The sequence below is a fragment of the Elephas maximus genome, chromosome 5 (genome assembly GCF_024166365.1).
Source record: "Elephas maximus indicus isolate mEleMax1 chromosome 5, mEleMax1 primary haplotype, whole genome shotgun sequence".
Classification (NCBI taxonomy): Eukaryota; Metazoa; Chordata; class Mammalia; order Proboscidea; family Elephantidae; genus Elephas; species Elephas maximus.
The window spans coordinates 140,248,323-140,825,038 of NC_064823.1; the positions used below are offsets into that span (position 1 = coordinate 140,248,323).

General features: G+C 38.3%; 2 non-coding genes and 1 pseudogene across 2 annotated transcripts; 1 reads left to right on the plus strand and 2 right to left on the minus strand.

Annotated features, from left to right (window-relative positions):
- Positions 1 to 44,470: 44,470 nt before the first annotated feature.
- LOC126077621 (U6 spliceosomal RNA) lies at positions 44,471 to 44,574 on the plus strand. The gene has a single exon (XR_007517796.1). It is a non-coding gene; the product is annotated as a U6 spliceosomal RNA (small nuclear RNA).
- Positions 44,575 to 258,981: 214,407 nt separating this feature from the next.
- On the minus strand, positions 258,982 to 259,088 carry LOC126077620 (U6 spliceosomal RNA). Its single transcript, XR_007517795.1, has one exon. It is a non-coding gene; the product is annotated as a U6 spliceosomal RNA (small nuclear RNA).
- Positions 259,089 to 529,324: 270,236 nt separating this feature from the next.
- On the minus strand, positions 529,325 to 530,588 carry LOC126077270 (nucleophosmin-like; annotated as a pseudogene).
- Between the last annotated feature and the right edge of the window lie 46,128 nt (positions 530,589 to 576,716).

Here is a 576,716-nt window from a genome sequence, read left to right on the forward strand (position 1 = left end):
ATGTCATTGCTGGCTCCAAGGCTAGAATCAAATCACTCTCTTTGTTAAAGAAAATGATTTAAATACATAAAGGAAAAACCAAAAGGAGAGGTTCTTTGTGTCAACTGTTAATCACAGATTTCAGACATTCCTATAATATCATCATAAATTTCCCTTTAATCACATACCACCTATGGTATTATACACGCATTCCATGCTTGTCGGCATGGTTAGGTTTCAAAGACCAGATAAATGCAAAAAAAAAAAAAAAAAAAGTAATGCTAGTAAAGTCTAGTTACTGCTGAGGGAGCCCTGGTGGTACAATGATTAAGCTCTCAGCTGCTTATCGAAAAGTCGGAGGTTTGAACCCACCAGCCCCTTCAAGAGACAAAAGACCTGGTTATCTGCTTCCATAAAGTTTGCAACCTAGGAAATATTATGGGGAAGTTCTATATGGTTGTCACAAGTTGGAATAGACTCTACAGAACACAACAACAACAATGAAGATAGTGTTGCCTACCAAATGCTCAGAGCTAGAAGTTTACTCTCTTTTTATTAAGGAGAGAGATTAGAAAATGAAGAAATGCCCTCAAACTAACAAAAATCAAACCCAGGCTCTGTTCTGAAGTAATCAGTATCAAAAGAGATTTATAAAGGGAAAAAGCTTTTCATTCTATAATTTAATATTATTTAATGCCACACTGTTGAACTGAATGTCCTGCATCTTGGGAAACACTGCGTTAGATCATTTATTGATCCCTTTTTTCTTCAGACATCATGTCTAAACATGCAAGAAATGGCACTGTTATTCAGATGCCAGCATCCAGAGCTGAATTAACTTAATAAATTATGCCAAACAAAGCAGCTGATGTCTCACAGTGATTCCACAACTCTCTTAACATCACTTATCATAGCATATGATTTTTAAAATATAATTTTATATGTACATGCTCTTTCTCTTATCTAGGCTGTATAAATCCAGAATCTTCTCTTCCCCCTGGGTCAGTGCTAAGAAGTGAAGAACTTGGGTAAAGGTAGACATCTGAGTCAATAAGTACAAGGAAGAGAGGTGGCAAAGTAACAATATTTACAGAGGAACAATTTAGTGGACTCCAACATCATTTCCGTAACACTCGGCTCCTGTATTAACTGAGTATTATGCAATATCTTGAGGTGAATACGCTCATTTGCCCACTTTAGCTCCTCGTCTGCTTCTGAAATTGGAATATTCTGGTTTCTGAAGGTATATTTTGGTGTGCTAGTGAATATGAGAAGCCACAGGAAAAATGAAAACATCTTTTTTTTTTTTTTAAATACTTTATTGTGTTTTCATTGAAGGTTTACACAGTAGTTTAGGTTCCTGTATAACAATTTCTACACAAATTGTTCAGTGATATTGTTTACAGTCTTCACAATGTATGAATATTCTCATTATTTAGATTCTGGTTGTTGTATTTCCATTAATTTAGTTTACCTGTTCCTTTTTTTACCTTCTTATCTTTGTTTCAAAGTAATTATTGACCATTTGATCTCATATAGATGCTTTTTTAAAAAAGGACAGTACTCCTGGGTGATTTTCTTTATTTTGTGAGCCAACTTGTTATTTAGCTAAAAGGTGATCTCAAGCGCTAGTTTCAGTTCAAGGATTAAAGATATCTCACGGCGAGAGTCTCAGGGAGTCCTCTAGTCTTAGCCAGTCTGATGAGTCTTGATTTTTTTTTTAAGAATTTGAGGTTCTGTTCCACATTTTTCTCCCATTCTATCAGGATCCATCTATTGTGACCCTGATCAGAATGATCAGTAGTGGTAGCTGGGTTCCATTTAATTCTTCTGGTGTCAGGGTGGATTAGGCTGTGGTTTTTGTAGACTATTAGTCTTGTAGATTAGCTTCTTCTTTGAGTCTTTGGTTTTCTTCTTTCTCTTCTGCTCCAGACAAGTTGAGACCAATAGCTGTATCTTAGATGGCCACTTGCAAGCTTTTAAGACTCTAAACACTACTCATCAAACTAGGACGTAGAACATAAACTCCATGAACTGTATTATGCCAATTGACTGAACTGTCTTAAGACTATGATCCTAAGCCTTCAAACCCAGAAAACCAATGTCACAAGGTGTTTGGTTATGTCTAAAAAGTATTTGTAACTGTACTCCCCCATATGCTTTTTTATATATATTAATATATCTGCATGTATGCACATAAATACATTTATACATATGCATACACCTATATATACACACATATATACTCAAAAATACATACCTATACACATAGAGTCTATAGGGTTGCTATGAGTCGGAATCGACTTGACGGCAATGGGTTTGGTTGTTTTGGAAACCCTGGTGACATAGTGGCTAAAAGCTACAGCTGCTCACTAAAAGGTCAGCAGTTCTAATCCTCAAGGTGCTCCTTGGAAACTCCATGAGGCAGTTCTACTCTGTGCTATAAGGTCCCTATAAGTTGAAATTGACTTGATAGCAACAGGTTTGGTTTTTGGGTTACACGTGTATGTGTCTACATACATACATACATACCTGCATATTTGGTTGCTGTTGCTATTGTGAAAGCATCATTTTAACCATTCATATTACTATGAGGAAAGTAATGAGAATAGTTTATTTATATTAAAACAAGTGTGGATATTATTGTGAACAGTACGGTTTTATGAATTTGAATGCAAAAGTGAGACTTCTTAGAAATACCTTACCTTAGAAATCCCTTTTCAAGAATGAAGAAATATTGTTCTGGAATTCCTCTCCTGATGCTAGCAGAAATATAAAAAATAAAGTAAAATGAAGTTATTTTGAAGCTTATTAGGACAGTGAGAATTTGCAAGACCAAGATCCTAAAGAAAGGGGAAACACAGAAAGGTGAAACTAGCATTTGGAACATTTTTCTTCTTGACTGATTGCTGATTTTGAAAGTCAAAGTGATGGTTGAGGGACTGAGTGTGTGCTGTCTAAATCCTAGCAATAAGATGAAGCAGAAATTACACAGTCATCAGAAGGTCTGAAGCCAGATTTTCAACAACTTCAACTGTTGATTGGGTTAAGATGATTTGCCCTTATGTATTTGCCTGGTGGAAGAAATAGTAAATCCTATCAAGAGGAATGTAATAGCTTCCAAAAATTCATTTTTACCATAGTTTTTACATACAATATCTGACACTCAATCAAAAGTAACCTGGAATAATGGAAAGATGAGAATTAAATGGGAAAAAATCAAGAAACTAAAATGTACAATAGAAATAAATCTACAGAATATGTAGATATTGAAGCTATCATACTTAAAAAAAAACTATGTCAAGTAACTATATGACAAGATGAAGAACTTTGTTGAGAAATAGAAAAGTACAAATAAGAATAAAATAGAAGTTATATAACTGAAAATTAGAATAATTCAAATTAAACATGCTGTGGATGTTCTAAGATTATTAAAGCCAGGCGAAGAGAAAATTAGTGAACTGGAACACAGGACAGAAAAATATAAAGACCAAAACATGAGGAGACAAATGAATGGAAAATAGAGAAAAAAAGTTAAATGCAAGTGCGATGAAGAGCAGTTTTAGAATACACGTAATTCTCATCTCAGAAGAAAAGGAGGGAGATCGAAGCGGAAGCAATATTTGAAGACATAATGACTAAGAATCTTCTAAAGATATCAACCCACAGATGAAAGAATCAATACAAGGCTGAAACAGGATGCCTACAAAGAGAACCATACTCAGGCATGTCATAATTAAGTTGTTGAAAACCAAAGCAAAAATCATAAAGGAAGCTCGGGTGTGGCGGGTGGAACTCATCACATTCACTGGCATAACAATAAGGCAAACCGTTAAATTTTCAACAGAAACGATGAAAGCCAGGACGTGATGAAATGATATCTTCTAATCACTGAAAGAAAATAAGTGCCAACCTCAATTTCAATATTCAGAAATAGATGCTTCAGAAAAACAAAACAAAAGACAATAAAATGAAGTTAATTTCTGACAAAGCCAAGAAAATTTGTTACCATCATCACCACACTAAAGGTGTTCGAGCAGAAAGAAAATTATCCTAGATAAAAAAAAATAGAACCATAAAAAACCCCAAACCCTATAAAAAAAGAAACCCTATAGTGATACAGAAATGAATGGAAGTCAATAAAGGGGCTAATATGTTTATAAACACAAATGGATATTGACTGTTTTAATACAATCCATGTTTTAAGTATATACAGAATTAAAACATCATTGATATTAGTACAAAAATCCAGAAGCGGAAAAGTGGAATTGAAGTATTTTCAAGAATTTGTATTGTCCTGTAATAAAAAGAAAAAAAAAAACTAATTTATATCAGAGACTGACTGTTAACCAAAAGGTCGGCAGTTCTAATCCACGAGCCGCTCCTTGGAAACATTATGGGGCAGTTCTACTCTGTCCTATAGGGCCGCTCTGAGTCAAAAATGACTCAACAGCAATGGGTTTTGGGTAATTAAAAAAAAATATTGATTTATATTAGACTGTAGGCAGTTCAAAACCACCAACCAGCAGCTCCTCGGAAATCCTATAAGGTAGTTCTACTCTGACCTCTAGGGCCACTAAGGGTCAGAATTGACTCAAGGGCAACAGGTTTCGGGAACCCATTTAGTGGGAAATGAAATTCTAAAATTTTCCAAAAAATGACAGAAAGAGAAAGATAAAGCGATAGAAAGAGAGAGAAAAAGTAAAATGGAAGGGGAAAACATAAAACAAATAGTAAGATGAAACATGGTAAAAATATATATGTATACATATATATATTTATGTATATATATACAAATATTCTTGGTTAAATTGAAAAATACAATTTTAAGATGAGAAAGATACAGTTTAGAGTGAGTGAATGACTTATTTGGAATAACTGATACGACACCTGTGTCTAGGAATAACAGTAAACGCACCTGTGTTTTGTTGTTGTTAGGTGTCAACAGGTCATTTCCAGCTCATGGTGACCCTAGGCACAACAATAAGGAAACACTCCCTAGCCTGGCAGCATCCTCACCATCGTTGCTATGTTTCAGCCCATTGTTGAAGTCACCGTGTTAATGTATCTCATTGAGGGTCTTCTTTTTTGCTGATCCTCTACCAAACACGATGTCCTTCTCCAAGGACTGGTCCCTCTTGATAACATGCCCAAAGTACATGAGACGAAGTCTCACTGTTCTGGGTTCTAAGGAGAATTCTGGCTATACTTTTTCCAAGACAGACTTGTTCCATCTTCTGGCAGCCCAGAATGTTCGATATTCTTTGCCAACACCAAAATTGAAAGGCATCGATTCTTTGGCCTGTCTTATTCATTTGTCCAGTTTTTGCATACATATGAAATGATTGCAAATACCATGGCCTAGGTCAGGCACACATTAGTCCTCATATATTTTTTTTTTAATAACTTTTATTAAGCTTCAAGTGAACGTTTACAAATCCAATCAGTCTGTCACATATAAGTTTACATACATCTCACTCCCTACTCCCACTTACTCTCCCCCTCTTGAGTCAGCCCTTTCAGTCTCTCCTTTCTTGACAATTTTGCCTGCTTCCCTCTCTCTCTATCCTCCCATCCCCCCTCCAGACAAGAGTTGCCAACACAATCTCAAGTGTCCACCTGATATAATTAGCTCACTCTTCATCAGCGTCTCTCTCCCACCCGCTGATCAGTCCCTTTCATGTCTGATGAGTTGTCTTCGGGGATGGTTCCTGTCCTGTGTCAACAGAAGGTCTGGGGAGCATGGCCGCCGGGATTCTTCCAGTCTCAGTCAGACCATTAAGTTTGGTCTTTTTATGAGAATTTGGGGTCTGCATCCCACTGATCTCCTGCTCCCTCAGGGGTTCTCTGCTGTGCTCCCTGTCAGGGCAGTCATCGATTGTGGCCGGGCACCAACTAGTTCTTCTGGTCTCAGGATGATGTAGGTCTCTGGTTCATGTGGCCCTTTTTGTCTCTTGGGCTCTTAGTTGTCATGTGGCCTTGGTGTTCTTCATTTTCCTTTGTTCCAGGTGGGTTGAGACCAATTGCTGCATCTTAGATGGCCGCTTGTTAGCATTTAAGACCCCAGACGCCACATTTCAAAGTGGGATGCAGAATGATTTCATAATAGAATTATTTTGCCAATTGACTTAGAAGTCCCCGCAAACCATGTTCCCCAGACCCCCGCACTTGCTCCCCTGACCTTTGAAGCATTCATTTTATCCCGGAAACTTCTTTGCTTTTGGTCCAGTCCAATTCAGCTGACCTTCCATGTATTGAGTGTTGTCTTTCCCTTCACCTAAAGCAGTTCTTATCTACTGACTAATCAATAAAAAAACCCTCTCCCTCCCTCCCTCCCTCCCCCCCTCGTAACCACAAAAGTATGTGTTCCTCTCAGGTTTACTATTTCTCAAGATCTTATAATAGTGGTCTTATACAATATTTGTCCTTTTGCCTCTGACTAATTTCGCTCAGCATAATGCCTTCCAGGTTCCTCCACGTTATGAAATGTTTCAGAGATTCGTCACTGTTCTTTATCGATGCGTAGTATTCCATTGTGTGAATATACCGCAATTTATTTACCCATTCATCCGTTGATGGACACCTTGGTTGCTTCCAACTTTTTGCTATTGTAAACAGAGCTGCAATAAACATGGGTGTGCATATATCTGTTTGTATGAAGGCTCTTGTATTTCTAGGGTATATTCCTAGGAGTGGGATTTCTGGGTTGTATGGTAGTTCTATTTCTAACTGTTTAAGATAACGCCAGATAGATTTCCAAAGTGGTTGTACCATTTTACATTCCCACCAGCAGTGTATGAGAGTTCCAATCTCTCCACAGCCTCTCCAACATTTATTATTTTGTGTTTTTTGGATGAATGCCAGCCTTGCTGGTGTGAGATGAAATCTCATCGTAGTTTTAATTTGCATTTCTCTAATGGCTAATGTTCGAGAGCATTTTCTCATGTATCTGTTGGCTGCCTGAATATCTTCTTTAGTGAAATGTGTGTTCATATCCTTTGCCCACTTCTTGATTGGGTTGTTTGTCTTTTTGTGGTTGAGTTTTGACAGAATCATGTAGATTTTAGAGATCAGGCGCTGGTCGGAGATGTCATAGCTGAAAATTCTTTCCCAATCTGTAGGTGGTCTTTTTACTCTTTTGGTGAAGTCTTTAGATGAGCATAGGTGTTTGATTTTTAGGAGCTCCCAGTTATCGGGTTTTTCTTCATCATTTTTGGTAATGTTTTGTATTCTGTTTATACCTTGTATTAGGGCTCCTAGGGTTGTCCCAATTTTTTCTTCCATGATCTTTATCGTTTTAGTCTTTATGTTTAGGTCTTTGATCCACTTGGAGTTAGTTTTTGTGCATGGTGTGAGGTATGGGTCCTGTTTCATTTTTTTGCAAATGGATATCCAGTTATGCCAGCACCATTTGTTAAAAAGGCTATCTTTTCCCCAGTTAATTGACACTGGTCCTTTGTCAAATATTAGCTGCTCATACGTGGATGGATCTATGTCTGGGTTCTCAATTCTGTTCCATTGGTCTATGTGTCTGTTGTTGTACCAATACCAGGCTGTTTTGACTACTGTGGCTGTATAATAGGTCCTGAAGTCAGGTAAGGTGAGGCCTCCCACTTTCTTCTTCTTTTTCAGTAGTGCTTTGCTTATCCGGGGCTTCTTTCCCTTCCATATGAAATTGGTGATTTGTTTCTCTATCCCCTTAAAATATGACATTGGAATTTGGATCGGAAGTGCGTTATATGTATAGATGGCTTTTGGTAGAATAGACATTTTTACTATGTTAAGTCTTCCTATCCATGAGCAAGGTATGTTTTTCCACTTAAGTATGTCCTTTTGAATTTCTTGTAGTAGAGCTTTGTAGTTTTCTTTGTATAGGTCTTTTACATCCTTGGTAAGATTTATTCCTAAGTATCTTATCTTCTTGGGGGCTACTGTGAATGGTATTGATTTGGTTATTTCCTCTTCGGTGTTCTTTTTGTTGATGTAGAGGAATCCAAGTGATTTTTGTATGTTTATTTTATAACCTGAGACTCTGCCAAACTCTTCTATTAGTTTCAGTAGTTTTCTGGAGGATTCCTTAGGGTTTTCTGTGTATATAATCATGTCATCTGCAAATAGTGATAACTTTACTTCTTCCTTGCCAATCCGGATACCTTTTATTTCTTTGTCTAGCCTAATTGCCCTGGCTAAGACTTCCAACACGATGTTGAATAAGAGCGGTGATAAAGGGCATCCTTGTCTGGTTCCCGTTCTCAAGGGAAATGCTTTCAGGTTCTCTCCATTTAGAGTGATATTGGCTGTTGGCTTTGCATAGATGCCCTTTATTATGTTGAGGAATTTTCCTTCAATTCCTATTTTGGTAAGAGTTTTTATCATAAATGGGTGTTGGACTTTGTCAAATGCCTTTTCTGCATCAATTGATAAGATCATGTGTTTTTTGTCTTTTGTTTTATTTATGTGATGGATTACATTAATGGTTTTTCTGATATTAAACCAGCCTTGCATACCTGGTATAAATCCCACTTGATCAGGGTGAATTATTTTTTTGATGTGTTGTTGGATTCTATTGGCTAGAATTTTGTTGAGGATTTTTGCATCAATGTTCATGAGGGATATAGGTCTATAATTTTCTTTTGTTGTAATGTCTTTACCTGGTTTTGGTATCAGGGAGATGGTGGCTTCATAGAATGAGTTGGGTAGTATTCCGTCATTTTCTATGCTTTGGAATACCTTTAGTAGTAGTGGTATTAACTCTTCTCTGAAAGTTTGGTAGAACTCTGCAGTGAAGCTGTCCGGGCCAGGGCTTTTTTTTGTTGGGAGTTTTTTGATTACCGTTTTAATCTCTTTTTTTGTTATGGGTCTATTTAGTTGTTCTAGTTCTGAATGTGTTAGTTTAGGTAGGTAGTGTTTTTCCAGGAATTCATCCATTTCTTCTAGGTTTTCAAATTTGTTAGAGTACAATTTTTCATAATAATTTGAAATGATTCTTTTAATTTCATTTGGTTCTGTTGTGATGTGGTCCTTCTCATTTCGTATTCGGGTTATTTGTTTCCTTTCCTGTATTTCTTTAGTCAGTCTAACCAATGGTTTATCAATTTTGTTAATTTTTTCAAAGAACCAGCTTTTGGTTTTGTTAATTCTTTCGATTGTTTTTCTGTTCTCTAATTCATTTAGTTCAGCTCTAATTTTTATTATTTGTTTTCTTCTGGTGCCTGATGGATTCTTTTGTTGCTCACTTTCTGTTTGTTCAAGTTGTAGGGACAGTTCTCTGATTTTGGCTCTTTCTTCTTTTTGTATGTGTGCATTTATTGATATAAATTGGCCTCTGAGCACTGCTTTTGCTGTGTCCCAGAGGTTTTGATAGGAAGTATTTTCATTCTCATTGCTTTCTAAGAATTTCCTTATTCCCTCCTTGATGTCTTCTATAACCCAGTCTTTTTTCAGGAGGGTATTGTTCATTTTCCAAGTATTTAATTTCTTTTCCCTAGTTTTTCTGTTATTGATCTCTAGTTTTATTGCCTTGTGGTCTGAGAAGATGCTTTGTAATATTTCGATGTTTTGGACTCTGCAAAGGTTTGTTTTATGACCTAATATGTGGTCTATTCTAGAGAATGTTCCATGTGCGCTAGAAAGAAAAGTATACTTTGCAGCAGTTGGGTGGAGAGTTCTGTATAAATCAATGAGGTCAAGTTGGTTGATTGTTGTAATTAGATCTTCCGTGTCTCTGTTGAGCTTCTTACTGGATGTCCTGTCCTTCTCCAAAAGTGGCGTGTTGAAGTCTCCTACTATAATTGTGGAGGTATCTATCTCACTTTTCAATTCTGTTAAAATTTGATTTATGTATCTTGCAGCCCTGTCATTGGGTGCATAAATATTTAATATGGTTATGTCTTCCTGATCAATTGTCCCTTTTATCATTATATAGTGTCCCTCTTTATCCTTTGTGGTGGATTTAAGTCTAAAGTCTATTTTATCAGAAATTAATATTGCTACTCCTCTTCTTTTTTGCTTGTTGTTTGCTTGATATACTTTTTTCCATCCTTTGAGTTTTAGTTTGTTTGTGTCTCTAAGTCTAAGGTGTGTCTCTTGTAGGCAGCATATAGATGGATCGTGTTTCTTTATCCAGTCTGTGACTCTCTGTCTCTTTATTGGTGCATTTAGTCCATTTACATTCAGGGTAATTATAGATAAATAAGATTTTAGTGCTGTCATTTTGATGCCTTTTCATGTGTGTTGTTGACAATTTCATTTTTCCACATACGTTTTTTGTGCTGAGGCGTTTTTCTTAGTAAATTGTGAGATCCTCATTTTCATAGTGCTTGACTTTATGTTAGTTGAGTCGTTACATTTTTCCTGGTTTTTATCTTGAGTTATAGAGTTGTTATACCTTTTTGTGGTTACCTTATTATTTACCCCTATTTTTCTAAGTAAAAACCTAACTTGTATTGTTCTATATCGCCTCGTATCACTCTCCATATGGCAGTTCAATGTCTCCTGTATTTAGTCCCTCTTTTTGATTATTGTGATCTTTTACCTATCGACTTCCATGCTTCCCTGTTATGTGTATTTTTTTTTTTTAATTAATCTTAATTTGTTTGTTTTTGTGATTTCCCTATTTGAGTTGATATCAGGACGTTCTGTTTTGTGACCTTGTGTTGTGCTGATATGTGATATTATTGGTTCTCTGACCAAACAATATCCTTTAGTATTTCTTGTAGCTTTGGTTTGGTTTTTGCAAATTCTCTAAACTTGTGTTTGTCTGTAAATATCTTAATTTCGCCTTCATATTTCAGAGAGAGTTTTGCTGGATATATGATCCTTGGCTGGCAGTTTTTCTCCTTCAGTGTTCTGTATATGTCGTCCCATTCCCTTCTTGCCTGCATGGTTTCTGCTGAGTAGTCTGAACTTATTCTTACTGATTCTCCCTTGAAGGAAACCTTTCTTTTCTCCCTGGCTGCTTTTAAAATTTTCTGTTTATCTTTGGTTTTGGTGAATTTGATGATAATATGGCTTGGTGTTTTTCTTTTTGTATCAATCTTAAATGGGGTTCGATGAGCATCTTGGATAGATATCCTTTCGTCTTTCATGATGTCAGGGAAGTTTTGTGTCAGGAGTTCTTCAACTATTTTCTCTGTGTTTTCTGTCACCCCTCCCTGTTCTGGGACTCCAATCACCCGCAGGTTATCCTTCTTGATAGAGTCCCACATAATTCTTAGGGTTTCTTCATTTTTTTTAATTCTTTTATCCGATTTTTTTTAATTCTTTTATCCGATTTTTTTTCAGCTATGTTGGTGTTGATTCCCTGGTCCTCCAGATGTCCCAGTCTGCATTCTAATTGCTCGAGTCTGCTCCTCTGACTTCCTAGTGCGTTGTCTAATTCTGTTATTTTATTGTTAATCTTTTGGATTTCTACATGTTGTCTCTCTATGGATTCTTGCAACTTATTAATTTTTCCACTATGTTCTTGAATAATCTTTTTGAGTTCTTCAACGGTTTTATCAGTGTGTTCCTTGGCTTTTTCTGCATTTATCCTAATTTCATTTGTGATATCATTAAGCATTCTGTAAATTAGTTTTTTTATATTCTGTATCTGATAATTCCAAGATTGTATCTTCATTTGGGAAAGGTTTTGATTCTTTTTTTGGGGGGGTTGGAGAAGCTGTCATGGTCTGCTTCTTTAAGTGGTTTGATATGGATTGTTGTCTCCGAGCCATCACTGGGAAACTAGTTTTTCCAGAAAATCTGCTAAAAAAAAAAATGCAGTCAGATCCCTTTCAGAGTTCTCCCTCTGGCTCAGGCTATTCAGATGTTAATGAAGCCGCCTGAGGAGGGTGGGGGAGGGAACAGAGAGATAGGAGAGTAGCACCTCAGAATATAGCCAGAGTTGCTTGTCTTGCTTGGAATGACTATTATATCTGAGATTCCCGCGGGCCGTCGCCTATGTGTGCTGGCTGTGTGGAGATTGCCCCCGGGGGGTCTGGCCCGCTGGAGTCACAGTCAGATCCTCCGATTCCAGGCCCACGCCCAGCGTCAAGGCTCCCCTACTGGGACGGTGCACTCTCGACTCCAAAATCAGTTGCTGCCTCCCGGGGACTTCTGGTCCCTCCAGCCACGTGGCCGTGCCGCCTCCGAGAACCAGTTGGGCCTCCTCCCGGGGTTAGTTCAGATGGGTGGAGCAGCTCCCCGTGCTTGTGCCGTGACCGAGTGTCCCGGCTGGGATGCTGTTCTCCCTGCTCCAATACCAGTCGCTGCCTCCCGGGGACTTCTCCTACCGGCTGCGTCCCACGCCGCCCGCGCGACCCGGCTGGTCCCCTTCCCGGGGTTAGTTCAGGGGGGTGGAGCAACTCTCCGTGTTTATGGCGTACCTGCGTCCAGTCCAAATCCCTGCGGGATGGTTCCCCGGCTCGGATGCTGCTCTTTCTGCTCCAAGACCAGTCACTGCCTCCCGGGGACTTCTCCTACCGGCTGCGTCCCACGCCGCCCGTGGAACCGGCTGGTCCCCCTCCCGGGGTTAGTTCAGGAGGGTGGAGCAGGTCTCTGTGCTTGTGCCGTACCTGACTGGTATGCTGGCTCCAGGCTCTGGAAACAATCGCTGCTTCCCCGTATTAGTTCGTTCTCCGTCTCTAAATCTGTGTTTGTTGTTCAGGGTTTGTAGATTGTTATGTATGTGATCGATTCACTTGTTTTTCCGTGTCTTTGTTGTAAGAGGGATCCGAGGTAGCATCTGCCTAGTCCGCCATCTTGGCTCCGCCCCCTAGTCCTCATATTGATATCTTCACTTTTCCACACTTTAAAGAGGTCATTTGGAGCAGATTTGCCCCATGAAATATGTCCTTTGATTTTTTGATTACTGCTTCCAGGGGCATTGATTGTAGATTCAAGTAAAATGAAATCCTTGATAACTTCAATATTTTCTCCGTTTACTTTGACATTGTTTATTGGTCAAGTTGTGAGGATTTTTTTTTTTTTTTTGGTCGAGGTGTAATCCATACTGAAGGCTATGGTTTTTGATCTTCATCAGTAAGTGCTTCAAGTCCTCTTTACTTTCAGCAAGCAAGATTGTGTCGTCTACATATCACAGGTTGTTAAGGAGTCTTCCTCAAGTCCTGATGCTCCATTCTTCTTCATGTAGTCCAGATTCTCAGATTATTTACTTAGCATACAGATGGAATAAGTATGATGAAAGGATATAAACTGACGCACGTCTTTCCTGACTTTAAACTACTCAGTATCCCCTTCTGTTGGAAACACTGCCCCTTGGTCTATGTACTGTTTCCTCATGAGGACAATTAAGTGTTCTCGAAGTCCCATTCTTCACAATGTTGTCCATATTTTGTTATGATCCACATGGTCGAATGGCTTTGCATAAACAACAACAACTACAAAACACAGGTAAATGTCTTTTTGGTATTCTATGTTTTCAGCCAAGAGCCATCTGACAACAGCAATGATATCCTTCATTCCACATCCTCTTCTGAATCCAGCTTGAATTTCTGGCAGTTGCCTGTCGATGTACTGCTGCAATTTTTAAATTATCTTCAGCAAAATTTTACTTGAGTGTGATATTAAAGACATTGTTTGATAATTTTTTTCATTCGGTTTGATCACTTTCTTTGGAATGGGGACAAGTATGGAACTCTTCAAGTCAGTTGGCCGGGTAGCTGTCTTCTAGATCTCTTAGCATAGACATAGATGAGTGAGTGATTCCAGAGTTGCATCTGTTGTTGAAACATTTCAATAGTATTCCTTCAATCCCTGGAGCCTTGTTCTTTGCTAATGTTTTCAGTGCAGCTTGGACTTCTTCCTTCAGTATCATTTGTTCTTCATCATATGCTACCTCTTGAAATGGTTGAATGTTGATCAATCCTTTTTGGTACAGTGACTCTGTGTATTCCTCCCATCTTCTTTGGGTACTTCCTGTGTCGTTCAGTGTTTTGCTCATAGAATCCTTCAAAATTGCAACTCGACGCTTGAATATTTTCTTAAGTTTTTTTCAGCTTGAGAAATGCTGAGAGTGTTCTTCCCTTTTGGTTTTCTAACACCACGTCTTTGCACATTTCATTATAGTACTTTACTTTGTCTTCTTGAGCTGCCCTTTTACTTGATCATTTCTTCTATTTCCTTTATCTACTCTATGTTCAAGAGCAAGTTTCAGAGCATCTTCTGACATCCATTTTGCTCTTTTATTTCTTTCTTGTCTTTTTAATGACCTTTTGCTTTCTTCATGTATGATATCCTTGATGTCATTCCACAACTCTTCTGGTCTTCAGTCATTAGTGTACAATATGTCAAATCTGTTCTTAAAATGATCACTAAATTCAGGTAGGATATATTCAGGACCATGCTTTGGCTCTCAAAGACTTGTTTAAATTTTCTTCATCTTCGGCTTGAACTTAAATGTGACCAATTGATGGTCTGTACCACAGTTAGCTCCTGGCCTTGTTTCAATTGATGATATTGAGGGTCTTCCTCTTTTTCCCTAGCCCTCTACTTTACCAAGCATGATGTCTTCTCAGGGGACTAGTCCCTCCTGATAACAGGTCCAAAGTATGTGAGACAAAGTCTTGCCATCCACATTCCTAAGGAGTATTCTCACTGTACTTCTTCCAAGACAGACTTGTTCATTCTTCTGGCAGTCCATGATATAGTCAATACTGTTCACCAACATCATATTTCAAAACCATCAATTCTTCTTTGGTCTTCCTTATTCATTGTCCTGATATCGCATGCGTATATGATGATTGAAAACACCACGGCTTGGGTCAGGCACACCTTAGTTCTTAAAGTGACATCTTTGCTTTTTAACATTTTAAAGAGGCCTTTTGCAGCAGATTTCCCCAATGCAACACATCATTTCATATCTTGACTACTGTTTCCACGGGCATTGATTGTGGATCCAAGTAAAATGAAATCCTTGACAACTTCAATCTTTTCTCCATTTATCATAATGTTGCTTTTCAGTCGAGTCGTGAGGATTTTTGTTTTCTTTATGTTGAGGTATAATCCATACTGACATAACCTTCTTTAAAGAAAGTGAAAAGGACTTGAAGCACTTCTTGATAAAGATCAAAGACAACAGCCTGAAGGCTTTGATCTTTATTAAGAAGTGCTTCAAGTCCTTTTCACTTTCTGTAAAGAAGGTTATGTCATCTGCATATTGCAGGTTGTTAATAAGTCTTCTTCTAACCTTAATACCACATTCTTCTTCATATAGTCCAGCTTCTTGAATTATTTGCTCAGCACACAGATTTAACAATTATGGTACACTTTTCCTGATTTTAAACCACTCAGCAACCCCCCGTTTTGTTTCAACGATTGCTTCTTGGTCTATATAATTGTTCCTCATGAACACAAAAAAAGTTCTGAATTCCCATTCTTTGCAATGTTATCCATAATTTGTTATGATCCACAGAGTCGAATGCTTTTACATAGTCAATAAGACACAGGTAAATATATTTCTGGTATTCTGTGTTTTCAGCCAAGCTCCATATGGCATCAGCAATAGTATCCTTTGTTCCACATCCTCTTCTGAATCTAGCTTGAATTTCTGGCAGTTCCCTGTCAATGTACTGCTACAACTGTTTTTGATTGGTGTTCAGCAAAATTTTATTTGTGTGTGGTATTAATAATATTGTTTGATAATTCCCACATTCCTTTGGATCACATTTCTTTGGAATGGGCACAAATATGGATCTCTTCCAGCCAGTTGGCCAGGTAGCTGTCTTCAAATTTCTTGGCATAGATGAATGAGCACTTCCAATGCTCCGTGTGTTTGTTGAAACATCTCAAGTGATATTCTGTCAATTCCTGGAGCCTTGTTTCTCACCAATGCCTTCAACGCAGCTTGGATTTCTTCCTTCAGCACCATTGGTTCTGAATCATATGCTACTTTCTGAAATGGTCTTCCTTGTAGGCATATGGATAGTATCCTATCACTGATAGCATTATACTTCAGGATAGATCTTGAAATGTTATTTTTCACAATGAATATGACACTGTTTCTCTTTAATTTTTCATTACTGTCATAATAGACCATATGATTGTCTGATTCAACATGGCCAATTCCAGTCCATTTTAGCTCACTAATGCCTAGGATATCAGTCTTCAAGCATTCCATTTCATTTTTGACAACTCCCAATTTTCCTATATTAAGAATCATCTGGGGGAACTTTTTAAAGTGTAGATTCTGATTCAGTATATCTGGAGTGGAAATGCATATTTTCAACATTGTCTTGAACTGGAATGAACTAATTTGAAGCCCTGGTAGAGACAGAAAGGTCCCACTCAATAAGATTGGAAGTTAAAACTCCCAGGTTATTGAGCAATTTTATTCAAAGCTAAGAAAATGGTAGGAATTAAAGTCAATGTAAAATTGAGAATAAAAATAATCTGACAATGACAAAAATAAATACAATTAAGATCCGCAAACAAATAAAAGTATTTCTAATGAAAAAGAAAGTAATATAGCAAAAACTTCCATAAATGAATTACCACTAAACCAAATAAAAAAAACAAACCCATTGCCGTTGAGCCGATTTGGACTTATAGTGCCCCTATAGGACAGAGTAGAACTGCCCCATAAGGTTTCTAAGGAGTGCCTGGTGGATTCAAACCGCCAACCTTTTAATTAGTAGCCATAGCTCTTAATCACTACATCACCAGAATTTCCACTATGCATACACAAAAGCTTAAAAATAAAAATGAAAACTTGGACATCTAAAATTTTAAAATTTCAATCTAAAGCCTACATTTTAGTTTGACACTGTTGAAAAGAGGTTTAATTAAATGAAGAAAAGTATTAAGGAATTCACTCAAAATCCAAGATAGATATATAAGATGAAGATGCAATTAAAATATGTGGAAACAAACCAATGAAATGGATTTGTAATTTTACATAGTTACCTACAGAAATGACCAGGTTCAGACATTATTATAAGCTAATTTTACCAGAAATTTAAGTGAATCGTATTCTTTATTTTAAATAAAATATTTATTTAAAAAAAAATGTTGGAAAAGGGATAACTCATAGATATCAACACTAGGCAATGAGAGTAAATAGAATGTAGAATGATCCCTTAAAAACATAGTTTCAAGAATTCTAAATACACTATTAATAAATCATATGCAAAAATGTATACAACATATTAAACATAGTTTCATAGAAGTAAACTTTGTTAATCTGATAGTATCTCTAAAAGTATATAACAAATGTAATACTTAATGGTTATTAAAGTAAAAAAAATAAGCAATTACTTTTCTTATTATTAATATCCAACATTGTATTGAGCTCCTAGGCAATTCAATTAGGAAAGAAAGAAAAATAATATAAAAAGACCAAATATAATGGTTGAAGAGACAAAATATATTTGTTATACAAGCTATAAGGAGCCCTGTTGGCACAGTGGTTAAAGCACTTGGCTGCTAACTGAAAAACAGGTGATTCGAATCCACCAGCCACTCCACTGGAGAAAAATGTGGCAGTTTGCTTCCATAAAGATTTATAGCCTGGGAAACCCTATGGGGCTCCCTATAAGCCAGAATCGACTTGTCGGCAGTGGGTTTGATTTTTTATATAAGATATGGTTACAAACACATAAATTTAAGAGAATTGTCGTACTATCATAACCAAAAAGTGTTCAATAAAGTTGGTGTGTATAGAATCAAACAAAAGTCCAGAGCATCTTATAAGCCTAAAATACTTAAAGAGAACATATAATAGAGAAAATTATATCTACAATAGTGATAACTATTGTTACAAAAAAGATTTAAAGACAGGTACAAACCTTACTGAACAATTTTATAAATCATTTTAAAGTATAGAAAAAAAAACCCTCAGTATATGACAAATAAGTCAGTTTTTAAAGGGATGTCTAGAAAATGTTCCATTTATCTCAATTATTCTTTAAATTTCACACAATTCCAAAAGAAATCCAATTGGCCTTATATTGGAAATCGATAAATCAGTATTAAAATTCATATGAAAAATGAAGGCCTACAAATAGCAAAAACACAAGTTTTTTGTAATTCTAATAGTTAAAGTCCCTGAGCAGGTTAAGGCACTCAGTTGCGAACTATGGGGCTGGAGGTCTGAGTTCATCCATAGGTACCTTGGAAGAAAGGCCTGGCAGTAGCCTTAAATTCCAGGACTTAGTTAATGTGTCCTTCTTTTCCATCCAGCCTATTCAAAATCCCTGAGTTTTATTTCCTGTTATTCATTGTCTCACACTGACCTTTCCAGTGGTTTTCTGTGCACACTTCACGTGAGCAGGTATTTCCCATCCTATTTTTATCAATTTTTGCTATGCAATTACTTAGGTGTGAGATGCCTGCCTCTTAAGGACAGGTTTTCTTTTTTTTTTTTTTAAAGCAATTAACTGGTTTATAGCCAATTTAAGACCATGTAGTGGGGAGTGACTTGAGTCTGTGGAGAAGACACGCAAACTAAGGTAAGACCTTCTACTGTTTCTTCCTTGGCCCTAAATTTAGAATGAAACTTGGGACAGCCAACTAATGCAGCCTACCCAGATCTCTTACCAACTGCTTAAATCTAGAACCTCATCAATGCTTCAATATCACTTTTTGAACTTGGCTGTCCTATAGATTCAATCTTGTTCTCAGTGTCTAAATAACTTTATAGAGACGAATTGTTTTCTTTATGATCAAGTCCTTAATTCACTCATAATGCCTTGGGAAAAACTGAATTCTAGTGGCAAACACTAAAGTCCCATGCATGTATAAGGTTCTCACCCTTGCCTTTTAATGTAGGTGTCTAATGCCTGACTCTTGACAAAATCCCCTCCCCGCCACCAAACATCCATTTAAAGAGGCTGGTATGACACCTGGGCCTTTCTCTGAGAACTGGGTATTTTCTGTGACTTTTCTCAAGCTGCCTTTGTAGAATTTTACTCACACAAGAACAAAACTTCCATAAACTGCAGTCACCTACCATAGTCAAAAACAAACAAACAAAAAACAGGTGCCCTAAGGGTTAACATCTCTCATAAAGTCCACAGCAGTAAAATCTGGTCCAATATTAGCCTGTTGTTGTTGTTAGGTGCCCAAACATTGCCTGGTCCTGTGCCATCCTTAAAGTCTTTGCTGTGTTTGAGCCCATTGCTGGAGCCATTGTGTCAATCCATCTCATTGAGGGTCTTATTCTATTTCCCTGACCCTCTGCCTTACCAAGCATGATGTGCTTCTCCAGGGACCGGTCCCTCCTGATAACATGCCCAAAGTCTTGCCATCCTTGCCTCCATGGAGCACTCCTGCTGTGCTTCTTCCAAGACAGACTTGTTCGCTCTTCTGGCTGTTCATGGTATATTCAATACTCTTTGCCAACACCATAATTCAAAAGTGTCAGTTTTTCTTCGGTCTTCCTTATTCATTGTCCAGTTTTCACACACATGTGAAAGAGGTGATTGAAAATATCATGGTCTGGGTCAGGAGCACCTTAGTCTTCAAGGTGATAACTTTGCTTTTCAACTCTTTAAAGAGGTCTTTTGCAGTAGATTTTCCCAATGCAGTACATCATTTGATTTCTTGATTTCTCCTTCCATGGGCATTGATTATGGATGCAAGTAAAATGAAACCCTTGATAACTTCAATCTTTTCTCCACTTACCAGGATGTTGCTTATGGGTCCAGTTGTGATGATTTTTGTTTCCTTTATGTTGAAGCGTAATCCATACTGAAGACTGTAGTCTTTGACCTTCATCAGCAAGTGCTTCTAGCCTTCCTCACTTTCAGCAAGCCAGGTTGTGTCATCAGAATAATGCACATTGTAAATGAGTCTTCCTCCAATCCTGATGCCACATTCTTCTTCATATAATCCATCTTCTGGGATTATTTGCTCAGCATACAGATTGGATAAATACAGTGAAAGGATACAACCCCAATGCACACCTTTCCTCGTTTTAAGCCACGCAGTATCCCCTTGTTCTGTTCAAACAACCGCCTCCTGGTCTATGTACATGTTCTTCATGAGCACAATTAAGAGTTCTGGAATTCCCGTTCTTCTTAATGTTATCCATAATTTGTTATGATTCACAAAGTCAAATGCCTTTGCATAGTCAATAAAACATATGTAAACATCTTTCTGCTATTCTCTGGTTTGAGCCAAGATCCATCTGACATCAGCAATGATATTAGTGTACCAATCACTAAAATATAAATGTTTTATTGGCACTGTAGTCCTAGGTCCAAAGCCCCAAATCCTGGATTCACCACAAGCCTCAATATATGTATTTTGCTTGGCAAAATTCCACATTTTTTTCCCATGTGACCAGTGAATGCCCTAAGATTTAATGTTTCCAATGGGCACAACAAATGGCTCCCCTATTTTACACCTAACTTCTGGAAAAAATTATATATAAGATAAAAGAGAAGTGAAGAAGAGATTCTACATAATGCTTATTCTCAGGAGGAAAGAGAGAGAAGTTGACATGACAAAACTCAATTCCTTCTTTTCTAAATTTACAAATCAGTTTAGTTACCATTCCCCAAAGAAAAGGAGAAGCCAGATGTGTGTTAGGGAACATTCATCCTGAAGGAAAACACTATTGGCCCCTTGACTCTTCCTCTTTGCTGACCACTCAGGGCATTGCCCAAGGGTTTTTTCTTCATCATTTTTCTCTTTTTGCTACTGAAAACCCATATAACTTTATGGCTTCAACCGTTATTTTTACTTAGGCCATGATTTATTTTCGAATAATGTGATTTCTGTCTTAGAGTGGACATAAACACTTTGGGTTTCTTACCATCTCGAATTCAACGCATCTGAAACAAAAATCATTTCTCCCTCTTTCACCAACAAACAGGTGTCCAAATCGCTTCCTCAGCTTTTTCAAATGGTAATGCTATTCTTTAATCACGCAAAATAGAAATTTCAGCATCATTTTTTACTCTTCTGCCCAGTGTGGCACAAATGGTTTATGCTCAGCTGCTAAACTAAAGCTTGGCAGATTGAACCTATCAGTTGTCCTGCAGAAGAAAAGGCCTGGCAACCTGCTTCTGTTAAGATTACAGCCAAGAAAACCCTATGGAGAGGATCTCTTCAACACATGGGGTCACCATGAGTTGGAATCAACTCGATATCAATCAACAACAACAACAACATCAACAACCCATTTTTCTAAGACCACTAATTCAATTTATAAATCTTCCATTAGATCTTTCCTTTTAATTAATGTGTTAACTCCCTTAATTTTTTTTTCCTGCCATCTCCTAATTTTTCCAAGTTCTTATTGACCATTACCATTTTTTTCTCCTTTATAAATGAGTTGTCCCTCATTCTCTACCAAAGCTAATAGTTACACCTATGGTTTTGTGTAATTATTGCAAAGAATGAGAATTCCACAACACTTAATTGTGCTCATGAGAAACCAGTACATAGATCATGAGGCAGTCGTTCGAAAAGAACAGGGGGATACAGAATGGCTTAAAATCAGGAAAGGTGTGCATCAGGGTTATATCTTTTCACCATACTTATCCAATCTGTATGCTGAACAAATAATCCGAGAAGCTGGACTATATGAGAAAGAATGGGGCATCAGAACTGGAGGAAGACTCATTAGCAACCTGCGTTATCCGGATAACACAATCTCGCTTGCTGAAAGTGAAGAGGACATGAAGCACTTACTGATGAAGATCAAAGCACACAGCCTTCAGTATGGATTGCACCTCAACATAAAGAAAACAAAAATCCTCACAGCTGGACCCATAAGCAACATCATGATAAATGCAGAAAAGACTGACTTCAAGGATTTCATTTTACTTGGGTACACAGTTAACACCCAAGGAAACAGCAGTCAAGAAATCAAAAGATGCATTACATTGGGCAAATCTGTAAAAGACCTCTTCAAAGTGTGGAAAAACAAAGATGTCACCCTGAAGACTAAGGTGCACCTGACCCAAGCTATGGTGTTTTCAATCGTCTCATATGCCGAACGATGAATAAGGAAGACCAAAGAAGAATCAACACCTCTGAATTGTGGTGTTGGTGAAGAATATTGAATATACATACCAGGGAATGCCAAAAGAAGGAACAAATCTGTCTTGGAAGAAATACAACCAGAATGCTCCTTAGAGGCAAGGATGGCAGGATTATGTCTTACATACTTTGGACATATTATCAGGAGGGATCAGTCCCTGAAGAAGAACATCACGCTTGGTAAAGTAGAGGGCTAGGGAAAAAGAGGAAGACCCTCAAGGAGATGGATTGACACAGTGGCAGCAAAAATGGGCTTAAGCATAACAATGATTGTGAGAATGGCCTGGGACTGAGCACTATTTCATTCTGTTGTACATAGGGTGGCTATGAGTTGGAACTAACTGGGTGGCACCTAACAACAACAATGCTTTTGTACCTATATCTTTACCTTATTCCATCAGTTATCTTCTCTATCTCTTAGGTTGTTTCTTTTATAAATCTGAAAATATATTTAGTCTCAAACCTGATCCTCCACCCTATCTTGGGTAATAATATCACTATTGACCAGATTCCTCAAACCATGAGCCAAGAAATCATTCTTGACAGCCTTCAATTTTATGACTCATATCTTAATATTTGCTATGCCATACATTCTAAATAATTCTCCAATATATTTCTTCTTACTGTCACTGCCGTGGTCCGTCTTTCCCCACTCATATAATTTCAAGTTACCCAGCTATAGTCCTGACCCCAGACACTCCACTGTACTTCAACTAATTCTTCACAGACTACAGATTTACTGTTCTAAAATAAAACTATGACCATGTTGCCTCACTTCCTTGCTTAAAATAGTTCAGTGGCTCCCTAGCCTACTGGTTGAAGTCCAAATTCCTTAGGGTGACATGCAGGAGCTTTGAAGCTCTGACACCAACTTCATCTCATGTCACTTCCTTCCACACTCTAATCAGATCAACTATTTCAAGGGTTGTCTCAACATATCATGATATGTTTCTCTCCTCTACTTTTATACATATCATTATCTCTGTAAAGTGTTGCTTTCATCAGAAATATCTTTTCCCCTTTCTCAGCCAAAATTTTCAAGATCAAAAACCAATTTCACTTTCTTTGGCATTCTAAGAATTATTAGGCATTTCCTCTTTTGTGTTCCAACTTTTTTTGAATAAATCTTATTTATTACATTTATTATACCATATTTTTTTTATTATTTTCGTAGCTATTATTTGTGTTCTTTGTGTTTTCAATAGAATTCTAATTCATTGCAATGGTCTCGCCTTTGGCTACTTTTCTGACCTCAATTCCTTCTACCTTTCCCTCAACTGACTCTGCTCCAGCAACATTGGCCTCCTTCCTATTTCCACTTACATTCCCATATTAGGTCCTTTGTGCTGGCTATTTCTTTTGCCTCTTGTCCTTTTCCCCGGATAATTACATGACTAGTGCCCACCTTGCATACAGGTTTCTACTAAAGAACCACCTAACTCTAAAGGCTGTTTTTCCTGAGTGTGCAGCCTGGGGTGATCTGTGCCTCCCATTGCCCAGGTATCTTGAATTACACTCAGCATAATAATACATTCCCAGCCTTCTTTTTAGATTATAACTCTTTGACATGTCTGCAAGGGTATACTGCAACTTGTTGATCATGTTATAAGCATTCTGGCACTGGCAAAGAATGGCTGGTGTTGGAATTTTCTTTTGAAAATGATATTATAGCCAAGTTCTCATTCCAAGGTCATGATTAAGTGTGGATTAACTGAGACTCAAATAAGCCACTTGGAATATTTGACTAATGTTAATAAGCGTAGCATGCAGTGTAGAAGCATGTTTATCTGGGCTTATTGCATAAACTAACACACCTCAGGCAATTCCAGACCTATGCGTGTTATTTTGTAAACAAGTTCCAAAATATGGCCAGTAGCTTTTTATGCTACATTTTTTACAATAAGACACATATAACAAAGTTGAGTTTTGCAGTAGATGCTAGATAAGCATTGGTGTGTTTTTTTGCAGATTTTGTCCAAAAGCGAGGCTACCATCAAGAGCGGATTACAGTTTCAATTATCAAATGCCTGCTTTTGCCCTAGGAACAACTGAGAATCCTAACTCTCAGGCCGAATGTTGGCTTATACTGGCCAGCATACTAAATGTGCAACCAGGGACTATCCCAACATCTGTTCAGGACAGACAGATGTTGTCATTACAAACCTTCAACAGTGTGCTTCTCCATAGTAAAAAGGGTGATTCCCAGGCACTAGGCTCGTAAAAGTAAGCAAGAAACAGACAGAAAAATGAAAGTCTCCAGAATCATTTGAATAAGAGATTTCATGAGCAGAGAAGGAAGGAAGGAAATAGGAGGCGGAGGTAGGGAGGAGTGGCGATGGGGGAAAAAGAAGGTATTGTGAACAAGTTTCAAGCTACATAAAAAGCGTTTTGTATAGTTTGTCTTATGTGGGATTTTATAACCATATAAAACCCAATACGCTTGTTTCATTGCAAGCAGGAGGATGTTGTGTTAAAAACTCTGGAGAAGCAGCATGCAACTCATAAAAGACATGCAGTTTGAATTTACACATGCATCCATCATGGGATAGTGTGTACCAAGAGGCAGGCCAGGACATTTAATGCAAATGGAAGGTGGCTGCTTCCTTCTCTATAATGAAAGTTGTTCAGTCATAGTCAAGTAGCTAATGCACACAGGCATCACCAAGAAGAATCTTTCAGGACAACAAACAGCAGCCATTACTATAGTGTTTTCACGGGCGGTCAAAGCAGGCTGGCTGGAGTCTTACTGCGGAGGAGGAAAGTAAAGGGCTACATACATATAAGACAAGGGCTCATTATGGCAGAGAACATTGAGTCTCTTCCACAACTTGACTCCTTGGCTGTGTCTTGAGAGTAAGAGGTGGCCAAAGCTTTTTTGCCAAGTTCCTTCTTGACCACAGAGCTGTCTCTCATGGGTTTTGTGACTTGGGGCTCTGGGAGGAAGGAAATCGCATAGGTATCAGCTGGTCACTGACGTAAAAGTTAACATCAGCATGTGAATCTCAAGGCCTCCGCTTAGAGGTTGGCTTTGACCCCAAACCACTTCTCTCCTCTGTTGATAACAGATTGTGATATTATGCTACAGTTCCATTGACCAAGGTTGCCAGCAAAGTTCATCTTACCTAGATCACATTCATGTGACAAAGAGAAGGGCAGTTGGACTTGGCACCATGTGATTTGTTTAGGGCCTTAACATTACCTAAGTATGGTGCCTTCTGGCAGTTTAATATTTTATACCCTTGGGTTAATAACTAGGTTCTAATCCTGCAGCTGCAGCTGCTTTGAGAGGATACTTAATATAGCTTCTGTAAAACCAACCTCACAGTTGAACGCTCTTACCAGAGACCAGTAAAGGACAAATCAAACAATTTATTCACACAGACCTCTCTTTTCATAAAGATGGCTATGAACGTGATTCTTCAAGGGAGACTAATTACATAGATTAAGATTGGGGTTTGGTAATTTTCAGGGAAATCTAAAAGCAACAGAAAATTTAAAAGGTTTTGTAAGTCTTTAGAATGCACATTTACAGAGCATAAAAGAGGGCTTCTCTCCCATTGGGGAACTGGAGTCTGTTACATTATCCCCATTGACTCTGGTAATTTCCCTGGCTCAGCACCACACGCAACAGATGCAAAGGGTCACCAGCGAAGGGCAAAATCTTTTGTGAAAATAATAGAACCCTGCTATCTACGTGACCAGTTTTTCCCCCTCTGCACGTTAAGTGCCATTGCTTTGGTTTCATATAGTGATTTTCTTTTTGCTTGCTGAAATTTATTTTGTAGAATATGGTGAAGAGACAAAAACAAACAAAACGAGGAAAAGAAAGGCAAGATCTTTTTTGTTTTTTCCCCAAGTATTAACCAAGCAGTGCCCAGGGGTTACTTTGGATGAGGTTTTTCTTCCTAAACCTGAACCTGAGCGATTTGCTTAGCTCATCTTCTCTAAGTACTGTAATATGAAGCAGGCAGAAAAAAATACCACTCAAAAAAAGAAACATAGAAAGAAAGGCATGGCTACAGTTGTTTCCTGCGTTATAAGAGAGCAGCATAATTCATCTCTGGAGTTAGTGCTCCTTTGATTAGGGAAAACTAACGATGGGATTTTTAAGTTTTAAAACATTACACCCCCACGACCAGTCTAGAGTGGAGGTGGAGAAAGAAGAGCAGAATTTTTCTGCTTTAACAATTGCCAAGCATTTTGCATTTCTCCCTTATGGCTTAGGGGTTGGGGGTAGTGCTGTATTCCAAAACTGGGAGAAGATGGAAAGACAGACACATACAATTACATACATACACTCACAGACACAGATAGACATCAGGAAATTGTGGCCATCTCAACTCCAAGCAGAAAGAGGATTTTTGAGACATTTCTTCAGGTAGAGATTGCTGAAAAAACTTTAATAGTTATGCATAATATTAATCTTAGGTTGTTTTGTGTTCCACTATAATATTCCCAAGTACCTTTGGATAGCTCCGCTAATCTTCAGTTAAAATGTTTTATGCTCTATACCACCTTGAATTAGTAGCGTTTGCAGGAATGAAAGGGTGGGGGCTGTGTTTACACAAGGAGCAATGTGGTAGCTCTAGGGCTTAGGAGATGCAGAAGTAAATGGGAGTTGCAAAAGGAACGATGTACAAAGTTATCGAGAAGTCAAAAAGAAAGCAGGGAGCGTGGGACATTTGAGAGGTGGTGGAGAATTTCAGTTGCTGCCGCTTTCAGAATCCTCGGGAAACTGGGAATGTGACCAGCATTCTCACAGCTGAAATGGGGTCCTGTTATTTTATTTGGGGATTTCTATCCTGCCACAAATAGAAATGCTCAAGTATATTTCCCTTTGGATACCCCCAGATCTGAACCCCACCGTTTGAGCCAGTCTGTTTTGCCCCTTTTCCATTCTCTCTAAACACATTCTAAAACCATTCCATTTTCTGACTTTTTGTTACGCTCTTTTCCCTTGTCTGGAATATCCCTCCCTTCGATCATCTGTTTAGTTGCACTCTATACTTTTTTCAAAGCCAAATAAAAATTCCACCTTCTTCATGAAATTGGAAATTCTGGTGGCACAGCGATTAAGACCTACTGCTAGCTATGACTGCTAACCAAAACGTTGGCAGTTGGAATCCACCAGGTGCTCCTTGGAAACCCTATGTGGCAGATCTACTCTGTCCTTTAGGGTATCTATGAGTCATTATCGACTCAACAGCAACGGGTTTCGTTTGGGTTTTTCATGAAATTGATCCCAATTCTTAGAACCTACATGTATATCTCCATTTTCTCAAGTTCTGTAGCATTCAGAGAGGGAAGAAACAATCCAACAACTTGATAATAATCTTCTATTTGCTGCTGTTTCTTCCACCTTAGTTTTGTTTTCCCCAAACAATAATCTAAATTCTTATGGAAAAGGAAATGTGTCATTTTTTTTTTTCTTATAGTTCTCAGCTCCACCTAGCCTATTCCTGCGTACCTGCTAATTTCTCAATTAGTATTTGGCTAATGGGTAGGGAGTTGCATTAGTCTTTAAAGTAAGCATTTATTATTCAGAAAAAGCTCACTAGTGGGAAACAATACTGACACATTAGTGGATTCAGTCAAGCATTCTGTTCTGAGTTGGTTTTGCTTATGCAGGTCCCTGTAGGGTAAATTGAGTTCTAAGAAGGAAAATTATAAAAACTTCTGATGTTCAATTCAGCATAAAAATTTCACCTCTTTCTATTTCCAGTTGAAGTAGTATTTTCAGTATAGCTCCACCAAGAAGATTCAAACTAAAGTAAAACTTAACAGGTCTCCTTAGTCAAAGAGGGACTCAACTTGGGAGAACTTATAGATCCTTTCAATAATTATTAAAATTTTGAGAGTACAATTAGCTTAATGAGAGGCTAATATTTCAAACCTTAGATCAGCTTGAGTACTGCAAGTTAAGGCATTAAAAGATAATCACAAACATGAATAAAATGTATATTTTAAACAATTCTATTTGCTATATTGGTCAAAGATGCTACGAAGAACCAAAAAACCAAATGCGTTGACATCGAGTTGATTCCAACTCATAGCGACCCTATAGGACAGAGTAGAACTGTCCCATCCAGTTTCCAAGGAGCACCTGGCAGATTCGAACTGCCAGCCTTTTGGTTAGCAGCCGTAGCTCTTAACCACTATACATCCAAAGACACTATAAGGCCCATGTAATTCATTTTTTGTCTCCATTTTTACTGTTTGTTCTCCTTTTGAATGCTTATTTTTACTTATCTGTTTTGCATTTTCTTTCTTACACTTACTCTCTTTGGCTCAAGCCTTTTTTTCTGTATGTTACTAGGTTGCTAAGCATCCCACGTGCTGGTGGCTTCTCACAGCTGTTTTTTATTTATGAGCTACCATCATTGTCAGGAGGGATCAGTCCCTGGAGAAGGACATCATACTTAGCAGAGTACAGGGTCAGCGGAAAAGAGGACGACCCTCAACTAGGTGGATTGACACAGTGGCTGCAACAATGAGCTCAAGCATAACAGTGGTTATAAGGATGGCTCAGGACCGGGCAGTGTTTCATTCTGTTGTGCACAGAGTTGCTATAAGTCGGAACTGACCCGATGGCACCTAACAACAACAACAACCATCATTGAGCTACCATCATCTGCAAAAAAGGCTGTATCTCACATGTATAATATTATTTTCTCTGAGAAGAAATAGTAAAATGGCCTTGGGGAAAAATGGATATTTGGAAAGAAAATAAAGGTGCCACTCGCCAAGAGTTAGGTTCCAAAGTCATTGAATACGTAATAGAAAATTGTGTACTAGTGGAATTATTCTGGTTGTACAAATAGAATTCTTCTTAGAAAGGAGAATGGCAAGACTTTGTCTCTTGTACCTGGGATATGTTATCAGAAGAGACCAGTTCCTGGAGGAGGACTTCTTGCTTGGTCGGCAGTCAGTGAAAAAGAGGAAGACCCTCAACGAGATGGACTGACACAGTGGCTGCAACAATGGACTTGAACTTAGCAACAATTTTGACGATGGTACAGGACCAGGCAGTATTTTGTTCTGTTTTACATTGGGTCTCTATGAGTTGGAACCAAATTGACGGCACCTAACAACAACTTTGTAATTATCCTTGGAACTCACTCCGGTAGATGTCAAATTTGAGACCTTTTCTACTCAAGCTGAATAACATCAGCTTTTTCTTCCAGTGTTGGAATAGATCACTTTTATTCAGTTGAACCACAGATAAAGTAGTTGATTTCTCCATAAAGCCATGTTGATCCAAAAATGAATTTTCTTTAAACACATGAAAGGAATGAGTTGCTCAGGCTATGAGACACACAAAGAAAATTAGACACTGACAAAGGAAGATTCCGGATTCCAAATTTAGGCTAACTCCTTGGCATTTATCCACTGAATGACATACAGGTAAAATAGCTGTTGTTGTTGGAACCATCAAGTCGGTTCCAACTTATAGCGACCCTACGTATAACAGAAGGAAACACTGTCCAGTCCTGCCCAATCACCACAATCCTTGAGCAATTGTTGTAGCCACTGTTTCAATCATCTCAGTGAGCATCTGCCTCTTTTTTGCTGCCCCCTCCCCCCTTTATCAAGCATGGCGTCCTTCTCCAGGGACTGGTCCCTCCTGATAACATGTCCAAATGTATGAGATGAAGCCTTGTCATTTTCACTTCTAAGAGCATTCTGGCTTCTTCCAAGATAGATTTGCTTATTCTTTTGGCAGTCCATGGCGCATTCAATATTCTTCACCAACACCACAACTCAAAGGCATCAAATCTTCTTCTACCTTCCTTTTTCTTTGCCCAGCTTTTGCACGCATGTGAGGAGATTGAAAACACCATGGCTTGGGTCAGGTGCACCTTAGTCCTCAAAGAGACATCTTTGCTTTTTAACATTTTGCAGCAGCTTTGCCCAATGCACTGTGTCCTTTGATTTCTTGACTGCTGCTTCCACGGGTGTTGATTGTGAATACGAGTAAAATGAAGTCCTTGACAATTTCAAGATGTTCATCATTTATCATGCTGTTTCTTATTGATCCGGTTGTGAGGATATTTGTTTTCTTTACGTTGAAGTGTAATCCATACTGAAGGCTGTGGTCTTTGATCTTCATCAGTAAGTGCTTCAAGTCTTCTTCACTTCCAACAAGCAAGGTTTTGTCATCTGCGTAATGCAGATTGTTAAGGAGTCTTCCTCCAATCTTGACGCCCCATTCTTCATATAGTCCAGCTTCTTGGGTTATTTGCTCAGCATACAAATTGAATAGGTATGGTGAAAGGATACAACCCTGACTCACACCTTTCCTGACTTTAAACCATGCAGTATTCTTTTGTTGCTGTTCAAACGACTGCCTCTTGATCTATGTACAGGTTCTACATCAGCACAATTAAGCATTCTGGAGTTCCCACTCTTCACAATGTCATCTACACAGTCAAACGCCTTTGCTTAGTCTATAAAACACAGGTAACATCTTTCTGGTATGCTCTATTTTCAGCTAGATTCCGTCGGACATCAGCAAAGATATCCCTCATTCCACATCCTCTTCTGGAACCGACTTGAACTTCTGACAGCTCCCTGTTGATATACTGCTGCAACTGCTTTTGAATGATTTTCAGCAAAATTTTACTTGCATGTGATATTAATGACTGTTCTTGTTCTTGTTAAATGTCATCGAGTCAGTTCCAGCTCATAGTGACCTATGCACAACAGAACGAAATGCTGGCAGGTCCTGCACCATTCTTACAATCACTGTTATGCTTGAACTCATTCACTGTTGCAGCTACTGTGTGAATCCACCTCATTGAGGGTCTTCCTCTTTTTTGCTGACCCTGTACTTTGCCAAGCATGATGTCCTTCTCCAGGGACTGATCCTTCCTGACAATATGTCTAAAGACATATTGTAAGACACAGTCTCACCATTCTTGCTTCTAAGGAGAATTCTGGTTGTACTTCTTCCAAGACAGATTTGCTTGTTCTTTTGGCAGTCCATGGTATATTCAGTATTCTTTGCTAACTCCACAATTCAAAGGCATATAATGTGATTGAAAATACCATGGCTTGTGTCAGGCACACCTTAGTCTTCAAGGTGACATCTTTGCTTTTCAACACTTTAAAGAGGTCCTTTGCAGCGGATTTACTCAACTCAATGTGTCCTTTGATTTCTCGACTGCTGCTTCCATGGCTGTTGATTGTGGCTCCAGGTAAAATGAAATCCTCGACAACTTCAATCTTTTCTCCGTTTATCACGTTGTTGCTCATTGGTCCAGTTGTGAGGATTTTTGTTTTATGTTGAGGTGCAATCCATACTGAAGGCTGTGGTCTTTGATCTTCATTAGTAAGTGCTTCAAGTACTTTTCACTTTCTGCAAGCAAGGTTGTGTCATCTGCATAACACAGGTTGTTAATGAGTCTTCCTCCAATCCTGATGCTGAGTTTTTCTTCATATAGTCCAGCTTCTTGGATATTAATGATATTGTTCAATAATTTTTGTATTCGATTGGATCATGTTTCTTTGGGATAGGCATAAATATGTATCTCTTCCAGTCAGTTGGCCAGGTAGCTGTCTTCCAAATTTCTTAGCATAGGCAAGTGAGCACTTCCAGAGCTGCGTCAGTTTGTTGAAACATCATAGTTGGTATTCCATCAATTCCTGGAGCCTTGTTTTTCACCACTGTCTTCAGTGCAGCTTGGACTTCTTCCTTCAGTACCTTCAGTTCTTGATTGTATGCTACCTCCTGAAATGACTGAAGGTTGACAAATTATTTTTGGTAAAGTGACTCCCTGTGTTCCTTCTACTTTTGATGCTTCCTGTGTCATTCTGTATTTTTCCCCATAGAATCCTTGAATATTGCAACTTGAGTCTAGAATTTTTTCTTTAGTTCTTTCAGTTTGAGAAATGCCAAGTGTGTACTCATTTTTTGGTTTTCTAACTCCAGGTCTTTGCACATGTCATTATAGTACTTTACTTTGTCTTCTCGAGCCACCCTTTGAAATCTTCTGTGCAGCTGTTTGACTTCGTCATTTCTTCTGTTCCTTTAGCTATTCTATGTTCAACAGGAAGTTTTGGAGTCTGTTCTGACATCTATTTTGGTGTTTTCTTTCTTTCCTGTTTAATGTCCTCTTGCTCTCTTTATGTATGATATCTATGATGTTATTCCACACTCATCTGGTCTTCAGTTATTAGTGTTCTATAAGTCAATCTATTCTTGAGATTTTCTCTAAATTTAGGTGGGATATACTCAAGGTCATACTTGGGTCTCATGGACTTGTTCTAATTTTCTTCAGTTTCAACTTGAGCTTGCATAGGAGCAATTGATGGTCTGTTCCACAGTCAGCTTCTGGCCTTGTTCTGACTGATGATATTGACCTTTTCCATCATCTCTTTCCACAGGTGTAGTCAATTTGATTCCTGTGTATTTCATCTGGTGAGGTGAATGTGTATAGTCGCTGTTTATGCTATTGAAAAAGGTATTTGCAATGAAGAAGTAGTTGGTCTTGCAAAATTTTATCATGTGATCTCTGGCATCATTTCTATCACCAATGCTATGTTTTCCAGCTACTAATCCTTCTTCTTTATTTCCGATTTTTGCATTCCAACCACCAATAATTATCAGTGCAACCTGATTGCACGTTTGATCAATTTCAGACTGCAGACATTGGTAAAAATCTTCAATTTCTTCATCTTTGGCCTTAATGGTTGGTAAGTAATTTGAATAATAGTTGTATTAACTGATTTTCTTTGTAGGCATGTGAATATTATCCTATCACTGACAGCGTTGTCCTTCAGGACAGATCTTGAAAGGTTCTTTTTGACAGTGAATGCAACACCATTCCTCTTCAATTTGTCATTTCTGGCTTAGTAGACCCTGTGATTATCTGATTCAAAATGGCTAATACCAGTCAATGTCAGCTCACTAATGTCTCAGAGATCAATGTTTATGCTTTCCATTTCATTTTTACAATTTCCAGTTTTCCTAGATTCATACTTGTTACATTCCACATTTCTTGCAGCTGTTTCTTCTCATTTTGAGTTGTACTCATCAGCAAATGAAGACTCCAAAGACTTGACTCCATTCATGCCATTAAGGCTGACTCTACCTTGAGAAGGCAGCTCTTCCCCAGTCATCTTTTGAGTGCCTTCCAACCTGAGGGGCTCTTCTTTGGGCATTATATCAGACAATGTTCTGCTGTTATTCAAAAGGTTTTCACTGGCTAATTTATTTCAGAAGAAGACCACCAGGTCCTTCTTCCTAGAATAAAAAAAAAGAATGGCTAGTATCAAATGGATATTTCTCTTCTCAATTTTGGTTCCTCTTTCCAATTGCTTCTTTCATTTCCTCTGTCTCTCCCAGTCAAATGCACATGATGAAATTCCATTAAGTTGAATATGTACGTGATGTGACTGTATCCTAGTATCTGGAAGGGGTTGGTAGGGGGCAAGTGACCACTACCTAGTTCTCAAAGTCAGAAATGTCTGTACAGTGTTCTTGGTTATTCACTTAAAAGTAATTAAGACCACATGAAAGCTTTGTACATAAAACATAACAACTCTCAGGGTCTGACAGATGGGGCTTTGATCTTAACCATTCAGTGTCTCTTATGTTTAAATTATGTTAATAGATATGGTTATCAGAAAAATTTTGGTAAATATTTTGGCACCATGAATATTGTTTTGCCTGGCCTTAATTATTGCATGGAATCCTTCTAGTCTGTTTTTTTTCCTCTATCCCCCAATCAAGATGAAATGAACGAAACATGACAGAGAGCCTTGTCATGATACTCCTGAGAGAAGTCAGTGTGTTTCATTTCCCTTTTCAGCTTGTAGGGTGAGTGAAGGGGATAAGAATTTTGGCATTGGAAATCCAGGTAGTACTAACATGGAAGGAAGTGGTATACAGATCCGTGTACTTCAAACCAGACTAGAATGACTCAGTAAATTGGTTTTCAGAAAAAAAAAAAAAAAACATGTCACAGCAATTAACTGTGTTATACCTCATAGGCATGAATACAACCAATATTGGAATAATAATTGAAAATAAACCACGATGCTTCTAAAATACATACTTTGGTAATAGATCAACATCATCTGTATAGTAATATTTTCTCAAAGACAATATTAAATATTACTGACATATCAGTTCATCAAGGCAATTCTTTTCATGTCTCCTATTTGGCAGTTTGGGGAAAAATTTTATGACCTTTGATTAATCCTTTAACATGATGGTCTATGTTTGCTTATATTGAAAAAATAACAAAACTGTTCAATGGAGAAAACATTTACCTTAAATGTTAAAAAAAAAAAAAAGAGGTACATCGGCAACTTTTTCCTTACCAATAATTTTTCTAATTATATCTCAAGGAAAGTTAACATATTTTTTAAAATTGAATATAATAAAAAGAAAGTATAATTGGTTTGCTTGACATTTTTGATTGCTATTTCATACAAACGAGTTAGTATGATTTCATAGATTTAATCACAGAGCAGCAGTATAATATATAATTAATGATGAGGAGCAAATAATATCTATGCTTTACATCTCTGAACATACTTCAATTTGTATTCACGTTGTTGTTGTAGTTACTGCTGTTGTAAGGTGCTGTTGTGTCAGTTCTGACTTACAGCAACCACTTTGTACAACAGAACGAAACAGTGCCAGGTCCTGTGCCGTTCTCACAATTGTTGTTACGCTTGAGCCCACAGTTGCAGCCACTGTGTCAGTCCATTGTATTGGGGGTTTATCTCTTTTTCAGACCCTCCACTTACCAAGCATGTCCTTCTCCAGGGACTGGTCCCTTCTGGTAATATGTCCAAAGTATGTGAGACGGAGACTCACCATCCTTGCCTCTAATGGGCATTCTGACTGTACTTTTTCCAAGACTGATTTGTCTTCTGACAGCCCACTGTGTATTTAAGATTATTCACCAGGACCATAATTCAAAGGCCTAAATTCTTCTTTGGTCTTCTTTATTTATTGTCCAGCTTTCACATGCATATGAGACGATTGAAAACACTACGGCTCAGTTTGGGAGCACCTTAGTCCTTAAAGTGACATCTTTGATTTTTTACACACTCTTTTGCAAAAAAAATTTTTTTTTTGCAGCAGATTTGCCCAATGCAATGTGTCTTTTGATTTCTTGACTGCTGCTTCCATGGCTATTGATTGTGGAACCAAGTAAAATTAAGTCCTTGGTAACGTCAATCTTTTCTCATTTATCGTAATATTCCAGTTGTGAGGATTTTTTGTTTTCTTCCTGTTTAGATGTAACCCATGCTGAAAGCCATGGTCTTTGATCTTCATCAGTAAGTGCTTCAAGTTCTCTTAGCTTCCAGCAAGCAAGGTTGTGTCCTCTGCATATTGCAGGTTGTTAATGAGTCTTCCTCTAATCCTGATTCCATGTTCTTCTTCATATAGTCCAGCTTCTTGGGTTATTTGCTCAGCATACAGATTAGATAAGTATGGTGAAAGGATACAATCCTGATGCACACCTTTCCTGACTTTAAATCATGCAGTATACCCTTCACAACTGCCTCTTTGTCTAAGTACAGGCTCCTCATGAGCACAATTAAGTGTTCTGGAATTGCCATTCTTCACAATGTTATCCATAATTTATTATGATCCTCAGAGTTGAATGCCTTTGTATAGTCAGTAAACCACAGGTAAAAATCTTTCTGGTATTCTCTGTTTTCAGCTAGTATCTATCTGACGTTAGCAATCATATCTCTTGTTCCATGTCCTCTTCTGAATCCAGCTTGAATTTCTGGCAGTTCCCTGTCAATGCACTGCTGCAACAGCTTTTGAATGATCTTCAGCAGAATTTTACTTGTGTGTGATATTAATGATATTGTTTGATAATTTCACATTCTGTTGGATCACTTTTCTTTGGAATGGGTACAAATATGATCTCTTCTACTCATTTGGCCAGGTAGCTGTCTTTCAAATTTCCTGGCATTAACAAGTGAACCCGTCCAGTGCTCCATTCATTTGTTGAAACATTTCAATTTTTTTTTTTTATTAACTTTTATTGAGCTTCAAGTGAACGTTTACAAATCAAGTCAGTCTGTCACATATAAGTTTATATACATCTTACCCCGTACTCCCACTTGCTCTCCCCCTAATGAGTCAGGCCTTCCAGTCTCTCCTTTCGTGACAATTTTGCCAGCTTCCAACTCTCTGTATCCTCCCATCCCCCCTCCAGACAGGAGATGCCAACACAGTCTCAAGTGTCCACCTGATATAATTGGCTCACTCTTCATCAGCATCTCTCACCTACCCACTGTCCAGTCCCTTTCATGTCTGATGATCTGTCTTCGGGAATGGTTCCTGTCCTGTGCCAACAGAAGGTTTGGGGACCATGACCGCCGAGATTCCTCTAGTCACAGTCAGACCATTAAGTATGGTCTTTTTATGAGAATTTGGGGTCTGCATCCCACTGATCTTCTGCTCCCTGAGGGGTTCTCTGTTGCACTCCCTGTCAGGGCAGTCATCGATTGTGGCCGGGCACAAACTGGTTCTTCTGCTCTCAGGGTGATGTAGGTCTCTGGTTCATGTGGCCCTTTCTGTCTCTTGGGCTCTTAGTTGTCGTGTGACCTTGGTGTTCTTCATTCTCCTTTGCTCCAGGTGGGTTGAGACCAATTGATGCATCTTAGATGGCCGCTTGTTAGCATTTAAGACCCCAGACGCTACATTTCAAAGTGGGATACAGAATGTTTTCATAACAGAATTATTTTGCCAATTGACTTAGAAGTCCCCTTAGAGCATGGTTCCCAAACCCCTGCCCTTGCTCCGCTGACCTTTGAAGCATTCATTTTATCCCGGAAACTTCTTTGCTTTTGGTCCAGTCCAATTGGGCTGACCTTCCATGTATTGAGTGTTGTCCTTCCCTTCACCTAAAGCAGTTCTTATCTACTAATTAATCAGTAAAAAACCCTCTCCCACCCTCCCTCCCTCCCCACCTCGTAACCACAAAAGTATGTGTTCTTCTCATTTTATACTATTTCTCAAGATCTTATAACAGTGGTCTTATACAATATTTGTCCTTTTGCCTCTGACTCATTTCGCTCAGCATAATGCCTTCCAGGTTCCTCCATGTTATGAAATGTTTCACAGATTCGTCACTGTTCTTTATCGATGCGTAGTATTCCATTGTGTGAACATACCACAATTTATTTACCCATTCATCCATTGATGGACACCTTGGTTGCTTCCAGCTTTTTGCTATTGTAAACAGAGCTGCAATAAACATGGCTATGCATATATCCGTTTGTGTGAAGGCTCTTGTTTCTCTAGGGTATATTCCGAGGAGTGGGATTTCTGGGTTGTATGGTAGTTCTATTTCTAACTGTTTACGATAACGCCAGATAGATTTCCAAAGTGGTTGTACCATTTTACATTCCCACCAGCAGTGTATAAGAGCTCCAATCTCTCTGCAGCCTCTCCAACATTTATTATTTTGTGGTTTTTGGATTAATGCCAGCCTTGTTGGAGTGAGATGGAATCTCATCCTACTTTTAATTTGCATTTCTCTAATGGCTAATGATCGAGAACATTTTCTCATGTGTCTGTTACCTGCCTGAATATCTTCTTTAGTGAAGTGTGTGTTCATATCCTTTGCCCACTTCTTGATTGGGTTGTTTGTCTTTTTGTGGTTGAGTTTTGACAGAATCATGTAGATTTTAGAGATCAGGCGCTGGTCGGAGATGTCATAGGTGAAAATTCTTTCCCAGTCTGTAGGTGGTCTTTTTACTCTTTTGGTGAAGTCTTTAGATGAGCATAGGTGTTTGATTTTTAGGAGCTCCCAGTTATCTGGTTTCTCTTCGTCATTTTTGGTAATGTTTTGTATTCTGTTTATGCCTTGTATTAGGGCTCCTAGAGTTGTCCCTATTTTTAATTCCATGATCTTTATCATTTTAGTCTTTCTGTTTAGGTCTTTGATCCACTTGGAGTTAGTTTTTGTGCTTGGTGTGAGGTATGGGTCCTGTTTCATTTTTTTGCAAATGGATATCCAATTCTGCCAGCATCATTTGTTAAAAAGACTATCTTTTCCCCAATTAACTGACACTGGGCCTTTGTCAAATATCAAGTGCTCATATGTGGTTGGATTTATATCTGGGTTCTCAATTCTGTTCCACTGGTCTATGTGCCTGTTGTTGTACCAATACCAGGCTGTTTTGACTACTGTGGCTGTATAACAGGTTCTGAAATCAGGTAGAGTGAGGCCTCCCACTTTCTTCTGCTTTTTCAGTAATGCTTTGCTTATCTGAGGCTTCTTTCCCTTCCATATGAAGTTGGTGATTTGTTTCTCTATCACCTTAAAAAATGACATTGGAATTTGGATCGGAAGTGCATTGTATGTATAGATGGCTTTTGGTAGAATAGACATTTTTACTATGTTAAGTCTTCCTATCCATGAGCAAGGTATGTTTTTCCACTTAAGTAGGTCCTTTTGAATTTCTTGTAGTAGAGCTTTGTAGTTTTCTTTGTATAGGTCTTTTACATCCATGGTAAGATTTATTCCTAAGTATTTTATCTTCTTGGGGGCTACTGTGAATGGTATTGACTTGGTTATTTCCTCTTTGATGTTCTTTTTGTTGATGTAGAGGAATCCAAGTGATTTTTGTATGTTTATCTTATAACCTGAGACTCTGCCAAACTCTTCTATTAGTTTCAGTAGTTTTCTGGAGGATTCATTAGGGTTTTCTATGTATAAGATCATGTCATCTGCAAATAGAGATAATTTTACTTCCTCTTTGCCAATCCGGATGCCCTTTATTTCTTTGTCTAGCCTAATTGCTCTGGCTAGGACTTCTAGTACGATGTTGAATAAGAGCGGTGATAAAGGGCATCCTTGTCTGGTTCCTGTTCTCAAGGGAAATGCTTTCAGGTTCTCTCCATTTAGAATGATGTTGGCTGTTGGCTTTGCATAGATGCCCTTTATTATGTTGAAGACTTTTCCTTCAATTCCTATTTTGGTGAGAGTTTTTATCATAAATGGGTGTTGGACTTTGTCAAATGCCTTTTCTGCATCAATCGATAAGATCATGTGGTTTTTGTCTTTTGTTTTATTTATGTGGTGGATTACATTAATGGGTTTTCTAATATTAAACCAGCCGTGCATACCTGGTATAAATCCCACTTGATCGTGGTGAATTATTTTTTTTGATATGTTGTTGAATTCTATTGGATAGAATTTTGTTGAGGATTTTTGCATCTATGTTCATGAGGGATATAGGTCTGTAATTTTCTTTTTTTGTAATGTCTTTACCTGGTTTTGGTATCAGGGAGATGGTGGCTTCATAGAATGAGTTGGGTAGTAGTCCATCATTTTCTATGCTTTGAAGTACCTTTAGTAGTAGTGGTGTTAACTTTTCTCTGAAAGTTTGGTGGAACTCTGCAGTGAAGCCGTCCGGGCCAGGGCTTTTTTTTGGGGGGGAGTTTTTTGATTACCGTTTCAATCTCTTTTTTTGTTATGGGTCTATTTAGTTGTTCTACTTCTGAATGTGTTAGTTTAGGTAGGTAGTGTTTTTCCCTGGAATTCATCCATTTCTTCTAGGTTTGCAAATTTGTTAGAGTACAATTTTTTGTAATAATCTGATATGATTCTTTTAATTTCGGTTGGGTCTGTTGTGGTGTGGCCCTTCTCATTTCTTATTTGGGTTATTTGTTTCCTTTCCTGTATTTCTTTAGTCAGTCTAGCCAATGGTTTATCAATTTTGTTAATTTTTTCAAAGAACCAACTTTTGGCTTTGTTAATTCTTTCAATTGTTTTTCTGTTCTCTAATTCATTTAGTTCAGCTCTAATTCTTATTATTTGTTTTCTTCTGGTGTCTAATGGATTCTTTTGTTGCTCACTTTCTATTTGTTCAAGTTGTAGGGACAGTTCTCTGATTTTGGCTTTCTTCTTTTTGTATGTGTGCATTTATCGATATAAATTGGCCTCTGAGCACTGCTTTTGCTGTGTCCCAGAGGTTTTGATAGGAAGTATTTTCATTCTCATTGCATTCTATGAATTTCCTTATTCCCTCCTTGATGTCTTCTATAACCCAGTCTTTTTTCAGGAGGGTATTGTTCAGTTTGCAAGTATTTGATTTCTTTTCCCTAGTTTTTCTGTTATTGATTTCTAGTTTTATTGCCTTGTGGTCTGAGAAGATGCTTTGTAATATTTTGATGTTTTGGATTCTGGAAAGGTTTGTTTTATGCCCTAATATGTGGTCTATTCTAGAGAATGTTCGGATGTGTGCTAGAAAGAAAAGTATACTTTGCAGCAGTTGGGTGGAGAGTTCTGTATAAGTCAATGAGGTCAAGTAGGTTGATTGTTGTAATTAGGTCTTCTGTGTCTCTATTGAGCTTCTTACTGGATGTTCTGTCCTTCTCCGAAAATTGTGTGTTGAAATCTCCTACTATAATTGTGGAGGTATCTATCTCACTTTTCAATTCTGTTAAAATTTGATTTATGTATCTTGCAGCCCTGTTATTGGGTGCATAAATATTTAATATGGTCATGTCTTCCTGATCAATTGTCCCTTTTATCATTATGTAGTGTCCTTCTTTATCCTTTGTGGTGGATTTAAGTCTAAAGTCTATTTTGTCAGAAATTAATATTGCTACTCCTCTTCTTTTTTGCTTGTTGTTTGCTTGATATACTTTTTTCCATCCTTTGAGTTTTAGTTTGTTTGTGTCTCTAAGTCTAAGGTGTGTCTCTTGTAGGCAGCATATAGACGGATCGTGTTTCTTTATCCAGTCCGAGACTCTCTGTCTCTTAATTGGTGCATTTAGTCCATTTACATTCAGCGTAATTATAGATAAATAAGTGTTTACTGTTGTCATTTTGATGTCTTTTTATATGTGTTGTTGACAATTTCATTTTTCCACATACTTTTTTGTGCTGAGACGTTTTTCTTAGTAAATTGTGAGATCCTCATTTTCGTAGTGTTTGACTTTATGTTTTTTGAGTTGTTACATTTTTCTTGGCTTTCATCTTGAGTTATGGAGTTGTTATACTTTTTTGTGGTTACCTTAATATTTACCCCTATTTTTCTAAGTAAAAACCTAACTTGTAATGTTCTATATCGCCTTGTATAACTCTCCATATGGCAGTTCTATGCCACCTGTATTTAGTCCCTCTTTTTGATTATTGTGATCTTTTACATTTTGACTTCCGTGATTCCCTGTTATAAGCATTTTTTTTTAATTAATCTTAATTGGTTTTTGTGATTTCCCTATTTGAGTTGATATCAGGATGAAACATTTCAATTTTTATTTCAATTCCTAGAGGCTTGTATTTTTGCCAATGCCTTCACTGAGCTTGGACCTCTTCCTTCAGGACCATTGGTTCTTGATCATATGCTACCTCCTCAAATGACTGAACATTGACCAATTCTTCTTGACACAGTGACTCTGTGTCTTCCTTCAATCTTCTTTTGGTGCTTCCTTGTGTCGTTTGATATTTTCCCTATAGAATTCTTCAGTATTGCAACTGGATACTCTAACTTTTTCTTCAGTTCATATCTTGAGAAATGCCAAGCACCTTCTTCCCTTTTGGATTTCTATCTCCAGGTCTTTGCACATTTCATTATAAATTTTACTTTGTCTTCTTGAGCCACCCTTCGAAATGTTCTGTTCAGCTCTTTTATTTCATCATTTCTTTCTTTTGTTTAGCTAGTCTATGTTCAAAAGCAACTTTCAGAGTCTCTTCTAACATTTGTTTTGGTCTTTTCTTTCTCTCCTGTGTTTTTAATGACCTCTTGCTTTCTTCATGTAAGATGTTCTTGATGTCATTCCACAACTGGTTTGGTTTTTGGTCATCAGTATTCAATGTGTCGAATCTATTCCTGAGATGATCTCTAAATTCAGGTGGGATACACTCAAGGTTATACTTTGGCTCCTGGGCCTTGTTCTAATTTTCTTCAACATCAGCTTGAACTTGCATAGAAGCAATCAGTGGTCTATTCCACAGCTGGTTTCTGGTCTTGTTCTGACTGATGATATTGAGTTTTTCCATTATCTCTTTCCACAGATGTAGTCGATTTGATTCCTGTGTATTCCATCTGTTGGGGTCCAGGTATATAGTTACTGTTTATGTTGTTGAAAAAAAAGGTATTTGCAATGAAAAAGTCGTTGGTGTCACAAAACTCTATCATGTGTTCTCCAGCGTCATTTGTATAACCAAGGCCATATTTTCCAACTACTAGTTCTTCTTTGTTTCCAACTTTCACATTCCAATCTTCAGTAATTATCAATGCATCTTGATTGCATGTTTGATCAATTTCTGACTGCAGACATTGGTAAAAGTCTTCAATTTCTTCATCTTTGCCCTTCTTGGTTGGTAAGTAAATTTGAATAGTAGTTGTATTAATTCATCTTTCCTATAGGCATATGGGTATTATCTTATCACAGACAGTGTTATACTTCAGGATAGATCTTGAAATGTTCTTTTTGATGATGAACTGGATGTCATTTCTCTTCAAGTTGTCATTCCTGGCATAGCAGACCATATGATTGTCTGATTCCAAATGGCTAATACCAGTCCATTTCAGTTCATTAATGCATAGGGTATCAAGGTTTGTACATTCCATTTCATTTTTGACAACTTCTAATTTTGTATTCATAGTAATTGGAAATTATCAAAACCAAGGTCGTTACAAAAGGGATGAAAGGGAAGCACTTATCAAAAGAAACCCCTAACTATGGCAATATCACCATTTGCCAAATGCTTATTATAGGGAGGGTAATAATATATTATCACATTAATTGTCATAGCATCCCTGTGAGGTTAGTAAGGCTATTCTGTAACTTTTTTTGAAGCTCAGCGTATTAGGTCGCCAGTCTCATGATATTCAGATGGTGGCATAAAGGATCATCACAATTGGTTTGCAGTTCTTCCAAAGATAGTTAAACCAAAACCACTACCATCGAGTTGATTCCAACTCATAGTGACCCTATAGGACAGAGTAGAACTGTCCCATAGAGCTTCCAAGGAGCACCTGGTGGATTCAAACTGCCGACCTTTTGGTTAGAAGCTGTAGTACTTAACCACGACACCACCAGGTTTCCAAAGATGCTATCTTTCCATATTCCCTACTGTTTCTTGAGTTTGGAGTTATGCTTTAATCTCTCAAACCAAAAACAATACAACCATCCACCATATCAGGCCTGGTGATATTTAGATCAAGTTTGGAAAGCAGAAGATTGAGATCTGTTGCTAGATTGTGAAATGTTATCTGGCAGATGTCGAAGTTGATTGGTTATTAGCCACCGACATCCAAGACTGGTGATATTACTTACTATCCAATAAGGTCTTGGCAGTCATACTCTTTTCTATTCTCAGATCTCTAGGGAAATGTTGTGGGGACTTCTTTTCACACACATTCAAATAATAATAATAATAAGCGAGGAAGACCTTTTTAAGGGGGAAAAAAATGTAACACCAAAAAATATATTACTGATGAACTCAACTATATGAAAATTATTTTGCATGGCAAAAATTACCATGAAAGAAGACAAAAGAAAACAAGATTAGAGAAGATATCTATAATACATAGGAAAAATAAATTTACTGAATAAAATTAGAAAAGTAAAATAAAAAATAAAAAAGAATTAGAGAACTGGAAAGTAAAACTGAAAAAGTAACACAATACAGCACAGAGAAAGAAATTAAAACAAAAAGCAAACAAACAAAAAACAGCTAACTCTATTTAGAGTTTCAAAAGCAGAGAATGAAGAGAATGGGACAAAAGCCCTAAGCAAAGAGATAATGTCTGAAATTTTTCTTGAAATGATGATAATTGATAATTTTCAATTTCATTTAAAACATTAAATCTTCATCAGGATAAATAAAATAAAGTCATACATAAATACATTTTTGTCAAACTGCATTACCTAAAGGACAAGCTGAAGAGCTCTAAGACATCTAGGGAAGAAAACCAGATCAACTAAGACAATTAGGCTGTTAATCTGATTTCTCAAGATCTAAAATGGAAGCCAATACATAGTGAAATGATAATCTTAAAGCTCTAGGAAAGAAAAGAATAACTGTCAAATTAGTTTCAGTTTCTAAATAATTTTGTCTTTAAAAATGTATGGCAAAAAGAAAAAAATGGTTTCCAAAAAACAAAAATTAAAGAGTGAATTACTTGTTAATATAAAAGGATATATATTGGGCTCAAGAAAAAAGTTTTAGAAAGAAATTCAGAGATTCAGAATATCATGCAAAATAGAAAAAGGCAATAAGTGAGTAAATTCAAACAAACATTGAACAAAAAAAAAAGAAAAGAAAAGCAACAATAATAAAACTGCCCTGTGTGGTTTAAAACTAAATCCAGAGAATAAGAAAACCCTAGTAAAAGACTACTAACTGGAAAGCAGACATTAGAGTTGAAGCATTCTGAGACCTTTTAGATTATTTGTATTGTTAAAAATGCCAAAGATAAAACATAAAAGACTATAAAAAGTGTATGACTTTAAAAAATAAAATATTATAGGAAATATTCCATAAAAATTAAAAAAAAAAAAAAGAGTACTTGCTTTGGCACTAAAAAATTGGAACAATACAGAGAAGATTAGCATTGTCCCTAAGCAAGGATGACACACAAATTCTTGAAGTGTTCCGTATTTTCACGTTTTTGTATGAGAGACTGACTTGACCTATAAACTTTTACTTAAAGTACAATTAAATATAAAAAAGAATAAACAATTTCAAAGATAAAAAAATTAAAAAAAGAAATGAAGGTAGAAATCTTAAATTAATGAGAATAAATATTATAAAACAGTATATTGGAAACAAAATAAAATATATCATTTATCACAATCAATGTCAGTGGTTTAATCTATACAGTGAAAGCAAGAGATTTTCTTACTAGGCTAAAAAATATCTTGGTATGTGCTATTCAGAATGAACACTGTGAAAAGGGAAAGATACTACACAATTGAAACTAAATGATGAAAAAACTTATATTAGGTAAGTTGGCACAAATGGTTTGCATTTGACTATAACCTAAAGTTTGGTGGTTTAAACCCTCCCAGCAGTACTGCGGAAGAAAGTCCTGCTGATCTGTATTCTTAAAGATTACAGCCAGGAAAACTCTATGGAACAGTTCTACTATGTAACTCACGGGGTCGCCATGGGTCAGAATCAACTCACCTGTTGAGTGGCTCTGAATCATGGCAACCTTACGTATAACATAACAAATCTTACCCCGTCATGTGCCATCTTCATGATCGTTCGTATGTTTGAGGGTTTCCCTCGTTTTTTTTGCTGATCCTCTAGAAATTAGTCTTTCTTGATGATATGTCCAAAGTAGGTGAGGCAAAGCCTCACCATCCTCACTTCTATGGAGCATTCTGGTTGTGTTTCCTTCCTTCTTTCTTTTTTTTTCCCCTAGGAAATCAACAAATGTGATTTATTAATAAGTGGGTCAAATGAAAACAATGTACATAAGTATTTCAACTTCAGTAGCCATTCTTGAAAAAAAATTAGTAAAAAATTAACATGGTAAAAACATACATACCTTCTTGTAAAAGTCAACGTACTTAATAGTAGAAAAAAAATAACATTTTTCAACAAGGTCAAGATCAGATGGAGAATGTGCTTCATTCTTCCTATTCCTTTTGTAATTCCTTTAAGATGGATTAGTTGATTCCTCTGGCATTCCGTGTTATATTCAATATTCTTCACCAAGACCACAATTGAAATGCATCAATTCTCCTGTCTCTCTTTTTTATGGTCCAGGTTTGTATGCGTATGAGGCAACTGAAAAGACCATGGCTTGGGCCAGGCTCACTTTAGTCCTCAAAGTGGCATCTCTGTTTTTTTAAAACTTTGCAGAGGTCTTTTGCAGCAAATTTGCCCAATGTAGTATGTTGTTTGATTCCTTGACTGATGCTTCCATGGACACTGATGGCTGATGTAAGTAGAACCCTTGATAATTTTAATTTCTTCTTCATTTATCACAATGTTGTTTATCAGTGAGAATTTTTGTCTTCTTCCTGCTCATATTTAATCCATACTGAAGGCACTAGTCTGTCACCTTCAACCAGTATAATTATGTGAAGAAAAGGCAAAATGATACTAACTCAAAGGCTTTGCTAGACATAGGGAAATCAATACAGAGCAATAGTATTTTCACTTAATGAAGAAAACATAACAATTCGAAATTTATAATTCTTAATTTTTGGAGCACTTGCTGGTACAGTGGTTAAGTGCTTGGCTGCTAAGTGAAAAGCTGTGATTCAAACCCACCAGCAGTTCCACAGGAGAAAGATGTAACAGTCAGCTTTGGTAAAGATTTACAGCCTTGGAAACACTATGAGGCTATTCTACTCTGTCCTATAGGGTCACTATGTGTTGGAATAGACTCAATGGCAATGGGTTAGTAATGCATTTTAAAACCAACAGAATATTTACAAAAAATTGAGCACAATCTGGCTGAAAAGCAAGGTCTAACAAATTTCAAACAGTGAAATTTATTTGAGATGTAATATTTTATCAAATTCAAGTAAACTAGAAACAAAACCCTGAAATTCCTTAATGTTAGAAATTTTAAAATACACTTTTGAAAAATTCAGGGTCAAAAGAGAAATCATAATGGCAATTTAAAAATGTTTAGAACAAAAAAACAATGAAAATACTGTGTACCAAACTTTGTAGGAGGCAGTTAAATTTAACATTAGTTAGAAGGAATAAATAGTTTTAAGTACTTATATTAGAAAAGAAAAAGCTTAAGAGTTAACAAATTAATATGTATCTAAAATTTACAAAAGGCACAACAAAATAAACTCAAATAACAAGAAACAAAGATTAGAGCAGAAATAGTGAAAAAGATAACTTCTAGAAGATTAAAAACTGTAAAAGATAGCTTCCTGAAAAGGCTAAAGAAATAAACTAAAACCTGTTAAGACTGAGCAAAAAAAGGAGAATATAGAGAGATAATCAAATAATATTATCAAATAAAACAACAACAACAACAAACCAGGAGAAATGGATAAAACTCCTAGAGTAAGATAAATTGCTAAAACTGCTTCAGAAGACACAGAAAATGCGAGTGGTCCTATAACTGTTAAAGAATCGAATCAGCAGTTAAACACATCATTTCACACAGAAAATATTAAGCCCAAATATTTTAAATGTGATCATCACTTTAACCAGTGAGCCACCAGGGCTCTTTATAATAGAAAGCAGGTAAAACTTGTAACTCATTTTATAAGCTGACTAGAAACTTGATATCAAACCCAGAAAATAGCATTAAAAGGAAAAATGCAGGCCAATCTTATTTAATAATATAAATGCAAAATTACTACATGATATACCAGCAAACACAAATACAACAATATGTTAAGAATATATTATACTGTGAAAAATCTAGCAAGAATACAAATTTGATGCAATATTAAAAAAAAAAACCTATAATGTAATTCTCTATATGATTAGAGGAAAATCATGTAATCATTTTAATAGGAGCATAAGTAAACCTGTGATAGAATTGAACAAACATTTGTGATGAAAAATTCCCAGGAAATTAGAAATAAAAATAAACTTACTTAACTTGATAAAGAGAATTTACAAGAACTCCCCAGCAAACATTATGCTCAGCAGTGAAATGTTAATAGATTTCCCATAAGCTTAGACCTGTAGGAGGGATGTCTTCTTTCTCTACTTCTAAAAAACATAGTATCAGATAGCTAGTATAATAAGATACAAAACACAAAAAAGCTATAAAGATTGGAAAGGATGAAACAAAAATACCATTATTTGCAGATAACATAATTATGTACACACACACACACACACACACACAAGGAATCTTCAAACAAATCATTGGAATAAGTAATGCAATTTAGCAGTATTTCTACACACAAATACACAAAATTCAATTTTTGTATATACCAATACTATTTTCCAGGTAAAATACCTATACACATATGATATCAATCACGCACTCAATTCTATATACAAAATTGATTGTGTTTGTATGCTAAGGTAATATTTTCAAAGGAAAAAAACACACAAACAAAAAAGTTACCAAGTAATAAAACAAACAATATTGTTGTTAGGTGCCATCAAGTCGGTTCTCACTCATAGCGACCCTATGCACAACAGAATGAAACACTGCCCTGTCCTGCACCATACTTACAGTTGTTGTTATGCTTGAGCCCATTGTTGCAGCCACTGTGTCAATCCACCTCGTTGAGGGTCTTCCTCTTTTCCGCTGAGCCTGTACACTTCGACAACAAAAATATACATAATATACTATATATATATAATTTAAAGGAGAAAATTACATAATGAAAAGTAACACTTTAAAACTTTATTTTTTAAATATAAAATGTCAAAGAGAGTATATATGTATATACATATAAAAGGACATTAATACAAATAGATAAAATGAACACTTATGTATGTAAAGACCATATTTATGAGTGAAAACATTTGATTTCTTAAAGAGGATAATTCTTCCCAAAGTGATTTAGACAAAAAGTAGTCCTAACAAATATCTAACAGATTTTTTTTTTTAATTGTGCTTTAGGCGAAAGTTTACAGTTGAAGTTATCATACAAAAATTTATACACATATTGTTATGTGACAGTAGTTGTAACCCCTATGATGTGACACCACACTCCCACTTTCCACTCCATGTTTCCTATATCCAGTCAACCAGCTCCTATCCCCTTCTACTTTCTCATCTTGCCTCCAGATGGGAGCTGCCTATTTATTCTCATTTATCTGCTTGGACTAAGAAGCATACTCTACACGAGTATTATTTTATGTTTTATAGACCAGTCTAATCTTTGTCTGAAGAGTTGGCTTCGGGAATGGTTTTGTTGTTGTTGTTAGGTGCCATGGGGCCGGTTTTGACTCACAGTAACCTTACATACAGCAGAACGAAACACTGCCCGGTCCTGTGCCATGCTCGCAATGTTGCTATGCTTTGAGCCCATTGTTGCAGCCACTGTGTCAATCCATCTCCTTGAGAGCCTTGGTCTTTTCCACTGGCCCTTTACTTTACCAAGCGTGATGTCCTTCTCCAGGGACTGAGCCCTCCTGACAACATGTCCAAAGCATGTAAGACGCAGTCTCGCCATCTTTGCTTCTAAGGAGCACTCTGGTTGTACTTCCTCCAAGACAGATTTGTTCATTCTTTTGGCAGTCCATGGTATATTCACTATTCTTTGCCAACACTACAATTCAAAGGCATCAATTCTTCTTTGGTCTTCCTTATTCATTGTCCAGCTTTCACATGCATATGATGTGATTGAAAATACCATGGCTTGGGTCAGGTGCACCTTAGTCTTCAAGGTGACATCTTTGCTTTTCAACACTTTAAAGAGGCCTTTTGCAGTAGGTTTGCCCAATGCAATGTGCCTTTTGACTTCTTGACTGCTGCTTCCATGGCTGTTGATTGTGGATCCAAGTAAAATGAAATCCTTGACAACCTCAATTTTTTCTCCATTTATCATGACGTTGCTTATTGGTCCAATTGTGAGGATTTTTGTTTCCTTTATGTTGAGTGTAATCCATACAGAAGGCTATGGTCTTTGTTCTTCATCAGTAAGTGCTTCAAGTCCTCTTCACTTTCAGCAACAAGGCTGTGTCATCTGCATAACATAAGTGATTAATGAGTCTTCCTCCAATCCTGATGCCCCGTTCTTCTTCATATAGTCCAGCTTCTCAGATTATTTGCTCAGCAAACAGATTGAATAGGTATGGTGAAAGGATACAACCCTGATCCACACCTTTCCTGACTTTAAACCACACAGTATCCCATTGTTCTGCCCCAACAACTCCCTCTTGATCTATGCACCGGTTCCTTATGAACATATTTAGGTGTTCGGGCATTCCCATTCTTTGTAACCTCATCCGTAATTTGTTATGACCCACTCAGTCGAATGCCTTTGCATAGTCAAGAAAACACAGGTAAACATCCTTCTGGTATTCTCTGCTTTCAGCCATGATCCATCTGACATCAGCCATGATATCCCTTGTTCCACATCTACTTCTGAATCCGGACTGAATTTCTGGCAGTTCCTTGTCAATATTCTGCTGCAGCTGCTTTTGAATGATGTTCAGCAAAATTTTGCTTGTGTGTGATATTAACGATAAAAAAAAAAAAAATGACCCATAAATTCCACATTTGGTTGGATCACCTTTCTTGGGAATAGGCATAAATGTGGCTCTCTTCCAGTTGGTTGGCCGGACTCTTTGTTAACCCAGGAATGGTTTTAGTTCTGGATTAACAAAGAGTCTGGGGGCCATGTCTTCTGGGGTTTCTCCCGTCTCGATCAGACCAATAAGTCTGGTCTTATGTGAATTTGAGTTCTGCACCACACTTTTCTCCTTCTCTGTCAGGGACTGTCCATTGTGTTCCATGTCAGGGCAGTCATTGGTGGTAACTGGGTACCAACTAGATCTTCTGGTCTCAGGCTGTGGAGTCTCTGATTTATGTGGTCCTTTTGTCTTGTGGGATAACACTTTCCTTGTGTCTTTGGTGTTTTCATTCTCCTTTGCTCCAGGTGTGTTGGGACCAATTGATATATCTCTAATAATCTGAGAACCTGGACTATATGAAGAAGAACAGGGCATCAGGATTGGAGGAAGACTAATTAATCACTTGTGTTATGCAGATGATACAACTTTGCTTGCTGAAAGTGAAGAGGACTTGAAGCACTTACTGATGAAAATCAAAGGCCACAGCCTTCAGTATGGATTACACCTCAATGTAAAGAAAACAAAAATCCTCATAACTGGGCCAATAAGCACCAACATGATAAAAGGGGAAAAGCTTGAGGTTGTCAAGGATTTCATTTTACTTGGATCCACAATCAACACCCATGGAAGCAACAATGAAGAAATCAAAAGACATATTGTGTTGGGCCAATCTGCTGCAAAAGACCTCATTAAAGTGTGGAAAAGCAAAGATGTTATCTTAAAGACTAAGGTGTGCCTGATCCAAGCCATGGCATTTTCAATTGCCTCTTATGCATGTGAAAGCTTAATGATGAATAAAGAAGACTGAAGAATTGATGCCTTTGAATTGTGCTGTTGGCGAAGAATATTGAATATACCATGGACTGCCAAAAGAACAAACAAATCTGTCTTACAAGAAGTACAACCAGAACGCTCCTTAGAAGCAAGGATGGCAAGTCTAGGTCTCACATGCTTTGGACATGTTGACAGGAAGGATCAGTCCCTGGAGAAAGACATCATGCTTGGTAAGGTAGAGGGTCTGTGGAAAAGAGGAAGACCTTCAATGAGATGGATTGACACAGTGGCTGCAACAATGGACTTAAGCATAATGACGATTGTGAGGATGGTGCAGGACCAGGCAGTGTTTCATTCTGTTATACATAAGGTCGCTATGAGTTGGAACCGACTTGAGGGTAAATAACAACAACAGCAACAGATGGCCACTCGGAAAGTTTTAAGACCCCAGATGCCACTCACAAAGTTGAATGCAGAACATTTTCTTAATAAGCTTTGTTATGCCAAGTGACCCAGATGTCCCCAGAAACGATAGTCCCCAGAATCCCACCCCTGCTACTGTGTCCCTCAATGTGTTTCGTTGTCTTCAGGAAATTCTTAGCTTTTGGTTTAGCCCAGTTGTGCTGACTTCCCCTATATTGTTGTCCTTCCCTTCACCTAAGAGAATTCTTGTCTACTATCTAGTTAGTGATTTCCCCTCTCCCTCCCCACCCCTGTATTCATCAAATAATGTTTCCTTCTGTATTTAAGGCTTTTCTTGATTTCCTATAATAGTGGTCTCATACAATGTTTGTCCTTTTGAGAAAGACTAATTTCACTCAGCATAATGCCTTCCAGGTTCATGCATGTTGTGAAATGCTTCCTGGACTCATCATTGTTATTTATTATTGAGTAGTATTCCATTGTGTGAACATACCATACTTTGTTTATCCTTTCATCTGTTGATGGGCACCTAGACCATTTCCATCTTTTTGCTATTATGAACAGTGCTGCAATGAACATGGGTGTATATATATCTATTTGTGTGATTGCTCTTCTTTCTCTAGGGTATATTCCAAGGAGTGGGATTGCTGGATTGGATGGTACTTCTCTTTCTAGCTTTCTAAGGAAGCACCAAATTGATTTCCAAAGTGGTTGTACTGAAGGTGCTATAGATAGAAGAGCCACACCATCCCTCCACATCAAAGACCCAAAGAACTAAGTAAATTAGAGAGAAATGTCAATCCTGGAACCCTAAACATCAAATGAAGAGATAAAGAACTCAGCCAAGCACTAAATGGAATGAGGAACTCAGAGAACAGAGATTGAGGAGAGCTAGGCGTGGGGGCCCCCTATCAGCTAATGCAGCACAGATTCACTATCTTGGACTCCTGTCAGAGATCAGTGGAAAGGGAGTATGGGAAAGCAGCTCCATAGAGCCACCAGCAGGAGAAAGGGCACCCAGTAACCAGAGATATATGCTTTCCCACTCCCTATTCTTTTCCCTCTGCTCTACCTCTGCCATTTCCTACCTAGCTGTGGTAGTTCATTTGGCCAGGAAGTACAGGATCCATGCCATTTGGATTCACCTTTCCCAGGTCAGAGTTTGGCGAACAGGAATTATGTGAAAGCTGCTTCATGTAGCTCACAGCAGGAGATGCAACACCTGGTAACCAGTGATATACGCTTTCCCACCCCGCATTCCTCTCCTCCCTGCTTGACCTCTGCCACTTCCTAGCTGGCTGTGGTAGTTCAACTCACCAGGAAGTGCAGGGTCTTTGCTGCTTGGATTTACTTTGCCCACATTGGAGATCAGCAGAGATGGAGTACTACAGGAAAACAGTTTTACAGAGCTCCCACCCAGCAGGATACAAAGCGCCCACTCCCTTAATGCTCTTCTTTGTTTGTTTGTTTTTGGTTCCTGTTTCTCTCTCCCCTCTTTCCTCTTTCCCATACCCATGTTAACTCCACACCTCATAACCTCCCTCATCATTCCTGCCCACCTGCACCATGCACTGAACATCACACCCCTGAACACCACAGGCATGGCCTACTGGAACCTGTCCTGCACTGATTCTTAGCCTGCCCTGTCAGCCCTTGCATGTGCCACAAAGGACCCATCCCAGCCTCTCCCCTTCAGCTGGACCTACCCTGCTGCACCATAGCTGAGTAACTGGTACTGTCCATTGGACAAGCATGTGAAAAATATCACCACAGAGGAACAAAAAACAAAGAATATGCAGCCTGCCTGCTCAGACATAACCAAATACAACAAAAAAACAAGACAACACAAACAAATCTACAACCGATAAACAAAGACGATAACTACTGAATGTCCTGAAGACAGCAGACAATATCAAAACATAAAAAAAAAAAAAAGACGGGATGGCTCCAGTAGGCATCCAAAATAAAACACCAAATGGATGACTTTCCAGTAGAAGAAAAGGCACTAGAACTTCCTGATTGGGAATTCAAATATCTAGTATTCAGAGCTATCCAAAAGTTGAAGCACAGAGCAGACAGAAATGAGGGAAAAAATAGACAACTTCATGGAAAAGGCAGACACATTCACGGAAATTACAGGCAAAAAATGGGAGAATTCAGGAACAAAATGCAGGAACAAAATGCCAAAATAAATTACAGCTAGGAATCATACAAAGGCAACAACTAGAAATCCAAAAGATAAAAAAAAAACAAGATTTCAGAAACTGGCAGTGTCATAGAAGGGCTGAGGAGCAGGTTTGAAATGATGGAAGACAGGATCAGTGAAATTGAAGACAAACACTTGGCTACAACTCTGTCTGAAGAAAAATCCGAAAAAAAAAAAAAAAGCAAAGAAAAATGTAGAAACCCTGAGAATGATATGGGATACAATTAAAAGAAAAATTTATGAGTGATTGGAGTTCCAGAAGAGGAGGAGAAAATGGAAAACATAGAGATGATTATTGAAGAATTGATGACAGAAAACATCTCTAATACGAAAAATGAAAAGCTGACCATCCAAGAAGCTCAACTAACCCCATATAGGATAAATAGAACCCAAAATAATCACATTCACTAAAACCAAAGACAAAGCAAGAATCCTGAGAGCAGCTCGAGAAAAATGGAAAGTCACATATAGATGAGACACAATAAGACTAAGCTCTGATTATTTGGCAGAAACCATGCAGGCAAGAAGGCAATGGGATGGCATGCATAAAAACTTGAAAGAAAAAAAAAATTGTCAGCCAAGAATTATATATCTTACAAGACTCTTGTTCAAACATGATGGTGAAATTAGGACGTTTCCAGATAAACAGAAATTAAAGGAATATGTAAAACCCAAACTAAACCTACAAGTATTATTAAAAGGAGTCCTTCAGTCTGAGAACAAACATCAGATCACAGCCAGAAGCTTGACACAAGATTATACCAGCCAGATACCAACCTAGGGAATGAATTGTCAAGGACTATCCAAAACCAAAAGAATTGCAAAAGGGAACCAGAGAGGTTAATCTGTAAATGACAACAATGACAGGGCAATAAAAGAGGGAATAAATGGTGTAGGTATAGAACTTTCTAATGGAGAGAAAGGCAACGTGATATCAAGTCATTATAGACTGGTTCAAACCTAGGAAGATAAGGGTAAATTTCAAGATAACCACAAAGAAAATTAACAAACCCACTCACAAAAAAAAAAAAAGAAGAAAAACATAAACTCTCAGCACAAACAAAATCTACAAAAGCAAAAGGAATCCACAAGCAACAAGAATTCAGCACGGGAGAGTAAGAGGAACAAAGAAAACATCAGCACCACAAAAAAAAAAAAGCACTACAAAATGACAGCAATAAACTCACACCTATCAATAGTTACACTGAATGTAAAAGGGCTAAATGCACCCATAAAGAGACAGAGAGTGACAAAATGGATAAAAAACAAGATCCATTAATATGCTGTCTATGAGAGACACACCTTAGAAAGAAAGACATAAATTTATTAAAAACCAAAGAATGGAAAAAAATATATCAAGCTAACAGTTACCAAAAAAGAACAGGAGTGGCAATACTAATCTCAGGTAAAATGGACTTTAAAACAAAATCCACCATAAAAGACAAAGAAAGGCACTATATAATGATTAAAGGGATGATGCACCATGAAGACATAACCTTGATAAACATCCACGCATCCAATGACAGGTCTTCAAAATACATAAAACAAACTCTAACAGCACTGAAAAGAGAAACTGACAGTTCCACTATAATAGTGGGAAACTTCAACACACCACTCTCAGTAAAGGGCAGAATATCTAGAAAGAAACTCAGTGAAGATGCAGAAGAGCTAAATGGTATAATGAGCCAACTTGACCTCAAAGATGTATATAAAACACTGCCCAACAGCTGCAAAGCACACATTCTTTTCAAATGCACATGGAACGTTCTCCAGAATAGGCCATATCTTAGGCCACAAAGCAACCCTCAACAAAACCCAAAACCCTGAGATAATACATAATACATGACCCTAATACTGAAACCAGGCAAACACACTACAAAAGAAGAAAATCACAGACCAATATGTCTCATGAATAAAGATGCAAAAGTTGTCAACAAAAATCTAGACAATAGAATTCAACATCGTATTGAAAAAAATATCTTCTCTGACCACAACGCCATCAAGGTAGAAATTAACAACAGGAAGAGCAAGGAAAAAAAGCAATTACATGGAAAATGAATAACACCCTGCTTAAAAATCACTGGATAATAGAAGAACTCAGAGACGGAAATAAGAAATCCTGGAATCAAACTAGAATGAAAGCACATCATACCAAAACCTTTGGGACACAACAAAGGCAATCTTCAGAGGTAAATTTATAGTAATAGATGCACACATCAAAATCAAAACATTAGCTACACAACTCGAGCGTATAGAAAGAGGACAGGAAAAAAAGAGCCCACAGCCACCAGGAGAAAGGAAATAATAAAGATCAGACCAGAAATAGAGGAGAAAGACAGCAGAAAGAATCAACAAAACTAAAAGTTGGTTCTTTGAAAGGATAAACAAAATTGACAAACCACTGACCAAACTGACAAAAGAAAAACAGGAGAGGATGCAAATAACCCAAATAAGAAATGAAATGGGGGACATTACAACTGACCCAACTGATATAAAAAGGATCATACCAGAGTATTATGAAAAACAGTGCTGCAACAAATTTGAAAACCTAGAGGAAATGGACAAATTTCTAGAAACACACTACCTACCCAAAGTAACACAAATGATGTTGAAAATCTGAACAGACCCAAAAGAAGAGAAGAGACTGAAAAGGTAATGAAAAAAACTTCTGACAAAAAAAAAAGCCACGGCCCAGATGGCTTCAATGGAGAATTCTACCAAACATCACTACTACTCAAACTATTTCAGAACATAGAAAAGGAAGTAATACATCCCAATTCATTCTGAAGCCAGCATAATCCTAAATACTGAAACCAGGCAAACACACCACAAAAAAGAAAATTACAGACCAATATCCCTCATGAATAAAGATGCAAAAATTGTCAACAAGAGTCTAGCTATTAGAATTCAACATCATATCAAAAAAATAATATACCATTACCAAGTAAGATTCATACCAGGTATGCAAGGATGGTTGAACATTAGAAAATCAATGTATTCCACCACATAAAGAACAGGAAAGAAAAAAATCACGTGAACATCTCAAATGATGCAGAAAAGGCATTCTACAAAGTCCAACACCTATTCCTGATTAAAATTTTACAAAAAACATAAAATAGGTATAGATGGGAAATTTCTCAACATAATAAAGGGCATCTATGCAAAACCAATGGCCATCATCTTTCTTAATGGAGAGAACATGAAAACATTCACCTTCAGAACAGGAACAAGACAAGGATGCCTTTTATCATTGCTCCTATTTAACATTGTGCTGGAAGTCCTAGCTAGAGCAATAAGACAAGAAAAAGAAAAAAAGTTCATCCAAATTGAAGAAGCTAAACTGTCCCTATTTGCAGGTGATATGATTATATGTAGAAACCAAAAGAGATCTACATAAATGGAAAAACATACCATGCTCATGGATAGGTAGACTCAAAATGGTGAAAAGGACTATTCTACCCAAAGCAATTTATAAGTACAATGCAATCTCGATCCAAATACCAACAACATTCTTTAAAGAGACGAAAAACTAATTATTAACTTTGTGTGAAAAGGGAAGAATCCCTAAACTGAATGAGTAAAGTACTATTGAAGAAGAAGAATAAAGTAGGAAGACGAGCACTTCCTGACCTCAGAACCTACTCTACAGCTATGGTAGTCAAAACAGCCTGGTACTGGTATAATGACAGATACATTGACCAATGGAACAGAACTGAGAATTCAGACATAAATTCATCCACCTATGGTCACCTGATCTTCAACAAGGGCCCAAGGTCAAATGGGGAAAAGACAGTCTTTTTAATAAAAGATGCTGGAAAACTAGATGATCATCTGTAAAAAAATGAAACAGGACCCACAATTCACACCATGTACAAAAACTAATTCAAAATGAGTCAAAGACCTAAATATAAAGCCAAAAACTATAAATTTCATAGAGGAAAAAGTAGGAACAAAGCTAGAGGACCTAATACACGGCATTGACAGGATACAAACCATAAGCAACAACACATAATCTCCAGAAGATAAGCTAGATAACCAGGATCTTCTAAAAATTAAACACTTATGCTCATCAAAAGCTTTCATCAAAAGAGTAAAAAGAGAACCTACAGAATGGGAAGAAATTTTTGGCTATTACAAATCAGTCAAAGTTCTAATCTCTAAAATCTGCAAGAAAATCCAACACCTCTACAACAAAAAGACAGATAATCCAATTAAAAAATGGGCAAAGAAAATGAACAGACACTTCACCAAAGAAGACATTGAAGTGGCCAACAGATACAAGAGGAAATGCTTGCAATCACTAGCCAATAGAGAAATGCAAATCAAAACCACAATGAGATACCATCTCATCCCGGCATTATTGGCACAAAAAAAAAAAAAGGAAATAAATGTTGGAGAGGCTGCTGGGAGATCTGAACTCTTATGCGCTGCTGGTGGGAATGCAAAATGATACAGCCATTTTGGAAAACGATATGGCACTTTCTTAGAGCTAGAAATAGAAATATCATATGATCCACCAACCCCACTCCTAGGAATATATTCTAGAGAAATAAGAGCCATCACACAAATAGACATATGCACACCATGTTCATTGCAGCATTGTCCACAATAGCAAAAAGATGGAAATAAAGTAGATGCCCGTTATCAAATAAATGGTTAAACAAACTATTGTACATACACACAATGGAGTATTACACAACGATAAAGGACAATGATGAATCTGTGAAGCATCTCATAACTTGGATGAATCTGGAGGGCATTATGCTGAGTGAAATAAATCAATCACAAAAGGACAAATATTGTATGAGACCACTACCGTAAATACTCATGAAAAGGTTTACATACAAAAAGAAACAATCTTTGGTGGTTACGAGGGAGGGTTAGGGTGGGGATGGAAAAGCACTAAATAAACAATAGATAAGTGGTAACTTTGGTGAAGGGTAAGGCAGTACACGATACTGGAGAAGCCAGCACAACTTGTACAAGGCAAGGTCATGGATGCTCCATAGACACATTCAAACTCCCTGAGGGATTGAATTGCTGGGCTGAGGGCTGTGGGGACCATGGTCTCAGGAACATCGAGCTCAATTGGCATAACATAGTTTATAAAGAAAATGTTCTACATTCTACTTTGGTTAGTAGCGTCTGGGGTCTTAAAGGCCTGTGAGTGGCCATCTAAGATACTCTGTTGGTCTCACCTCTTTGGGAGCAAGGCAGGATGACGAAAACTAAAGATACAAGGTAAAGATTAGTCCAGAGGACTAATGGACCATATCTACCATGGTCTGTACCAGACTGAGTCCAGTACAACTAGATGGTGCCCGGCTACCACCACTGACTTTTCTGACAGTGATCACAATATACGGTCCCAGACAGAGCTGGAGAGAAATGTAGAACAAAATTGTAACTCACCAAATGAACAACACAACAACAACAACAACAGAAAAAAAACAGACTTACAGGCCTGACTGAGACTGGAGAAACCCGAGAGTATGGCCCCCAGACACTCTTTTAGCTTGGTAATGAAATCACCTCCGCGGTTCACCCTTCAGCCAGAGATTAGATAGTCCCATAAAACAAAATGAGACTAAAGGGGCACACCAGCTCAGGAGCAAGAACTAGAAGGCAGGAGGGGACAAGAAAACTGGTAATAAGGAATCCATTGTCAAGAAGGGAGAGTGATGACATGTCGTGGGGCTGTTAACCAATGTCATAAAACAATATGTGTACTGTTTAATGAGAAACTAGTTTGTTCTCTAAAGCTTCATCTAAAGTACAATAGAAACAACCAAACAAAAACAAAGTGGTTGTACCATTTTACATTCCCACCAACAGTGTGTAAGTGTTCCAGTCTCACCAGAAATTCTCCAACATTTATTATCTCGTGTTCTTTGGATTAATGCTAGCTCTCTTGGAGTGAGATGATATCTCATCCTGGTTTTGATTTGCATTTCTCCAAAGAGCATTTCCTCATGTATGTGGTAGCCGCCTTAATGTCAGATTAGTTTTTTTCCTGTTCATTTTTTCTCTTTCCAAAGTCAGGAGTGTGGCTCAGGGCACAAGATGGGTTCCACTTCTGGCCCAGGGGGCGTGGCAATCGCTGAAGCTGAATTGGTACCAGAGCAGAGTGGGGATGGGGTGAGTAAATGGCAGTGAGGTGCTTCCCAGAGGGGAGAAGCGTTTTTCTTTTGATCCCGAAATGTAGGTTAGACACTTGCACTTAACTTTCACCGATTCAGCACAGCTTCTCCCTGGTTCCTAGGGCTTGCGCAGACTCTCTATCTCTTGGTTTCTCCCAGTGTGGAAAATGCATCCCAAGTGCTACTGCTTGCCTCAGCCTGAGTGCTGGATAATTCAGTCTGCAGGGTGCAGGCCGGGTCAGTTCTGGCAAACCCTCACTGCTTCTGAACAGTCTCCTCCTCCTTCCATTCAGTCCACCTCCTTCACTTTGTCTTTGATGTTCAGAACTCCTAGATTATCATAGATAATCGGTTCACTTGTTTTTTAGGGTCTTTGTTGTAAGAGGGACCACGGAAGTGTCTGACTATTCTGCCGTCTTGGTCCTACCTAACAGAGTTTTTTGACAGGCTTATTTTATAGTATACATGCTTAATCAAAGGACCAAAAATAAGAAATTTCTAAAGAAAAACCAGAGAAGTATTTTTACCCTTCCAAATATTTATTAACAATTTATAAAAATGTATTAACAATCTATAAAAATGAAGATAATATGTTCTGAATGCAGGTAGACAGAGATCTGAATCATACCCGCTCACATATGGAAACTTGACATTTGGCATCATCCATTGTATTCCAGCGGTGAAAAACGGACTAATTATTAAATGATGTGGAAATGCAAAAAAAAAAAAAACAGGAAAGGAAGGAAAAACAAATGGATTTTTATTTCATACCATAGTCAAAACAGAATTCCAGATAGATCAAAGATTTAAATATGAAAGTCAAACATGACATTTTAAAAAGAAAAGACAGGGGATATCTATCTGACTTCAGAAGTGAGAAAAATTTCTTAAGATACAAAGTTCAAACCCAAGAAGAAAAAACACATTAAAATTAAAATTTCCCATTGTCCAAAAGACATCATATACAGATTGAAAAGACAAGGCACAGACTTGGAAAAAATACATATGCAGTAAATAAAATGGACAAAGGGTTAGTACAAGAAGTTGATAAACAGTTTCTATAACTCAATAAGAAAAAGAAAATCAAGACAAAATAAAAATGAGAAAAACATGTGAAAAGGCATTTGAAGAAAAGGGAAAATACATTAGGCTCAGAATCATATGAAAGTATTATCAACTTGATTATTAATCAGGGAGTAATTAATTAAAGTCACCATTTTTTAACTTAACAGATTAAAAAACATTGTAACATCTGAAAATACCAAATACTCTTAAAGAAATGGAGCATTCACTGGTAATGGAATTCAAAATGAAACAACCACTCTGGAAAACAATTTGACATGTTTAGTAAAATTTAGCATATCTATTAGTGGCCCAGCAAATCCACTCTTTTTTTTTTAATTAATTAATTATTGTGCTTTAAGTGCAAGTGTACAGTTCAAGTTAGTTTCTCATATAAAAATATATGCACACATTGTTATGTGACCCTAGTTGTTCTCTCTCTAATGTGACAGACCACTCCTCCCTTCCACTTCAGATTTTCTGTGTCCATTCAACCAGCTCCTGTCCCGTTTTTGCCATCTCATCTCGCCTCTGGACAGGAGCTGCCCATTTAGTATCAAGTATCTACTTGAGCTTTTTTTTATCTACTTGAGCTAAGATGCACTCTTTTCAAGAGTATCATTTCATATCTTATATACACACTTTGTCTGAAAAATTGGCTTCAGGGATGGTTTCAGTTCCAGGCTAATAGAGAGTATGGGGGCTATGTCTTCCGAGGTCCCTCCAGTCTCAGTCAGACTATTAAGTCTGGTCTTTTTATGTGAATTTGAGCTCTGCACCACACATTTCTCCTATGCCATTAGGGACTATCTGTTGTGTTCCGTTTCAGGGCGGTCATCGGTGGTAGACGGGTACCATCTAATTCTTCTGATCTCTGGTTGATGAAGTTTCTGGTTTATGTGGCCTTTTCTGTCTCTTGAGCTAGTATTTTTCTTATGCCTTTGGTATTTTCATTCTTTGCTCCAGGTGGGCTGGGATCAATTGATGCATCTTATATGGCCATCTGCAAGTTTTTAAGACCCCAGCCACTACTCATCAGAGTGGGATGCAGAACATTTTCTTAATAAACTTTGTTATGCCAATTGACCTAGAAGTCCCCAGAAAACATCATCCCCAGAACCCCACCCTTGGTACTCTGCCCCTTGAAGTGTTTAGTTGTATTCAGGAAACTTCTCAGCTTTTGGTTTAGTCCAGTTGTGCTGACTTTCCTTGTATTGTGTGTTGCCCTTCCTTTCACCTAGGACAATTCTTGTCTACTATCTTTAGTGAATACCGCCTCCCTCCTACCCCACCCTCATAATCATCAAAGAATGTTTTCTTCTCTTTTTAAACCTTTTCTTGAGTTTTTATAATAGTGGTCTCATATAATATTTGTCCTTTCGTGACTGACTAATTTCACTCAGCATAATACCTTCCAGATTCATTCATGGCATGGAATGTTTTGCAGATTCATTGTTGTTCTTTATCGTTGCATAGTATTCCATTGTGTGAATATACCATAATTTGTCCATTCATCTGTTGATGAGCACCTAGATTATTTCCATTTTTTGTTATTGTGAACAGTGCTGCAATGATCATGGCTGTGCATGTATTTATTCATGTGACTGTTCTTATTTCTCTAGGATACATTCCAAGAAGTGGAATTGCTGGATCTTATGGTACTTCTATTTCTAGCTTTTTAAGGAAGCACCAAATCAATTTCCAAAGTGGATGAACCATTTTACATTCCCACCAGCAGTGTATAAGTGTTCCAGCTCTCCACAACCTCTGCAACATTTATTATTTTGTGTTTTTTGGATTAATGCTAGTCTTGTTGGGGTGAGATGGTATCTCATTGTAGTTTTGATTTGCATTTCTCCAATGCCTAATGATCATAAGCATTTCTTCATGTATCTGTTAGCCACCTGAATATCTTCTTTGGTGAAGTGCCCGTTCATATACTTTGCCCACTTTTTAATTGGGTTATTTGTCTTTTTTTTTGTTGTTGAGGTTTTACAGTATCTTGTAGATTTTAGAATTAGACACTGATTGGATTTGTAGTAGCCAAATTTTTTTTTCCCAGTCTGTAGGTTGTCTTTTTACTCTTTTGGTGAAATCTTTGGACTTTATTTGGACTTTATTTTTAGTTCTCAGTTGTCTAGTTTCTCTTCTGGTGTTTGTACATTGTTAGTAATCTTTTGTATTCTGTTTATGCCACATATTAGGGCTCCTAGCATTGTCCCTTTTATTTTCTTCCGTTATCTATATGATTTTAGATTGTATATTTAGATCTTTGATCCATTTTGAATTAGTTTTTGTGCATGGTGTGAGGTATGGCTCTCAGTTCATTTTTTGCAGATGGATATCCAGTTATGCCAGCACCATTTGTTAAAGAGACTGTCTTTCCACTAATTAACAAACTTTGGGCCATTGTCAAATATCAGCTGCTCACAGGTGGATGAATTTATGTCTGGATTCTCAATCTGCCCCATCGGTCTATGTATCATTTGTAGTACTACCAGGCTGTTTTGGCTACTGTGGTGTTATAATAGGTTCTAAAATCAGGTAGTGTGAGGCCTCTCACTTTGTTCTTCTTCAGTTATGCTTTACTTATCTGGGTCCTCTTCCCTTTCCATGTGAAGCTGGTAATTTGTTTATCCATCTTATTAAAAAATACCTTTGGAATTTGGCTCAGGATTGCATTGTATCTGTAGATCGCTTTGGGTAGAATAGATATTTTCACAATGTTGAGTCTTCCTATCCATGAGCAAGGTATGTTCTTCCACTTATGTAGGTCTCTTTTGGTTTCTTGCAGTAGTGTCTCGTAGTTTTCTTTGTATAGGTCTTTTACGTCTCTGGTTAGATTTATTCCTAAATATTTTATCTTCTTGGGGGCTATTGTAAATGGTATTGATTTGGTGATTTCCTCTTGGAAGTTCTCTTTGTTGGTGTAGAGGAATCCAACTGATTTTTGTATGTTTATCTTGTGTCCTGATACTCTGCAGAACTCTTCTATTAGTTTCAATAGTTTTTTTTGAGGATTCTTTAGGCTTTTCTGTGTATAAGATCATGTCATCTGCAAATAGAGATACTTTTACTTTTTCCTTACCAATGTGGATGCTCTTTATTTCTTTACATAGCCTAATTGCTCTGGCCAGGACCTTCAGCACAATGTTGAATAAGAGTGGTGATAAAGGGCATCCTTGTCTGGTTCCCATTCCCAAGGGGAATGGTTCCAGACTCTCTCCATTTAGGATGATGTTGGCTGTTGGCTTTGTATAAATGCCCTTTGTTATGTTCAGAAATTTCCCTTCTATTCCTATTTTGCCAATTTTATCATGAATGTGTGTTGAACTTTGTCAAATGGCAAATCTACTCTTAAGGATCTATCAAAAAAAGAAAGAAAGAAAAACACACTGCCGTCGAGTTGATTCTGACTCATAGCAACCCTACCGGACAGAGTAGAACTGCCCCATAGAGTCTCCAAGGAGCACCTGGCAGATTTGAACTGCCAACCTCTTGGGTAGCAGCCATAATACTTAACTATTCCACCACCAGGGTTTCCAAGGATATATAGCCTTGAGAAATTCTTTCATATGAGAACCAGGTAATGTATAAAAGACTATCCAAAGCAGCATTGCATTTCATAACATAAGCTGTTCATCAATTAAAAAAAATGTATAATATATTTAACAATTAAAAAAGTAAAAAAAGAAAATTATAATTTTATGTTCAACCAGAACTTATCTTAACCTATTGAACTTTGGGGTTTTTTTTAATTGAACTTTGATCATGACAACAATTTCTTGTTTTGTATCTTCCTAAATATTGGCAAATACTTCAGAACAAAGCAACATGAAAAAAAAAATCCACTTTCATTCAAAAATCTGATATCGTCTAGACACTTGTCTCTGGAGTGCCAAGTCATCCTTATTTACAGTGAAAAGAAGTGGGAAAGTGACTATTGTCTTGAGCACCTACCCTTTCCTAGGAATTGTACTATAATCTTTACATCAATCTCATTTAATAAACATAATCACCTTCTGACATGTGATTATTCCCACTTTTACTTGAGGAAACAGAGACCAAGAGTCATCCATTTCCACAGTTGTAATTTGAAGCTAGGTTAATTTGACCCCAAGGACATATTTTCATTCACCCACTTCCTGACAGGTTGCTTGAGAGCAAGAATTGTGTCTTTTCGTTTCTATATCCCTTAACTCTCAACACAAGATGAGGCGTGGGCATGTTCAATAAATGCTTGCTTAATGATTCATTATCACTAGAAGTTTTAGAGTTGACATTTTTAGCCTGCATATTCATTATGAGTCATAGGGCCAGAACTAAAAGGGAGCATTTTAAATTATTTGATTTGAAGCATTCACATTGTAATTAAGCAAACCAAGACCTGAAATGGTTAAATGGCACGTCTATGACACTACATTCACAAAACGAAGTGAGGAACACATTTCTTGATCTCTCTTCTTCCTGTCCTCTTATCCAAATACCAACTCAGGTGCATTTAAGTACTTTTGCTATCTGGAGTTGGATAGGGCCCACCCAGTCTGAGAATTTTATGCTGATCTGTTTGTCAATCCATTCCCTGACTTAGGTGTTTTCCTTAGTGACTAGAGCTGAGGACATTTTAACTAATTTATTATGTCCCTTCAATTAGGGGACCCAATTAATAATTGAAATGGGTTTTTAATTGGTTTATATCCTCAAGGGTATCATATTAATAACAAAAATAAACTAGCTGGTTTGCATCAAATTAGGATTCATCTATATGCATACCTACTGCCTCCCAATACATTATCTATTCTTAACCTCCAAAATTGAATGTAACTTTTAAAAAAGGACATTCTAAACCACTAGTTTTTGTTGTGTTGTGTTCCACTTTGAGACAAGGTCATGCTATTTTCCAGTTGAGAGGAAAAATTTAGTGTTATTCCTATCTTGCCACTGTATTCATGATTCTCTTCAACTCTTCACTCCTATAATGTTGAAGGAAAACCTGGTGGTGTAGTTGTTAAGTGCTACGGCTGCTAATCAAAAGGTCGGCAGTTCAAATCCACCAGGCTCTCCTTGAAAACTCTATGGGGCAGTTCCATTCTGTCCTGTGGTGTCGCTATGTTTTGGAATCAATTCGATGGCAATGGGTATGGTACCTACAGTATAATATTGATATGACTTTTGAGTATTCTCTCTTCTTCAACCTTCTATCCAATTAGAGATTCACCTACCTTCAGAGATAGATGGATCCTAAGACGGTACTTGATATTAGCCAATGAAACTGAAGAACACAGAGATTCCATGGCATTCCCAAGCTCATACAGCAAGCTAGTAGCAAGAGCAATCATATCCATTTAGACACCTTATAGATTCTTCTTTCAAATGTCGTTATTTTGGCCCTTATTTTTCCTTTCCGATGTTGCCATATCAGGCCCACTTTACACTTGGATTGATCTTTCCTTCTCTTAAAAATAACCAAGGAGGCAGGGCCAAGAGGGCGGACTAGGTAGAAGCTACCTTGGATCCCTCTTGCAACAAAGACTCGGAAAAACAAGTGAATCGATCACATACATAACAATCTATGAAACCTGAACAACAAACACAGATTTAGAGACGGAGAATGAACAAATACGGGGAAGCAGTGACCATTTTTGGAGCCTGGAGCCAGCATCCCAGACAGGTAACCTTGGCGCTGGGCTTAGATCTGGGCCAGGGGAGCTGAACTCAAAATCTTATGACAGAGCAAACAAGGTGCGCAGCCCTACCCCCCTGAACTGACCCCGGGAGGGGGCCCAGCAGGTCCGTGGGGGCGGCGCCACGGATGGCGGGAGGAGAAGTCCCTGGGAGGCAGCGACTGATTTTGGAGCTGGGAGTGCAACGTCCCAGCAAGGGAACCTTGACGCTGGGCTTTGGACTGGCAGCTGAGGATCTGACCGCGGCTTGGGCAGGCCAGACCCTCGGGGGCAATCTCCACACAGCCAGCGCACATAGGCAACACGCCCCTCGGGAATCTCAGATAAAATAGTCATCCCAAGCAAGATAAGCAACTTTGGCTATATTCCACGGTGCTACTCTCCTGTTTCTCTGAACCCTGCCCCACCCTTCCCAGGCAGCTTCATTAGCATTGGAATTTCCTGAGCCAGAGGGAGAATGGCTCCGGCTCCGTGGTGGCTTTGCTTTTCGCCTTTTTTTTTTTTTTTTTGTCTTTTCCTAACCCATTCTTCCAGCCTGAGAGAAGGAACCACAAAAAACCCAGGGACCAAAAATCCATCCCTAATTGGACTAAAAACACAGAAAAAGCTACAGCCAAGCATATATGATCCAAATCTCGGACTTTCATCCTTACAGGGAACAAGGTGGCAGTTATAATCCAAAGGCAGTTCTGATAAGGATCTGACTGCATTTTTTTTTTTTTTTAGCAGATTTTCTGGTAAAACAAGTTTCCGAGGTCTGATATCTCTGCTTATTCAACAGAGCCCTAACTGACCCACAACAGGGAACTGAGGGCTGAAGCTCCCCCCAGACCACCTAACCTCTTGCCTTAGGGGTCTAAGGAGGGTGACACCTACCAATCAGTAGAGGTACTTGCACTGGGGGCCTAAGGTACAGCTGCAGTGCCCTCCCACCAAGGTGCTACAGGAATAGAGACACACCTACCTCACTGACACTTGGGGGAAGCCTGTCAGCATCCTGCCCCCCACCCCGGAGGGTGAACGCCAGCTGCTAATAGAATCTGGTGCACACAACTTTCACCACTACTTCTTGAGGTGGATAGGTGTTAGGGTGCAGCACACACTTGATGACCCAAAATCAGATTCTACTCAAGAATAGTGAATAGACTCAGGCATATACATCTGGCAACAGCCCAAACCAGCTGGTAATAGGTCATAAGTAAGTCAAGGGCTACAACAATCAAGACAGCACAATCTAGTAGCCCATCTACGTATATTGAAAGAAAACAAAACAAGATAACACTCAGTGAGCAAATACAGAATAAATCACTACAATATCTTAGTGATGGCTCGCAGACAGCAGTTGATATCAAACCACATAAAGAAGCAGACCATGACAGCTTCTACAACCCCCCAAACAAAAGAATCAAAATCTTTCCCAAATGAAGATACAATCCTGGAATTTCCAGATACAGAATATAAAAAACGAACTTACAGAATGCTTCAAGACATCAGAAACGAAATAAGGCAAACTGCAGAAAAAGCCAAGGAACACGCTGATAAAACAGTTGAAGAACTCAAAAAGATTATTCAAGAACATAGTGGAAAAATTAATAAGTTGCAAGAATCCATAGAGAGACAGCATGTAGAAATCCAAAAGATTAACAATAAAATTACAGAATTAGACAACGCAAGAGGAAGTCAGAGGAGCAGACTTGAGCAATTAGAATGCAGAGTGGGAAATCTGGAGGATCAGGGAATTAACACCAACATAGCTGAAAAAAAATCAGATAAAAGAATTAAAAAAAATGAAGAAACCCTAAGAATCATGTGGGACTCAATCAAGAAGGATAACCTGCATGTGATTGGAGTCCCAGAACAGGGAGGGAGGACAGAAAGCACAGACAAAATAGTTGAAGATCTGCTGACAGAAAACTTCCCTGACATCATGAAAGACGAAAGGATATCTATCCAAAATGCTCATCGAACCCCATTTAAGATTGATCCAAAAAGAAAAACACCAAGACATATTATCATCAAACCTGCCAAAACCAAAGATAAAGAGAAAATTTTAAAAGCAGCCAGGGAGAAAAGAAAGGTCTCCTTCAAGGGAGAATCAATAAGAGTAAGTTCAGACTACTCAGCAGAAACCATGCAGGCAAGAAGGGAATGGGATGACATATACAGAGCACTGAAGGAGAAAAACTGCCAGCCAAGGATCATATATCCAGCAAAACTCTCTCTGAAATATGAAGGCAAAATTAAGATATTTACAGATAAACACAAGTTTAGAGAATTTGCAAAAACAAAACCAAAGCTACAAGAAATACTAAAGGAAATTGGTCAGAAAACCAATAATATCAGATAGCAGCACAACACAAGGTCACAAAACAAAACATCCTGATATCAACTCAAATAGGGAAATCACAAAAAAAAATTAAGATTAGTTAAAAAAAATGCTCATAACAGGGAATCATGGAAGTCAATACGTAAAAGATCACAATAATCAAAAAGAGGGACTAAATACAGGTGGCATAGAACTGCCAGATGGAGAGTGATACAAGGCAATATAGGACAATACAAGTTAGGTTTTTACTTAGAAAAATAGGGGTAAATATCAAGGTAACCACAAAGAGGTATAACAACTCCATAACTCAAGATAAAAGCCAAGAAAAACGTAACAACTCAACAAACATAAAGTCAAACACTATGAAAATGAGGATCTCACAATTTACTAAGAAAAACGCCTCAGCACAAAAAAGTAAGTGGAAAAATGAAATTGTCAACAACACACATAAAAAGGCATCAAAATGACAACAGTAAACACTTATTTATCTATAATTACGCTGAATGTAAATGGACTAAATGCACCAATTAAGAGACAGAGAGTCTCGGACTGGATAAAGAAACACGATCCGTCTATATGCTGCCTACAAGAGACACACCTTAGACTTAGAGACACAAACAAACTAAAACTCAAAGAATGGAAAAAAAATATATCAAGCAAACAATAAGCAAAAAAGAAGAGAAGTAGCAATATTAATTTCTGACAAAATAGACTTTAGACTTAAATCCACCACAAAGGATAAAGAAGGACACTACATAATGATAAAAGGGACAATTGATCAGGAAGATATAACCATATTAAATATTTATGCACCCAATGACAGGGCTGCAAGGTACATAAATCAAATTTTAACAGAACTGAAAAGTGAGATAGACACCTCCACAATTATAGTAGGAGACTTCAACACACCACTTTCGGAGAAGGACAGGACATCCAGTAAGAAGCTCAATAGAGACACGGAAGACCTAATTACAACAATCAACCTACTTGACCTCATTGACTTATACAGAACTCTCCACCCAACTGCTGCAAAGTATACTTTTCTTTCTAGCACACATCCGAACATTCTCTAGAATAGACCACATATTAGGTCATAAAACAAGCCTTTGCAGAATCCAAAACATTGAAATATTACAAAGCATATTCTCAGACCACAAGGCAATAAAACTAGAAATCAATAACAGAAAAACTAGGGAAAAGAAATCAAATACTTGGAAACTGAACGATACCCTCCTGAAAAAAGACTGGGTTATATAAGACATCAAGGAGGGAATAAGGAAATTCATAGAATGCAACGAGAATGAAAATACTTCCTATCAAAACCTCTGGGACACAGCAAAAGCAGTGCTGAGGGGCCAATTTATATCGATAAATGCACACATACAAAAAGAAGAAAGCCAAAATCAGAGAACTGTCCCTACAACTTGAACAAATAGAAAGTGAGCAACAAAAGAATCCATCAGGCACCAGAAGAAAACAAATAATAAGAATTAGAGCTGAACTAAATGAATTAGAGAACAGAAAAACAATTGAAAGAATTAACAAAGCCAAAAGTTGGTTCTTTGAAAAAATTAACAAAATTGATAAACCATTGGCTAGACTGACTAAAGAAATACAGGAAAGGAAACAAATAACCCGAATAAGAAACGAGAAGGGCCACATCACAACAGACCCAACTGAAATTAAAAGAATCATATCAGATTATTATGAAAAATTGTACTCTAACAAATTTGCAAACCTAGAAGAAATGGATGAATTCCTGGATAAACACTACCTACCTAAACTAACACATTCAGAAGTAGAACAACTAAATAGACCTACAACAAAAAAAAGAGATTGAAACGGTAATCAAAAAACTCCCAACAAAAAAAAGCCCTGGCCCGGACGGCTTCACTGCAGAGTTCTACCAAACTTTCAGAGAAGAGTTAACACCACTACTACTAAAGGTACTTCAAAGCATAGAAAATGATGGAATACTACCCAACTCATTCTATGAAGCCACCATCTCCCTGATACCAAAACCAGGTAAAGACATTACAAAAAAAGAAAATTACAGACCTATATCCCTCATGAACATAGATGCAAAAATCCACAACAAAATTCTAGCCAATAGAATTCAACAACATATCAAAAAAATAATTCACCATGACCAAGTGGGATTTATACCAGGTATTTTTATGCAAGGCTGGTTTAATATTAGAAAAACCATTAATATAATCCACCACATAAATAAAACAAAAGACAAAAACCACATGATCTTATCAATTGATTCAGAAAAGGCATTTGACAAAGTCCAACACCTATTTATGATAAAAACTCTCACCAAGATAGGAATTGAAGGAAAATTCCTCAACATAATAAAGGGCATCTATGCAAAGCGAACAGCCAACATCACTCTAAATGGAGAGAACCTGAAAGCATTTCCCTTGAGAACGGGAACCAGACAAGGATGCCCTTTATCACCGCTCTTATTCAACATCGTGCTAGAAGTCCTAGCCAGAGCAATTAGGCAAAGCGAACAGCCAACATCACTCTAAATGGAGAGAACCTGAAAGCATTTCCCTTGAGAACGGGAACCAGACAAGGATGCCCTTTATCACCGCTCTTATTCAACATCGTGCTAGAAGTCCTAGCCAGAGCAATTAGGCTAGACAAAGAAATAAAGGGCATCCGGATTGGCAAAGAGGAAGTAAAATTATCTCTATTTGCAGATGACATGATTATATACACAGAAAACCCCAACGAATCCACCAGAAAACTACTGAAACTAATAGAAGAGTTTGGCAGAGTCTCAGGTTATAAGATAAACATACAAAAATCACTTGGATTCCTCTACATCAACAAAAAGAACATCGAAGAGGAAATAACCAAGTCAATACCATTCACAGTAGTCCCCAAGAAGATAAAATACTTAGGAATAAATCTTACCAAGGATGTAAAAGACCTATACAAAGAAAACTACAAAGCTCTACTATAAGAAATTCAAAAGGACATACTTAAGTGGAAAAACATACCTTGCTCATGGATAGGAAGACTTAACATAGTAAAAATGTCTATTCTACCAAAAGCCATCTATACATGCAATGCACTTCCGATCCAAATTCCAATGTCATTTTTTAATGTGATAGAGAAACAAATCACCAACTTCATATGGAAGGGAAAGAAGCCTCGGATAAGCAAAGCATTACTGAAAAAGAAGAAGAAAGTGGGAGGCCTCACTCTACCTGATTTCAGAACCTATTATACAGCCACAGTAGTCAAAACAGCCTGGTATTGGTACAACAACAGGCACATAGACCAGTGGAACAGAATTGAGAACCCAGATATAAATCCATCCACATATGAGCAGCTGATATTTGACAAAGGCCCAGTGTCAGTTCATTGGGGAAAAGATAGTTTTTTTAACAAATGATGCTGGCATACCTGGATATCCATTTGCAAAAAAATGAAACAGGACCCATACCTCACACCAAGCACAAAAACTAACTCCAAGTGGATCAAAGACCTAAACAGAAAGACTAAAACGATAAAGATCATGGAAGAAAAAATAGGGACAACCTTAGGAGCCCTAATACAAGGCATAAACAGAATACAAAACATTACCAAAAATGACGAAGAGAAACCAGATAACTGGGAGCTCCCCAAAATCAAACACCTATGCTCATCTAAAGACTTCACCAAAAGAGTAAAAAGACCACCTACAGACTGGGAAAGAATTTTCAGCTATGACATCTCCGACCAGCGCCTGATCTCTAAAATCTATATGGTTCTGTCAAAACTCAACCACAAAAAGACAAACAACCCAATCAAGAAGTGGGCATAGGATATGAACACACACTTCACTAAAGAAGATATTCAGGCAGCTAACAGATACATGAGAAAATGCTCTCGATCATTAGCCATTAGAGAAATGCAAATTAAAACCACGATGAGATTCCATCTCACTCCAACAAGGCTGGCATTAATCCAAAAAACACAAAATAATAAATGTTGGAGAGGCTGTGGAGAGATTGGATCTCTTATACACTGCTGGTGGGAATGTAAAATGGTACAACCACTTTGGAAATCTATCTGGCGTTATCGTAAACAGTTAGAAATAGAACTACCATACAACCCAGAAATCCCACTCCTCGGAATATACCCTAGAGAAATAAGAGCCTTCACACAAACAGATATATGCACACCCATGTTTACTGCAGCTCTGTTTACAATAGCAAAAAGCTGGAAGCAACCAAGGTGTCCATCAACGGATGAATGGTTAAATAAACTTTGGTATATTCACACAATGGAATACCACGCATAGATAAAGAACAGTGACGAATTTGTGAAATATTTCGTAAAATGGAGGAAACTGGAAGGCATTATGCTGAGCGAAATTAGTCAGAGGCAAAAGGACAAATATTGTATAAGACCACTATTATAAGATCTTGAGAAATAGTATAAACTGAGAAGAACACATACTTTTGTGGTTACGAGGGGGGGAGGGAGGGAGGGTGGGAGACGGTTTTTTACTGATTAATTGGTAGATAAGAACTGCTTTAGGTGAAGGAAAGGACAATACTCAATACATGGAAGGTCAGCTCAACTGGACTGGACCAAAAGCTAAGAAGTTTCCGGAATAAAATGAATGCTTCAAAGGTCAGTGGAGCAATCACGGGGGTTTGGGGACCATGGTTTAAGGGGACTTCTAAGTCAATTGGCAAAATAATTCTATTATGAAAACATTCTGCATCCCACTTTGAAATGTGGCGTCTGGGGTCTTAAATGCTAACAAGCGGCTATCTAAGATGCATCAATTGGTCTCAACCCACCTGGAGCAAAGGAGGATGAAGAACACCAAGGTCACATGACAACTAAGAGCCCAAGAGACAGAAAGGGCCACATGAACCAGAGACCTACATTATCCTGAGACCAGAAGAACTAGTTGGTGCCCGGCCACAATCGATGACTGCCCTGACAGGGAGCGCAACAGAGAACCCCTCAGGCAGCAGGAGATCAGTGGGATGCAGACCCCAAATTCACATAAAAAGACCATACTTAATGGTCTGACTGAGACTAGAGGAATCCCGGCGGTCATGGTCCCCAAACCTTCTGTTGGCACAGGACAGGAACCATCCCCGAAGACAACTCATCAGACATGAAAGGGACTGGACAGTGGGTAGGTGAGAGATGCTGATGAAGAGTGAGCTAATTATATCAAGTGGTCACTTGAGGCTGTGTTGGCATCTCCTGTCTGGAGGGGGGATGGGAGGATAGAGAGAGTTGGAAGCTGGCAAAATTGTCACGAAAGGAGAGACTGGAAGGCCTGACTCATTAGGGGGAGAGCAAGTGGGAGAACGGAGTAAGGTGTATATAAACTTATATGTGACAGTCTGACTTGATTTGTAAACATTCACTTGAAACTCAATAAAAGTTAATAAAAAAAAATAACCAAATGCTTTACCTTATTGAAAAAATCAAATTTCATTGTTATTCTTATCACTTAGCACAACGTAAGGCATGTCAATGTCTCATTACTTGTTATTTAAAATAAATAATCCAAAGACTTCTAGCTTTTCTCCTGAGATTGCAATGATTCTATGCACCTTCAGCAAGCCTTTCAACTATAATGTACACCTAAATGCCTAGTCTAAATTTAATTTTCTAACTGTGTTCCTGATCTCTCTGATACATATTCTCTTCTTTACGTGGGTGTCTCCTTTTTCTGTTTAATCCATTTGGCTTCTTCTTTCTTCCTTACCCCTATTCCCGTAGTTTTCTTTAACTCAGTGGCTTTAAAAATGTCATTCTTGGACCAGCAGAATCAGTATTATCATCACCTGGGGACCTTCTAGGAATGCAGATTCTTTTGGCCCATCTCTAGCTACTAATTAGAAACTGTGGGAATGAGTTTAGCAATCTGTGTTTTAATAAGCCCTCCACATGATTCTGATACATACTACAGTTTGAGAACCACTGCTCTAACTTCTTGGATGAAGAAAACACTGCTAAGCAAATCTTGCTGTTCTCCAAAACTCAGTTTTTCCTAAATGGCTAAACGAAGCCCTTTTTAAACACCCAGACCTGTATCAAACTCTTCCCATTCCATTACCTTTAGTAGAATCATATTTTATATTAAAGTGCTTCTGTATTGGCAGTATATGCCTTATTATCCCCAAGTGAAATGTGGTTGAGGGCAAGGGATCTGGGCTTTACTCCTGATTATCCTTCCCCACAATACTTTATGCTTGGTAGTGCACCAACAAATGCTTGTTAAATCAATAGACAATATTCCACTGCTATTCATAAGGTTTTCACTGGCTAATGCTTTTCAGAAGTAGACTGCCAGGTCCTTCTTCCTAGTCTGTCTTAGTCTGAAAGCTCAGCTGGCTGTTAATATCTTCCTCCAATCCTGATGCTGCATTCTTCTTCATATACTCCAGTTTCTCAGATTATTTGCTCAGTGTACAACTGGACCAATGAGCAACATCATGATAAACGGAGAAAAGATTGAAGTTGTCAAGGATTTCATTTTACATGGATCCACAATCAACAGCCATGGAAGCAGCAGTCAAGAAATCAAAAGACGCATTGCATTGGGCAAATCTGCTGCATAGGACCTCTTTAAAGTATTGAAGAGCAAAGATGTCACCTTGAAGACTAAGGTGCGCCTCACCCAAGCCATGGTATTTTCAATCGCATCATATGCATGTGAAAGCTGGACAATGAATAAGGAAGACTGAAGAAGAGTTGATGCCTTTGAATTGTGGTGTTGGCGAAGAACATTGAATATACCACGGACTGCCAAGAGAACGAACAAATCGGTCTTAGAAGTAGTACAACCAGAATACTCCTTAGAAGCAAGGATGGTGAGACTGCGTCTTACATACTTTGGACATGTTGTCAGGAGGATCAGTCCCTGGAGAAGGACATCATGCTTGGCAGAGTACAGGGTCAGCAGAAAAGAGGAAGACCCTCAACGAGGTGGATTGACACAGCGGCTGCAACAATGAGCTCAAGCATAACAATGATTGTGAGGACGGCTCAGGACCAGAAGTATCCATAACATGTTATGATCCACACAGCGGAATGCTTTTGCATAGTCAATAAAACAGTTAACATCTTTCTGGTGTTCCCTGCTTTCAGCCAGGATCCATCTGGCATCAGCAGTGATATCCTTAGTTCCACATCCTCTTCTGAAACCAGCCTGAATTTCCGGAAGTTCTCCATCAAAAGCACTGCTGCAAGTGCTTTTGAAGGATCTTCAGGAAAATTTTGCTTGCGTGTTATATTAACAGTATTGTTCCAAAATTTCCACATTTCAGTTGGATCACCTTTCTTGGGAATAGGCATAAATCTGGGTCTCTTCCCATGAGTAGGACAGGTAACTGTCTTCCAAATTCCTTGGCATAGACCAGTGAACACATCCAGCAATGAATCTTTGTTGAAATATCTCAATTTTTATTCCAACAATTCCTACAGCCTTGTTTTTCGCCTACGTCTTCAGTGTAGCTTGGACTTCCTCCTTCAGTACCTTTGGTTCCTGATAATATGCTACCTCCTGAAATGGTTGAACCTCAACCAATTCTTTTTAGTACAGTGACTGTGTATTCCTTCCATCTCCTTTTGATGTTTTCTAGATCATTTAATACTTTCCCAGCAGAATCCTTCAGTATTGCAACTCTAAGCTTGAATTTTTTCTTCAATTCTTTCAGCTTGAGAAATGCTGAGCGTGTTCTTTCTTTTTCTATCTCCAGGTTTTTGCACATGTCATTATAATATTTTACTTGGTCTTCCAGAGCCGTCCTTTGAAATCTTCTGTTTAGCTCTTTTACTTCATCATTTCTTCCTTTTTCTTCAGCTATTTGACGTTTAAGAGCAAGTTTCAGATTCTCTTCTGACATCCATTTTGGTCTTTTTTTTTTTTTCTTTCCTGTCTTTTTAATGATCTCTTACTTTCTTCATGTGTAATGTCCTTAATATCATCCCACAACTCATCTGGTCTTTTGTCATTAGTGTTCAATGTGTCAAATCTATTCTCTCTCTCTTTTTTTTTAATTGTACTTTAGGTGAAGGTTTACAGAACAAACTAGTTTCTCATTAAACAGTTGGTACACCTATTGTTTTATGGCATTCATTAACAACCCCACCAGCATGTCAACACTCTACTTTCTTGACATTGGGTTCCCTTTTACCAGCTTTCTTGTTCCCTCCTGCCTTCTAGTTCTAGTCCTTGCCCCTGGGCTTTTGTGCCCCTTTAGTCTTGTTTTGTTTTATGGGCCTGTCTAATCATTGGCTGAAGGGTAAACCTTGGGAGTGACTTTATTACTGAGCTAAAATGGTGGCTGGGGGCCATACTCTTGGGGTTCTCCAGTTTCTGTCAGAACAGTATCTCTGGTGTCTTTTTGTGAGTTAGAATTTTGTTGTGAATTTTCCTCCAGCTCTGACTGGCACCCTCTATCATGATCGCTGTCAGAGCAGTTGGTGGTGAGAGCCAGGCCCTATCTAGTGTACCGGACTCAGTCTGGAGGAGGCCATGATAGATGTGGTCCATTAGTCCTTTGGACTAATCTTTCCCTTCTGTCTTTAGTTTTCTTCATTCTCCCTTGCTCCTGAAGGGGTGAGACCAGTGTTGTGTCTTAGATGGCCACTCACAGGCTTTTAAGACCCCAGATGCTACTCACCAAAGTAGAATGTAGAATATTTTCTTCATAAATTATGTTATGCCAATTGAGCTAGATGTTACTCAAGACCATGGTCCCCATAGCCGTCAGCCCAGCAATATGGTCTGTCAGAGATCTTGCATGACCTTGCCTTGTACAAGTTGTGCTGGCCTCCCCAGTATTGTGTACTGTTTTGCCCTTTCACCAAAGTTACCACTTATCTATTTGCTATTTAGTGTTTTTCTATCCCCACCCTGGGAACCATTAAAGATTGTTTCTTTTTGTGTCTAAACCTTTTCATGAGTTTTTACAGTAGTGGCCTCATATAATATTTGTCACTTTGTGATTGACTTATTTCTCACAGCGTAATGCCCTCCAGTTTCATCCATATTATGAGATGCTTCACAGATTCATCACTGTTCTTTTGCATTATACTCCATTGTGCCTATGTACCATAGTTTGTTTATCCATTCATCTGTTGATGGGCATCTAGGTTGTTTCCATCTTTTTGCTATGGTGAACAATGCTGCAATGAACATGAGTGTGCATATGTCTATTGGTGTGGTGGCTCTTATTTCTCTAGGATATATTCCTAGTAATGGGGTTGCTGGATCATATGATATTTCTATTTCTAGCTTTCTAAGGAAGCACCATATCATTTTCCAAAATGGTTGTTTCATTTTGCATTCTCACCAGCACTCCGATCTCCCCAAAGCTTTTCCAACATTGGTTATTTTCTGTTTTTTTGATTCTTGCCAATAATGCTGGAGTGAGATGGTATCTCATTGTGGTGTTAATGTACATTTCTCTAATGTCTGTTGGCCACTTGAACGTCTTCTTTGGTGAAGTGTGTGTTCATTTCCTTTGCCCATTTTTTAATTGGATTCTTTGTCTTTTTGCTGTAGAGGTGTTGGATTTTCTTGTAGATTTTAGAGATCAGACCTTTGTCTGATTTGTAATAGCCAAAAATTTGTTCCCAATCTCTAGGTTCTCTTTTTACTCTTTTGGTGAACTCTTGTTGAGCATAAGTTTTCTTTTTTGTAATTTTTAGAGGATCCCGGTTATCTGGCTTATCTTCTAGAGTTTGTGTGTTGTTGGTTATGGTTAATATGCTGTTAATGCTGTGTATTAGGGCCTCTACTGTTGATTCTATTTTTTTCCTCTATGAATTTTATAGTTTTTGGCTTTATATTTAGGTCTTTGGTACATTTGGAATTAGTTTTTGCATATGGTGTGGGGTATGGGTCCTGTTTTATTTTTTTGCAGATGGACATCCAGTTTTGCCAGCACCATTTGTTAAAAAGACTCTCTTTTCCCCATTTGATGGACTTTGGGCCCTTACTGAAGATCAGGTAACTATAGGTGGATGGAATTACATCTGGGCTCTCAATTCTGTTCCATTGGTCAATATATCTGTCATTGTAGCAGTACCAGGCTGTTTTAACTACCCTAGCTGTATAGTACGCTCTGAGGTCAGGTGGTGCAAGTCCTGCTACTTTATTCTTGTTCTTCAATAGGGCTTTACTTATCCGGGGCTTCTTCCTTTTCCATATAAAGTTAATAATTAGCTTTTCCATCTCTTTAAAGAATGTTGTTGGTATTTGGATAAGAATTGCATTGTATTTGTAAGTTGCTTTGGGTAGAATTGTCATTTTCACAATGTTGAGCTACCTATCCATGAGCATGGTACTTTTTTCCATTTAAGAACATCTCTTTTGGTTTCTTGCAGTATTTTTTTGTAGTTTTCTTTGTATTGATCTTTTACATCCCTGGTTAGATTTATTCCTAAGTATTTTATTTTTTTAGGGGCTGTTTTAAATGGTATTGTTTTCCTGGTTTCCTTTTCATCATTGCGTTTATTAATGTGTAGGAATCCAACTGATTTTCATATGTTTATCTTGCTCCTCTGCTGAATCTTTCTATTAGTTCCAGTAGTTTTCTCATGGAGTCTTTTGGGTTTTCTATGTATAATTTCAAATCATCTGCAGATAGGGACAGTTGAACTTCATTACAAATTTGGATGCCCTTTTTTTCTTTTTCTTAACTTATTGCTCTAGCTGGGACTTCCAATACAAAGTTAAATAGGAGTGGTGATAAAGGACTTCTTGTCTTTTTCCTGATCTAAAGAGGAATGTTTTCAGCCATTAAGAATTATGTCGGTCTTTGATTTTGCATAGATGCCCTTTATTATGTTGAGAAATTTCCCTTCTATACTTTTTTATAAAGAGTTTTTATCAGAAATGGATGTTGGACTTTGCTGAATGCCTTTTCTGTGTCAATTGAGATGATCATGTGGTTCTTTTCTTTTCTTTCCTTTTATTTATTGATTAATTATGTTAATTGATTTTCTAATATTGAACTATCCTTGCATAGCTGGTATGAATCCTACTTGGTTGTAGTGTATTATTTTTTTGATATGATGCTGAAGTCTATGGGCTAGAATTTTGTTGAGAACTTTTGCATCTATTTTATTCATAAGAGATATTGGTCTATAATTTCCTTTTTTTTTTTTTTTGGTGTCTTTGCCTGGTTTTGATATCAGGGCCATGCTGTCTTCATAGAATGAATTCAGAAGTATTGCTTCCTTCTCTATGTTCTGAAATAGTTTGAGTAGTACTGGTATAAGCTCTTCTGTGAATGTTTAGTAGAATTCTCCAATGAAGCCATCCAGACCAGGGTTTTTTTTTGGGGGGGGGAAGTTTTTTTTTTACCTTTTCAATCTCTTATCTTATTATAGGTATGTTCACATTTTCAACATCATTTTGTGTTAGTTGGCATAGGTATTGTGTTTCTAGGAATTTGTTCAATTTCTCTAGGTTTTCAAATTTATTGGAATGTAGTTTTTCATAATACTCTGTTATGATCTTTTTTATTTCAGTTAAGCCTGTTGTAATGTCCTCCATTTCATTTCTTATTTGCGTTATTTGTGTTGCCTCATGTTTTTCTTTTGTTAGTTTGGGTAGTGGTTTGTCGATTTTGTCGATCTTTTCAAAGAACCAACTTTTGGTTTTGCTGACTGTATTGCTTTTCAAGTCTCTATTTCATTTAGTTCTGCTCTGATATTTATTATTTCCTTTCTTCTGGTAGCTGCTGGCTTTTTTTTTTTTTGCATTTTTTTTCTATTTGTTTGAGTTGTGTAGCTAATAGTTTAATTTTGTCCTTTTCTTCTTTTTTGATGTGTGCATCTATTGTTAAAAATTGACCTCTAGGGACTGCCTTTGCTGTGTCCCAAAGGTTTGGTATGATGTGCTTTCATTCTCATTTGAGTCCAGGAATTTTTTGATTCTGTCTGCCTTAGTCATCTAGTGCTGCTGTAACAGAAATGCCACAAGTGGGTGGCTTTAACAAAGAGAAATTTATTTTCTTACAGCCAAGTAGGCTAAAAGTCCAAATTCAAGGTGTCAGATCCAGGGGAAAGCTTTCTGTCTCTATCGGCCTTCTCAGCAATCTTCCCCCAGACTGGGAGCTTCTCTGTGCAGGGACCCCAGGTCCAAAGGACATGCTCTGCTCCCAGCACTGCTTTTTTGGTGGTATGAGGTCTCCAACTCTTTGCTTGCTTCCCTTTCCTTTTACCTCTTGAGAGATAAAGGGTGGTACAGACCAAATGCCAGGGAAACTCCCTTCACATGGATTAGGAGTGTGACCTGGTAAGGGTGTTACAATCCCACTGTAATACTCTTTAACATAAAATTACAATCACAAAGTGGAGGACTACCACAGAATACTAGGAATCATGGTCTAAGCATACAGACATGTGATAGACACATTTTGAGGGGATATAATTCAATCCATGACACCATCTGTGATTTCTTCTATTATCCAGTGGTTTTTAAGAGGTTGTTATTCAGTTTCCATGTAGTTGATTTTTTTTTTCCTTGCTCTTCCTGTTGTTAGTTTCTACCTTAATGTCGTTGTGGTCAGAGAAGATACTTTGTATTATCACAATGTTTTGGATTTTGTTGAGGGTTGCTCTGTGACCTAAGATGTGGTCTATTTTGGAGAATGTTCCATGTACATTGGAAAAGAATGTGTACTTTGCAGCTATTGGGTGGAGTATTCTATATATGTTAATGAGGTCAATTTGGCTGATCGTGGCCTTTAGCTCTTCTGTATCTTTGTTGAGCTTCTTTCTGAATGTCCTGTCCTTTCCAGAGAGTGGTGTTTTGAAGCCTCCCTCTATTATTGTGGAACTGTCAATTTCTCTTTCCACTGCTTTTAGAGTTTGCTTTATGTATTTTGGAGCCCTGTCATTGGGCGTGTAGATATTTATTATGGTTATGCCTTCCTGGTGGATCATCCGTTTAATCATTATATAGTTCCCTTCTTTGTCTTTTATGGTGGATTTTGTTTTAAAGACCATTTTATCTGAGATTAGTATTGCCACTTCTGTTCTTTTTTGGTAGCTGTTTGCTTGATATATTTTTTTCCATCCTTTGATTTTTAATAAATTTACATCTTTGTTTCTGAGGTGTGTCTCTTCTAGGCAGCATATTGATGGATCCTGTTTTTTTTTATCCATTCTATCATTCTCTGTCTCTTTATGAGTGCATTTAGGCCATTTACATTCAGTGTAATTATTGACAGGTGTGAGTTTATTGCTGTCATTTTGTAGTGCTTTATTTTTTTGGTGGTGCTGCCATTTTCTATGTTCTTTTTACTGTCCTGTGCTGAATTCCTTTTGTTTGTGGATATCTCTTTCATTTCTTTTGTTTTTGCCGATTTTATTTGTACTGCTTTATTTTCATGAGTAGGTTTGTTAACTTTTTTGTGGTTACCTTGAAATTTATCATTATCTTCCTAGTTTTGAACCAGTCTATCACTACTTGGTATTACCTTGCCTTTCTCTCCATTAGAAAGTTCTATACCTACACTGCTTATTACCTCTTTTATTGTTTTGACATTGCTGTCATTTACAGATTAACCTTTCTAGTTCCCTGTTGCAATTCTTTTGGTTTGGGACAGTCCTTGAGAGTTCATTTCCTAGGTTGGATCTGGCTGGCACAATCTTGTGTCCTAGATTCAGGCTGTGGTGAGATTTTTTTTTTTTTTCTCAGTCAGAAGCAGTCCCTTTAATAATTCTTATAAATTTGTTTTGGTTTTTACATATTCCCTTAATTTCTTTTTATCTGGAAATGTCCTTATTTCACCGTCATATTTGAATGAGAGTTTTGCAGGATAGATTATTCCTGGTTGGCAATCTTTTTCTTTCAAGGTTTTACATATGTCATCCCATTGCCTTCTTGACTGCATGGTTTCTGCTGAATAATCAGAGTTTAGTCTTATTTTTTCTCCTCTGTTTGTAACTTTTTGTTTTTCTTGAGGTGCTCTCAGGGTTCTTTCTTTGTCTTTGGTTTTAGTGAGTGTGATTATGATATGCTTTGGTGATTTTCTTTTGGAGTCTATCCTATATGGTGTTCGTTGAACTTCTTCGATGGTCAGCTTTTCAACTTTCGCGATATCAGGGAAGTTTTCTATCAGTAATTTTTCAATGATCCTCTCTGTATTTTTTGTTTTCTCCCTGTTTTGTAACTCCGATCAGTCGTAAGTTTTTGTTTTTAATTGTATTCCACATAATTCTCAGGTTTTCTTCATTTTTCTTTGTTCTTTTTTCAGATTTGTCCTCAAACAGTGTTGCACCCACGTGTTTGTCTTCAATTTCGCTGATCCTGTCTTCCATGTTTCAAACCTGCTCCTCAGTCTTTCTGTGACACTGTCTATTTTTGAAATCCTGTTATTTATCTTTTGGAGTTCTAGTTGTTTTTGTTTGATTTCTAGTTGTGAATTTATTTTGCCATTTTGTTCCTATATTATTTTCTTGAGTTCTTCCATTTTGTTATCTGTATTTTCCATGAATGTGTCTGCCTTTTCCATGAATTTTTCTATTTTTTTTCTTCATTTTTGTCTGCTTTTTGCTTCAATTCTTGGATAGCTCTGAATATTAGAGATTTGAATCCCCTGTCAGGTAGTTCTAGTGCCTTTTCTTCTATTGGAATGCAATCTGGTGTTTTATTTTGGAGGCCTACTAGAACCACCCTGTCTTTTATTTTATATATATTTTTTCATATTGCCTGGTGTCTTCAGGACATTTAGTAGTTATTTTCTTCATTTATTGATTTTAGATTTGTTTTGCCCTGCTTTTTTGTTTTATTTGGTCGTGTCTGAGCAGGTGTGCTGTTCATTCTTTGTTGTTTGCTTGTCTGTGGGCACAATACTTTTTGCCTCCTTGTCCAATGGGCAGGGCCATTTGCTCAGCTATAGTGCAGCAGAGCAGGTACAGCTGAAGGGGAAGGGTAGGATAGGTTGTTTGTGGCGTGTATTACAGCCAACAGCATGCTGCTTGGAGGTGTGCTGTTCAGTGCATGGGGCAGATAGGCAGGTAGGAGGGGGAGGTTGTGATGTGTGGTGCTAAGATGGGTAGGGGAAAGGGAAGAGAAAGGAGAAACAGGAGCCAAAAGCAAACAAACAAAAAAGTTCTAAGGGAGCTTGCCATTGGAGTCGAGAGATGAGAAACCAAGAAATGGAGAAAAACAAAAGGGAAAAAAGCAAAATATAATAATAAATAAAAATTAGAAGAGAAAAGCCACCAGGGATCCCATTGGTGTGGCTGCATGGACTGGGGAGTTGCTCACAAGGCACACGGTACGGCCTGGGTAGATGCGGCTCCCAAGCCTCAAAAAGAGAAAGAAAGCAAAAAACAAAAAGAAAAGCCCTGGGGATCCACCAGAGTGCTGGTGGCCTCGGGAAAATGTTCCCCGATCAAGCAGTGCTTCACAAGCTTTCAAAAAGAAGCAAAGATGGCACACAGAGCCAGGTGTTTGAGAGAAAGGAGAGATATGTGGTGAGAGGCACAGAAGAAATCAAAAGAAGCAGAAAAAAAGCAACATTAGCACAAACAGCACTGTGGGAGCTGGCCAGTGTAGGCAGGGTGAATTCAAGTGGCAAGGAGCCAAAGCCAGTGCCTCTTGGCCAAGAGACTGTGTCCAGTGGGAAGCAGAGGCAGCTGAGCAGCAATGGTGAGAAGAGTGGGGAGTGGGAAAGCATATATCGCTGGTTACCAGCTGTTCTACCTCCTGCTACTTTCCCGTACTCCCTGTCTGCTGATCTCCAATGTGGGCAGGATGAATCCAAGCAGCACAGACCCTGCACTTCTTGGCCAGCTGAGTGACTGTGGCTAGCTATGAAATGGGGGAGGTTGAGCGGGGCAGAATGATTTGGGGTGGGAAAGCATATATAGCCGATTACCAGCTGTGGAAGGGAGGGGTGTTTCATCTGCTGTGAGCTCCATGAAGCTGCTGTCCCATACTCCATGTCTGCTGATCTCCAACAGGAGTCCAAGATGGTGAATTTGTGCTCCATTAGCTGACTGGGGACTTCCACACGTATCTCTCCTTGCTCTCTTATCTCTGTCAGTTTCTTATTACATTCGGTGCTTGGCTGAGTTCTTTATCTCTTCATTTGACACTTAAGATTCAAGGACTGATGTTTGCCTCTGTTTTACTTAGTTTTTCAGGTCTTTGCTGTGGAGGGATGGTGTGGTGCTTCCATCTGTAGTGCCATGTTGGGTGGAAGCGTCAAATCTATTCTTGAGATGGTCTCTGAATTCAGGTGGGATATACTCAAGGTCGTACTTTGGCTCTCATGGACTTGTTCTAATTTTCTTCAGTTTCAATTTAAACTGGCATTTGAGCAATTGATGGTCTGTTCTGCAATTGGCCTATGTCTTGTTCCAACTGATGATATTGAGCTTTTCCATCATCTCTTTCCACAGATGTAGTCAATTTGATTCCTGTATATTCCATTTGATGAGGTCCACGAGCATGGTCACCGTTTATGTTGTTGAGAAAGGTTTTTTGTAATGATGAATTTCGTGATCTTGAAAATTTCTATCATGTGATCTCCAGCATCATTTCTATCAGGAAGGGCATATTTTCCAACTACTGATCCTTCTTCTTTGTTTCCAACTTTCACATTCCAATCACCAGTAATTGTCAATGCATCCTGATTGCATGTTTGATCAATTTTGGACTACAGAAATTGGTAAAAAAAAATTCAATTTCTTCATCTTTGACCTTAAAGATTGGTATATAAATTTGAATAATAGTCAAATTAACTGATCTTCCTTGTGCTGTTGCTGTTTGGTGTCATTGAGTTGGTTCCAACTAATAGTCACCCTATGTACCACAGAATGAAACACTGCCCAGTCCTGCACCAGGCTGACAATTATTATGCTTGAATCCATTGTTGCAGCCATTATGTCAATCCATTTCATTGATGGTCTTCCTCTTTTTCACTGCCTCGTGCTTTACCAAGCATGATATCCTTCTACAGGGACTGATCCCTCCTGATAACACGTTCAAAGTATGTAAGACGTAGTCTTGCCATCCTTACTTCTAAGGAGCATTCTGGTTGTACATTTTCCCAAGACAGATTTCTTCATTCTTTTGGCAGTTCATGGTATACTCAATATCTTTGCCAACACCACAATCCAAAGGCATCAATTCTTCTTCAGTCTTCCTTATTCATTGTTCACCTTTCTCATGTATATGATGCAATTGAAAATACCATGCCTTGGGTCAGGTGCACCTTAGTCTTCAAAGTGACGTCTTTGCTTTTCGACACTTTAAAGAGGTCTTTTACAGCAGATTTGCCCAATGCAATGTGTCTTTTGATTTCTCAACTGCTGTTTCCTTGGGTGTTGGATCCAAGAAAAATGAAATCCTTGACGATTTCAATCTTTCCTTCATTTATCATGATATTGCTTATTGGTCCAGTTGTGATGATTTTTGTTTTCTTTATGTTTAGGTGTAATCCATAGTGAAGGTTGTGGTCTTTGATCTTCATCAGTAAGTGCTTCAAGTCCTCTCCACTTTCAGCAAACAAGGTTATGTCATCTGTATAATGCAGGTTGTTAATGAGTCTTCCTCCAAACCTGATGCCCTGTTCTTCGTATAGTCCATCTTCTCAGGCTATTTGCTCACCATACAGATTGAATAGGTATGGTGAAATGTTATAACCCTGATGCATAGCTTTCCTGACTTTAAACCACATATGGATTAAAGTTGTAGGCATATGGATATTATCTTATTGCTGACAGCATTGTGCTTCAGGATAGATCGTGAAATGTTCTTTACGATGATAAATGTGACACCATTCCTCTTCAAGTTGTCATTCCCAGTATAGTAGAAAGTGTGACTGTCCGATTGTCTGATTCAAAATGATCAATACCAGTCCATTTTAGCTCACTGATGCCTAGGATATTGACCTTTATGCATTCCATTTCATTTTTGATGATTTCCAATTTTCCTAGATTCATGCTTCGTACATCGATGTTCTGATTATTAACGAATATTTGCAGCTGTTTCTTCTCATTTTGAGTCATGCCACATCTGCACATGAAGTTCCAGAAAGCTTGACCCCCTCCATGTCATTAAAGTTGACTCTACTTTGAGGAGGCAGGTCTTCCCCAGTCTTCTTTTGAGTGCCTTTCAACTTGAGGGACTCATTTTCCGATACTATATCAGATAAGGTTCCGCTGCTATTCCTAGTGTTTTCTCCAGCTAATTCTTTTCTTAAGTAGACCACCTGGTCCTTCTTCCTAGTCTGTCTTAGTCTGGAAGCTCAGCTGAAACCTCTTTGCCATAGGTGACCCTGCTGATGTTTGAATACTGGTGGCATACCTTCCAGAATCACAGCAAAATACAAGCTCCCACAGTACAAAAAACTGATAAGCACTTGTGGGTGGGGGGGCTGTTGGAGGTACAAGCCATAAATTCAAGTTCCACAGAAGTGGCAGTTTCCAAGAAGAAGGCAGTTTTACCTAATGTTCAATGATGGTGGCAGTAGTTTCTTTGCTTTCCTCACCAGACCAGTTTTTGAAATATTAACATTTAGCTTTGTTCTCCAGCTTCCCAATGATTCTGTGGCTACTTAATATTTTTTAATAGGCTCTTTTTGCCTTCAATACACCAGAGTCAGATTCTGTTGCTTGCAATATAGAACCGTGATAGATACAATAATAATAATCATTGGTAACATAGTGGTTAAAAACTATGGCTGCTAACCAAAAGGTTGGCAGTTCAAATCCACCAGGCGCTCTTTGGAAACCATATGGGGCAGTTCTACTCTGTCCTATAGGGTCACTATGAGTCGGAATTGACTCGATGGCAATTGGTTTGTTTTTTTTTGGTTTATGTTTTATTAAGTTGTTGATAAGTACACTAAGTGGTCTCAGCTTTCCAAATATAACAGAGAATTGACTGGACTGAAAAGACAAAGATTGCAAAATGAGCCACTTATGTTTATCTTCTGTTCTGGCCTCCGTATATGAATATCTGACTCTTTCATTATTCTAGAAAGACAGTATGAGGTAATGGTTAATACATTCTTAATATATTTGTTTGTATTATATTGCAAACTGCATCATCATTCCTCAAGTGGACAGTGGTGATCAACACACACAAGTGTCTGCCTGGGTGTTGCTAAGGTCTTTGGTGTGTCAGTTCAAATTCCTAATGTTGAAGGTCAAGCTTCTCTGCTCTTGGCACATCTTTGATGGGTAAAAAGAGACATTCACATACCGAAGTTCAGACAGCATGACTGGGAAAATCACCAATCAGACCCAGATGGTCTCCCTAGAAAAGTATTGAATTATTCCCAACTATAAAAAGACTCTCTTTGAAATGCCCAACATGAATCTCATCCAATGTTGACAATAACTCTCTGAGGTGGGCATAGTTTTGTCATCTTCATTGTACAGATGAAGCTCAGAAAGGTTAAATCAAGGTCTTGATTACGTGGTTCAATGTTAGCACAGAGGATTTAATTTCATGTTGATGTAATTCAACAGCCCTTATTCTTCTTGCTGAAGTGGCTGCCTTGTAAAGAAGGTCTTCCCTATGCAGGTTTTTTTCTGTATATTCCTCTTTATTTTCTCTCCAGGTCTTATTAAACACATTTTCCTTGAAACCTTAAATATACTTCAGTTACAAAACACAGAACATTTCATTTATTTATATGCATATCTGCCTTTCTGAGTTGTAAGTTACTTGAGGGCAAAGTTTATACCTTATTCACCTTTGTTTCTCATGCTCCTAGCATAGTGCATGGGTGATAGTAGTTGCTCAGTAAATATTTATTACATGAATGTCTAGATAAATAAAAGAAGAGGGAAAAAAATACATTTTGCATAGGTAACTGTCATGGATTGAATTATGTCCCCCCAGAAATGTGGGTATAAATTGGGCTGGGCCATGATTCCTGGTATTGTGTAATTTTCCTACATGTTGTAAATCCTGCCTCTGTGATGTTAATCAGGGAGAACGGATGGCAGTTGTGTTAGTGAGGCAGGACTCAACCTACAAGATTAGATTGTGTCATGAGACAATCTCTTGAGATATAAAGGGAGAAGTGAGCAGAGGGAGACCTTGTATCACCTTGTAACACCAAGAAAGAGGCACCAGGAGCAGAGCACATCCCTTGGACCCAGAGTCCCTCCACAGAGAAGCTCCTAGTCCAGAAGAAGATTGATGAGAAGCCCGACAGAGAGAGAAAAACTTCCCTTGGAGCTGACACCCTGAATTTGGGCTTCTAGCCTATTTTACTGCAAAGAAATAAATTTCTCTTTGTTAAAGACATCCACTTGTGGTATTTCTGTTATAGCAGCACTGGGTGACCAAAACAGTAACCATGAAATATTCACTTAACATTCTCTAACAACACACAACACAGAAGGAGAAAGTACTCTGGTACTGCCCTTAGACCAGAATGAACTCACTGTGGTCCACTTTAGAGAAAATAACCATGCTCTCCTAGGTCATTACTCATAAACCCCATTTACTCAAAACATCCCAGTGCAACTGGCCTGCTTGGCAACTGTCTGGATTCCTTCATAGTACCTCCGACGTGGCCATTTCACTACTGACAAGGGGGCCATGAGCCACACAACCAAAGCTTTGTGTGGAGTCTGCTGCTTAGTTGCAGCTAAGAATTCCTCGCCTGGGGCAGGACTTCTTGATAATGAATGCTGACAGTGATAGTAAGGGTAAGTCAAGAAAATTTTCAGAATGTATGAATCACTTGCTTGCATTTTGATGGTACCTAGGCTCTGGGGATTGGCACAGAACCAGAGATGTATGCTCTGGACATTCCAGTGATTAAAAGCTGCAGCCATTATGATTATGTGGAATGGAAACAAATGAAGAAGTGGCCTTGGAATCGGATTGCACTGCATTGCACTTGGTGGAATTCAATTTGTAATCTGGAGGGCAAGAAAAATATTGTCTTCTCTCTCTCTCTTTCTTTTTATCCTTTTAAGGAAGTAGCAGAGTGAAGGATATAGAGCGTGAATTTGGGATTCTGAAAGACTAGAGTCCAGTGTAGGCTTTTTCATTAGTTGTTGACCTTTGGAAAGTGACTTCTCTTACCTGAGACTCAGATTTTTCTTCTGTAAAACGGCTATTATAATGTCTTCTTCTCACTCTGCTAGTACGGATTATTTGAGATGAGACACGTAAAGTATCTGCTGTGTAATAGAAACTCGATGTATGATGGGTTTTATCATTTATTTATGAATGAATCCCTGAGTGATACAAATGGTTAAACTGTAACTAGCTGCAACTAACTCAACAACTAGCTGGAAAGTAATCTGAAAGCACCCGGAGGTGCCTTAGAAGACATGTTTAGCAATCTGCTTCCAAAGGTCACAGCATTTGGGTTAGATCTACTCTGCACACATGGAATCTCCATGAGTAGGAATCACTTGATGGGAACTAACAACAGCTTTCTTATTTACCCTATTCTTTGTGCCCTTCTTGTCCCTTCATCTCAGTACAGATGTACTTGTTGTTCTATTGAGGGAGGCCTATAGACCTTACTGAAAGAGAGGGTAGAAGTTAAGGAAAAAATAGAATTTATCAATTACACTAACGAACCTTTACTTCAAGGATTGACGTTCTACAGAGAGGAGAAAGGAATCCATCGGGGACCTGGGCTGACTGAAGGAGTTTGTAAACTAAGGAGGTTTGTGCTGCGAGAAAGACATTTCCTTTAACGTGTTTCTGTATCTTCAAAGAACCACACTAGAGCAGGCCAGATGATGCTTCCTCTGCTAAGAGTGGCTGAGACATCAGCGTTAACCCAGCTTTGATGACTGGAGAGTGGTTTTATAAGCAGCGACTTCTCCACTGGTCCTGGGCTATAAGCAATTTGTGCAAAGCAAACGGAGTGGATTATTTCACTTCTAATTTTACTGTATGGACTCCCTTCTGTAGGTAGGGAGGCTTGGTAAAGTTGTCTTTGAAGTGTGGAAGTTGACTATTTATAGGGGTTGCTTTTAGGTAAATAAGTATGAAGGGCATATTTGTAAGTAAGCTCTTCAGTCCAGAGCTAGATTCAGGCCCATTCTGGTAGAGAGCTGACTGGCTCCTTAAAAAAAAAAAATTTTTTTCCTTACATGTGTATTAATAACTCCTTTGGAGAATAGCATTTTGCATTTGAGACTGAACACTCCTTTCCATGGATACTGACCATTTCAAAAATCCTATAAAACCGTGATTTATCTTTGAGTTTCTCTATCCACTATGACATCATTTGATCCTCTGTCTGTATAAAATTGTGGGGAGGGTGCAAATAACTCCATTTCACAGAAGAGAACAGCGAGGCTCAGAAAGAATAACCATCTAGCTAAGATGACACAGCTGGGTAGCAGCAGAATCATACCGTAACCATCAGCAATCCTTACTTCACCAAGGTGGAACAAGTTTTGTAGTGTCTTGAGATTAATTCTTTTTAGAAAAAGAACAGAAAAATACTCTACATTGTAAATTTTACAAAACATCTGATTGTATGTATGAGCACATTTATAGTGCCGGTGCTGGGACTATGGATGGGGCCTGGAGTGTAAGCTCCATTATAACAAACCAAAACCAAAGCAGTTGCCATCAAGTCGACTCTGACTCATGATGACACTGTGTGTGTCAGTGTAGAACTATGCTCCATGCAATTTTCATTGGCTGACTTTTTGGTAGTAGGTCGCTAGGTCTTTCTTCCGAGGTACCTCTGGTGGACTCGAACCTCCAACCTTCTGAGTAGTAACTGAATGCGTTCACTATTTGCATCACCCAGTGACTTCAGTAAACGTTATCAGCTTCCCAGTAAATCATTTCTGTTACTGCATATAGGCACCTGCTTAGCAAAAGACCCGTGCTTGGCACAGCACATGTGCTCAATAACTAGTAATCATTAAGATGACTCACTTTGGCCTTACGCTTCTTTACAATGAACTAAAGATATATTTTTCAAGGCAAGAACTGTGAGTGACCTGGGTGGGTCACGCAGGAGATGACAAGCTCACTGTTGTCTTCAGGACACCTGCTCTCCCCCCACCTACCCACCCATGCCTGCTTCCCTCCTTTGGGGCTGCCGTCCTTCCACATGGTCTGCTCTGTTTGACCACTCAGTCAAGTGACTTTCTTTTTAATTTTGGCGTAGCTATTCCTCACGATACTCATAACCTGATCCAAGTAAAGGCTGGATTCCCATGGCCCTCCTTCATTCTCCACTACCTTCTTTCATTTTTAGGTTTCATTGTTTTGTCACCTCCTTTCCAGAGCTCACGACTGCCTTTTCCTGAGGTTCTCCTTTTTCAGCTTGAAACGATAACTTTCTTTCTTTCTTTTTTTTTTTTTAATAGAAGCTTTGTTAGTGCCCATCTGCCTTTTCTGCGTGGATACCAATCATGATCCCTCCTTTGGAGCACAAGTGGCCCTGTGCTGGGCTCTCCTGGAGACAGCATGGTGCAGAAGAATAAACAGTTGACTAGGTGTCAGGAGACCCAAGTTCTAATCTTGGCCCCACTCCTATCTGGTTAACTAACCCTGTATGATGTGTGTACCTTTTTGTATCCTGAAGATAATAGATTCACAGTGTGTCATGTTAGGAGGGAACTTTAAGCAGTGGTTTTCATTCAGCTGCATAAGGAAAAACATGGTGCATGGATTTCATAAAAATTCATATTCTCAGGCCCTGTCTCCAGCCCTTTGAAGCACAGGAAAGGAGAGTTAGCCATTACGATGTCTTCTAAAACACTGAAAACCAAAAAAAAAAAAAAAAACAGATAACAGTTGCAATGTGTCACAGATAAGCCAGGATTTTCAGGGACTATTTCATTCCTCCCTTCTTGTACCAAGGGCATAGCATGGTACTGATACTTTCAGAGAGGAGAAGAGAGGGCTCAGAAACCCCTTTTCATCTAAATTTCATGATTATCCAGCTGAACTTGAACTTTGATCTGGTGGCCACGCACAGCTCTAATAGACACCTTTGGGGTTCACTTGGCCAGGCAACCCAGCTAGCCACTTTCTCATCGAGCTGCCATTGGTGTTGGCAGCAAGATTCCTGGGGATAACAAGGCTTCCCTGGGGGCAGAGCTGGTCTTTGAAATGCCGTGGGCGATGTCCTTGTGGATATTGGGGCACAAGGAGGCAGGGATGTATGTGGCACCAAGTCTGAAATGCCACTCCAAAGCCTGTAGAAGATCCAAGAGTAGATCAGATTGCCAAGGCCCCAGCTGGCGGGACTCTGTAGGAAAATCAGATTCCTGTGAATCGTTAGAGGTCATAGGAGGGCTGAGGGTGCATGACTGCTCCTGGCCAACAGCAGGGTGGTTCAGGACAGAGGTGGGAAAGGAATGAAGAAGGTGAAAATGGGCATGAAAATGCAACCAGAGAAATTTTACTCGTTATTATTTTTCCCATTTGGCAATCTTAGGTGGGGTGTGAATTTGTGAGTATTTCACAGAGAGGTGGTCTTTTATTTCAGCAATCATAGTCACACACCAAGGGACAACACACACACACACACACACACACACATCCCTTGTATAAATAACTCAACTGTCAGTTCATGAGCCACTCCAAAAGTGGCAGCAGTAGCAGCTGAGAAATGCATGTGTGTGGAAACACACACGCACACACACACACACAGGCACACATGTGCGCATGCATACACGGACACTTACCTAGCAGAACCTCAAATTCTAACCAATTCTTACCTCTTTATTAGATTCATAGCCCTTTGGAGCAAGAAGAGTAGCTCATTCATGTTTACATTTTCCCAAGTACAGTTCCTGGCATCCTGTAATACTTAGCAAAAGTTTGTGAAATAAATTAGAAGAAGTAGCTGGAATTATTGGGTATACTACTTTTTAGTATTGAAAGATGAAGGCTGAAGATGGATATGATGAAAGCCTCCAAAATCACATACATGATGGATTGATTGTTACAAGATAGAAATGCTCATTGCATTTTAAAATGAAGAACATTATTAGACAACCATGAAGTTTGATAGTTCTTACTGAAGGCAAGTGAACTTCATAAAATCCATGAAATGCGTTAACTCCAAGATACAGATACATATACATATACGATTAACAGTTTTGATGTTATGTGTTAAATAGCATAGTAATGATAGCATTGTGCTATTATTAGTTGCATAAGAATCAGTCTCTTGTACTAGTCAGTCAGCTGCTTAAAGGTAATAGACCTGCAGCATCAAAGTCTGTGGCCCTGGTGCCTAGCAGTGTGTGTCAAATGCACTGTAATATTTCACTAGGTACTTGTTAGAGTGCACAGCATTTTACAAAGATAGAATATTGACAAAAACCTATTTAAAGTGTTCATTCACTACAGCATCAGATATGTAACTCTTCCAATTGACCTTGTAAATGAAACTTTTTGCAGTTGAAGGGGATAAGAATGTGTATAGAGATTTTCCAGTGTTTATTTTTACATTGAGCATCAACCAGGCCCTAAGGCTAATACTACTGACCTGTAACATGCATATAGTTATGGCAAAGAGATGGTCACTTGGTCAATGAGCTGAAAGGGTGGGAAGATCCTGTCCCCAGTGGGACACTGCCATCTGGTGCATGCCCCAGGTTAGACAAGCAAGGAAGGGATCTACCCAACTCAGGAGAGAGGGAGGCAGAGTATGTGCGTTGCTACTCTATCCCCAAAGACGCTCAGTAGAGAGGAGTGATCATCTACTTGGTTGGCATCTTGGAGCTGCAAGCTTAAACTGTCCACAGATGTGATGGAGAAGATGCTATATACAGGGGAAACACATTTTTAAAAATTCTTCAGTGTTGGTTGTGGGCTGATCATTGATTATCTCATTTAGGAGCCCCTGGATGATGCAAACAGTCAAAGCGTTTGGGTGCTAACTGAAAAGTTAGTGGTTTAAGCACACCCAGAGTTGCCTTGAAAGAAAGGCCTGGCCATCTTTTTTTAAAACATCAGGCACTGAGAACCCGAGACAGCACAGTTCTACTCTGACACATATAAGGGTCATTGTGAGACAAAACTGGTTTTACATCAACCGTGGTTTTTTGTTGTTGTTGTTTTTTTGTTTCAGTCTCATTTAGTCCCCATAGTTACCCAGCAAGGTAGATATTAAACTGGTCATACCACAGATGAGGAAACAGAGGTCCAGAGAGGTTAAGTAACTTGCCTGAGGTCACACTGTGAAATAAGTGGCCAATATGATAAGCAAGCCACTGTTCTTTTCCCTATAACCTTCGTGCCTCTGTGACTTTTTCATTTCGATAAACAGGTTCTCATGAAGAGGTAGGTTCTTGTTATTGTCAAATGTGGGTTTAAATAGGGTTAAATGATCCTCAGTGGTCAATAATCTACTGTAATAGAGAAATATGTGAAAAGTTCCTGACTTTTAGTAGCTTCCAATCTGGATGAAGACAGAGAGCCACATATTAAAGTGAGTTCATGCTTACCTAATAATACAACAGCAAGGTTAAAAATACTATTATAAGGTAATATATATATGTTATTTACAATAATATGTGTATTATATTATTACTTATATATATAATTCAAGTAAACGCCATAGACCTATCAAAAAATTCAGTTCTAGTGTTCTGTTGAAACATAATGGAACCTGAGGTAAAAGGAAAAAATCAGTAATACTGATCTAGTCTTGAATTTATACTTTGAGATTTTTTACTAGATATTTTTGAATTAATTTTTAAAATATTGCCTTAAAATTATTTGTCTTGATCACTGAGTGGTTTTTGTACCTCCTTAAATTTTGTCCCTGTGGAAGTGCCTAACTAGTCCCAGTTCTGAGGAACTTGTAGTTGAAAGGATGTGATGGTTGACGCAATGACAAAGAGATTTTGGCTTGCTTACTATTACTGTAGCGCACTCTGTTTTCTCATGTAATAAAGTTACTGATGTTATCACAACAAAGGTATTAATGATAAGATAACAGAAACCTACTACAATTATTATAACCCTATATGCCTCATTTTTTATGTGTCTTATACAGCTGCTTTACTTACAATCAAGGCTAACCTAAAAATTAGATGAGCTATTATATGTTACATCTTTATTTCAAACCTCAATACTTATATGGTAGGCTGTTAAACATAGAATTATGGATACCTGTTATGATGGACACCTCAAGAGGATGTGTGTGTGTGTGTGTGCAGTATTAACACAGAATTTGCTTTAGAGTATTGTTTTCAAATTAAACCATAAATATCACAAGAAAAATAATGTTTTGTACCAACATGTTGCAAATTCAGAACTAAAGAGTCTGCTTGTTGGGTTTCATTAAAAATAGGTTGAGGGTGAAGGAAAAAAGTCACATTAAACAGGACAAAGTTCTCTCTTATGGGAGATGTTTGGGCAACTTTTATGCAAAATTAAGAACATTGCTAAATCACAAATTATTCCAAAAAGTACCTTGAAGAATCTCAAACACAAATTTAAAATATTTCAAAAGAATACAATATTTTTTTATTGCTATTAGGGGGTTTTGCCCAGAAGCTACAAATCATAAAACTGAAAAGACACGGTCAATGTTTTGTTTATGAAGTGAAGATTTAATCCTGCTCAACTCAAGTTATCTTAATTGTATTTTAACACATGGCTTTTTTTGTTGTTGTTGTAAGGTGTCCTCGAGTCTGTTCCTACTCAGAGCAATCCCATGCACAACAGAATGAAACACTGCCAGGTCGAGCACCATCTTCACAATCCTTGCTATGTTTGAACCCATGTTGCAGCCACTGTGTCAATCCATATCATTGGCAGTCTTCTTTTTGCTGACCCTCTACTTCACCAAGCATGATGTTCTGCAGGGACTGGTCCCTCCAAAGTAAGTGAGATGATGCCTCACTATCCTTGCTTCTAAGGAGCATTCTGGCTGTACTTCTTCCAATACAGATTTGTTGGTTCATCTGGCAGTCCATGTTATATTCAATATTCTTCGCCAAACACCGTAATTCAAAGGTGTCCATTCTTCAGTCTTCCTAATTCTTTTTCCATCTTTAGCATGCATATGAGGTGATTAAAAATACCATATTTGGGTCACGTGCACCTTAGTCCTTAAAGTGACATCTTTGCTTTTTTAACACTTTAAAGATGACTTTTGCTGTAGATTTACCCAGTGCAATATGTCATTTGATTTCTTGACTCCTGTTTCCATGAGTGTTGATTTTTGATTCAAATAAAATGAAATCCTTGACAACTTCAATCTTTTCTGTTTATCACAATGTTGCTTATTGGTCCAGGTGTGAGGATTTTTGTTTTGCTTTATGTTAAGGTGTAATCCATACTGAAAGCTGTAGTCTTTGATCTTTGTCAGTAAGTGCTTCAAGACCTCTTCACTTTTAGCAAGCAAGGTTGTGTCATCTGCATAACATAGGTTGTTAATGAGTCTTCCTCGAATCCTGATGCTGCGTTTTTCTTCATATAGTCCAGCTTCTTGGATTATTTGCTCAGCATACAGATTGAATAAGCATGGTGAAAAGATACAACCCTGACGCACACTTTTCCTGATTTTAAGCCGTTTAGTATACCCTTATTCTGTCTGAATGACTGTCTCTAGGTCTATGTACAGGTTCCACATGAGCAAAACTCATAGCAAGCAGAAATTAAGATTTGTCATGGCCAGTAATCTCCTTCCAGTTTCTAATGCAATATCACAATTTAGGTCTTTCTTCAAAGAAGATTTAGTTGAAACTTCTGTCCTACACCTCCTGGTAAGAAGGCTATTTAATGTTCCATTAGCAAAGCAGAGCATTTGGAAGACAAAAAAAAACTAAAAAACTCTCAGAACTCAAAGATGACTTGAGGGAGGGCCTTGCTTTCATATTAATCTTGTGACTGCATCAAAGCCTGGGTAAAGTTGTGCAAACTCCTTCATAACTTATCTGACAGAATAAGATTTCACTCAGACAAGTTACAATTGGGAAGCCAACTTCTCCCCAGCCATAAAGCATGCTAATTAGAAAGCTATGGGCAAAATTCCTGCCAAAAAGCAGGGTATATTCTCATATATTAATGATGCCCTCCTGCCAAACTTCTGGATGTTGTCACAAATCCAGCGGCTTACAGTTTTATGTCACATTATCATGTCTTTTATCTTGCTTTTGGTGCACCCTAAAGAAGTTAATACTGTCCAGTGGTGGGGCTTGGAGGCATAACATAGACATTTGTGTGTGTGTGAAGTGGGCTAGTTTCTATGCAAGTGGACTTATTCCATAAAGATGATACATATTACAAGACTGAGACAGATCTTGCTGAAAGTGCTTAGATGTCAGAGAAAGCCTTATGTAATATGTTCAACAAAGAATTTGCATTTTTCCAAACTTAGAGGATGTGGCTGCCATTGGTAGCAAATGGAGAAAGAGAATGGGAACAATGACATTTGGGTAATTCATTTTGAGGTTGTAATGTAGCAAATCATTAAGTAAAAGAAGGAGGAATTCTTCCAACTGTGTTGGGAATTTTTTTTTAAGGAGGAAAATGGCACTGACTGCAAGAAGCAGCTCACTTTGATCACATGAGCAGTGTATGAGATGCTGAAGTGCTCCTGACTTATTTTAGAGCAGCTTGACAGGATTAATACTGTTTCCTCAGATGCCTAATTGACTCCACAGAAGTAGTCTCCACCTCAAGTCTTGATCATAAGTTGATTTCGCTGCAGGCAGGCATGTGCCCTTGGCAAATGAGAACATCAGCAATGAGAGGAGAGCCTGCAACCTTCCCCTCTGCCCACAAGGAGGTCAGAACCTTGGCACACCACTATGGGAAGATTGCCAACTATTGGTTTTAGACAGCCCATTTGAATGCTTTATCTGAACGGCCTGCTACTTCCCAGCTAAGGGCCTCTCTACTCAGCCAAAGTGATCATGCAAGCACTTCACCAGTATTTGGGTTGTTCTTTCAATGTCAAAGCCTGGCCTTTCTTTTCAGAAACTTGTAAGAGCCACAGTCAACTCAGTTCTTTGAATAAAAGATTGTGAAGAAGAGGAGTGTCTTGTTACCTAGTACTGCTCAAACAGAAATACCACAAGTGGATGGCTTCAACAAACAGAAGTTTATTCTCTCACAGTCTACTAGGCTAGAAGTCCAAATTCAAGCCGTCAGCACGAGGGGAAGATTTTCTCTCTCTTGGCTCTGGGGCAAGGTCCTTGTCATCAGTCTTCCCCTGGACTAGGCAATTCTCCAAGCAGGAACCCCGGGTCCAAAGAATGTGCTCTGCTCCCTTCGCTGCTTTCTTGGTGGTATGATGTCCGCCTGTCTCTCTGCTCACTTCCTTTTCCTTTTATCTCTTGTAAAATAAAAGTTGATACAGGCCACACCCCAGGAAAACTCCCTTTCCATTGAATCAAGGATGTAATCTGAGAAAGGGTGTTACATCCCACCCTAATCCTCTTTAACAAAATCTAATCTTGCCTCATTAACCACAGGCAGAGATTAGGATTTACAACGCATAGGAAAATTATAATCACAAAACGGAGGACAACCACACAATACTGAGAATCATGGCCTAACCAAGTTGACACATATTTTGGAGGGACACAATTCAATCCATAATAAGGAGGGTCTCTATAGATGGGGTTCTTACGAAGGCATTCCAAAGAAGAAATTTCCATGCAGAATAACAGTATAAAAAAGGTATAAGAAATCCTCACATTTATATAGGACTTTATAGTTTAATATAACGGTTAAAAGAGCAGGTGTTAGAGTTCGACCAAATTTGGTTCTTGAGTTATGTCAACTGATATGAAAATCGACTGCTGAAATTCAGATTCCACAATTTCTTAAGGGCTCTGCCTCTTACTAGTTTCGTGGCTTCAGGCTAATTTTATAACTTCTCCAATGCCCTTATATATAAAATGGGGATAATAATGGCTATGGAATAGGATTCACTGGGGATTAAAAAACATGCCATGTGCAATATAATCTGTATAAATATAATTTGATATTATATTTCCTTGCATTTAGCAAATGAGTAATTAATGGTAGATTTTTTTTTTTAATAAAACTATGCTATATATTATGAAGACCTTTACATCAACCATTTATGACCAGGGATGGAGTATTAGGAAAATGGTCCAGACAAATTTTTCAATTCATCTAGGCTATTTAAGCTCTACTGAAATCCAAAAAAACATGGAAATAAACTGTGTTGTCCATTGATAAAGGTCACATTTTTATCACAGCTATTGAATATGAATAATATATTAGTCTTCTACCCAAGGAGTGATTCAAGCTGGATAAACCCAAAAAACCAAACCCAGTGCTGTCAAGTCAATTCTGACTCATAGTGACCCTATAGGACAGAGTAGAACTGCCCCATAGAGTTTCCAAGGAGCACCTGGTGGATTTGAACTGCTGAGCCTTTGGTTAGCAGGTGTAGCACTTAACCATTATGCTACCAGGGTTTCCTCAAGCTGGATAGTTCAATTAAATATTCCTTATGCTACTTGTGAAGCCCTGGTAGCACAGTGGTTAAGAGGGTCACTATGAGTCAGAATCAACTTGACAGCAACAGGTTTTGTTTTTTTGAATGCTACCTGTATGGGGTCTCTGAGTAGCATAAAACGTCAAATGTTCAACTAGGTTAAGTGAAAGTTTGGTGATTTGAGCTCAACAAGAGGAACCTCAGAAGATAGGCATGGATATATGCTTCCGAAAGAGCACAGCTTTGAAAACCCTATGAAGTAATTCTACTCCGCACACGTGTGGTCACCATGAGTCAGAATCAACTCAGTGGCAAATAACAGTAAGGACAACATGCCACTTGTACTGTAGTGTCATGGCAGAATTTGGGTTTTTGGTGTCAAGTACACCTAATTTGCTTCCTGGTTTGAGTGCTTACTGACTTTCTGACCAGGGAGAAAAAATTTAATACTTCTAATCCTCACCTATAAAGCGGGAATAATATAATTGCTCTTCACAGGGTTGAGATAATTCAGTGAAACAATGTTGATAAAATAGTCAGCATTGAGCCTACCATATGGTAAGAGTACAATAAATATTAACTACGATAATTATATCTAGAAGGACATAACAAGAGACAAAAGCAAAACAAGTATTATTGAGTACCAACCTTGTGTTGGAGCCCTGGTGGCATAGTGATAAAGAGCTATGGTGAACTATAGCTGCTAAACAAAAGGTCAGCAGTTCGAACCTACCACCCGTTCCTTGGAAACCCTATGGGCAGTTCTACTCTGTCCTATAGCCTCACTAAGAATCGGAATCGACTTGAAAGCAACAGGTTTTGTTTTTTTGGGTTTGATAACCTTGTGTTGGACACTCTTCCAGATACTATAGGTGCATTGTTGTTTTTTATCCTCCCAGCTTCTCTGAATGGTGGGCAACATTATTTCACCATTACAAATGAGGAATCTGGGGTTCAAAGAGCTTATGGAACAGGGCAGTTAAAAACAGGGACTGTTCATTTATCGCTTTGAAGAAACATATACTGAATGCCCACTGTTTGCCAGGCTCTGTTGTAGGTGTAGTGGAAGCATCAATGAACAAAACCACCCAGTTTCCTGTCTTCATAGTGCTTACTCTGCAGTAAAGGAAGAGATGGGTATGGAGGCAGAGTGATCAGTCGTATCTTGTAAGCCATTGTGTGGATCTTGGCTTTGCTTTGAGAAGAATGGGGCCTGCAGAACATTGTGCTTTGTTAATGGCGTATAAATCTTCTCTGGGGGCAGTGGTGTTTCAGTGGTAGCATTCTTGGCTTGCATGAGGGAGATCCAGGTTTGACTGGCAGCCAACGTACCTCAAGTACAGCCATCAACCATCTGCCAGTGGAGACTTAAATGTTGCTGTGAGGCTCAACAGGTTTCGATGGAACTTCCAGAGAAGACAGATTAGAAAGAAAGGCCTGGTGAATCTACTTGTGAAAATCAGCTAATGAAAACTTTATGGATCACAACAGCCTGATCTCATTGTGCATGGGATCTCTATGAGTTAGAACCAACTCCATCTCAGCTAAAAACCGAAGTCTTCTCTACAGTTTTTTTTTTTTTTTTCTTTCAAACATCATCTTATTGGCTCTAATATTAAAATCCTAGCTCAGGATCTACAACCTAGAACCCTAAAGGGTTGCTGAAAGACCACAAGGAAGCACTCTGTCATATATTCCTGGGCAGGCAAATGTGAGGCTCTGGCTGCCTATTCGCTGTGACATTTCTCTCAAGACGTCCAACAGCCTCCTCTGCCACCTTGTCTCTTTCAGTGACAAAGGTGGGCAGTACTAACCATAGGAAAGCTGAAGTGGGCAGACTTGGCTTTGATTATTTGACTAACACAATTTTCCTTTTCTTGACTGTCTTTTCATGACTCTCAACTTTTCCTCTCCTACCTTAGACTTGTATACTGGGATGTCTCACATAGCGTCACTGCCTTCACCAGACCCAAGATCAGTGTCTCCTCCGGACATTTAACATCCAGAGTAGCAAATGAATCAATCATTTTAATTAATCAATCATTTAATTGCCCTATGCAATTCCTGTTAGTGGGCAGGCTATTCAGATACTCCGATCTATTCCATTGTGTTCAAATGAAACAGTATGCCAAAGACACTATTCTTGATGTCTTCACTTTATAGAAGATACATACTCTTTAGAGGCATTCAAAAAATGTTGTAACATAAAGGGATGATGATGATCAGGGTGGAAATTATAGGCATCGTGGAAGGCTGGTCAAAGAAATGGATTTTTCTGAACATAAATATATCTTTAAGTCTGTTTTGGCAAGACCATAAAATTCTCAATAGGTGCTTTCAAAAATGTTCTCTTACTAAGACAAGAGTATTTCCCATATTCCCTGAGCCTCTACAATGAGAATACTTTCACCATGAATGAAATCAATGCCTTGTAATTTGATCCATTTTAGTTGCCAATGCAGAGCACTCCACAGTAATTTTTATATATATATATATATAAAAATAATAATGGAAAGAGGAATCAAATCCGTGCACAAAGTGTGGGTTCTGGGGGATACATCTGGATAAACCATGTTCTTATACCTTCCTCCCCATAAGGAAGGAAAAGATTACATGAAGGATCCTCTGGTCATCTGTGGCAAGATAGTGTGCTCTCTGCTTTGTGAGTTAAACATGAATAGCAACAAAATTGCCTAAAATATATGTGTGTGTTCAACACACACACACACACATACTATATGCACACTGGAGACTATTTACAGCCATAAAAATAATTGATTTTTTGATGTGAGAAAATGACCTTCACTGCACCCTCAAGGTTTGCCCAAGCATCTGAACATTTCTTCACCTGTTGAAAACAGCCAGCATTAATTCAATGCCTCTCATTAAGCATGGTGTATAATGTTCCTTTTGACACAGTAAAACTAACCAAAAACCAAACCCACCGCCATCGAGTTGATTCTGATTCATAGCGACTCTATAGAACGGAGTAGAACTGCCCTATACAGTTTCCAAGGAGCGCCTGGTGGATTCAAACTGCCGACCTCTTGGTTAACAGCCATAGCATTTAACCACTACGCCACCAGGGTTTTCAGTAAAACTAAAGTTGATATAATTTGTGAGTGCCAATGGGTAGATGTTCTTACAGAAGGGGTTTTTCCATGCTGCATCTGGAAGGTGTTAACTTGTGTCTCTTTGCCAGAAGATGACGATCATGCACTGTATATAAACGATTAAGTAATTTTAAGGAAGTGAAGAGGAGTTAAAGCATTTATTGATGAAGATCAAAGACTAAAGCCTTCAGTATGGATTACACCTCTACGTAAAGAAAACAAAGATCCTCACAACTGGGCTAAGAAGCAACATTATGATAAATGGAGAAAATATTGAAGTTGTCAAGGATTTCATTTTACTTGGATTCAAAATCAATGCCCATGAAGCCGTAGTCAAGAAAGCAAAGGCTGTATTGCATTGTATGCATGCTAAAGGTGGACAATGAATAAGGAAGACTGAAGAAGAATTGAAACCTTTGAGTTACGGTGTTGAGGAAAAATATTGAATATATCTTGGACTGCCAGAAGAAAGGATAAGTCTGTCTCTGAAGAAGTACAGCCAGAGTGCTTCTTGGAAGTGAGGATGGCAAGACTTAGTATCACATACTTTCGACATGTTATCAGGAGGGACCAGTCCCAGGAGAAGGATATCATGCTTGATAAGGTAGAGGGTCAAGGAAAAAGATGAAAACCCTCAACGAGATGGATTGACACAGTGGCTGCAACAACGGGCTCAAACATATTGTGCATAGGGTCACTATGTGTCCAAGGTGACTCCACAGCACCTTGCAACAGCAACAATTTTATGGGATGTGGCTCTCTGTGGGTCTCTGGAGATATTAACCAGACTTCTTTATCTTCTAGACTTGAAGTTTCCATGAATAGAGGAACATGTAACATCTTTCTCAACAAAAGCATTGAGTCCTACGCTTGCTTTGAGTGCAGAAAAGAAGCATAAACTTGAATGGCACTGAGTAATAGCCAACAGCATAACAGAGAGTAACTGTAATTTCTATACCTCTCTCTATATGGATATATTCTTCTCTAAGTTAAATGTTAGACTTTCAGAAAATTTTAACACAATATGAAATTTGCCTTCCCAAGAATCTCAGAATCACTGCCAATGACTTAGACTTTAATGGCAATTCTGAAGAGTATCTGGAGTTGTCCCTTTATCCTACTGAGTCTCAGTCTTGTTATAGGAAAAGATGGGCACAATTGCCTGCACCCTGACTCCCAATCAAGATCATGAGATGAAGCCAAAATTGTGAAAGTACTCGGAAATTTGAAACACATTAAAGATCCTAGATGATGGCTCGGGAGGAATGAGAATGCTAGAATGTAAGTGTCTGTAGCATATTTGCATGAACTTCAGTTTTGTAGTAGCTTTGTAGAGAAATGTGTTCTTCTCCACCCATAATTCATAAAATTACTTTAAATTCTGCAGCTCAGTATCTGGTGCATTATACATGAGGTAGGAGCTGTTTCACAGCTGGACTTTAAAACATAGGAGTACTTAGAATATTTCTGTGGCTGATATAGTTATCTTCAAGGTTTTGCTCCCTAAATTTTGAAAAAAATAAAATGATCAAAATATCATTTTCCATTCCCAGCAAGTCCTAAGTTGGCTTAGTATATATTCCAAATAATGTCACATTTCCTGTATTTGCTTTCACATTTGTAATGAGATGTTATAATGTTATAGAGATATAATGAGATATTCAGAGATCAAAACTCGTTTACACTTGGACGAAGTTGAGGAATACAAGGGTAAAATATTGAGAATTGACACAAAAAACTAATCTCATCCCTCACTCAGCAGAAGGTGCTAAAACCTTTGGAAAAGTCAAAAATATTTATGCAAATAGACTGGTTCAGCAAAATGGCAGCATAATACACAACTCTGTGATATCAGGGGTCCAACACCAGGATAGTAACCCTGTCTCTTTTCATGGGTTGGGGGGAAGGGCCTTCTCCATATAATCCTTTCAAAGATTCATTGGTAGGTGATATTATTCCTGTTTTTCAAATAAAAAAAAAAGTCAAAACTCAAAGCAGTTATGTGATTATCATCTTATACATTTATATTAATTTATATCCATCCTGGTTCCAGAAACAATTTTAAGAAAGCTAAATACATATGAATATCCATGCCCCAATCAATTTAAAACTGAAATATAAAAGCTTCTTGCTAGTGAATATCCATGCATTGATTTCATAACCCTCTAAGGTTAAGGTCAGGATAGCAAACATTTTCTTAACCAACCAGATAGTAAATTATTTTAGGCTTGTGAGACATACCATCTCTGTCATAAGGACTCAACTCTGCCATTGTAGCATGGAAGCAGCCATAGACAATAGGTGAGAAATTGGTGGTGACTGTGTTCCAATAAAACTTTGTTTACAAAAACTTGCAGCATGTCAAGTTTAGACTGCAGTTTGCCAGCTCATGTTCTAATGTGTCTTGCAGATGTCATAACTTTCCCTCCAAATTCCATTTAAAGCCACTTCCACCAAACTTCTTCTGAGCAACCGTAATAGATAATCGGCTCAATATTCCAGAAAATCTCACATACTAACATTGGTTATACACATTTTGTTGGCATGTGTGTATGTGTGCATATTGTGTGGTGTGTTGTCTGCCTTATAAAATATTTTAGAATTTATTCCCTTTCCCTCTTTTGGTTTTATTCTCTTTAAAGACAAGAGACTTGTCCTTCATCCCATTGGAACTATTTAATCAATCCTTTAAGCAGATGAGAGCTTAGGAAATGTCCTAAACACTCAAACGGTCCTTGAATACTGAAAGGGAATAAAGGAGTTCAAGTTTGTTGTGGATTTAAATAACTGAATAATAAAAATCAGGATGTAAAACTTGTGCAGGAGGAATAACAGAAATTTTTTCTTAGACATACAAAAATGATGAAATGCATGTATGACCATTGACATTTCCTAAAAACTCCCGCATTTTTGAAAGAGGTCCATAAATGTTAATTTTTCTTGGAGGGGATTTTTTTTTCCCAATAATAATAGTCACTAGGGCACTGTATTGCCATCTCCAAGAGGCACCATTCTATGTAAAACCCCAACTACCAGTCAGCTTGCTGTTTTGTTCTAAGTTGTTTCTCTGTTTGTGGATTGTTTTAGGCCTTCATTAAATGTCAGTATAATACACTATACTGAATCCTATAAATAAAATATATACTTGGGCCAGTTTAGCTATAGTTCTTGGTGTCTGTCAATTTGATTCAACTTCAATTCCAATAACTTTATTGGCATGACAAGGTAAACATGAGCTCAGGAGTTGCCAAAATCAATAAATCAACACTAGGGTCTGGAGATAGTTTTGAGTTTTTTTTTTTTTCACTTACTATTCCTACTGAGGAATAGACAAACTACAACATATTTGAAAAGGCTGCTTTTGTCTACTATGAAAATAATCCTTCAAGACTGATACTTGCCTTCCAACCCAGCATACAGAAGTGCCCTTGTTTGCTGGGCTTGCTTTCACGGGCCAATCAGCTAAGGATTTTCTTGCCAGTGCCAACCATATGAGATAGAACTAGGAAGGGTAGTTTTTTCCTGAACATCACACTTAGAAGTTAATAATATCCCTGTGGTTGATAATAGCCATAGTATAAACCAGGGGCTGACAAACAATGTCTTAAAGGGCCATGTACTTTAGGCTTGGAAGCCATACATTTTCTGTTAACAACTACTCAACTCTGCCATTGTAGTGAGAAAACGGCCATGGATAACACTTAACAGAATGGGCGGGGTTGTGTTTCAACAACACTTTATTTTTAAAAATGTGCCACTGGCCCACTAATTGAGTTTGCCAACCCTGAGTATAGACCATCCGTCCATAAATTGGTACTATTACTTTATAAATTTATTCCTCTCTACTGCTTGAACCACATTTTGAACTCTCATAGGGCTCTTTATGGATTTCACTTGTAATTATTTGGTTAATGCCTGCAGTCTTTGTGTCTGTAACCCTAAGGTCTACCACAGTTTCTGGTACATAGTAGGTGCACCACAAATATTATTGAAAAATGAGTTACCTGGTATGTTTATATATGTACAAAGGTATAAACTGGAATGTAGAGTATGTCACTCAAGATTAAAAAAGTACCCTAGTTACTGGGAATTTATGTTGAATCTATTTTCACTTCTTCACATCTAGAACTATTTTTAAATAGAAATGGGAGCTTTTCCTAGGCTCTGGGTTTTGCACCCCTTGAGGGTTTAGCTGAGTTGGGGGGAGTGGGAAACTAGAAACTGAGAGCTCAATACCATTGTTGTTAGATGCCTTCGGATCAGTTCTAACTCATAGCGACCCTATGTGCCACAGAATGAAAAACTGCCTGGTCCTGCACCATCCTCACAATCCTTGTTATGTTTGAGCCCATTGTTGCAGCAACTGTGTCAATCCATCTCCTTGAGGGACTTCCTCTTTTTTGCAAACCCTCTACTTTACCAAGGCATGATGCACTTCTCCAGGGACTGATTTCTCTTGATAACATGTCCAAAGTATGTGAGACATAGTCTCCCTATCCTTGCTTCCAAGGAGCATTCTGGTTGTACTTCTTTAAGACAGATTTGTTGGTTCTTTTGGCAGTCCATGGGATATTCAATTAACTTCGCCAACACTGCAGTTCAAAGGTTTCAAGTCTTCTTCAGTCTTTCTTATTCATTGTTTAGCTTTAGTATGCATATGAGGGGATTGAAAATACCATGGCTTGGGTCAGGTGCACCTTAGTCTTCAAGGTGACATCTTTGCTTTTCAGCATTTTAAAGAGGTCTTTTGCAGCAGATTTGCCCAAAGCAATGCTTTTTTTTTTTTTGACTGCTGCTTCCATGGGTGTTTATTCTGCATCCAAGTAAAATAAAATCCTTGACAACTTCAATCTTTTCTCCATTTATCATGGTTTTGCTTATTGGTCCAGTTGTGAGGATTTTTGTTTTCTTGATATAGAGGTGTAATCCATACTGAAGGCTGTGGTTTTTGATCTTCATCCCTAAGTGTTTCCAGCCCTCTCACTTTCAGTAAGTAAGGCTGTGTCATCTGCATAATGCAGGTTGTTAATGAATCTTCCCCAAATCTTGATGCCCCGTTCTTCTTCAAAGAATTCAGCTTCTCGGATTCTTTGCTTCGCATACAGATTGAATAAGTATGGTGAAAGGATTAACTCTGATACCCGCCTTTCCTGATTTTAAGCCACACAGTATCCGCTTGTTCTGTTTGAATGACTGCTTCTTGATCTATGTACGGGTTCCTCTTGAGCACAATTAGGTTTTCTGGAATTCTCAATCTTCATAATGTTATCCATAATTTGTTATGCTCCACACAGTCAAATGCCTTTGCATAGTCAATAAAACACAGGTAAACATCTATCTGGTATTCTTTGCTTTCAGCTAGGACCCGTTTGACAGCAGCAACAATATCCCTTGTTCCACATCCTCTTCTGAATCTGCCTTGAATTTCTGGCAGTTCCCTGTTGATATATTTCTGCAGCTGCTTTGAATGACCTTCAGCGAGATTTTATTTACATATGATATTAATGATATTGTTCGATAATTTCTGCTTTTGGTTGGATCACCATTCCTGGGAATAGGAATAAATATGGATCTCTTCCAAATTTCTTGGCATAGATGGGTGAGCACTTCCAGCACTGCATCCATTTGCTGAAACGTCTCTATTGATATTCTTTCAATTCCCAAAGCTTTGTTTTCACCAATGCTTTCAGTGCAGCTTGGACTTTTTACTTCAATAGTATCATTTTCTGATCATATGCTACCTCCTGAAATGGTTGAACATTGACCAATTCTTTTTGGTAGAGTGACTCTGTATATTTTTTCCATCTTCTTTCTCCAGGTCTTTGCACATGTCATTATAATACTTTACTTTGTCTTCTCCAGCCCTTTTTTGAAATCTTCTGTTCAGGTCTTTTATTTCATCATTTCTTCCTTTTGCTTTAGCTTCTAGCAAGTTTCAGAGTCTCTTCTGACATCCATTTTGGTCTTTTCTTATCTTTTTAATGACCTCTTGCTTTTTTCATGTCTGATGTCCTTGATGTCCTTGATGTCATTCCACAACTCATCTGGTCTTCTGTCATTAGTTTTCACTGCATGAAATCTGTTCTTGAGATGGTCTCTAAATTCAGGTGGGGTATACTCAAGGTTGTACTTTGGCTCTTGTCTGCTTGTTCTAATTGTCTTCAGTTTCAGCTTAAACTTGCATATGAACAATTGATGGTCTGTTCTGCAGTTGATCCCTAGCCTTGTTCTGACTGATAATATTGAGCTTTTCCATCATGTCTCTCCATAGGTTTCAGCTGAGCTTGCAGATTAAGACAGACTAGGAAGAATGACCCCACTGTCTACTTCTGAAAAGAATTATCCAGTGAAAACCTTATGAATAGCAGTGGAACACTGTCTAATGTAGTGCCAAAAAATGATGCCCCAAGGTTGGAAGGCACTCAAAATACAATGGGGGAAGAGTTGCCTCCTCCAAGTAGAGTCTACTTTAGTGATGTGATTGGAGTCAAGCTTCCGGGACCTTCATTTGCTGTTGCAGCATGACTCAAAATGAGAAGATATAGCTGCAAGCATCTATTAATAATCAGAAAGTAGAATGTAAGGAAGTATGAATCCAGGAAAATTGGAAATCTTCAAAAATGAAAATGAACACATAAACATTAATATCCTAGGCATTACTGAGCTGAAATGGATTGATATTCACCATTTTGAACCAGACAATCATATGGTCTACTACACAAGGAATAATGAAGAGAATTGGCATGGCATTCATCATCAGAAAGAACATTTCAAGATTATCTTGAAGCACAATGCTGTCAGTGATAGAATAATACCATACACTTACAAGGAAGACTATTATTCAAATTTACACTCCAAACCACTAAGGGCAAAGATGAAGACATTGAAGATTTTTATCAACTTCTATAGTCTGAAATTGATCTATGCAATCAGGATGCATTGATAATTACTGGTGATTGGAATATGAAAGTTGGAAACAAAGAAGGATTGGTAGTTGGAAAACATGGCCTTGATGATAGAAATGATGCTGGAGATCACATGATAGAATTTTGCAAGGCCAACGACTTCTTCATTGCAAATACCTTTTTTCACCAACATAAATGGCAACTATACTGTGGACCCCTCAGATGGAATACACAGGAATGAAATCTGTGGAAAGGGACAATGGAAAAGCTCCATATTACCAGTCAATGCCACCAGTTCATAATATATGTGCAACATCACCATTATCAGGAGAGATGCAACACAGAGTAAGTGAAGCATCCCATAACACTTCCATAATGATTCAAGAAGCAGCTTTGTGACATCTTTTCCACTCTAGACCTACTCTGTATTTCCTCCTTTTTAATGGCTTGTATTGAGCACATACTGTGCTCTAAGCAAAGTGCTAGATCTTGAAGGGACTAAATCCACTGCCTATAAATGAATTTTGATTTATGGCAACTCCAACTGTTACAGAATAGAACTTAACTCCATAGGGTTTTCTTGGCTGTAATCTTTATGGAAGCAGATGACCAGGCCTTTCTTCCATGGCACTGCTGGGTGGATTCAAGCTGCCAACATTTCAGTTAATAGTCAAGGGTAAACTGTATGCACCGCCCAAGGACACTTGAAAGGACTAGAGGTGAATACAAAAATAGCCCTGGCCTCTGACGTTCTCTTTTTAGTGGGGGAAGAAGTAACCTAGTGATTAAAATAGAGGTATGTGCATAGTCATATGAGGTCCTATTTTTAAAAGAAGTTGAGAAGTGAAAGAGAAAACAAACATTTAAGTTGTCCTGATATCCCACACCATTCAGGTTTTCTTATATTTCAGCTGTGTCTTCACTCAGCCTTTATCGTTCATACTAAAGTGCAATTTGAATCCTGCTTTGAAAGCTGAGAAGTTAACAAATCCTATTGGGCCTTTATTCAGAGCATATCTAGACTTCAACCTCTTCTCAACATTTCCAAAGCTACTATCTTGGTCCAAGCCCTCATCTTTTAGCACCTTAATAATGAGACACTAATTGCTCTCTCTGCTTTTACCTTCCACCCTTGCCTAGCCATTTCTTTATTAAGAAAGTCAAGAAGAGCTTTTAAAGTGTAACTTGGATCATGTGGCCCTTTCCTTAAAACATATAATAGGTTCCTATTTCATTTATAATTAGTCTTTCTAATGGTCTACTAGACTCCATGTGATGTGATCTGCCTCCTTATTACCTCCCTATCCTCACCTCTTACTCACTCCTCCTCCACACTCATCTGTTCTGCAAGGATACCAGGCCTGCTCCTGCCTCTGGGCCTTTGCACATTCCTTCTGTCTGGAATACTTGAAGAACAGGTGTCCACAGGGCTTGCATTCTTCAGTACTTCAGATCTTACTTCAAATTTTACATTTTCTGTGAAACTTTCCCAGAGCAGCCTATGTGGAGTTGCAATCACTCTACCCCGGAGCATCGCTACTTGTTCTTCCTGCACTGATTTTTCCAGCACATGCCTATCCACGACATACTATGTAAACATTAGAACATATGGTTTGTGAGGACAGTGATATATCCATTCACTTCTATATCCTAAATGCATGAGACATTTCTTGATACATGGTAGGCTCTCATCATGTGGAAGGGATTGAAGTCACAAGCTGCAAACATGATTGCTGTTCATCAAATATTTCCATCTTTCTTTCTTGCAGGTGCACGGTAAGATTAAGCATGGCCATGTGAATTCTTTAGCCCATAAAATGTGGACAGAAATGTCATATGTCACTTCCTGGCAAAAGCTCTAAAATTCAGTGTGTAATTTATGCAATTCATATTGCCAGTAGTGGATGAGTATATTAAGGAAGAGCCTCTGTAGGAGAACCTTTTCCTGCCTGTGTGTATTGGGAATGTAGTGTAAGCAAGAAAGAAATTTGCTTTAGCTACTGAGGTTTAGGCTGTTTTGTTTTGTTTTCCTGTAGCATAACCTAACTTAAACCTGATGAATACAGAATAATGTTTAATATTTTTTCATATATAGATCTTCTTCCCGTCCTCTTCCCCGTAGCCCAAAAATCCTCTGATATTTTGAGCAACCCTAAAACATACGCATATTACTGAGAAAACAGAAATAGGAAAACTCTTCCCCAGTTTCCCTGGCTCAATTAGACAAAGAAGGAATCCTGTACATAGAAGTTGGTGAGGACTGCAGACTCTAATGAAATATTCTTGTGCCTGTCAGCCCTGCCACAGAAGATAACAGCAATCTGAGACAGAACTGTGCAAAAGTTTTTGATGTATTGGGGGCTGTTCATAAGTGAAATGAATATGCATGGAGATAATGGGGGGTGTTTATCCCACCCACAAATCACAACAGATAATTAATATGAATGTAAATTCTAAAAATATCTAGTGTATACTATTGTTACAGAGTTTAAAATTTGCTTTTCTCAAGTAACATGTTATTCAGTGGAGCTTTATACATAATTATGATCCCCATTTTAAAGAGGTTATACAAGTAACCAGCGTTATATGGCTAGAAATACCACAGATGTGATTTAATCACAAGGAATTTTAATAGCAACGTTTGTTGATATCTTATGAAGTATTCGATGATGAGAGAACTTACATCCATTGACTCCATAGCTATTTATCACATACATGTTGTGTTTAAAGCATTGGGTTCATTCTTAAATTAAGCCTTTGGACTCTTCCTCACCTCTTTAGAAGGATGAACTTCAATAAGAGAGCAGGTAGAACAGACCACCTTATGTAGCAATTCAATAGCCAGAAGCTTCTGTTAAGCAGAGGTTCTACACATTCCGAGGTCTGATGATTCCACAATTTCTACCTTTAGGTCTGGCACATAGAGGATATTCAATCAATATTCCTTGATGATAATGATAACACTGAAACTTTCCATGATCCTAAGGTTTCATCTAACACTGAAACAGGCCAGGATTATTTTGGTGCAAAGCTGGCTACAAGGGATACAACTTTGTTGGGTAGATTCTGACTCGTAATGAAATTTTTGGTTTCTGTGCTTAGAGTGGCATTCACAAGGTCTGGCATTTACCAGAGTTCACGAAGGTTGTGATATAGTCAAATGGTATCAGAGAACACCATAAAAATATTCATTTGGCTCTCAGCACACTGTTGTTACTAAAAATTACTAGCATGTATTTATTCTCTTTTTACTATTACACATGTAATGTTTATGACTCTCAGTCTATAACTTTACATGTGAAAGAAAATTGACTTTATTTTCAAAATTCAAATACATTCCCTACCCCATTCTATTGTGGGAACAAATTGAATTTCAGCCCAGCTGGATCTATTGTACCATTTGCCTCAGATTGCGTAAAGTTCTCAGGTGCTTAAGAAGTATCTGATGATGGGAGAACTTACATGGTATCACATGTCAGGGAAGGTTATTTCTTAATATCTTTATTTCCACCTGTCTTACAGATTTTTTTTTTTTTTTTTTACAGATTACCACTAGGCTGAACCTCCCGCTTGGCTTCCACATCTTCTGGGTGTGAACCTCTTTTAGTTAATTTTGGGCAACCCGCTCTTCAGAAATCCCTTCAATATTACTGGGTCATGCTGTTCCTTGGGAACTATGACTCCTTCCACCTCTTCTGCCACTCTTGGGCTACTAGAGTCCTCCAATCACTGGTTTTGTCCACTACTATTATATGGGACCAGTGTCCAAGACCGCCAGTTCCTACATAATATCCATTCTCTCTTTCTCTTGGTAACAGAAATTTAATTTTGTTTAGAGGTAGCAATGTGCCTAAATACTGTATTTCGTAGCATCCTTGCAAACAAATGTGGCAATGTGGCTAAGTTCTGGCCACTAAAATAGAGAGTGGAGGTTTTTTAGGTGGGACTTTGTAAAGAGCACGTGCTGTTTTGCCTTTCTTTCCTTCCTCCCTTCTAATTTTAAATATGAATGTAATGAATCATACAACCGTCTTAAACCATAAGAAACTGGTAACGATGGTGTTAAAGAAACTTGTTACCTGATGATCATGAAGTTACTATAACTGGACTTTTACGTGAGAGAAGAATAAACTCAAGTGTTTCAGCCTTCATTTGTGTGTGTGTGTGTGTGTGTGTGTGCTTTTATGTACAGCTGAACCAAATCCTAACTAATCCCTGTTATCTCAGAGGTGAACAATTAGATTAGCCACAAAGGGATTGCTACTATGGAATCTTATTCTATCCTGGATCTACTGAAGACTGAAGCACAAACCAACTCTTCTCTCAAAATTCCCTTTAAATGTATCAGATTTTCTTATTTGTTCTTCCCAGGGCTTAGCCCCTGAATGATTGAGTAGTAATTAAGCCTTTTCTCAGGAATCCTGGAAATCCAATTCCATATTCCTTTCTCTCTAGTTGACCCTCTTGCTCCACAGTCTGTGTTACCATGATCTATTCAGCAGAGAATGGTGATTAGAGCACAAGGTCTGGAGCCAGAGTGCCTGAGAAAGAATACTGGAACTACCATTTAGCATATGTGTAAACTTGGACAATTACTCATTATCTCTGTGCCTTACTTTCCTCATATGTAAAATAACAATGACACAATTCATAGGGGTATTTTAAAACAACACTTAGAAAAGTCCCTGGAATATAACAAGTACATAACTTATTTTAGCTATCATCGTCATCATCATCATGATTCCCATCATCACTTTCAGGATAGAAATTCTTCCTTATACATCTGTATGTGAATGAATGTATTGTCTTTACTAAAGACTGTCTCATTGCTTCTTGCTGTTGTGGTTAGGTGACATCGAATCCTTTCCAACTCATAGCAACCCTTTGTACAACAGAACAAAACACTGTCTGGCCCTGCACCATTCCTATAATCATTGCTATATTTGAGCCCATTCTTGCAGCCACTGTGTCAGTCCATCTCCTTGAGATTCTTCCTCTTTTTCAGTGACCTTCTATCTTACCAATCATGATATCCTTCTTCACATCCCTCCTGATAACATACCTAAAGTACTTGAAATGGAGTTCTTCATCCTCACTTTGAAGGAGCACTCTGGTCGTACTTCTTTCAAGACAAATTCGATCATTCTTTTGACAGCCCATAATTTATTCAATATTCTTTGCCAACACCATAACTCAAAGAAAGGCATCAATTCTTCTTCAGTTTTCCTTATTCATTGTTCAGTTGTCCAAATTTCACAGGCATATGAGGTGACTGAAAATGCCATGGCTTAGGTCAGGGACACCTTAGTCCTTAAACTAAAATGTTTGCTTTTTAACACTTTAAAGAGGTCTTTTGCAGCAGATTTGCCCAATGCACTGTGTCATTTCATTTCCTGACTGCTACTTCTGTGGACATTGATTGTGGATGCAAGTAAAATGAAATTCTTGACAACTTCAATCTTTTCTCCATTTATCATGATGTTGCTTATTGGTCCAGTTGTGAGGATTTTGTTGTTGTTGTGTTGAGGTGTAATCCATGCTGAAGGCTGTAGTCTTTGACCTTCATCAGCAAGGTTGTGTCGTCTGCATAGCACAAGTTGTCAATGAGACTTCCTCTAACCCTGATGCTGCATTCTTCTTCATATAGTCCAGCTTCTCAGGTTATTTGCTCAGCATACAGATTGAATAAGTATGGTGAAAGGACATGACCCTGATGCACACCTTTCCTGATTTTGAACCACACAGTATCCCCTTGTTCTGTATGAATGACTGCCTCTTGGTCTATGTACAGGCTCTTCATGGGCACAATGAAATGTTCTGGAATTCCCTTTCTTCACAATGTTATCCATAATTTGTTATGATTCACAAAATCAAATGCCTTTGCATAGTCAATGAAACACAGGTAAGCATTTTTCTGGAATTCTCTGCTTTCAAACAAGATTTATCTGACATCAACAATGATAACCCTAGCTCCAAGACCTCCTCTGAATCCATCTTGGACTCCTGGAAATTCCCTGCTGATGTACTGCTGCAACCTCTTTTGAATGATCTTCAGCAAAATTTTACACACATGATATTAATGATATTGTTTGATAATTTCCGCATTCTGTTGGGTCACCTTTCTTTGGAATGGGCACAAATATGAATTGCTTCCACTCAGTTGGCCAGGAAGCTGCCTTCCAAACTTCTTGACATAGAGGAGTGAGCACTTCCAGAGCTGCATAAGTTTGTTGAAACATCTCAATTGGTATTACAGCAATTCATAAAGCCTTGGCTTTCAATAATGTTTTCAGTACAATTTGGACTTCTTCCCTCAGTGCCGTCAGTTCTTGATCCTATGTTACTTCTTAAAATGGTCGAATGTCTACCAATTCTTTTTGGTTCAGTGATTTCGTGTATTTCTCGCATCATGTTTTAATGCTTCCTGCGTCATTCAATATTTTCTCCATAGAATCCTTCACTGTTGCAACTCGAGGCTTGAATTTTTTTCTTCATTTCTTTCAGCTTAGAAATGCCGACGATATTCTTCTTTTCGATTTTCCAACTCCAGGTCTTTGCACATTTCATTACAATACTTTACTTTGTCTTCTTGAGCTGCCCTTTGAAATCTTTTGTTCAGCTCTCTTACTTCATCATTTTTTCCTTTTGCTTTTTTTTAGTTATTCTATGTTAACAGCAAGCTTCATAGTCTCTTCTTATATTCATTTTGGTCTTTTCTTTTTTTCCTGTCATTGGTGTTCAATGTGTCATATCTCTTCTTGAGATGGTCTCTAAATTCAGGTGGGAATATACTCAAGATCATACTTTGGCTCTCTTGGATATGTTCTAATTTTCTTCAACTTCAGCTTGAACTTGCCTATGAGCAATTGATGGTCTGTTCCCCAGGTGGCCCCTGGCCTTGTTCTGTTGATATTGAGCTTTTCCATTTCCTCTTTCCACAGATGTGGTTGATTTGATTCCTGTCTATTCTGTCTGGTGAGTCCACATGTATAGTCACAATTTAGGTATTTGCAATGAAAAGGACATTGGTCTTGCAAAGTTCTACATGTGATCTCTGGCATCATTTTTTAACACCAAGGCTATATTTTCCAACCACTGTTCCTACTTCTTTGCTTCCAACTTTCACATTTCAATCACCGGTAAGTATCAGTGCATCTTTACTGCATATTTGATCAACTTCAGACTGCAGAAGTTGGTAAAAAATCTTCAGTTTCATCTTTGGCCTTAGTGTTTGGTGTATATGTTTGAATAATAATTTTATTAACTGGTCTTCCTAGTAGGCCTATGGATATTATCCTATCACTGACAGCATTATACTTCATGTTGAAATGTTCTTTTTGACAATGAATTCGACTCCATTCCTCTTCAATTTGTCTTTCCCAGCATGGTTGACTCTATGATTACCCAAATCAAATTTTCTTAAAGGTACTAAACTTTTCAAACCAGCAAGGTAACAACTCTTTTTTCTCTATTTGGACACCCAATCTGAGAAACAATGAGCAGAGTGGCCCAAATGACTGATTGCAAGAAAGTCCACAATACATATGCAGATATAGTGGAGAAAAACATTAATGAGTATTTAAAATATCATTCATCTCATGCTGATATTTTCTTCTAAAATATTTGATTTGGCAAATGTTTAGATGAAGCTGTAGCATGAGCCAAAAATGCAATATCATGAAAAGAGCCTAGGATTTCATAGGTTGCCCAACTGTCCAAATTTGTCCAGGACTGATAAGTTTCCCAGGAAGGCAAGACTTTCAGCAGTAAAATCAAAAGCCCTAGGAAAGTTGGGATGACTTGGTAACACTAGACTTATGTTAGATGGATCTGTGATTAAAGTGTGTACTTCTGGGCCTAAAGCCTTCCTCCACTTTTTAGCAGAGGAAACTAGTATACTTCTCTTTACACCATTCCATACCCTGGCTAATATGTGTTACCTTTTTGATCCTCAGTTAATTATCTGGAAAATCTGAATAATATCATAAGATACCATGTATGAGGTATTTGGGATAAAGAAATGATAATTGTTAATAATAAACATTATTTCCTTCCAGTCTGTGTGATATTCAAAGACTACATTTCTCTTGTAATAAATTCAGGGAATTCAGAATAGAACTCACCACCCAGGCGTCGTTAGTCATGTATGACCCGAATGAAACTTTTAACAAAAACAAATGGCATACTGCACCTTCAGCAGTGATATGCAGAAAGCTTCCATAAAAGACCCTATTTTAAAACCAGTGAAAAGAAACTCCATCACTCTAGTTGAATGAACATAGTCATCAGCAACTGAAAATGGAAATTAGTTAGCAGAGGGCCCCTGGAAACCTGTGGAGAAATGACTTAATAATCATGGTGACTGAGACAGAGGTTTCCTTTTATACCACAGCAAATAAAAAGAAATGTGAAAAATATACTTCCTCAGGCTTTTAGAAATAGTTTATTTAAAACTAACTTATCTATAATAGATACGTACAATTGAAAAGTGACTAGGGAAAATATAATCTGAATTCAGAAGAAGAGAATGTTGAAATGCCTCATGTAGATACCAGTAGGTCTGTTTTAATTAGTGTAGACTCTTGTTTTTCCATTGCAGTTACAAGGTGAAGCTTTCCTCTTAATCAAATATTCTGCCTACTGAGAGAAAATACTTTCTTTACCTGCTGCCGATTTCCCTAAGAAAGAGGGTTTTCTGCATCATTAAGTCCCATTTGCTTTCTCGAAAGTACTACAAAAGCCCAAACTATAGAAAATTTCAGTTTAGAGAGTAAATGGTAGACTTCTCCTCACCTCAAGCTTCTGCCCCCTGTATGTACACCCAGAAAACAGGTCTTCCTCTTCAAATTGGACCACACAACTAACAGAATGTATTTGAATATGGACATGCTAAGTCATTTTAGAGAATATAGAGAGTCTCTGGTCAGCAGAAATAGAGACAGAAGATATATATATATATGTATATATATACATACATATATATTTATGCCAGTGTGGTGAGAGTCTCAAGTACTTTAGGGATGTTATAAGAAGGGACCAGTCCCTGGAGAATGACATTACACTTGGTAAGGTAGAGGGTCAGAGAAAAAGAAGAAGACCCTTAACGAGATGGACTTACACAGTGGTTGCAACAGTGGACTCAAACACAGCAACAATTGTGAGGATAGCCCGGGACTGGGTAGTGTTTCATTCTGTTATACATGGGGTTGCTATGAGTTGGAACTGAACTGAAGGCACCTAACAACACAGTACGTATATGTACATGTTTATGCATATAAAAAGAGTGAAAGAGAGAGAGAGACTTATTTTAAGGAATTGGCTCATGGGGTTGTGGGGCTGGCAAGTCCAAAACCTCTCAGGTCAGGTGACATGCTGGAAATTTTTGCTATCTTATGCCCCAAAACCCATAAGTCAGTCCATGGGAAGAGTGAAGAGTGAACAGTGAAGGAGTTTTGAAAAGTTGTCTATTTATAGCCTGGAGGCAGAAAATATCTTAGTGAAAAGTTCCTTTTTGCTCCTAAGGTCTTCAACTGATTGGATAAGCCCCACGCATATTATGGAGGATTAACCATTTGCACAACCCAGGAACTCCAAAAGGTAGCTATTTTTTGTTGTTGTTAGGTGCCATTGAGTCAGTTCTGACTCATAGCGACCCTATGCACAACAGAATGAAACACTGCCCTGTCCTGCACCATCCTCACAATCATCGTTATGCTTGAGCTCATTGTTGCAGCCACTGTGTCAATCCACCTCGTTGAGGGTCTTCCTCTTTTCTGCTGACCCTGTACTTTGCCAAGCATGATGTGCTTCTCCAGGGACAGATCCTTCCTGACAACATGTCCAAAGTATGTAAGACACAGTTTCACCACCCTTGCTAAAAAAAAATTATTCTACTTTTTGACCATGGGGTAGTCTTTGTAATTGACTGTTGCCTTTTTTTTTTTAAACCCTTCTGCAAATTACAGGACATTAGGAACATGAATAACAACCTGTGGCCTAAACAGTGGAACTCTAATAACCCCATGTTTCTTTTAATGGTGGTCCCATGTTGGTTGTGTAACTTTGAATTAAAGATACTGAATTTCAGAGCTATTCCATGAGGTTCAAGTTAATTCCACAGTTTACATGCTCCTGCAGTTTGAAAAAAGACTTCAGAGGCTTCCTTCAGCAATGTCAAGGGTCTATTTGTTAAGAAGATGAGGAATATTACTAAAATTTTCGCATCTCATGGACTCTTAGAAGAACAAAGTCCATCTTGGAAGAAGTACAGCCAGGATGCTCCTTAGAAGCAAGGATGGTGAGGCTACATCTCACGTACTATGGATATGACATCAGGAGGGACCAGTCCCTGGAGAAGGACATCATGCTTGGTAAGGTAGAAGGTCAGCAAAAAAGAGGAAGACCCTGGATGAGATGGATTGACACAGTGGCTGCAACAATGAATTCAAACATAGCAACCATTTTGAGGATGGAGCAGGACTGGGACTGTTTGTACATAGGGTCACTATGAGTCAGATCCAGCTGATCAGCACCTAACAACAACAACAATTTTTCTTTTTAAAAGATTGTACGCTCTTTCAAGGCTACAACCATGTCATTTATTTCTGCTACCAAAAAAGAAAAAAAAATTGATTTAAGTACATTGCAATCTTTTATTCCTTGTTAGGAATAAATTCTAATGATCAACCAGGCATGCTGTTTTCCATGTTGCATGTTATTATCAATCATTACTTTATCACATCGTCAATAAAATAATCTAAGAATGGTTTATCAGATGGATCTAGAGAGTTTCATAATGAATGGGTGGCTAAGCTCTTTCTTCCAACTCCCACCTGTATGACCTAAAGGCTACCCACAAACCCAGCCCTCTGTGGGGTCTTGATAGGTGTTTTCTCTTTGGTTTATCAGAGTCCCTGAGTTTGGGCACAGCTCCGATACTGGGAGTAACTCATCCTAGTATCTATTAGGCTGTGAGATGTGCGTCCTTGTCTCGCTTTCCCGCTTGAAGGCATCCATTTATGCTTATTTCCATCCTTCAGTTGATGGATTGATGCCGAAACTTGAATACGTCATTTGTTTCCCATCCATTCCCTTTGTAGCAGTCGTGGATGCACTTCTGGTGCCAGACTGAGTCCAGGAAGATTTGAAAGTCTAATAAAGCAAAGAAAATCTCTTCTCCTGGTTGGAATTTTTTTTTTTTTGTACGTGTTTGTTAATATGCTGCAATCAGGGGAAAGATGAAGTCTGTGGCTTGTTTTTCAAGGGAGGAATCCAATTTGGATTTTATGGATGTTGCTGTCACTGGTCCGACATTGCTTTATTCTTTCACCAAGGAAGCAGCATCAGGGTTTACTGCTATTGCTGCTAATGGGGATCTCTCGGGCTGTTTGGGTTGAGAGCATTTCTGTTTTTATGTATTGTAGTAATTAGCCCTCCTGACCATATCTCAGGAAGTGTCTGGATTGGAGGATTAGGATAAACATCTTCAGTCAGGCTTTCTGAATGTGATCGATGTGGGGTGTTAGCATCTTATTTGATGTGTTTTTACCAAGGCTATGGGGTTTCCTAGCTGTCCCTTTGTTTTAGGTATCTAGTGCCTGCTATAACAGAAATACCATAAGTCAGTGGCTTTAACACACAAAAGTTTATTTTCTCACAGTTTAGGAGGTTAAAAGTCTAGATTCAGGGTGATGGCTCTAGGGAAAAGCTTTCTTTCTCTGTTGTCTCTGGGGGGAAAGTCTTTGTCTCTTTGAGCTTCTGCTCCTGGGCAGTCTTCATGTGGCTTGACATCGCTCTTTCCCCACCTCTGCTTCTAGTTTGCATTTAATCTCTTTTATCTCTCAAGAGATTGACTCAAGACATACTCTACACTAATTCTGCCTCATTAACATAACCAAAACAGCCTTTTCCCTAATGGGATTATAACCATAGACATAGTTTCGGAATTAAACACATATTTCAGGGGGACACAATTCAAGACATAGCACCCTTTAAAGTGTTCTCTTTCATTTCTCAAATCACCAGGGCTGTGCTTGAGTGACTGGGACATGGTTGAAGGTATTTTCACGCAATTTAGATGTCCAAGGTGCAGATTAATTCTGGTCTCTGCCTGAGTCCTTCTCTAAGCACCCACAGGTGAATACGAGCTTTGTTTCCCCTTATTTGAAAGGAACTACCATTCTTGGAGACTTTAAAAGAACGCCGTTTACCAGAAACAACTTTTTTATGTATCTTACAATTGACTAAGTTGTCATTTCTTTCAAGGCAGATACCATTTTCTTAACCCCATGTATTCTTTCCTTCAACAAAATATTTTGTGGTCACCAGCTAGTTACCAGATATAGATCTAGGTGCTGAGGGTATACTAGTGAGCACAATAGATAAAGTCCCTGTTTTCATAGAGTTTACATTTTAGTAAAGAAATAGGCAATAAACAAACAAATTAAGGAAATAATAGCATCTTTTTTTTTTTTTTTAAGTGATACAAACTATGAGGAAAATAAAACAGGGTTTTATAATAGAAAGTATCTGCCAATGGAGAGGCAGTATTTGATCTGAGACCCAAAAGACAACAAATCAGTGACTGTAGGAAGATGTGGAGGGGAGAGCTCCGGGCAAAGAAAACAGCAAGTCCAAAGAACACAGAGTGTTGCTATAGCATGCTCAGGGAGGAGCTATAAAAAAAGACCAGGCAGCGGCCAGATCACCCAGTTGCTTAAAGAAACGCAAGTGGCAGGTACTGGAATCAAACTACTCCCATCATACTTCATTATTACGTATGTGACTTTAAACAAGTTTTTTACTCAGTTTCTACTACTATTATTTGAGGATGATAACAATGAGTTATAATAGGTAAATAAGTTAATGTATATAAAGCACAATTCCTAGAACAAAAAAACATTCAACAGCTGTTGTGACATCATCATTACTCTCAATAACATTATTATTATCATTATTGGCACTATTAAGGAACTTGGATTTTGTTCCAATTTTAAAGTACAATTACCGGCATGCTTTAAGCATGGAGACACTTGAATCCCTAACAATGCTTAGCATAGTACCTAAGTAATTTATTTCATATCACAGAATTTTCTTTCTAAAAATTTTTATGTGAATTTTAGTCAATCAAATGATCTCTACATAGTTAGATACTACTGCAAGGGTTCCATGACTAGCTGGTCTGTAGTTACCATCGGAGAGAATACAAAATAAACATAGGGTGGTACAAACTGTTGAGCATTTGACTACAAGCCAAAAGACTGGCAGTTTGAATCTGCCCAGAGGTACCTAGAAAGATAGACCAGGTGATCTTCTTCCAAAAGGTCACAGACTTGAAAACTCTATGGAGCAGTTCTACTCTGCACACATGGGGGGACCATGAGTTGGAACTAACTTAACAGCAGGTAACAGTAACAACAACATAGGATATAGAACTTGGTTTCAAATATATCACCATTAATGGAGGATTTCACGCAGTTTGTTTGTAGTAGCTCTTTTAGGTAGAATATGTCTATTGGCTCCTCTATCTTGATTGGCAATGTCTATCTCAGTCTTTGATCTTTCATGAGGAATGATAATGTTGGTAAAGAGATAGAAAAATAATAATATTCAACCATACATGATTGATTAAATAAATTATATCATAAGCATGAATATTCCTCTAAAACAAAAATCAGGTTTATAGGAAATCATAGGAAATCATAATGATATGGGGTAGAAATCTAAAATACGTGTTTTGAAATAAAAATCAGGTTTTATAGGAAATCATATTATATGGGGTAGAAATCCAAACTGTGTTTTATGAAAATGAAACAGGCAATGAAAAAAATTCTGAAAGAAAATACTTACTTCAAAATATTAACAGTGGTTAAGTCTAAGTAGTGGAATGGTAGGATTACAGATTGTTTGAATTTCTTTGAGCTTTTTTGTATTTCTAGACATCTCCAGAAAAGCATGCATTAGTTGTGTACTAAAATAAAATTAATTAATTACAAGTAAGATTAAAGAAAATAAAGAGATGCACAAACACCAATGTTATGGATTGAATTGTGTCCCCCAAAATGTATGCCAACTGGGCTAGGCCATGATTCCCAGTATTGTGTGGTTGTCCACCATTTTATGATGTTTTAATTATATTATGTGTTGTAAATCCTAACCTCTATGATGTTAATGAGGCAGAATTAGAGACAGTTATGTTAATGAGACAGAACATAATCTACAGGATTAGGTTGTATCCTCAATAAATCCCTTTTGAGATATAAAAGAAAAAAACTAGAAGAAAGGAGAGGGACTTCGTATCATCAAGAAAGAAGAACCAGGAGGGGAGAATGTCATTTGCTCCTGGGGTCCCTGCCCTGAGGAACTCCTAGATCCAGGGGAAGGTTGATAACAAAGGACTTCTCACAGAGTCTACAGAGAGAGAGAGCCTCCCCCTGGAGCTGGTTCCCTGAATTTGAACTTCTAGCCTCCTGACTGTGAGAGAATACATTTCTGTTTGTTAAAGCCATCCACTTATGACATTTCTGTGATAGCAGCACTAGACAACATACACAAACTAAAAGATAATGACAGAAATAAAATTACCATATTTTTATACAAATAACGTGCACCTTTTATGTTTGTTTGCCAGTACTCCCGGTGAGGTATTTTCCTAAGTGCACTGTGTTAATTTTCTTTACAGCAATATGTTAAAAAAAAAAAAAAAAATGGCATCGTGGCACTTACAAAAATACCTGGTAGGGGGAAGGAGCAGTTGGCAAACAAACATAGAAGGGGCAAATTATTTGCATAAAAATACGGTATATAATTTAATAAAACACGGTAGTCCTGCCTTACTCATGGTTTCCCTTTTAAAAGTAAACAATTTGTAAGTTGTAAATGTGGGCCATTCTGAGTAGCATGATAAAATCTTGTGCTGTCCCACTCCATCCCCCTTGGGTTATGAATCATCCCTTTGTTCAGCGTATCCACACTATATATATTACCCTCCTGTTAGTCACTTAGTAGCCTTCTAGGTTATCAGATCGAATGTGGCAGTATTGCAGTGCTTGTGTTCAAGTAATCCTTATTTTACTTAACAATGGCCCCAAAGCTCTAGAGTATTGATGTTGGCAATTCATATATGCCAAAGGAAGCCATAAAGTGCTTCCTTTAAGTGATAAGTAGGTATGTATAGAAAAACAGTATATATAGGTTTTGGTACTACGCGCAGTTTCAGGCGTCCCCTGGGGGTCTTGAAAAAGAATCCCCTATGGATAAAGAGGTACTACTGTATATTCCTAGCCTAAAATATGCCTCATGCTTTCAGTTCAATCCTAATATATTGTACTGTATTAGGATAATAGACTATTTCCAAAAGACAGAAAATATCCTCTGGTTATTGTCTAATGATTTGAAGACACACTTGTTCCAAAATCCATACTTTTTCCCTACACTGTGTCTAAATTTATATTGTCACCACAGATTCAAATATGATGAGCCATGAGAACATTCTATTCCTTTTTTTTTTGCACCTACTCTGAACTGCCCTTCAATACCTTCCGATTATACCAAGTCTTTATTTACAATTGCTAACACATAACTTTGTTCTCACCAGACACTGGTGAGAACAGACACATGAAGCCAAACAAATGATCTCAGTCTCGTATTCCCCACGTCTAGGACAGTGCCTGGCCTACCAGTAATCAATAAATACTAGTAGGATCCATTGAGTTGCTACCACCCTCCCCTGCTATCTCTTGGGTGTCATAAATGTGGGTGCCACTAAATTTTTTAAACTGTGGATTCCAGGAGAAGCTGAGAGTTAAGCTGTTCATTTCCCCATAAGCACGTTTCTGTTATACTAACATTTCAAAGATCGCCTTGCTTTCTGGCTTCCTTTCCTTGTTTAGAAAATACTGGCAATGAGATACTTTAGAAAGCACCCAATGTCTAGCAAAATCTTTGCTTTCTGACTTGTAACAGAAATTAAACTCTCAACAAAAGAGGAATTTTCTACCTGCAGTCCTGAGCAAAGAACCTTAATGTAAATGACAGTTGCAGAAGCCCATAGAAAAAAGAAAAAAATAATAAGGAAGGCTGAAGAAGAACCGATGTGTTTGAATTAAGGTGTTGGCGAAGAATATTGAATATGCCATGCACTGCCAGAACAAACAAATCTGTCTTGGAAGAAGTACAGCCAGAACGTTCCTTAGAAGCAAGGATGGCAAGACTTTGTCTCACTTTGCACACGGTATCAGGAGCAGCCCCTCCCTGGAGAAGGACTTCATGGTTGGTAAAAGAGAGGGTCAGCGAAAAATAGGAATGCTCTCAACAAGATGGATTGGCACAGTGGCTACAACAATGGGCTCAAACAAGGCAATGATTGTGGGACTGGCACAGGACCAGGCAGTATTTCCTTCTGTTGTATGTAGGGTCACTATGAGTCTGAATCAATTCGATGGCACCTAAAAACAACAACCATTATATGACTCCAGGGCTGCGTCTCTCTGGAAGCACCCACCTTTTCAGATTTCAGGGTGGCTGTTAACAGCAACAACAATAGAAAAAAATGGGAGAGGAAGGAGGTCATGTGACAAGATTACTACTCTGCCTCAGCTCTTTTCTTTGGCATTTAGAAGAGCTGAATGACAGGAAAAGCATAAGGGTTGAACTACCTGGAAAAAAAAAATGTGGGTAATTTTATTCATTTGCCCAAGTCTTTAAATATCTGTTATAGCTTTCAGGCACAAAGCAATCTTCTTATAGAGGAACAAACATAGGATGTGGTTACACGGTAGAGTTCTATCCCTTTGTGTTAAAGTGCCTTAATGATCAGGAAAAAAATAGATTTGCACGAACGCTACTATGGAAAGCACTTAGCATAATAGTTACTCAAGGCAAACCAGCACAAGTGGATACAACAGATATGAGTCATTCAATGTGGTTTAAAGCCAGCACAGGCGAATGTCTTTTAATTCAGCCTTCGTGAGCTTAAAACATCTTTTATAAGACTTTGATGAGAGTATCCATTGCATTGACAAAGCACATTTAAGTGATTTAGCTATTTGATTGAAATTTAAGATGGAAGGACAGTTTGATTTAAAAATTATTTGGGTGAGTGGCATATGGATGCCAAAGTTTCTACTGAAATCAACCTGGATCTTTTCTCTCCAGGTTTCAAGTCATAAGAAACACACACACGTGTGGGCGCACGCACACACACGGTGACTTCACCTTAAGATCTGAGTAATGTTGGCAGGATAGAAATATAATGGGAGCATTATCTTCTCATGTAAGCACATTAGCAATGCTTACTTAATCTTTAGCTTCAAGTCATTCTCTAAAGCAAGAAATTCTTCTTTTCTGTCTCAGTTTCCTTGTTCATGTTTGGAAAGATCTTTGATCTTTGAAAAAAGGTACAGTCTAAAATGCGTACAAGCAGCCCCGAATTATGAACGAGCTCCATTCCAAAGCCTGTCTTTAAGTCAAATTTGTACATAAATTGGAACAGTTAGGTACAGTTCATATCTAACATCAGTTAGTCAGACACCTGTGTTAGTATACAGTATACACTGTACATTTGTATGCATAAAAACCACTAAAGAAATACTTTCAGATCCAATAAAACATCTTCAGCATAATAATGTTGTTGTTGTTAGGTGCCCTTGAGTCTGTTCTGACTCATAGTGACCACATGTACAACAGAGCTAAACACTGCCCAGGCTTCCACCTAAGTCACAATTGTTGCTATGTTTGAGCCCACTGTTGCAATTACTATGTCAATGTATCTTGTTGAAGGTCTTCTTTTTTGTGGACCCCCTACTGTACTGAGCATGATGTGCTTCTCCAGGGACTTGTCCCTCTTGGCATGTCCAAAGTACATGAGACGAAGTCTTGCCATCCTTGCTTCTAAGGAGCATTCTGGCTGTACTTCTTCCAAGACAAATTTGTTCATTCTTTTGGCGGTCCACGGCATATTCAATATTCTTCACTGACACCACAATTCAAAGGAGCCAATTCTTCTTTTGTCTTCATTATTCATTGTCCAGCTTTTGCATGCATATGAAAAATGAGGAGACTGAAAATACCATGGCTTGGGTCAGGTACACCTTAACTACCTTAAGTGACATCTTTGCTTTTTAACACTTTAAAGAAGTCTTTTGCAGCAGATTTGCCCAATGCAATATGTCTTTTGATTTCTTGACTGCTCCTTCCATGTGTGTTGCTTGTGGATCCAAGTAAAATGAAATCCTTGACACCTTCAATCTCCTCTCTGTTTACTATGATGTTGGTTATTGGTCCAGTTTTGAGGACTTTTGTTTATGTTGAGGTGTAATCCATACTGAAGGCTGTAGTCTTTGATCTTCATCAATAAGTGCTTCAAGTCCTCTTCACTTTCAGCAAGGAAGGTTGTGCCTTCAGAATAACACAGGTTGTTAGTGAATATTCTTCCAATCTTGAAGCCACATTCTTCTTCATATAATCCATCTGCTGGGATTATTTGCTCAGCATAGATTGGATAAGTATGGTGAAAAGATACAACCCTGATGCACACCTTTCCTGATTTTGAACCACGCAGTATCCCCTCGTTCTGTTTGAACAACTGCCTCTTGATCTATGTAGGAATTCCTTATAAGCACAATTAAGTGTTCTGGAATTCCCATTCTTCGTAATGTCATCCATAATTTGTTATGATCCACACAGCCAAAATCCTTTGCATAGTCGATGAAACACAGGTAAACTTCTTTCTGATATTCTCTGCTTTCATCCAAGATCCACCTGAGATCAGCAACGATATTCCTCATTCCACGTCCTCTTCTGACTCAGGCTTGAATTTTTGGCAGTTTGCTGTCCATGTACTGCTGCAGCCGCTGTTGAATGATCTTTAGCAAAATTTTACTTGTGTATGATATTAACAATACTGTTAGATAATTTCCGCATTCTGTTGTATCACCTTTGTTTGGAATGGTTACAAATAAGGATCTCTTCTAGTTGGTTGGCCAGGAAGCTGTCATCTAAATTTCTTGACACAGGCAAGTGAGCACCTTCAGCTCTGCATCCATTGGTTGAAACATCTCAGTTGGTATTCCGTCAATTCGGGGAGCCTGGTTTTTTGCCATTTCCTTCAGCACCGCTTAAACTTCTTCCTTTTTTACCAACGATTCTTGATTGTATGCTAACTCCTAAAATGGTTGAATGTTGACAAATTATTTTTGGTACAGTGACTTGTGTATTTCCTACATCCACCTGATGTAGCTTCCTGTGTCCTTTAATATTTTCCCCATAGAGTCCTTCAATACTGCAACTCAAGGCTTGAATTTTTTTCTTCAATTCTTTCAGCCTGAGAAATGCCAAACATTTTCTTCTTTTTTGGTTTTCTAACTACATTTCATTATAATACTTTGTCTTCTGAACTCCTTTTGAAATCTTCTCTTTAGCTCTTTTACTTCATCGTTTCTTGTGTTTCACTTAGCTACTCTGTGTTCAAGAGCAAGTTTCAGAGTCTCTCCTGACTTTCATTTTGTTTTTTTTTTTCCTGTCTTTTTAATGACCTTCTGCTTTCTTCATGTATGATTATCTTTGAGGTTATCCCACTCGTCTTGTCTTCAGTCATTAGTGTTCAGTGCATCAAATGTATTGTTGAAATGGTCTCTAAGTTCAGGTAGGATATAAAAAAAAAAAAAAACCCAAGGTCATATTTTGGCTCTCGTGGACTTATTTTAATTTTCTTCAGCTTCAGCTTGAACTTGCATGTGAGCAGTCGATGGTCTGTTCCACAGTTGGCCCCTGGCTTTGTTCTGGTTGATAATATGAGCTTCTCTGTTGTTTCTTTCCACAGATGTAGTTGATTTGATTCCTGTATATTCTATCTGGCATCTGGCAAGCTCCATGTGTATAGTCACTGCTTGCATTGTTGAAAAAAGTTATTTCCAATGAATAGGTCCTTGGTCTTGCAAAATCCTATCATGCATTCTGTAGTACCCTATGTTTCCCAACAACTGTTTCTTTTTTGTTTCCAACTTTTGCATCCCAATCACCAGTAATTACTAATGCATCTCGATTGCCTGCTTGATCAATTTCAGACTGCAGAAGTTGGTAAAAATCTTCTATTTCTTCGTCTTTGGCATTAGTGGTTGGTGGGTAAATTTGAATAATATTTGTATTAACTGGTCTCCCTTGTAGACGTATGATTATTATCCTATCACGGACAGCATTGCACTTCAGAACAGACCTTAAAATGTTCTTTTCAACAATGAATGCCATGCCATTTCACTTCAATTTGTCATTCCTGGCACAGTAGACCATATGATTGTCCAATTCCAAATGACCAATACCCATCCGTTTCAGCTCACAATGCCTAAGACATCAATATTTATGTGGTCCATTTCATTTTTGATGAATTCCAATTTTCCTAGATTTATACATCATTCATCCCACATTCCAATTATTAATGGATGTTTGCAGCTGCTTCTTCTCATTTTGAGTCATGCCACATTAGCAAATGAAGGTCCTGAAAGTTTGACTTCATCCATGACATTAAGGTTGACTCTACTTTTAGGTGACAGCTCTTCCCAGTTGTATTTTGAGTGCTTTCCAACCTGAGGGGCTCATCTTCCAGCCACATATCAGATAATGTTCTGCTGCTATTCACAAGGTTTTCACTGGCTAATTTTTTTCTGAAATAGACTGATAGGTCCTTTTTCCTAGTCTGTTTTAGCCTGGAAGCTCTGCTGATACCTGTCCACAAGGGTGACCCTGCTGGTATTTGAAATCTTGGTGGCATAGCTTCCAGCATCACAGCAACATGCAAGCCACTGCAGTAGAACAAAGTGACAGATGTGTGGGGAACATAGTAATACAGTAATAATAATAGCAAAGTTATAATGGGCTTCAAAAAGTAGTTCCGTTCGTTGTTATGAATCATTGAACTTACCTCAATTTTTTAATATAATAGGCTTTGTTTGGGTTAGTTTTTAACTACTGGTTGTATGTAAGTCAGATGTTTGTAACCTGGGGCCTGTCTGTATAACACTAGGGAGTCCTGGTGGCACAGTGGTTAAGTATGCAGCTGTTAACCATAAGGTCAGCAGTTCGAACCTACCAGCTGCTCTGTGAAAGAAAGGTGGCAATTTTCTTCTGTAAATCCTTGGAAGCCCAATAAGACAGTTCTACTCTGTCCCATAGGGTCAATATGAATCAGAATCGACTTCAAGACAACGAGTTTGTTTGTTTGTTTTTGGTTTAAATTACTAGATTTTGAAGCCATCACCTTGATAGGAATACAAGGATTCAGAAACCAACCTTGGTTCAACAAGAAAATGTTGTTACAGGTAGTCCCCAACTTTGGATGTATTTGAGTTTTGACAAACCACACTTATGGCTATCTTTTTTTTTTGTACATCTTAGTGTTAGTAATATGTACTACATACAATGCTGCAGCATGTAATTTGCTGATGTTATCGCTCTCAGATGTTCATTCAAAGATGTTCAAAGATTAGATTTATAAAGACACTGGTAATAAAAGGCACTAGTATTGAAAACTAAAAAAAAAAAAAAGAGGTTTTCAACTTATGTCAGGATCAACTCACGATGGAATCAGAATCCTGTCTTAAGTCGGGACTACCTGTACTTAAACTTGGTATAAGAAATAAGTAAAACCACTGATTGATAAAAATTAAAATAAAGGCTTTCCATTAAAAATGGTTTTGAAAAAGTTTTATCACTTAGAAACCAAACATCAGATTTCTAAAAATTCAGTTGTGGGAATGATTTCATTCCTTGCTGCCAGGAAGAGGAAGTGTTGCTATTTGTGGGTATGTTCTGGCCAGGGGTTAATGTGAATGCTAGTTCATTCTATGGGGGACAGAGGTTCTGTAGACTTGATCACTGCATTGGTCTTCTATTGATGTTGTAACAAACTACCATAAACTTAGAAGCTTAAAACAATATAAATTTATCATCTCATAGCTTTTATAGATCAAAAGTCCAACCAATATGAGTCTCATCTGTCTAAAATCAAGGTGTCAGCAGGACTGTGTTCCTTACACAGTTCTGGTGAAGAATCCCTTCTAGAAGCTCACTCAGGTCATTGGCCGAATCCAGTTCTTCATGGTTGTGGGTCCATGAGACCTCTGTTTCCTTGCTGGCTGTCATCCTAGGCCTGCCTTTAGCTTCTAGAGACCTCTCTCCATCTTTGCGTTTTACGCTTTTATCTCAGGAGCCATCTCTAGTTTGTGGAATCCTTCTCACTTGGAGTCCCTCTGTCTTTCCTTTCTGTAACACCTCTCTGACTCTTCCATCTTCTTCTGCTTTTAAGGGCTCATGTGATTTTATTATGGAGCCCTGGTGGTACAGTGGTTAAGTGTTTGGCTGCTAACTGAAAGCTCAGCAGTTTGAATCTACCAGCCACTCCTAGGAAACAGTTCTACTCTGTCCTATAGGGTCGCTATGAGTCAGAATCGACTAGATGGCAATAATTTTTTTGTTTTTATTTAAGTGATTACATTAGGCTCATCCTGATTATCTAGAATAATTTCCCTATTTTAAAGCCAGCTGATTAATAACCTTAATTCCATCAGCCAGGCAATATCTAGATTGAGTAATCAAGGGACAGAAATTTTGAGGGGGCATATTTAGAATTCTGCTGACCACCAAAAAAAAAAAAACAAAACCAAACCCAGTGCTGTCGAGTCGATTCCGACTCATCATGACCCTGTAGGACAGGGTAGAACTGCCCCATAGAGTTTCCAAGGAGCGCCTGGTGGATTCAAACTGCTGACCCTTTAGTTAGTAGCCGTAGCACTTAACCACTACGCTACCGGGGTTTCCTCTGCTGACCACAGTCACTCTTAATTTTTCAGCATATTTTGTCTGCACTTAGTTGTTTAAACTTTTAGGTATGCAAAGTTAAAGTGATTCCCAGAACAAGAAGCAGGGTGTAACCTACATCTCAAGTTGTCTTTTCTAAGCTGATCCTATGCCAACATTATCTTTTGTACTAAAGGCTTTTTTTTCTTTTTATAGACTTATGCCTGTACAAATAAACAAGAAAGGTATTAATTCATAATCTTTTAATCATTTTTTTTGTTATTCCAGAACATTTATCTTTGATAAATCAGAGCTCTACTTTATATAGTCTTGATACTTTGGGTGGAGTTTTACTCCTAAGAAGCAACTTTTAGTTTCTTATTTTGAAATGGAACTTTTCCCATATTTGTGTTTGTCATATTCTGGTTTGAAAAGTCTGTTTCTTATAAGCGTGAAGATTTACATTGGTGTGAATTCTATAAAGATATGTTGGAAATTAATTATATTAAATCTTTAAGTATTAGGAAACTTGGAATTATTAATGAAGAAGGCAGATTTTTTTGCTGTAATTCTGGGGCCAAAATATGAAGTCGAGGTAATTTTACTTTGTATAACAGCATTATTGGAATAAAGAAAAAAAAGCTGCCCTCAATTTGATTTTGACTCATAGCGACCCTATAAGACAGAGTAGAAATGCCCCATAAGGTTTCCAAAGCATAATATTTATGGAAGCAGACTGCCAAATCTTTTACCCAAGGAGTGGGTGATGAGCTCGAACCACCGACCTTTCCATTAGTGGCCAAGAATTTAGCCACTGCACCACCAAACCAAGCTAAAACAAACTCAAAGCTGTTGAACTGATTCCAAGACATAGCAACCCTATGGGACAGAGTAGAACAGCTCCATAGGGTTTCCAAGGCTGTAATCTTTAAGGAAACAGGCTGCCACATCATTCTCCCCAGGAGCCACTGGTGGATTCAAACTGCTGATCTTTTTGGTTAGCAGCCTAGTACATTAACCACTGTGCCATCAGAGCTCCTTATTACTGGAATACTTATACATATATAATAAAGTTATCTGTTTAATACAATTGAGGATATATATGAATTAAAGCATAGCTGAGACTTGGTGGCGTAGTGGTTAAGAGCAACGGCTGCTAACCAAAAGGCCAGCAGTTTGAATCTACCAGTTGCTTCTTGGAAACCATATGGGGGAGTTCTACTCTGTCCTATCCTGTGGCTAAGAGTCAGAAACCACTAGGTGGCAACAGATTTGGTTTGGTTTTATACAGCTAATGGAGTCCCTGGGTAATGCAAATGGTTAATTTGGTGGACTACTAACTGAAAGACTGGAGGTTCAAGTCCACTCAGAGGTGCCTTGGAAGAAAGGCTTGGTGATCTACTTCTGAAAAATCAGCCATTGATAACCCTGTGGAGCACAGTTTTACTCTGATATATATGCAGTTGCATGATGGCAACAGTTTTTTTTATTTTTAATATAGCTAATATGTTGATACTCCTGAATCCCAATTATATGTTCAAAAAGAATATATTTGAATTGAGATACATGCAGTCACTGGATTATGAACATGTTCCATTCCAAAGTCTGCCCTTAAGTCAGATTTGCTCACCAGCAGGAACAGTTAGGTAAGGTTCGTATCTAATGTCAGTTAATTAAACATCTGTCTTAATATATAGTATATGCTGTACTTTTCTATGCATAAAAAAATATTAAAGAAATACTTCCAGATGCAATAAAACATTTTTAGCATAATGTCTTAGTCTGGGTTCTCTAGAGAAGCAAAACCAGTAAGGCGTATAAATACATAGATAGAGAGAGAGAGAGAGAGAGATTTATATTGAGGAAATGGCTCATGCAGTTGTAGAGGGTGAAATGTCCCAAGTTCATGAATCAGGATAGAGGCTTTTCCTGATTCACATAGCTGCAGGGGCTGGCAAACCCAAGATCGGCAGGTCAGAGAGCAGGGATCTTGCTCACAGGCTGATCCCCGTGAGCAAGATGAATCCCAAGATCTGCAGGCAAGACAGCAGGTTAAGGTGCTAGCTCAAGTCCCAAGAACCAGAGGTCAGACAAACAGGAACCAGCTGCAGCATCCAGCATGAGCGAAAAGCCCCTGAGTCTTGCCAGAATATCCACTTATATTTGATGCAGGCCACACATTAAAGGAAATTCCATTTTAACTGATTGGCTGTTCACAGTAGATCCCATCATGGGCGTGATCACACGTCAGGTCTCAACAGAAAGTGATCACAACATTATACAAATGTCAAAACACTGAGAATCCATGGCCCGGCCACGCTGACACACAATATTAACCATCACACATAGTAATACAGTAATAATAATGTTTCAATGCATGAAGCAAAGTAGCGTGTTTGTTGTTACGAATCATTGTATGTACTCTGAATTTTTAATACAATAGGCTTTATGGAAGTTGGTTTGTAACTAAGGGTTGTATATAAGTCGGACATTCATAACCCTGTGACTGCCTGTATTAATACATTGACCAAGTCTTTCATGTTTTTCTGAAAACTATTTGGAGTTTGTTATTATAACCTGGCATATGTAAACCTGTCCTGATTGTGAGGAGTATGCCATGGCAATCATTACTAACTGCTCATGGTATTTCTTTCTGTGAACATCAGGTAAGACCTCAGAATCCCTCAGCGAAGTGTCGTAAGAAGACTCGTAATCAACTAGAATTGTTACGTGTAGCAAGCCTACTTTTCATTTGTAATTTATATCAGACAACCTAAAAATGAAGGTTGTGATTTTCAAGTATCTACCCTTATCTGAAGGAGCCCTGGTGGCACAACGGTTAAGAGCTTGGCTGCCAATCAAAAGATTGGAGATCAAACCCAACAGTTGCTCTGTGGGAAAAATAACCTAGAGATCTGCCCCCGTAAAGATTACAGCCTAGGAAACACTATGGGGTGGTTCTATTCTGCCCTACAGGGTTGCTATGAATCGGAATCAACTTGAAGGCACACAATAACCCTTTACCGAATGAATATTTGGTAACACACGAATACACAATAACAATTAATTAATAAAAGAGTCTCATGTTAAATTATTGTTGCATTATTTTTCTAGTACTGAAATGAATTATCTTAATTTTGTACATTCTACTTATTTTGTACAGTACGAGGCCCATTGTGTTGATATCAATAAAAACTTATTGATCAATCAATTGATATGGTGATGACTTGTCTAAAATCTCCGTTCGTGTATAGGGAAGAATGTTTACTTTCTTGGGCTGGGCCTTGGACAAGTGGACTTTACCTCATTTATGAAAATGAGGTAAAGAACTAAATATTTTCTAAGGCTTTCTCCATTGTAAAATGTATGTAACTCTTCTGAACACATACATGAATGGGCATTTTAAAAGGAATAAGTTGCAATAAATATCTATTTTCAATGGTATAACCTCTTTCTTTGCCTGCCCAATTTTATTCTCGTTGTTTTCCACATTTGTTTCCTCAATTTTACCTAGACTAATACATATACATGTAGCCGTCGAGTCGATTTCTATTCATCTATTCATAGCCACCCAATAGGACAGAGTAAAGCTGCCCCATAGGGTTTCCAAGGAGCAGCTGGTGGATTAGAACTGCTGACATTTTGGTTAGCGTGTATGTATGTGTGTGTGTATGTGTATATATATATATATATACCTATACATATACATACATATACACATATATACATATATATATGTATGACTTGATATATATATGTATCGAGTTGATTTTGACTCATGGTGACCCTGTCTATGTCAAGGTAGAACTATGCTCCATAGGGTTTTCAGTGGCTGATTTCTCAGAATTAGATTGCCAGGTTTTTCTTCAGAGGTGCCTCTGGGTGGACTGAAACCTCCAAACTTTCAGTTAGCAGCTAAACGTGTTTGTACACTCAGGGACTCCTTATCTAGTCTGGGGGAAACCCAGTTTTCAGGTAAGTTCTGGCTGTGAGAAACAATAAAACTACTGTTCCTCCCATACACAGCTCTTCAAAACATAAGCACATACATCCAAGTGGGGAGAACTAACATAAGTATTACCTTGAGCCACTGATATCTTAAATTTCTGCCTTTTGTTCACCACCAAAAGGAGCTATTGGAGACCCAGTAATCCCATTGAACTCATATCCAGATACATTCTTGTCATTCCTCAGCCACTGTCTGCCATTTCTGCACATACTAAGTTTCCCAACATGCCCTTCACTAGGCAAGTTCATATGCCTCCTTCAGGACCAGCCAGGATGTCAGCTCCTCAATGGAACCTTTGTAATTTTGCTTGGCACAGTTGGATGATCTGTCCTCAGTGCTTCCTTGGAACTTTAATTGTCTCTGCTGAAGCAGTTTTACATTGTAATTTTTAGATATCTTTTCATACGTCTGTCTCTTCCCACTTGAAGGTGAGCTCCTTAAAAGCAACCATAATTTAGTACATTAGGAAACCCTGATGGCATAGTGGTTAAGGGCTATGACTGCTAACTTAAGAGGTTGGCAGTTTGAATCCACCAGGCACTATTTGGAAACTCAATGGGGCAGTTCTACCATGTCCTATAGGGCCGCTATGAGTCAGAATTGACTCGATGGCAATGTTTTTTTTTTTTTTTTGGTTTAGTTTATCTTAAGGGGATATATTAGAGGTCCTCCTTTAAGATTCTGGAGCCCACCTAATATCTTATTCCAAGTCCCAGAATGGTATTCTTGGTTTCTTTCAATTACTGTAAAAATACACTCTGATACTTATGTAGTTCAAGTTCAGAATCTCCCTAGAGAATCTCCCTAAAGTTTTCCGCAATCTTTAAAATGAAGCTTAGCGGAGAAGAGGATGAACAAGAAGGATTGCGTCCTGTGATGTTAATTATTTTTTAAAAAAGAATAGATTATCATATTTTAAAACCAAAATCACACTTTTCCTTCATGTTATTTCTCTGATTATCTGCATATATTACTGAAGAACCTGTGGTCTAAATTCTTAGAGCCTTGTTCCTGATTTTCTAGTCTTCACAAGAAAGCTGACTTATACAAGTACCTGACTGGCATTTGATAATTCTCCAAGGGATTATTTTCAAAGTGCTGCATTTTGCATTAATTTTCTCATCTCTTAAATATACCTCAGACTTTTTGCACTGGTCTGATTCTGTGTTTCTGTGTGTACAGCTTTCATATTTAACAGTATATTAGATTGCAGGCTAAAAACATCAATTAACAACTAGCCTGGAATGGCAAATGCCCTTGGAAAATGACTTTTTTCTCCTTTACCTCCACCAACAACTCTTCTCAGACAAATCACCATTATTGGTGATCTCTGACAACACACCTTTCTAAGCCTGACTCTGCCATTTACTCGGTAGACATGTTGACTGTAGCAAACAATCCCCTATCATCAAGTTTTCCAGATGTTTGCACAGCGGGTTTGGTGTTTTTAAACTATCTAAGTGATGGTCCCAAGTGACAAATGTTCATTTTCAAAATTAATGCTTATTACGAATTACCTGCCAAGTACAATATGTCAGGGGAGACTGAATGAATGAGAAATTTCATCCATTGAGAATGAATGAATAAGAAAAAAACAGAAATGACACAAGCTATTACACATTCTGGAGGTGCATAGAAATAATTTTAAATAACAGTAATTTACTAAAAGCTGTTGCATTATTACTTATGATTTATTTTAAAGAGATCTGTCCCTACCTTTTGTCATGAGTTGAGCTTCAATTATTTTAATAAAAAGAATAATAGCTAGGAGAGACCAGGATAATCTCTAACATGAGCCCATTTTTCTCTTTTTAGCAGTTATTCATGTAGGGTCAACTTTGGCATACTGGCATGATGCAAACATCAAAAGATAGAAATTTGTTTCCTTTTTTGCTGCCTACTAGCTGTGTGCTCTACTATGAGTCGCTAATCCTTGAACATCAGTTTTCTCATCTCTAAGGTGGGACTGATAATACTTAAAAAAACAGGTTGTAGTGAAATTAAATAAATGGAAAGAACGTGTTTCGTGAACTCCGAAGTATCATGAGGATGCACTCACATTATAATAACATTAAAAAAAAAAAAAAAGGCCTTTGAGTCAATCTGACTCATGACAGACAACCCAATGTATTACAGAACTGCTGCACAGGATTTTCTTGGCAGTAATCTTATAGAAGCAGATTGCCATGCCTCTCTTCCATGGTGTCATGGGGTGGGTGCAAACTATCAAACATTATGCTAGTAGTTAAGTGTAAATCATTTGTGTAATCCAGGGGCCTACTGACCTTTAAATGTAAGGGCCTTATGCTCACTCATGTTCCCTTGGCTCAAAACCTTTTGGAACTGCTATTTTAAATTGCCTTCAGATCCAATTCATTGAGGCACATAAAGCAAGATGCCTGATGACTCTATAGACAACTCTTCTTTTTGACTCTAAAGTGGATCATCCAGTGTGATCACCCTGCTTTCCAGCAGAACCCATCCATTGCTGTCGAGTCAATTCCAACTCATAGCGACCTTATAGAAGGCAGTGTATATTTCTATCTTTCAGAAGACTCTACTATATTGAATTTCCTTTTCAAAAGGAATATGGATCTCTTTTCTTCACTACCTCATAGCGCTGGGTATAACAACAATTATAACTCTGACTACATGGTATTTTAATGATTTGTTTACATATATACATTCTAACCAGGAGTTTTTTAATCTCTGTACCTCAACACCAAGAATAGAAGGAGCATACTAATATTTGAAGTAATGAATGAAACAAATTTTCTTGCTCCTGCCTAGAAAATTTTTGATCCCAGGCAGAGAAAGAAGAAGCTAGGCTGACCACAGAGTAAGAGTTTTCTTCATAGGGCAAAATAGAAACATCCAGATTTTCTGTCTTTAAAATTATAATCAGCAGCAGGAAGCAAAGCAATACCACTGTCCCTGTTATGGGAATCTAAAGGTTTTTTATAGAACCCATAGCAGCAAATGTTATAGTTATGCTTGAAAAAAAAAAAATTTTTTTTTCATTATCAGCTGCTTTTTTCCCCCAATTGATTATGACTTTTTCTTTTAAAAAAATGTGTTTAGGCAAAATTTTTCTATGCTTGGTTTAGATCAAGGGAAAATTTTGGGGGGAGTGGGAAAGAAGAGGATAGTTTAAACTAAATTTAAGCTATAAAATCATGGACAAAATATATCACAGCCTACTAAAATTGTTTTTTTGTTTGTTTGCTTTAGTGGTTAAGTGCTACGGCTGCTAACTAAAAGGTCAGCAGTTTGAATCCACCAGGTACTCCTTGAAAACTCTGTGGGGCAGTTCTACTCTGTCCTATAGGGTCGCTATGAGTCAGAGTCGACTTGAAGGCAATTTTTTTTTTTATTACTTAGATCTTAACAATAGTGAATCCAGTGTGATGATTTTATAGTTCTCACTGTGTAAGTCAAACAAATGGACCCAACGTTAAAGTGTTTTTGAAGTTTTATAAATAAATTGACAGGGAGAGTAGAAGTTCTGTGAAGTCACTTCTTGGTTACAAAAGGGTTGTGTTGTACTGAAACCTCTTCAGAACACTGAAAATGCAATGATTCATGTGAGAAACCTCCAAAGTGAGCAGTGAAAGCCGTGGGAGTTAAGGCTAAGATGAGTTAAAAAAAAAAACAAAAACATGCTTTAATGGGGCCCACTCAGAGTACAATGTGAATGTATTTATACTTCCAACTTAGCCTAACGTGCCTCTTAGCATTGGGAGAGATCTAGAGATAGGGATTTTTTAAAGCTGATCAAAGCTCTTTAAGGTCCTTAAAACAAAAATAAAATTACATGGATGAAAAATCTGAGGCTATACTCATTATTCTGAACAAAGAGGTAGTACTCCCTCAGAGCAAATGCTAAGACTTATTTGAGCAAAGCAGAGGACTTAGAAGTCCTGAACAAAACAGCCTTTCCATTTCATAGAAAAGAAAAGACAAATAATTCTAGAACAACATTTTGATTTAGCAGCTGTAAGGGACCTGTGAATTTAAATTTCGATATATAAATCCCAATTTTGCCATGTAAAATTAATAATGGATTTCTCTGAAGTCAAACCTTCTTCAACCTCCACTGTAATTCTCTTAAGAAAGCATTAAATGAAAGCATTTCACTTTAGTTGAAAATCAATGGCACTTCAGTGAAGCATGCATCTCCCAAGTATTACAGAGTCAAGAATCATACAGTTCCACTAGTAAGACATGGGGCCCTGGCTTCAGTGGTAATAAGATCATACCATATAGGAATCTTTGAAAAATTTTATACAAATTAAAAGGATTGGAAGTTCAGTCTAAGCATGTTCAAATTCTCTTTGAAACACCAACCCAAATCCATCACAATGTAAACAATAATTATGATAATAAGAGGAATGAAGATAGCAATAAGGACAAATAATATTTATTTACTGTTTGGTACAGACAAGACAATAGCTGCAACAATGGGCTCAAGCATACCAACGTTCACCAGGATGGTGCAGGACTGAGCAACGTTTCGGTCTATTATACACAACATTGCCATGGATCAGAACTGAACTGATACTAAATAACAACTTAGACAGGATGTTTCCTAATACTGTATGTGCATCATCTCGTTTAATTTTCTCAGGAACTGTATGACTTGGTATTATTAGTCACATTTTTTACAGTAGACTTACAGAAGTAACTGCTACATGTGGGCATGTATAAATTTAAGTTGGATTACATTATTTCACTATACCTTAATCTATGACCATTTCCACAATTAATCAAATGGCATCATAAACTTGATCTTGGAAAGCTCTTTCTCCCTTCGCATTCCAGTTAAGGTGTATGCACCCTTTGCTGTTGGTACTGCAAGATGAATAAGATATGGTCCTTTCCCTCAAGGAGCTCACAGTCTGAAACCGGAAATGAAACACACGTGAGGATCCAAATAAAAGTCATTGTGGTTTGTGGTAAACGTTGGAATATAGGTGTGTTTAAAACTATGTATTGTCAGGGGAAAGAAAACTGTTCTTAGAGCTGGGAATAGAGTGAGAGAAGAGATGTATCAGGAAGTCTCCTTATAGAAGGCAGCAGTTCAACTGGGTTTGAAAGTTGAGTAGACTTTCTGTAGACAGAGATACAAAGCCCAGGGGAAATTTTGATGAGCAAAGGCTCCAAAGGAATGCCCGTGTTGCTGGAGTTTATAATATATAAATGAACCAATAATGCAGGCAAGGACTAGATTATAGAAGGCCTTCATTGACACTTGAAGCAGGTTGAACTTTATTTGGCGTTCAGTGGAGAGTTTTAGAGTATAATATTGTCAGAGCTCTGCTTGGGAAGATTAGCCCAGCAAGACATTAAACTTATCTATACATATTTTTAAAAGATCTCTGGGTGGTTTGTGATCTGCTGCTAACCTAAAGGTTGGCAGCTGAAACCCAACCTGCAGTGCCGTGGTAGAAAGTCCTGATGATCTGTTTCTGTAAATATTACAGACAAGAAAATCCTGCAGAGCAGTTCTACTCTGTAACACGTGGTGTTGCCATGAATTGGAATTGACTCAACGACTAAGGGTTTGTTTTGGTTTGTTTGTTTTATCCATATTTTACTCCATTGATGAATAATCATCACCTTCTTACCGAGTACCAGGACCTGCACTAGGCATTGAGATATAGTAGTGTATATGACTCACTCTCTGCTTTCATAGAAATGATAGTTAAGAAAGAGAGACATAAAATGGAAGACTTTGATCACTGCTGTTGTTGTTGCTAGGTCCCATTGAGTTGGTTCCAACTCAAAGCAAACCCATGTACAACAGAAGGAAACACTGCCCGGTCCTGCACCATCACTGCTATAACACAGGCAGTACAGGGGAGTGTGAAAGCATATAGGAGGAACACCTTCCCTAGTATTGGAATAATTGGGAAAACTTTCTGTAAATATTGAGTGCTTTCAAAGTGTGTGTATTGTGTGTGTACTGAGGAGGAGGATCAATCTACAAAAAGTTTAGAGTGTGATTTGTCAACTTGATGCAGGGTCATTTCCTTTCTGATCACATAAAAAATCTTAATAATCTCCGCATGTGCACAGGGTCCCTGGCTGTTCCCTTCTGCAGAGAAGGTATGACCATCCGTCAACTTCTAGGATAACCAATCAAGCACTATGCACAGGAAGCTTATAAAAACAAATTCTGTTGGATTGAATTGGCTTTCTTCATAGGTCTGGAAATCATCTGGTCTGAGTTTATATATATATGTATAAATGAGTCAAGCCTGAAATCAAAACCTTGATTGAGTATGGCTTTTAGGGTTCATTCATTCATTCAGTAAATATTTACTGTTTATCAGTACCAGGGAACTCAATGTAGTAGGCACTTACCTTGCCTAATCTCTTAGTCATCCCACCAAACCCACTACTGTCTAGTCGATTCGACTCATAGCAACCCTATAGGACAGAGTAGAGCTGCCTTATAGGGTTTCCAAGGCATGCCTGGAGGATTCAAACTGCCGACCTTTTGGTTAGCAGCCATAGCTACACCATAGTAACCACTACACCACCAGGGTTTCCTCTTTTAGTTATAATTAATTATAATTTCCTTCAAGCTTTCACCCTTATTTTTCTATACCTCCCTACAACACTTTCTATAGTTTGATTATATTTCTGTGATTAATACATATGTCAGTATCCTAAAGTAAACTCTGGCTTCTTAAAGGGAAGAACTGTATCCACATCTTTGACTTCCATTCAGCAGATGTCTCAGATACAATAGGGGTTCTAAAATGTTTGTTGGATGGACGGACGGACGGACGAACAGACGGATGGATGATACATGGGTGGTTTTTGTTAGGAGATGTTGAGTCGGTTCCGACTCGTAGTGACCCTATGTGCAACAGAAACACTGCCAGGTCCTGCACAATCCTCACGATTGTTGTTATGCATGAGCCCATTACTGCAGTGAATGTGTCAATCCATCTCCTTGAGGGTCTTCCTGTTTTTTGCTGATCCCCTACTTTACCAAGCATATTTTTCTCCAAGGACTGATCCCTCCTAATAACATGTCCAAAGCATGTGAGATGGAGTCTCGCCATCCTCGCTTTCAAGGAACATTCTGGATGTACTTGTTCTAAGACAGATTTGTTCATTCTTCTGGCAGTCCTTGGTATATTTAATATTTTTCACCAATACCATAATCCAAAGCCATCAATTCTTCTTCGGTCTTTGTTATTCATTGTCCACCTTTTGCATGCATGTGTGACAATTGAAAATACTGTGGCTTGAGTCAGGTGCACATTAGTCCTCAAAGTGACATCTTTGCTTTTTAACATTTTAGAGAGGTCTTTTGCAGCAGATTTGCCTAATGCAATACATGGTATGATTTCTTGACTGTTGCTTCAATGGGTGTTCATTGTAGATCCAAGTAAAATGAAATCCTTGACAACTTCAACCTTTTCTCTATTTGTCATGATATTGCTTATAGATTCAGGTGTGAGGATTTTTTTTTCTTTATATTGAAGTGTAACCCACACTGAAGGCTATAGCCTTTGATCTTCATCAGTAAGTGCTTCAAGTTCTCTTCACTTTCAGCAAGCAAGGTTATGTCTCCTACACATCCCAGATTGTTAACAAGCCTTCCTCCAATCCTGATGCTGCATTCTTCTTCATATAGTATGGCTTCTTGGATTATTTACTCAGCATACAGATTGAAGTAGTATGGAGAAACTAGATACCCCTGACTCACAACTATCCTGATTTTAAACCATTCAGCATTCCCTTGTTCTGTTCAAATGACTGCCTCATTTTCTGTTTACAGCTCCCCCATGAGCACAATTTTTATGGAATTCCTATTCTTCACAATGTTATCCATAATTTTTTATGATCCACATAGTCGAATGCCTTTGCATAGTCAGTGAAACACAGGTAAACATCTTTCTGGTGTTCTTTGCTTTCAGCCCAAATCTACCTGATAACAGCAATGATATCTCTTGTTCCACATCCTTTTCTGGATCTGGCCTGAATTTCTGGCAGTTCCCTGCCAATGTACTGCTCCAAAGTTTTACATGTGTGTGATGCTAATGATATTGTTCCATAATTTCCACATTCTGATGAATCACGTTTCTTTGAAATGTGTACAAATATGGATCTCTTCCAGCCGGTTGGCTAGGTCTTCCAAATTTCTTGGCATAGAAAAGTGAGCACTTCCAGGGTTGCATCTGTTTGTTGAAACATCTCAATTGATATTCTGCTCATTTCTGGAGCCTTGTTTTTCACCAATGACTTCAGTGAAGCTTTGAATTCTTCCTTCTTGATCATATGCTACCTCCTGAAATGGTTGAATGTCAACCAATTCTTCGTGGCACAGTGAGTCTGTGTATTCCTTCCATCTTCCATGCTGTTGCATTTCCTCAAGTTAGATAGAACTGAGGTGAATAAGAATAGAATAGGGATTCAAGAGAATGAGTGTAGTCATTAATCTAAGAACAAAATGGAAATATGCCTTTGACTTTGTGCATAAAAGAATTAACACTATTTCCATGTTGTATTCAGTGGTCTCATTTGGATGTTATTTTCCCAGTAGTGCTGCATATTTTCTTCTTCCCATTCAGTTTTTTCAGCACAGCTTTATTCAACTACTCCATGCCATTCACTGTTTGGCCTGTCCAAACAGGTATGACAGATTAAAAAACTCCAATAAGATTGTCTACATAAACTTGCTTCTGAATGATTTATTTTAGAAAAAAATATGTGTGTCTTATGCATTCTGGTTGAAGAAGCTTGTCTTTATATTTAGAGCAAAGTGACCCAACAGTACAAAAAGTGTTTTACCCTCTAAAATTCTGAGAATGCTAATTATGTCACACGCTCAAGAAGTTAAAGAATTGCATGACGTAATCGACTCGACGGCAGTGGGTTTAACATGAACAAGATGGAAATATCAGAGAAACTAAAGCTTGAATCTTGATACTAATCTCTGATATAGGACAAATTCCTTAATCTTAATGAGCTTTTCCTGTTCTGTAAAGTGAGAATAATAATAATTTTTCAATATTGTTCTAATACCATTGTGAGCATTTTAGAAGATAATATGTGTCAGAATACCAGGCATTATTTTAGTACATTGTAGACTGTTATTTAGTGGGCAATTGCTGTCTGGTGATACAATGCTAAGCATTCTACCTGCATTTTCTCATTTGATATTTCACAAACTCTATGAGGCAGATCCTTCTTTTGTTATTATTTTCAAATGACAAAACTGACAAATAAAGAAGATAACATTTTGCATAGATCACAGAGCTAATACATGGCAGGCTTAGGGTTCAAACACTGGTTGCCAGTGGAGTGTGGTTAAAAAGTGATCTTCTTGGCCATCTCTTTTGTGTTTTTCTTCCCACTGGCTAGAGATGGTGAAGACAAGATAAAATCTGGAAGCAGTGTGTTGAGGGCAGTAAGGTCCCTCGGTGACTTTGTGGAGCATTGCTCATCTCCCTGCCCTGCAGAGTTATTTGAGTCAGTGCTCTTTAGGGATTCTTTGTAACAGCAGCTTAGCCAGTACCCTAACCATTAGATTGATCAGCTTTATAAACTATAGTCTTTGTAAGCTGAGTCATGAGTCATGAAACTTAATTTCCTTATCTGCTAAGTGATGTTGTTAGATTAGACAAACCCTTAAGTCTCTTTTGGCTTTGACCTTCAGAAATGTATGGAAGCATAAATAATTGTCCAAGTCCTTGTGGTCTGATGTATGGAATTAGAGACCGGACCATGCGTTAGTCTTCCTCGAAATCCTTAGGGAGCATCGGTTCAAGGAGCCACTTAGGAATACTCTGGCTTTGGATTTCAGTGATTGTATATAGCTCTTTCATCAGCAATTCAGAATAATGCTATCAAGGCTGCTTTTCTCTTCCATTCTGCCAATCAATCATTTGTCCTTCCTAAATCACTAGTACCCCTTCTACATTGCCTTACATAAAATGAGGTGACCCTTTGATTTCCTCTTTTCTAGACTTTCTTATTTTCTACATTTTCTTTCCATAATCTGTCTTTGAAATTTCTTCTGTGTCATGCAGCCTTACAGTTTTGGATGTTGTTTCATGTCCTCCTCAAAGACAGGGATGGTTTCCTATTAATATTCAAGAAAAATTTGGTAACTCATCTCTTACGAGAAAAGCCTATGAAAATCACCAGTGCTCAGCTGATGACTTCTTTCAAGCTCTGTTGTTTCTCTGCATTTGGATTCTTAGTGCAAGCTAGTTGAAGCAAGATTCTGGCTGTACATGGATCTTATTTATCACCCAAAGCCTAGAGTATAGTGCTGCAATAAGTGTAAAAAATATCCAATTACTGAACCTTAGGGATATTTAGATTAAAATATATATACACAATGCTATTAATAAATGTACTTTGTGTAATAAATCTGGGTGCTAGCTAAAGTGGGCTTTACAATGATATAATGGTGAATTAGAACTTGAAGAAGAACAGTCAAACTTTACTATTATTTGTGCCTTTATTTGAACACACTGAGTACACTTTTGGTGGACATATTGATTAGGAGGTTAGAGGAGGTGGAATAGCCATCTTAAAGCATTTAGGTAGAGCAGATTCGATAAGACCTGAAATCAAATTCCTGTTGGTGATTCACTGCCTGTGTGATTTTGAATAAGATACTTAATTTCTTTAAATCTTAGTTTGTCTATAAAATAGGGACAATGATTCTTGCCTTAATGAACTATGGAGAAGAATAATCAAAATAATGCATGTAAATACCTTTAGTTCTGTTGTCACACGGTTGTTGCTAATGTTATTAGCTGCTCTTGGGTCGCCCTCTGACTCATGGTGATCTCATGTACAATAGGATCAGACTATTGTGATATATAGGGTTACCACTGGCTGATTTTGGGAAGCAGATCACCAGGCTTTTCTTCAAGTCTTTCATAGTTTGGAAGCTCTGCTTAAAACTGTTCAGCATCAATCAAAACAACACAGGAGCCTCAACTGACATACAAGTGGTAGCTTCCCTTGAGGTGCAATCACTGGGAATTGAAACTGTGCTTCCCACGTGGAAGGTGAGAACTCTACCACTGCCCTCTTGGCACATGGTAGGCATCCATTAGTGCTAGGGCTGTTGTTAAGACCATATAATTAATTAATATTGACATACCCAACCGGAGGACTCCCTGGATGGTGTAAACCGTTAACACACTAGGCTGTTGACCAAAGGTTAGAGGTTTGAGTTCTCTCAGAGGCACCTCAGAAGAAAGGCCTGGTGATTTACTTCTGAAAAATTAGCCGTTTAAAACCCTATGGAGAACGATTCTACACTAACACACTTGGGGACCACCATGAATTGAGATCAACTTGAAGGCACCTGGTTGGCTACCCAACTGGACTTCCAAAATTTCACCACACAGGACAGGTTTTTGTAAACCAAGAATCTGGAAAATGGAATCTCCAAACTCTGAATATGGTCTACTGTGTTGGATTTACAGGAGAAATGTTCTCCCTGGAAAGGGAAACATTATGGAAATCTGAAGAGTAAAGTTTACAAATAGCTTTTATATCAGGCTAGTAAAAATAGTCCCATTTCCTCATCATAGTCAGTATCAGATATTTCTATCCTTTTCTTTTCCTAGTACCTGCTTTAATATCACCAAATTCTTATCTAACCCTGGCCTCCTATTTACCACTTACGAGTCCCTAACTGCTGTGTACAATCAGAGTGCTTGGCTGCTAACTGAAAAAGCTGAAGATCAGAGTCTACCCAGAGGTGCTTCAGAAGAAAAGTCTGGCCATCAGCTTCCAGAAAAATCAGCCACTGAAAACCTTATGTAACACAATTCTACTCTGACACGCATGGGGTCGCCATGAGTCAGAATTAACTTCAGGGCAATTTGTTAGTCTGGCTGAATGTTGCCACATTTAGGCCATGTTCTCAGATGTCAATTCTCCTCCTTTATCCTACTAGAGCTCTGTGAGAAGACAAGCAACTGGGCAAATAAACACAAGGAAATCAAAGTCCAAAGGAAAGGAAAATACATGAAAATATAGAAAAGATTTTAAAAAAAAAAAGAAGATAGATATAAAATATGTACATATGAACTAGTTTTAGGGTGACCCAGAGAAACAGAGAATGAGTTTTACTGGTTCATTTGGTCAAAAAAGATAATTTAGATGATTGAATTACATGGAGGTATACAGAATATGTATTCATTAAAAAAAAAAAATAGATCACCGAAATATGTGCTACTTACTTGGCGGTAATAGATCCAGTCTTTAAAACTAAAGGCTGTCAAATACTAGAATTATATAATCAAAAGGAGAGAGAATGAGCATAGGAAAAAAAAAAAAACATTAAAACAAAGTAAAAACTTTGTTTTTAGGAAGTTCCTCAGTATATTTGGCTGGCCATTGCTATACAGGAACTTTTTGAATGTTGGTGTCAGTAATGGGGCAAGAATTAATCAGCCTGGGCTGGATTTAAGAAATGGCTTGAGCCCCTAAGTGGTATGCCAAGTTTCTGTTTAACAACTCACATTATTGAGAATATGAGTCAAAATCACTTATCAGCAGTTTTTCTAAATAGCAAGGAACATGTATTAAAGAGGCATGAAGGAATTTCTAATGAGAAAAAATGCTCTTACTTTTTGAGAAATTAACTGCTCCAATAAATTGCAAAGATAAAGTAGGAAAAGTTATCACAATAATGTCTGTTGTAATAAAACTAAAGTGTACAGTTGATAACAGTTAAAATGCCAGAAGGTGAGTTAACGAAATACCATTCTCCTAAAAGCCCCTTTGGTCCTTACTCTGAAATATAATTCTGACACTCACATATAAAGAATACGGTGGGAGCTACATGGAAATACTATATATGGCCATGCTCTGCAGATTCATTGCCTATGAACCTGTGAATATATATGAAGTTTAGAAAGCAGAGTATATTAAATGAAACTTTCAGGAAGGTGAAATAAAATAATCCTAAGACCTAAAATTGATTCTTAAGTATAAATGAGATGAAAGTCTGTAGGGAGAGAAATCAGTTTGAATTGCTTGCTGGCATTGGGAAATTTCTATCCAAGATCATGGGAACAGGGGCAAAGATGGAGTCATTGAAGTCTCTCTAACACCATCTGTGAATTCATGAATGTAGGGAGGGACCTGAAGCTTCTGTTATGACTTTCTCCAGTCAAATGTCTACGTAAGAAAAGACTGTAGCGTTGCAGAGGCATTCATGAGGATAATCAGAAAGAGGAAAGGGCAACAAACAAACAAAAATAGCACAAGTAGAAATTGGAAAGTAATTAGATGTAGGAGAGTTTGGGGCGAATAGTTTTACTGTGAATTATCGAACTCCTTTCATACATAATGATGGTTGAAGTGGTCATAAATGGTGAAATGTGTGTGCGGGGGGCGGGGGTGAGAGAGAAACTGAAAGAGAGAGAAAAAAATAAAAGGGAGTGAGAGTGAGAGAGTTGGATAGGAGAGGAGTGTGGGAAAGGGAAGACCAAACTTGAGAAAGCGTTATAAATCTAAATATACCATATGCACACATAATTAGACACGAAGGCTGAAAAATTCAGGGTCAGCTTCTTGCCATATGGTGAAAGGCAAATGGTCCAGAGCATCTTTCAAATAAACAGCAGAAGGGAAATAAACAGAGCCGTCTCGAGTTACCATGAGCACAAAGGGAGCCAGGCAAGCATCTTCTACATATAACCGCATTCTAATTAATAAAAACAACAACAAAAGCAGTGACACGGTTATCCAAGAAACAAAGGAAATTGAAACCCGGCCTAAAACTCTACAAAAGAAGGCATGAAGAAATACTGCAAACCATGACAGAAACAAACCTCCCCGCTCTGAGCTATCTGGGCCACCCATCAGCTGGTAATAATGTGACTCTGAGTAGCGATAGAAATAATCAGAAGAAGAGCTTTAAGAAGGCATGGCAACACTAATAGGTTTCTTTCTGGATTTCTGGTCTTTGTTTATAGATAATTACAATTTGGCAAAGTGTTCAGAAGCCCATCAGACGAATGTGTCCCCTTGTGTTTTATTTAAGCAACAGCTCACAAATGTGTTTACCATCATGCCAGCTAAATGCTTGTAGAAGGAAGAAAACCTCCAACTGATGTATGAATTTAAAATTATGAGTTGATTTAATGTATCATAGAAAATTCTTCCACCAGGTTTCTAGATAAGTATATGAAACATAAGGAGCCCTGGTGGTGCAATGGTTAAGACTCTCCATGGGAGAAAGATGTGGCAGTCTGCTTCAGTAAGGGTTGTTGTTGTTGCTGTTAGGAGCCGCCGAATGGGTTCTGACCCATAGTGATGCCATGTACAACAGAATGAAACACTGCCTGGTCCTGGGCTATCCTCACAATTGCCAAGTCCTGTAAAGATTACAGCTTTGGAAATTCTACAGGGCAATTCTACTCTGTCCTATGGGATCGTTAAAAGTCAGAATCAACTCGATGGCAATGGGTTTGGTTTTTGGTTTATGTGTTTATGTACTAACTAAAAGGTCGGCGGTTCAAATGCATCAGCCACTCAGCAGGAGAAAGATGTGGCAGTCTGCTTCCACAAAGAGTATAGCCTTCCATGAATGTAGGGAGGGGCCTGAAGCTTCTGTTATGACTTTCTCCAGTCAAATGTCTACGTAAGAAAAGACTGTAGTGTTGCAGAGGAATTCATGAGGATAATGCTAAAGAGGAAAGGGCAACAAACAAACAAAAATAGCACATGTAGAAATTGGAAAGTAATTAGACGTAGGAGAGTTTGGGGCTAAGAGTATTACAGTGAATTATCGAACTCCTTTCAAACATAGAGATGGTTGAAGTGGTCATTAATGGTGAAATGTGTGTGTGTGTATGTGTGTGCGTGGTGAGAGAAACCCTACGAGATAGTTCTACTGTGTCCCATGGGTTCTTATGAGTTGGAATCAAACTGACGGCCACATTTTTGGCTTTCTGATTATACGAAATATGTTTACCTTCTAGTGAAGGGAATTTTGGTTTTCTATAAGGTTGCTATAAGTCAGAATCCACTCAACAGAAACCAGTTTGGTCTTTTTAAATTTTTTTTAACTTAGTTGAAACAAGTTTTCCTTTCAGGTTATGGTCATTTAATCTTACTCTATTTTAGGTCTTGTTTTCAGATACTTGCAATTACAAGAATGAGAATGTAACCTTATATTCATTGAAATCTCAAAGAACTGGAAAGTGACTACTTGGCCTTCATGTACACAAGAACAGCCTGTTCTGTGGGTGAGGATACATCCCGGAAAGACAAAAAGCAATTCCGTGATTAGTACATATAAGATCAAAGATTAGTGTAAAAAATGCTTGAAAAAACTCAGCATGAAGAGTAGCTGGGATGTTTTATGCTTTTTAAATTTTAGTTTATAATCATCTCATTTAAAAGTGATGAAGAAAGCTATATTAAGTAGATTCACATATAGTCAATGTGTAATAAGGATATGCTATGTTTTCTATGTGTTAGGTAAGAAGTCTTGGTGGTGCAGTGGTTAAGTGCCTGGCTGTTAACCTGAAGGTTGGTGGTTCAAACCCACCAGCTACCCCACGGGAGGAAGATGTGACGGTCTGCTTCTGCAGACACTGAAGCCTTAAACACCGTATGGGGCAGTTCCAATGTGTCCTGTAGGGTCTCTGTGAGGCAGAACTGACTTGGGTTTGGTTTTGGTTTATGCGTTAAGTACTATGATAAGTTTCACACATACTATCTCATTAAATTCTCACCTTTGAATTCCTGTTAGAATTGATGTTTCCATTTTTGTCTTTAAGGAAACCGAGGATCAGAAAATTAGGTGACTTGTTTATAGTCACTCTACAAGGGGTGTAATAAGCATTAGATTGCAGGTCTGCTGAATTGAAGCTTAGTGCATTTTTGGTTATGTTTCTATTATTTGTACAGAGTTACTTTATTCAACTGATGTTTCCAGAGTACTAATCTCTTATCACAAAATAATACAATAAGACCTGGATGATGAGGCAAAAACTATATAACGCTAACCTTTAGGTAGATATCAGAGTGTTGGAGTTACATTTCGTAATACAGAACACGACATGCGTGATGAAGATTTCAGCTATATATAATAAAACATGCATAGTATCACTACCTCCAAAAATCCCATAAAATGAGTGTAAAGGAAAGATATAAAACCAATAGAGAACCCAACAGTAAACCAGAGGAAAGGAAATTTGGGGGATGTGGAAAGCAGATGGAGGAGCTAGTCAGACAGAAAATACAATAATATTTTTTGAATCTAAGATGTCATTTATTGTCAGATGCACCACTATCCTATGTTTTATTATAGAAGAAATAACACTACCAATTATAATTGTAAATGTATGACTGTATGCGTCTAGTTATCTCTTGCTGCTTAAAAAACCACCTCAAACTTAGTGGTTTACATCAACAATAATTATTTCTTTATTATCTCCCATGGTTCTGTGTGTTGACAGGACTCAGTTGGCTCAGGGTCTCTCATGGAGATTTGATCAGGCGGGGGCTGGGCTGGAATCATCTCAAGAGTTTCTCCACTCCTATGTATGATGATTAATGCTACTTTTTTTATGGTCTAGGACTTCACCTGGGGGTGTTGACCAGGACACTTACATTGGGCTGTACGTTTACCATGGGCTTCTTTACAGGGTGGTGACTAAGTGACAAGAGCAAACATCCCAAGATAAAAATCTGAGAAGAAGCCATATTGTCCTTTATGGCCTATCCTCAAAAGTCACATAGCCTCACTTTCACCCACACTGTTGGTTGACATAGTCACAAAGGTTCAACCAGGTTTAAGAAAAGAAGACATATACACCATATATATACCCAGTGCCGTTGAGTCAATTCCAACTCATAGCGAATCATATATTTTTGCACCATAAAATCATATACATATACATGTATATGTATATTTTATGGTGCAAAAATATATGAAGGTTTACAGAACAAACTAGCTTCTCATTAAACAGTTAGTACATATATTGTTTTATGACATTGGTTAACAACCCCATGACATGTCAGTACTCTCCTTTCTTGACCTTCAGTTCCTTATTACCTGCTTTCTGTCCCTCCTACCTTCTAGTCCTTGCACCTGGGCTGGTATGCCCCTTTACTCTCCTTTTGTTCTATGGGTCTGTCTAATCTTAGGCTAAAAGATGAATCTCTGGAGAGGCTTCATTACTAAGCTAAAATGGTGCCCAGGGGCCATAATCTAGGGGTTTCTCCAGTATCTGACAGGCCAGTAAGCCTGGTCTTTTTTTGAGCTGGAATTTTGTTCTACATTTTTCTCCAGCTCTGTTTGGGACCCTCTGTTGTGATCCCTGTCCAAGCAGTCAGTGGTGGTAGCCGGGCACCATCTAGCTGTACTGGACTCAGTCTGGTGGAGGCTGTGGTAGTTGTGGTCTATTAGTCCTTTGAACTAATCTTTCCCTTTAGTAGTGTCAAAAAAAAAAAAATTTTTTTTTTTTTTTTAGTTTTATTCATTTTCCCTTGCTCTTGAAAGGGTGAGACAAGTGGAGTATCTTAGATGGCTGCTCACTAGCTTGTAAGACCCCAGCCTCTACTCACCAAAGTAGAGTGTAGAACATTTTCTTTGTAAACTATGTTATGCAGTTGAGCTAGATATTTCCTAAGACCATGGTCCCCATAGCCCTCAGCCCGGTATTTCGATCCATAACGGAGTTTGGATTTCTTCATGGAGCTTCCATGATCTTACCCTGAACAAGTTGTGCTGGCTTCCCCAGTATGGTGTACTGGCTTACCCTTAACCAAAGTTACCACTTATCTATTGCTTATTTAGTGTTTTTCCATCACCCTTCCCCTCCTTCATAACCATCAAAGATTGTTTCCTTTTGTGTGTAAACCTTTTCATGAGTTCTTATGCTAGTGCTCATACAATATTTATCCTTTTGTGATTGACTTATTTCACTCAGCATAATGCCCTCCAGATTCATTCATGTTGTGAGATGATTCACAGATTCATCATTGTTCTTTATTGTTGGGTAGTTTTCCAGTCTGTGTATGTACCATAGTTTGTTTATCCATTCTTCTGTTGATGGGCATCTAGGTTGTTTCCATCTTTTTGCTATTGTGAACAATGCTGTAATGAACATGGGTGTGTATATGTCTATTCATGTGATGGCTCGTATTTCTCTAGGATATATTCCTAGGGGTGGGATTGCTGGATCATATGGTATTTCTGTTTCTAGCTTTCTAAGGAAGCACCATATCATTTTCCAAAGTAGTCATACCATTTTCCATTCCCAATAGCAGTGAATAAGAGTTCCAATCCCCCCTCAGCCTCTCCAACATTTGTTATTTTCTGTTTTTTTGATTCATGCCAATAATGCTGGGGTGAAATGGTATCTCACTGTGGTTTTTGGTTTGCTTTTCTCTAATGACTAGTGATCCCAAGCGTTTCCTCATGTGTCTGTTGGCTTCTTGAATGTCTTCTTTGGTGAAATGTCTGTTCATTTCCTTTGCCCAGTTATTAATTGGATTATTTATCTTTTTGTTGTAGAGTTGTTGGATTTTCCCGTAGATTTTAGAGATTAGACCTTTGTTGGATTTGTAATAGCCAAATTTTTTTTCCCAGTCTGTAGGTTTTCTTTTTACTCTTTTGGTGAAGATTTTTGATGAGCATAAGTGTTTAATTTTTAGAAAATCCCAGTTATCTAGCTTATCATCTGGAGTTTGTATGTTGTTAGTTACAGTTTGTATCCTGATAATGCCAGGTATTAGGATCTCTGGGGTTGATCCTATTTTTTCTTCTATGATCCTTAGAGTTTTTGTTTTATATTTAGGTCTTTGGTCCATTTTGAATTAGTTTTTGTGTATGGTGTTAAGTATCAGTCCTGTTCCATTTTTTTGCAGAAGGACATCCAATTTTGCCAGCACCATTTGTTAAAAAGACTATCTTTTCCCCATTTGATGGACTTTGGGTCCTTGTCGAAGATCAGGTGTCCATCCACAGGTGGATGGATTTACATCTAGGTTCTTGATTCTGTTCCATTGGTCAATGTATCTGTTAATGTACCAGTACAGGCTGTTTTGACTACCGTAGCTGTATAGCAGGTTCTGAGGTCAGGTAGTGTGAGTCCTCCTACTTTATTCTTCTTCTTTAATAATGCTTTACTTCACCAAAGCCTCTTCTCTTTCCATTTAAAGTTAGTGATTTTTTTTTTCCATCTCTTTAAAGAATGTTATTGCATTGTATTTGTAGATTGCTTTGGGTAGAATTGTCATTTTCACGGTGTTGAGTCTACTTATCCATGAGCATGGTATGTTTTTCCATTTATGTAGATCTCTTTTGGCCTCTTGCAGTAGTGTTTTGTAGCTTCGTTTCTATAGGTCTTTCACATGCCTGGTTAGATTTATTCCTAAATATTTTATTTTTTTAGGAGCTATTATAAATGATATTGTTTTCCTGACTTCCTTTTCATTGTTCTCTTTACTGGCATATAGGAATGCAACTTATTTTTGTATATTTATCTTGTATTCTGCTAATCTGCTTAATCTTTCTATTCGTTCCAGCAGTTTCCTTGAGTAGTCTTTTGGGTTTTCTATATATAGTGTCATATCATCTGCAAATAGGGGCAGTTTTACTTCTTCATTACCAATTTGGATGTCCTTTATTTCTTTTTCTTGCCTTATTGCTCTAGCTAGGACTTCTGGCACACTGCTAAATAGGAGTGGTGATAAAAGACATCCTTGCCCTGCTCCTGTTCTCGAGGGGAATGTTTTCAGCCTCTCCCCATTAAGTATGATGTTGGCTGTTGTTTTTTTATTATGTTGAGGAATTTCTCTTCTATACTTATTTTATTGAAAGATTTTATCAGGAACAGGTGTTGGACTTCGTCAAACGTCTTTTCTGCATCAATTGAGAAGATCATGGTTTTTTTTTTTTCTTTTATTTATGTGGTGGATTGATTTTCTAATGTCAAACCATCCTTGTATAGTTGGTATAAATCTTACTTGGTGGTAATGTATTTTTTTTTTTTTTTTGATATGATGCTGAATTCTGTTAGCTAGAATTTTGTTGAGAATTTTTGCATCTATATTCATGAGAGATATTGGCCTGTAATGTTTGTGTGTGTGTGTGTGTGTGTGTGTGTGTGTGTGTGTGTGTGGCATCTTTCCCTAGTTTTGGTATCAGGGTTATGCTGGCTTTATAGAATGAATTCAGAAGTTTTGCTTCCTTTTCTATGTTCTGAAATAATTTGAGTAGTACTGGTGTAAGCCCTTCTCTGAATGTTAGAATTCTCCAGTGAAGCCATCTTGGCCCTGGCTTTTCTTTTGGGGGGGGGGAGCTTTTTTTTACTACCTTTTAAATCTCTCCTCTTGTTACGGGTCTGTTCAGATTTTCAATATCAACTTGTGATAGTTTGGGTAGGTAGCGTGTTTCTAGAAATTCATCTATTTCCTCTAGATTTTCAAATTTGTTGGAGTATAATTTTTCATAATACTCTGTAGACAGCATATTGATGGATCCTGGTTTTTTAATCCTTTCTGTCACTATCTATCTCTTTATGAGTGCATTTAGGCCATTTATGTTCAGTGTAATTATTCATAGGTATGAGTTTATTGCTGTCATTTTGTAGTTTTGTTTGGTTTGTGTGTGGTGTGCTGATTTCTTTGTTCCTCTTGCTCTCCTGTGCTGAATTCCTTTCATTCATGAATATTTTTTTTCCACTTCTTTTGTTTTTGTATAGCTCTAGAAATATGAGGGTGACAATAAAGTGAGTAACGAGCCTAGAGATGAAGAGGAAGATGTACAGAAATGGGCATTTGGCTCTTCAGGCCATGAGTGCTAATATACTGACACAATCATTGTAGAGTGAAACCTTGTTATACAGAGTTTAAAATCATCTCTTTGTTATTGTTGTTGTTAGGTGATGTCAGGTTGGTTACTACTCATGGCAACCCTATGTACAACAGAATAAAATACTGCCCAGTTCTATGCCATTGTCACAACCATTGTGATGCTTGAGCCCATTGTTGTAGTCACTGTGTCAATCCATCTCATTGAGGGTCTTCCTCTTTTTCTTTGACCCTCTACCAAGCATGATATCCTTCTCCAGGATCCGATCCCTCCTGATGACTTGTCCAAAGTATGTGAGTCATAGCCTTGCCATCCTCGCTTCTAAGGAGCATTCTGGTTGAACTTCTTCCCAGTAGACTTGTTCATTCTTCTGGCAGTCCATAGTATATTCAATATTCTTTGCCAGCACCGTAATTCAAAGGTATCTGTTGTTCTTTGGTCTTCCTTATTCATCATCCAGCTTTTGCATGCATATGAGGTCGTTGAAAACACCATGGCTTCAGTCAGGCCACCTTAGTCTTCAAGGTGCTTCAATTTTAGTACCTCTGTTTTAAATATAAGCAGTCAGGAATCACAAGACATGTATAGAAACCCTCAACATGAAAGGAAATTGAAACAAATAATAGTCAGAGAGAACTTGTAAGCAGAAACAAACAGGTAGCAGAATATACCTTAAACAAAAACAAAAACAAAAAAAAAACCCTACACTTTTTACCTTAGAGAGATTAGAGGAGACATTCTATTCCTGAAATTAGAACCTGCCAAAACCAAAGCCACTGCCAGTGAGTGGATTCTGACTCATAGAGACTCTATGGGACAGAATAGAACTTCCCCACAGAGTTTCTAAGGCTGTAATTTTTTAAGGAACTGAACTACCACATCTTTCTCCTACAGAGCAGTTGATGGTTTTAAACTGTCTACCTTACGGTCAGCATACGAGCACTATAACAACTGCACCACTATGTCTCCATGAAAATACAGCAGGGTTGTATAAAAAAGAAACACTTAGAAAATAATAAATAACTTGAAATTTAAAATGTTTATAGCTTGAAATAAAAAATCACCAAAAACTTATAAGAAAGCAGAATCAAAAGGCCAAGATTAAAAACTTGATTTAAAAGGGTATTTTTTAAAAAATAAATAGAAGACAATCCAGAGGTCCATTGTCTAACTAATATGTATTCCACAACAAGAAAACAGGGAAAAAGTGAAAAGTCAAAATTATCAAATAAATACTGCAAGGAAATTTCTCAGAATTTAACACCACACGTATGCAGAACAATGAACTAAAAGTGAGATGAAAAAAAGACAAATAAAAAGAGGGAGAGAGGGAGAGCCACTCTAAAAATTATCATCATAAAATTCCTGAATACTGGATAAAATTCTTGTTGCTAGGCTGTTAGGTGCAGCCCAATCAGTTCAGGCTCATAGCAACCCAATGTATAACAGAATGAAACATTACTCAGTCCTATGCCATCTTCACGATAGTTGTTATGCTTGAGCCTATTGTTGCAGCCACTGTGCCACTCAATCTCTGACAGTCTTCCTGTTTTTCACTGACCCTGTGCTTTACCAATAGTGATGTCCTTCTCCAGGGACTGGTCACTCCTGATATGTCCAAAGTATATGAGATGAAGTCCCACCATTCTTGCTTCTAAGGAGCACTCTATTCTCGTTATACTTCTTCCAACACAGATTTCTACATTCTTTCAGCAGTCCAAGGTATATTCAATATTCTTTGCCAACACCATAATGCAAAGACATCAACTCTTCTTCAGTCTTCCTTATTCATTGCCCAGCTTTTGCATGAATACGAGACAATCAAATACACCACAGCTCGGGTCAGGCACACATTAGTCCATAAGGTGACATCTTCGCTTTTTTAACACTTTAAAGAATTCTTTTGAAGCAGTTTTGCTCAGTGAAATTTGTGGTTTGGTTTCTGACTGCTGCTTCCATGGACTTGATTGTAGGTCTAAGTAAATGTTGCTTATTGGTACAGTTGTGAGGATTTTTGTTTTCTTTATGTTGAGGTTTAATCCATACTGAAGCTGTGGTCTTTGATCTTCAACAGTAGGTGCTTCCAGTCCTCTTCACTTTCAGCATGCAAGCTTGTGTCACCTGTATAATAAAGGTTGCTAATGGGTCTTCCTCCAATGCTGATATCTGTTCTTCTTCATATAATCCAGCTTCTCAGATTATTTTCTCAGCACACAGTTTGGATGTTGTTGTTGTTAAGTGCCATCGATTCCGACTCATAGTGACCCTATGTACAACAGAACGAAATACTGCCCAGTTCTGTGCCATCCTCACAATCACTGTTATGCTTGAGCCAATTTTTGCAGCCACAGTGTAAATCCATCTCATTGAGGGTCTTCCTCTCTTTTGCTGACCCTCTACTTTGCCAAGCACAATGTACTTCTCCAGGGGCTGATCCCTCCTGATAATGTGTCCAAAGTATGTGAGACGTAGTCTCACCATCCATGCTTCTAAGGAACATTCTGGTTGTACTTCTTCCGAGACAGATATGTTCATTCTTTTGGCAGTCCATGGTGTATTCAGAATACTTTGCCAACACCACAAAAGACTGAATAAGTATGGTGAAAAGATACAACCCCAATGCACACCTTACCTGACTTTAAACCATGCAGTATACCCTTGTTCTGTTTGAATGACTGCCTCTTGGTCTATGTACACGCATTTGTCAGTTTGTCATGCTGTGGTGGCTTGTGTGTTGCTGTGATGCTGGAAGCTATGTCACCAGTATTTCAAATAACAACAAGGTCACCAGACAGGTTTCAGGTCCAGCTTCCAAACTAAGACTAGGAAGAAGGCCCTGGCAGTCTACTTCTGAAAAAAAAAAAAAAGCCAATAAAAATAACTTAAGAATAGCATAGGGATATTGTCTGATACAGAGGCGGAAGAGAAGACCCTCAGGTTGAAAGTCACTGGGGAAGAGCTACCTCCTCAGATTAAAATCAACTTTAATGACATAGATGGTGTCAAGCTTTTAGGACCTGCATTTACTGATGTGGCATGGCTCAAAATGAGAAGAAACAGCTCCAAATGTCAACTAATAATCGGAACATGGAATGTACTAAGCACTAATCTAGGAAAATTTAAAGTCACTAAAAATGATATTAACCACATAAATATCAGCATTCTGTGTACTGAAAACAAAAAAACCAAACCCTTTGCTGCCAAGTCTATTCTGACTCATAGTGACCCTATAGGACAGAGTAGAATTGCCCCCATAGAGTTCCCAAGGAGTGCCTGGTGGATTCAAACAGCCAACTTTTTGGTTAGCAGCTGTAGCACTTAACCACCACACCACCAGGGTTTCCTATGCATTAATAAGCTGAAATGGACTGTTATTGGTCGTTTTGAATTGGACAATCATATAGTCTACTATGCAGGTAATGACAAATTAAAGAGGAATGGCTTTGCATTTATTGTCAAGAAGAACACTTCAAGATCTATCCTGGAGACCTAATACATGGCATAAACAGTATACAAAACATTACTAACAATGCAGAAGAAAAACTAGATAACTGCGAGCTCCTAAAAATCAAACACCGATGCTCATCCAAAGACTTCACCAAAAGAGTAAAAAGATTACCCACAGACCAGGAAAAAAGTTTTTAGTTATGACATTTCTGATCAGCACCTCATCTCTAAAATCTACATGATACTGCAAAAACTCAACTATGAAAAGACAAATAATCCAATTAAAAAATGGGCAATAGATATGAACAGGCACTTCACTAAAGAAGACATTCGGGTAGCTAACAGATACATGAGGAAATGCTCAGAATCATTAGCCATTAGAAAAATGCAAATCAAAACTACTATGAGATTCCCTCTCACTCCACCAAGGCTGGCATTATTCCAAAAAACACAAAATAAATGTTGCAGAGACTGTGGAGAGATTGGAACACTTATACACTGCTGATGGGAATGAAAAATGGTACAACCACTTTGGAAATAGACGTGGCGCTTCCTTAAAAAGCTAGAAATAGAACTACCATCCAAAAACTACCATAGGATCCAGCAATCTCACTCCTAGGAATATTTCCTAGAGAAACAAGAGCCTTTACACAAACATATATATGCACACCCATGTTCATTGCAGCACTGTTTACAATAGCAGAAAGATGGAACCAACCAAGGTGCCTACCAACGGATGAATGGATAAATAATTTATGGTCCCTTCACACAATGGAATACTACACATCGATAACGAACAGTGATGAACCTGTGAAACATTTCATAAGATGGAGGAACCTGGAAGGCATTATGCTGAGTGAAATTAGTCAGTTGCAAAAGGACAAATATTGTATAAGACCACTATTATAAGAACTCGAGAAATAGTTTAAATAGAGAAGAAAATATTCTTTGATGGTTACAAGAGGGGGGAAGGATGGAGAGTGGGAGAGGAGTATTCACTAATTAGATAGTAGATAAGAACTACTTTAGGTGAAGAGAAAGACAACATAGAATACAGGCGAGGCCAGCACAACTGGACTAAACCAAAAGCAAGGAAGTTTCCTGAATAAACTGAATGCTTTGAAGGCCAGAGTAGCAGGGGCGGAGGTTTGGGGACCATGGTTTCAGGGGACATCTAAGTCAATTGGCATAATAAAATTTATTAAGAAAACATTCTTCATCCTACTTTGGAAAGTGGCACCTGGGGTCTTAAACACTAGCAAGCGGCCATCTAAGATGCATTAATTGATTTCAACCCACCTGGACCAAAGGAGAATGAAGAACACCAAGGACACAAGGTAATTATGAGCCCAAGAGACAGAAAGGGCCACATAAACCAGAGACTATATCAGCCTGAGTCCAGAAGAACTAGATTGTGCCCAGCTACAACTGATGACTGTCCTGACAGGGAACACAACAGAGAACCCCTGAGGGAGCAGGAGAGCAGTGAGAAGCAGACCCCAAAATCTCATAAAAAGACCAGACGTAATGGTCTGAGTGAGACTAGAAGGACCCCAGTGGCCATGGCCCCTAGACCTTCTGTTGGCCCAGGACAGGAACCATTCCCAAAGCCAACTCTTCAGACAGGGATTGGACTGGACAACGGGATAGAGGGGAGATGCTGGTGAGGAGTGAGCTTCTTGGATCAGGTAGACACTTGAGACTATGTTGGCATCTCTTTCCTGGAGGGGAGATGAGAGGGTAGAGGGGGTTAGAAGCTGGCGAAATGGGCACGAAAAAAGAGAGTGGAGGGAGGGAGCGGGTTGTCTCATTAGCGGGAAAGCAATTGGGAGTATGTAGCAAGGTGTACATAAATTTCTGTGTGAGAGATTGACTTGATTTATAAACTTTCCCTTGAAGCACAATAAAAATTAAAAAAAAAAAAAACTATCCTGAAGTACACTGCTGTCAGTGATAGGATAATATCCATATCCATATGGAAGACCAATTAATATGACTACTATTCAAATTTATGCACCAACCACTAAGGCCAAAGGTGGAGAAATTGAAGATTTTTACCAACTTCTGCAGTCTGAAACTGAATTGATCAAACATGAAATCAAGATACATTGATTATTACTGGTGATTAGATTTCAAAAGTCGGAAACAAAGAAGAAGGAACAGTGGTTGGAAAATATGGCCTTGGTGATAGAAACAAGGCCAGAGATCCAACGATAGAATTTTGCAAGACCAACAATTTCTTCATTGCAAATACCTTTTTTCAGCAACATAAATGGTGACTACACACACACACTTCACCAGATGGAATATACAGGATTCAAGTCAAATACGTCTGTGGAAAGAGATGACAGAGAAGCTCAGTATCGCCAGTCAGAACAAGGCCCGGAGCCAACTGTTGAACGGAATACAAGTTGCTCATACACAAATTCAAGTTGAAGAAAATTAGAATAAGTCCATGAGATCAAAATTGTGCCCTTAAATATATCTCACCCCAATTTAGAGACCATCTCAAGAAAAGATTTGATGCATTGAATGAACACTAATGACCCAAGACCAGATAGTTTGTGGAATGATATCAAGGACATCATACATAAAGAGAGCAAGAGGTCATTAAAAAGACAGGAAAGAAAGAAAAGATCAAAACAGATGTCAGAAGAAACTAAAACTTGCCCTTGAACGTAGAGTAGTTAAAGCAAAAGGAAGAAATGATGAAGCCAAAGAGCTGAACCAAACATTTCAAAAGGCAGCTAGAGAAGTCAAAGTATTATAATGAAATGTGCAAAGATCTGGAGTTAGAAAACCAAAAGGGAAGAACATGCTCAGCATTTCAATGAGCTGAAAGAACTGAAGAAAAAATTCAAGCCTCAAGTTGCAATAGTGAAGGATTCGACAGGGAAAATATTAAACGACACAGGAAGTGTCAAAAGAGGATGAAAGGAATATACAGTTAGTGTACCAAAAAAAATTGGCCGGCATTCAACCATTGGAGGAGGCAGCATTTGGTCAAGAACCATTGATACTGAAGGAAGAATTCCAAGGTGCATTGAAGGCATTGGTGAAAAAGGAGTCTCCAGGAGCTGACAGAATGCAATTGACAGATGCAATGCTGGAAGTATTGCCAAGAAATTGGGAAGGCAGCTACCTGGCTACGTGACTGGAAGAGATCCATATTTGTGCCCATTCCAAAGAAAGTGATCCAAAGAGTGTGAAAATTATCCAAAAATATCTTTAATGTCAAACAAAACTAAAATATTTGCTGAAGATCATTCAAAAGCGGCTGCAGTAGTACCTTGACAGAGAACTGCCATAAATTCAAGAGGACTTGGAAGAAAGGATATCATTGCTGATGTCAGATGGATCTTGGCTGAAAATAGGGAATACCAGAAAGATGTTTACCTGTGTTTTATTGACTATGCAAAAGCATTTGATTGTGTGGATCATAACAAATTATGTAATAAATTAAGATGTAAATACTCCCTTGCAAATAAAAAGTCTTATATAAAGGATAAAGGACCAACTGCCAATAGGCTGTAAGCAAAATTGGAAACTAAAAAACAATGGAGTAATGCTTTCAAATTTCTGGAAAAACAATTTTCGACAGAGGATTCAATATCCATATTTGATGTATCAGTCTGATATACAGGTGGAAAATGAGTAGGAACACGGGGAATTTCAGGAAGAATGTCTCCAAGACAAGGGAGAAACAATAGATGACCTAATGTGTTTGACCAAGTAAAAAAGAGGTTTCAGAAGTGCTTCAACATGTTTAAGAGTTTAAGAATTAATGATAGAGACATAGAGAGTTCAGTAAAAATTAATTCAAGATGTTTACTTCTGTGATACAGTATAACTCTATTAAAATGCTGTCTTTATATAATTTTGGGATCTGGGCTGGAGGCCAGTCTATTCCTTTTCTTAAACAGCTTACTACCTCCACTCTCCAACCACTCTCTTCAAATCCTGGACTAGTGTGTGACCTGTCCTATTTGCCTTAGGGCTAGTTACTCAACAACTAGAGAAGGTGCCCATGCCACGTGAGCTTTCAGAACTGTTCAAAAGGCCCAGCTCTTAGAAAACCCATAAAACCTAGCTAACGCTACTCTGTTTTCCATACATATGCCCTCTCCTATAATTCCAGTTTTGTTATTACCTTGTCCCCAGGTGCAATCCCTGGATGGCCTGTGTCACAGCATGCCTCTCTCTGGGAACTGTGAGTGTAATAAACCTCTTATTCTTTATGACCTCCCTGACTCCTCTTTTCCATGTTGCACCTAACTTTCTATCCCATGGATCTGATAGAGCACAGGAAAAGCAAAACATTGCCCAGAAGAGGTAAATAAAATACAGTGACTTGGCTCAGGAAGGAAAAATAATTACTTAGCATTCGTAATGTAACCAATGACATTGGATTGATCTGAAAATGTTCTGTATAATCCCATTCGGAGAATGAAAGAATGCAAATCAGGGGATGAGTGGGCACTAACTTTCTGTACTTTATAATAGGAAGATAACAGATAATGTTTAAAATTAATAAATCAAAAAAAACACAGTGAAACCTGTGAAAGCCAGAACTCCACAGGACTGCCTTGTTTTTCTGTGTCTCATGTTTTCCCCCTTCGTCTTGGTATAGTCTTACCACTTTTCTATCTCTCATGTGAGTGGGAAATATTTGAGTTTTCCTTCTCTGACTGGCTTCTGCCTTACACAGGTTCTGGCTTTCACAGGTTTTACTGTATTAGCATATTATTGAAATCAGGAGTGAATAGGAAAAGAAAGGGGGTTTCTGTTTTTTGTTTTAATTTAAAACTTGTAATATACTTACTTTATAAAATGATGTATAGGTATTATTTTGATAAAATAAAAATATTTAAAAAATTATTTTTAATTTATTTTTTTGCAGATGGTTATCCAGTTATGCCGGCACTATTTGTTAAAGAGACTGTCTTTTCCCCATTTAACTGCATTTAGGCCTTTGTCAAATACCAACTGCTCATATGTGCATGAATGGTCTGACTGAGACTGGAGGGACCCTGACAGTCATGGTCTCCAGACCCTTTGTTAGCCCAAGATTGGAACCATTCTGAAAACCACCTCTCCATATAGGGATTGGACTGGACTGTAACATAGACAATGATGCTGGTGAGGAGTGAGCTTCTTGGCTCAAGTAGACACATGAGACTATGTGGGCAACCCCTGTCTGGTGGCAAGATGAGAAGGAAGAAGGGAACAGGAGCTGGTTGAGTGGACATGGGGAATACGGGATGGAGAGGAGGAGTGTGCTGTCTCATTAGGAGGAGACCAGCTGGGAGTGCATAACAAGGTGTGTATAACTTTTGGCAAGAGAGACTGACTTGATTTGTAAACTTTCACCTTAAGCACAATCATTCAATAAAAATAAAATAATAAAAACAAATGAAAAATTATTTTTAATTCAGAGGAATAAGGTTTGAATCCCTTCTCCTTCACTAATGACCTATGTGCCCACAGGCAAGGTGTTTTCTTCTATAACCTCACTTTTGAGTATATAAAATAAAGAAAATAATAGCCTTTACCATGTAGAAAACTTAAAATTTTCCATACTATGAAGTAGACACATAAATACATTATTTCAGGGAATCATCACAAACCCCCCATGATTTTTCATGCTGTTATTACCTCCATTTTACAGATGAGAAAAATGAGCACACAGAAGTTGTGTCACTTTTCCAAAGCCCAAGTAGTAAACAAGTTACGCAAACAAAATGTGAACTCAGGTTGCAAAATACCAGAAATGTGCCCAACTCCTGCCACTGCAAAGTTAAAAAAGAGTGCAAATGAGAGCGTCTAGCATTGTACATGGCAAAGGGTGAACGCTCAGTAAACATTTGTAAACAAATGACTAGATATTTATTTATCATCTACATTAATGGACATAAAACATGTAGCAATACATTTTATAATGCCTACATATTGAGCTTACCCAAACATATATCCAGGTATTATTAGGGTTTTAATGTATGATTTGGAAATTTGGAACGGAATATATACCTCACAACTGCCAACATATCTGCAATTTAATAAATTTTACTAGGATAGCAGTTAATTAAATTATGCTGCTGCCTACTTAGAAATTGTGAGGAATATTTTTCATTATAAAACCCTGGGCAGGTAGAAATTTCTACTGTTAGATAATACTCAGAAACTGTTTTCTTTGTTTTTCATTTTTGTTTTGTTTTTTTAAGACTGAGCTTCAAGAAGGAAATCCACCTCTGTCAGTTATTCCATTTCATCTTTGTCCTGGATCAAATTTCCCTATCGATTATACTAATATCTACCACCTTTGACTTACCACCCAGAAGCTGAAACGTCTAGAACTGAAAGTCTGTTAAGGGGCATGAATGCATTTACTATCCTGGTTAGGTTGGCTGTTTTACAGCTTTTTCACCAGTCTTTGAAGGAGACTGCTATCAGAGCCAGTTCAGATTTTATCTGTCAACAGTTAATAACCATATAACCAGAAAAGCTTTGTCATTAGGTATTTAAAATCCTAAATGTCTCAGGTAGGCCTAACAATGGCAATATACATGTATATGTGTATATATATATATATAAATATATAATTTCAATGTTTTTAAAGATGAAAGCCTATTAGGAATATTTTGTTACCCACATATAGAATTAGAGTTCAAAATATTCAGCTTTCTTAAAGACTTAAAAAGAAATGCTTAAAATATATTTTCACTACAAAGATTCAGTTGTTTTATGGACCAAATTCAGGAAGCTCAAGTTGAAACACAGAACTCTCAAATTCAATGATTTTTCTGTGTATGATATTGCCTGCCCTTGAGAAAAAAAAAAACAAAACAAAGTTCCATTGACTATTGTGCACTGCAGAATCAAATTTTTAGAGTAAAATTTAATAAATTTGAATATTAAATAAAGAAAACTATCAATGGTTATTCATATATATCACCATGGTACCTTGTTCAAAAGTTTCAGAAGTTTAAAACTACAATTTGTCTTTTAACAAAGAGTCCATTACCAGACATGTGAACCAATTTTTCACTGCTGTTCATGACTACCAAACTCTAAAAATTGATTTTGTTTCTGTCTGAGGCTTAGAAAAATTTGTTTTGAATGAAGAAAATAGAACTAAAGAAAAACCTTGGTTTTGAAAGAGAATAAATATTAAGAAAGCTTATTTTATTAGTATTATTATTAACGGGTACCCACACTGCCTGAAGTTTCTTTGGAACGCATCTTAGAATTTCTATAAAACGTACATTTCTACCAAATCTTCTGTTAGGCTAAACAAACAAAACCCTGGAATTTCAGCATAATAAATTAGAGATACAACCCGTGGTTCTGAACCAACCCCCACAAAGCCTATTACATTAAAAATTTTGAGGTACCAAAAATGGCTTGTAATAAAAAACGGGTGATACTTTGCAACATGTATGAGAACATTATATTATTATCACTGTATTATTATGTTAAAGATGTTTTACTGTATCTTTAATACACTAAAATAAATAATAAGTGTTTCTTTAATGTTTCTTATGCATAGAAAGGTACGATATATACTAAGCACTACTAATGAAGGTCAAAGGCTACAGCCTTCAGAATGGAATACACCTCCCCTTAAAGAAAACAAAAATCCTCACAGCTGGACCGATAAGGAAAGTCATGATAAATGGAGAAAAGGTTGAAATTGTCAAGGATTCTACTTTACTTGGATCCACAATCAACACCCATGGAAACAGCAGTCAAGAAAGCAAACAACATATTGCATTGAGCAAACCCGCTGCAAAAGACCTCTTTAAAGTGTTAAAAAGCAAAGATGCCACCTTGAAGACTAAGTTGCGCGTAACCCAAGCCATGGTTTATTGAATATACTATGGCATCAGAAGAACAAATAATCTGTCTTGGAGGAAGTACAGCCAGAATGCTCCTTAAGAGCAAGGATGGTGAGACTACCTCTCACGTACTTTAGAGATGTTATCAGGAGGGACCAGTCTGTGGAGAAGGACATCATGCTTGGTAAAGTGGAAAAACAAAATCAAACCCATTGCCGTCGAGTCAATTCCGAGTCAGTAAAGTGGAGGGCCATTGAAAAAGAGAAAGATCTTCAACAAGATAATTGACACAGCGGCTACAACAATGGGCTCATACATAGCAATTATTGTGAGGATGGCACAGAACCAGGCAGTGTTTTGTTCTGTTGTATATAGGGTCATTATGAATGGGAACCAATTTGACTGCACTTAACAAAAACAACAATAACAACTAAGACAAACATTTGACTAACTGATGTAAGATACCAACCTTACCTAACTGTTCTGACATACGTAAATTTTGACTTAAAGGCAGATTTAGGAATGGAATTCTTTCATAATCCAGGAAATGCCTGTATTTAACTTGAGGTAGTTTTTTGTTTACTTCTTGCCACTTGTAAATGGCCTCAGCATGCTAATAAAAACTGGTCTTTTAATTACCTTGTTACCGTTGTTGCTAGGTGCCCGCTGTGTCCTGGTTTATGTTCCTCATGAGCACAATAAAGTGATCTGCAATTCCCATTCTTAGAAACGTTATCCATAATTTGCTATGATCCACACAGTTGAATGCCATAGCATAGTCAATAAAATACAGGTAAACACCTTTCTGGTATTCTCTGCTTTCAGCCAAGATCCATTGGACTTCAGCAATGATATACTTCATTCCATGTTCCTTCTGAATCTGCCTTAAGCTTCTGGCAGTTCCCTGTCGATGTACTGATGCAATCTCTTCTGAATGATCTTCAGAAAAATTTTACTTGCTTGTGATATTAACGATATTGTCTGATAATTTTTCTATTCTGTTAGATCACCTTTCTTTGGAATGGGCACAAATATCGATCTCTTCCAGTCAGTTGGTCAGTTAGCTGTCTTCCAAATTTCTTGGCATGGATGAGTGAGTACTTCCAGCACTGCATCCATTTGTTGAAACATCTCATTTGGTATTCAATCAATTCCTGGAGCCTTGTTTTTCTCCAATGCCTTCAGTGCAGCTTGGACTTCTTCCTTTAGTACCATTGTTTCGTAATCATCTGCTACCTCCTGAAATGGTTGAAGACCCACAAATTCTTTTTGGTACAGTGACTCTGTGTATTCTTTTCATCTTCTTTTGATGCTTTCTGCCTCCTTTGATGTTTTCCCCATAGAAACTTTCAATATTGCAGCTCGAGGCTTGAATTTTTATTCCAGTTCTTTCAGCTTGAGAAATGCTGAATGTGTTCTTCCTTTTCGGTTTTCTAACTCCAGATTTTTGCACGTTTCATTATGATACTCTACTTTGTCTTCTTGAGCTGCCCTTTGAAATCTTCCGTTCAGCTCTTTGCCTTCATCATTTCTTCCTTTCCGTTAGAGTATCTATTCTAAATTCAAGAGCAACTTTCAGAGTCTCTTCTGACATCCATTTTAGTCTTTTCTTTCCTGCCTGTCTTTTTAACAACCTCTTGAACTTTTCATGCATGATGTCATTCCACAACTCATTTAAACTTTGGTATTAATGCTCAATGGGTCAAATCTATTCTTGAAATGGTCTCTAAATTCAGGTGGGATACACTCAAGGTCATAGTTTGGCCCTCATGAACTTGTTCTAATTTTCTTCAGCTTCAACTTAAATTTGTATATGAGCAACTGATAGTCTGTACTGCAGTATGCCCCTGGCCTTGTTCTGACAGATGATATTGAGCTTCACCATCACCTCTTTCCATAGATGTAGTCGATTTGATTCCTGTGTATTCTATCTGGTGAGGTCTATGTGTATAGTCACCATTTACGTTGTTGATAAAAAGTATTTGCAATGAATAAGTCATTGGTTTTGCCAAATTCTGTCATGGGATCTAGGTGTTGTGTCTATTGCTAAGGCTTTGTTCCTTCTTTGTTTCCAACTTTCACATTCCAATCACCGGTGATTATCAATGCATCTTGATTGGTTGTTTGATTAATTTCAGACTGCAGAAGTTGGTAAAAATACTCAATTTCTTCAACTTTATTCTTAGTGCTTGTCATGTAAATTTGAATAATAGTTGTATTAATTGGTCTTCCTTGTAGGCATATAGATATTATCCTATCACTGACAGCTTTGTACTTTGAGATAGTTATTGAAATGTTCTTTTTTACAATGAGCGTGATGCTATCCCTCTTCAATTTGTCATTCCCAGCATAGTAGAACATATGATTTTTTGATTCAAAATGGCCAGTAGCAGTCCATTTCAGCTTAGTAATGCCTATGATATCAAAGTTTATGTGTTCCATTTCATATTTGATGACTTCCAGTTTTCCTAGATTCATACATCATACATTCCACATTCCCGTTATTAATGGATGTTTTGCAGCTGTTTCTTCTCATTTTGAGTTGTGCCATATCAGCAAATGAAGGTCCTGAAAGCTTGACTCCATGCACATCATTAAGGTCTACTCTACTTTGAGGAGGCAGCTCTTCCCCTGTTGTGTTTTGAGCGTCTCCCAACCTGAGTGGCTTATCTTCCAGCAGCATATCAGACAATGTTCTGGTGCTATTTATAAGGTTTTCATTGGCTAATCTTTTCAGTAGTAGACCACCAGATCCTTTTCTCTAGTCTTTCTTAGTCTGGAAGCTCCACTGAAACCTGTAAACCATGGATAATCCTGCTGGTTTTTGAAATACCTGTGGCATATCTCCCAGCATCACAGAAAACACTCAAGCCACCACAGTATGACAAACTGTCAGACACGTGGGGATTTATTAACTTAATGATCCACATATTAGTCATCAGCTTTCATCATTTTATCATAGTTCTGTTTTAGAAACATTGAATCTCATTCCCATTCTTAGTAATGAAAACATTACCAATTATTATAAGTCATCCTTTGGAACTTACTTTGACAGTCAAAGCTTAGTACGGGACTGCTATACTTAAAATAATGTAGATTGTTAATCTGGGTAATTCAGATTAAAATTCACTCCTCAATCATCATGTACAGGCATATTTCATCTAATTTTGCTTCTAGATACAGCATGTTTTACAAATTGAAGGTTTGTGGCAAACCTGTGTCGAGCAAGTCTATTGGTACCATTTTCAACAGCATATATTTACTTGTGTCTCTGTGTCACATTTTGGAAATTCTCTCAATATTTCAAACTTTTTCATTATTTTTGTATCTGTTATGGCGATCTGTGTCAATCCATCTAGTTTATTGACTGCAGCAATGGGCCCAAGCATAACAGCAATTATGAGAATGGTGCATTTTGTTGCACATAGAGTTGCTATGAGTCAGAATCACCTCGGCAGCATCTAACAACAACAAAGTGATCTGTGGTAAGCGATCTTTGACATCACTATTATAATGATTTTGAGGCACCGTGAACCACACCCATATAAGACGGTGAACTTAATTGATGAACGTTTGGGTATTCTGACTGCTCTGGCCTTACCCCATCTCTCTCGCTCTTCTTGGGCTTCCTATTTCATGAGACATGAAATTACACCAATTAAAAACCTTACAATGGCCTTTAAGTACCCAAGTGGAAAGAAGAGTTACACATCTTTCACTTTAACTCAAAAGCTAGAAATAATTAAGCTTAGTGAGGAAGGCATATTGAAAGCCAAGATAGGCCAAAAGCTAGGCCTCTTGAACCAAACAGTTACCCAAGTTGTGAATGCACAGGAAAAGTTCTTGAAGGAAATCAAAGTGCTAATCCAGTGAATACTTGAATGATAAGAAAGTGAAACAGCTTTATTGCTGGCAGGGAGAAAGTTTCAGTGGTCTGGATAGATCAAACCAGTCACAACATTCCCTTAAGCCAAAGCCTAATCCAGAGCAAGATCCTAACTCTCTTCAATTCTATAAAGACTGAGAGAGGTAAAGAAGCTGTAGAAGACAAGTTTGAAGCTCGCAGATTTTGTTCATGAGGTTTAAGGAAAGAAGCCATCTCCACAACATAACAGCACAAGGAGAAGCTGCAAGTGCTGATGTAGAAGCTGCCCCAAGTTATCCAGAAGATCTAGCTGAGATAATTGATGAAGGCGGCTACACTAAACAACAGATTTTCAACGTAGACGAAACAGCTTTATGTTGGAAGCAGATGCCATCCAGGACCTTCATAGCTGGGGGGATAAGTCAATGCCTGGCTTCAAAGCTTCCAAGGACAGGCTGACTCTCTTGTTAGGAGCTAATGCAGCAGGTGAATTTAAGTTGAAGACAATGCTCATTTACCACTCCTAAAATCCTAGAGACCTTAAGAATTGTGCTAAATCTACTCTGCCTATGCTCTATAAATGGAACAACAAAGCCTGGATGACAACACACCTGTTTACAATGTGATTTACTATTTTAAGCCCACTGTTGAGACCTACTGCTTAGAAGAAGAATATTCCTTTCAATATATTACTGTTCATTGACAATGCACCTGGTCATCCAAGATCTATGATGAAGACTAATGTTTTCATCCCAGCTAACATAACAACCATTTGTAGCCCACGGATCAAGGAGTAATTTCAACTTCCAAGTCTTATTATTTAAGAAATACATTTTTTAAGGCTATAAAAAAAAAAAAAAAGGCTATAGCTTCCATAAATCATTATTCTGATGTATACAGGCAAAGCAAATTGAAAACCTGGAAAGGATTCACTATTCTAGATACCATTAAGAATATTCATGATTCATGGGAGAAGGTCAAAATACCTACATTAACAGGAGTTTGGAAGAAGTCGATTCTAACCCTCCTGGATAACTTTTAGAGGTCAATGAAAGAATTAATTGCAGCTGTGGCAGAAATAGCAAGAGAACTAGAAGTGGAGTCTGAAGATGTGACTGAATTGTTTTTTATGATAAAAACTTAATGAATGAGGACATGCTTCTTATGGATGAGCAAAGAAAGTGGTTTCTTTAGATGGAATATACTCCTAATGAAGATGCTATGAACACTGTTGAAATGACAACAAAAGATTTAGAATATTACGTAAAGATATTTGGTAAAGCAGTGGCAGGGTTTAAGAGGACTGACTCCAATTTTAAAAGAAGTTGTAGTGTGGGAAAATGCTATTAACAGCATCATATGCTACAGGGATATCTTTAATGAAAGGAAGAGTAAATCAATGCAGCAAGCTTCACTGTTGCCTTATTTTAAGAAACTGCCACAGCCACCCCAACCTTCAGCAACCACCACCCTGGTCAGTCAGCAGCCACTAACATCGAGCCAAGACCTTCCACCAGCAAAAAGATTATGACTCACTGAAAGCTCAGATGATTAACAATTTTCATCAATAAAGTATTTTTTAATTACTTGTTTTTTTTACACATAATGCTGTTGCACTCCGTCATGGATTGAATTACATCCCCCCGAAAATGTGTGTATTAACTTGGTTAGGCCATAATTCCCAGTATTCTGTGATTGTCCTCCATTTTGTGATTGTAATTTTATGTTGAGAGGATTAGGGTAGGATTATAACACCATCTTTACTCCGGTCACCTCCCAGATCCAATGTAAAGGGAGTTTCCCTGGGGTGTGGTCTGCACCACCTTTTATCTCTCAAGAGATAAAAGGGAACAGAAGCAAGCAGAGAGTTGAGGAACTCATACCACCAAGAAAACAGCGCCGGGAGTGAAGTGTGTCCTCTAGACCTGAGGTTCCTGTGCTGAGATGCTCCCAGACCAAGGGAAGACTGATGACAGGGACCTTCCTCCAAAGCCGACAGAGGGAGAAAGCCTTCCCCTGGAGCCAGTGCCCTGCATCTGGACTTCTAGCCTACTGGACTGTGAGAGAATAAACTTCTCTTCGTTAAAGCCATCCACTTGCAGTATTTCTGTTATAGCAGCACTAGATGACTAAGACACACTCTTAATAGACTATATTATTGTACAATCATAACTTTTATATGCACTGGAAACCAAAAAAATCATATGACTTGTTTTATTGTGATATTTGCTTTATTACTGTGGCCTGGAACTGAACCCACAATATCTCCAAGATATGCCTGTAACTGACTGTACTTACCAAGAAATGCTGAAAATGTTTTCAGGGTGTGTCCACTTTGAGATAACATCATTTGAAAAAGTGTATGTATGAGGAACACTTTATTGGGATCTTATAGTTTGAACATGGTTGATCACCTTGGATGGATTTGGAGAAATGAACACTAACATTAAGAAAGTAACCCCTTGGGCCAAATGATTATAGAAAATAAAAATTAAGATCTGGAGAAAGTCCAACTAGATGGTATTTTAACGTGGTTATGAGTTTTTTTTTTTTTTTTTTATGAGTTTATCCAAATGCTACCAGTGCTACCGTACGGGAACATCTCCTAAATAGATGAATCTGCTGTTCTAAGAAGTAATAAGTAAAGGAAACCCTGGTGTACTACCCTAATATCTAGCAATATGTTTGGGAATTTAGACTGTAGATCTGGCTTGGAGCTTGATTACTTGGTGAGATTGTTCATTTGAAAAAGAGATGCAGAAACAGCCTCGGAGAAGCTAGAAGAATGCATCATGGTGCTCCACAGTATGACTTTCTAATTTGTGTACAAGCCGGTGAAAGAGCACTGAATCAAGAAAACTTAATTTTGACAGGTCTGATGTATAGTCTATTTTGGTTAACCAAAAGGAACACATACATTTACTACATTAGAGAAATTTCCATTATTTTTCTCTCAACCATGAAAATCGATTTTGATGTCATTACACTCAGAGGCTGCTTGATGTGTCTCTGACAGGACAAAATGGATAGAGACAGTGGGTGGTGTGGAATGTGGGATACTGTGGTTAAGTCAGACTCTGTCACAAACTGAAAATATTAAGATTTAAATACCAATTGGGATAATACCCTTGAAAACGGACCTAAGATAAAATAACGATGACTATGCTATATTTAAATGGCAAGGACAACTATTTCAATACACCAAATAACTGGATTTTTATCATTTCGTTTTTACTATAAGTTTACTTAGAGAAGTGTAAGCATGTTAGTACTTGGAGGCAGTGGTACTTTATTTACTTCTTTAACAAAAAAAATATTGAGCACTTATTATATGTAGGACATGAATTTAACAATTTTTTCTTGAGTTTAGGTTTGATAAGTAAAGAAAGAAAGTAGTGACTGTGTGGTAGCCGGTAATTTCTTCACAATTTTTCCTGTTAAGAGCTCTTCTCTTATAATTTATAAAACTGTTCTTAACTTCATTCACTAACTCAAAAACATTTCTTGAGCACCCAAATAGAAGGCACTTGTCTAAGTACCTAGGATACAAGAATAAACAAAGGAGATAGTACTTGTTCCCCTGGGTGTATATTCCGGTGGAGAATGCAAACAAGCAAAGAGAAATTCCAAGGAAGTGTGTTAAGTGCTATGATAACAAAAAAAATGGAATGCTATGAAAGCACTGAGGACGGATGTCTAGTTGGGAGTTCAGAGATTTCTGGAAGTAAGTTACATCTAAATTGAGCCATGAAGGATAAATAGACTCTATTCAGTAGAGTTTAATGAGATATAGGGGTTGAGATGGGGATGAAATCTCTGAGGAGGAAATATACCAGGAAGAGGGAATACCATGTTCAGGAACCAAGGGGGGAGACAGTGCATGTCACAGGCAAATAAGAAGTGTTTATACTGCCTGGAGTGTAGAACATGATGGGGGTGGTGGGGTTAGAGGTAGCAATGAAAGATAAGATCAGAATTTAAGTATATATTCATGTATAGTGAAAGCTTCATTATATACATGTTTATATAACACAAAAATTGTTGTTATTGTTGTTAGGTAGTGTCAGGTAGGTTCCAACTCATTACAAACCTATGTACAATGGAACTAAATACTGCCTGGTCTTGTGCCATCCTCAAGATCGTTGTTACGCTTGAGCCCATTATTGCAGCCACTGTGTCAATCCACCCTGTTGAGGGTCTTCCTTTTTTTACTGACCCTCTACTTTACCAAGCATGATGTCTATAATGGATTGAATTATGTTCCCAAAATATATGTGTTAACTTGTGTGGTTGTCCTTCATTTTGTGGTTTTCCTATGTGTTATAAATCATAATCTCTGCCTGTGGTTAAAAAAGATTAGGGTGGGATGTAACATTCTTGCTCAGGTCACATCCCTGATCCAATGTGAAAAGGAATTTCCCTGGGGTGTAGCATGTACCACCTTTTATCTTACAAGAGATAAGTCTCCCCTGGAGCAGGTGCCCTGAATTTGGACTTCTAGCCTACTAGACTGTGAGAGAATAAGCTTCTCTTTATTAAAGCTGTCCATGTGTGGTATTTCTGTTACAGCAGCACTAGATGACTAAGACGATGTCCTTCTCCAGGGACTGATCCCTCCTGATAACATGTCCAAAGTATAGAAGAAATGTCCTCATCCTCACTTCTAAGGAGCATTCTGGCTGTACTTCTAAGACAAATTTGTTCTTTCTTTTGGCAGTCCATGGTACAGTCAACATTCTTTGCCAACACCATAATTTGAAGGCTTCAATTCTTCTTTGGTCTTCCTTATTCATTGCCCAGCTTTTGAATGCGTATGAGGAGATCGAAAACACCGTGGTGTCTCAGTCATCTAGTGCTGCTATAACAGAAATACCACAAATGGATGGCTTTAATGAAGAGAAATTCATTCTCTCACAGTCTAATAAGCTATACGTCCAAATTCAGAGCATCAGCTCCAGCAGAATGTTTTCTCTCTCTGTCAGTTCTGGAAGAAGGTCCTTGTCATCAGTCTTCCCCCGGTTGAGGAGCTTCTCAGGCACAGGGACCCAAGTCCAAAAGACTCATTCTGATCCCGGTTCTGCTTTCATGGTGGTATGAGGTCCCCCCAATCTCTGCATGCTTCCCTTTCCTTTTATCTCTTGTAAGATAAAAAGTGGTGCAGACCACACCCCAGGGAAACTCTCTTTATATTGGGTCAGGGAAGTGACCTGAGGAAGGGTGTTACATCCCACCCTAATCCTCTTTAACATAGTCTAATCTCACCTCATTAACTACAGGCAGAGATTAATATTTACAACACATAGGAAAATTATATCAATCACAAAATGAAGGACGACTACACAACACTGGGAATCACGGCCTATCCAAGTTGACATGTATTTTTGGGGTCCATGATTCAATCCATGACATTCCACCCTTTGGCCCCCCAAATTCATGTCCTTGCCACATGTAAAACACATTCACCCCATCATATCATAGAAAAGTCTTAAATTAGCTCCAAATCCAAAATCCAAAAATTCCTTCTCATCTGTGAAATCTAGAATACAAGTTATCTGCTTCCAAAGTACAATGGTAGAGCAGGCAGGCACAAACTATACATTTCCATCACAAATGGGAGAAATTGGAGGGAAATAAGGCATAACAGGCATGAAGCAAGTCAGCAGAACACATTACATTAGCCCTCAAGGCTTTGAAAATAATCCTCTGTTCTTTGAGACAATTTACATAATGGCCCTGCCCTCCAGACTCTAGGTATTGGCCACACTCTACAGATTCTGAGTGGAGGCCCTTCGGCCCTGGGCTTCAACTCTGCCTTCCAGGCCCACTGGGACTGCAACTCTGCTCCCTCTGCTTTAGACGCACGATTCTCCTAGTCCATCTGAATGGCAACTCCACCCTTAGAAACACCAGAGGCCATGGCTCCACCCTTTGAAATCCCAGAGGTCATGGTCATACCTTTCAGGACTGAGGCAGCACAGCTTTCTGTGTTCTGTGTCTCTCCAGCTTCTGCTTCCTAATTCCTTGGCTTCTTGGCAGGTGGGCCCTCATGCCCACATCTACTGTGCCTGGGCAAGTGTTCCAAAGCTCTGTAGCTCCACCAATAAGTGCCAGGAGGCACCCCACTCCTCCAGGAAGCCCTCTGCACAAAGACACTCAGCTTTCTTGCTCAGTGGGTTGGCTCCAGTGCTGTCTGGCACTGGTCTTCTGGTTCTGCCATTGCCAATTCTCTGCTGCTGTCAGTTCTCTGCTGCTAGTTCTCTCCTGTTAACAGTTCCCCTCACTTCTTTCTGAGTCCTTTATCCATTCACAGTTTCAAAACTGCCTCCATATCTTAGGTATCTGTTGTATCAGAGCCCCACTCTCCAGTACCAAATTCTGTTTTAGTCATGTAGTGTTGCTATAACAGAAATACCACAAAAAGAAATACCACAAGTGGATGGCTTTAACAAAGAAAAATGTATTCTCTCAAAGTCTAGTAGGCTACAAGTCCAAAGTCAGGGCATCAGCTCCAGCAGAAGGCTTTCCCTCTCTGTCAGCTCTGGAGGAAGGTCCTTGTCGTCAATCTTCCCCTGCTGAAGGAGCTTCTTAGGCCCAGGGATCCTGAGTCCAAAGGACGGGCTCTGCTTCTGGTTCTACTTTCATGGTGGTATGAGTTCCCCCCACTCTCTGCTTGCTTCCCATTCCTTTTATTTCTTGTAAGATAAAAGGTGATGCAGGACACACCCCAGGAAAACTCCCTTTATGTTGGATCCGGGATGTGACCTGAGCAAAGGTGTTATATCCAACCCTAATCCTCTTTAACATAAATCTAATCTTGTCTCCCACCACGTGTATGTCAGTGTGTGTTACTGTGGGGGCTTGTGTGTTGCTCCAGTGCTGTATAGCTATTCCACCAGTATCTAAATACTAGCAGCATCACCCATGGAGGACAGGTTCCAGCTGAGCTTCCACACTAAGACAGACTAGGAGGAAGGAAACAGTGGTCTACTTCTGAAAGATTTAGACAGTGAAAAGCAACAGAACATGGTTTGATATAGTGCCGGAAGATGAAACCCCCAAGTTGGATGGCACTCAAAAGACAGCTGGGGAAGATCTGCCTCCTCAAAGTAGAGTAGGCCTTAATGACATGGATGGAGTCAAGTTTTCAGGACCTTCATTTGCTGATGTGGCACAACTCAAAATGAGAAGAAACAGCTGTGAACATCCATTAATAATCAGAACCTGGAATGTATGAAGTCTGAATCTAGGAAAATTAGAAGTCATCAAAAATGAAATGGAATGCATAGACATCGATATCCTAGGCAGTAGTGAGCTGAAATGGACTGGCATTGGCCATTTTAAATCAGACATTTATATGGTCTACTATGCCAAGAAAAACAACTTGAAGACGAATGGTATTGCATTCATCATCAAAAAGAACATTTCAAGATCTATCCTGAAGCACAATGCTGTCAGTTATAGGGAATATCCACACACTTACAAGGAAGACCAGTTAATACGACTATTATTCAAATTTACGCACCAACCACTAAGGTCAAAAATGAAGAAATTGAAGATTTTTACCAATTTCTACAGTCTGAAATTGATCAAACACGCAATCAGGATGCATTGATAATTACTGGTGATTGGAATGGGAAAGCTGGAAGCAAAGAGAAAGGATGGGTAGTTGGAAAATATGGCCTTGGTGATAGAAACAATGCCAGGGACAGCATGATAGAATTTTGCAAGACCAACGACTTCTTCATTGCAAATACCTTTTTTCTCCACATAAACAGCAACAATAATATGGACCTCATGAGGTGGAATACACAGGAATCAAATCAACTACATCTGTGGGAAGAGATGATGGAAAAGCTCAATAACATTAGTCAAAAAAAGGCCAGGGACCAACTGGGAAACAGACCATCAATTGCTCTTATGTAAGTTCAAGTTGAAACTGAAGAAAATTAGAACAAGTCTAAGACAGCCAAAGTATGACCTTAAGTATTGAAACTGAAGAAAATTAGAACAAGTCTAAGACAGCCAAAGTATGACCTTAAGTATATCTCACCTAAATTTACAGACCATTTCAAGAACAGATTTGACTCTTGAACACTAATGAGCAAAGACCAGACAGATGAGTTGTGGAATGACATCAAGGATATCATACGTGAAGAAAGCAAGAGGTCATTAAAAAGAGAGAAATGAAAGAAAAGACCAAATAGATGTCAGAAGAGACTCTGAAGCTTTCTCTTGAATATCAAGTAGTTAAAGCAAGAGGAAGAAATGATGAAGTAAAAAAGTTGAACAGAGGATTTCAAAGGGTGGCTGAAGAAGACAAAATAAAGTATTATAATGACATTTTCAAAGGCTTGGAGATGGAAAACCAAAAGTGAAGAGCACACTCTGCATTTCTCAAGCTGAAAGAACTGAAGAAAAAATTCAACCCTCAAGTTGCAATCATGAAGGATCCTATGGGGAAAATATTAAACGACTCAGGAAGCATCAAAAGAAGATGGAAGGAATACACAGTGTCACTATAACAAAAACGGTTGATGTTCAAACATTTCAGGAGGTACCATATGAGCAGGAACCAATGGTACTGAAGGAAGAAGTTCAAGCTGCACTGAAGGCATTGGAGAAAAACAAGGCTCCAGGAATTGATAGAATACCAACTGAGATACTTCAACAAAGGAATACAGTTCTGGAAGTACTTGCTTGACTATGCGAAGTATTTTGGAAGACAGCTACCTGGCCAACCAATTAGGAAAGGTGATCCCACTGAATGTGGAAATTATGGAACAATACCATTAATATCACATGCCAGCAAAATTTTGCTGAAGATCATTCAAAAGTGGTTGCAGCTGTATATCTGCAGGGAACTGCCAGAAATTCAAGCCAGATTTAGAAAAGGACATGGAACCAGGCATATCACTACTGATGTCAGATGCACCCTGGCTGAAAGCAGAGAACACCAGAAGGATGTTTTCCTGTGTTTTATTGACTGGTTTTTATTTCTGCTTTCTGGCTGGCTTTAGCCTTAATTCTTTGTGTCTTATATCCTAGTTTATCTATTTTCTTCCTTTTTTCCTTTGCTGCTTCATTGTGGTCCCCTGAGAAATCAGCACAGCAGTAAGGGCATCAGAAAACATTAGGAAGTTGGGAAGGAGAGCTTAGTTTCCAGTACTGACACTAAAGTCTGAGAGGAGGCTGGATGCTTCCAGGTTGCTGGGGCCCATGGGCAACTGTGAAAAAAGCTTCCCAAGCTCTTAATTTATGCTCATGGGAATTTCTTTAATTAAGCTCAAGCAACCAACACACGATTCAAGATTCCCAAGAGGAGAAAGCAGGCCCTTGTATCTGAGGTTCAGAAGAAAGAAAAAAACAAAACAAGGCATTAAACCAAAAAAACCCTGTGGTTATTGGAAATGTCAAACACAGAATATAAGAGAACACTGTACATAAAACATAATGAAATAGAAACTGTTGTTTTAAAGATCCTCAATTTAAAGTTTATTAGAAATGAAGAGACATTTTGAACAATATAATTTGTGAAATTACATGTGTATGTGTATGTCAATTAAACAGCAGTTTAGATATAGCTGAAGATAGAATTAGTAAACTAGAATATATATACAAAAGTAGTCAATTAACGGGACAAAAAAGATGGAAAATATAAATAAGAGGCTGTAAGTTACAAAGGACAATATAAGTAGTATTAGCATATATGGAATTCAGTCTCAGATGGAGAGGATAAAGGAGAGGCAATATTTAATAACTCCAAATTTTCCAATATCGATGAAATATTGATTCTCACATTTAGGAACCACCCTGTTTCTCACGCAGAATAAATATGTTGTTGTTGTTGTTGTTAGGTGCCATCCAATCAGTTCCAACTCGTAGTGACCCTATGGACAACAGAACGAAACATTGCCCAGTCCTGCACCATCCTTACAATCATTGTTATGCTTGAGCTCATTGTTGCAGCCACTGTGTCAATCCACCTTGTTGAGGGTCTTCCTGTTTTCTGCTGACCCTGTACTCTGCCAAGCATGATGTCCTTCTCCAGGGACTCGTCCCTCCTGACATGTCCAAAGTATGTAAGACGCAGTCTCGCCATCCTTGCCTCTAAGGAGCATTCTGACCACACTTCTTCCAAGACAGGTTTGTTCACTCTTTTGGCAGTCCATGGTATATTCAATATTCTTCGCCAACACCACAATTCAAAGGCGTCAACTCTTCTTCAGTCTTCCAGCTTTCACATGCATATGATGCGATTGAAAATACCATGGCTCCAGTCAGGTGCACCTTATTCTTCAAGGTGACATCTTTGCTCTTCAACACTTTGAAGAGGTCCTTTGCAGCAGATTTGCCCAATACAATGCATCTTTTGATTTCTTGACTGCTGCTTCCATGGCTGTTGATTGCGAATCCAAGCAAAATGAAATCCTCGACAACTTCAATCTTTTCTCTGTTTATCATGATGTTGCTTATTGGTCCAGTTGTGAGAATTTTTGTTTTCTTTATGTTGAGGCGTAATCCATACTGAAGGCTGTGGTCTTTGATCTTCATTCGTAAGTGCTTCACGTCCTCTTCACTTTCAGCAAGCATGGTTGTATCATCTGCATAACGCAGGTTGTTAATGAGTCTTCCTCCAATCCTGATGCCCCATTCTTCTTCATATACTCCAGCTTCTCGGATTATTTGTTCAGCATACAGATTAAATAGGTATGGTGAAAGAATACAACCCTGACGCACACCTTTCCTGACTTTAAACCAATCAGTATCCCCTTGTTCTGTCTGAACAACTGCCTCTTCATGAGCACAATTAAGTGTTCTGGAATTCCCTTTCTTCCCAGTGTTATCCATAGTTTGTTATGATCCACACAGTCGAATGCCTTTGCATAGTCAATAAAACACAGGTAAACATCCTTCTGGTATTCTCTGCTTTCAGCCAGGATTCATCTGACATCAGCAATGATATCCCTGGTTCCATGTCCTCTTCTGAAACTGGTCTGAATTTCGGGCAGTTCCCTGTCGATATACTGCTGCAGCCATTTTTGAATGATCTTCGCAAAATTTTGCTTGCGTGTGATATTAATGATATTGTTCTATAATTTCCACATTCGGTTGGATCACCTTTCTTGGGAATAGGCATAAATGTGGATCTCTTCCAGTCAGTTGGCCAGGAAGCTGATTTCCATATTTCTTGGCATAGACGAGTGAGCACCTCCGGTGCTGCATCTGTTTGTTGAAACACCTCATTTGATATTCCATCAATTCCTGGAAGCTTGTTTTTCACCAGTGCCTTCAGAGCAGCTTGGGCTTCTTCCTTCAATACCTTCGGTTCCTGATCATATGCCACCTCTTCAAATAGTTTAATACCGACTAGTTCTTTTTGGTATAATGACTCTGTGTATTCCTTCCATCTTCTTTTGATGCTTCCTGCGTCATTTAATATTTTCCCCATGGAATCCTTCACTATTGCAACTCGAGGTTTGACTTTTTTCTTCAGTTCTTTCAGCTTGAGAAACGCCGAGCATGTTCTTCCTTTTTGGTTTTCCATCTCCAGCTCTTCGCACATGTCATTATAATACTTTACTTTGTCTTCTCAAGCCACCGTTTTAAGTCTTCTGTTCAGTTCTTTTACTTCATTAATTCTTCCTTTTGCTTTAGCTGCTCAGTGCTCAAGAGCAAGTTTCAGAGTCTCCTCTGATATCCATCTTGGTCTTTTCTTTCTTTCCTGTCTTTTCAGTGACCTCTTACTTTCTTCATGGATGATGTCCTTGATGTCATTCCACAACTTATCTGGTCTGCGGTCACTAGTGTTCAATGCATCAAATCTATTCTTCAGATGGTCTCTAAATTCCGGTGGGATATACACAAGGTCATATTTTGGCTCTCATGGACTTGCCCTGATTGTCTTCAGTTTCAGCTTGAATTTGCATATGAGCAATTGATGGTCTGTTCCACAGTCAGCCCCTGACCTTGTTCTGGCTGATGATATTGAGCTTTTCCATCGTCTTTTTCCACAGATGTAGTCAATTTGATTTCTGTGTGTTCCATCTGGTGAGGTCCATGTGTATAGTTGCCGTTTATGTTGGTGAAAGAAGGTATTTGCAATGAAGAAGTTGTTGGTATTGCAAAATTCTATCATTTGATCTCTGGCATTGTTTCTATCACCAAGGCCATATTTTCCAACTACTGATCCTTCTTCTTTGTTTCTAACTTTGCCATTCCAATTGTCAGTAATTATCAATGCATCTTGATTGCATGTTCGATCAATTTCAGACTGTAGCAGCTGATAAAAATCTTCTATTTCTTCATCTTTGGCCCTAGTGGCTGGTGTGTAAATTTGAATAATAGTCGTATTAACTGGTCTTCCTTCTGTGGTCTTCCTTCTAGGCGTATGGATATTATCTTATCACTGACAGCGTTGTACTTCAGGATAGATCTTGAAATGTTCTTTTTGATGATGAATGCAGCACCATTCCTCTTCGAGTTGTCATTCCCAGCATAGTAGACTATATGATTGTCCAATTCAAAACGCCCAATATCGGCCCATTTCAGCTCACTAATTCCTAGGATACTGATGTTTATGTGTTCCATTTCATTTTTTATGATTTCCAATTTTCCTAGATTCACACTTTGTTTTTAATAATCAGAACATTCTAGGTTCTGATTATTAATGGATGTTTGCAGCTGTTTCTTCTCATTTTGAGCCGTGCCACATCAGCAAATGAAGGTCCCGGAAGCTTTACTCCATCCACATCATTAAGGTCTACTCTACTTTGAGCAGCTCTTCTCCAGTCATCTTTTGAGTGTCTTCCAACCTGGGGGGCTCATCTTCCAGCACTATATCAGACAATGTTCCGCTGCTATTCATAAGGTTTTCACTGGCTAATGCTTTTCAGAAGTAGATTGCCGGGTCCTTCTTCCTAGTCTGTCTTAGTCTGGAAGATCAGCTGAATCCTGTCCTCCATGGGTGACCCTGCTGGTATCTGAATACCGGTGGCATAACTTCCAGCATCACAGCAACACACAAGCCGGCACAGTACAACAAACTGACAGACATGTGGGGGAGAATAAATATAAATAAATAAAAATAGAAATATAGTTTAGTGAAACTCTAGCTGCAGGTGCAGAGTCCACACTTGGTGACCCAAGTTAGGTGTTAAATAAGTACACTTTTCTTCATTTGGCATAATTTGTTTGGGCATGTTTCTGAGCTAGGTACTGAGCTAATTGTTTCTACATATGGTGTCATTTAGTTCTCCTGGCAGCCTTCGGAGATTGACGTTGTTATCCTCCCTTGACAGAGAGGGATGCTGTATCTCATGGGGGTTTTGTGATTTGCCTGAGGCCACTTAGCTAGGAAGTGATAGAAGAAACACATATCCTGTCTTCTGACTCCAGGTCCATGTCCTTCCAAGGTATCATCATTTGTAGTGATATGTCTTTTCTTCTTTATTCTAGAGAGCGCTACTTTAAAATGTTTAATGAACTTAAAGAGTAAAATATAATTTTTTTAAAATCTTAAAAGTTAGTTAAATAATTAAACAAAAATACTCAAAGAGAAAGAACATATGAAAGCAAATGAAGAACAAAAGAACAAATAGAGCATCACTGGAATCCAGAAAGTAGTGATAAGATATTTTCAAAGTGCCAAGAGAAATGACTGCTAACTTGAATAAGTGTAACCAGCACAATGTATATTTTGAGAAAAAGGTAAAATAAAGCCATATGAAGATAACCAAAACTGAGATGTTAGCACACACACACAAAAACCTGAACTAAAGAAAATTCTAAAGAATGTATTTAAGGAAGAAAGAAAACCAAAGTAAAATATGCACACATATGATATGCAACTCAGGAGAACAATGATTGGATTTAAAGGATCTATAGTTCTTAACTTGGTATGAAAGAGAATTAAGATATTGTTTAACTTTGGACTTTCTAAAGCTAACTTTGTGTGGTAAAAGTGCAAAAGTATATAAATTCTAAAGATGAAGAAAGAAAATAATGGAAGAAAGAAAATAATGGAAGAAAGAAAAAACGTTAACTCAAATTTTAAAATGGTAAGAAGCTTGGTAAAAAGAGATACATTTAAATTGAAAAGTAAGATGGTAGAAGCAGATACAATATATCATTATTGCCAAAAAATTCATAAATGTATTATATTCATTAAATAACAGACATTATTTAATTTGATTTTAAAATACAGATAGATGCCGTTCATAGAGACATGACTAAAGTATAAAAACATGGAAAGCCTTTGTAAAAGCAACTTGGCGATGGTGTCTGACCGCCTCTAACTTCACAAAGGGGAGGAAGGCTCAAGATCAACAGTTCAAGGCTGATTCCTATGAGGCAGCGGTCAGACATGCCTCCCCTCTTCGTCATTTTTACCAATTCTGACACCAAACATCCCTCCCACGGCACTCTCTACTTTTCTGCTGGGTTCAATAATTCATTGCAGTGGTCACACAGAACTCACAGACTGTACTCACGGTTATGCGGTTTATTAGGAAAGCAACATTTACAATTCAGGTTGAGGAATGCTCAGGGTACAGTTCTTCCATCAGGACAGCCTCTCCCCAGCTCTGCTCGCAGGCATGCCTCTCCCTGACCCTCGACCTCTGCCCAAAGGCACTCAGCTTTCTCTCTCTGTGGGCCGGGGAGCCCACCATGCCATCTCCTGCTCCTGGGTCTCTCCTGTCACCACTTCTCAATCGTCTGTCTCCCTAGTCCAGGAGCTTCTCAGTGGAGGGATCCCAGGTCCAAAGGACATGCAGACTCCTGGCTGTTCTTTATTGGTGGTGCCGAGGTTCTCCTCTCTGCTCTAGAATTGGCTCTTTTTTAAGGCAAAACTGACTAATCCCATTGGTGGGACACAATTACCCTGTCATGTAGTCCCACTCAGTCACCTGGGTGGGAGTTACAAGACCGTGGTTAGAAAGGCCACACAAAAAAAATCAATCACACAGCGGCCTTAAAGCAAAAAGATGGAAAAGATATACAAAAGAAATACTATCCAAAGTAAGCTGACATAACTATCTCAACAGGAGAAAAATAAATCTGAAGAACAGGTGTGCTTAGGGCTATAAATGTTTATCATATAATAACAAAAGGCTAAATTTTCTGGGATTCTCTAACCATTCCATGTTTTTATGCTTCTAATAAAACTGTCTCAAAATAAATAAGAAAAATTTTGATAGATCTGCCAAGAAAAGTTAACAAATCTTTCATCCTGGGGACAAATCCAACATGCCTTCCTCAATTTTTGACAGATTAAGCTGAAAACAAAATCAGTATACAGCAGATTTGCACACAATTAAGAAGCCTGAGTAAATAGTCTTATATAGAGCCTTGTGCCCAAGAATAAAAGAGTATACATTCTTCTCAAACGTCTTGAACATTTACGAAGATTATGTACTGGGTCATAACGTAAGTCTCAGCAAATTTCAAAATATCATCATAAAGGCTATATTCACATCACTGCTAATACATGCATTCACATATCCCTAAATAGTGTATTATTTAAAAATTGTTAGAACTAAATGATAAAAAAATTTGTGCTAAAACTTTTAATTAGAAGGAAATTTACTGACTCTGATGCTTACATATTATTAAAAAAATAGGAAAGGCTAAATCTTAAGGAAGGGGAGTGGGGAAAACCACTTCTGCATAAAAAACAAAGGATGGTAATAAACCTAGCAGTAGAATCAATAAAATACAAAACAATATTAAAAAAGGAACAAACTGAAGTTGGTTCTTTGACGAGCCTAATGACTAGACAAATCTTTGGGGGAATTTATCAAGGAAAAAGACAGAAGCACAAATAAACAATATTAGAAATGCGAAGGGTGACATAACTACAAATACATTGAAATTAAATATGTATACATATATATGTATTAAGAGGATGGTGTTAAGAATGAGGTTCTTGTTGGGTAACTATGTCACTCAATGATATAGGAAACATTAAGAGAAGCAGGCTTGAGAAAATATATTCAGATACATTGAATTTGAGTTGCTTTATGAGGCATCCAAATGATGGTATTAAATAGCCACTTGGCATACAAAGTTAGAATTCAGAAGAAATGCCTAGATAACACATATTAAATACTTGCTATGTGTCACCTTGGAGCCCTGATGGCACAGTGGGGAAGAGCTTGGCAACTAACCAAAAGGTCAGCTGTTTGAATCCACCAGCTTCTCCTTGGAAACTCTATGGGACAGTTCTACTTTGTCCTGTAGGGTCCCTATGAGTCAGAAATGACTTGATGGCAATGGGTTTTTTTATATATGTTACCTTTAACAAGGATCCCTGGTGGCACAATGGTTAAAGCTCTCAGCTGATAACCAAAACACTGGTAGTTACAACCCAACAGCCTGTCTGTGGGAGATAGATGTGGCAGTCTGCTTCTGCAAAGATTTACAGCCTTGGAAACCCAGTGGGGCAGTTCTACTCTGTCCTATAGAGTCGCTGTTAGATGGACTCGACTGGACAGTGACGGGTTTAGTTTTTGGTTTTGGTTACCTAAATGAAGTAATCTATAAATGTTTTCTTAGTGTTCAAAAAAATATTCTTAACACTATTTTATAGATTGCCCAATGGGTGAGGCAAACGGTTAACGTGCTTGGCCGATAACCTAAAGGTCGGAGGTTTGAGTCCACCCAGAGGTGCCTTGGAAGAAAGTCCTGGCACTCTACATCCAAAAAATCAGCCATTAAAACCCCCATGGAGCACAGTTCTACTCTGAAACACATGGGGTTGCCGTAAGTCAGAATGATTTGAGGGAAACTGGTTTTAAGGTTTTTCTTTTACAGGTAATTGACCTGAAGTTTAGAAAGGTTAAGGAACACCTCCATCACACATCTAGCAAATAACAGAGTTAGAATTCAAAGGTTGAATACCATTCTGCTGTCTCCAGAATTCATGTTCTTAACATTGTCCTGCACTGCCTTTTCTGAGCTGGAGATTTATAGATTGGGATCTATCAGTTTATAGATGAAAACTGATGCCCTAGAAGCAGAAAATATTAGCCAGGGGAAGTATCCCAAATAAGAAGGTAAAATGTCTTAAAACAGGACAGAACTCTAAGAATCACTAATAACTAAAGGGTAGGCCAAGGAGAAGAGGAAGCTCACAAAAGAGGTGAAAATGAAATGGTCACAGAATTAAAAGGTAAACAAGGAGAATGCAGTAAACAGATAAGTCATAGGGAGAGGGCATTTCAAGAAAGAAGGAGCAGTCAATAGTGTCAAATTCTGCCAAGTGTTCAGGTAGATAAGGCCTGGAAATTATTTATTGGATTTAACTACAAGGCCATCATAGCTGACATTGACAAGAGCAGGCACAGCAGAGTGGGGGAAGTAGAATCCACATTTCAGAAGGTTATGGAGTGAAAAGGAGAAATGGAAAGTGGGTACAAAATGCAGACTTTTATAATATGCTTACTACTGGGGAAAAAAAAAAAAACATGGGAATGATTTTTTTTTTTTTTTCCCAATGACTTTGTGTAAATGTTGATTAGAAGTGAATATAGCGGTAGAAACTAAATATACAAGAGTGAAGAGATAATTCATTTATTTGTCAAACACTTTTTTTGTGCTTCTTTTTCTAAACGAAAAACCCATTGACCTTGAGTTAATTCCAACTTATAGCGATGCTATAGGACAGGGTAGAACTGCCCCACAGGGTTTCCAAGAAGTGGCTGGTGGATTCGAACTGCTGACCTGTTGATTAGCCATGGAGCTCTTAACCACTGTATCACTAGAGCTCCATTTTCCTAAGTTCTTATAAATATTAACTTTCTTACTTATGGTCATAATCCTATGAGGTAGAACTATTCATTATTTTCATTTTACAGGAAAAAATGTGGGCATGAAGAGGTTAAGTCAATTGCCCATGGTCAGTCAGCAAGTTATTGACAAGCCATGGTTCATAAACAGGCTGTGATTGGCTTCACTATGTCAGTTATCAATGGATAAATGACAAAGGGAACCTTTGCGGAGAAAGAGTCAAGGGAATTCCAAAAATAAGTTGAGAAGTGAGCCTTGGATAGGAGGAGTACTACTTTCATTACAATAGAATGAAAGAGTTAACATTGCACAGACTCATACATGTTTGACGCTGTGGAAAAGGAAAATTAGGGGGGTTGTTGTTTTCTTTTCTTGCATAAAGGTGAAGGCATAAAGGCCAGAAGAAGTGTGATGGGAATAGTAGGTCGCTAATTTGAAATCTTGAGATGTCTTTCAGGAATGTTGAAAGAGCGAAAAAAAAGAGCAGCTGCTACTAAAGAAAGAAAGTGAAATCCTCTAGGAAGGGCCAGACTCTAGTTAAGATGAGATGGGAAGGATGTTAAAACAAAAAGGATGAGGAGTAAGGGAACCTTCTCACAAAGACGGAGAGGGGTGAGGGCAAGGAGAAAATAGAGACTGGTCATTAGAGTAGAAGACAAGAAATTGAAGGAGTGAACATGTCTTGGAAAGGTAGATGATTGGAGGGGTTTAACTATTGAATGTGGATTTAATATTTAAAACACAAATAAGCCATGGATGTGCCTTAACACCTAATTATTTTAATAATTTTGAAAATGTGACAATTTGTTGTCACTGTTTTTCATTTGAGTCTCTTCGGTGTCCAGTGAAAGAGTGGTATCATCTACACATAACGATTATTTTGTTTCTTCCTTGCCAATATTTATACACCATTTCTCTTTGTTTTGTTTCACCAGTAAGTGTAAGGCTTTTGATATAGCTTTTCTTTAATGCATAAGGAAGCTTTCTTGACTTAAAGTTTTTATGAGAAATCGACATTTAATTTCATCAAATGGCTTTTGGAAAACTTTCATGATATTCATATGGTTTTCCTTGAACAATTGATGTGGATATATATATGTTTGCACTACATTAATATAACTAATAATTGTTGCAGCCACTGTGACAGACACAGTGGCTGCAACAATGGGCTGAAACATAGCAATGATTGTGAGTAGGGCACAGGACTGGGTGGTGTTTGCTTCCGTTGTACATAGGGTTGCTCTGAGCTGGAACCAACTCAATGGCACCTGAAGACAACAACATCAATATAGTAATATGAACAACTGTCTTTGAAGATTTTGGATGCAGTCCATTTCATCATGGTATATTGCTTCCATAATATAATATTAGGGAGAAATTGGTGGTGTTTACTTGAGGATCTTAAAATCTATAATCCTAAACACAGTTGCTATCTGGTGTGTTTTTGGATGCCGTCCTTGAAGTCTCTCCTATCAATCTTTTGTCAGCTTCGTAAAGCTTTTTCTGTGTTCTTAAAGAGTTTAAATAACATGAGAATGATCTTGAAATAACCTATCTACAAAATCACCTGAATCATCTTTCTCTGGCACATTTTTTGGGAGATAGTTTATTATTTTTTAAAAGTTTTACAGTCACTATTTGGCTTTATTTGTTTTTCATGTCTCTTAAGTTAACTTTGATAATTTATTTTTTCCTGTCTACGTCATTTGTATTTTCTGATTTTTAGTTTATAGTGATTTTTACATTAAAAATATCATTGTCTATTATTTTACTCTAAGCCTTTTTATTCCTAATGTTTCACAGTCTTGACTTCCCTGCTGTCATTTCTTCTCTCTCCATTGGCATTGCAAGGTTTCACTAGCCTGTTATTTTCAGGACCATCAGTTATATTTCTTTTTCTATTCTATGTTTTGGTTTACTAGCTCATTTCCTTCTGTTTGTATTTCTTATTTATTAATTATTCTACCACACTTTCCTTATTTAATTTTTGTCTTGCTTTGGTCATGAATTCTTGAGCTTCACACTCGGTTCTTGTATTTCCAATATTCCTTCCTTAAAATATGTGCATTTAGGTTTATAAATTTCCCTGTAGGTGAAGCTTTGGCTCCACGCCATTAATGTGATATGAGGTACTCACATTTCCAATGTGTTCTATATAGTTGTTATGGCAAATTTAATTTCTGCACTGACCTCAGAGTTATTTATTAGATTGTTATTCATTTGTTTCCTCTAAGCATTTTTAAACACACCCTTTTCTTCTTAATATCTAGTTTCATTGCATTATAATCAGACAAAATTCTTCATAAACTTCTTTTCAAATTTATGCAGGTTTTTCTGGTAACTTACTACATGCTCAGTTTTTGTAAAAGAGCTATAATGTCCAGCAAGGTGTATTTTCCCTTTGTAGGGTAGAATGTTTTAGATAGGCAGACAGATAAGTAGATAAACTATTAGCATATAATCAAATTATGTAATATATAAGTATGTACATGAATTAAGGTGTCTCGAATTAGCCAAATGGTTAAGTGCTTGACTACTAATCAAAAGCTTGGTGGTTTAAATCCATCCAGTTACACTTTGGAAAAAAGACCTGGCAATTTATTTCTGAAAAATCACAGCCATTGGAAACCCTATGGAGCACAGTTCTACTCTGACCCACTTGGTGTTGCCATGAGTCAGAATGGACTGGATGGCAGAGATCCTGAATTACAGGTTTTAAGGAATTAATTAGCATAAAACAAAATGATATATTATTTAGCATATATTATAAAATCCTATATTTCATAGCCTGATTAACTTTTGCTACCACATTTGCAAAGACCTAGATAAGTGTGCTATTGAGTATCATTAATATCATATTTCAAATTTTTTCTCTCCATATTTTGATTCACTTTTATTTGTGGCATGACATTTATATTATGGTAAATTATATTCATTATTGCTATGACCCTTTTTGTCTAGTCGAACCCTTTTTTTTTTTTAGCTTTGAATTTTATTTGACTGGGTATTAGTATTTTGACATCTGCTTATATGATATTTACATTTACCTGAAAATGTATTTATTCATCCTTTGTTTTTAATCGTTTCATTTCACTTGTCTTTAATTGTTTCTATTTTAAATGCCATACATTTTAAACGCTAATTGAAACATCTTTATCTTTTTTCCTTATCTTTATCTTTTTTCCTTAATATTGTTTTTAGGTACCCTCAAATTGATTCTGACTAATGGCAAATAGATAATGTATTTGCACTTACCACTTTAATTAAAATATTTTGCTACTTGAAAAATTTTTATAACTTCCAGTGCTTTTCTTTCTTTGCTGTTTTATTTTTTAAATCTTTTTTACCGTACATATGAATTTTTTATTTTCTGTTATAGTCATCAGTGTTTTAGAAGAAATATAGTATGTTTTAAATTCTACTAGAACTTACCTTAAAGTATTTTAAAAGTTTGTTGTTGTTGGTTCTAATTTTGTGTATTGACTCTTCCTTAGAGAGGACTCTATCTTCAGTCTTGTCTTTTTACTCTCTATATTCACCCCTGGTGATCACACTAATTGCTGTGGGCTTATGCAACAGTTATATGCTGCAAACTCTCAAATCTGCTTTATCAGTTTCAACCCCCTTAGGTATTCCGGAATCATATATACACCTATGTGCCCTGCATGGCACAAACATTTAATGATTATTTTATGATAAGTTTAAAAATAACGGTTAAGTGTTCAACTACTAACTGAAAGATTGGTGATTTAAATCCAACCAAAGGACCCTCAGAAGAAAGTCCTGACAATCTACTTCCAAAAGATCAGAGCCATTGAAAACCCTGTGGAGCACAGTTACATTCTGAAACACATGGGGTCTCTACGAGTCATAAGTGACTAGATGGCAACTGGTTGGTTGGTTGTTGGTTGGTATAAACACCTGGATGTGCCATAAACATACAAAACCACTATGGCCCCAAACTAAACCTAATGGCTTCTGTTGGAACAGAATCATTAATCCACTTTAGAATATTCAAAAATGATCTTACTCTTACTTTGTCACATACTATATCCAAACAATGGCTATGTCTTGAGAATTTTGTCTCCTTCAGAATCTCTTGAAAATAGGCCATTCTCTTCACTCTCACTACTACTAACTTTACTTCAGGTTTTCATCATCTTTTGCGTAAATCTTTGCGATAGATTTCTCTCTAGGTGGTCTCATAGTACATGCTCTCGACAACTGTCAAAGTTATATCTCTAAAACACAAATGCAATTACTCCTTTCTTTAAAAATTTTCAAAGAATCCTTATTGTTTAAAAGTCAAAGCCCAAAATCCTTAATATATCACACAAGACTGGCCAAAGATCTGCCTACCTCTCCAGGTTCTTCTCTTCTTACGCCCTTTGCTTCCCCTGCTCTAAGCTACATCCAAACTGAACATCTCCCCTGTGCCGCAGGTACTCCGTTACCCCTCCCTTACTAAATTCACGTGATGCGCGGGCCTTGCAATTCTGCCCAGACCCAAGCAGCCCCATCTCTGAGCCTTGGTCCCTGCTACTCTTTTAGTCCTCTTTCAAGATTACCTCTTAATGGCACCTTCATATAGAAGACAATTTTGTCTCCTTATACCCTCAACTGTGTTTGGGTTCTCTCTGTGCTTCATTCATATTTTTCTCAAAGCGACTATAATACGTTATTGCTTTCCTATTTTTATATGTCTGCCTTTCCACAGGAGCTCTGTTTTCCTTGGAAACAGGAATTGCATCTTATTTGCTTTTTTATCTGAAGGGTCCAATAATGGATGTCAATAATGCTTACAAAATAAACAAATGAATAAATGAATAGATGGAAGTTTCTGAAGGTACCATCAGGAAATGATGAGTTTCTGTCCCTTTGAGGTATTCAGCAGTGACTTCACCCAAACACACCCACACACACACTAAGGTGCTTTTCAAACTAGGAAATGATATAACAATATGAAGGCAGAAATATTCAGGTAGTGTAAACTTTTATGTCTTGCATAAAAAATTACCGGAGAATCTCCTTTAGTTTCTTCTAATATTTCCTTAATTCTTTTACTCTTCCAGAAAGAGATTTTTTTTCTTTTTTTTAATACCAAGGCTGAGCACTTTGTACTTCATTATTTTCTAAGCTATTAATAACACCAGGTACTTCCACTACATGGGAAAGGAAAACATATCTTTATTGCTGACTTGTTTAATTGAATTTATTACCCTAAATCTTATGCAGAGTAATTGTATGGCACTCGATGTCCTTCCAAAGACAAGCTCCTAAAGTTTATGGTCACCTGTTCAGACCTTAAGGAGGCCTGCTGGCATAGTGGATAAGCACTTGGCTGCCAAATGAAAGGTCAGCAGTTCAAGCCCACCAGCTGCTCCTGGCAGAAAGATGTAGAATTCTGCTGTCATAAAGATTTAAGCCTTTGAAACCCTATGGGGCAGCTCTACTCTGCCCTATGAGTTGGGAGTGACTTGATGGCAATTTTTTTTTATACAAATCTTCAAATAAAGCAGATAAAAAATTCCAACCTAATGCTGTAAGCATCAAAACCTGAATAAAATGTTTTAATAACCAATTCATATTGATTTTATATTGTGTAACTATGCTACTATTCTAAATTAAAAATACTGTTGAAACAGCCTGGCACTGGTACAATGACAGACACTTAGACAAATGGAACAGAAATGAGAACTCAGATATAAATCCATCTACCTATGGTTTTTTTTTTTTTTTTATGATCAGTTGATCTTTGACAAAGGACTAAAGTTGATTAAATGGGAAAGAAGCAGTCTTTTCAACAAATAGTGCTGGCAAGACTGGGTTTCCATCTGTAAAAAAATGAAACAGGACCCATACCTCACACTGTACACAAAAACTAACTCAAAACAGAGAGAAGACTTAAATATAAAACCTGAAATGGTGAAGATCATGGAAGGAAATATAGAGACAATGCTAGGGGCTAATACATGGCATAAACAGAATACAAACCATCACTAACAATGCAGAAACACTAGAATATAAACTAGATAACTGGGAGCTCCTAAAAATTAACAACATATCTGACAAGGGTCTTATCTCCAGAATCTATAGAATACTTCAACACCTCAATAACAAAAACAGAAATAATTTGATTTAAAAATGGGCAAAGTATATGAACATACACTTCACCAAAGAAGACATTCAGGCAGCAAATAGGCATATGAGGAAATGCTCATGATCACTAGCCATTAATCCAGCCCATTAGAGAAATGCAAATCAAAACTAGAGCAAGAGAGCATCTTACCCCAAAGTTACTGGCAACAAATAAATAAATAAACAGAAAATATCAAATATTGGAGAGGTTGCAGGGAGATTGGAACTCTTATGCACTGCTGGTGGGAATGCAAAAATGGTACAACCATTTTGGAAAATGATATGGCACTTCCTTAAAATAGAAATAGGAATACTGTGCAATTCACCAATCCTGCTCCTGTGAATATATCCTAGGGAAATAAGAACAGTCACAGGGATAGACATATGCACACCCATGTTCATTGCAGCATTATTCACAATAGCAAAAAATGGAAACAATCTAAGTGACTGTCAACAACAAATAGATAACCAAATTATGGTGCATACACACAATGGAATACTATGCAGTGATAAAGTACAATGACGAATCCGAGAAACATCTCTCAACATGGATGAATCTGGAGGGCATTATGCTGAGTGAAATAAGTCAATAACAAAAGGACGAATACTATGCGAGACCACTATTATAAAAACCCAATAAAATGTTTAAACCCCAAAACCAAATCCACTGCTGTTAAGTTGATTCTGACTTGTAGTGACCTCATAGAGTGTCCAAGGCTGTAAATCTTTATGGAAGCGGACTGTCACATCTTTTTCTCACAGAGTGGCTGGTAGGTTCTAACTGCTGACCTTTCAGTTTGCAGCCAAGCACTTACTTTAACCACTGTGCCATCAGGGTTCTTTTGAAAAGGTTTACACACAGAAAGAACACAATCTTTGATGCTTATGAGGGAGGGGACAGATTGGGAGGAGAAATCACTAACTTGATAGTAGACAAGTGTTAACTCTGGTGAAGGGAAAGACAACATACAACATGGGAGAAGTAACCATGGTTTGACCAAGGCAAAGACATAGAGGCTTCCTAGACACATCCAAACACCTTGAAGGCTGAGTTACTAGGGCCAAGGGCTAGGGACCATGGTCTTGGGAGACATCTAGGTCAACTGGCATAACATAGTTCGTAAAGAATATGTTCTACATCCTACTTTGATGAGTTGCATCTGAGGTCTTAAAAGCTCGTGAGCAGCCATCTGAAATACATCTGTAGGTCCCATCATGTTTGGGGAAAAGGAGAGTGAAGAAAGCTGAAAACACAAGGAAAATATTAGTCTGAAGGACTAATGGACCCCATGAACCACAGCCTCCACCAGCCTGAGCCCAGAAGAACTATCCAGTGCCTGGCTACCACCAGTGACCGCTCTGACAGTGACCACAATAGAGGCTCCCAGACAGAGCAGGAGGAAAGTGTAGAACAAAATTCAAATTCACAAAAAGATCAGACATACTGGTCTGACACAGCCTGGAGGATCCCCCAAGACTATGGCTCCTAGACACCCTGCTAACTCAGAACTGAAGCTACTCTTAAAGTTCACCTTTCAGTCAAAGATTAGACAGGCCTATAAAACGAACAACAATACAAGACTGAATGAGCAACATCTGCCCAAAAGCAAAGATAAGAAGGTGGGAAGGGACAGGAAAACTGGACAAATGGGCATGGGGAGCCCAGGGTGTAAAGAGAAAGAAGAGAGAGCTGACATATTGTGGGAGTTGCAACCAACGTCGCAAAAACAATTTGTGTATAAATTTTTGAATGAGAAACTAATTTGCACTGTAAGCTTTCACCTAAAACACACACACACACACACACACACACACACACACAATACTGATGAGCCTCTATGGGATTCCTTTGATAGTCACATAATAACATTAACGGGAAATATGTTCAGGAATAAAGGCAGAAAGGAAATCACCTCCTTAAGGTTATGTTTTTACACTGTAAGCAAATCCTATTAAGGTGAATAGAAATTTGCTCATCCTTTCTTCCCTGTATGTCCTACAAATACTATATCCCTTGATATCACAAATTATCATATATTATGCACGTTTGGACCATTTTTGTGTTATCTGACTGCTTTGGGGTTTTCTCCTATCTACTTTATTCTGCATACTTGGAAAGATATAAATACAGCAGGTAGCTCTATAATATTTACCTCTGGCTTGATAGTAACTATAATCCGATGGGTTTCCACTGCTAGCATTTCCTGTTCCTTATGGTGACCCAGGTAGATACAGTGTGGTGCACCTAGTGGATAATGTCCGCTATTTCAAGCATTGCAGCAAAGAATGTTACAATTGGAGACTATGTGAAGCTCTGGCAAGAACTCCCTTTTTGTGTTCTATTCTAAGTGATGTCACTAAGTGTATGAACTTGCTTTGTTTCTTTACTCTTGAGTCTCAATCCCTTCATCAGATAATACGGGAAATATGTAATCAAGAAATTGGAATTTCAATGCGGCCTGCAAAGACCAATGCAATGAGGTAACTAGTGATAAGTAGTTGGAGATGTTCTAGGCAAGAAGGAGGGCATAAGCAAGTGATGAAAAAAAAAAAAAACCAAACCCGTTCCCATCAAGTTGATTCTGACTCATAGCGACTCTGTAGGACACAGTAGAGCTGCCCCATATTTTCCAAGGAGTACCTGGTGGGGTCTATCGAACTGCTGAGCTTTTGGTTAGCAGCCATAGCTCTTAACCATTATGCCACCAAGGTTTCCAAGCAAGTGATACCAAAAAAAAAAAAAAACCAAACCCAGTGCCATTGAGTCGATTCCAATTTATAGCGACCCTACAGGACAGAGTAGAACTGCCCCATAGAGTTTCCAAGGAGCGCCTGGTGGATTTGAACTGCCGACCCTTTGGTTAGTGGCCGTAGCAAGTGATGGGAGGTAGAAATACACTGGGGATATTGACAAAAACCTTTGGTAGTCAAAAATAAGGTAGAATATGTTACCTTGGATCAAACTGTGGAAATACAGGATGTCACATAAGTTTGTTAAACTGGTTTATTCATATACTGATGTTTATCTTCTCAGTGTTTTTCCTTCTTTTTTATGATCTGCTACTTTCTTTAAACTTTTGCCTCAATTTGTATCTCATTTTAAGTCATATTTTGTTTGGCTTTTTCTTATTCATTTCTAGTTTCTTCTACTATATTCTATTGTTGTTTTTGTTTGTTTTGATTTCTGCTTTCTCGATATCTCATCTTCAAAGTTCTGATGTCCCTTTCTTTGGGCACAAAAGAAAGAACTATAAAAAAGGGCACATATATCCTTCATATTTAAAATGTATTGTTGCTAGAAACTTTATTTTTCCAACAATGTTTCATGGATTTATCCAATACCTCCATGTAATCAGAATGTAAATAAACAAAATCTATTGTGTTGTATTGGCGGAAAAGAAATTTGCCAAAGGAGAATGTTTAGAGAGAGTAATATTGTTGTCATTCATTAGTTCACTCACCAATCTGCTTATTCATTAAACAGATATTTATTGAGACCTCTTTGTGAGTCAGTCACTGTGCTGGGGGCTAGAGACAGTCACCCTTCTCTAGACACTTAAAATCTAGTGTGGAAACAGATATTAAACAAGTAAACACACACATAAACACATAATTATAAATTGTGATAGATACTATAAGGGGAAGAGTAAGATGCTGTGGTAGATTAGCAAGGGTGGACATAACTTATATTGGGTAGTCAGCCCTGGTGGTACAATGGCTAAGTGTTCAGGTGCTAACAGGTTTATGGTTCGAACCTACTAGCCACTCTGTGGGAGAAAGACGTAGCAGTCCACATCTGTAAAGATTTACAGCCTTGGAAACCTTATGGGAACAGTTCTACTCTATTCTATAGGGTTGCTATGATTCCAAATCAACTTGACGGCAATGGGTTGTTTTTGGTTTAGTCAGCACAGACCTCGCTAAAGAAGGCATTCTTAATTATAGGCCACAACTTCCTAACTTCCAGACAAGTAATTATTTGGCAAATGCTGGTCTCTTTTTGGCAAATGCAGTGACTGTTATCTTTCAGGTCAACCACTAGGCCACTATCTCTTTTATTTTCATTTTTGGTGATTCTCGAATTTTTCATGTGATTAATGGGTTTAATTTAATTCATCTTGTTCTGGAAGAATATCAGGATGCATCTTAATTTGGAGTTGTAAATTTGAAATAAAGAAAAGCACACCTATTTTTTTTTTAACTTAAATATTTGATTCAGGACCCCTATTTTTTTGTCTAAGGATGGGCAACTTGCAATATCTTCTGTTTAGGATGCCAAAAATAATTATAACAACAACTGGACAGGAATTTGAGAATCTGTTTATTTCCGTTGTATTTACATTATTTGTAATCTTTACAACAGTTTTGAAAAGCAGGTGATGCCACCATTTTACGGCTAAGAAAATTCAGTCTAGACATATTTAGCAGATCGACAATAAAACTTCCTCAGATCAACAATAAAAAAAATAGCAAGACCCAAAGTTAAATAATCGGCTATCTGGATTCCTAGCCTATATCCCTTCTACACTGTTTGGTCACTAAGCACTTCAAGCTCTTGGGTAAACATTAGAAATGACTATATCCATTTTTTCTTTAGTTGAAGAATGGCATGTTGGTCATACCTATTAGGGGCCTTTTTATGGTTTCACCTACCATTAAGGATTGAATTATGCCCCCCCCAAAAATATGTGTTATAAATCTTAAACCCTGTACATGTGGATATAATCTCAGCTGGGAATAGGGTTTTCTTTGTTGTATCAATGAGTTTATATCAGTATAGGGTGTGTCATAAGCCAATCACTTTTGAGATATAAAAGGAACAGCTTAGGCAGAGAACCAAAAACAAAACAAAATGAAAAATCCATTGTCAATGAGTCAATTCTGACTTATAATGACCCTATAGGACAGAGTAGAACTGTCCCATAGAGTTTTCAAGCAGTGCCTGGTGGATTTGAATTTCTGACCTTTTGGTTAGCATCCATAGCTCTTAACCACTATGCCACTGGGGTTTCCAGGTGGAAGCATGAATGGAGGGGAAGATACATGCCACATGAAGATTGCCAAGGATCTGAAGAACAGAAGCTGAAAAGCACCAAGGGCCTTCCCCCAAAGCTGACAGAGACAGAAAGCCTTCCTCTAAAGCTGACACCCTGCATCCTTTAAAGCCGTTTGTGGTTTTCCTGTAAGAGCAGCACTAAGAAATTAAGACATCCCTTCTGTTCAGAAAATGATACAATACTAGGAGAAGCCCTGAAGAGTTTCTCTTTTATTGATTTTATATATCCTTATGTCTGTTTATGTTCAAATACCATTTCCTTAAAGAATGTCTTCCTAACCCTCCTATCTAACATAGGGTCACCTGTCTATTCTTCTGTATGGCTCACACCAGAAATTACCTTTCGTTTCAATTTGAATGTAGCTTTGTACACGTGTCTCACCACCCCCCCACCCCCCAGCCCAGGATTAAAGTTTGACAAGGGCAAAGGTTTTTGTGTGTTTGGTTTGCAACTATATCTCCAGCACCCAGAAGAGTACTCTGACCATGGTCCGCTGTCAATAAATATGTACAAATGATGGATGAATATTGTTTGGAACACTTATACATCTAATAGTTGCTATAATCTGAATGGATGATAAGAGGTAATGCCCGTATTTGTTAATTTGATAAATATTAAGCAAAATAGAAAAGATAAGTGAATAAAATACTTTCTACAGCCGAAGAACTCACAGATCTTAGAGAAAAATAATAAACATACAAGTGAAAAAAAAATGACATAAGGTTGGAAATTAAGACCATATTAATGGGAAAGCCAATGCAAAGATATTTTTGTTATAGCTAAAATGCTTTGAGAACTTAAAATGTAATAGGAAAAGAACTAAACATTTTATATGTCCAAACACCTAGAAGAGTGACCCAGCACATTTTAGGCCTCAGCAAATTTGCTGAATTAGTGAATAAATAAATTTATTTAATCCTCAGAACAACCACATGATGTAAGGTCAATGATTATTCTCACTTTTATTGTGGTTAAATAATCTCCATAATGAGTCATTTAGACTAAAATGATGAAGCCAAGATTCAAATTCAGATCTCCCTGTTCTTAATCAAGATGCTAGCTGCATCTGGCCTTGAAGGCAGATGCAAACTGACAGCATAGGGATTGTGTTTGGGGACAGAGTAGTGTGTAAATGAGGTGGGTAGAAGAGATGTGGCTTAAAGGACATTTCCAGGGAAGGAACATCAAAAGAAAAGGGCAGATATTTAATATTTGAGAGCTGTGTGCCTCCTCTTGCCTTCTGATGCAGGAGCTGACTTTTTGGAGCAAAGGCAAGTAGGAAAAATGGAAGAGCTAAAAATCATAATAGTACAGGTCCTTTGAGCATAGCTGAAACCATGAAGAGACACACTTATGTCAAATGTTTCTGGAAGACCTGCACAATTTCTGGTGCCTCTTTTCTATCTAAACTGAGAGTGGGGCAGCCACTGCTTCACCTTTGCTAGGTGTAACTCTGCGGTAGCTGTCTTCAATTTTACCCTCATTGGGAATGGCAGACATAGGGTGTTCCTTCTTTCTGGTCTAATACAAGAAGGCAGAGCACTTATCTATGCATCTGAATACGATTCTGCTTTACTCAAATTTGTTTTTCCTAAATAATACACTATTTTTCAAGATCATGTATATTCACTTCTCTGTTCAAATGATAATTCCTCCAACAGTTCTTTCCTGACCACCTATTGTGTTTTATTCCCTTATTCTGCTTTATTTAACATACATTCACTTCTCTTCCTTTTTTTCCTTCTCCTCTCCCTCACTTCCTTCATTCATTCCTTTCTTTTTTCCTTTTATTTCTTCTTTCTCTTATCACCTTGTTCTACTGTATTCAGAACTGATGGAGTCCTTGGGTAGTGCAATCCCCCCTAGAGACACCTCAGAAGAAAGGCCTGAAAATCGGCTTCTGAAAAATGACAGCCTTGAAAGCTCTATGGAGCTCAAGGTATAACTGTGCAAAAGATGGAGCTGTCATGATTTGAAATTGATTTGACAGTAGCTGGTTTGTGTGTGTGTGGTGTGTTTTATTCAGAACCAAATCCTTGGCATCTTGGATAATATCTGCACCCATAATGTGCCATATTTGGGGGAAGACATAAAAAAGCTATGTTCTATGTAAATTGTAAACTACCAGTAACATTAAGCATACCTGGATCAATAACACCAAAAGAAAACTCAACCAATTTTAAAAAAGGCTGTTTTTTAACACCAGCCATGAGACATTCATGACTAATCTTGTGACACTTTGTGAGCAACATAGATGAAGTAAATATTTGATAAACTAATGGTAACTTATAAAACAATGCCATTTTTTATTGCAGACATGTCTACAAGCCCATAAATAAAGGAGAAGTTCATGAAAAATGAGAAAAATGACCAAACTCGAAAAATTGCAATTTATTTCAATATGTCTCTCTCTTGAGTCTTTATAGATTTAGAATTATTATTCAGAGAAGGGAACCATAGGTTTCAAAAGACCTCTAATGGGGTCATGGCACAAAACAGGTTAAAAATCCTGACTTAGAGTGTCCTCTAATGCTAATGGTGGGACATCCTATGACTTACATCTGTGCCTTTTAGTTAACACGTAAGACTAAAGTCAAGCACTGCAAAGTGTGTTGATAATTTCAAGTGAAAGATGTAAAGCAAATGTATAATGTGTTATTATTGTCAGTATGAAGGGTATGGTTTTAGAAATTATAGCATTTTTCCCCAGTAGTCTTGGCTGAGATAGAGGTCCTCTCTGTCCTCTTTTGTCAAGTTAGACTTGATAGATATTTTCAACTGTTCATTAAATAATATCTAAATCATAAAGCAATAACCATCATATGACTCTCACATAGGTATCTGTTTCTAAAAGAATTATAGCACTGATGGCTTTTAATGGCCATTTACAATGCCAGAATACTCTAAGGTGATCTCCAGTGGAATCAGTCCAAATTGGTTACCCAGTGGAATTGATCTTTAGTTAAAGGTCAAATTCAATTTTACCTGCAAAATTGAGGATACTTGGATGTGAAGGTTGCTTCTTAATAATAATCTTCAGTGTAAAATTCATTTTCTATTCATTTTATAAATCTTTAGATTGAAGGAGAATAGTACATTTCTCCTCCCACCCCCAATTTCAAAAGGATTGAGGAAATGACAGGGGGACTATCATATGGAGATTCAAATTATTACTGTTCATTGTATATAAAAACCTTTAGATAAAGTAGCTTTGGAACGCAAGAATTGTCGCCAGTAATTCATCAGACATTTAAATTTATTTTTCTAGCCAGGTACAATTGCTGAACACACATAGTCATCCTTATTGGGGTCTTAACTCTTTAACACTCATATTACAGAAATTTAGAGAACGAATTTTTCTTGCAAGTAAGATGGTTCCAAAAATAAGAGAAATGGAAGGGACTGGCAAAATGCAGCATTTTCATTTGGGTTTTCAAAAGTCGTCTATAAAATAACTTACTTTTGTGGGGGAGTACAGAGCAGAAGTCCCTCCACCTGGAAAAAAAAAAAAAAAGAGGAGTGAATCTCTACTAGCCATTTCAATCTTTATAGTCCAGTACTGAAACACTGACCTTTAAACTGCCATTTTCTCAACCTGCTTCTCTCCCAGTCTTTCCATACCTGTAAATGGTGACTTTATCCTTGACTCCTCTCTTTTTCATACACTCTGTCTTACATAAGGTCTACCTACTTCCAACCTTGTCATCCAATTTGAGTTAACCAGTTAAAATAACAATCAGATCTTGATACTCCTCTACATAACGCTCTGCAGCAGCTCCTCATTACATATAGAGTGTCAGCCTGCATCCTGACAATGGTTTAAAAGACCCTGTATGGTCTGTATCCTGTTACATCTCTGATGTCCTCCACTAACATGGTGTCTTTAGTGGTTCTGTTACAGCCACAGAGACCTTTGCTCGGTTCCTTAAATGCATGCACTTACCCTAGAGACTTTGCCATCCTAGATGCTCCGTCTACCTAGAGAACTTCCCCAAATATCTGATAAGTTAATTTCCTTTCTTTCCTCAAGGGTTTGCTCAATGTCACTTACTCAAGGAGGCCCATCTGACAATTTATCACTTTATTTCTGTTTCCCTTCTTTACCCCAGACCTTTTTTCATTTGCTTTTCCATAACTACTTGTAACATACTATGTACTTCATCTGCTTGTTTGATTTCTATATTATTTTATTCCTAGTTATTGCCTACATCTCATCATTGTATTTTAAGTTTTATAATGGCAGGGACTGTTGTCTATTTTGTTCATGTTCTATCCCAAGAACCTATGATAAATAATACTTATCCCATAATAGACACTCAATAAATATGTGTTGAATAAATGGATGTATTAGACAATCACATTGACTCTACTTAAAAAAAAAAAAATTTCTGACCCACCATGTTGTCACCAGTTCTTTTACCCATACCTTGGTCTTAGCCATTGTTATAATTTGCCTGCATTATTGCTGTTAACTTCTTACATAGTTTTACGTCACACCTTTTCTTGCCCTCTTTAAGTCTTTTCTAAAATACACCACACACACGTACACACACACACGCATACAAAGTATAAAACAAGCAAATACAATAATTACAAAAACATTGAAAACAAAAATTAGATCATGTCACAGCTCCAAACCCTCCAATGGCCTCCTTTCTTTCACTTTGAGTAAAAAACAAAGCCCTTATAATGACCCTTTGGGTTCTGGAGGATCTACCCTCCTTACCTGTCTCCTGCCTCATTCACCCTGCTCTGTCACAATGGCCTCTTCACAACTCCTTGAAAACACCAGGCTCACTTTTGCTTTGGGGCATTGGTATTTTTTCTGCCCTCTGCCTTGCATGCTCTGTTCCCAGAAATTTTCACAGCTGACTCCCTTACCTCTTTCACGTCTTTGTTAAAATACACCTTTCTCCATAGAACCTTCCCTGACCACCTCATTTTAAATTTCAAATCTCTACCATTCCTATCCCCCTTCCCTGCTTTATTTTTTTTTATAACACTTATTGCTATGTCTTATATAATTTAGAATATTTATTGTTCATTTAATTTATTGTTTGTTGTCTGTCATCCCCAGTTAGAATGTCAGCTCCATGAAGACTTTTTTTTTTTTTTTTTTTTGGTCTATACCCATGGGGTCACCATAAGTTGGATCTGACTGTATGGCAACTGATAGTATAATAGTAGTATAACAGACAGAGACGTAAACATAGATTGGAAGGCCATGTGAAGACGAATGCAGAGACTAGAGTGAGGAATGTCAAGAATTGCTGGTAGCTACCAAAACCTAGGAGAGAGGCATGGAATGGATTCTCCCCGTTGACACCTTAATACCAAATTTCTGGCCTCCAGAACTGTGAAATAATAAGTTTTTGTGGTTTTAAGTTATCTAGTTTGTGGCAATTTGTTACAATAGCCCCAGGAAACTAATACACATTCACAGTGTTTAAAAGTATTTCATATTCTTCCTCAAACCAAGACAAAATTCTTGGCTTGCTGTTGTTTCTCTTTCCTGCGTCCAATGCCATCTTCATGTTTGTTGAAGTCATCTCAACTTTTACTTGCATTTTGTTATAACCTTGCGCTGTGTCTCCATATTTTAAGAATCATTCATTAACAATTGACTTAAGCTTCACAGATATTTGTATTCATAATCATTTAGATAGCCATAAATTTTACAAATGTCTTGGATGCTACATCTTTTTTCTTGGATTTATTTTTAGTTTTGTTAGAATATGTCCTCAAAAAATTCCTTACTAACAAGTTTATGGGTTGAAAATGTTCTTTCTTTACATAAGTAAAAATATCTTTATCTTGCCCTCATAGTCGAATGTGTGTCTGGGTGAAGAAAACAAGATCGAGTGGATTTTTTCCCTCAGAATTCTGAAAGTTTTCATCCATGCTTCAAACAACCTTATGTGGCTGATGCCAGTCTGATTCTCTTTTTTCTTTCCAGTATTTGGTTAGCTTTTTCTGTTAAAAATCCTTGTTAGCTCCAAAAAAAAAAAAAAAAGAAAATCCTCAATCAGGGTGGGTTGTGTGTACGGGCAGGGTGTGTGGTTGACTGATTCTCTGGGTAGGAAGGTGCCTTTTCACCTCTGTCTACATTTAATCACCTGCCTACTTTTCAGGCCTATGCAGCAACTTTGGGATTCTCATCAGAGAATCACAATCACATGGCTTTTTCCTTTGAGAAGATATTGGCATCAAACGCTCTAGAATTAGAGAACTGATTCAAACATTGTCCTTTACATTATTAACCAGTTGAATGTTGTCCATGTCTAGCTCATTCTTCCAAATTCTGCTACCTCTGATGTTGGCATTACCCTAACATTCTTTCAGAGAAAAACTCTAGTTCTCTAAGTGCTTCCTACTGCCTGATGATGTTACAGAGGTGTCACGCCTGCTGGGCTGCCCTGGCAATGTCCAGAAATTCTGGCACACTAGTGGCGTCTCTCCTAAGTTTCCAAGGATATTATGAATTTATTCTCATATTTCTCCAATGGTGATTATGGTGTTAGGAAGAAAAAAAGTTCAAAATGTGTGTTTGATAAACCATCTTGAGTCAGAAGAGAGATGGATTTGTGACAGAAGTTAACGACCTGTTAAATTTAAGCTGTCTGCAGTATTTTCGGTTGGAACAGCCAAAATACATTTTTATATTGTCCTGCAATTGGGAAGGTAGTCTGGGGTAAAGATAAAGATTAGAAAGTCATCAGCCAAGAATGGGATATCAAAAAAGCAAAGGAGCTTATCCAGAGATGGCTGACAGAAAAGAACCAAGGGTGGAATATTAGGTAACAATAACTTCTAAAGGCCTTTCAGCAGAACTATTAAAATGCTGAAATTAACCAATTATTTCCTATTTTAATTATTATGATTATAATGGTGTGGCCTGTCAGTTTTTTAGATTGTATAGTTTATACTGTGCCTCTTGCTTTCTATAGCATTTTCTAGAGAAATTCCTCAAAATTGGGCTTACTTTTTCTAATGTTCTGTTTTGATCAAATACAACTTCTAACAGAATCAAGTAGGTTATTAACTAATTACAATTTATCTAAAGCCAAAAATACACACCCTCCAACAAAGATATTTTTGCTGTTCAATACATGTTTGAAGATTACACTATGCAAGGTGACATGTAATGAATATGCAATACGTAACAGATAATGTGTCAAGGCATTTTTCTGTTAAGTAGGTTTTAAAATAGTATGTGGAACTCTAACTATTGGGATTACATCATAAGCTCATGGCAACCCTTCCTGCATCTATTATCTTTCCTGTAAAATGTGTATGTGACACCTATTATAAACTGATAAGTGTGAACAGTAATTTATATACTCTCTTATTTTTATGGAAACCCTGGTAGTATAGTGGTTAAGAGTTCGGTTGCTAACCAAAAGGTCAGCAGTTCGAATTCACCAGGCACTTCCTGGGAACCCTATGAGGCAGTTCTACCCTGTCCCATAGGGTCACTTGAGTCTGAATCGACTCAATGGCAATGGGTTTGGGTTTTTTTGTTATTTTTATTCTCATTTTCATCATCCTCATACTTACAGAAGCATGGTTGTTGTTGTTGTTGTTGTTGTTGTTGTTAGGTGCCTTTGAGTTGGTTCTGACTCATAGCGACCCTATGCACAACAGAATGAAACACTACCCGGTCCTGTGCCATCCTTACAATCATTGTTGTGCTTGAGCTCATTGTTTGCAGCCACTGTGTCAATCCACTTTGTTGAGGGTTTTCCTCTTTTCTGCTGACCCTGTACTCTGCCAAGCATGATGTCCTTCTCCAGGGACTCATCCCTCCTGACAACATGTCCAAAGTCTGTAAGACACAGTCTCATCTTACATGACTCTAAGGAGCATTCTGGCCACACTTTCAAGACAGATTTGTTCACTCTTTTGGCAGGCCATGGTACATTCAACATTCTTCGCCAGCACCACAATTCGAAGGCATCAACTCTTCTTCAGTCTTCTTTATTCATTGTCTACCTTTCACATGCATATGATGTGATCGAAAATACCATGGCTTGGGCCAGACTCACCTTAGTCTTCAGGATGACATCTTTGCTCTTCAACACTTTGAAGAGGTCCTTTGCAGCATATTTTCCCAATGCAATACGTCTTTTGACTTCTTGACTGCTGCTTCCATGGCTGTTGATTGTGGATCCAAGTCAAATGAAATCCTTGACAACTTCAATCCTTTCTCCGTTTATCACGATGTTGTTCATTGGTCCAGTTGTGAGGATTTTTGTTTTCTTTATGTTGAGGTGCAATCCATACTGAAGGCTGTGGTCTTTGATCTTCATTAGTAAGTGCTTCACATCCTCTTCACTTTCAGCAAGCAAGGTTGTGTCATCTGCGTAACGCAGGTTGTTAATGAGTCTTCCTCTAATCCTGATGCCCCATTCTTCTTCATATAGTCCAGCTTCTTGGATTATTTGCTCGGCATACAGATTGAATAGGTATGGTGAAAGAATAGAACCCTGATGCACACCCTTCCTGACCTAAAACCAATCAGTATCCCCTTGTTCTGTCAGAACAACTGCCTCTTGATATATGTAAAGGTTCCTTATGAGCACAATTAAGTGTTCTAGAGTTCCCATTCTTTGCAATGTTATCCATAGTTTGTTATGATCCACATAGTCGAATGCCTTTGCATAGTCAATAAAACACAGGTAAACATCCTTCTGGTATTCTCTGCTTTCAGCCAGGATCCATCTGACATCAGCAATGATATCCCTGGTTCCACGTCCTCTTCTGAAACTGGTCTGAATTTCTGGCAGTTCCATGTTGATATACTGCTGCAGCCATTTTTGAATGATCTTCAGCAAAATTTTGCTTGTGTGTGATATTAATGATATTGTTCTATAATTTCCACATTCGGTTGGATCACCTTTCTTGGGAATAGGCATAAATATGGATCTCTTGCAGCCAGTTGGCCAGGGAGCTGTCTTCCATATTTCTTGGCATAGACAAGTGAGCACTTCCAGTACTGCATCTGTTTGTTGAAACATCTCAATTGATATTCCATCAATTCCTGAAGCCTTGTTTTTCACCAATGCCTTCAGAGTGGCTAGGACTTTTTCCTTCAGTACCATTGGTTCCTGATCATATGTCACCTCTTGAAATGGTTGAACATCAACTAATTCTTTTTGGTATAATGACTCTGTGTATTCCTTCCATATTCTTTTGATGCTTCCTGTGTCATTTAATATTTTCCCCATAGAATCCTTCACTATGGTAAGTCAAGGCTTGAATTTTTTCTTCAGTTCTTTCAGCTTGAGAAATGTTGAGCTCGTTCTTTCCTTTTGGTTTTCCATCTCCAGCTCTTTGCACATGGAGGGCAGGTTTCAGCTGAGCTTCCAGACTAAGACAGACTAGGAAGAAGGACCCGGCAGTCTACTTCTGAAAAGCATTAGCCAGTGAAAACCTTATGAATAACAGCAGAACATTGTCTGATATAGTGCTGGAAGATGAGCCCCCCAGGTTGGAAGACGCTCAAAAGATGACTGGGGAAGAGCTGCCTCCTCAAAGTAGAGTCGACCTTAATGACGTGGATGGAGTAAAGCTTTCGGGACCTTCATTTGCTGATGTGGCACAACTCAAAAGGAGAAGAAACAGCTGCAAATATTCATTAATAATCAGAACCTGGAATGTGCAAAGTATGAATCTAGGAAAATTGGAAATTGTCAAAAATGAAATGGAATGCATAAACATCGATATCCTAGGCATTAGTGAGCTGAAATTTACTGGCATTGGCCATTTTGAATCAGACAATCATACAGTCTACTATGCTGGGAATGACAGCTTGAAGAGGAATGGAGTTGCATTCATAGTCAAAAAGAATGTTTCAAGATCTATCCTGAAGTACAACATTGTCAGTGATAGGATAATAGCCATACACCTAGAAGGAAGACCAGTTAATACGACTATTATTCAAATTTATGCACCAACCACTAGGGCCAAAGATGAAGAAATAGAAGATTTTTACCAGCTGCTGCAGTCTGAAATTGATTGAACATGCAATCAAGATGCATTGATAATGATGGGCGATTGGAATGGGAAAGTTGGAAACAAAGAAGAAGGATCAATATTTGGAAAATATGGCCTTGGTGATAGAAATGATGCCGGAGATCAAATGATAGAATTTTGCAAGACCAGCGACTTCTTCATTGCAAATACCTTCTTTCAGCAACACACACAGCAACTATGCACGTGGACATCACCAGATGGAACACACAGAAATCAAATTGACTACATCTGTGGAAAGAGATGATGGAAAAGCTCGATATCATCAGTAGAACCAGGCCAGGGGCCGATTGTGGAACAGACCATCAATTCGTCATATGCAAGTTCAAGCTGAAACTGAAGAAAATCAGGGCAAGTCCATGAGAGCCAAAATATGACCTCGTGTATATCCCACCTGAATTTAGAGACCATCTGAAGAACAGATTTGATGCATTGAACACTAGTGACAGAAGACCAGATGAGTTGTGGAATGACATCAAGGCCATCATCCATGAAGAAAGCAAGAGGTCACTGAAAAGACAGGAAAGAAAGAAAAGACCAAGGTGGATGTCTGAGGAGACTCTGAAACTTGCTCTTGAGCGTTGAGCAGCTAAAGCAAAAGGAAGAACTGATGAAGTAAAAGAACTGAACAGAAGATTTCAAAGGGCATCTCGAGAAGACAAAGTATTATAATGACAATAGCATGATATATACAATTCCAAAATTCAACATTTTAAGAAAAACAGGTGGGAAATTCAGATTATGGAGAGATAATCTGTGTGTATGCCTGTGTCCATAATTACTTCTTGCTCTTTCTTGCCAGTCTCTTTTTCACTTATCTTTCCATTTACTTGAAGACTTAGTCTCAATGCCAATTACTCAAACATCATTTAAAAGAGGTAAGCGACCCTTTTATAATTGCCATAAACATACCTACAGAGCTGAAGATCATTAGAGGAAATACAGCCATGTTTCATTTTCTGCCCAATTATTCACATGGTTTTGGAGAATAGTGAACAGAAATATCAACACCTTTTAAAATGTACATTGACTGTTCTCTAAATAAAATTGTTTGAACTGGCCACAAAAGTGTTTGATATCTTCCATTGGCAGCGTAGTTCAGCAACACTACCAAGTTTCTCGTATTTCATGAGATTATTTAAAGTGAGTTCCTGGTCCATAACCATGTTCCCCCAGTCATTCAATCATTCATTCAACAAAGATCTTTGAACACCTGCCCTGTAACAGGCTCTGTTTCTGGCATAGATATTCCAGAAGGTGAAGAAAACAGACAAGGTCCACAGTCACATGAAGTTTCCATTCTTCAGGAGTTCATAGGCTATAAAAAGGCAAACAGATGAAAAAATGGATTTAAAATAATGACAAATACCACAAAGAAATTAACCTGTGAAATGTATGAGAGAAGGACGTGGTGAAACTTTGCTATTCAATGTGTTCTGAAAATACTCTGAAAGTCTGTGTTTTCCAGTTGGTGTTTCATTTGTGTTTGTTTTTTGTTCACTTTTCTATTTTAATTCAATTCAAGACTAGAATATGCTGATAAACATCAAGTGAGATACTTTAGAAGAGCAGCAGGAGGGAACGGCCTCGCTGTAGTCAAAATAGAGGTGTTCACAAGCATTGAATAGAGCCCATGAATCACACTTATATCTGTCGCAAGCTTCTCAGGAGACAATTAGTTAGGACAATTCCCTACAAGGTATAAGTGACAACACCATAAGGATTAAAAGGAAGGTGAATCTAGAAAGTAGCTGAGTATGACAAAGGACTTTTAAGCATGAACTTCAGTAGTGGAGAAGATGGAGAATAAAAGAGTTAACAGTTATTATCTAAGACCATTCCTGTCTCAGCCATGTACTGCCAGTAACTGTTCTACCTGCAATATAAGAAATAGGTAAATACATAAAAATATGCATTGAATTTCCCTATAACCTTTTTATTGCTTCTTCATATTTATGTGCTATATCAGGAAAATATCATGATTTTTAAAATTCCTATAATAGATTTCCTAAATTATTTCATTCATTTTGAGAAAATCATTTGAATTTAAGCTTTCTAAGTCACCTATTGCTTCAATCAATCAACACCCGCACCCCCGCCACCAAGTCATTGCTCAAATCAAGAAGCAGATTTAAAACAAAACAAAACAAAGACAAGTGAGAGTGAGGGAAGATGGGGAATGCTGAGATGAATAAATTCATTCAGTAATCAAGGGACAGCATTAGGCAATGTCAGGGAAGAGGAGCCCAAAGAAACAAAGATGAAGGCTCAGACACAATAAAGTTGGTAAATGCTATCATTACTCTTGGATATTTTTCTAAGTTTCCAGGTCACTGTTCCTTTGGAAAGGAACACCATTTTTCTTTTTCCTTTGGTCATCCATCTGTTATACCTTGACACTCATTGAGTTGCAAAATGAGGCCAGAGGTTTCAGTGGCATTGCAAAAGATATTGACTTTATTTTTCCTGTTTGTAATGGGCAAGAGTGTGCTAAGCAGAGAGGACTACTCTTGACTGTACAGCGCCCATGAAACAGCCAGCCTCCTTGCAAGTAAAAGACCCTTTTGTTTGTAGTGCCAACCAGATTTTCTTACAGTTGCAACACACCTTAATACTTGATATTTTTATGCACACTCCACTCAGGATAGAGCTCCTAAATAAAAACTCTCAGCTTTATTACTTTTGCTCATGTTATTGGCATTACTGTAAAACATGGTTCATTCTCATTCCACGGAAGTAGCAGAATTTTTACCCTCATCTTTTATATTGATTTGATGGGTGTAAAATGCAGGTAAATATTGATATTCATGGTGGTGTTTCATTGGGATGGAAAGCTACTGACATGTCAAAAAGCTGGTCTCATTTCCCATTTAGATGAAAACAAAGTGGTTCAAACTTTGCAAAGCACTGTGATTTTTTTTAGTGCCACAGATAACCTTTAAGAGACAGCTCCTCAGAATGGAACTGGCTCCCTTTCAACCTTGTAGACAAGAATTGATAACACTCACAGGGCTAACACCCCAGTCCATCTTGTTGTTATTTTTATTAGGTGCCCTCAAGTTGGCTCTGACTCATAGCGACCCTATGTAGAACAGAACAAAACACTGCCCCATCCTCTGCCATCCTCACAATCATTCCTAAGTTTGAGCCCATTGGTTCAATCCATTTTGCTGAGGTTCTTCCTCTTTTTGGCTGACCCTCTACCAAATACAATGCCCTTCTCCAGGGACTGATCTCTTCTGATGACACATCCAAAGTACATAAGACGAAGTCTCGCCATCCTCCCTTCTAAGGAACATTCTGGCTATACTTTTTCCAAGACAGATTTGTTCCTTCTTCTGGCAGTCAATGGTGTATTCAATATTCTATGCCAACACCATAATTCAAATGCATCAATTCTTCTTCAGTCTTCCTTATTCATTGTCCAGCTTTCACATGCATGTCAGGCAATTGAAAATACTGTGGCTTGAGTCAGGTGCACCTTAGTCCTCCAGGGTACATCTTTGCTTTCTAACAGTTGAAAAAGGTCTTTTGCAGCTGACATACCCAATGTAATGTGTTCTTTGATTTCCTTTGATTTCCACATTCTGTTGAACCACCTTTCTTTGGAATGGGCACAAATACGGATCTCTTCCATGTCACTTGGCCAGATCTATCTTCCAAATTTCTTGGCATAGACCAGTGAGTGCTTCCAGCATTGCATCTGTTCTTTGAAACATCTCAATTGGTATTCTGTCAATTCCTGCAGCCTTGTTTTTTCCCCAGTGCTTTCAGTGCAGCTTGGAATTCTTCCTTCAATATCATAAGTTCTTGATTGTATGCTGAAACGGTTGAACATCGACCAATTCTTTTTGGCACACTGACTGTATGCCTTGCATCTTCTTTTGATGCTTCCAGTGTCTTTCAATATCTTGCCCATAGAATCCTTCAATATTGCAACTCAAGGTTCGAATTTTTTTCTTCAGGTCTTTCAGCTTAAGAAATGCCAAGCATGTTCTTTCCTTTTGGCTTTCTAACTCCAGTTCTTTGCACAATTCATTACAATAATTTACCTAACCTTCCTGAGCCACTGTTTGAAATCTTCTGTTTAGCTCTTTTACTTCATGATCTCTTCCTTTAGCTTTATCTACTCTGTGTTCAAGAGCAAGTTTCAGAGGCTCTTCTGACATTCATTTTGGTCTTTTCTTTTTTTCCTGTCTTTTTACTGACCTTTCATTTCTTTATTCATGATGTTCTTGATGTCATCACACAACTCCTCTGGTCTTCAGTGATTAGTGTTCAATGTGTCAAATCTGTTTTTGAGATGTTCTCTAAATTCAGGTGGAATATACTCAAGGTCATATTTTGCCTCTCATGGACCTGTTTAATCTTCTTCAATTTCAACTTGAACTTACTTATAAGTAATTGATGGTCTATTCTGCAGTGGGTCCCTGGCCTTGTTCTAACTGATGATATTGACCTTCTTCATCATTTCTTTCCACAGATGTGTTTTATTTGATTGCTGTGTATTCAATCTGCCAAGGTCCATGTGTATAAAAAAAATATATATATATATATAGTCATCATTTATTTTATTGAAAAAAGTTATTTCCAATGAACAGTTCATTGATCTTGCAAAATTCTATCATACAATCTCTGGCATCATTCTATCACCAAGGTCATATTTTTCAACTACTGAGATCCTTCTTTGTTTCCAACTTTCACATTTCAATCACCAGTAATTATCAATGGATCTTGATTGCATGTTTGATCAATTTCACACTGCAGATGTTGGTAAAAATCTTCAGTTTATTCATCTTATCATTAGTGGTTGGTGTGTAAATTTGAATAATAGTGGCTTTAACATGTCTTCCTTGTAGGAGTATGGGTATTATCCTATCACGGATAGTGTCATACTTCAGGATAAATCTTGAAATGTTCATTTTGACAATGAATGTGATGATGTCCCTCTTCAATTTTTTATTGTCAGCATAGTAGATCATATGATCATCCAATTCAAAATGGCTAATTCCAGTCCATTTCAGCTCTTTAATGCCTAGGAAATCAATCTTCAAGCATTCCATTTCATTTTTGACAACTTCCAATTTTCCTTGTTTTGTACTTTGTACATTCCATGTTCCAATAACTAAGGGGTGCTTGAAGGTGTTTCTTATTTTGAGTCGTGCCACATCAGTAAATGAAGGCCCTGAAAGCTTTTTTCCATGCATGTCAGTAAGGTTGACTCTAATTTTAGGACACAGCTCTTTGTGAGTCATATTTTAAGTGTTTTCCAATCTGAGGGGCTCATCTTCTGGCACTATGTTAGAAAATGACCCCTGCTATTCATAATTTTTTTTTCTTACTATTCATAATGTTTTCATTGGCCATTTTTTTTTTTTTCAGAAGTAGATCATCAAGTTCTTCTTCCTAGTCTGTCTTAGTCTAGAAACTCTGCTAAAACCTGTCCACCCTGGGCGACCCTGCTGGTATTTGAAATACTAGTGGCATAGCTTCCAGCATCACAGCAAAACACAAGCCACCAGAGTATGACAAACTGACAGACAAGTAGCAGCCTTTCATCTTAGGTCCAGGTACACAGTATGGTCCAAAAGTATAGTTGATCCAGAACAAACAAATTATTTGCCACCAAGTCAATTCCAACTAATAGTGACTCTACTGGACAGAGCATAACTGCCCCATTGAGTTTCCAAGGAGCAGCTGGTGGATTTGAACTGCTGGCCTTTTGGTTAACAGCCATAGCACTTTACCACTATACCACCAGGGCTTCTTAGTTGATCTAGATACATGGTACCACACTTAAAATGGGATATTTTCCAAATGTCTTTTAATTACATGATTTTTTAGAAACTTGGGATATTTCCTACATATCTGGTCTTGAGCAAGGGGAGTTCTAGGCCTCCCAATTCCATAACAACCAGAAAAAATTTTATTATATTTCTTCTATTTGTTTGTACTTTCTGCTAAAATTTCCCAGCTAAAAAGAAATTGAAAGCTATTGTTCTTGCTTCCTTGTTAATCAATATGAAACAACGTTGTTGTTGTTAGCTGCCATCAGGTCAGCCCCCAAGTTGAACTCTTCGGTTACAAAACACCTTAAGATGATCATAAATGTATGTTTTAAAATTCCTTCTAGGTACATAACTAACATCACAGGAAAAGAGAAGAAATCCTGAAAGGCCAAGACCCAAAACGGAGGCAAATCCAGAATGCTAAATGGGCAAGGAAGCTAAAAGATGCCCTGGGGCATTAGGCAAGCACAGTAATCTAGAGCTTTAGCCTTTAATGATTATACATGTGAAAGAAGAAGACTTAAACCTGCTAAAAACAAGAATGGGAATGGAGAACTCTGCAAAAAGACAGCACCCCCAAGAACATACACACTCAGGGAAGGGGTCGTTGTTGAGCATCATCAAGTCTCTTTTTGACTCATAGAGACCTCTTGTGACAGAGTAGAACTTCCTCATAAGGTTTCCTAGACTGTAATCATTATGGGAGCAGATTGGTAGACTTTTCTCCCACAGAGCCACTGGGTAGGTTTGAAGTGTCCAACTTTTAGTCAGAAGCCAAGGGTTTAACTGTTGCACCATCAGGGCTCCTTAGGGAAAGAGCAGACTAGAAGAAAAATCTGCCTGTAAGAAGGGATGGCAGATATTATTGTCTCTTCCCCATTGTGAGGGTGGGAAGGAAAAAAGTCTTCAGTAAATATATGTGTACTAAAACAGCCTAAATTCATTACTTAGTTTAAATTTTTTATTTTCTACTTTGCTGAAATACCTACCCAAAGATGAGATAATAGTATCTGGTGGTCCTGGTTTGATAATTTCCCCAAATGCATAGCAAAACCAAATACAAATATTTTCAGTAGGAATATTTCCTAAACCTAGAAATTAAAGAATCCCCAAAGTAAAGAACCAAAGAATCAGTATACAATTTTTGAAACAATGAACAAGCAAGACACTATTAGGATGAGTCTGCAGAAAAGTTAATGGCCAAGTCCTGTGTCATAGATTGAATTGTGTCCCCCAAAATATGTGTCAACTTGGTTAGGTCATGATTCCCAGCACTGTGTGATTGTCCTCCATATTGTGATTGTAATTTCCTGTTAAAGAAGATTAGGGTGGGATTGTAACACCCTTACCAAGGTCACACCCTGATCCAATGTAAAGGGAGTTTCCCTGGGGTGTAGCCTGTACCACTTTTATCTTATAAGAGATAAAAGGAAAATGAAGCAAGCAAAGAGTGGGGACCTTGTACCACCAAGAAAGCAATGCTGGGAGCAGAGTGTGTCCTTTGGATCCAGGGTTCCTGCGTGGAGAAACTCCTAGTCCAGGGGAAAATTGATGAGAAAATCCTTCCTCCAGAGCCGACACAGACAGAAGGCCTTCCCCTGGGGCTGACCTCCTGAATTTGGACTTCTAGCCTACTAGACTGTGAGAAAATAAATTTCTTTTTGTTAAAGCCATCCACTTGTGTATTTCTGTTATAGCAGCAATAGATGACTAAGAAAGCCTGCAAAAGTTTTAACTATTGGGATGATCACAAAATAAGTTGCTTTAACATATTTAATTAAAGAAATTATCAAAAATGACTAGGCACATTTTTATAAGAAGCAAATAACTTTTCCATAAATAAATTTATTCTTAAAATTTAAACCACAGTGGATGTGGTAAAGAGCAGACTTGATTTAACAAAAGAGAGAACTAGTGAGCCAAAAGGTAGGTCTAGTAAAATTAATCAGGATGCATCACAAAGATATGAAGAGAGATTAAGAGATGTGGAGAATAGGTTGAGGATAACTGTCATAGATGTAATCAGATTTCCAGGAGGAAATAATAGAGAGAATGGAACAGCAGTATTTGAAGTTATAATGGCCTAGAACTTTTCTGAAATGATGACATCAAACCGCAGATTCAGGAAATACAGTGAATCCAGTTGGAATGAATAAACCAAGCTCCACACAGTTAATCTGTAGTGAGTCTGTAGAATGTACGAAGAGACCTTAAACATAGTCAGAAAAAAGACTGCCTCAAAAAAAAAAAAAATTACATTCACTTCCAAGAGCAGAAATGGTATCTAAAATATAGTACAATAAAGATACAATAATAGCTTTAAAATGCTGAGAGAAAACAATTGTCAACTTAAAATTGTAAACCCAACTAAACTGTGAAAACTGGGAACAAAATAACACTTTCAAGCAAACAAAAAGTCAGAGAATTTACCACCAACAGATAATCACCAAAAAAATTTCTCAAGGCCTATTTCAGGATGAAGGAAAATAATCACAAAATATATATGTGTATATATTGTTGTCGAGTTGATTCTGACTCATAGCAACCCTACTGGACAGAGTAGAGCTGCCCCATAGAGTTTCCAAGGAGTGCCTGGTGGATTCAAACTGTAGCACTTTTGGTTAGCTGCTGTAGCACTTAACCACTATCCCACCAGGGTTTACAATTACAAAAAGAAAGTCTAGATATGCAACAAAAAATTGGTAAGCAAAAAAAATCCAAAAAGATAAGAGTAAAACTAAACAAACACCAATGACATAAAGCATTTATAAAAATGTCTATTATGTGGTGGTAAAAGATAGAGGTAAGTTACTGTACAAATGTATTATAAAACTGATCCCCCCCCAAAAAAAACAAACCCACTGCTGTTGAGTCGATTCCAACTCATAGTGACCCTATAGGACAGAGTAGAACTGCCCAATAGAGTTTCCAAGGGCACCTTGGCAGATTCGAACTGCCAAGCTCTTGGTTAGCAGCCTCAGCATTTAATCAGGATTTCCATAAAATTGATTGTGGGGTGATTTTTTCTAAAATGCCATAAGGTCCTTATGATGTTCAGCTTAAGTGAGTTATGTCTGTTAAAATATCCAGACTAATTAATCAGTAATAGAACTGAAACAGAAGGCATAACTTCCAACCATACAGAGGAATAAACGGAATAAGATTAAAAGAAAAGAGTCTCAATCCTGAAGAAGGTAAGAAAGAATAAAATAAATGTTAGAAAAACTCAAATATAAATCTTGATAGTTAAAAGATAAAAGTTATCATGCTGGATAAATAAGACAGGATCAGTTATACGTTCCTTATAAGGGACATTCCTAAATCAAAAAACACAGAAAGGTTAAAAGGAAAATAGAAAAGTTCCCAGGCATTTACTAACAAAAATAAAGAAGTAAAAATAGCTATACAGATACGGAAGAAAACAGGCTAAACATAAAAGTCTCTCCACATAAGAATAAATGTTTCAGGTTAATAGAATTGTCTGACAATTTCATACTTATAAAAACCATATAGCATAGCATCATGACATATAAATAAAATTTGATAGTATTAAAAGAGAAAATTGAGAAAGCACTACCATAATAAGATAGCTTAGTGTTCATCATTCAGTAATTGTTAAATGAACAAATCATCTCTTAAATGCCTGTTCATGCATTTCGTCCATTTTTCTATTGGGTCATTTGTCTTTTCATCATAAATTTGTAGGATTACATTACATATTCTGGATTCTAGTCCTTCACTGGCTCTATGTTTTACAGAACTTTTCTCCCAGTTTATGGCTTGCCTTTGCACTCTTCTTATGTTGTCTTTTGATGAACAGAAGTTTAAAATGTTTTAACATATTCGTATTATGTGCTTTAAGAGATTCTTCCTTACACCAAGTCCATAAAGATATTCTTCTATGTAAAGTTTTGCCTCTCAAAAGTATCTCCTCAAACCAAAGGAAGCACTTAAGCCAGATCTAAATTCTTACATTTTTTAATATAACAGTTGCACTAGTAGCACTTACTGATAAGTCCAGTTTTTTTTCTTTTTTTTTTTTTCTCACAGCTTTAAAATGCCACCTCTGTCATATATCAAGTTTACATAAAGAGCATCATTTGAACCATCATTTCCAGCCTGCCTTGGGAGGCTGTGTTAGCAGAAGGCTAGAAGAAGAATACCTGGCTCAGGTTGTACAGGAGCTGCCACGTCTTTGCCCACCTTCTAGCCAGAATCTGTATAACCCTGTGATTTTCTATAACATGAAAATAATATTCCTACCCCACTGCACTGTTGAGAGAATCAAATGAACTATGCAGATTAAGTTCCTAGAACACAGTAAAAATTCAATAAATGTAAACTATCTTCATCATCATTGTCATCATCATCAACTTCATTTTCATCATTGTCAACACTATTATCATTAACTGAATATTCACCAGGCATATGTTTCCTTGGGAAATCACTTTCAGAGTTTCTTTTAGGGGCATTAGAAATAAATCTCCCCTGTGTCTCATATCACCTTTTATATTTGTCTATTATGATATTTATCAGTGCTTTGCATTGGTGATTACATGTCTATTATCTCACCAGGCTGAGATAGTTTTATGAATAATATTTAATTCACCATTGAATCCCCTATTGTTCCTTACACAGAGTGAAGAGAAATATGGAATGAAAGAAAGCAATACTGAGTAGGAGTCTCTTATGTGTAAAGCACTGTGATGTCTATTATGTACATGCTGCATTTTTGAGTTCATACATAGAACTCCATTACATAGGCAGCGTTTTTCCCATTTTTAAATATGAAGACATTAGATCATACAACCCAGCTGATATAAAGTATCTAGTTAGTTCCAAAGTCAAGATTTGAATTTGGATCTGCTTAAATTCCAAAACTATTCATTTTCCTTCCACACTAACATTTCAAAAACTGGGGATTAATATCCATGGAATTCTGAAGATAATTTTTTTTTCTGTGTCTACGTGAACCCTGAGCATTTTTTTTTTTTTTTGGCTCAAGTTTCAATGATGATACTAAAAGTAAATATGAATGTATTCTTGATGATCACCTTATAACAGTGCTGGTGACTCTTCCGAGGCTCACTTTTGAATTTGTTTTCAACAACATTAGCATCAAGGGAACAACTGAAATGGAAGCCTTTCACTTTTATCACAGTGTTTCACAAATTGGCATCTACAGACCCCTGAGGATCACCACACTACATTTGATAAATGTTGGTTGAATAAGCAAATGATTAAGTTCTCCTCAGAGAATGGATCTCACTGGTGGCAGAAGTTGGAACTTTCGCTTCCCCCAGTCCCTTCCTACGCATCAGAAAGGGACAATAGGAAGTCCTCAGTTTTAAGTCTTATGTTCCGTAGCCTTGAGAAGCTGGGCCAGGAAGGGCCTAGGGAGGGGGTAGGGGAAGACCTGAGAGACTGAACAATAAATGGGTATAAAATCACCATTAATTAATCTGTGAAGGTAAGCCCTGTGGATGCCAGAGTTTGGGCGCCTTTAGTCAAAGTCATCTTTTGGGAACTATGTCAGTCTGTCTGCCTGGTCCTGCCACGCTACTAACAGGCTTCTGAAAGCCATGGAATTGAGCTGTCTCATGCCCTTATATCACCTTTTTTTCCTTCCAACCATCAGAAGTTTTCTTCCTCATTCTATTTTCCCCGGTGAGAACAAAGGAATTCTGAGACTTTCTGAGGAATCATTCCATTACGACACATGAAAGTCATGTGCAGCTGTATTCATTTAAGCTATACAGACAGTCCCACACTTAGACATATGTGAATTACAAGGAACCGCACTTACAACTATCTTTTATTTGTTGTTGTTCATCTTATCATTAGTAATATGTATTACATGCAATGTTAGAGCATGTAATTTGTTGATGTTATCATTCTTAGATGTTTACTGTCATATGTTCAAAAACTGGATTTATAAAGATGTAGATAGTAAAAGACAATGATAATAAAAACTTAAAAAAAAAGAGGCATTCTACTTAAGTCAGAACCAACTTAACGACGGAGTCGTCACGATGGAATTCCGTCAAAAGTTGGGGATAACTTGTATCTCTTTACATTGCACTTCAAGTCTTTTCTTACCCCCTTATTCTCTCCCCCACTGAAGAGTAGAACAGCTAACTAGGATTAGTGAAAACCTAACGTTCATAAGACTACACTAGTGGGTGTCGATGCTGTGCAGTAGACCATCGTTCATGCTGAGCATGGTCTCTTGCTCTCTTGGAGCTGCTTACACTTACAGGGAGTGTGCTTTCCTTCTCTGCTTTCTGTTCCTGGAAGATAAGTGCCCTGAAAGAAGTGGGCCATTTCTCCGCGCTTTCTCTGTCACTCTCTGGTAACCATGTGTGAGGTGGGCCTAAGGTTCTTCCAGCAGGCTGGGTTTGTATAAATGGAGACAGTTTTGCTGACCCAGCTCTCCCCACAGGCCCTATTTAGAAAAAAAAAAAAAAGTTCTTATTAGACTTTTTTTCTAAGCTAAATTTTCTAAACATACTTTATCAGGAACCCTGTATTAGGGGGACAATTGGGCGCCTGATTAGCCTTTAGCAAAGGTAATATCTTGTCACATTTAGCTAGTGATCCTGGTGTGTCTATTCTCTATTTTGGGGACATGGAGGAAGGAGGAATGATGAGTTTTAAACCCAGTAATCTCCATCACCAGATTTTAAGAGATTTTTCCTGGGCCACGTTCTATCTTTCTGTACATAGATGCTATAGACAGCCAAATGCACGTATGGATGATATTCTTCTGGTAGAAAAAAGTGACTTGGAACCTGGGTGAAAGAGCAAAATGAGACTTGTGAACACTAAAGTTCACCTGAAAGTATAAAGTGCACAGAGACTAAGGCGACAACATTGGAACAGAAAGTGTAACAATGGTTTTTTTGGGAAAACTTCCCTTCATCATCTACATTGTTATATCCTTTGGCCCATTCCCAAGAGCTATTTATACACAAAGGGAGTACAAAAAGATGGCAAAGCATGGATTGAAAATATATTTTCCTCTAAGAGATTAAAAACAGTCACAATAATTTATATTCAAAACTCTTACACCTTAGGTTACCTACTGAACCCAGAATCCACCTAAGTGAATACCAGTATTATCATTGTGTTTAGAAAACCTAGAAATTTCAATAATATTATGATTACACACTTGTAATATCACTATGTGGAAGCAAATGCAGGTATTAAAATATTCTCTAAGTTGTCCAAAATGTGTATAATTTGGTTTTAAAACCTTGTAAGCTAGTCATGCAAAATTAATGTGGCCACCGAAAGCCCTGCTAATGACTGGGTTGAGAATTTCGTGAAATGCTTTGATAACTAGATCTTATAAAGTCACAGTTTAATGCAATAAAGGAAAATGATCTATTTTGGGTAAATACTATCAGTCCTGAACATCAATCTGAGGATATTTAGTGAGTTCACTTTCTCAAATATCTCTAGTCCCTCGCTGGGTAGCTTCTAGGGAGAGATCTAGCATGGTACCTTGTTCCTTCAAAGTAATATAAGAATCAGACTAAGGGTTTAGACTTTCCTAGCTGCTGATTGATTTATGAGTCTATAGAGAGTCCACATCTTACCATGCCTGAAAATACTTCAGGAATACAATGTGCTTTGTTAAAACAAACAAACAAAAAAAATCTGGTTTCTGTCAAGTGGATTGCAACTAATAGCAACCCTATAGAAAAGAGTAGAAGTGCTCCATAGCATTTCCAGTGAGTGGCTGGTGGATTGGAACTGCTGATATTTTGGTAAGCAGCAAAATTCTTAGCCGCCGTGCCACCAGGGCTTCTCAATACAGCCTCAATATTTGTGTCCACTGTAGATATCCGGCTGGACTCTGCTAGAGCATAACCAGGTTTAAGTGTTAACTGCAGTGATGACATAATTACATTGTATAGGACCAGTTTACATCCTTGTCAAACCTTAGTATCTTTGCATCTGAGTTCCATATTAGTGATTTAATGGAGGACAGCCTTGCTGACATATGGGGATCCTACTTCTATAGTGGGCTCCTGCTCCTTGGTTAATGGTCTATTGAAAATAGAGAATCCTAAAAACCATGACACGAGTGGATTGGATCCGAGCTACTAATTCAGACATGGCTGTGGTTATAAGAGCTGTGATAAACCTTCCATTAGGCTTTTGTTAACTTGGGAAAACTTCAATCTCAAAAGGCAGGATATCATCACTTTGAACCCAGGTGTGTCTCCCTTAAGACCTAGAAAGTTTGAGAACTCATATTTACCTAACACCCCCATCTCCTCTTTAAATGGGAAATGTACATTCTTTCTTTGATAGATTCCCCTCCTTACCTGATTCATAATTTAGTCTATGTAGGCCTGCGCAATTCTTGCAGCATGGAAAGAAAAGGTCAAGCAGACTAGTTTAGCTCAGGTGTTGTTGTTGTTGTTGTTAGGTGCTGTCAAGTTGGTTCCGACTCATAGCAACACTATACACAACAGAACGAAACACTGCCCGGTCCTGCGCCATCCTTACAATCGTTGTTATGCTTGAGCTCATTGTTGCAGCCACTGTGCCAATCCACCTTGTTAAGGGTCTTCCTCTTTTCTGCTGACCCTGTACTCTGGCAAGCATGATGTCCTTCTCCAGGGACTCATCCCTCCTGACAACATGTCCAAAGTATGTAAGACGCAGTCTCTCCATCCTTGCTTCTAAAGAGCATTCTGGTTGTAGTTCTAAGACAGATTTGTTCGTTCTTTTGGCAGTCCATGGTATATTCAATATTCTTCACCAACACCACAATTCAAAGGCGTCAACTCTTCTTCAGTCTTCCTTATTCATTGTCCAGCTTTCACATGTATATGTTGCAATTGAAAATACCATAGCTTGGGTCAGGCACACCTTAGTCTTCAGGATGACATCTTTGCTCTTCAATACTTTGAAGAGGTCCTTTGCAGAAGATTTGCCCAATGCAATGCGTCTTTTGATTGCTTGACTGCTACTTCGTTGGCTGTTGATTGTGGATCCAAGTCAAATGAAATCCTTGACAGCTTCAATCTTTTCTCTGTTTATCATGATGTTGCTCATTGGTCCAGTTGTGAGGATTTTTGTTTTCTTTATGTTGAGGTGCAATCCATACTGAAGGCTGTGGTCTTTGATCTTCATTAGTAAGTGCTTCAAGTCCTCTTCACTTTCAGCAAGCATGGTTGTGTCATCTGCATATTGCAGGTTGCTAATGAGTCTTCTTCCAATCTTGATGCCCCTTTCTTCTTCATATAGTCCAGCTTCTCGGATTATTTGTTCAACATATAGATTAAATAGGTATGGTGAAAGAATACAACCCCGATGCACGCCTTCCCTGACTTTAGACCAATCAGTATCCCCTTGTTCTGTCCGAACAACTGCCTCCTGATATATGTAAAGGTTTCTCATGAGCATAATTGAGTGTTCTGGAATTCCCATTCTTCGCAGTGTTATCCATAGTTTGTTATAATCCACACAGTCAAATGCCTTTGTGTAATCAATAAAACACAGGTAAACAACCTTCTGGTATTCTCTGCTTTCAGCCAGGATCCATCTGACATCAGCAATGATATCCCTGGTTCCATGTCCTCTTCTGAAACCTTCCTGAATTTCTGGCAGTTCCCTGTCGATATACTGCTGCAGCCATTTTTGAATGATCTTCAGCAGAACTTTGCTTGCGTGTGATATTAAGGATATTGTTCTATAATTTCCACATTTGTTTGGATCACCTTTCTTGGGAATAGGCATAAATATGGATCTCTTCCAGTCAGTTGGCCAGGAAGCTGTCTTCCATATTTCTTGGCATAGACAAGTTGAGCACCTCCAGCGCTGCATCTGTTTGTTGAAACATCTCAATTGATATTCCATCAGTTCCTGGAGTCTTGCTTTTTGCCAATGCCTTCAGAGCAGCTTGGACTTCTTCCTTCAGTATCATCAGTTCCTGATCATATGCCACCTCTTGAAATGGTTGAATATTGACTAAGTCTTTTTGGTATAATGACTCTGGGCATTCCTTCCATCTTCTTTTGATGCTTCCTGCATCATTTAATATTTTCCTCATGGAATCCTTTACTATTGTATCTCGAGGCTTGAATTTTTTCTTCAGTTCTTTCAGCTTGAGAAACGCCGAGTGTGTTCTTCCCTTTTGGTTGTCCGTCTCCAGCTCTTTGCACATGTCGCTATAATACTTTATTTTGTCTTCTCGAGAGGCCGTTTGAAATCTTCTGTTTAGTTCTTTTACTTCATGAATTCCTCCTCTTGCTTTAGCTGCTCGATGCTCAAAAGCAACTTTCAGAGTCTCCTCTGACATCCACCTTGGTCTTTTCTTTCTTTCCTGTCTTTTCAGTGACCTCTTGCTTTCTTCATGGATGATGTCCTTGATGTCATTCCACAACTCATCTGGTCTGCGGTCACTAGTGTTCAATGCATCAAATCTATTCTTCAGATGGTCTCTAAATTCCGGTGGGATATACTCAAGGTCATATTTTGGCTCTCGTGGACTGGCTCTGATTTAATTCTGTTTCAGCTCGAACTTGCATATGACCAATTGATGGTCTGTTCCACAGTCAGCCCCTGGTCTTGTCCTTACTGATGATATTGAGCTTTTCCATCGTCTCTTTCCACGGATATAGTCAATTTGATTTCTGTGTGTTCGATCTGGCGAGGTCCATGTGTATAGTTGCCGTTTATGTTGCTGAAAGAAGGTATTTGCAATGAAGAAGTTGTTGGTCTTGCAAAATTTTATCATTCGATCTCCGGCATTGTTTCTATCCCCAAGGCCATATTTTCCAACTACTGATCCTTCTTTGTTTCCAACTTTCCCATTCCAATTGCCTGTAATTATCAATGTATCTTGATTGCATGTTCGATCAATTTCAGACTGCAGCAGCTGATAAAAATCTTCTATTTCTTCATCTTTGGCCCTAGTTGTTGGTGCATAAATTTGAATAGTAGTCGTATTAACTGGCCTTCCTTCTAGGTGTATGGATATTATCCTATCACTGACAGCATTGTACTTCAGGATAGATCTTGAAACTTTCTTTTTGACAATGAATGCAAGACCATTCCTGTTCGAGTTGTCATTCCCAGCATAGTAGACTATGGGATTGTCCTATTCAAAATGGCCAGTACCAGTCCATTTCAGCTCACTAATGCGTAGGATATTAATGTTTATGCATTCCATTTCATTTTTGACAATTTCTAATTTTCTTAGATTCATGCTTCGTACATTCCAGGTTCCCATTATTAATGGATGTTTGCAGCTGTTTCTTCTCATTTTGAGTCGTGCCACATCAGCAAATGAAGGTCCCGAAAGCTTTACTCCATCCACCTCATTAAGGTCAACTCTACTTTGAGAAGGCAGCTCTTCTCCAGTCATCTTTTGAGTGCCTTCCAACCTGGGGGGCTCATCTTCCAGCACTATATCAGACAATGTTCTGCTGTTATTCATAAGGTTTTCACTGGCTAATGCTTTTCAGAAGTAGACTGCCGGGTCCTTCTTCCTCGTCTGTCTTCGTCTGGAAGCTCAGCTGAAACCTGTCCTCCATGGGTGACCCTGCTGGTATCTGAATACCAGTGGCATAGCTTCAAGCATCACAGCAACACACAAGCCCCCAAAGTATGACAAACTGACAGACACGTGGGGGTTAGCTCAGGTAGAAAGCTGCAATTCTTGAAAAAAAAAAGTGATGGGTGATGCTTGGATTTGACTTGACTGTGACTCTTGGTTCATCTTATCATGTTCCTACCTGATACTCATGGAGAAGCAAGTTGTTATTAGCAACCATCAAGTCAACCCTTGACTCCTAGTGATCATGTGCATAATGAGATTGGACTAAAAACTGAATGGGTTGATTCCAATTCTGAATGTTCCAGGAGGCACATGGACATCTATGTTTCAAGGTAGAACATTTAAGAGGAGAAAAGTTATTTCTCAATACTGCTGGAACACAACTTCTGTGTTGATGTTTCCAGAAAATTCCTCAAGTCATTCCACAAATCTACCATGGCACCTGAGAAGTACCCTTCGGGAGATGGCAGAATAGGAAACGCAACAATGCCTAGGAGAAGATGCCAGACCCAGAGAAGAGTCAGAAGCTGTAGAAACCATGAATTAGGAGATATGGCTTGTAGATAAGCACATGTAAGACCATCCTCGGTCCCACCCAATAAATCCCTGAAATATACCAGTGTTGGAGTTTGTTGCAGGAGCTGGAGTTTCTGTGTAAGCCTATGGGAGTGACAGCTAAGAAAATGCAGGATACAAAGAAATGAATGGTAATTTGCAAGCAAGCTACTGGAGTCTAATACTATTTTTAGGCCTCTCTGCACCACTACTCTTAAATAAAATGGAAAGGAATGAGTGTTAATACAAGTGTAGGATTACACTACAAGTTCTATTTGTAAGCGGGCCTGCCATTCAGGCAAAAAAGGTAATAATGACTTGGAGATCAGATTGGCTCACTGGAGCACAGCAGTAGTAAAGAAAAGCCCCAAATGATTTACACAGAAGAAAGAAAAGAAAGCGAGATTGGCCTTTTTTATATTCAGCCACATTTCCTTCACTTAGTCTCACTAGCAGCTACTAAAAAAAAATTCTTTTCACCAAAATATTTAATTCATGAATTAATGCATGAGGGATAAATGAAGACATTTTTAATTTCTTGTGAAAGGAAGAACGTGAGTTATTACTTTTTATTTTTTAGTGTATTCATCAAAATTAGTTTGAAGAAGACTTCCATATTTCACATGCTTTATGATCACCACTATACCTTGCAGTCCTGAGCAAATCCATTGACACAGCCATCACGAACGTTCAGACGACATCCCTCATCACAAGGTACATGTGAAGAGATGAGAGCATTTGTTGCACATGTGTTTGTTTTAACAGTAAGTGCATTTTAGTGACTCAGCCTCACTGAGGTTTTCTAAGGCATTTCATTTAGTTTTATAGACCCTACAACTCTCTTTTTACATTCACATTTCATTGCTTTATGTATTTAATTAAATTACATAATTACACTAAAAAGTACAACTGGTACAAAAAAAAATTAGGAACAAATGCAATTGGTTCTTCATAAACCTATACTTCAACTGTATGGGAGCAGTTCTTAGCCTTCAGCATGATGAGGGTTTCCGCCAATATGTTTTAGGAGGAGATGGAGGAATTAGGTAATCTGGCAAGTCAGTTCACATTGGCTGTTGTTAGTTGCCATCAAGTCCATTCTGACTCACGGTGAACTTACATAGAAAAAATGTTGCCTGGTCCTACATCATATTCATGATCATTGGTATGTTTGAGTCCATTGTTATGCCTATTGTGTTAAGAAGGCCTTTTCTATGTTACTCAGCTTTATATAAATATAATGAAAGTTTTTTTTTGCGATACAGCAACAGTTAAAATGCTTTTTTCACTAGCAATACCCAGTGCCTAGAAGAATCTCATATATAAAACCCGTTGCCGTAGAGTCGATTCTGACTCTTAGCAAACCTTGTGGACAGAGTAGAACTGCCCCATAGAGTTTCCAAGGAGCAGCTGGTGGATTCGAACTGCTGACCTTTTGGTTAACAGCCATAGCTCTTAACCACTACACCACCAGGGTCCCATCTCATATATAGTAGCATCCTAATTAGTATTTTTTGAGTAGATAGATGATAGATGTGCATATTTCCATGAGAATGTAAAATTGAGTATCTTTACTAAGTACATATCTCTGCTTTCTTTACTACTTTATAAATGATCAAGCTATCTGAAAAATACTAGAGGTACTGACAAATTGTGAATTCTGATTATCCATCACCTAATTGATAGAATTTTCTTCTAAATGCTATTCTCCCAGACATGAATATTCTTTTTCTCAAGGTTACTGTCAAGCGTGCCTTCCTTCATGCTATTGTTGTAGTTATTACTGCTGGTATTTCACAGCTTCTCCTTTTCAAAAACACGTGGCGGCAGGGGAACATGGGAACAGGGAAATTGTCTATTATTTTATGGCTATATATCCAGGATCCAGAACATTGCCTTGGCAAAAAAAAAAAAAAAAAAAGTCCGTTAAATAAATGAATGAATGAACTGCTGTAGCAACTTAGTGCTAAAGCACAGGTTACAAAAACGTGCCCCTCAAATCTCACATACCTGAGAGCAACCCGAGCCAGAGGGCTCTGGAACAAGGACACGTGTTCACATCAGGGAATAAAAAGGCTCCCTTTTTTTTTTTGCACTTCAGGTGAAGGTTTACAGAACAAACTAGTTCCTCATTAAAAGTTAGTACACATACTGTTCTATGACATTGGTTAACAACCCCATGACATGTCAGCACTCTCCCTTCTTGACCTTGAGTTCCCTATTACCAGCTTTCCTGTCCCCTCCTGCATTCTAGTCCTTGCCCCTGGGCTAGTGTGCCCCTTTAGTCTCATTTTGTTTTTTGGGCCTGTCTAATCTTTGGCTAAAGTGTGAACCTTGGGAGTGCCTTCATTACTGAGCTAAAATGGTGTCCAGGGGCCATACTCACAGGGCTTTTCCAGTCTCTGTCAGGCCAGTAAGTCTGGTGTTTTTTTTTGTGTGAGTTAGAATTGTGTTCTGCATTTTCCTCTGGCTCTGTCCAGAACCTTCTATTGTGATCTCTGTCAGAGCAGTCAGCGGTGGTAGCCGGGCACCATCTATCTGTACTGGACTCAGTTTGGTGGAGGCCATGATAGATGTGATCCATTAGTCCTTTGGACTAACCTTTCCCTTGTAGGTTTAGTTTTCTTCATTTTCCCTTGCTCCTGAAGGGGTGAGACCACTGGAATATCTTAGATGGCCGCTCATAGGCTTTTAAGACTAAAAGTGATTCTTGAGTTCAGTAAAAATTCATACAAGTCCATGATGGAATAGAGGGCTTTGAGTATGGTTGCTGTAGTCCTGAGTTACAGGAAAGACCTTTACGCAGTTCAGGAGACTGTGATGTAGATAGTTCTTGAATGACACAACTGGATTAATTTGTCTAAGAACTTAAAGGTTGGCAGTTCAATCTTACCAAAGACTGTGCAGCAGAAAGGCCTGGTGATCTGTTTCCATAAGGATTACAGCCAAAAAAACTTTATGGAGCAGTTCTACTCTGTAACACATGGGGTTGCAGAGAGTCAGAATCAACTCAGTGGCAATGGGATATGATACAGATGGCATAAGAACCTGGATGGAAAGTCATGGAACCACTTAGAGCAAAGAATATTGGTTTGTCTCCGCCTTAGCACAAGTATCTTCTCTACACCCAAACTCTTAAGGCACCTCTAGAAACATATCAGTCTGGTATTAGCATCAGCCAAGGTTCTTGACTCAGTGATGAAGCTGGGAACCACTCTACTACCCTCTACCTAAATCTTATAAGAGACCACATTTCTCAAATCCTGTCCATGCTTTTCAGTTAGATATGTGAGCTCTTGGTTTTGTGGCCAAGGTGTGTAATTAGTCATTTCCAGCAGTGGGGTCCCTATTCTGCCAAGAACTGGTTTAAAGGGCACTACTAATGAGCTGGAATCCACTTGATGGTAATGGGTTTGATATTTTGGTACTAAAGATTTTGCAGGAGCCCTGGTGACACAGTGGTTAAGAGCTCCATCAGCTGCTCCTTGAAAACCCTACAGGGGCAGTTCTACTCTGTCCTATAGAGTCGCTGTGAGCGGGAATTGACTTGATGACAATGGGTTTAGTTTTTTTGTTTTTTTGTTTGTTTGTTTGTTTTAATGATTTGCATGCAAGTTAAACATTATCCTGGGCAAATTGTACTTCATATTATACAACCATTGGTACCCACATTGAATGAATAATACCTTTGCTATCATAACCACATCTCTGTTTAACAGCAGATCAAAAGTAGCTGGGAGGAAATGATAAACCAAAGGAATTTTTCAATGTGAAATGAGTGTCAGTAAATTTATAGAAAGAAAATAAAAAGACTTCTGTTGTAAATAAGGCTAAGAAATAATGCAGTCCATTTCCAGCATGGAACAGGCAGAAGCTCGGCATGTTAACTCTGGAAAATAATTTCTCTGCAGTGTGCTTTCATTGTTTAGTTTGAATTAGAATGTCTCTATGATCATGGATGTCTGTCCTTACAAATTGGTAGAAAACATATCTCCTTATAAAATAATAATAATTATTAGGTTGTAATATTAATTTCAAGGAGCTCTGGTTACACAGTGGTTAAGTACTTGGCTGCTAAAAGAAAGGTTGGAGGTTGGAACTCAGCGGTCACTCTGCAAGATAAAGGCCTGGCAATCTGCTCCCGTAAAGACTACAGCCTTAAAAACTTTATGGGACAGTTTGAAATCAACTCAATGGCACACAACAACAACATTAATTTCAGGGTAGTGGTGGCTCAATAGTAGAATTCTCACTTTTCACGCAGGAGGTCCTGGTTCAGTTCCCAGCCAACATACCTCAACTGCAGCCAGCACCCGTCTGTCAATGTAGGCTTGTGTGTTGCTGTTATGCTGAACATGTTTCAGGGGAGTTTCCAGACTAACACAGACTAGAAGAAAGGCCTGGCGATATACTTCCAAAAATCTGCCAGTGGAAAACCTACAGATCACAACAGTCTGATCCACAATAAATCAGGGTGACGGTGTTGGATAGGGCAGGGTTTAGGTTTGTTGTGCATGGGGTCACCATGAGCGGGAGCCAAAGTGATGGCAGCTAACAGCAACACTAATTTCAGATTCTCTATGGAGCCCTGATGGGAGAGTGGTTGAGCGCTCAGCTGCTAACTGAAAAGTTGGCAGTTCAAACCCACCAACTGCTCCATGGGAAAAAGATGTGGCAATCTGCTTCCATAAAGATTTACAGTCTCGGAAACCCTATGGAGGCAGGTCTACTCTGTCCTATAGGGTCATTATGAGTCAGAATTGACTCGATGGCAGATAACAACACTGCACCTGCACTTCTCCTTGGTTTTAATGATGATAATAGCCAGCACCTTTCACTGGGTTGTTAAATTGTGCCAGGCACTATACTGAAGCCTTTATATGCATCCTTTACTAATCCTCCCAAAAACTCCTCCCAACACAGACATCATTCTCATTATAATGATGCAGAAACCAAGGCTCGGAGAGGTTAAATAACTTACCCAAATGTTCTGGATTGAATTGTTTCCCTCAAAAATATATGTCAACTTGACTGGGCCATGATTCCCAGTATTGTGTGATTGTCCACCATTTTGTTACCTAGTGTGATTTTCCTATGTGTTGTAAATCCCCATGTCTATGACGTTAATGAAGCAGGATTAGCAGCAGTTATGCTAATGAGTCAGGACTCGATCTAAAAGATTAAGTTGTGTTTTAAGTCAATCCCTTTTGAGATATAAAGGAGAGAAGAGAACAGAAAGACACGGGGACCTCATACCACCAAAAAACAAGAGCCAGGAGAATAGCGCATCCTTTGGACCTGCAGTCTCTGTGCTGAGAAACTCCACAACTGGGGAAGATTGATGACAAGGACCTTCCTCCAGAACCGACAAAGAGATAAACCCTACCCTGGAGCTGGCACCCTGAATGTGGACATCTAGCCTCCTAGACTGTGAGAGAATGTTTTTTTCTTTGTTGAAGCCTCCCACTTGTGGTATTTCTGTTATAGCAGCACCAGATGACTAAGATACCAAGTAACACAGCTAATGAGCAGCCAACACCAAAGCATATGCTTTTCCTTTATGCTCTGCTGTTTTAGTATACACGCTCTCAGAAAATTCATTTCAAGTTTTGTGTGATGTTCTGAAACATGCTGGGGCATAGATGAAAGAGAAACTAGTGGCCCAAAAGTGTGAGACACAGCATCAGCATATGATGTTTTGGCTTTTAAGGCAGCTGTGCTGCAGTACAGAAAGCTTCTCAATTCACACTGCGAGTATTTTCATATAATAGCTTCCATAACACTGCTCTGTTGAGAAGATAGATAAAAGAGCCCTTTTTGTGTGTGTTGTGTGTGTGTGTGTGTGTGTGTGTGGAGTAAAGAAAAAAAATGCCTTGGAGTTGAATTGATATAATACCAAAAAGGCACGATGCCATTGCTAAGCACTAGACATAGTGGTTAAACATAATGAGTCCTTTTTTTTTTCTCTCTTTATTCTTTATTCACTAGTAGGGAACTGGTACCCTGATAAACTGGAACCCTCCACTCCCCTCATCCTCTGGCTTTTAAAGTAAGAAAAAAAGAAGGAAAACAAACAGTCTTTATAAATAAATTAAAATTCTAACTAAAAAGCTAATTATAAGTGTATTTGTTTTGTTGGAGGTAAGGCCCATCTATTATCATAAAGATAATTAACTCAGTCTGGCAGATCTAATAAAAGGACAAGTTTAGCACTGGCTTAGCCGGAAGCCAAAGGCAAGTAATTTTTATAATTACTAGTTATTGTAACTGGGCTCCGAGAAAATAGTCTGTGATATTTAAACAGTAATGTTAATTTGCATTTAGACCTGCCCTTTTTTTCCCATGACAGAATAAGTAAAAAACAGAATTAAGTACAAGAAATCACAATAACTAAAATATTTTTAAAAATATAAAAGCCCTTAGAATTTAAAGTCTCTTCTTCATCTAAAAATTCTAGAATTTCGTTGATCTGATAATAATGCCCTTACAGGGTAAATGTTTTAATAATCGCCAAACAATTAAATTACTTGGCCCAACATTTCAATGCATAAGAGAAAGTTATCCAATCTACTAAAAAAAAAAACTACAGTGATGGGTAAAACCATTATGCTCTGACCTAGTTTTATTCACCCATTTATAGATATGCCTGGATGTGTCTACCATGGGTGCTTTCTAGAATTAATAGCTTAAAAAATAATAATACAAAGGAAAACATTGTAAATAGGCAAGTGAGAATACTGATCATGTAACCAGTGACTTCCACTGTTAGAAAGTTAAGGAAATAAAAGGAAAGGTACCACAAAAAGGAGATGAGTGATTTCCCTTGTCACCTGGCAGCTGCCCTTTAGCTAAAGCTTGTCCCAACATTTCACACCAGATTCCTTCCTGGAGCAAGACAAATCACCCCCCGCCCCCCTTTTTTTTTTTTTTTAATAATTTTTATTGTGCTTTAAGTGAAAGTTTACAAATCGAGTCAGTCTCTCACATATAAACTTGTATACACCTTACTGCATACTCCCACTTACTCTCCCCCAATGAGTCAGCCCACTCCCTCCTTCCAGTCTACCTTTTGTGACCGTTTTGCCAGTTTCTAACCCCCTCTACCTTCCCATCTCCCCCCCAGACAGGAGATGCAAACATACACTCAAGTGTTCACCTGATGGAAGTAGCTCACTCCTCATCAGCATCTCTCTCCAACCCATTGTCCAGTCCATTCCATGTCTGATGAGTTGGCTTCGGGAATGGTTCCTGTCCTGGGCCAACAGAAGCTATGGGGACCATGACTGCCGGGATTCTTCTAGTCTTAGTCAGACCATTAAGCCTGGTCTTTTTATGAGAATTTGGGGTCTGCATTCCACTGCTCTCTTGCTCCCTCAGGGGCTCTCTATTGAGCTCCCTGTCAGGGCAGTCATCGGTTGTGGCCTGGCACCATCTAGTTCTTCTGGTCTCACGATGATGTAAGTCTCTAGTTCATGTGGCCCTTTCTGTCTCTTGGGCTCATAATTACCTTGTGACCTTGGTGTTCTGCATTCTCCTTTGATCCAGGTGGGTTGAGACTCACTGATGCATCTTAGATGGCTGCTTGTTAGCGTTTAAGACCCCAGAGACTACACTTCAAAGTGGGATACAGAATGTTTTCCTAATAGAATTTATTTTGCCAATTGACTTAGATGTCCCCTGAAGCTATAGTCCCCAAACCCTTGCCCTTGCTCCGCTGACCTTTGAAGCATTGAGTTTATTCAGGAAACTTCTTTGCTTTTGGCCCAGTCTAGTTGTGCTGACCTCCACTGTACTGAGTGTTGTCCTTCCCTTCACCTACAGTAGTTCTTATCTACTACCTAATCAATAAATAATGCTCTCCCACACTCCCCTCCCTCCCCGCCGTAACCACAAAAGAATGTGTTCTTCTCAGTTTAAACTATTTCTCAAGATCTTACAATAGTGGTCTTGCACAATATTTGTCCTTTTGCATCTGACTAATTTCACTCAGCATAATGCCTTCCAGGTTCCTCCATGTTATGAAATGTTTCACAGATTCTTCACTGTTCCTTACTGATGAGTAGTATTCCATTGTGTGAATATACCATAATTTATTTATCCATTCGTCCGTTGGACACCTTGGTTGCTTCCAGCTTTTTGCTATTGTAAACACTGCTGCAATAAACATAGGTGTGCATATATCTGTTCCTGTAAAAGCTCTTATTTCTCTAGGGTATATTCCCAGGAGTGGGATTTCTGGGTCGTATGGTAGTTCTATTTCTAGCTTTTTAAGGAAATGCCAGATCAATTTCCAAAGTGGTTGTACCATTTTACATTCCCACCAGCAGTGTATAAGTGTTCCAATCTCTCCACAGCCTCTCCAAGATTTATTATTTTCTGTTTTTTTGGATTAATGACAGCCTTGTTGGAGTGAGATGGAATCTCATCGTAGTTTTAATTTGCATTTCTCTAATGGCTAATGATCAAGAGCATTTTCTCATGTATCTGTTAGCGCCTGAATATCTTCTTTAGTGAAGTGCGTGTTCATATCCTTTGCCCAATTTTTAATTGGGTTGCTTGTCTTTTTTGTGGTTGAGTTTTAACAGAATCATATAGATTTTAGAGATCAGGCCCTGGTCAGAGAAGTCATAGCTGAAAATTTTTCCCAGTCTGTAGGTGGTCTTTTTACTCTTCTGGTGAAGTCTTTAGATGAGCATAGGTGTTTGATTTTTAGGAGCTCCCAGTTATCTGGTTTCTTTTCGTCATTTTTAGTAATGTTTTGTATTCTGTTTATGGCTGTATTAGGGCTCCTGATGTTGTCCCTATTTTTTCTTCCATGATCTTTATCATTTTAGACTTTCTGTTTAGGTCTTTGATCCATTTGGAGTTAGTTTTTGTGCATGGTGTGAGGTATGGGTCCTGTTTCATTTTTTTTGCAGATGGATATCCAGTTATGCCAGTACCATTGGTTGAAAGACTACCTTTTCCCCCAATTAACTGACACTGGGCCTTTGTCAAATATCAGCTGCTCATATGTGGATAGATTTATATCTGGGTTCTCAATTCTGTTCTATTGGTCTATGTACCTGTTGTACCAGTACCAGGCTGTTTTGACTGCTGTGGCTGTATAATATGTTCTAAAATCAGGTAGAGTGAGGCCTCCCACTTTCTTCTTCTTTTTCAGTAATGCTTTACTTTTCTGGGGCTTCTTTCCCTTCCATATGAAGTTGGTGATTTGTTTCTCCATCACATTAAAAAATGACATTGGAATTTAGATCAGAAGTGCATTGTATATATAGATGGCTTTTGGTAGAATAGACATTTTCACTATGTTAAGTCTTCCTATCCATGAGCAAGGTTGTTTTTCCACTTATGTAGGTCCCTTTTAGTTTCTTGCAGTAGTGCTTTGTAGTTTTCTTTGTATAGGTCTTTTACATATTTGGTAAGGTTTATTCCTAAGTATTTTATCTTCTTGGGGGCTACTGTGAATGGTATGGTTGTGGTGATTTCCTCTTCGATGTTCTTTTTGTTGATGTAGAGGAATCCAACTGATTTTTGTATGTTTATCTTGTAACCTGAAACTCCGTCGAACTCTTCTATTAGTTTCAGTAGTTTTCTGGAGGATTCCTTAGGGTTTTCTGTGTATAAGATCATGTCATCTGCAAGTAGAGATAATTTTACTTCCTCCTTGCCAATCCGGATGCCCTTTATTTCTTTGTCTAGCCTAATTGCCCTGGCTAGGACCTCCAACACGATGTTCAATAAGAGCGGTGATAAAAGGCATCCTCGTCTGGTTCCCGTTCTCAAGGGAAATGGTTTCAGGCTCTCTCCATTTAGGATGATGTTAGCTGTTGGCTTTGTATAAATGCCCTTTATTATGCTGAGGAATTTTCCTTCAATTCCTATTTTGCTGAGAGTTTTTATCATGAATGGGTGTTGGACTTTGTCAAATGCCTTTTCTGCATCAATTGATGAGATCATGTGGTTTTTGTCTTTTGTTTTATTTACATGGTGGATTACATTAATTGTTTTTCTAACATTTAACAAACCTTGCATACCTGTATAAATCCCACTTGGTCATGGTGGATTATTTTTTTGATATGTTGTTGAATTCTATTGGCTAGAATTTTGTTGAGGATTTTTGCATCTATGTTCATAAGGGATATAGGTCTGTAATTTTCTTTTTTTTTTGTGGTGTCTTTACCTGGTTTTAGTATCAGGGATATGCTGGCTTCATAGAATGAGTTAGGTAGTATTCCATCATTTTCTATGCTTTGAAATACCTTTAGTAGTAGTAGTGTTAACTCTTCTCTGAAAGTTTGGTAGAACTCTGCAGTGAAGCCGTCCGGGCCAGGGCTTTTTTTTGGTTGGGAGTTTTTTGATTACCTTTTCAATCTCTTTTTTTGTTATGGGTCTATTTAGTTGTTCTACTTCTGATTGTGTTAATTTCGGTAGGTAGTGTGTTTCTAGGAATTCATCCATTTCTTCTAGGATTTCAAATTTGTTAGAGTACAATTTTTCACAGTAATCTGATATGATTCTTCTAATTTCAGTTGGGTCTGTTGTGATTTGGTCCATCTCATTTCTTATTCGGGTTATTTGTTTCCTTCCCTGTATTTCTTTAGTCAGTCTGGCCAAAGGTTTATCAATTTTGTTAATTTTTTCAAAGAACCAGCTTTTGGCTTTGTTAATTCTTTCAATTGTTTTTCTGTTCTCTAATTCATTTAATTCTGCTGTAATTTTTATTATTTGTTTTCTTCTGGTACCTGACAGATTCTTTTGTTGCTCGCTTCCTATTTGTTCAAGTTGTAGGGACAGTTCTCTGATTTTTGCTCTTTCTTCTTTATGTATGTGTGCATTTATCGATATAAATTGACCTCTAAGCACTGCATTTGCTGTGTCCCAGAGGTTTTGATAGCAAGTGTTTTCATTCTCGTTGCATTGTATGAATTTCTTTATTCCTTCCTTAATGTCTTCTATAACCCAGTCTTTTTTCAGCAGGGTATTGTTCAGTTTCCAAGTATTTGATTTCTTTTCCCTGATTTTTTCTGTTATTGATTTCTACTTTTGTGGCCTCATGGTCTGAGAAGATGCTTTGTTATATTTTGATGTTTTGGATTCTGCAAAGGTTTGTTTTATGACCTAATATGTGATCTATTCTAGAGAATATTCTATGTGCACTAGAAGAAAAAGTATACTTTGCATCTGTTGGGTGGAGTGTTCTGTATAAGTCTATGAGGTCAAGTTGGGTGATTGTAGCAATTAGATCTTCCGTGCCTCTATTGAGCTTCTTACTGGAAGTCCTATCCTTCTCCAAAAGTGGTGTGTTGAAGTCTCCTACTATAATTGTGGAAGTGCCTATCTCACTTTTCAATTCTGTTAAAGTTTGTTTTATTTATCTTGTAGCCCTGTCATTGGGTGCATAAATATTTAATATGCTTATATCTTCCTGGTAAACTGTCCCTTTAATCATTATGTAGTGTCCTTCTTTAACCTTTGTGGTGGATTTAACTTTAAAGTCTGTTTTGTCAGAAATTCATATCGCCACTTCTGCTCTTTTTTGATTATTGTTTGCTTGATATATTTTTTTCCATCCTTTGAGTTTTTGTTTGTGTCTTTAAGTCTAAGGTGTGTCTCTTGTAGGCAGCATATAGACAGATCGTGTTTATCTACCCAGTCTGAGACTCTCTGTCTCTTTATTGGTGCATTTAGTCCATTTCCATTCAGCATAATTATAGATAAGCATGAGTTTCACAGTGCTGTCATTTTGATGCCTTTTTGTGTGTTGTTGACAATTTCATTTTTCTACTTACTTTTTTGTGCTGAGAAGTTTTTCTTTGTAAAATGTGTGTTCCTCATTTTCATAGTAGTTGAATTTATTTTTGCTGAGTCATTATGTTTTTCTTGGTTTTTATTTTGAAGTATGGAATTGTCAGGCCTCTTTGTGGATACCCTAATATTTACCCCTATTTTTCTAAGTAAAATCCTAACTTGTATCGTCCTATATCGTCTTGTTTTCCTCCCCATATGGAAGATCTATGCCTCCTGTATTTAGTCCCTCTTTTTTGATTATTGTAATCTTTTACATAATGACTTCAATGATTCCCTGTTTTGAGCATTTTTTCTTTTTTAAAAATTATTCTTAATTTGTTTTTGTGATTTCCCTATTTGAGTTGATATCAGAATGTTCTTTTCTGTGACCTTGTGTTGTGCTGGTATCTGATATTGTTGATTTTCTGACCAATTTCCTTCAGTAATTCTTGTAGCTTTGATTTGGTTTTTGCAAATTGTCTAAGCTTGTGTTTATCTGTAAATGTTTTAATTTCACCTTCATATTTGAGAGAGAGTTTTGATGGATATATGATTCTTGGCTGGTAGTTTTCTCCTTCAGTGCTCTATATATGTCATCCCGTTGCCTCCTTGCCTTCATGGTGTCTGTTGAGCAGTCTGAACTTATTCCTATTGATTCTCCTTTGTAGGTGACTTTTCTTTTATCCCTGGCTGCTTTTAAAAAATTTCTCTTTACCTTTGGTTTTGGCAAGTTTGTTGATAATATGTCTTGGTGATTTTCTTTTTGGATCAATCTTGTATGGGGTTTGATGAGCATCTTGGGTAGATATCCTTTTGTCTTTTGCGATCCCAGGAAAGTTTTCTGCCAACAGGTCTTCAGCTATTCTCTCTGTATTTTCTGTTATCCCTCCCTGCTTTGGAACTCCAATCACATGCAAGTTATTCTTCTTGATAGAGTCCCACATGATTTTTAGGATTTCTTCATTTTTTAAAATTCTTTTATCTGATTTTTCTTCATCTATATTGGTGTCAATTGTCTTATCCTGCAACTCCCCCACTCTGCATTCCAATTGCTCGATTCTGCTCCTCTGACTTCCTACTGAGTTGTCTAATTCTGTAATTTCACTGTTAATCTTTTGGATTTCTGAATGCTGTCTCTCTATGGATTCTTGCAGCTTATTAATTTTTCCACTATGTTCTTGAATAATCTTTTTGATTTCTTCAACTGCTTTATCAGTGTGTTCCTTGGCTTTTTCTGTAGATTGCCTTATTTCATTTCTGAGGTCATCCCTGATGTCTTGAAGCATTCTGTATATTAGTTTTTTTATATGCTGCATCTGGCAATTCCAGGTTTGTATCTTCATCTGGGAAAGATTTTGATTCTTTAATTTGGGGAGTTGTAGAAGCAGTCATGGTCTGCTTCTTTATGTGATTTGATATCAACTGCTGTCTCTGAGCCATCTATAAGATATTGTAATGATTTATTTTGTGTTTGCTCACTGAGTCTTATCTTCTTGTTTTGTTTTCTGTCAATATACCCGGATGGGCTACTAGATTGTGCTGTCTTGATTGTTGTAGCATTTGAATCACTTATGTCCTCTTACCAGCTGGTTTGGGCTGTTACCAGATATATAAGCCTAAGAGTCCATTCACTCTTCTTGAATAGAATCTGCTTAGGTCTTCTGATTTTGGGTCACCAAGTGTGTGGTGTAGACTGTCACCTATTAACTTAGAGGAGTAGTGGTGATAGTTGTGTGCACCAGTTTCTAGTAGCAGCAGGGAGTCACACTCCAAGGAAGGCAAGATGCTTACAGCCTTCCCCCATGTGCCAGTGAGGTAGGTGTGTCTCTATTCCTAGAGCACTTTGGTGGGTGGGCTTTGCAGCTGTACCTTAGGCATCACTATCCTCAGACCCCTTTAGCAGGTGGCTAGGTGGTTTGGGTGGAGCTTTAGCCCTCAGTTCCCCACTGTGGATCAGTGAGATCTCTGTTTAATACGTAGAGAGGTATCAGACCTCTAAAACTTGTCTTTCCACTGCTCCACTAAAACAATTACAGTCAGATCTCTATCAGAATTGCCTTTTTCCCTGTGGGGATGAAATCCAAAGACTGTGGATCTCATGCTTAGCTGGAGCTGGTTCTGTATTTTTATTCCAGTTTAGGGATGTCAGGGAAGGGTTTTTCCCCCTGGGTTGTTAATTGCTGCTTCTCTCAGGCCAGGAGAATGGGTTAGGAAAAAAAAAAAAAAAAAACCCTGCAGAACACTTTACTCCCTGGCCCAGGAAATTCCAATGTTAATGAAGCCACCTGGGGCAGGGAAGGGAGGGATCAGATAGATAGGACAGAGTAGTGAAGCAGTATAGACAAAGTTACTTATCTTGGTTGGTGATGACTGTTTTATCTGAGATTCCAGAGGGGCGTGTAGTCTGTGTGCGCTGACTGGGATGAGATTGCCCCCAAGGGTCAGGCCTGCTTCCCGTCCCATGCTTGTGCCATCTCAGGAAGTCGTGATCAGCTCCTCTGCTCCTAGTCCAAAGCCCAGTGCCAAGGTTTTCTGGCTGGAATGCTGCACTCCAGGCTCCAAAACCAGTCACTGCTTCCCTGCGATTTCTCCTCCTGTTAGCCACGTCACTGTGCAGCCTGCGTGCACTGGCTGGGTTTCCCCCAAGGTTACTTCAGGAGGCTACCGCTGCGTTCTGTTCTTGCGCTGTCTCAGGAAGCCATGCTCAGCTCCTCTGCACTTAGTCCAAAGCCCGCACCAAGGTTTTCTGACAGGGACACTGGCTCCAGGTTCTGAAAACAGTTGCTGCTTCCCCACGGTTGCTCGTTCTCTTGTCAGCCGCGTCAGTGTGCAGCCTGCTTGCGCTGGCTGAGTCTCTACAGAGGTTACTCCAAGGAGTTGGGGGTTAGGGGTGCATCCCATGCTTACTCCGTCTCAGTAAGCCGCAATCAGACCCACCACTCTGGCACCAGGGAACCGTGAGGGCTCAAGGCTGTGGTGTGGGACACCAGTTCCAGAAGAGTTTGCTGCTTCAGGGCACAGCTTTTTGCTCCCTGTCACTCAGGTCAACTCCTTAGTTCTGTGTTTAATGGCCAGGGTTTGTAGATTGTCATGTACGTGATCAATTCACTTGTTTTTCCAAGTCTTTGTTGCAAGAGGGATCCGTGGTAGCTTCTACCTAGTCAGCCATCTTGGCCCCGCCTCCAAATCACCCCTTTTAAGAGAGGAAGTTGCTGAAACCCTGGTGATGTGTAGTGGTTAAGAGCTACAGCTGCTACACAAACCCTGGTGATGTATAGTGGTTAAGAGCTACAGCCAAAAGGTTGGCAGTTCGAATCCACCAGGCACTCCTTGGAAATTCTAAGGGCAATTCTACTCTGTCCTATAAAAAAAAAAAAAATAGGGTTGCTATAATCAGAATTTACTCAACAGCAACGTTTTTTTTTTTTTTTTTTTTTAATATTAAAGGCTGTAGAAATAAGTAATAGCCATACACTAAGAAAATCACTTTATGGTAAAATACCTTTAGCCAGGTACACATTTTATTATGATCTACAAACATAGTGATAGGATCAGCCCATTGCATTTGGTAAATATGTTATATAATTTCTCCATATAATGTCCTGTCCAAGCTCCTGTGACTGAGATCAGTATTCAACCCATCAGCCTAACTAATTGCATTACCAATACTTTAAAAAACAAAAACAAAAAAACCTGACAAAGTATATGGCAAATGGTCTTTTTCCCTGCATGCTCTACATTTCTGGCTTCTAGCTATTTTTCCACATTATTATCTTTCCTTCCTTTTAAAATAAATGTTTTTCTTCAGTTTTCTGAGATTATAACTGGGAAAGTAAGTTTCACATAGTCTCTCTTTGTTTTTAGCTTTGCACTTAGGAAGTGTACTCTTTAAGGAGGAAAAAAAAAACAAAAAGGCAATCCTCTGAAGGATAATGCCTCTAGTCTAACCCTGGAAAATCAACATTCTTCTTCTCCCACCTCCATTTTCATTTATTTCTCCATTGCTTCCTACCCCAAATCCTTAATACTCTCTCTTTATACATTACCATATCACACTATTATTCCAAGTCTTCTTAATACACTAAATCTTTAATGCACCAAATTTTCAGATAGATGGTTAGTAAAAATAATAATGGAAGAAAGGAAGAAAAGAATGAGACAAGTTTCTCCTCTCAAGAATCTCAGGTCTACGGAATGGAAAAAAAAAAAAATGTTGTCTAGCTAATTCTGACCCTATAGGACAGAATAGAACTTGGAAACATAACCGTTTCCAAGGAGCATCTGGTAGATTCGCACTGCTGACCTTTTGCTTAGCAGCCAGCCTCTTAGCCACTGTGCCACCAGAGTTCTGCTATCGTATGAAACCAACACAAAATTAACCAGTTGCCATTGAGTTGATTCTGAGATGGCACCCATGTGTGTTTCTGAGTAAAACTGTACTCCATAGGGTTTTCAGTGACTGATTTTTCAGAAGTAGATCATCGGGTCTTTCTCCCAAGGCACCTCTGGTCAGACTCAAACATCCAACCTTTTGGTTAGCAGCCAAGCTAGCTAAGCTTTTGCACCATCCTGTGACTCTCATAACACAATATGACCAGAACCACTAGTGGGAAGTTCAGGGAACTATGGGAAAAAGTGAGAAAAACAAAATTTAGGAATAGAAATTTGACCTAGAAAGAATCCTGGGACAAAGAGGGAGCCAAGATGCTTCCTGGAGGATGAGTGGAGGGGAAGAGAAAGACATGGTAGGTAGAGGAAGCAAAATAGGCAAAGCCTTAGTAATGAAAGAATGAGTTTATTAGTAGAACCCTTGCCAATGTCTATGTATTCCTCAAGATTTAGCCCTACTGAGCTCTACTTGGCTCATGTTAAATTTAGATAGATAATCTGAGGTATTTTATGTTTTTTCTATCCTTCTATGTTTTTGTCTGGTAGATTCTAAGTGCTTAGAAATCAAGGATCATACACATTACTTCAGTTACAGAATAAGAATCCAGGCACCAACACGCTGTGGAATACCTTGAACTGAGACACCGAGGTAACAGAAAAGTAAAATGTGGTAACATTCCTTAGCACAAATAGGGTACTTCTTCGGTCTGCTAATTCTTATTCCCTTCAGCCTCCTTATCATCACAATGTGGTATATTTGAAGAGTCGCAAATGAAGCTTTAAACTTTTATGGTAGGAAGGTAGTGGGCCTTCAAACTTACAGGTTTTCAAATAATTCTCCTTTATCCAGATGCCTGTGAAGTAGGCAAACTGGAATTCATTCTATATTTTTTCAAGGTCCCATTCCAGGTCATTGCTAGGGTTGTACTAGTGGCAATGGAGCTTGAAAGATGGGGGAAAAAAAAAACTGATGGAATTGGTATCTCCAACCTTTCTCCACATATGGATGGGCAGACTCCATGCTTCATTTCTTGTGATTGCCAGGGATCACCGTGTAAAGGCAGGGTTCATCTGCCTGGAATTGAAACCAAATTGACTATTATTTATATAGTCCCAGGTAGGAGTACATAGCTTTGTGAGGTAAGGGGAAGTTGTTCTGAGTTGAGAGGTGGAAAGCCTTAGCACCAAGAGTTCACGTTTTAGGCTTGCAAGTACAGCATAATAAAGAATAAATGAAATAAGACAACATGGAGTAGGTAGGAGGACACAGTATGTAGAAGAGTGTGGTCAGGGGCCTTCATTCTGTAAAATGAGAAAACTGGAGAACTGGTGTAACCCATTGTCAGGTTGTGCCAGAACGAGGTGTGCACTTGGAGGAAGCTCTGTCTCATTACCTAAGAGTGGAAAGATCAGCAAGGAGGGAAGAAGGAAGGCTCAGAGAGGCAGGAAGAGAAGAGATCGAAAGTGCTGACAGGTCTTAATAGAAAGACAATCTTTTTTTTTTTTTTGGCCATTCAATGCAGAGTGCAAATGCTTGAACAGGACCATAAATCAGGGAAAAATAATACAAGACTTAAAATGATCACCTTTTCTTAAAGTTTCCTTTAGGAAGCTGGTTTATTAGTGTGTCCTTTAGCAGAAAGAACCTAAAAGAGCAGTAATAGCCTTACTGACATGTTACTGAAGCCATTTCATCCTGTTTCCAATGCGGTATAATTGGTGGGATTCGCTGGAAAGAGGTTTGATTGTTTTAACCATGATTCATTGGTGGAATCAGTCATAAGAGGCAGGAAAACACTGCCTACTTAAGTGTTGTACAAAGGCTGTGCGGTTTTATTATTATCCATAATTTCTTTCACAACAGACCAGCTACACAAACCTGTCCAGAATTAATGTGTAATTCCTTCTCAGTTTTTAATACAGGTCAACTTGTGGGTCTTCAGCCTTTGACTGTGACCCTCTAAAAAACCCTTCTCTTAAAAAAAAAAAAAATTGTGAGTGATTAATCACAGCAGCAGATGCAAAAATATATCATCTCCCTGCTGTGAATAGCTTTTTTTTTTTTTCTGCTTATAAGCTGATGCCTTTAAACATTCCTCATGGGATAGCTCCTTCCTTCTAATGCAAACTGGTTTTAAACTACAGATGTGCTAAAGTATCTGCAGGAAGTTTCAGTGCTCATTGATTTGTGGGATCCGTAAGTATTCATCTACTTGGAATAGAAAACTGAAAGAAGGGACAATTAAGTTGTCCTGAAGTTATTTTCCAAAACTGTGATGTAAACAGCAATGAGAAAACCCCCAAGACTTCAGAGGCTTGATGTGATTTGGATAAGTGTCTGAACTCTTAAAAATTGAGTTGATGTGAGGAGGAACATTTTGCATCAGGGAATGTGCACACCATACCTCTCATATAAGGCGTATCACATTTAGCCTTCAGTTTGGGGTGCTTGTATGATGATGTGTATGTTTTTGAGTGTGTGATCTCCCCTGTTTGATGGTAAGGGCCTATAGAAAGAGGCTGGCATGCACCATTTTACATGCCACTCAAGGATAAGTCCACTGCTTGCTACTGCAAGGCTTGCATACCTTATATGTTAAACAAAATATTCATTCATTTGCTTTCTATCAAACACTAATTGAGCATCTACTTAATTCCAGTCATCAACCCTGGGCTTACAAACTCACAATGAGAAGGATTATTTGTTGTGTAGTTGCCATTGAGAGAGTTCTGACTCATGATGAGCCCAGGTATAACAGAACAAAATGTTGTCCAGTCTTGAGCCATCTTTACGATCATTGGGAAGTTTGAGTTCATTGTTGTGGCCATTGTGCCAATCCATTTTTTTAAGGGTTTTCCTCATCTTCACTGGCCCTCCACTTTCCCAACCCTGATGTCCTTCTCCAGCAATTGGTCTTTTCTGATGACATGTACAAAGTAAGGGAGTTGAAGTCTCAGATGACATTTTGTGATCTACTGGGTTGTCATTGGCTAATTTTCAGAAGTAGATTGCCAGACCTTTCTTCCTAGCCTGTCTTAGTCTGGAAACTCTGCTGAAACCTGTCTACCATGGGTGACCCTGCGGGTACTGGAAATACCTGGGGCATAGCTTCCAGCATCACAGCAACATACAAGCCACCATAGTAAGACAAACTTACAGATGGGTGGTGGAATCAGTATTTGCAGATAAGCAAATGAGACTTCCCACACCAGTCTTCTGATTTTATAGACCAATGAGTTTTTGTTATAGAAGAAATATTCTCATAAATACATTATATAGGCTATGCCCCAAAACCTTTTTTGGACATAGGCAGGATACAAAAATATCAAACACAGGAAATTAATAGTAGAATCACGCATGAAACATTCAATGCTTCTAAAATATATCGAACATCAACAAAATGCAAAATGCAAAGCTAAGCCTGTTGTTGGCATATCTATCAGAAGGTTCAAAAAGATTCTTTTCAAGAGCATATTTAATTAAGCCATTGCCTGGTTTGGAAACATTCAATGACATTCCATTCCTTAATGGAGCTGATGAGGCCTCCTCACCCTAGAACCTTCTCTTTGGCCCCACCCTTCCTCAGTTTTCCCATTGCTGTCTACACTCCGGGCATTCTCAGTGTCCTTTAGTGCTTCAGGTGCTCCCTACTACTCTCTCACCTCTAGACCTTTACGTATATACTGTTGGTTTTACTTGGAACCCCCTTTGCCACCCTATTTGCCTAGCTATCACCTACACACCCTTCAGGCCTCCATGAAAACTTCACTCTCTCTTTGAAGCTTTTCTTTACTCCAAAAACCTGAGGTTTGTATGTACAACATGCTTTTACTGTCTGAATTCGTTTGATTTTTGGTTTAAAGTCTGTACTCCCTGGTAGACAAAGAGCTTCATGCAGGCAGGATTATGTCCCAAGTACGTGGCATAGAATCTGATACCAAATATGCACTTAGTAAATATTTGTTGAAAAAATGAGTGGAGAATTATATAATCTATAGCAAAATTTAAAAAAATGATTATATAACAAAACACATTTAACATTACAAATATAGTAAATGCATTTGAACGTTTTAATTTGATTCAGAAAATGTTTTATGATCGCTTAGCAACCCGTGGGTCATGTCATTGTTTTCAATGGCAACAGTCATTATACCACAGACACAGTAAAATAGGAGAGTTCTGCATGATAAAGTGGAAAATAAACTCACATATACTATGTTTTATGCATTATCATGAAATATTTCAAAATATGAAGTTATTGCCAGTGTCTCAATTCTTTCAGCATCATCTTAATGAGTAGAAAAAAAAATATATTCTCTTTTTTCCTGCCAAATATCAGAAGGGAAGTATTTATTTTTTATGATTACTTTCACATAAAAGAGTTGGTAAGTAATTTAATTGTTGATTGAGGTAAGGATGTGCTTTTTTTTGGCTTATGCTGGAAAAAAAGACAATGGATTCAACATCCGAAGACCTGTGTTCAAGGTCTACCTATTTGACTTTTCCATTCTGGCTTGATTTTTTTTTTTTTTAATTGTGATTTAGGTGAAAGTTTAAAGATCGAGTTAATTTCTCATACAAAAATTTATACACATATTGTTATGTGACACTAGTTGCAATCCCTATAATGTGAGAGCACACAGCTCCTTTCCACCCAGAGTTTCTCGTGTCCATCCAACCAGCTCCTGTCCCTTTCTGCCTTCTCATCCTGCCACCATTCAGGAGCCGCCCATTTGGGCTCATGTATTTGCTTGAACTAAGAAGCAGACTCTTCATGAGTATATTTTATTTTTTATAGTCCAGTACAATCTTTGTGTGAAGAGTGGGCTTTGGGAATGGTTTTATTTCTGGGTTAACAGAGCATCCAGAGGCCATGGCTTTGAGGGTTCCTCCAGTCTCAGTCAGACCATTAAGTCTGGTCTTTTTATGTGAATTTGAGTTTTGCACCCCACTTTTTTTTTTTTTTTTTTGTCTCCTGCTTTCTCAGGGACTCTCTGTTGTGTTACCTTGTCAGGAAGGTCATTGGTGGTAGCCAGACATCATCTAGTTCTTCTGGCCTTGGGCTGATGAAGTCTCTGGTTTATGTAGCTTTTTGTCTCTGGAGCTAATATTTTCCTTGTACTTTTGGTGTTCTTCATTCTCCTTTGCTCCAGGTGAATTGGGACCAGTTGATACATCTTAGATGGATGCTTGCTGGCTTTGAAGACCCCAGATGCCACTCACCAAAGTGGGATGCAGAACATTTCCTTAATAAACTTTGTTATGCCAGTTGACCTAGATGTCCCCCAAAACCATAGTCCCCAGGCGCCAGCCCCTGCTATTCTGTCCCTTGGAGTGTTTGGTTGTGTTCAGGAAACCTCTTAGCTTTTGGTTTAGTCCATTTGTGCTGACTTCCCCTGCATTGTGTGTTGTCATTCCCTTCACCTAAAATGATTCTTGTCTACTATTTAGTTAGTGAATTCCCTTCTCCCTCCCTCCCCAATACCATAAACATCAAAGAATGTTTACTTCTGTGTTTAAACCTTTACTTGAGTTCTTATAATAGTGGTCTCATACAATATTTGCCCTTTGGCGATGGACTAATTTCACTCAGCGAAATGCCTTCCAGGTTCATCCATATTGTGAGATGTTCCTCAGATTCATCATTGTTCTTTATCATTGCGTAGTATTCCATTGTGTGTATGTACCATGATTTGTTTATCCATTTGTCTGTTGATGGGCACCTAGGTTGTTTCCAACTTTTTGCTATTGTCAACAGTGCTGCAATGAGCATGGATGTGTATATATCTACCCATGTGATGACTCTTATCTCTCTAGGATATATTCCAAACAGTGGAATTGTTAGATCATATTTCTAGGTTTTTAAAACCTAGTGTCCTCGAGTCAATTCCGACTCACAGAGACCCTATAGGACAGAGTAGAACTGCCCCATAGAGTTTCCAAGAAGCGCCTGGTGGATTCGAACTACCGACCCTTTGGTTAGCAGCCATAGCACTTAACCACTACACCACCAGGGTTCCCAAGCTTTTTAAAGAAGTGCCAAATCGATTTCCAAAGTGGTTGTAACATTTTACATTCCCACCGGCAGAGCATAAGTTTCCGGTCTCTCCAGAACCTCTCCAATATTTATTATTTTGTGTTTCTTGGATTAGTGTTAGCCTTGTTGGGATGAGATGGTTTCTTATTGTAGTTTTGATTTGCATTTCTCTAATGGCTAATGGGAAACCCTTGTGGTGTAGTGGTTAAGAGCTATGGCTTCTAACCAAAAGGTTGGCAGTTCAAATCCACCAGGCGTTCCTTGGAAACCCAAGGGACAGTTCTTCTCTGTCCTTTAGGGTCACTATGAGTCGGAATCGACTTGACAGTAACAGGTTTCTTTTTTTTTTTTTAATGGCTAATGATTGTGAGCTTTTCCTGTTAGCTACCTGAATGCCTTCTTTGGTGAAGTGTCTGTTCATATCCTTTGACCATTTTTAAATTGGGTCATCGTTTTGTTGTTGAGGTTTTGCAGATTCTTGTATATTTTAGAGATTAGACCCTGATCAGATATTTCATAGCCAATTTTTTTTTCCCCAATCCGTAGGTCATCTTTTTACTCTTTTGGTGGTGTTTTTTTGATGAGTTTGAGTGTTTGATTTTTAGGAGCTCCTAGGTATCTAGATTCTCTTCTGGCATTTGTGCTTTGTTAGTAATGTTTCGTATCTTGTTTATGCCATGTACTAGGACTCCTAGCATCGTCCCTATTTTTTCTTCCGTAATCTTTACCATTTTAGATTTTATTTTTAGATATTTGATCCATTTTGAGTTAGTTTTTATACATGGTGCGAGGTATGGGTCTTATTTCATTTTTTTTTTTTTTGCAGTTGGCTACCCAGTTATGCCAGCACCATTTTTTAAAGAGACTGTCTTTTCCCTATTTAATGGACTTTGGGCCTTTGTCAAATATCAGCTGGTCATAGGTGGATGAATTGACATCTGGATTCTCAACTCTGTTCTATCGGTCTATGTATCTGTTGTACCAGTACCAGACTGTTTTGACTACTGTGATGGTATAGTAGGTTCTAAAATCAGGTAGCTCAAGGGCTCCCACTTTGTTCTTCTTCCCTAATGGTTTGCCTATCCAGGGCCTCTTCCCTTTCCATATGAAATTGGTGATTTGTTTCTCCATCTTATTAAAAAATGTCATTGGAATTTGGATCGGAATTGCATTGTATCTGTAGATCACTTTGGGTAGAACTGACATTTTCATAATGTCGAGTTTACCTAACCTTGAGCAAAGTATGTTTTTCCACTTATGTGGGTCTCTTTTGGTTTCTTGCAGTAGTGTCTTGTAGTTTTCTTTGTATAGGTCTTTTACGTCTCTGATTAGATTTACTCCTAAATATTTTATCTCCTTGGGGGTTACTATAAATGGTATTGATTTGGTGATTTCCTCTTCGAAGTTGTCTTTGTTGGTGTAGAGGAATCCAGCTGATTTTTGTATCTTTAGCTTGTATCCTAATACTTTGCTGAATTCTTCTAGTAGTTTTCTTCTGGATTCTTTAGAGTATTCTGCATATAAGATCATAACATCTGCAAATGGGAATACTTTTCTTTCTTACTTACCAGTTTGGATACGCTTTGATTCTTTTTCTTGCCTTGTTTCTTTTTCTTGCTCTGGCTAGGGCTTCCAGCACAATGTTGAATAAGAGTGGTGATAAACAGCATCCTTGTCTGGCTCCGTACTCAAGAGAAGTGATTTCAGGCTCTCTCCGTTAAGGATAATGTTGACTTTTGGCTTTGTATAAATGCCCTTTATTATGTTGAGGAATTTCCCTTGTATTCCTATTTTGCTGAGAGTTTTTATCATGAATAGCTATTGGACTTTGTTGAATGCTTTTTCTGCATCAATTCATAAGATCATGTAGTTCTTATCTTTTGTTTTATTTATGTGATGGATTACATTGATTGTTTTTCAGATGTGGAATCATCCCTGCATATCTCATATGAAACCTACTTGGTCATGGTGAATTATATTTTCAATATGCTGTTGAATTTTATTAGATTGAATTTTATCAAGGATTTTATATCTATGTTCATGGTGGATATTGGTCTTTAATTTTCTTTTTTTGTGGTGCCTTTACTTGGTTTTGGTATCAGGGTTATGCTGGTGTCATAGAATGAGCTTGGGAGTATTCCATCTTTTTTTATGCTCTGAAATACCTTTAGTAGTATTAACTCTTCTCTGAATGTTTGGTAGAATTCTCCATTGAAGCCATCAGGGCCAGCGTTTTTTGTTGTTCTTGTTGGGAGTTTCTTAATTACAACTTCAATAACTTCTTTTGTTATAGGTTTACTTAGTTGTCCTATCTCTGTTTGTGTTAGTTTAGGTTGTTGTTGTTGTTAGGTGCCGTCGAAACGGTTCTGACTCATAGCGATCCCGTGCACAACAGAACAAAACACTGCCCAGTCCTGCACCATCCTTACAGTTGTTGTTATGGTTGAGCTCATTGTTGCAACCACTATGTCAATCCACCTCGTTGAGGGTCTTCCTCTTTTCAGCTAACTCTGTACTGATCCCTTATGAGAACTTGTCCAAAGTACGTAAGATGCAGTCTTGCCATCCTTGCTTCTAAGGAGCATTCTGGTTGCACTTCTTCCAAGACAGATTTGTTCATTCTTTTGTCAGTTCATGTTTTATTCAATATTCTTCACCAACACCACAATTGAAAGGCATCAACTCTTCTTCGGTCTTTGTTTATTCATTGTCCAGCTTTCACATGCATATGAAGTGATCGAAAATACCATGGCTTGGGTCAGGTGCACCTCAGCCTTCAAGATAACATCTTTGCTTTTCAGCACTTTAAAGAGGTCCTTTGCAGCAGATTTGCCCAATGCAATGTGTCGTTTGATTTCTTGACTTCTGCTTCCAAGGCTGTTGATTGTGGATGCAAGCAAAATGAAATCCTTGACAACTTCAATCTTATCTACGTTTATCATGATGTTGCTCATTGGTCCAGCTGTGAGGATTTTTGTTTTCTTTAAGCTGAGGTGCAATCCATACTGAAGACTGTGGTCTCTGATCTTGATTAGTAAGTGCTTCAAGTCCTCTTCACTTTCAGCAAGCATCCTTGTGTCATCTGTGTAACACAGCTTGTTTTTGAGTCTTCCTCCAATCCTGATGCCCCATTCATCTTCATATAGTTCAGTTTCTCAGGTTATTTGTTCAGCATACAGACTGAATAGGTATGCTGAAAGGATACAACCCTGGCACACACTTTTCCTGACTTTAAACCAATCAGTACCCCCTTGTTCTGTCCAAACAACTGCCTCTTGATCTATGTAAAGGATCGTTGTGAGCACAATTAAGTGTTCTGGAATTCCTATTCTTCACAATGTTATCCATAATTTGTTATGATCCACAGAGTCAAATGCCTTTGCATAGTCCATGAAACACAGGTAAACATCTTTCTGGTATTCTCTGCTGTCTTTCTATTTGTTGGGGTTTTAGGGTTAATGCTTTCATTTTGGCTCTTCTTTTTGGATGTGTGCATTTATTGCTATAAATTGACCTCTGAGCCCTGCTTTTGCTGTGTCCCAAAGGTTCTGGTAGGATGTGTTTTCATTCATATTTGATTCTATGAAATTTTTATTCTGTCCTTGATTTCATCTATAACCCAGTATTTTTGAGCAAGGTGTTGTTCAGTTTTCATATATTTGATTTTTTTTTCTGTTATTTATTTATACTTTTATGGCTTTATAGTCAGAAAAAAATCCTTTGTAATATTTTAATGTTTTGGATTCTGTTAAGGCTTGTTGCGTGATGCAGATGACACAACCTTGCTTGCTGCAAGTGAAGAGGACTTGAAGCACTTGCTGATGAAGATCAAAGACCACAGCCTTCAGTAGGGATTACTCCTCAACATAAAGAAAACAAAAATCCTCACAATTGGACCAATAAGCAACATCATGATAAATGGAGAAAACATTGAGGTTGTCAATCAACACCCATGGCAGAAGCAGTCAAGAAATGAAAAGATGTGTTGCATTGGGCAAATCTGCTGCAAAAGACCTCTTTAAAGTGTTGCAAAACAATGATGTCACCTTGAAGACTAAGGTGCGCCTGACCTAAGCCATGAAGTTTTCAATCACCTGATATGCATGTGAAAGCTGGAAAATGAATAAGAATGTTCAAAGAAGAATTGACACCTTTGAATTGTGGTGTCAGTGAAGAATATTGAATGGACAGCAAAAAGAACAAACAAACCTGTTTCTGGAAGCACAACCAGAATGCTCCTTAGAAACAAGGATCGCAAGACTATGCTTCACACACTTTGGACATGTTATCAGGAAAGATCAGTCCTTGGAGAAGGATATCATGCTTGGTAGAAGGTCAGCGAAAAAAGAGGAAGACCCTCAAGAGATGGATTGACACAGCGGCTACAACGATGGGCTCAAGCATGGCAACAATGTTGAGGATGGCACAAGACCAAGCAGCATTTTGTTCTATTGTGCTTAGGGTCACTATGAGTTGGAATCAACTCAACGGCACCTAACAAGAATAACAAAGCTTTCTTTGTGGCCTAATATGTGGTCTATGCTGAATAAAATTCCATGTGTATTGGAAAAGAAAGTATTCTTTGCCCTTGTTGGGTGGAGTGTTCTGTACATGTCTATGAGATCAAGTTGGTCAATTGTGGCATTTAGATCTTCCGTGTCTTTATTGAGTTTCTTTCTGGATGTTCTGTCTTTCACCAGTCGTGTGTTGAAGTCTCCTACTACTATTGTGTAGCCATCTATTTCTTTTTTCATTGCTGTTAGTTTGTTTTATGTATTTTCAAGCCCTGTCATTGGCTATATGAATATTTATCATGGTTACATCCTCCTGGTGTAAAAAAAAAAAAAATTGACCCTTTAATCTTTATATAGTGTCCTTCCTTGTCCTTTGTGGTAGATTTTGCTTGAAGTCTATATTGTCAGAGATTAGTATTGCCATTCCTGCTCTTTTTTGATTGTTATTTGCTTGATTTTTTTTTTCCATCCTTTGAGTTTTTCTTTGTGTCTGTAAGTCTAAGGTGTGTCTCTTGTAGGCAGCATATAGAGAGATCGTGTTCTGTTTTTTTTTTTTAATCCATTCTACTAATCTCTGTCTCTTTATTGGTGCTTTGGGTCCATTTACATTCAGCATAATTATTGATAAGTATGAATTTAGTGTTGTTATTTTGATGTATTTGTATGTATGTGTGTGTCGTTGACAATTTCTTTGTTCCACTTAATTTTCTGTGCTGAGTCGTTTTTGGAAACCCTGGTGATGTAATGGTTAAGTGCTATAGCTGCTAACCAAAGAGGTCAGCAGTTTGAATCTGCCAGGCACTCCTTGGAAACTCTACGGGGCAGTTCTACTCTGTTCTATAGGGTCGCTATGAGCCGGAATTGACTCGATGGCAGTGGGTTTGTTTTTGGGATTTTGAGTCATTTTTATTTGTATATTTCCTTTCATCTTTTTCATTGTTGACTTTCTGTTTGCTGAGTCTTTATATTTTTCTTTTTTTTTTTATTTTGATGTGTAGGATTGTTAATTTCCTTTGTGGTTACCTTAAAATTTGCCTCTGTTTTTCTGAGTTTAAACCAATCTTTTATTTCTTGATATCGCCTTAACTTCCTCTCCATATGAAAGTTCTATGACTACATTATTTAGCCCTCTTTTTGTTTTAATGTTGTCATCTTTTACATGTTGGTGTCTCTATTTCCTTATCTTTAGTGTTTTAACTTTGACTTATTTTTGCGACTTCCCTATTTGGGTTGATATCTGGTTGTCCTGTGTTGTAGTCTTGGGTTGTTGTCTGATATTATTGATTCTCTAACCAGAGGACTCCCTTTAGTATTGCTTGTAATTTTGGTTTGATTTTTACAAATTCCCTTAACTTCTGTGTATTGGAAGTACCTTAATTTCACCATCATATTTGAGAGACAGTTTTGCTGGATATATAATTCTTGGCTGGCAAATTTTTCTTTCAAGGCTTTGTACATATCACCCCATTGCTTTCTTGCCTGCATGGTTTCTGCTGAGTAGTCAGAGTTTAGTCTTATTGACTCTCCTTTGTAGGTGACTTCTCCTTTATCCCTGGCTACTCTTAAAATTCTCTCTTTATCTTTGTTTTTGGCAAACTTGATTAATATGTCTTGATGACTTTCTTTTGGGACCTACCCTGTGTGGGATTCAATGAGCTTCTTGGATAGATATCTTCTCGTCTTTCACAATATCAGGGAAGTTTTCTGCCAACGAATATTCGACAATTCTATATATTCTGTTATTCCCCACCCTTCTCCCCCTGCCATTCTGGTACTCAAATCACTAGTAGGTTATTCTTATTTATAGAGTCCCACATAATTCTTAGGGTTTCTTCTTTTTATATATATTCTTTTATCTGAATTTTCCTCAAATATATTGGTGCCAAGTGCTTTATCTTCAGTCTCACTAATTCTGACATCCATTGCCTCAATTCTGCTCCTATGACTGTCTGTTGAGTTGTCTAATGCTGAAATTTAATTGCTGATCTTTTGGATTTCTATTTGCTGTTCCATTATAGATTTTTGCAGCCTGTTAAATTTGTCATTTTGTTCTTTTATAATCTTCCTTAAAAACTTTATTGCTTTGTCTGTATGTTCCTTGGCTTGGTCTACATTTTGCCTGATCTCCTTCCTGATCTATTGAAGAACTCTGTATATTAATCTTTTGAATTATACCTCTGGTAATTCCAAGCTCTTTTCTTCCTCCAGGAGGTTTCCTGGTTCTTTGTTTTGGTCTCTTGCTGAAGCCATCATGGTCTGCCTCTTTATGTGATTTGATATTGACTGTTGTCTTTGAGCCATCAATAAGTTGTTATGTTTATTTTATGTTTCCTTACAAAAATATGGAATGCTTCACAAATTTGCATATCATCCTTGTGCAGGAGCCATGCTAACCTTCCCTGTGTCAGCCCAATTTTAGTATATGTACTGCTGAATCCAGCACTTAATTTTTAAAATGAGAATAATATAATGTATTTTGAAGATCCATTTAATAATTCTTAGAATAGATCCATTATTCTATGTCCTTGAGATAGATCAAATATAAGCCACGTAAATCAAAGTCCCAGCTTTTATAGAGTTTATATTTTAGAGGAAGGTCCATGAAAACACTTAGTAAATGCTGAAGTATTAAACAAAGTGATTCTTATTTGATTGCTTTGAATGCTTTCATCCCTGATTCTTGCAACCTCAAAAAGTTTAATTTTAGGAGTGAGATTGAGAGAAATTGCACCCGTGATGTTTAATGATAATGGGGCTTTTGTGCCTGTAAAGACCATATCTATCACCAAATAATTTATCTGAATTTACAGAATGTACAGGAAGTTTGAAATGAACCATGTTTAGTGGATGTATATTTGTGGAAAATTCAGAGTGCTTAAGTTAATGATAGCATAAGATATGGGTACTATACTAACAGACAGTAAGTGCTCCAAGCATATCCATCGTCAGTTACCTCTAAAGTCTACCCTAGTTCACTTGTTGTGTAACTTTATGGCCTTGTAAAAGTATGGAAAACCAAAAGAAAGCAAATTACGTAACAGTGAATTAAGAAATTCGATTTTACCTAGTGCATCCTATTTTTATTATCAGGAATACAAGGTATTTTGGAAATCAGTGTATTATATTGTAGGGGAGCAAGAGTTCTTGAGACTCAAGGTTTGAATCCTGACTTTGCCATATGTTGTGACTTTGGGAAAATTATACTACTTTAACTCACATTTCTTCCATCTGATAAACAAAGGTATTAAAAAAAATTTTTTTAAAGGTACTGGCAGGATAATATTGTTGAGAGGATAAAATGAGAGAGCCTGCAAATAATAAAAAAACAGTTGTTGTCAAGTCAATTCTGACTCATGGTGACCCCACGTATCTCAGAGTAGAATTGTGCTTCGTACAGTTTTTGTTGGCTGATTTTTCAGATGTTGCTCTCCACCACTTTCTTCTGATATGCCTCTGGGTGGACTCAAATCTCCAACCTTTGCAGTAACAGTCAAGCACTTTAACTCTTTGCACTACACAAGGACTCTTTGCACAAGCACGTGAAGATCCCTAGAGTCACCACCCTGAATTTGGACTTCTAGTCTATTAAGCTATGAGAAAATAAATTTCTGTTTGTTGAAGCCACCCACTTGCAGTATTTCTGTTACAGCATCACTGGATGACTAAGACACTGCCATACATAGTCAAAAGCACCAGACACTTGGGCCTCTAAGGCCAGTGCTTCGGTTGGCACATCATTGCAATCAACCACAAACAGCTTGATTCATTGCAATGATACTGTATGCCATTGCATGGAGCCAATTTCCCAGAGGCAAGGATCTCAGCATTGATATCCAGTCAAAGGCAAAACCAAACCCATCCCCAGACCCCATATTTGCATGTCTATATTTTGGTTGGGATCCTGAAATAACGGATTACTTTTTCATTTTAAATTGCAATTGTTCATTACTAGTATATATATATATTTTTTTAGTATATAGAAATGTAGTTCATTTTTATGTGTTTACTTTTTATCTTGCAATCTTGCTAATCTCTACAAGGTTTTTTTTGTAGATTATTTGGGATAGGACATATAGACAAAGATATATAGACAGATATGATCTTTTTAACAGAAGAAATTTTTATTTCTGTCTTCAAAAGCAAGATGTCTTTTATTTATCTGTTTATCTGTATATTTATTTATTTTCTCTTGCCTTCTTACACTGGTTGAGATTTTCACCATGAAGTTGAAGAGAAAGATATCCTTGCCTTTTTCCCAAATCTAGGAAGAATGTTTTCAACCCATCAATATTAAATATGATGTAGCCATAATTTTTTGTTTGTTTGTTTGTTTTTTGCTTTGAGGGGGGTTTGTATTCATTTTGCCTCCTTTTGTTTTGTAGATGCTCTTTATCAGGTTAAGAAAATTCTCTTCTTTTCTAAGTCTGCCGGGAATTTTTCAAATTAGAAATGGATGCTGGATTTTGTCAAGTGGTGTTTCTGCACCTATGGAGATAATATGTTTTTCTTCATTCATTTGTAGATGTGATAAATTACATTGATCGATTTTTGAATGTTGGCCCTGCTTTGCATTCCTGGGTTAATTCCACCTTTTTGCAACATATTAATTTTTTTTTAAACATATTGCTGAGTTCCATTGGCTAATATTTGTTGCTGAAGGTTTTTGTGTCTATGTTCATGAGAGAGATTGTTCTCTATATCTCTTTTCTTGCAATACTTTAGGTTTGTTATTAGATAATACTGGTCTCATAAAATGAGTTGGGAAGTATTCTCTCCTGTTTTCTAGAACATTTTGTAAAATTAATATTATTATCTTCCTTAAATGCTTGGTAGAATTCACAAGTGAAACCATCTGGACTGGAGTTTCCTTTTTGGGATATTTTTAATTATGAATCCAATGCCTTTAATCAATATAGTATTATTGCATTTTCAATTTTTTTAAGATAAGTTTTGGTGGTTTGTGTCTTCAGAGAATTAATGCATTTTTTTCATAAGTTAAGAATCTATAGAAATGCAGTTCATATTACCCCTTTAGTCCTTTAGATAACTATAGTGTCTGTATTTTCAGTTATTCAGATTGTTCCCTTAATTTTATTAATATCTGTGGGTTTCTTAAAATTAAAATCTGTGGATTTGATTTTATTTTTGGTAGGTTTCTGTAGTAATATTTTATCTTTCAATCTGAATATTGGCAAATCACATCTTCTCACTTATTTTCTCATTTTGTTTGGCTGTTGTTGATAGGTGCCTTTGAGATGATTCTGACTCATAGCAACTCTATGCACAACAGAATGAAAGGCTGCCTGGTCCTGTGTCATTCTCTAGATTGTTGTTTGCTTAAGCCCATTGTTGCACCCACTGTGCAGTTCATCTCATTAAAGGGTCTTTTTGGAAAGTCTCTACTTTACCATAATCATTGTACTTTACTTTGTCTTCTCGAGTTACCCTTTGAAATCTTCTGTTCAGCTCTTTTACTTCATCATTTTTTTCCTTTTGCTTTAGCTACTCGACATTCAAAAGCAAGTTTCAGAGTCTCTTCTGACATCCATTTAGGCCTTTTCTTTCTCTCCTGCCTTTTTAATGACCTATTTATTTCTTCATGTGTGATGTCCTTGATGTCCTTCCACAATTCATCTGGTCTTTGGTCATTAGTGTTCAACACTTCAAATCTGTTCTTGAGGTGGTCTTTAAATTCAGGTGGCATATACTCAAGGTTGTATTTTGGCTCTCATGGACTTGTTCTAATTTTCTTCAGTTTCAACTTGAACTTGCATAGGAGCAATTGATGGCCTGTTGTGTAGCCAGCCCCTGGTCTTGTTCTGGCAAATGATATTGAGCTTTTTCATCATATCTTTCCACAGATGTATTTGATTTGATTGTGTATTCCACCTGGTGAGGTCCAGTTGTATACCTACCATTTATGTTGATGAAAAAAGTATTTGCAATGAAGAAGTTGTTAGTCTTGCAAAATTCAGTCATGAGATCTCCAGCATTGTTCCTATCATGAAGGCCAAATTTTCCAACTACCGGTCCTTCTTCTTTGTTTCCAACTTTCCCATTCCAAACTCCAATAATTATCAGTGCATTCTCATTGCATGTTTGATCAATTTCAGGCTGAAGTTGGTAAAAAAAAAACCTTCAATTTCTTCATCTTTGGCCTTAATACCTGGTGTGTAAATTTGAATAATAATTGTATTAACTGGTCGTCCTTGTTAGGCATATGGATGTTATCCTATCACTGACAGTGTTGTTATTCAGGATAGATCTTGAAATGTTCTTTTTGACTATGAATGCAATGCTATTCCTTGTCAAGCCGTCATTCCTGGCATAGTGGACCATATGATTGTCCAGTTCAAAATAACCAATACCAGTCCACTCCACCTCACTAATGCCTAGGATATCAATCTACGATGACATGTGCAAACACCTGGAGATAGAAAACCAAAAGGGAAGAACATGCTCAGCATTTCTCAAGCTGAAAGAACTGAAAAAAAAAAAAAAATTCAAGCCTTGAGTTGCAATATGGAGGGATTCTACAGGGAAAATGTTAAATGACACAGGAAGCATCAAAAGAAAATGGAAGGAATACACAGAGTCAATACACCAAAAAGAACTCATGGGCATTCAACTATTTCAAGAGGTAACATATGATCAGGAACTGATGGTACTGAAAGAAGAAGTCTAAGCTGCACTGAAGGCATTGGCGAAAAACAAGGCTCCAGGAATTGACAGAATATCAATTGAGATGTTTCAACAAATGGTTGCAGCACTGGAAGTGTTCAGTCGTCTATGGCAAGAAATTTGGAAGACAGCTACTAACTAAATAATTTGTCTACTCTTTTACTTCTACCATTCTGTTTATTCGTCATTTCAGAGAAACACCACAGTATAACTAAGAACTTACCCAAGGGCTCAAATTTGAGTTTCACTATCCAATGTGCATATGATCTTGAATATATCTTTTTCCTATGGTTATAAGAATTAAAAGAGATAACATAGGTAAAGTTATTAGTTTAGCGAATGATACATAAGAACTTAATCATATTCCTAAATTTTCACACGTACTCTTATCTTACAGTTTTTGCTATGCAATTTAAAGGTATCTTATTTTTTTTATACCTTATACATATAATTATTTTATCTTAATAATTTTAGATGCTAAGGGGCTTCGATTTGTTCACTAATATATTCCCAGATTCTAAAACCATGTGAAGAACATAATAGATACTTAATTAAAATTTGTTGAGTGAATGAATGGCTCCTCCCATTATCATCTCAATCAAAACGTTTAGAGCTGAACCCATAATCATTTCCTGTATGTCTTTCAATATATGTTTTTCATCCCTTCTAAAATAGCAGAAAGCCGCTCTTTCAGCTACATAAAACCAAGTGAAGAAATTTTGGACAGTGGGATGTGAATAAAAATGATGTGTGCAGTTCCTGAGCATGTCTTATCTCTCTGCTTTTCCCAACAGCTAAAACAGGGAGTTGGTAGGATGCCATCTTGGAACACTCAGATGAGGGCAATCTCATCTTGTGGATACACTGCAAAAGAGAAGGACCCTGAACATCTAATGACTTTTCAGAGCAGAGTAGCTGTACCAATTAGATTTTTATGTGTGAAAGAAATAATCTCTTTTTATCAAGTTTAAGTATTTTGGGTCTTGGCCCCATGGATTCAAAGCCATACAGTTATTAATACACTGTCTTTTGTCAATGTGTCATCATTAGTCTAGTCTCTTAGGCTGCCAAATTTATCCCTCCTTCTTTGAAGGGCTAGTCATCACCTTCATTCTTTAAGTCTTAGTTCAAAGTTCTCATTTGTCATAAAAATATCACAGGGAATCTTTGAAACACAATGATTACTTGAGAATGAGAATGGTATTTTCATGGGATGTGATAATGCTTAAGTTTTGTCTCAGTCCTATTTGAGGAGCTTGGATAAACTCAATGGACACATTCTTCATAAAGAGGGTGACTACCTAAAGTTGAGGATCTTAGCAACATGCATCATAGGAGAAAGACAGCATATTCAGGGGAAAATGTAAATCATATTTAAGACAGGAAGTAAAGGCTGTAGCTAGAAAAGTTCCAGGTTGAACACATCAGAAGGTCAGAAATTGGGACAATCAAGTGCAAATTAGGGAATGGAGAGTGAGAAGGATCCAGGGAAGTGGTACAGGGACAACGCTATAAAAATTTGATGCCCTATGGTGCTCTCTGCATGGTGCTAAGTCTTGCAGGATTGAAAAATTTTTCTTTCATGCATTTTAAATGCTTTGATTTGTACTTAATGACAAGGAACTTGTATATGCCACTCAGTAAAGATGGATTTGTCCGAGGCCCTGCTAAATCAATGCATATTCACTGAAATCTCTTGTCATTGTTCCGTAAGAGAAAGCTCTGCATCCATTCTAACACATGGAGAGCTGGCTAGTCTGTATCTGTGTTTGTAACCAGCTGGGACTTTTACTGGCTTCATTTATGCCATTTATTTTATCAGTAGACAGTTTTCCTCTAGTCTTTGTTTTCCTTGGTGGAAGTTACACTTCGCTTGTTTGTGTTATAATAGAGAACAAGGCATTTCCTTTTCAACATTAACAAGCCCATCAGTCATGCACTTTGACTTATAATTTTGAGTGCCTTTCAGCACTTTTAAGACCAAGGAAAGATGACATTATTCTGAGCCACACATTATCGGGGCAAGTAATTCCCTCAAGAGGTCATATAATCTAATCCTCTGGCTCCAATTGGGCATTAGCTTTTGAAGAGACTATCACTTATAGATAGGATCTTCCTCATTGCTTTATATTCACATGACATTGACGGGGGTTACATTTTCTCTGAATGTGGAGGAAAAGAAAATTACTCTCTTCAAGGCAAAGGAATCTCACTTTTCTGTTCTACCAAGATTTTCAACCTGGCAAAGAAACCCATAAACTGATAGTCTCTATAAGTCATGGTTCTGACTATATCTAACAGTAGAGGGCTAGATTTTTTTTTTCTTTGCTTCATAACAAATTACCACAATTAAGCAGTTTAAAACATCACTGATTTATTATCTATAGTTTCTGTGAGTCAGGAGTCCAGGTAAAGTTTAGTTGCATCCTCTGCTCAAAGTCTCCCTAGATTGAAATCTAGGTGCCAGTTGGGTCTGTTATCTCATTTGAGACTTGTGATCTTCTACGAAGCTCATTGGTTGTTGAAAGTCCTCAGATGTAGGATTGAGATGCCCATTTTCTTGCTGACTGTCAATCAGGTGCTGTTCTCAGGTCCAAGAGGATGTCCATAATTCCCTGCCATGTGATCATTTCCACAACATAGTAGGTTGCTCTCTAAACACCCACAGAAGAGTGTCTGCTGGTGCTTTACCTCCCTCTGGCCTCTTTTAAAGACTCACTTCATTAGGTCATGCCCACCCAATATAACGTTTCCTTACCCATTTGATTAACTCAAAGTCAAGTGATTAGGGACCTTAATTACCTCTACAAACTCCTTTTACTCTGCCGAATCAGAAGGATACAGCATAATATTTACAGATTATACAGGGTATATATATAGTGGAGAAGGGGAATCTTAGGGCCATCTTAGAATATAGCTTATTACAATTGGTGACACATTAACCCATCATGTCAGCTAGCTTTTGATGCTTAAAAACCACTGCCAAGGAGGCGGGGCCAAGATGGCGGACTAGGTAGACGCTACCTCGGATCCCTCTTGCAACAAAGACTCAGAAAAACAAGTGAATCGATCACATACATAACAATCTACGAACCCTGAACAACAAACACAGATTTAGAGATGGAAAATGAACAAATACAGGGAAGCAGAGACTGTTTTTGGAGGCTGGAGCCAGTGTCCTAGTCAGGTAACCTTGGTCCCGGGCTTCTGGGCTCAGGGGAGCTGAACTCAAAAATCTTGTGATGGCGCAAACAAGGGGTGCAGCCCTACGCCCATGAACTGAACCGGGGAGGGAGCCCAGCCGGTCCGCGGAGGCAGCGCGGCAACGCGGCTGGTGGGATGAGAAGTCCCCGGGAGGCAGCGACTGATTTTGGAGCCGGGAGTGCAGCGTCCCAGCAGGGGAACCTTGACGCTGGCCTTTGGATTGGCAGCGTAGGATCTGACCGTGGCTTCAGTGGGCCAGACCCTCGGGGGCAATCTCCACACAGCCAGCACACATAGGTGACATGCCCCTCGGGAATCTCAGATAAAATAGTCATTCCAAGCAAGACAAGCAACTTTGGCTATATTCCGAGGTGCTACTCTCCTATCTCTCTGAACCCTCCCCCACCCTTTCCAGGCAGCTTCATTAACATTGGAATTTCCTGAGCCAGAGGGAGAATGGCTCTGGCTCCGCGGCAGCTTTGCTTCCCCCCCCTTTTTTTTTTGGTTTTTTCCTAACCCATTCTTCCAGCCTGAGAGAAGGAACCACAAAAAACCCAGGGACCAAAAATCCATCCCTAATTAGACTAAAAACACGGAACCAGCTACAGCCAAGCATATACGATTCAAATCTTGGACTTTCATCCTTACAGGGAACAAGGTGGTGGTTATAATCCAAAGGCAGTTCTGATAGGGATCTGACTGCATTTTTTTAGCAGATTTTCTGGAAAAACAAGTTTCCCAGGTCTGATATCTCTGCTTATTCAACAGAGCCCTACCTGACCCACAACAGGGAACTGAGGGCTGAAGCTCCCCCCCAGACCACCTAGCCTCTTGCCTTAGGGGTCTAAGGAGGGCGACACCTACCAATCTGTAGAGGTACTTGCATTGGGGGCCTAAGGTACAGCTGCAGTGCCCTCCCACCAAGGTGCTATAGGAATAGAGACACACCCACCTCACTGACACTTGGGGGAAGCCTGTCAGCATCCTGCCCCCCCGGAGGGTGAACCCCAGCTGCTAATAGAATCTGGTGCACACAACTATCACCACCACTTCTCGAGGTGGATAGGTGTTAGGGTGCTTCACACACTTGATGACCCAAAATCAGATTCTACTCAAGAATAGTGAATAGACTCAGGCATATATATCTGGCAACAGCCCAAACCAGATGGTAATAGGTCGTAAGTAAGTCAAGGGCTACAACAAACAAGACAGCACAATCTAGTAGCCCATCCACGTATATTGAAAGAAAACAAAACAAGATAAGACTCAGTGAGCAAATATAGAATAAACCACTACTATTTTTTTATATCTTAGTGATGGCTCGGAGACAGCAGTTGATATCAAACCACATAACGAAGCAGACCATGACAGCTTCTACAACCCCCCAAACAAAAGAACCAAAATCTTTCCCAAATGAAGATACAATCCTGGAATTTCCAGATACAGAATATAAAAAACTAATTTACAGAAAGCTTCAAGACATCAGAAACGAAATAAGGCAAACTGCAGAAAAAGCCAAGGAGCACACTGATAAAAAAGTTGAAGAACTCAAAAAATTATTCAAGAACATAGTGGACAAATTAATAAGTTGCAAGAATCCATAGAGAGACAGCATGTAGAAATCCAAAAGATTAACAATAAAATTACAGAATTAGACAACGCAATAGGAAGTCAGAGGAGCAGACTCGAGCAATTAGAATGCAGAGTGGGACATCTGGAGGACCAGGGAATCAACACCAACATAGCTGAAAAAAAATCAGATAAAAGAATTAAAAAAAATGAAGAAACCCTAAGAATCATGTGGGACTCAATCAAGAAGGATAACCTGCATGTGATGGGAGTCCCAGAACAGGGAGGGAGGACAGAAAACACAGAGAAAATAGTTGAAGATCTGCTGACAGAAAACGTCCCGGACATCATGAAAGACGAAAGGATATCTATCCAAGATGCTCATCGAACCCCATTTAAGATTGATCCAAAAAGAAAAACACCAAGACATATTATCATCAAACTCGCCAAAACCAAAGATAAACAGAAAATTTTAAAAGCAGCCAGGGAGAAAAGAAAGGTCTCCTTCAAGGGAGAATCAATAAGAGTAAGTTCAGACTACTCAGCAGAAACCATGCAGGCAAGAAGGGAATGGGATGACATATACAGAGCACTGAAGGAGAAAAACTGCCAGCCAAGGATCATATATCCAGCAAAACTCTCTCTGAAATATGAAGGTGAAATTAAGATATTTACAGATAAACACAAGTTTAGAGAATTTGCAAAAACCAAACCAAAGCTACAAGAAATACCAAAGGATATTGTTTGGTCAGAAAACCAGTAATATCAGATACCAGCACAACACAAGGTCACAAAACAAAACATCCTGATATCAACTCAAATAGGGAAATCACAAAAACAAATTAAGATCAATTAAAAAAAAAATGCTCATAACAGGGAATCATTGAAGTCAATACGTAAAAGATCACAATAATCAAAAAGAGGGACTAAATACAGGTGGCATAGAACTGCCATAAGGAGAGTTATACAAGGCGATATAGAACAATACAAGTTAGGTTTTTACTTAGAAAAATAGGGGTAAATATTAAGGTAACCACAAAGAGGTATAACAACTCCATAACTCAAGACAAAAGCCAAGAAAAACGTAATGACTCAACAAACATAAAGTCAAACACTACGAAAATGAGAATCTCACAATTTACAAAGAAGAACGTCTCAGCACAAAAAAGTATGTGGAAAAATGAAATTGTCAACAACACACATGAAAAGACATCAAAATGACAACACTAAACACTTATTTATCTATAACTACCCTGAATGTAAATGGTCTAAATGCACCAATAAAGAGACAGAGAGTCTCGGACTGGATAAAGAAACATGATCCGTCTATATGCTGCCTACAAGAGACACACCTGAGACTTAGAGACACAAACTAAAACTCAAAGGATGGAAAAAAATATATCAAGCAAACAATAAGCAAAAAAAGAGGAGTAGTAATATTAATTTCTGACGAAATAGACTTTAGACTTAAATCCACCACAAGGATAAAGAAGGACACTACATAATGATCAAAGGGACAAATGATCAGAAAGACATAACCATATTAAATATTTATGCACCCAATGACAGGGCTGCAAGATACATAAATCAAATTTTAACAGAACTGAAAAGTGAGATAGACATCTCCGCAATTATAGTAGGAGACTTCAACACACCACTTTTGGAGAAGGACAGGACATCCAGTAAGAAGCTCAATAGAGACAAGGAAGACCTAATTACAACAATCAACCAACTTGACCTCATTGACTTATACAGAACTCTCCACCCAACTGCTGCAAAGTATACTTTTTTTTCTAGCGCACATGGAACATTCTCTAGAATAGACCACATATTAGGTCATAAAACAAACCTTTGCAGAATCCAAAACATTGAAATATTACAAAGCATCTTCTCAGACCACAAGGCAATAAAACTAGACATCAATAACAGAAAAACTAGGGAAAAGAAATCAAATACTTGGAAACTGAACAATACCCTCCTCAAAAAAGACTGGGTTATAGAAGACATCAAGGAGGGAATAAGAGAATTCATAGAATGCAATGAGAATGAAAATACTTCCTATCAAAACCTCTGGGACACAGCAAAAGCAGTGCTCAGAGGCCAATTTATATCGATAAATGCACACATACAAAAAGAAGAAAGAGCCAAAAGCAGAGAACTGTCCCTACAACTTGAACAAATAGAAAGTGAGCAACAAAAGGATCCATCAGTCACCAGAAGAAAACAAATAATAAAAATTAGAGCTAAACTAAATGAATTAGAGAACAGAAAAACAATTCAAAGAATTAACAAAACCAAAAGCTGGTTCTTTGAAAAAATTAACAAAATTGATAAACTATTGGCTAGACTGACTAAAGAAATACAGGAAAGGAAACAGATAACCCAAATAAGAAACGAGAAGGGCCACATGACAATAGACCTAACTGAAATTAAAAGAATCATATCAGATTATTATGAAAAATTGTACTCTAACAAATTTGCAAACCTAGAAGAAATGGATGAATTCCTGGAAAAACACTACCTACCTAAACTAACACATTCAGAAGTAGAACAACTAAATAGACCCATTACAAAAAAAGAGATTGAAATGGTAATCAAAAAACTCCCAACAAAAAAAAGCCCTGGCCCGGACGGCTTCACTGCAGAGTTCTACCAAACTTTCAGAGAAGAGTTAACACCACTACTACTAAAGGTATTTCAAAGCATAGAAAATGATGGAATACTACCCAACTCATTCTATGAAGCCACCACCTCCCTGATACCAAAACCAGGTAAAGACATTACAAAAAAAGAAAATTACAGACCTATATCCCTCATGAACATAGATGCAAAAATCCTCAACAAAATTCTAGCCAATAGAATTCAACAACATATCAAAAAAATAATTCACCGCAATCAAGTGGGATTTATACCAGCCATGCAAGGCTGGTTTAATATCAGAAAAATCATTAATGTAATCCACCACATAAATAAAACAAAAGACAAAAACCACATGATCTTATCAATTGATGCAGAAAAGGCATTTGACAAAGTCCAACACCCATTTATGATAAAAACTCTCACCAAAATAGGAATTGAAGGAAAATTCCTCAACATAATAAAGGGCATCTATGCAAAGCCAACAGCCAACATCACTCTAAATGGAGAGAACCTGAAAGCATTTCCCTTGAGAACGGGAACCAGACAAGGATGTCCTTTATCACCACTCTTATTCAACATTGTGCTAGAAGTCCTAGCCAGGGCAATTAGGCTAGACAAAGATATAAAGGGCATCCGGATTGGCAAGGAGGAAGTAAAATTATCTCTATTTGCAGATGACATGATCTTACACACAGAAAACCCTAAGGAATCCACCAGAAAACTACTGAAACTAATAAAAGAGTTTGGCAGAGTCTCAGGTTATAAGATAAACATGCAAAAATCACTTGGATTCCTCTACATCAACAAAAAGAACATCCAAGAGGAAATCACCAAATCAATACCGTTCACAGTAGCCCCCAAGAAGATAAAATACTTAGGAATAAATCTTACCAAGGATGTAAAAGACCTATACAAAGAAAACTACAAAGCTCTACTACAAGAAATTAAAAAGGACCTACTTAAGTGGAAAAACAACCTTGCTCATGGATAGGAAGACTAAAAAAAACTACAAAGCTCTACTACAAGAAATTAAAAAGGACCTACTTAAGTGGAAAAACATACCTTGCTCATGGATAGGAAGACTAAACATAGTAAAAATGTCTATTCTACCAAAAGCCATCTATACATACAATGCACTTCCGATCCAAATTCCAATGTCATTTTTTAAGGTGCTAGAGAAACAAATCACCAACTTCATATGGAAGGAAAAGAAGCCTCGGATAAGCAAAGCATTACTGAAAAAGAAGAAGAAAGTGGGAGGCCTCACTCTACCTGATTTCAGAACCTATTATACAGCCACAGTAGTCAAAACAGCCTGGTATTGGTACAACAACAGGCACATAGACGAGAGGAACAGAATTGAGAACCCAGATATAAATCCATCCACGTATGAGCAGCTGATATTTGACAAAGGCCCAGTGTCAGTTCATTGGGGAAAAGATAGTCTTTTTAACAAATGGTGCTGGCATAACTGGATATCCATTTGCAAAAAAATGAAACAGGACCCATACCTCACACCAAGCACAAAAACTAATTCCAAGTGGATCAAAGACCTAAACATAAAGACTAAAATGATAAAGATCATAGAAGAAAAAATAGGGACAACCTTAGGAGCCCTAATACAAGGCATAAACAGAATACAAAACATTACCAAAAATGACGAAGAGAAACCAGATAACTGGGAGCTCCTAAAAATCAAACACCTATGCTCATCTAAAGACTTCACCAAAAGAGTAAAAAGACCACTTCCAGACCGGGAAAGAATTTTCAGCTATGACATCTCCGACCAGCGCCTGATCTCTAAAATCTACATGATTCTGTGAAAACTCAACCACAAAAAGACAAACAACCCAATCAAGAAGTGGGCAAAGGATATGAACACGCACTTCACTAAAGAAGATATTCAGGCAGCTAACAGATACATGAGAAAATGCTCTTGATCATTAGCCATTAGAGAAATGCAAATTAAAACTACGATGAGATTCCATCTCACACCAACAAGGCTGGCATTAATCCAAAAAACACAAAATAATAAATGTTGGAGAGGCTGTGGAGAGATTGGAACTCTTATACACTGCTGGTGGGAATGTAAAATGGTAGAACCACTTTGGAAATCTATCCGGCGTTATCTTAAACAGTTAGAAATAGAACTACCATACAACCCAGAAATCCCACTCCTGGGAATATACCCTAGAGAAATAAGAGCCTTCACACAAACAGATATATGCATACCCATGTTTATTGCAGCTCTGTTTACAATAACAAAAAGCTGGAAGCAACCAAGGTGTCCATCAACGGATGAATGGGTAAACAAATTGTGGTATATTCACACAATGGAATACTACGCATCGATAAAGAACAGTGATGAGTCTGTGAAACATTTCATAACATGGAGGAACCTGGAAGGCATTATGCTGAGCGAAATTAGTCAGAGGCAAAAGGACAAATATTGTATAAGACCACTATTATAAGATTTTGAGAAATAGTATAAACTGAGAAGAACACATACTTTTGTGGTTACGAGGGGGGAAGGGAGGAAGGGTGGGAGCGGGTTTTTTACTGATTAATTTGTAGATAAGAACTGCCTTAGGTGAAGAGAAGGACAACACTTAATACATGGAAGGTCAGCTCAACTGGACTGGACCAAAAGCAAAGAAGTTTCTGGGATAAAATGAATGCTTCAAAGGTCAGTGGAGCAAGGGTGGGGGGTTGGGAACCATGGTTTAAGGGGACTTCTAAGTCAATTGGCAAAATAATTCTATCATGAAAACATTCTGCATCCCACTTTGAAATGTGGAGTCTGGGGTCTTAAATGCTAACAAGCAGCCATCTAAGATGCATCAATTGGTCTCAACCCACCTGGAGCAAAGGAGAATGAAGAACACCAAGGCCACACGACAACTAAGAGCCCAAGAGACAGAAAGGGCCACATGAACCAGAGACCTACATCATCCTGAGACCAGAAGAACTAGTTGGTGCCCGGCCACAATTGATGACTGCCCTGACAGGGAGCACAACAGAGAACCCCTGAGGGAGCAGGAGATCAGTGGGATGCAGACCCCAAATTCTCATAAAAAGACCATACTTAATGGTCTGACTGAGACTAGAGGAATCCCGGTGGTCATGGTCCCCAAACCTTCTGTTGGCACAGGACAGGAACCATACCCGAAGACAACTCATCAGACATGAAAGGGACTGGACAGTGGGTAGGTGAGAGATGCTGATGAAGAGTGAGCTAATGATATCAGGTGGACACTTGAGACTGTGTTGGCATCTCCTGTCTGGAGGGTGGATGGGAGGATAGAGAGAGTTGGAAGCTGGCAAAATTGTCACGAAAGGAGGGACTGGAAGGGCTGACTCATTAGGGGGAGAGCAAGTGGGAGTACGGAGTAAGATGTATATAAACTTACATGTGACAGACTGACTTGATTTGTAAACGTTCACTTGAAGCTCAATAAAAGTTAAAAAAAAAAAAAAAAAACCACTGCCAAATTTACTGGCTTCAAGCAGTAATAATTCATTATTAGCTTATGATTCTATGAGTTGTTAACATGGGCTGAGCTTAGTTGGGCTGTTCTGATCATTTCAGCTGGGCTTACTTATATAATTGCAGTGAGCTATTGGCTCGACTTGGGAATATTGGGGTCCTAGATGGTCTCACACATTTCTGGTGATTGGCTAGGAAAACAGGGGCAATTAGGCCAACTTTCTGCAGAATTTAGCAGGCTAGCTTAGGCTTCTGGGTTCTAAAAGCAGCAAGAGGAAGGGGAAAAAAATGTTTCAAGTCTAGGTTTAAATCATATTTGCTGATGTCCTTTTCATCAAAGCAAGCCACATGGCCAAACTAAGATTCAAGGGGTAGAGAAATATATTCCACTTCTTGATGCGAAGATCTGCAAAATATTATAGTCATTTTTTTAAATCTGCCACACCTATTAAAGATCTAAAAAAGTGGAACAAGGGATGAGGAGGGCACATGATAAATGCAGGATCATGTTCATATTCCCCAACATAGATACATCCTTGACTTCCATGAAGCAAAGAATGACCCTACAATTTATATGGGGACAAAACTCTTCATCAGTCCCCCTTTTAAAATTAGAACCTTCCTTTCGAAGCTTGAGTTTTCCCATATTTCTCTCAGTTTACATATTTGGTCTGGTTTCTTTTTAAAGTTTCTCCTTGAAAATGCAATATTGAAAGATATGAATCACTATTTCTCTATTACCTCATGAAAGATTTTGTAAGTACATGTACCCTTATGACCCCTTCTCATTTCAGCTTCATTAAAAATTAGGACGTACAATTAGAATATGTAATTTGACTCAATTATATTAAAAAACCAACCAGACTTGGACCTCGTCTCTAATGACATTAAAGCCCTCAGCATTCAGAGAAAATTACAAATGACTCAGCAAATGCGATGGTAATGCTGGCAGCTCTCTGTTTCTGATCAAGGGACTACAGACAAGAGTGGAAATCAAGCAAAAGAACAGAGAAGAGGAGAAAAAAAAAGAAGAAGAAATATGTTATTTGCCTTCACCCTGCCAATAGAAACTAAAGTAAGGAAAATCCCAAGGGTGGTTTCTGAGGAAGTAGATGGCCAAAATGACTTCTGATATAACCTAAAACAGAGCCATAGTGCCATGGAATTCTGAAATTAAAATAATATTTAAGGTAAAAATATGAATATGAAAGAGTGAGAGCAAAACGGAGAGAAAACAGGCTGACAGGCTGGGCAGCAGTTCTGTAACAAAAGTGGATGTGTTTAACTCATCATTATACTTAGGCTTCTAAATAACTATGTAAGCTTAGAAAGCATATAGATACGCTTTCTTTCCATATCACCAGCAGAACTACATTTTTAAACACAGGTCTACTTGTATCACTTAACTGCTTGAAAACAAAAGCAAAAGTACTGATGGTCCCTCAGTATTCACAGGATAAAGTTCAAACTTTCTAGTCTTTCAAACAATCTGGCCACAACCTAATGGGCATGGTAAACAACTGGCACAACTGTACCTAAGTTATTTAATATCTCTGTTTTTTATTTGCCCTTTCCCCTCTACCTAGAGGATTTATCATCCTTCAAGAACACTTCCTTCTTGTAGCCTTAGCCAATTTCCCAGGGAATAGTAAGGTTTTTTATTTTTCCCCTTCCTTTGTGCTCCAAAGACCCTAGTTCTTTATTCTGATGGAATTAATCCTTCTGTACAGCATTTTTCTTTTCTTTTCTTTTTTTTAAGTTAATCTCTCTTCAACATTAAACTGTGAATGACTCTAAGGCAGAGACTTACCTTCTTCACTGCTGTATTTGTTGCACAGTGACTAAAACCTAGCTAGTGCTCATTCTGTGTGAATGAATGAATGAATCAACAAATAAATTAACGAAGTTTTTGATGAGGTACAAAGAAATCAGACTTCAACTCCTCCTGTTTTCCAAAGCACTAATTGGTTTCTAATGGCGCATGGGCTGCCTTAGGAATTGCCTTTAGATATCACCTGCCTTTTCTTTTCCTGCTTTAAGCTGTGTAGAATGGCCCAGACTTGCAGAGTGAGCCAGAAATTGTCCCCTGGAGGCTTTTTAGTCAGTATTTTAGGACCACATGTTGGGGCGTTTCTTGATTTCACTGATGCAGAGATTACTCATATACTCTCAGTTGCCTAGAATAAATCCAGTTTATGCCTATTGTCCTAAATTATTATTTGTGACCCTTTTCACTGTCAGGAGTATTCTTTTTTGGACAATGAATTACACAATCATCCTTAGTATGCAGTTATTTCATCTTAGGTTTATGTGTCTAATACTTGAGAATATATACAGAGCATAAGGTAGACCGAATTTGGAACCACAGTATCAATGAATTAGGAGATTTGGGTTTTAATTGCGGTCCTGCCACTAATTTGATGTAATATGCTTTGTAATCCACTTAACACTTAATTTACTTCAGTTCCATTTTCTGAGTAATGAGACAGGAGAGAGAGGAAGAACAGTAAAATATAACGCTCAAAGTAAAACATTTCAAAATCAGACTTTCTTGATAGTACAAGGTTAGTGGAAAGAAACACAGTATGTTTAAACACAGTGTGGAGAAATAAAGTGCACAGGACATCCCCAGATCTTATTGTATTCATTATCTTTTTAATGCTTTCCCCTTACTAAACTTTTTACAAGAGTTGCAAGCAAATAAAATGTTGACTGGTTTGGCTTTCACATTTTCCTCTCTCTAGTTAGTGGAGATACAAATAAACAATAAAATGGTTACCTGACTGGTAATAGAAGAGAGATAGTGAAAAAAAATACAGGATTAAAGCAATCCGTAAATGGGATAATGTTGTTGCTGTTAGGTGTTGTAGAGATGGTTCCAATTCATAGCAACCCTGTGCACAACGGAACATAAAACGCTATCCAGTCCTGCACCATACTCACAATGGTTGCTATGTTTAAGTCCATTGTTGCAGCCACTGTGTTAATCCATTTGGTTGAGGGTCTTCCTCTACTTTGTCAAGCATGATGTAAGTCCTTCTCCAGGGACTGGTCCCTCCTGATAACATGTCCAAAGTATATGAGACTAAGTCTCACCATCCTTGCTTCTGAGGGCGTTCTTTCAGTATTTCTTCCAAGACAGATTTGTTCATTCTTCTGGCAGTCCACATATAGTCAATGTTCTTTACCAACACCATAATTGAAATGCATCGATTCTTCTTCTGTCTTCCTTATTCATTGTTTAGTTTTCGCATGCATGAGGTGTTTGAAAATACCATGGATTAGGTCAGGTACACTTTAGTCCTCAGGGTCACATCTTTGCTTTTCAACACTTTAAAGAGGACTTTTTTTTTCTATTGTATAATAATAGGCATTTATTGAGTGATATGCTGTCATACATGGGGATCAAGAGTGTGCATACACATGGTCAAAGCAGTTATCTTACCTGTTTTTAATTTTCAAGCTAATACATTTAATAATCTGACCTCTTCTACAAAAAAAAAACAACAAAAACAAAAGAAACTGTAGTTTGGCAGATTTCAAGCAACTTGGTTGAATTGAAATTTAGTTTTTCTTTTATCTCTTCTCTAAATTTAATCAAATCAGGTTGTGTACCAACTGAGCGATAATGGAACAGCATAGCAGAAGACCTAAATAGAGGCTATGTCCAAACATGGAGAGATCCAATAGTATGAAATTGTCAATTGTCTCAGGCACATCTATAAATTCACGTAATCTTAATCAAAACGTAAATGAGATTCTTTGAGATTCAGGACAAGATAGGACCAACAGATGGCTGTTAGCAAGCTTTTAAGACCCCAGATGCTACTCACCAAAGTAGGATGTAGGACATTCTCTTTATGAAATATGCTATTCCAATTGATCTCGACGCCCTCAGAGCCATGGTCCCAAACACTCAGCCCCAGTAACTGGGTCCCTCAAGGTGTGTATGGATGTGTCTAGGAAGCTTCTATGACTTTGCCTTTGTCAAATGGTGCTGATTTTCCCTATATTGTGCGTTGTTTTTCCCTTCATAAAAGCTAACGCTTGTTTTAACACTTGCTTTAGTGATTTCCCCTCAACACTCATCTCCTCCCATGTAATCATCAAAGATTGTTTTTTGAGTGCTTTCCAATCTGAAGGGCTCATTTCCTGCATTATATCAGACAATGTTACACTGCTATTCATCAGGGTTTCACTATCTACTTTTTTCAGAAGTAGACTGCCATGTCCTTCTCCCTGGTTTGTCTTAGTCTGGAAGCTCAGCTGAAACCTAGCCACCAAAGATAATCCTGATGGCATTTGAATACCTGTGGCATAGCTTCCAGCATCTAGGCAACAAGCAAGCCACCACAGTAGAACACACTGACAGACACATGGCAAACTGACAGATACACCACCTACTAAGATCAAAGATGAAGAAATTGAAGATTTTTACCAATTTCTGCAGTCTGAAATTAATCAAACATGCAATGAAGGTGCATTGATAATTACAGGTGATTGGAATGTGAAAGTCAGAAAAAAAAAGAAGGTTCAGTAGCTGGAAAATATGGCTTTGGTGAAAGAAATGATACCGTAGATTGCATGATAGAATTTTGCTAGACCAATAACTTTGTCATCACAAATACTTTTTTCAACAACATAAACGGTGACTATGCATGTGGATCTTGCCAGAGGGTATACACAGGAATCAGATCAGCTATACTTGTGGAAAGAGATGATGGAAAAGCTCAATATCATCAGTCAGACAAGGCCAGGTGCCGAATGAATAACAGATCATCAATTGCTCCTATGTAAGTTCAAGTTGAAGCTGAAGAAAATTAGAACAAGTCCAGAAGAGACAAAGTACAACCTTTTAGTATATCCCACCTGAATTTAGAGCCCATCTCAAGTATAGATTTGACACATTGAACACCAATGACCAAAGATCAGACGATTGTGGAATAACATCAAGGACATCATACATGAAGAAAGCAAGAAGTCATTAAGAAGACAGGAAAGAAAAAAAAAGACCTAAATGGTTGTCAGAAGAGACTCTGAAAATTGCCCTTGAATGTCGAATAGCTAAAGCAAAAGGAAGAAATGATGAAGTAAAAGAGCTAAACAGAATATTTCAAAGGGTAGCTTAAGAAGACAAAATACGGTGTTACAAGACATGTTGAAAGATTTGAAGTTAGAAACCAAAAGGGAAGAACACATTTGGCATTTCTCAAGCTGAAGTAACCAAACAAAATTTCAAGCCTTGAGTTGCAATATTGAAGGATTCTATGGGCAAGCTACTAAATGACATAGGAAGCATCAAAAGAAGATGGAAGGAATACACAGAATCACTGTACCAAAACAAATTGGTTGACATTCAGGGGGTAGCGTATGTTCAAGAACCGATGGTACTGAAGGAAGAAGTCCTAGCTTCACTGAAGACAAAGGCAAAAAACTAGGCTGTAGGAATTGACGGAATACTCTTTGAGATGTTTCAACAAATGGATGCAGGTCTGGAAGCTCTCACTTGTCTATACCAATAAATATGGAAGACAGCTACCTGGAAGATTTGAAAGAGTAGCTCGAAAAGGCGAAGTAAGAAGAGGTCCATATTTATGCCTATTCCAAAGAAAGGTGATCCTACAAAATGTGGAAATTATCAAACAATATCATTAATATCCAGGCAAGTAAAATTTTGCTGAAGATCATTCAAAAGTGGTTGCAGCAGCACATCCACAGGGAACTACTAGAAATTCAAGCTGGGTTCAGAAAAGGATGTGGAACAAAAGATATCATTTCTGATGACAGATGGAGCCTGGCTGATGGCAGAGAATACCAGAAGGATGTTTACCCCTGTTTTATTGACTATGAAAAGGCATTTAACTGTGTGGATCATTACCAACTGTGGATAACATTGCAAAGAATTGAAATTCCAGAACACTTAATTGTGCTCATGAGGAACCTGTACATAAACCAAGAAGCATCTTTCAAACAGACAAGGGAACACTGCTCAGTTTAAAGTCAGGAAATGTGCACATCAGGGTTGTATCTTTTCCCCATATTTATTCGATCTGTATACTGAGCAAATAATACAAAAACTGGGCTATATGAAGAAGAATGGGGCATCAGGATTGGAGAAAACTAATTAAAAACCTGCATTATGAGGATGACACAACCTTGCTTGCTGTAAGTGAAGAGGACTGGAAGCATTTACTGATGAAGACTGAAGACCACAGCCTTAAGTATGGATTACACCTTAACATAAAGAAAACAAAAATCCTCACAACTGGTCCAATAAGCAACATCATAATAAATGGAGAAAAATATTGACGTTGCTAAGGATTTCATTTTACTTGGATCCACAATCGACACCCATGGAAGTAGCAGTCAAGAAATCAAAAGACACATTGGTTTGGGCAAATCTGTCACAAAAGGCCCCTTTAAAGTGTTAAAAAGCAAAGATGTCAATTTAAGGACTAAGGTGCTCCTGGCCCAATGAATATTGTTTTCAAACTCTTCATATGCATGCAAAAGCTGGACAATGAATAAGGAAGATTGAAGAAGGATTGACATCTTTGAATTATGGTGTTGGTGAAGAATATTGGATATACCAATATTGGACTGCCAAAAGAAGGAACAAATCTGTCTCGGAAGAAGTACAACCACAATGCTCCTCAGAAGCAAGGATGGCAAGACTAGGTCTCACATTCTTTGGACATCCTATCAGGAGGGACCAGTACCTGGAGAAGGACTTCATGTTTGGTAAAAAAGAGAGTCAGCAGAAAAGAGGAAGCCTCTCAATGAGGTGGATCGACAGTGGCTGCAACAATGGGTTTAAGCATAGCAACAATCATGAGGTTGGTGCAGGACAGAGCAGTGTTTCATTCTGTTGTGCATAGGGTTGCTAAGAGTGGGAACCAACTCTATGGCACCTAACAACAACAGCAACATGGAATACTGTGGTGATTACAATCCCACAAAATGCTTCCTAAGGACAGACATAATATTAACTCTAATATTAAACAAATCATTTTTAGTGTTTCCAAACAAATGGTCATCAATCTCAAACTTCTTGTTGAGAAGCTCTTGAAGGGGAGCCAAAGCAATTGCATGGTTCTAGTGATCTTTCGGAAACCCTGGTGGCATAATGGTTAAGTGCTACTGCTGCTAACCAAAGTGTCAGCAGTTTGAATCTGCCAGGCGCTCCTTGGAAACTCCATGGGGCAGTTCTACTCTGTCCTATAGGGTCGCTATGAGTCGGAATCGACTTGATGGCACTGGGTTTTTTTTTTTTGGTTTAGTGATCTTTCTGGATGTCAGCCATGGTGTAGCTGTGTGTGTGACTTACGTCCTGGGGACAAACACCACCCATAAATGGTCAAAGCACTGTCATTGACCTGCAACACCACATAAGGAGTGCTTCTTGAGCTGAGGTAATGCGGTGAATACATATTGAAAAGCTACATCTTTAGTGATAATTTCATGGAATGCTTTTCAGGGATGATCAGCTTCTTATTCACCAAAGAGTATGAAACGAAAAGATGCTATTGGTAGTATTTGTCATGAGAAAGGTATTTGAGCATTTTCACTTGATTTTGGTGGCTTTAGTCTCAGGCTTTTAAGAAAGCTAGTATCTTAGATCATTTGACAGAATTTACTTCCCCTTCATTATGACTTTTATATCAGATAGTTTTGTGTTATAAGAAAATCCTGGTGGTGTAGTGGTTGAGAGCTATGGCTGCTAACCAAAAGGTCAGCAATCTGAATCTACCAACCACTCCTTGGAAACCCTATGGGGCAGTTCTACTCTGTCCTATAGGGTTGCTTTGAGTTGGAATCGACTCGACAGCAAAGGGTTTGGTTTTGGTTTTTGGTTTGAATCAGGTCTGGAGAATTTAGATTCTTAATATTTGCAATTTCTGGGAGAACAATAGTAAAAAATGAATGAAATTAATCCTGAAATATTGTTTAGTCCTCTGAGGCATAGTTGAGAATATTAGAGAAATGACAACTTGTAGTCTTAATTTTTCTGCTATCACTATATGACATTTGACACATCATTAACTTTTCTGAGTCTCAGTTTGTACACAGTGACAGGTAGTTGACAGAACCAGAGAAATTCTAGAGTCTCTGCTAGCCTGGACATCTATGCGAAAAATCAATGGAAATGATTGCAACTTTTGACACTTGTTCGGTGGCATATCATTTGTCACAATACTTGCAGACCATTTTCAAGCTCCTGAGCTACTTAGAGGGAGAAGATTGAAGGGAGATGAGGGTGTATGCATGTGTATATGTTTTATTTACATGATATTTAAATTGAATAAATTATGTTCATTTCCCATTGCAAATATGATCAGCATCCATTGTAAAAGTACCAAAAAATGTAAACAGTGTAATAAAAAAAGAAAAATCACCAAAACAGAAATAAACACTGTTAAAATGTTAGAATGGAGACCTCTAGTCTTTTTGGTTTTCTCTCTCACACAAATATACACTCATTTTATCTTTAACAAAATTGGGATGATATCACCTTACTGTTTTTCGTATGAAATTATCATTAGGCACTCACCTTCAACACGTACCATGACATTAAATAGTTTTCAGTAATATGAATTTAAGTAAGTAGAGCATAGGCCTTCATATTGACAATTATTTATGTGTTCAACCATTTTTATTGTGGAGTTCGTTACCAATTTTTCCACTGTAAACAATACTGATACTGAAATAAACATTCTGGTTGATAAATATTTCATTATTTCTTGATCTAAATTTCTAACAGTGAAATTACTGGGTTCAATGTTAAAAATTATTTTTGGGACTTCAGTACACATAGGTTCTTGAAATACATGTAATACTGAAGCCATAGATTAAGGGATTTTTAGAGGTATAGAACACTACAGAGACCACAAAAAAAATCGGACTCTTATTTTCACATGGGAAAAAATGCTCCAGAGAGAGTAAGGGATTTTTCTAGCAAGTTATTGCTAGGTTGCTATCAGTCAGAATCAACTTGACAGCAATAGGCTTGGTTTTTATTTTCAGTACCTAAGATAAGAGTCATCACCTAAATCCCAATTTGATGTCCTTCTGCCCAAAAACAATGTCTTTCTCCCTCCCCCTGACAAGGAGTTGTCTCTTTATTATTATGCTTTAGTGATAAATTGGAGAAGGCCACAAGAAACATAAGCTTTGGATCTGTCACTCCAAGGAGAGTGCAGTCAGGAGGAAGTCAGTATGCTGTAGCTATCTGCGTGCCAGCATGGGACCAAAACGGACCTGGGCTCAGCACTCCTCACGTGCTTTCTGAAGGCAAAGCTACTGGAGTGAGACAGTCCTTTCCTTCCCCTGAAGTTATCTTACCAGTTTCTGCTTCTGATCCCCTATGGATGTGGAGGAATTGTTAGCATAAGCCCTCCTGTAAACAACTCAGTCAGCTGAAGTGCCAAAATTAAGCTTCTTAATTTAGCTCTTTGATTTGAAAACCTTCTTCCCTCTCAGCTCCAAGTCAGGTATTTATAAAAGTTTTCACTTATCTGACACAGTCCAGCCTCTTCCAAATCATGCCCCCTCCCTCTGGAAAGTACTTCTTCAGTAGCTTGTCACCTTGAGCAATGAAGAAAATCATCCTTGGGGCACTGGCTTCAGGAATTGCCTAAAACGGAGGAACTTCAAATGAGTAGAACTTCATTTCATTAAATACAACATCTCAAGGTAGGAGCCACCTGAGGAAATCACTGAAACCACGCACACCTCGTGCTTATTGAACGTTTGTTGTGTTTACCGTTTGGAGGCCTAGGCTAAGAAAGTTAATTTGAAACCCACAAAGATCGTACCCTTACATCTCTATGTTTCTCAGTCAAGTAAACCACTAAAATAGACACTTCCCATTGTTGTTAGCTCCCATCGAGTTGGCTGTGACTCATGGCCACCCCAAGTACAACAGAACAAAATGGGACCCAGTCCTGTGTCATCTTCATGACCATTGGTATGTTAGAGTCCAATGTCATCACCACTGTGTTTTTTGAGTGACTTCCAACCTAGGTGGCTCATCTTCCAGCACTATACAGGGCAATAGCCTATTTTGACTCACAGGGCTTCTATTACCTAATTTTCAGAAGTAGATCCCCAGGCCTTTCTTCTTAGCCTATCTTAGTCTGAAAGTAACAGTAAAGCCATACTATGAGTGACTCTGCTGGTATTTTAAATCCTGGTGGTATGTCTTCCAATATCATAGCAACATGCAAGCCATCACATTACTACAAACTGACAGACAGGTGGTGGAAGAGACATTAAAAATACTCTTTTTGAATCATTCAAAGGTGCCAGTATTTTGGGCATATAAGTTCTGCATCTTTCCCATCTTAGCCTTATATTAGATATTTAATATGGACACTTTGAGGCCCTGCCATACTCAAAATGCCTATCAATTACTGAAGAAAGACTAAATCATTTTCAGTCCATTCGTGTTTAGTGTTTCAGTGTATTCTTGTCTTCAGTAGCCTAGGTAATGTGTCTAAGGCATCACTCTATTAATCAGGATGCTTGGATTAACCCTTAACACCTAGACTCGATAAATAGATATTTCTGTATATATGACAAGATGAATCTGTTACCATAAAAAAACTGTCACCATTAAATTTTGGGTCAGATCATTTTGCCAAATTCACAGGATTTTCTTAACAGAAAAAAAAAATTAGATCAAATGTGGTCAAATGTGTAAACATGCTTTTTTTTTAAAAAATTATGTCATGCCTTTCCATATAAAGTATTAGTACCCTGAGCAAAATTAGCACAAAAGAACAGTATGCTAACCATAATTATTTACCCTACTTGTTGCTTATGTATTAAGTCCATCATGTGAGGATCAATGCTAATGATAATCTGTAAAGGGCATGCTGGGCCAACTATAGCAGGATGCACATAAAAACATCAGAACTAAAATCATGTGAGGGATCGCATCAGTGCAACCTGGTGTCAGAGAAAGCCCTTGGAACTTGGGATCAAGAAACATGAGTCACTATTCAAGCTCTGTTTTTTCCTTGAGCAAGTCACTTCCCTATTTGAGTCTTTCTGTGCTCTGTGACATAAGGGCATTGAAGGAGATGGTGTCCTAAGTGTTGGGTGCTCTAGCGCATGATTTTTTTGATGCTTACTAGGAAAAAGAAAGAAGACAGGGATTCCATTCTGACATCTAGAAGAACAGTAGGAGTACCATGAGTTCCCCAGAAGTGGGGAAGAAAAATTGGATTAAAGACATAATGTAGCACTGAAGACAAAGTGAGCATGCCTCTGCTGATTACTGAGTGACAGACTCCACAGGAGGCCCTGCTGGCCCCAAGAGGACAAACTATTTACCCTACTATATTTGTAGTCAGCACGGAACAGACTGCAGGTCAGAAATGGACCGTTTTAGCCACACTCGAGTGACTGGATAGCAGCCTTGTCAGATGTGCCTGCAGTTAGTGCCAAGAACAGTGATAGACATACGCTTGCTATCTTTCCCATCCGTTAGTATTGTAGACATCAAGAAGCATAGCTATAGTTCAAGGATTTAGAATTCAGTTACTGGATGCACTCAGATTTCTATGGGAAGATTTGCTGTTCCAATGTAATCTATTATTTGAATGTTAAAACATAATTATTGTCCTTCTCTTTGCCTACCTCTTTCTACTTCTGTGCAAACAACTTAAATTTTTTTTTTTTTTCCTCAGACTCAGTCCTACAAATCTTGTTGATTAACTCTGGCATCCTGGTTGTATCGTTGGTGTTGATAGTAAAGAGAAGTCCTTTTCTTTTTGAAGTAAGCCTGTGAAAAGAGATCCCTAATTTTCCTTTAAAGCGATCTCTATCTTCCTCTAACCATTGACCAATACAACACAAATGTATATGGAAAAAACTTCTGATGAGAATTTAACAAACATTACCTGTTCTCAAAGGCAGCCCTGTGGGCCAATGGTTTGGACTCAGATGCTAACTTAAAAGTTAGCTGTATGAACTCAACAAGCAGCTCCAAGGAAGAAAAGACTTGGCAATCTGCTTCTGTAAAGATTACAACCAAAAAAACCTTATGGAGCATTTCTACTCTGTAACATATGGGTTCACCCTGAATAGGAATCAACTCAAGAGCATTGCACTATGGAGCATCCTGTTCCCAAGCCAGCAAATACACACAATGAAGGAGTAGAAGAATGAAAGTTAGAATAAAATATGAATGGATAAAATTTTATAAATATGGATAGATAAGTAGAAAGGCAAGAAATATTAGCAAAATTATAGATTGTAGAGTTGACAGGAACTTAAGAATCACCATACCCAAAACCCTCAGTTAAGAAACAAGGAACATGGGACTCAGAAGAATAACTTGATCTGTTCATAGTCACCCAGCTACTTAGCAGTAAAATGAATTAGGACCCAGGTCTTCATAACTTATTTATTCCATTTGTGATTATAAAATCATGATGTAGTCTGTGCCTTTCTTTATGCAGTAATAAAAAATTCTCTTAACAAAAAAATTAATAAAAGTTAGCATTTTGCAGGGTAATATGTCACTTTAATTTTAGGGACATGGAATTTAAGTATTAAGTACAGGGATATTCCTTAAAGAATATGCTTTTTCTTTTTTTCCAATTGGAATTACATAATGAGAAATTCACATAATTAAAAACTTCTTTGGCAGATATCGTAAAAACCCATCTTCTACCTGAACTGTGAACCAAGTACCTGAACATTTTCCTGTTTGGAAAGTTCCAAAAGGCCATAAGAAGCAAGGGAGAGAAAGAGGCCCAGGATTGGAATATAACATGATTTAGAAAAATAAGGAAGGATCCCACAAAAAAATTCTAAAATAAAGTGAACAAAGATTGGATAAGTGTAACCTGGCTAGTCATCTCACAGATATGTTGCAATTTATTCCAGGGATTGGGAAAGAGGATGTGTGGATGAGTCACTACAAATCCCTCAGCACTACTAGAAAGCCAACTTCAAGTTCTCACCCATCAGAATGTAATGTATAATCATCACTCACATATATCTGCAAGATATATGTACCTATACACATAACAAAATGCAGCATTCAGACTAGTATATATTGAATGCCAAAACAATGATACAGATAGTAGGGGAAAAAAATGAAAAGGAGAAGGGAAATAAAGGAAAACATTTGGCAGGAAGCTCTGTGGGATAGACTACTTGTATATAATTAAATTTTACAAAGAGCAGGTAAAGGAAATTGTACTATTCCCATTCTGCCAATAAAGACCCTGAAATTCAGAAAGGTTAAATTACCTGTCCTAGGTCATCACATCTAGTAAGTGATAGAGTCAGTATTCAAATCTATGCATCTAACTCACATTAAGAAGAGGTTACTGCAAATTAGGATAATTAAGGAAACCTTCATACATGACATAGTAGAAGAAAGATGAGGAAAGGGCAGTTTGAACCCACCAGGCACTCCTTGGAAACTCTATGGGGTAGTTCTACTCTGTCCTATGGGGTCACTATGAGTCAGGATTGACTCGATGGCAATGGGTTTAGTTTTTTTGGTTTATATATACACATATTTAATCAGTATAAATATAATACTTATATGCTGATATATATTCTAATTTATATATATCAGAGGAACTAAAGTGAACAGAAGGAGAGATGAAGTGAAAGAGCTGAACAGAATATTTCATAGGGTAGTTTGAGAGGACAAGGTAAAATATCATAATTAAATGTCCATAGACCTTGAGTTGAAAGAACAAAAGGGAAGAACATGATCATCATTTCTCAAGCTGAAATGACTGAAAATTCAAGCCTCAATATGCAGTACTGAAGGATTCTATGGGCAAAATGTTGAATGACAGAGTAAGCACCAAAAGAAGATGGAAGGAATATACAGAATCACTGTATCATAAAAAAAATTGTTGATGTTCAACCATGTCTGGAGGTAGCACATGATCAAGAACCGCTGGTAATTAAGATGTTCTAGATGCACTGAAGGCACTGGCTAAAAATAAGCCTTCAAGAATTGCTGGCTATGCTGAGTGAAATAAGTCAATCACAAAAGGATAAATATTGTACGGGACCACTACTATAAATACTCATGAAAAGGTTTACATAAAAAATAATCTTTGATGGTTATGAGAGAGGGGAAAAGTGGGGATGGGAAAACATTTAATAGACAATAGATAAGTGGAAACTTTGTTGAAGGGTAGTACAGTACATAATACCAGGAAAGCCAGCACAACCTGTACAAGGCAAGGTTATGGTAGCTCCATAGACACATCCAAACTCCTTGAGGGACAGAATTGCTGGGCTAAAGGCTGTGGGGACCATGATCTCGGGGAATATCTCATTGGCATAACATAGTTTATAAAGAATATGTTCTACATTCTACTTTGGTGAGTAGTATCTGGGGTCTTAAAAGCCTGTGAGCAGCCATCTAGGATACTCCAATGGTCTCACCCCTTTGGGAGCAAGGAATAATGAAGAAAACTAAAGATACAAGGGGAAGATTAATTCAAAGGGCTAATGGACCACTTCTACCATGGCCTCCACCAGACAGAGTCCAGTACAACGAGATGGTGCCTGGCCACCACCACTGACTGCTCTGACAGGGATTACAATAGAGGGCCCTGGACAGAGCTAGAGAAAAATGTAGAACAAAATTCCAACTCAAAAAGAAAGACCAGGCTTGCTGGCCTGACAGAAACTGGAGAAACCCTGAGAGTATGGTCCCTGGACACTTTTTCAGCTCAGTAATGAGGACACTCCTGAGGTTCACCCTTCAGCCAAAGGCTGAATAGGTCCACGGAACAAAACAAGACTAAAGGAGTGTACCAGCCCTGGGACAGGGACTGGAAGTCAGGATGGAACAGGAAAGCTGGTAATAAGGAACCCAGAGTTGAGAAGAGAGGATGTTGACATGTCATGGAGCTGTTAACCAATGTCATAGAACAATGTGTGTACTAACGGTGTGATGACACTAGTTTGTTCTGTAAACCTTCATCTAAAGTACAATTAAAAAAAAAAAAAGAAAGTAAAAAAAAAAAGAACTGATGGCTTACCAATTGAGATGCTTCAACTAATGGATGCAGCACTGATAGCACTTATTCCTCTATGCCAAAAAATTTGGAAGACAGTTTCTTGGCCAACTGACTGGCAGAGGTCCATATTTGATCCCATTCCAAAGAAAGGTGAACCAAAAGAATGTGGAAGTTACTGAACAATATCATTCATATCACACGCAAGCAAAGTTTTGTTGAAGATAATTCAAAAGTGGTTACAACAGTACATTGACAGGGAACTGACAGATTCAGATGAGGACTAATATATAAATCTTGGCTAAAAGCAGAGAATATTGAAAAGATGCGTATCTGTGTTTTATGACTATGAAAAGATATTCAACTATGTGGATCATAACAAATTGTGGAAAACATTACAAAGAATGAGAATTTCAAAAACACTTAATTGTGCTCATGTGGAACCCTGTACATGGATCAAGAGACAGTCATTCAAACAAAACAAGGTGACACTGTATGATTCACAATTTGAAAAGGTGTGTCACATGGCTGTATTCTTTCACTATACTAATTCAATAGGTATGTTGAACAAATAACCTGAGAAGATGGACTATATGTAGAAGAGCTCAGCATTAGAATTGGAAGAAGAGTCATTAACAACCTGCAATGTGCAGACGACACGACCTTGCTTGTTTAAAATGAAGATGACTTGAAGCACTTACTGATGAAGGTAAAAGGCTGTATACAGCCTTTAGTATGGATTACACCTACATGTGAAGAAAACAAAATCTTCACAACTGGACCAATAAACAACATCATGATAAATGAGGAAGAGATTGAAGTTGTCAATTATTTCATTATTCTTGGATCAACAATCAATGTCCATGGAAGCAGCAGTCAAGAAATTAAATGACATACTTCACTGGGCAAATCTGATGCAAAAGTCCTCTTTAAAGTTTTCAAAAGGAAAGATGTTACTTTGGTGACTAAGGTACACCTGACCCAAGCTACAGTCTTTTTAATCACCTCATATGCATGCAAACTTGGACAGTGAAAAAGGAAAACTAAAGAATAACTGATGCAGTTGAACTGTGGTGTTGTGGAAGAATATTAAATATATCATGGACTGCCAGAAGAACCATCAGATCAGTTCTAGAAAAGTACAACCAGAAGTTTCCTTAGAAACAAGGATGGCAAAACTTCGGTTTGTTTCCTTTGAAATGTCATCGGGAGATAGCAATCACTAGGCAAAGGTCATCATGGTTGTGTAAGTAGAGGACCAGCAAAAAAGAGGAAAACCGTCAGCACAAGAGCCAAAGCAATGGATGAAAATATACTAAGGATCATGAAAATGCCACAGAACTGAGCAAGATTTCATTCTGTTATCCATAAAATCACTATCGGTTTGAGCCAACTCAAAGACACCTAACAATATATATAATATTTTCCATGGGAAACTAAGTTCCAAGTTCTTAGTTAACATTAATTTTATTATAAATAGCTCAAGCTCCCACCCCAATTAGCTTTTCTTTTTTTAAAAAATGTTATTCTTCCACAAGAAAAGAGTGGAGCAAATACTAGTAATTCCAGATGTCTGTGTTAAGATAATTTTTGGACTGTGAGTGTTGACCCTGAGAAGGTCACACATGACGCCCAACTACTGGTGTTCAACCTTTGTGTAATCTTCCTTGAGTGTGGGTGGGACCTGTGACTTGTTTCTAAACAGTAGAATACAGGAAAAGTGATGGGATGTCACTCTCCAGATTATGTTATTTAAGATTGTCTTACTAGAAGGCTCTCTTTCCCTTTCCTTCTGGCCTTGAAGACACAAGCTGTCATGTTGTGAACTGCCTTTGGAATGCTGTGAACTGGCTTTGGAGAAGGCCATGTGCCAGTGACCTGTGGGCAGCCCCTTGGAGCTGAAGGTGGCCTTCAGGTGACAGAGAAAAAATAAAGCCCACAGCTGGAGAAAAATGAATTCTGTCAATAACCTGAGTGAACTTGGAAGTAGATTCTTCTCCAGTCAAATCTTCAGATGAGAAAACAGCTTGCTGACACCTTGACCCACAGAAACTGACCAGAGAAACAGAAATAATAATTATGTGATGTTTTAAGCCACTATGTTTACGGTAATTTGTTACACAACAGGGATAACTAATAAAGAGAGTAACCTCCTTCCCCGTATTGGAAATACTCAAAGAGTTTTAGTTATTAAGGAATCTCGTCTGACGCTATTTATTATTTCTAAATGCATTTCTAACAGTAATGACTCCTAATTGTATAAACGTATTAGTATTTTGCTCAACTCTTTCTAACACATGTGGCTGTCATTGGAGGCAGCTTCCAGAAGCCATTCCTTTCAGAAGCTGCTCTGGAATTACATTGTCTTCTGAGTTTTTTCTGCCCTCAAACAGTTTGTGGTACTTGCAGTCATGACTCTTTGCACCATCATAGGGAACAGGTCATAAGAGCCCCTGATTAATTAGGTTGACCATATAATTTATCATCCAGACAGGAACACTCTTAAGAGTGAAAGGGGCACTATTAAGAATTAAACTGGGAAGATAGCAGAGTAGTCAGACACTTCCAGTGGTCCCTCTTACAACAAAGACCCGAAAAACAAGTGAATTGATTATATATATGACAAGTTAGGAACCCTGAGGATCCAAGGCAAAGAAATCTGAGTGAGACAGGGAGGGAGAGATGATGCAGAAGCAGTGAGGAGTTGCTGGGTTGGTGGCAGCACCTCAGCCCCAATTCCCTGGCATGAATGTGGTGGGGCTGGTAGTGGCATTTAGGACACATCTGCTTCAGAGAAAGAAGGCAAGTGAAGTGACACAGCCCCGACCCCCTGACACAACTAGGGCGGGGACCAAGCCAGTGCACACAATGTACACAGGACTCCAGAATCTGAGATAAAAGAGCATTCTCAGTACAGGATAAATGATTATGTCTGATTTACCATGTGGGCCTAATAGCTCCTCCTTTTGAAAGAACTCTCTCCTGTCTATCTGATCCCTTCTCCCTCTGCCCCAGCCGGTTTCATTAACAGTTGACTTCCCTGGGCCTGAGATAGGTCCTGATGTGCTTCCTGAGCCATTCTCCTGGATCTGGAGAAGGAACAAATTAACAAATGGGGGAAAAATACTCTGCTGACTCCCCTAATCTAGAAACTCAGAGCAGAAGTGGCTCCAGTCCAGGCACAAGCAGTCCACAGACTTTCTTTCACCCCTGCATGGGTCCAGGTGGCCTCATTACAGCAGATAGTATCTGGCTGTTATATTGCAAGGGCAAATCTGTTTGAAATCTGACAGTAACTGTTTCAGCTGTGCAGTGGAGAGGCAGGTTTATGATGTCTGACGCCATTCTGCCTATTAAACAGGGCCCTCACCTACACACAGCAGGGGCCTTAGGACTGGTGGCTCCACCCACACCACCTAGCCACCTGCAACAGGAATCCAAGGATAAGTGGTGCCTACCAGTCCTTACAGGTAATAACATTGGGTGTGTATGGTACAGCTGCAGAGCCTGCCCACCAGAGCACTCTAGTGAACAGGGATGTGCCTTCCTCACAGACGCTTGGGGGAAGGTTATCAGCCCCCTCTCTTCCTCAGATTGTGAGCACCTGCTGCTACCAGAAACCTGGGCATATGCCAATCATCACTGCTACTCTAAGATTGTAGGTGAGAACATGCATCACACACTAGGTGACTGACTACCTGGACATATGAGCTGAACCTGTACAAGAACACTGAATGGACTCCTAGGCTCATATACCTGGTAACAGCTCTAGCCCTCTGGTGACAGGACATTAGTGCTTCTAAGGGTCCAATAATCAAGTTAGCTCACTCTAGCTGCCTATTTGGATATATTAAAACAAAACAAAGCAAGAAGCTAGGACACAGCAAGCAAATATAAAATACATTAATACAATAACTTGTAAATGGCTTGGAGAAAACAACCAATATAAAGTCACATAAAGAAGCAGACCATGATTGCTTCAACAAACCCCCAAAACAAAGAATTAAGGACTCTTTGGATCAAGATGTATTCCTGGAATTACCAGATGTAGAATACCAAAGATTAATATACAGAACTCTTCAAGACATCAGGAAGAAGAGCATGCAAAATGCAGAACATACTAAGGAGCACACAGATAAAGCAATTGAGAAAATTAAGAAGATTACTCAAGAACATAATGAAAAGTTTAATAGGCATCCATAGAGGGACAGAAACTCAGAAGATTAACAATAAAATTTCAGAATTAGACAACTCAGTAGAAAGTCAGCAGAGCAGAACTGAGGAACTGGAAGTCAGAATTAGAGAGATTGAAGATAAAATATTGGCAACAATATATTCAAAGAAAAATCAGATAAAAGAATTAAAAAATGAAGAAACTTTAGAATTATATGGGACTCTATCAAGAGAAATAACCTATGACTGATTGGAGTAACAGAACAGAACAGGAAGGGATAAAAGAAAATATAGAGAGAATTGTTAAAGATTTGTTGGCAGAAAATATCCCTGACACTGAGAAAGATGAGATGATATCTATCCAAGATGTTCATAGAACCCCACACAAGGTAGATCCCAAAAGAAAGTCACCAAGACATATTATAATCAAACTTACCAAAACCAAAGATAAAGATAAAATTTTAAGAGTGGCCAGTGATAAACAAAAAGTCACCTACAAAGGAGAGTCAATAAGAATAAGTTTGTATTAATCACCAGAAACCATGCAGGCAAGAAGGCAATGGGATGACAGAGATAAACCATTGAAGGAGAAAAATTGCAAGCCAAGAATCATATATCCAGCAAAACTGTCTCTCAAATATGAAGGCAAATTTAGGACATTTCCAGGTAAACAGAAGTTTAGGGAATTTGCAAAAACCAAACCAAAACTCCAAGAAATACTAAAGAGAATTTTCTGGTTAGAAAATCAATAATATCAGATATCAACCCAACACTAGAACAGAGAACAGAGCAACCAGATATCAACCTACATAGGAAAATTGCAAAATAAAAAAATTGCTCAAAACAGGGACTCAGAGATGTCATTATGTAAAAGATACCAAAAAAAAAAAAACCAAACCCATTGCCATCGAGTCGATTCCAACTCATAATGATCCATAGGACAGAGTAGAACTGCTCCATAGAGTGTCCAAGGAGCACCTGGTGGATTTGAACTGCTGATCTTTTGGTCAGCAGTTGTAGCACTTACTCACCATGCCACCAGGGTTTCCATGCAAAAGATGACAACATTAAATCAATAAAGAGGGACTAAATAAAGTAATCATAGATCTTCCATATGGAGAGGAAATCAAGGCGATATAAGGAGATAAAAATCAGGCTTAAACTTATAAAAATAGGGGTAAATATTAAAGTAACCACAAAGGAGACTAACAATCCTACACATCAAAATAAAATACAAGAAAAACATAAAGACTCAGCAAAAAAAAAAAAAAAAAACAACGAAAAAGAGGAGCACACAATTTACAAAGAAAAACTACTGAGCGCAAAAATAAAAGTGGAAAAAAGAAACTGTCAAAAAAAATTTTTTTTTAATTCTTCAAAAATGATAGCACTAAACTCATACCTATCTAGAATCACACTGAATGGAACTGGAGTAAATGAACCAAAAAAGGGACACAGTTGCAGAATGGATTAAAAAAAAAAAAATCCTTCTATATGCTGCTTACAAGAGACACACCTTAGACTTAAAGACACAAACTAAAACTCAAAGGATGGAAAAATATATATATCAAGCAAACAGCCAAAAAAGAACAGGAGTGGCTATATTAATTTCTGACAAAACAGAATTCAAAGTTAATTCTACCAAAAAAGATAAGGAAGGACACTACATACAATGATTAAAGGGACAATATACTGGGAGGATATTACCATATTAAATATTTATGCACCCAACAATAGGGCTTCAAGATAAATAAAACAAACTCTAACAGAATTGAAAAGTGAGATAGACAGCTCCACAACAGTAGGAGACTTCAACACATCACTTTCAGTGAGGGACAGAAGAACATCCAGAAAGAAGCTCAGTAAAGACATGGAAGAGCTAAATGCCACAATCAACTAACTTGACCTTATAGACATATACAGAACACTCCACCCAACAACATCCAAGTATACTTTCTTTTCCAACGTACATGGAACATTCTCTAGAATAGATCACATATTAGGTTACAAAGCAAGCCTTAACAAAATCCAAAACATCAAAATATTACAAAGCATCTTTTCTGACCATAAAGCCATTAAACTAGCCATTAACAGAAATATCAGGGAAAAAAAAAAAAAAAACATGGAAAGTGAGCAACATTTTGCTCGAAAAAGACTTTATTATAGAAGAAATTAAGGACACAATGAAAAAATTCATAGAATGCAATAAGAATGAAAATACCTCCTATGAGAACCTTTGGGACACAGCAAAAGCAGTACTCAGAAGTGAATTTATAGCAATAAATTCATACATACAAAAAGAAGGGCCAAAAGCAACGATTTATCCCTACAACTTGAACAAATAGGCAGCAACAAAAGAAACCCTGAGGCACCAGAAGAAAACAAATAATAAAAATTTCATCAGAATTAAATGAAATAGAGAACAGAAAAACAATTTAAAGAGTTAACAAGACCAAAAACTGGTTCTTTGAAAAGATTAACAAAATCAATAAACCATCAGCCAGGCTGACAAAAGAAAAACAGGTGACAAAGCAAATAACCCAAATAAGAAATAAGATGGGTGATATCACAAAAGACCCAGCTGAAATTAAAAGAATCATAACAGAATACTATGAAAAATTGTACTCTAACAAATTTGAAAACCTAGAGGAAATGGACAAATTTCTACAAACACACTACATACCTAAACTAACACAAACAGAGGTAGAACAACTAAATAGACCCATAAAAAAAGAAGAGATTGAAAAAGTAATTTAAAATCTCCCAACAAAGAAAAGCCCTGGCTCTGACGGCTTCATTGGAGAATTCTACCAAACTTTTAGAGAAGAGTTAACACCAGTACTACTAAAGGTATTTCAGAGCATGGAAAAGGATGGAATACTCCCAAACTCATTCTATGAAGCCAGCATAACTCTGATACTGAAACCAGGTAGACTCCACAAAAAAAGAAAATTACAGACCCATATCCCTCGTGAACTGAGATGCAAAAATCCTCATCAAAATTCTAGCCAATAGAATTCAACAACATATCAAAAAAATAATTTCCCATGACCAAGTGAAATTCATACCAGGTATGCAGGGATGGTTAAACATTATAAAAACAATCAATGTAATCCATCACATAAATAAAACAAAAGACAAGAACCTCATGATCTTATCAATCGATGTAGAAAAAGCATTTGACAAAGTCCAAACCCTTTCATGATAAAAACGCTCAGCAAAATAGGGATAGAAAGAAAATTCCTCAACATAATAAAGGGCATTTATACAAAGCCAACAGCCAACATCATCCTAAATGGAGAGAAATTGAGAGCATTCCCCTTGAGAACGGGAACCAGACAAGGATGCCCTTTATTACCACCCTTATTCAACATTGTGCTGAAGATCCTAGCCAGTGTTATTAGGCTAGATAAAGAAATAAATGGCATCTAAATTGGCAAAAAGAAGTAAAGGTATCTCTGTTTGCAGATGACATTATCTCATACACAGAAAAACCTAAAGAATCCTCAGGAAATCTACTGAAACTAATAGAAGAGTTTAGCAGAGTATCAGGATACAAGATAAACATAAACAAATCAGTTGGATTCCTCTATACCAGCAAAGAGAAAGTCGAAGAGGAAATCAATACAATTTACAATAGTCCCTAAGGAGATAAAATTCTTAGGAATAAATCTAACCAGAGACGTAAAAAACCTATACAAAGAAAACTATAAGACACTACTGCAAGAAACCAAAAGAGAGCTACATAAGTGGAAAAACATACCTTGCTCATGGATAGGAAGACTCAACATTGTAAAAATGTCTATTCTACCCAAAGAGATTAATAGATACAATGCAGTCCCGATCCAAATACCAGTGACATTTTTTAATGAGGTGGAGAAACAAATCACCAACTTCATATGAAAGAGAAAGAGGTACCAGATAAGTAAAACATTACTGAAAAAGAAGAACAAAGTGGGAGGCCTCACACTACCTGATTTTAGAACCTTTTATACCGCCATACTAGTCTAAACAGCCTGGTACTAGTACAACAACAGATACATAGACCAATGGAGCAGAATTGAGAATCCAGACATAAATTCATCCACATACGAGCAGCTGATATTTGACAAAGGCCCAAAGTCTGTTAAATGGGGAAAGACAGTCTCTTTAATAAATGGTGCTGGAATAACTAGATATCCATCTGCAAAAAAAATGAAACAAGACCCATACCTCACTCCCTGCAAAAAAAGCAACTCAAAATGGATCAAAGACCTAAATACAAAATCTAAAATGATAAAGATCATGGAAGAAAAAATAGGGACAACATTAGAAGCCCTAATACATGGCATAAACTGTATATAAAACATTACTAACAATGTGCAAACACCAGAAGAGAAATTAGAAAACTGGGAGCTCCTAAAAGTCAAACACCTATGCTCATCCAAATACTTCACCAAAAGAGTAATAACATTACCTACAGATTGGGAAAAATTTTTAGCGATGACATTTCCAATCAGCATCTGATCTCTAAAATCTACATGATACTGCAAAAACTCAACTACAAAAAGACAAATAATCCAATTAAAAAGTGGGTAAAATATATGAACAAGCGCTTTACCAAAGAAGACATTCAGGCTGCTAACAGATACATGAGGAAATGCTCATGATCATTAAAAAAATTAGCTATTAACAAAAAGGCAAATCAAAACTACAATGAGATTCCATCTCACCCCAACAAAGCTGACATTAATCCAAAAAACACAAAATAATAAATGTTGGAGGGGTTGTGGAGAGACTGGAACACTTATACACTGCTGGTGGGAATGTAAAATGGTAAAACCACTTTGGAAATCGATTTGGTGCTTCCTTAAAAAGCTAGAAATAGAACTGCCATATGACCCAGCAATCCCACTCCTTGGAATATACCCTAAAGAAATAAGAGCCTTCAGACGAGCAGATATATGCACAGCCATGATCATTGCAGCACTGTTTATAATAGCAAAAAGATGGAAACAACCAAGGTGCCCATCAACAGATGAATGGATAAATAAATTATGGCATATTCACACAATGGAGTATTATGCAACGATTAAGAACAATGATGAATCTATGAAACATTTCATAACATGGATGAATCTGGAAGGCATTACACTGAGTGAAATTAGTTATTTGCAAAAGGATAAATAATGTCTGAGACCACTATTATAAGAACTCTAGGTAAAGTTTAAACACAGAAGAAAATAGCCTTTAATAGTTATAAGAGTGGGGAGGGAGGGAACGAGAGGGATATTCACTAACTAGATAAAATAGTAGACATAAATGATTTTAGGTGAGGGGAAGGGCGACACACAACGCAGGGATAGTCAGTACAACTGTACTAAACCAAAAGCAAAGAAGTCTCCTCAATATAACCAGAATAGCTGGGATGGGGGTCTGGAGACCATGGTTTCAGGGGACATCTAGGTGAATTGGCATAACGAAATGTATTAAGAAAACTTTCTTCATTCCACTTTGGTGAGAGGTGTCTGGGGTCTTAAACGCTAGCAAGCAGCCATCTAAGATGCATAAATTGGTCTCAACACACCTGGAGCAAAGAAGAATGAAGAACACCAAAGACACAAGGAAAATATGAGTCCAAGGGGCAGAAAGCGCCACATAAACCAGAGACTCCATCAGCCTGAGGCCAGAACTAGATGGTGCCCGGCTACAACCTATAACTGTCCTAACAAGGAACGCAACAGAGAATCTCTAATGGAGCAGGAGAAGAGTGGGATGTAGAACTCAAATTCTCATAGAAAGACCAGGCTTAATGGTTTGACTGAGACTGGAGGGACCCTGATGGTCATGGTCCTGGGACCCTGATGGTCATGTTCCTAGGACCCTTTGATAGCCCAAGATTGGAACCATCCCCGAAACCAACTCTACAGACAGGGATTGGCCTGGACTATAAAATAGACAATGATACTTGTGAGGAGTGAGCTCCATGGCTCAATTAGATACTTGAGACTATGTGGGCAGCTCCTGTCTGGTGGCGAGATGAGAAGGAAGAGGGGGACAGGACGTAGGGAATACAGGGTGGAGAGGAGGAATGTGCTGTCTCATTAAAAGGAGAGCAGCCAGGAGTACACAGCAAGGTGTGTATAACTTCTTGTATGAGAGACTGACTTGATTTATAAACTTTCATCTAAAGCACAATAAATTAAAAAATAAATAAATAAATAAAATTCAGTAATTGGAAAAAAAAAAAAGAGGAATTAAGCTGGGACAAAAAGAAAAACCTGGTCTGTCTCAGGCAAACCAGTATCCATGGTTACCCTATGCATACCAATCTTAGGTCACTTTCATTAAAAAGAACTCTTAGAACAAACTAACCCAGCCTTTGGATTTGTTCTAAACTGACAACTTTAAATGATATCACACTTAGAGCTACCCCTATGCTGTGACAGATTATGAGGCATAGATACACTATGGCTATATTAACAAGTTCCTGGAAGTCCAGGGCTATTTCTTACTTGTCAATTGATCCTCAGCCTAGAATACGTTGTTGTTGTTATTAGATGCCATCCAGTCAGTTCCCGCTCGTAGCGACCCTGTAATATACTTGGCATTTAATATTTTTATTGAAAAATTGAAGGTATAATTAAATGCTCCCCCATAAACTCTATGGGGCAGTTCTACTCTGTCCTATACCAGACCCAGTGCTATAGGGTCGCTATAAGTCGAAATCGACTCGACGGCAGTGGTTTTGGTTAATAGACATTGTTGGTGCTCTGCACTATAATGTAATTACGACTACCACCCGTTGACAGGAAACCTTGGTGGCATAGTTGTTAAGAGCTACAGCTGCTAACCCAAAGGCCAGCAGTTCAAATTCACCAGGTGCTCCTTGGAAACCCTATGGGACAGTTCTACTCTCTCCTGTAGGGTTGCTATGAGTTGGAATTGACTCGATGGCAACGGGTTTGGTTTTGGTTTTTACCCATTGACAAGAATGGATAAAATGAAAAGATTTTTAACATCGAGTGCTGGTGAGGAAGTGGAGCAACTGGGACTCTCATATACAGCTGGTGGAAATGTAAAATTGTACAGATACTTTGGGGAACAGCTTGCCTATTTCTTGTTTGTTAAACATAAACTTTCTATCCTATCCAGCAATATCACTGCCAGGTACTTACTCAAGGTAAGTTAAAATATGTCTACACAAGTATTTGCACACAAACAGTGGAAAAACAGAAACTACTGAAATTCCATAAACCAGTGAAAAAATAGACAAATTGTAAAATAATCACACCATGGAATACCACTCAGGAATAAAAAGTAAAAAACTACTCATACTTCAACACCATGAATCAATCTCGCAGACTTAATGCTGAGCAAAAGAAACTAGACAGTACAAAGTTCATTTATCTGAATTTCGAGAACACAAAAAGCTGATATGAAGAGAAATACATAAGTACAGGGGTTGTCTCCGTGTTAGGGTTGAGGAAATTGTTTGGAAAGAGACACAAAGATATTCTGTGGAGAGATGGAAAAGTTTTATATTGTCGAAGTGGTGTTGGTTAACTTACGTAGGTATATTTATATACATCCCAATTCATAGTTATTAACTGTGCAATTTTGACAAAGAGTAATGCATATAAATTTCACCAAAAAAAAAAAAAAAAACCTAAATGGACTAATGGAAACAGGGAATCCAGAGTGGAGAAAGGGAGAGTGTTGACATATCACAGGATTGGCAATCAATGTCACAAAACAATTTGTGTATTAATTGTTTAATGAGAAACTAATTTGTTCTTTAAACTTTCACCTAAAGCACACACACACACACAACCCTGAAATTCCTAAAAATGGCCAGATTTACTGGACCAGTAGAGACTAGATAAACCCCCAAAGCTATCACCCCAAGATACTCATTAAACTTGGAACTCAAACCACTCCCAGAGGTCGCCTCTCGGCCAAATAAACAGATTGTCTGGTAAAATAATGTCACCCATGAGTACCGTGCTCCTCAAAATAATCATCTAGATGAAACCAAATGGTCAACATTTACCCTAACCAAAGATGAGAAGGCAAAGGGGGACAGGGAAGCTAGATTAATGGAAACAGAACAACCAAAATGGAAATAATGTACATAGGGTCACTATGAGTCAGAACTGACTGTATGGCATCTATCAACAACAACAAGATACAGGAAATCTGAGTGACTACCAAGAATCTGGAAATCATGCCTTATGTAAAATTCTGGAAGGAACTATTTTTACTTTCTAGAAGATTAGTAGAACCACAATATTTATCTTCTGATATTGGAAGGTTTGAAATATGGAAATAACTTATTCTTTAAAGGTCAGGGGACAGAATCTATAGAATAAACAGGGGGTGAGCCTCAGACTTATGAAGCAGGGCTTTGAGACACAGTCATAATGTAGAGAAACAATTAGCTTGGTGAAGTAGCAGGGTTTTCATCTACGGAGTATCAAACAGAAGCTTCATCCCTGATTTGTCCTGGATGTTTCACCAAGAGTTGCTGCATAGAGGGAGATTGGTCTTCTCTGTTTCTAAGATACCATGACTCTGTGTTGTGAAAGTTTAAAATCTTTGATTTCATTGGGTTTCAAATCTTGATAGGACTTAAAGGTGACGTATGTTGTACATTAATCAGCATCATTGCAATAAATCAGTACTGCTTCATTAAAATTTTCATGGCAATGGCTTTCGCATGAAATTTAAAGTGTGCCTTTAAGACAGCTCAAACCTCCTAAACTACGCAGCCATATAATCTCTATACAACTGCAGATTTTGTCCCTTAACATACAATGAAATTCATTAGATCCTGCGTAGTCTTGGACTCATACTTTCTATTTTTGTTTGTTGTAATTTTGCAAACAAAGAAGAATGAGAATAAAAATAAGAGAAGGAGGAGGAGGAGGAGGGAGACAAGGAAGAGGAAGAAAAACAAGGAGGAAGAAGAGAAAAGAAGAAGAAAAATAAATACATTTTTTAAATGTGTGCTTTTCCCAATAGACTAATGGAGATAAAATAATTTGTCCAGCTCCGGAAAATTGTCAGAGGAGGTGCCATATGAGCCCGCCCCACCCACCCACTGCCGTCAAGTTGATTCCAACCCATAGCAACCCCATAGGGTTTCCAAGGCTGTAAATCCCTATGGAAGCAGACTGCCACATCTTTCTCCTGTGGAACTGCTAGTGGTTTTGAACCACCAACCTTTCAGTATGCAGTTGCTATAACCACTGCACCATGAGCCCAGTGCAGTATTATCATCATACAATAGAACTGAGCAATTTGGTGTTTCTAGGTATTGGTTGGAAAGTGCTTGATCCAGTAAGGTCCCTCTTCACATCAAACTTTTCATGATAGAGGAGTATTTTTGTAATGCTATAGATCTTGAGATTGATTTTTATATAGAATTCAACTTTTTGATTGTACACATTCTACAGTCTTCCTCCATCTTCTTTCACTGTTTTCTCTTTTAACTGTGTCAATGTGATTGCTAGAAACTCCTTAACCAGAGGGCATAGGCTAAAGAAAAGTATGCTTGTGAAAATTAATTCAGATATTGCTCTCACAAAATTTTAGGGAAGACATTTGACGTTACTGGTTGTAGATTTCATATCTTCATGCAGATATTTCTCCATTAGTAGGTATAATTAAAAGTTATCTATGTATAGGTTACATGAACCACTGTAGAAATTATGATGGTTCTTTCGACTTGAAAATTAAAAGTCTTGAAAATATTTTAAGCTGTTACCTGTGAGCAGAATATTTTATTTAGATTCCACTTAAAACATGATATTCTTTAGTCCTGTGTATTTGTCTTAAAGAGTTTATTAGAGTTGAACTTAGACAATGACCTCAATAACACCTGTCATTCAGATTAAAAAAAAAAAAAGGAAGAAAAAGAAGTAAATCTCTCCACTAGCAGATAGATTTTAGATTAGAAATAAAGAAGAACTTCTGGGTGGCAAATCCAACCAAGCAACCTAACCCCTTTGCCCTCAAGTCGATTCTGATACATAGTGACCCTACAGGACAGAGTGGAGCTGCCCCATAGTGTTTTCAAGGAGCAGCTGGTGGATTTGAGCTGCCAACCTTTTGGTTAACAGCCAAACACTTAACCACTGCACCACCAGGGTGGCAAATTGTAAATACATTTTGGGTAAGAGCTAGGGAAAGAAGTAATGGAATTTCCTTCTAGACCTTATTTTTTTATTATTATTTTTTATGGTGTTATTGGAAAGCAAGGTGAGCTTGATAAAATTGTAGGCCCTTGTCTTGGTCATCTAGTGCTGCTGCAACAGAAATACCTCAAGTGGATGGCTTTAACAAAGAGAAATTTATTCTCTCACAGTCCAGTAGGTTACAAGTCCAAATTCAGGGCCTCAGCTGCAGAGGAAGGCTTTCTCTCTCTGCCAGCTCTGGAGGAAGGTCCTCGTCATCCATCTTACCTTGGTCTGGGAGCATCTCAGCACAGGAACCTCAGGTCCAAAGGACGCACTTTGCTCCTGGTGCTGCTTTCTTGGTGGTATGAGGTCCCCAACTCTCTGCTTACTCCCCTTCCTTTTATCTCTTAAGAGATAAAAGGTGGTGCAGGCCACACCCCAGGGAAACTCCCTTTATATTAGATCAGGGATGTGACCTAGTAAGGGTGTTACAATCCCACCCTAATCCTCTTTAACATAAAATTCCAATCACTCACAAAACGGAGGACAACCACACAATACTGGGAATCACGGCCTGACCAAGTTAATAAACATATTTTTAGGGGGACATAATTCAATCCATGACAGTCCTCTTTAACTCAGTGAGTCTATGCAAATAATTTAATGCTTCTTTTTCTTTAAAAATTGTCTGAACATGATTCCCTGCTTTTGATAAATCGTTATATTGTTGATGAGTTTTCACAATGCAGGGTAGTCTAAATACATTAATTACTTGTATCTCAACTCAAGATAGGTTGCCATCAAATTCCACTCAGCTATTTACACAGGGTTTCTATAAAAGCTCCCTAGAAGGAATAGCAATTACATCACAGAAACACAACACATAAATAAGAAAGGCAAAAAAAAAAAAAAAAAAAATCTCAGTACAGCAGTGGTTTATGGAGTTATTGGCACACTAAAGCCACTTTGATTTATGTTTCACTATTATGGGATTTGTTATGATTACTTGACAGGTAGATCTAGAAATCAGTTTTTTTCCCACATAATTAGATAGTATAAACAAGATTACTGGCATAAATCAAGTGTATGAATTAACTTTGAAGTATTAATATGGAGGCATTTGATGGGCCAACTTCAAAGGCATCTAGAACTCAGTAGGCTCCAACACTAACTCCAGCCTCCCCAAACCTGGTTCTCTCTGTTTCCTCAACCTAAGATAAACCACCATCCACCATTTCCCAAGACATAAATCATTGTCAATATTCATTACTTCCCATTTCATACCCTTTAATAATTCCAGTCCATTTTATTTACCAAAAAGCTATCCTATCTTTGTCTCCCTTTCACCACTACCATTATCACCATCCTTAGCCCAAATCAGCATTTCTTTGCCTATATTTCCACAATAGTTTCCTAACTATTCACGCTTTTCAATCCCTTTTCCTCACTGAAGCTAGATACAGCTTTTCAAAACGTCACCCCGGAATTATATCTCTTCAATGCTCTTACTCCTAATTTAATGCTCTTACTCCTAATAGTAGAACGTTTTAAAAGTCACCTAAAAGACCAATATTGCCTGGTTCAACCATTCCTACATCTTTAGCCTTTACCTAAAACCACTTTTCCTCTAGCTTTTGGAAAACCAAAAAAAAAAAAAAAAACCCAGTGCTGTTGAGTCAATTCCGACTCATAGCTTTTGGGGGCTATTATTCCCTATTCTACCTGTTTCCAGGTGGAGAATCCTCCACTTTGGATAACACTCCTAGCTTTTGTTCATGAGCGAGTGACCACCATTGATTCACACTTCTAACTGAATAGAGTTCATCTCTAATACCTGTCTGTCAGTTTGTTTTACTCTGGTGGCTTGCATGTTACTATGATGCTGGAAGCTTTGCCATTGGTATTTCAAATACCAGTGGTGCCACCAATGATGGACAGGTTTTAAACAGGGAACAGAGGGCTCCCCAAATCCACAAAGTACAGAAAATGGGCCAGAAACAAAGCCATTCCCCAGAAAAATGAGGCAGGGTATAAGAAAACAGTCCGCAAACTTCTTTAAAGTTGTCTTTCAGAAGCAGTTGGAGACAACCACCCCCAGGGACATATGCAGAACATTCACCTGTGACTGCTGTGTGACCTTCCGCCAGGGGCAGTGAGGGGCTGCAGTAGCAGCTGGGAGACTGGCAGGTGTAACACCCGATAATAAGTCCGGCTGTGAATCCCAGAGGCCTCTGGGACAGGAGCCATCTCAGAAAGCTGCTGCGTGTACACGATAGCTAACATATCCCCACCTATGCCTGTGAATAAACATGAATCTTTTCCCACCCAAGAACTTTTAAAAACCCAGGCTAGTCTTTTGTTCTGTGAGCCAGCGGTAAGCTTTGCTCTAGGCCCTCCTCAATTCCACTTGCATGCCTCTTCAATAAAGCTTTGCTCATGTGGAAAATTCTGCATGCCTTACCTGCTCAAGGAAACCCTGGTGGTGTAGTGGTTAAGTGCTATGGCTGCTAACCCTTTTTTACCTGTTCATTCTTGACCAGTGAGAGGCAAGTACCTTATTCCAGTAACAGTTTCTGTGGGACTTCGGAATATGACACACTATGAAGAAAAGCATGGTGATCTACTTCTGAAAATTAGCCTGTGAAAACCCTATGGATCACAATAGAATGTTGCCTGATACAGAGCTGGTAGATGAGCCCCCCTAGGTTGAACAGAACTTAACAGTGGCCACAATAGTGGACTCACACATACCAACAATTCTAAAGACGGCTCAGGGCCAGGCAATGTTTCATTCTGTTGTACATGGGGCTGCCATGGGTTGGAGCTGACTTGACATCAACTAACAACAACAGAGCCCATCTAATAAAAGTTAACAATGGGGATTTTTTTTCCCTTTTCTTTCCCTCAATCTCAAGTTAATGTGTCTACCTGCACACCCAAAGGTAGGGTGGAGCTAAAGGGTAGTAGGTAGCAGCATTAGAAATTACTTTTGTTGCAAATCTTCATCATTCCTCTAACAAAAACTTTAATAATTAATGCAGATTTTATTTTTATCTCCATCTGTCTGCTGCTTTGGCCTGTCTTGATTGGCTCTGAGCTCATTTGAAGAAGGGAGCGGTATTCTGTGTTGTATTGCACCAGAGATTTCTTTATTCTCAACACTCCAGCTTTCTTTCCCCTGCTAAAGATCTTTTTACGAGCTGTTCCTTGTGCCCTGGACAGACTTCTCTTATCACTTCTTGCATTTCAGTTCTAGCTTTTCCTTATCTCTCTAAGGAAATTTATTTTATATATATATAGAGATTCTCACAGAAGTGTCATGTTGGTCACAGTGGCAAGTTCACAGGTTTTTGGTAACAATTTGAGTAATATCCATCTCCCCCGTTCTAGAAACCCTCTGAAGGCAAGACTATCCCATTTTGTTCACTTGAATTCCCACTACCTAGCAAGTGCCTGGAGTCCCTAGGAGGTTTGGGTTCACCCAGAGGTAACTTGGAAGAAAGGCCTGAAGGTCTACTTCCAAAATCTCAGCCATTGAAAACCCCATGGAGCACAGTTCTGCTCTGACACATATGGAGTTACCATGAGTCGGATGGCAAACAGTTTAGCAAGTTCTTGAACCAGACTAAGTGTTCATAAATATTCACTAAGAATGTATGAATATCAAATATTCTTAGGTGATAATTACAATTCAATTTGATTTCACTCTTTTTTTTTTTTTTATACTTTTTATATACCATAACGTTAATCCAATAAGCTGAATTCAAAAGTTGGAAGGAGCTTTGGATAAATTTATCATCACCAATATTTTATAATACAGACTTTTTCTGTTTAGCATAGATCTCCCCTTACACACATTATTTTATATTGGAAAGGTTCTACTTTATGTAAATAATTAAGTACAAGGAATGCCAAAGGAGAAGACTAGGGAGTACTTTATCAATTGATTCATAAAATATTTGCTAAGTGCCTAGTTTATATTTGGAAAAATTGCTTAACTTTTGACAGGTGAGTTTCATTTCTTTAAAAGTGAAGATAATGTCTATATCACATGACTAGCATTAGAATTGAGATAAAGCATGTGAAAATGCCAGTATATCACCTGCTCATTGAAGGCACTCAGTGATGATTTTTCATATCCATTGTATAACATTTAGCATTATTTTAGTGAATCTTTACAATAACTAGACAAGGCAAGAAAATAAGTATTTTCATTATCTCTGTGTTATACATCAGAAATGTCAGAGAGATTAAGGGTCTTGCCTAATGTTGTTGTTAGTTGCCATCGAGTCAGCTCCAATCATGGCGACCTCATGTACAACAGAATGAAACATAGCCTGGTCCTGAGCCATCTTCATAATCATTGGTATGTCCATTTTTGTGGTCTTTGTGTATACTGAGTACCTTCCAACCCAGGTGGCTCATCTTCTAGGAATATATCAGACAATCTTCTCTTGTGATCCATCAGGTGTTCACTGGCTAATTTTTGGAAGTAGATCACCAGGCCTTTTGTCCTAGTCTTTCTTAGTCTGGATGCTCCACTGACACCTGACCACTGTGGGTGAAATACCGATGGCATAGCTTCCAGCCTCAGAGCAACACACAAGCCACTACGGTACAACAAATTGACAGACAGGAGTTGGTTTCCTAAAGTAGGCCAGCTAATACCCAGGATAAAAAGTGTGGTCTCCTGATTTCTATACTACTCTTGTTCAGGGCACAATGGCTGACACTGTGAGAGATACAAATAAAAATAAATAAACAAAAACAGTACAATATAATAATATTACAATCTGATATTTATATGTGTATGTATAATTATTGTTAATAATGAGATATGTGATCATAACTGAAAATGGTACAACCTAAGCCTTATGAGGGTTTCGAGGAGTGTGAAAGTGCTATCTAGTAACTATGGAGATAACCTTTGCACTTGATTAGTCATTCAGATATTTACAATCAGCTGGAATAATTTTTTTTTCCTAGTTTAAAGGCTTGCAGATAAAATAGCCTTTGTAATTAAAAAATAAGGAGCCCTGGTGGTACAATGGATAAGCGCTCAGCTGTTAACCAAAAGGTCAGCAGTTCAAACCCACTAGCAGCTCTGTGGGAGAAAAGACCTGGCAATATGCTATTATGAAGATTTTTTTTTTTTTTTTTCCTTAGGAAATCCTACGGGGCAGTTCTGTTCTGTCCTATAGGGTGACTGTGAGTCATAATCGACTTGATGGCACATAAGAACAATTAAAAAGTCAAAGAAAACAAACAAACAAAATAACAAAAACTGTTTCCCCTTCCAAATATTGAAGAAGATAAGGAAGTAAGAAACAAAATTTGTTGACTCACAATTTGCCTTCTACTTATTTTCCTATTTATCTCTTGGAAGATTCTCCCTTTCTATTTGTAGCTATTTGCCTTCAATATTTGGATCTATTCTAACTCCTCCCTCTGAATGTCCATTGCCTCTCCCAGTGCTCCATGTACAATTTTTTGCAATTACCACCCTACCACTTCCTCCCACTACATTACCCAGATGTCTTATAGAGTCCTCATTGCTTCACCCAGTCTTCGTTGGCACCTCCTTCTCTGTGTCCTCAACAGTAAGACTCCCTTGCTATGCACTTGCTTAGTTTATGTATGTTTTACACAGTATTCATTGTCAAGACATCTGCTCCATCCAGTCACTAAAAACACATGGAAAGCAGGAATATTCATTTCTCCAGTGAAAAACATTTAAATGATTACAATAAATAAATAAATTGAAATTCTTCATTATTTTCTGTTCCCTTGATTCTAATCTTATCTACTGTCACTTTATATCTCCCTGCCTGCATTTTTCTCTCCCATTCTCAAATACTTACAGAGTACCCGTTATGTTCCAGACCCTTATAACCCAGGAATTGGAAAAGCAGAGATGATAGATAGATAGATAGATTAAATAGAGAGATGATAGATAGATAGAGAGATGATAGATAGATAGATAGATAGATAGATGATAGATGGATAGATAGATGGATGATGGATGGGTGATGGATGGATAGATGGATGGATGATAGATGGGTGGATGGATGGATGGATGGATGGATGGATGGATGGATGGATGGATGGATGGATGGATGGATGGATGGATGGATGGATGGATGGATAGGTAGGTAGGTAGGTAGGTAGATTAGATGGGTGGGTGGGTGGGAAGGTGGGTAAATAGGTGGATAGATGACAGACAGATACACAGATAGATTGACAGATAATATGTAGATAAGTGGGTAGTGTGAGGGCGTTGGTAGTTCTTTGGTAGAATTCTCACCTTTCATGTAGCCCATGCACGTCCAACACCAGGCTGTCAGTGGAGGCTTGTGTATTACTGTGATGCTGACTACGTTTCAGCGGTGCTTTCAGACTAAGATGGAGTAGGAAGAAAGACCTGATGATCTACTTGTGAACATCAGCCAGTGGAAACCCTATGGATCATAATTGTCCAACCTGCAACAGATCATGGTTATGGCTCAGGACCGGGCAGTGTTTCATCCCATTATGTTTGGAGTCTCCGTGAGTTCGGGGCTGACTCAACAGCAGCTAACAACAACAAGGCATATCTATCTATCGAAGTGTATGTATAAATATATGTGAGTATATGTTTGTCTTGCGAGAAAGATGTGGCAGTCTGCTTGCATAAAGATTATAGCCTTGGAAACCCTATAGTACAGTTCTACTCTGTCCTATAGCGTCACTATGAGTTGGAACTGACTTGACAGCAACAGCTTTGGTTTGGTTTTTGGTGCATGTTTGTGAGTATATGTATAAGCACAGGTAAGTATATGTGAGTGTGTGTATTCCATTTTTTCAAAGATCAGGAAAAAAAAAAAAAAAAAAAAACCATTGCCGCCGAGTTGATTCCGACTCAAAGCAACACTTTAGGACAGAGAAGAACTGCCCCATGGAGTTTCCAAGGAGCGCCTGCCTGGTGGATTCGAACTGCCAATCATTTGGTTAGCAGCCATAGCTCTTAACCACTACACCACCAGGGTTTCCAAAAGGGAAACAAATAATTATGATTTAAAATATCAAAGAAAACAAAGCACGATCTCTGTCTAATGACCCTTTGGTAGTATCTACTGGGCTAAGCCATGTGAAATTGCTGCTGGTATCCAGCTGTTTCTGACCACAAAGCCTTATCACATTATTCACCTAATAAAAGCCTCAAAACCAGTTATCAAAAGTGAAAAATGAGGTTCCCCAACCAAACCTGGTTACTTTGTCGCTTGAACCCAGATAACTAAATTATTTCATTTATTAAATGAATTAGCAGAATTGACCTGTTTGGGCCTTTTACAGAAACATTTTAATTTAGGCAAATTTTTCTTTCAATGCTACTTTACTCACATACAGTTTGTAGGTAATACAAAGCCAAAGAACAGTGACCCATTAATTGGTCACCCCGTTGCCCTTTGCAAGTAGGGTACAGAAGCAGAGAGGAAAGTCTACCTACCTCTGTACCTAACTCTCTCTGTCTCTCTCCTCTCTCATTCTCTCCCTGTGCTCCAAGGCAAGCTTTAACAAATGTTTTGTTTTGTTTTTTTCCACAGTCAGGCAACATTTATCCTAGCCAACATTTACCCGAATCAATACATTTTAATTGAAGCTAATGGCAGTTAGCTTAAACCAACAGATTTTTCACTGGGCTAAGTATATTAAATCAATGTATTTCTCAAAATTGCTATATCTTATGTAAAACAATGCATTCTTATTTTATCCAGGACACATTTTTATTCCACTCTAATCTGCCAAATAGTCAGACTGAAGTGATAGATTTCTTTTTTTTCTTTCATAGCAGCCCTAAGATCTTGAATGAAAGAGACATATTAATCATTCAGATATATGAATTCGATTTCATTTGGTTTAATGTAACAGACGTTTATTGAGCACCTACTGTTTGTGAGATACTCCGTTTGACACTCTGGAGGGTACAAAGTGATTAAGATAGAGTCTCTGCCCACAGAAGCTCGTAATTTAGTACTGAATACTTCTATGGATGGAATTAATTATAACACAAAACAAACAAAGCACTAGAGAAATATAATGGAGGAAGATATCAACTGTGACTGAAGGACTCAGTAGCAAATATGAATGAGGTGGCATTTAATCCCATCCTTGAACAATGGATACCTGTAGTGGGAAGAACACACTAGAAAGATTGGAAAGACTGAATGATATTTTAGTTAGGTAATGCCAGCTACTATAACCAATATATCCTAAATTTTTGAACCATGTTCCTTCTTTGACGGTCCACTGTCAAGAGGCTGAATGACAGGACTGAAAGAGCATGATCTTAGAGGTTTTTTTCATCTCAGTTTTGCTGCTTGTGATTTATAGTAAGTGGTTTAATGACTTGGAGAGATACTTAATTTGCCTATCTGTAAGATGGGGAGAACAGCATCTCTTTCACATGGTGTATTCTGGATTACCCAAAACAGCGGTACCTACAGACTTCTGTAATCATTTCTTTTAAAATGAGAATGTATGTTTATATCACTTAGGTTATACAAACGGAAGAAAAACAGCCAATGAGATAATAAGGTAGTCATTATTTGTTAAAGAACTTCTATACGAAAGGCGTGCGATATGAATTATTTCTAATCCTTATACACTCAAAACTCACCCCACTTTGGAATTCCCATCCACATAATGGTTTGTTCTTCAGATAGCTTTCTGCATTCTTTTCATTTATGCTACTGAATTTCAACCATGTCAATGTGGTGTGAGTAGAGTGCTTAAATACTTTGTTTTCAAGAAGCTGCACCTGTACTGCATTGGGCAAAGCTGGTAATTGCATGACTAATTGGGCACATGATTGTACACTGCCAACACACCAACATTTCTAACAGGTGGACACACAAGAAATGAAATCAGCTCTTTCTTTGACGAGAGTCCCCAGTCGGGCTTCATCTGGGAGTGGTGGTCATCTCTTTGAGCATTCAGTTATACACGCAAGATAATTAGCAGCTTGATTGGTTATTTAAGTTACTCATGAATTTGCTTGTGTAAGTAATTATGATTTATCAAAAATCACTGGGTTTGTAAAGCTTTGGAGCTCCATTTCATTCCTGTCAAATATCCGAGGGATGATAAATCACATCTACATTGATCATAACTATGTACGTATTTATTATTAATAAATACGTTCTAAGAATGAGAAAATCCTTTTAACTCTCATACCTCCAATGCATTTCCTGATAGAGTTCTCACTCTGCCCCTGTGCCTCTCCCAATATAGTTAATTTGTTTGTGTCTGAGAATGTCTGGGTAGGTTTAACACTGCCCATGAAATTACCAACAAGAATTCATCCTTGTTCCTGTTTCTATGAAAGGAAGAAATTGGGTCTGTTATTTTTATAGTGATTATGGCATCTGAAATCAAAGACATTTCCTTTTCAATTATCAAGTAGAGTAGGGCATAGAAGTGGAGAGGAAATTTTGCCTGCCTGTGTGCCTGTCTAACTTTCGCTCTCTCACTCTATCCCTCTCTCTCTTAGACTTTTTAAGCCCATTGTTGCAGCCACTGTTTCAATCCATCTGGCCAAGGGTCTTCTTCTCTTCCAATGACTCTCTACTTTACCAAGCATGATGTCCTTCTCCAGGGACTGATCCCTCCTGATAACATCTCCAAAGTATGTGAGAGGTAGTCTCACCATCCTTGCTTCTAAGGAGCACTCTGGCTGTACTTCTTCCAAGACAGACTTTCGTTTTTTTTGCCAGTCCTTGTGTATTCAATATTCTTCGCCAACACCATAATTCAAAAGCATCCATTCTTCTTAGGTCTTCCTTACTCATTGTCCAGCTTTTATATACATATGAGGAGATCGAAAAGACCATGGCTTGGGTCAGTTGCACCTTAGTCATCAAAGTGATATCTTTAATTTTTTAGCTCTTTAGAAAGGCCTTTTCAGCAGATTTTCCCAATGTGATATGTCATTCGATTCTTGACTGTGCTTCTATGGATGTTGATTGTTCGTACAAGTAGAATAAAGTAATGGACAACTTTATTTATTTTCTCCATTTATCATTAAGTTGTTTATTGGTCCAGTTGTGAGGATTTTCAGTATCTTCACATTTAGGTGTAATCCATATTGAAGGCTGTAGTCTTTGACTTTCATCAATAAGTGCTGCAAGTCATCATTTTCAACATTCAAAGTTGTATCATCTGTCTACTGTAGGAATCAAACCAACTACATCTGTGGAAAGAGACTGTGGGATAGCTCATCTTGCCACATAGTAGACTTTAAAAATGTTAATCTTAATCTACATAAATATAGGATATATGTTGAGTGATTACATACTAAGATTTAAATATCACACATAAATATATAACACAAAGTTGACTGGGATTTTTCCTGTTTCCCTGGATTTAATGCCTGAGACCCAAAGCTGAAGATAAATTTGTGCTGAGTTCCCTACATTGTAAAACTAACTTGCAATAACTACGCCCTGACATCTCCAGCTAAGACTTATTTTGAGGCAGCAGAACTGACCCTACTAATGGCAGCCAAAGTCAGAATTCTTCCTAATCCTCTTCTTGGTAAAAAATAAGACTCTGAAGAGAAAAGGGTTAGAGTTCAGAATGGCTGACCTTATGGGGAATGCAGTGTTTTTGGTTAGAAATGAAGTGCCCTCCAACTCTTTTGCAAAACTAAATCATGAGGTGGGAACATTCCAAGAGAACTGCCCTTAAAGACTGGGGTTGTCTACAAGGAGGAAAGACTTGCATCTCTGTCCCTGCTGGATGATTGATGAGCTACGGAATCAGGCAAAGTAGAACTAAAAGGGTAATGAGAGAGACTGGCTTGTATCTTCTGAAGGTTAGCGGCTTACATGAACAGAACATGGAGAGTGGGGTCCAGTTATTAGCCGGGGATTTGTTAAGATGTGAGCTTTGCTAAAGTAGCTTTTGACAACAGGAGAAAGGGGATTGGTCACTTTGTAGTATGCCTAAGAAAAAGATGGAGCAACGTCCCACACCATTTTTGGTTCCTGCAGCACTTGAAACATTAATTAAGAAATGAATCAACTATTCCTATGGATCCCCATTGAAAAACCCAATGTTTTGAGGTAGAAGCAGAAGCAGGTACCCTAGTGTGGCCCTGTGTACCAAGCTGAGAGGAGGGTTGGAAGTGTGAGTTGGTGGTAAGAGCTGAAAAGAAGCATAACTCTCCTTTCTAAGTGGGGTGACCATAATAGAGAGAGTTAGATTAAAGTTGATAACAGCCTCCGTGAAACTACACAAACTCTCCACCTGAAGACCAATCTATCGGCAAAGGCCACCAACAATGAAACTTTGACAGAACAAGACGGATATTGGAGAAAAATAAAACCATCTCATGTTTATACCTCACAAAGTTAAATCTGCTCAATAAACTCTCAATAAACTGATTTTAAAAGGCATAAGTAAGCAAATATATTTAAAAAGGGACTCATATAAAAGGCACACAATTTGTTAAAAGAATGTCTATCAAATAACAATAACTAATAATGTATGCATTTTTCATAACACAAGTGAAAGTTCCATGAGAACATTAGAAATAATTATTGATAATAATTGAAATTATTGATCACAATATATTGGATTTATCTTTATTTCCTAGGTGTTCACCTTGAGTTTTTTGTTTGTTTTTTAGTTGAGAAACCAGAGAAGAATAAACATAGATATACCCTCTTAAAAACAAACAAATAAAAAAACTCTCATTCTTTATATTTATGTCATTACAATGGAAATCGTAGATGCTTGATCACAGGGGATGTTTAATATTAGATTGAAGAAAATATTTAAAAAGTACAGCAGACGGGCTAAAACAAGCCTGTACTGGTGCTGGGGAGGGTCCTGGTGACATGCTAGGTCTTTTCCACATCGAATTTTGATAATATGATTGATGATGTGATTTCTCATAAGTGGTGGAAAGAAAAAAACATCAAAACTAATTTCATTATGCTGGCATTTGGAAGTCTAAATAAAAGGTACGTGAACTCATTACAGGAAGATATTTTTTCATTTGAAATTTAAATTTTCTGGTCCATCCATATTTGTCTGGAAAACCTGTGAATTTGTTTGTAGATGAAAATGACCAGAGTTGAGTAATCAGTTCCAACTGATTACAGTTTATAACAGGCAGCCCAGGGACTTCCTGGCAGTTACAGGTCTGCCTTTACACATCTCAAGAGCAGAGATGGTGATGACATGCCCTGAGTCTCTGTAGCCATATTCCTTCTGTCCCTGAAAGGAAGAAATAAACTCCCAGATGCTAATGGAACTTCTCTTTGCAAATTTAGGTTTCTCTGTGGCTTGATTTTTTTTTTTTTAAAGGAAATGTTTAAGAGTTTTAAATTGAGAGGATAGTGTACCTTTATTTGGTAGATTTTCCAATGATGCAGTCATGGCTGTGTGACAGTCTCCGCCAAGGGGGAAATTAACTTTAATATAAAAACACCAACTAGGAGAACTAGAGAAGTCTATCATTTTATCCAATATGCAGTATTCAAACCCCATAGTCACACACCCTACACTTAAGCTATCAAGAAATTTAGGCTATTTGAAACGTTACAAATGTGCAAGCTAGACCCATTATCCTAGATGGGCAATACAATTTATGGAAGATATAATAAATAGAGGGAAATTTAGTATGTTTGTTCAATACGGAGTAGGTAATTGAAGTACAGGATCCGAAGTAAAACCATAAACAATAATTAGATAGTGAGAACGTGGAGACTTGACCGTGACCCACATAATAATACAGCTGAGCATCAGCAGAGACAGAAGCTGGCTTGCAGTTGAAAGCAGATTATAAAGGGAATGTATGCTTAATAAACATCTGGAGAAGCTGTGATAATATCCAAAGAAGAATCTTCCAAAGGAGGGAAATCTCTAATCTTAACCTTACAGTCTTAATTTGTGGAGGAACATATGATTACGTAGACGTTATCATGCACATCTGGAGTGGAGTTAGTCTGATGTCTCAGAGAGCCTCAGCATTGAGCAAATTGCAATAAAAATGTGTCGAGTTGCTTAGCGCAGCTAGTACCACAGATAGTTCCCAAGTTAAAAGTTCTTTTCAAGACTGTTGTGCTATTTAGAGTCTTGGGTGCAAATAACATAAAAATGTCTGCTGTCAGCAAAAATAGAATTTATTGAAGAGATACAAGGGGCTTATAAGATTATCTGCAGGTTGCAGGGTGGGACTACAAAAATGAGCAGGATATAAAGTGAACCAGAGGCCAGGCAGCAAGAACAACCTGGAAAATGCATACCACTTCAGGTGTAATGCACACTTCTAACCAGTGTCCATCACTTGCTTAAGACGCAAATTACCAGGACAGGATACCTGATTAGCTCATGGTAACTTATATATTCACTCCTAGTTTAGTTGTATGGAGACAGGAAAACGACTATGCCCACTGGAACTTTTCTCAGGAATCATGTGCTTTTGAGTGCCTTTTATATACTAGCCACTCTGCTAAGCACTGCCTATGATATAAAAGTTAACCTTATAGGAATATTTTTTATACACATGAATAGTCATAAGAAGTGGCGGGGGGGCACTAAAAGATAGAAGCTAAAGATGTAGAGTCTACTATATACTGATTTTACTTAAGAGAAAAGGGACACACAGAAAGGAAAAATAACGTGCCCCATATTATACAGCTTAAAAAGAAGGAAATGGGTAATTTGAGTAGGATGCAATGAAGCAACGAGGCAATAAAGGTGGCCATAACTGATTGACCAGAATAGAACACTTTTGAGAATAAAAGTGACACTTGTATTATTTATACCAGGATAACAGACTTAAACAGGAGCATCTTGGGCATATGAGGTTGTAATAAGCCTGCTAAAGACAACATTATATAAAGGACTTAGTTTACTGGCTTACTGGCTTTGTACATTTTAGTCCAATGCAACCAGATCAGTTCTGTCCAGTAGAACTTTCTACAATGATGGGATTATTCTGCATATGTACTGTCCAATATGGCAGCCATTACCCAAATGTGGCTATTGATCCCTTGAAATGTGGCTAGTATGACAAAGAAACTACATTTTAAAATGTATTTAATTTTAATTAATAGACATTTAAATAGCCACTTGTGCCTGGTGACTACCAATGTGAATAGAACAGAACTAGACGGAGATTTTAAGTTAGGGTTTACTGAGTTTGTATAGCTATTTATAACAATATTTTAAGAGGTGTTTTAAGTTAGGACTGTATCAAGACAAAGGGGTTGATGATTGCCATAGACTACAAATGATATACAGTTGGAATAAGTGAAAATACCTCTGTTGTTTTTAGGTGCCTTTGAGTAGGTTCTAACTCATAGCAACCCTACGTACAACAGAACGAAACACTACCCAGTCCTGTGCCATCCTCCCAATTGTTGCTATGTTTAAGCTCATTGTTGCAGCCACTGCAGTAAACCATTTCGTCAAGGGTCTGCTTCTTTTTCACTGACCCTCTAATTTACCCTGGTGGTGTAGTGGTTAAGTGCTACAGGCACTAACCAAAAGGTTGGCAGTTAGAATCCACCAGGCACTCCTTGGAGACTCTATGGGGCAGTTCTACTCTGTCCTATAGGGTTTCATTGAGTCGGAATCGACCCGACGGCAAAGGGTTAACAGGTCTAATTTACAGAGCACGATGTTCTTCCCCAGGGACTCCCTCCTGATAATGTGTCCAAAGTACGTGAGATGAAGACTCACCATCCTTGCTTACAAGGAGCACTCTGGCTGTGCTTCTTCAAAGATGGACTTGTTCGTTCTTCTGGCAGTTCATGTTATATTCAATATTCCTCCCTAACACCGTAATTCAAAGGCATCAATTCTTTTTTGGTCTTCTTTATTCATTTTTGAACTTTTGCATGTATATGAGGTGATTGAAAATATCATGGCTTTGATCAGGTGCACCTTAGTTCTTAAAGTGACATCTTTGCTTTTCGATACTTTGAAGAGGTCTTTTGCCGCAGATTTGCCCAGTGCAATAGGTTGTTTGATTTCCTGACTGCCGCTTCCATGGGTGTTGATTATGGATCCAAGTAAAATGAAATCCTTGACAACTTCACTCTTTTCTCCGTTTGTCATATGTTGCTTACTGGTCCAGTTGTAAGGATTTTTGTTTTCTTTATGTTGAGGTGTAAACCATACTGAAGGCCATAGTCTTCGATCTTCATCAGTAAGTGCTTCAAGTCCTCTTTACTTTCAGCAACCAAGGTTGTGTCATCTGCGTATCACAGTTATTAATGAGTTTCCTCCCATCCTGATGCCCCGTTCTTCTTCATATAGTCCACTTTCTCGAATTATTTGCTCAGTGTACAGGTTGAACATGTGTGGTGAGAGTTACAACCCTGATGCACACCTTTCCTGATTTTAAACCACGAAGTATCCCCTTGTTCCATTAGAAGGAATGGCTCTTGGTCTACGTACAGGTTCAGCATGGACACAAATGATCTGGAATTCCCATTCTTTGCAATGTAATCCATAATTTGTTATGAAAGTGAAAATTTACACACAAAATATTGTAAAGGATACACACCAATGCTCTGATATGTATTTCTAATTTTACTTCACTAAGGAATTTGCCTCTTACATACTTTGGACATGTTGTCAGGAGGGATCAGTCCCTGGAGAAGGACATCATGCTTGGTAAAGTACAGGATCAGTGGAAAAGAGGAAGACCCTCAACGAGATGGATTGACACAGTGGCTGCAACAATGGGCTCAAGCATAGCAATTGTAAAGATGGCACAGGACTGGGCAGTGTTTCCTTCTGTTGTGCATGGGGTCCCCATGAGTCGGAACTGACTCAACAGTGCCTAACAACAATAGCAATAACAAGGAATTCCAAACTCCGTATATTCCCTTTGTTTTTCTTGTTTCTTTTTTCCCCCCACAACTGGTTCTTTGCTTTGGGGGCATGCTGTTCTCATCCAGGTTGGTGTGAAATCCTAGCTAATTGCTTTACTCTGGGAATGGCCACTGTCAAAATAATGCTAAAGCCCTTAGCTCTGTTCTTATCTATCTGCTTCTGTGTCTGTTTGCCCTGCTTCAGAGGTGAGAAAGGAGTTTTAAACTTCATTCCTTGGCAGAAGGTGTTTCTGAAGCTTGGATTCTACAAATCCTGTTCTCTGACTGGGCTAGGGTTTTGAATTCCATTAGGTAGTATAATAACGGTTAAAAAATAGAGTCTCTGATGTTAAACAGGATATGTATATTTGAAGGGAAACTTAGTCAATTACTGAGTGGATGATGTTGGGCAAATTATTTTTTATTAAGTCTCAGGTTCCTTATCTATAAAACATGGTTAAAAATTGTCTTCTTCATTGAGTTATTGTGCAACTGCACATGTAATACACCAAACACAGTTTATAATATATAGCAACATTGGCTCAGTCAACTTTTTTTGGAGTCCCAACCAAGCGTGCTGGTGGCTAATTGATGTTACCTGGACCTTACACTTTAGTATGAGATCCTTTGGAGACCCTTATCCCCTGGCTCTGTGGTGATATGTGCTATGACTGGGCTAGTATCGAGTTTTGTAAGAAGCAGCTAAGGCGATCAGGGGAAGTTTCCTCGAAAAAGGACAAAACACTCATCAAGTTCTGCTGCAACTTTGGGAACTTTATGTAACGGCAGGTTCTAGAAGTCAGGGCTCACATTCCCAGTTGAATCTTAATGCTTTTCTTCTTTGTTTTCAGCTCTCATTTGCCTTGTTTTTTGTATGTTTGATTTTTAGTTATGTTCAGCATTATGTCCTAAGCTAATGAGCCTGAATTATTTAAATATATGCTGTACTGTCATTTATTTATGCATTTACTCAATACAGTTTGCTGAGTTCCTAAGACACGTCAAACACTGTGCTAGTTGCTAGACATACACTGGTGAATAAGTCAGATAAGAAAGGCCCCTATCCTCGCGGTGCTTATAATTATGGGCAGCCTTGTCATATACCACCTAGAGTTGTAAATTTTACATATATCACATTCTCTGTGTGTAGCCTAGTGCTTCTCAAAACGATCTGTGGTGAATAATCTTTTTTTTTTTTTTTTTTTTTTAAATCATGGCGCTAATTTTAGTAGGCAGCTCACACTTCCAACCTGGGGGGCTCATCTTTCAGCACTATATCACACTACCTGCAACCCACCACACAAGTTACACAATATCTAAACCAATTAATAGCCAGTGCAATGAGAAGAGCCCTTTGACTATTGGCTTGGGTGTCACAGCACTGGTAAATTGCCATGAAATTTCTAAATATAACTAAAAATCAACTTATTTTCCATTTCTATACCCGTAAAAAGTCAGCATGCAGACCAACTCCTGACCACAGATTACTTGAAAAAGAGCACTGATTAGAGGCTACAACAATCCTTGACTAAGTATATCAGGTTAATAGAAGCTATCACAAAAGAGGAGTAGGAGAAGGAGTCAGTTCTTTCCTCCAGAGCTTCCTATTTTCATGGCCTGGGTACAAGATAGACTGGATCCCATTTGGACCTGTTCTTACTGAGATGGTTAATCTACATTCACAGCAAATAAAATGCCCTATCATTCAGCTCCACTGAACCCCACCCAGTAAATCCAGATGGAAGAACAGTGCAGCTGTTCTGGGGTTGGGTTCGGGGAGGAAGTACTCAACCTGCACTTATGATTCAGAGAGGAAAATAGATGGGAAATATTTGCATCTCTGATTCGGGGTAAGATGTGGGATCAGTGATAACAGTAGCCTTTGAGTTTCCTGAAAGAGAAAATTCACTAGTCACTTTCCTGGTAAGAGTTAATAATCCTTTACAGTTTATCATTTTACTCCCAAAGACGATTAACTTCACAGAGCCAAATCAAACCCCATTGGCTGCCTTTTATAAAGGAAAGACAATCTTTTAAAAAGGTATTCATCATAAAGTAAGACAAAATGGGCATATTTTTTTAACATAGGCAATAGGGGCTCATAAGATGAATTAGCAATAGTTGTACATGTACTCTATTTTCCAACACCTGAAAATTATTGTTGATGATTTTAAGTGTTATAAAATGATACCTGCTTATCTTTTAAATTTGAAAATAAAGAAATGTAAAACCTAAAATTATCCATAATCCTAGCACCCAAACTCAAACATGAAATTTACCTTGTGGTGTATTCAGCTCTATTCTTTCAATAACACCATTTTTTTGTGTTTGAAATAACTAGGCTGGCTTAACATTTCTACCTCTCATTGTAATAATTTTCTGTGGGAAATTAGGATTCAAACACTTTGTTGATGCAAGCACTACAAAGTTTGACTCTTTTGAGCTTGTGAATAAGACTCTGGTATTCACAAAAGAAGAAATTATCTGGAGGTTTTAGCTCAGCAAGAGTCTATTCTTAAGCCATATCTGAATTCCTGTAAATTCAGAATTAGTAGGGTTTTTGTTAATGAGGTTTGATTGTATCCTGGGCTATTGATGAAATTGCAATGCTACAGATTCAACACAGTGACCGTCACTGAAGTTAGACTCATGGCTGCTTCAACAAGGATTGAAGAGGACAGGTCCTTCCTGGTACACAACATCAGCACTTTTTAATTACACTATTATGTGGTATAAGTTGGACCTATAAGATGACCTACCAAAGGAAGTCAGCACTTTTTGAGTGAGCACCAGCACATTTTTTTACTTCTCTCTGCAATCCTCTATTACTTTCAACTGGATCAGGTTTCCTTTCTTTGTATCCTTAGCTTTTGTCCATTAGAATTTCCCCAAAGACTATTTTATCAAATAAAGCAAAACACTTTAGAGAAGATTGTAAGTTCTTTGCTGAGTTATAGCCTATGCTTTGTTTATGTACAGTGAACACTTACTGAGTTAGCACTCCCCGAAGGAAAATCTGGGGACATATCAGAAAAATGTTTTCGGTAATTGCTACTTGGTTTGATCTCCTGGTATTTTGTGCTGTTTTACGCAGCATTAATGGTATCACCTGAGATTCTCAGGATACAAAAGAACATCTAAGTACAGGTCCATCAACAAATGTAAAGAAGCCATTTTCAAACCACTGAGGGAATCAAGGGAGTTGATATTTAAATACTGTTCTTGGAAAAGTGTGACAACAACAAGCTTCTAGAAGACTTGATCCATTTTAATTAGCCTGTGTGTGTGTGTATGATCACAAGTACCAGAGATAAAAATCCTGTGCCTTTCTATCAGGCACATGGAAAACCCTAATCAAGTTATATATTTTGGCAAACCAGTAAATTAACTATTCTTCTAAAAGGAAACCCTGGTGGCACAGTGGTTAAGAGCTATGGCTGCTAACCAAAAGGTCGGCAGTTCGAATCCACCAGGTGCTCCTTGGAAACCCTATTGGGCAGTACTACTCTGTCCTTTAAGGTCACTATGAGCTGGAATCGACTCAAAGGCAATGGGTTTTATTCTTCTAATGGAGTCCCTGAGTGGGACAAACAGTTAAGCACTCAGCTGCTTACCCAAAGACTGGTGGTTTGAGTCCATCCAGAGATGCTTCAGAAGATCTCCTGCCTGGAGATCTACTTCCAAAAAATCAGTCATTACAAACCCTGTGGAGCACAGTTCTACTCTGACACACGTGGGGTCATCAAGAGTGGGAACTGACTTGACGGTAACTGTTTTTGTTTGTTTTATTCTTCAAATGTATGCTTGCAACTTATGTAAAATTGGGAGCTACTGAAAAGCCTTTCAGCTTTGATTAATTTGGCCTGAAAATAGTTATATAATATGTAAGTTATATATAATATTCCCACTCATGAATTCACGGGACTGGTGGAGTAGTAGAGGAGGCAACGGAGAACGTCATGAACAAGTTTACTTCACTTACCATACTGAAAAGTTAACTAAGTTCAATTGCCCATTAACCAAGCTGTCACACAGGGCTGAAAAGTGCCCATTCTTTTGAAGGAGATCTAAGCACATCCTAGGAACTACAGTCTTCAGGAAACACTATTTTTATTTGTATTATACCTTTATTTTGCTTTATCTTTATTCTTGGATATACAAAATGTATATATATATATATATATTTTATACAAAATGTATACCTCTGGGTCATAGGAGCGCTTAGAAGATTCTATTTGTGCCTGCTTTGTAATTCTACAGGGGCTGAACACAATATTGGAATCAGCCTCTCGAATTCTCCTTAAGGTGTGCACTGAGAATGGCTTTACCAATGGTGGATGAAAATATAAAGTACGCTGCTGAAAATCTGTACTTTGTGTTGTGTTAATAAGTCTAAACTCCCACTGACTTATCCACAGTTTTCTCTGCAGTGTATTGGGGTGAAAGGACCTACATTACAGTGTTGTCATGATAATCAAAAGAGACAAAAAAAAAAGAGACAGGGTATGTTAAATTCTTAGCATGAGTAGTTGTAGCTTTAGATGGTCGAAGGAGAGGTTGAATCTCTGAGACCTTTGTAAAGGAAAGAAAAGAGGAATACAGATGCATATTCAGAATGTGGCAATCTGCTTCTGCAAACACTGCAGCCAAAATAAAATCTCTATGGGGCCGTCATATTCTATAACATGGGGTTGCTATTATTCAAAATCAACCGGATAGCACCTAACAACAACAACAAAACTGAACCTGAAAAGTGACTCTATAAATTAAACTGTTAGGAGACACTTGGACTACCCTGGAAGAATAACACAGGCTCCCACAGTGTACCTGAAACTGTCTAGACATTGGGTATGCCATGGACCCTGAAATTCCAGTCACATACCTTGTGCCCTGGACATTACAGAAAATGTATGAAAATAATAAATAATGGTAGGAAATATGGTGATAAAAGGAGCCCTGATGACACAAGAGTTAAGTGTTTAGTTACTTACCAAAAGGTTGGAAGTTTGAACCCACCCAGCAGCTCCCCAGGAGAAATCTGGCCACCTGCTTCTATAGATTACAGCCTAGAAAACCTTAAGGGGCAGTTCAACTACGTCACATGGGTTGTTAAGAGTCAGAATTGATTCCATAGCACCTAACAACAATGATGGTAATAGCTAACATATATTGAGCAATTTCTTAGAGCCAGACCCTTTGGTAGGGTTCTTATATGTATCATCATATTTAATCCTGCCTATGATACAAATTCCATCAACTCCTGGAGCCTTGTTTTTTGCCAATGCTTTCACTGCTGCTTGGACTTCTTCTTCCAATATCATAGATTCTTGATCATATGCTACCTCCTGAAATGACTGAACATCGACCAATTTTTTTTTGGTACAGTAACTGTGTATTCTTTCCATCTTCTTTTGATGCTTCCTGCGTCATTTCTTATTTTGCCCATAGAGTCCTTCAATATTGCAACTTGAGGCTTAAATTTGCCCTTCAGTTGTTTCAGATTGAGAAACACCAAATATTCTTTTCCCTTTTGATTTTCTAACTCCATACCCTTGCACATTTCATTATAATAATATGCTTTGTTTTCTCAAGCCACCCTTTGAAATCTTCTGTTCAGCTCTTTTACTTCATCATTTCTCTCATTCATTTTAGCTGCTCTACATTCAAGGACAAGTTTCAGAGTCTCCTATAACATCTATTTTGGTCTTGTCTTTCCTTCCTCTCATTTTAATGACATTTTTCTTTCTTCAGGTATGATGTCTTTGATGTCATCCACAACTCTTCTGATCATTGGTCATTAATATTCAATGCATCACATCTATTCTTGAGATGGTCTCTAAATTCAGGTAGGATATACTTAAGGTTGCTTTTAGGCTCTTGTGGACTTTTTAAAATTTTCCTCACCTTCGACTTGAGCTTGCGTATGAGTAATGGATGGTCTGTTCTGCAGTAGGCCCTTGGCCTTGTTCTGACTCCATCAACTCTTTTCACAGATGTACTTGATATGATTCCTGTGTATTCCATCCAGCGAGATCCATGTGTATTCCATTAATGTTGTTGAAAAAGGTATTTCCAATGAATAGGGCATTGGTCTTGCAAAATTCTATCATGCAATTTCCTGTATCATTTCTATCACTAAGGGCATATTTTCCAACTACTGATCCTTCTTTGTATCCAGTTTCACAATTCCAATTACCAATGCATCCTGATTGCCTGCTTGGTCAATTTCAGACTGCAGAACTTGGTAAAAATCTTTAATTTCTTCATCTTCCAAATTAGTGGTTCATGCATAAATTTGAGTAACAGTCTTACTAACTGGTCTTCTTTGTAAGCATATGGATATTATCCGATCACAGACAGCATTGTCCTTCAGGATAGATTTTAAAATGTTCTTTTTGACGATGAATGCAACACCATTCTTCTTCTTCAATTTGTCATTCCCACCATAGTAGATCATATGATTGACTGATTCAAAATGGCCAATACCAGTCCACTTCAGCTCACTAATGTATAGGATATTCGTCTTCAAGCATTCCATATCATTTTTTTTTAATAACTTTTATTAAGCTTCAAGTGAACGTTTACAAATCCAATCAGTTTGTCACATATAAGTTTACATACATCTCACTCCCTACTCCCACTTGCTCTCCCCCTCTTGAGTCAGCCCTTTCAGTCTCTCCTTTCTTGACAATTTTGCCGGCTTCCCTCTCTCTCTATCCTCCCATCCCCCCTCCAGACAAGAGTTGCCAACACAATCTCAATTGTCCACCTATTATAATTAGCTCACTCTTCATCAGCGTCTCTCTCCCACCCGCTGACCAGTCCCTTTCATTTCTGATGAGTTGTCTTCGGGGATGGTTCCTGTCCTGTGTCAACTGAAGGTCTGGGGAGCATGGCCGCCGGGATTCCTCCAGTCTCAGTCAGACCATCAAGTTTGGTCTTTTGATGAGAATTTGGGGTCTGTATCCCACTGATCTCCTGCTCCCTCAGGGGTCCTCTGTTGTGCTCCCTGTCAGGGCAGTCATCAATTGTGGCCGGGCACCAACTAGTTCTTCTGGTCTCAGGATGATGTAGGCCTCTGGTTCATGTGGCCCTTTCTGTCTCTTGGGCTCTTAGTTGTCGTGTGGCCTTGGTGTTCTTCATTTTCCTTTGCTCCAGGTGGGTTGAGACCAATTGCTGCATCTTAGATGGCCGCTTGTTAGCATTTAAGACCCCCGACGCCACATTTCAAAGTGGGATGCAGAATGATTTCATAATAGAATTATTTTGCCAATTGACTTAGAAGTCCCCGCAAACCATGTTCCCCAGACCCCCGCACTTGCTCCCCTGACCTTTGAAGCATTCATTTTATCCCGGAAACTTCTTTGCTTTTGGTCCAGTCCAATTGAGCTGACCTTCCATGTATTGAGTGTTGTCTTTCCCTTCGCCTAAAGCAGTTCTTATCTACTGATTAATCAATAAAAAACCCTCTCCCACCCTCGTAACCACAAAAGTATGTGTTCTTCTCAGGTTTACTATTTCTCAAGATCTTATAATAGTGGTCTTATACAATATTTGTCCTTTTGCCTCTGACTAATTTCGCTCAGCATAATGTCTTCCAGGGTCCTCCATGTTATGAAATGTTTCAGAGATTCGTCACTGTTCTTTATCGATGCATAGTATTCCATTGTGTGAATATACCACAATTTATTTACCCATTCATCCGTTGATGGACACCTTGGTTGCTTCCAGCTTTTTGCTATTGTAAACAGAGCTGCAATAAACATGGGTGTGCATATATCTGTTTGTATGAAGGCTCTTGTATCTCTAGGGTATATTCCTAGGAGTGGGATTTCTGGGTTGTATGGTAGTTCTATTTCTAACTGTTTAAGATAACGCCAGATAGATTTCCAAAGTGGTTCTACCATTTTACATTCCCACCAGCAGTGTATGAGAGTTCCAATCTCTCCGCAGCCTCTCCAACATTTATTGTTTTGTGTTTTTTGGATTAATGCCAGCCTTGCTGGTGTGAGATGGAATCTCATCGTAGTTTTAATTTGCATTTCTCTAATGGCTAATGATCGAGAGCATTTTCTCATGTATCTGTTGGCTGCCTGAATATCTTCTTTAGTGAAATGTGTGTTCATATCCTTTGCCCACTTCTTGATTGGGTTGTTTGTCTTTTTGTGGTTGAGTTTTGACAGAATCATGTAGATTTTAGAGATCAGGCGCTGGTCTGAGATGTCATAGCTGAAAATTCTTTCCCAGTCTGTAGGTGGTCTTTTTACTCTTTTGGAGAAGTCTCTAGATGAGCATAGGTGTTTGATTTTTAGGAGCTCCCAGTTATCGGGTTTCTCTTCATCATTTTTGGTAATGTTTTGTATTCTGTTTATACCTTGTATTAGGGCTCCTAGGGTTGTCCCAATTTTTTCTTCCATGATCTTTATCGTTTTAGGCTTTATGTTTAGGTCTTTGACCCACTTGGAGTTAGTTTTTGTGCATGGTGTGAGGTATGGGTCCTGTTTCATTTTTTTGCAAATGGATATCCAGTTATGCCAGCACCATTTGTTAAAAAGGCTATCTTTTCCTCAGTTAATTGACACTGGTCCTTTGTCAAATATCAGCTGCTCATACGTGGATGGATCTATGTCTGGGTTCTCAATTCTGTTCCATTGGTCTATGTGCCTGTTGTTGTACCAGTACCAGGCTGTTTTGACTACTGTGGCTGTATAATAGGTTCTGAAGTCAGGTAGAGTGAGGCCTCCCACTTTCTTCTTCTTTTTCAGTAGTGCTTTGCTTATCCGCGGCTTCTTTCCCTTCCATATGAAATTGGTGATTTGTTTCTCTATCCCCTTAAAATATGACATTGGAATTTGGATCGGAAGTGCGTTAAATGTATAGATGGCTTTTGGTAGAATAGACATTTTTACTATGTTAAGTCTTCCTATCCATGAGCAAGGTATGTTTTTCCACTTAAGTATGTCCTTTTGAATTTCTTGAAGTAGAGCTTTGTAGTTTTCTTTGTATAGGTCTTTTACATCCTTGGTAAGATTTATTCCTAAGTATCTTATCTTCTTGGGGGCTACTGTGAATGGTATTGATTTGGTTATTTCCTCTTCGGTGTTCTTTTTGTTGATGTAGAGGAATCCAACTGATTTTTGTATGTTTATTTTATAACCTGAGACTCTGCCAAACTCTTCTATTAGTTTCAGTAGTTTTCTGGAGGATTCCTTAGGGTTTTCTGTGTATATAATCATGTCATCTGCAAATAGTGATAACTTTACTTCTTCCTTGCCAATCCGGATACCTTTTATTTCTTTGTCTAGCCTAATTGCCCTGGCTAAGACTTCCAACGCGATGTTGAATAAGAGTGGTGATAAAGGGCATCCTTGTCTGGTTCCCATTCTCAAGGGAAATGCTTTCAGGTTCTCTCCATTTAGAGTGATATTGGCTGTTGGCTTTGCATAGATGCCCTTTATTATGTTGAGGAATTTTCCTTCAGTTCCTATTTTGGTAAGAGTTTTTATCATGAATGGGTGTTGGACTTTGTCAAATGCCTTTTCTGCATCAATTGATAAGATCATGTGGTTTTTGTCTTTTGTTTTATTTATGTGGTGGATTACATTAATGGTTTTTCTGATATTAAACCAGCCTTGCATACCTGGTATAAATCCCACTTGATCAGGGTGAATTATTTTTTTGATGTGTTGTTGGATTTTATTGGCTAGAATTTTGTTGAGGATTTTTGCATCTATGTTCATGAGGGATATAGGTCTATAATTTTCTTTTTTTGTAATGTCTTTACCTGGTTTTGGTATCAGGGAGATGGTGGCTTCATAGAATGAGTTGGGTAGTATTCCGTCATTTTCTATGCTTTGGAATACCTTTAGTAGTAGTGGTGTTAACTCTTCTCTGAAAGTTTGGTAGAACTCTGCAGTGAAGCCGTCCGGGCCAGGGCTTTTTTTTGTTGGGAGTTTTTTGATTACCGTTTCAATCTCTTTTTTTGTTATGGGTCTATTTAGTTGTTGTACTTCTGAATGTGTTAGTTTAGGTAGGTAGTGTTTTTCCAGGAATTCATCCATTTCTTCTAGGTTTTCAAATTTGTTAGAGTACAATTTTTCATAATAATCTGAAATGATTCTTTTAATTTCATTTGGTTCTGTTGTGATGTGGTCCTTCTCATTTCTTATTCGGGTTATTTGTTTCCTTTCCTGTATTTCTTTAGTCAGTCTAGCCAATGGTTTATCAATTTTGTTAATTTTTTCAAAGAACCAGCTTTTGGCTTTGTTAATTCTTTCAATTGTTTTTCTGTTCTCTAATTCATTTAGTTCAGCTCTAATTTTTATTATTTGTTTTCTTCTGGTGCCTGACGGATTCTTTTGTTGCTCAGTTTCTATTTCTTCAAGTTGTCAGGACAGTTCTCTGATTTTGGCTCTTTCTTCTTTTTGTATGTGTGCATTTATTGATATAAATTGGCCTCTGAGCACTGCTTTTGCTGTGTCCCAGAGGTTTTGATAGGAAGTATTTTCATTCTCGTTGCTTTCTATGAATTTTCTTATTCCCTCCTTGATGTCTTCTATAACCCAGTCTTTTTTCAGGAGGGTATTGTTCATTTTCCAAGTATTTGATTTCTTTTCCCTAGTTTTTCTGTTATTGATCTCTAGTTTTATAGCCTGTGGTCTGAGAAGATGCTTTGTAATATTTCGATGTTTTGGACTCTGCAAAGGTTTGTTTTATGACCTAATATGTGGTCTATTCTAGAGAATGTTCCATGTGCGCTAGAAAAAAAAGTATACTTTGCAGCAGTTGGGTGGAGAGTTCTGTATAAGTCAATGAGGTCAAGTTGGTTGATTGTGTAATTAGATCTTCCGTGTCTCTGTTGAGCTTCTTACTGGATGTCCTGTCCTTCTCTGAAAGTGGTGTGTTGAAGTCTCCTACTATAATTGTGGAGGTATCTATCTCACTTTTCAATTCTGTTAAAATTTGATTTATGTATCTTGCAGCCCTGTCATTGGGTGCATAAATATTTAATATGGTTATGTCTTCCTGATCAATTGTCCCTTTTATCATTATATAGTGTCCTTCTTTATCCTTTGTGGAGGATTTAAGTCTAAAGTCTATTTTGTCAGAAATTAATATTGCTACTCCTCTTCTTTTTTGCTTATTGTTTGCTTGATATACTTTTTTCCATCCTTTGAGTTTTAGTTTGTTTGTGTCTCTAAGTCTAAGGTGTGTCTCTTGTAGGCAGCATATCGATGGATCGTGTTTCTTTATCCAGTCTGTGACTCTCTGTCTCTTTATTGGTGCATTTAGTCCATTTACATTCAGGGTAATTATAGATAAATAAGTTTTCAGTGCTGTCATTTTGATGCTTTTTTATGTGTGTTGTTGACAATTTCATTTTTCCACATACTTTTTTGTGCTGAGGCGTTTTTCTTAGTAAATTGTGAGATCCTCATTTTCATAGTGCTTGACTTTATGTTAGTTGAGTCGTTACGTTTTTCTTGGTTTTTATCTTGAGTTATAGAGTTGTTATACCTTTTTGTGGTTACCTTATTATTTACCCCTATTTTTCTAAGTAAAAACCTAACTTGTATTGTTCTATATCGCCTTGTACCACTCTCCATATGGCAGTTCAATGCCTCCTGTATTTAGTCCCACTTTTTGATTATTGTGATCTTTTACCTATTGACTTCCATGATTCCCTGTTACGTGTATTTTTTTTTTAAAATTAATCTTAATTTGTTTGTTTTTGTGATTTCCCTATTTGAGTTGATATCAGGACGTTCTGTTTTGTGACCTTGCGTTGTGCTGATATCTGATATTATTGGTTCTCTGACCAAACAATATCCTTTAGTATTTCTCGTAGCTTTGGTTTGGTTTTTGCAAATTCTCTAAACTTGTGTTTGTCTGTAAATATCTTAATTTCGCCTTCATGTTTCAGAGAGAGTTTTGCTGGATATATGATCCTTGGCTGGCAGTTTTTCTCCTTCAGTGCTCTGTATATGTCGTCCCATTCCCTTCTTGCCTGCATGGTTTCTGCTGAGTAGTCTGAACTTATTCTTATTGATTCTCCCTTGAAGGAAACCTTTCTTTTCTCCCTGGCTGCTTTTAAAATTTTCTGTTTATCTTTGGTTTTGGTGAGTTTGATGATAATGTGTCTTGGTGTTTTTCTTTTTGGATCAATCTTAAATGGGGTTCGATGAGCATCTTGGATAGATATCCTTTCGTCTTTCATGATGTCAGGGAAGTTTTCTGTGAGGAGTTCTTCAACTATTTTCTCCGTGTTTTCTGTCCCCCCTCCCTGTTCTGGGACTCCAATCACCCGCAGGTTATCCTTCTTGATAGAGTCCCACATAATTCTTAGGGTTTCTTCATTTTTTTTAATTCTTTTATCTGATTTTTTTTCAGCTATGTTGGTGTTGATTCCCTGGTCCTCCAGATGTCCCAGTCTGCATTCTAATTGCTCGAGTCTGCTCCTCTGACTTCCTAGTGCGTTGTCTAATTCTGTAATTTTATTTTTAATCTTTTGGATTTCTCCATGTTGTCTCTCTATGGATTCTTGCAACTTATTAATTTTTCCACTATGTTCTTGAATAATCTTTTTGAGTTCTTCAACAGTTTTATCAGTGTGTTCCTTGGCTTTTTCTGCAGTTATCCTAATTTCATTTGTGATATCATTAAGCATTCTGTAAATTAGTTTTTTATATTTTGTATCTGATAATTCCAAGATTGTATCTTCATTTGGGAAAGATTTTGATTCTTTTGTTTGGGGGGTTGGAGAAGCTGTCATGGTCTGCTTCTTTAAGTGGTTTGATATGGATTGTTGTCTCCGAGCCATCACTGGGAAACTAGTTTTTCCAGAAAATCCGCTAAAAAAAAATGCAGTCAGATCCCTATCCGAGTTCTCCCTCTGGCTCAGGCTATTCAGATGTTAATGAAGCCGCCTGGGGAGGGTGTGGGAGGGAACAGAGAGATAGGAGAGTAGCACCTCAGAATATAGCCAGAGTTGCTTGTCTTGCTTGGAATGACTATTATATCTGAGATTCCCACGGGCGCGTCGTCTATATGTGCTGGCTGTGTGGAGATTGCCCCCGGGGGGTCTGGCCCGCTGGAGTCACGGTCAGATCCTCCGCTTCCAGCCCCACGCCCAGCGTCAAGGCTCCCCTACTGGGACGGTGCACTCTTGACTCCAAAATCAGTCACTGCCTCCCGGGGACTTCTCATCCCTCCAGCCGCGTGGCCGTGCCACACCCGAGAGCCAGTTGGGCCTCCTCCCGGGGTTAGTTCAGATGGGTGGAGGAGCTCCCCGTGCTTGTGCCGTGACCAAGTGTCCCGGCTGGGACGCTGTTCTCCCCGCTCCAATACCAGTCGCTGCCTCCTGGGGACTTCTCCTACCGGCTGCGTCCCACGCCGCCCGCGCGACCCGGCTGGTCCCCTTCCCGGGGTTAGTTCAGGGGGGTGGAGCAACTCTCCGCGTTTATGCCGTACCTGCGTCCAGTCCAAATCCCTGCGGGATGGTTCCCCAGCTCGGATGCTGCTCTTTCTGCTCCAAGACCAGTCACTGCCTCCCGGGGACTTCTCCTACCGGCTGCATCCCCCGCCGCCCGTGGAACCGGCTGGTCCCCCTCCCGGGGTTAGTTCAGGGGGGTGGAGCTGCTCTCTGTGCTTGTGCCGTACCTGACTCGTACGCTGGCTCCAGGCTCTGGAAACAATCGCTGCTTCCCCGTATTAGTTCGTGCTCCGTCTCTAAATCTGTTTGTTGTTCAGGGTTCGTAGATTGTTATGTATGTGATCGATTCACTTGTTTTTCCGTGTCTTTGTTGTAAGAGGGATCCGAGGTAGCGTCTGCCTAGTCCGCCATCTTGGCTCCGCCCCCCCATATCATTTTTTGATAACTTCCAATTTTCCTAGATTCATACTTCGTACATTCCAGGTTCTGATTATTAATGGATGTTTGTACCTGTTTCTTCTTATTTTGAGTTGAGTCACATCAGCAAATGAAGGTCCTGAAAGCTTTACTACATCCACATCATTAAGATCCACTCTGCTTTGAGGAGACTCTCCTCCCCAGTTGTATTTTAAGTGCCTTCCAACCTGAGGAGCTTATCTTCTGGCACCATATCAGACAATGTTTCATTGCTACTTGTAAGGTTTTCACTGGCCAATTTTCTTAGAAGTAGATTGCCAGGTTTTTCTTCCTAGTCTGCCTTAGTCTGGAAGCTCAGCTGAATCCTATTTACCATGGGTGAACCTGCTGATATTTGAAATACTGGTGGCATAGTTTCCAGCATCACTGCAACTCACAAGCCACCACAGTACAGCAAATTGACAAACTAGTGATGGATATATTCGATGGCAACAGGTATATATAGATAGATAGATAGATTTTTACAGGTTGTTGCTGTAATATAGTGTATAAAAAGTCCTTAGAACCTATACAGAACTCTTAAAATGAGGTTGCAATATGTGAGAGAGGGAGCCAAGGAAGGCTTAGAGTATGAAACATTGCCCAGGATGATATAGGGCTAAACAAACAGGGGATCAAGAGAACACTGGTTTGCTGGAGGGATTTTGTCAAACAGAAGAGGAAAGCACAGAAGGGGAGGAAGAGCTAGGTCTGAATGCTACATAAATCTCCCTGAGACCTCCAGCTATGACTCTGCCTCTCTTTTTTGAGAAACAGTTCTATCTGAGTTTCCCAGCCGTAGCTCAGAAAAGAGAATGCTGATGAAATAAATAAACCCCCAACCCATATTTCAGCCGTCCGTGCTTACAGTACTACAGAAGCCACCATTCTTAAAGACTGCCATCTTTTATTTATTAGCATCATGAAATATCCTGGAGGTAACTGAATTATGCGATCAATGTTAATGTTAATCAAAGTTATCAAGGATGACTGTTCTCCTCTCCACATGGCATGGTCCTTGCTGTTCCCGTGATGCCAATTGCATGATTTGTACATAGCCCCAATTTGTTGATTACAGTGATCTTCTCAGTTCCTGCTATTCTGAGTCCCTTACCCCCTTGCTATTTTTGGTTTTAGTTCAGCATTGATGTTAAGGTAATGCCATTTGGAAAAAAAAGGTATTCAGAATAAACTTCAGCCAGATAAATTTTAAAACTTAAAGTGTATGAATCCTTTGAGCTCCTGAGTTTATAACCATTAGGGTTTTAATAAATAATTCAATCAGATAAAGACAAAAACTGAGTTCCAAAGATATACACTCTTTTTCATATGTATGTCTTACTTGAAAATTTAACTGGACTTACTAAGTTGCATTACTTTTTATAATAACTTCCTCTTGTCTTATTTCATTCATTCTCAGGTAGTGAAAATTCATCCATAAATGTGTTAGAACATCAATGCATAATATTCTATTTCTTCTTATGCAGAAGGGAATTTTGAGAAGAGAAGGAAATGATTCAGGGCTACCGTAGGAGAACCAAAGGCAATGTACGGAATGACTACAAACTCTCCCATTGAACCAAAGCAAGAAATGGCTCTATAGTTACCCTCTTCCATGTTTACCTCCTATTGTCTCAAGTGAAGTAGAAAGACAATAGAAAAATGTCTTTGCCACTTATTGTGACCTTGGTCAATTTATTTAATATCTCTGAGTGTCAGGGTCCTTACATAAGAAATGCATATTTCCTATGGTGGTTGTGAGAAAGGAATAAGTTGGCTAATGGGGATAGTACCTGCCACAACCTTAAGTGTAGTACACAGTCAGAGCTCAGTAATTGTTTTCTGATCCCTTCTTCTTAATTTGTGACATCTTACCCTCACTTCTTCACCATTGATACTCATACTGACTTGGCTTTACCAAGACAAGTTGGCTGGGAGAGAAAAGGATTGGTTATGATGTAGGTCCTGCTCATCATTATGAGTGGTTCAGCTTTTCCTTTGGAACTGAATTTTCATGTTACATATATACTCTTGATGAAGCTTTGGTTTGAAGAAATCCCTATCATTGAAGTCTAAGTTAGTTTTTTTATTATTATTATTACTGCATGCTTAATATAATGATTTAGATAGGACAAATATAGTGAAAACAAAAATTGTCCACAATTCTACAATTCATTGTTAACATTCTGATACATTTCTTTCTAGTATCTATCTGTATATCTGTCTGTCTATCTATCTATCATCTATCTATCATCTATCTACCTACCTATCTCTCTATCATCTCTCTATCTCCCTATCATCTCTATCTATCTACCTACCTATCTACCTATCTCTCTATCATCTCTCTATCTCTCTATCATCTATCTATCAACCTACTTACTTACCTATCCACCTGTCTATCTATCTATCTATCTGAGGAATCCTGGTGGTACAATGGATAAATGCTTATCTGCTAATTGAAAGGTTAGTTCTCAAATGCACCCAGCAGCTATGTGGGAGAAAGACCTGGCAATCCGCTTCCATAAAGATTACAAACAAGAAAACCCTACAAGGCACTTCTATTCTGCCACAGGTGTTCCTATGGGTCAGAATCAAATTGACAGCACCCAAAAAACAACATCTGTCTGTCTGTCTGTGTCTGTCTGTCTCTGTCTATCTATCTATCTGTCAATTATCTATCTATCCATCCATACCTACATACATATAGACAAACACTCATAAAAACAACCATATACATATATACATAAACAAGTATAATATACTTATATGTAAACATATATATGCATTTATAAATATTCAGAGATGTGCATATAAGTGCATATACATACATGTAAATGTATGTATATGGAATCAGTGAATATATATATACACATAATCTATTAGATTGTTTTATTTCCAAATTTTTCTCTATTATCAATAATGCCATAACCTGTTTATTATGAATCTTCATCTATAATGTATAGTCTACTCCCAAAGGAAATCTCAAAAAGTGGGCTCACTGGGTCCAAGGCAAGTCTGGTATTTAGCTCGTAAGTATTAAAATGGCATATCTGCCAACGCTCAATTGGATTAGTTGGTGGTCATGCTATATTTGGTTTAACATTTTGAATAAAAACCATGTGCTAAGAGTATGAATCTCTTAAAATGTGGGGCTTTTTTATTGAGATTTTTACATTACAATTTGCATGATCCTCCACCAGCACTGAGAAAATAAAATCTACCAGGTCATCTTGGAGTTTTCCACTTTTAAGCACATTAACCACAAATTTATCACAGAGGTTTAATCAATAGAAAATAATGCAACAAATATTAAATCTGTAGATTACCCACAAAACTGGAAATCCCCACTAATGACATTCTAAGTGTTACTCTTACATGACACGGGCCTATTTCAGGCACCCAGAGAAGCAAGTGGAGCAAGTGGCTTCTGATATTCCTCAGTCTCCCTCCTGGCTCCCCACTCTCCCATCCTTGTCCTGTCCCGCAGGCCCTATTTCTGCCTCCGTGGGACCACCACTCTTGGTTTCCTATGTAAAACTGGCTCTCAGCACCATTTCCAACATTCTAACACCCAAACTCAATTCCATCCCCTTTGTATTTTCATCTCTTACCCTCAATTCCCCAGAATCTTCTCTAGTCTTATTTGAGGAAAGGATCTTCATTCTTATGTCCTCTTTGTGAAATTTCATCTTCCTTTAACCTCCTCTTCCCTCGCAGTCAGGAAGCCTTCTTCCCACCATGGGAAGCAGGGCCCACAGCACATTTATCATAGTCTTCCTTACAAGGCTTTGGTGGCTCTCACCTCAGGGTAGGCCCATTTCCCACTCGGTAGCTAATAGATAAAACTATCCTGAGAAGGATGCAAAAAGACACTACTACTTCAATAAAATTAGCATAAATTCTACATATAAGCATGTGAAATAATCACTTCAAATACACCACACTATTATATGAAGATAAAACAAATAGAAGTTCCCACCCAAAAAATAGCTCAGAGGTTTACAAAACTTGCTAATTATACATATACCCCTCTCTTTCAATTTAAACCTGGTTTTATTTTGTAAATATTCCATCAAGACCATCCTCCCTTCCTATGCCCTTACCAAGATGGTGTATGGGAACAGTCTCCTACTTTGACCTTCTATATGCTGGTAGAGAGATGTCTGGCCTCTTGCCCTTTTCATGGTGTTCTCCACAGCAAGACAACTGGTTTCTTCTGAACTAATGTTTTTGTGTATCTGGCTCAGTCCCTGGGTTTCCTGGTGATATGTGTTGCTGCTGTCTGGTACTGGGGTTCTTGTGATCAGTTGGTTTGCCTTGGTCGGGGTCTTCAGCCCCAACTCAGCTCTTGCTGGTGCTGCAATGACTTTAGATGCAAGGCTGTAACTCCTTGACCATCCCTGGTCTGGGGGCTGCTCTGTTGCCCTCACTTATAGAGCTCTGTCACTCCTGTCAGAGCAATGCTTTGTTTTGCTTTTAGTTTTCCTACAGTCTCTTAGCTCTCTTTTTTTCATCTGCAGACAGCCCCTACCCCTGCACCCACACACACACATAAACACATATGTTACCTTTACAGGCAGGGTCTCCTAGGTCCCTTTATGCTCAGGAGCTCAATATCACATAGCTCTGGAATGTCAACTTGGGTTCACCCTCTACCACTGCTGCTCAATCCCACTTCTGCATGGTAGAAAGGGGTCACTCGACCTAGGATACTTCTCCCAGGAATGTAAAGGAGGAACTCATCAAAGTATTGATGCTTTTATCTTTCTCTAGTCTATTAGATCTCTTCCCCTCTGGGAAGGTGACTGTAAAAATGGCTTGGGAGCAGTGTCTGACCTCCTCCAACCCCACAAGGGGGAAGGAGAACCAAGATCAACAGCACAAGGCTGACTCCCATGACTCCTCTCTCTGCTGTCTTTACTAATTCTGACACTGACTGCCCCTCACACAGCACTCTCTACTTCTCTGCTGGGTTCATATTTCAGTGCAATGGCCACAAAAAACTCAAAGACCATACTCACAATTGTGGAGTTTATTATAAGGGAAGTACAGTTACAATTCAGGCTCAGGAATGCTCAGGATACAGTTCTTTCATCAGGACAGCCTCTCTCCAGCTGTGCTCGCAGGCACAGCTCTCCCTGGCCATCAGTCTCTGCCCAAAGGGACCTCAGCTTTCTGTCTCCATGGGCCGGGAAGCTGACTGCACCATCTCCTGCTGCAGAGTCTCTGCTTCTGGGTCTCACCAGCTGGTCTCTCCTTCCTTGGTGGTCGGTGGTGGGCTCCTCCTCTCTGCTCTGGAATTGGCTCTCTTTTAAGGCAAACCTGACCAACCCCCTTGGTAGGCCACAATTATCCTATCACTCAGTCCCACCCAATCACCTGGGTGGGAGTTACAAGACCATGGCTAGAAAGGCCACACACAAAAGTAATTAATCATACCGCAGAGACTTTCCCCAGCTTACTCTTCCTTCTCCTTCCCACAACCCCCAGGCTGGAAAAACCAACTTTCCTTTTATTTTACTCTATGGAGGTGACTCATGACGGTGGTGCGGGACTGGCAACGTTTCATTCTACTATATATAAGGTTGCCATGAGTTGTTAATACATATTATTATCTATTATAACTATTGTCATTCTAGTGGGTGTGAAGTGACATCTCACTGTGGTTTTGATTTGCTTTTCCCTAATGGCTAATAACTCATATCTCTTTTTAAGTATATGTTCATCCTATGTAAACATATCTGTGAAACTATAGATTTCTCTGATAACTATACTTTAATGCACATTTAATAAATATATAATATGTACCATACTTTGGAGTTGACATCTTTATTTTCTTCCATCTAAGGCCCTTTTTTTCCTCTCTCTTATTTGGAAATACTAGCAGACATTCATTTATCATTATCAAGAAAGTACTAATGAAAACTAGCAATTCATAAGGAAAAAAAGAGAAAAGGAATCAGTTTTGAGGTTTTTAGTGGCCAACAACGAGATGTGGCAGCTAGAACGATTACAGGTAATATCAGACTTCAGTAAGCAAAACTGATTGCACCAGTTTGTCATACCAGGTTGGCTTGTGTGTTGCTGTGATGCTGGAAGCTATGCCACTGATATTTTACATACTAGTAAGGTTGCCTAGCAGATTTACTCAATGCAATGCTTCACCTGAATTCTTGACTGCTGCTTCCATGGGTGTTGATAGTGGATCCAAGTAAAATGAAATTCTTGGCAACTTCAATCTTTCTTCCATTTATCATGATGTTGCTTATTGGTCCAGTTTTGATGATTTTTTTTTTTATGTTGACGTGTAATCCATACTGAAGGCTGTAGTCTTGTATCTTCATCAGTAGGTGCTTCAAGGCAAATCTGCTGCGAAAGATCTCTTTAAAACATTAAAAAGCAAAGATGTCATTTTGAGGACTAAAGTGTGCCTGACCCAAGCCATGGTATTTTTGATCGCTTCATATGCATGCGAAAGATGAACAATGAATTAAGGAAAACCGAGGAAGACTTGATACCTTTGAATTATGGTGTTGGTGAATAATATTGAACATACCATGACCTGCCAGAAGAATGAACAAATCTGTCTTGTAAGAAGTACAGCCAGAATTCTCCTTAGAAGCGAGGATGGTAATACTGTCTCACATATTTTGGATGTGTTACCAGGAGGGACCAGTCCCTGGAAAAGGACTTGATGCTTGGTAGAGGGTCAGTGACAAAGAGGGAGATTCTCAATGAGATGTATTGACACAGTAGCTGCAACAATGGGATCGAGCATAGAATGACTGTGAGGATGGCATAGGACTGGGCAGTGTTTCTTTCTGTTGTACATAGGGTCACCATGAGTAGGAACCAACTTGGTGGCACCTAACAACAACAACAGGGTCACCTACAGTGGAGAGGTTTCAGTGGAGTCTCCCAACTAGGATAGACTAAGAAGAAAGGCCTGGCAATCTACTTTTGAAAATAAGCCAGTGAAAACCCTATGACCTTAAACTAAAAATATTCCCTGAAGTCTTCTTAAAACCAAACAATAGTTTAGCTTAACCAGTAAAGTATATCTGCTTTGAGCATTGTGCTTTTTAAAGATCTATCTATATGGGATCCAACTGACAACAGCAAGTACAAAGATTAGATTGGAAACTTAGAGGGTGGTAAGCTTATGTCAACAGGGGAGGGACAATTTGGAAAATCAGGGTGAGAATGGTCTCACAACTTGAAGAATGTAATTAATGCCACAGAATTGTTCATGCAGAAATTGTTGAATTGGAGCATGTTCCGCTGTGTATGTTCTCAACAACAACAATGAAAATGAAATAATTATTAAAAAAAATAAAACACTATGGATCACAAAAGAATATTGTTTGATATAATGCTGGAAGATGAGCCCCATAGGTTGGAAGGCACTCAAAATACACAGTGGCCACAAAAATGGACTTACCAACGATGGTGAAGATGGCCCAGGACAAGGCAAAATTTCATTCTGTTGTACATGGGGTTATCATGATTGGAGTCAACGTGACAGCAACAATAGTAAGCAAAGGAGACAGTAAACTCATAAGAAGGAGCAGCTATTCTGTGCTCTGCACTGTACACTCCAGAGCTGCCATTCTCAGGGCAGCAAATAATGAAAAATACTGGCAAACCAAGGTCTACACAGATGAAGACAACACAGGTGATGAGGGAAATGCACACCAACTCCAAGTTAGAGTTTGAAATATCTGAAGATTTTTTAACCTGGAAAACAGAAATTCAAGAAAAATGCTAGCAGTCCCTAAACCCTTGTACAGCAGTGAAGAACCAAATAAAAAGACTTACTTTGTGATTGAGAGCTGCAGTTCTCACACCTCAAAATGGAACACCCTGCATTTCAATAGATTGGTAGATGAATTCCAAGTAAACCAAAACCAAACCAAACCCAGTGCCATCAAGTCGATTCCGACTCATAGCAACCCTAGAGAACAGAGTAGAACTGCCCCATAGAGTTTCCAAGGACTGCCTGGAGGAATCAAACTGCCAAGCCTTTCGTTAGCAGCCGTAGCACTTAACCACTATGCCACCAGGGTTTCCTGAATTCCAAGTAACTTGTTACTAAAAACAGTTAAGTTCCCCAAGTCTGATATGAGTCTCACTTTTTATCGAGACAACTAAATTCTATTCCTACTTCTGTTTATTCTTTATTGAGAGAGATACAGGTGAATTCATATCCAGGGCAGGTGGAATTACACATTAACTGGGTTATCCTCAAGAGACCACTCTAGAAGGTAAAACCCGGTGTCAACTCAATATAAGGATATGGGATCTAATAGTGGAAGAGTCAATATATAACCTAGAAATTGAAAATTATGTATCGCAAATACTGCCAGATGGATCCTGTTACTAAATATGTGGTGGGCCTCAGTGGTGTCTAATTTTCCTTTCAATAATACCTTTTTTTATTGAAAATATATGAACTTTTCTTACTTTCCCTCTTGTTTTTAGCTTCCAGAGTCACATTTTTGCTGCTACCTGCTGTCAAGTTGGAACCCTGCTTACGGCAACCCCAAGTACAACAAAACAAAACATTGCCCAGTCCTGAGTTATTCTTATGATTGATTGTGGCTCGGACCACTGTGATTCATAGGATATATATATATATAAATATATATATATATAGGCTTATTTTCAGAAGTGGATCATCAGGCCTTTCTTCCTAGTTCATCATAGTTGGGAAGTTCTATTGGAACATATTCAGCATCATAGTAACATGCAAAGTTTCACTGACAGATGGGTGCTGGCTGAGCTTGAGGCGCATTGTGGGCCAGAAATCGAACCTACATCTCCCTCATGGAGAGGGAGAATTCTACCACTGAACCATAACTGCCCTCCTGGATTCACATTATTCCTTCTAAGTGTTTTTTTGTTTTTCCATATATCTCAACCTTTCTCAAATAGTGAAACATATATTATGTGGTATGTGATTTTAACAGGTCCAAGAAATGAATTTCATCTGTGGTACACAAACATCAAATCAAATCAAAAAAATACCCTCTTCTCAATTCTCCTTCAATACTTCTGATTCAAGGATAAATTTTTGGCTTAATCCTGCTCATCTTTTGTTGTTGTTGTTTTTGTTAGCTGCTGTTGAGTTGGCCCCCAAATCATTGTGATGTTCATCTTTGACACGTATTAAATTCTTACCTATCTTCTTGTGCTAAGAACTTTTCCAGGCAAACAAATTTACTAAAACTCTAATACAATGGTGCATCTCCATGACATTTTTATATGGTTATTTTTGGTGTAACTGACTTCTGCTTATGCTGGTAATATAGAATTTACTTTTCAATACAAAATTATTTAGATAATAATGTAAATCAACTTAAAGAACAAAATGGTATAGTTGGTACAGGACATGGCCAAATTTAGAAGGTGGACTGATGATGACCAGATAGATGTTGCCAAACACTGGACGGCTTCCCTAACCCCCCCCCCGACTACCCTGAAGCATGAGAATAATATGACAGGTCAATGAGCATGCTGTTATTCATCACGTCTACATTTATTCTCTTAATCAGATGACTTACTTGCCTTCTTTTTCGTTCCTTTTCATTCACATGTGCTTCCACAGAATCCCGTATTTATCCCTACAAGTGGACATGGCCTAATGTATTGAATAGAGTAGATATTAGTATACATACTCCTCCGGAATGTAAGTTCCTTGCAAAAAACAAATATTGAGTCACTGTTTTGCTCAGTGAAATAAGTGTGGCATATGATAGATTCTCAGTAATGTTAGCTGAATAAAAAGAATTACTCAAAAAAAAAAATGATTTGCATACCCTTGTCTAAGCATTAAGGTGGCCTGGTATCACAGTAGTTAAGCACTCGGCTGCTAATCAAATGTCGGCAGTGTGAAACCACCAGTCACCCCAGGGGAGAAAGATGTTGCAGTCTCCTTTCATAAAGATTACAGCCTTGGAAACCCAATGGGGCTGTTCTACTCTGTCCTACCAGGTCACTATCAGTCACAGTCGACTCAAAACCAATGGGTTATCTAAAATTTGGAAGGTAGTGGAAGTTCACTGGTAGAATTCTACCCTTCCATGCTAGAGGCCCAGCAAGATGGTTCATGTTACATGTCAACTTGGCTAGGCTATGATTATCAGTGGTTTGGCAGACATTACCTAATCACCTTCCATTTCGTGATCCTATGTGTCCAGCCAATCAGTTGAAAGGGGAGTTTCTTTGGAGCTGTGGCCTGCATCCAGTATATAAATGGATGTTCTGGCAATGCTCACTCTCTTTCTCAGCTTTGTACTCTTCTCATTGCCTGACCTCCAGTTCTTGAGACGTAAGCCTGCAGAAGTCTCAGTCCTGCCACATGACCTACAGGTTGTGAATTCACCAATGTTCACAACCCCTTGAGCCAGCAGAAGTCTTCGGCCTGCTACTTGACTCATAGATTTGGAACTTGTTATCTCCCACAACTGAGTGAGCCATTTTCTTACAATTGTGTGAGCCATTTCCTAGAAGTAAACTTCTCTGTATATACATTTATACATTTTTCACTGGTTTTGCTCCTCTAGAGGACTTAGTCTAAGACAGAAACCAAAAAAATTCAAAGCCGTTGCCATCGAGTTGACTCTGACTCGTAGCAATCCTATAGGAGAGAACAGAACTACCCCATAGGGTTTCCAAGGAACGACTAGTGGATTTGAACTGCCAACCTTTTGTTAGCAGCCAGGCTCTTAACCACTGTGTCACCAGGGCACCTGGGTTTAATTCCCAGCCAAAGCACCTTAAGCCCAATCACCACTTGTCCGTCAGTGGAGGCTTGAGTATTGTTGTGATGCTGAACAGGTTCTGTGAAGCTTCCAGACGAAGATAGACTAGGACGAAAGTTCTGGTGAAAATTCAGCCAGTGAAAACCCTACGGATTACAACAGTGTGGTCCTGTCATTCGTGGAGCTGCCATGAGTCAGGGGCCAACTTGACGGCAGCTAAAGACAAAGCAGCACCTAAACATTTGGACACGTTTCCTTCTTGACCTGTGCTCTGCTCTGACACTCATTTCTCACTTTGATGCATTCTTGCAAGAAGACCTACAGTTCAATACTCTGCTTCCAGATGATACAGAGATGTAATGTATTTATTATGCTTTCAAAATGTTGAGGTTTTCTCTATTGGCTTTCTTCTTAGTCCTTAAGTTTTTGGAGGCCAAAGTGAAGACTATGTCAGACTTTCCCTACTACCAAGCAAAATGTTATTAAAAAAAAGCATATCATGAGTACATTCTATGTTGTGTGCATTTTACTCATCATGAAAATGGCTACTAATCATAGGATCAAACGTGTCATGTTCTTCGATATTACTAACCTAAGAAGTGAATAGCCACACTTCTGAGCTAATTTTAAATTTCTGTGACTTAAATCTGCAATTGAAGTAATTAATTTATAGGTATCTCATTAGAAATACCATTTACAAAGCAAGAACAAAAAATAAATAAATAAAACAACACTCAAAGTTCTTTGGGATCCCACCCTAATTACTTCCTGGGTTTCACTTATAAGTAAGTGTATTTTGCTTATACTGGAGTTATAGGGTACAGTTTTCCTCTCAGAGAAAACCAAAGTAAAATTATAATACCCCCCTAAGGAATCCTCCAGAAAACTACTGAAACTAATAGAAGAGTTTGGCAGAGTCTCAGGTTATAAGACAAACATACAAAAATCACTTGGATTCCTCAACATCAACAAAAAGAACACCGAAGAGGAAATAACCAAATCAATACCGTTGACTGTAGTCCCCAAGAAGATAAAATACTTAGGAATAAATCTTACCAAGGATGTAAAAGACCTATACAAAGAAAACTACAAAGCTCTACTACAAGAAATTAAAAAGGACCTACTTAAGTGGGAAAACATACCTTGCTCATGGATAGGAAGATTTAACATAGTAAAAATGTCTATTCTACCAAAAGCCATCTATACATACAATGCACTTCTGATCCAAATTCCAATGTCATTTTTTAAGGTGATGGAGAAACAAATCACCAACTTCATATGTTAGGGACAGAAGCCTCGAATAAGTAAAGCATTACTGAAAAAGAAGAAGAAAGTGGGAGGCCTCACTCTACCTGATTTCAGAACCTATTATACAGCCACAGTAGTCAAAACAGCCTGGTACTGGTACAACAACAGGCACATAGACGAGTGGAACAGAATTGAGAACCCAGATATAAATCCATCCCCATATGAGCAGCTGATATTTGACAAAGGCCCAGTGTCAGTTCATTGGGGAAAAGATAGTCTTTTTAACAAATGGTGCTGGCATAACTGGATATCCATTTGCAAAAAAATGAAACAGGACCCATACCTCACACCAAGCACAAAAACTAACTCCAAGTGGATCAAAGACCTAAACATAAAGACTAAAATGATAAAGATCATGGAAGAAAAAATAGGGACAACCTTAGGAGCCCTAATACAAGGCATAAACAGAATACAAAACATTACCAAAAATGACGAAGAGAAACCAGATAACTGGGAGCTCCTAAAAATCAAACACCTACGCTCATCTAAAGACTTCACCAAAAGAGTGAAAAGACCACCTACAGACTGGGAAAGAATTTTCAGCTATGACATCTCTGACCAGCGCCTGATCTCTAAAATCTATATGATTCTGTCAAAACTCAACCACAAAAAGACAAACAACCCAATCAAGAAGTGGGCAAAGGATATGAACACGCACTTCACTAAAGAAGATATTTAGGCAGCTAACAGATACATGAGAAAATGCTCTCGATCATTAGCCATTAGAGAAATGCAAATTAAAACTACGATGAGATTCCGTCTCACTCCAACAAGGCTGGCATTAATCCAAAAAACACAAAATAATAAATGTTGGAGAGGCTGTGGAGAGATTGGAACTCTTATATACTGCTCTTGGGAATGTAAAATGGTAGAACCACTTTGGAAATCTATCTGGCGTTATCTTAAACAGTTAGAAATAGAACTACCATTAAAAAAAAAAAAAAAAAACTACCATACAACCCAGAAATCCCACTCCTCGGAATATACCCTAGAGAAACAAGAGCCTTCACACATACAGATATATGCACACCCATGTTTATTGCAGCTCTGTTTACAATAGCAAAAAGCTGGAAGCAACCAAGGTGTCCATCAACAGATGAATGGTTAAATAAATTGTAGTATATTCACACAATGGAATACTACGCATCGATAAAGAACAGTGACGAATCTGTGAAACATTTCATAACATGGAGGAACCAGGAAGGCGTTATGCTGAGCGAAATTAGTCAGAGGCAAAAGGACAAATATTGTATAAGACTAGTATTATAAGATCTTGAGAAATAGTATAAACTGAGAAGAACACATACTTTTGTGGTTACAAGGTGGGGAGGGAGGGAGGGAGAGAGTTTTTTACTGATTAGTTAGTAGGTAAGAACTGCTTTAGGTGAAGGGAAGGACAACACTCAATACATGGAAGGTCAGCTGAATTGGACTGGACCAAAAGCAAAGAAGTTTCCGGGATAAAATGAATGCTTCAAAGGACAGCGGAGAAAGGGTGGGGGTTTGGAGACCATGGTTTAAGGGGACTTCTAAGTCAATTGGCAAAATAATTCTATTATGAAAACATTCTGCATCCCACTTTGAAATGTGGCGTCTGGAGTCTTAAATGCAAACAAGCGGCCATCTAAGATGCATCAATTGGTCTCAACCCACCTGGAGGAAAGGAGAATGAAGAACACCAAGGTCACATGACAACGAAGAGCCCAAGAGACAGAAAGGGCCACATGAACCAGAGACCTACATCATCCTGAGACCAGAAGAGCTAGTTGGTGCCCGGCCACAATCGATGACTGCCCTGACAGGGAGCACAACAGAGAACCCCTGAGGGAGCAGAAGATCAGTGGGATGCAGACCCCAAATTCTCATAAAAAGACCATACTTAATGGTCTGCCTGAGACTAGAGGAATCCCGGCAGTCATGGTCCCCAAACCTTCTGTTGGCACAGGACAGGAACCATCCCCGAAGACAACTCATCAGACATGGAAGGGACTGGACAGTGGGTAGGAGAGAGATGCTGATGAAGAGTGAGCTAATTATATCAGGTGGACACTTGAGACTGTGTTGGCATCTCCTGTCTGGAGGGGGGATGGGAGGATAGAGAGAGTTGGAAGCTGGCAAAATTGTCACTAAAGGAGAGACTGGAAGGGCTGACTCATTAGGAGGAGAGCAAGTGGGAGTAGAGTAAGATGTATATAAACTTATATGTGACAGACTGACTTGATTTGTAAACGTTCACTTGAAGCTCAATAAAAGTTAATAAAAACAAAATTATAATACCCCTGGCATGTATGCTATTTCTCCTCCTACATTCTTGAAACCAGGGCCTAAACGCTTGATTTATTAGGACTGCTTGTAAAGCTGACCATTTTCTATTATACGTTTTTTGTATTACTTTTTTTTAGCAGAGCTATCTATTTCCCCAGGTAAAAAGTGACTCTGATTTTCTTATCCATGAAATCATGGGAGCACAGCTCTGTTTAACCTTGCTTCTTATTCTGCTCTTTGCAGTCACAATATGAATAAGGTATTTTTTATAACAACTAACCTGCCAGGGTTCTTCTCTCCAAAACAACATATTATCTCATATTTGTTTTTCCAAATGTGTCAAGTCATCTTTAAATAAATCTTTTATGTGATTTTAAAGGTTTTTTTTCCCTCTCTTCTTTTTTTTTCATCTTGTATGTTCTAAGATATGGATGAGAGCTAATCTCTCACCGGAAACAATTCAATAAGACAGTAAAGAAACATCATTGAAGTACTGAAAGAAAAACTGTCAACTGGGAATTTTATATCCAACAAAAATATCTTTGAAAAATTTTGCCTTTGTGAGACTTCTAGTTTCAGGTTTTAAATATTTTAATATTTAAAGGACTTGGGAGGCGAAGCCAACATGGTGCTATGGACAGAAGCACCAAGCTGTCCCTTCACAGCAAAGACCTGAAAAACTAAGTAAAGTAGAAATAAATGTCAGTCCTGGAACACTAAGCATGTGGGCCATATCTGTCCCTTCTTGATAGGCTGTGCCTCACTGCCTGCCTAGAAGGCCACCAGCACGTGGAATCCCCAGGTCTACATCATTCCAATGGCAGGCTTCCTCAGCACTTTTTTTGGTTGGGGGGGTCTTGTCTCTCTCTCCTCTTTCTCTTCTTTCCCATACCCTCTTAGCTACACACATCACAACTTCCCCTTTCCCTCCTGCCTATCTGCACCTTGCACTGAACATCACACTACTAAGCAGCACAGGCATGGTCTACCAGAATCTACCCTGCACTGACACCGAGCCCTGCTCTGTCGGCCCTAAAGGTACCACAAACAATCCATCCCAGCCTCTCCCTTTCAGCTATGCCTGCCCTGCTGCACCATAGCTAAGAGAATGGCCCTGTTCATTGGACAAGGTGGTGAGAAGTATCATGCCCACAGACAAGCACACAACACAGAATGCACAACCCACCTTCTCTGACATAACCAAATAGAACAAAAAAGCAGGATGAAACGAAGAAATCTACAATTAATAAGAGAATAAACCAACTACTGAAAGTCCCAAAGACAGCAGACAGTATCAAAACGTCACAGTATCCCCAAGCTGGACATAACCAAAAAATCTGCTTATTTTGAATGAATCAATTGCGGTACATTCATATAGTGGAATGGTACACAAAAATAAAATATAACAAACTAATGATGTATGCTATAACATAGATGAATTTCAAAACACCCTGATAAATGAAGAAATCAAGACAAGAAACTACATACTACATGATTCCATTTACCTGAATTTCTTGAAAAAGTTTAATTCTACAGGGACAGACATCAGAAGAATAAATTTCTGGGTCTAGGAACAGAGGGAAAGAAGCAAAGGAGCACAAGAAAACTTTGTGTGATGAAAATGTTCTATTTTTATTTTTGTGATGATAATACAAATACGTTTGTCAACAGTCATCAAACTTTATGCTTAAAGGTGTGAATTTTATTGTTTCTGAAATATAAATCAATAAAACTAACATTTAAAAATGTAACTGGAAAAAAACAGTTATAGTGATCTCTGTCTTATTCTTAATATAAAATGAACTTAATGTTTTACAATTAGATTTAATATTGGTTGCCAGTTTGAAATAGATAGCCTTCATCATCTTGGGGGTTTAATATCTTTATCTTCTATTCCTAGTTGACTAATACATTTTATCAATAATTGATGTTGAATTATTTTAAAGTACTTTTTCAGTATCTATCAAGATGCATTTTTCTTTCATCTCCTTTGATCAATTATTGTGATGAATTATTACTTGGTTTCCTATATTGAGTTGTTAGTGCATTCCTGGAATAAATAAAAAAAAAACTATTTGGCCATGGTGTATTATATTTAATAAACATCTACATTTGACTTGCTAATATTTTACACCTGTCATTCTAAAGGCATTTAGCCTTTTTTTTTTTTTTAACATTCCATTTTGGTCACGTTTCAGTATTACTGTTGTGCTTGCTCATTAATTGAAACTGGGAAGCTTTTTGTCGCTTCTATAATCAGAAATTGTTTAAAATAGATTTCAAAGAATTCAACATAGAATTATTCAGTGATAATGACATATTAGTAATTATTTCCTTGATAATATTTTCAATGTCCTTAATGTTTATAAGATTGTTTTTTAAACTTCTTAAAGTGTCAAATTTGAAAAATTAAATTCTTTTCTGGAAAAAAATGTGCATTTCATTAATATTTTAAAAAATGTATAGAATTTTAAATAGTATTTTCTGAAATACCCTACATATTTCATGTTACATTTCTTTTACTTCTTAATGTAACATAGGTGCATTATCTCTTTTTGTCTTCATTATCTTTTACAAAATATTCTCAATATCAGTAGCTTATAACATGTAATATGATTTGGAATAGCCTGGAAATTTTTTCAAGGTGCAATTGCCTGAATTTAACCTCAGTACTAGTGAATTAACATTTCTGATCTAGGAAGATAAAAAAAAAAAAATCACTTTTATCTTCCATTTTAATTTAATTTTCTGTTATTTTTTTTTTTTTTCTGTTCATTATCTACTTTTTTATTATTTGTTACACTGAATTGGAATTTAGAAATCCTGTTTTCATTTTAATTCTACTCCTGGTTAACTTCAAAATAGTTGAAATAAATATTGGTTATTTCTTTTTCAAAATTAAATAGAGAGATGTTATTAAGTAAACCCTGCTTCATGGCCGCCTTATGTACAATAGAACAAAACATTGTCCTGTCCTACATTATCCTCATGATTGCTGGCATGTTTGAGTCTCTCATTGCTTTTCATAATTAAATATGTCAAAATGACACTTATCTTTCTTGAAATTCTTCTGCATGGGAGACTTATCTCTTTTTAACCCATTTAATTATTTAGGAGCCCTGGTGGTGCAAAGATTAAGCACTCAGCTGCTAACCAAAAGGTGGATGGATCCAAACCACTCTGAGGCTTCCTTGGAAAAAGACCTGGCAATCTACTCCGGTAAAGATTAAAACCTTGAAAACCCTCTGGGGCAGTCTACTGTGTCACATAGGATAACCATGAGTCAATAACAACTCAACACCACCTGACAAACACATTTATTTATTTAATCATTTATTAATAACAACATGGACTTAGATATTTTTTTTTACATTTTTTTAAAATTTTTATTGAGCTTCAAGTGAACATTTATAAATCAAGTCAGTCTGTCACCTATAAGCTTATATACACCTTACTCCATACTCCCACTTGCTCTCCTCCTAATGAGTCAGCCCTTCCAGTATCTCCTTTCGGGACAATTTTGTCAGCTTCCAATCCTCTCTACCCTCCCATGCCCCCTCCAGACAGGAGATGCCAACACAGTCTCAAGTGTCCACCTGATATCATTAGCTCACTCTTCATCAGCATCTCTCTCCTACCTACTGTCCAGTCCCTTTCATGTCTGATGAGTTGTCTTCGGGAATGGTTCCTGTCCTGGGCCAATAGAAGGTTTGGGGACCGTGACCGCCGGGATTCTTCTAGTCTCAGTCAGACCATTAAGTATGGTCTTTTAGTGAGAATTTGGGGTCTGCATCCCACTGATCTCCTGCTCCCTCAGGGGTTCTCTGTTGTGCTCCCTGTCTGGGCAGTCATCGGTTCTGGCCGGGCACCAACTAGTTCTTCTGCTCTCAGGATGATGTAAGTCTCTGGTTCATGTGGCCCTTTCTGTTTCTTGGGCTCATAGTTATCGGGTGACCTTGGTGTTCTTCATTCTCCTTCAATCCAGGTGGGTTGAGACCAATTGATGCATCTTAGATGGCCGTTTGTTAGCATTTAAGACCCCAGACGCCACATTTCAAAGTGGGATGCAGAATGTTTTCATAATAGAATTATTTTGCCAATTGACTTAGAAGTCCCCTTAAACCATGGTGCCCAAACCCCCACCCTTGCTCCACTGACCTTTGAAGCATTAAGTTTATCCCGGAAACTTCTTTGCTTTCGGTCCAGTCCAGTTGAGCTGACCTTTCAGATATTGAGTATTGTCCTTCCCTTCACCTAAAGTAGTTTTTATCTACTAACTAATCAGTGAAAAACCCTCTCCCACCCTCCCTCCCTCCCCACCTCGTGACCACAAAAGTATGTGTTCTTCTCAGTTTATACTGTTTCTCAAGATCTTATAATAGTGGTCTTATACAATATTTGTCCTTTTGCCTCTAATTTCGCTCAGCATAATGCCTTCCAGGTTCCTCCATGTTATGAAATGTTTCACAGATTCGTTACTGTTCTTTATCGATGCGTAGTATTCCATTGTGTGAATATACTACACTTTATTTAACCATTCATCCGTTGATGGACACCTTGGTTGCTTCCAGCTTTTTGCTATTGTAAACAGAGCTGCAATAAACATGGGTGTGCATATATCTGTTTGTATGAAGGCTCTTATTTCTCTAGGGTATATTCCCAGGAGTGAGATTTCTGGGTCGTATGGTAGTTCTATTTCTAACTGTTTAAGATAACGCCAGATAGATTTCCAAAGTGGTTCTACCATTTTACATTCCCACCAGCAGTGTATAAGAGTTCCAATCTCTCCACAGCCTCTCCAACATTTATTATTTTGTGTTTTTTGGATTAATGCCAGCCTTGTTGGAGTGAGATGGAATCTCATCGTAGTTTTAATTTGCATTTCTCTAATGGCTAATGATCGAGAGCATTTTCTCATGTATCTGTTAGCTGCCTGAATATCTTCTTTAGTGAAGTGCGTGTTCATATCCTTTGCCCACTTCTTGATTGGGTTGTTTGTCTTTTTGTGGTTGAGTTTTGACAGAATCATATAGATTTTAGAGATCAGGCGCTGGTCTGAGATGTCATAGCTGAAAATTCTTTCCCAGTCTGTAGGTGGTCTTTTCACTCTTTTGGTGAAGTCTTTAGATGAGCGTAGGTGTTTGATTTTTAGGAGCTCCCAGTTATCTGGTTTCTCTTCATCATTCTTGGTAATGTTTTGTATTCTGTTTATGCCTTGTATTAGGGCTCCTAACGTTGTCCCTATTTTTTCTTCCATGATCTTTATCGTTTTAGTCTTTATGTTTAGGTCTTTGATCCACTTGGAGTTAGTTTTTGTGCTTGGTGTGAGGTATGGGTCCTGTTTCATTTTTTTGCAAATGGATATCCAGTTATGCCAGCACCATTTGTTAAAAAGACTGTCTTTTCCCCAATGAACTGACACTGGGCCTTTGTCAAATATCAGCTGCTCATATGGGGATGGATTTATATCTGGGTTCTCAATTCTGTTCCATTAGTCTGTGTGCCTGTTGTTGTACCAGTACCAGGCTGTTTTGACTACTGTGGCTGTATAATAGGTTCTGAAATCAGGTAGAGTGAGGCCTCCCACTTTCTTCTTCTTTTTCAGTAATGCTTTACTTATTCGAGGCTTCTGTCCCTAACATATGAAGTTGGTAATTTGTTTCTCCATCACCTTAAAAAATGACATTGGAATTTGGATCGGAAGTGCATTTTATGTATAGATGGCTTTTGGTAGAATAGACATTTTTACTATGTTAAGTCTTCCTATCCATGAGCAAGGTATGTTTCTCCACTTAATAGGTCCTTTTTAATTTCTTGTAGTAGTACTTTGTAGTTTTCTTTGTATAGGTCTTTTACATCTTTGGTAAGATTTATTCCTAAGTACTTTATCTTCTTGGGGGCTATAGTGAATGGTATTGATTTGGTTATTTCCTCTTCAATGTTCTTTTTGTTGATGTAGAGGAATCCAAGTGATTTTTGTATGTTTATCTTATAACCTGAGACTCGGCCAAACTCTTCTATTAGTTTCAGTAGTTTTCTGGAGGATTCCTTAGGGTTTTCTGTGTATAAGATGATGTCATCTGCAAATAGAGATAATTTTAATTCCTCCTTGCCAGTCCAGAAGCCCTTTATTTCTTTCTCTAGCCTAATTGCTCTGGCTAGGACCTTTAGCACAATGTTGAATAAGAGCGGTGATAAAGGGCATCCTTGTCTGGTTCCCGATCTTAAGGAAAATACTTTCAGGCTCTCTCCATTTAGAGCGATGTTCGCTGTTGGCTTTGTATAGATGCCCTTTATTATGTTGAGGAATTTTCCTCCAATCCTATTTTGCTGAGGGTTTTTATCGTAAATGGGTGTTGGACTTTGTCAAATGCCTTTTCTGCATCAATTGATAAGATCATGTGGTTTTTGTCTCTTGTTTTATTTATATAGTGGATTACATTAATGGTTTTTCTAATATTAAACCAGCCTTGCATACCTGGTATAAATCCCACTTGGTTGCGGTGGATTATTTTTTTGATATGTTGTTGAATTCTATTGGCTAGAATTTTGTTGAGGATTTTTGCATCTATGTTCATGAGGGATATAGGTTTGTAATTTTCTTTTTTTTGTGATGTCTTTACCTGGTTTTGGTATCAGGGAGATGGTGGCTTCATAGAATGAGTTAGGCAGTATTCCATCATTTTCTATACTTTGAAATACCTTTAGTAGTAGTGGTGTTAACTCTTCTCTGAAAGTTTGGTAGAACTCTGCAGTGAAGCCGTCCGGGCCAGGGCTTATTTTTGTTGGGAGTTTTTTCATTACCGTTTCAATCTCTTTTTTTGTTATGGGTCTATTTAGTTGTTCTACTTCTGATTGTGTTAGTTTAGGTAGGTAGTGTTTTTCCAGGAATTCATCCATTTCTTCTAGGTTTGCAAATTTGTAGAGTACAATTTTTCGTAATAATCTGATATGATTCTTTTAATTTCAGTTGGGCCTGCTGTGATGTGGCCCATCTCGTTTCTTATTCAGCTTATTTGTTTCCTTTCCTGTATTTCTTTAGTCAGTCTAGCCAATGGTTTATCAATTTTGTTAATTTTTTCAAAGAACCAGCTTTTGGCTTTGTTAATTCTTTTGATTGTTTTTCTGTTCTCTAATTGATTTAGTTTAGCTCTAATTTTTATTATTTGTTTTCTTTCGGTGCCTGATGGATTCTTTTGTTGCTCACTTTCTATTTGTTCAAGTTGTAGGGACAGTTCTCTGATTTTGGCTCTTTCTTCTTTTTGTATGTGTGCATTTATCGATATAAATTGGCCTCTGAGCACTGCTTTTGCTGTGTCCCAGAGGTTTTGATAGGAAGTATTTTCATTCTTGTTGCATTCTATGAATTTCTTTATTCCCTCCTTAATGTGTTCTATAACCCAGTCTTTTTTCAGGAGGGTATTGTTCAGTTTCCAAGTATTTGATTTCTTTTCCCTAGTTTTTCTGTTATTGATTTCCACTTTTATGGCCTTGTGGTCTGAGAAGATGCTTTGTAATATTTCGATGTTTTGGACTCTGCAAAGGTTTGTCTTATGACCTAATATGTGGTCTATCCTAGATAATGTTCCATGTGCACTAGAAAAAAAAGTATACTTTGCAGCAGTTGGGTGGAGAGTTCTGTATAAGTCAATGAGGTCAAGTTGGTTGATTGTAGTAATTAGGTCTTCCGTGTCTCTATTGAGCTTCTTACTGGATCTTCTGTTCTCTCCGAAAGTGGTGTGTTGAAGTCTCCTACTATAATTGTGGAGGTGTCTATCTCACTTTTCAGTTCTGTTAAAATTTGTTTAATGTATCTTGCAGGCCTGTCATTGGGTGCATAAATATTTAATATGGTTATATCTTCCTGGGCAATTGTCCCTTTTATCATTATGTAGTGTCCTTCTTTATCCTGTGTGGTGGATTTAACTTTAAAGTCTATTTTTCCAGAAATTAATATTGCTACTCCTCTTCTTTTTTGCTTATTGTTTGCTTAATATATTTTTTTCCATCCTTTGAGTTTTAGTTTGTTTGTGTCTCTAAGTCTAAGGTGTGTCTCTTGGAGGCAGCATATAGACGGATCATGTTTCTTTATCCAGTCTGAGACTCTCTGTCTCTTTATTGGTGCGTTTAGTCCATTTACATTCAGTGTAATTATAGATAAGTATGTGTTTAGTGTTGCCATTTTGATGCCTTTTTATGTGTGTTGTTGACAATTTCATTTTTCCACTTACTTTTTTGTGCTGAAACGTTTTTCTTTGTAAATTGTGTGTTCCTCAGTTTCATAGTATTTGACTTTTTGTTTGCTGAGTTGTTACAATTTTTCTTGGTTTTTATTTTGAGTTATGGAGTTGTTATACCTCTTCAAGTTACCTTAATATTTACCCCTATTTTTCTAAGTAAAAACCTAACTTGTATTGTCCTATATCGCCTTGTATCCCTCTCCATATGGCAGTTCTATGCCACCTGTATTTAGTCCCTTTTTTTGATTATTGTGATCTTTTACATATTGACTTCGATGATGCCCTGTTTTGAGTGTTTTTATTTATTTATTTTTAAATTAATCTTAATTTGTTTTTGTGATTTCCCTATTTGAGTTGATATCAGGACGTTCTATTCTGTGACCTTGTGTTGTGCTGGTATCTGATATTATTGGTTTTCTGACCAAACAATTTCCTTTATTATTTCTTGTAGCTTTGGTTTGGTTTTTGCAAATTCTCTAAGCTTGTGTTTATCTGTAAATATCTTAATTTTGCCTTCATATTTCAGAGAGAGTTTTGCTGGATATATGATCCTTGGCTGGCAGTTTTTCTCCTTCAGTGCTCTGTATATGTCATCCCATTGCCTCCTTGCCTGCATGGTTTCTGCTGAGTAGTCTGAACTTATTCTTATTGATCCTCCCTTGTGGGAGACCTTTCTTTTATCCCTGGCTGCTTTTAAAATTTTCTCTTTATCTTTGGTTTTGGCAAGTTTGATGATAATATGTCTTGGTGTTTTTCTTTTTGGATCAATCTTAAATGGGGTTCGATGAGCATCTTGGATAGATATCCTTTCGTCTTTCATGATGTCAGGGAAGTTTTCTGCCAGCAGATCTTCAACTATTCTCTCTGTGTTTTTTGTTATCCCTCCCTGTTCTGGGACTCTAATCACACACAAGTTATCCTTCTTGATAGAGTCCTGCATGATTCTTAGAGTTTCTTCATTTTTTTTTAATTCTTTTATCTGATTTTTTTTTTCAGCTATATTGGTGTTAATTCCCTGGTCTTCCAGATTTCCCACTCTGCATTCTAATTGCTTGAGTCTGCTCCTCTGACTTCCTATTGCGTTGTCTAATTCTGTAATTTTATTGTTAATCTTTTGGATTTCTGAATGCTGTCTCTCTATGGATTCTTGCAACTTATTAATTTGTCCACTATGTTCTTGAATAATCTTTTTGAGTTCTTCAACTGCTTTATCAGTGTGTTCCTTGTCTTTTTCTGTAGCTTGCCTTATTTCATTTCTGAGGTCATCCCTGATGTCTTGAACAGAAGAAAAAAAAAAACTTGAAGCATTCTGCAAATTAGTTTTTTATATTCTGTATCTGGTAATTCCAGGATTGTATCTTCATTTGGGAAAGATTTTGATTCTTTAGTTTGGGGGGTTGTAGAAGCAGTCATGGTCTGCTTCTTTATGTGGTTTGATATCGACTGCTGTCTCTGAGCCATCACTAAGATATTGTAGTGATTTATTCTATATTTGCTCACTGAGTTTTATCTTGTTTTGTTTTCTTTCAATATACTTAGATTGGCTACTAGATTGTGCTGTCTTGATTGTTGTAGCCCTTGACTCACTTATGTCCTATTACCAGCTGGTTTGGGCTGTTACCAGATATACACGCCTGAGTCCATTCACTATTCTTGAGTAGAATCTGATTTTGGGTCATCAAGTGTGCGATGCACACTGTCCCCTATCTACCTTGAGAAGTAGTGTTGATAGTTGTGTGCACCAGATTCTAGTAGCAGCTGGGGTTCACACTCCAGGGGTGGGCAGCATGCTGACAGGCTTCCCCCAAGTGTCAGTGAGGTAGGTGTGTCTCTATTCCTAAAGCACCTTGGTGGGTGGGCTCTGCAGCTGTACCTTAGGCCCCCAATGCAAGTACCTCTACAGATCGGTAGGTGTCACCCTCCTTAGACCCCTAAGGCAGGAGGCTAGGTGGTCTGGGGGGAGCTTAGCCCTCAGTTCCCTGTTGTGGGTCAGTGAGGGCTCTGTTGAATACGCAGAGATATCAGACCTGGGAAACTTGTCTTTCCAGTAAATCCGCTAAAACAAATGCAGTCAGATCCCTATCAGAAATGCCTTTGCATTATAATAGCCACCTTGTTCCCTGTAGGGATGAAAGCCCGAGACTGTGAATCACATATGCTTGGCTGGAGCTGGTTCTGTGTTTTTTGTCCAATTAGGGAAGGATTTTTGGCCCCTGGGTTTTTTGTGGTTGCTTCTCTCAGGCCAGAAGAATGGGTTAGGAAAAGAACAAAAAAAAAAAAAAAAAAAGGAAAAGAAAATCCGTGGAGCAGTTCTCCCTCTGGCTCAGGAAATTCCAATGTTAATGAAGCCACCTGAGAAGGGGAGGGGAGGGTTCAGAAAAACAGGAGAGAGTAGCACCCCGGAATATAGACAAAGTTACTTATCTTGCTTGGGATGACTGTTTTATCTGAGATTCCCAAGGGGCGCGTCGCCTGTGTGCGCTGGCTGGGTAGAGATTTTCCCCGAGGGTCGGGCCCGCGTCCCGTGCTTGTGCTGTCTCAGAAGCCGCGGTTAGTTCCTCCACTCCCAGTCCAAAGCCCAGTGTCAAGGTTCCCTGGCTGGGACGCTGCACTCCCAGCTCCAAAAACAGTCACTGCCTCCCGGTGACTTCTCTTCCTGTCAGCCGCGTTGCTGTGCCGCCTGTGTGCACTGGCTGGGCTTCCCCCGAGGTCAGTTCAGGGGGTAGGGCTGTGCCCCATGTTTGTGCAGTCACAGGATGCCGTGCTCAACCCCCCTGCACCCAGTCCAAAGCCCCGCACCAGTGTTCCCCAGCTGGGATGCTGCACTCCAGGCTCCAAAACCAGCCGCTGCCTCCCGGCGACTTCTCCTCCAGCCAGCTGCATTGCCGCACCGCCCGTGTTGACTGGCTGGGCCCCCTCCCGACGTCAGTTCAGGGGGGTAGGGCTGCGCCCTGTGTTTGCGCCTTCAGGGGATGTTGTGTTCAGCCCTCATGCGCCCAGTCCTAAGCCCGGCGCCAAGGTTTCCTGACTGGGACGCTGGCTCCAGGCTCCGAAAACAGTCGCTGCTTCACCGTAGTTGTTCGTTCTCGGTCTCTGTCACTCACGTCAACTCTTTAAATCTGTATTTGTTAGTCAGGGTTCATAGACTGTCACGTATGTGATCAATTCACTTGTTTTTCCGAGTCTTTGTTGCAAGAGGGATCTGAGGTAGCGTCTACCTAGTCAGCCATTTGGCCCCCTCCTCTCAGGTATTTATTTTATACTTTGGGTTATAATCCAATGCTTTTGTTTTGTTGCAAAATTGTCCTAGCTTTGGTCATTGGGAGCTCCTGTGCCCTTTGATGTACTCCCATTAGTGTGTGTGTGTGTGTGTGTATGTTTTGAACACTTTGTTACTCTCTGCCACTATAAGTTACTCAAGCCTGAACTGAGTACTAAAGGACCAATAGAAGACATGCAGGCACAATGGGAGATAAGAACATGGCACATGCATAAAGCAGCCTGACCAAAATGCTGCAAGGTAGAGAGGAGAAAAAACCCAACAAGGCCTCGGTGAGGGATAATAAGCACGAAAATACCATGTTGTAATTCAGGCTTTTCAACAGTGACCCTAGCAGCAACCCGAAAGGCAAGTTGGAGGGAAGCAAAGCAAGAGGAAAGGATTCCAAACAGGATATCATTGTAGTATCTCAGGTGGAAACATATGAGAGCCTACACAAAGTCAGTTAGTGGTAGATGCTGAGAGAAGTAGTTGAGTTCATGTAATGTTTCTCCAAACACTGTCATTCCATCCTCTTCATGATTTGCAATATCTTTGCATCACATCCATTATTTTTCTATAAATTGACTCATTATCACAATTTAAATAAATTTTATAAAAGAAACTATCAGTATTATATACGTAAAACCAAGATTATCATAAATAGAATTTTGACATAAAATTGATAAAGGCAAACTTCCTAAATCATCTCCTGTTAAAAGTTCTGAAATTAATCTCTATTTGTTGAAATAGGAGTTTCCAAAGTGTTACAGAAGCAGAAAAGACACTAATGCTAAAACAGAAACATTCTCCTTGATGTGATACGGATTTGAAAAACTTGAAAAGGGAATACTATTTTCATTATGTAGTTCAATGATATCTATTGCTATGGTCATATGTGGTTGTTACTGGGTGCTGTCAAGTCAATTCTGACGCATAACAATCCCGTGTGACAGAGTAGAAACGTCTCAAAGGTTTTCTAGGCTGTAATCTTTATGGAAGTAGATCTCCAGGTCTTTCTCCCTTGGAGCCTCTGGGTGAGTTCAAACTGTCAACCTTCTGTTTAGCAGCCAAGCATTTAACCATTGTGCCACTAGTACTCTTCATGGTCGTATAGCAACTAAAATTATCTCATGTACAAATGGTGGTGTCATTTATTGAGACAGAAGATACAAGGAGAGGATGGCTTTGTAGTAAAGACAGACAATTAATTCGGTGTTGCACATTTAAAATTTAAATGTCCTGTGGGACATTCACATAAAGATGTTCAGTAAACAATTACCTATGCCAGTCTGGAGTGAGACAAGTTGTTCAGGTGATGGAAGGGGGAAAAAAAAAGTGACTCCTCAGAAAATGGTAGCTGAAATTTTGAGAAAATTTAAATTAAGAAAGAAAGAAAATCCAGGAGGAAAAAAACCTGTAGATATCGACATTAAGTGTGAAGGAAGGAGATAAGGCAGAAACAATCAAAGCTCTAAGAAGACTCAAGAAATTGTGGTGTTACCTGAAAAGGGTGGGAGAATTTCAATAAAAGAGTAATTATGTCAAAGGATGAAGCAAAATGGGATTAGCAGGGAGGAGAATTAAATTACATTAATATTGAATTGTCCAAAAAGTCTGTTTAGAAGAAAATATTGTTGCCCCTTATCAAAAGAGAAAACTGGAGCTCAAGTAGGCTAAGAAACCACCAATGGTCACTATGGTAAGAAAGTACAGAATTGGGCCTGAAATTCTAGTCTGTAGATAACAAATCCATACTTTTTTCACTTCTTTGTGCCCACTGAATGACACAAATAAGTGGTGTCTTCAGAAATAGTTTTAATCTAATACAGAAGCAACAGACCAGATTTTCAGAAAATTAAGAAAGTAATTGGAGATGAGAACACAAAAAACATGAGTGTAGATGACTCTGTTAAAAAGGAAGATAAGACCAAAACTCAAAAAGGAAGTTGTAAATAAGAAACACAATATTAAAATAAGACCTCTTAAAGCAGGCTTAATACCCAAGAGGAAAGCACTATTAGGAAGAAGAGATTGAAGACACAGGAGAAAAAAATGGAAAAGAGATGGATTAAGACCCGTGATGTTGCAGGAGAAATGAAGAGAGACTGCAAGGATTAATTTACCTTCAAGCAAGAATTGTTTTTCATTGAAAGTGGAGGCAACAGTGAAAGAAGGTGTATGGTAACATACATTGATGTAGTTTCACAGAAAATTTGTAAGTTGAGCGTATCCCTACCCATTAAAAACCAAAACCTGTTGCCACTGAGTTGATTGCAACTCATAGTGACCCCATAGGACAGAGTAGAACTGCCCACAGGGTTTCCAAGGAGTGGCTGGTGGCTCTGAACATGCTAATCTTTTGGTTAGCAACCGAGCTCTTAACCACTGTGCCACCAGAGCTTTGAGCATACCCCTGTTGTTGTTGTTATTGTTAGGTGCTGTTGAGTCAGTTTCAACTCATAGTGACCCTATGCACAACAGAACAAAACACTGCCCAATCCTGCGCCACCCTTATACTCATTGTTATGCTTGAGCTCATTGTTACAGCCACTGTGTCAATCCACCTCATTGAGGGTCTTCCTCTTTTCCACTGACCCTGTACTTTGCCAAGCATGATGTCCTTCTCCAGGGACTGATCCCTCCTGACGACATGTCCAAAGTATGTAAGATGCAATCTTGCCATCTTTGCTTCTAAGGAGCATTTTGGTTTTACTTCTTCCAAGACAGATTTGTTCGTTCTTTTGGCAGTCCATGGTATATTCAATATTCTTTGCACACACAGCAATTCAGAGCATCAATTCTTCTCCGGTCTTCCTTCTCATTGCCCGGCTTTCACATCCATATGACGCGATTGAAAATACCATGGCTTGTAGCAGGCGCATCTTAGTCTTCAAGGTGACATCTTTCCTTTTCAACACTTTAAAGAGGTCCTTTGCAGCAGATTTACCCAAAGCAACGCATCATTTGATTTCTTGACTGATGCTTCCATGGCTGTTGATTGTAGATCCAAGTAAAATGAAATCCTTGACAACTTCAATCTTTTCTCTGCTTATCATGATGTTGCTCATTGGTCCAGTTGTGAGGATTTTTGTTTTCTTTATGTTGAGGTGCAATCCATACTGAAGACTGTGGTCTTTGATCTTCATTAGTAAGTGCTTCAAGTCCTTTTCACTTTCAGCAAGCAAGGCTGCATCATGTGCATAATGCAGGTTGTTAATGAATCTTCCTCCAATCCTGATGCCCCGTTCTTCTTCATATAGCCCACATTCTCGTATTATTTGCTCAGTATACAGATTGAATAGGTATGGTGAAAGAATACAACCCTGACGCGCACCTTTCCTGACTTTAAACCACTGAGTATCCCCTTTTTCTGTCTGAACAATTGCCTCTTGATCTATGTAAAGGTTCCTCATCACAATTAAGTGTTCTGGAATTCCTATTCTTCTCAATGTTTTCTATAATTTTTTGTGACCCACATAGTTGAATGCCTTTGCATAGTCAATAAAACACAGGTAAATATCCTTCTGGTATTCTCTGCTTTCAGCCAGGATCACCCAGGATCCATCTGACATCAGCAATGATATCCCCTACCTAATGGCAATTAGTGTTTTTGTTGATTTTTTTCCCTGTGAGGTAAGAGTTGAAGGTGAGATATTTGAACGGTTGACATAGAAAGTAATGATGAGTTTAATATATGTTTGGTGAAACTGGAAAAGGATTTTGTATGGATAGTCTTGTTTGGAGTTTTGAAGGCATACTGAAAGTTGGAGAACATAAGCTTATATATGGGAATGGAAGGGGCATAAATTTGCAGGGTAGATTTGGAAATAAGACCAGATGGACAAAGAATTTAGCAAGAGAGTGGAGTAAGTGATATATAAAAGAATCCTAAGTAGGGGACTAACAAAATGAAGGAAATGTATGGGTGTGAAGGTTTATAAATTAAATAAATGGTGGTAATCCATTAATGTCCTAATTGGTGTTCTGGGGCTCACTAGATTTCAAGTTTTTTTTTAGTTGTGCTTTAGGTGAAAGATTACAGAGCAAATTAATTTCTCATTAAACAATTAATATGATATTGTTTTGTAACATTGGTTGCCAACCCCATGACATGTCAACCTTCTCCCCTTCTCTACCTCAGTTTCCCCATTTCCATTCATCCAGCTTTCCTTTCTCTCCCTAACTTGTCATCTTTGCTTTTGGTCTGGTATGCCCATTAACTCTTGTATACATAGTTGAACGGTGTGTTATTGTTTGTTTTATAGATCTATTAAGTCTTTGGCTGAAGGGTAAGCCTCAGGAGCGACTTCAGTACTGAGTTAAATGGGTGCCCAGGGGCCATATTCTAAGGGTTTCTCTGGAAACCCCAGTCTCTATCAGACCTGTAAGTTTGGTCTTTTTTTGTGAGTTTGAATTTTGTTCTACATTTTTCTCCCACTCTGTCTGGGACCCTCTACTGAGGTCCCTGTCAGAGCAGTCAGTGGTGGTAGCCAGGTACCATCTGGTTGTGCTGGACTCAGTCCAATGGTAGTTGTTGTCCATTAGTCCTTTGGGCCAATCTTTCTCTTGTGTCTTTTGTTTTCTTCATTCTCCTTTGCTCCAGTAGACGTATCTTAGATGGCCACTCACAAGCTGTTAAGATACAATACGTTACTCACCAAAGTAGGATGTAGAACATTGCCTTTATAAACTGTGTTATGCCAATTGAACTAGATGTCCCCTGAGACCATGGTCCCCAGCTCTCAGTCCTCAGGGAGTTTGAATGTGTCTATGAAGCTTCTATGACTTTGTCATGGTCATGTTTGTTTGAATTCGTCAAATAAATGGTCAAGGTTCTCATGAAATTTTGGCTATTCAGAATAAATGTTAGTGCACTAAAGTCCTTCTGTAAAAAAATCTTAAATTGTATTAACCTAAACTTTGACTACACAACATTAAATTTTTCTCTGTAAAACTCCTATTAACATACTAAAGCACTAATGTTCCATCTAATAACATAATTTAGTAATTAAGGATGTAAAGCAAGTAGAGAAATAAGAAAACTGGCATGATAAGGTAGTGGTCAAATAACGGAGTATTTGAATTTAAATTCCCAGAGCTGACATATGCCAGATGCTGACTAGATCAAGAGTGTGCATATGATTAGGTAGTATAAGCCAACTACAGTTGAAGTGCACTTGAGTTGAAGAGGTCAAGGAAACAGTGGATAGGTTGCTGAGAGTTTCACCCACATGGATACTGAAGTAACCTAGGGTCAAGACAAAATTGGGTATGAGAACAAAGACTGGGAGCCAGGTGTCAAAATAGTAGTTGGATGTTGGGATTAATTATGAAGTTGGTAGATGATAGCATTGCAAAGGGGTAGAAGATGCATAGCTGTTTGTTAATAATTTGTAAGAAGCAAAAGTTAACAAATGTAATGATTTTGGGAGTATATCAATGGTGAAAACAAAATTGGTCTTGACTCTGAAAGCTGTGGTCAGGGATCATATAGGAGGGTGAGTGACCTTTCTTTCAGAAGTCATCAGAAGAAGAGATGACACCATAGGGAAGATTCCAGCTTTTGTGCTTTGTTGTTGTTTAAGTAGAAGACACATTAAGTCAAAAGGTTGAAGTTGAATGGAAACTGATTTATTTTTATTTACATTTATTTTATTCCATTTTATTTTTTAACATGGAATGAGGCTTTCCAGTAAAATAGTGATAAAGTCTTGGAGAAAGAAGATTTCAGGAGCTGGTTTTCTCTCCCCTAGAAAGCTAGCACTATGCCTCAGAGCCCTGGGAAACCCTCAATGAGATGGATTGACACAATGGCTGCGAAAAATGGACTCAAACAAACCAATGACCATGAAGATGGCATAGGACCTGCAATATTTCCTTCTGTTATACGTGGGGCCACCATGAGTCAGAGCCAACTTAACGGCATCTAACAGCAACAATAACAGCATGCTTTAGAGAATCTTTTTTTTTTTTTTTTTTTTAGAGAATCAGGGAGATGGTGCTGGCTGAGCTGATCACTCTTGGTTGTTATTTAAGAAGAAGGAATCTACCTTGCAGTGCTCTTTTCCTTTAATCAGTATGCTTTCAAATGTCACAACATCACAGAGGGGCGCAGAGACCTCAATTCTCTAATAAAATCTGCACTCATACTTAAATTCCCTTTGTTGAAAAACCAATCTTTTTGGCAAGTTAGCTAGCATTTGGTTTTTCAGTTGACAGGGTGGGGAGTGCCTCTCTGTTGTGGAAGCCATTCTGTTCACATCTTTTTTCTGAGTGCATTTACTTGTTCACCGTCTAAGACACTTACGACACAGAGATTCATCTTTGGTGGGTGTAAGTTCTTCACTGCACATGACACCCTGAATGGTAATACAGGAGTCTATGATACTCTGATGTGCACAGAACTTGAAATTTTTGTGAATCAGTCCACTGGGGATTGGGATGTTTCTATGTACTCTAAAATATTTCTGTTCCTGGAAGACAGCGGAAGAACTGCTGTTTGAATCAGAGTCAGGTGTAGTATGAGTTTTTTAAATGTATATATATATATATAAATGAGTACTGCACGGACCAAGGTGGCTCCTTTTCCTTCTGTCAGCACTTTCTTTACCATCATGCATAAACCTTATTATCACGCTCAGCATGTTCCTGTGAAAATTATCCAGGTCCTCAAAACAGTCTCTCTACAGCTTGGAGTGGAATTCAAACTTCATGGCCGTTAATATGAAAACCAGCAACCTAGTAATGGAAGGGGAATAGCAATAGTTCTTTTACCTTTCACAAAGTATTTGTGGCAGCTCCTTCATCCCATCTTCTATACGAGGGTAAATATTTTGCATTGAAGAAAATAGTGCCTGATGAGACACATTCGGCCTTGATAAAATCTTTCCCCTGTATTCACATATATTAACCTTTGATGAAAAGACCACATGAAGGAAAAGTCATGAGAGAACTATGGCATAATTACAGAGACTTCTTTTTTTTTTAAACATTAACCTTTGAGTTCTGACCTGTTGTAGTTGTGTGTTTGGGGGTATATTTGGATAGAGACATTACTGCCATCCTGTTCATATTTATGGAACTGACCTTTGTATTATAATAGCCTGCTTTGAAGCACAGTTATTTTTAATTGTTTTGTGTGTCCACGGAGACTTTTCTTTGCCTTCATCAGTTATATACAGTACCCTGGCACATATGTTTGCTCAATGAATCTTTCAATGGCTGGTTATTTATAACCACATCAGAATACAGGGGGAGAAAATGTTGCATTTTGAGGTGGTGTGTGTATTGTGTGTTTGTGTGAAAATGTATTTTATTGTTGACATTGCGATATACTTAATGAGGTAAAGGGAAGAATTAAAAGTGACAGATTGTTTTGGCTGCTCTGGGGCCATCTGAGATATAGTCTCCTATAATGCAGCTCAATAAACCTGGGCCTGTGTGAAGCCCTCAGAGTATGATTCATGGCTGCAGCAGGGCTACTCAGGGAGGTTTAACAAGAGATAGTCATGGTCCAGGCAGCAGGAGGCTGAAACTGCTGTCAGAAGACAATGAAAAGTGCTGGCTGCCAAAAACGCTCCCGAAATTTGCAGTGGTGCCTTGGTTACCAGTAGCAAAACCTGAACTGTTCTATATGCGCCTGATTAGAAGCTATACAGAATGGTTGTTGGAAAGGTGCATTTCAGGACAACCCATTTGGAAAAAGGGATACCCCTTCCTTTCTGCAGAAAGGGGGCATGTCTGTGAAGTTTCTTTCATTCATGGGTAGCTGGTTTGTCATAAATGTATCTCAGGATATCCATGGTTGGTGAAATCAGATAAGATAGTGCTGCTTAAAATGTGGCCCCTGAACAAGCAGCAGCAAAGTCCCTGAGAGCTTGTTAGGAATGCAAATTCCTTGCTCATCCCTGAACTACAAAATCAGAATCTCTAGGGGTGGGGTGGGGTGCAAGAATCTATGCTTTTAATAAGCTTAATAAGCTTTCAAATAGTTGTTCTGCACACTAAAGCTATAGCCTTAATGAAGCTTACTGCGGACTATAAGAAATGAGAAAAGAAAAAATAACTCTACTTATCAGAGATGTAATTGCATCTAAGGTAAAACTTCAGTTAATGAGAACCAACTCAGTAGAATTCTCGAGACAATGTGTGTTGTTACTCTACCGTGCATTAACTTGGACATTCAGCAAATTGCTTAACCTATCCGAGTTTCAGCCCCCTTATTGGTAAAACGAGAAAAGATACCGGTACCTACCTCACAGAATTCAATCATGCGTGTGGTGCAAGACCAGGCAGTATTTTGTTCCATTGTGATGGTATCATCCTGGGTCATGGGGCCAACTCGACAGCAGGTAACATCAACAACAAACTCAAGGAATCTTTGAGGCTTAAAAGAAATGATGTATTTGAATATACTTTGTAAACTATAAAGTGTAGACAAATGTTAGTTGTGCTTAATATTAAATAGTCCTTATTCTGTACTCCATTTGAAGACAGATTACAATGAAATAAGCTCACAACAAGATTGGGATAATACCAGATATTCCGTATTTATTAAATTCTCATTATGTGCCAGACACTGAGTTAAGCAAAGTACATTTATTACCCCTTTAAATTCTCAAAACAACCGTATTACGTAGCCTGCAAAATTCTACCACAGCAATTTTTCAAAAGAGTAAATTGAATGAAAGTGGTTAAGCAATTTGCTGAAGGGCACACAGGTTAGAAGTCACATTCCTGGGATTCACACCCAGTGCTATCTGACCACATGTGCTTTCTTAACCCCAAAGAAATTCCTTCTCTAGGGGAAGGAAAAAAAAAAAAAATCACACTATGTTCCAGCATTGTAATGTTATCTCTGGATCTACAATACTGTGACCTCTGATAATGATTTTAAAAAAAACTAGTGTTAATGATTACACGTCCCCAAATTACAGTAAGATGCCCTGAAATTTAAAAACTCATAATCATTGTGGTCATGATGTTTTCATTATTAAGTAGAAAAAAATATTTAAAATATTTTTAGTAGCAGGAGTAGGTAGCAAGAGGGATTATCTTATAGCATCCCAGTTAAATTTGTATCCCATTTCAAAGTATTCTAGTTATGTTCACTGTCTCAGATAAGTAATATTATAAAGCTGTTTTTATTGCTTAAGCCCATAGGAACCATTCTGCAATTCCTGATGTTCACATTTTGATTCATCAAATACCTAGGTTTAAAATAAAAGATTAAGATGTATCTAAACAGGAGACATTTCATATGTCGAGAACTTAACTATCCTTACATAGCAAGTTCCAAGGCCATAACAAGGTAAGTTGTTCTTGTTTGGTTTGATTTCTCACTGCCAGGGGAAAAAACGGTTTAGAGCATTTAAAGTTACTTTGTTCTATCAAATCAGCTTAGCTTATAAGTCCCAGGGCCGACACTGTCTTCCTCTCTTTCTTTCCCTCTGTGTGTTGGGAGTCATCTCTCTGTCTTCTCTTTAAGAAGTCTGCCAGTCACTACTATCATGTGTGCATGCGTGTGTGTGTGTGTGTTTGTAGACTAAAAAAAAAAAAAGACTAGACACTGAAAAATGCTAAAACAGGCAAAAGGACAGAGTAGAAGCAGAACGTCAGAAAGGCACAGCTACTGTCCAGAGAAGAAAGTCATTGTGTCACACAATGGTCTACTATTTGAATGCACAGGGCAGAATGGAACACACCAAACACTCCTTTGTTCACATCCTGAAATGTGAAAAGGATTGCCCTAGTTTCAGTCATTTTCTTTCATTCTTCCCCTCAAAGGGAACTAATGAATCAAAAAGCCAGGGCTATGCAACCGCTGCTCCCTTAGCAGGCTGTTGAGGAAGTGGTATTTCCATCCTTATTCCTATTCTTGGATTGTTTTTGAGTCAGAGTAAGCATTCCTCTCCAGAGAGGCAAAACCTTGTGGATGACAGATTCCTTTCCTTCATGTTCTAGGCTTTTCTTATAAAGTCCAGATCAATGCCTTATAGTCTGCTGGTCAATATTGACGGAAAATTACTATAATGGAAAATGAAATACATAAATACACTTTTTCTTTTAGAAATTCGTAACATAACCTTTCCATACCTTCTCCCTTACTCTAGATTATTTTGTAGGTTTGACACAAACACATCAAAATCATAAAGATAGTGAAGGTGCAGGCAACGTTTCGTTCTGTTATACATAAGGTCATCATGAGTAGGAGGTGACTCCATGGCAGATAACGACGCAGCATGCCATTTCTGATTGTATTCATTTTCTAGGGCTACTATAACAAAGTACCACAAGCTGGCTGGCTTAAAACAACAGATAAGTATTCTCTTACAGTTATGGAAGTCCAGAAGCTCAAAATCAATATGGTCTCTCTCTCTCTCTCTCTCTCTCACACACACACACACACACACACACACACACAAACAGACTTACTGGCCTGACAAAGACTGTAGTTACCCCGAGGGTATAGCCCCTGGGCACCCTTATAGCTCAGTATTGAAGTCACTTCCGAGGTTCATCCTTCAGCCAAAGATTAGATGAGCCCATAAAACAAAAATAGAGTAAATGGGCACACTAGCCCAGGGGCAAGGATGAGAAGACAGGAGGGGACAGGTAAGCGGGGAAATGGGGAGCCCAAGTTTGAGAAAGGAAGAGTGCTGACATGTTGTGGGGTTGGCAACCAATGTCACAGAACAATATGTGTACTAATTGTTTAATGAGAAACCAGTTTGCCCTGTAAACCTTCATCTAAAGTACAATAATAAATAAATCAAAAGGTCAGAGCTTTGCTTTCCTTATAACCACTGTAGAAGAAATCCTTTCTTTCCTCTTGCAGTTGCTGGTAGCCTCAGGAATTCCTGTGTTTGTAGCAGCATAACTCCAATCTCTGACCCCAGTCTTCACAAGCCCCTCTTCACTTGTGTCTGCATGTCTATGTCACTGTTCTTCTTATAAGGACACCAGGCACATTGGTTTAGGGCCCGCCCTAATACAGTAAGTCCTCATCTTATTATATCTGCAAAAACCCTATTTCCACATTCACAAGTACCAGGGATTAGGACTTGAACATATCTTATTGAAGGGCCCAATGCAACCCAAAACACTGAGTAATCAAATTAATGAATAAAAAGCAACATTACAGACGAATAGATATTTTTTAAAGCACTGTGAACTTGAGAAATTTACTTAACCTTTCTGAGTTTCAGTTTCCTAGTATGTGATCAGAAAACTAAAACCTATTTCACAGGGAATTGTGTGAAGTTCAAGTGAAATGAAATATTAAATTATTTATTCTTTCATTCATTTGGCCAAAAAATATTTAAGCTCTTAAGATGTACCAACACAGCCATAATTTAACGATTAGGCCACTAGGGTTTCTACACAAGGCATAGGTGTATTAATGTGAAAATCTCAAGACCTTTTGATCTAAGACTAAAGCAAGGGTTATAAAATTCAGAGTCTCCATGAACTAGATTTGAAATAATAATTACATCTTTATTTTCACTAACCTCTAACTAAAATTTAGAATTTTCTTTAATAAATGTAGGCAACACACCACAGTGGTACAATTAGTATCTATGACTTTGTCAAAATTAGAAATCACGGGTATCATATTGGAGTGGCTGAAGATATCTCAAAAAATTGCTTTCATTCATCGCTACTTTAAAGTTATGGTAGTGGATCTACCGCTAGGCCTTCTTACTTAGTGCTTTAATAAATAAAAACATGTGGTTAAGTGCCATGGCTGCTAACCAAAAGGTCAGCAGTTCGAATCCACCAGAAGCTCCTGGGAATCTCTTTGGGGCAGTTCTTCTCTGTCTTATAGGGTCCCTATGAATTGGAATTGACTCAAAGGCAATGGGTTTGGTTTTTGGTTTTCTATATCATGATATGTTGGTAATATTATGATAACTATATTTCATTATGATTGGCTGCCTGTGTAGCTGTATGCATTTTATATTACATGTTTAAAAAATATAATTCCAATAAGAGGTCTAGGGGCTTCAACAGTTGGCCAGAAGTTTCCATAGCATGAAAGTTTTAAGAAACCTGGCTCTAGGAGATTTAAGTAAATCAACAATTATAATACCTTTCACTTAGTGGTATGAGGGCATGGGTGGTTCAGTGGTAGAATTCTCACCTTCCTTGCAGGAAACCTGGCTTGATTCCTGACCAGTGTACCTCTTACTCAGCTACCACTTGTTTGTCAGTGGTGGACTGCTTGTTGCTATGATGCTGACTAGTTTCCATAGAGCTTCCAACAAAGATCAACTGGGAAGAAAGGCCTTGTAATCTACTTCTGAGAATCAACCAATGATAACCATATGGATCACTATGGTGTGGCCCACAACTGATCGTGGGGATGACATAGGAACGGGTAGGATTTCTTTGCATTGTCTATGGGGTCACCATGAATCAGAAGCCAACTCTGTGGCAGCTAACAACAATATAGTGAATGTTATTACAGCAGTATAATTAATGTCATGATAGGAATACTATGGAATTCCAGAGAATGGCATCCAACCTAGGCTGGTCAATGTCTGTGTGTAAGAGGAGGGGGAGGGCAGCACTGTGGAGTTAATCTTAGATGATTTCAAAGGTAAATAATGTTTTAGCTAAGTGTTACGGAGGAGGTTAGAATTATCCAGGCCAAAAGTAGAGGTCCAAGTGAGGGATAAGACATGGAGAAAAGGGTTGGATAAGGTTCAGCTTGTGCAAAGGCAGGGAGGTTTGCCTGGAGCCCAGGGTGCACAGGGGACAGTGTAAGACATAAGACCAGGGAGATAAGAAAGGGCCAGTCCATGAAAGGGTTTGGGTGCCTTACTAGGGATTTTAATCATTATCCTGTATTTGGTGCAGAGCTACTAGAGGATTTTTTGCAGAAGGATGCTATCATCAGATTTTAGAAAGGTTATTCTGGCTGCATCGTGGAGAATGCATTATTAGGGTGATTTTTAGCAGTTGTAGAGATGGTGGTAGGCTTTCAGGAGGGAGAACATGACAAGTTATAAGGCTGTGGTAGTAGTCCAGGCAAGAAATGATGTGAGCCTGAACCAAGGCAGTGGCAATGTATGAAATTATTTTGTAAAATGTAAGATGCTACTTTAGAGTTGAGAGAAGGAGGGAGGGAAAGAAGGAAGGAAAGGAGAAAAGATGGGAGGGAGAAAAGGAGTAAGGAAAGGAGGAAGAAGCAGAAGAAACAGAAGGACTGAGAGTAAAGGAAGAGAGAGAGACAGAGAGGAATTGTAGTCTTCGGCTAAGTAGACATTTGAAGTCAAAGTGTGTCATTAAACTACAATCACAACTGTTAGTCTACCCTGGAGGTGTGATGGGATTACCAGTGCACCAGGTCTACCCTAGTCAGCCAGATGGCTGCTGATTGGTTCCATTGAAAACTAATCAGAACTTCTCTTCAATGGTTCAATTGCAGCACAAATGGCCACAGCCAAGGTAATCTCAGTGAAAGGAAGCTGTTGCCAACCAAGTTCACAAATAACATCCAAAAGGGAACAGGAAGGGAGCTCAATCTCTTTTTGAAAATTAGCAGGAGCTAGGTTTGTTTGGAAACCCCGGTGGCATAGTGGTTAAGTGCTACGGCTGCTAACCAGAGGGTCAGCAGTTCGAATCTGCCAGGTGCTCCTTGGAAACTCTAAGGGGCAGTTCTACTCTGTCCTATAGGGTCACTATGAGTCAGAATCGACCCGACAGCACTGGGTTAGGTTTGTTTACAAGCTCCCAGAGACTCTGAATGCACACACACAGACACACACTCCCTCCTGTAGTTTTGTATTTAAGAAACATAATACAGGCTGTATTTCATATTGGATTCAGTATGAGAGTTGCAGGAACACATCTAAGGATATAATTTGACCCAGAGAAAGTAAATCAATACACCCATTCTAACAAACACAAAATGTGAATTTAAAAAAAAAAAAAGAAAGAAAGAAAATTACTAAAAGCAAGGATGCAGAGTAAGAGCTCAGTTATGTCAGTTTTCTTTAGTTCCTTTTTTTTTTTTTTTTTGGTGTTAATTGCTGGTGCCAAATAGAAGTTGCTGATTAGACACCACTGAAACTATTTTTAAGAGCTTTGAACTTATTGAAACATGTTCTTCTGTATGATTCTCATCCAAACAAATGACATTCTGCTTTCTTCTTGATGTATTCCTGAATAATTGGATAATTCTCCAGAAAAGAGCAAGGCTCGTTTTGCAAAATACCCAAAGTCAAAAATGCTAAGAGTGAGTCCCCATTCAAAGATATGGTTACGCAAATGAATGAAGAGGTCTTAATTTAAGCAACTCTCCCCAATTCCACTCCAAAGGCTCTCTTCAAAATTCACAGTTCAGCAGCTCCAAACCCACTTTTCAGTGCATTAGCTTTTACATAAAAGAGAGAATGAAGAGAGGTATAATAAGCTAAATAAAACTGGAAAAACAAAGGAAACAGTATGAAAGTGACATCACAAAAGCATAAATTTAAGTGTTTTTTTTTTTTATTAGAAAGAAATGACAATCTAGTAAGCTGTTTTGGAATAATTAAAACCTATATGAAGGGGGTTATTCTCTCAAGTCGATTAACATTTAAATCCATGTTTTAAACAATTTTGAGGGTTCTTCTGAAGCTAAAGCCTGCTACATTCTTCTATCTAAAATTTAGGATATGAAAAATGTATGCAAGCTCTATGCATGACACCCTTTCCATTTTGAGAAACTGGGTTTGTGTGCAATATATGCCAGCCCAACAGAAGAAAAAGCTCTCATTTTAGCCAGTCCTTTATAGAGCCAGCGGCATTTTCCAACACATTGCAAAAGCCCTGAATGACACTTCACCCAATTCAGCCTCCTGAAGTTGGTACATAATTAATGAGGTGCTGGAAGTTCTCTAGAATTAGTTTTCATCTAAATAAAGGTGCCCAATGTTTATCTGCACCCTTTGTACTCATTGTTGCCTTGAATATACCGAGCTTCCTGTCGGTACAGGGAACTATCGATTTGCTGACTAATCTTTTTATCTGATCATTATAGATTGTAACTCTCAGTCTATAACCTTTACACACACTGCTATTGTGGGAAAATAAAACACAATACAAAATAGTAAACATGTTCCCATATCAATATTTCTCTTCCATGCAAAATCAGAAGTAATACTTCGATTTGACAACTGGACTTTCATATTTTTAGAGAAAAGTATAAATAGAAGATGAATATACAATCTTTGGTTCCTTAGTATAAATTACTCAAGAAGAAATAGTATGTAGCCTTAGGGAAATCAACAGCTTCTTCAATTGGATTGCTTCTGTCACTGTATGGACACAGTCTTGTTTGATGTCCTCCTACCATTTGTCTTGTATGGAGTCTTTTATCTAAATCCAAAGTAATGCAGTCATCAGGGCTGCAATTCAATAATGGCTCCGCAGGAGCTGTCATCCACAGTTTGCTATTCATCTTGTAAAAAGGCTTTGAGTTTTCAAAGTATCAACTAAGGTTGGCATTTCAATGCTGCGGACAGATCACTTAAAGTTCCTTTGTGTTTGCAAGAAAGAGAGTGAAATTGAGAATGGGGGAGATTAAATGGTCAATCTGCTACTCTACCTGACTACGTAGGGGTAACCCCAAGCTACCCGAGTTATTGAAGACATTTAGATGATCTGACCCACCTGTAACAGGACATTGCGATGAATGAGGGACACATGGAGTAGTGTTTAGTTTACACTGAGCTCCACTGATATAATTAAGAGGCAGCAAATACATGAAAATTTACCAAAAATGGAAAGTTTAGAAAAAAGAAAACAATGATGGAGAAGATAATTCCTTGAGACACTCTGATAATTAAAGCATATTAGAAAGAAGAGCATATTTGAGGAGTTTAGAAATGAATAAACTGAGGCTGAAGATATGAGTTAATAGACCCAAATTCTCATGTATGGGTGTTATTCTTTGTGTGTGAATGAGATTGGATTTGTTACAAATTGGTATTACCACCACTGGACTTGAATGTTGAGTTCTTTCGATGGAAGTATGGATAGTTTACTCTTCCATTAGGATGCAATTTCCTGGTCCTTCTGTGACCATATGTATGTAGATAAAGATTAAACTAAGAAAGGATGATGAAAGATTTCCGGGAACCATGAAGATATTAAGCCAAGTACAACTTCAGCAGACCCATAATACAGGACTGTTTGCTTGATGGCCTCTGACTATAGAAGAGAGTAGGAACACTTACTTATGAACTGAAACCTCCCAGGTCCTGCACTAATTCTTTGTGACTTGCCCTTCTGAAGTGGTATGGTTGACAGAGGGGGGATATAATAGAGTTCAGAATAGTATACCTACTCCTCACTTATAGGCTATCTTATTCGTTATCTGACATTTCACATTTACGATAATAATAAAAAATCTATCTGACTATATTGCACATTAATGACATATTTCTGGCAGTAACTACTGCTGAGGTATGAGGTGAAAGTAATGCTGGCTGTAATGGTTAAAGTTATGTGTCATCTTGGCTGGGCCATGATTCTCAGTGGTTTGGCAGTTACATAATGATGCAATTTGGCAGTTATATAATGATGTAATTTGACAGATATGTAATGATACAATTTGGCAGTTATGTAATGATGTAGTTATTCTCCATTTTGTGTTCTGATGTGGTCATCCTTCATTTTTGCATAAAGACCTGGTATTTGGAATCTAATCATATCAATAAGTGAGGACTGAATATAGTCAAAACCTAGATTCTAAGCCCAGCTCTCTCAATATGATTAACTGTATGATCTTGGGCAAGTCATTTGGTCTCTAGGCCTCAATATCCTCATCTAAGAAATGAGTGATTTGGACTAAAAGATTTCTAAGATTTTTTTTCCCAACCACACTGTGATCCTATGAATGCAATAGATTATAGCAATATTTTTCTACACAGGTCAAAGATTTATTCATTCACGCATGTTTATGTGCAAGCAAGCATACTTTCAACAATTATGTGTTGAATTCCTTTTGTGTCAAGCACTGTGTTAGTGGTTCAGAATACAACAGATTGTAAAAGCATGTTTTGTTTCTGTCCTCATGTAACTTACAGTCTAGTGAAAGAGGTTGTCTGACATTTTAAAATAATGACTCAAGTGGGAAACTCACCACTGTGATAAGTGCTAAATCTTTCAGACATGCATGGTGCTGTGAAAGTTTACTAACAGGGCAAACTGACCTGGCTTGGAAGCTCAAGGAAAGCTTCTCTGAGTATTAGAACCCTAAGCTGAAGTCTGAAGGCTGGTGAGGTGATCTCGTTTGCCATAATCAGTCTAAATTTCATCATACAAAGAATCAAGAATTATTGAAAGATCTTAAAGACAAAGTAGCATAAGCAGTTCTGACTATTTCTTCCCATTCTAAAGAAAGTGATGCAACTGAGTGTGGAAATTATTGAGAATACCATTAATATCACAAGTAAGTCAACTTTTGCTGAAGATCACTCAAAAGGGACTGCAGCAGTGCATTGACAGGGAACTGCCAGAAATTCAAATTGCAGCTTTCTTCTCATTTTGAGTTGTTCCAAATCACCAAATGAAGGTCCCGAAAGTTTGACTCCATCCAGGTCATTAAGGTCCACTCTATTTTGAGAAGGCTGCTCTTCCCCAGTCATATTTTGAGTGTCTTCTGACCTGAGGGGCTTATCTTCCAGCACTGTATCAGGCCATGTTGCACTACTATTCATAAGGATTTCACTGGTCAATCTGTCAGTTTTTTATGCTGTGGTGGCTTGTATGTTGCTGTGATCCTGGAAGCTTTTCTACGGGTACATTCAAATGTCATTAGGGCCACACTTGGTAGACAGGTTTCAGCAGAGTTTCCAGACTAAGGCAGACTAGGAAAAAGGACCTGAGAGTCTACTTCTGAAAAAACTGACCAGTGAAAATCTTATGAATAGTAAGGGAAGTCAAAGATTAGACAGGCTTATGAAACAAACAATAACACATGTGAGGAATGTGCGTCTTAGTTCAACGAAGTAAATGAGATCAAATGGGCAACTCCTACCTAAAAGCAAAGACAAGAAGGCAGGAAGGAACAGGAAAACTGGACATGGGAACCTAGGGTGTAAAGGGAAAAGGGGAGACTGCTGACACATTGCAAAGATTGCAAACAATGTCACAAAACTATTTGTGTACAAATTTTTTAATGAGAAACTAATTTGTGCTATAAATTCACCTAAGGCACAGTAAAATTACTGTGTGTGTATATATATATGTGTATATATATATATATATACACCCACATATATAATGAGGGTGAAGGGTGAAATGAAGACATCCCAAGAAAACAAAAGCTGACAGGATTTGTTACCACTAGACATGCTCTGCAAGAAAGCCTAAAAAGTAACACATTCTGACTTCACTGCTGAAGGAAACAGAAGCTTCACAGTAGAAACTCTCCCAAATCCTGTCCTATATACCCCTTTGGCTGATTTTAATCTATCCTTTTCAAGTAATGATCCATAATTGTAATTATAATAGCATTTGGTGAGTTGTGTTAGTCCTTTCAGCAAATTATCATCTCAGGATAGTTTTGGGAAGTCCCAAATCCTGCAATTGGTGTCAAAAGTAAGGATGGCCTTGTTTGAATTCTTCTAACTTCATAGTTGGATCCAAACTCCTTGCATCTGGTGTCAGAAGTCTTCGGAAGACTTGGTAGCCTGGAGGGTTATACCCTCAAACATTCCAGTGTGGCTAACTCCAGTTATGTCATACATTGAATTGAGTCCCCAAAAAATATGTGTATCAATTTTGCTATGCTGTGATTCTTAGCATTCCTAGCATTGTGTGATTGTCCACCATTTTTTCATCTGATGTGATTTTCCTATGTATCGTAAATCCTATTACTATGACATTAATGAGATGGATTAGTGGCAGTTATGTTGATGAGATCTACAAGATTAGATTGTGTCTTAAGCCAATCTCTTTTGAGATATAAAAGAGAGAAGCGAGCACAGAGACAGGAAGACCTCGTGTCACCAAGAAAGCAGTTCTTTGGACCAGGGATCCCTGCACCTGAGAAGCTCCTCCATCAGAGGAAGATTGATGAAGAGAACTTCCTCCAGAGCAGACAGAAAGAAAAAGACTTCCACTGGAAATGACTCCCTGAATTTGGACTTCTAGCCTACTGGACTGGGAGAGAATAAATTCTCTTTGTTAAAGCCATCCACTTGTGGTATTTTCTGTTATAGCAGTACTATATAACCAAGACAAGTTAACTACTGTATTTTTACGCAAATAACATGCCTTCTGTTTGTTTGCCAACTGCACCCTCCCCCACGAGGTATTTTCATAAGTGCTGTATACTATTTTTTTCCTTTACAGCAACATGTCAAAAAAAAGTGGCATCGAGGCACTTAAAAAATATCTCACGGAAGGAGGGTGTCATTGGCAAACAAAAGTAGAAGGTGCATGTTATTTGCGTAAAAATATGGCACTCACTGGCAAGCTTTCATCTCAAGCTGCTACTTATGAACATAAACCTCTAAAGAACTCTTAGTTATTTAGTGGGAATAAAAAATCGAACCGGTGGGAGGGAACTTTCTGGCTTTAAATAATTTGGTGTAACATATATCAAAATCCATTTGCCCACCTTGTACTAAGGAAGTCCCTGGGTGTTGCAAACAGTTAACACACCCAGGTGCTTACTGATAGGCTGAAGATTCAAGTCCACCCAGAGGCACCTCAAATGAAAGACCTGGTGAGCTACTTCCTATGGAGCAAAGGTCTATGCTGACACACATGGAATCGCCATAAGTAGGAGTCAACAGCAACTGGTCCAAATGATATTGCACTTTAGTCATTAACTATATACACATTGACCTCAAGCATAACGACAACTGTGAGGATGGCACAGAAATTGGCAGTGTTTCATTCTGTTGTTGCTATGAGCGGGAACCAACTCAACGGCACCTAACAACAACAATTAACTCTATTTATCTGAAGAAAAATAGTAAATGTAACAGTTTTGTCAATTTTTATTAGCATATAATTTGTGCTTATTGATGGATCATAAAAATATAACACTGATTTATTTTCTTTTTGGCATAAGTTCTGAAAATTATTCAGACTTGCAACATAAAATAAACCTTAAATTTAAACTATCTATGGTAGCGTTAGCAGATCTCGCCACAGAGCTACTGATGCAATAGCTCTGTCTCACCAACAGCTTCACACTTTTGTGAGTTATTTTCACAACAGAGAGCCGGGCCTACTTTATGAAACACCCCAGGGAACATGTCAAGTATGAATACCTCTGAATGAGATCATTTATTAAGATAATCTTTAAAAATTATTAACTAAGAATTAATCTTTCCTATTTTTTTTTTTTTTAATATATATTGTAGTCAGAGCCCTAGTGGTTAAAGAGCTCGGCTGCTAACCAAAGGTCTGCAGTTTGAAACCACCAGCCACTCCTTGGAAACCCTGCGGGGCAATTCTACTCTGTCCTATTGGGTCATTTTGAGTCAGAATCAACTAGACTGCAAAGGGTTTCATTTTTTTCTTTTTTTGTTTTAATTGTAGCTAAATTACCTTCTACATACATTTTAATAAGAATACTTACCCTGAGAGAAGGCGGGGACTTCCTCATATTTAAATATCAAACTGCTTATATTGTTTTGTAGATATTTTTAGAATAAAATGACAGATTGAGGAAATCATCAATTAGGGTTCAAGTATTGCTTTTCCACTGCGGACCTGTCAGCCTAATCTTTTTGGTAGTTTGCATAGCCCCAATGTATTTACTGTGCAAGGCAAACAGTGAGGTTTCCAAATACTTCTTTTTAAATGATTTTGGAAGTAATATGTGCTTTTTATGACAACTTTTAGAATAGTAAAAAAAAATGATATAAATTTTTCAAAAATCCCTAATTTCATCTTTTTGAGATAAAATGCTGGAATTATATCTTATTTGAAGTAATAAAATTATCTCATTAATATTCTCCTTTAATTTTCTCTTTAGCTTTATCTAATTTCATGTTTAACCTGGCCGTTTTGGTTTTAATTTAAATAATTATAAGATTCCTTTCTAAAAATTTAGTTTTTTTTTTAATACACTAAATTTTTTTTTTTACTATACTGGATAATTTTGAACATTACTTATTATTTTATCAGGTTTTCAACTATTTTTTAAGGTCTGCATTTTAAGAAGCTTAATTTTATATTGTGTGTCCAATGATTCAATTCAAGCAAAATTCGGAAGAGGACACGGAATGAAGGATATCACTGCTGATGTCAGATGGATCTTGGCTGAAAGCAGAGAATACCAGAAAGATGTTTACTTGTATATTATTGACTTCAAGAATTTCATCTCTAGTTGGGGAGAATGGGACCTCGGTTGTAATTTCATGAGTTAAAATAGTTCTGGGCTTCAATTTCTGTTTCAGCAAGTCTATTAAACAAAAGCCTTTTAGTTACCAAGACTAGCCAGCCCCTCATACGGCTCAAACTCCACCTCGGCCCATGTCGACTATCCAAGTTATTGGTTTGCTTTGTGTTTTTGACTCTGTATACTCAACATACTTATTCTGCAAGAAAAAGGATGAAGATGAAAGAATGATGACACCAGAGCATTTTTCCTGGCAGCAAGAGGAAATAATTGCACTTCCTTTGCTGTAAGAATAGATTGTAGAGGATTGACTGAAGAGAGTAGAGTTTGTAAACTAACAAAGAAGCCTGTGCTCTCCTTTCTGGTGGCCAAAACTCTCCTCAAGTACAAGAAATCCCAATATAAATTTGATTATGGGCAGGAAGATGAGTGGGAAGCACCCACTTCTTGTCTGAAACTCTGGAAAGAAACATGTTTTTAGAGTGCCCACCTCAAATAGAGGCAGCTGCCCTATAGCAGAAATAACAGAAGGCCTGTGTTGACAGCCGGGGTTTCTGATATGCAGTACTCTATCACCCTTTGCTCCTTTAGGACCCTGGGATGATCCAAAAAGTACCTGCATACCTAGGGTAGCACAGGTGATGGTTCAAAATTGAAAGCTAGTGGATCTCCCAGGGATAGCCATGATGAAGTTTGAAATGAACAGCTCAAAAAGTGGTATAAGATCAGCAAAGAGATTAAAAATAAAACTGCAACTGAGAACCAACATGTCAGTGGGAGCTGAAACACAGCTAACAGGGGGAGATAATGGGCTCCTTTCCCAGCAATCACCAAGCTTTCTTGTACTGAGAGAACATATGGATACGTCCACCAACAGGAAACCCAACCAAGAGGCAACCAAGACCAAAACAACACTACCTTTTGCCAGGACAATAGGATAACCCTGCTACAAAGCTTAGATTACACTTACAAAGAAGGAAAAGAGGGAATGGGATATCCTGAATTAGAATTTATTTTGAAATGGAAGTGCCCAAATTGAACATGAATTGACAAGATTCAGTTTTGAGTTACCAGGAGAAATGGGGCATTGAGAACTAAGTTTAGTTCAATAATAGAGAAATAAAGATAAGCAAGTTTTTGCACCTTTGAGTTTATAGAACATTGTAACACTGCAATTTATATTTGCTACACAAGAATATAGTGGGTATATCCCACCTGAATTTAGAGATAATCTAAAGAATAGATCTGACGCATTGAACACTAATGACAGAAGACCATGCAAGTTGTGGAAGGACATTACACATGAAGAAAGCAATGTTGTTGTTTTTAGGTGCCCTCAAGTTGATTCCAACTCATAGCTACCTTATGTACAACAGAACAAAACACTGTCTGGTCCTGCCTCATCCGCACAACCATTGTTATGCTTGAGCCCATTGTTGCATCCATGTGTCAATCCATCTTGTTGAAGGTCTTCTTCTTTTTTGCTAACCCTCTTTTTTTCTAGTTTACCAAGCATGATGTACTTCTCCAGAGACTGGTCCCTCCAGAAAGCAATACGACATTTAAAAGACTGGAAAGAAAGAAAAGAACACAATGGATGTCAGAAGACATTCTGAAAGTTACTGTTGAATGTCCAGTAGCTAAAGAAAATGGAAGAAATAATGATGTAAAAGAGCAGAAAAGGAGATTTAAAAGAGTAGCTCAAGAAAACAAAGTAAAGTATTATAATAACATGTGCAAAGACCTGGAATTAGAAAACCAAAAAGGAAGAACACGCTCAGTATTTATCAAGCTGAAAGAACTGAAGAAAAAGTTTGAGACAATTGCAGTATTGAAGGATTCTATGGTGAAAATATTGAACAATGCAGGAAGCAACAGAAGAACACAGAGTCACCGTACCAAAAAAGAATTGGTTGATGTTCAAACATTTCAAGAGGTAGCATAAGATCAAGAACCTATGGTAATGAAGGAAGAAGTCCAAGCTGTACTGAAGACAATGGTGAAAAACAAGGTTCCAGGAAATGAGGGAGTATCAATTGAGTTGTTTCAACAAACAGATGCAGCCCTGGAAGTGATTACACTTCTAAGCCAAGAAATTTGGAAGACAGCTACTTTGCCAACTGACTGGGAGAGATCCATATTTATGCTTATTCCAAGGAAATGCGATCCAACAGAAAGTGAAAATTATCGAGCAATATTATTAATATCACACACAAGTAAAATTTTGCTGAAGATCATTCAAAAGTAATTGCTGCAGTACATCAACAGTGAACTGCCAGAAATTCAAGCCAGATTCAGAAGAGAACCTGAAACAAGGGATATCATTGCTAATGTCAGATGAATTCTGGCTGAAAACAGAGAATACCAGAAAGGTGTTTTCCTGTGTTTTGTTGACTATGCAAAGTACTGATTGTGTAGATCATCACAAATTATGGATACCAGTGCAAAGAATGGGAGTTCCAGAACACTTAATTGTGTTCATAAGGAACCTGTAACTAGACCAAGAGGCAGTCATTCAAACAGAACAAAGGAATACTGCGTGATTTAAAGTTAGAAAGGTGGGTGTGAGGATTGCGACTTTTTACTATACATAGTCAAATTGTATGCTGAGCAAATATCTCCAAAGCTGGACTATATAAAGAAAAACGAGGTATTAGGATTGGAGAAAGACCCATTAACAGCCTGTGTTTTACAGATGACACACCTTGCTTGCTGAAATTGAAGAGGACTTGATGCACTTAATGAAGATCAAAGACCACAGCCTTCAGTATGGATTACCCCTCAATATAAAGAAAACAAAAATCCTCACAACTGGACCAATAAGCAACATCGCAGTAAATGGAGAAAAGATTGAAGTTGTCAAGGATTTCATTTTCCTTGGACCCACAATCAAGGTCACATGGAAGCAGCAGTCAAGAAATCAAAAAACACATTGCATTGGGCAAATCTGCTGCAAAAGACATCTTTTAAAGTGTTAAAAAAAAAAAAAAAAAGGTGTCACCCTGAAGACTAAGGTAAGCCTGACCCAAACCATGGTGATTTTAATTGCCACATATGCATGTGAAAGCTGGACAATAAATTAAAAAAAAAAAAGGAAGATCAAAGATGAAATGATGCTTTTGAATTACTGTGTTAGTAAAGAATGTTGAACATAGCATGGACTGCCAGAAAAAGGAAAAAAATTTCTGTCTTGAAAGAATTACAGCCAGAATGCTCCTTAAAAGCAAGGATGGTGAGACTTCGTCTAACATACTTTGGGCATGTTATCAGGAGGGACCCATCCCTGGAGAAGGACGTCATGCTTGATAGAGTAGAGGGTCAGCAAAAAAGAGGAAGACCTTCAACAAGAAAGACTGACACACTGGCTGCAACAATGAGCTGAAGCCTAACAACAACTATGAGCATGGCACAGGACTGGGCAATGTTTCCTTCTGTTGCGCATGAGGTCACTATGATTTAGAACTAACGTGATAGCAACTAACAACAAAAACACACAAGAATACAATTTTTTTTCCCCAGGAACAATTCACTAATTGATAAATACTATTTTCATGGGCAGACTTGAAACCAGAGGGTCTCGTTCAAGCTTTCTGTTGTACCATAGCACTTACAATCTTCAGCACTATACTATTTTTGAATTTGACTATATAATTTATTGTCCACCACCTCTTCCTCCATCCCCTCTCCTAGAGTAAATTTTTAAATAGAGAGTTTTGTCTACTTTATTATTGTATCCCAATGCTTACAGAAGTGCCTGACACATTCTAGATTCTCAATAAATATTTATTGAATGAATGAATGATTGATAAATAAATCAGAATGTCTTGGGAATCTCTTTAAAGTACCAATATACCCCCAGCCCCAGAATATGTCAGGAGTGGGTCTTAAGTCTGTTTTATTAACAAGCTTTGACATGATTCTGATGCACATTGAAGTTCAAGAATTTTTATATGACTGGACTGGTTGGTTTGGGACTGGTAGCTAAGGTAAGACTAGGAAAGCTGGTAAAGTAATAGATATTTATGAAAAAATAGTTGGAATGGGGACTTAACATGCCAGTGGCAATAAATCTCTCCACGAGATGACTCCCATAGCTTGTCTTCATTTTTCATTTCTATCTTGATGAAATAAATATTTTTTGGAATTTTATATTTACAAAGATAAGAAAAAAAATGAAGCATTGTTGTTACTGTAAGATGCTTTGGAATCAGTTCTGACTCATAGCAACCCCATGTACAACAGAATGAAACACTGCCTGGTTCCATGCTAGCTTCACAATCACTGCCATGTTAGAGCCCATTGTTGAAGCCACTGTGTCAATCGATCTCGTTGAGTGTCTCCTCTTTTTCTCTGACCCTCTACTTTACCAAGCATGATGTCCTTCTCCAGGGATTAATCCCTCCTGATAACACGTCCAAAGTATGTGTGATGAAGTCGCACTTTCCTTACTACAAAGGAGCATTCTGACTGTACTTCTTCCAAGACAGATTTATTCCTTCTTCTGGCAAAAAAAAAGCAATCCATGCTATATTCAGTGTTCTCCACCAACACCATAATTCAAATGCATCAATTCTTCTTTAATCTTCCTTATTCACTGTCCAGCTTTTGCCAAGCATATGAGGAGATTGAAAACAGCATGTCTTGGGTCAGATGCGCCTTAGTCCTTAAAGTGACATCTTTGCTTTTCAACACTTTAAAGACGTCTTTTGCAGCAGATTTGCTCAATGCAATATATCATTTCATTTCTTGACTGTGCTTCCATGTGGCATTGATTGTGGATCTAAGTAAAATGAAATCCTTGATAACTTCAATCTTTTTTCCATTTGTCATGATGCTGCTTAGTGGTCCAGTTGTGAGGATTTTTGTTTTCTTTATGTAGAGGTATAATCCATATTGAAGGCTGTAGTCTTTGATCTTCATCAGTAAGTGCTTCAAATCCTCTTCCCTTTCAGCAAGCAAGCTGTGTCATCTGCATAACACGGATTGTCAATGAGTCTTCCTCCAATCCTGGTGCCCCATTCTTCTTCATATAGTCTAGTTTCTGGTATTATTTTCTCAGCATACAGACTGAAGAAGTATGGTGAAAGGTTACAACCCTGCCGACCCACCTTTCCTAATTTTAAACTACTCGGTATCCCCTTGTTCTGTTGTTCAAACTTTGATCTGTGTATGGGTTCCACAATTAAGTGTTCTGGAATTCCCATTCCTCCCAATGTTATCCATAATTTGTTATGATTCACAGAATCAAATGTCTGCATAGTCCGTGACATGCTTGTAAACATCTTTATGGTATTTTCTGCTTTCGGCCAAGATCCATCTGATATCAGCAATGATATTCCTTGTTCCAGGTCCTCGTCTGAATCCTGCTTGAATTTCTGCCAGTTCCCTGTTGATATACTGCTGCAACCATTTTTGAACTATCTGCAGCAAAATTTTACTTGTGTGTGATATTAATGATATTGTTCAATAATATATGCACTCCTTTTGATCACTTTTTTTGGAATGGGCACAAATATGGATCTCTTCCAGTCAGCTGGCCAGGTAGCTGTCTTCCAAATTTCTTGGTATAGATGAGTGAGCAACTCCAGTGCTGCCTCTGTTTGTTGAAACATCTGAGTTGGTATTCTGTTAATTCCTGGAGCTTTATTTTTCACCAGGGTCTTCAGTACAGCTTGGGCTTCTTCCTTCAGTACCACCAGTTCTTGATCATATGGCACGTCCTGACAGGACTGAATGTCAACCAATTTTTTGTTGTTGTTGTTGTTACAGTGACTCTGTGTATTCCTTCCATCTTCCTTTAATGCTTCCTGAGTCATTCAATATTTTCCCCATAGAATCCTTCAATATTGCAACTCAAGCCTTGGATTTTTTTTTTTCTTCCCCCACTTCTTTCATCTGTAGAAACGGTAAGCCTGTCCTCCCTTTTTGGTTTTCTATCTCTAGGTCTTTGCACATGTCATTATAATACTTTAGTTTCTCTTCTTGAGCCATCCTTTGAAATCTGTTCAGCTCTTTTACTTCATCATTTCTTCCTTTCACTCTAGCTTCTCTATGTTCATGAGCAAGTTTCAGAGTCTCTTCTGATACTCATTTTGGTCTTAACATGCACTTGGCAATAAATCTATCCATGAGATGACTCCCATAGCTTACCTTTATTTTCCATTTCTAGCTTAACGAAATATATTTGAATTTTATATTTACACAGATCAGAGAATATGACACATTAGGTATCAGAAATTACAAAGGTGATTTCCTGCATTTTGACAATTTTAACAACATCCTACATAAAATTTTTCATCTCCACCTTATTGAAAAAGTAATTACTATTTCATAGAAATATTAATACTTCATAGAAATTGTTGCAGCTTAAAATAATATTTAGTGTTTAGTATTTTTTTTTTTATGGCATTGATTATTTATGTCTTTCTCTTACACTCCAGAAGGTATGCTTATGAAAGACATTCATTGGCCTTATTACCTAGGATAGTGTTTGTTATGTAGTTGACTTTCAATAACTATGTGATACATGAATAAATGAATGATTGGAGATTGATCCTGAACTGTACATTGTGTATAAACAAAGCAACACAAGTATACCAGGCAAAGGGAATAACTGGAGTAAAAGTCCAGGCCACAGAAGAATGGTGAGGTTCTTGAGGTGTAACTATCTGAAGCGGAGGGAGTGTGTATCAAATGGTGGGAGATCAGGCTGGGCAGGCATCAGAATGTGGACTCCTTTAAGAAAAGAGAGAAATTTAAACTTGATCCCTTGAGCAAAGTTGACAATAGGAAAACAGAATCTTAGAAATATTAGTCTGGCAAATATGTGTAGAATGGATGGTCTTGTAAACAGTCCCACAGGCCTCATTTTCCTTTCCTCTTGAGGTAGCAGAGGCAGAATTAACTAATCCTGCATCAGGAGTCCTGGAGTGGCACAAACAGTTAAGTGCTCCACTACTAACTGAAATATTGGTGGTTTGAATTCACTCAGCAGCACCTCAGAAGGAAGCCCTGGAGATCTGCTTCCAAAAGGTCATAGCTTTGAAAACCCTATGGAGCACAATTCTACTCACACACATGGGGTCACCATGAGTTAGAATTGACTCAAGGGCAACTTATTTTGTTTTGTGGTTTTTTTTTTTTTTTTTTTGGTTTCAATGCTAAAGGAACAATCCTAATTTCCCACTCGTCTACTGCCCTGTATTCTATGTGGGTTTATCTGATTCCCGGTAACAGAACATTTACATGAGTCATGAAATGAGTCTTCTCAAATCAGGCTATTCAAAAGTATGTGAAATGAAACACTAGATAAAGTTAACAGAGTTCCAAACAAGATCTAGATGGGAAAGTATATGAAATAGTATATGAAATACAAATAAAATGATCAGTCACTTCTTTGTGTTCTTAAATCATAATGATGGGTTGACTCTGATTCTATGAATTTCTGAAACAGGATGAGGAAACGGTAAGTGGGGGAAAAAAGGAAAGCAGAAAAAACAAGCACCTGCTGCCATTACTTTAGGTTGCTTCATTTTGAAAAGAATATAAGGGGCCACTTCAAATTATTTTTAAGTCAATAAAGAAATGGAAGTAATCTGAAAAGGTCGGTGTTTCACATGTATTAACTCAGCTAATACTCATTCAGTTCCAAGAGGGCGTTTCTATTTCTAGCTTCATTTTCCAGATAGGAAACTGAGGTTCAGAGAGTTAAACAGTGTGTCCATGTTACACTTCCTGCACCATGAACCACTGCACTGTCTTGTTCACTGAGTGTATATAATGTTCTATATTTTTTTAGGGCATTTAAGTTTACAAAATGTCTTTGAGCAGGTGTATCTTCCTGACGCCTCTATCAGGTAGATGCTATTATTTTCCCCATATTACCCATTAAAAAAAACCATTGCTGCCAAGTTGATTCCAACCCATAGCAGCCCTGTAGGACAGAGTAAAACTGCCCCATAGCGTTTCTAAGGAGCACCTGGTGGATTCAAACTGTGACCTTTTGCTTAGCTGCCAAAATCTTAAGCACTATGCCACCAGGTTTCCCTCCCTTATTACAGATGAGGTAATTGAGGAATAGAGAGTATAAGAGATCTGCCTAAAGCCCTTGCAACCAGCAGTTATATTTGAAATCTGGTGTGGCCGATTCTTCTGTATTTTTTTTTTAATTAAATAACAGGAGAGTTGCATGCAGTTCTAAGAAATAATGTAAGTATAATATCAAAATCAGGATACAATCCATTTATCTGGTAATATTTGGTTGTTCTATATTGTGCGTGTGTGTGTTTTGTCCCTACACCCTACATGTTATCTTTTGCATTGTCCTCCCTCCACATTTATTTCCAATAGAGGTATAAGAAGAAGTAATATCACCAGTTATAAATATAATATCAGTTTTAACTTAGTATACTCTCTTATCTGGTTTGAAGTCTTATGGGATCTTAATTTCAACCATGAGCTTGAATCAGGAGTAAATGAAAGAGATTTCAGAGTTCTCACAGGAGCTGTCTCATAGTCCCAAACCTAGATTCAGTTTGACTCTTGTTCATTGTCTCTTGATTTATTTAACAGAAAATTTCAACAAGTTTGGCTATTTTTTCCCAGTGTTCCAGATGAGAGGCAGATAATTAGAAGGAGAATAGGAAATTGCATGAGACTGGTGCAAAAAGAGAAAGCTGGTGCCTTATAGCAAGATGGAAGGAAGGAAATGAAGCAAACAACTCAGAAGCATGTGCTTTGTGTTCCAACATGTGTCAAAGAGTTTGTGTTAGAAATAAAGGCCCTGAATCATTAAGAAAAGTTTAAATTACATCCAGCAACACTCTTAAGAAGACAGGGAGATGAATGATTCACTTTTAGAATGATTTATTTAAAAAAAAAAACTTACAAAACTGGTTACTTGAAGAAGTAAACAAAATTTAGAAAAAATTATATTTATCTTTAAAAATGATAAGTCAACGCGAGCATCATTGCTACCTCTTTTCACTCTTGTTCAAGAATCTTCAAGGTGACATGTCTGACAGTCTCCAGATGACATGGTCAACTTCCCCATCAATAGAAAGTCCCTACGCTTTCTGCTTTCAAAGGTTCCTCATCAGTTGGTAACTCCAATGTACACATTGTTCTCTGTTCCAAGCCGTTATTAAGGCCAGTGCATTATTTATCACCGTCTTTGCATTTTCCCTATCATAGTCTAGGTTCTCATTACAATACACCTGTATTTCTTACGTTTGCCATTTTGAGTGGCTTAGCATCCATTCCCCTTGTCCTTGGTACACCACACTGCTTATTGCTTGGATATTAATTCTTCCCCCTTGCAGCCAACAGGCTTCTGGTAAGCTGACTTCTTCCTTTCCCTAAAGGTGAGACTTGTGAAATCTCAGCCATCTGGCCACCGTGGTTATTTCAGGGATGAGCACGAGACTTAAGATCCAATCAAAATGAAGTCCAAGGCTTTGGTTCCATGGTTGAGAGAAGAGACGGACTCTTCTCCTCTGCATATGTACAAAGGTACTTTGTACTGCATATTTACAAAATTACTTTGGTACTTGGAACCATGAAAAAGACCATTGTTGAATCTGAAGTTAAGACTCAATAAATGCAAACAGGAAACGGAAAGAGAGAAACCTGGTCATTGTTTGAGCAGACAGAACAAGATAGAAGCCAGTCACATGATCTGACAAATCCAGTTTCATGTAAACTAGTTAAGTCATAATTTTTGTTATATTCAAACAAAAATATCCTATGTAATATAGTCAGTCTACCCTGCCTCTGTTCTAATATATCTTGTACACTCTTGCTGGAATAATTTTCCAACAATAAATCCTTCTTCCTCTTCATGATTTACAGTGACTCCTCTCATTGTTTCATCAAAGATCCTTAATCTAGTACACAAAACTTCCATAATCTACAAACCCACTACCTCACTAATGTTTTTTTTTTTATTAACTTTTATTAAGCTTCAAGTGAACGTTTACAAATCCAATCAGTCTGTCACATATAAGTTTACGTACATCTTACTCCGTACTCCCACTTGCTCTTCCCCTATTGAGTCAGCCCTTTCAGTCTCTCCTTTCGTGACAATTTTGCCAGCTTCCCTCTCTCTCTATCCTCCCATCCCCCCTCCAGACAAGAGTTGCCAACACAGTCTCAAGTGTCCACCTGATATAATTAGCTCACTCTTCATCAGCATCTCTCTCCCACCCGCTGACCAGTCCCTTTCATGCCTGATGAGTTGTCTTCGGGGATGGTTCCTGTCCTGTGTCAACAGAAGGTCTGGGGAGCATGGCCGCCAGGATTCCTCTAGTCTCAGTCACACCATTAAGTATGCCCTTTTTATGGGAATTTGGGGTCTGCATCCCACTGATCTCCTGTTCCCTCAGGAGTTCTCTGTTGTGCTCCCTGTCAGGGCAGTCATCGATTGTGGCCGGGCACCAACTAGTTCTTCTGGTCTCAGGATGATGTAGGTCTCTGGTTCATGTGGCCCTTTCTGTCTCTTGGGCTCTTAGTTTTCGTGTGACCTTGGTGTTCTTCATTTTCCTTTGCTCCAGTTGGGTTGAGACTAATTGATGCATCTTAAATGGCCGCTTGTTAGCATTTAAGACCCCACACGCCACATTTCAAAGTGGGATGCAGAATGTTTTCATAATAGAATTATTTTGCCAATTGACTTAGAAGTCCCCTCAAACCATGTTCCCCAGACCCCCGCCCCTGCTCTGCTGACCTTTGAAGCATTCATTTTATCCCGGAAACCTCTTTGCTTTTGGTCCAGTCCAATTGAGCTGACCTTCCATGTATTGAGTGTTGTCTTTCCCTTCACCCAAAGCAGTTCTTATCTACTGATTAATCAATAAAAAACTCTCTCCCTCCCTCCCTCCCTCCCCCCTTCGTAACCACAAAAGTATGTGTTCTTCTCAGTTTTTACTATTTCTCAAGATCTTATAATAGTGGTCTTATGCAATATTTGTTCTTTTGCCTCTGACTAATTTCGCTCAGCATAATGCCTTCCAGATTCCTCCATGTTATGAAATGTTTCACAGATTCGTCACTGTTTTTTATCGATGTGTAGTATTCCATTGTGTGAATATACCACAATTTATTTACCCATTCATCCGTTGATGGACAGCTTGGTTGCTTCCAGCTTTTTGCTATTGTAAACAGAGCTGCAATAAACATGGGTGTGCATGTATCTGTTTGTGTGAAGGCTCTTGTATCTCTAGGGTATATTCCGAGGAGTGGGATTTCTGGGTTGTATGGTAGTTCTATTTCTAACTGTTTAAGATAACGCCACATGGATTTCCAAAGTGGTTGTACCATTTTACATTCTCACCAGCAGTGTATAAGAGTTCCAATATCTCCGCAGCCTCTCCAACATTTATTATTTTGTGTTTTTTGGATTAATGCCAGCCTTGTTGGAGTGAGATGGAATCTCATCCTACTTTTAATTGGCATTTCTCTAATGGCTAATGATCGAGAGCATTTTCTCATGTATCTGTTGGCTGCCTGAATATCTTCTTTAGTGAAATGTGTGTTCATATCCTTTGCCCACTTCTTGATTGGGTTGTTTGTCTTTTTGTGGTTGAGTTTTGACAGAATCATGTAGATTTTAGAGATCAGGCACTGGTCGGAGATGTCATAGCTGAAAATTCTTTCCCAGTCTGTAGGTGGTCTTTTTACTCTTTTGGTGAAGTCTTTCGATGAGCACAGGTGTTTGATTTTTAGGAGCTCCCTGTTATCGGGTTTCTCTTCATCATTTTTGGTAATGTTTTGTATTCTGTTTATGCCTTGTATTAGGGCTCCTAGGGTTGTCCCTATTTTTTCTTCCATGATCTTTATCATTTTAGTCTTTATGTTTAGGTCTTTGATCCACTTGGAGTTAGTTTTTGTGCATGGTGTGAGGTATGGGTCCTGTTTCATTCTTTTGCAAATGGATATCCAGTTATGCCAGCACCATTTGTTAAAAAGACTATCTTTTCCCCAATGAACTGACACTGGTCCTTTGTCAAGTATCAGCTGCTCATATGGGGATGGATTTATATGTGGGTTCTCAATTCTGTTCCACTGGTCTATGTGTCTGTTGTTGTGCCAGTACCAGGCTGTTTTGACTACTGTGGCTGTATAATAGGTTCTGAAATCAGGTAGAGTGAGGCCTCCCACTTTCTTCTTCTTTTTCAGTAATGCTTTGCTTATCCGAGGCTTCTTTCCCTTCCATATGAAATTGGTGATTTGTTTCTCTATCCCCTTAAAATATGACGTTGGAATTTGGATCGGAAGTGCGTTATATGTATAGATGGCTTTTGGTAGAATAGACATTTTTACTATGTTAAGTCTTCCTATCCATGAGCAAGGTATGTTTTTCCACTTAAGTATGTCCTTTTGAATTTCTTGTAGTAGAGCTTTGTAGTTTCCTTTGTATAGGTCTTTTACATCCTTGGTAAGATTTATTCCTAAGTATTTTATCTTCTTGGGGGCTACTGTGAATGGTATTCATTTGGTTATTTCCTCTTCGGTGTTCTTTTTGTTGATGTAGAGGAATCCAAGTGATTTTTGTACGTTTATTTTATAACCTGAGACTCTGCCAAACTCTTCTATTAGTTTCAGCAGTTTTCTGGAGGATTCCTTAGGGTTTTCTGTGTATAAGATCATGTCATCTACAAATAGTGATAACTTTACTTCCTCCTTGCCAATCCAGATACCCTTTATTTCTTTGTCTAGCCTAATTGCCCTGGCTAGGACTTCAAGTACGATGTTGAATAAGAGCGGTGATAAAGGGCATCCTTGTCTGGTTCCCGTTCTCAAGGGAAATGCTTTCAAGTTCTCTCCATTTAGAGTGATATTGGCTGTTGGCTTTGCATAGATGCCCTTTTTTATGTTGAGGAATTTTCCTTCAATTCCTATTTTGGTAAGAGTTTTTATCATAAATGGGTGTTGGACTTTGTCAAATGCCTTTTCTGCATCAATTGATAAGATCATGTGGTTTTTATCTTTTGTTTTATTTATGTGATGGATTACATTAATGGTTTTTCTGATATTAAACCAGCCTTGCATACCTGGTATAAATCCCACTTGATCATGGTGAATTATTTTTTTGATGTGTTGTTGGATTTTATTGGCTAGAATTTTGTTGAGGATTTTTGCATCTATGTTCATGAGGGATATAGGTCTATAATTTTCTTTTTTTGTAATGTCTTTACCTGGTTTTGGTATCAGGGAGATGGTGGCTTCATAGAATGAGTTGGGTAGTATTCCGTCATTTTCTATGCTTTGAAATACCTTTAGTAGTAGTGGTATTAACTCTTCTCTGAAAGTTTGGTAGAACTCTGCAGTGAAGCCGTCCGGGCCAGGGCTTTTTTTTGTTGGAAGTTTTTTGATTACCGTTTCAATCTCTTTTTTTGTTATGGGTCTATTTACTTGTTCTACTTCTGAATGTGTTAGTTTAGGTAGGTAGTGTTTTTCCAAGAATTCATCCATTTCTTCTAGGTTTTCAAATTTGTTAGAGTACAATTTTTCGTAGTAATCTGAAATGATTCTTTTAATTTCATTTGGTTCTATTGTGATGTGGTCCTTCTCGTTTCTTATTCGGGTTATTTGTTTCCTTTCCTGTATTTCTTTAGTCAGTCTAGCCAATGGTTTATCAATTTTGTTCATTTTTTCAAAGAACCAGCTTTTGGCTTTGTTAATTCTTTCAATTGTTTTTCTGTTCTTTAATTCATTTAGTTCAGCTCTAATTTTTATTATTGTTTTCTTCTGGTGCCTGATGGGTTCTTTTGCTGCTCACTTTCTATTTGTTCAAGTTGTAGGGACAGTTCTCTCCTTTTGGCTCTTTGTTCTTTTTGTATGTGTGCATTTATCGATATAAATTGGCCTCTGAGCACTGCTTTTGCTGTGTCCCAGAGGTTTTGATAGGAAGTATTTTCATTCTCATTGCATTCTATGAATTCCCTTATTCCCTCCTTGATGTCTTCTATAACCCAGTCTTTTTTCAGGAGGGAATTGTTCAGTTTCCAAGTATTTGATTTCTTTTCCCTAGTTTTTCTGTTATTGATTTCTAGTTTTATTGCCTTGTGGTCTGAGAAGATGCTTTGTAATATTTCGATGTTTTGGATTCTGCAAAGGTTTGTTTTATGACCTAATATGTGGTCTATTCTAGAGAATGTTCCATGTGCACTAGAAAAAAAGTATACTTTCCAGCAGTTGGGTGGAGAGTTCTGTATAAGTCAATGAGGTCAAGTTGGTTAATTGTTGTAATTAGATCTTCCGTGTCTCTATTGAGCTTCTTACTGGATGTCCTGTCCTTCTCTGAAAGTGGTGTGTTGAAGTCTCCTACTATAATTGTGGAGGTCTCTGTCTCACTTTTCAGTTCTGTTAAAATTAGATTTATGTGTCTTGCAGCCCTGTCATTGGGTGCATAAATATTTAATATGGTCATGTCTTCCTGATCAATTGTCCCTTTTATCATTATGTAGTGTCCTTCTTTATCCTTTGTGGTGGATTTAAGTCTAAAGTCTATTTTGTCAGAAATTAATATTGCTACTCCTCTTCTTTTTTGCTTACTGTTTGCTTGATATATTTTTTTCCATCCTTTGAGTTTTAGTTTGTTTGTGTCTCTAAGTCTAAGGTATGTCTCTTGTAGGCAGCATATAGATGGATCGTGTTTCTTTATCCAGTCCGTGACGCTCTGTCTCTTTATTGGTGCATTTAGTCCATTTACATTCAGCGTAATTATAGATAAATAAGTTTTTAGTGCTGTCATTTTGATGCCTTTTCATGTGTGTTGTTGGCCGTTTCATTTTTCCACATACTTTTTTGTGCTGAGACGTTTTTCTTAGTAAATTCTGAGATCCTCATTTTCATAGTGTTTGACTTTATGTTAGTTGAGTCTTTACGCTTTTCTTGGCTTTTATCTTGAGTTATGGAGTTGTTATACGTTTTTGTGGTTACCTTATTATTTACCCCTATTTTTCTAAGTAAAAACCTAACTTATATCGTTCTATATCGCCTTGTATCACTCTCCATCTGGCAGTTCAATGTCTCCTGTATTTAGTCCCTCCTTCCGATTATTGTGATCTTTTACATATTGACTTCCATGATTCCCTGTTATGTGTATTTTTTTTTTTAATTAATCTTAATTTGTTTGTTTTTGTGATTTCCCTATTTGAGTTGATATGAGGACGTTCTGTTTTGTGACCTTGTGTTGTGCTGGTATCTGATATTATTGGTTTTCTGACCAAACAATATCCTTTAGTATTTCTTGTAGCTTTGGTTTGGTTTTTGCAAATTCTCTAAACTTGTGTTTATCTGTAAATATCTTAATTTTGCCTTCATATTTCAGAGAGAGTTTTGCTGGATATATGATCCTTGGCTGGCAGTTTTTCTCCTTCAGTGCTCTGTATATGTCGTCCCATTCCCTTCTTGCCTGCATGGTTTCTGCTGAGTAGTCTGAACTTATTCTTATTGATTCTCCCTCGAAGGAAACCTTTCTTTTCTCCCTGGCTGCTTTTAAAATTTTCTCTTTATCTTTGTTTTTGGCGAGTTTGATGATAATATGTCTTGGTGTTTTTCTTTTTGGATCGATCTTAAATGGGGTTCGATGAGCATCTTGGATAGATATCCTTTCATCTTTCATGATGTCAGGGAAGTTTTGTGTCAGGAGTTCTTCAACTATTTTCTCTGTGTTTTCTGTCCCCCTCCCCGTTCTGGGACTCCAATCACACACAAGTTATCCTTCTTGATAGAGTCCCACATGATTCTTAGGGTTTCTTCATTTTTTTTAATTCTTTTATCTGATTTTTTTTCAGCTATGTTGGTGTTGATTCCCTGGTCCTCCAGATGTCCCAGTCTGCATTCTAATTGCTCGAGTCTGCTCCTCTGACTTCCTATTGCGTTGTCTAATTCTGTAATTTTATTGTTAATCTTTTGGATTTCTCCATGTTGTCTCTCTATGGATTCTTGCAACTTATTAATTTGTCCACTATGTTCTTGAATAATCTTTTTGAGTTCTTCAACAGTTTTATCGGTGTGTTCCTTGGCTTTTTCTGCAGTTTGCCTTATTTCATTTGTGATGTCTTGAAGCATTCTGTAAATTAGTTTTTTATATTCTGTATCTGATAATTCCAGGATTGTATCTTCATTTGGGAAAGATTTTGATTCTTTTGTTTGGGGGGTTGGAGAAGCTGTCATGGTCTGCTTCTTTATGTGGTTTGATATGGACTGCTGTCTCCGAGCCATCACTGGGAAACTAGTTTTTCCAGAAAATCCACTGACTGTTACGCTGGCTCCAGGCTCTGAAAACAATCGCTGCCTCCCCATATTTGTTCGTTCTCCATCTCTAAATCTGTGTTTGTTGTTCAGGGTTCGTAGATTGTTATGTATTTGATTGATTCACTTGTTTTTCCGAGTCTTTGTTGCAAGAGGGATCCGCAGTAGCGTCCACCTAGTCCGCCATCTTGGCCCCGCCTCCACTAATGTTTTTTTAATGGCTCTGATAACTAGACTATTTGCTCATGCCAACCTAAAATGCCCACACTCCTGAACAAAATCAAACCCTTTTTAAACTCTATTTTGCAGTATCTATGTGTCTCTTTCTCTGTCTCTCTGGCTTTCCCTCTGAAGTACCCTCCTTCTACAAATGCTAGCTCAATAAACAAGCAGGGACTATTTTGTATCTTACTCTTATATATTTAATTATGTTCCTTACCTATGAAGAAATTAATGTGAATAATATCTTACTTTAGTATAGCATTAAAAATTTTGAAGCACATTTATGTACATTATTTCATTTAACCAGTACGTCTTTTTAATTAGAAGATGTATTTACATACTCCCACATCTTCGATATACATATATAGTGTAATGGAAACAGCATAGGTTTTTAAGTCAAACATAACTTTTCATCAGGCTATTTCATGTAACCATTGTATGATCTTTGGTTAATTACATAACCACACAAATCTAAATTTTCCATATTTCAAAAATGTAATTGCCACTAATACAATGTGATCAAACATGAAGGTACTTTTACCACATATTTTATAGTTTTTATGTTTTCTAATGCATAATCATCAATTTTATTTTAAAAGTTTTAAAATGAAAACCAATACTTAAGTCATATTTTAAAAGTTTGTTGTACACTTCTTACATTTGGATCAAGAATATGCTTTTAAAGATATGAAATTTTTGTGGACCAATTCTAAAAAACTGGTTTCACAGAGTATTTTCAATAGTTTTCAGCAATATTGCCTATCCCTAGTATACAATTAAAATCCCAAGACCACCTTTTTTCTGTTAGTAGGAAAATAACCATATATTTAATGAATTTCCTTTATATGATTTTTTTTTGAAAAGAATTCAAGATTTGACATTTTTTCTCTCCCTGAATCACAAATCAAAACCAGACTTCATTATCTCTTGATTATTTCCTTAATTCATTTTGGTAGGCCAATCCAGTGTTCACCAATACCTGATTCTTCTCCATTCTAATTCTCAATCATTATGCAATTGGCTGGAGTCATGAGACTAGGTCTGGCCAATGCTTGTGAGGAAATATGACATATGATACTTCTGGGCATAAGTATAATAGAACTGGTCAATACCTTCCAGATGTTTTATCCCATACCATAGTGACTGAGTAGATCTTCTGTTCCAGATGGTATAGGTATAGGCTGATGGAGCCTTCCTCAGCCTGAATGGCTGCCTTAGTAAATGGAGGTTACTTTGCCCTTCAGTTGGGGCTCCAAAAGTGAAATGAACTCATCACACACAATGGATGCTTTCAGATATTAACCATCTTTGGGAGAATTGAGAAAATAATCATTCAAATCTTTTCCTGGTTTCTGTGGTTCAACTGAGGACCAACGTTGAGAAAGGCTGCCCTAAAAAGTTGTTAGAATTGCGAGACTTGCAGTAGACTTTGCTTGAGTGAGAGATCAACTTTGTTAGCCACTGACATTTTTTATTTTTTGGGGGGGCATACTATGGAACAGGAAACCCTGGTGGCGTAATGGTTAAGTGCTATGGCTGCTAACCAAAGGGTCAGCGGTTGGAATCTGCCAGGCGCTCCTTGGAAACTCTGTAGGGCAGTTCTACTCTGTCCCATACGGTCGCTATGAGTCAGAATCGACTCGATGGCACTGGGTTTGGTTTTGGTTTTGGTTTACTATGGAACAATTGAGTCTGACTTAACACTATTGTTTTAAAGAAAATCTTACCATGAGTAGATATTTCAAATTGACAAAGCATGATAAAGACCAAACCAAGGTTCTTCACACGCAAGTAATTAAGTTCGTCATATTAAGCCTTGAACAGGATTAAAATACATAAATTTTCTCTGTTCTCAGAGACCCATGGACTGCATCTCCAGCTATCTATGTTCTTAAGCTACATGCTTGTATTATTCTACTTATTTATAATTTCCATATCATAAAATATCATGGATACCTTTTATTATTCTAACCTGAAAGAGATCAGCTGTGATGGCCATAAATATGGTCTATGACTCTGAGCTTCCATTCAACAAAATATCTAAAGATACAAGCATTCTATTTTCCTCTCTTTTTTCGGCACATTCCTAAGTAATCTCATGCTATGCCTTTGGCAACCATTCAGCTTCTAATAAAGTTACTGGTACCAACCTCACCCTTCCTGTTAGCTTGAATCTGCTATTTTTCTGTCTTGTGACTTGACCTGGACTCAGCTGCTTAAATATGACTTTGCTATCACTTCCCACATTTTGTCATTTTTACCATTAAGGTCAGTGTTCCTCATAGTTACTGATGCTGAACTCACTGAGGTAAAGGAATTTCCTCTACCCCACAGAACTACCAAAGAAGACTAGGAGAAAGCCTAACTCTGTGTTTTGGGCTAACTCACAAAGTAAAGGTGTCCTTTCATCTGTAATAAACTTATTGGTCCAAAGACTGGGAAATATAGCTGCCTTCTGACTTCCATTGGACGGAGGGGCTTAGACTTCTGATAGTACATAGTGTCTTGTATAAGCCAAAATAACTTCAAAGACTAAGCTTGCATTAGTGGACCTAGCTATGAGAATAAGACTTGAGGATAAAGTAGAAAAGAGACATGTGAGAATCAAAGTGGAAAAGAGTAAGAAGAGGCATAATACTTTAAACACAATGAGTTTTTTACGTAACTGTGATGAACACAAAATTGGGAACACTAATCAGTGGTTTAGAAAAACAAAGAAAAAATATAGACTTAGCAGACAGCAACATAAAACTGTGAGAGTATATATATTAGATTATTCTCCATATTTAATTAACTACAAAGAATTTCCAAATCTAAAAACATGGTAAACTAGATACCAGAAGTCTTTCTGCTATAAAACCTCTAGGAGTATTGAATTGTAATATAATAATCTTCTTTGAAAATACATAGTTGAGCTTGCAAGCAAAAAGAATTCTTTCCATTGAGACAAAGTCATAAAGCTAAAAACCAGGGGAGTGAAGAAACCATAGCTACTCTGACTGCATTTATGAAGCTCATGTAACCCAAAGCCTTGAGTTTAAATGGCCTTGGGCCCATCCGAGATGCAGATTTACAATTGGAAGCCAGAGGCCTCAAAGAGACATGTGTTTACTGACAGTGTCGACCAAAAAAAAAAAAAAAAAGAAAAGAAAGAAAGAAAAAAATCTGCCTGAAAGCAAAGGGAGACGAAGGAAACATGTATGTTTTTGCTAAGTCTTAGGTGAAAACAAAAGTCTTTCCTGAGAATTTATAAAAATCAGGCTTTTCTTGAAGTAGGTTTGGGATCATAATTTACATATTGCTATGCTGCTGAACAGATTTCAGTGGAGCATCCAGACTAAGACAGACTAGGAAGAAAGGCCTGGCAATCTACTTCTGAAAATCAGTCAATAAAAACCCTATGAATCTCAAGGATTCAATTCTGAACCAGTCATGCAGCTGGTGCAGGACCAGACATCATTTAAATCCATTTTGTAATGGGGTCACCATGAGTCAGGGGCTGACTCAACAGCAGCTGACAACAACATGCGTAGGAGGAGAAGTGCTTAGCAATAGATATAATGCCAACTTAGTTCCCAATACGTTTATATTAGTAATGTGTCTTAGATCTTGGTGATTTATAATATCTCTAAAATTGGTATTTTTTTTAAGACATCTTAATTTTTGCCAGTGAAAATGTTACTAAATATATTTTCTTGCAGTCTTGTTTTTCATTTTCTTTTCCTTTCTAATACTAGGAAATATCCAAAATTGAAATGGCCTACTTACAAGCTAGTTAGTTCCTTGCTTTTGAAATGTTCAAAGATTAATCAAATATTCACCTGATAGGCTTTCTACTTTGGGGAAATGGTTGGATCATTCATTTTTCAACACACATAATTTAGCACCATGTTGGGTGTCAAGTATGTATCAGGAAATGAGATAAGTACAGTTGTTGCTGTCTTGGAGCAAGAAAGACCCTACTAGTCAATTATTAATCTGCTTAGTCTCACAAAGAAGTGTAGGAAGTTAGGAGTGAAAACAGAAAAACCTATTCTCAACAGAGAAAGGAAGGGATGTAGGGGAATGTTACACACAGGAAGTGATTCAGAAAGCTTAAACCTGAATCATGTATAGTTTTTATCTAAGAGAGTAGGGATATGGTGGGCAGGGTCTTTCTTACGGGGCAGTAGCATGTGAAAACATTGCTTTAGACATAAGCCTATATTTCTTATCTCCCATAGTTTAAAAACAATTTTATTGTTCAAGGCAGAGATGAATGCCTCAAACAGCCATCTCTACATTCTCCCGATCTTCCTCTCCCTTATACAGGGTTCTCCTGTGCCAAAGAACCCAAATATGTATCACTTTCATGATGCATCAGTTTGTCAGCCATGAACACATGCAGCCTACTGATAATACAATTAAAACATAACCAACATTCCACATTTCTGAGAAAGGAATGCAAACTTCAGAGAACAGAGCCTGGGAAGGTGAATCTTGCGTAGGACTGAATTTTGCATGAGAGTAAATTTAATACCACTAACGTAAGAATTAGATAAAAGGGTAACAAAAATGGAAGTGTTTTCCACAATTGGCATCACATTTTAACATTTCTGGATGTATATATATATATATATATATATATATATATGTCCTCTTATACACTGAGACTAATTTTATGGTATTTATTTTCGAGTTATCTTCAACTTAACATGTTGAGAAATTAAAAATTATGTAAACGCATTATAAAAAACTCTTTTTTGGTCTTAATGTAAGATAAAATCAATTAACAATCAATGAGAATTTGCTGTGAGACTACTAGGTATTTATTACTATTCTATGGTCTGTGAAATATGCAAAAGAAATATAAGATGCCATACTTAAACCACCAAAATATTTTATATTTAAATATATAAAGAGTGTATTCACTAATATTCCTATTGACTATGCAAAGACATTTGACTGTGTGGATCATAAGAAATTATGGATAACATTGGGATGAATGGGAATTCCAGAACACTTAACCATGCTCATCAGGAACCTGTACACAGATCAAGAAGCATTTGTTCGAAGAGAACAAGGGGATGCTGAATGGTTGAAAGTCAGGAAAGGTGTGTATGGGGGTTGTATCTTTTCACCGCATCTATTGAATCTGTATGCTGAGCAAATAATTTGAGAAGCTGGACTATTCAAAGAAGAACTAGGCATCAGGATTAGAGGAAGACTTATTAACAACCTGTGTTATGCAAATGACACAATCTTGCTTGCTGCAAGTGAAGAGGACTTGAAGCACTTACTGATGAATATCAAAGACCACAGCCCTCAGTATGGATTACATCCCAACATAAAGAAAAAAAAAACTTCATAAATTGACCAGTCAGCAACATTATGATGAACAGAAAAAAGATTGAAGTTGACAAGGATTTCATTTTACTTGGATCCACAATCAACAGCCATGGAAGCACCAGTCAAGAAATCAAAGACACATTGCATTGTGCAAATCTGCTGCAAAAGACCTCTTTAAAATGTTGAAAAGCAAAGATGCCACCTTGAACACTAAGGTACACCTGACCCAAACCATGATGTTTTCAGTCACCTCATATGTATGCTAAAGCAGGACCACGAATAAGGAAGACAAAAGAAGAATCGACACTGTCAAATTGTAGTGTTGGCAAAGAATATTGAATATACCATGGACTGCCAAAAGAACAAACAAATCTGTCTTGGAGGAAGTGCAAACAGGACGCTCCTCAGAAACAAGAATGGCTAGACTAAGTCTTGCATACTTTGGACATGTTGTCAGGGGGGATTAGTTCCTGGAGAAAGACATCATGCTTGGTAAAATAGAGGGTCAATGAAAAAGAGGAAGACTCTCAACAGGATGAATTGACACAGGGTCTGCAATAATGGTCTCAAATATATCAATGATTGTGAGGATGGCCCTGGACCTGGCAGTATTTCGTTCTGTTATACATGGGGTCCCTACGAGTCAGAATGAACTGGATGGCACCTAATAACAACAACAGCATACATTATATTTATATATATATATATAATAAGTTATATATATACAATTTTTATTCATATAATTTATGTATAATGCTTCTTTTTGTTCTGAGGCCTCAGCTTGTAAAATTGAATTTGTTCTACCTCATTATGAAGCCTATGCATGGCCTTCTAATATTCTTTTTTAAACTATTTGACAATAACAAACTTGTTCTCCTTTAATCCTTGGGACAAATAGTAATTTCTATTTATTTAAGTCTTAGTTTCCTGACTATTAATGTGGAAGGGTCATATTGTGAAATAAAGGCTTAACAAATGTCCTGTTTGGAATATCAATGAGTTACTTTCAGTCATCAAAAAAAAAAAAAAAAAAAGCAAGAATTCTTTTAAAAAGTAAATACTAAAGTGCCATTTTATCATCTGGAAAGAAACTAAAGGATATTTATTTGAAACTGCCTGCCTTAAAGCTTGTTTTAAAGCATAGCAAGGCAGTTTTAAATCCGGAAGGAGTATTGTTGTCTAGTGCCATCGAGTCAATACCTAAAAAACAAACAAACTCATTGCCATTCAGTCAATTCCAACTCATAGCGACCCTATAGGACAGAGAAAAACTGCTGCACAGGGTTTCCAAGGAGGAGCTAGTGGATTGGGACTGCCGGTCTTTTGGTTAGCAGCTGAGCTTTTAAACCACTGCATTACCAGGACTTTCAAGTCAATAACCAAAACAAAACCCATTGGCGTCAAGTCGATTCCAACTCATAGCAACAGAGCTCCTTAATTTGTAAAGCTCCTTTATCACCTTACCCCTATTCCACAGACATGAAAACTAAAGTCAGGAAAATCAGTACTCATCCAAAGTCATACAGCAACTTTGCTGAAGTCAGGCATAAAATTCATTATTTCTGACTTACGATTGAGTGCTCTCTTTACTATACTATGTTTTATCCCTGATAAGGAATTTCATCCCAGAGAAGGAAAGCTTATGGCCATGACAAAGCTGGTAAAAGATAAAAGAACTTGAGTTAGTGTGGTGGTCATTTATTTCTTAAAATTTTTTTTGAAGTAGCTTGTCTGCCTACTCTATTACCACACCACACAAACACACACACACACGCATGCACGCACACACATTCTCACACATGCAGATACAAACACATAAAAATGATCATGAGATATTTGAAGATGAGGAAGTGTCTTGTTATTATTTTGTTGTCACAGAGATGAACGTAGTTCTTTGTACATAATTCAATTGAAGTGGAATTTTCTAAACACTTTTTAATATCCCTAAATCATCTAGCATGCCTGTTTTATATTGCTAGCTTGCCTTTATGCTCCTCTTTCTCCCTTTCTTACTTGGTGCTGGGAGGGATGACCGGTTTCAGGAAAGGAGTTCAAAATTTGGAGTCAAACATACCTGGGTTAAAATCTTCACTTAAATTTCATTGCTTTGCTTTTGGGGAGGTTAATATTGTAGCATTAAAACATTCAGTTATCTAGCTCTAGTTCTCTGGTAGATCATAATATGGTAGAGTTAGATGGTTGCTTTATCTCCTACCTAACAATCCCTACCCCCCACCTAGATCAGGAACAGCCCAGTGACTGGGTATTGGCATATAAATACCCCAGCTCCCTCACCCTTCAGTCAGGACAATTATAAAGCATATGTTCTATATCAGTTCCTAGAGTTTGTCAGTTGGATATGTCCCAGTTGCAACCGTAGTAACATGTTTGATATCATTATCTTTCTTCCCTTCCCTGGCTAATTTCTCCACTCCCCTACCATTGTTTCCTGAAGTAACCTCCATAGTAAGTTACTTGCATTTGAATCCTTGTGCCAGAGCCCTTTCTGGGTGAACTCACACTAAGACAGAGACAGATACATAAATAGACAATTACAATAAAAAAAAAAAATGTTAAATGTTATAAGAAATTTAAGAATGTGATATTATAGAAATATGTTGTACAGATTGTGTAAGGATCTTTGTTCAAAGAAGATTTCCAGGAGTGGATATCATTTGAGTTGCATTTTCAAAAATATGACGAGATTAGCTAGACAAGAAGAATGTAGAAGTTCCAGGAAGGGAAGAATTGCATGTACAAGGCCCTGGAAGCAGGAACAGTATGTTTAAGGAGTTGAAAGTAATTAAGTTAAAACATAGGAGTGAGATTAAGGGAGTGAGGAGACAGACTGAAGAGGCAGGCAAGGGTCAGTTCAGAAAGACCCTTATGAGCTAAACCAAAGAGATTGTTCCTTTTGCAGGAGCGATGAAGCAGCATTGTGGGAATTTAAGCCAAATAGTGATATGATCAGATTTCTGTTTTAGAAAAATTCACATTTGACAGCAGTGTGGAGAATGGATTGCAGGGAATCAAGATAAAAAATGGAAGACCCATTAGAAGCCTGTGGCAGTAATCCAGGTAAGAAATGATGTGAATCTGAACTAAGTTAATGGTAGAGAAAATAGAAAAGAGGGGACAGATCTGAGAGATACTGTGTGGATCAAATCAACAGGACTTTTTGAGTAATTGACTATGGAGGATAATGGAAGAGATAGAGTTTGAGAATGACTCCAGGTGTCTGGCATTGGTGATTGAGTCACTTGATGATTATGCTGCCCACTGGGGGATTCACAGAGGGAAAGTCACAGAGTTCAGAGGTAAAATTGTGAATATGGTTCTTGATATGTTGAGGGTCATGTGCCCCTGGGAATTTACATGGAACTAAGTGTCTAGGATAAGAGAAAAAGAATTAGATCCAAAGATGTATAAATAGAAATTACGCTTACACACAAAAGTGGAACCATAAGAATGAATGTGATCAACCTTGGAGGAAAGTTAAAGTGGTAAAAAATGGTGAAAAAGGAAAACAGAAGAATTGATGTGTTCAAACCGTGATGTTGGTGAAGAATATGAATATACCATGGACTGCTAAAAGAACCAACAAATCAGTCTTAGAAGAAATACAACCAGAACGTTCCTTAGAAGCTAGGATGGCAAGATTTTGACTCGCTTTTTTTTTTACTTTGGACACATCTTCAGAAAAGACTAATTGCTAGAAAAGGACATTATGTTTGGTAAAGAAGAGGGTCTTTGAAAATGAAGGAAACATTCAATGAGATGGATTGGTTCAACTGCCACGACAATGGGCTCACACATACCAAGAATCATGAAGATGCTGCAGGACTGGGCAACATTTTTTCTCTTACACATAAGGTCAGCCTGACTCAGCGTTCACTTGACGGCAACTAACAACAACAGGATGCAACACCGGGAAATGTCAACATTTGTGGGAGCAGGAAGAGAAAGAATTCAACTAGGAGACTGAAAGACTGGAAAGAGCAGAGAAGGTAGCTGTGTGGCAAAAGGACCAAGAAACCCACACCTGTGGCCACAGAACACAGAATAATTCATCACGGACCTCTTTCACATTATGCTCAGATTTAGCCTCAGAATCATCCTCAACTTGCCACACTTGGAGTAGCAAGAGCAATAACTACTTCCAAGAGCTGCTGTATGGATTAAATAAGATAAAGATGTCACCACTTGGCATAACACACAATAAATTGGCAAGAACCTAATGAAAGATATGTGACAAAGGATAAAGGTGAATGCATAGAATTTTGTCACAGGAGATAGAAGGAGGAAGCTGAGGGAGACTTTCTTCTGAAAGTCTTTATTTCCTCTGAATTAAGCATATGACCCATCTACAGAGAGGAGCAGAGAAAGCAGTGGGGTAGAAACATAAGGAAAATGGAGGCACCTCTAGATAGCTATTGCAGAAAATGGATAAAACGCTTGGGATAGGATCTACTCAAGAATTGTAGGGAATTGTGGAGGATGTGGATGAGACTGCAAACCAGAAATGACTGATCCTAAAGATAAAGTTATTGATTGCTTGACAAGTAGTATGATTTTCCATGCATGTGAGACACAAGTGACATTAGGAGAAAGGATACTCATTTATAGGCTAATCATTACACTAAGCGTGTCACATAAATTATAAAAACATTACAGAAACTACAGGAGGTGGATATAATTATTTCCATTTTTCAGAGAAAGAATCGAAGTCTCAAGTTTTATATAAATAACCTAAGATCACATTTGTAGTAATTAGCAGAGCTGAGATGACCCAGGGCAGTCTGTCGCCCAAACCTGTGTTGTCGGCAGGCACATCTTTTATACCAGATATCCATTTTTAAAAAATTACTACGTATTTATTCCAGCTTCTCCTCTATATTGACATCCACTACTCATATTTAAGAGGATCCTTTTTTTTTTTTTTTTTATAGTATCTGTTATTAAATAGACAGCAAATGCTTGGCAATGGCTGTAAGCCAGCCTTTTAGTACTTTGGTGCTTTTTTCTCATGCAGTGGTAGATTATTTGATCTACTTCAGTTGAAGTTAATTTTAGTGCAAAAATTAAATGGCTTTACCACCAGATCTAACTATCCTAAAACGAAAGACATTTTAAATTTCATACTTACAATTATTTTCCATATTCGCTCTCAATAGATAGATAGATACATAGGTATATGGGAGCCCTGGTTAAGAGTTCAGCTGCTAACCAAAAGGTGGGCAGTTTGAACCCACCAGCTGCTCCACAGGATAAAAGAACTAGCAGTCTGCTCCCATAAAGATTTCAGACTAGGAAACCCTATGGGGCAGTTCTACTTTGTCATATAGGGTTGCTATGAGTAGGTATTGACTCAGTGGCACACAACAGCACATATATAAATGATGTACAGATACAGGTATTATTATTGTTAGTTGCTTGAGTCAGCTCCAACTCATGGTGACCCCATGTACAACAGAATAAAGCATTGCCTGGTCCTGTGCCATCTTCATGATTATTGGTATGCTGGAGTCCATTGCTTCAGCACTATGGATATTAAGGGCCTTCCAAACTAGGTGGCTTATTTCCTAACACTATATTGAACAATACTCTGTTGTGATATATAGGGTTTTCATTGGCTAAAATTTTAGTAAAGCATCAGACATTTCTTCTGAGACTGTCTCTGTTGGGAAGGTCCACTGAAACCTGTCAACCATGGGTATCTTGCTGGTATTTGAAATACCTGTGACATAGTTTCCAGCTTCACAGCAACAAGAAAACCACCACAGTACAACAAACTGATAGACATGTGTTGGATGGTTATAGATACAGCTATGTTATTTTTGTTGTCATGTGATCTTAAGGTGCTTCTGACTCACAGTGACCCTATATGACAGAGTATAAGTTCCTCATAGGGTTTCTAAGGCTATAATCTTTACCGGAGCAGGTTGTCAGGTCTTTTCTCCCACAGAGCCACTGGTGGGTTCAAACTGCCAACCTTTGTGTTAGCAGGTAAGCATTTAACCATTGCTCTATCAAAGCTCCCCCACAAATCTGTCAGTTTGTTGCACTGCGGGGGCTTATGTGTTGCTGTGATGCTGGAAGCTATGCCACCAGTGTTCAAATACCAGCAGGGTCACCCATGGTAGACAGGTTTCAGCTGAGCTTCCAGACTAAGACAGACTAGGAAGAAGGAGCCAGCAGTCTATTCCTGACAAGAATTAGACACTGAAAACCTTATGAATAGCAGCAAAACACTATCTGATATAGTGCCAGAAGATGAGCACCTCAGGTTGGTAGGCACTCAAAATTCGACTAGGGAAGAGCTGCCTCCTTAAAGTAGAGTAGACCTTAATGACGTAGATGGAGTCAAGCTTTCGGGACCTGTATTTGCTAATGTGGCATGACTCAAAATGAGAAGAAACAGCTGCAAACATCCAGTAATAATTGGAACATGGAATGTACGAAGTATGAATCTAGGAAAATTGGAAATTGACAAAAAATGAAATGGAATGCATAAACGTCAATATCGTAGGCCTTAGTGAGCAGAAATGGACTGGTATTGATCATTTTGAATTGGACAATCCTATGGTCTACTATGCTGGAAATGACAACTTGAAGAGGAATGGAGTTGCATTCATGGTCAAAAAGAACATTTCCGGACCTATTCTGAAGTACATTTTTGTCAGTGATAGGATAATATCCATATGCCAACAAGAAAAACCAGTTAATATGACCATTATTCAAATTTATGAGCCAATTACTAAGGTCAAAGATGAATAAATTGAAGATTTTTACCAGCTTCTGCAGTCTGAAATTGATTGAACACGCAATCAGGAGAAAATATGGCCTTGGTGATAGAAATAATGCCAGATATTGCATGATTGAATTTTGCAAGACCAAAGACTTCTTCATTCCAAATACCTTTCTCCACCAACATAAACAGAGACTGTACACGTGGGTCTCTCCAGATGGAATACACAGAAATCAAATCTACTACATTTGTGGAAAGAGACGATGGAAAAGCTCAGTATTATCAGTCAGAACAAGGCCAGGGGCAGACAGCAGAACAGATCATCAATTGCTCCTATGCAAGTTCAAGGTGAAACAGAAGAAAATCAGAACAAGTCCATGAGATCCAAAGTATGATCTTGGGTATATCCCACCTGAATTTAGAGACCATCTCGAGAATAGATTTGACATATTGAACACTAAAGACTGAAGACCAAATGAGTTGTGGAATGACACTAAGGACATCATACATGAAGAAAGCAAGAGGTCATTAAAAAGACAGGAGAAAAAGAAAAGACCGAAATGTATGTCAGAAGAGACTCTGAAACTTGCTCTTGAACATCAAGCAGCTAAAACAAAAGGAAACAAGAAAAATGATGAAGTAAAAGACCGGAATAGAAGATTTCAAAGGGCAGCTCGAAAAGACAAAGTATTATGATGACACGTGCAAAGACCTGGAGATAGAAAACCAAAGGGAAGAACACGCTCAGCATTTCTGAAGCTGAAAGAGCTGAAGAAAGAATTCAAACCTTGAGTTGCAGTAGTGAAGGATTCTATGGGGAAAAATATTAAATGATGCAAGAAGCATCAAAAGAAGATGGAAGGATAATAAAGGGCATTTATACAAAGCCAACAGCCAACATCATCCTAAATGGAGACAGCCTGAAAGCATTCCCATTGAGATCGAGAACCAGACAAGGATGCCCTTTATCAGTCACTCTTATTCAACACTGTGCTGGAGATCCTAGCCAGAGCAATTAGGCTAGATAAAGAAATAAAGGGCATCCAGATTGGCAAGAAAGAAGTAAAATTATCTCTATTTGCAGATGACATGACCTTATACACAGAAAACCCCAAGGAATCCTCAAGAAAACTACTGAAACTAATAGAAGAGTTCAGCAGAGTGTCAGGATACAAGATAAACATACAAAAATCAGTTGGAATCCTCTACACCAACAAAAAGAACATTGAAGAGGAAATCACCAAATTGATACCATTTTATAGTAGTCCCCAAGAAGATAAAATATGTAGGAATAAATCTTACCAGGAATGTAAAAGAAAACTACAATACACTTCTGCAAGAAACCAAAAGAGACCTACATAAGTGGAAAAACATACCTTGCTCATGGATAGGAAGACTTAACATTATAAAAATGTCTATTCTACCAAAAGCGATCTATACATTTGAAGCAATTCTGCTCCAAATTCCAATAACATTCTTTAATGAGATGGAGGAACAAATCACCAACTTCATATGGAAGGGAAAGAGGCCCCAGATAAGTAAAGCATTATTGAAAAAGAAGAACAAAGTGGGAGGCCTTACTCTACCTGATTTTAGAACCTATTATACCGCCACAGTAGTCAAAGAAGCCTGGTACTGGTACAACAACAGATACATAGACCAATGGAACAGAATTGAGAATCCAGACATAGGTACATCCACATATGAGCAGTTGATATTTGATAAAGGCCCCAAAATAGTTAAATGGGGAAAAGATAGTCTTTTTAACAAATGGTGCTGGCATAACTGGATATCCATCTGCAAAAAAATGAAACAAGACCCATACCTCACTCCATGCACAAAAATGAGTTCAAAATGGATAAAAGACCTAAATATAAAATCTAAAATGATAAAGATCTTGGAAGAAAAAATAGGGACAACGTTAGGATCCCTAATACATGGCATGAACAGTATACAAAACATTACTAACAATGCAAAAAAAAAAAAAAAAAAACTAGATAACTGGGAGCTCCTAAAAATCAAACTCCTATGCTCATCCAAAGATTTCACCAAAAGAGTAAAAAGACAACCTACAGACTGGGAAAAAGTTTTTAGCTATGGCATTTCTGATCTGCACCTCATCACTTGAATCTACATGATACTGCAAAAACTCAACTGCAAAAAGACAAATAACCCAATTAAAAAATAGGCAAAAAATATGAACAGACACTTCATTAAAGAAGACATTCAGGTAGCTAACAGATACATGAGGAAATGCTCACGATCATTAGCCATTAGAGAAATGCAAATCAAAACTACAATGAGATTTCATCTCACTCCAACAAGGTTGGAACTAATCCAAAAAAACACAAAACAATAAATGTTGGAGAGGCTGTGGAGAGATTGGAACACTTCTACACTGCTGGTGGGAATGTAAAACGGTACAACCACTTTGGAAATCCATTTGGCACTTCCTTAAAAAGCTGGACATAGAAGTACTATATGGTCCAGCAATCCCACTCCTTGGAATATATCCTAGAGAAATAAGAGCCTTTACAGGAACAGATATATGCACACCAATGTTCATTGCAGCACTGTTTACAATAGCAAAAAGATGGAAGCAAACAAGGTACCCATCAACATATGAATGGATAAATTATAATATATTCACACAATGGAATACTAAGCATCAATAAAGAACAGTGATGAATCTGTGAAACATTTCATAACATGGAGGGATCTGGAAGGCGTTATGCTGAGTGAAAAGAGTCAGTTGCAAAAGGACAAATATTGTATAAGACCACTACTACAAGAACTCAAGAAATAGTTTAAACAGAGAAGAAAATATTCTTTGATGGTAATGAGAGGGGGGAGGGAGGGAGAGTGGGAGAGAGGTACGCACTAATTAGATAGTAGATAAGAAATACTTTAGGTGACAGGAAAGACAACACACAATACACGCGAGGTCAGCACAACTGGACTAAACCAAAAGCAAAGAAGTTTCTGGAATAAACCGAATGCTTCAAAATCCATCATGGCAGGGGTGGGGGTTTAGGGACCATGGTTTCTGGGGACATCTAAGTCAACTGGCATAATAAAATCTATTAAGAAAACATTCTGCATCCTACCTTGGAGAGAGGCGTCTGGGGTCTTAAACACTAGCAAGCGGCCATCTGAGATGCATTAATTGGTCTAAACCCACCTGGATCAAAGAAGAATGAAGAACACCAAGGACACAAGGTAATTACGAGCCCAAGAGACAGAAAGGACCACATAAACCAGAGACTACATCAGCCTGAGACCAGAAGAACTAAATGGTGCCTAGCTACAACTGATGACTGCCCTGACAGGGAACACAATGGCGAACCCTTGAGGGAGCAGGATAGCAGTGGGATGCAGACCCCAAATTCTCATAAAAAGACGAGACTTAATGGTCTGACTGAGACTAGAAGGGCCCCCAGTGGTCATGGCCCCAGGCCTTTTGTTGGCCCAGGACAGGAAACATTCCCAAAGCCAACTCTTCAGACAGGGATTGGACTGGACAATGGGTTGGAGAGGGATACTCGTGAGGAGTGAGCTTCTTGGATCAGGTGGACACTTGAGACTTTGTTGGCATCTCCTGCCTGGAGGGGAGATGAGAGGGTTGTTGTTGTTAGGTGCCGTCGAGTTAGTTCCAACTCATAGCGACCCTATGCACAACAGAACGAAACACTGCCCGGTCCTGCGCCATCCTTACAATCGTTGTTATGCTTGAGATCATTGTTGCAGCCACTGTGTCAATCCCCCTCGTTGAGGGTCTTCCTCTTTTCCGCTGACCCTGTACTCTGCCAAGTATGATGTCCTTCTCCAGGGACTGATCCCTCCTGACAACATGTCCAAAGTATGTAAGACGCAGTCTCGTCATCCTTGCCTCTAAGGAGCGTTCTGGTTGTACTTCTTCTAAGACAGATTTGTTCGTGCTTTTGGCGGTCCATGGTATATTCAATATTCTTCGCCAACACCACAATTCAAACACGTCAACTCTTCTTTGGTCTTCCTTATTCATTGTCCAGCTTTCATATGCATATGATGCAATTGAAAATACCATGGCTTGGGTCAGTAGCACCTTAGTCTTCAGGGTGACATCTTTGCTCTTCAACACTTTGAAGAGGTCTTTTGCAGCAGATTTGCCCAGTGCAATGCATCTTTTGATTTCTTGACTGCTGCTTCCATGGATATTGATTGTGGATCCAAGTCAAATAAAATCCTTGACAACGTCAATATTTTTCTCCATTTATCATGATGTTGCTCATTGGTCCAGTTGTGAGGATTTTTGTTTTCTTTATGTTGAGGTGTAATCCATACTGAAGCCTCTGGTCTTTGATCTTCATTAGTAAGTGCTTCAAGTCCTCTTCACTTTCAGCAAGCAAGGTTGTGTCATCTGCATAATGCAGGTTGTTAATGAGTCTTCCTCCAATCCTGATGCCCCATTCTTCTTCATATAGTCCAGCTTCTTGTATTATTTGTTCAGCATACGGGTTAAATAGGTATGGCGAAAGAATACAACCCTGATGCACACCTTTCCTGACTTTAAACCAATCAGTATCCCCTTGTTCTGTCCTAACAACTGCCTCTTGATCTATGTAAAGGTTCCTCATGAGCACAATTGAGTGTTCTGGAATTCCCATTCTTCGCAGTGTTATCCATAGGTTGTTATGATCCACACAGTCAAATGCCTTTGCATAATCAATAAAACACAGGTAAACATCCTTCTGGTATTCTCTGCTTTCAGCCAGGATCCATCTGACATCAGCAATGATATCCCTGGTTCCATGTCCTCTTCTGAAACCGGCCTGAATTTCTGGTAGTTCCCTGTCAGTATACTGCTGCAGCCGTTTTTGAATGATCTTCAGCAGAATTTTGCTTGCGTGTGATATTAATGATATTGTTTTATAATTTCCACATTCAGTTGGATCACCTTTCTTGGGAATAGGCATAAATATGGATCTCTTCCAATCAGTTGGCCAGGAAGCTGTCTTCCATATTTCTTGGCATAGACAAGTGAGCACTTCCAGCACTGCATTTGTTTGTTGAACCATCTCAATTGATACTCCATCAATTCCTGGAGCCTTGTTTTTCGCCAATGCCTTCAGAGCAGCTTGGACTTCTTCCTTCAGTACCATCGGTTCCTGATCATATGCTACCTCTTGACATGCTTGAATATCGACTAATTCTTTTTGGCATGATGACTCTGTGTATTCCTTCCATCTTCTTTTGATGCTTCCTGCGTCATTTAATATTTTCCCCATGGAATCCTTCACTATTGCAACTCGAGGCTTGAATTTTTTCTTCAGTTCTTTCAGCTTGAGAAACGCTGAGCGTGTTCTTCCCTCTTGGTTTTCCATCTGCAGTTCTTTGCACATGTCATTATAACACTTCATTTTATCTTCTCAAGAGGCCCTTTGAAATATTCTGTTCAGTTCTTTTACTTCATGAACTCCTCCTTTTGCTTTCGCCACTCGATGCTCAAGAGCAAGTTTCAGAGTCTCCTCTGACATCCACCTTGGTCTTTTCTTTCTTTCCTGTCTTTTCAGTGACCTCTTGCTTTCTTCATGGTTGATGTCCTTGATGTCATTCCACAACTTGTCTGGTCTTTGGTCACCAGCATTCAATGTGTCAAATCTATTCTTCAGATGGTCTCTAAATTTGCGTGGGATATACTCAAGGTCATATTTTGGCTCTCATGGACTTGCTCTGATTTTCTTCAGTTTCAGCTTGAACTTGCATATGAGCAATTGATGGTCTGTTCCACAGTCGGCCCCTGGCCTTGTCCTGACTGATGATATTGAGTTTTTCCATTGTTTCTTTCCACAGATGTAGTCAATTTGGTTTCTGTGTATTCCATCTGGCGAGGTCCATGTGTATAGTTGCCATTTATGTTGGTAAAAGAAGGTATTTGCAATGAAGAAGTCGTTGGTCTTGCAAAATTCTATCATTCGATCTCTGGCATTGTTTCTATCACCAAAGCCATATTTTCCAGCTACTGATCCTTCTCCTTGGTTTCCAACTTTCGCATTCCAATCACCAGTAATTATCAATGCATCTTGATTGCATGTTCGATCCATTTCAGACTACAACAGCTGATAAAAATCTTCTAATTCTTCATCTTTGGCCCTAGTTGTTAGTGCATAAATTTGAATAATAGTCATATTAACTGGTCTTCCTTGTGGGCGTATGGATATTATCATATCACTGACAGCATTGTACTTCAGGATAGATTTTGAAACGTTCTTTTTGATGATGAATGCAACACCATTCCTCTTGAAGCTGTCATTCCCAGCATAGTAGACTATATGATTGTCCCATTCAAAATGGCCAATACCAGTCCATTTCAGCTCACTAATGCCTAGGACATCGATGTTTATGCATTCCATTTCATTTTTGATGATTTCCAATTTTCCTAGATTCATACTTCATACATTCCAGGTTCCCATTATTAATGGATGTTTGCAGCTGTTTCTTCTCATTTTGAGTCATGCCACATCAGCAAATGAAGGTCCTGAAAGCTTTACTCCATCCACGTCATTAAGGTCGACTCTACTTTGAGGAGGCAGCTCTTCCCCAGTCATCTTTTGAGTGCCTTCCAACCTGGGGGGCTCATCTTCCAGCACTATATCAGACAATGTTCCACTGCTATTCATAAGGTTTTCACTGGCTAATGCTTTTCAGAAGTAGACTGCCGGGTCCTTCTTCCTAGTCTGTCTTAGTCTGGAAGCTCAGCTGAAACCTGTCCTCCATGGATGACCCTGCTGGTATCTGAATACCGGTGGCATAGCTTCCAGCATCACAGCAACACGCAAGACCCCACAGTACAACAAACTGACAGACACGTGGGGGAACACAGCCATAGCTATAGATATAGATTGATATTTGTGTGTGTGTATGTGTATTTTTTGCTACAAATTTAAATGCTTTCTCAAGTGTCAGCTAGTCTTTTGTTATGTGGCAGAAACTGTTCCACACCACAAACTGAAAGGGCTGTGTATTGACAGTTCTATGAAAAGGGACTTCAGAAAAGAATCCTGAGACAAGCTTGTGAAGTTTGGAAACTCCTGGAGAATGATCTCTAGTACTTGAACTCCTTTTCTCCTTTTTTTTGTTTTTAGTAATATGCCTCCTTTGAACTGTCTTTTTGTAAATTTTTATTTCTTTGTACCGCGTTCATCAGCAGAATGTCAAGATGATGTCTATGTTCTGAGCAAGGCCAGTGTGCTACCCTGGCTTGGGAATACCCTGAAGTCCTTTTTTAAATCATTTCTGTTTTTGCAGAACATTAAAAGCTCATTTTTGACTTTTACTTTTTGAACAGTGGTTGTCAGGATACACTAATATGCATTTTGTGCCACGCCTTTGGCTATGGCGTTTCTGTTCCTTCAACATTGTGCCTGCTGCAGTTGGAGGCTGAGCTGTCACTGGAGAACACAGTAGGAGACAGGATACAAGCTCTGCAGCAAAGGAGGATTTGTCAGCAGTGTCTCTGCCCCTTCAAAAAAAAAAAGTAAGGAGTCTTGGACTATTTCTTCCTTGGCCCATTGTTTTCCTAATTAATCCTATTGTGTGTAAAAATTACAATGATTGTTTTGCGGCAAGACAATTGTAGGCACACGAATGTTTCTAGGTTCTCAGTGAGGCTTTTCTTCTGATATGCAGGATTGCTATTCAGTTCTCCCTCATTTTCCATCTTTACCTGTCACATCATCAATTTCTTTCTATCCATAGCCTAAATAATTTCATATTAAAATACATTGTACATCCATTAGGCCCTGATATTTAAAACCTCTTTCTCGCACTCTTGATCCTATAGCTAGCTTCCTTGAGTGTGTTATGGTAAAAGCCATTCCATGTATATTTTTGGAGTTCATAATATCATTTTAAGTTTTCAGTCCTCACCTGCCCCCTTCCCCTGATACTGGGGTTTTATCCGTTAGGAGCAATTCACCCCGCTAGTGGGAAGATCTGGGTATTGCAGTTTGAGCTCTGACAACTAGCTAAGCTTCACGGCTGAAAGAGCATCTACAGACTTTTTTTTTTTTTTAATATATGAGATTTTCCCTTTTTAGGCTTGTTTGTTATTAAATATATCCAATGTAGAAATCTCTTTAAAATGTTAATTTGCTTTCTTATGTTTATATAGAGGGAAATGTTTAGAGCTATAAACAGGCGCTACTAAAACAAAGATTTTTGTTTATACCCATCTCCATTTTTCCCTTGTTTACAGTCAAATAGGAATTGATCGGAAAAATGGTTTCTTGTATACTTACAGGGTTAAACAATAATGAAGAGTAGCTTTTCCCCGTATACTTTCTATAAACTGTAAACCAAAACAAATAAACAAACCCATTCCAGTCGAGTCGATTCCGACTCATAGAAACCCTATGGGACAGAGTACCCAGAAAATAGGACAGAGTAGAACTGTTAAAATCAACAACTGGGCACTGATGGGAAAAACTGTTCAAAGCGGGTTACAGTCAGAAAACAGTGATCTTACTCTCACGAATGAATACTCATAGCTGTTGTAGAAATGACATGAAAATTCTGATTTCAGCTCTGATATTGCAACATTCTTGTCAGTTAGAACTGAAAAACTCCAGATTTACTAGCCCTTGACTGCTAGCCAAAGGAGCCCTGGTGGCACAATAGTTCAGTGCTCTGCTGCTAACCTGAAAGGTTGGCAGTTCGAACCTACGCAATAACGCCTCAGGAAACAGGCCTGCAAATCTGCTTCTGAAAGTCCACTGGCTTGAGAACCATAAGGAACAGTTTTACTCGTCGCCAAAAATCAGAATCAACTCGAGGGCAGCAACAAGAGGTCCCAAAAGTTGAAATAATTTGTCCAAGATCACACAGCTAGTTAGTGGCAAAGTGTGAGCCCATTTTTCCTGATTCTCAAATCCACAGCTCTTCCTAGCATGTGATATGGATAATTACGGCACAACTCTAAAGTCAGATGGAATGGATTTGAATCCCACCTTGGCTGTGGACCAGCTGGATGAGCATGGACAAAACCATTAACCGCTCCGCATTTCCCAGTTCTATCTACATTATCTACATAGTGAGGCTGAAGGTGATGCCCACCTCAGAAATGTTTTTGTGAAGGTTAAGATGAGAGGCTGTAGGGAAATTACTCACCACAGGAAGTGCTCCTTAAGTATTCAGTATGTGTTGACAATCTCTCCTATTAGTACTTTTGCTACTAGAGGCTTTTCTCTCTGTTGCTTTGGAGAATTCTAAAAACAGAACTTCCTCTTACTCTCTGGAGTACATGGATATGTAAATTAAGGGACATTTACGTCTTTGCTTTTTAATCCATTACACGTAAGTATTTCAGTACTATGAGAGCATTACTAATCTTACCCTTCATTTATGTGGTAATGTAAGGGTGATAGCAGCTGTTTTAAGGGAAGATTTTGATTTTTTTTTAGAGCATCATATGTATTGCCTCTATTAAGCCAGATTTGTAAAATAATTCTTGTATAATTTAGATACTACAGCATAATAGAAACTATAGATTAGAAAGTGCAAATGAGATTTTTTTTTCTTCTGCTGACATCATAACCGTTTTTACAGAGGCCTTATCATCTCAGAATATGGATGTCATGCAGTCCTGATCCTCAGATTATAACGAGGTGAGCCATTAATGCCTCCTTTGGAGACCTTATGGTCTGAGATGTTAATGAGCCTTTGGGGAACCCTAAATCCTGGGATGGTTGGCAGGGTGCTCCAGACCATAACAGAACCTGCTTTGCAATGACAATGGATCCTGTCAATTTCTATTAAGGAGCTTCTTAATTCCCCAATCATTAAGACAGCGGAAGGACTTATTATACTAGCTTGTAATTAAGGAAGCTTTCAGCCATAAATTCCTTCTGTCAAGTCTTTCCTTTGTTCAATATGGCATGAGTAAAGGGTAAGGCTCCTACCAGAGGAACTGCAGAGACAACATCTATCTTTGTATTTGACTATCATGTCAGGGAAACCCAAGTAGCTCTACTAAGCCCTGACAGTACTGGTGGTTCGGTGGTAAAATTCTCGGCTGCCTTGAGAAGGATGCAGGTTCAATCCCTGACCAACCCACCTCAAGCAGAGCTACCACCCATCTATCAGTGAAGGCTTCCATGTTGCAAGTGCAGGAAGATTCTCCCTGGTTTCATCCTAGATCCCTTTAGTCCCTACTCACTCCCCTGTTGAGACAGAGAAGAAATGAGTCCCCTTCTGTAAAATCTATACATCTCCAGTAGTCGGTCTGGCAGGCATCTCTTGTCACAAGTGTCATTTGGGTTGGACTGTGTTCGAGTATTTATGCTAGGCATTACGATGGAGAAGTGCAAGTTCAAAGCACAATCTCTGTCCTTAAATAATTTACAGTCTGATTAGAAAGAGTACATGATAAAGGTACAATAATAATATAAGAATTCAAGGCAACAATATAGAGAAAAAAAAAAGAGGTAATGCTGGAGTGATTTCCCAATGACTGGAACAAGAAGAATGTGCTATGAATTAAATGAGAAAATATGTGTGGAAGTAGATGTTTGATAAATATTACATTTCTTCTTATTTTAGAGGAGACTGCCTGCAACATGGAAGCTCTGGTGGCATAGTGGTTAAGTGCTACAGCTGCTAACCAAAAGGTCAGCAGTTTGAATCCACCAGGCGCTCCTTGGAAACCCTATGGGGCAGTTCTACTCTGTCCTGTAGGGTCACTATAAGTCGGAATTGACTCTATGGCAATGGGTTTTTTTGGACTTAACATGAACCATTTACTATTGATAATTCTTTACGCCTCAGTTTCTCAGGAGATAGATGGCTGAATTAAGTCAGCTAGAAAATATTAGTAGATGATCAGATGACAGACCCATTGGCATTTTTTGTTATTTTCTGTAAAGGGAAAAAAAATCCACAGCATGTTAAAGTGATAGGTGCCATAGAAATATTCAGATAGGGAGACGGGTGGGCTTGATTATGACAAATGAGGTGTACTATTGAAACTCAAAATTTATTGCTTCAAAAATAAATAAATAATCCCCTAGGAACAGAAATTAAGTGCTGCCATAAAAATAAAAAATGAAAGACTCCAACCCGTTGACCTTGAATGTACAGAAACTTGAAGTTCCCTCATTCTTTTTGATAATCCCAGACTAAATTCATTCGACCTCAAGCAGACCTGCATTTGGCTTATTCCTGAAATTTCATTGCTGAAATGTTCCAGTAGCTAAAGTTTTCTAATCAGAAGCTAAATATATAGAAAATCTCAACTGTGTTGAAGAAGAAATAAATGGCTGCTTATACATTCCGTGCTTTGGGAATTTGAGTTAGTTTTATTGTGGTGTTTTCAAATCAGACCCTAGATCCCAACAGAAGGAACGATCACATAGGACTCCATTTCTGAGTCAAAGCTCTGAATGAATTGGACATTTAGAAAGGGGTCTGAGCTTTGCTACAAATTGTTAATAAGATACTCTTGGGTTACAGTCTCTCTAACTTTAGGTAATTGACTCAGTGGTTAAGCACTAGGCTGCTGGCTGTAAGGTCTGTGGTTCAAACCCACCAGCCACTCCATGAAGAAATCTGTGGCAGTTTGCTTCTGTAAAAATTTACAGCCTTGGAAACCCTATGGGGCAGTTCTACTCTGCCCTATAGGATCGCTATGAGTAGGAATAGACTTGATGGCAATGGGTCTGGTTTTGGTTGGTGCTCAAAGGAAATTCAGAAACCAAGGTCCATGGTACTATATTGGACGTGTTCTTCATTGCTCTGTTTAGGTTCCTTAAGGAACCCGTCTTTTGTTTTATTTATTTATTTTTCTGTTTCTCCTTTATTTAGAATCACGCTGTATTTGACTATCATGTTAGGGAAATCCAAGTAGCTGTACTAAGCCCTGAGGGTATTGGTGGTTCAGTGGAAAAATTCTCACCTTCCTTGAGGAAGACCAAACCAAAACCAAACCCAATCCCGTTGAGTTGATTCCAACTCATAGCGACCCTATAGGAAGACGCAGGTTCAATTCCTGACCAAACCACCTCAAGCACAGCTACCATCCGTCTATCAGTGGAGGCTTGCATGTTGCTTTGATGCTGAACAGGTTTCAGTGGAGCTTCCACACTAAGATGAACCAGGAAGAACGGCCTGGCAATCTACTTCCAAAATTGGCCAATGAAAACCCTATGGGTCACAACATGAGGACAGGCAGTATTTCATTTCATTGTTCATGCGGCCACCATGAGTTTGGGGCAGACTCTATGGCACCTAACAACAACAACCTAATAAGCCCTAAAGATAGGTTTGGTAAGCAAGCCTATTTAAACATTTTCAGCTTCCAAGGGCATTTCACTAGCATCCTGAGTTCATTTACCGTACCTACTTATAAAAAAAAAAAAAAAAATTTTTTTTTTTTTTTTTTTTACTTTTGCTACTCAAACAGGAAAAAAAAAAAGGGGGGCCCTTTAAAAGACTGACCACTGTCCAGGTGTTAAATATTCCCTATGTGAACACAGAGCCTTCTTGTCATAAAGTTGCTTAAAATGAAATGTGAAAAAACAAGAACGTACAAACAAAAAGAGTGAGGCACATGGCTTTTTGCTCCCCATCTGCTTTCCTATTCCTGACGACACAATCACACACACACACACACACATACACACATACATATCACATATAGTTTTTTCCTTCCTCTACTAATAGCCCCAAAGGGACAGCTCTATTGCAAGGAGCTTTATTTAGAAAGTGAGAGAACAGTTGAGGGTTCTATCAGATAGTTGAATGACCCTTAGGTTTATGCAAAGTTTAACTCAGGAACTGAGCAGCTTCTCCTTAAACGAGAGCTTTGTACTGTAACAACTGCACGAGCAACCTCTGTCTGCATTCCCCAAGAGGGCACACCCTTGCCTCAGTCTTCAGATGTGAATGGTGTGCATTTACGTGCACACAGAGAAATATGTTCCAGGGCTGTTGAAAGAAGATGGGACATTAATCCTAGTTCAAACCTGAGATTAAACACACTCACCTACAGCAAACCAAATATAAACCTTGGAAAGGCAGTGTATATTGGATAAGCTTCACAATGATATGACTAACAAGAGAGAATTCTGAGGCAAGAATGGAAAGCAGAATGCGTCTACTCTATGTTGTTGCTGAGGGAGAAGTTAGAGTGAAACCTGCACTGCCTTGGCTGCTTTTCTTGCTTATACAGAAAGACATTATCTGGGCACCGTTGCGAGACCATGGCAATTATTGGTAAGCACTACCTCTCCCTCCGGGAGTGGGGTGGGGGGTGTCCAGTTATACTAAGAAGAGAAGGAGCTGGGTCAGCAGCTTCGACTCTGATTCAGAAAGGAGGTAGGAAATAGATGCTGATCTCCTTTACAAATGCCTCCCAACCTGGGTGTAGAGGAAGTGGTTTCCTGGCCTGCTGATGCTTTAGCCAGCATTGTCCAATAGAATTTCTGCAGCAGTGAAACTGTTCTATATCTGCTCAGTCCAATATGGTAGCCACTAGCTTCAGGTGGGTCTTGAGCACATGAAATGTGGCTTTTGCCACTGAGGCACCTAATAACAACAGACATGTGTGGCTATTTAAATATAAATTAATTATAATTAAACAAAGATAAAAATTCATTTCATCAGTGGATCCTCTGATCTGAAACCAATCATGGGGATGGCACAGGACCAGATAGTGTTTAATTCCCTTGTGCATGGTGTAACCATGAGTCAGGGGCAGACTAACCATATAATGCTTTGGGAATTAAAATGGGATTGTCACTGGCTTGGCCTTTCCCAACAAGGGGCTCGGGAAATTAGGTATCTTATATTTTGCTGCAATTCCACTATTATTTCTACAATAGAAGAAGCACCTGTGTGGGAAATTTCCTCCAAGAGTACAAAACCCTTTCAAACCAAACCTCATTAATCTTCCCAGCAACATCTGTGTTAGGGGGCAAGCTCTTTCTTGAGCGCTGCTACCTTGAGTCTCAGGTGGATGAACTTGTTAGGGCTGTGTGACCAAGCTGAGATGAGCTCCAGACCCAGCCTGTGGAATCGATGTCTGCTGTACCTGGAGACTCCACGCAAGTAATGGAAAGTGGTCTCCTCTGAGTTTTGCACCTTGCCACTGCGACACCTGCATTTTCCTAATGAGTTGGGCATGCAGAGGGAGGTTCAGTGAGTTAGTCCCTGAATGAGTCAGCCGTGCTCAAAGGAAATAAATTATGACCCCAGAGCTTCCTCCAGGGACATTTCTAAAATGAAAATAATAATTAAAAAAAAGTGACAGGTCACATCTATGTTCTTCCACCACCTGCTTCAACAAGGTCAATGACTCCCTCAGTGCCCTCAGCATAAAATACAAAACCTCTGGGCGTATAAAGAAGGTCCTTTGTGATCTAGAACTACTTTTGCAGACTCTTTTCCTTCCATACCCAACCCTTCACACTCTTCTCTCCTGTGAAACTAAACTCCATGTGGTTCCAAGTCCCCAGTTCATGCTGTGCCTTTTCCCTGAAATGGATTCCCACCCCCTCACCATCCCTACCTTCACCTGCTTACAGCCCATCTGGCAAGTTCCTTTTCCCATTCAAAACTGTCATCAAACACGTCTACCACCTATGGTGACCAAACCATCCCAGTTTGCATGGGACTGAGAGTTTCTTCTGGACTCACAATTTCAGTGCTAAAAAGAGGGAAATCTCAAACAAGCAGGGAGGAGCTGGTCACCCTACTGCACCCCTCACAAACAGAATATATGCCTTTTTCATCTATAATTCTTCTATACATTTTTTTTTTTTTTAATGACACTATGCATGGCACAGTGCATTGCTTTTATTTCCGTCCTCCCTATTAGAACATAAACTCTAAGGACAGGGACCTTGCTTCATTGATCTTTGTAGCCCTGGGCAATGTTACTAACAGTGGCAGCACCTTAGAGTCACATGAAAAGTTTTTTGTTTTGTTTCGTTTGTGTGTGTGTTTTGTTTTAATACCAATGCTCAGGTCCCCACCTCCCATTCTGATTTAATTGATCCAGGGTGAGTCCTGGACATGGGTTATTTTTTGAAGCTTAACCAAGTGATTCTAATGTGCAGTCAAGGTTGCTAACACCTGCTCTAGGATAATGATTCTCGGTTGGGGGTGTGTGTACATAAGAACTACATATATCTCCTTCAGCCCAATTAGCCTCAGATTCTAATTTACTTCATCTGCCATGGGGTCCAGGCATCCATGCAGCTGTATCTTTAAGCGTCAGATGATTCTCATTCATAGCTGGGGTTAACTACTGTTTAAATTGATAGATTAGGTAGATATATAGGTAGATAGATGATAGGTGATAGATAGACAGGCAGACAGACAAGCAGACAGACAGGCAGGTAGATAGACAGGTAGATAGATAGACAAACTAAACTACAGACCATTCCACCTGCCCTTGGCTCTTGCCAGGCTTCTAAGTATTATCAAGTGCTGATCATAAACAGATTTAAATACCTATGTAATTAATACCTTCAATTTACGGCTCATGCCATTATAGAAGCTTGTTTTCCTCAAAAGTCTCTCCAACCCCAAGAGTATGGCCCCCAGACACCCTTTTAACTCAGTACTAAAGTCACTCCTGAGGGTCACCCTTCAGCCAAAGATTAGACAAGCCCATAGAACAAACAATAATACACGCAGATGTGCCATGTATAGGAGAATAAATGGGCACACCAGCCCAGGGGCAAGGACAAGAAGGTAGAGGGTGCAGGAAAGCTGGTTGTATGGAAATGGGGAACCCAAGGTCGAGAAGAGGAGAGTGTTGACACATTGCAGGGTTGGCAACCAACATCACAAAACTGTATGTTTATTAATTGTTTAATGAGAAAAACTAATTTGCTCTGTAAACCATCATCTAAAGTACAATAAAAAAGTCTCTCCAAGCTGTCTCCTTCATCGCCACATTAACAAAGTATGTACTTCCCTACCTTCAAGACCCCATTCAATTACTCAGTCCTCCTGAAAGCCTTTTGCCCATTCTCTTTGTTACTCTGCTCACATTAATGATTTTATCTTCCTGCCAGCCTGCTATGTGGCACTTACATAAAGGAAAAGTTTTCTAACTCTGGTTGCCCTACCTTTCACTCTGCTAGTATCCTACTGCTCAATCTGTGATCAACGCAGTCCAAACACACTGAATTTCTTTCTCTCTCTTGAGCACACTAAGCTAAATTCCCCAAATCAGAAACTTTTCCCTTTGTCTGAAAGGGTTCACTAGCAGATTTTCAAGCCTCCTAGGTCTTTCATGTCACTGAAGTACCAGCTCAAATACCACATCCTCAGAGAGACCTCTTCTGTCTGCCCAGCCTAGAGTACTTGCCTCCAAGTCATCACTTTCTGTCATACCAGCCTCTGTTGCTTTCATCACAGCACTTATCATTTCTGAAATTATCCTGTCCTTTTACTTTTTTTTTTGGTTTTGCTTTTATGGTTAACTGTCCCTTGCAGAATGTAAGCTCTACCGGAAAAAAGTAATATATATGTCATGGCTGTATCACCAGTGCCTAAAACAGTACCTGGCTAACAGTGTTCACTGAAATGAAATAAATACATATACACACATAGATAAGGAGCTCTGGTGGCACAAATGGTTAAGTGCTGGCTGCTAACCTAAAGGTTGGTGGTTCAAATCCATCCAGTGGCTCCGTGGGGTAAAGACCTGGCGATCAGTTTTTGTAAAGATTACAGCCAAGAAAATGCAATGGGGTTGCTATGAGTAGAATATCAACTTGAGGGCACCTAACAGCAACAACTTAACAGCAACAACATATGCATAGATAGCTTGGGTGCTCTCTAACTAACCAACATCACTGAGTTTGGAGCTGCTGACTTATCCACCAAATTTACCCATTTGGATGTCTTAGTTTCCTAGGGCTGCTATAACATAAGTTGATGGCTTTAAAGAACAGAAATTTATTGCCTCACAGTTCTGGGGGCTAGAATTTCAAATTCATTATGTAGGCAGGGATATGCTCTTTCTGTCAACTACAGGGTAAGAGCCTTCCTTGTTTCTTCCAGCTTCTGGTAATCCCATGCATCTCTTGGCATTCTTATAATGAAAACAGTGCACTTAATGTCATACACTCCTTATTTGGAGCATTCCATCACTTACTTGCTATATCTTCTAGGACAGCTTTACCGAAAAGGTGAACATCAACATTAGCGTCTACCGAGAGCTTGTTGGAGTCCTGGTGGTGCAGTGGTTAAGTGATACACCTGCTAAACAAATCCACCAGCCACTCCTTGGAAACCCTATGGGGCAGTTCTACTCTGTCCACTAGGATCACTATGGGTCAGAATTGACTTGATGGCAATGGGTGGGATTCAGTGGCAGAGCTTGTTAAAAGTGCAAACATGTGGGCCTCATCTCCAGACCTACTGAACCAAAGTCTCTGGAGGTGGACCTCAGGAAGTTGTTTTACCAAGCTCTCCTTATGATTCTCATGCACACTAAACTTTGAGAAGTATTGATCTATGTCCAATTAGGAAATCCTCTGAGCCCTAGTAACTTTCTTTATGTTGCAAATTGTTGGAGGATTAGGTGATAATGCTGTGTGCAGACGTGCTTAGCACACGGGAGGTGCTCAAGAAATAAGTTTCCTCGTATTTACCTATATTTTTTAAGAAAACAGCTTATACCTAATTACTTTGATTTGGGCAGAATTCTGACAATCTGGTTTTCTTGGATGGCCAACACACAGCAAAAGAAGAGAGAAGGCTGGAAGGCTTGGAAGCAAGCTAAAAAGGAAAGAAACAGAAAAGCTATAAAAAGTATGTCCACTTGGGGCCATTTAGGACAGGGGCAAATAGTCCTTCATACCTCAGTAGTTTTCTATATTACAGCACAGTTCAATAATTGATGTCCATAATGATGATCTTGCATTATTAAGTAAATGCAAAATTCTTCTCTGGAGCCTCTGCTCAAGTGTGTTCAACTTCTATTTAAAAAAGATTTCCATTTGAGATATTTAAATCTTTTTTTTTTTTTTTTTTGGCCAGAATGGGACAAGCTTTGATTATTTGGAACATTTACTTGGATTATATTATCTTATTCTCTGAAGAATCAGAAGAATGACACATTAGTATGTCTTTGTTAACCTATTTCCCCTAGCAAATAAGACAATACTTAATAGAAGGGGCTAGGTCTTCTCTGCCCTTGAAAGCCCCATTCAGCCCCTAGTTCAAGTCCCTCCATACAATAGGTTCCCAGAAAAGCTGTGGCCAAAGAATCCACTTGACTTCAGTAACCCACACTTCCACTCCAGAGCAAGAATGAATGGGTCACCACTGCAATCGCTGCCCTCTTGGATACCCTTTAAGTTTGCGCTCTTGCCAGATAAGCTAAAGGGACAGCAATTCTCCAAGTCACTGGCATTTATTGAAAGCCAAAGAAATTTGTGAGCTCTGACATTTATAGGTCTTAAACATGAAAGAAGTTGAAAGTAGTTCGAGCAAGGTTTAAGTCTTAAAGGTAATGCTATAAGAGTTGTTGTTAATTCTCCGATAATTAGTTTATTATTTCAATTGCCAGATTTACAGTTGCAGTTCACTTCCAAGTTGAACAACATGGTCTTTACCTTCCAAACTTCTCAATTTCCTAATGACCTAAATTATGTCTATGCTGCATTCCTTAATGGTTCACAATTTTGGGTACTTACTATGTGTCAAGAGTCCTGGTGGCATAACGGTTAAGAGCTCGGCTGCTAACCAAAAGGTTGGTAGTTTGAATCCACTACCTGCTCCTTGGAAACCCTGTGGGGGCAGTTCTACTTCATTCTCTATGGTTGCTATGAGTCAGAATTGACTAGATGGCAACGGGTTTTTAATGGGGTACTATGTGTCAAGATTTGCAGTAGTTGCTTCACATGTATTAATTAATTTAATCTTCAAAATAACCCGGTAAGGTAGAGACTATTATGATATTCTTTTTATACGTGAAAACTCAAAAGTACAGAGAGGCTAAGTAATTCCCCCAAAGATACATACCTAGTAAGTGGCACAGTTATGATTTGCACTCAGAGTCTGTAAAGTAAGCTGTTCTGCTACTCTTAGTTGTTGATTGCGGGGACAGAGGCCATAAACCTCTGACTCAAGGCAAACTAGAGATCAGAAAAACATTTCTGTCCATTGGCATTCCCCCTCCATTCTCTGCTTCAGCACCCCATCCACCACCCCTAATCGCATTGTGAGAATAGATGGGACTGTCTGGCAAATCATGAAAAGCAACAGCTTAAAAGCTGCTTGACATCTCTGTTACATTTGTTGTTCCAAACTCAATATGGGGAGTTTGACTACCAAGAGCTCTAGGAAAAGGCCTCATTGCAAATGAGGTCAAAACCTCCGGTTAATAGGGGGCTTGGGCAGTATTTGTGCATTTGATTTTACTCATGTATCCTTGGTGTTGATCTCTATTGACATGAATAATTGATGCCTTGCTACATTTCTTTTGAAAGCATTGACTTTGCATTTTGCACATCCTAAAAAAAAAAAAAAAATTTTTTTTTTAATACGTTAGTTGGAAACCCTGGTGGCATAGTGGTTAGGTGCTATGGCTGCTAACCAAAGGGTTGGCAGTTCAAATCTGCCAGGCACTCCTTGGTAACTCTATGGTGCAGTTCTGTTCTGTTCTGTTCTATTCTATAGGGTGGCTATGAGTCGGCCTTGACTCAACGGCACTGGGTTCGGTTTTTTTTTTTTTGGTTATACATTAGTTGCACAGCTAACGCCTTACTCCATAAGAAAAAGTATGGAGGGTAACACTGGTACAAAACTCATCAGAAAGGAAGTGGACATTTACTTAGTTGAGTCCTGGTAGCACAATGGTCAAGCACTCCACTGCTAACCTAAGTTTGGTGGTTCAGAAATACCCAGCAGCTCTTTGGGATAAAGAAAGACCTGGCACTCTGCTTCTAAAAAGATTACAGCCAAGAAAACCCTATAGGGTAGTTCTACTGTGTAACTCATGGGGTCACTATGAGTCAGGGTCACCTCGATAGCACACAACAACAATTGAATCTTAAAGTAACCAAACCTGTGAAACAAGTTTGAAGTATAAACAAAACAATTTCTCTGATGAAGACAGCAGACTCATCCCAGAAAGAAGCCATTTTTTCTGGACACGTCTTCAGCCTGAATGTTTGATGAAAGAGCAGATAGGAGCAGTCTCTTTCACTTCTTCTGAGGGAGAAGCAGGGCTCTGTCTGTATGGGTGAATGAGAAAACTCTTTTGGCTTTTCAGTGAATACAGAATAAATGTCACTTTCTTTGGAAATGACCTTTCTGGTATTCTCATCTTTGTATATAAAGTTGCTGTATGAGAAAATCCATGCCTATGAATTTCATTTCTGAAGGTACAACAGAATCATTCCATAGACATTTTCAAGATGGATGGACTAAAAAGTACCAGAATTAGAGACAAGAGTTGATTTCTTCACTGATTTCGAAAGAATCAATACCATGAGGTCCTCTCCAGAGTAATTCAGTAGGGAGTTTTAGATTCTCATTAGAGGAGTGTTTGGTTCCAAATATGTTGTGTTTCTTAGGAAGAGGTTTGTTTAGAATTGTGTGGCTTTCAATAGCCAAAGAAATTTGACAGCAAATACCCTTTTTCGGGGATTTTTCTTGGCCCTTCTGTCCATAAAACATAGTGAGCTCAAATTGTCTCCCCTGAAATTTTAAAGATGAGCATATTCATGATGGTGTTAATGAAGAACAACAGTGTATATATACTCTGCTGTGGAATTGCCAGAAACACACAGAGGTCGACACCCATTGCCTTCTAGTGGATTCCAACCCATAACACACGGGTTTTAAAGGGCGGCATTTGTAAGAGGTGGTTACTCTAGCTTGTGCAAGCCGAGAATGGCTGCAAATGTGTTGCATTCTTCCAGAACTAATAAGGCAATGCCAAAAGCAATCAAGCTTTTAAAGAACCTCAGCTGTCTGGCAAATGGATGATCATTATTATAGCAAATCACTATGCACCTAAGAACAAATGAAGTTTATAGTTCAGTGTAATTCAATGGCAGATTTCATCACTAGCCCTCCAAAGTAGTGCAATTTGTCATAGGAGTACCACAGGCAATTTCAGTTTAAAGATCAAATACAGACCTACTGCCGAGGGTTGATTCCGTCTCAAGGAAACCCTATAGGACAGGGTAGAACTGCCCCATAGTGTTTCCAAGGCTGTAAATCTTTCCGGAAGTAGATTGCCACATCTTTCTCCCTCAGAGTGGCTGGTGGGTTCGAACTGTGTCAACCTTCTGGTTAGCAGCCCAACACTTTAACCACTATGCTACCAGAAAAAAAAAAAATCCCCTTAAATATCAAACCAAGGTCTAATCAAGCAACAAGTATGATCCCACCTACCTTACCCCCAGTAGAACCATGTCCATCTGAGAATGGTCACCTGTCCTAAGTGTTCTTCAAAATTCTGTCTAGTGATCTCATCATTTTTGTGCCAGGCCTTGCCTCAAAACACTGATGCCACATTTCAAGTGGGAAAAAAAAAAAAAAAAAAGGATGTGTATGCGATCATCATGTATATGCAATCATTGGGTTGTAGGCTCCCTGAAAGAAAAAAAACTGAATCTTGCTCCTATTTTAGACCTAACACAATACCTAATCCACAGCACAGTAGTTACTGAATAAAGTAACTAATCAATATGTATAGTAAAATGTCATTAATCTATTAATCCATTAAAAATAGAATTTATGTTAACTCATACAAGTCTTGAGCTTGGGTTTTGTGCTGCATCCTTTTGTAATGAAAACCACAGATTTTTTTAAGACAAATAAATTCACAGGTTGCAGGTGTGAGTGGCAAAGGATAAGCTATGTTACACAGTGTAAACTGTTTTTAAAGAATTTTAAATGCAGTATTGATTTACAAATAATTATTATGTTAATTTCACAGCATCCCGATCTACTCATTAACACAGATACAAAGAACCAGCATGATGCAGTGGCAACGCATTAAAAGGGTAATTAGGAGCCCTGGGCTCTGATTCCAGCTCCACTACTCATTAGCAGTGTCACCTTGGTCAAGTCACTCAAGCCCTTTAAGTCTGTTTCCTCTCCTGAAACATGGAGGGATTGAACTAGAATATCATGAATTCTCCTTCCAGCCTTAAAATTTTACTATTCTATGATCTTAATTAACAACCAAGTGCCACCCACACTGTCCTTTTAACTCATTGTATGCGCAATTCCCCCATGGTGCAAATGGTTCAAGCAGTCAGCTGCTAACTGAACCAGCCAGAGGTGCCTTGGAAGAAAGGCCTGGTGATCTTCTTCTGACAAATCAGCCATTGAAAACCCTATGGAGCACACTTCTACTCTGACACACACAGGATCACCATGAGTTGGAATCGACTAGAGGACAACTGGTTTTCACAGGACTGTCTTTTGCACATACTGTTCCCTGAGCCTGAGACGCTCTTCCCTCCTGTCATTTGCACCTCCCTTATGGCAGTTCACTCCTCTAGTCCTTTAGTTAGAAGCTCCATTCCTCAGGGAAGCCTTCTTTGGTTTCTCAAGTTTTCCTATGATAATCTTACATAGTATTGTTCTTTGTGGCATTTATCACAATTCTAATTTTAAATGATTTGTTACAAAATTAGTGTCCATCACCCCCCACTAGATTATCTGCTCCACGAGGGCAAAGGCAGCATCTGCTTTTTTCTCTGTTGTTTCACCAGTACCTAACTGACACTTTTCACAGAGCAGACACTCAAACAATATTGCAGAAAAAACAATTAAGTGAATGAATGAATACGAGACACAGGGCTCAAGGCATTGATTAATGTCTGTAACTAAAAGGAAGGCAGAGGTTGACACACGTTAGCCTGATTCTCTCATTACTGTATGAATTTAAAAATAATAAAAGAACGCTTTTTCAATTGTACTTCATTTCTTTAATTAAGAGATTATTTCCAAATTACTCCAAAATTTATTTTTTTAACTCATGTCCATGTGAGAATCAAACTGACAAGAATATGAAACAATATATATATATATTTAATTTATATGGTGACATTTAGGGGAAGCGTAATGTCTTGTGGCCAGTTCCAACATAAATTAAACATAGCTTTTTGTTTCATTTTTTTTCTCCATAAATGCTACTGCTCTCTTACTGAATATGTGCAATTTCAGTTTTTCTAACATTGTTTCCTCCATACATTATCCATTATCATCTGAAAAGGTGTGTACACACACATACACACATGTATACATACGTACATATATGTCTTATCTAACTAAATTGTCTTAATGCCAGAACATTCTTTTTATTTTTTTTTAGCTCATGTTTCTCTGGTTTTTCAAGCCTGCTATGTTCTCAAGCAGTTTTCCCCATTCATTTTCTCTGGTTTTACACCTTTCCATTGGTAATGAATTTCCAGCCAGAAGCACAGAAATTTCACATTTGCAGAAGTTCACTGTATGAATATATTTCATGCTATTAACTCTAGGCTCAGATCACATGTAACTAAGCACAGATGCCCCCTGTCATCTTTGTCTTCCACCCCATTCTTTTTCCAGAGAAGAGAAGAAACTGTGATTTGTAGTAAATCCTGGCATTAAAAGAATATCTCATATGTTTCTTTTTGTGATTGTTCTGGACTTGAAGGATGACATGTAATAATAAGCAGTCAGATTTTGAAGGTGACAGTTTAGAATTTCAAGGAAGAGAAATGGCACATCAAATAGCAATATTACCATCAGAAGTGTGGCTAAATAGGTTGGGACGAATGGCTTTATTTCGGTGCTTTTGTATGTGAGCCACTGGCTATAGGTCCCCAAACTATATCTGCCCATTTCCACACAGAATAGCAGTTTTCAGACAATATCACTGGGGAGTCTACAATTTACATAAATGTCATGGCCAAGAAGTGTTTCATCTATAATTATTTCCGATTTTCCATAACTCAAGGTGCTGCCGCCATGCACTTCATCAGCCTATTCCTCACTAAATCATATTCCAAATCTTCTCTTTGGTCAACTTTGTAGACTGGTGACTTGTAAACTCTTAGGAAAGTAGAAGTTAGAATACAGCCATTCTGGAAAGATGGGTTTCCTTCTCTTTTTGGCTTTGACTCAAATTTTGTAGTTCGATGTACCAATAAACATTCTATTTTTTTTTTTTCTTTTGGATACTTGAGTTTATGACAAAATTAACATACAAGTCCTAAGAGAAGACATTTAGACAGCAGTTGGCTCTTTTAAGAAGAATAAAATACAGAAGCACAGAACAATAACCTATTTTGTGACTCTGAAGTCATTTAGTTCATCTGATCTGTGCCTGCTTGGGGATCTCTGCATTCAGCTGAGTGTTGTGCTGAGGCTGGGTGATCTAGGGTGGCCTCATCCGTCTGGTGTTTGGCACGTGACTGGTCTAGGGAAGAGCTTGGTAAACTATGGACCTCGAGTCAAACCCACCTTCTTCTCTGTTTTAATGTAAGAAGATATATTGGAGCATAACCATGCTCGTTTGTTTACTTACTATCTATAGCTGGTTTTGTGTTACAAAAACAGAGTTAAGTAGTTGTGCAAAAGATTATATGGCCTGCAAAGCTGAAAATACCATCTTGCCAGTTACAGGAAAAAAGCTGCCAACTTCTCATCTAGGGAGTCTCAACTGGAACAACTTGTCTCTGTTGTATGTCAGCTAGGAAGACAGCAAGTCACATGCAGCTTTGCTTTAATAGCAGTTGTTAATGTCCCATTCACCAAACCAAGTCACATGGCCAACTTCAAGTTCAAGGAATAAAGAAATAGACTCTACTTCTTAATGGGAGGAGGATCAGCAAAACCACACTGCAAAGTAGTATGCTCATAGGAATAAGAAGAATGCTTTGCCATTTTTTTTTGTAGTGTAATATAGCATTACTAACCTCTTTATGTAGTAGAACAAAACTTTGACCTAGTAGATCGTGTGTTGATTTTTTTTTTCAATTTTTTGTTATTGCTAGTTGCTGTCAACTTGGCTGAGACTCACAGCCACCCCACGTACAATGGAATAAAATGTTGCCAGGCCCTGTACCACTTTCATGATTGTTGGTATGCTTGAGTCCATTGTCGTGGTCACTGCGTATTTTGAGTGCCTTCCAACCTAGGGAACTCATCTTCCACTACTATATCAGACAATATTATGTTATAATCTGTAGGTTTTCATAGGTTAAGTTTTGGAACTAGATTTGCAGGCCTTTCTTCCTAGTCTGTCTTACTTTGGAAGCTGTGTTGAAACCTCTCCGCCACAGGCGACCCTGCTCGTATTTGAAACACGGGGGGCATAGCAGCAACATGCAAGCCACCACAGTATGACAAACTAACAGAGAGGTGGTGGTTTTTTCCATTAATTTTTCATTGAATTCCTTGATTTATACCTGAAGACCTCTTTCTACTCAGTCCCAGCCTCTTCCCCCAAAGAGTTAAACGTGAGTGATTCAGTTTGGAACCAGAAACAAAGACCAAAACCTCCACGATGAAATTCGGTTTTGCCAGTATAAGGAGGATCAAAAGATTTTCATGTATTCTGGGAGAGCTAGTTTCCCACACTCCTAGTGACTAAAAAAAAAAAAAAAGTGACTAGATTATAAAATACCATGGAAAGGAGAAAAAGGGGCCACTCAGACAGAAAAAGATGAAATTGAAACACAAGGAGGTTTTTGCAGAGAATCTACAGAGATCAGTTTCAGGCAACTGGCTGCATTCTGAGTCATAAACTAGTTGATCCTTTACTTGCCTTTAAGTCAAGACAGATCCATTCCCAGCAGCCTACCTCATGTTGATCATCTGTTCTGGGGTGATGATTCTTTGCCTTGACACAGGGCTGTATCCAAGCTAACTCATGTGGAAAGCTATCCATCCAGTGGACCACTCAGAAGATGAGGATATTTGGAAGACTTAAGGAATGATGGTATTTTGAAGTGTCTCTCTTGCTCCTGAACAATTTTGTTAGGCTTTTTATGAACAGTTCTTTGCATTGATGTATGAATAGTAAATAATTAGTAATAAATAAGTATAAATACATTTTCCTGCCTTTCTTTCCATCCTGTTCTTCCCAAATATTAACACAGGTCTCTGTGAGTGTTGTGATTTCTAAAACCAAGTTTGACAGCCTTTTCACATTTTGGGGGCAATTAAAATTGAATTTGGGACTCACTTTCCAAGAATATGTTACTTGCAACAATAATAATGACCTCCTCCTCTGAGTGAGCCATTAGATGTGTTTATAGATCAGACATGCAAAAGACATTTTATCATAATCATTTTGTTTTCTGGTTTGTATTTAGATTACTTCTTGCAATTTCTACTTTGAGTGGTTAAGGGTCTTTCTGGTTGACTTTTTAAATGCGCAAAATCAAAATGCACAGGCAAAATTTCTGCCAATGTTGAAAAAAAGATATTTAAGAACCGTTCAAATAAAATTTGTATTTCAGTCATTTGATTTCCCCCAAATGGAGAAAACAAGCCTAATCAACAGAAGAGCCTTTTTCCCAGTGGCTCATAACTCTCTTTAAGTGAGGATTCAAGAAAAACATTCTCACAGCACCACACCAAGAAGAGAAGACACTCCCTGAAGACATATTAAAGCAATGAGGAAGGAGACACATTATGGGAGAGAGGGAGAAATAGCCACAGTGGACAGACCCGTTGGCCTGAAGCAGTCAGAACTGGGATGGCTCCAATGAGCCTAAGCAGTGGACCTCCTGGACAGCCCAGGTGTAATTCAGTGAGGAGGGCCCTGCTGCTGGCCATGTAATAGTTATTTGGGGATATGAATATCCTGGGGAAGAAGTGGGGAAAAATATTTTGCAACTTCCTCCATGGTGATAAAGAACAACAGCCAAGCATCTAACTCAGTGTTTTCAAAAGTTCCCCTTCTGAAATGGTACATAGGAAAACCCAATAAATTTGAACCCTGTTATAGGCCCTTTCTTTCAGCAGTCACTATGAACTTCCAGGGAAAATCTTATTGCTCACTTAAAAAACTTGGTAGGAAAGAATAATGTGACAGCTCAAGTTTGTCTCCAAGAAGGACATTTTTATCCAGGTTTATTTTAGTCACAAAACCTCTGCTCCTTTAACATACAGCAGGATCAGAACTATTCTTCAGGGGTCCCGTCTCCTTTTTGTTACACGGTTCTGGATTGAACAGAGGTATCTCAAAGTCAGAGGCATTGACTCCTCAAACTACACTCGTCCCACCTGTCCACCTCATTCTGTTTTCTTAGAGCTCTTTTTACTAAGTAGAATCATCTTGCTATTTTCTTGTTTTTTATCTGTCTCCACAATAAGGATAGGAGCTCCAGGAGAGCAGGGATATTCTGGGCATTGTTTAGTACCATATTCGTAGTTACTAGAGCAATGCCTGGTACCTAGTATCCATAAAACCAAACCCATTGACATCAAGTCAATTCCAACTCATAACCACCGTATAGGACAGAGTAAAACTTCCCCATAGTGTTTGCAAGGAATGGCTGGTGTATTCATTCGAACTGCTGAACTTAGCAGTCATAGCTCTCAACCACTGCACCACCAGGGCTCCCGGTACCTAGTAGTTACTCTAAATATTGTTGAATGAATGAATGAATGGGCCCAGTGTAACATAGTAAATACATCGTTGTTCGTTGCTGTCAAGTTGGCCCCCCACCTCATAATGACCTCACGTACAATGGAACAAAATGCTGCTCAGTCCTGTACCATCGGCAGATTGGACTGTTGTGATACATAGGGTTCTCACTGGCTAGTTTTTGGAAATAAATCACCAGGACTTTTTTCCTAATTCGCCTTCATCTGGAAGCTCAGCTGAAACCTGTCCGGCATCACAGCAGCATACAAGCCTCCACTGACAGACGGATGCTGTTTGGTCATGAGGTGCATTGGCTGGGAATTGACCCCCTGAAACTGAACTCTTGTGTGGAAGGTGGGAATTCTACCACTGAGCCACCAATGCCTCACCTAGTAAATATAGTAATACAATTAAAATTATATTCCAGAGAGATAGGTGGTGATGGAAGCCATCTCTAAGGAGACACCATTAATGCTGACATTGGAGGAATGCAGTGGAAATTAGCCAAGCTAAGGCTGATGAGGAGTTGAGCAAAGGGATGAGTGTATAAGACAGGAGATTGAGGCAGCAGATAGGGCACACAGGGTCCTTTGGGGCCTGTCAAGGAGTTATAATTTTATTCTAAATGCAATGAGAATCTGACTCACATTTTCTAAAGTTTTTAGCCACTCTGGATGCATCTTTTTATTCACTCCCATCAACAACCCTGTAATAATGGTGCAGTCTCGTCAAACTGATATAGGACTAACTATGGCTTTGTGCAGCTAAGTGGTTCACAGCTTATAGGTGGTATGGATGAAATTCAAACCCTGGTCCATCCAAGGTGTCATTTCCATTACTCCAAACTGTTTCCAAGAGGCCATGGCATGCAAACAATTATCACACCCATTATATTTGTTAATTGACATGTAATTATAAATCATTTTAAAGTTGTATGTTAGAACAGGTTTCCCAAGGAGCTCTACTTTGTTCTACTTAATTGGTCTAGTTTGAGTAATTGCTTGCTCTTGAAAGCAATAAGTCTGCAGAATCTATGGGAGAGCTATTATTCCCTGATAGTATTTAACTATTTTAATTCTTCGCTAAATCAGTCCCCTCTCCAATCAGTTACATGTAACTCTAAAGCTCTTCAGAGAAGGACTTCTTTTAAGGACTTGAGCTTTTTGGACCTAAACTGCTGTAAAATCTATGGCATCCTCAAAAAAGCTCTTATCAAATCGGAAGAAACAGGGTCACAGGGGTTTCATTTTGAAGACTATGGCAATCTACGCTAATCTTTTTTTTTCTTTTAGGATTTTCGGGTGTTTTGATTTCTGTTCAAAAATAAGTTTCCTGATTGGACTTAGGGAGCACCCTCAAGCTTTATGTCTTCTCTGGAAAAACATAATTGACAAAGCCTCTACCTTTTCCTGTAGTAATTAGGAGGCTTCTGTTCCTTCTGCCCCCAAAGGAAAACACTTTTCACTGATTTTTTTCTCTGCTGCTTTAGAGCTCAGGATGAAACCCTGGGAACGGCATGAAGTGTGTGTAGGTGTGGTGTCATCGCCTTAACCCAAAGCAAATCTCTCCCTATGACACCGACGCACTTCCCATCTCTCCAGATAGTGTGAATCTGTTCAACAACACCTGCTAACAACTGAAAAAGGAGCACTGCCTCCTGAAGGGATAATCCCACACAGTTTTTGATCTAATGTGGCAGCAAGAAAGAAGACTTGCTATGGGGTCAAAGCGCTGCTATCCTCCAACTGCCAGGCACCACCACACAAGCATGTTGTGGCCTGGGAGACAGAGCGATATGGGAGCTGACATGAGGCTCTGGAAAAGGGGCTGCTGCAGGGTTTTGATGGCAGGCTGGGAGCTGTCCTGGCCCCCCCTGAAGTGCAAGCTGGAAGAGAAACTTGCCTCATTTAAAACATCCCTCAAAGAAAAAAAGAACAGAGTGAACTTGGCAAAGTAATTTTGAGCCATTCCTTTTAAAGGTATTGTTTCTGTGGACTGTCTGCTGAGGAGACTCTTCTGGCTGGGTTTTCTCTTGTTGCTCTTCTTGGGAAGTGGGGGCTCGACTGTGTGTGTGCCTCAGCCCCCTGCCCTAAATGTAATTTTCCAGGTGGCTATCAATAAAATCAGATGATTTGTCAGTAATAAAGCAGGCCAGGTGCAGGGTCCCCAGGATCCCAGACACAGCCTGCTGCTAATGGAATCAACTGCTTAATGAATGAGGGGCTTCACACAGACCCTGAGGTTAAAAGTCAACAGGAAGGGCTTCAACAACAACTTTATTAGGCAGATGCACACCATGGTATTCTAGCCTGAAAATGCCTGACTTGGATGGTTTCTCTTCTATTTAAGGATTCCAGTGGACAAAAACAGATTTAAAAAATACTTAATGAATTACAGCAGGATGACTTGATTTTCAGGTGATAAAGACTGCTTGGCCTTAAGCCTCTGCCTTAAAGTGCCCCTCTCCCCACCCCCCGGATGTGCACATAGTGGCCTGGAAGCTCCAGTCTATAACATGTGTTAGGATGATTTTTTTTTTTTTTTTTCCAATTAGAACCAATATATGTACCAGGAAATTGCCAATGTGTGAGTGCTTAACACAAGTTGGGAGAAATTGATACAAGGACAATGTTATTACATAGTTTATGAATTTGAGAGCCAAGTTTGTAAACATAATTTGAAAAACACAGGATCCAATTCTAGTTTTAATTGGCATATGACTAGTAGCTCTTAAGGTAGCCAGTCCGAGCCTCCCACGAAAATTCCTAAACAGAGAAATAAAACAGATTTAAAAAATTTCACACCATCACCAAAATTTAAAATTAAAGTCAACCTATTGGTAGATTCTTAGAGGAATTACTACTACACATAAGGTTAATGGAGTCCCTGGGTGGCCCAAACAGTTAACTCACTCAGCTGCTAATTAAAAAGTTGACCTTTGTGTCTGCCCAGAAGGAACTAGGAAGAAAAGCATGGTGATCTACTTCTGAAAAATCAAACCATTGAAAGCTCTACGGAGCATAGTTCTACTCTCACACACAAAGGATCACCACGGGGCAGAGTCGACTCAGTATCAACTGGAAATAACATAAAGGAGTTGCAAACTATTCAATAACAGAAAAATAAATGCGCACCAATTAACAGTGCTTTTATCTTAAGTATGAATGCACAAAGTATGACAGTTTTAAAATCAGAAGGTGCAGCATAAAGAAGAAAAGCCATAATGAACATGTATGTTATACATTGAATTGTGTCCCCGAAAAAGTTATGTTGAAGTTCTAACCCCTGTACTGGTAAATATAACCCCGCTTGGAAATAAGGGTTTTTTTTTTTTTTTTTTTAATTGTTGTTGTGTTGTTATGGTAAAGAAGTCATACCAGAGTAGAGTATGGTGGGTCCTAAACCTAATCCCTTCTGAGGGGTGTCTTATAAAAAGAAGATAATAGACACAGACTCACACAGAGGGAAGACAGGTGTATGTGAAGATTTCTCTACAAGCCAAGAGATGCCAAAAGATGCCCAGGGCTACTGACAAGAAAGAAGCTTTCCCTATAGCAAATGCCCTTATTTGGACTCGTAGGCTCCAAAACTGTGGGACAACAAATTCCCGTACTTTAAAGCCACCCACTGTGGCATTCTTGTTACAGTAACATTAGGTAACTAAGACAACGTGGGGAGGAAAAAAAAAAAAAGAATCCTGGAGAAAATCAGATCAGAAATGTCTTCTAAAATTAAATAATAAATATGGAGAAAAAAGTATTAAGATATTGTCTCAATAAATAAGAACAAGATGGTGTTAAAAAGGAATAGATAATGAGAAATAGCTTCTACAGGTTAAATTCACAATTGCTGAAATTAAAAATTCTGAATATGAATGGCAAATAAAATTCAGAAATCTGGGGAGTGGGGCCAAGATGGCGGACTAGGTGGACGCTACCGTGGATCCCTCTTGCAACAAAGACTCGGAAAAACAAGGGAATCGATCACATACATAACAATCTACGAACTCTGAACAACAAGCACAGACTTAGAGACGGAAAATGAACAAATACGGGCAGACAGCGACCGTTTTCAGAACCAGGAGCCAGCGTACCAGGCAGGTGACCTTCGGAGCCTGATCTGGGGCAGAGCCCAGGGGGGCAGACGGCACAGAAAGGGGGCCCACCCCTTCCCCCCCGAACCAATCCCAGGAGGAAGTCTAGCTGGTTGGCGCGGGCGGCGTAGCGGTGCAGCCAGAGGGAGAAGCACCCGGGAGGCAGTGACTGATCTGGGAGTGGGGAGAACAGTGTCCCAGCTGGGGTGCCGTCCCGCCAGGAGTTAGGCGAGAAGCCGACAGGGGGCGAGCGGGGGGGGGTCAACTATATTTCCCTAAAGTGACCCCGGGGTGGGGCCCACACGTTCGTGCGGGAGGATGCACACCAAGTCCACGCATGTGGCACGGCACACCGGAGGGAGAAATCCCCGGAAGTGACTGGTCTCAAAGCGGGGAAAGCAGCATCCCAGACAGGGTGCCGTCCTGCTGGGATTTGGGCACGAACGTGGGCAGGGCGTGAGCGCGGGGTCCATTTTTATTACCCTGAATTGACCCAGGGGGCGGGCCCACCTGGCCGTGCGGGTGTCGCCCACCCAGTTCGCGCGAGAGGTGTGGCGCACCAGAAGGAGAAGTCCCCGGGAGGAAGTGACTGGTTCCGGAATGGGGAAAGCAGCGTCCCAACCCGGAAGTCATCCCGCTGGGATTTAGGTGCGCGCACGGGTGGGGCATGACCTCGGGGCCCAATTATAATCGCCTGAATAGACCCTGGGGGCGGGCCCACCCGTTCGTGCGGGTAACGCCCACCCAGCGCCCGAGAGCGGTGCCGTGCACCGGAGGGAGAAGTGCCCGGGAGGAAGTGACTGGTTTCCGAGCAAGGAAAGCAGTGTCCTAGCCGGGGGCCCGTCCCGCCCGGATTTTGGCGAACGGGGGCGGAGCGTGAACGGTATTCAGCTCTATATTCTGTGGTGCTACACTCCTAGCTCTCAGATCCCTCCGCCACCCTCCCCAGGCGGCCCCATTAACATCCGAATACCCGGAGCCAGAGGGAGAATTCAGATAGGAATCTGACTGCATTTTTTTTTTTAGCCAACTACTTGGAAAATCTAGTTTCCCAGTGATGGCTCAGAGACAGCAGTCCATATCAAACCACATAAAGAAACAGACCATGACAGCTTCTCCAACCCCCCAAACAAAAGAGTCAAAATCTTTCCCAAATGAAGATACAATCCTGGAATTATCAGATACAGAATATAAAAAACTAATTTACAGAATGCTTAAAGATATCACAAATGAAATTAGGATAAATGCAGAAAAAGCCAAGGAACACACTGATAAAACTGTTGAAGAACTCAAAAAGATTATTCAAGAACATAGTGGAAAAATTAACAAGTTGCAAGAATCCATAGAGAGAGACAGCATGTAGAAATCCAAAAGATTAACAATAAAATTACAGAATTTGACAACGCAATAGAAAGTCAGAGGAGCAGACTTGAGCAATTAGAATGTAGACTGGAACTTCTGGAGGACCAGGGAAACAACACCAACATAGCTGAAAAAAAATCAGATAATTAAAAAAAATGAAGAAACCCTAAGAATCATGTGGGACTCTATCAAGAAGGATAACTTGCGAGTGATTGGAGTCCCAGAACAGGGAGGGGGGACAGAAAACACAGAGAAAATAGTTGAAGAAATCCTGACACAAAACTTCCCTGACATCATGAAAGATGAAAGGATATCTATCCAAGATGCTCATCGAACCCCATTTAAGATTGATCCAAAAAGAAAAACACCAAGACATATTATCATCAAACTTGCCAAAACCAAAGACAAACAGAAAATTTTAAAAGCAACCAGGGAGAAAAGAAAGGTTTCCTTCAAGAGAGAATCAATAAGAATAAGTTCAGACTACTCAGCAGAAACCATGCAGGCAAGAAGGGAATGGGATGACGTATACAGAGCACTGAAAGAGAAAAACTGCCAACCAAGGATCATATATCCAGCAAAACTCTCTCTGAAATATGAAGGAGAAATTAAGATATTTACAGATAAACACAAGTTTAGAAAATTTGCAAAAACTAAACCAAGACTGCAAGAAATGCTAAAGGAGATTGTTTGGCCAGATGACCAATAATATCAGGTACCAGCACAATACAAGGTCACAAAACAGAATGTCCTGATATCAACGCAACTCAAATAGGGAAAGCACAAAAACAAACAAATTAAGACTAATTCTAAAAAATAAATAAATAAACAAAATAATACACACAACAGGAAATCATGGAAATCAATAGATAAACGATCACAATAATCAAAAAGAGGGACTAAATATAGGAGGCATTGAACTGCCAGATGGAGAGTGATACAAGGCGATATAGAAGGATACAAGTTAGGTTTTTACTTAGAAAAATAGGGGTAAATAAAAAGGTAACCACAAAAAGGAATATCGATTCCATAACTCAAGAAAAAAGCCAAGAAAAACGTAACGACTCAATAAACACAAAGTTAAACATTATGAAAATGAGGATCTCACAAGCTACTAAGAAAAACGTCTCAGCACAAAAAAGCATGTGGAAAAATGAAATGGCCAACAACACACATGAAAAGGCATCAAAATGACAGCACTAAAAACTTACTTATCTATAATTACGCTGAATGTAAATGGACTAAATGCACCAATAAAGAGACAGAGAGTCACGGACTGGATAAAAAAACACGATCCATCTATATGCTGCCTACAAGAGACACACCTTAGACTTAGAGACACAAACAAACTAAAACTCAAAGGATGGAAAAAAATATATCAAGCAAACAATAAGCAAAAAAGAAGAGGAGTAGCAATATTAATTTCTCACAAAATAGACTTTAGACTTAAATCCGCCACAAAGGATAAAGAAGGACACTATATAATGATAAAAGGGACAATTGATCAGGAAGACATAACCATATTAAATATTTACGCACCTAATGACAGGGCTGCAAGATACATAAATCAAATTTTAACAGAATTGAAAAGCGAGATAGATACCTCCACAATTATAGTAGGAGACTTCAACACACCGCTTTCGGAGAAGGACAGGACATCCAGTAAGAAGCTCAATAGAGACACGGAAGACCTACTTACAACAATCAACCAACTTGACCTCATTGACTTATACAGAACTCTCCACCCAACTGCTGCAAAATATACATTTTTTTCTAGTGCACATGGAACATTCTCTAGAATAGACCACATATTAGGTCATAAAACAAATCTTTCCAGAATCCAAAACATCGAAATATTACAAAGCATATTCTCAGACCACAAGGCAATGAAGCTAGAAATCAATAACAGAAAAACTAGGGAAAAGAAATCAAATACTTGGAAAATGAACAATACCCTCCTGAAAAAAGACTGGGTTATAGAAGACATCAAGGAGGGAATAAGGAAATTCATAGAATGCAACGAGAATGAAAATACTTCCTATCAAAACCTCTGGGACACAGCAAAAGCAGTGCTCAGAGGCCAATTTATATCGATAAATGCACACATACAAAAAGAAGAAAGAGCCAAAATCAGAGAACTGTCCCGACAACTTGAACAAATAGAAAGTGAGCAACAAAAGAACCCATCAGCCACCAGAAGGAAACAAATAATAAAAATTAGAGCTGAACTAAATGAATTAGAGAACAGAAAAACAACTGAAAGAATTAACAAAGCCAAAAGCTGGTTCTTTGAAAAAATTAACAGAATTGATAAACCACTGGCTAGACTGACTAAAGAAAAACAGGAAAGGAAACAAATAACCCGAATAAGAAATGAGAAGGACCACATCACAACAGAACCAAATGAAATCAAAAGAATCATATCAGATTATTACGAAAAATTGTACTCTAACAAATTTGAAAACCTAGAAGAAATGGATAAATTCTTGGAACAATACTACCTACCTAAACTAACACATTCAGAAGTAGAACAAGTAAATAGACCCATAACAAAAAAAGAGATTGAAACGGTAATCAAAAAACTTCCAACAAAAAAAAGTCCTGGCCCAGATGGCTTCACTGCAGAATTCTACCAAACCTTCAGAGAAGACTTAACACCATTACTATTGAAGGTATTTCAAAGTATAGAAAAAGATGGAATACTACCCAACTCATTCTATGAAGCTACCATCTCCCTGATACCAAAACCAGGTAAAGACATTACAAAAAAAGAAAATTTTAGACCTATATCCCTCATGAACATAGATGCAAAAATCCTCAACAAAATTCTAGCCAATAGAATCCAACAACACATCAAAAAAATAATACACCCTGATCAAGTGGGATTTATACCAGGTATGCAAGGCTGGTTTAATATCAGAAAAACCATTAATGTAATCCATCACATAAATAAAACAAAAGATAAAAACCACATGATCTTATCAATAGATGCAGAAAAGGCATTTGACAAAGTTCAACACCCATTTATGATAAAAACTCTAACCAAAATAGGAATTGAAGGAAAATTCCTCAACATAATAAAGGGCATCTATGCAAAGCCAACGGCCAATATCACTCTAAATGGAGAGAACCTGAAAGCATTTCCCTTGAGAACGGGAACCAGACAAGGATGCCCTTTATCACCGCTCTTATTCAACATCGTACTTGAAGTCCTAGCCAGGGCAATTAGGCTAGACAAAGAAATAAAGGGTATCCAGATTGGTAAGGAGGAAGTAAAGCTATCACTATTTGCAGATGACATGATCGTATACATGGAAAACCCTAAGGAATCCTCCAGAAAACTACTGAAACTAATAGAAGAGTTTGGAAGAGTCTCAGGATATAAAATAAACGTACAAAAATCACTTGGATTCCTCTACATCAACAAAAAGAACACCGAAGAGGAAATAACCAAATCAATACCATTCACAGTAGCCCCCAAGAAGATAAAATACTTAGGAATAAATCTTACCAAGGATGTAAAAGACCTATACAAAGAAAACTATAAAACTCTGCTACAAGAAATTCAAAAGGACATACTTAAGTGGAAAAACATACCCTGCTCATGGATAGGAAGACTTAACATAGTAAAAATGTCTATTCTACCAAAAGCCATTTATACATATAACGCACTTCCAATCCAAATACCAATGTCATACTTTAAGGGGATAGAGAAACAAATCACTAATTTCATATGGAAAGGAAAGAACCCCCGGATAAGCAAAACATTACTGAAAAAGAAGAAGAAAGTGGGAGGCCTCACTCTACCTGATTTCAGAACCTATTATATAGCTACAGTAGTCAAAACAGCCTGGTACTGGTACAACAACAGGCACATAGACCAATGGAACAGAATTGAGAATCCAGATATAAATCCATCCACGTATGAGCAGCTGATATTTGACAAAGGACCAGTGTCAGTCAATTGGGCAAATAATAGTCTTTTTAACAAATGGTGCTGGCATAATTGGATATCCATTTGCAAAAGAATGAAACAGGACCCATACCTCACACCATGCACAAAAACTAACTCCAAGTGGATCAAAGACCTAAACATAAACACTAAAACGATAAAAATCATGGAAGAAAAAATAGGATCTACCCTAGGAGCCCTAATACAGGGCATAAACAGAATACAAAACATTACCGAAAATAATGAAGAGAAACCAGATAACTGGGAGCTCCTAAAAATCAAACACCTATGCTCATCTAAAGACTTCACCAAAAGAATAAAAAGACCACCTACAGACTGGGAAAGAATATTCAGCTATGACATCTCAGACCAGCGCCTGATCTCTAAAATCTATATGATTCTGTCAAAACTCAACCACAAAAAGACAAACAACCCAATCAAGAAGTGGGCAAAGGATATGAACACACATTTCACTAAGGAAGATATTCAGGCAGCCAACAGATACATGAGAAAATGCTCTCGATCATTAGCCATTAGAGAAATGCAAATTAAAACTACGATGAGATTCCATCTCACACCAACTAGACTGGCATTAATTCAAAAAACACAAAATAATAAATGTTGGAGAGGCTGTGGAGAGATTGGAACTCTCATGCACTGCTGGTGGGATTGTAAAATGGTACAACCACTTTGGAAATCCATCTGGCGTTATCTTAAACAGTTAGAAATAGAACTACCATACAACCCAGAAATCCCACTCCTCGGAATATACCCTAAAGATACAAGAGCCTTCACACAAACAGATATATGCACACCCATGTTTATTGCAGCTCTGTTTACAATAGCAAAAAGCTGGAAGCAACCAAGATGTCCATCAACGGACGAATGGGTAAATAAAGTGTAGTATATTCACACAATGGAATACTACGCATCGATAAAGAACAGTGACGAATCTGTGAAACATTTCATAACATGGAGGAATCTGGAAGGCATTATGCTGAGCGAAATGAGTCAGTTGCAAAAGGACAAATATTGTATAAGACCACTATTATAAGATCTTGAGAAATAGAAAAAACGGAGAAGAACACATACTTATGTGGTTACAAAGGGGGGAGGGAGGGAGAGGGCATTTTATTGATCAATCTGTAGATAAGAACTGCTTTGGGTGAAGGGAAAGACAACACTCAAAACAAGGAAGGTCAGCCTAATTGGACTGGATTAAAAGGAAAGAGGTTTCCGGGACAAAATGAAAGCTTCAAAGGTCAGCGAAGCAGGGGCTGGGGTCTGGGGAACTTGGTTTGAGGGGACTTCTAAGTCAATGGACAAAACAATTCTATTATGAAAACACTCTGCATCCCACTTTGAATTGTGGCGCCTGGGCTCCTAAATGCCAACAAGCGGCCATCTAAAATACATTAATTGGTCTCAACCCACCTGGAGCAAAGGCAAAGGAAGAACACCAAGGTCACACGACAACTAAGAACCCAAGAGACAGAAAGGGCCACATGAACCAGAGACCTACATTATCCTGAGACCAGAAGAACTAGTTGGTGCCCGGCCACAATCGATGTCTGTCCTGTCAGGGAGCACAACAGACAACTCCTGAGGGAGCAGGAGACCAATGGGATACAGACCCCAAATTCTCATTAAAAGACCACACCTAATGGTATGTTTGCGACTAGAGGAATCCCAGAGACAATGCTCCCCAGAACTTCCGATGGCGCACAGGACAGGAACCAACCCCGAAGACAAATCATCAGGCATGAAAAGGACTGGTCAGTGGGGGGGAGGAGATGCTGATGAAGAGTGAGCTAATTAAATCAGGTGGACACGGGAGAGTGTGTTGGCAACTCTTGACTGAAGGGGGGATGGGAAGATAGAGAGAGAGGGAAGATGGCAAAATTGGCACGAAACGAGAGACTGTAAGGGCTGACTCAATAGGGGGAGAGCAAGTGGGAGAAGGGAGTAAGATGTATGTAAACCTACATATGACAGACTGATTGGAATGGTAAATGTTCACTTGAAGCTTAATAAAAAAAATTAAATTAAATTAAATTAAAATTAAAATAAAAAAACAAAACTTAAAAAAAAAAATTCACAAATCTCCTGGAATATATAGAGAAAAAATGGATAAGAGAGAGAATATATGAGAAAAGATATGCCATATAGATAGAACACTAATATACAATATCCACATCCAAAATAAAGAATTCTCAAAAAGAAAAAAGAAGAAAATAGAAAAGAAATAAATTATTGAAAAAATAATATATATGAGATTTCCTCGGGGCGGGGGGGAAGTTATGGTATTAAACAATTTATAGTATTAAAGGGTCCAGTGAATGCCAGCTCAATGATTAAAAAGAAAACTATACTAGACATACCATTGTAAAATGTGAAGACCCTGGAGTTAAAAGATCCTAAAAGCTTCTACAAATGGAAAACTATCACCTAAAAATAAAAAAAAATCAAATGTGCATTTTTTTTTCAATGATATCGGGTACTAGAAAACAGTGGACTAATGGCATCAACGTTCCAGGGAAAAATAATTTTCAGTCTAAAATGTTATATCTATCCCCATTGCCAATAAAATATGAAAGTGAAATACTTTAAGACAAGCAAGAACTCAGGAAATACTCCCTATACACCATTTTTTAAGGATACTATATGAGAATGTACTCCAGCAAAGTTAAACAAACAGAAAAACAGTACCAATGTGGTTTCTTCCAAAGAGGCAGGGTGGTGACTGAGACTACTGTTGTTACTTAAAGCACTTAATCTAAATTACTTAAACTAACGCCAGTGGATTTGAATTGAAACTATAAACCCAGTATACACCCACTGCCGTCGAGTTGATTCTGACTCTTAGCAACCCTATTGGACAGAGTAGAACTGCCCCATAGAGTTTCCAAGGAGCACCTGGTGGATTTGAACTGCCAACCTTTTGGTTAGCAGCTGTAGCACTTAACCACTATGCCACCAGGGTTTCCTGAAACTATATATATATAAGATGACAAAGGAAGAGCTGCCTCCTCAAAGTTGGGTCAAGCTTAATGACTTAGATGGAGTTAAGCTTTCAGAACCTTCATTTGCTGATGTGGAAAGATTCAAAATGAGAAGAAACAGATATGAACATCCATTAATGATTGGAACCTGGAATTGTATGAAGTATGAATCTAAGAAAGCTGGAAATTGTCAAAAATGAAATGGAATGCCAAAACATCAATATCCTAGGCATTAGTGAGCCGAAATGGACTGGTGTTGGCCATTTTAAATTGGACAATCATGTGGTCTACCATGCCAGGAACGACAACTTGAAGAGGAATGGCATTGTATTCATTGCCAAAAAGAACATTTCAGGATCTATCCTGAAGTACAATGCTGTCAGTGATAGGATAATATCCACACACCTACAAAGAACACCAGTTAATATGACTATTTTTCAAATTTATCCACCAACCACTAGGGCCAAAGATGAGGAAATTGAAGATATTTACCTACTTCTGCAGTCTTTAATTGACTGAACATGCAATCAGGATGCACTGATAATTACTGGTGATTGAAATGCAAAAGTTGGAAACAAGGAAGAAGGATCAGTAGTTGGAAAATCTGGCCTTGGTAATAGAAATGATGCAGGAGATCCCGTGATAGGATTTTGCAAGACCAACAATTTCTTCATCACAGATACATTTTTTCACCAACATAAATGACAGCTTTACATGTTGACCTCGCCAGATAGAATACACAGGAATCAAATCGACTACATCTGTGGAAAGAGACGATGGAAATCTCAATATCATCAGTCAGAACAAGGCCAGGGGCCAACTGCAGAACAGACCATCAATTGCTCATATTCAAGTTCGAGTTGAAACTGAAGAAAATTAGAACAGGTCCATGAGAGCCAAAGTACGACCTTGAGCATAACTCACCTGAATTTAGAGATCATCTCAAGAATAGATTTGATACGTTGAACATGAATGACCAAAGACCAGACAAGTTGTGGAATGACATAAAGGGCATCATACATGAAGAAAGCAAGATATCATTAAAAAGACAGGAAAGAAAGAAGACACCAAAATGGATGTCAGAAGAGACTCTGAAACTTGTTCTTGAATGTCGAACAGGTAAAGCAAAAGGAAGAAATGATGAAGTAAAAGAACTGAACAGAAGATTTCAAAGGGTGGCTCCAGAACACCAAGTAAAGTATTATAATGACACGTGCAAAGACCTGGAGATAGGAAACAAAAAAAGGGAAGAACACGCTTGGCATTTCTCAAGATGAAAGAACTGAAGAAAAAAGTCAAGACTCGAGTTGCAATACTGAAGGATTCTATGGGGAAAATATTATACAAAGCAGGAAGCATCAAAAGAAGATGGAAGGAATACACAGTCATTATGCCAAAAAGAATTTGTCGACATTCAACCATTTCAAGAGGTAAAATACGATCAGGAACCGATGGTACTGAAGGAAGAAGTCCAAGCTGCACTGAAGGCATTGATGAAAAACAAGGCTCTGGGAATTGACAGAATATTCACTGAGATGTTTCAACAAACCGATGCAGTGCTGCAAGCGCTCACTCATCTATGCCAAGAAATTTGGAAGACAGCTTCCTGGCCAACTGACTGGAAGTGATCCATATTTCTGCCTATTCCCAAGAAAGGTGATCCAACCAAATTTGGAAATTATCAAACAATATCATTAATATCACATGCAAGCAAAATTTTGCTAAAGATAATTCAAAAGTAGCTGTAGCAGTATATCAACAGGGAACTGGCAGAAATTCAGGCCAAATTCAGAAGAGGAAGTGGAACCAGGGATATCATTGCTGATGTCAGATCGATCCTGGGTGAAAGAGAATACCAGAAGGATGTTTACCCGTGTTTTATTGACTATGCAAAGGGATTAGACTGTGTGGATCATACAAATTATGGATGACACTGAGAAGAATGAGAATTCCAGAACGCTTAATTGTGCTCATGAGAAACCTGTATATAGAACAAGAGGCAGTTGTTTAGAAAGAACAAGGGGATAGTGCATGGTTTAAAGTCAGGAAAGGTGTGCATCACGGTTGTATCTTTCACCATACCTATTCAATCTGTATGTTGAGCAAATAATCCAAGAAGCTGGACTACACGAAGAGAAATGGGGCATCAGGATTGGAGGAAGGATCATTAACAACCTGCATTATGCAGATGATACAACTTTGCTTGCTCAAAGTGAAGAGGACTTGAAGCACTTACTGATGAAGATCAAAGACTACAGCCCTCAGTATGGATTACACCTCAGCATAAAGAAGAGAAAATCCTCACAACTGGACCAATAAGCAACATCATGATAAATGGGGAAAAGACTGAAGTTGTTAAGGATTTCATTTTACTTGGATCCACAATCAACACTGATGGAAGCAGCAGTCAGGAAATCAAAAGGTGCATTGCATTGGGCAAATCAGCTGCAAGAGATCTTTTTAAAGTGCTGAAAAGCAAAGATATCATTCTGAGGACTAAGATGTGCCTGACCCAAGCCATTGTGTTTTTGATCGCCTCATATGGGTGCAAAAGCTGGACTGAATAAGGAAGATAGAATAATTGACGCCTTTGAGTTGTGGTGTTGACGAAGAATATTGAATATACCTTGGACTGTCAAAAGAATGAACAAATCTGTCTTGGAAGAAGTACAACCAAAATGGTCCTTAGAAGCAAGGATGGCTAGCCTGCGTCTTACATATTTTGGACATGTTGTCAGGAGGGATCAGACCCTGGAGAAGGACATCACGCTTGGTAAAGTCCTGGGTCAGAGAAAGAAAGGAAGACCCTCAAGAAGATGGATTGACACAGTGACTGCAACAACGGTCTCAAGCCTAACAAGGACTGTGAATATGGCGCAAGACTGGGCAGTGTTTTGTTCTGTGGTACATAGGGTCATTGTGAGTCGTAACTGACTCTCTGGCTCCTAAGAACAATAACAACATATATATATGATGAGACTGGAATATACTTTTTCTCTAGGTGTCTCTTAGTCAAGAAATTAAAAGTCCATACCAACCACTAGGTCAGTTTTTCACAAACTTCAAAATTCACAAGAAATACCTCAATTGCTAGAATTATGAGTTAGTAGGCCTAGGGTGAGGTTCAGGAATCTATCCTACAAGTCATTTTGATGCAACTAGTCTATGGGATACATTTTGGAAAACACTAGATTGTGAATTTCTTGAGAACAGGAATGATGGCTTTTCTTATTGACCACGGTATGTGCAGAACACAGCATATTTATTTAAAAAAAAAATGCATAAGAAAACTGAGTGTGAGATCACCGTCTGGGTGGGTGCTGCCCTTTTGGGGAGAGTGCTGTTCCCACTTTATAAACAACGCTTCTTGTTTTTTATCCAGTCAGATGGAGAGTTTCATGGAAACATGAAGTTGAATGGCACAACATCCTAGGACGTATCATACCTTGAAGTAAAGGATCTTGAGTGAGGTAGATCATAATAATAATAATAGAAGCCTGGAAAACAGAATACATCAGTGATTACAGTTTTCATGCCCTTTATCTGTTCAACATAATGTAAGGTAAGGTAACACAATGTAACATAGCATAACAGCAATTATGAGAATGGCACAGGACCAGGCAGTGTTTTGTTCTATTGCACATAGGGTTGCTACGAGTTGGAATCAATTCAATGACACCTAACAACAACAACAAATCTGTTCAATGTCAGTGAGTGGTGATTGAAGATGATGAACCCATCTCAATCCAAAGTTGAGCCAAATATCAACAACTTTTTTGAAATTGTGAACAAAGTATACCACTTTGTTTTTCCACTGTAAATCCAAAACAATGATTTAACTGGCACCCAAGAGAAAAATCATTCACCTGATTTGTTGACAGATAACTTGATGTAGGTTGGGCTGCCCTAGAAGAGGAGGCTAAGGTAAGGTGGGAGCACCAGTAGTTTACTCAGGAAGCTCCAATCAGGGACTGAGGAAGTGATACAGGGAAGGGAGGCAGCCAATAAGGATGCATTTCCAAGCAAGTTTTGCTGTGAGAAACTGGTTCTCTGATCCAATGCAGATCTCTGGGAGAGAGATTATGATGGAGTTGTCCCACGTTAGAGGCTAAGAAGCTGAGCAATTCCCATTTCATCATTGGGCTATTCCCGTGAGGGTTATTCCCAGTGATGCCAACTCCACTGCACTTCTGGCTTCTCCGTAAGCATGCCAGAGAGAGCCTTCAGGTGTAGATGTAAGGTGCCTGCAGTAGGAAACTGTTAGTCTGCCCAGGAGTGTGATTGGTGAAGGGATATGGGAGAAGTAATGTAAATGATAGCATCTGCTATATACCTGTTGTAAGGAGGTGTTGCTTCATTAGGGAGTGGCTGGGTGGTACAAATACTTGATGCACTGGGCTGCTAACCAAAAAGTTGGAGGTTTGGGTCTACCCACATGTGCCTTAGGAGCAAGGCCTGGGGATCTCCTTCCAAAATATCAATCCTTGAAAACCCTATGGAGTACAATTCTACTCTGACACGTGTGTGGTCACCATGAACCAAAATGGACTCCACAGCAGCTGCTTCTTCTCTCATTAAAGGGTGAGAGAAGCCAAACATAAAACCATGATCCCATGAGAGAAAATCAAATTCAGCTTAAGAGCTCAGAAAAGAAGCATGTATGTGAAAAAAAAAAAATTATAATAACCAGAAAAGTTTTTAGGAAAATGATATTCTTAGGAGAATCAAAACAGTACGACCTCTGCGAAATCAAAGCAGAAAACCATAAGGAGAGGGTAGATGGAAAGATCAATAGGATAAAAAGAAAGAGGAAACAGAAGGGAAGAAGGTATTCAGGAAAAAGAAAAGTGGAGTTGCAGAGTTAAATTATACATGGGAATGAGTAAATAATACCATTGAGACAGTAGGACATAAAATGGGTGACAGGAAAAATTTGAGATCTTAGAAAATTCACAAGACAAAGACAAAGCAATAAAAATTTAGGGAAAAGGACAGAAAATTGAACTTCTAACCAACAGCTATGAGATTGCCTTTCAAGCATTCTCTAACCTTATTTAGCAATGGAGCTTCTCCCCTTATATACATGACTGCAACAGGAATATACATGATACAATAATAATAAAACTAACAATAAAATATCAATAGCAATAGCTTACAGTTGCTGGGCACTTGCCATGTGCCAACCCTGTTCTAATAGCTTTATGTGCTCTAACTCATTTCAGCCTCTAGCGTCTAACACGTGGGCTGAGGCAGGGGAAGCCAGCGTGGGCCAAAAGACAGAAACAAAGCCAACACACAGAGCAAGGCAGAGATGAGAGACAAGAGCGGCTGAAAGAACAAACGTTTCTCACTTACATTTCTTTCTGCCACATTCTGGGCTTTTCCATCGCTCTTTAAGACTCTGCCTTGGCTCTGTTCCCTTAACTACCCTGGCACCCTTTCGTTAAATTCCTGTTATTGCTTAAGCAAGTTAGAATTGAATATCTGTCACTAAGCATCTAAACAGTCCTAACAAAAGCAGAATTCCAGTGTAACAAAACAATGAATTGTCATCGTTGCTAAGAAAGAAAGTAACACAAGGCTAAATTAAAATTTTCCTGAGTGAAAAGCAAGTGGGTTTGTGGCAGACTCTTCCTAAGACAACTCTCATTGAGTCACCAAAGACATCAAACCTGTTGCTCTTGTGTCAATTCCAACTCATGGCAACCCCATCTGTGACAGAGTGGAACTGTTTCAAAGGGTTTTCTTGGTTGTAATCTTTAGGAAGGCTGACCACCAGGCTTTTGTTCTGCTGCACCACTGAATGGTTTTGAACCTCCAACCTTTAGGTTAGTGATGGAGCTGAAACTATTTGCACCATTCAGGGACCTCCCTTGAGTCACACCCTTGTATAATCCCCTCTCCTTGAGTAACAGCAGAACGTGTGACTTATTTCTAACTAAACGAATATGGTGAAGGTGATGAGATAACACTCCCTTGATGAGGTTAGGTAATGTGATAAAAGCATCCTGATGTCAGTCACTTCATGATGTAAAATTCAGTCGTAGAAGACTGGAGACACTTGCTCCTTCACGGCTTTAAGAAGTAAGCTGCCACATTGTGAGAGAGCCTATGGAACCAGGCATTCTCCAGGAACAGAGGGCAGCCTCCAACCCACAGTCAGCAAAAAGCCCAGGCACGGAGTCAGACCACTACAAGAAAATAAATTTTGCCAGCAACCCGAACGTGCTTGGAAGCAGATTCTTCTCTAGGTAAGCCTCTAGGTGAGAACACATTCTGGCCAACACTTTGGCTGCAACCTTGTGGCACCCTGAGCAGCGAACCAGCCAAGCTGTGCCTGGGTTCTTGACCCATGGAAACTGTGAGATCATAAATATGTGTTGTTTGAAGCTGCTAAATTTGTAATTTGTTGCACAGCAATAGAAAAGTAATACAGGATTGAAAAGGCTTATCAAGTATCAGGCAAATGAAAAGGGTAGCATGTTTACTCTGACAGAATTTTTGTATTAGAACTGTTAAGAAAATGCCCAACATGGACAAAACCAGAAAAAAGAAAAGTTGTTTACACAGAAAAAAAAAAAACAAATATTACTTATTTAAAAAACAATTAGTCTCCGACTTCACGCCTTAAACACCGAAGGTCAAAGAGCAGTGTGGCAACATCTACTGAATTTGAGGAGAAAAGTTTTCGTAAGCTTTCTATACTGTTTTTTTTTTTTTTTTAATGTTTGAAAGTAAAGAAAAATATATGCTGACTCATGGCTACCCCATGTGTGCAAAGTAGAACTGCTCATAAGGTTTTCAAGGCTGTAACCTTTAGGGAGCAGATCACTGGGCCTGTCTTCCAAGATGGCTCTGGGTGGGCTCCAACCACCAGTCTTTCAGCTAGTAGTCAAGTGTTTAATCATTTGTGTCACCCAGGGACTCCTGTATGTTCGTATCATACATATATATGTATGTATGTATGTAGGGTTATTACGAGTTGGAATCAGCTCAATGACAACTGGTTTGGTGTTTTGGTTGTGTACATTGCATGTATATAATACATACATATATACATTGTTGCTGTTAGTTGTCATCAAGTCAGGTCCAAATCACAGTGACCCCATATACAACAGACCAAACATTGCCCCGTCCTGCACCACCATCATGATCGTCGATATGCTTGAATCCATTATTGTAGCCACTGTGTATTTTAAGTGCCTTTCAGCTGACGGGGCTTATCTTCCAGCACTGTAGTAGATGAGATTCTTTTGTAATTCATAGGGTTTTCATGGCCAATTTTTGAAAGTAGATACCCAGGTCTTTTTCTTTTTTTTTTTTTTCCTAGTCTGCTTTAGTCTAGCAGCTCCACTGAAACCTGGCCACAATGGGTGGCCCTGTTGGTATTTGAAATTCCAGTGGCACAGCTTCCAGCATTACGCAAGCCACCACAATATGACAAGCTGACAGATGGGCGGTGGACATATATACCTCATACATACACATGTATATATATAATTTTTTTTTTAATTCTTATATGCTCAGATCTCCCTATCTTCAAATCATATGTCTGTACACACACACACACACACACACACATACATATATATCAGTTGAAGATACCCATTGCCATCAAGTCAATTCCAACTCATAGCAACCCTATAGGACGGAACAGAACTGCCCCATAGGGTTTCCAAAGAACGGCTGGTGGATTTGAACTGCTGACTTTTTGGTTAGCAGCTGTAGCTCTTAACCACTGGGTCACCAGGGCTTATATATATATATATGTATGTGTGTGTGTGTGTGTATATATATATATGTATATGTGTATGTGTGTCAGCCAACCAAAAATTGAAGAAATTCAATAGTGGGTAAAGTTTAGGTACAAAAAGTTTTGGTTTTCCCTGTGTGAATATCCACTGGCCCCAAAACTATCCTACTCACCACAAAGTCCTAAGGAGAAGGATGAATTTGTAACATAAACTTGACTGAATTTGCTCCAATAATAAACCTGCAGAAATAACAAGGCACTGATGATATTTTATAATAAAAAAAAATACCATCTGGAAAAGGCTTAAATGAAAGTAATTTTATTTTGATTCATCAACTTTCCTAACAAGAATAACCTCTAATGTATGAAAGAAAGCACACTTTTAAAGTTTCTCTCTTGTACCATCAGATTCAGAAATACAGATAAATGTCATTACAACCTTGTGAAAACTGAACAAATATCGTCTAGCCCGGGAAAGACGGCAGGTGAGGAATGTGAATGAATTAGAAGAAAATACAGGAAAATGTGAATGTTTGGTTAACAGAACAATTAGAAAATCATCTTTCCTAATTCTTCAAATCAGGACTTTGAACAGGTTCTTTCAGGTTGAAACCCCTGGGAAGAATTTGCATTTCTAACAAGTTCCCAAGAAATGCTAATGCTGCTGGTTAGGGACCAATTCTGAGACTCACTAGTGAAGGGTTTAGTGAAGCAGTGGTTCTCAAAAGGTATTATACATGAGAATCACCTGGGGACCTTGCCGAACTGTAGATTCTGATTCAGAGTATCTGTGGTAGAAATGCAAATTCTCAGCAGGGGCTCTACTCAGAATGAACAAGTTTGAAGCTTTACTTCAAATACTCTTTAACAGAAAAAGATTACATAGTCTCCTTAATAAGAATAATAAATATGAAATTAGAAATATGAGTCTCCCTTTAAAAAAGAAATTTGCTTAAATTAAAGGGAAATCTAAAGAAATTAGAGGAACTTGGGGCTAATCCAAAGGCAATGCACCATATGATGTTAATTTGTAATATTTTATACACCTTGTAAGCATTAGAGCCCCAGTATTGCTGTATCCAGTGTTTCTTATGACTTTCTCCAGCCCTTGGCTTCCTATCCTCAAGGCTCAAGGAGGTAACAGTGATATTTAATGTGTATAGAGTCTGTTTTTAACTCTTTTTAAAAAAATTTCACCTATGTCAGTGATGTCAAGTTTTTTTTGTTTTTTTAGTTTAGGTTACTGTATAAATTTACATTCATGAAGTGTCATGATTGTGATTATCTTAAGAGATATAGTTTCATGAGAAATAATGAGATCTCAGGATATCTGTTTTTTCTCCTTTCCCACTTTGTGTGGTTCCTTAGTCTAAGCTATGAAACCTCAGTGCAATGTCTGGTGTTTGGCATACCAAATTATTCTGTGTATCTCCCTTCTGTATGACTCAATAAAATATTTCTTAAAAACTAAATAAAATTCTGGACTTTGTTCGTAGTATTCTTTTTCTCCGGAAACAAAGATTTTACATAGAACAGTCAAAAGGCAAAACAAACTAAAAATTAATAGGACTGTTCATACATTGAAGCCAGTAATGTACTTCTAGGTATTTATGCTAAGAAAATAATCAGAAATATAGTCAAACATTATATGCAATGGTATTTAGCATTATTTATAACAAAATGGGATTAAAGGGAAAGAGGAATTAATGGTACGGTTAAATAGATTATGGCAAATTATTGGGCAGGTAAACACCATGGTAATTTACTAAAAATGCATGCATTCAATGGCTTGCCTTGTTTTTAATGATTCTGGGAAATAAAATAATGATTTGATTACATATTTTCTTTCTGTAAGAGTTGTATATGCTTATTGTAGAAAGCTCATAAAATACAGAACTATAAAAAGAAAATCACCCACAATCCACCACACGGTAATATCCACTAACAGCTTCATAGCTCTGTCTTGCTGTCTTTTAAACAATAAATACAGCTTCTTCATTTCCTAAATTCACTTACTATTTTACTAAATGCATTTTTTTTTCCAGAATGTAAATTCTGAAGTCAGAATTCCTGAGTTTAAATCTCAGCTAGACCACTTATGAGTTGTATACCATTTTGGTAAGTAATTAAACCTTTCCATACGTGTGTTTTCTCTTCTGTAGAGATAATAATGGCACATATTCACAATAGTAGCCTTGTGCAAAGAATTATTATAAAGAATAAATGAAATAATATATATTTATTGCTTAGCATACATAAAACAAAAATTAGAAACAAATCAATGATTATAGTTGTAGGTTTTAACACTCTTCCCTCAGTGTCTGAAAGAACAAGAAGACAATCAGTAAAGATATAGAAGACATGAGCCATGCTATCAAATACTTTGAACTAACTGATATTTATAAAACTTGCCACCTTACTAGTGAAATACACAAGCATTTTAAGTGTAAATAGCACATTCACTAAGATAAATCACATTTTGTGAAATAAATCAAATTTCAATAAATACAAATAAACTGAAATCTTACAGAGTATGTTTTCTGCCCACATAGCATTAATTAGAAAGCAATAAGAGAAAAATAAAAGGAAAATCTCTAGATGGTTGGGAAATAAGCAACACACTTCTAAAACATGAGTCAAAGAAAAAATACTTAGGTATAAATTCAACAAAATATGAGTCAGACCTCTACACTGAAAACTACAAATAACTGCTGAGAGAAATTAAAGAAAATCTAAAGAAATAGTTGTATAGTGTTTGTAGATTTGAAGACTCACTTTTGTTACCAAAAAAAAACCAAATCTGTTGCCGCCAAGATGATTCCAACTCATAGCAATACTACAGGACAGAGTAGAACTGCCCCATACGGTTTCCAAGGAGCAGCTGGTAGATTCAAACTGCCAACCTTTTGGTTAGCAGCCACGGTCTTCACCACTGAGCCACTATCGTGAAGGTGGCAAAAAACCAAAGCCAAACCCACTGCCGTAAAGTCAATTTCCACTCATAGCGACCTTATATGCAAGTCTCTCCAAACTGGTCTACATATTCAGCACAATTCTAAATCACAGCATTTTTTTTTTTTTTTGCAGAAATTTTAAGGTGATTCCAAAATTTATAGGAAAATGAAAAAAAAAAAAAAACACAATTTTTAAAAAGAACAAATTTGGAGGACTTAACACTGCCTGACTTCAGGAGTTAGTTTAAATCTACATGGAATAGAACAGAGAATTCAGAAGTAGACTCACACGTATATGGTCAACAATTTTTCAGAAAAGTGAAAAGATGATTCAATTGCAAAGGGATAGTCTTTTCGACAATGTTATTGGAACAATTGGATACTTATATGCATGCACACAAAAAAAAAAACCAATAACTCAACATATACAAAAAAAATCCCTAAATGAGTCATAGGCTCAAATGTAAAAGCTAGAATTATAAAATGCCTAGAAAAAAAAACATAGGAGAAAATCTTTGCAAACTTCCAGGAGGCAAACATTCCTTAAATAGGTCACAAAAATATGTGCCATTAAAAAAAATGATAAATCAGGCTTCATCAAAATTTAAAACATTTTTTCTTCTAAAAACACTGTTAAGAAAATGAAAAGAAAAGCCACTTACAGGGAGAAGTAATCAGAAGATACATATTTCTTAAAGGACCTGTATTCAGATTATATAAAGAATTCTTATAACTCAATTCAAGGAAGACAAAACCATGTTCCTTCCAAAAAAAAATACATATATATATATTTCAACAGACACTTCACAAAAATTAACGACAAATGCCATTAAGCAATTAAAATGTTCAATATCATTAGTCATCAGAAAATATAAATTAAAACCACAAAGATATCAATTTAAGCCTACTAGAATATCTAACCTTAAAAAAAACTGATTCCTACCAAAGTAGGTGAAGATATGGAACTACTCTAATTCTTATATGCTGCTGGTACAATTACAGAAAGATACTTCTATTTTGGAAAACACTTTAGCTATTTCTTAGCAACTTAAATATTCATTTACCATTTAACCAGCAATTCCACTCTCAGGTATTTGTACAAGAGATAAGAAAACTTTTATTCATGCAAAGACATGTATGCAAATGTGCACGATAGCTTTATTCAAAATAGCCAAAAACTGGACACAACTCAAATTTCTGTCAACTAGTGAATGGATCAAGAAATGATGATATATTCAGACAATGGAATCCTACTTAGCAACAAAAAGGAACAAACTACTGATACATGTAACAATATGGATGAGTCACAAAAGCGTCATGCTGTGCAAAAGAGGTAATCCACAAAAGGGTACGTAGGGCTTGAGTTAGTTGATATCCTAGAAAAGGCAAAACTATAGGAACAGAAAGCAGGTCAGTGGTTGCCAGGAAGTGAAGCAGGGATGGGAACAGACTGCAAAAAGGCACAAGGAAATGCTCATGGGAGGAAATTTTTCTATATCTTATTATGGTTGGAATTACACAACTCTAGAAATTTGACAAAATTCTTCAAACTGCCCAGTTAAAAAAGATAAAAAATTTAATACAAATTACGCTTCGACAAACCTGACTTTTTTAAAATGGCCTAAAAAACACGCACTTCATCAGATCACCAAATTTTTAAATAACTAACTTAATAAATGTTTCCAAATTCTGAAATGGAATTATTAAAATTATTGAAAAAAACATTTAATAAATATTTAGCATCATATTACTATAAATTTTGCATGTTATTAAAATATCCTTTGAAAACAGGTTAGTCTGCAAATTAAAACAAAGATTTATCTATTTCTCTCTTTTACACGCATGCGCGCGCGCACACACACACATACACAGGCAGACACATGCACACATAAACACACAGAGCTTTGTAGAACTTTGGGAATTCATTGAAGACATCCTTGGGATTAAACCTGTTAACCCATTGCCATCGAGTTGATTCTGACTCATAGTGACCCTACAGGACAGAGTAGAACTGCCCCATAGGGTTTCCTAGGAGCACCTGATGGATTCAACTACAGATGTTTTGGTTAGCAGCCGTAGCACCTAACCACTATGCCACCAGGGTTTCTGCCTTGGGATTAACACAACATAAATGACATGACAATGACTGTGTGGATAGGGAGTGGCTTTTACTCATTCCCATAATATGATTTTAGTTTCGCACGCCTCTGACCTGGAGCTCAATTAAGAATCATAAATTTCACAGGCAAAATCAACTGCAGTGTTAATAGCCAGTGACTATTAAAGGCTGGTTTGGGAGCAGAGACAGAGGTGGAGGAAACACAGCAGTTGCCACACAGCTGTGAAAATTACATGTTCAGGATCTCTCAAGAGGAAGCCCCTGGGGTCTTCCATAAATAGTTGATAAGACATTTCCCTTCAGTGGCAGGTAGGTGTGAGCCAGGGAGACACATCTGACACTAACTCTGACAAGCACACAAATGTTCCAGGCCCTGACGTTTTGATCTTTGATGGAACAGAAGCTGTTTCTACACTAAGCCTTCAGAAACCTGAGAGCAGAAGGATAAGGGAGCTTTATGGATGCATTTGAATATCAGAGCTGCAGCTTTATTTTCAGGGGAATAAATTTTAACTGTGTTTTAAGGACAATGAAATGATGTCTGCAATGGCCTGGATGTCTGGAAGTTCTAACCCTGACTCTGCCCCTGCCGAACTCTGAGGTTGGGTCAGGCACGTGATCTTTCTACCTCTCGTTTTCCCTACTAATTAAATGGGAGGGTTTAACTAGATTAAAAAAAAAAAAAAAAAAAAAAATTTTTTTATCTATAAGAGATCCAAAAATAACTGGATCCAGTACACAGGAGGAGCCTGTAGTGGTTAAAAGCTCAGCTGCTAACAAAAAAGTCGGCAGTTAGAATCCAATCCACCTTCCGCTCCTTGGAAAACTACAGGGTAGTTCTACTCCGTCCTGTGAGTTGGAATCAACCTGATGGCAATGGGGTTAATGGGTAGTACCCAGGGATTTTATTTTTTTATCTTGGACTTTGGTTTTGGCTTATTTTTTGTTTTAAAAAAAATATTTTGAATATGTTGCCAACATTGACAAATATGCAGATTTTATATAACATATAGATTTACAGCTGCTTTAGAATACTTTAAAAGTAATCAATCTGTATAGTTGTCTCACGGCAACAGATGGCTGGAGCTGAGTTACAGTTGCCATGCTAGGTGAGGCATCATTCTCCATTAGCCATAGTCCCACTAAGCACTTTAGCAGGAAAAGAGAATAAATGCAAAAACAACAACAAAAACACCAAAAGAATGTAGCCGTTGCTCAGTACCCAACGGCAGAATACCACTGCATGCTAGACCTGTCTAAGCTGACCAACTACTTTAGCAACTGAATACTGTACTGCTTCTGTTCAGAAATAGTTACGTCATTATTAAAATCAATTGAATGAACATTTTTGAGCACCTGCGATCAGATGCGGTACTACATAACCAGACAACATAGATGAAGACAGAGTCCCTGCCTTCATAGCCTCTGATATTTAAAATGCATAATTATAGAATGTTTTCACGATTAATAAATGTAAAACATTGGATAAATGAAATGCATCAGTACAAATAAATATGATACAGAATACGGAATAAAATAATATGATACAGAAATAGCATAAAGAGATTCTCCAGAACCCATGCATTTTCTGTTCCCCTGCCTGGAACACTCTTCCCCCAGTTCCCAAGTGATTCGTTCTTATCCTCCTTCATGTCCTTGCTCAAATGTCTTTGCTGATCATTTCTGCTTAGATTGAAATCACCCTGCTCCCAGTCTTGGCAATCTCTAAGCTCCTGCTTTATTTTCTCCAAAGCACTGTGATCATCTTTATATTTTACTTATTTATTATTATTATTATTCATGTCCCCTATGGAAATGTAAGCTCCACGAGAGCAGGGATTTTTACTATTTTGTTCACAACCATCTATGTAGTTACTAGAACAGTGGCTGGTACATGGAAGGCATGGGATAAATACTAATTGAGTGGTTCAATAAGTGATGAATTCGTTCTCATCAGTAAGATCAGGGCAAACTTCCCAAGGAGATGGTTTCTGAACAGATGGGTTTCGAAGGGTGAATAAAAGTTCAATATATTAAATGAGGAAAAGGGAAGCATTTCAGGAAAAGAGAGCAGCAACCGAATAGGCAGGAATGAGAGACTGATCACTATGTATTCAAATATTTGAAAAGACAGTATTTGATTATCACATGTATAATACCATCAGTAATATTAGTAATATGACAACTACAAGGTATAGCTCCCAAGAGAGTTACGTTAGATGCTGCTGAGCCTATTCGGACCGATAGTGACTCCATGTGACAGACTGCCCCATAGGGTTTTCTATTTTTTTTTTTAAATCTTTATGGCTGCAGCAGGACATCTACAGGGAACAGGCAGAAATTCAAATTGGTTTCAGAAGAGGATGCGGAATGAGGGGTATCATTGCTGATGCCAGGAGGATCCTGGCTGAAAGCAGAGAACACCAGAAGGATATTTACCTGTGCTTTGTTGATTATGCAAAGGCTTTTGACTGTGTGAATCATAAAAAATTATGGATAACATTGCAAAGAATGGGAATTCCAGAACACGTAATTGTGTTCATGAGGAACCTGTGCATAGATCCAGAGGCGGTCATTTGAAAAGAACAAGGGAATACTAAGTGGTTTAAAATCAGGAAAGGTGTGTGTCAGGGTTGTATTATTTTACCATACTTATTCAATCTATATGCTGAGCAAATAATCTGCGAAGCTGGACTGTATGAAGAAGAACAGAGCATCAGGATTGGAAGAAGACTCATTAACAACTTGCACTATGCAGATGACACAACCTTGCTTGCTGAAAGTGAAGAGGACTTGAAGCACTTACAGATGAAGATCAAAGACTATAGCCTCAACGTAAAGAAAACAAAAATCCTTGCAATTGGACCAATAAACAACATCATGATAAGTGGAGAAAATACTGACCTTGTCAAGGATTTCATTTTACTTGGATTCACAATCAGTGCCCATGGAAGCAGTAGTCAAGAAATCAAGCATTGGACAAATCTGCTGCAAAACATCTATTTAAAGTGTTAGAAAGCAAAGATGTCATTTTGAGGAATACGGTGTGCCTGACCCAAGCCATGGTATTTTCAATCATCTCATACACATGTGAAAAATGGACAATGAATAAAAAAGATGAAAGAAGAATTGATGCCTTTGAATTACGGTGTTGGCAAAAAATATCGAATACATCATAGACTGCTAGGAGAACGGACAAATCTGTCTTGGAAGAAGTACAGCCAGAATGCTCCTTAGAAGCAAGGATGGCGAGATTTTTCTTCATGTACTTTGGTCACGTTATCAAGAGGGACCAATCCCTGGAGAAGGACATCATGCTTGGTAAATAGAGGGTCAGTGAAAGAGGAAGGTCCTCAAGCAGATGGATTGACACAGTGGCTGCAACAGTGGGCTCAAACATAGCAGTGATTGTAAGGATGACTCAGGACTGGGCAGGGTTTTGTTCTGTTGTACACAGGGTCACTGTGAGTTGGAACTGACGGAACTGACTTGATAGCACCTAACAATAACACCGACAGCAATCTTTATGGGAGCAGATTGCCAGGTCTTTCTCCTGTGGAGCCACTGGGTGGGTTCCAACTGCCAAGATTTTGGTTAGCAGCTGAGACTTCAACTGTTGCACCACTGGGGCTCCTTCCAAGAAAGATACTCTTATAGGCCTTTTATAGGCATTGCTTCGTTTAACCTTCTTACAGCTTTTTAAGGTGGTTTAGATTCACTTTGTTTTCTGGATGTGGAAATTAGGGTTCACACAATTTACAGATTTAGCTCAGAGACACATAGCTACTAAGTGGCAAAGCTAAAATTTTAGACTTGTTTGGTGGCCCCAAACCTGTGTCCTTTCCACAGGAAGTCTTCTAGTCCTACTTTACTCATTGCTGGCTCTATCATAAACTAACTAGACACCCACCTTAACAAAGTATAGCTGATTATTCTCCTGGTTTTGAATCTTTCGGGAGTATATTCGTAAGACGCACACATCCACAAAAGGATTGGGTGGCATACAAAATTGTCATTTCTTTGATCTTAAACGACTTGCGTGCAAGTCAAATTGATGCCACCTTCCCAGGTTCCCTTTGTGTATGTCTGTCTAAATGCATACATGCACTCTCTGATAAAAAGCCAAAAGCTTCAGCTAAGGTCTCCCTTGCTGTTTGCAGCAAGAATTCTTTATGATATCTTCCAAGAAAAAAAGGTAGGGGAAGTTAGAGAAAGAGGAAAAAATAACTCATTTCAAAACACACTAATCTTTTCTCTCTAAGGGCTGCCATTAGACAATCGTTTGGTTGGTGCTGATTTGGAAACCCACTGAACGCACAGTGTTTATTTCTAAGCATTGTTTTCCTCTGCCACTCTGCGGTTTTCCTGGGGGATATTTGCATTTAGATGCTACCTGTATAAAGTGAGGAATATGACCATAAACAATTTGAAGACAATGAAAAAGAACAGTTAAAGGGAAGTGAAAGAAAAGGCAGTTGTAAAAGGAAGAAGTGATGGGATAATGTAAGAAAAGAGGGTTCATTGATTTAGTTACACACAAAATAATGGGAAATCAAGAGAGAACCAGGCATGAGTAAGGATAAGTCAAAGAAAAGTCAAAGGCAATGAGGGTACTATTTTTGTCCTTTAAAACTAATTAATATTTATCTTTCATCTTTAAAGGGGAAGTGGAAAATTGAGGGAGACAGAAAAGCATAGGAAAGGAGTGAATAAATGGTTAGAGATAATAAGGGGAAAAACAGAGCAATGGAGATCATCGAAGAAGTTGCATGGCCAAGGTTGAAGTCTAAATGGTTCAATACAATGTAATTTTTGTAATGTAAAATATTTCCAGAAAAACAGCAATTCATTAATTCAATCAGTCAGTGTTTATTGGGTGTCTACTGTGCACCAGGAGGTAGTGGTGGTTTAGTGGCAGAATTTTTGCCTTCCGTGCGGAAGACCACTAACTGATTCCCTGTGACTACACCTCATTCCCAGCCACCACCCAGCTGGAAGTGGACGCTTGTGTGCTGCGATGGTGCTGAATAGGTTTTCAGTGAAGCTTCTAGATTAAGACAGATCAGGAAGAAAAGCCTAGAGGTCTGCTTCTAAAAACTGGCCAGTGAAAACCCTCTGGATCTGCAAGTGATCGTAGAGATGGCACAGGACGTAGCAGCGGTGCGTTCTCCTGTGCGTGGGGTCTTTATGAGTCCGGGGCTGACTCCATGACAGCTAATAACAAAACTGTGTTCCAGACCCTGTGCTAGATGCTGGGAATGCGAAGATGAATAGGCATGGTCTTTCCTTCAAAAAAGTTAGACACCCTCATTATGATAGAATTTTTTTGAGTGGAAGTAAGAAATTCAAAAATCAAGTCACATTGCCCATCTACTAAAAACCAAAATGTCTTGTTTGAATGTGTATGCTGCCCTATGTTAACAGCAGAATCACATATCTTGCATTTCATATTGATGCTTGTGTAACCTACTGTGTGTCATGGACTCAAAGGTCGGAAGAAGGGGAGAGAACAGAACAATAACAACAAACAAAAAAAGTTGCAAGATAAACATTATCATTTATCAAGGTTAAAACAAAGAAGCACATAGACCTACAAGTCATTATTTGACAGAATAAATGGTTTTCTGTTTTCTGGGAAATTCTGACCGGACTGGAAGGAAACTAGGCAAGTGTGTGCTTGTGCTTGTGTATATGGGGGTGCGTGCGCACATGCATGTGGGGTGAGCATTTCAACACGTGAGATGTGTGAGTACATTGAAGTCAGTGAAGATTTGAATTATTTTAAAGGAGAGAACAAAAACAGTCAAGAGAAGGAGCACAGAGAGTTAACATGTGCAAGCCGTAAAGTAAGCCATAAGTGAGGAAAACAAGTTCTGAGGTCATAGCCAAAAATGTTACCTTAAACTAGAGGTTTGCAGCCTCCTCAAAATACTCCCTTCATCTTCAATCTTTTGAAATTACATACATTGTACTTATTGATCCCTGAACCATAGGTCTGTTTTAACCAAGCAAGTTTCGTATTTAATTTACATTCAATGTATCTTACTATGTTGCAGTTACTTAGGGTCACTATGAGTCAGAATTGACTCAACTGCAATGGGTTTGATTTTTTACTAAGCATTTAAGGTTACGTATAACCTAACTCTGCACTCCCTTTCTAATCTTATCTCTCATTTTACCCTTTGGCAAATTAATCCTTCCCTGTCCTACAATCTTCCATTAACAAGTCTCTGTGTGTTCTGTTCACTCTGCCTCCCTTTTCCCTTTCCTCATGCCCAGATCCTACACATCCTTCATGACCCAGCTCAAATGTCACTTCTTCCATGAAGTCTTCCTTAATGGAAGTTACCACTTTCCATATTAAAATAATCACTTTCCTCTCTGATTTCCCATATTATATTTTGTATTCTTTTTCCATGGCACTTTCTATAGTTTAATTAGGCTGCAGAGAATGGAAATTCCAGAACATTTAATTGTGCTCACGAGGAACCTATACTTAGACCAAGAGGCAGTCGTTCAAACAGAACATGGGGATACCACATGGTATAAAGTCAAGAAAGGTGGGTGTCAGGGTTGTATCTTTTCCTCATAGTTATTCCATCTGTTTGCTGAGCAGAAAATCCAGGAAGCTGTACTATATGAAGAAGAACAAGGCATCAGGACTGGAGGAAGACTCATTAACAACCTGAGATATGCAGATGACAAAAACTTGCTTGTTGAAAGTAAAGATGACTTGAAGCACATGAAGATCAAAGACCACAGCCTTCAGTATGGATTACACCTCAACATAAAGAAAACAAACATCCTCACCACTGGACTAAAAAACAACATCTTGATAAACGGAGAAAAGTTTGAAGTTGTCAAGGATTTCATTTTGCTTGAATCCACAATCAATGCCCAGGGAAACAGTAGTCATGAAATCAGACAATGTATTGAATTGGACAAATCTGCTGCAAGAGATCTCTTTAAAGTGTTAAAAAAGCAAAGACGTCACTTCAAGGAACAAGGTGTGCCTGACCCAAGCCATGGCGTTACCAATTTCCTCATACATATACAAAAGCTGGACAATGAATAAGGAAGACTGAAGAAGAATAGATACCTTTGAATTATGGTTTTGGTGAAGAATATTTAATACATCACAGGCTGCCAGAAGAATAAACAAATGTGTCTTGGAAGAGGTACAGCCAGAATGTTCCTTAGAAGCAAGGATGGCAAAACTACGTTTCACATGTTATCAGGAGGGGCCAGTCCCTGGAGAAGGACAACATGCTTGGTAAAATAGAGGGTCAGAGAAAAAGATGAAGACCTTCAACGAGATGGATTGACACAGTGGCTGCAACAGTGGGCTCAAACATAGCGAGATTGTGAGGATGGCGCAGGATCTGGCAGTATTTCTTTCTGTTGTACGTAAGATCTCTACGATTTGGCATTGGCTGGATGGCACCGAACAACAACAACAATTAGGTTAAAGTTATTTATGTTTATTTTCCTATCTAGGTTATAATCCCTTAAGGGAAATGCCTGTTTTTTTGTCAGGTTTATATAACCTAAATAATGTAACTCAATATCTGCATACAAATGAATAAATTAGAAGTGGAACGGAGATTGTTGATGGGTTTATTTGAAAACAATAGGCTGGGGTTATAAGAGGGAAATAGTTGGGGAGAGGTCCTGACTAAGAGATGATCAGTAAACTGGTAATCCTGAAACTGCAAATCTAGTCCCCAAGTACTCAGAGATACTATCACATTTATCAACACTAGGAGATGCCTTAAATATGTTGTCTTAAATAAATTGTCTGAAACACATATTCTATGTTTTAGCCAATTATTGAACACTATACAATTCAAGAATTGTATTTTTCCAGTTACTGTATGTTTATATAGATAAGTACTTGCTGTGGTTATCAAATGTGTTTATTCATTTGGGATGCACTGAAATCATCTATACTAGAGAAATTATAATTTGTTCATAATTTCTCATGTTTGTTTCCTCCTTTTATATCTTTATTTTCATAGTTACATTTTGAATATTGACAAATAACAACAGCTTGTACAAAAACCCTATTTGTGGAGTTATTAATTCCTTTTGGCTTGCCATCATGGATTTTACCAGACTAGAGAATCTCCCCATGTGCGCCTGACACATTACAGAGTGATAGTGATGTTGCCTTGATGTGATTGACCCACAAGGAGTCTAAGGAAGTACAGGTAAGACACTCTTTCAGGGTGACCAGGACCTTCACTACTGGAGTATCACTTTAGGCCCTGCACAACTGTAGCCAAACTAACTTGCAAGCCTTGAATATAACCTTGTTTCATATATATGATAATTATATACAGTGTAGATTTTGTTAAACAGATACTACAAAGTCACAGTAAATACTGCTCTACTAAAAAATTAAACATATTCACACAGGCAAGTTGATCCCCTTTAGAGCCAACATTTTTTCCAGTCTTGGAGACTTTGCTCAAAACCTCTCTGTATTCAGAGCCTTTGGCATATAGTCAGGGGGCCCCTCTCTTTCACATGGTCTCATTTTTTCATGCAACAAGGTCAGCTAGAGTAAAAATCCTGCTTTCTTTACCCCATTGTTCTATTTTCTAGGGAGGAGGGGAGAGTTTCCTGGGTTTTTGTTCATTTTGTTTTCTTTTTTGGTGCCATTAATTGGTCCATTTTTCTCACTCAGCTATAATAACTCTAATAAAAACCTGGAGACCTAAGAGACAGTCATTTTTCTTCTTTCCCCTGTCTGTACCATGGTAGGGTAGCAACATCGGACTGTTAAAGACTTGCATACGGGTCTGATCACCACACATGAGGGGCCTTCCCTGCCCCAGAGGTTGCTGGTCTCCCATTGTGTTAGGGATTGGGTGGGTCGTTCTGCTCATTTCAGGGTGGATGGATTAGCAAGCCTGTGTTTCCACAGATCTCAAGCCACATATTCCAACAAGCATTAATATTGTAAATGTGCTAGGTTGCTCTCTAACTACCTAACCCCTACATTGATCTCTAAATTGGTTCCAAATCCAGGAAGAAGACAGGGATGTAATACATTGGTGCCCTGAAGCTATAACAATATTATTTTAGGCATCTTTACTGGCAACAAATCTGACGCCTTTAAGGGTATCTTTATATTTTGAAACAACCGAAAGATATTTGGTAACACTTTGGGTAAGATGAGTCTGGTGGATGAAATGGCTGGTTGTAAAATTGAGTGGTGAAATTTATGACTATAAAATAGTGAGACTGGTGGTTTTGTTTTATTTCTTAAACTGGCACTGAATGAAGATTTTCAAAAATAATTTTGAGCCACAGTAGCATCATTAGCGTAGATCTACAACCTCCCAAGGTGATGACTTGGAATGATAGCACTCATTTGGATGTACAATTCCAATGCTCTTATTAAAAAATCAATCACACTACTTCATAATTACACTTGGAACTTCAGGGGAATTACTGCTAGATGCTTCAAGCTGGGTTACTGGGCTTCACAACTCTCAGCTATCATTTAACCTCTCACGAAATCTTTCTTACAATACTGTGTTTGGCACTCTGCCTTCAGGTTGGATTGAGAGACATAGCAAGAGCTAGTTCTATCACTACTTGCCACTGTATTTGTGGTAGCTGTGATATTGACAGCATATTCAATGACATTACACCATGTCCCCCTTTTGAAAGCCCATTGGAGAACTTTAAATGAATTTTTCACTGTAAGGAAAAAATTTTCCTTTGTAAGCCAACATACTTTATATTTTTTTCTGTCATATTGTATATTTTTATACAAAAAAGCCTCATTTACCATTTATATATAACCAAGTAGAACAAAAATAAAAGTAGCAAGATAAAAAAAAAAAGTACCTAAATTACTTCTATGAATATTAATTTAATATTCTAGGAAGAAAAACCTACAAGCCTCTTGGTGTAGGGGCAAGATTTAAAGAACATGCTCAAACAACAACAAAAAAAACAGCAAACGTCCAGAGGTGGCACTGTAGTATACAGAGGCTGTTGCTGTTGTCAGTCGCAGTCGAGTCAATGCCAACTCCTGGTGACCCTGTGTGTGCAGAGTAGAACCAGTCCACAGGGCTGCTTTTTCAAAATTTTTATTTATTTTGTTGTTGAGAATATACACAGCAAAACATACACCAACTCAATTTCTACACGTACAATTCAGTAACTCAATTCCATTCTTCAAGTTGTGCAATCATTCTCACCCTCCTTTTCTGAGTTGTTCTTTCCCCATTAACCTAAACTCACTGCCCCCTAACTTTCCTGTCTAATCTTTCAAATTGCTGTTGTCAGTTTGATTCCATATAGACAGATCTTGAAAGAACACAATGCTCAAGTCAGGCATTCTTTACTAGTTAAGATAAACACTTGTTTGGTTTTAAAGAGACTAGAGAATATTTTTGGTTTAAGGTTTAAAGATTATATCAGGACAATAGTTTCAGGGATTCATCCAGCCCCTTGACTCCAGGAAGTCTGAAGCCCATGAGAATTTAGAATTCTGTTCTGCAATTTCCCCCTTTGATAAGGACTTTTCTATAGAATCTTTGATCAAAATATTCAGTAATGGTAGACAGGTGCCATCTGGTTCTTCTAGTCTCATGGCAAAGGAAGCAACTGCTTATGAAGGGAATTAGCCACACATTCCATATCCTCCTTCCCCTTCTTCTCTGTTGTTCCAGAAGAATAGAGGCCAGTTGTTGTGCATTGGATGGCCACTTGCAAGCTTTTAAGATCCCAGGTAATATACAATGAACTACCAAGAAGAACAAAAGCACTAAACATGTTATTAGATCAATTAACTAGGATGTCCCATAAAACCATAACCCTAAACCTCCAAAACAAGGAACTAAATTCTGTGAGGTTTTCGGTTGAATATAAGCAACCACTTAGCAGCCACTCATTTTTTTTTTTTTTTTGTCGTTGTTGTAAGTATATCACACAACTTTGCCAAGTCAACTTTTTACAGGTATAATCCATAGGGCGTTCAAATTTGTGACCTCACAGAAACAGATCACCAGGTCTGTCCTCTGAAGTGCCTCTGAGTGGGTTCAAACCACTCACCTTTCAACTAGTAGTAGAACATTTAGCCATGTGCACCACCCAGGGGCCATATAGAATTTAAGAGGGTGGATTCTGATGTCTGACTGCCTGAGTTCAAATCTCATCTCTGCCTCCTATGGACTGTGTGACTTGAGGCCAGTCACTAAATATTTGGTTCTCAATTTCTTATGAAGTAAGTACTCACTGAGGATGAAAAACAAAATTCAAAATATCAATCTCATAGTGGTATTGTCAGGATTAAATGAGTTTATGCATATAAACACTTACGAGACTGTTTGGTACCTAATAAACTGTATGGGAATGTTACCTATTTTTATTAAGTGCCTGCTCTGTTCTAGGCACAGTTCTAAAAGTTTAAATCTACTATCTCTTTGAATTTTCACTGCAATTCTACGAGGTTGAATTATACATAATAGAGTATATAATAGTATTGTGCCCCTTTTACAAATAGGGAAGTAATGGCACAGGAAGATTGTGTACTTGTAAGAGGTCACACAGCTAGCATTTAGTAGTAAAAAAAGAAAATCACTAAACTGCATCTGAAGGAAGGTGGGTCTATTAGCACTAAAGGAGTCCCTGGGTGATACAAAAGGTTAACGCCTCCTGCTGCTAAGAGAATGGTTGGATGTTAGCGTCCACCCAAAAGTACCTCTGAAGAAAGCCTTGGAGATTTACTTCCAAGAAATCAGCCACTGAAAACCCTAGGGAACACAGTTCTACTCCAACGCATATGGAGTTGCCATGAGTTGGAATCGATTCCACCACAACTGGTTACTGATTATTAGAACTCGGGCTTTGGTTTTATTGAATGAAGTATGCATATTTGAAAGAAGAAAAAAGTTGCTCAGGGCAGTAAATGAGACACCAAGCCTCCTGGGAAAGAATTTCTCAGAAGAAGCATGTGCAGTGCTTCAGAAGAAGATAAACTTGAGAGAACAACTATCAGATGCCACGCTGTTGGAGACAGTTTGCTCTGAGTACGTAATGTGAGCCTTCTATTCCCATGACATCATCATAAAATCTGTGCTAAATTAAATAAAGGTCTCGATTTGTCACTTTCCGCATAGCTACATGTCCACACTTTGTCACGGCCTCATGGTGGGTTTGTATGTGTTTACCACTCCTTGGCTTTTGAATGTCCTCATTGTTTTGGCCAACAAACTGGTATAAGATGTGATATGAGTCGAAGTTTGAGATGTACATGGGATGTTGGGCATACTCTCTTGTGCTTTTGTCATCGCCATGAGGCAAACATATGCCAGGTATCTGTTGCCCCCAAGAATGAGACATGTGGGTCAGAACCGCCGCCTGGACCCAAGCCCTGACAATCTACAGTCTGAAGCAGAGCTGCCCCAGCTGCTCCTCAGATGAGGCTGGCCAAAAGGGGGAAAAAAAAAAAAAAGAAGTTTATATTGCTTCCATTTGTAAGCCACAGAGATCTTTGTTTGTTTGCTTTTTTGGGGGGGGGGTTGTTATGCTGCAGTACTGTGGGAATAGCTGACTTACACAAAAGGGCCACCAAGTTACTTAGAATTTTTATGAAAAATGTCAGTAAGGCCAACATCTGCACAGGTGATGGGACAATTGAGCAGATAAATAACCACAACTATTTTTAACATATATTGAGCTTTTATAATATTCTAGAGGAGAAATGTCAAAGGTTAGCTTTTGTATCTTATGATCTATTATATTTTATCTGTCTCCCTCGCTTTGACTTGAGACATGAGATGTGTCTGAGTTTAGAGTAAAATGTATGATTCTTTTTTTTAAAATAATTTTTATTGAGCTTTAAGTGAACGTTTACAAATCAAGTCAGTCTGTCACATATAAGCTTATATATACCTTACTCCATACTCTCACTCTCCCCCTAATGAGTCAGCCTGCTCCCTGGTTCCAGTCTCTCCTTTCATGACAATTTTGCCAGTTTCTAACCCTCTCTACCCTCCTATCTCCCCTCCAGACAAGAGATGCCAACACAGTCTCAAGTGTCCACCTGATACAAGTAGCTCACTCTTCATCAGCATCTCTCTCCAACCCCATTGTCCAGTCCCTTCCATGTCTGATGAGTTGTCTTCGGGAATGGTTCCTGTCCTGGGCCAACAGAAGGTTTGGGGACCATGACCGCCAGGATTCCTCTAGTCTCAGTCAGACCATTAAATCTGGTCTTTTTATGAGAATTTGGGGTTTGCATCCCACTATTCTCCTGCTCCCTCAGGGGTTCTCTGTTGTGCTCCCTATCAGGGCAGTCATTGATTGTGGCCGGGCACCATCTAGTTCTTCTGGTCTCAGGATGATGTAAGTCTCTGGTTCATGTGGCCCTTTCTGTCTCTCGGGCTCATTCTTATCGTCTGACCTTGGTGTTCTTCATTCTCTTTTGATCCAGGTGGGTTGAGACCAATTGGTGCATCTTAGATAGCCGCTCGATAGCATTTAAGACCCCAGACACCACACTTCAAAGTGGGATGCAGAATGTTTTCATAATAGTATCATTTTGCCAATTGACTAAGAAGTCTCCTTAAGCCATAGTCCCCAAACCCCCGCCCTTGCCCCACTGACCTTTGAAGCATTCAGTTTATCCCGGAAACTTCTTTGCTTTTGGTCCAGTCCAGTTGAGCTGACCTTCCATGTATTGAGTATTGACCTTCCCTTCACCTAAAGTAGTTCTTATCTACTAACTAATTAGTAAATAACCCTCTCGTACCCTCCCTCCCTCCCCACCTTGTAACCACAAAAGTATGTGTTCTTCTCAGTTTATACTATTTCTGAAGATCTTATAATAGTGGTCTTATACAATATTTGTCCTTTTGCCTCTGACTAATTTCACTCAGAATAATGCCTTCCAGGTTCCTCCACGTTATGAAATGTTTCACAGATTCGTCACTGTTCTTTATCGATGCGTAGTATTCCATTGTGTGAATATACCACAATTTATTTAACCATTCATCAGTTGATGGACACCTTGGTTGCTTCCAGCTTTCTGCTATTGTAAACAGAGCTGCGATAAACATGGGAGTGCATATATCTGTTCGTGTGAAGGCTCTTATTTCTCTAGGGTATATTTCCAGGAGTGGGATTTCTGGGTTGTATGGTAGTTCTATTTCTAACTTTTTAAGAAAACGCCAGATAGATTTCCAAAGTGGTTGTACCATTTTACATTCCCACCAGCAGTGAATAAGAGTTCCAATCTCTCCGCAGCCTCTCCAACATTTATTATTTTGTGTTTTTTGGATTAATGCCAGCCTTGTTGGAGTGAGATGGAATCTCATCCTACTTTTAATTTGCATTTCTCTAATGGCTAATGGTCGAGAGCATTTTCTCATGTATCTGTTAGCTGCCTGAATATCTTTTTTAGTGAAGTCCATGTTCATATCCTTTGCCCACTTTTTGATTAGGTTGTTTGTCTTTTTGTGGTTGAGTTTTAACAGAATCATATAGAGTTTAGAGATCAGGCGCTGGTCGGAGATGTCATAGCTGAAAATTCTTTCCCAGTCTGTAGGTGGTCTTTTTACTCTTTTGGTGAAGTCTTTAGATGAGCATAGGTGTTTGATTTTTAGGAGCTCCCAGTTATCTGGTTTCTCTTTGTCATTTTTGGTAATATTTTGTATTCTGTTTATGCCTTGTATTAGGGCTCCTAAGGTTGTCCCTATTTTTTCTTCCATGATCTTTATCGTTTTAGTCTTTATGTTTAGGTCTTTGATCCACTTGGAGTTAGTTTTTGTGCATGGTGTAAGGTATGGGTCCTGTTTCACTTTTTTGCAAATGGATATCCAGTTATGCCAGCACCATTTGTTAAAAAGATTATCTTTTCCCCAATTAACTGATACTGGGCCTTTGTCAAATATCAGCTGCTCATATGTGGATGGATTTATATCTGGGTTCTCAATTCTGTTCCGTTGGTCTATGTGCCTGTTGTTGTACCAGTACCAGGCTGTTTTGACTATTGTGGCTGTATAATAGGTTCTGAAATCAGGTAGAGTGAGGCCTCCCACTTTCTTCTTCTTTTTCAGTAATGCTTCTTTCCCGTCCATATGAAGTTGGTGATTTGTTTCTCCATCACATTAAAAAATGTCATTGGAATTTGGATCGGAAGTGCATTGTATGTATAGATGGCTTTTGGTAGAATAGACATTTTTACTATGTTAAGCCTTCCTATCCATGAGCAAGGTATGTTTTTCCACTTAAGTAGGTCCTTTTTAGTTTCTTGTAGTAGTACGTTGTAGTTTTCTTTGTATAAGTCTTTTACATCTTTGGTAAAATTTATTCCTAAGTAAAATGTATGATTCTTGATGGGGACATTTTTCACTAAGAGTTAGTTACCATCACTTACCTCGACTGTAAATAAGTGTTAAAGAGGAAATAGTACATTTACCTTAAATTCAAGTGGGATAGCCAGTTATCTACTTAGTATTAACATTCAAGAATCCAGAATATGATTTACGTGAGGGTTTTGAAGGCTTTCTCCAAAAGTATCTCCAGTAAAGTCTTTTTTCCTTAATATATTTGCAGACATAATCAAACATGTTTTCATTTAATTTTTACAGCTGTAGTGTAATGGCAAAAAAGAATCACCTACCAGTCAGGAAATCCAGCTTGGACATTGCTCTTTACCTGCTGTGTGACCTGGAATGAGTCAGTTGTGACCTGGAATGAGTCACTTGTCTTTCTTTACTAGGCCCTAAATTCAGCTGTAAAATAACAAGGATTCACTAGCAGATCTCTGAGTTCCCTGCCAGCGCAAGTGGCTCTGTTGGTCTCTGACTTACTAAGATGACCTTGGGTGGATCATTTAACATCTTTGAGCCTGACTTTCCTCCTTATCTCCTCCCCCACACCCTCATCTCCATTAAGGTGAAATCCTCCCTTGAAGTCATTCTTGTCTCCTACCTCTCACACCCACATTCAATCTGTTAGTAAATCCTGTGGGTGCCTACTTCAAAGTATGTTCAGAATCCAACCACTTCTCATCATTGCTACTTCCTGGTCCAAGCTACCATTGCCTCTGGTCTGAAAAGTTACTATATATATGTAAATGTAATTTTTTTTACTCTATGTCTTCAAAATCTGGCATGTATTTTATAATAACTACACATCTCAATTTTCACTAGCCATATTTCAAGTGCTTAATAACTACACATGGCTAGTGGTTACTGTATTGCGTAGCACAGGTCTAAAGGAAGAGTGTACTCTCCTTCCTAACCAATGCTCACTATTTTAATATTCCAAACAGAGCTGCTCTCCTTAAACGTAGTCTCAGGTCCTAATGGGTTAGCTCTTCAACCAGTTTCTTCTCATTTTGTGTCTCTCTCCTTGGGACTGATCTGCTGAATTTCTACAAGTCTATTCTTGGAAAAGTGCTCATGACTAATAATGATCCTACATGTCCCTTTATTTATTTAACAATTCTTTATTGAACTTCTGCTACCAGCCGTAAAATTTTATTTTTCCCGGACAACTCCTTCCATAAAGAAGAGTCCTGGAGATAGCCTACTGTTACCCAAAGGAATAAATGGATTTCTAATGGTGAGATTCACCATGGAGGTACATTTGAGTAGGCAGTCAGTACAAGAAAGGAAGAGGATCATTTAAGGCATAGGTGGACTTTTTTCTTGTCCCTTATTGGTAAAGATATTTGCTTTCTCTGATTATTCATTAAAGGAGTTAAGACCGATATTCCTTTTCTTTTCCCTGACTATGAACCAAGCACTAACTCAGTGCTGTAAGAATACAGTTATATGCTCTCCATCTTTGCCAAACAAGGACATTAGAATACTTTCTCTTGATGACTTTTCAAGGCACTGTTTAATCTTCCTAATGTGCAGAGGCAATGAGAATCCTTAGATATGTGAGATACACAATTACTTATACGATGCTTGACTTAAAGCAGGCATTTTAGTGTAGTTTCTTTTTTAAAAAAAAAAACTCTTAAAGCATGTCAAGGTGTCCAAATAATAAGTCTTTCTACCAAGCGATGCCCCCACGTGTCTGTCAGTTTGTCGTACCGTGGGGGCTTGTGTGTTGTTGTGATGCTGGAAGCTATGTCACCGGTATTCAGATACCAGCAGGGTCACCCATGGAGGACAGATTTCAGCTGAGCTTCCAGACTAAGACAGACTAGGAAGAAGGACCCAGTAGTCTACTTCTGAAAAGCATTATCCAGTGAAAACCTTATGAATAGCAGCGGAACATAGTCTGATATGGTGCTGGAAGATGAACCCTTATGCCAAGAAATATGGAAGACAGCTTCCTGGCCAACTGATTGGAAGAGATCCATATTTATGCCTATTCCCAAGAAAGGTGATCCAACCAAATGTGGAACTTATAGAACAATATCATTATTATCACACACAAGCAAAATTCTGCTGAAGATCATTCAAAAACGGCTGCAGTAGTATATCGACAGGGCACTGCTGGAAATTCAGGCCGGCTTCAGAAGAGGATGTGGAACCAGGGATATCATTGCTGATGTCAGATGAATCCTGTCTAAAAGCAGAGAATACCAGAAGGATGTTTACCTGTGTTTTATTCATTATGCAAAGGCATTTGACTGTGTGGATCATAACAAACTATGGAGAACACTGTGAAGAATGGGAATTCCAGAACACTGAATTGTGCTCATGAGGAACCTTTACATAGATCAAGAGGCAGTTGTTAGGACAAGGGGATACTGATTGGTTTAAAGTCAGGGAGGGTGTGCGTCAGAGTTGTATTCTTTCACCATACCTATTTAATCTATATGCTGAACAAATAATATGAGAAGCTGGACTATATGAAGAAGAAGGGGGTATCAAGATTGGAAGAAGACTCAATGACAACCTGCGTTATGCAGATGACACAACCTTGTTTGCTGAAAGTGAAGAGGACTTGAAGCACTTACTAATGAAGATCATAGACCAGAGGCTTCGGTATGGATTACACCTCAACATAAAGAAAACAAAAATCCTCACAACTGGACCAATGAGCAACATCATGATAAATGGAGAAAAGATTGAAGTTGTCCAGGATTTCATTTGACTTGGATCCACAATCAACAGCCATGGAAGCAGCAGTCAAGAAATCAAAAGACGCATTGCATTGGGCAAATCTGCTGCAAAGGACTTCGTCAAAGTGTTGAAGAGCAAAGATGTCACCCTGAAGACTAAGGTACGCCTGACCCAAGCCATGGTATTTTCAATCACATCATATGCATGTGAAAGCTGGACAATGAATAAGGAAGACTGAAGAAGAGTTGACACCTTTGAACTGTGGTGTTGGCGAAGAATATTGAATATACCATGGACTGCCAAAAGAATGAACAAATCTGCCTTGGAAGAAGTACAATCAGAATGCTCCTTAGAAGCAAGGATGGCAAGACTGCGTCTTAACATACTTTGGACATGTTGTCAGGAGGGATCAGTCCCTGCAGAAGGACATCATGCTTGGCAGAGTACAGGGTCAGCGGAAAAGAGGAAGACCCCCGACGAGGTGGATTGACACAGTGGCTGCAACAATGAGCTCAAGCACAACGATCGTAAGGATGGCGCAGGACCGGGCAGTGTTTTGTTTTGTGCATAGGGTCTCTATGAGTCGGAACTGACTCGACAACACCTAACAACAACAACAGCCAAGCGATGAAGGGTAAAACTGTCTAGAAACATTTCTACTTTCCCTGGGCTTTCATGATCTCCAGGTGGTAGAATCTAAGGAGATCTTTGGACATCATTTAGCCCCACATTCTCACTCCATAGATAATGAAATGTGGGTCCAAAGAGGGGAGTGATTTTCTAAGACCATACAGCTATAAGGAATGGTACTGGACCTGGAATTTTTATACTGTCTTCATAGTTGTTAGCTGTTTGTACAAAAAAAAAAAAAAAAGATTGTCCCCTGATTCTGCTCCTCTGGGAATTACACATTGTTGAGGCATGATGAATTCTTGCCTTAAGAGTGAGGTTATATGCAAATAACCAAGGAGTCGTCTCAAGATATATTGAGCTATATAATGTCATCCTTCCCAGAGGTGTAGAAGAGCTTAAGAGGTCAAGAGAGAGGGTGTCAGGTCGAGCCACTGGAGGGCACCAAATTATCTCTTTTAACTGGAACTATTTATCTACTTCTGGAGAATAGAAAAAGCTACAATTGGCTGGCATGCATATGGAAATTCCCACAATGCTGACTTTAATTCTGTAAGCTTAAAACTAGAGAAGCCAAACTTTCCAAGCATCCAGTGGTAAGTGTTATTTCCTGAGACCAGAGGCCCCTCTGGCTCATACCAGGTCTTAACGGTCACAATAACAGAGAGACTGTGATACTCTGTATTTTCACAATGTGATTCTTTAGAGGAGACCAAGAAAGTTTAGTGCAGAGGTTTTACTAAACCAGAAAGATTTTTCACCTTTGTTTTAAACTGTTCAGCCAGAGTCACTTGCCAATAGCCTCAGGAAAATATAAGACGAATGACCATCTGTTCAGAAACCTACAGAATCATCTGTTTTTATGGAGATAGGATGCTTGTCAGCATGTCATCTCACTTCTTATAATTCACCCTATTTGTCCTCCAGCTGATTTAGGTAGTATTTCAGTTGGTGACCCTTAAAGCCCATTAATGAGTTTGATATTCCTTTTTGCTATGCTGGTTCTTCATTTGTCTGTGAGGTGGCGAGGAGCAATGAAATGTTGTCTGGCATCTCTGCTCTGTAACAAGAGGAGATAATTGAGACTCCAGAGCAAAACCACAGGCAGGCTTTGGAAGGAAAGCAAGCTGCAGTAATATGTGTGTAATTCAGAGCATTGCAAATCTTCAGTACAGTTACTAAAGGCTTTTGCCTTCAATAGTCATTATGAAGAGAAAAGGAAGAGCTCTGAGTTAGCCAGCAGAAGGAGAAATGGACAGAAACCAGCTTGGATGTCTCAATTAGCAATTCGGAACATAGTATTTTATTTCACAGTCACCATGGAGCACTTTGTAAAGCTCTGGAAAATACTATGTAAAAGCAATTTATCGAGGATCAGAGTATAATTTGATCTTTCACATTAGTGCCCTCCAAACAATATGGCCAACATCAGAAAAATGGAAATTCTAGAAATGCTACCTATCGCTTTTAGATCACATTGTTGAAACAGACTTATAGCGACTCTGTTGGACAGAGTAGAACTGCCCCATAGGTTTTCCAAGGAGTGGCAGGTGGATTCAAACTGCTGACCTTTTGCTTAACACCCGAGCTCTTAACTGCTCCACCACCAGGGCTCCAATTGCTTTTATGTCACATTGTTAATACAGCCAGGAGCTGAACCATCCAAGCCTTAATCGTTTTTTTCTATTATTGGACAAGCCATGGAGAAGGCACTTGTTCAGGCTGGAACTGTGCTTCTAATGAATTCAACCTCTTAACTAAGTAAGTTGTTTATAGTGTCTAATACGAAGATCCTTCTTATTTTATTGGGGTCTGGGATAATCAAAACAATAACGATGACAATTAAAAACTGTAGCATCCTCTATGATGACAAAGCACTTTTTTCCTATACCCTACTTAATGACAAACCTGAGGTTAATATTATTATTACCACATTACAGATATAGTCATAAAATTAAGTCATAGAGACACTGAACAATTTGTCCAAGCCACACAGTAAGTAGACAAGTCGAGGTTCAAATTCTCCTTTTGGGGGCAGATATATTCACAGACCCTATGGAGCCAGGATGTAAGTATTGGTCTTTCAGTAATATTCTCAGTTCAAATGAGGTAATCTTCTAGATGCCTGTATACATTTACTAAGTGAAAGTAACAATTCTGCTCCCTTATTTCCCATAAGAAGTTGTTTAAGTATCTGCAATGTTGTTTGCTATGCGAATATCTATTTTAGTCATTGGGTTGTGAACTCCTTGTAGGCAGAAACCATATCTTATTCATCTTTACTTTTCTCCTTTCCCCAGAGCCTAGCGGAGTGTCTACCCATATAATAGATCTTCAAATATTTGTTGAATTGAATTGGTTGCTATAGTAAAGTTTGTAATGAACTGAGGCTGGTTGCCAAATGATGGCTACTTGAATTTCTTCCAAGACCTAAAATGTGTTATTAAATTGTGTCCTTGGGGTGGGAGGAGATATTACATTCCATTTTGAACAAAAAGAACTTTTAAAACTAATTTAAAAACCATAATTATGACGAATATGGAGACCCTTTGCTATGGCCCAGCTTTCTGCATTCCAGACTTAAGTACCTGCCAACATTTGAGAGATGGGGAGTTGGAGAGAGTTTTGTAGCAGCAAGCAAAGTGCAGCAGTTTTTAAGGATAAATTCCATCTGCTCTCAACAGTTTTGTATAGTAAGAGCTCATAGATCTACCCATCTACTCTCTGGCACAATGGATTGTACTGACCTACCTTTTTTTTTTTTTTTTTTAATCTTTTTTTATCTATCAATGTCTATCTGGAGACTTCAGAAAATGGCCTGGGTGTCCTCTGTGGGCTAGAGAGTGGGTTTGGGTACTCTGGAGGCAGGAAAATTCAAAGAACATATTTAGAGGTTTTTCCACATGGCATAGACATTGTTGCTACACCCAGTGTACTACCACATGCCATAACTCTGATCGATAGTGGCTTGGACCAGGAAATAGCAATGGCTAGCACATCACATGCTTAGATACCCCTATAACTTTGTTCTTACTCCACTTAACTTCTTCCCTTAGATGAAAAATATGCTGTTCCTTCCAGATACAGTTCAGTTTCATGGAACTTATCCATGAAAAGTTCCCTGATGTACCAACAGAATTCATTAAATCGATGGTAGTTTATACAGCTTTCTCGTTCAGTGCTCATCACACTTTTTTTTTTTTTTTTTGCCTCCTTCACTAGATTGTAAGCCTAGAATGGAGTACAAGCTATATAGTTATTTTACCTTTGTATGTCCAGCAGTTAGTATGATGTTTGTCATATGCTAAATGTTCAGTAAATATTAAACGAAGGAAAAGAAGAAAGAAAAAGAGATTCATTATGGAAAGGATTGTTCATTGGAGCTATAATCTAACACAGAATTTAGCTAAAGCAGTCATGTTGCCTTTAGGAGTATAGGGTAGGAGCTTGATGGTGTTGCATAGGTTAATATCATTGTAATATCAACTGGCCAGTAACAGAAAGTAAATAACTCTCTCATTAAAGTAAATAAATAGCCCCATTCTAATGTCTCTAAACTTGGAGAAAATCTTGTTTCTATTAAAAGCCTATAACTGCCCCCAGAAAATATGGCCTCGGTGCACTCTGGTTAAAGAGACAGAGAGCTGCAGCATCTGGCAGACTCAAGAGTCAATACTCCAAGTCTAGGAGCATCAGGGGTTGGTACCAAGAGATCTGAAGCAAGAATGAGTCCCCCATGGCATAAAGCACAGGGTAAAAGCAGGTTGGGATGCCCAGAAAAAAGATGTAGATCATACCAGATCAGAAGAGAGACCATATGCTTGCTTCTGCTGGTTAAACCTTATCACCAATTTGTGAAAAGGAAGGAGAAATTCATATCAGAACATATGATCCTGCTCTGTACAGCTCATTGTGTATATGCAGAATAAACTCTATGCAGATCCCACAATAGGGGTAGCCTCTGTCATTCTCATCAAAGCTTTTTCTTTATGAGGTCTCAAGCTAACTTACCTATCTAAATATTATCATATGCAAATACATAGAGATATATACCTAGAAGATGTGAACCCTACCTGAAGTGGGAATCAAGAGTTTTATGTTCCCTGTAGGTAAACAGGTAATTGGCTTTTAAGAACTTTGTCCCAAGAAGACTCAAGAGACCTTCAAGAGTGATCCCTCTGCTAGGTGTCCCAGGTTTATTTGTATTCCTGTAGATAGCCTAGTGTATTAACAGTGATATTCTGATTCTACACTATCACTCTACTTGATCTTATAACTGTGTAGGGGCTGAGCCTCCTAGCTTTATGATTGGCTGTGCAGTCTTGGCCATGCTTGGGGATAAAGGCTTTAGATGCAAGGACATTCTTATAGACATCTAGCCCCATTGTATATCATCATTTTCTATCATGAGTTTGTGATATCAGTGACTGGATATATACAACAGGCATTTCAGAAAGAAATTCTAAATCCAGGAGAGATGCTCTTATGAATTCAATTGTGTCTCCCTAACTAACCCCTGGCATCTATATGTTTCCTTGTTTGGAAATACAGTCTTCGAAAGTGTTATCAGTTAACATGAGATCAAACTGGAGTAGGCTCGGCTCCAAGCCAGTATGTATGTTGTCCTTACAAGAGAAGAGACACAAAGGGAAGATGGCAATGGGAAGATGGAGGCAGAGATTGGAGTGATGCATTTAAAAGGAACATCGAGGACCACCAAAGCTCGGATAGAGGCATGGACCAGATTATACCTTTAGAGCCCTCAGAAGGAATCAACATAGCCAGTACCCTGATTTTGGACATCTAGCCTCCAGAACTTTGAGACAATAAACTATTATTACAAACCATCCAATGCTGTGCTGACTTACAATGGGGTTCCATTCCAGTGACAAGTCCATTACATTCGTTCTGATATAAGTTGAAGACCTCATTTTTTTCCTTTTTTTCGTTTTCATTATTATTGCCTTTTATTATCAGTGTCTTTATAAATACCATGGTTATTGGTCTTTGGGGGTTGGAAACATAACATTTAAGGATGATAACTTCAGCAAATTACAGGATGCAACATTGTATGTAGTATGTATTACTAAGGATAAGATGTACAAAAAAAAGGGCCAGTCTTCAGTGCAATTCCTTGTACTTGAATACGTTGTATACTTTTTGTTGCTGTTACTGCAGCCCTAGGCAACTAGAAACTAGTACAGGTGTCATTCCTGTTCTTCATCAATTAAAAATAAGTCTGCGTGGAAGTTTTGAAAATTATTAAAGGATTTTTGTTTGTTTCCTTGTTTTCACTTGTTGAATTCGAAAAGCATCCCTGACACAAATTCCTGTGCCTCCACCACACTCCAAGGAGGGAAGAAGTAAACATCATTGCATAAGTTTTCTGTTGCATGAAACAGCAGCCCAGACAGTGTAAGTGAATTGTGTAAGGTGCACAGCTGGTCAGCTGCAAAAAGCATAAAGAGCTGATCTTCCAAACCTAAGCTGCGAGTACCTCGGCCCTAACCCGTTACAACATCCTTCTATGTAAAATTACCGAGTTCCCGAAGATGCTGCCTAATAACTTTTATAAACGTTTTTATGTTGGAAGAGTATATCTTTGAAATGCCATCTGCAGTCATGGTTTCATGGTTTTAAAAAGCACTGTGCCCTGTACTGCACTTATGGTTATTAAAATCATTTTTAAAACATAAAGTTACTTTGATGACTATCACTGTATTAGCGTTTTTAAATGGAAACTTTGAAGCTCAGTCATTTCAGCGTGAGAAACCTGGCATTCTAACCCCAGAGAGATGAAGGAGCTTTTGAGTTATTAGCATGGTCAGCTGTTCATAACTTTTATGTTCCAGAGATAGTTGTGAGACAACATTAAGAACCCAAAGTTGAAAGCTGACTGAAGGAATACTAAAGGTGACTGGGAGCAGGTAGGGAGATATGAATGTCCTGAAAGCCCCTCTTGGCCTTCATAGAACTCTCTGCAAGTGTCCAGTTGTGCTGACTGTAATGTCTACATGGTACATGGTGAAACACGGCTGTAGATCTTCCAATTTGTTCCTCTAAGTCTTGGCGTAAGTCTTAGCAACAGAAGGCAGTCCTCCTCTTTGATGACCCTATAAGGAAAAAAAGCCTAAACAAAAATTAAGCTCACACACACACAAAAAAATACACTTCCAAAATTGTGATGGCTTTTGATTGACATTCATAAAGAAAATATATATATATATATATATAAACTTATGTTTTCTTAAATTATCCCATTTCAAATCAAACACCCATGGATTAGAATTCCAAAGCAATTCATTGGTTTTGGAAAACCCAGCCTATAAAGATAGAGAGTGGCATCCTGTGCCACTCTAAACTGATTTCTCTTCTCTCTTCCCAGAGCTACTTGTATACATCACTCTCATGAAATTTACCATTTTGTGGTCCTTCTCTTAACACATATATGGCCCCATCCACTGAACTTTGAGTTTCTAAGGTTAGAGATTACTTTTCTTTGAATTTCCGGCGCCTAGCCACGGTGCCTGGTACATAGAATCACTCAGTAAACGTTAGTTGAATGCAATAATGGATTGATAAAAAGGTAGGGACAATACAGTGTTCAGGAAATAAATGAACTCAGAACATTGGGCTCTAATTCATAGACTGTTACTAGTGAGTTACGTGACCTTCAACAAGTCACTTCACCTCTCTATGGTTGATTTTATCTAGGGCTTTTTTTTTGAACTGGCATGGAACTAAAAACTGTAACTTAAAAAAAAAAAAAGTTTTTCTGAACCTGAACCGAAATCGGAAACCTTTATTTATTTCCACTCTGCTATTTTCTGTTCCATAATAATTTTTCAGTTGTAAACAACACCATTGGACCATTTATGTTTGATCTGCATCTGGTGCCCACGTATGCCGAATGCTTCTCTGGCACGTGGCTGGCAAGCGCACAGTTCATTGTTTTGGCAAGTGACCTCGCGCAGCCGCGGTGATAGGCGATGAGTGCTGTTAGGTGAGATGATTCACTGGGCAGTCAGAGCTCGCCGTTTCTGCCCTATGCTTGACTTTTCTCATGGTAACGTGAGCTGTGCCTACTCATGATGTAAGAGAAGCTCCACGATCAAGAACTATCACAGTCAGAAAGCTGAAAGAGCTGGTTAAACTGTATCGAGTTCTGAACATAGTTGCATGTGAACAGAAATGTGTCAGGTGAGCATAAACATTTTAAATGTACATTATTCACATTTTTAAAGTGTGATATTTAAATTTGAGAACTAGAAAATAGGATTTAATTTTTTGATAATTCCATCCTTGTACTCAATCTCCATTTAAATGTCCTATCACACATTGTGGAAACCCTGGTGGCACAGTGGTTAGATGCTACGGCTACTTACCAAAAGGTCAGCAGTTGGAATCCACCAGGTGCTCCTTGGAAACTCTATGGGGCAGTTCTACTCTGTTCTATAGGGTCTCTATGAGTCGGACTCCACTTGATGGTAATGAGTTATCACAGATTGTACTTACATCTTTAAATTTGGTATTTCTCTAACAAATCAAAATGTTAATATTGGTAACTAGCAGATTGAAAATTGATGTTTTGATTGCGATATACCATTATTTCACTGAAAACAACTTGTTGGCATCACTACAAAGTGAGACTTTTCTTCAGTTGTGCTGGATAAATGTAGGAGAATGTTGTAAAGTGGGACTTTGAATGGAAGAAATTGGCAAACCCTGTGAATGTAATATCAAAGCCCAGTTTTTCTAATATACTGATGTTACATGGCTAGAAGAATTTAATACATACTGGCTTTAATTCATTTCTACAAATGTATTTTTTCATTCTATTTTCTTTATGTTAATTAAGTCTAAGACTCATTTTTACTACAATGTAATTTAAAAAACCAAACAAAAAAACAAACCTACTGCCATGGAGTCAATTCTAACTCATAGCGACCCTATAGGACAAAGTAGAACAGCCCCATAGAATTTCCAAGGAGACCCTGGTGGATCCAAACTGCCAACCTTTTGGTTAGCAGACATAGCTGTTAACCACTACTCCACCAGGGTTTCCATAGTGACTGTAAGATATGCCCTAATGTTAATATTATTTCTTATCCCTTGAATTCTAGTACAGGATCAACAAAGTATGAAAAGATTGAAAACAAAAGCAAGTGTAAAATTTGCAACATGGATATGGCTGGAGACCATGCAGCGAATTTAGAGAGGCACCTGAAGCGTTACCATATGGATGAATACAATGCAGTGTAAAGCAAGAAGACAAAAAGGATTCAAGTGTCAGAAGTGCTCTGAATAAGCAACAAAAAAAACATTAAACAGGTTTGCCATTCCAGAATGCCTTAAGGTGAAACTAGATAAATATACAATTGTCAGTGCATGTCTTGAATTAGTTACTGTTAATGTTGTTCGGTTGTTCGGTTGAGTTAATTGAATATTCAGGATTCCATAAAATTTTAAATCCAATTATTGCTTCAATGGGTCAAAAATGTTCAATCCACTCAGAGAGTATTAGGGAAATGATACCTCACTTGTCCTTAAAATGTAGCTCCAAAATTTGTAGTAATCTAGAAAAACGAATATTCTCTTTGAAAGTGAATGTTGCTTAGTAGACTGAGTCAGTCAATTTTAGGAATTAACACTGGGTTCGCACAAGAAGGTAAGATACATCTGTTGACACAGGGAATGAAATAATTAAAAGAAAGACACAGTTGTGTGCATAAAAACGCTGTGTGTCAAATTTTAGGGAAGTACGTTGATTTGCAACAAATTTATTCTGTAGCCTCGGATAATGGCTGTAATATGATTACATTTGTCAATTTGCTCAGAAATGATAGTGAAATTGAATGGTATCTGTCAGGGCAAAATGACAATTTTGAAGACTCTGACTGAGTGTACTCAGACCTGCAGACATTAACCATCACAGAGTGCGGTGACAGCGACAAGGTTTACGGGAAAGGGTGACTGGTATACAGTGTGCTACACACACACTTCAATTAGCTATTAAAGACACAACAAATGATGCTCAACTGGAAGAATTTTTAGAAGAATGTTGTGAACTCCTTGGAATACTTCATATTCCGACATTGTCTACCAAATTTTTGGAAAATAATTTTAGGAAAGCTGTACTGGATTCCCCAACAAGATGGAACAGTATATACACCATGTTAGAAATGTTACTAGGATGCAAAACCTCTGCCAAGTATTAGCTGAGAATAATATGAAATATTACTTTAATAATGACAAATGGGCATATGTCAAATAAATTGTGGAAACTTTAAAAAACCTTTAAAGAAAGTTACGGTAAGGTGGCAAAGTGAACAATTAACCATGAATGATGTTTGTGGTATGTGCGTGGAAACTAAGCTAAAATTAAGAACTTTTAATAATACATTTGGAAACACTGACTAAAAAATTTAATGTCAGGGAAAAAGTTATCATTAGGAAGAGTTTATTGAGTTCCTTATTATCAAATTCTAATTAGTTCTGAACTTAAGGTGAAGGCCACATTACTTTCAAAAGCATTTGGGAAATGATAGAAAATCTGAAAAGGAGCAATACTGAAAATGTAACAAAGGAAGGCAATTCAGGAACTACTCTTGTTTCAAATGATGCTGTTGATGAGATGGAAAGGAAAGAAAAAAAAGTTAAATTGAGATCCAATGACTATATTGTTAATATTGACTCTATATTAACCAGTTTTAATGGTGTAAAAAGAGTTGAGAGAAAAGTGTTCGTGAATTTTGGGAAGAAAACTGTTCACAATATCCCCAGTTATATGAAATTGTTATGTTAGTTTTAGGTGCACCAGCTCTTCAGGTCAGTGTTGAGAGAGCTTTCTTAGGTTTGAAATTCATTTTGCATGACAATATGTTAGCTTAAATCAAAAAATATTAGAGGACATTATTTTAATTTGGTATAATTATGGTTTATTACAATGATGTTTTCCAAATGAACTCTATAATTGTGTATAAATTAAATCTGTGTTTGTAATAAAATGTTTATTTTATGTAATATTATGGCAATTCTTTAGCTTAGGACTGGAGTGAATACTAAAGTATTAAATATTTTATTGTGCTTTGCCTTTATGTATGGATTAGGCATGATAGCACACTTTGTATTTCTAGCATTTCATGAATAAATTCTTGTCAATTTTCCATGACTATTAAGTGTTACTAGTGAAATGTCACCTACATCAAAACTAAGTTTGTTTTCAGTGCAGTTTATAGGATTAAATTGGGAATTTCCTACTAAAAAAGTGCTTTGAATTTTCAATTTAATATTTACACAATATGTTAGGAGTGTTTTATCACAATAGTATTTTTCAAATGGCTCAGTGCTGCAATGAATTCCGGTATATTTTTTTAAATGGAATTAAAAAATATCATTTTATATCATGTTTTTTGCATTGAAAATTTTTGGGAAAGTGATTAATTAAAATCAAACATCGTTGTCACTTCAGATTTAATTATTAATGAATGTGTAGAAAGAAATAGTTTAATATTGCTACTTTCAAAACTAATTATAAAATCTTGGGATGAACAAAATTCAAGTTAATCTAAAAATGCAAGTTTATTTACAACATAAGGAATGAATTCAGTTCCCATACTTCCTCAGAGGAAATTGCTCCATTTATCCATTTGCAGCATATAAATTTGAGATTGAAGAATAAAAATTAAGTTCAAACAGGCTTAAACCAGATCAGTCAAGGTCGATGAAAAGAAACCAGAACAGAACTGAATTAAAAAAAAAAAAAACAAATTTAGTGAACTGGATGGAACAGAAAAAAATTACAGCTCAAAGCCCTGGTTTTATCATCTGTACAATGGCAGTGCTGGACTAAATTACCTCTGAGTTCCCCGTAGTCTCCCACACAGAGGATTCTAGGTGATTTTCAGACCACCTAAAATAGATGGTAGTGAATATCAGATCCTGCCACAGCATTTTTATGTACCCTTGCAACTGACTAATAAAAGCAAGGAAATAGTAAAACACTAAAGACCGAAACCCTCACTAGTTCTTTAAAACCACCTTGCCCTTCAACCTCAACCATTTCCCATCTCTTGGAAAAGATCACTTTGCATACATCCTTCCTTTGCTCTTTGCCCCCAAACCCCATGAGCTCTTTCCAGTATCTTTTTGTCCAGTTAGTTCGTCCAAATGTTCCTAGAACTCTCTAAGTTATGGGTCACAACTCTCATTGTTCTTTTCAAATAGAACAGAATAACTACTTGTCTTTCTTGTTGACACCCTGCCTGTGCTCCCTCTGGCCATTCCAAAAGAAACCGTGATTCAAAGATGTAAAATATTTCAGTCTATTCTGAAGAAGCTCAATCAGAATTCTTCTTAGAAGCAAGGATGGCGAGACTGCATCTTACATACTTTGGGCATGTCAAAAGGGATTAGTCCCTGGAGAAGGACATCATGCTTGGTAAAGTACAGGGTCAGCAGAAAAGAGGAAGCCCGTCAATGAGATAGATTAACACAGTGGCTACAACAATGGGCTGAAGCATAAAAACAATTGTGAGTATAGTGCAGGACTGGGCAGTGTTTCGTTCTGTGGTACACAGGGTCACTATGAGTCAGAACTGACTTGCCAGCACCTAACAACAACAACATAACATTCTGATGTTTAGAAAAGTGTTATAGCTATATCTGTGATGACAGGAGGATTTTCTAAAAGACAATCTATTTCTCTTTTTAAGTTTAGGACAATGGGTTCTGTATTAGCTTTTTTACTGTTAAATATTTTCTCTCTCATTCTTACTCCTATCATTTGCTGGAAAATAAATCTGTTCTAGACTGGAGATGGAAGGTGGAGAAGAAAAGAGGATTTTTTTTTCAGAATTGCATGTAACACTACAATAAAAAACAACAATATATATTCTCCTAATGCCTCAGTTTCCCACCAGCAAAATAAGTTCAGTGATACTCACCACCTACCTCAAAAACTTGTTGGGAGGATTGATTAGGTAATAACCAAACTCTTTGAGCTTGTCCAATATACATTAAGCAGTCAGCTAACAATTTAGAAGCCTATCTCCAGGCCTTTTGGAGTCCAGATTGGGATTCATTTAGACCCAAAAAGCAACTATGAGAAATCTGAAAGGGAAATTAGGGAAACAATTCCATTTACAATAGCATCTAAGAGAATAAAATACCTAGAAATAAATCTAACCAGGGACATGAACTACTTCTACGATGAAAACTATAAAACACAGCTTGAAGAGATTAAAGAAGACTTAAATAAATGGAAAGATGTTCCATGTTCATGGATTAGAGGACTTAATATTGTTAACATATCAATAGTTAAGATATCAATACTACCCAAAGTGATCTATAGACTCAACGCAATTCCAATCAAAATCCCAACCGCCTTCTTTACAGGAATAGAAAAACAAGTTCTCAGCTTATAAGGAATGGAAAGAGGCTCCGAATAGCTAAAACAATGTTGAAAGAGAAGAACAATGTAGAAGAACACACACTTCCTGATTTTAAAACATACTATACAGCTACAGTAGGAGCCCTGGTGGTGCAGTGGTTAAGAACTCAGCTGCTAACCGAAAGGTCTGCAGTTTGAATCTACCAGCTGCTCCTTGAAAACCCTATAGGGCAGTTCTACTCTGTCCTGTAGGGTAGCTATGAGTTGTAATCTACTGGATGGCAACGGGTTTGCTTTATACATCTGCACTGTGTTGACAGGAATGGCCAGAAGTTCAAGCCGGATTCAAATGAGGATGTGGAATAAAGAATACCATTGCTGATGTCAGACGGATCTTAGCTTAAAGCAGAGAATACCAGAAAGAAGTTTACCTGTGTTTTACTGACTATGCAAATGCATTCGACAGTCTGTATCATAACAAATTACGGATAACATTATGAAGAATGGGAATTCCTGAACACTTAATTGTTCTCATGAGGAACCTGTACATACACCAACAGACAGTCATTCAAACAGAACAAAGGTATATTGCATGGTTTAAAGTCAGGAAAGGTGGTGTCAGGGTTGTATTGTTTCTCCATACATATTCAATTTGTATGCTGAGCAAATAATTTGAGAAGCTGGACTATATGAAGAACGGGGCATCAGGATTGGAGGAAGACTCATTAACAACCTGCAATATGCAGCTGATAAAACCTTGCTTGCTGAGGTGAAGAGAACTTGAAATACTTACCAATGAAGATAAAAGACTACAGCCTTCAGTATGGATTACACCTCAACATAAAGAAAACAAAATCCTCACAAGTGGACCAATAAGCAACATCACGATAAACAAAGATTCAAGTTGTCAAGGATTTCATTTTACTTGGATTCATAATCAACACCCATGGAAACAGCAATCAAGAAATCAAAAGACACATTGAATTGGTCAAATCTGCTGCAAAAGACCTCTTTAAAGTGTTAAAAAACAAAGATGTCACTTTGGGAACTAAGGTACACCTGATTCCAAACCATGGTATTTTCATCATCTTATATGCATGTGAAAGCAGGACAATGAATACAGAAGACCAAAGAATTGATGCCTTTGAATTTTGGTGTTAGGTGAAAAACATTAAATATGCCAAAGACTGCCAAAAGAATGAACAAATCTGTCTTGGAAGAAGTACAGCCCGAATGCTCCTTGGAAACGAGGATGGTGAGACTTCATCTCATGTACTTTGGACATGTTATCAGGAAAGACCAATCTCTGGAGAAGGACATCTTTTTTTGGTAAAGTAGAAAGTCATTGAAAAAGAAGAAGACCCTCAGTGTGATAGATTGACGCAGTAGAGGGAACAATGAGCTCAAGCATAACAATGATTATGAGGATGGCACAGGACAAGGGAGTGTTTCATTTTGTTGTACCTAGGGTCATTATGAGTCAGAACTGACTCCACGGCACCTAAAAACAACACCATATAGCTACAATAATCAAAACAGCCTGGTACTAGTATAAGAATAGACACATAGATCAATGGTATAGCATTGAAAGTCCAGAAATAAACTCACGCGCCTATGTTTGACTGATTTTCGGCAAGGGTGCTAAGTCCATTCGATGGGAAAAAAAGAGTCTCTTCAATAAATGATGCTGGGGAAATTGGATTCCACATCCAGACAAATGAAACAGGATCCATGCCTCACACCATACACAAAAACAAATTTGAAATGGATTAAGTGCCTAAATGTGCAAACTAAAACATAAAATGCTTACAAGAATAAGCAGAGGCAACACTGTCAGGCCTAGCTTTCAACAGTGGATTATCCAATATAATAAGAAAAGCACAAACAGCAAAAGACAAAATAAACAAATGGCACCTCATAAAAACTAAAAACTTTGTTCATCAAAAGACTTTACCAACAAAGTGAAAAGATCCACTACCAACTGGTAGAACATCTTTAGAAGCCATATATTGAAAAAGAGTATAATAACAAAAATATATTTTAAAACTTTTACAACTTAACAAAAAAAAAGACAAATAATCATAGAATTGGCAAAGAACTTGAATAGACATTTCACCAAAGAGGACATCCAAATGGCCATCAAACGCATGAAAAGATGAGCTCAACTTGATCATATGGTCCAAGTGGCAGAGCAGCTTGGAGAGTTGCTTGCACAGCACCCTGAACCTGTTGCAGAGCCTTCTCTTATTCTGGTCCCCACTCAAAACTAGCACCTTTTTAAGTCATTTGTTAAATAGGTTGGAGTAGCATACTCAAATGAGGAATATGTTGCCTCCAAAATCCAAAGAGACCTTCTAGGTATTGTGCCTCCTTTTCAGTTGTGGCAGCAGCCAGATGCAATAATCTTTCACTTTAGAAGGAATATCTCCACATGCCCCACACCACTGGACTCCTAGAAACTTCACTGAGGTGGAAGGTGCCTGAATTTTTGTGTGATTAATTTCTCACCCTCTAGCATGCAAATGTTTTATCAATAAGATCAGAATCATTGATGCTTCTTCCTTAATAGGTGCAATCAGCATAATGTCATAAATGTAATGGACCAATGTGATGTCTTGTGGAAGGAAAAAGTGATCAAGGTCCCTGAGGACTAAATTATGACATAGGGTTGGAGAGTTGATGTAACGCTGAGGTAGGCAAGTGAAGGTGTAGTGCTGGCCTTGATGGCTGAAGGCAAACTTCTGGTGGTCCTCTGAAACAGGTATGGAGAAAAAGGCATTAGCCAGATCAGTAGCTGCACACTAGGTACCAGGAGATGTATTAATTTTCTTAAGCAATGAAACTACATCTGGAACAGCAGCTACAATCAAAGCCACCACCTGGTTAAGTTTTTGATAATCTACCGTCATTCTCCAAGGTCCATTTGTTTTTTTGAACAGGCCAAACAGGCAAGTTGAATTGGGATGTGGTGGGAATCACCACCCCTGTATCCTTGATGGTGGCAGTAATCTCTGCAGTTCTTCAAAGAATGTGGTATTGCTTTTAGTTTATTTTCCTAGGTAAGGGCAGTTCTAATGGCTTCCACTTGGCCTCTCCTACTATAATAGGCCTTACTCCATTTGTCAGGGATCCAGTGTGGGGATTCTGCCAGTTGCTGAGTATATCTATTCCAATTATGCATTCTGGAACTGGAGAAATCACTACAGGATGGGGTCCAGGAACCATTGGACCTACTGTGAGATGGACATGAGCTGAGATTCCCTTAATAACCTGACCTTCATAGACCCCTACTCTGATTGGTGAGCCATAGTGTTATTTTGGGTCTCCTGGAATTAGTGTCAGTTCAGATCCAGTATCTAGTTATCTCTGAAAATTATGATTATTTCCTTTTCCCCAGTGAGCAGGCACTCTCATAAAAGGCCATAGATCCCTTTGGGGAAGGCTGGGAAGGAGATTAATGGTATAAATTTTTGGCAGTGTATTGGAGTCCTTCCTCAGGGGGACCAGGCCTCCCCTTCATTCAAGGGGTTTTGGGTCTTTAAGCTCCCTCAGATCTGGGAACTGATTGAGGGACCATGACTCTATTCTGGCAATTCGAGTTAGACTTAGCATTATGCTGAGTGAAATAAGTTAATCACAAAAGGACAAATATTATATGAGTCCACTACTATAAAAATTCATGAAAAGGTTTACACACAAAAAGAAACCATCTTTGATGGTTACAAGGGAGGGGAGGTGTGGGGATGGAAAAACACTAAATAGAGAAGTGGTAACTTTGGTGAAGGGTAAGACAATATGTAATACTGGGAAAGCCAGCACAGCTTGTCCAAGGCAAGATCATGGAAGCTCCACAGACACATCCAAACTCCCTGAGGAACTGAATTGCTGGGCTGATGGCTGTGGGAACCACGGTCTTGGGGAACATCTAGCTCAACTGGCATAACATAGTTAATAAAGGAAATGTTCTACATTCTATTGTGGTGAGTGCATCTGGGATCTTAAAAGCTTATAAGCAGCCATCTAAAATACTCCACTGGTCTCATCCTGTCTGGAGCAAGGGAGAATGAAGAAAACCAAAGACACAATGGAAACATTAGTCCAACAGACTAATGGAACACAACTACCACAGCCTCCACCAGACTGATTCCAGAACAACTAGATGGTGCCTGGCTACCACCATTGACTACTCTGACAGGGATCACCATAGAGGGTCCCAGACAGAGCTAGAGAAAAATTTTAAGTCACAAAAAGAGACTAGACTTACTGCCATACAGATACTAGAGAAACCCCAAGAGTATGATCCCTGACATCTTTTTAGCTCAGTAATGAAGTCATTCCTGAGGTTCACCCTTCAGCCAAAGATTAGATAGGCCCATTAAACAAGATGAGACTAAAGGGGCACACCAGCCCGGGGGCAAGGACTACAAAGTTGGGGGGGGGGACAGGAAAGCATGAGATTGGAAACCCAGGTTGGAGAAGGGAAAGTGTTGACATGTCATAGGGTTGGTAACCAATGTCACAAAACTATCTGTGTATTAATCATTTAATGAGAAGATAGTTTGTTCTGGAAACCTTCATCTAAAGTAGAATAATAATTTAAAAATGTTTTACAGAAGAATCCTGATCAAAAGGGGGAAATTGTAGAACAGAATTTCAAATTATCATGGACTATAGTTTTTCTGGAGCCATGAACCCCTGAAACTATTTCCCTGCTATAATCTTCAAACCTTAAACAAAAACTATCCACTGAAGTCATCCTAAAACCAAACACTGTTGTTGTTAGATACCCTGGAGTTGGTTCTGACTCATAGTAATCCTATGTACAACTAAATGAAACACTACCTGGCCCTGCGAAATCCTCACAATCATTGCTATGCTTGAGCCCATTGTTTCAGCCACTGTGTCAATCCATCTCATTAAGGGTCTTCTTTTTCAATGACCTTCTACTTTACCAAGCATGATGTCCTTTTCCAGGGATTAGTCCCTCCTGACAACATGTGCAAAGTACGTGAGATAAAGTCTCACCATTCTGGCTTCTAATAAGCATTCTGTCCGTACTTCTTCCAACCAAGACAGGTTTGTTCCTTCTTCTGGCAGTCCATGAGTCCATGGTATATTCAATATTGTTTGCCAACACCAAAATTCAAAAGCATCAATTCTTCTTCAGTCTTCCTTATTCATTGTCTAGCTTTCACAAGCATGTGAGGTGATTGAAAATATCACGACTTGGGTCAGGAGCACGTAGTCCTCAAAGTGGTATCTCTGTTTTTTAACTCTTTAAAAAGGCCTTTTTGCTGCAGATTTGTCCAGTGCAGTATGTCATTTGATTTCTTGACTGCGCTTATATGGGTGTTGATTGTGGGTCCAAGTAAAAGGAAATCCTTGAAAACTTCAATCTTTTCTCTGCTTATCATGATGTTGCTTATTGGTCCATTTGTGAGGATTTATGTTTTCTCTGTGTTGAGATACAACCCATACTGAAGGCTGTAGTCTCTTACCTTCATCAGTAAGTACTTCAAGTCCTCTTCACCTTCAGCAAGCAAGGTTGTGTCATCTGCATATCACAGGTTGTTAATGAGTCTTCGTCCAATCCTGATGCGACATTTTTTTTTCATATAGTCCAGGTTCTCAGATTATTTGCTCAGCATACAGACTGAATGGTGAAAGGATACAACCCTGAAGCATACCTTTCCTGATTTTAAAGCATGCAGTATCCTCTTTTCTGTTTGAACTGCTGCCTTTTGGTCTAGGTACAGATTCAACAAGAGCACAATTAAGTGGTCTAGAATTTCCACTCTTCACAATGTTATCCATAATTTGTTATGATCCACACAATCAAGTGTCTTTGCATAGTCAATAAAACACACATAAACATCTTTCTGGTATTCTCTGCTTTCAGACAGGATCCATCTGGCATCAGCAACGATATCCCTCATTCCATGTCCTCTTCTGAATCCAAACCGAACAATTGTTTAGCTTAACTAGTAAATAAGGTCTTCCTTGAGCATTACACTCTTTTAAGAATTGTCTCTGTGGGATCAAATTGACAACAGCAACTCTAAACATTAGATAGGAACCTTAGGGGGGCAGTGAGTTTATGTTACTGAGGGAGGAACAACTCAGAAAAGGGAGGTGATAATGGCTGCACAAGCAGAAGAATGTAATCAATGTCACTAAATTGTACAGGGAGAAACAGTTGAATTGGTGTATATTTTGCTGTTTAAGGAGCCATTGTGGCACAGTGGTTAAGAGATTGGCTGCTAACCAAAAGTTCTGCAGTTTGAATCCACCAACTCGTTCTTGAAAACCCTGTGGGGCAGTTCTACTTTGTCCTATAAGGTCACTATGAGCTACAATCAACTCGAAGGCGAGTTTTTTTTTTTTTTTTTTTGCTGTGTATATGCTGAACAACAACAAAGTAAATAAAATATAAAAACTATATTCAGTGTGATTTTAGTGACATTCATCAAAACTAAACCAAGTGGTAGCTTTAAAAGTCTAAGTTATAAACATATCTGGACATGAAATTATGCTATTAAATTGGTTATGAAAGAGACTTGGCTTTGAACTCTCAAGCCCTGGGACTAAAAAACAGGAAAGCCAGCCTTTCAAAATCAGATAGCTGACTACAATGATTCAAGCTGTATGGAAGATTATAAAAATTTTCTTGGGGAAAACAAAAACAAAAACACCCTGATTTTGGGCATCAAGAAAAGGTATATTAATACCCTTTACTCTTAGAGAATATCTTTATGGCACCTTTCAGATAAAATGTTTTTGAATACTTAAAGATTATTCCCTTTTGCTTTGTGTATAGGAGATATAGGGGATACGTGTACGTGTATGAAGGAGGTGAGGACTCAAGAAAATGCTTCTTTAGGTTTGCACCATCAGGAATAGCAGCGTTGGCTTTGGGTAGCAGGGTTGCAGAGAAAATAAAGAGCAGGAATCACTACCACTTGCTAGGTACTATCTCTTGAATTTTAACCCTGGTGGCCTACTGGTTAAGTGCTACGGCTGCTAAACAAAAGGTCGGTAGTTTGAATCCACCAGGCACTCCTTGGAAACTCTACAGGGCAGTTCTACTCTGTCCTATAGGCCACTATGAGTCAGAATCGACTCGACGGCAGTGGGTGGCTATCTATGGAATGGGAAACCCTGGTAGTGTAGTGGTTAAGAGCTACAGCTGCTAACCAAACAGTCGGTAGTTCGAATCCACCAGGCGCCCCAACCCTATGGGGCAGTACGACTCTGTCTTTTCGGGTTGCTATGAGCCAGAATCGACTCGATAGCAGCAGGTTTGGCTTTTGGTTTTTATCTATGGAATACAGGCCTGGTGGCACAGTGGTTAAGCATTTGGCTGCCATCCAAGAGGTCAGCAGTTCTAATCCACCAGCTGCTCCTTAGAAACCCTATAGGGCAGTTTTACTCTGTCAGAATCGACTCGACAATAGTGAGTTTGTTTGTTTGTTTGGATCTATGGAATAGGAGCTTTGGTTGCATAGTGGTTAAGTGGTCCACTGGTAACACAAAGGTAGGCAGTTCGAACCCACCAGCGGCAGCACTGGAATAAGATGTGGTAATCTGCTTCTGTAGCAGTTTACAGCCTTGGAAACCCTGTGGGGCAGTTCTACTCTGTCCTGCAGGGTCGCTGTGAGTTAGAACTGATTCAACAGCAGTGGGCTTGGTTTGAATCCATGGAATGGAGTCCCTGGGTAGTGCAAATGGTTAACGCATTCAGCTTTTAAATGAAATGTTGACGGTTTCAGTGCATTCAGGAGTGCCTCGGAAGAAAGGCCTGGCAAGCTACTTCTGAAATATCAGCCATTGAAAATCCTGTGGAGCACAGTTCTACTCTGACACACATGGGGCTGTCATGAGTCAAAGTCAACCGGATGATAACTGTTATCTATGGGATAGTCACTTAGTCCTCTCTAGTTTCTGTTTATTCATCCATAAATGGAAACCACATTATCTGCCCTGCTTACTTTGAAGAGCTTAGTTTCTCTGACCCTATTTTAATAGCTTCATGCTCTTCTTTTCTAGTTTTGTTTATGTGTCACTCCTTCCACATTTTGCACTTGGTTTTTAGAATCTGGACTCAGGTGAGGGCTCCCTGTGTAGCTATGTTGGTTTCCATATCCGGTTGAGGTCGTGTTTTCAGAATTACATTTTAAAGCTTGCTATCATTAACTCCTGAGCCATCTTTCCTTTTAGAAGCTCTGGTCATAGGAGCATGTCTCTTTTTTGCCTAAATCCATATAAACTGCCTCATTGTAGACACTCTGTAACTCTATTGAATGAACAGTGAATAAAATCTGATCTCCTAAAGTACCCAGCTATACCCACAATTTCATTCCTTAGCTGTTAAAGCTCCTAGACGTTTATTGCATTCACTGTCTCCCAAGGTCCCCATCTCTTCTGCTTCACAAGAATGAAGTTGAGGGCTGAGGTTTTCCTGGTTAGCTTATTCAATCTTAAAATCAGTGAAATTGGAGGCAAGGGAGTCAAAATTTTATTAGATGGTCTCTTTTTCCAAGAACGATGTTCTTCAATTATTGAAATTCCTCTTTCATTACTCAGTCCCTTAGCTTAGTGCTTCCTACACCCAGCCAATCATAAGAATTACCTAGAAAGGTTATTCAAAAGAGACAGCTAAGTCTTACCCCAAACATACCGAATATAAGTCTCTATAGACTGAAACTCAAGACATCTCCATTTTTAATAGGCTTCTCTAAATGTCTCTAGTATGTAGCCAGGTATGTGAACCACCCAATGTCTTAGAAATTTGTCCTTTGAGTCCAAAAAGGAAGCCATCCTATATTTTTCAAACAGAAGATTACAGAGTCTTCCTTGCAATGTGGGCAAGGCAGATTCTACAAAAGAGTTTTCTTTGGATGAGTCTGGGCATTTATGCACAAAGAGTAGAATCATGGAGATTAGGTAACAAAAGTTACAAAAGATGAGTAGAGGGAGGCACTTCTCATGTATGCTTCTTGCTATCCTTTTAGCAGCTGCAGTAAAAATAGGAAATAGATTCCTGGCTCCATAAGAGAAACAAAGGGCAAGATGCTACTCTCAGAAAACCAAAGGTCATGAAGGGAAGGAAATATATGTAGACAAGACATAACAGAATGAATGCCAATACATGCCGACAGAGGCATAAGAGATTCACAATATAATTGACAGGAGATTATAGCTTGAGCTGAGATGACAAGTCATTAAATGAGTATCAGAGAAAAGAAACCAAAAATGGTATTCGGTGGGGATGAATAACCCGGTAGATGCTACCAAGAAACTGCTAACAAATGTGCACGTGGGAGAGCAAAAGAGCTTCAAAGCAGCATTGTGGTGACAAATGGTGACAAATAGTGAAGGATGACTTCAACTAGACAAAGAGACTGAAACACATTCCAGGGCGTCAGCAGAGGGGAACATAAGACAATGCGCCAATAAAACCTGCCTGGAAAAAAACGCAAGGACTAAAAACACATGGACTAAAAAATGAGGGTGGCCCCTGGAGAAATACAGGAATGTTCAATTGACTGGGTTTGATCTAGCCACCCTGAAGGACTAATTTAGTGTTCTAATTTAAATTACTGACCTTGTACAATCTTAAATAACACTGAAGACCTGCTAATCAAAAGACCCTCCTTGTTTTCTTATAAAAAATGTACTTAAAAAAAAAAATCTGGAAACACCTGCCTGTATGATTGATGACAGCCATAACTGATTATATCCCTGAGAAATTAAAAATGTTTTAAACAGTACTATCCTGAACCATTGCTCAACTTTGTCCTTTCTTAGTATGTCCACAATAACATTTTACTAATCCAGAACTCAGATTCTGGTCATCCTATCTTTGTGAAACATACCTAAGAACTAAAATAAACAAATATATAAGCACCAGGGTCCTTTGAAGAGTCAAAAGGAGTATACCAAGAGAAGAGTTTCCTTAAACCATATGTAATTCCTTCCTAGGAGAGATAATCCAGCTTTCCCTCTGAAATTGTCTGCATAGACTCTGCTCATAGTACAGCACGCTGGATTATCTGGTTGGATTATCTAGTATTACTTGGGGGGCAAATGACTGAAAGGACACAGTATATCCATTCAGAGTGACACATGGATAGCTGCAGGAAGTGACAGCTGACAGCAAATGAGAAACCACACAAATGATAAAAATGAAATTCAAGGGCAAAAAAGCACAACCATGAGCTGAAGTTTTTTTTTTTTTAATAAAGAGAAACAGCTCTATGCATCTGAATTGTTCCAACAGCATCTTTGAATTATAGCATGCTTTTTATCCCAACAGATGATTATAATGATGACCCTGAGCCATCAAGAGAATAAATAAAGAAATTTGGTTCCAGATGCATCATTTAAGGTGGCAGAAAAATGTGCAATAAAATTGTAGAAAGAGCTTCATCCAAATGGTTTTTTTTCTTACGTTTTAGTGCTTAAAGTAATAAGCCCTTTCTAGTATTCAACATATTCAGATCTTAAAAATGACTCATTGTGGTATTCATAAAATATCACACCATATTTCTGGAGTTCCGACCTCTCTTCTAAGTTCTAGGCCCAGATTTCAAAAAGTTTGTCAAATATCTCTGTTTATCTGTCTCACTTGTCCTTCCTATTACATGTTCTAACCCAAATTCTGACACCCACCCTCAAAGATTCTCTTCATACCAGTTGAGTGTTGCTTTCGATGCAGTCATTCAAGTCAGAACCTTCAGAACCATACCCTGAATATTCCTTTGCCTCTCCCTAATATTTGGTCAACCAAGTTTTTCATCTTAATATCTAGAAGCATGTGATCCTATTCCCCACCCCACTGCCTTTACCTGAGCTGGCACGATTTCAGCCCTTCTCTCTCACAACCACCTTATGTTAGATTCACACTAAGTCTTTTGCCATTCCCAGATAGCACCATGAACTGTTATTCTTTCATGTCTTTTCTCCTGGGTTGTTAGAATGAGTCAAGTGCTCTCTTATTTATGTAAGTCATTTTGCATATGTTTTATTGTCAGTCTTCTCTCCAAGGCAGTGAGATTTTTGAGGATAGGGACCATTACTCGGGCACTTAGTGAATGTGTATTGAAATATTGACTTGGCAGCTAGTATGTGGCAGCCACTCTGCCAAGCACTGGAAGGACAGCAGTGAAGAAGATGCCCTTAACCTTTTGGAATGCACAATAGAGAGAATTAAATCACATTTATAAAATGCCCAGTTTTTGTAGTGTTTTAATATCTAGTATCTATTTTTTTTTTTAGCAACCTTAGTATGTGAGTAATTAGTCAAGTTTAATATACCTTACTTTAAACTCTGTTTATAGAACACAGGTTTTTGCTTGCTTGTTTATTGGATCATCTGATTTGTTCCTCAAATTAGCTTTCTGAAAAGCATCATTATTGTCATCACCACAAGAAAGAAGTTGAGTCTCTCTGAAGTTCTAGAAATTGTTCAAATTTACATTGCTTGGAGCAAACGGTTAACACAATTGCTGCTAAATGAAAGATTAGAGGTTCGAGTCCACCCAAAGGTGCCTTGGAAGAAAGGCCTGGAGATCTATTTTGAATAATTAACCATTGAAAACTCTATGGAGCACAATTCTACTTTGACACACCTTGGATCACCATGAGTCAGAATCAACTCAATGGCAACTGGCTTGTTTTTTTTCCGATCATTTGTTTTTTTTACATCTCTGGAATATGACATTTGCAAAAGTAAAACATACGTTTTGTGACTTAATCCAATAATATTTCCACTCCTCCTCTTCTGCCTAACTTCTTGCCCATCAAATGATACTTTGATCAATATAAATATCATAATGCAGAGGAACAAAGGACAAGTATTGGCCGTCCCACTTAAAAAAAAAAAGAAAAAGACTATCAGTTGGGTAGTGATAAAAATCAGATGGTCCACTCAAAGGTCAGTGGAAGACAGCTCAATGAAGGCACTATTGACAGAGGGGAAAGGAAGGTCAAGGTTATCAGTAAGAGTTGCAGGAGTGCCCAGATACTAGTTACAGTGGGGAGCTATTACCAAACAGGCAGGGGCAGTGGAGGGAATGATGTTACTTGAATCCAACAAAAGTTGTAGCAAGAAGAGGGGAACTACCAGATACGACATGTGGCCATCAAAAAAGAATCATAGCCAGTGTCAAATCAATGGCTTAGTAGAGGAGAGCAGAAAAAAAAAAAAAAACTTATATCCCTCTCCTCTCTCTTCTTCTAGTCTTTCACCAGCGACTTCCATTAGCAGAGTCCAATTGGAAGCCAGAGAAAATGGGGCCCAAGTGATGCAGTTCTTAAGATTCCTGGAGCAGAGAACAGAGAGGTGAATGACAAAGAATGGATGGGGGTGGGAGTGAAGTGGAAAGGACAAATTAATCAGCACAGAAACTGTTTGACATGATGGAGAAAGGAAGCATACCATTCTCTCCTATCAACACTTGAAATGCTTATGGTAGTAGTGAATGGGTTATGATATCCAATGGCTTTTTACTAAAAATTGTTTATGTCAAGTGACTCCTGATTTAATGGGAGCACATTGTGTAGCATGCAAGATCACGGGCCTTGGAACCTACCCATGGAACCAGACCAAGCAGTCTTTTCTGCTCAATGGCTCTATGAATAGGCAAGATACTCAGTTTCTCTAAGTGTCAGTTTCATCACCTGCTAAATAAAGGAATTGTAGGATGTTCTGAAGAACTAAATGAGATAATGGAAGTAAAGTGCAGTACTTGGCACATACTGAACGTTCAGTACACATTTATAACGTTAAAGTCATATTAAAAAGGGGAAAGAATATTCCAGGAGCACCATTCCCCAGTAAAATACAGGTATCAAAAGGCATGTGAAATATCCAAAGAATTTACATATTGTGATGATTTTATTTTTATGTATTTTTTATTCACTAGATCCAGGGTTCTTAACCATTTCTGTGCCATGCCTTTGTCACACTGATGAGACCTGTGGAAAATAACCTATTCCCAGAATACAGTTGTTAAATGCATAAATAAAATTCATGGGATTATAAATGAAAATAATTACACAAAATTTACATATTTATATATAAACTAGTTATATAAATATTTAGAAAGCATACTTACATAGTAACGGATGTTCTTTTTTTATTGCTGCATTATAAAATAAAACCTAAACCTAACGCTAACTCTAATGACTAACATAATTTTGAAGTAGCAGCAAATATAACACATCTAGTTATCTACAATAACTGTTATTTAATAAGAAACTATATGCAATTTCTATTAGTAACAAAATCGCAGATGCTGCTAATACTGATGGGATTTGCTGCTTTACATATGCAATTGAGGGAAACAGTAGTTTCTTAGTGAGAAGTTAGTGGGGAAAAAACAGATTTTTTTCTACCCAGGTTCATAGACCCCAATGATTTCTATCCATAGAACACTGGGGTTCATGAAACTCTTGTCCTAGAACCTAGCATAATGTCTGGTCAATAGTATACACTCAATACATATTTGCTCATCAGAAATGAACATAAAGAACCATTGTCACAGACATCAACTATTAGCAATAATTTCTTACATCTGGTGAATTACTCTTAGTAAACCAGTAAGATTGGACTCATGTAGGCAAGATTTCATTAGATAGATCCTGTCCATAACCAAGCATAGGCATAAAATATCTATTGTGTGGAAGAGGCCAGCTCTTTGAAGTTATCATCGTAAGGTTTTATGGAAGAAATGAAGAAAAACCACAGAGCATAATAAGGACCAGAAGTTTGAAACTTTACAATAAAGAAAAAGGTAAGCTGGGAGTAATAATACTTTTATGCATAAAATTTATTATCATAAAGCAGAAAGTGACCCCAATCAACAAATGAGAAAAGAACAGTTAACAAAAGAAATAGAATATTTAGTAACCAATCTGTGAGAAAATACTCATTGTCTCTGAGAAGCAAAGCAGTGGAGCTTGAAAAGTAACAAAACTCTTCTCCTACTTATCAAGTTACCAAAAATACAAAGAAAACATGTGAGGAAGGTCTCGATGAAATGGGAACTTATCATACCTGCTGTGGGGATGTAACCTGAATCAAACCCACTGACATCAAATTGATTCCAACTCAGAGCAACTCTATAGGACAGAGTAGAACTTCCCTGTAGGGTCTCCAGTGGTTTAATCTTTATGGAAGCAGACGGCCACATCTTTTTCCCACAGAGCAGCTGGTGGGTTCTAACCTCTGACCTTCCTGTTAGCAGCACAGTGCTTAACCACTGTGCCACCCACAGTTCCTAACTTGGAGCAGCCATCTGGAGAATAATTTGGCAACTGGCATCAAAACCTTAAAACACTACTGAAGAGCTTTACGTACATGATCTCATTTAATTCTTGTAACAATCCTATGAAGTATATGAGTATTCCCATATTATAAATGAAGACCGAAAGGATCAGCGAGGTTCATTTGTCCAAGCCGTAAGGCTAGTGAGAAGCAGAAACGAGATTCCAATCCAGGTCTCTCCAGGACCAAAGGCTATGCTTTGTCCACCATAACATACCACCTAAATTTTGGTCAGGTAATTAGATCTTTGTTAATCTGACCTAACAATAATTTTGAATACAAAATAAAAGACTACAGGAACCAGGACATTTACTGCAACGTGATGTATAATACTAAAGACAGAGAAAGACTAACAGCAGAAAAAAGGTTAATGGACTTACCATGAATTGTTGTTGTTGTTAGGTGCTGTCCAGTCTGTTCCAACCCCATACCAACCTTATGCACAACAGAACCAAACACTGCCCACTCCTGTGCTGTTCACACATTCATTGTTACGTTTGAGCCCGTTATTGTAGCCACTGCGAGCCATAAATAATAATGGCGGAGGACATTGCCTTATACAGATATTCAACTCAATGTATTTACTTAGAGCCACCTTTTCTAAAAAGGTTTTCAGTTATCTAACAGAAGAGACAAATACAACGAATTAATTGTATAGGAATAAAAAGTTAGTGCAGAAAGATGGCCAAAGGAGAAAAGCAAACATTCCAATCAAAGGGCCATTACGATTGCTATGAGTAAGCATAAAATCTGTCTCTAAGTTTCCCATCAGCCAATGACAGGGCAATTGCATAACTAATTATTAGGCAAAAGGAAACAGTTCAGTACTTCAAGACGCAAAGATTTTACCAGAACCAAACTCTGAATTTTTTTTTTTCCTTTGTGGGGTATTATACAGGGGAGTTGAATGATATAATGGACAATGCTCACAGATGATATTTCACATCAAGTTGAAAAGTGGATTCCACATGGCTATTTTTTATAGTGACTTTTACGAAAAGTCAAGGGCTTAACATAAATCCAGAAGCCAGTGAAAGCAATTCCGTAAGGATTCAGGTGATGTGAATCAAGGCTATGGTTTTTTTCATTTTTTTGTTGTTGTTGTTTTTCCCACCTTCCCTCATTTTTCCCTTTATGCTTTTCCTTCCCTCATCCTATTCCCTTCTCCTTTCCTTTTTCCCTCCATCTCCCATTTTTACGCTCATTTGGAGGCATGTAAAGAAAGTAGTTAAGAATGTAGATTCTTGGGTTAGATTAAAACCAAATAAACCAAGCCTGTTTGCCTTCCAGTTGACTTCAACTTATAGCAACACTATGGGACAGAGTAGACTTGCCCCATAGGGCTTCGGAGGGGTGGCTGGTTGGACTCAAACTGCTGACAGTTTGTTTAGCTGCCAAGCTCTTAACCACTGCCCCCAGAGGATTAGATAACATGGTTTAAACCCTTACTCCTCTATGTACTGGTGATTGATCCTAGACATGTTACTTAATCTCTGTGAGCCTCTGTTGTCTTATCTGTAAAATGGGATTAATCTAGTGCTTGTCTCATGTGAAAGAGAATGTACACAAAGTGCTTAAAACAGTGCCTAGCACATGGTAGGTAGTCTGTAAAAGTTAGTTATTATTATTAAGTTATTCATTTGGTAATCATTTATTAAATGCCTATTATAGACCAAGTCTCATAGCGACTTAGAGTGACCGATTCGACGGCAAAAAAAAAAAAAAAAAAAAAAAATTTTTTTTTTTTTTAATGTGCTAGGTATTGGGTGTTCAAAAATAAGAGAGTTCTCTGATATCCAGAAACTCACATCTAAACAGATAATTCTAAAGCAAGTTAACATCATAGATGATTATAAAGAGGACTCCTAACCCAGCTTGGTGGAGAGAAGAGTAGGAGTCAAGGAATGCTTCCTGGAGGAGGTGATGCCTGAGGCAAAACTGATAAGAGCAAACGCATAATGCCAGGCACCTTTCTATATACTTGCATATCTCATTCCATTTAATACTTCCAAAAACTCTGTGACAAACTCTTATTATTCCTATTTTAACAACAGGGAAGCTGAGAAATTAAATATCTAGGCCAAGGGTACCAAGCTAGAAAGTGACAGAGCTGAGTGTCCACATTCTTAGCCACTATAATAGCGTCTTTAGTGTTTTCATCTTAAAGGATGCGTAGCAGTTACCCAGGCGGGTGACGTATGTCTCAGCAAACAGCATGGCATGGGAAGAAGGTGAGTATTTCTCAGTAGGAGATACATCAAGAGTGTAGCAGGAGGAGGTGATGACCGTGGAGGTGCAGGGAACAGCTATACCATGAAAAGCCTCACATGCCATGCTAAAGAGCTTGAACTTTACCCCGTTGGAGGTGAAGGAGACTGTATGTGAATCCGAAACATTCCATTTGAGCATGAAATATGCTGTGTTTGGCTTTGGGCAACTCACTGTTGTTGTCGTTGTGTGCCCTCAAGTCAATTCCAACTGATAGAAACCTGAAGAAAGTGAGCAGAACTGTCCGGTAGGATTTCCTAGGCATTAATCCTTATGGAAGCACATCTCCAGGTCTTTCTTCCATGGAGTCACTGGGTGGGTTTTAACTGTCAAACTTTTGGTTTGCAGCCAAGTGCTTAACCGTGTGCGTCACCAGAGATCCTTGACAATTTTTTTTTAATAATTTTTATTGTGCTTTAAGTGAAAGTTTACAAGTCAAGTCAGACTGTCACATATAAGCTTACATACACCTTACTCTATACTCCCATTTACTCTCCCCCTCATGAGTCAGCCTTTCCAGTCTCTCCTTTCGTGACAATTTTGCCAGTTTCTGATCCTCTCTACCCTCCTATCTCCCCTCCAGACAGGAGATGCCAACACAGTCTCAAGTGTCCACCTGATACAAGTAGTTCACTCTTTCTTCATCAACATCTCTCTCCAACCCATTGTCCAGTCCAATCCATGTCTGATGAGCTGTCTTCGGGAATGGTTCCTGTCCTGGGCCAACAGAAGGTTTGGGGACCATGACCGCCAGGATTCCTCTAGTCTCAGTCAGACCATTAAATCTGGTCTTTTTATGAGAATTTGGGGTCTGCATCCCACTGTTCTCCTGCTCCCTCAGGGGTTCTCTGTTGTGCTCCCTATCAGGGCAGTCATTGATTGTGGCCGGACACCATCTAGTTCTTCTGGTCTCAGGATGATGTAAGTCTCTGGTTCATGTGGCCCTTTCTGTCTCTTGGGCTCTTAGTTGTCGTGTGACCTTGGTGTTCTTCATTCTCCTTTGATCCAGGTGGGTTGAGACCAATTGATGCATCTTAGATGGCCACTTGTTAGCATTTAAGACCCCAGACACAACACTTCAAAGTGGGATGCAGAATGTTTTCATAATAGAATTATTTGCCAGTTGACTTAGAAGTCCCCTTAAGCCATAGTCCCCAAACTCCCGCCCTTGCTCCACTGACCTTCGAAGCATTCAGTTTATCCCAGAAACTTCTTTGCTTTTGGTCCAGTCCAGTTGAGCTGACCTTCCCTGTACTGAGTATTGTTCTTCCTTTCACCTAAAGTAGTTCTTATCTACTAACTAATCAGTAAATAACCCTTTCCCACCCTCCCTCCCTCCCCACTTCGTAACCACAAAAGTATGTGTTCTTCTCAGTTTATACTATTTCTCAAGATCTTATAATAGTAGTCTTATACAATATTTGTCCTTCTGCCTCTGACTAATCTCACTCAGCATAATGCCTTCCAGGTTCCTCCATGTTATGAAACGTTTCACAGATTCGTCACTGTTATTTATTGATGCGTAGTATTCCATTGTGTGAATACACCACAATTTATTTAACCATTCATCCGTTGATGGACACCTTGGTTGCTTCCAGCTTTTTGCTATTGTAAACAGAGCTGCAATAAACATGGGTGTGCATATATCTGTTCGTGTGAAGTCTCTTATTTCTCTAGGGTATATTACAAGGAGTGGGATTTCTGGATCGTATGGTAGTTCTAAGTTTTTAAGAAAATGCCAGATAGATTTCCAAAGTGGTTGTACCATTTTACATTCCCACCAGCAGTGAATAAGAGTTCCAATCTCTCCACAGCCTCTCCAACATTTATTATTTTGTGTTTTTTGGATTAATGCCAGCCTTGTTGGAGTGAGATGGAATCTCATCGTAGTTTTAATTTGCATTTCTTCAATGGCTAATGATCGAGAGCATTTTCTCATGTATCTGTTAGCCACCTGAATATCTTCTTTAGTGAAGTGCGTGTTCACATCCTTTGCCTACTTTTTGATTGGTTTGTTTGTCTTTTTGTGGTTGAGTTTTAACAGAATCATATAGATTTTAGAGATCAGGTGCTGGTCGGAGATGTCATAGCTGAAAATTCTTTCCCAATCTGTAGGTGGTCTTTCTACTCTTTTGGTGAAGTCTTTAGATAAGCATAGGTGTTTGATTTTTAGGAGCTCCCAGTTATCTGGTTTCCCTTCGTCATTTCTGGTAATGTTTCGTATTCTTTTTATGCCTTGTATTAGGGCTTCTAATGTTGTCCCTATTTTTTCTTCCATGAAAAGTATCATTTTAGTGTTTATGTTTAGGTCTTTGATCCACTTGGAGTTAGTTTTTGTGCATGGTGTGAGGTATGGGTCCTGTTTCATTTTTTTGCAAATGGATATCCAGTTATGCCAGCACCATTTGTTAAAAAGATTATCTTTTCCCCAATGAACTGACACTGGGCCTTTGTCAAATATCAGCTGCTCATATGTGGATGGATTTATATCTGGGTTCTCAATTCTGTTCCATTGGTCTATGTGTCTGTTGTTGTACCAGTACCAGGCTGTTTTGACTGCTGTGGCTGTATAATATGTTCTAAAATCAGGTAGAGTGAGGCCTCCCACTTTCTTCTTCTTTTTCAGTAATGTTTTACTTATCTGGGGCTTCTTTACCTCCCATATGAAGTTGATGATTTGTTTCTCCATCACATTAAAAAATGTCATTGGAATTTGGATCAGAAGTGTATAGTACGTATAGATGGCTTTTCGTACAATAGACATTTTTACTATGCTAAGTCTTCCTATCCATGAGCAAGGTATGTTTTTCCACTTATGTAGGTCCTTTTCAGTTTCTTGCACTAGTACTTTGTACTTTTCTTTGTACAGGACTTTTACATCTTTGGTAAGATTTCTTCCTAAGTATTTTATCTTCTTGGGGGCTACTGTAAATGGTATTATTTTGGTTATTTCCTCTTCGATGTTCTTTATGTTGATGTAGAGGAAACCAAGTGATTTTTGTATGTTTATCTTATAATCTGAGACTCTTCCAAACTCTTCTATTAGTTTCAGTAGTTTTCTGGAAGATTCCTTAGGGTTTTCTGTGTATAAGATCATGTCATCTGCAAATAGAGATAATTTTACTTCTTCCTTGCCATTCCGGATGCCCTTTATTTTTTTATCTAGCCTAATTTCTCTGGCTAGGACAGCTAACACAATGTTGAATAAGAGCGGTGATAAAGGGCATCCTTGCCTGGTTCCCGTTCTCAAGGGAAATGATTTCAGGCTCTCTCCGTTTAGAGTGATGTTGGCTGTTGGCTTTGTATAGATGCCCTTTATTATGTTGAGGAATTTTCCTTCAATTCCTATTTTGCTGAGAGTTTTTATCATGAATGGGTGTTGGACTTTGTCAAATGTCTTTTCTGCATCAATTGATAAGATCATGTGGTTTTTGTCTTTTCTTTTATTTATATGGTGGATTACATCAATGGTTTTTCTAATATTAATCCAACCTTGCATACCTGGTATAAATCCCACTTGGTCATGGTGGATTATTTTTTTGATATGTTGTTGAATTCTATTGCCTCGAATTTTGTTGAGGATTTTCGCATCTACGTTAATGAGGGATATAGGTCTGTAATTTTCTTTTTTTGTGGTGTCTTTACCTGGTTTTGGTATCAGGGATATGCTGGCTTCATAGAATGAGTTAGGTAGTATTCCATCATTTTCTATGCTTTGAAATACCTTTAGTAGCAGTGGTGTTAACTCTTCTCTGAAAGTTTGGTAGAACTCTGCAGTGAAGCCGTCCAGGCCAGGGCTTTTTTTTGTTGGGAGTGTTTTGATTACTTTTTCAATCTCTTTTTTTTGTTATGGGTCTATTAGTTGTTCTACTTCTGATTGTGTTAGTTTAGCTAGGTAGTGTTTTTCTAGGAATTCATCGATTTCTCCTAGGTTTGCAAATTTGTTAGAGTATAATTTTTCATAACAATCTGATATGATTCTTTTAATTTCAGTTGGGTCTGTTGTGATATGGCCCATCTTGTCTCTTATTCCGGTTATTTGTTTCCTTTCCTGTTTTTCTTTAGTCAGTCTAGCCAATGGTTTATCAATTTTGTTAATTTTTTCAGAGAAACAGCTTTTGGCTTTGTTAATTCTTTCAGTTGTTTTTCTGTTCTCTAATTCATTTAGTTCAGCTCTAATTTTTATTATTTGTTTTCTTCTGGTGCCTGATGGATTCTTTTGTTGCTCACTTTCTATTTGTTCAAGTTGTAGGGACAGTTCTCTGATTTTCGCTCTTTCTTCTTTATGTATGTGTGCATTCATCGATATAAATTGACCTCTGAGCACTGCTTTTGCTGTGTCCCACAGGTTTTCATAGGAAGTGTTTTCATTCTCGTTGCCTTCTATGAATTTCTTTATTCCCTCCTTAATGTCTTCTATAACCCAGTCTTTTTTGAGTAGGGTATTATTCAGTTTCCAAGTATTTGATTTCTTTTCCCTGATTTTTCTCTTATTGATTTCCACTTTTATGGCCTTGTGTCTGAGAAGATGCTCTGTAATATTTCGATGTTTTGGATTCTGCAAAGGTTTGTTCTATGACCTAATATGTGGTCTATTCTAGAGAATGTTCCATGTGCGTTAGAAAAAAAAGTATACTTTGCAGCAGTTGGGTGGGGAGTTCTGTAAAAGTCAATGAGGTCAAGTTGGTTGATTGTAGTAATTAGGTCTTCCGTGTCTCTATTGAGCTTCTTACTGGATGCCCTGTCCTTCTCCGAAAGTAGTGTGTTGAAGTCTCCTACTATAATTGTGAAGGTGTCTATCTCATTTTTCAGTTCTGTTAAAATTTGTTTAATAGAAGGCGGGGCCAAGATGGCGGACTAGGTGGACGCTACCGCGGATCCCTCTTGCAACAAAGACTCGGAAAAACAAGGGAATCGATCACATACATAACAATCTACGAACTCTGAACAACAAGCACAGACTTAGAGACGGAAAACGAACAAATACGGGCAGACAGCGACTGTTTTCAGAACCAGGAGCCAGCGTACCAGACGACTACCTGGAAAATCTAGTTTCCCAGTGATGGCTCAGAGACAGCAGTCCATATCAAACCACATAAAGAAACAGACCATGACAGCTTCTCCAACCCCCCAAACAAAAGAATCAAAATCTTTCCCAAATGAAGATACAATCCTGGAATTATCAGATACAGAATATAAAAAACTAATTTACAGAATGCTTAAAGATATCACAAATGAAATTAGGATAAATGCAGAAAAAGCCAAGGAACACACTGATAAAACTGTTGAAGAACTCAAAAAGATTATTCAAGAACATAGTGGAAAAATTAACAAGTTGCAAGAATCCATAGAGAGACAGCATGTAGAAATCCAAAAGATTAACAATAAAATTACAGAATTTGACAACGCAATAGAAAGTCAGAGGAGCAGACTCGAGCAATTAGAATGTAGACTGGGACTTCTGGAGGACCAGGGAAACAACACCAACATAGCTGAAAAAAAATCAGATAATTAAAAAAAATGAAGAAACCCTAAGAATCATGTGGGACTCTATCAAGAAGGATAACTTGCGAGTGATTGGAGTCCCAGAACAGGGAGGGGGGACAGAAAACACAGAGAAAATAGTTGAAGAAATCCTGACACAAAACTTCCCTGACATCATGAAAGACGAAAGGATATCTATCCAAGATGCTCATCGAACCCCATTTAAGATTGATCCAAAAAGAAAAACACCAAGACATATTATCATCAAACTCGCCAAAACCAAAGATAAACAGAAAATTTTAAAAGCAGCCAGGGAGAAAAGAAAGGTTTCCTTTAAGGGAGAATCAATAAGAATAAGTTCAGACTACTCAGCAGAAACCATGCAGGCAAGAAGGGAATGGGACGACGTATACAGAGCACTGAACGAGAAAAACTGCCAACCAAGGATCATATATCCAGCAAAACTCTCTCTGAAATACGAAGGAGAAATTAAGATATTTACAGATAAACACAAGTTTAGAGAATTTGCAAAAACTAAACCAAGACTGCAAGAAATGCTAAAGGAGATTGTTTGGCCGGATGACCAATAATATCAGGTACCAGCACAATACAAGGTCACAAAACAGAACGTCCTGATATCAACGCAACGCAAATAGGGAAAGCACAAAAACAAACAAATTAAGACTAATTCTAAAAAATAAATAAACAAAATAATACACACAACAGGAAATCATGGAAATCAATAGATAAACGATCACAATAATCAAAAAGAGGGACTAAATATAGGAGGCATTGAACTGCCAGATGGAGAGTGATACAAGGCGATATAGAAGGATACAAGTTAGGTTTTTACTTAGAAAAATAGGGGTAAATAAAAAGGTAACCACAAAAAGGAATTTCAATTCCATAACTCAAGAAAAAAGCCAAGAAAAACGTAATGACTCAATAAACACAAAGTTAAACATTATGAAAATGAGGATCTCACAAGCTACTAAGAAAAACGTCTCAGCACAAAAAGCATGTGGAAAAATGAAATGGCCAACAACACACATGAAAAGGCATCAAAATGACAGCACTAAAAACTTACTTATCTATAATTACGCTGAATGTAAATGGACTAAATGCACCAATAAAGAGACAGAGAGTCACGGACTGGATAAAAAAACACGATCCATCTATATGCTGCCTACAAGAGACACACCTTAGACTTAGAGACACAAACAAACTCAAACTCAAAGGATGGAAAAAAATATATCAAGCAAACAATAAGCAAAAAAGAAGAGGAGTAGCAATATTAATTTCTGACAAAATAGACTTTAGACTTAAATCTGCCACAAAGAATAAAGAAGAACACTATATAATGATAAAAGGGACAATTGATCAGGAAGACATAACCATATTAAATATTTACGCACCTAATGACAGGGCTGCAAGATACATAAATCAAATTTTAACAGAATTGAAAAGTGAGATAGACACCTCCACATATATAGTAGGAGACTTCAACACACCACTTTCGGAGAAGGACAGGACATCCAGTAAGAAGCTCAATAGAGACACGGAAGACCTACTTACAACAATCAACCAACTTGACCTCATTGACTTATACAGAACTCTCCACCCAACTGCTGCAAAATATACTTTTTTTTCTAGTGCACATGAAACATTCTCTAGAATAGACCACATATTAGGTCATAAAACAAATCTTTCCAGAATCCAAAACATCGAAATATTACAAAGCATATTCTCAGACCACAAGGCAATGAAGCTAGAAATCAATAACAGAAAAACTAGGGAAAAGAAATCAAATACTTGGAAAATGAACAATACCCTCCTGAAAAAAGACTGGGTTATAGAACACATCAAGGAGGGAATAAGGAAATTCTTAGAACGCAACGAGAATGAAAATACTTTCTATCAAAACCTCTGGGACACAGCAAAAGCAGTGCTCAGAGGCCAATTTATATCGATAAATGCACACATACAAAAAGAAGAAAGAGCCAAAATCAGAGAACTGTCCCGACAACTTGAACAAATAGAAAATGAGCAACAAAAGAACCCATCAGTCACCAGAAGAAAACAAATAATAAAAATTAGAGCTGAACTAAATGAATTAGAGAACAGAAAAACAATTGAAAGAATTAACAAAGCCAAAAGCTGGTTCTTTGAAAAAATTAACAAAATTGATAAACCACTGGCTAGATTGACTAAAGAAAAACAGGAAAGGAAACAAATAACCCGAATAAGAAACGAGAAGGACCACATCACAACAGAACCAAATGAAATCAAAAGAATCATATCAGATTACTACATAAAATTGTACTCTAACAAATTTGAAAACCTAGAAGAAATGGATAAATTCTTGGAACAATACTACCTACCTAAACTAACACATTCAGAAGTAGAACAACTAAATAGACCCATAACAAAAAAAGAGATTGAAATGGTAATCAAAAAACTTCCAACAAAAAAAAGTCCTGGCCCAGATGGCTTCACTGCAGAGTTCTACCAAACTTTCAGAGAAGACTTAACACCATTACTGTTGAAGGTATTTCAAAGTATAGAAAAAGACGGAATACTACCCAACTCATTCTATGAAGCCACCATCTCCCTGATACCAAAACCAGGTAAAGACATTACAAAAAAAGAAAGTTTTAGACCTATATCCCTCATGAACATACATGCAAAAATCCTCAACAAAATTCTAGCCAATAGAATCCAACAACACATCAAAAAAATAATACACCCTGATCAAGTGGGATTTATACCAGGTATGCAAGGCTGGTTTAATATCAGAAAAACCATTAATGTAATCCATCACATAAATAAAATAAAAGATAAAAACCACATGATCTTATCAATTGATGCAGAAAAGGCATTTGACAAAGTTCAACACCCATTTATGATAAAAACTCTAACCAAAATAGGAATTGAAGGAAAATTCCTCAACATAATAAAGGGCATCTATGCAAAGCCAACGGCCAATATCACTCTAACTGGAGAGAACCTGAAAGCATTTCCCTTGAGAATGGGAACCAGACAAGGATGCCCTTTATCACCGCTCTTATTCAACATCGTACTTGAAGTCCTAGCCAGGGCAATTAGGCTAGACAAAGAAATAAAGGGTATCCAGATTGGCAAGGAGGAAGTAAAGCTATCACTATTTGCAGATGACATGATCGTATACATGGAAAACCCTAAGGAATCCTCCAGAAAACTACTGAAACTAATAGAAGAGTTTGGAAGAGTCTCAGGATATAAAATAAACATACAAAAATCACTTGGATTCCTCTACATCAACAAAAAGAACACCGAAGAGGAAATAACCAAATCAATACCATTCACAGTAGCCCCCAAGAAGATAAAATACTTAGGAATAAATCTTACCAAAGATGTAAAAGACCTGTACAAAGAAAACTATAAAACTCTGCTACAAGAAATTCAAAAGGACATACTTAAGTGGAAAAACATACCCTGCTCATGGATAGGAAGACTTAACATAGTAAAAACGTCTATTCTACCAAAAGCCATTTATACATACAGTGCACTTCCAATCCAAATACCAATGTCATACTTTAAGGGGATAGAGAAACATATCACTAATTTCATATGGAAAGGAAAGAACCCCCGGATAAGCAAAACATTACTGAAAAAGAAGAAGAAAGTGGGAGGCCTCACCCTACCTGATTTCAGAACCTATTATATAGCTACAGTAGTCAAAACAGCCTGGTACTGGTACAACAACAGGCACATAGACCAATGGAACAGAACTGAGAATCCAGATATAAATCCATCCACGTATGAGCAGCTGATATTTGACAAAGGACCAGTGTCAGTCAATTGGGGAAATGATAGTCTTTTTAACAAATAGTGCTGGCATACCTGGATATCCATTTGCAAAAGAATGAAACAGGACCCATACCTCACACCATGCACAAAAACTAACTCCAAGTGGATCAAAGACCTAAACACAAACACTAAAACGATAAAAATCATGGAAGAAAAAATAGGATCTACCCTAGGAGCCCTAATACAGGGCATAAACAGAATACAAAACATTACCAAAAATGATGAAGAGAAACCAGATAACTGGGAGCTCCTAAAAATCAAACACCTATGCTCATCTAAAGACTTCACCAAAAGAATAAAAAGACCACCTACAGACTGGGAAAGAATTTTCAGCTATGACATCTCAGACCAGCGCCTGATCTCTAAAATCTACATGATTCTGTCAAAACTCAACCACAAAAAGACAAACAACCTAATCAAAAAGTGGGCAAAGGATATGAACACACATTTCACTAAAGAAGATATTCAGGCAGCCAACAGATACATGAGAAAATGCTCTCGATCATTAGCCATTAGAGAAATGCAAATTAAAACTACGATGAGATTCCATCTCACACCAACTAGACTGGCATTAATTCAAAAAACACAAAATAATAAATGTTGGAGAGGCTGCGGAGAGATTGGAACTCTCATACACTGCTGGTGGGATTGTAAAATGGTACAACCACTTTGGAAATCCATCTGGCGTTATCTTAAACAGTTAGAAATAGAACTACCATACAACCCAGAAATCCCACTCCTCGGAATATACCCTAAAGATACAAGAGCCTTCACACAAACAGATATACACACACCCATGTTTATTGCAGCTCTGTTTACAATAGCAAAAAGCTGGAAGCAACCAAGATGTCCATCAACGGACGAATGGGTAAATAAATTGTGGTATATTCACACAATGGAATACTACGCATCGATAAAGAACAGTGATGAATCTCTGAAACATTTCATAACATGGAGGAATCTGGAAGGCATTATGCTGAGCGAAATGAGTCAGTTGCAAAAGGACAAATATTGTATAAGACCACTATTATAAGATCTTGAGAAATAGAAAAAAAGGAAAAGAACACATACTTTTGTGGTTACAAAGGGGGGAGGGAGGGAGGGAGGGAGAGGGCTTTTTATTGATCAATCTGTAGATAAGAACTGCTTTGGGTGAAGGGAAAGACAACACTCAAAACAAGGAAGGTCAGCCTAATTGGACTGGATTAAAAGTAAAGAGGTTTCCGGGATAAAATGAAAGCTTCAAAGGTCAGCGAAGCAGGGGCTGGGGTCTGGGGAACTTGGTTTGAGGGGACTTCTAAGTCAATGGGCAAAACAATTCTATTATGAAAACACTCTGCATCCCACTTTGAATTGTGGCGCCTGGGCTCCTAAATGCCAACAAGCGGCCATCTAAAATACATTAATTGGTCTCAACCCACCTGGAGCAAAGGCAAAGGAAGAACACCAAGGTCACACGACAACTAAGAACCCAAGAGACAGAAAGGGCCATATGAACCAGAGACCTACATTATCCTGAGACCAGAAGAACTAGTTGGTGCCCAGCCACAATCGATGTCTGTCCTGTCAGGGAGCACAACAGACAACTCCTGAGGGAGCAGGAGACCAATGGGATACAGACCCCAAATTCTCACTAAAAGACCACACCTAACGGTATGATTGCGACTAGAGGAATCCTAGAGACAATGCTCCCCAGAACTTCTGATGGCACAGGACAGGAACCATCCCCGAAGACAAATCATCAGGCATGAAAAGGACTGGTCAGTGGGGGGGAGAGAGATGCTGATGAAGAGTGAGCTAATTAAATCAGGTGGACACGGGAGAGTGTGTAGGCAACTCTTGACTGGAGGGGGGATGGGAAGATAGAGAGAGAGGGAAGATGGCAAAATTGGCACGAAACGAGAGACTGTAAGGACTGACTCAATAGGGGGAGAGCAAGTGGGAGAAGGGAGTAAGATGTATGTAAACCTACATGTGACAGACTGATTGGAATGGTAAATGTTCACTTGAAGCTTAATAAAAATTTAAAAAAAAAAATTGTTTAATATATCTTGCAGCCCTGTCATTGGGTGCATAAATATTTAATATGGTTATATATTCCTGGTCGATTGTCCCTCTAATCATTATGTAGTGTCCTTCTTTATCCTTTGTGGTGGATTTAACGTTAAAGTCTATTTTTTCAGAAATTAATATTGCTACTCCTGCTCTTTTTTGCTTACTGTTTGCTTGATATATTTTTTCCATCCTTTAAGTTTTAGTTTGTTTGTGTCTCTAAGTCTAAGGTGTGTCTCTTGTAGGCAGCATATAGACGGATCGTGTTTCTTTATCCAGTCTGAGAGTCTCTATCTCTTTATTTGTGCATTTAGTCCATTTACATTCAGCGTAATTATAGATAAGTATGTGTTTAGTACTGTCATTTTGATGACTTTTTTGTGTGTTGTTGACAATTTCATTTTTCCACTTACTTTTTTGTGCTGAAACGTTTTTCTTTGTAAATTTTGTGTTCCTCATTTTCATAGTAGTTGAATTTATGTTTGCCGAGTTGTTATGTTTTTCTTGGTTTTTATTTTGAATTATGGAATTGTTATACCTCTTTGTGGTTACCTTAATATTTACCCCTATTTTTCTAAGTAAAAACCTAACTTGTATTGTCCTATATCGCCTTGTTTCCCTTTCCATATGACAGTTCTATGCCTCCTGTATTTAGTCCCTCTTTTTGATTTTTGTGATCTTTTACATATTGACTTCAATGATTCCCTGTTTTGAGCATTTTTTTCTTTTTTAAAAATTAATCTTAATTTGTTTTTGTGATTTCCTATTTCAGTTGATATCAGGATGTTCTGTTCTGTTACCTTGTGTTGTGCTGGTATCTGATATTATTGATTTTTTTGACCAAACAATTTCCTTTGTATTTCTTGTAGCTTTGGTTTGGTTTTTGCAAATTCTCTAAGCTTGTGTTTATCTGTCAATGTTTTAATTTCACCTTCATATTTGAGAGAGAGTTTTGCTGGATATATTATCCTTGGCTGGCAGTTTTTCTCCTTCAGTGCTCTGTGTATGTCATCCCATTGCCTTCTTGCCTGCATGGTTTCTGCTGAGTAGTCTGAACTTACTCTTACTGATTCTCCTTTGTAGGAGACCTTTCTTTTATCCCTGGCTGCTTTTAAAATTTTCTCTGTATCTTTGGTTTTAGCAAGTTTGATGATAATATGTCTTGGTGATTTTCTTTTTGGATCAATCTTAAATGGGGTTCGATGAGCATCTTGGATAGATATCCTTTCGTCTTTCATGATGTCAGGGAAGTTTTCTGCCAACAGATCTGCAACTATTCTCTCTGTATTTTCTATTATCCCTCCCTGTTCTGGAACTCCAATCAAACACAAGTTATTCTTCTTGATAGAGTGCCACATGATTCTTAGGGTTTCTTCATTTTTTTTAATTCATTTATCTGATTTTTTTTTCAGCTACTTTGGTGTAAATTCCCTTATCCTCCAGATTTCCCACTCTTCATTCCAATTGCTCGATTCTGCTCCTCTGACTTCCTATTGAGTTGTCTAATTCTGTAATTTTACTGTTAATCTTTTGGATTTCTGAATGCTGTCTCTCTATGGATTCTTGCAACTTATTAATTTCTCCACTATGTTCTTGAATAATCTTTTTTAATTTCTTCAACTGCTTTATCAGTGTGTTCCTTGTCTTTTTCTGTAGATTGCCTTATTTCATTTCTGAGGTCATCCCTGATGTCTTGAAGCATTCTGTAAATTAGTCTTTTATATTCTGTATCTGGCAATTCCAGGATTGTATCTTAATTTGGGAAAGATTTTGATTCTTTAATTTGGAGAGTTGTAGGCGCAATCATGGTCTGGTTCTTTATGTGGTTTGATATCGACTGCTGTCTCCGAGCCATCTATAAGATATTGTAATGATTTATTTTGTATTTGCTCACTGAGTCTTTTCTTTTTTGTTTTCTTTCAATATACGTAGATGGGCTACTAGATTGTGCCCTCTTGATTGTTGTAGCCCTTGAATCACTTATGTCCTATTACCAGCTGGTTTGGGCTCTTACCAGATATATAAGCCTAAAAGTCCATTCACTAGTCTTGAGTAGAATCTGATCTTGGGTCACCAAGCGTGTGGTGCAGACTGGCACCTATCCACCTAGAGGAGTGGTGGGATAGTTGTGTGCACCAGATTCTAGTAGCAGCAGGGAGTCACACTCTGGGGGGGGTCAGGATGCTGACAGGGTTCCGCCAAATGCCAGTGAGGTAGGTGTGTCTCTATTCCTAAAGCACTTTGGTGGGTGGGCTCTGAAGCTGTACCTTAGGCACCCACTGCATGTACCTCTAAAGTTTGGTAGGTGTCACCATCCTCAGACCCCTAAGGCAGGAGGCTAGGTGGTCTGGGGGGAGCTTCAGCCCTCAGTTCCCCGTTGTGGGTCAGTGAGGGCTCTGTTTAATATGCAGAGATATCAGACCTGGGAAACTTGTCTTTCCAGTAATCTGGTAAAACAATTACAGTCATATCCCTATCAGAATTGCCTTTGCATTATAATAGCCACCTTGTTCCCTGTAGGGATGAAAGCCCAAGACTGCAGATCTCATATGCTTGGCTGGAGCTGGTTCTGTATTTTTAGTCCAATTTTGGGAAGTCAGGGAAGGATTTTTGGTCCCTGGGTTTTTTGTACCTGCTTCTCTCTGGCCAGGAGAGTGGGTTAGGAAAACATCAAAAAAAAAAAAAAAAAAACCCGCAGAGCACCTCACTCTCTGGCTGAGGAAATTCCAATGTTAATGAAGCCGCCTGGGAATGGGAGGGGAGGGATCAGTGAGATAGGAGAGAGTAGCACCCTGGAATATAGACAAAGTTACTTGTCTTGCTTGGAGATGAATGTTTTATCTGAGATTCCAGAGGGGTGTGTAGCCTGTGTGCGTTGGCTGGGTCGAGATTGCCTCCGAGGGTCAGGCCAGCGTCCTGTGCTTGTGCTGTCTCAGAAGCCGTGGCCAGTTCCTCAGCTCCCAGTCCAAAGCCCAGCGCCAAGTTTCCCCGGCTGGGACGCCGCACTCCTGGCTCCAAAACCAGTCACTGCCTCCAAGTGACTTCTCCTCCTGTCAGCCACATTGCTGCACTGCCTGCGTGCACTGGCTGGGCTTCCCCCAAGGTCACTTCTGGGGGCTAGGGCTGCGTCCCGTGTTTGCGCCGTCACAGGATGCCATGCTCAGCCCTCCTGCACCCAGCCCAAAGCCCAGCGCCAAGGTTTCCTGACTGGGACGCTGGCTCCAGGTTCCGAAAACAGTCACTGCTTCCCCGTGGTTGTTCGTTCTCAGTCTCTGTCACTCAGGTCAACTCTTTAGACCTGTGTTTGATGGTTAGGGTTCGTAGATTGTCATGTATGTGATTGATTCACTTGTTTTTCTGAGTCTTTGTTGCAAGAGGGATCCGAGGTAGCTTTTACCTAGTCAGCCGTCTTGGCCCCGCCTCCAATCCTTGACAATTTAATAAATATCTCTCAACTTTCATTTCATTAGGGGGGAAATAGGACAAATAAAACAATTACAGGCAAGCAATGGTGTAGGCATGCATGTTAATTGCATAATAACTAGTAGCAAGGATAATTACCATTATTCTTATAGAGCATATTACATGCAAGCTGAGTGGACACAGAGAGGACACATGTGTGCCCAAGGGTATATGGATGTCAAATGAAGTGCATAGGAGCCACAACCGACATAGAGTTGGACCTACATTGAGCAGGTAAAAATCTCGTGTAAAAAAATCACCCTTGAAAGCCCCTTAGGAAATTACTAACATATCATCTCTCAGTAAGTTCAACAGTCCACTATTGGGACAGATCACTGCTGCTTCCATTGAACTAGATTTATCCATTTCTGTTTATTGTCCGTGTGTCTGTCTGTTTTTCTTCCTATTCCTGTTGGGTGAATATAGTTGAATTCTCTTAAGTTAAATGAGTACATAATTCAAAACCATCATAAATGAGTTTATAATTTGTCTATTAAGGGAAGAAGTCCCTGAAATAGATAGCCTGTAATAGCTGAGTCAAAATAAAATCTTCATATACATATTTTAGATTTTTAAGTGAACTATTACAAAAATTATTTCATTTGTATTCTCAGGAATCCCTAGGACTTACCCATAGTACAGAGGACAAAATAGACTCAGAAAAAAGGGAAATGGTTTCCTGAAAGCAGCAGAGTTGGTAATTTCACAATTAAAACCACGGATCCTTGCTATGAAGCCCAGGTCTCCTCTTTCCCTCATCAGTGCTTCCTCACACTTCTTCACACTGGGAAGATTCATTGGTACAGTGATGCTGGGCATCTCACTGGAAACCTTCAGAAAGTATTGACAGGAATGAGTCATGAAGAGTCCAGAACTAATAAAACAAGGGAGAATAGGGAAAGAAACATGGAAGGGGCAGGGACCCAATAGACTAAGATTTACCCCAGAAGAAAAACCTTCAACTGGAAGAAATAAAAAGGACTCTAAATTTAAGGACCAGAACCCACTTACTAGCTAGAAACCACCATCGCACTATTTCTTATCATGAAACTGGACTAAAGGAAGTAACCGAGACAAGGTATTTATAAAGAGAGGGCATCGCAAGACAACTATGATAAATGAAAGCAAATGGTTTGGATGATACAGAGATAGAAACTGTTCTACCTAACCCTATCTACCCAAAGAAACTTCTGCAAACAGATGGGCATTTTGAAACATCCAGATGCTTCCAAAACTAATCAGACCTATACACCGAGAAGGGAGGTGAGAAGAGGCAGTTTTAAAAGATCATTGCAGGAAGAAACAAAGTTCTGAAATGTTCCTTACATGATATTTGCAGTGAGATTTATTTTTGAAATGTAGAGGGCTTGGGATATGCTTAAAGATTCACCAGGATTATAAAGCACACAAAGTTTTCTCTAGAGAAATAAAAATAATAATTACACAGATTGAGGAACTACTTTTTGCCATGATACTGTCCCTGCAGCAGGGATCAGTGTCACTCAGCTAGCCAATTTGTCATGCAGTTGACAAGTGGCAAAACCAGGATTTAAAAGAAAGTCTAAAGCTTTTCAAATCTTTCTTCCATATAATATTGAAAAAGAAACAAATGATTTCTCAGGAAATAAAGCAGTTTATATAAGAAGCTGGGGAAACAAATGTGTTAGGAGAGAAAAAAATAAAATACAACCTCTTATTTGAAAACAGAGCAAGATTGGAATGCCATAGAAGGAAAAATGTATCTGTCCTTTTAAATATAAGTAAGATTTTTCAGGCTCAAAATTTTTGTCCTGATATCCCAGGAATAATCTATTCCCATTGTATTAGCTTTAGTGCAATATCAAACTACACCAAAACTTCAGTAGCTTATGAAAGTGTTTAATTCTCACACACTTCACATACTAGTGGCTGTCGTGGTATACATTTTCTGATTCCAGGATCCCGGTGAAGAAGCAGCCCCTTATTGATCATACAGTTCTTATGGAAAAAGGAAAAGAACAAGAAAGTTGAAACTTAAGCCTCTTAAAACTTCCGCTTGGATGTCGCCTAAACCAAGCCAACCCTATTGCCGTCAAGGTGATTCCAGCTCATAACAAACCTATAGGACAGGGCAGAACTGCCCCAGAGTGTTTCCAAGGCAGTAATCTTTACAGAAGCAGACCTCCACATCTTTCTGTGGAGAGGCTAGTGGGTTTGAACTGCCAACCATTCAGTTAGCAGCCAAGCACTTTAACAAATGCACCACCAGCGTTCCTTGGATGTCACATAAGTCAAGCCTGCTCACGTCAATTGGCCAAAATAAACCACATGACCATTCCCAACATCAGTGGGGCAGGGATGTGCACTCTTCTGTGAAAAGGACAATGGCCGCAGGTGTATAATATTCTCACAGGGAAGGAAGAAATAAGGTGCTGGGAGCACTAATACGATCTATTACAGTCCACTCACAGAGGCACAAATACAGCCTTCATTCCCACAAGCAAAACTCACTCAACTCACCACAGAAGAGACTCTAAATGTCTCAGGTTTCTTGATCTATAATATGCATGGAAATTGTCTTCGTCATCTAGTGCTGCTATAATAGAAATACCACAAGTGGGTGGATTCAACACACAGAAGTTTATTCTTTCACAGTCTAGTAGGCTAGAAGTCCAAATTCAAGTCATCGGCTCCAGGGAAAGGCTTTCTCTCTCTGTCAACTCGGGAGGAAGGTTCTTGTCATCAATCTTCCCCTGGATTAGGAGCTTCTCTGCACAGGAACCCCAGCTCCAATGGATGTGCTGTACTCCTGGCACTGCTTTCTTGGTAGTATGAGGTCCTGCTGTTTCTCTGCTTGCTTCTCTCTTTTATATTCCAAAAGAGATTGACTGAAGACCCAGCCTAATCTTGTAGATTGAGTCCTGCCTCATTAATTTAGCTGCTGCTAATCCTGCCTCATTAACTTCATACCCAAAACCCAGTGCCCTCAAGTCAATTCTGACTCATAGCGACCCTATAGGACGGAGTAGAACTGCCCCATAGAGTTTCCAAGGAGAGCCTGGTGGATTTGAACTGCCGTCCCTTTGGTTAGCAGCCGTAGCACTTAACCACTACGCCATACAGGTAGGATTTACAACACAAACGAAAACCACATCAAGTAACAAAATGGTGGGCAATCACACAGTGCTGGGCATCATGGCCTAGCCAAGTTGACACACATTTTGGGGGGACACAATTCAATCCATAACAGATATTGTTCCACTTGATTGAGAGTCTTGTGAGCTAAAAAAACAACTTGTTCGCCATATATCCAGCACATATTGACCTCTTTTTTATAGTACCTTTGTCAAATGTGGCTAATTACAACCAAGGGATATGAATACATTTTGTCTTTCAACATCTTTACTAGAAGTCACAAGTTCATTAGATAGATGCATGGCCTGTCAGCTAAGTTATGATATTTTACCCAATGTTTTGCCTCTTCACAATAGAAGCTGGTATTTTTCTAGCCTCCAATAACACTTTTTTGGCTTTATGCTGCCCAACCCTAAATTCAATGCCACATATTTTAGGTAATTTTAGGTGATTGTTGTTAATATTGTTACAGAAACACCCTACTTCTGGTACTAATTTCTTTTGTCAGTCAGCTTTGCTGCACATAAGGAACAGCACCAAAGTTTCAGGGGCTTAACTCAATAAAACATATTTCTTACTCAGGCTACATCTCAGTGGCTGTAGATCAGTTGCTACAATTGTACTACATACCTCTTCTCATTCCAGGGCCCTATGAAGGTATAGCCTTTTTTTGGAGCATGCCATTCTGAGGGCAGAGGAAAAACAAGATTGCTGATTAAAACTTGATATCCCTCCTAAAGCTTTTGTTGGGTATAGGATAAATTATGACTGCTCATTTTCCATTGGCCAAAGCACAAAATGTGGCCAAGTTCAACCTCAAGAGAGTGGAGGTATGTACTCCTTCACAGGAAAGGAAGGAGCACTGCAGGTCACACAGCAATAAGTAAGGATGTACAATCCTCTTATAAGGAAAGGGGAAATGAAGAGTTGGTATCGAAAATATATTCCACCACACTCTCTTTGTGATATCAGTCAATGTGCTATACACAGTTCTGTATTCTCCACAGTATGTAACTCAGTGTCTTGTATATAAGTATTGAACAGATATTTGTTGAATTGCAGAATTCATATATGGCCATGTGTCAGGGAAGATTTGGGGAGGAAAAGGCTTTGGAGGCAAGCCCAACTCACATTAACAGCCATAAACATGATGTTTCTTTAGTCTTTCGTCCTTAAATAATTCTACAATGTGTGTCGGTAGTAGATTATTGCTTAGTAGATTGTTCCAGGAATGGTCCCTAGTGAATCACACCTCCCTATATTCATACCCCTCCCATATTGATTCTGGGCTTGGATGTTTGACCTGCTTTGGTCAATGAACATAGCAAACAAAACACAAAAAGAAGCTTCAAAAGTGCATGCTCATATGGACTTGACGTTTTTAGATGCTGGAAATCCTCTGCCACCATACAAACAAGTCCAGGCTAGCCTCCTGGATGATGAAAGTTTCAGAGAAAGAAGCCCAGCCATTCCAGGTGTCTTAGTCATCTAGTGCTGCTATAACAGAAGTACCACAAGTGGATGGCTTTAACAATGAGAAATTTATTCTCTCATGGTTCAGTAGGCTAGAAGTCTGGATTCAGGGCCCCAGCTCCAGGGGAAGCCTCTCTCTCTCTGTCGGCTCTGGAGGAAGGTCCTTGTCGTCAGTCTTCCCTTGGTCTGGGAGCATCTCAGCACAGGAACCTCAGGTCCAAAGTACGTGCTATGCTCTCAGCACTGCTTTCTTGGTGGCATGAGTTTCCCAACACTCTGCTTGCTTCCCTGTCCTTTTTTTTTTTACTTTATTAAAATACTGAGTTTATTTCACATGTATATTTTTTGTCTCCCCACCATTTCCATTTGTCTGACCACTGCTACTACTATGTCCTATCAAAACATTCCATACATACTTAAAACCAAGCAAAGGGTGGAGTTCCATCTTTAAAAACTAAACAGACATTTTGGACAACACATTCTTGGCAAAAGAACCTGGACAACATGTATCAGACACGGTAGGGAAAGTTCTCACTCTGCATTATAAAAAGGACAGCCAGATATCAACTGTTACAGAAATGAAATAAGACGGAAAATTTTAACAAACAGTTTAAACTATTTTCTTTAAAGAGACTTCCTCCACTGCCAGAGATCCTGAATAGCCTCCTGGTCAGTCATCCAGAAGCAATTCTTCACGTAATTGATGAATTTGGCTTCCACTTTGGGAATAGAACCACCCTTTTCTATACTTGCTTGCATTTTTGCTTTGATGTATTCTACACAACTAGGCCCTTTTGGCGTTTTAGGAGTTTTTTCCTGTTTTTTGAAAGATTCTTGACCTTTTGACCTTGGTGTTGATGGTTTTGAGTCTTTTCTATTCTGGTTTGATTTTTGTGCATTTTTGGCTGGAGTATCTCATACAGATTTCTTCACTGGAACTTTTTCTTCAGTTTCTTCATCATCAAAATCATCATCATCATCATCTTCATCATCGTCGTCGTCATCATCATCGTCATCTTCATCAGCAGCAAGTTTTACTTTTTTCTGTGGAACCTTCTTACCACCTGCAGGGGCAGATCGCTTTCCCGACATGCTCAAGAGTTTCACGTCTTCATCATCTGATTCTGCATCTTCCTCCACAGCTACTAAGTGCTGTCCACTAATATGCACAGGCCCTGAGCCACACTTCAACCGTAAGACCACAGGTGGCGTTATTTCAAAGCCACCAGGGGATACCATTGGCTGTACAGACATTTTCAAAGTTGCCAGTGTTACTTTAATTGGGCTGCCTTCATAATTCATTGCCTCTGCTTCAACAATGTGCAATTCATCCTTTGCACCAGCACTTAAACTGACCATTCTTAAAGATAACTGGTGTTTGTTTTCATCATTATCCACCTTAAAGTGATAATCTTTGTCAGCCTTTAGTTCACGACCGAAAAGATAGTTTTGGGGCCTCAGGGGGCTCATGTCCATGTCCATCGAATCTTCCATGAGGTGGTGGAATGCGCTTAGGTAGGAGAGGAGGACAGAGAGAAACCACCACAGCTGCTGAAAACAGCCACGCAGGACGGAATCACACCAGGGAATTCCCTTTCCTTTTATCTATTAAGGGATAAAAGGTGGTGCAGGCCATACCCCAGGGAAACTCCCTTTACATTGGATCAGGGAGGTGATCTGAACAAAGGTGGCGTTACAATCCCACTCTAATCCTTTCGACATAAAGTTACAATCACAAAATGGAGGACAACCACAGAATACTTGGAATCATGGCCTAACCAAGTTAATACACACACTTTTTGGGGAACATAATTCAGTCCATGACACCAGGCATCCCAAGTGAGAGTCTCAGACTTGTGAGTGAGGTCATCCTAGACCATCCAGTCCCTGCAATGTGGCCTAGGCCGGATGATCCACCCAATAAGCCCACAAAATTGTGAGAAAGAGTAAATACTTGTTGTTTTAATACTCTATGTTTTGGTGTGATTTGTTATGTAGCAAAAGCTAACTGATTCAGCAGATGTTATTTCAGGTCTGCTTTTTGCTGCCCCTCTTATTAGCTTTCCTTGGTTTCCCAGATAGATTTCATACTTTGTACCAAAGACTAAATATATGAAATCATTTGCATGTTTTTAATGATGATGACAAAACAGAAAAAGGAAAAAGAGTAAAATATTCTCCTCATTTTATTGAAGTATTTACTCACAAGTTACTGCATCAAAAAGACTTTCTTTGCTTATCTGAAAAAAGTATACATAGCCCTCTCTCACTTCCTTACCCTTATCCTACTTCATTTTTCTTTACGGTATGTAGTTCTTGTCGTTAGCTGCCATGGAGGTGGCTCTGACTCATAGTGACCCTATGTAAGATATAGTGAAACATTGCCTGGTCCTGTGTTATCTACATGATCGTTGGCATATTTTAGCACATAGTTGTTGCCATTGTGTAGTGCATTCCATACTAAATGGCTCAACTTCCAGTACTATATCAGACATTGTTTGGAGTTTCCATTTGCTAATTTTCAGAAGTATATCTCCAGGCCTTTCTTCCTAATCTGTTTTAGCTTGGAAACTCTCCTGAAACCTGTCCATCACAGGTGACCCTGCTGGTATTCAAAATACTGATGGCATAGCTTTCAGCATCACAACAACACACAAGCCACTACAGTAAGACAAACTGACAGATGAGTGGTAGTTACAGTATGTACTACTACCTATTATTATTACAGACATAAATTCAAATATGTACTACATATATGTGTGTGAATACAATATATAAATATATAAATACTTTTTTTGTAGTATATATTCTTTTTTTTATTATACTTTAGATGAAGCTTTATAGGACAAACTAGCCTCTCATTAAACAGTTAGTACACATATAGTTTTATGACACTGGTTAACAGCCCAATGACGTATCAACACTCTCCCTTCTCAACCTTGGGTTCCCTATTACCAGCTTTCCTGTCCCCTCCTGCCTTTTACTCCTTGTCCCTGGGCTGTTCTGTCCCCTTAGTCTAGTTTTGTTTTATGGGCCTGTCCAATCTTTGGCTGAAGGGTAAACCTCAAGAGTGACTTCATTACTGAGATAAAAGGGTGTCCAGGGGCCATACTCTCAGGGTTTCTCCAGTCTCTGTCAGGCCAGTAAGTTTGGTCTTTTTTTGTGAGTTAGAATTTTGTTGTACATTTTTCTCCAACTCTGTCCAGGACCCTCTATTGTGATCCCTATCAGAGCAGTCAGTGGTGGTAGCCAGGCACCATCTAGTTGTACTGGACTCGGTCTGTTGGAGGCAGTGGTAGATGTGGTCCATGAGTCCTTTGGACTAATCTTTCCCTTGTTTCTTTAGTTTTCTTCATTCTCCCTTGCTCCAGAGGTGATACCGGCACAGTATCTTAAATGGCCGCTCACAAGCTTTTAAGGCCTCAGACACTACTCAGCAAAGTAGAATGTACAGCATTTTATTTATAAACTATGTTATACCCTCAGCCCAGCAATTCTGTCCCTCAGGGAGTTTGGGTGTGTATATGGAGCTTACATGACCTTGCCTTGTGCAAGTTGTGCTGGCTTCCCCAGTATTGTGTACTGTCTTACCCTTCACCAAAATTACCACTTATTTATTTTCTATTTAGTGGTTTTCCATCCCCACCCCTCCCCTCCCTTATAACCACCAAAGATTGTTTCTTTTTGTGTGTAAACCTTTTCATAAGTTTTTACAATAGTGGTATAATACAATATTTGTCCTTTTGTGATTGACTTATTTCACTCAGATGACTTAATGCCCTCCAGATTCGTTCATGTTATGAGATGCTTCACTGATTCATCATTGTTATCACTGTGTAAAACTCTATTGTGTATAGGTACCATAGTTCGTTTATCTATTCATCTGTTGATGGGCATCTAGGTTGCTTCCATTTTTATTACTGTGAACAATGCTGCAGTGAACATGGGTGTGCTTATGTCTATTTGTGTGACGGCTCTTATTTCTCTAAGATATATTCCTAGGAGTGTGATTGCTGGATCATAAGGTATTTCTATTTCTAGCTTTCTAAGGAAGCGCCATATCATTTTCCAAAATGATTGTATCATTTTGCAGTCCCACCAGCAGTGCATAAGAGTTCCAATCTCCCCACAGCCTCTCTAAGATTTGTTATTTCCTGTTTTATTTGATTCATGCCAGTAATGCTGGAATGAGATGGTATCTCATGGTGCCTTTAATTTGCATTTCTCTAATGGCTAGTGATCACCAGCCTTTCCTCATGTGTCTGTTGACTGCTTGAATGTCTTCTTTGGTGAAGTGTCTGTTCATTTCCTTTGCCCATTTTTTGGTTGGATTATTTGTTTTTTGTTGTAAAGGTGTTGGATTTTCTTTCTTTTTTTTTTTTTTTTAAGAGATTAGACCTTTGTCTGATTTGTAATAGCCAAAAATTCCCAGTCTATAGGTTCTCTTCTTCCTCTTTTGGTGAAGTCTTTCGATGAGCTTGTGTTTAATTTTTAGAAGATACCAGTTATCTAGCTTATATTCTAGAGTTTGTGATTTGTTGGTTGTGGTTTGTGTCCTGTTAATGCTGTGTATTTGGGTCTCTAGCATTCATCCCGATAAACGGAGAAAAGATTAAAGTTGTCAAGGATTTCATTTGACTTGGATCCACAATCAACAGGCAGGGAAGCAGCAGTCAAGAAATCAAAAGACTCATTGCATTGGGCAAATCTTCTGCAAAGGACCTCTTCAAAGTGTTGAAGAGCAAAGATGTCACCCTGAAGACTAAGGTGCGGCTGACCCAAGCCATAGTGTTTTCAATTGCATCATATGCATGTGAAAGCTGGACAATGAATAAGGAAGACCGAAGAAGAGTTGACGTGTTTGAATTGTGGTATTGGCGAAGAATATTGAATATACCATGGACTGCCAAAAGAACAAACAAATCTGTCTTAGAAGAAGTACAACCAGAACGCTCCTTAGAAGCAAGGATGGCAAGACTGCGTCTTAACATACTTTGGACATGTTGTCAGGAGGGATCAGTCCCCGGAGAAGGACATCACACTTGGCAGAGTACAGGGTCAGTGGAAAAGAGGAAGACCCTCAACAAGGTGGATTGACACAGTGGCTGCAACAATGAGCTGAAGCATAACAACAGTTGTAAGGATGGCACAGGACCGGGCAGTGTTTCGTTCTGTTGTGCATAGGGTCGCTATGAGTTGGAACCGACTTGACGGCACCTAACAACAACAAGAAGCATTGATCCTATTTTTTCTTATATGAACTTTATAGTTTTTGGCTTTATATTTAGGTCTTTGATCTATTTTGAATAAGTTTTTGTATATGGTGTCAGGTACGGGTCCTGTTTCATTTTTTTGCAGATGGACATCCAGTTTTGCCAGCACCGTTTATTAAAAAAGAATGTCTTTTCCCCATTTGATGAACTTTTGGGGCCTTGTCGAAGATCAGGTGACTACAGGTGGATGGATTTACATCTGGGTTCTCAAATCTGTTCCATTGGTCAATGTATCTGTCATTGTACTGGTACCAGACTGTTTTGACTACCTTAGCTATAAGTAGGTTTTGAGGTCAGTTAGTGCAAGTCCTCCTACTTTATTCTTCTTCTTCAATAGTGCTTTACTTTTCTGGGGCCTCTTTCTTTGCCATGTAAAATTAGTGATTAATTCTTCTATCTTTTTAAAGAATGTTATAGGTATTTGGATCAGGATTGCATTGTATTTATAAATCATTTTGGGAAGAGTTGTAATTTTCACAATGTTGAGTCTACTTATTCATGAGCACAGTATGTTTTTCCATCTATGTAGATCTCTCTTGGTTTCTTGCAGTAGTGCTTTTCAGTTTTCTTCATATAGGTTTTTACATCCCTAGTTACATGTGTTCCTAAGTATTTTATTATTTTTTTAAATGATTTTTATTGAGCTTTAACTGAATGTTTACAAACCAAATCAGTCTGTCACATATAAGCTTATATACACCTTACTCCATACTCCCACTTACTCTCCCCCTAATGAGTCAGCCCTTCCAGTCTCTCCTTTCGTGACAAGTTTGCCAGTTTCTAACCCTCTCTACCCTCCCATCTCCCCTCTAGACAGGAGATGCCAACACAGTCTCAAGTGTCCACCTGATACAAGTAGCTCACTCTTCATCGCATCTCTCTCCTACCCAATGTCCAGTCCCTTCCACGTCTGATGAGTTGTCTTCGGGAATGGCTCCTGTTCTGGGCCAACAGAAGGTTTGGGGACCATGACCACCGGGATTCCTCTAGTCTCAGTCAGACCATTAAGTCTGGTCTTTTTATGAGAATTTGGGGTCTGCATCCCACTGATCTCTTGCTCCCTCAGGGGTTCTCTGTTGTGCTCCCTGTCAGGGCAGTCATCGGTTGTGGCCGGGCACCATCTAGTTCTTCTCATCTCAGGATGATGTAAGTCTCTGGTTCCTGTGGCCCTTTCTGTCTCTTGGGCTCATACTTATCGTGTGACCTAGGTGTTCTTCATTCTCCTTCGATCCAGGTGGGTTGAGACCAATTGATGCATCTTAGATGGCCGCTTGTTAGCATTTAAGACCCCCGACGCCACATTTCAAAGTGGGATGCAGAATGTTTTCATAATAGAATTATTTTGCCAATTGACTTAGAAGTCCCCTTAAGCCATAGTCCGCAAACCCCCGCCCTTCCTCTGCTGACCTTTGAAGCACCCAGTTTGTCCCGGAAACTTCTTTGCTTTTGGTCCACTCCAGTTGAGGTGACCTTCCCTGTATTGAGTACTGTCCTTCCCTTCACCTAAAGTAGTTCTTATCTACTAACTAATCAGTAAATAACCCTCTCGTACCCTCCCTCCCTCCCCACCTCGTAACCACAAAAATATGTGTTCTTCTCAGTTTATACTATTTCTCAAGACCTTATAATAGTGGTCTTATACAATATTTGTCCTTTTGCCTCTGACTAATTTCGCTCAGCATAATGCCTTCCAGGTTCCTCCATGTTATGAAATGTTTCACAGATTCGTCACTGTTCTTTTTCGATGCATAGTATTCCACTGTGTGAATATACCACAATTTATTTACCCATTCATCCATTGATGGACACCTTGGTTGCTTCCAGCTTTTTGCTATTGTAAACAGAGCTGCAATAAACATGGGTGTGCATATATCTGTTCGTGTAAAGGCTCTCATTTTTCTAGGGTATATTCCGAGGAGTGGGATTTCTGGGTTGTATGGTAGTTCTATTTCTAAGTTTTTAAGAAAATGCCAGATAGATTTCCAAAGTGGTTGTACCATTTTACATTCCCACCAGCAGTGTATAAGAGTTCCAATCTCTCCACAGCCTCTCCAACATTTATTATTTTGTGTTTTTTGGATTAATGCCAGCCTTGTTGGAGTGAGATGGAATCTCATCGTAGTTTTAATTTGCATTTCTTTTTTTAATGGCTAATTATCCAGAGCATTTTCTCATGTATCTGTTAGCTGCCTGAATATCTTCTTTAGTGAAGTGCGTGTTCATATCCTTTGTCCACTTCTTGATTGGGTTGTTTGTCTTTTTGTGGTTGAGTTTTAACAGAATCATATAGATTTTAGAGATCAGGCGCTGGTCGGAGATGTCATAGCTGAAAATTCTTTCCCAATCTGTAGGTGGTCTTTTTACTCTTTTGGTGAAGTCTTTAGATGAGCATAGGTGTTTGATTTTTAGGAGCTTCCAGTTATCTGGTTTCTCTTTTGTCATTTCTGGTAATGTTTTGTATTCTGTTTATGCCTTGTATTAGGGCTCCTAACGTTGTCCCTATTTTTTCTTCCATGATCTTTATCAATTTAGTGTTTATGTTTAGGTCTTTGACCCACTTGGAGTTAGTTTTTGTGCATGGTGTGAGGTATGGGTCCTGTTTCATTTTTTTGCAAATGGATATCCAGTTATGCCAGCACCATTTGTTAAAAAGAATATCTTTTCCCCAATTAACTGACACTGGGCCTTTGTCAAATATCAGCTGCTCATATATGGATGGATTTATATCTGGATTCTCAATTCTGTTCCATTGGTCTATGTGTCTGTTGTTGTACCGGTACCAGGCTGTTTTGACTACAGTGGCTGTATAATAGGTTCTAAAATCAGGTAGAGTGAGGCCTCCCACTTTCTTCTTCTTTTTCAGTAATGTTTTACTTATCTGGGTCTTCTTTCCCTTCCATATGAAGTTGGTGATTTGTTTCTCCATCACATTAAAAAATGTCATTGGAATTTGGATCAGAAGAGCATTGTATGTATAGATGGCTTTTGGTAGAATAGACATTTTTACTATGTTAAGTCTTCCTATCCATGAGCAAGGTATGTTTTTCCACTTAGTAGGTCCTTTTTAGTTTCTTGTAGTAGTACTTTGTAGTTTTCTTTGTATAGGTCTTTTACATCTTTGGTAAGATTTCTTCCTAAGTATTTTATCTTCTTGGGGGCTACTGTGAATGGTACTGATTTGGTTGTTTCCTCTTCGATGTTCTTTTTGTTGATGTAGAGGAATCCAAGTGATTTTTGTATGTTTATCTTATGACCTGAGACTCTGCCAAACTCTTCTATTAGTTTCAGTAGTTTTCTGGAGGATTCCTTAGAGTTTTCTGTGTATAAGATCATGTCATCTGCAAATAGAGATAATTTTACTACCTCCTTGCCAATCCAGATGCCCTTTATTTCTTTGTCTAGCCTAATTGCTCTGGCTAGGACCTCTAGCACAATGTTGAATAAGAGCGGTGATAAAGGGCACCCTTGTCTGGTTCCCGTTCTCAAGGGAAATGCTTTCAGGTTCTCTCCATTTAGAGTGATGTTGGCTGTTGGCTTTGTATAAAAAAAAAAAATAGATGCCCTTTATTACGTTGAGGAATTTTCCTTCAATTCCTATTTTGCTGAGAGTTTTTATCATGAATGGGTGTTGGACTTTGTCAAAGACCTTTTCTGCATGGATTGATTAGAGCATATGGTTTTTGTCTTTTATTTATATGGTGGATTACATTAATCGTTTTTCTAATATTAAACCAGCCTTGCATACCTGGTATAAATCACACTTGGTCGCGGTGGATTATTTTTTTGATATGTTGTTGAATTCTGTTGGCTAGAATTTTGTTGAGGATTTTTGCATCTATGTTCATGAGGGATATAGGCCTGTAATTTTCTTTTTTTGTGTTGTCTACCTGGTTTTGGTGTCAGGGATATGGTGGCTTCATAGAATGAGTTAGGCAGAATTTTGTCATTTTCTATGGTTTGAAATACCTTTAGTAGTAGTGGTGTTAACTCTGAAAGTTTGGTAGAACTCTGCAGTAAAGCCTTCCGGGCCAGGGCATTTTTTTTGTTGGGAGTTTTTTCATTACCATTTCAATCTCTTTTTTTGTCATGGGTCTATTTAGTTGTTCTACTTCTGATTGTGTTAGTTTTGGTAGGTAGTGTTTTTCCAGGAATTCATCCATTTCTTCTCGGTTTGCAAATTTGTTAGAGTACAATTTTTCATAATAATCTGATATGATTCTTTTAATTTCAGTTGGGTCTGTTGTGATGTGGCCCATCTCGTTTCTTATTCGGGTTATTTGTTTCCTTTCCTGTATTTCTTTAGTCAGTCTGGCCAATGGTTTATCAATTTTGTTAATTTTTTCAAAGAACCAGCTTTTGGCTTTGTTAATTCTTTCAACTGTTTTTCTGTTCTCTATTTCATTTAGTTCAGCTCTAATTTTTATTATTTGTTTTCTTCTGGTGCCTGATGGATTCTTTTGTTGCCCCCTTTCTATTTGTTCAAGTTGTTGGGACAGTTCTCTGATTTTGGCTCTTTCTTCTTTTTGTATGTGTGCATTTATCAGTATAAATTGGCCTCTGAGCACTGCTTTTGCTGTGTCCCAGAGGTTTTGATAGGAAGTATTTTCATTCTCATTGCATTCTATGAATTTCTTTATTCCCTCCTTAATGTGTTCTATAACCCAGTCTTTTTTGAGGAGGGTATTGTTCAGTTTCCAAGTATTTGATTTCTTTTCCCTAATTTTTCTGTTATTGATTTCCACTTTTATGGCCTTGTGGTCTGAGAAGATGCTTTGTAATATTTCGATGTTTTGGATTCTGCAAAGGTTTGTTTTATGACCTAATATGTGGTCTATTCTAGAGAATGTTCCATGTGCACTAGAAAAAAAAGTATACTTTGCAGCAGTTGGGTGGAGAGTTCTGTAAAAGTCAATGAGGTCAAGTTGGTTGATTGTAGTAATTAGGTCTTCCATGTCTCTATTGAGCTTCTTACTGGATGTCCTGTCCTTCTCCAAAAGTGGTGTGTTGAAGTCTCCTACTATAATTGTGGAGAGATCTATCTCACTTTTCAGTTCTGTTAAAGTTTGTTTAATGTATCTTGCAGCCCTGTCATTGGGTGCATAAATATTTAATATGGTTATATCTTCCTGGTCAATTGTCCCTTTTATCATTATGTAGTGTCCTTCTTTATCCTTTGTGATGGATTTAACTTTAAAGTCTATTTTTTCAGAAATTAATATTGCTACTCCTGGTCTTTTTTGCTTATTGTTTCCTTGATATATTTTTTTCTATTCTTTGAGTTTTAGTTTGTTTGTGTCTCTAAGTCTAAGGTGTGTCTCTTGTAGGCAGCATATAGACGGGTCGTGTTTCTTTATCCAGTCTGAGACTCTCTGTCTCTTTATTGGTGCGTTTAGTCCATTTACATTCAGCGTAATTATAGATAAGCATGTGTTTAGTGCTGTCATTTTGATGCCTTTTTATGTGTGTTGTTGACAATTTCTTTTTTCCACTTACTTTTTTGTGCTGAAACGTTTTTCTTTGTAACTTGTGTGTTCCTCATTTTCATAGTATTTGACTTTATTTTTTTGCTGAGTCATTACGTTTTTCTTGGTTTTTATTTTGAGTTATGGAGTTGTTAGACCTCTTTGTGGTTACCTTAATATTTACCCCTATTTTTCTAAGTAAAAACCTAACTTGTATTGTTCTACATCACCTTGTATCCCTCTTCATATGGCAGTTCTATGCCACCTATATTTAGTCCCTCTTTTTTTGATTATTGTGTTCTTTTACATATCGACTTCAATGATTCCCTGTTTTGAGCATTTTTTTAATTTTTTTAAAATTAATCTTAATTTGTTTTTGTGATTTCCCTATTCGAGTTGATATCAGGGTGCTCCGTTCTGTGACCTTGTTTTGTGCTGGTATCTGATATTATTGATTTTCTGACAAAACAATTTCCTTAAGTATTTCTTGTAGCTTTGGTTTGGTTTTTGTAAATTCTCTAAGCTTGTGTTTATCTGTAAATGTCTTAATTTCGCCTTCATATTTGAGAGAGAGTTTTGCTGGATATATGATCCTTGGCTGGCAGTTTTTCTCCTTCAGTGCTCTTTATATGTCAACCCATTGCCTTCTTGCCTGCGTGGTTTCTGCTGAGTAGTCTGAACTTATTCTTATTGATTCTCCTTTGTAGGAGACCTTTCTTTTATCCCTGGCTGCTTTTTAAATTTTTTCTTTATCTTTGGTTTTAGCAAGTTTGATGATAATATGTCTTGGTGATTTTCTTTTTGGACCAGTTTTAAATGGGGTTCGATGAGCATCTTGGATAGATATCCCTTTGCCTTTCATGATGTCAGGGAAGTTTTCTGCCAACAGATCTTCAACTATTCTCTCTGTGTTTTCTGTTGTCCCTCCCTGTTCTGGGACTCCAATCACACGCAAGTTACACTTCTTGATAGAGTTCCACATGATTCTTAGGGTTTCTTCATTTTTTAAATTCTTTTATATGATTTTTTTTTTCGGCTGTATTGGTGTTAATTCCCTGGTCCTCCAGATCTCCCAGTCTGCATTCTAATTGCTCGAGTCTGCTCCTCTGACTTCCTATTTTGTTGTCTAATTCTGTAATTTTATTGTTAATCTTTTGGATTTCTGAATGCTGTCTCTCTATGGATTCTTGCAACTTATTAATTTTTCCACTATGTTTTTTAATAATCTTTTTGATTTCTTCAACTGCTTTATCACTGTGTTCCTTGGCTTTTTCTGTAGATTGCCTTATTTCATTTCTGAGGTCATCCTTGATGTCTTGAAGCATTCTGTAAATTAGTTGTTTATATTCTGTATCTGGCAATTCCAGGATTGTATCTTCATTTGGGAAAGATTTTGATCCTTTAGTTTGGGGAGTTGTAGAAGCAATCATGGTCTGCTTCTTTATGTGGTTTGATATCGACTGCTGTTTCTGAGCCATCACTAAGATATTGTAGTGATTTATTCTATATTTGCTCACTGAGTTTTATTTTGTTTTGTTTTCTTTCAATATACATAGATGGGCTACTAGATTGCGCTGTCTTGATTGTTGTAGCCCTTGACTCACTTATGTCCTATTACCAGCTGATTTGGGCTGTTACCAGATATATGAGCCTGAGTCCATTCACTATTCTTGAGTAGAATCTGATTTTGGGTCAAGTGTGTGATGCAGACTGTCACCTATCCACCTCCAGAAGTAGTGGTGATAGTTTTGTGCACCAGATTCTAGTAGCAGCTGGGGTTCACACTCCCGGGGGCCAGGATGCTGACAGGCTTCCCCAAGTGTCAATAAGGTAGGTGTGTCTCTATTCCTAAAGCACCTTGGTGGGTGGGCTCCGCAGCTGTACCTTAGGCCCCCAATGCAAGTACCTCTACAGGTTGGTAGGTGTCACCCTCCTTAGACCCCCAAGGCAGGAGGCTAGGTGGTCTGGGGGGAGCTTCAGCCCTCAGTTCCCTGTTGTGGGTCAGTGAGGGCTCTGTTGAATACGCAGAGATATCAGACCTGGGAAACTTGTCTTTCCAGTAAATCCGCTAAAACAATTGCAGTCAGATCCCTATCAGAAATACCTTTGCATTATAATAGCCACCTTATTCCCTGTAGGGATGAAAGCCCGAGACTGTGGATCACATATGCTTGGCTGGAGCTGGTTCTGTGTTTTTCGTCCAATTAGGGAAGGATTTTTGGTCTCTGGGTTTTTTGTAGTTGCTTCTTTCAGGCCAGGAGAATGGGTTAGGAAAAGACAAAAACAAAAGAAAGAAAAACCTCAGAGCAGTTTACTTTCTGGCTCAGGAAATTCCAATGTTAATGAAGCCGCCTGGGAAGGGGAGGGGAGGTTTCAGATAAATAGGAAAGAGTAGCACCCCGGAGTATAGACAAAGTTACTTATCTTGGTTGGGATGACTATTTTATCTGAGATTCCCGAGGGGCGCGTCACCGACTGTGTGCACTGGCTGGGTAGAGATTGCCCCTGAGGGTCAGGCCCGTGTCCCGTGCTTGCACTGTCTCAGAAGCCACGGTTAGTTCCTCCGCTCCCAGTCCAAAGCCCAGGGCCAAGGTTCCCCAGCAGGGATGTCACACTCCTGGCTCCAAAACCAGTCACTTCCTCCCAATGACATCTCCTCCTGTCAGCTGCATTGCTGCGCTGCCTGCGTGCACTGGAAGGGCTTCCACTGAGGTCAGTTCAGGGGGTTAGGGCTGCGCCCCGTGGTTCTGCCATCTCAGGATGCCATGCTCAGCTCCCCTGCACCCAGTCTAAAGCCCGGCGCCAATGTTCCCTGGCTGGGATGCCGCACTCCAGGCTCCAAAACCAGTTGCTGCCTCCCGGTGACTTCTCCTCCTGTCAGCCGCATCGCTGCACTGCCTGCGTGCACTGGCTGGGCTTCCCCCGAGGTCAGTTCAGGGGGCTAGGGCTGCGCCCCGTGATTGTGCCATCTCAGAATGCCGTGCTCAGCTCCCCTGCACCCAGTCCCAAGCCCGACGCCAAGGTTTTCTGACTGGGACGCTGGCTCCAGGCTCCGAAAACAGTCGCTGCTTCCCCATGGTTGTTTGTTCTCAGTCTCTGTCACTCAGGTCAACTCTTTAAATCTGTGTTTGTTGGTCAACGTTCATAGATTGTCATGTATGTGATCAATTCACTTGTTTTTCCGAGTCTTTGTTGCAAGAGGGATCCGAGGTAGCGTCTACCTAGTCAGCCTTCTTGGCCCCGCCTCCATTTTTTTTTTTTTAGGGGCTATATAATATAATTTTGAAAAGAACATTTCAAGATATGTCCTGAAGTACAACGTTCTCAACAACAGGATAATATCCATATGCCTACAAGGAAGACCAGTTAATACGACTATTATTCAAATTTACACACCAACCACTAAGGCCAAATATGAAGAAACTGAAGATTTTTACCAACCCTTGAAGCCTGAAATTGATCAAACATGCAATCAAGAAGCATTGATAATTACTGGTGATTGGAATGCAAAAGTCAGAAACAAAGAAGAAGGATCAGTAGTTGGAAAACGTATCCTTGGGGATAGAAACAAGGGTGGGGATCTCATAATAGGATTTTGCAAGACCAATGGCCTATTCATTGGAAATACCTTTTTTTAACAACATAAACGGTGACCATACACATGGACCTCACCGGATGGAATACACAGGATTAAAATTGACTAATTTTGAGGAAAGAGACAATGAAACTCAAAATCATCAGTCAGAAAAAGGCCAGGGCCCGACTGTGGAACAAACCATCAATTGCGAATATGAAAGGTCAAGTTGAAGCAGTAAAAAATGAAAACAATCGATGAGAGCCAAAGTACAAATGGGAGTATATACCACCTGAATTTAAAGATCATCTCAAGGATAGATTTGACGCATTGAACACTAATGACTGAAGACTAGACTAATTGTGAGACAATGTCAAGGATATCATACATAAAGAAAACAAAAAAACAAACCCATTGCCATCAGTCAATTCTGACTCATAGTGATCCTATAGTACAGAGTAAAACTGACCCATTGGGTTTCCAAGGAGCAGCTGGTGAATTTGAGTTGCTGACCATTTGGTTATCAGCCAAATGCTTAACTGCTGCACCACCAGGACTCCAAAAAAACAAAAGATCATTAAAAAAACAGGAAAGAAACAAAAGACCAAAATGAAAGTCAGAAGAGACTCTGAAACTTTCTCTTGGGTGTACAGTAGCTAAAGCAAAAGAAAAAAATGATTAAATAAAAGGGCTGAATAGAAGATTTCAATGGCAGCTCAGGAAGAAAAAACCCGTGGCCGTCGAGTTGATTCAGAATCATAGTGACCCTATAGGACAGAGTAGAATTGCCCCATATTGTGTCCAAGGAGCAGCTGGTGGATTTGAACCACTGACTTTTTGGTTAGCAGCTCTTAACCACTGCACCACCAGGGATCCTGAGAAGACAAAGTAAAATTTTTTAATAAAAGACCTGAAATTAGAAAACCAAAAGGGAAAAAGAGTCTCAGCATTTCCCAAGATGAAAGAACTGAAGAAAAAATTTAAGTCTCGAGTTGTAATAATGAAGGATTCTATGGGCAAAATGTTGAATGATGCAAGAAGACTCAAAAGAAGATGGAAGGAATACACAGAGTTACTATACCAAAAAGAATTGATCAATGCCCAACTATTTCAGGAGGTAGTATATGATCAAGAACCCATGGTCCTGAAGGAAGAAGTCCAAGATGCACTGAAGGCATTATCAAAAAACAAGGCTTCATGAATTGATGGAACACCAATTGAGCTGTTTCAACAAATGGGTTCAGTGCTGGAAGAGCTCACTTCTCTATGCAAAAAAACTTGGAAGACAGCTACCTGGCCAAAAGAAGGGAAGAGATCTATGAACGTGCCCATTCCAAAGAAAGGGGATCCAATGGAATGTGGACATTATTGAACCATATCATTAGTAACACACAGAAGTAAAATTTTGCTGAAGATAATTAAAAAACAATTTTAGCAGTACATTGACAGACAACTGCCAGAAATTCCAGCCAGATTCAGAAGAGGATGTGGAAGGAGGGATATCATTGCTGTTGTCAGACAGATCTTGGCTGAAAGCAGGGAATACCAGAAGGATGTTTACTGTGTTTCATTGACTATGCAAAGGCATTTGACCGTGTGGATTATAACAGATTATGGATAACATTGTGAAGAATGGTAATTCCAGAACACTTAATTGAACTCATGCAGAATCTGTATGTGACCAAGAGGCAGACACTGGAACATAACAAAGGGATATTTCATGGTGTGAAATCAGGAAATGTGTGCGCCAGGGTTGTATCCTTTCACCAATATTTATTTAACCTGTATGCTGAGTAAATAGAGCTCTGGCGGCACAGTGGTTAAGAGCTCCACTACTGCCCAAGAGGTTGGCAGTTCAAATCCAACAGCTGCTCCTTGGAGACCCGAGTAGGCTGTTCTACTCTGTCCTATAAGATTGGTGTGAGTTGGATATGACTCTACAGTAACAGGATTTGTTTTTTTTTTTGGTTTTGCTGAGCAAATAATTCTAGAAGCTAGATTATATGAAGAACACAGCATCAGGATTGGAGGATGACTAATTAACCACCTGTGATACACAGATGACACAACCTTGCTTGGGGAAAACGAAGAGGACTTGAAGCATTTATTGATGAAGATCAAAGGCTACAGCCTTCAGTATGAATTACACATTAACATAGAGAAAACAAGAGTCCTCACAACTGGGCCAGTAAACAGTATTTTGATAAACAGAGAAAATATTGAAGTTATCAAAGATTTCATTTTATTTGGATCCACAGTCAATGCCTATGGAAGCAGCAGTCAAGAAATCAAATATGTTACATTGGGAAAATATACTGCAAAAGACCTTTTTAAGGTGTTAAAAAGCAAGGATGTCACCTTGAGGATAAATGTGCTCCTGACCCAAGCCACGGTATTTTCAATTGTCTCATAAGCATGAAAAAGATAGACAGTGAATAAGGAAGACTGAAGAAGAGTTGATGCCTTTGAATTATGGTGTTGGTGAAGAATATTGAATATAAATACACGGACTTCCAAAAGAATGAACAAGTCACTCTCGGGAGAAATGCAGCCTTGGTGCTTCTTGGAAGCGAGGATGATGAGACTTTGTCTCACTTGCTTTGGATTGATACAGTGGCTACAACAATGGGCTCAAACATAGCAACAATTGTGAGGATGGTACAAGACCAGGTAGTGTTTTGTTCTGTTATACATAGGGTTGCTATGAGTTGGAACCAATTGGACAGCCCCTAAGAACAATAATATATATCTATACATAAAATAATATAAATTGTATTTGTTTATTGTCTACATTTTTCCATGTGAATATAAGGTTCATGTGGCAGGTGCTATAATCCCAAGGCAGTATGAGCACCCAGTATGTTCTCAATAAAATTTTTGAATGAAAGACTATTTTCATGAAAGTTCATATCAAGAGAATTCTATTATGAACATGTCCCCAATTCCTTTTATACATATAGAGTTTATACCCATTAAAATAGATAGAAAGGTGATTTACTGCTTTTCCACTTTCAGAAACAAAGAAGTAGGGAGTCAGAAGACATCTCTGAAATTACAAGGAAAGTAACTAAGACAATAGGATTCAGATAAAGGAAACATAATTTACAAACAATGTTACCAAAGTGTCTTTTTTTAAAATGAGGCAAATCTACATGCAAATGCTTATTATTAAGGAATGTGGTGATGTTGTATTCAACTCTAAAGCTGAGTCTTATTGCTTTAGCAGCTGCGAGCATCATTTTAAAGCATATCCAGCACATTATCACAGGATTCCGGGATGTACCCAGGTTAACATATCAACCGCAGCTTGGTGAAACACAGCAGCAGTGAGAAAGTTCTGCAAAGAAAACTGGCATGACTTTTCCAAAATTAAATATATAGATATATATATATATAATATTTTTTATTTTTAAATGTATATGTACAATTGGAATGTGGTATGCTGCAATCCATGATAATAGCACAGTACTGGAATTTTAAAATTTGGTGTTTATAAAATTACATGAGTACTATAGTTCAGTAATTTTCCCAAAAGCGGAAGCCCTGGGGCCTGGTTGGTTTTCCTAATAAATTGCCAGTCCATCACTCATCATATTAAAGAATATATTTGTTTAATAACAAGTATGTTTTCCAAATCATTTCTTTAGACAAGAATACTTAAGATTTACGGCTTCTTTTCTGAAGGTTGAAAAAAATTAAAGAAGTAAGATTTGGAGAACTAGACGAAATCAAGGAACTCCAGTCAAGAGAACCAGAGACAGATTTCATGGATTTATATCACTATCAGAAAAGCGTCCATGCATATATCTATAGAATTTTGCATATAATTTCCATGTCATTAAGATTCCCTAAAGACTATTTATAGAATCACCCCAGGGTACCCTGAACCCCAGGTTAACAGTCCTGAATTAGGACCTCTAAAGTCTATGTGTTCTGCAAATGTGTAAATATGTTTGCCCAATCATGCTTATTCTAGCTCCTTTTCCTCTGCTGACCTGGTGTACATCAGGATTCAATGCTGAGTCCTCTCATCTTGTCATGCTGTAGCTTCTCACTAAGGGACTGCAACCGATACCATGATTCTAAGTGCCTCAAAAAATTGCTGTCTCCAAATTCATATCTTCAGCCTAGACTTTTCTTCCAATCTTAAACTGCCTACCTGAGGTGCATACTTGGAGAAACCTCACAAGAACCTCAAACTTTACATGTCTCACACAAATATGCTTCTCCATCTCCTCATTATATGTGAAACTTACTTCCAATCACCCAGGTGGTCATGGTGTTTTGCTCAGTTCTTTCTTCTCTTTTAACATTCCTCTACCAATATCAGTAAGTTCAAGTTAAAACTTAAGAAAATCAGGACAAGTCCAAGACAGTCAAAGTACAACCTTGGGTATATCCCACCTGAATTTAGAGACCATCTCAACAATAGATTTGACACGTTGAACATTGATGACTGAAGACCAGACAAGCTGTGTAATGACATCAAGGACATCACACATGAAGAAAGCAAGAGGTCATTAAAAAGACAGAAGAGAAAGAAAAGACGTAAATGGATGTCAGAATAGACTCTGAAACTTGCTCTTGAATGGTAAGTAGCTAAAGCAAAAGGAAAAAATGATGAAGTAAAAGAGCTGAACAGAAGATTTCAAAGGGCAGCTCGAGAAGGCAACGTAAAGTATTATGATGACATGTGCAAAGACCTGGAAATAGAAAACCAGAAGGGAAGAACGTTCTTAGCATTTTTCAAGCTGAAAGAGCTGAAGAAAAAAATTCAAGCCTTGCGTTGTAATATCGAAGGATTCTATGGGGAAAATATTAAACGACATAGGAAGCATCAAAAGAAGATGGAAGAAAAACACAGAATCACTAATACCAAAAAGAACTGGTCCACATTCAACCACTTCAAAAGGTAACATGTGATCAGGAACTGATGGAACTGAAGGAAGAAGCCCAGTCTGCACTGAAGGCACTGGCGAAAAACAAGGCAACAGGAATTGACAGAATACTAATTGAGATGTTTCAACAAACAGGTGCAGCCCTGGAAGTGTTCACTCATCTATGCCAAGAAATTTGGAAGGCAGCTACCTGGCCAACCGACTGGAAGAGATCCATATTTGTGCCTATTCCAAAGAAAGGTGATCCAACCGAATGCGGAAATTATCAAATGATATCATTAATATCACATGCAAGCAAAATTTTGCTGAAGACCATTCAAAAGTGGCTGCAGCAGTATATCAACAGGGAACTGCAAGAAATTCAAGCAGGGTTTAGAAGAGGGTGTGGAACCATGAATACCATTGCTGATGTCAGCTGGATCCTGGCTGAAAGCAGAGGATACCAGAAAGATGTTTACTTGTGTTTTATTGGCTATGCTAAGGCATTCGACTGTGTGGATCATAATAAATTATGGATAACATTTTGTAGAATGGGAATTTCTGAACACTTAATTGTGCTCATAAGGAATCTGTACATGGATCAAGAGGCAGTCATTCGAACAGAACAAGGGGATACTGCATGATTTAAAGTCAGGAAAGGTGTGTGTCAGGGTTGTATCCTTTCACCATACCTATTCACTCTTTATGCTGAGCAAATAATCCCAGAAGCTGAAGAAGAACTGGGCATCAGGATTGGAGGAAGATTCATTAACAACCTGCATTATGCAGATGACAAAACCTTGCTTGCTGAAAGTGAAGAGGACTTGAAGCACTTACTGGTGAAGATCGAAGACCACAGCTTTCAGTATGGATTACACCTCAACATAAAGAAAACAAAAATCCTCACAACTGGACCAATGAACAACATCATTGTAAACAGAGAAAAGATTGAGGTTGTTAAGGATTTCATTTTACTTGGATCCACAATCAACAGCCATGGGAGCAGCAGTCAAGAAATCAAAAGACGCATTGCATTGGGCAAATCAGCTGCAAGAGATCTCTTTATGGTGTTAAAAAGTGAAGATGTCACCCTGAGGATTAAGGTGTGCCTGACCCAAGCCATGGTGTTTTTGATCTCCTCATAGGCATGCAAAAGCTGGACAATGAAAAAGGAAGACTGAAGAATTGAATTGTGGTGTTGGCAAATAATATTGAATATACCATAGATTGACAAGAGAATGAACAAATCTGTCTTGAAAGTACAACCAGAATTCTCCTTGGAAACAAGGACGGCGAGACTGCAGCTCACATACTTTGGACATGTTGTGGTCAGGAGGTATCAGTCGCTGGAGAAGATCATCATGCTTGGTAAAGGAGAGGATCAATGAAAAAGAGGAAGACTTTTAAAAAGTGGATTGACATAATGGCTGCAACAATGGGCTCAAGCATAGCAACAATTGTGAGGATGGCGCAGGGCTGGGCAGTGTTTCACTCTGTTGTGCGTAGGATCGCTATGAATCAGAACCAATTTCTCGGCACCTAACAACAATGACAACAACCAATATCAGCAAGTTTTATTGATTCTACCTTCAAATTATAACTCAAATCTGCCCACTTATCTCTGCCTCCAAGATCACCCCCATGGGCAAAACCACTATCATGTCTTTCCCAGACTACTGGGATTGCCTCCTTAAGGATGTCATACTTCCACTCTAGTCTTCTTCCATTCCATCTCCCTTAAAGCTGCCAGATGGGTCTTTATAAAATCCAAAATATATCATTTCACTCTTGTGCATAAAACCTATCAATATTTACTTCTAACACTTAGAATCAAATCCCAAAGTTTGGCATAACATGCAGTTCCTGGGTTTCCTTCTCCCCTCCATCCTCATCTTATGCCACCCTCTTCCCTCTTTTCTCCAGCCACATTGGCTTGCTTTCCTTCAGTTTTTTAAACATGCCATGCTTTTTCCAACCTCAGGACATTTACTATGCTCTTCCCTGTGCCAGCAGTGCCCTTGTCTCTACCATTCAATGGTGAATTCCTACTCACCCTTCAGGTCTGAGCTTAAATGGCACTTCCTCAGAAAATCATGTTTTGATTTCACAATAAAAATGAAGTCCCCTTATGATAATCTCTCAAGGTGCCAACACTTTTCTGCAGCACATATCCTACGATCTGTAATTACATAGTTGTGTGCTTGTTCATTTAATTTCTTACTACCCACCTCACTAGACTGTAAGAAAGCTGAAGGCATAGAAAATTCTTAAAAAGTTTATTGTGGCATCCTCCACGTATAGCACTTACTGCTTACTATATATTACATGCTCAGTAAATATATGGTTAGTGAGTTGAATTGTGGCTAAGAATGTTTTTATGGATTTATTTATACGTGCACAAATACTTACAGAGTGTCTAGCATGGCCTATGTGCTTGGAATACTACAGTGACTAAGTCAGGCCCATCCCACTGCCTCATGGATCTTGGTCTACACCTGTATAGTCATATTTCCTACAGAGAATTGACCAAAACTTCAACTCTCAATCCTCCTTAAAATGGAAGGATGCCATTTATGTACCTCACTTACCCTCAAAAAAATACACACATACACACAACAATAATTCATGAAAGCAACCCAAAGTTGGAATTCTGCCTTTAATTTAATCCACCTTGTCATTCATTCACTTTCTGCCTTTGCCAGCAAATCAAAAAAACCCACATCATTGACTTTGATCTTGAATTTCTTTCGCTCCTTTGTGTCAGAACTACAATGTTATTTAACCTTTGCTTTTTGCGCTTAAGGGATGAGCGTCCTAATAAATGCAATACAGTGGTCAATAAAATCCCAAAGCCTGCCCATAACTGGCTAACTTGAGATACTGGGAAGTAAAAAGCCCTGCTTGCTAACTCTTAAATGGTATACTCTGTGCAAGTCTGAACATCATTTTATCACAGATTATAGGAATTCTAGACGTTCAATTCTCAGTATTAATGGGAGTTAGAACCTAGCTGCCTGTATCTTATTCTAGAAACATACCAAGATCTATACCCAATTCTCTGTGCTACCAAAATTTTTACCTCATTCTTTCAGAAGGTTAGTATACAACCTCAGAAACCTTTTTTGGGGGGGGGGGGAGGGGGCTGGTTCAATTAAATAAATTTAATTTTTTAAGGTAGTTGCTACCGCATATTTGTAGACAAATGTATACAAGCTAACCACATAAAAGGTATGAACATCAAATTTAAATTATAGCAAAAAAGCAAATAGTACTTCAATAAATCTCTATGTCAAACAACTTGCAATTACTTTCACTGCCAGGCATGATGTTAAAGTGTGAACTTTGTTATTTAGACTTCACTAATAGTTAGCAGTAGGCATTTGGCAAATTTCCATATAATTCCATAGAAAGTAGCAATGTAAAATGGCTACTTCCCTAATGGTGAAAGCTTTGATGCTTCACTAGTCTCTAAAAGGATGCAGCGTGGTAATAGAGAATCACTTTGCAATAAGGCAAATAAATCTGAGGATGCATATGCTGTATGTCAATTTTATGTTGTTCCTAAAGAAGACTTTATTGGAAATGTTTTCAGTGGATGTAGATAATAAGACCAGGGAAAACACATCATTCATCAAATAGAACACACCAAAACATGCCTTTCCATGCTATTCTTGAGGGAATAATGTGTGAAAAGAAAATAATTCATTCAATTCCATTGAGTTCAGCATTCCATTCTAAAGCAACAAATGACTGGTCAAAAAGACTTTCAATTGGCATACTTCAAATACCTTGGAAACCCAATCCTATGGCGTCTCTGTGAGTCAGAATTGACTCAACAGCAGTGAGTTTGGATGGGTTATCTCTCTATCTCTCTGTCTGTCTGTCATCTATCTATATTTGTCTGTCTATATCTATCTATCTATCTATCTATCTATCTATCTATCTATCTATCTATCTATCTATCTATCATCTATCTATCTATCTATCATCTATCTATCTATCTATCTATCTATCTATCTATCTATCTATCTATCTATCTATCTATCTATCTATCTATCTATCTATCTATCATCTATCTATCTATCTATTATCTGTCTGTCTGTCTGTCTATGTATCTATTTGGAAACCCTGGTGGTGTAGTGGTTAAGTGCTACGGTTGCTAACCAAAAGGTCGGCAGTTCAAATGCACCAGATGCTCCCTGGAAACTCTATGGGGCAGTTCTACTTTGTCCTCCAGCGTCATTACAAGTCAGAATTGACTCCATGGCAATGGGTTTGGTTTGGCTTTTTGGTTTATCTGCCTATCTGTCTATCTAATGGTTCTCTTTCTTTGAAGAACCCTGACTGATACAAACATATTCAACATTCAACAACTTTGTATCAGGTACTGATGCTGGTGATAGTATCAAATATTAGGGAACTCAATCTAATAGAATAGGCAGAGAATGCCATACAATATGTAGCAACATGAACTAGGCAGCTTTATCCATTAGGCACTATAGACACAATGGCCAAAGCCAACAAGTTTTCAAAAGCCCAAGAAAATATATGAGTCTTGAGTATACACTATGTATTTACTGGCTTTAAAATATGAAATCAAAACTGCTAAGTCAAAATTCACAAAGGTTTAACTAGATGTCTATAAACATAGTATTATGTCAACTCCATTAATTGTTAAATTCAGCATTTATAAACACTTCATTACACTTTAAAACACTTTGTAAGTTAGATTTTCTCAGTTCACAAAAAAATGCCTGAGTATGTATAACGACTGCTGAGAAATCATAAAAAAAAAAAAAAATCATAGCCGACTTTAAATTGAATGTTATGTGTAGCCAAATAATTTCAAAACCCATTATAAAAAAAACAAACAAACAAAGTCTTACTGGCCTAATTATTATATTTAACATGTGATGTGAGTGCATTTTTATATTTTGTATAATATATGGTGCAGTCTCCGAAAGAAAGAGTGTCAAAAGCCTAGAAATGTCTTGGGTTTACCAAGGATGAATATTAGGAACATAAAGAGGGGCTTCTTCAGGGTGTAACCTTTGAAATGTGACTAAGAATTTATCAGCAAAAGAAGACTAAAAACACACATCTGAAAGGACACAGCCGTGGCAGGACACATCATCTTCGGCCAATGATGAAATGTGCTTTGGGGCTGAAGTGTTACGTGTGCATGCTGGAAGGTAGGAAGAGGGCCTAGGGAGGTATAAAACCCCAAAAAGATCAACTCAGGAAAAAAATAAGCAATGAAGCTTTCTAAATAAGAAAATGACATGATCAGATGCACGTGTTCATAAGATAACCCTGGTGGCAACACAGACAATAGGTGGGAGTGAGTTTGCATGGCAGGGAGACCCAGACAGAGGTCTTTGAAATATAAGACATAAAAGATGATGAAAGTAAAATCTATGGCTGGAAATGTTCAAATTCAGCAGACATTTCAGTTTATAAAGTGATTCTTACAGATAAAAACAGCTTCTTGCTCTGTATTAAGCCTGTGAGAGCAATCAGAGAAAGAAACACTGAGTGGGTTCATTTTCTCCAAGGTACAAGTTAACTTTACAAAGAGGGAAACTACAGTGGATAATTCCAATTCATGGGAACTATTAATGGATCTTTTTTCTTTAAAAATGCAGTATGATCCTCTTTTGTTTAATTCTTCAAAAATTTAAGTGCAGTCAGGATGCATTGAAAATTACTGGAGATTAGAATGCAAAAGTTGGGAATAAAAAGTATCGGTAGTTGGAAAATATGGCCTTGGTGATAGAAATGATGCCAGAGATCCATGATAGAATTCTGCAAGACCTACAACTTTTTTATTGCAAATACCTTTTTTCACCAACATAAATGGCGACTATACACGTGGACTTCACCAGATGGAATGCACAGGAACCAAATCCACTACATTCGTGGGAAGAGACAAGGTAAAAGCTCAATATCATCAGCCATAACAAGGCCAAGGACCGTCTGTGGAACAAACCATCAGTTGCTCATATGCAAGTTCAAGTTGAAACTGAAGAAAATTAGAACAAACAAGTCCACGAGAACCAAGGTACAAACCTGAGTATATCCCACGTGAATTCAGAGACCATCTCAAGAACAGATCTGACACACTGAACACTAATGACTGAAGACCAGGCAAGTTGTGGAATGACATCAAGGACATTTTATATGAAGAAAGCAAGAGGTCATTAAAAAGACAGGGAAGAAAGAAAAGACCAAAGTGGGGTCAGGAGAGACTCTGAAACTTGCTCTTGAACATCGAATAGCTAAAGGAAAAGGAAGAAATGATGAAGTAAATGAATTGAACAGAAGATTTCAAAGTGTGACTCAAGAAGACAAAGTAAAGTATTACAATGACATGTGCAAAGACCTGGAGATAGCAAACCAAAAGGGAAGAACATATTCAGCATTTCTCAAGCTGAAAGAACTGAAGAAAAAATTCAACCCTTGATATGCAATATTGAAGGATTCTATGGGGAAAAAAATTAAACGACTCACGAAGCATCAAAAAAAAAAAGATGGAAGGGATACACAGAGTCACTATACCAAAAAGAATTGGTTGACATTCAATCATTTCATGAGGTAATATATGATCAGGAACCAGTGGTGCTGAAGGAAGAAGTCCAAGCTGCACTGAAGGCATCGATGAAAAACAAGGCTTGAGAAATTGGCCGAATATCAAGTAAGATGTTTCAAAAAACAGATGCAGCACTGGAAGTACTCACTCATCTATGCCAAGAAATTCGGAAGACAGCTACCTAGCCAACCAACTGGAAGAGATCTATTTTTATGCCTATTGCAAAGAAAGGCAATCCCACTGAATGCAGAAATTATCAAAAATACCATTAATATTACACGAAACTAAAATTTTGCTGAAGATCATTCAAACACAGCTGGAGCAGTATATTGACAGGGAACTGCCAGGAATTCAAGTTGGAATCAAAAGAGGATGTGAAACCAGCGATATCATTGCTGATGTCAGATGGATCCCAGCTGAAAGCAAAGAATACCGGAAAGATGTCTACCTATGTTTTTTTGACTATGCAAAGGTATTTGACTGTGTGAATCATAACAAATTATGGATAGCATTTGGAAGAATGGGAATTCCAGATACTTAGTTGGGCTCATGAAGAACCTATACATAGATCAAGAAGCACTCATTGGAACAGAACAAGGGCTCCTGCATGGTTTAAAGTAAGGAAAGGTGTGTGTCAGGGTTGTGTCCTTTCACCCTACCTATTCCCTCTGTATGCTGAGCAAATAATCTCAGAAGCTGGACTGTATGAAGAAGAATGGGCATCAGGATTGGAGAAAGACTCATTTAACAATCTGCGTTGTGCAAATGACACAACCATGCTTGCTGAAAGTGAAGAGGACTTGAAGCACTTACTGATGAAGATCAAAAAACCACAGCCTTCAGTATGGATTACACCTCAACCTAAAGAAAACAAAAATCCTCACCACTGGACCAATAATCAACATCACGATAAACAGGGAAAAGATTGAAGTTGTCAAGGATTTCACTTTACTTGGATCCATGATCAACACTGATGGAAGCAACAGTCAAGAAATCAAAAGACTCATTGCACTGAGCAAATCTGCTGCAAAAGTCCTCTTTAAGTTGTTGAAAACAAAGATGTTACCTTGAAGACTAAGGTGCACCTGATCCAAGCCATGCTGTTTTCAATTTCCTCCTATGCATGTGAAAACTAGACAATGAATAAAGAAGACCAAAGAAGAATTGGCACCTTTGAATTGTGGTGTTGGAGAGGAATATTGAATATACCATGAACTGTTAAAAGAATAAAAAATCTGTCTTGGAAGAAGTACAACTACGTCTCACCTACTTTGGACATATTGTCAGGAGCAATCAGTCCCTGGAGGACATCATGCTTGGTAAAGTAGAGGATCAGTGAAAAAGAGGAAGTCCCTCAATGAGATGGATTGACACAGTGGCTGCAACAATGGACTTAAGTATAACAAAGATTGTGAGGATGGTGCAGGACTTGGCAGCATTTCATTTTGTTGTACATAGTGTTGCTATGAGTTGGAACCAACTCGATGGCACCCAACAACAGCAATAACAACATGTAAGCAATGGAGTCCCTGGGTAGTGCAAATGGTCAACTTACTGGACTGCTAACCAAAAGGTCGGAAGTTCAAGTTCACTCAGAGACACCCCGGAAGAAAGGCCTGGAGATTTACTTCCAAAAACTCAGTCACTTAAAACCTTATGGAGTACAATTCTACTGTGACACATGTGAGGTCACCACGAGTTAGAGAGTTGACATCGTGGCAAATGGTGATGGTGGATGTAAGCAACATTATTACTCTGCGAAGACTGGAAAGAATAAGCAGGTGGCGTGGATTGTGGCTCTGGCTCCTTGAGCACCATTTAGCCTCTTTGTTTGTTCTGGGCTGGCTTTTTTTTTTTTTTTTCCTTCAGCCTGTTTACTTGTTATCTCCAAGTAATGCTCTTGTGACGCAGGTTGCTACCCTCTGCTCCCCATCCCATTCTCATCTCATCCTCCAGCCTTCAATCCTACAATTGTGGCAAATTGGGCCAAGCTGTATCAGGCTTGCTTGTCTCTCCTAAAATTCATCAATATCCTCCTCCTAGCCCTGGCCTTGGATTTTGCTTTGCCTTCTAACCTTCTACTGATTACCTTTGTCTGCTAAATTCACAGCTTTATGCTTTTTTTTTTTTTTATTCTTAAAGTCTAATCTCTCAAAACTACATTATATATTGTCCCAATTCTATTGTTTATAACCTAATAATATATTAACATATTTAATAAGATCACGACAACCCCTGCAATTCATTACTCTTCCTATTCCTAGAGATGATGATAATAAGAAAAGGAAATGTGATTTATATATCATCAGGTATCCAAGAAACCTGCTTATCCTCAGAGAGGTGGTAAAGAAAGATTTTATCTATGCCCTTTAAAAAATACAGTGACTAAGCCACAGAAAGGTTAACTGGCCATGGTTACCCATTATTAGGTTTCCATGCCAAGATTAAGTTTATATTTCAAATTCATTTCTATACTCTCCCCACAATCTTTTTTTTTTTCCTCAATAATCCTTTACCTCAACAGAAACCTAGTACAACCCTTATAAAGGTGTTTGTCTTATAAATTGATGGTTGCCTCTGTGCTTCAGATATTTGTTTTTGTTTTACTTAAATTGTTTAAGTTGCATCCCCTGAAGACCACTGTTTTAATAGTCTCCATCACTCATGAGGGATAGAAAAAGGAAAAGAGGAGATAATTGGCTTTCTTCTCTCCTCTTGACTGTCCCTGCTTCTGTCTCTCCTTCTTCATCTCTAAGTTTTCCCATCATTAAATCTTACGTCCAAAAAGTGAAAAATACAGATATACATGGACAAAGTAGAATGCAGATAGTACAGGAAGTTTTCTCCTCAGCCACATAGCCATGGCCCTATCTGCAATGTCCTCTGGTCAGATAAAAGATTTTTAAAAAGTAACGTATCTGAAGACACTTATCACATAGTAGATGCTCAATAAATTTTAGAATTTTTTTTCAGTGCATTTCAACCAATTAATTCAGCTCAGTTATCCTTCTACAATCTCAAACTGTGGGGTATTGAAATTGTACATAAACCATCATACTTTTTAAATTATTCATTTCACATATCAGCCATCAAAGTATTGTATTAATGAATACAATATCCCTTATGAATACAGACACATAAATTCTCAATAAAATTCTAGCCCAAAGAATTCAACAGCATATCAAAAAAAAAAAAAAAAAAAAGGCACAACCAAGTGTGCCTCATACTAGGTATATAAGGATGGTTCAACATTAAAAAATCAATCAATATAATATACCACATAATAAAACAAAGGACAAGGATCACACGATCATCACAATCAATGCAGAAAAGGCATTTGATAAAGTTCAGTACCCATTCTTATTAAAAACTTTCAGCAAAGTAAAAATAGAAGAGAAATTCCTCAATATTATTAAAGGCATGTATAAAAAACCAACAGCCAACATTATTCTCAAAGGAGAGAGACTGAAAGCATTCTCCTTGAGAAGGGGAACCCTCTATCACCACTCTTATTCAATATTGTGCTGGAAGGCCTAGCTAGAGAAATAACGCAAGAAAGGGAAATAAAAGACATACGAATAGGTAAGGAAGAAGTAAAACTATCGCTATTCACAGATGACATTATCATATACACAGAAAATCCCAGAGAGTCCACCAGAAAATTACTGGAACTAATAGAAGGATTCAGCAAAGTGGCAGGGTACAAGATCAACATACAAAAATCAATCGGATTCTTCTACACTACGAAGAGAACTTTGAAAAGGAAGTCAGGAAAACTATACCATTTACAATAGCTCCCCAAAAGATAAAATCCTTGGGAACAAATCTAACTGCAGACATAAAAGGCTTATACAAGAAAACTACAAAATACTACTGCAAGAAATCATGAGAGACCTATATAAATGGAAAAACATACCATGCTCATAGATAGAAAGACTTAACATTGTGAAAATGTTGCTACTACCCAAAGCGATCTACAAATATAATGCAGTCCCAATCCAAATTCCAACAACCTTCTATAATGAAATTAAGAAAATAAATAAAAACTAATCACCGAATTTATATGAAAAGGAAAAAAGGCCCTGAATAAGTCAAACATTACTGAAGAAGAACAAGTATGACTCCTCACATTTCCAGATCTGAGACACTACTATACAGTCACGATAATCAAAACCACCTGATACAGGTAGAATGAAAGACATGTAGACCAACGAAATATATTTGATAACCCAGAAGTAAATCCATCTACCTATGGACACCTGATCTTCAACAAAAGGTTGAAGTCCATTTAAATGGGGAATAGAAAGTCTTTTTAACAAATGATGCTGGCAAAACTGGATATGCATTTGCAGGAAAATGAAACAAGAACCATACCTCACACCATACACAAAAACTAACTGAAAATTGATCAAAGAGCTAAATGTAAAACCTAAAACTATAAAGATTATGGAAGAAAACATAGGGACAGTGCCAAGGGTCCTAATATATGGCATATACAAAAATAGCAAAAAAAAAAAAAAAAAAAAATGCACAACAGAAGACAAACTAGATAACCAGGATCTCCTAAAAGTTAAACACTGTAGGTAAAAAGATTACCTACAGACTGAGAAAAAAAATTTTGCCTGTAATATATCCAACAACAGCCTAATCTCTAAAGTGTACAGAAAACTTCAACACCTCAACAACAAAAAGAAAAGCAATCCAATTAAAAAATGGGCAAAGGACATGAACAACCACTTCACCAAAGAAGACATTCAAGTGGCTAACAAACACATGAAGAGTTGCTTGCAATCATTAGCCACTAAAGAGAGATGGAAATCAAAACTATGAGGTACAACTTCACCCTCGCAATAATGACACTCATAAAAAAACAGAAAATAGCAAATGCTGGTGAGGTGTAGGGAGACTGGAACTCTTGTACACTGCTGATAAAGGAATGTAAAATTATACAACTACTATGGAAAACAGTATGGTGCTTCCTTAAAGGGCTAGAAATAGAAATACCTTATCTAGCAACCCTACTCCTAGGTATACACCCTAGAGAAATAAGAACTGTAAAACACCAACAGTCAGATGCACATCCATGTTCATTGCCGCATGATTTACAATAGCAAAAAGATGGAAACAACCTAAATCCTCATCAGCAGATGAATGGATAAACAAACTGTGGAACATATACACGATGGAATACTACACAATGATAAAGAATAACAATGAATCTGGGAAACATCTTACAATATGGATGAATCTGGAGGACATTACCCTGAGTGAAATAAGTCAATCACAAAAGGACAAATATTGTATAACACCACTATTATAAAACGTCAAATAGGTTTACACACAGAAAAGAACATTTACTGATGTTTACCAGGGATGGGAGGAAGAAGGAGGAGGAATCACTAAGTAGATAGTAAAACTCAAACCTGTTGCTGTCAAGTTGATTCCGACTCATAGTGACCCTATAGGACAGAGCAGAACTGCCCCACAAGGCTTCCAAGGAGTGGCTGATGGATTTGAACTGCCAACCTTTTGATTAGCAGTTGAGCTCTTAACCACTGCACCACCAGGGCTCAAAAGTTGATAGTAGACAAATGTTAATTCAGGTGTTGGGAAAGGCAATGCACAATATGGGAGAATTCAGCACAACGTGACAAAACCAAAGGCAGACTCTGAGAGGTATGTTAGAATAAAGGGCAACTAAATTAAATGCTATAACATATAGAATCCTACAAAAACAGTAATAACAAACAACAACTTGTAAGTAGATACATAGGTAAATATATATGCCAAATAGGTGAGGGAGGTCATACAGGAGTACGCCCGTGTACATACATAGGTATGCTTGTGGCTGTTTCTAAAAACATATTTGTAAATGCTGTATGTATATGCATATATATAATGGAGCACATAGGGCGCACAGTTACAGAAACTTTTTAGCCATCAGGAGTGAACCACTGGAATTGAAGACTAAGGACCATAGTTTTGGGGGACATCTAGGTCAATTGGAAAAACACAGTTCATAAAGATAATGTTCTACATCCTAGTCTGGTGAGTAGCATCTGGGGTCTTAAAAAGCTAGTAGTGGCCATCTAAGAAGCAGCCATTAGTCTCTCCCAGTCTGGAGCAAAGGAGAATGAAGAAAACTGAAAACTCAAAGAAGCAATTAGTCCAAAGGACTAATGGCCTACATGAGCCACAGTCTCCTCTAATCCGAGACTAGAAGACCTAGATGGTGGCTGGCTACCACTACGGACCACTCTGACTGGACCACAATAGAAGGCCTCAGCTAGAATGGGTAAAAAATATGGAACAAAATTCTAATTAAAAAAAAAAAAAAAGGCCAGACTTACTGGTCTGAAAGAGACGGGGGGAACCCTAAAGAATATTGCCCTAAGACAACCTTCTAATTTGAAACTGAAGACACTCCTGGAGGCCACCTTTCAGCCAAATATAAGACAGGATTATAAGATAATAATATCTGGGAAGCGTGTGTTCTTTAGAACAATCAATTACATGAAATTAAAAGGGCAACATGTGCCTAAAACCAAAGATGAGAAAACAGGAAAGGATAGGGAAACCAGATGAATGGAAATGGGAAACCTAGGGAGGAAATGGGGAGAGTGCTGACATATTTCAGGGATTGCAACCAATGTCACAGACAAATTTTTGTATGAAGTATTGACTGGAAAACTAATTTTCTATGTAAATTTCACCTAAAACAGAATAATTAAAAAAAAAAAAGAGAAACTTTATTCATTAAAATGACTCTTATTTAAACATCCGTTTCTCTCAACTTTCAGATTGCTCAACTGTCAGATTGCTCAACAATTCTGGATAACTAGGATCTATGGGTTTAGTTTGGCCTTCTTTGTTGAGTTACCAGCAAATGTAGAGAGCAGCTTTTGTGCAGTTTTATTTGAATTTTGAAGGCAGGTAATTTACTAATCCTCCTTTCAGATGCTTCCTTTGTTCTTCCCTAAGATGTGTATTGACTGAATGTTTCAAGGACTTCGTTATTTAAAGTCAATGTGGAAATGGAATTCTCTTTGATAAACTAAACATGTTGACCTAGTCCTTTGCAGACTTAAAAAAAAAATCATCAATGTATAAATATATGTTGATAGAGCTGATTGTACCACTTGATAAAACAAGTAACTGTCTTTCTAAGAGCTGTTATATTAATAGAGACCATAACTTTCTTTCCCTTTGTTGTAACTTTAACCTTCCAAAGATGCTGGCAATAAAACAAAGGAAGTAGTAATTTGAGTGAAGGTATTAATGACACATGTCTACAAATCCTCATCCTCACAGACACTCCCTATGCTGAATCTATACTTAAATGAACAATTTATTTTCTTGGAATCATTTCTAAACCTTCCCCTACACATTCTCTATCCCATTGACCTGGGGACCATACACATGCTCAGCTGCTTCTTTACTGTCTCTGGTTCTTCACTTTGCACAGACTTTTACTAAACTGAAACGCTTGCTGGAGAAATAAGCAAGAGTACCGACCAAGAAGTAAATGTCGGTGGGTTCTATGGTCCATTTATTCTCACTTTCAGCAAACCAATTAACCTATCTAGGCATCAGTTGGATCATCTGTAGAGATTATGATAGTTTATCTTCCTAACATTAGACGATGCTTTCAGCTCTGTTCCAGCCTTAAGACTCATTCCAATATAAATAAAAACCAAAAAAAAAAAAGACCCTATAGAACAGAGTAGAACTACCCCAAAGAGTTTCCAAGGAGCGCCTGGCAGATATAAACACACGGAGTTAACTAGTTAACTTTAAGCCTTATCAAATACAAACATTTTTTTTTTTTTAATGGGATACAGTTTTATCTGGGCCAATCTTATCTATATCACAGGGCTATTAGGAGAATAATATTAAAAGAGTCAAATCACTTTGAAATTCTATAAAATAATGATCTAAAGTTAAGATGTATTAGTGTTGCTGTTTGATGTTGCATGCCATTGAGTCAGTTGCAACTCATAGCAACCCCATGTAACACAGTAGAACTGCCCCATAGGGTTTCTTAGGCTGTAATCTTTATAGGAGCAGATCTGCAGGTCTTTTCTCCCCCAGGGCAGCTGATAGGTCTGAACTTCCAATCTTTTGGTTAGCAGCAGAGCACCAGGGCTCCTTGCAATTAATTAGTGTAGAGAAGCAAAATCAAATATCTTAACAGTGAGCATAAGAATGCCTCTTAGGGTAGAAGCTATCTCTGTTTAGAGAAAAAAAAAAAAACTTTATGAGTTTGGTTGTTGAAAGACCGTAAGGCATATGCTGGGAGGAACCAAGACAACAAAAGAAGTAGCTAGATAACACTAGATAAGAATTGTGTTGGGGAGGATCAAACAGAGACCAGAGAAGAAGACACAGAGGAGCATGGTCAAACAGCATGCTGGGCATTAAAAGCCTCGCTTTAATTTTATTTTTTGCTTTGGCTTGAATGTAAATTCCTTTTAGTCTACTAGAAAGCCTACTTCACACATGAAGTTCTGGTGTGAGTGAATTTTTAGAAAATATGTAAAATGTCTGAGTTCTATGTCCTAGTCCATGCATTGTAGCTGAAGAACAATAAAGTCCAGAAATAAGATCATTTCTAAACTGAAATAATTCACAGTAAGTAGGTTGTCAGAACCATAGAAGAACTTGGAAAGTATTAGAATGTGAACAACATTAGGACAGCTGTTGAATTTACCTTGGATCAGACCCTGGACTCAACTTTTCTAGATATTAAGGGCAGAATGGCCAACCTTAGCTGATATCTGGATTATGATGAAGAAGAAGATGATGATGGTGATGATTGGTATCAGTATTAGGAAAGCTTGAATTTCCATAGCAATTTGATGACAAGAAAGGAGAGGGATCAAGGAGCTCCTAAGTAAAAAAAGGAATTTCAGTGAAAAAAGAGCTTTACAATCAACATGGTTAGGAACTGTGAAACAAAAGATCACAGGTAATTTATAATGCCTAAAAAAAAAAAAAATTTTTTTTTAAAACAATGGGATAGAAAAGTGAGGAACATTCCAGAAAATAATTGTGAGACCTTGAAGGAGATGTTAGGAGGTTAGACTACATCTTAACACGCACAAGCTCTCATAAAATTAGCGTTCCTCTTTGAATCATAATTATTGTAACATTAAAGGAAATAATTGAAATGAATTCGTAGTCTTCTTCAATAAATCTCTTAGCTACTATTTCAACTAATAGAACAGATGCATTTCCAGAATTCATTTATAAGAGTAAGATGAAAAGCAACATAAAACGAAGGTGATTAATGTGATGGAAGAAAAAAAACAAAAAAAACTGGATTTAAGATTCTAAGATCTAAATTCAAACCTTGCCTAAGTTATTGAAAATTATTTATTGGGTTTCTATGTGCCTAACTTTGTGTCATATTCAAGGGTATAAAAATGACTAACATGGTATCTGCACTGCAGAAACTCATAATTACTGAACAAACTGCAAAACAGATCATTTTATAATAATATGTCATAAATACTATCCTAGAAATTTGAACTGTAAATGCAGCGCACTGTAGTAATGAAGAGACTGACTCAGAAGTTAAACCACCTGGATTCAAATTCCAGCAGCAGTACTTAATTGCTGTGTGATCTTGAATGATTTACATAACCCCTCTCTGATTCAGTTTCCCTGGTTAAAAAATAGAAATGCTAGAATTGCTCCCTGGGATTATGGCAAGTATTACATGAAGTAAAAATTGTAAAATACTTAAACAGTTCCTGGCACACAGGAGGCTTGTGTTATCACCATCATCTTAAATATATTATCATCATCATCCTTATCATTTCAGAAACACTGAAATAGTTAGAGCTGACCCCCTCCCAGTAAACAGTAAACACAAGTATACAGCACAAAAAGTGGGTCTTAAAGAATAAACACTAATTTTCCAGCTGGAGAAATGGAAAAAGAATATGCTAAACAGAGTGGACCACATGTCCAAAAGTGAAAAATCAAGGCCCCGCTGAATCGTGAGACTGAAGATGGAAAATGGAACAAAACTGTGAGAAAATATTTGGACCTACGGTATCTTTACAGTAGGTGAGTCACATCACAGATTTTATTTTTTAGGATATTAATTTTGGTGACTCCATAGAGAATCCTAACACCTCAGTGGTTTCCAACAATGAAGGGCTAATTCTCACTCACAATACACATTGACAGCATCTCTGTTCCATACATATATAATGGGTATATATATCTATAATAAAAAAATTATTATTTTGCATATGTAAATGTTGCTGTTGTGCCATCAGCAGCAAACCACATGCCCAAATCTGATGTCAGTGTGATGAGTAACTATAATTGCCCCAAACGGAGTAGCACCACGAATCAGGAGGCAAAACCTGACCTCAACGGACTGAGGAGCTATGATTTTCTCACTGGCAGAAGCAAATAATATTTGGGAATAATAATACAAAAAAATGCATGTTATCTATTGCATAACAAACCCTCCCACCAAAACTGTTGCTTAAAATAATAATCATTTAGTATGTTTGTGAATCTTAGGTACTCGGACAGGGCTAGTCTGCGGTGTACAAGGCAGCTTCATTCACTTTCAGGGTTCTTGGCAGGAATAACTGGAAGGTTAGTCTATTCCTAACCTCAGCTGGACTCCTCTCCCACTCCCCAGAGTTTCAGGGCCTGTCCATTTGGTTTCTCCAGCAAAGCAAGTAGTCACACTTTTGATGTCTCAGGGCTCCAAAAGACCAAGGCAGAAGGTGCCGATTCTCTTAAAGTTGTAGGGTCCATTACATTCCATTGGTCAAAGAAGTCACCAGCCATCCCAGATTCAAAGGGTAGGGGAATGAAACCCACCTCTTGATGGAATGAGGGTCAAAGAATCTGTGCTTATCCCCCATATACATAAAGAGATAAAGAGATGGGGGGGCAAATTGAGGTGCTATTTCTGAGGTAGAGTAAGTAAGATGTGTTAATCAAATAAACATGGAATGACAACGAAAGAATAGAATTGCAAAGGAGCACTATCCAAGATAAAAGAGTCATTTCTCCAATACTCAAACATAAGGACTGAAAGAACACATTCATCAACAGGAGAAAATTATACTTCCTGAATTATCCAAGAAATTAAAAGGAAAAATTTTGATCAAGATGGTGATCACATCCAAGAGATTTATTTCAAGATGTTATTTGTGTATGCTGCTTATAAAAAGTGCTACAAAAACACACAAAGAAAGCATATGTTAAATCAAAATAAACTTTATTTTAGAAAGTCACTTTAAGTATGTGGTGATATAATTAGGTCTTATTAATATACTGTTTATTTAACAGATGAAAAATGCATAAGAAACATGTCCCATTCATCTTAATTAGACAATATGTTTGTCACAAATATTTGCTTTAAATTTTCATTTTTTTAGGAACATTGTGAGCATATCCATTGATGCTATTAGAATCAATATTCCCCTTGGTTTGTAGCTCTGTGATCTCAATACCACAGCTCTCTTGAGACGTTACCCGGCATTTTGCATCTGAGCCTCTCTGCCCATGTTTGGCTGTTAGGTATGTTCTGGAAAGAAAACCAGCCAGAGGAAAATGACTAAGGATTTTCCCACTCTCAGCAGAGTCCTCTTTCTTCCTGAGCTTCAGATTTCAAAATATTCCCACCTCCAAGTATTGCACACAGCTATGGAGGTGACAGGAACTCTGGAAGTGAAGTGGTTATGTGCTAGGCTGCTAACCAAAAGGTCGGGGGTTAGAATCCACCAGCCAACGAGCTGCTTCCTGGGAGAAAGTTATGGCTAGTCTGCTTTGGTAAAGATTTACAGCCTTGGAAACCCTATGGAGCAGTTCTACTCTGTCCTATGTGGTTGCTACGAGTTGGAATTGACTCAGTGGCAACGTTTTTGTTGTTGTTCTTGTTATGGAGGTGAGATAATAGATAGTGACGGATGTAGAACACCAAACTCCAGAGCTGCAAGAGATTTTTAAGTTTATCATCTTCAGTGTTTTTGAAACTCAGTCATTCTTTCACTGTTTTCTCCATATTGGAGATACCACTAGGATGCTATTTTTTTTTTTTTCTGCAAATTGAGTTACACTTTTTTTTTACTTAATTTATTTTAAAAGTAAAAGTCTATGCTGCTATTGCAAGTAGATAACTACTTGAATTTTCATAAATAGAGGGTGATTGTATAAATGAACACAACCAAAACAGGACAGTATTACTAATTTTCAGCTTCATGTTCTTCTTGACAGAAGCTCAGAGCCTGAAGCTCACTTAATTCTGTTAGAAAAGGAGATTCTCAAGCTTGAGATTACCAGGATCAAATAGAAGCTTTCTCCTTGAACCAGAGGATTAGAAGAGAGTTGTAAATGGACAAACGCTTTCCTCATGTCATACAGTGGACAGCGCCTTTGAGGCACTGCAAATTATGTTGGTATTTTCAGTGCCATGGGACGCTTGTTTGGGATATATTTCCTGTTCCTTGTTAACAATATATTTATTGAATACACCTAGTGCCTAGATCTTGGTTTCTAATACCATTCTCTAGTAAAAGGAACCAGGGCTCCTTGGAGAAATGGCTGATTCTAAGACTGAGGCAAGAATCATACAAGGTAAGGCTGGAGCATCTTGTAGCGCCAAGAAGTAAGGAAGAACTAAAAAACGAAAATAAAATAAAAATAATGGGGCTATGTTAAAGGAGGAGCAAACTGAAAGAGCTCCCAATGGCCAAAGCTGGAACAATTTGAGCAACAAAATTTATAAAGTAGTATTGGGTTATAACTCAAAGTATAAAATAAATATCAATGAGTCCATATCGACATAAACATATGATTAAATTGAGAAGAATAGAAAATGTACAGAAGCATTCCAAAGAATTTATGTAGATATTCTGCCTTCAGGGAGGTGGAGTATAACTCTGTAAATATAGTTGTACTTAGTGATTCTTTTCAAAGAATACAGCATGGAAAGAGGGGAGGGAATAATTTTACAGTGGAGAAACCTGACAAGCAGTACTTAAACTAGATGATCAAGGTCAACAGCAAAGGTGATAAGTCATGTTGATAGTGTATAGCCTTGATATGATGTGATGAAAATGACACTTTATCTCTGCGGTCTTCCTTTGAGAAACTGTCACAGCCAAGAGGAGCCTAAGGAGATATGACAACTAAAAGTAATATAGTTTCCAGGATGGGATAATGGAACAGAAAAAGGACAGTAGGTAAAACTAAGGAAATCTGAAATATAGATTCCAGTTAATAATAATGTACCAACGTTGTTGCTGCTAAGTGCTATAGAGACAATATTCTACTCATAGAGACCCCATGTAACAAAGTAGAACTTCCCCATAGGGTTTTCTAGGCTGTGATCTTTACAGGAGCAGATTGCCAAGTGTTTCTCACATGGAGACAAGGGGTAGGCTCAAAGTGTCACCCCTTCTATTGGCAGCAGAGCATTTACCCATTATGATACCACTGATCCTTGAATGTATCATTTGTTACAGGGTTTAATATTTGTTAATTGTAACAAACGTATCATACCTACGTCAGATTTAATGATGAGAGAAACTGGGTATGGGATATATGGGTAGTTTCTGTATTATTTTCACAATGCTACTGTAAATCTAAAACTGTTCTAATAAATATAGCTTATTAAAAAAAAAACACATGAGGTGGGGCCAAGATGGCTGACTAGGTAGAACTACCGCGGATCCCTCTTGCAACAAAGACTCAGAAAAACAAGTGAATCGATCACATACCTGACAATCTAAGAACCCTGAATATCAAACACAGATCTAAAGAGTTGACCTGAGTAACAGGGAAGTGGAAAGCCACGCCCTAAAGCAGCAACCGCTTCTGTAACAGGCATCCAGCTCCATAGCCTTGAGCCCTTGGGGTTCCCTGGTGCTGACTGGCAGGGCTGATTCCAGCTTGCTGAGGCGGGGCAGGCATGGGGCACAGCCTTAACCCTTAATCCCCTGGGGTAACCTCTGTACAGACTCAGCCAGCGCAAGCAGGCTGCACACTGATGTGGCTAACGAGAGAACGAGCAACCGTGGGGAAGCAGCGACTGTTTTCGGAGGCTAAAGCCAGCACTGCAGCAGAAAACCTTGATGCCAGGCTTTGGACTAAGCGCAGAGGAGCTGAGCACGGCTTCCTGAGATGGTGCAAGCATGGGACGCAGCCCTAGCCCCCTGAAGGAACCTTGGGGGAAACCCAGCCAGCACAAGCAGGCAGCAAAACGACGTGGCTGACAGGAGGAGAAATCACTAGGAAGCAGCGACTAGTTTTGGAGCCTGGAGTGCAGTGCTCCAGCCAGGAAGCCTTGGCGCCATGCTTTGGACTAGGAGCAGAGGAGCTAACCACAGCTTCCGAGACAGCACAAGCACGGGACACAGGCCTGACCCTCAGGGGCAGTCTTGACCCAGCCAGCACACACAGGCTACACACCCCTCAGAAATCTCAGATAAAACAGTCATCACCAAGCAAGATAAGTAACTTTGTCTATATTGCTGGGTGCTGCCCTCTCCTATCTATCTGATTCCTCCCCTCCCTGCCCCAGGTGGCTTCATTAACATTGGAATGTCCTGGGCCAGGGAGTGAAGTGCTCTGGGTTTTTTTTTTTTTCCTTACCCATTTTCCTGGCTTGAGAAAAGCAGCTACTAATAGCCCAAGGACAAAAAATCCTCCCCTGACTTCCCTAAACTGGAATAAAAATACAGAACCAGCTCCAGCCAAGCATATGAGATCCACAGTCTTTGGCTTTCATCCCTACAGGGAACAAGGTGGCTATTATAATGCAAAGGCAATTCTGATAGAGTTCTGACTGTAATTGTTTTAGCAGATTACTGGAAAGACAAGTTTTCCAGGTCTGATATCTCTACCTATTAAACATAGACCTCACTGATCCACAACAGGGAACTGAGGGCTAAAGCTCCACCCGAACCACCTAGCCACCTGCCAAAGGGGTCTGAGGATACTGATGCCTACCAACCTTTAGAGGTACGAGCATTGGGTGCCTAAGATACAGTTGCAGAGCCCACCCACCAAAGTGCTTTAGGAATACAGACACACCTACCTCACTGGCATGTGGGGGAAGGCTGTTAGCATGCTGCCCCCACCAGGAGTGTGACCCCCTGCCGGTACTAGAATCTGGTGCACACAACTATCACCACTACTCCTCTAAGTTAATAGGTGACAATCTACAACACACACTTGGTGACCCAAAATCAGAACACCTAAGCTGATTCTATTCAAGAAAAATGAATGGACTCTTAGGCTTATATATTTGGCAACAGCCCAAAACAGCTGGTAATAGGACATAAGTGATTCAAAGGCTACAACATTCAAGACAGGGCAATCTAGTAGCCCATCTGGGTATATTGAAAGAAAACAAAACAAGTTAAGACTTAGTGAGCAAATATAAAATAAATCATTACGATAGCTTATAGATGGCTCGGAGACAGCAGTCGATATCAAATCACGTAAAGAAGCAGACCATGATTGCTTCTACAACTCCCCCAATTAAAGAATCAAAATCTTTCCCAAATGAACATACAATCCTGGAATTGCCAGATGGACAATATAAAAAACTAATATACAGAATGCTTCAAGACATCAGGGATGACCTCAGAAATGAAATAAGGCAATCTACAGAAAAAGCCAAGGAACACACTGATAAAGCAGTTGAAGAAATCAAAAAGATTATTCAAGAACATAGTGGAAAAATTAACAATCTGCAAGAATCCATAGAGAGACAGCATTCAGAAATCCAAAAGATTAACAGTAAAATTATAGAATTAGACAAGTCAGAGGAGCAGAACTGAGCAATTGGAATGCAGACTGGGGGAGTAGGAGAATAATGCAACTGACACCAATACAGTTGAAGAAAAATCAGATAAAAGAATTAAAAAAAATGAAGAAACCCTAAGAATCATGTGGGACTCTATCAAGAAAAATACCTTGCATGTGATTGGAGTTCCAGAACAGGGAGGGATAACAGAAAATACAGAGAGAATAATTGAAAATCTGTTGGCAGAAAACTTCCCTGGCATCGTGAAAGACAAAAGGATATCTATTCAAGATGCTCATCGAATGCCATATAAGATTGATCCAAAAAGAAAATCACCAAGGCATATTATCCTCAAACTTGCCAAAATCAAAGATAAAGAGAAAATTTTAAAAGCAGCCAGGGATAAAAGAAAAGTCTCCTACAAAGGACAATCCATAAGAATACGTTCAGGCTACACACAGGCAAGAGAAGGCAATAGGATGACATATATAGAGCCCTGAAGGAGAAAAACTGCCAGACAAGGATCATATATCCAGCAAAACTCTCTCTCAAATATGAAGGTGAAATTAAAACATTTACAGATAAACACAAGCTTAGAGAATTTGCAAAAACTAAACCAAAGCTATAAGAATTACTAAAGGAAATTGTTTGGTCAGAAAATCAATAATATCAGATACCACCACAACACAAGGTCACGGAACAAAACATCCTGATATCAACTCAAAATAGGGAAATCACAGAAACAAAATAAGATTAATTATAAAAAAAAAGGAAAAAATGCTCAAAACAGGGAATCACTGAAGTCATTATATAAAAGATTACAATAATCAAAAAGAGGGACTAAATAAAGGAGGCATAGATCTTCCATATAGAGAGGAAAACAAGGCAATATAGGATGACGCAAGTTAGGTTTTTACTTAGAGAAATGGGGGTAAATATTTAAGGTAACCACAAAGAGGTCTAACAATTCCATAACTTAAAATAAAACCCAAGAAAAATGTAATGACTCGGCAAACATAAATTCAACTACTATGAAAATGAGGAACAATTTACAAAGAAAAATATCTCAGCACAAAAAAGTAAGTGGAAAAATGAAATTGTCAATAACACACACAAAAAGGCATCAAAATGACAGCACTAAACTCATACTTATCTATAATTATGCTGAATGTAAATGGACTAAATGCACCAATAAAGAGACAGAGAGTCTCAGACTGGATAAAGAAACACGATACGTCTATATGCTGCCTACAGGAGACACACCTTAGACTTAGAGACACAAACAAACTAAAACTCAAAGGATGGAAAAAAATACATCAAGCAAACAACAAGCAGAAAAAAGCAGGAGTAGCAATATTAATTTCTGACAAAATAGACTTTAAAGTTAAATCCACCACAAAGGATAAAGGATGCTACATAATGATTAAAGGGACAATTGACCAGGAAGATATAACCATATTAAATATTTATGCACCCAATGACAGGGCTGCAAGATACATAAAACAAACTTTAAAAGAATTGAAAAGTGAGATAGATACCTCCACAATTATAGTAGGAGACTTCAACACACCACTTTCAGAAAAGGACAGGACTTCCAGTAAGAAGCTCAATAGAGACATGGAAGACCTAATTGCTACAATCAACCAACGTAACCTCTTAGACTTATACAGAACACTCCACCCAACAGCTGCAAAGTAAACTTCTTTTTTTTTCTAGTGCACATGGAACATTACCTAGAATAGATCACATATTAGGTCATAAAACAAACCTTTGCAGAATCCAAAACATTGAAATATCACAAAGGATCTTCTCAGACCACAAGGCCATAAAAGTGGAAATCAATAACAGAAAAATCAGGGAAAAGAAATCAAATACTTGGAAACTGAACAATACCCTCCTGAAAAAAGACTGGGTTATATAAGACGTTAAGGAGGGAATACAGAAATTCATGGAATGCAAAGAGAATGAAAACACTTCCTATCAATACCTCTGGGACACAGCAAAAGCAGTGCTCGGAGGTCAATTTATATCGATAAATGCACACATACAAAAAGAAGAAAGAGCCAAAATCAGAGAACTGTCCCTACAACTTGAACAAATAGAAAGTGAGCAACAAAAGAATCCATCAGGCACCAGAAGAAAACAAATAATAAAAATTAGAGCTGAACTAAATGAAATAGAGAACAGAAAAACAATTGAAAGAATTAACAAAACCAAAAGCTGGTTCTTTGAAAAAAACAACAAACTTGATAAACCATTGGCCAGACTGACTAAAGAAATACAGGAAAGGAAACAAATGACCCGAATAAGAGATGAGATGGGCCATGTCACAACAGACCCAACTGAAATTAAAAGAATCATATCAGATTATTATGAAAAATTGTACTCTAACAAATTTGCAAACCTAGAAGAAATGGATGAATTCCTAGAAAAACACTACCTACCTAAACTAACACAATCAGAAGTAGAACAATTAAATAGACCCATAAAAAAAAAAGAGATTGATCAGGTTATCAAAAAACTCCCAACAAAAAAAAGCCCTGGCCCGGACGGCTTCACTGCACAGTTCTACCAAACTTTCAGAGAAGAGTTAACACCACTACTACTAAAGGTATTTCAAAGCATAGAAAATGACGAAATACTGCCTAACTCATTCTATGAAGCTACCATATCCCCGATACCAAAACCAGGTAAAGACACCACAAAAAAAGAAAATTACAGACCTATATCCCTCAGGAATATAGATGCAAAAATCCTGAACAAAATTCTAGCCAATAGAATTCAACGACATACCAAAAAAATAATCCACCATGACCAAGTGGGATTTATACCAGGTATGCAAGGTTGGTTTAATATTAGAAAAACCATTAATGTAATCCACCATATAAATAAAACAAAAGACAAAAACACATGATCTTATCAACGGATGCAGAAAAGACATTTGACAAAGTCCAACACCCATTCATGATAAAAACTCTCAGCAAAATAGGAATTGAAGGAAAATTCCTCAACATAATAAAGGGCATCTATACAAAGCCAACAGCTAACATCATTCTAAATGGAGAGAGCCTGAAAACATTCCGCTTGAGAACAGGGACCAGACAAGGATGCCCTGTATGACCGCTCTTACTCAACATTATGCTAGAGGTCCTAGCCAAAGCAATTAGGCTAGAGAAAGAAATAAAGGGCATCCAGATTGGCAAGGAAGAAGTAAAATTATTTCTATTTGCAGATGACGTGATCTAATACACAGAAAACCCTAAGGAATCCTCCAGAAAACTACTGAAACTAATAGAAGAGTTTGGCAGAGTTTCAGGTTACAAGATAAACATACAGAAATCAGTTGGATTCCTCTACATCAACAAAAAGAACATTGAAGAGGAAATCACCACAACAATACCATTCACAGTAGCCCCCAAGAAGTTAATATACTTAGGAATAAATCTTACCAAAGATGCCAAAGACCTATACAAAGAAAACTACAAAGTACTAGCGCAAGAAACTAAAAGGGACCTACATAAGTGGCAAAACATACCTTGCTCATGGATAGGAAGACTTTAGTAAAAATGTTTATTCTACCAAAAGCCATCTATATATACAATGCACTTCCGATCCAAATTCCAACGACATTTTTTAATGTGATGGAGAAACAAATCACCAACTTCATATGGAAGAGAAAGAAGCCCCGGATAAGTAAAGCATTACTGAAAAAGAAGAAGAAAGTGGGAGGCCTCACTATACCACAGTACTCAAAACAGCCTGGTACTGGTACAACAACAGGCACATAGACCAATGGAACAGAATTGAGGACCCAGATATAAATCCATCCACATACGTGCAGCTGATATTTGACAAAGGCCCAGTGTCAGTTAATTGGGGAAAAGATAGTCTTTTTAACAAATGGTGCTGGCATAACTGGATATCCATTTGCAAAAAAATGAAACAGGACCCATACCTCACACCATGCACAAAAACTAACTCCAAGTGGATCAAAGACCTAAACAGAAAGACTAAAACGATAAAGATCATGGAAGAAAAAATAGGGACAACATTAGAAGCCCTAATACAAGGCATAAAAATAATACGAAACATTACCAGAAATGATGAAGGGAAACCAGATAATTGGGAGCTCCTTAAAATTTTTTTTTTTTTTTTAAATCAAACACCTATGCTCATCTAAAGACTTCACCAAAAGAGTAAAAAGACCACCTACAGATTGGGAAAGAATTTTCACCTATGACATCTCCGACCAGCACCTGATCTCTAAAATCTATATGATTCTGTTAAAACTCAACCACAAAAAGACAAACAACCCAATCAAGAAGTGGGCAAAGGATATGAACACGCACTTCACTAAAGAAGATATTCAGGCAGCTAACAGATACATGAGAAAATGCTCTCGATCATTAGCGATTAGAGAAATGCAAATTAAAACTAAGATGAGATTCCATCTCACTCCAACAAAGCTGGCATTAATCCAAAAAACACAAAATAATAAATGTTGGAGAGGCTGTGGAGAGATTGGAACTCTTATTCACTGCTGGTGGGAATGTAAAATGGTACAACCACTTTGGAAATCTATCTGGCGTTTTCTTAAAAAGTTCGAAATAGAACTACCATAATAATTATATATATATAATATATAAATAACCATACAACCCAGAAATCTGACTCCTCGGACTATATCCTAGAAAAATAAGAGCGTTTATGCGAACAGATATATGCACACCCATGTTTATTGTAGCACTGTTTACAATAGTAAAAAGCTGGAAGCAACCAAGGTGTCCAATGGACAAATGGATAAATTATGGTATATTCACACAATGGAATACTACACATGGTTAAAGAACAGTGATGAATCTGTGAAACGTCATAACATGGAGGAACCTGGAAGGCATTATGCTGAGTGAAGTTAGTCAGATGCAAAAAGACAAATATTGTATAAGACCACTATTATAAGATCTTGAGAAATAGTTTAAACTGAGAAGAACACATTCTTTTGTGGTTACGAGAGGGGGCAGGGAGGGAGGGTGGGTGAGGGTTATTTACTGATTAGATAGTAGATAAGAACTACTTTAGGTGAAGGGAAGGACAACACTCAATACAGGGAAGGTCAGCTCAACTGGACTGGACCAAAAGCAAAGAAGTTTCCTGAATAAACTGAATGCTTTGAAGGTCAGCAGAGCAAGGGCAGGGGTTTGGGGACTATGGCTTCAGGGGATTGGCAAAATAAATTCTATTATGAAAACATTCTGCATCCCACTTTGAAGTGTGGCCTCTGGGGTCTTAAATGCTAATAAGAGGCCATCTAAGATGCAACAATTGGTCTCAACCCACCTGGAGCAAAGGAGAATGAAGAACACCAAGGTCACAAGATAATTATGAGCCCAAGAGACAGGGCCACATGAACTAGAGACTTACATCATCCTGAGACCAGAAGAACTACCTGGTGCCTGGCCACAACCAATGACTGCCCTGACAGGGAGCACAACAGAGAACCCCTGAGGGAGCAGGAGAACAGTGGGATGCAGACCCCAAATTCTCATAAAAAGACCAGACTTAATGGTCTGACTGAGACTAGAAGAATCCCGGCGGTCATGGTCCCCAAACCTTCTGTTGGCCCAGGACAGGAACCATTCCCGAAGACAACTCATCAGACATGGATTGGACTGGACAATGGGTTGGAGAGAGATGCTGATGAGGAGTGAGTTACTTGTATCAGGTGGACACTTGAGACTGTGTTGGCATCTCCTGTCTAGAGGGGAGATGGGAGGGTAGAGGGGGTTAGAAACTGGCAAAATGGTCACGAAAGGAGAGACTGGAAGAAGGCAGCAGGCTGACTCATTAGGGGGAGAGTAAATGGGAGCATGTAGTAACGTGTATATAAGTTTATATGTGAGAGACTGACTTGATTTGTAAACTCTCACTTAAAGCACAATAAAAATTATTAAAAACACACACACACATTTATTCTATCATTAACACAAGTTTTTCAAATGTCTAATAGATTCCAAGGTGCAGACTAAATGCAGCAAACTCAAACATGGTAGTTGCTCTCATGGAGATAACTGTGGCTCAGCAGAGAAGTTAAGTGACTCAGCCATAATCACAGAGCTGGAATGAAAGAAC